A 544,547-nucleotide genomic window follows, 5' to 3' on the forward strand; every position below is an offset into this window, starting at 1 on the left:
TCAGCCCAGCTAGCTCAATTCAACGTGCAGCTGTCATCAGCATTGTAATGGCCATCTCGGCGTTCTGAGTGGTCCGATTGCTTCCAGTGTCGATGCGTCACGATCCGATATTCCGATATTCCGATATCCCGATGCGACAGGATCCGCGCAGCGCCGCACAGCACAGAGATTTCCAACCGTTGGCTGGGTCTGCTGGGAGGTGACACCGAGTTGAAATTGAAGGGACAGCACTGGGCCCTGCGGTTTCACAGCCCCTATCCTTACATGATGACATCTCCAAGGCACCAGTGGCAAAACGCAACCACAGCATTGCAGCGTCACAGCCGCCGTGCCCGCAGAAATTCGCGAAAATAGAACAATCGAAGCGAGAGGGTCGGACGAGAGTAAAAGGTAAGGTACCCTAAGGTAGATTCCCCAGGTAGCGAGGTGATGCCGTATCTGCAAGCCATACCTAGTCTGTGCTAGCGCTGTCCACTGGACCCCGGCTTGACACTCGGGCTCGCGCCACCGGGCAATTTAGCTTGGTGCCGGCTGACGGCGCAGGGCCCTCGGTTGCACCCAGAGCTCGATCCTGACTGGACCGCCGTCCGCGACGTTGTCGGTGCCTGTCGTTCGGGAGCGTGGAGCCTCGTCGTTCCAGAGTAATCATAGCCTTCTTCCTGGCCATTATCACATACTCCGCTCCAGGCGCGATTCCCAAAACCGCCAAGTGCGGACTGCCCACCTTGCAACCCCGAACCCAGGCACTCGGGAAGCTTCCGTCGACCCATTACTCGTCTGCGTTTGGTCGTAGAAAGTTACAGTAGACGTAGAACAGTCCGAGGGAAATTTGCGACACGGAGATGGAACCCTTGCGTGCTTGGAGAATACGCTATCTGCAGCTATCGAGGAGACTGGGTCCCTCCTCTCCCGCTTCTCGACTGACTATGTAGGTACTGTACTGTACTGTACCTACCTTGAGTTGCAGCCGAGTTGGACTGTCGAGCCTGAGCTTTCCAGCGCCTGCCGATATCCCAAGCCGTCGCAGCACGTGCGCCTCCAACACCTACCTCGATACGAAGACTTCCCGCGGGGGCCAGGTGTCCAGGGTGCTGCTGCTGTCCCCCGCCAAGACCGACCACCGGCCAATGGGTGACGATTCCAGGCAAGGGGAGACGAGCGTCAATTCCAATTTACATCCCATATCGGTAGGGCAGAAACCAGCTATCAAGCCGGGCACTAGTGTAGTTCGGAGGGAATGGAACGTGGACCGTGACATCCGAGGGCACTCCTTACCCCATATGGCGCGACCACCCCCAGCCATGCTACCCTTTCGCGGTACGAGAGACTTTTACACGGCATCTAACCACTTCGTCAACTTGGACCCTGAAGATCAGGAGAGGCCGTCTTACAATCGTTGAAATCCAGATGGGGCGACCCACCGGCGTTTAGGCTCCGGCAAGCCATCGACACTTTGTGCCACAGTAAGGCTGCGGTCCTACGCCGGGAGGATCCATGTCTCCCATGCGAGTTACATTCGTTTGACAGGCAATCTCCTAACCCACTTTTTTTTTTTTTTTTTTTTCCCTTTTTGCTTCTCCTAATTTTTTTTTTTTTTTCTAGAAGCCTTATGGAGCCGTTTACGTCCTCGCCGCGTCCACGGGACTGTATCAGCCACGCGGTCGTCCAATATTAACTCGGCGGAGCCGAGATGATTTTCGTACTACGTCTTTTACTTGGCGTCCGCAGGTACTACTTCCCCTGCCAAGTCCTCACCGTCTGACCACGAGCTCGACGGCCTCTCGTTCATGTGCAATGCGCCATTGCTCAGCTAGGCGCACGAACAGGCGGATCGTGCATATTCTCAAGCCCCGTTACCATGCCGTCCCGTTTCCATCCCTTGCTCTCACGATGACATGGTTATCACGACCTCACAACTCGTCCCATGCTGGCCAAGCCAATATTGTGCTGCATGAGTGGTGTCCTTGACTCTCTTCCTTCAACATACCCAGTTGGGGAAACGCTACGAGCAGAGACGGGGACGGTGAAGCCTCACACCTCCGCATCCGTGCTCCATCCCCCGTTGTGTCCGCCTATCCATCTTCACCCATGTCTGCAGGAACCCTCAAGACTATTGATTTCGGTTGCCGCCGTCCGCACGTCGCAGCTCGAAGCGAGCATGCGCCCAGCAACCTCTATCCCCATGCCAGGCCATGCGTTACGCTGGGTTCTAGACGACATGCGTCGCTGCTCCTATTGGATCCCTACGCTGCGCCCTCCGGCTTACTGGCACCCCGGCAATAGGTTGTACCCTAGGTTGTACCTCCACCGCCATCGCAATGGTGGAGAATCCGACTGGGGTAGTGCCGCAGGGGGCGTCCGTTCCTGCTGTAAGTTCCTTGCACGACGTTGCCTTCCCACACCCTCAGCCGTTCTATTGGATCACTTCCCGCCCGTTTAGGCGTGGCTTATTATGGTCATGAGAGCCTCATGGCATGAATCACAGAGAAAAGAGGCTTTCTCTCCACTGTCCGAGGACTTGCGCTATCTACCCGGACTCTTGGTTCCAGCGTAGTATCCGCCCACCTCGGCCTCGCTCGCACTTCCGAACTTGTCCATCACCTACCTGCGCGTGCCGGGTATGGTTGGCGAAGAGGATTGCGCCCGGATCTATCGACAAGCGAACATCTCGAATACGAACGAGTGCGGCACATCCTGGTCTACCGTCGTCCCGTCTTCAGTCCTGGGTTCCGTGATCTGTCTATAAAAGGTGCCGATACGCCTGCTCTACCTGGGTTTGATTTTCTTGCTACACCAGGACATCAGGACAGTCGTCATCCAACAGCCGCATATTCCCTTCCGGACCTTGTCTCTCTGGGCTGAACGTTGACAGCCGCCCTCCCATCATGAAGACCCTGACCAGCGCCGTGGCGCTCCTGGTGGGCATTCTTGCTCCCCGCATCGCTATCGCGGCCCCTCCTGCCACAGCGGAACAGAGGGATGTCCTCCAGCTACTCGAGGTGCGGCAAGCCGGCCCAACCTGCAACACCCCGAGCAATCGGGGCTGCTGGACCAACGGGTTCAACATCAACACCGATTATGAGGTCAACACTCCCAACACCGGAGTTACTCAGGCGGTAAGGCTACCCGTTCTGTTCGAACAGGGCCACGAGGCTAATAAGGATTACTAGTACCAATTCACGCTCACCGAGGAAGACAACTGGACGGGCCCGGATGGCGTCGTCAAGGAGAAGGTGATGTTGATCAATGGTAAGTTTGCGGGATGCTTGGGTCCATACCTAGACCACCTGACTAATGCGTTCCTTTTCAGACAGGATTCTGGGTATGTCGTCGAATCCACGCCGCAGCCGCGGCGCCCACGTGTATATGCCTGCGCATATGCGGTAGATTACATGTATAATACTGACACTGCAGCTGCCAGGACCAAATATCGTCGCAAATTGGGGCGACACTATCGAAGTAACCGTCATCAATAGGCTGAGGACGAACGGGTATGACCCCCTTGAATCGTACAGTTTCCTTATAGCGTATGCTCGACTCTAACGTCTCGTCCAGCACGTCAATCCACTGGCACGGCCTTCATCAGAAGGGCAGCAACTTGCACGACGGCGCCAATGGTGTCACAGAGTGCCCCATCCCCCCCAATGGAGGCCGCAGGACTTACCGGTTCCGTGCCCAGCAGTATGGCACGAGCTGGTACCACTCGCATTTCTCGGCCCAGTACGGCAACGGCGTGATCGGCACCATCCAGATCAACGGTCCTGCGTCCCGGTCGTACGACATCGACCTGGGCGTGTTTCCCCTCACCGACTACTACTACCTGGCCGCCGACCAGCTGGTGCACCTCACCATGAACCAAGGCGCGCCCTTCAGCAACAACGTCCTCTTCAACGGCACCGGCGTGCACCCGACCACGGGCGTGGGCCAGTACGCCAACGTCACGCTGACTCGGGGTAGGCGCCACCGCCTCCGCATCATCAACACGTCGACCGAGAACCACTTCCAGGTGTCGCTTGTCAACCACAACATGACCGTCATCGCCACCGACATGGTGCCCGTGAACCCCGTGACCGTCAGCAGCCTCTTCCTCGCCGTCGGGCAGCGTTACGACGTGACCATTGACGCGAACCAAGCCCCGGGCAACTATTGGTTCAACGTCACCTTTGGCCCGCCCGCCTGCGGCGGTTCGATCCACCCGTCCCCGGCTGCCATCTTCCACTACGCCGGCGCCCCCGGCGGTCTGCCTACCAACCCCGGCGTTGCCCCTCCCAGCCACGAGTGCCTGGACTCGCTCAACGTGTCTCCCGTTGTGACGCGCACCGTCCCCGTCAATAACTTTGTCAAGCGACCCGGCAACACGCTGCCCGTGAACATCGACATGAGCGGCACCCCGCTGTTCGTCTGGAAGGTCAACGGCAGTGCGATCAACGTCGACTGGGGCAAGCCGATCATCGACTACGTCCTGACCGGCAACACGAGCTACCCGACCAGCGACAACATTGTGCAGGTAGATGGTGTTAACCAGGTCCGTTCTCCTCCGCCCCCGCAATTTGCCCCTACTTGGCTCTAGGAATTCAACATGCCTGACTGACTGTCTCCAGTGGACGTACTGGCTCATCGAGAACGACCCCAACGGGCCCTTCAGCATCCCGCATCCCATGCATCTTCACGTAAGTGCCGCTCCCTTCCATCACGCCTCTACTCACTCTGCAACCCCATTCCCCCCTCCCCCCCCCGATAACGAAAAAGAACTGGGATCCTAACCATAATCCGCGTGTTGTAGGGCCACGATTTCCTCGTAGTAGGCCGGTCGCCGGACGTTCCGGCGGCGTCGAACCAGCGCTTCATCTTCGACCCGGCCGTGGACCTGCCGCGGCTGCGGGGGAACAACCCGGTGCGGCGCGACGTGACGATGCTGCCGGCGGGCGGGTGGCTGCTGCTGGCGTTCCGGACCGACAACCCGGGCGCCTGGCTGTTCCACTGCCACATCGCCTGGCACGTGTCCGGAGGCCTGTCGGTCGACTTCCTCGAGCGGCCCAACGACCTCCGCCAGCAGATCGGCCGCGCCGACCGCAACGACTTCAACCGCGTCTGCAACGAGTGGCGCACCTACTGGCCCACCAACCCGTTCCCCAAGATCGACTCGGGCCTGAAGCACCGCTTCGTCGAGGAGAGCGAGTGGATGATCCGCTGAGCGAGACCTCTTGGCTCTCTTCAATGGACTCAGATGGGGAAAAAAATGTGGTGCGGGGATATAATGGGCAGGCATTTTACTTGAGGGGTTCTAGGGGGCGGTTGGGTTTTGGAGTTGTATGTGTCATGGTTTTGCTACCTACTTATTTTGTGGGTTTCTTCTTTTTCTTTTTATTGTCTGGTTCACCCAGACTGCCTGGACCCTTGCTCTGAACGTTGGATCGGGTCACCAGGATAGGGTATTTGGTTTCGTGGCTTTGCCAGAACACGGAGTATGGGCAGGGTTGGTATTGTACACGAGAGAAATGCGAGCATATTGATGAAGTTTACACCTCTCCTCAGAAGCTGCCAATGCATCTCTGGTGATAAAAAGTACCGAGAATGCCTGGAACACTTCGAGTCCTCAACTGGATTCAATATTGCATCCTTTCCCGAATCGGATCGCCAGTGATAGGGTACTACTAACTATGTAGGTCCTAACAATTCCACGGTGTTCTACCAGGTCGGTGGGTTGGCTAAGGGCCATGGTAACAACAACACAGGCGTTTATTCGCTATCCTGAAGCGCTCTACACGCAGGAATTTGACCATCTCATAGCTCTCAGAACAGCTGCGCGATCCGGTGCCGGCACTGTTGTTGGACATACGGTGTATGTACACCGTATGACGACCTACTAACGTAACGTACTGCTTGGTGCCTTTTGTGAGCCGAAGAGCCGTTGGTTCTGTGGATTTGTCAAACTCTTGGGCTGTCTCGAGATAGGTAACAGGAGCAATGCGCTCTTCATCAACAGATTGGCTAGGCACCCGAAGATCGTATCTGTAGTAGATGACTTCCACCATCTCGCTAGGGATACAGGAGGTCTTTCCACCCCACCCGTGATTTCACCGTGCAACTACTCCTTATCATCAGAGATGAACCCAGTGACCATTTAGCCTTTGAGTAGCCGGCGGGGGCCCATCAATGTCGAACGGCTTCAGAGAGACCCGGAGGTTCCAAATTGACCTCTCTGGCTGGCTACTGAGAGCCACTCGAGGATTGAGATCGTCTTGGAACTTGGTTAAACCATCCCTTGTCATCGGAATCCGGAAAGAGACGGCATGGGAACCTGCTAATGAAACATGACTCTGTGCGTCCGAACTGCAACTGCATTTAGATTCTCATGCCTTTGGTCTCGACGGTGAAGAAGCACCGGTGAACGAAGCGCCGCTGCTAAATCATCACATCCGGACCACCTGATAGATCAATGAGAAACAAGGGGTTCTTTGACGCCATGTCCTTCCGAATGACGATGGAGAGTAGTCCTTCGGCCAAGGCGCGGTCCTTCAGATGGCATCCCAGTTCACGTATCTCGGTCGATCCAGGCGGGAACCTGCAGCGTACCTCCCCGAAGGTCATGGCTGACATCCGTCATCGAGCTTACAATGGGTGATACGAGGGGAAAATTGAAGGCATGACCCTACCTCTGACCATATACTTGCATTTGTAATAATCGTAAGTAAAAGAATCAAGGTGGAAGTAGAATGAGGACGCGATGGGCTGGCTTGCGATGCGACCAAGCTTCGGCTCCCCGATCAGATATTGCCGGGTTTGTACCCGAAACCCATCTATCTTATCGGTTTCATATAGAGCCGGTAGCGGGGTCGGAATGATGGGATTGATGCGGAACAGCCGTGCGAGACAATACGGCCCACAGGCTCCATAGCAGATGTGATCGCCAGTGCGAGACGATTGCTTTTTGTGCCGCTCGTGGTTGACTCTCGTTCACCTGGGTGGGCGTTGTTGGAGAGCAACCTGTTCCAAGAGAGAGCATATTGTCGGGATAGATGAAGTCCGGCCACAAGGCCCGTCGTTCGGCATCGGCGGTCCGGACCGCGTTGTTGTGGAAGATTGCGCCGTCAACATAAGACTTTCGGGAGGCGCTGTGGTGAAATTCCTTAAAGTATTGCGGCGCTGCACTCGTCGCTCGCGCACTGCAATCGCATGAATGGATTAGGAACCATCTTCAAAAGAATACTGACTCGACCGGATGTAAAAGGAATTGGGCTCACGCTTTCCAGATCTTGAGCTCCTAGGAACTATTATCAGGTCGCTGAAGGTGATAAGAACTTAAATACCGCCCCATATTAGCAGTTTGGCTGGTTTAATTATAACGCTCGAGGGCAAGCAGTTCATACTTAACTTCTCACTGGCGTCCCGCCGGTTGTATTTGACAAGATATAAGTCCGACTGTCTGCAACGCAAGTTGCAGTGACTACCACTTTAGTGAGACGGCCTGATGACTCAGGTTTGTGACGGCCCCCAAAGAGGAGGTAATTTTCCGAGAAGGCTTCTTTGAAGACTTCCTCCAGTGTCAAAGTCTGGTACCGGGAGTGGTGGAAGTTCTCAGCAACTGTACCAATATGCGGTATGTTGGCGCCTGTTCTCTTGGTGAAAGCTCCATTGCACAGTTTCCCGAAACGAACAACGCAATCATCCACGGACCATCCCATTGCTCCCAACCCAAGCGCCACAATGCCACCGGTACTAGAGATGTGTTAGCTGGATAAGTGCTTGGTACGGCCGCGCCAAACCAGTCACCTGGTAACGAACCTTGTGCTGACAATGAGATCGAAAAAGGATTGTATCGGCAACTGTCCGCACAAGGCTTTTTCTAACCTGATGAAGGACTTCGAGTTCGACAATTCCTCGGACGCCGCCTCTGGAAATGGTTAGCAACTATACATTCTCGGGAGTAGAGCATCGTAGTCTCGCTTACCCATCCAAGGACATGACGCGGACACCAGCGCTCTTTGGCTTGAACTTAACAGAGAAGATGCCCCATTTGTCCCAAGCTGCCCTCAGTTAGACCCTCGACTGGGCATTCCGATATGCGTACTTCTGAAGCGTTACCGCCCAACTCTCCGTAGTCGAGAACACGTGGTGCGCATAACACGTGGCCGCAGGGCACCGGGTGCTCTCCATATCCCGTACTTCATGGTCGCGCCGTTCACTCGCTACATACCATTGTTGCAACCGGAAAGAGGCATTACTGTCATTCGGGATTGAGTCTGCCCGGTTCCGCGAAGAAGGCCAGCTCCGGGGGCAAACATCCTTCGGATGTATCGCATCAGTCAACACAGCGCGGCCCACGTAACCCCGCGATGCTACGTCGCGCAGGTTTACCCGGGGGGAAGAGGTCGTGTGCAGAGTGGCCTAGAGGCATAGACAGTCAGTCTAGCCAAATGTCATATTTACTTATTAATTGCTCGGCGCTGCCTCGTTCCGAGCGTGCTTGATTTTCGCAAAGCATCGACCAGTCGAAAGCACCAGCCTGCGTACTGTAGTTCGCATAGACTCGCGATGCAGTCGCTTCTAAGGACTCTCCTCGGCCTACAGGCGGCCAACGCGCTGCTGAAAGTGTAAGTTTTGATGCCAGCTCGATGGACGGCATTTCATTGACACAGAGCTTAGAGCGATGGGCCAGGATCCCCCCGCACCCTGCCCGACATGCTACACTTCCACCCTCTGGCTTGCTCCGCCTTGCGCGCCTCCTGTAACATGCACGGGTCCCTCCACGCCTCCGCCTGAGGGATGCACCAGCACGATTGATGTGCGTCCCACCACCTTCACCGTACCCGGGCTCAACCCAGCTTGCCCAACCACGCCCCGGGTGACGTCCAACTTGAACTGCCCGCCCAGGCCGGCCTGCTCGCAATCGCTGTGCAGTACCGTGACACTAGGGCCGCCGCCAGAACCTGGAGCGCCGATATGGACCACGATCACCGAAAAGCCGCTTGAGTGCGTTGCTACTACAACGTACATCATTCCCCAGTCGACGACGCGCTCCATCTCCTTGGATACCACTCGGACACCGCCTCCATTGCCAAGCTTCCCTCCTGATGAAGACGAGTGATTGAGGTAAAAGGAAATGAAACTGTGTTTTGTCCTCCGCTGTTTCTAATGCATTTTCTTGTCTTGCTCGGCCTTTGTACTTTGTAATGGTAATCGACGGCATGAGTGATTGCCTGGTTGGGAACCACTATGGTGGTGCACAATGGCGCCTAGCTAGAGATTACCATTCTTGGTTCAGGGTACTTGAATAAAAGTATGTGGGCTGAGCTAGTACGCAAGTGTTTCTTTGGAATTGGTTACGTTTACACTCGGATTACTACGATCAACAGGGCCCTTTTTGCTTTTTGCTCCTTACTAAACAAGACAACCGAAGATGAAACGCAGCTACAGTAACGTGGCCGCCGTCGGGACTCGCCCCGTTCACTTCGTATGGCTCTATCCTCCTCCAGGGCTTGTAGTTGAACTTAGCTCTAGGACACGTCCGTGTCGTAAAGCATACACACATTATCAGAGAAGTTTAGCACAATCCATTTAGTTTCCATTACCCTGTCGCCAATCTAATTCAACAAAATCCACTTGGCCTCTTCGGCAATGCAGGAGAAATCTCGTATTTCAATCGCGTGTTCGGCAAACCAACCTAGATGGGTCATGTAGGTTAATAACTTGGACGGACGAACTCGATCCCGGCATCTACCAGTACTTACATCCCTAGCTTTCGATAGCCAGACCGAATATCCGTGACGTTCTTATCCCACTCTCGCACCCGATCGTACACAGACTTGGTTCTCACAAGCAGAACCTCGACGGAAGTCAATAATCGTTCGATAGCCGAATGATTCTTGCCGACAGGCACGTAGCCCACCTTGGTTTCAGGCGATTCCCGAAGCCATGCAGTGTCCGCCATGAGAGGAACCAAAATAATGTCCAGAGAGGATGTGAACTCGGCAAAAAAACCTTTTACCTGACCAAAGCGCTCGGAACAGACCGGAGCGTCGGCAGCGGCTCTCAGGACATCACCGAGGAGTACCATGTCTTCATGAACCGCGAATGCTATCGTCTTCAAGGCCTTGGTCTCAGTGCACAGCTTTTCCGCCAGACCGGCCAGATCCGCCAAGAGCCTGTTCATAGTGTGTCGGGATTCGTAGGTCTTTTTCAGGCTTGTCTCTAGAGGTTGTCCCGTGAACCTCGACACCACCTCCTGGAGGTGATGGTTCGGGTTCGCAGCGATCTTGTCAATGGCGCCGGGCTGTATGAGCTCGAGCTGGCTCAGGACCTTGAGGCCTGTAATAAAGCCGTCGACGGCCGTGCCTAGTTCGAACAGCTTGCTCCTGTACATACAGCATATGCCCCTGTAAATGTTCTCGGCATCGTCACGCAGCAGCCAGAAGTGGTAGCCCAAAACAACTAAGCGGCACACTTCTTCCCGCCTAGCAGTGGATTCCCATCTAGCCAGCTCCATCCATTTGACGGGTCTAACCCAGCTACGTACAGCGGCCTCGAGCGATGGTACTACGGGGAGCCATTGGATCGGCGATCTGCGTTCGAGGGAGATGACAATGATTTTCTTGCCCGAACAAGTTCTGCCTCTGCAGCTGCAAGCATATACCTGATCACAAGTGCGGGTATCTTTGATGTGGGCATTGCGGTTCCGTGCCTTGCTGACTCTGATTCCAAGCGTCTCTTCGTAGTCGAGAAGCTGGGAATCTACTTTCCAAACTTCCTCCAGCTGAGGAGCGAAGTTGGCTGACTTTAGGCCCTTGCCGGGCAACTTGGGCCGCGATGAACCGCCGCCAGATTTCTCAGCTGGTGGAGGCGAGTTTGAACTCGATACAACGTTCAAGTATGTCAAAAATTGAAGCTCCCGGTCGTACTCTCTATCAGGGTTGATGCGTTTCCAAGGCCATTTCACCCAGTCCTGGCTTCTTGCCATAACCTCAGCGTAGACATCGTCTCCGTACGTCAGCACCATGGTTGCGAAGATCCAATTGCTGGCACACTACTTGCGTTTTGGGCTCGCTGCTCTGCTTCGTGGAAGAACCCCCGCAAAAGGCAACGGGAAGAAAAGATGAGGGTAGGTGCCGGCCTTAAAGGACTGCGTCCCTAAAGCAACAAAATTTATCAGACGAAGAGCACAGCTAGAGCGTAAAAATATCGGATATATATACTACACCCTTGAACACCCCGTTACTAGTACAGTTCACATCACCTGTTCATAAACAGGATTTGCACGTCCCTCGGTTGCCTGAATCTGATAAAGAACCATTCAATTCGTACTCACAAAGCCATTGATAGTTCATAACCACCTTTCGCTCCGCAAATCTGTGGCAAACCAACAACAACAAAGGCGAAGATGTGCAGCTTTGTCCTCCATCACCGCACCTGCAAGATGTGCCGTAGCCCGCTTGGTGACGGGCAGGTCAATCACCGGTCCTGTGAACAGCCGCGTCCCAGGTGAGGTGCTCGGACGAGAAGAAGCGAGGAACCACATCGCGATACGGTCAGCCCGAGGAGTGTGATCGCTGCTCGCTAAAAATGGTTGAGATGGAGCGCCTTGAGCAAGAGGAGAAGGAACGTCTTGAGCGTGAGCTGAGAGGGTTGGCTGGCGAGGATATTTACTCGGATAGGTTAGATGGCGGTACTGAGCTGCCTTTAGAGAGACCGTTGAACTGGGGCCTGTTGCGGAGGCCAAAAACTCTTCCCCAAACCATGAGAAGGCGGATGAGCGCCTGCGTCGTAGCGCGCTATTCACATATTGCTAGCAACTGCTATCGATACTGAATAGGTAGAACATGATTCTCAGAAACATGTATCATTAATTAATAGTTCGAACGAACGTGTGTGCTTAAGTCTGTGACGTGACTCGTGGGAATATTCACCCTCCAGGTCCATGGATACGCCATCGCTTGCTTGTAGTGCAAATCTCGTAGTATCTCTAGCCAGATAACGAGGTAGTAATTCCATGGGACTAAGGCGTCAAGGGCCTAGACTCTTTACGCTTCTCTATGAAGGGCTCAGGCCATATCAGTTTCTTTGCCTATTTGATTACTTAGTGACATAAGACAAGGCTTATGTTCGTTGGCATTGTTTGTAGAGGTCAAACAGAAGATCTTTTGTTTAACGCTAGTACTGCGAGCCCAAAGCTAACGACACACCAACAGGAACCAAATCATGTCCGAAACGACAAGCCCCCTAGGCATACAGAGTATTCACCAAGATACACTAACCATCGCCCGACAACCCCAAGACAGCAAACTCACTTTCTCAAAATCCAAAACTCCTCGTGGAATATAACACGCTAGTAGCCCCCCTTCCCCAAAAGCCAGAATTAACGCCATGCTAAGGCAGTTTCATAAACATGAGGTATCTAGATACAACGACGTCCCACCCAAAGTACCAAAATGAATAGGGTTACACAAAGAAAAATAAAAATAAAAAAGGGAAGAAAGGAACAGATAAAAAAGAACAAGAAAAAGAAAGCAAGGACATGCACTTTTCACCCTTATCCAACAATAGGCGACATCCCCGTCTTCCCCAGTCCGACCTGACACTTGGGCGTATCCGGACTCGACACGGCCGATGCCGCGCCCGTAGCCGCCCCCCATCGGCCCCCACCACTCTTGGGGGTGACAGCGCTGAGCGGGCTGACCAAATCCTCCACATCCTCTCCACCCTCCGGTGCCAGCGCGGGCGCGGTAGGCGGGACCACGGCCGCAGCACCCGCGGCCGCGGCGGCTGCGGCTGCCGGCGACAGCATCTTGCTACTGGGCAGCGGCCTGATCGTGTCGCGCTTATACGGGGAGCCCCCGCGCTCCGACATCAGCGTCAGCAGCATCTCCTTCTCCCCGCTGTGGTTGCTGCTCGCGCTCGTGCTCCCCTCCGTCATGCTGTCCGCCGAGCTGTTCGCCGTGAGGGTGGTGCTGGTGCCGATGGTATTGCCCAGGCTGACGCCCACCTCGTGCGCTAGCGAGTATGCTCCCTCGCTCGGCTCGGCCTCTTCCGCGATCGGGTCAAACGCGGGGAGGTTCGGTAGCTGCGGCGGCGCGCTCGGAATCGGGCTGCTGCTGCTGCTGTTGGTAACGCTGCCGGGCGTGCCGATGGTAGTAGGGGTGCGGGAGGAGCTGTTCACAGTGCCGGGTAGGCTGGGACTGGTGACGATTTTTGGAGAGAGCGGTGAGAGGTCGGCGACCATGGCCGACGCGATGCCGATCGCAACGGGCGAGGTTGGAGTGGGCGGCGGCTGTGGGCTCGTTGGGAACTTGTTGGCCGAAGTGGGCGGAGAGTTAGTTCTGGCGACGGTGCTGGCTAGGCGGCGGATGCGGCTGCTCAAGGAGACTGCCGGGACGGATACGTTCATAGTGGGTTTCTTTTTACTGGTTTGAAGCGGGAGCTTGGGACTCGCGGCGCCCTTTTCTGTGTCCTTCTCTTTGTCTTTATCCTTCTCCTTGCTCTTCTGTGCCTCCTTGCCGCCCTGGGGCTTGATCTTGGACGCGATGAGCTCAAACTGCTTCAGCATCGTCGGGTTGTCGACGATCTCTTCCATCGTGACCTTCAGATTGGCGTCTGCCCCGGGAAGATTGACCTTGGGCAGCTCGCGGTTGAGCTGCATCATCATCTGGGAAGCGGGAATTAGGCTGCCCCACAGATCGAAGAATGCCGCATTGTGAACCTGCTCTTCAGGCACGCCCAATGTCCGGGGGTTGAGAATCGCTGTCCAAGTATCGGAGATGACCGTCTGCACGGCTTTGACCTGTTCCTGGCTGAGGGAGGCGAGAACGCTGCTACTGTCCACAGCATCTTGGGCCGGCGCCGAGAGCGAGGCACTGGACGGCAGTGGGATCCTCTTCATCATGCCTCGGTACTGGTATCCGCATGGAATGACCGGCTGCATGATACTGACGTTCGTGAGGAGGCTAATTGTGGAGCAGAGCATGCGGAGCGCATGTTCGGCGAACGGCTCGGGGACGCGATCGGCACAGAACGTGATCGAGATCTCGACGCGACCTGGCGGGCGTACGAGCGACCTTACAAAGAGGTCCGGTACGTCCTGCGCCTTTGACTCGTGGATGGTGAACTTGCAGCTGGCGGTACCGAGGTGGAACGACTTGGGCTCCGAGGGAATGATGGCTGCATCCTCGTACTGGTGCTGCACAAGCGTGCTGAAGCGGGTCCAGTAGGGCCAGCTCGTGCATTTTTCCACAATGGTGAGCGTTCCCAGGGTCTCGAACGGTAGGCTAGACATCCGCTGCGCGTGGATGTACTGGAGCAAGCTAATCGGAGTGAGCGCTGTATCCGGGAACTGTACCCGAACGGGCGTCGCGTTAACAGCGGGGCCCATGACACCAGCGACGGAGTAGCCGCCCGGTAGTTTGACATGGCGGCCATCAATCAGCTCGCCGAAGACGACATCCGAAGAAGCCGATAGGTTGGCAAGAACCATGGCCCAGGCGCCTTTCAGGACCGTCTCAAACGAAATCCCAAGGCTGGAGAGCGATCCCAGCGGAAGCATCGGGTTCCTGATCGTCTTGATATTCGACGACAGTCGATATGGCTGATTATGCTCGACAACCTGCGTCATCACGGCACCTTCAAGCAAGGCTCGCCAGTACTCTTCGGCCCCGAGCGAGTTGGCAAGCTGGGCGCACCGCACAAATTCGCAGTATGAAGGTCGACGAGGTGGGCCCTGAGAACCATCGTACAGTCTTTTGAGGTCCTTGACGAACAGAGCAACCGAGAGATCATCATATTGGGCTTTGGACAGTCTCACGATAAATATGGACTGCTTCCCGCCATCAAGGAACATAAATTTTGAGATCGGGGTTTCGAACTTGATAGGCGATGACTGGTCCTTCTTGAGCACCTTCTCCAGCGTGGTCGCAAGACGCCACGTCGGGCAGGACGTCCGGCGAAACTCGATGTCGGTCAGCTTGATGACCGCCTGGTAAACTCGGCGATTATAGGGAATGAAGACGGTCCGCAATATCGGGTGTATCGCGACGAGTGTTTTGCATGCCTCTTCGAGTTTCTTCCCATCCACGGCCCCCGAGAAGCTGAAGATTAGGTAGTTTATGTTTGCGCGGCCCCGAAGCATGGCTGTCTCGATGTGCCGGATCTGGGCCGACGACGCCTCCGCGGCGTCGGCAATCACGCTCGCGTCAACGCCAATTTTCGGAGCGATCACTTTCTCAATAAAGACCTGCTTGATCGCATTAGGATTCGCCGGTGTCGGTGATGGCGAGGTCTCTGGCGGAACCGGTGAAACCTGGTGCACAGCTTGCGGGGACTCGACCGTGACAACGGCCTTGCTAAGCTCGGTTAAGGTGGAGTTTCGAAGCACATCGGCGATATTGACCCGAATGCCCTCGTGCCGACACGCAGAGACCAACTGCGCCGCGACAATATCATCACCGCCGGCGCCGAAGAAGCTGTCAATAGCGGAAATCTTGGCCTCCTCAACACCAAGCACCTTCGCCCAAATAGCCCTCATCCGCTCTTCGCTTTGTGTCAGTGGTAATGGCTTAAGGCGCTGGAGCTTAGCATCGTTCGGATTCTTTACTGTAGCAAGTGCTAGGAGATCTTCCTTGCTCAACCCGGCGATCATCTTCTGCAGCCTGCGGCGGTTGACTTTGAGGGACGGTGTGACAGGGAGGTGCCTGACAGGGACAAAGGCAGAAGGGATCATTGACGGAGCGAACTGGCTTTTCAGCCCGACTTCGACCAGCTGCTTCGCCATGGCAAGCTGCTCCTTGGTTGCTGCACTCAGGGATGCGAGGTTCTCATCGCCGGCAAGACGATCGCCGAACTCGATAAAGGCAGTCAGGATGCATTCGTTCTTGACGCCTCGAAACGTCACCGTGTCAATGACTGCGTCGACCCCTTGGCCCAAGCAGCGGCGCAGGTACTGTTCAATCTCGGTTATGTTGATGGCCTTGCAGTCGGCATCAGCGTCTTCTCGCGTGCTCGAAATGAACTCCATAAGCCCCCCTTGCGTGTATCTTGCGCGATGCCCAGTCTTGAAGTATCGGGCTTTGCCCCCCGAGCTCGCTCCTAAGGGCGACATCGGAGTTATTGTCGATTCCCTGTTGGGATAGGCAAATCCCACTGTCGGTCCCTCGACAACGAGCTCCCCGACCGCCCCAATCGGGACGCGCTTCTTGTGGTCCTCCGGGTTGACGATCAGCAGGTTTCCCGCGAAAGGTCTACCTATGCTCTTCAAGTGATGAGTACCGAGAGCCTCGAGGAAAGCAATGCCTAGGGGGCAAACATCTTGTGGGCCATAGGCCAAAACAACATTGACCTTTCCGTGCCAGATGTTGTATGTGTCCTCGTCAAGGCCTCGGGTCCGGAAGCACACCACTTTCAGCGATATTAGGAGCGTTGGATCCACCTTCCTCGACAGATGCGGTGTCATGTACGACCAGTTAACTTGCATCCGGTTGACGGCAGCGCCGAAGTCCTGAAGCCGCTCGGCCGCCGACGGAATACATACGCACCCGCCGTACACGAAGGTGGTGAAGATCTCAGCGATACAAATGTCAACATTGAATGATGACAGCTGCATGACGCGACTGAGAGGCGTGATTCTTGCGGCGGGCCCTTGGCCGAGAAGAGCGGTGGACAGCGCCGCATGGCTAAAGCTGACGCCGCGCACTTCGTTCGACGATGTCGGGACGAAGAGAACACATGCGGGATCGGACGGGGTAGCCATTGAAGTCAGCGGTCCTTGGCCGTCCGGAATAAGATTCAGCAGCTCGTCGGTGACGATCACCACTTTATCGAAAAGATTGCTCAGAACCGGGGCGGCGTGTTCCGAAGAGATAGCCACCCTCGAGTTGAGCCGCTCGAAGATTGGCTGGATAATGCCAAGTTCTAAGGAATCGACGGGTACAAACGCAGCACCAGCCCTAGAAAGGTCAGAACTAGGATTTTCCGTTCAGTGCTTTTTATGATGACCTACTTCAAGACAGCAACCATGGCCATTGGCGCGAGCTTGCACTTGTCCATGACGACTGGGACGACCGAATGAGGCCCAACCCCGGCATCAACGAGATGGTGCGCCAGTTTTGTAGCCCCTTCCTCTAGCTGGAGGTACGTAAAGGTCCCATCCCAGGAGCAGATGGCCTGAGACGACGGTTGGATGGCAGCCTGCTTCGAAATAAGCTCGTGGACGACCGACTGGGATTGCTCTTCGATCTCCTGTGGCGTTTCGGCGTCCCACGCAACAATCTGGGCGTAATCCCTGTCACTGAAAAGATCTACCAGTCCGATAGAGGTGTTGGGCGTGGTGAGGATCGCGCGAACTGCTCTGCCAAATGTGTTTGCCACGTTGATGGACTGTTCCGGAGACATGACACGCTGTCCAATGTCCACTACCAGTTTACCGGCCGCGAAGCGTGTGTTGATCACTACATCCACATCGAATGTCTGTTGCAGCGAGATCGGCTTCAGCTCGAAGCTCGTTCGCGTAGTGAACTTGCTGTTCAGCCCAGATGGCTCCTCGGTGAAAGTCAGGCACGAGTTGAACAAGCGCTCGCCGCCTTTCGTGCCCATCGCGTGTTGGAGCTCTGCCATTGTGAAGTGCTGATGGGGCAGGCTGGCCTGCAGCTGTTCTTCGACCATTTTTAGTGCCAACGTTAAGGGGGTATAGGTTGGGAGCTCATAGCTGCACGCGATGGTATTTGCAAATGAGCCTACGGCACATCGCATTCCCGGTATTGAGTCGTCGCGCCCCACGGTCTGGTACCCGAAACACACCTGGTTTGAGCCGGTAAAGCAGCGTAGAATGAGGCCCCATGCCAGACGCAGGACGGCATCAACTGTCGTTTTGTGGGTCCGTGCAAAAGCCGACAATTGGTACGAAGTGATGTCTAGGTCAAGGCAGGCGTTGACAAACCGCTGCTCGTCTTGCACGATGGTCAGGCGAGGGAACAAGCAGGCAGGGACGCCGCTCAGTTTCTCGCGCCAGAAGGTCAAGCTGCTTTCTTGCCGGACAGTTTTGAGAAAGTAGAGATAGTTGGGATACGAGAACTGGTCGGGCTCTATGATGGCTCGTTCAGTCGCGTAGGCTCGCCGCAGGTCATGGAGGAGGATGTGGATGCTGAGCGACTGACAAGGGATGTTAGTCGCCTGCCCCAGATGTATCAGATTCGTAAACTTACGTCGCATAACGAAGTGCTTATGTCCAACTTCACCAACGTCCTCGTGGGCGCCTTGCAGACGGTGAGCTTGTGGAGGGGCTTGTTCTCGGTTGGTCGCAGGTTGGGGAGATTGCTGAGCTCGTATACCGGGTCATCCACAGGGGCTGTGTCGATGAAGAGCATCTCAGGGGATGCCCGGCGGAGAATGACCTTATCCCAAAGCCCGGTCTCGCTGACACTCTCGGTGAAAACCGTCCTCAATGCGGCATGTCTCATCGTCACCTGCTGCCACGCTGTGCATATCCTCGACGGGTCGATCGGATCGCCGTTCGGAGAGGCAAACTCGTAGATGGCGTGTAGGTAGCACGTGTCGGGGCGCTGTGCTTGACTGATTAGGATGCTCTGCTGGACCGCGGTGACCGGATAGATGGTCTCGACATCACGAACGCTGGCGAGCTTTAGAGTGGCAACTCGGTTCCTGTTAAACTCGGCGAGACCCTCGTACGTAACATCGAGGTGCGGGACATCTGCCAGAGTAAGCTCTTGCGGGTGATACCTTAATCTCCCAATGGCCTCGAGAAGGAGGTGTTCGTAATTGCGGACCCATTGCGAGATGCGAGCCTGGTCCTTGGAGAAGCGACTGTACAGGAACTTGATCTTGGCGCTCCCTTGGTCGATCATGGCGCTGACTTCAAATAGCGCAATGCGGCCCACACTGCCTCCAATATCCGACGTTGCCGAGGCAAGAGTCCGTCCCGGTATGGCGAGCTGCTCCATCACTCCATTGTCCCGCTCCAGATGTTGCAAGGAGCCAGCATAACTGAAAATGATCTCGAACGGCCAGTCTCTGGAGGACATCTCTTCCTTCTTGTAGTGATAGAACCGTGAGGCAAAGTACTGGGCGCCGCGAGTTGGGATGGATCGGCGCGTGTCCTTGAGGTGGCGGAGCACGCTAACGAAGTCGTCCGAACACTCGATATTGAGGCTGACCGGGCAGAGCGACGTAAACCAGCCGACCGTCTCGGAGATGTCAATATCTGGGTTCCATGGGTCTCGGCCATGCTCTTGATTCCAGACGACAGGGACTCGTCTGTCGTGGAAGGTCTGGGCAAAGGAGAGCATGAGCGCGGCGAGGTAGATGTCGACACAATCCGTTTGGAAGACCTGGTTGCAAGAGCTCTGAAGGATCGAGGTGAGCTCCTGGCTCAATGAGAAGCTAACCTCGAGAGCATCGCCGTAGGTGTTGGGCGCATCCTGCAAACCCCAGTACGCATAGTCGCCTGGCTGGATCTCGAACGGCAGGAGATCCCTGGGATCGGGGCTGAGCACGTCCGACTTTTGCAAGTCAACCCACTTGTGGAAAGGCATGGACCTTTGTGAAAGGAGGCTCCCATTCTCTAATAGCTCATCGAGGTCGTGGATGATTGTGCGCCAGGAGGGGAGGTCGACGGCGAGATGGTGCGCGGCAAGGTAGACCAACTGCTGCCCGTCATGGGTTGTGAGATAGTCGACGGCAAAGACGGGCCCAGTCTCGATATTAATCGAGATTTGCGTCCGCTCAATGATGTCTTCCAGCTCACGTTCGGACCGGATTGCGCTGTGGCACAAAGTGTACGTCCCCACAGTCTCGGGCAGGATCCGCTGCACCCACCCGTGCAGGCCCCGGCCGAAGCGTGCTCGTAGCATGGGGTGGTGGCCGACAACGGCCTCGATGGCGGCGGATATGTCGTCGAACGAATAGTGCTTCTTGAACCGCAACAGTAAACTCTGGTTGAAGCGGTAGCTCCCATCCAAGGCCGGCCTCCGCTTTAGATCGCCCCCCATGGCCGTCTGGAAATAGAGGTGCTGCATCGGAGACAGATCGAAGCAGTCGGAGGTCTCTTCATCCCATTTGTGCGCCAGGCCGCCCCGAGATGATGCAAGAGCGGCCAGTTCGGATAATGTTGTCGACCCAAGGGCTTCGGACGGGTTGATGTAGATGGACTCGTGTTTGCACCGCGCCGCCAGCTCCATGGCGGTCATCTCATCACCGCCGAGTTGAGAGAAGGAGAAATTGACACCGATCTGGCTCTGGGGCAAATCGAGAACTTTGCTGACCAGCCTCTGTAGCGACTTTTCCATTCCCGATGCGGGGGCTTGCAGGGTCTCCTGATGCTCCAAGCTGAGGGCTTGGTGGTACACATTCTCATTCATATTTTGCGCCCATGTTCGCAGACGACGGAGGTCGACATCGCCGTGCTCGGTGAGCGGCATTCCATCCAATACAATCCAGAGGTCGGGAACGGAATCGGGCGGCAAAACAGTCGGAGCGGCACGTTTGAGGTTCGCAACTTGTGTCCCCGCGAAAAGGGCGTGTGACTGGGGGATGAGGTTGATGGCCGATAGGTTTTCCTGGGTCGGCTGGGCGTTGGACAGGGTAAGGAGCGCTACGAGCTTTCCCTCAAGCAGGCCTGCCTTTGGTCGCACCGTTGCTATCCTCCCAATCTCGGCCCGTGTCCCCAGAGCCTGCTCGATCTCGGTCCTCCGCCCGCCTTGCGTGGCTAAACTCGACATACTCGAGCCTCTTGAGTGGTTGTTCTTGGCCTCGGCTATCTGCGACATTCGACTCGCTTTGTGGACGCCTAACGGGGCGATCATGACGGGCTCGACGGGGTCGGTTTTTTCGGGGGCGCCGGTCTTGTTGGGGGGGCGGCTTTGCGGAGCGCAAGGCGTGATGCATGTTTGCAACTCGGCGAGGGTCGAGCACCGGAGAATGTCCTTCACCTTCACATCCATGCCCACATCCATGCAAGCCTTCCGAAGCGCTACCGCGCGCTGCTCGTCCCCTCCCATGTCCCTGAACGACCGATATACCTGGACGTCGTCGGTCCCAATGCCGAGCACCTGAGCAACCACAGCCAGCAGGCGCGCCTCGGCGGTGTCGTCCTCCAACAGCAGCCACGATGTCGAAGCGTCGATGCGCGGGGCGGCGGGCCCGGGGGCGGCAGCCATGGCGATGAGCGGCCAGAGCAGAAAGGAATATTACAAACGGAAACAATAGGCGACGCAAAATGGGGTATCTCAAACAAAGGAGGAAGAAAGCTGAGGACGTCGGGCGCTGGGCCGCATGGCACAGCAGGGCGTTGGCACGAATGTTCACATGGAGCCAGTTCCGGGTTTCGGGGATCGAATCTCGGAAGATAGCAGACCGGCGCTGGAGAAGCGAAGCAGGTGGCAAGAGGCACTTGCGGGGGAGCTATGGTGTGCGCGAGTGGGAGTGCCCGGCAGGTATCAGCGAACGTTTGGCCGCAAGATTGCAGGTTGGCGGATGCGTGGGCGTCTGAATTGAACGACCACGCCGCTCCAGCAACCTTGGCACGATGAGGGCCGAAACTCTCAGCACAGGGCAAGAGGAGCCTTGCGTGGCTCCCGTCATCAACCGCAGCGATCCAATCAGCGCCCGAGTATGCCCCTGCTCAGCCCCCGGTCCGCATGAGAACCCCCCTTGGCTGATCGCCAGATCGGGGGGGAGGGGGTGGGCTGGACAACCGGGGCCGAACGCCACGAAGGAACAGGTGCAGGGAGGTGCCGCTCTTCGTCGAGAAGGCCAGGAAGATGGGACGAACACAACGAGAGTAATCAACCGTCCCATTGATGAGGGATGGGAACTGCAGGCCCGAAGGAGCGCGGGAAAAGGCACGGGCCTGTCCCGTCGACCAGGGAATCCGCTTCGACGGCTCCCGCTGCACTGTTGACGGACTCTCGGTCGCCAGACAGTCCGGCCGGGGTACTGTACTGGTCTCTAGTTCAGTGACCTCTGTATGTAACGTAGGCCCCCGGGTCTGGCAGCGGGTTGCGTGTTGCGATCGACGCCAACACGACGAGGACGCGGCAGCTGCTGTGCAAAAGGCAGGTGCGTCAGATGTGGCTGAGCTCCCACAATTGAGCCCCGAAAACCCCGTTGCCGGGCTTTAAAAAGAAAACCAAAGCAAGCTAAGCAAGGCCGGGTTTAGCGCCCGCGGCTGGCGGCAGTTCGTCTGGCCCTGCCGACGATCGACCCCGGTTTGGCGGGAAGCGCAATGGGCCCCGCATGGTTTCCGCAGCACGTAGGTCCAGGCTGAGCGTCCAGGCTGGGAGCTGAATCAACCCGGCACACGGGCAGTAGGCGTGTTGGGCGGCAATCAGTGTTTGGGCAGATTTGAATAAATTGTTCGATGGGGGAATAAGTCCGTGGGTTTCATCGGTCAATGGAAGGCTGCTCGCTGCAACGCAGTAATTCCAACCACCCGACGCAATCAAAATTCCCACAGCTGCCCCGCCCCCGCCCTCCAGGGTGGAAGTCAGTGTAGGTACAGTACATACTGTACCTAGGTATCAGTAAGCGACGCTGAGAGAAGCGCAGCGGAAAGACATCACAACGCCGTGCTTCGCTTGCACAGCCATTGCGACCCCGGCAGTTGGCCCAAGATGTGTTTGGTTCATCAGCTGCCGCTTCGTCAACAAGGCGGTTGCAGCTCCCAGCGTTGTTGGAAATCCAGGTGCCTAAACAGCAGCCCCGCCCCTGAGATCTAAGGCATCAAAGGTGGGGGCGGACTGGAGACACTGAAACATCACCAACGGCAGCCGGTTTTTTGTTTCAATTTCCCTTCCCCGGCAACGGCCGCAAGGGCCCCCTGCAATCACCCACAGAAATCCCAATCCATTCAGTAACTGCACGTGGGAAAGGCTCCGCACCCGATTGAGTTTGAGTAGATCAAGCACCGTCTTTGACGCTCAACGGCATCTGCTCGAACTGATCGGGTATTTACCGCCCCAATGCCCCATGCCCTACGTCCCAAGCTTCGGTAGCGCCTAGCGCTATCATGTGAGCCATCAAATTCGACGCGCAGACGATTGCACGCGCAGCAGTCCAACCCCTACGCCTGGTGCTCTCAAGGTGCTGAACGGCCTGGGCATTCCCCCCAAGTCCATGCCGGTTCTGGCTCCCACAACACTGCAAAGCGAGTCCGGAAGAGAAGGTTGTCGGGCAAAGATCGCGCCGCCGAGAAGCCTGCAAGATTGTCACAGCTCCGATGCTCATCCGATCCAGAACTTCCTGGGGGAACACCTTGGCAGCTGTTGCGTTTGCTGATGCTGTTCTTTGCCTCTGGCACTTCGCTCTTCCGACAAAAGACAGTGAAGAGTCCCAACTCCGTTTATCGATGTCACAGGACGACTTCGGCCCACTCAGGTTTAACTCAGACGGCACGTTCCAGATATGCATCTTTGAGGACCTCCATTTCGGAGAAAGTGCGTTATTGCCTTCCAGTAGTTCCCTGCGCTGGCACTGATAGGGGCCCTTCCTGCATGGCTCTCAAGATGCTTGGGATGCTTGGGGTCCACAACAGGATGCCGACTCAGTCGAGGTCATCGAAAGGATCCTCGATACCGAGCCCGGCACGGGTCTTGTCGTCCTCAACGGCGACTTAATTACTGGCGAGAACGCGTTCCTCGAGAATGGCACCCATTATGTCGACCAGATCGTCGGTCCGATGGTCCAGAGAGGACTGACTTGGGCATCCGCATACGGGAACCACGACAGAGACTACAACATCTCGGCCTCAGATCTTCTCGCGAGAGAAAGACAATGGCCAAACACCCGCACCCAGCCTATGGTAGCCGATCCGGACACGGGTATGACCAACTATTATCTGCCCGTGTATGCGGCCAATTGCGATCCCGAAGTCGAATGCTCGCCTGAGCTCTTACTTTGGTTCTTCGATAGCCGCGGCGGCTTCCATTTCCAACGCAAAGACCCCGAAACTGGCAAACGGGTCGGTCAGCCGAACTGGGTTGACACGCGTGTGGTAGACTGGTTTACGCGGACGAGCTCGAGCCTCGTCTCTGCTGCTGGGAGAGTCATTCCGTCACTGGCGTTTGCGCACATCCCCACCAAAGCATCGCTGGCATTGCAGAAGATTGGCGTAGACCCGCATCGCCAACCAGGGATCAATGATGACCGGCCTGTTTCACAACAAGGGCAGGGGTGGTGTGCCAACGGAACCAACCATGAAGGCTGCTCATATGGCGAACAAGATGTGCCCTTCATGCAAGCCATCACCACCACGCCGGGGCTGATGGCGTTGTTCTCGGGCCACGACCACGGCGATACGTGGTGCTACCAGTGGAATGGAGTACTACCCGGCATGACCATCAGCGGGAACGGCGTCAATCTGTGCTTTGGGCAGCACTCGGGCTACGGCGGATATGGCAACTGGATTCGCGGCGCCCGCCAAGTGGTTGTGACTCTAGAGAAGCTGGCAGATCTGGCCATCGACACGTACATCCGGCTCGAGTCTGGCGCTACGGTTGGGGCTGTCACTCTCAACGAAACCTACGGCCGCGATCTGTATCCCGAGACGCCCAATGACAAGACGAATTGTCCGTCATGCTAGCAGCGAGAGCCACGGCTGTGCTAGTCGCATATGATATACGGGTACTAGGTACGATCAGAGTGATGTTCCTTGACATTCATGAATGTTCTATAGTGACACGTTAATCGGATGTTACATGGAGGCCAGAGTCTCCATGTCGTCATCCCTTTTTGGAACTCTAGGTTATTCTTTGGTGGCCAACAGCTAATAAGCCGATAGTCTGTATAACAAATGGCGCGGTATTTAAATCTCTCAGATTGTCCGATTCTTCTATAAATTGCGTTGTATCTTCGAATCTCCATGACTGGAAACGCGGACAACGCTGTTGCTAGCCGTCCGAAATGGAGGCGGTACAGATATGGATGGTAGGCTTCGGAAAGATAGCCGTACAGTTATCTAGCGTTCCCGATCTGAATTCGGATAGTTTATCTCGAGAATATCGGTCACTGTCATTACCATTTCCAAGGTGTTAGACGATATACAACTGACCAAGCCCTTGCCTAGCCGCGGTGAAGGTCGATGTGGTTAAATGCAACATAATTGAATCAATTACTAGGTTGCGCCGCTCGGCTTCTCGCCACGACTCATGATACTTCGACGGAATGCGAGGTCACTTTGACCCCCACCCCACCCTCTTCCCCCCCCTTTTTCTCCAGGCGAACAATTACTCCGCAGCCCGCATCCACTTCTCGTTGCCAGGAATCTTCTCCCCCGATAATAGCTTCAGGTAGGCGGTTCAAGATTCAGCGCACTACCCTGTCCTAAACCGAAGCGGAATCCTCCACCAAACGGCGGGGAAATACCCCCCGCCCGGTACCCCATAAGCTTTTTCATCAAATTGGGTTCACCCTTTCGCAATGGATAAGTGCTGCGGGTTCTATGCGGCCTACCGCTCCCCGTCCTGGTCAGCTGTCCCTTCTAATCGATACAGTGCCAGCCACGAGTGGTTCAGAACCACGGGTGAAAGGAAACTTTTACCGTTTTCAAATTGATTGTTGTCAGGTGAGTGCATAGGTTGTCGTGATTATTTTTGAACAATTCATATAGCGGAGGGACTGGTTGGGCAAATGTTTGATTGATTCAGGGGGACTGGTGAAAACTATGAGCCTCGAGATAAAGGACCGTGGAAGAACATGGATGCTAATTAGGTATTGTCCACCCAGAACGAATGAATATACGTGAAACAGGTGGAACAAACCACGGCTTCTTCCACTTCTACATGACCATGGCGCGGCCACAATGTCTCGCAAGATTCACTATTTAACAGCCGATAGAGTAAGGTAAGTCGAGAACTCGTAGAGTCCACAGCCACAACCCACGGATCAATCCCTTGGCAGCTCTTGCAGACACCAAACTTGAAGCCATAGTAACCTGGACTAAAGTCAATATGTGCAAACTTAAAGCAACTCACCTCATCTGCATCTGCCCGGAGCGTGACACCTTGAGATGCCCGCACCACATCTTCGTCCGCACCCGTGCTGACATTCCTGTTCATGTCAGGCACAAGCTGTCGCCAACAGGGTACTTCTTGCGCCGCCCTAAAGACTTTCAGCGCAGATTCCAATGGGAGCCACTCGAAGAGTCCCTGAAGTGGCTGCACTGCGCGTTTTACAAGAAGGAGAATGTCAAGGCAGACGGCACTTTGCAACTCGGGTTGGAGTCGACATGCCCTGCGACAATCCGCGGCATGACCACCAACACCTGCGCACTGGTTTCCCATGTGCGGGGACTGTGTGACGAGTGCAAGTTTGGCCACGGAACGCCGGAGCCTGAGGCGACATATCTCGTTCTAGAGACGGAATGGGAGAAGGTCAGCCCTCCGCCGGAGAAGGAGAAGGAGTCTCCTTCTCCTGCCGAAAATGAAAATGACCCACCGTCTCCTCGTTCCTGTGATGGCCAAGACGCCGCGTGTAACCAAGTCCCGGAGAATCGGGCGGGCTTCCTTTCCAGAATCTTCAAGTTGATCACAGGCAATAGCGAACCCGATGACGAAAAAGATACCGACGACTGCGTTTTCGTGTCGGCCGTCTCAAGCATCCATAGTATCGGCTCAGACATGAGCATCCATAGTATCAGTTCAACTGCGGACCTGACTGCCAGCAGCTCGGTTACGAGCCCGGACAAGAGCAGCGCGGTTACGAGCCCGAACAAGAGCAGCTCTAAATGATCTTAATCGCCCGGTTGCTATTTAAGCTGGACTGGTCGACGTAGTAGAAACAGTTCGCTTTCAGCGATAAGATGAACATTATTTTGTAACCTAACATTTTTCCTATGTTCTGACTCCACATGTGCAATAACTGAGGGCTTCCCTCCTCAGCAAAAATACCTTACCTAACAGAGATAGCCCGAAAACTTAACGTACCTTACTTTAGTATGTAGCGGGCAGCCAGAAACTTGCCTAGTAGTAAAAACTAAGCTTAGTAGAACGTGCCTAGAAATATGTTCTAGGTTGTAATTTATTTTAGCGCCGTTGTATTATGTATACCTAAGTTATCGTGCAACAACTACAATTCCGTTGCAGAAAACAACATAACTAGTGTCATCGCCGAAAGTTGCCCTTAAACAATTTCCGTCGCTGTGCATCATCATCATCCCAAGCGCCATATGTCTCCAGTGACGTTAACTATGACCCAATTGGGATTACGAAGGGATTCTCGACTCACGAGCACTCCAATTCGACCCTCGTAGACACTCGCCCGAACACGGTGATGATGGTGAGCCTTTTGGGCGGCGTCATGGGTTGGGCGGAAATCACCAATTCCACTCCCCACTCTAACCTTTGGTCTGGCTTACATTGAGTTAGGTTGTCTGCCTGTACCAGACGATCTTACTCTGATCAAGCGGAAACGATCATCATGTCTCCCCATCCCTCCACGATGATGAATTTCCAGAGGTGCACCAAGTGCGCTCCCATAACGACCGAATTCGCCGTCTCGGCCGAGTCTGAAGGTGCCAAAATCGAGCATCATGCCGATTTTCCTAGCCTCGAGCAGTCTGCGGCTGCAGGCTGCAATCTCTGCCAACTGCTGTACCAGTATCTCATCCATAAAGTCTCAAACGGGCCCCGCGATGAGACGAAAGTCGAGTACGTTGACGGTCCAATACCTCGTTCTAAGCTACCGTTGGGGCCGCAGCAACGAGTCTGCCAAGACAACAGCTGCCAACTTGGCAGAGCGGATGAAGAAACTGGATGTCAGCTCTCTCCCCAAGACAATTCGCGATGCAATCCAACTCACCAGAGTACTCGGCGAACGCTATTTGTGGGTAGATGGGTTATGCATCATCCAGTCCTCGGACGGTCACAGCGGCGACTGGGAAGCGGAATCGCTTCGCATGGGCGACTATTATGGAAACACACTGTGCACTATTGCAGCTACTGGGGCAGTGGACAGCGCTGATGGCTGCTTTCTTGAGAAGCTAGCCCCGCGATTCCCGCTGGCTTCCTGTGCTCTGACCCCTGGATCGCGGAAGGCAAAACAGAAACACTCTATCTACATCCCGACACACCACTGTGGTGGGATTCCGTCGTCATGTCTCCGCTCTATGAACGGGGATGGGCTTTCCAAGAACGGGCGCTATCGCCGAGAATACTGCACTGGACCGCGCATGCCCTCTATTGGGAGTGCTCAGGGATCAGAGCCTCGGAATACCGCCCGGGTGGCCTAACTGTTCAAGAGTCTCAAGCAGTGCACAAAAATCTCCAGAAGGAGGTTTCTATGAACCTTGGGAGCCTGATGAAGTACTCCAGACGAGAAAATCTCTGCTGGGCCTGGTATCGACAGATAGAGCGGTACAGCTTGGCGCACTTCACCTACAACTCCGATAAGCGGATGGCTCTATCGAGGATGGCAAAGAGAACCAATGTTTATCACCCCGACCAATACGCTGCAGGCATCTGGAGAGAGAACCTGGTCGAGGGTCTCGCTTGGCACACACGGTATTACCGAACAGGAGGCCCGCGACGACCGGCAAAACAAATTGCTCCTACTTGGTCATGGGTGGCAGTCGATGCGATCGCCAAGTTCGCCGTGGTCGGCATACATAGATGGGAATGGTTGGCCACGGTTATTGATGTGAAGGTGTCACCATCGCCCAGCACCCAGCCAGAACAGAGCACGACGCCAAGCTTGCATCGAGAATACTGGAGACATCGACATCAGTTGCCCTCGAGGTATTCATCGCCTCCAAGACGCAGTGCCGGTGTCGAAGAAAACTCCTATGGTTCCGTGTCTAGCGGTGTGATACGGATTGAGAGTGTCATACGAGACCGTCGGTTCAACTTTAAGCCTAAGAGTTGCGATCCAACGTGTCTCTTTTACAGGCCAAGAGGGTATGATAGCGAGGGACAAGTTCTCCTCGACGCCCCGTTAGAAGGTATCGCATTATCTGGGCGCACATTTCGTTGCTTACTACTTGGTCGAAAGAAGGACAGATTGCCCACGATGACGCTCATGACGAGTAAGCCAGTCTTGGTTGGATACATCATTCTTGAGGCAACAGGACACTCTTCAGAGCAATACCGTCGGATTGGATGGGTTGAAGAGTTGGAATGGGATGATGATAGCTTGCTGCAAATGGAACGAACTACGGTGGAGATTGTGTAGGTATCCTGATGTTGCACCATCATACGAACCTAATTGCAAATTATCCTATGACTCCGCCTGTGGGTTTGGCACAGTTGACAACTCGCTTTTCGCATACACAATAGCTTGTCAGTCTCCGTTCGGCTTAGCTCTTACACGTCTGCTACTGCAGGTCTTGCTGCTGTATAAACTTGAGATCCTGTGTGTCCACCTGTGCGTCTAGATGTGTCACCATGGATACGCCGACTGTAGCGAGATGTCTCCACAGAGAGTAACGCTCAAGATCATCGAACGGAACTTGACAACAAGATGAAATAGTAGAATGAAAAGACTTCCCTCTATCTTATCAGACATAGACCAGGCAAATGGCCGTATCAAAGAGGTGAAATCTTGAAGAATAAGTGAGGGCTGGATTCATATCTGATAGGGTTGTCTTCGACAGCCGTCTTATAACTATTCTATTCTATATACCTTCGGTCTTCGACTATTCTCTTCTAGATATCCCCGACATCGACGCGTAGAGGGGGCGGATAGCTCAGCAAGATGTTGGGCCTCGATTGCAGAACTACTAATACAGTTAAGACTCCGAGGATGTTATAAAGGATGATAGAAGCTGAACCGAGGGCTTGAGAGCGTTCGAGACCTGCGTGCTGGATTCTAGGGTGGATAAGTAAGTTAGAGGCACGGCTGCGAGACCTGAAATTTGAAAGGACAATGGCAAGCTTGGGAATGAATTGACATTCATCAATCCCGGTAGCAGAAAAAAAGACTCGCTAAATTCTCGCGAAGAGTTGCTATTCTTATTTTCTTGGACTGCATTGGCTTGCAGAGAACTGCCTACTTGTCTAAGCCTTTCCGACGCTCTCCTGAGCAATCCTGAGTAGCATCTGATCGACTGTCTGTTGGCCAACAGGGTTGTACAGTACCAAAGAGCATAACCTCTGGATGGCGGCATTCATCAATAAAAACATAAGATAGCAAAGGGATTCAAATGCAAACGTGACAAAAAGTCAAAATGATTTGCGCGATCCGAGATTCGAACTCGGGTCACTCGCTATTCCAAGTGGGATGGGAAGCGAGAATTCTAACCACTGAACTAACCGCGCCTCGACTTAGTTGGTCATTGAAACCATAATAGTAATTGAAGTAATTGTGAAATGGGTGACTAGAAGGGGGCGAGCTTGGAGAGATGGAAGACAAAGAGATTGGGTCCGCACAACATCCCAGAGCGAGGGGTTAACTAATTGATTGGTTATATTCGCCGGCATTATGCATATCCTATCGTATCACGCAGCCAATGTACCAATAGCTCTCCAGTCAATCATACCCCACGGACCACTCCAATAGAAACCATTCGGCCGCTACCTAACCGTCTCGGTAGGTAGGCAGTGAGAACAGGATTTTTTTTTTCTCACCAGAATTAGGTTCAGCGCGCCGGCAAAAGGGACTTCTAGCTTCCATTGAGTAGAATTGGGCTTACTCCATGAGAGTTATGAGATACTACTTAGGACGGCACAACAATGCCGTACTTCTTGTATTCGAAGTCTTCCAGGCCCAGCATGCTTTCAGCCCAATCATCACCAATCTGAATCACTCCTGTCCCCCGAGTAAATAAAAAGCCCGTCCACGTCTAATTAGTCTTTCTCTTCCGGAATGTCCGGTGATGATTTAGCAATCAAGAGCACCTATGCTCAGACCCACTCAGACTGTCTGTTGGGCAAGGTAGAATAGGAGATTACACACCCAAAGGTACCCAGGGGTTACCCAAATCTTATTGGGCTCTACTTACTTGAACGCAAATATTATTCTTATGTTCTATTCCGTTTTCCCCCTCGCCGGGTGTGCCGTTCCTTCTGCCAATAAATCTAGTAGCGTCACGAAGCGACAAGTCAACTTCACGGGGCAGGCCGCTAGGCTCCTGTAAATAGTTTTCTTCCTTCAAGCAAGCAACAGCTAACAATCAACGTTTTAGCAAGCTTTCCATAACATACCGGCCGCTATATTCTTCTATCTTTCGATACACAGTCCACTGTAGGATTCTTTGTTCTAATTAGTGTAAAGTTTACTGTAACACCAACTTCTTGCTTTCTTTAGCATCCTACTAGGTCTTACTGTCGTACCCGACTCCTGTAGCATACTGTGTAGTAATACACCTACGATAATACTGCTACATAAACGCTCTTCTACGGGTCTCTTAGGGTATCAGCTTCAACAGTGGAAAAGTCATATATTATGTAGAAAGGCAGTTGCTTACCCCTAGTTGCTGGTGCGACCTTAAACATCCAATTACGCGGCTGTCCTCAGTTAAACCCCGTGACACGCGGCACCGTCACGGACCGAGTTGGCGAGCGTGTGATTGTAAATTCTAATTGGACACATACCCCGCTCTGAATCCGACAGTGATCACCTTCAACACCAGGGCAGGCCCAGTCGTCGATAAGGAGTTTTTTGCATCGTCTCCAATACCTATAACCACCACGACTTTATCATGTATCAGTCCGCGCAGCACAGGGGCTCAGTCACGCAAGAATGCAGGCTGTGCAACAAGTCCTTCAAGACTCGAGAAGCCCTCACCTCCCACGCCGCTGCGAAGAGGCACCCACACTGTAAACCATGCAAACGGGTCTTCATAAGCGCCGCAGCGCTAGATCAGCACAGGCGAGACTCGCCCGCCCACCCCTCACCGCCGAAGGGGCCGAATTCCGCCACCCGTCCTGCGCCGGGTGTCGTTCCGGCGCCAACAGAAGCACCCGCCGTAGCAACAATTAGCTCCATCATATGCAGAGGCAACGCCTACACCGTCCTCCAGGCGGCCGAGATGGCGGCCCTGCACGCTCTTATCGTACCGAGGTGCCACAGCCTGCACCGCCTCCGGTTAGAAAAGTACGTTCTCGAGCCGGACCCTAACCTCCCAGCCACCGCATACTCGGCGTACGTGCGCACCCCGCGGTGCAACCCACTCGTACCGAAGCGCAAAGCCGTCGTCCTCGACTGCGAGATGGTCGGCACCAGCTCGTCGCGCTCCGACGACGAGGTCGTCGCTCTCTCCCTCATCGACTTCTTCACCGGGGAAACGCTGGTCGATACCCTGGTGAAGCCGGCATTGCGGGTTACCGACTGGCGCACCGGCATCACCGGAATCTCACCCATGGTCATAGCTGTCGCCGTCGCGAGCGGAGCCGCCATCCCGGTAGGCAGAGAAGGGGCGCGGGACAGGCTATGGGAGCATGTGGACGAGAACACCATCATCGTTGGCCACTCGGTGAATTGTGACCTGCAGGCGCTGCGCGTGCTGCACGGCAAGATCGTAGACTGCGCGATCATGACTGCGGAGCCAGTCTTCAGCGGGACACAGAAGGTTGGGAGAATGGCGGGATTAGAGAGGCTTTGCCGAGAGCTGCTGGGGTTAAGGATTAGAGCGGCGGCCCCGGCAGCAGGGACTGATAAGCATCACGATAGCCTGGAAGATGTGTTAGCTGTGCGAGAGTTGGTGATGTGGTGCCTACGGAACCCGAGGGAGTTGGAGACCTGGGCGGCTAAGAATTGGGCCCCGGGGAAACAGGGGAGGACGAAGAAGACGAAGAAGAAGAAGAAATCGGCAACGGGGGGGAGCTCGAGCGCCGCTGTTGCCTGGGTGTCGTCGGATGATGATGATGATGGCGTGGAGATAGAGCGGTGGGAAGACGTTGTTGACTGGGATACCTGGCCCAAGTCTCCGCCAGACTACTCAGACTGACTGCGGAGCTGAGTAAGACTTTTATTTCGATTCCGTAAGTTACCTGGTACTGTACACAGTGTGCTGCGTTGAAGTTGGGGCTATTCGCGAAAGGAGTGATAACTTACTATTTATCGTAAAACGACCTGCTTCCTGGCTTTACATTGGAACCTTCTGTTGGAATGAAGCCGAACGTCTTAGCAGTATCATTTCGGGGCTTGACCGACGCCGGCAAGGCAAAGATCACCGCAACGGGTACATCACCACATCGAATTCCCTCCTAACAAGACAACTCGGCGCCAAGGGCATCACGGGGGAGCACACGCACAATCCGCTGCTGAGTATTTATTATACTAAGGAAAAACGCTCCACCCTGGAGTCCGTCTCGCCCCTTGGCATCGCACTCCCATCCATCTTTCCGTTTACAAAACACTCCCCGACAAACTTGAATGTCCGCTCTGAAACGGGACGTAAGAGATAGGCCACATTACCCCCGAACAGAAGTACAATGACGTCCCCCATACGAGAACCTGCCGGACACAGGCCAACGGATCCATCGTCCAATTCGAAGAAGCATTTGTCAAGGCAGGGGAAACTTGCTCCTTCATCTTCCATGCCATGCTCGCCATCCCCGCCCCCATCTTGAACATCCTTGCGCTGTCTTCGGTCCCGGGCGGCCAACTCTTTCCTGTGTGTCCCGCGATGGTCCCGCAGAACCCGCGAATACGACTCGGGATCGTCATTGACCAGCGACGCCGTGACGCACCACGTCGTGGCCACCCCAGCAGGGTCAAACAGCCACTCGTAGGCATCTTTGAGCTCGTCGTCGGGCATGTCGAGAAAGGGGTATGGCGAGATTTTTACGAGGCTTCCGATGCGCACCCCGGCGAGGGTGAGGCGCCCCGGTTCCGACATATCGCAAAGCGCCAGCGAGGCGGTCGTTCCACCCGATGCGCGGGCGCCGGGGTGGCGAACCAGAGTCCTCTCCAGCCAGCGCATCTTGCCCGAGTTGTATGGGGACAGGGCCCAAGAGGGGTGCCCATCGGGAGGAGACAGGGGGTCGGGCTGAGATACTACCGGACAGTGCAGGCTCTGCCAGGTGCGGCCTGGGATGGTGTGGACGGCCGAGAGGATGTCCAGGGACTTGTACTGTTCGATCCACCACAGGGTAAAATCGATGTAGACCTGACTCGCTGTCTTTGCGTAGTCGGGCCGTAGCAGGGGCGCGACGGCTGGCAACGAGTGTGTTTCACGTCCGAGGCCGAACAGGGCAAAGATCTTGTCCCGCTGGTCAGTTGCGCTGAGAGCCGCGCCCTCCATGACTAGGTCGAGGATGTTCAGACGCGATTGTGAAGAAGCATTGTCGTTGTCGGAGTTTCCATCCTCCTCTGGACGGTTGGCCAGCCGTGCCCATAACGACGGCAGCGGCTCCTGTACTGCATCAGGGAGGGCCTCGCCCGTGTCCACCATCCAGCAGTACGCCAGCATCGCTATTTTCCACGGCATGGTTTCCTCCCCGCAGTGGATCACTGCACTCCTCGCCAACCACGCCTCCTGCACGACCCAGATGCGGCGGAACCAGGGGTAGCTGAAAAAAAGCGCCAGGTCTCGGATCAAGAACCCGTACAATGCATTCCAGTTCTCCGCCGCATCTCTCACGCGGGCCATGTACGCTTCCCGATCCCGCTTCGTTATTGTTGGGCGATCGTACCCCGCAAAGACACTCCTGATGCGCTCGATAGCCTCTCTGATGTTATCGTTTGCGACGCCCAGCCAGATGACGACGGACGCTGCCGTGGTGTAAATGTCCCCCATAATGCTGACTTGGCTGCCGCGCTCGTCGATGTCATCCTGGTTGATACACACGGCGTCGACCCAGAGGAGTCGGGGAGCTGTGAGTCCCTTGCGTAGATGGCGGAGAGCGTCGTCGAGGCTGGCAGTGATGTGGAGGACGTGTTGCTGTAGGTCCAGACCATCAATCGAGGAGAGCACCTGCATCGGTTTCCGATTGGCGGGACTGCCCCAGCAGTACGACAGCGCCTGGAAAGGCGGCGTGCTGGCGTCATGTAACCCAACCACAACGAGCTGACATCTCAGCGGGTCATGGGCCTCCCCCGGGTACAGCGACAGGAGTCTGATCTCCTTACGGCCCTTGTCCAGTGGAGAATAGAGAAGAATCCCACTGTGGACTTCCGGGTTCCCCGTAGTCACACTAATTGGCCTCGATGTTGAACCAGGCTCGACAAGACGGCAGTGTGCCTCGATGGTGACTTGGCCGATGAAGTTTTTCCATGCCAGCCAGCGCGCTCTCGGAACGACCTGGATCGTATCGCCACCGCGGAGAGCCGATACAAATCCAGCTTTAGTCCTGTCTCCGTCCTTCGCCGTCCACCGATTGATGTAAGTTTGATACTCCCAGATGCCGGCCTTGTTGATCTGTACTGATAGGGGTGTGATATAATCCCGCCCCAGAGGCCTTGAAACGCTTGCGTCAAACCAGGTTGTTGAGAAGTTGTACGTGCCAATGATGTCCTTGTTGTCACAGAAGCCTGGAAATGGTCAGCAAGACGCCGAAACTCCACCAACCAACGTGGAAACTCCCCTTGGTCGTGAGAAATTGTTGTGAAGACGATGCTGTCCACGACCAAGACGTTCTCGGGAAGTCGTAGCTCTACGTATGGACGTCGAGGACAGAACTGAGACGTGACGACAAAGTCTTTGCGGGTAGAACGGAATACTGCCATGTTGCGAGTGTCCGTTGTCATTTTGAAAGATGGCTAAGCGAATATAAGCCCATTAAGCTTGGACTGGACAGGTGCGCCGTTTTTGGGGTGTAGCAGCATGATGAAGAGGGAAGGAAGAGAAACGGCCAAAAAAGAAAGAAAGCGGGAAGCCTCAGAGACTCAATTTCCGCCTTTGATCATGTCGAAAAGAAACCACCGATCGCCCAAGGCTCTGCCTTGCAGCGAAAAAGCCTCACTTCCTTCCAGCCAGACACACCGTGCCAAGGACCTCTGTAATGCCCACGTGCAGCGCAGTGCCGCCTGGAGGATTCAGAGGCCGCCACAGCCAATCGATACAACTAGGCATTATTCCCTAATGCACATACTACCTGCGCCAACCCTCCAAAAAGGGAAAGTTGGATTCCATGCCAGCAGCCCTTGGACTGGTTGTGAAATGTAGTGCCCATTCCCCCCGTCCCCAAGCCAGTGACCCAGCTGAAATAATGAAGCCGTGTGCCAGAGACTACCTTATACCTCTAATCTTGGGATTGCTCCTTCGGAGCATCTGCGTTGTTCGTACCTGATCATCCTGGTCCTCATACCCCCCCGGACCCTCGATTCCCATAAACAAACGTACAAGTGCCTTAGTACTTTTGTTAATAAAAAGCCATTCCGACAAGACGTAGTCTCGCTACTAGGTCTTGAGTCCGTTACCTCCAGGAAGTAAAATTCTCTAGCCTTGAACCCTTGAAGATATTCTAAAGCAAAGAGGGTTTATCACTTGATACTTTTCCCAAATCGTGACTTGATGCATGTAATATCTCATTTTTAACCTGAATCTTTTGGAATAAACTCATTCGCTCGGGGTTCTGTCCTAGTTATGGCAAGGGTTGCACTCAACGTCCGGGGTGTAGGGAATACGAGCAGGAAAGAAATACGTACCAGATGGAAATGCAGGAACAAATGAGAAAAGGGGCTCTATCTGCGCATATTGCTTTGACCTTGTTTTGCGCCCTATAAATTTGGGTTTTATACTATTTTATCACTACTATTAAAAAGGCTGTAAGGAAAGCTATATAGCCGCATCGATATTATCTATCCTAATTACTTGATATCTTCTATTTACTGTGACGTGAGGGCCGATTTGTTCACAACGGCCACGGACCGGTTTTCGTGGAGTTTGCCTATGCGATCTCATTGGCTCGTCGAAGGGCTACAAAAGTAAGGTAGCGGTAAGATAGTGTATAAGCGGTACCTCATGCCTAAGAGGTCTGAGCACCGGAGAGTAGGTGAGTCCATTGTGGATGTTTGAATTGGCAGTTCGAGTTTTCTCGGCAAGTTGCCTGTTGGCGAGAGCGGCATGCATGCTGTCTTACCTAGCCGGTCATCGGCATTCTTCCCGGTCCAGCAGACACGTTTCTTATGCGACCTATGGTAACAAAGATAAGTTACAATAACAGCAAACGATTGGCACGTCAGTATCCGCCATTTACATAACTACGTCCAAGCTTTCATGTTGGCAGTCGCATGTCAAGCACAATATTAACAAGCCGAGAGCTGCTACTATTGTCCTGGTTACCACCGTTTTAAAGGGAGTTGTGGCTCCTAACAAAGGCCCAAAATATGGGTAAATTCCCCTTTTCATCACCTTCCAGACTCCCTTTTCTAGAGGGTCAACGTTTTCATCCCGACCGTCTTCATTTCAGGGCACAGTTTCAGTTGACAGAACAAAATGAGCGCGTCTACAAATACTGAAGCTGAAGCGTCCAAGCCAAGCCAACCGGTCAACGCGGCAGATGACACTCTCTCTGCCGAGTCAAAACGAGTAGGCGACCAGTACGGCTCTCTCGAATCCCGGATCCTCTGGGACTGGCTATGCGGCGGCAACCGGCACATGGCGTACTACGAAGCCGGCACGTGGTGGCCGTTCCCGCTGAGCGAGGGCCAGGAGCGGATGCAAGGCAAGCTCCTCGAAGCGCTGGGGCTCCCGCCGGGGTCCCGCGTGCTCGACGCCGGATGCGGCGACGGCTACGTCGCCATGCACCTCGCGCGGCGCGGCAGCCTCCACGTGACGGCCTTTGACGTCGTGGACCGGCACGTCGCCAACGCCCGGCGGAACGTCGACGCCGCGGGCCTCGGCGGCCGGGTCACGGCCATGCACCTCGGCTTCGACCAGCTTGGGACAATCCCCGACGCGTCCCACGACGGCATCTACACGTCCGAGGCGCTGGTGCACGCGTCCGACCCCGCGCGTGTCCTGCGCGAGTTCCTGCGCATTCTCAAGCCGGGCGGGCGCATCGTGCTGCACGAATACCACAACGACTTCATGGATGCCAAAGTGGTCGGCTTCCCCGCCGAGATTGCCAGGATGAAGACGAACGTGGCACCGCAGGAAGGGGACTCGAATACGCCGGCGTTTGTGCGAGTCAAGACGTATTTTACCAAGGTCATGTCCAAGACGGGCTTCGAGAACATTGTGGTGCGCAACTATTCGTCCAACATAGAGCCCATGGCAAGGCTACTCTCTATCTCAGCCTGGTGGCGATATATCGTCTTGTTATTCCATCTGCAGAGGTTCTTCCCCAACAGTGCCACGAGGGCCGAGGGCTACGTGGGACAAGAGCACTGGGCTTATGTTTCTGTTAGCGGGACGAAGCCAATGATCAAGTGACTGGGGGGCTGATGGTTGATCCAGCAGCCGGGATTTAGCTGACTTCCCAGCCATCGCGCGTAGAAGGAAAACGTCGTATATAACGCTAGCATTATCTGGTCTAATAGTATGCTCCCCAACCTGTGCTCAACCTTCTGAGCTACAAAAGAGCCAGACCAGTGTGACCTAAAATTTTCCATGCCGGGCCCCCAACTCGTAGTTCCTACACAACCCCCCTCCCCCCTAAGTTAATCGCCATGCCAGACCGCCCGGGCAAAGAAACGGTTGATGCCCAAGCGATAACCCTGCTCTGAAAGAGGTTCAAGAACAGAAGCATAACAAGAATGTCGGCGCCGGAAAGAATGAAAGGGGTATGGTTCCTGTCCCAACCAACGCCTGGAAATGCAGAACAAAACCATGCACACCGAACTAGTTGGCATTCCACGTCCCTAGGCTAGCGACCTAGGAAGATGGAGCGGACGTAGCGGCGCCAGACTTATCCAAAGCGGCGCGACCTTCCTATTGTGACCTGCCGGCTTGCTTGGCCTAGTCTCGGTTAGCGACTACCACCTCAAGGAATGACATCAACAAAACATACCTTCATCTGCTCGATCCGGGCCTTTAGTTGGCTCGTAACCTCGGCGGCCCTCTTCCAACTCTCCATGCCAGAGGTAGCAGATGCCGCATTCGAAGGTGCTTCTCCCATCCTCCCGCCGGAGCGACTGCCAGCCCTACTGCCAGCCCTGTCATTGTAGCTAGAGTAACCTGTGCCGCCCATCCCACCGTCGGCACTGCGCGTTTGGTTGTCGTCCATGGCGACATCCCTCCTGAAACCCCTTGCCGGGCTGCCGCGACCGCTACTCGCTGTGCTGGTGGGGTGCCTAAGGTCAGGGCTAACCTTGCTTAGTGGGTGCGGCACGTTGTCGCCGTTCTCCTTCTCCTCGCTAAACGTGCTGGCGAAGCTCATGCGATTCCTATTCGGGGGAGGAGCGAACCCGCCGTCGCGATAGATGCCGGCATCGTCGTGCGTCGGACTCATCGTCCTGAAGCCGAGGTTTGGTGACCCCGGGCTGCCAGGACCCATGCCGCCGCCAAGCGCCTCAGCTTTGCTCAGCGCGCGCTTCAGCCGGTCGAGTTCGCGCCGCAGCCGATCGTTGGTCTGCTCCGCTGCCTCGGCATCGCTGCGCGCCCGGACCAGCTGCGTCTCCTTGGCCTTGATGGAGAGGACGTCTCTGGTGTGATCTTCAATCAGGCCGGCATTCTGGTTCTTGAGCTCCTGGATCTCCGAGATAAGCTTGGAGCGTTCATGCCGCGAATCTTCAAGCTGCTTCAATAAGCGGTCGTTGGCGGCACGGAGCTCCTCAAGCTCTGCACGCTCGAGATGCGAGAGGCCGGATGCAGGAGGTGGAGAGGGTGGGCCAGCAGGCAGGGACGGCGCGGCGGGTTTGGCGAGCGAGCGAGCCGCAAGACCACCACGACCTAGGCCCAGGCGTGGCGCGGGCTTCGGAGCGGGTGGCGAGGGTGGCGGTTCCTCTTCTTCCACGGGCGGAGCGGGTTCTGCCACTGGACGGCGCGGTGAAGCGGCGCCAGGTGCGGCCAGCGTGCGCTTCTGCGGAGCCTTCAGCCCGCCGAGGCCACCTGGCTTGGGCATGCCGAGCTTGCTCCCTGGAGCAGCACGCGGCGCGGGTTCTGCCGGAGGAGCAGCGGCAGCTGCAGGCTTCTTGACACCACCAGGCGCCTTCTTAGCGCCCCCACCCATCACCTTCTTCCCAGGCGGCCCGCGGGCGGCCGGTGCTGGCGGCGGTTTGGGCTTGTCCTTAGCCTTGACTTCGGCTGTCTCGAAGAATTCCTTGATCTTGGTCTTCCGTATGTCGTCCAGACCCTCGAGGTGCGGATTCATGGCTCGCTCGCCGATGATCTTCATAATGGTTCCCAGGATTTCGGCGCCGCCAGAACGGAGACTCTCGCTTGATTCTGAAAGAAGTTTCTTTGCGGACTCAACCATCCCAGCGATTTCCTGTTTGCTGGGAACATCTCTTGTCGTCCGCAGGCACCTGACGAGGAACTTCATTGTGCCTTCCTTGACTTGAGGGTTCTTGTGGGCAAGAAATGTCGTGATATCTTCGAGGCACTCGGTGAGGTCCGTTGACAGAAACACGGCGTCCAAGGCTGCGCCCAGAGCATCGGAAACCGTCTGCTTCTTCTCCTTCAACCTCTCCATGATCGGCTGCATCACCGTCGAGCGGTACTTGGCATATCCTCTCCGCAGACCCTTGGCGAGCAGTTCAATGCATTGGGCTGCCTGGGTAACGACCGCTACGTTAGCGTCTTTCATGCACTTGGCCAGGCCGCGGTTGATCTCGCTAAAGTCTGCATCCTTGATCCGGGGAACATTGACGACGGCGTACAAGGCCTCAAGCGCTTCCTTCCTTTCTTTCCATTTGGACGAGCCCAAGTTGTCGTGGAAGTCCTTGGGCACTTTGCTGAGGACGTCTTGCGGCTCCGCCAGATCGAAGGCATCGACCTCTCCTGGTTCCTCCGCGTCTCCCCCGTCTTCCTCATAGCCATCGTCTCCGGCGCCACCGGCTGGCGCACGCTCCTGTGCGGCTTGCTGCGACCTCAGAAGGCGCCCTTGCTTTGGGGCGCCTTCTGCCTTGACCTTTTCAAACTGTGACTCGAGATCACTCTGCTGGGTCGGTTTGAGGTCGTTCCAAAACATTGGCTTCATGGCCTCTCGGAGCCACCTGTAGAATTCGACCGCCAGATTCGTCGCCTCTGCTCTGACGTTCTTGTCGGCATGGCCGAAAGCCTTTGGCAATACCTTGAGGACAGGCTTGGGATCCGCGGTCTTGCAGCCATAGTTATGGTATATTTGAGTCAGAGCCGCCAGGGACGCTGCAACGACTTTGGGTTGCTTGTTGGAAAGCGCAGGTAATATGTCCTCGATTACTGGGCCGGGAACGTCCAGCTCGATAAAGAGAAGCAGTGCTTCGACGGCCGAGGCTTTTGTTGCTGCTCTGGTGGAGGAGAGGCATTTCTCAACAATCGGCGTGACCGCATGTGGTCGGGCACGTATGGCGCCGTCACGCGAGCCAAACTTTAAAAACGCGCAGAGCGCGGCAAGGCCTTCTTGCTGTGCGGCTACATTGGAATCGGCGGCCGCCGCCTTCCACAAGCTCGGGTCTTGTGTGAACGGCCGGAAGGCTGGATCGTATTCGTCGGCTGTCTTCTCGAACTGCTTCACTGCATCTTCGTATGCCTGTTTTCGAACTTTCCACACCTGCGCGCCCAAAACGTATGCGTAAGCTTCGTCGATGCGATTAGGGAGGGTAAACTGGAACGGCGGACCTTGTGCACCCAGCGATCCGTCAAGGGCAACGAGCTAAAGTCTTCTTCCTCGGCCATGCTAGGCTCAAATGTTGGGAACGAAGGGTTGGGTTCTAGGGGAACAGGAACAGGTTCGGGTCGAGACTGTTGTTGTGGTGGGTTGGCGTTCCTGGTTTTTGCCGATCGTTTCTCGCGGCCTAGAATTGCGGTCCGACAGATTAGTCCTCGCGGCCAACAGCGTTTCCTACCGCCATTCATATCGGCGAAGGAATCCTCAAGAGAAGCGGTAGTGGGGAGACATGATCTTCCGCGTCTGAGGTCCCTGATAGAAAGAAGGGGACGTACAGGACCAACGTCAAGCAAGGACGTCGAGGCGTCTACAGCTCGTCGGGGTGAGATGCGGCGCGGTTTCTAGGCGTTTTCCAGTGAAAAGGTCGTGGTTGTGGGTGTGCCTGCCTTTCGAACCCACTGAGAACGGGCGGGTAAGGAAATGCGCACGAGCGGTTGCCGTCGATGTTTTGTTGTGGTTGCCGCTCGAGATTTCTCTTTTGGCGGCAGAAGGTGGGTGTGTCAAGGGCCCCGGCTGTCGTTCACTGCTTGGCTAAAATGGGACAAATAGTTCCCGGCGTCGGTCGCTGTCCGCGAGGTGGGGGAAATTATTCAGTTCCAGTTTTCGAGGCTGCCAAAACACTTTTCGAGGAATGCGCCGGTGTGCGGTTGCTGGATATTTCCCGCGTCAACATTATCCCCTGCGATTGTTTGTGCGGTATCGCAAACTGCTTGCGGTCGCTGTGGGACCCATGGAAGACCGGGCCTGGGACCTGATTCGGCCTCCGGACTGTTGACACGCACCAAGCCCGGGATTGGCTGGTCCGTGCATTGCTGGAGAAACCCAAACAATACGACACTGCCCTGTACACTTTGCCGGCCCACATGTGATGTCACCGAACCCCTGCTCTCCCGGCCGGCAGCCCCGACACGACAGCTGCCACCAGGCCCCTCTACCTGCCAGCTCAACACGGCAAACGGGTGCAGCGACAACACCCTCAATCCCCACACAATATTCCTGGGAGTTGGCTCGAGTTTCAAGTGTCTTCTGCCCCGCCAAAATTAGAGATCATCCTATGCTGTTGCAGGATTCGACCCCGATATCTGCCACCGTCCCATCATCTGTTTTGCTGTGATTTCACAACTTCATCAAAGTCCTCCCGATTTCCGCTCCACCGTCCGTATCTCAGAGCCCACGAGATCCACTTTTCAAGACCCCTCCACCCGTGGATCTCGCGATTGAGGCACGAAAACCTTCGCACAAACCTGAGCATCTGCGTTCTCGGTTGCGGCGCTGTGCCTCGCACACCTGCCGTTCGAAATCTCCCTGCTTGGCCATGGACCCTTGGATTCCTGATTTGAGCAACGAATCCCCATAGCTCTACCCAGCCCACGGAGCGACAAACAACTGCCCGCGCCAGTGACTGCCGCTTGATCTCCCCGCGGTTTCCCCCGTCTCCACTCAACGCCCAAAGAACCAGGGGTTCCCAATCCCCCGTCCTGCCCTCTACGATGGCGCAGATATTGACATCCAGGCAGGCTGAGGAGTTGTAGGTATTTGGACACGGGGTGTTGGGAGCCGGGCTCGGGATCCTGATGGAGACTGACGGCCTGCCGCAGACATAGAGCCCTCATCGCCTACTTAACGTCCAACAATCTCACAAACACCGCTGCTGCTCTGCGGGCCGAGCTAGGCCTTGGGGAAGATGTTTTTGACGCCGCCACAGCCAAAAAATACGAGGGCCTCTTGGAGAAGAAATGGACAAGCGTTGTCCGATTACAGAAGAAGGCGAGTGGCCCTTCGGTTCCGACACTCTGCACTGGTGCCGTGACCTAACCGTATCGCTCGCGCAGATCATGGATCTCGAGGCGCGTGCCCACTCTCTCCAGTCCGAGCTCGACAATGCGACGCCGACCTCGCGGCAGAACAAGGATCCAGTCTCTTGGCTTCCCAAATCGCCCGCACGGCATACCCTCCAATCCCACCGGAGCCCTATAACATGCGTCGCTTTCCATCCGGTCTTCTCTTCGCTGGCTTCTGGTTCCGAAGACCAAACGATCAAGATCTGGGACTGGGAACTCGGGGAGCTTGAGCGGACCATCAAAGGCCATACAAAAGCCGTCCTGGATGTCGATTTTGGGGGTCCGCGGGGCAACACGCTCCTCGCATCATGCAGTTCAGATTTGACAATCAAGCTATGGGATCCTTCAGACGACTACAAGAATATTCGCACCCTTCCTGGTCACGATCATAGTGTTAGTGCTGTTCGATTCATTCCTTCCGGCGTGGCTGGCGGCGCCGGCAATCTTTTGGTCAGCGCGAGTCGAGACAAAACATTGAGGATATGGGACGTGAGCACTGGATATTGCGTCAAGACGCTACGAGGACACGCCGAGTGGGTGCGCGACGTCTGCCCATCCGTCGACGGCAGGTACATCCTGTCGACAAGCGACGACTATACTGGCCGACTGTGGGATGTGTCAGTCCCGAACCCGGAGCCCAAGACGAGCCTGATCGGCCATGAACATGTCGTTCTCTGCTGTGCGATTGCGCCAGCCGCATCATATCCTCACCTGGCTGCCATAGCTGGCGTCAAGAAGCCGCCCGCCACTAGCGCAGTTGAGTTTATGGCCACCGGATCAAGGGACAAGACTATCCGGCTCTGGGACGCGCGCGGAACCTGCATAAAAATCCTGGTTGGACACGACAATTGGGTACGCGGCCTCGTCTTCCATCCGGGAGGCAAGTACCTCCTCTCGGTTGCCGACGACTACACTCTGAGATGCTGGGATCTTACACAAGAAGGGAGATGCGTCAAGACAATAGGCGACGCGCACGGCCATTTTGTGCAGTGTATCAGATGGGCTCCGTCTGTGGTGAAGGATGTGCCCGTAGCCAACGGTGCTGATGGGCAAAACGGAGAACCAAATGGAACGCCGAAGAAGGCTACTTCTGGCACAGGAGGGGAGGCGCAGATTCGCTGTGTCATTGCAACAGGAAGCGTGGACCTGAACGTGAGAATATTCGCCAACTGAGAGTCCGACAAGTGGAGGATACGTGGACGGCCGCTCCAGGAAGCCTAGGCTGGTACAAAGCTTCGCTAGCGCAACATGACCGGGAGTGTATGCGAGACACTGTAATGCTCCGTCGCGCGAGGCTGGCCACGGAGCCATAGAGCGCTTCGAAAGAGGGATATGGCGGGATAGGTCAGTTGAAGGAAGCCTGGCCGGCTACTCCTGTGCCGCCCGCGCAGTCATCGACCACAACGCTTTAAGCCCGCGGTTGATTGGAGGCATGTCGCACATGATGACTGACGAGGATCCGGGTCCTGAGAGACACGATGGAGTTAGAGTGATAGATACCCCGCTGTTAGACGAATTATGACCCGTGCATCAACTGGCGGCCTTGCGGTTAACCGTGTCTGTTTACACTTGATATGTTACAAGGGTTTCTACGCTCCAACGGGAACATGCATGCATCGCAAGCCAGTATAGGCACCGAGGCACGACACACAACAGAAAAGCCAGTGTTAGGGCCTTCGACGGAGCTACTCTCATGTTTCAGCCTCTTTCCCAGCACATTGTTCTGTGGGAGACACTTGTATAATCATCAAACGCGCCCTTTGTGCGGGAAACGACCTCACCTGTGGCAACCGCTCTCGAATGGTCACAGCCTCTTTATCCACGCCACCACTTGCCATGTTATAAACCTGTTTATTTATCGCACATTTTTTTTCCTTAGCCCACCGCACAATCTTAGTTATCTCGCTTTGCCACACGTACCTATTCAGCACCAATAACCTCAAGTTACCCACCCCCAAATCAGACAGCCAACAGCTATCCCCAGCGATCATGTGTCTCTGGGTAACTGTCCGCTTCTACTGCCAGGCATGCCACGCGGAGTTCTGGCAGGGGTTGACGCTCCCCGTGCGGTGCCAGTCCCATCGGAGCGCGAACAGGGAGTGGGGCTCCCTCGGGCATAGACAGAACCCCGGATACACCATCGTGTCGGACTATTCAAGGGTGTGTACAGATTGTGATATGGACGGGACTAAATACCCGGATCCGTGGAGCTTTGACTTGGATCCGGTGACTTGCTTGGGGTTGGGTGGTGGCGAACCGCAGGAAAAACCAAGACGATAGCTAAACTTAGCTGGACTCAACATGCCGTGGCCCAGAAATATGGGCAAGTATAGATTGAAAGATGATTGAAACTGATTGGTGATTTGTATATGATTTGTACTCATGTACGGATTCCTCGTCAACTCCAGGTGAAGTTCAGGAGCCCTGATCGCTCTAATTTGCTGTACTTACTAGTGAAGATGTGGGTTTTTGGCGAACGGGGTCCCAAGAAATGGCGCCCCGTACCCCTCTGAGAGCAAAAGGTTCCAAGGCGTATCCAGGCACTAGACTCGTCATTAATAGGCACAATCCTTAACAGAGCCGTCAGTTAGAAAATTATGAGGGAAATGGCAGACGTGCAACAGTCACATATCCAGTCACACAGTATCCATGAAAATCGCAAAAGCCACTAGGATTTCTTAACTGTTCTTCTCGGTTATCCCGTCTTGAACCCCTGATGCGTTTATGACAACCTACAACTTTAACCCTGTTTTAGTTTGAAAATGATAGTATCGAGGTAACGTGCGGTACTGGCGCGGGCCTTTCTTTCTTAGAGTTGCTTTGCAACTGGCACACAGATTGCCATTGGCAAGATGATATATAGTAGTATGCCCTGTGGAGCTGACGTTCCCGCCGGTAGGTCTTAATTATTCCATAATTTCAAGCCCGGCCTCAACTATCTCGCAACCACTCTGTTGTCGGCAACGGGGTACCGGGGTGCACGCGTTTGCACTTACATGGGTTCAACTGTGGCGGTGCTAACTTGCATGTGCACTAAGTTCAAAACGGGATGGGCTGGGGCAGAACTGTCTCCTGTTTGCAGGGCTCTCTTTACAACGAACCAATGAACAAGATACGAGACAGCCAAAGTGCAAGAAAGAAGCACTTTGTTGCTAGCGCGAGGCCTCTGACCGGAGAATGGAGCGTGTCCACATTCGACAGGTGGCGTTGGATCGAGGGAGGGGATGAAAGACTCTACCCCATTTTCCCTCTTTCAACCCGATTTCCACCTTCCACAGGAACCCCGTCGCGGGAATGTATTGTACACGCGTCTCTAAGACCGCCTACATTCGAGACCAGAACCGGCTAAATGGACCCCGGAACATGGGTGACCATCGCGTAGGCACCCTCATACCTTCGAGCCTTGCCTGACAGCGCTGACGTCGAGTACCGGGTTCATAGCACCCTAGCCGTAGGCGCTGTGCTCAAGGCTCCTGACATCACCCGGACCATGAAAGAAGCAAGACGATCCAAGAAGAATCTCGACGAGCTCAAAGAACATGCGCAACATTGTCTGGCACGGCTCGAAGAGGCCAGGGCCGAGGTCAATCGTCTCTACAGGCGCAATGACGGACGTCGCTTCGTTCACCCGAGTCACGGCATCCGCCCCGACCTACATGTCGAGACCAACCGTCTATTCCGCTACTCCAAAGCCAAGGTGCGGGATACAGTCGAATATCACGAAAGTTACGAGAACAGTCTCCGAATTAGACTGCTGCACTGGTTCGCCAACATGAAGACCAGTCGGACAAAGCTCTACAACCGCAGGCTCCAAGAATGCGCGCTCTGGGTGAGGATCGCTACGGCAACAGCCTTCCTTCTCGCCAACTTTGCCGATGCATGGTACCGCGTCCCAGGCACCCTGGAGCAGTGCCAGATACGCGCCCAGCAACTTCGTGACGACATCGAACAGGCCCAGAATTACTGTAGGGAATATCCCACAAGGATGGAGAGGCACATGGAGCGGGATGTGAATCTCGACGTGTTTCGGAGATATTGGGCCGTAGCCTACGATAAGATCTTTGCATTGCCAAAGTCGCCCTTGTCGAGTCCGTCTCAAAGTGTAGCAGGGACGCCTTCACCCCAACCTTACCATTATACCCGGCAGGGAAGCATCCATCGCACAAGTCACACGATGGATCCATCTGCCCATACAGCTCCCCATGAAACCCTTCCGCCAGCCAGACCTAGGAATCGACCACGATATGTGGCACGAGTGTACATGCCACACAGCCCCGACACCAACTGTCAACCAGCTGTTTCGGATTCAGGGCACGCACCAACACAACCCGTCATTGTAGGTCCTGACTGCTCATACCATCATATCCCGGCAAGTAAGCAACTGCGGCAGCAACAGCGACAACACCAGGCCGAAGGTTGGGACACCCCGTGTCCCAGAACTCCTAATCAACGGAGACCTGGGCATCAGTCAAGCAGTTCACGGCCGCCATCGCAAGCCCGCCCCACCGAGGACCGGGATCGTCGAACTCGCCGTAGCTCCTCCTCAGACATGGCTTCCAGGGAGCCGTCCGTCCAACCGCATCCGGGACACATCGATAAACTCGATAGGCCAGATGCTAGGCACCGCAACTATCCCAACATCTCCCATACATTATCCCGACCTCGTCCTGCTGATGACGACGACGAGTACGGTTACCAGAGCGACAGGCGACGCGGCCGGTCGTCTAGGCGGTCATCATCCCGAGCCCGCCACAACCTGCCATCTCATCATGATGAGATTTCTGGCTCCCACCACTCCGCTGGAGTGTCCGCCTCTCACCCAACAACGCCGCATCACACCGGCCCTTCCCAGCCCTCGCACCAACCCATCAAGGATAATGAGATGGTGCACCACGCCTCGTCGCGTTCATCCTCGGCGGTATCCACATCGCGCAGCTCCATCTTCAGCGCCGCTCCCTACCCGTCCTCCGTCTCGAGCTACACGTCGGACAACCACAGCCGGTTCAGCGCGGAGAGGGAAGGGGAGCGGAAACCACGGCACTCCTCCCAGTCGGGGCCAGCAGACCGGCCACTGCTACCGCCACCACCACCACCACCAACGGTGCGAGGGGGCAGCCAGCCCCACAGCCGCGGTCGCGGCCGTAGCCGTCCCGGGGATCAGAGGAATGACGGATATTACCCGCCTAATGCGTGGGATAATAACTCCAAGACCAAGCGGCGGCTGCGGAAGGCCGAACGCGACGGCCACTCGCGGTCGAGGAGCGATAGTAGGAGCTCGTCGCGGCAGGGGAGGGGGGAACGGGGGTTAGCGTCACGGGCGTCGGTGGTGGTGGTTTAGTTCCGGCTTCGGGGCTTATCTGAATCCCCTGTGATGAAGTCGACGCTACTATAGAATAAGGGAGTACTTACTCGATTTAAGGCCATTATAGACAACAGTACTAAAGCTGTGACCAATATACTCGGTACAACAGCGAGCACAAATCCGGATACCCTTACAGTTCGTTAGGTATTTCATAAGATTATTATATTTAAATACGTTATTTATATTCCATTGCATATATCTTTTTTCTTTATTTTTTTTATTTTTTATTTTTTATTTTTTAGGAGGAGGCAAAGCAAATCTCCCAATGTCAGCATCTCCATCTGTGTCTTTTGGCATTTAATTACTCGTAACGTATCTTATAAGCGAGATGAACATATAAGCGAGTTGAACACTTACTACCACACTATAACAGTCAACTACAATTACAACACAACAACACTATGAACCTACTATAATTACATCAGAAACAGCTGAATCGGACCCTTCTGCAGCCTCCTAGCACGTACGCGCATTATAGCCAGGCTTGCCGCATACACCACAGCACCGAACCCTCGTACGACCCCCCCCTGCACTACTACTATCCTGCTCCTTTTCTTGCACCGCCTCCCCAACCCCGGCCTTCTGGGCTAGTTGATCCTTTACATCTTGTACTGCAAGTGATCCTCCAAGCTGTATGCGTGTTCTTTTGGCTCTCCGGCGCTTACTAAGTACCTCGTTGGCCTTGCGGAGCGAAGAGACCTCTGACCGAAGAAGAGCGACCTCGTGCATTACAGCCATTGTACCTTTGGTAAGCTGGTCTACAGCAGCCAACATCGAAGTTGGGGAGCTATTTTGATGGTTGGCAATGCGAGTCTTGATGAGCGTTGACTGCGAGGTCGCTTCTCGAGGGTTGTGTAGTGTCTGGAAGACCCAAGGTTGTGGTGTGCCGGCCCGCGAGTTCAAGGGCATTGGTATACGAAGCTTCACATCCAGCTTGGATATCACCCTCTCTGGATCGTACGGTATAAGGCCAGTACCTGCAAAGCCACCCTGGATATTCTTCTCTGTCATCGAGACGAAGAAGGCCTTACAGAAGCCGCAAAGGAACTCGAACTTGCTTATATGGTTGATATGTATCTGCATTAAGTCTTTAACCTAGCGACTATACGCCTTCTTCAGCGGCCTAAAGTAGCCGACATCGAGTGGCTGGAGGAGGTATAAGGAATGCGGAGGCATATAGAGCGTTATAATGTTGTTCTACTGATAATAGAGCTCGAATTCGGTCGAATAATGGCTCTCGTAGCCGTCGAGGATTAACAACCGGTACTTACCCTTTGCCCGAGGCGCTGTATAGTAGTCGAAGTGCTTGATCCAATCCAGGCCTACCGTATTGGTAGTCCAGCTATTGTCGGTTATTGCGATATGCCAGTCGGCTAGGAGGTCGTATTCGGTATACTAGTTAGCGAGGTAGTACTGTGCGACTAAGATGATGAACGGAGGAATAGCCTAGCCGAGTACGTTGACGCCCTGGATTACCGTCGCCCATTCGCGGTTACCAGGCTGGGCCAGCTTCGCTTTGCTACGGCCATCCGAGGTCGTAACCACTATACCTACACAGATAATACCTATTATAAACCCCGTCTCGTTGAAGTTGTAGATATCGTTATCGACAATGCCGTACTTAGCCTTGGTATTCCGTACGAGGGCAAACCAGTTGCCAATGACCTTTAGATCCTCGTACTTAGCCCTCTAGTAGTCATATCTACATGACCAGCGCATTCGGATCTTTTCCTTGCGTTCGACGAAGTTGTGGGCCCAGAGCTTGCCGACAGGGGGCGCGTCGCGTACGCATAGAAGTTAGTTGGCCATATCTTCCACACCACGCAGTCTCGGTGGAAAAGCGCGTGCGATTAGGCCTAGTATATACTGAACTATTGCCTCCTCTTCAGAATCCGTAAGCCGACGCGAGTTGGGTGTGGTGTCGCATCGTACAGGCTTGCCGTCGCGTCGGTTTCAGATGGTATTGACTGTTATGTTGTAGATCTTGGCTGCGGCGCGGAGACTAAGTTTTGGGTTCTTTTGAATAGCTTCAAGGGCTAAGATTACCCTAGATTCTCTTGAAGCCGAAGACATCGTTGGGTGTAGAGGATTTTGGTTGTGGTATGGAGAGAAGACGCGTCGCGGTCAAAGTGTTCAATTCGTTTATATGTTCATCTCGCTTATAAGATACGTTAGTTACTTGGTTTCTCGGCGATTGGAGGCAACAACCAGGAAATTGTTTGGAAGCGGTGTTCTGCAAAGATTACCTTAATCGAGGAGATTCAATTAGGATCCGAATTGGAGAATCTCGCACGAACTGGGCAGAATCGATCTAATCTGTTAACTTGCCTAGCTTTATTTAACTCGAGATCAGGGTCACCCTGAAAGGCTGTGTTACCGGATGAGGTAGTTCGTATGGGTCCGTTACATGCAGGTCCCGGCCCATTACTACATACCGACTATTGGTACTAGTAGTTTACGAACGTCCGAGACAAATTTGAGCTTATCATGATCAAGAAATGGTTTCTTATGGCTCGCCGATACCGACATGCCATCCGAGCGTCTCGAAGTTGTATAAACATATCGTATCCTAGCTGGAGCACCTCATGCACCAGTTCCATACTGCTCCTTGATCAAGTCGGCCGCCCGTTCAGCGACTGCATAGACCGTTGTTTGAGGGTTTCCACGAGTAGCCAGGGGGATCACACTCGCGTCGACGATACGTAGACCCTCGATGCCGTAAACGCGTAGTTGGGGGTCAACCACACCGCCGCGTTCTCGTGGTAACATGGCGCACGTGCTTGTTGGGTGCCAGCAGCTCAGTGCTGACTTTTGGTATACTCTTGGGCCAGGGCCAGGTCGCTCAAGTCGACAGGGGCTCCCGGATTACGACGGCCGTTGGGCTTGATAAAGCGACTCAGCGGTTCGGTTCGTACGATCGTTTCTGCGTACCGGAGGTACCGCGCCAGCACCTCGAGGTCCAGCGGGTGTTCCAAGTAGCGCTGGTTGATGGTGGGCTTTTCTGCAGGGTCAGATGAGCTGATATGCACACTGCCGCGTGAGAGCGGGAAGAGCAATGCCGCACAAATCGTGATGAAATTGCCCGGATCATCACCTGCTCTCCGTGTAACAATGTCTGCGCCGACGTTTTCCGGGGCAATGTTGGCGGATGCTGCGCAGAGGAAAGATTGCCGGCGGCTTCGGCTGGGTTGCCAAGGACCGAGTGTACGAACTGGATGTGATGGGGCGAGAAGGGATCTTGGAAAGGGTCAGGGTTGGTGATTGTGGTTTGCTGTAACAGCCCGTTCACCACCTAAATCGACACCATGAATTTCCCTTTCCTTCTTCGGAACTGAGCAATCGCCGCCTTGGCCTGAGCCAGACTGAGCCAGACTGAGCGAGGGGGTCACAGTCTGGGCTGCCTCGGCTATAGTTGCCACGGGTCTAAAATGGCGATGGAGTTACGAGGACCCAGTTTTGGGACCTCTACCACCACCACTTAGCCGCGCTTTCCTTCACTCCAACGAAAGGAAAAGAAAAAACCTGCAATTTGAACACGTCGATAAATCATGAATATTATGTTCGGATTCTAAAGTGTTGCTCTCCACCTTTTCCAGTGTCTCTAAAGTAGTTGCGCCCAGGTCGAGTTATCCATTTTTCTGAACAACCTAACGTTGTAGACACTTCTTTTACCAAGCTCAATGATGACTAGATAGTGCGGCATGGTATCATCACGGTTTAGCGCTACGGCTCGGGATTGCTAAAGGAGGAAAGCGTCTGTCTCGGAAGTTACCACATCATATGGATCAGGTCCCTCGGGTTCAGCGTCATAGCGTGACGGAGGTGTGGTCGGCCGCCAACAAGCGCCAAGGGCGCAGAATCATCTGTAAGGTACCTAAGATGGTCTCTTTAGCCTGCCGCCGCAACAGGCCGCATTTTTCAAGCCGGTATTGACTCACTGCAAGGTGCCGAAGGGTCTGCTTGCCTCGGGGTGCAAGCTGCTGATACCACACTTAGTGATGTGTTTGTCTCGACAATTTTGTCAGCGGCATGAAATGGCCGCCAAGGCACCTCTCATTTGAGGTATTACCCTCCAGGAAGGCTCAGTAAATGGGTGGTGCCAGGTGGTACTGCAGGTCTCCAGGACTGGAGATTTGGGATGCCCTTGATGCCCAATGCACACCTCCGTCTTCTGATAGAGGGTGTTTCTCTACACATGAGAAGACCAATGATAAGTTTCTGGCGTTCAACCAAGGACCTTCGGTGCGAGCTCGACACGCATCCAAACCCCTGTGGGATATCCCATAGGTAAGGTAGATACCTAGTCTAGGCAGGCAGGCAGGTTCGAAACAGGTTGGGATTTTGCCATCTCGATTTCTCTTCTTTTTCGTTCTCTCTTTCTCTCTCTCTCTCTCCGTCTCTGCTGCTACATGCATCCCCCTCTCTTTGATGATACCTTACATGCGGCAGACCAAAAAAAATGAGTTGATACAGCCATCGGGTGCAACTAGACTAGCCCGTCCTGCCGCTCGAAAAAAAATCAAGAGAGCTCTTTAAGCCTCAATCCCGTAAAGTCTTTCTTGGCAATCTCCTCCTTGATCGTGCCCGGCGAAGTGGGTTCCTCTATCTCGCACACAATGTCTTCGATCTGGTTCCAGAGGAAATACTTGTCGCCGGCGGCACCAAACATGCAGATCACGCTGCCCGACTCCCGCGTCGTCCTCATGATCGGAACAGGTTCCTCTAGGCCGTAGCTCTTGGCGAGCGCGTACCCCTCGCCGTCGGTGGGGTTCCAGTAAAAATCCTTGCCCATCTCCTCTGGGTCGTCGGTCCACCCCGGAGGGATGGCTGCCGCCACCGACCCAGCAGCATCTTGTTTCTTCTCTGCCTGAGAGGATGACTCAGAGTTGTTGCTTGGTGGAGTCTTGGGATGTTGTCCGGGTGGCACGGTGTCACTAGCAGGAAATTGTTGGTTGTTGTTATTGTCAAGGATTGACCGGTTGGGGGGCATGGCTGTCTGGTACACTGGCAGTGCGGCAAAGAGTAATTATTGCTGGTCTTTTCTGGTTAAATCGATAGCCAGACCAAGGTAGGCGCTTTGTGTATGTGTGTGCGGGTAGTCTTCGCGTTGCGGAGTGGAAGAGGATGTATTTACGACTTAAATTCGTTAATCCAACCAAAAGGGATGCGAAAATTTTCCATGGGTGGAAATGTTCATGGGACGACGTCAACTTGTGTACGACTTCGAACTTGGTGGGAAATGGTTGCATAATTATATGGGTGCCCAACACATCCATTTCCAACTCCCGGCGAAGATAGAAAGGGAAGTACCAGTACAAAGCCTCCATATAGCCAGTCTCGCGGCTGCCGGAGCTGACCGTACAGGAATTAGCAGTGTTTGTGGATCTCAGTTTTCGTTGTGATTTGACGCCCCTCCTGTTTTGAGCCCGAGGCACTTACTGCAGCCCAACAAGTCACAGTAGGCGACTCCGGCAGTCAGAATGGTCGGCTTCCGATGCCCTCTGCCTGGAAATACCGCCGCAGAACAGGTATGGCGGGCTCCCGTCTCTTTTCATGCCCGTATCAATCTTCAAAATAATAACAACGGAGTATCTTGATCTCTGCTGCAAGTTAACGCTAGGGTCGATTCAAGTACCTTATTCAGCTCCATAGTCTGTATTTCCCCCCTTTCGGCCATGGCCGAAGGCTATACGCCATCCCAGCAGCCTGTTGGGCCTTTGGACATCCGCTGGCTCCCAGACACAGAGAACGGTTGGCCTGATGAGGACTCCCCACCGACATGTTCAGGTCCCCGAGGATCTCTCAGCGTTGCCACCGCTTGGGAGTACACACAATCACAACGGGTGAGAATGTCGGCTTTTAAACGCAAAAGCTTTTCGGATACTTTGGAGTAGAAAGTGACGAAAGGCGCGGTCCACCAGGTTTTCGATTTCTTGGACATGGTGGTCAAAGATCTTGAGAGTATCAAGCCAGATCTAGCCCCGGCTGTCCCGGAGCTCAAGGATATCTCTGATATGATTAAACACCTTAGGTATGATAGCCTCTCATCTCTCTCGCTCGTTGATTAGCCTACTACGCACCGAGGCTAGGTGCCTTGACCGACTTGACACTCATAACATCACAGTGCACTTGATGGGAAAGGCTATCTATTGCCTATTTCTTCCTCCCCTGGACCGCCGTCTACGGCAAGTGGTGCGACATTCTCCTTCGTGGCGAAATAAGGATGCAGGAGCGGGAAGACAAAACGGAGGAACAAAAGAAGAACCAGAAGAGGGACCAAAAGGAGGATCAGAAGGAGGATCAGAAGGGGGATCAGAAGGGGGACCAGAAGGGCGACCAGAAGGGGGACCAGGAGGGGGACCAGGAGTTGGTGTCATCAAACCCCAGCAAGCCCTCGGGTTATGGGAAATTATCGGACGGCAGGAAGCCGCCAGGGGTCTATCAATGCACTTGGCGCCCTCGAGGGCCTCAGGCTGAATCGAATGAGCCGTGCGAGTTTTTCCTCGGTGCTTCATTATCAGGGGCTACCACAAAACCAAGTCAACAGACCGGACAATGGGGGAAAGCTGTCAAGGCGGCTAGGTATGATGCTCTGCAGAAGGGATTTCGGCCCGAGCCGGGGTTTCGCAGGCTAGAACCCCGGTCAGGTCAAATCTCAGAGCAACCGGCTGAGGAAACAAAAAAGGGTGAAGCAGATGATGGAGGTAAACCTGGAGGGAAGGATAAGGACGGGGAGACGTACCGCTTTGGCACTTCCCCCATGATTCTGCTATTTCCAAAGAAGATTGGTGATGATGGTAAAGAAGTGGGAGGAGGAACCGAGTTTGGAAACTGTGGGGAGATATAACGTGTCTTATAAGCGAGCGGTATATATAAGTGTGAGGGTCAAGGACCCAAGGGTAGTAGGACCAGAGTGCCTGGGTACGAGCAGTGCACGCGTAACGTAGGAGCAGAGTGCTCGTTAGGGGTAGGATGGTAGTCTCATTGAACTCTGTCTCTCTCCTAAGTCCTGTCTTCCACCCCCCTCTTTATGCCCTGCGATGACAGTGTCTGGGCTTACTTACCCCGTTCGCTGCCCCGTCATCGACCTTGCTTATACGCTCCTTCGACGCTCCTCTGATGCGATATCCTCGCCCTTCTGGCCTAGCGTTGTTGTTGCTTTTGCGACCCCGCCGGCGCTGCGGCTTCGGGGCTTCCGTCCTGCGCCTACGCCGACCTTACCCAGCCGGTCCTTATAGAGCCTCCCTCCTTCCGGGCTCCTGCCCTTAGGAGCTATCTGGCCTACGTGCCCCTTCGTAGGTGATGCTGTCGACAATCTTGTTTGCGGGCCTTGTACGTACTAGCTACGTGGTTGCCTGCCCCGCGTAGCGCTCGAGGTGCTAGATGTTGGGATGCCGCCTATAGTACTTTCTTGCGGTCTTCGAGTTGCTGCTATGTCGTCTCTCCTTCCTTGCCTTCCTCGCCGCGTAGGCATTTGCAGCTGCCGGAGCTTGTTGTTATGTAGACGCTGCGGGTTGTAAGTGCGGAAGTATCGGGGTCATTGCGTTGTATAGTACGGCGATTGTTTGGCTGCGTATTATACCTTCCCTTGGTCTCAATAATAGTGTATACGCAGCTTCAATGACTTAGAAGTAGGGGAGAGAGGGTTTTTACTAAGAAAAGGAAGTTAGAGTAGGTAGTATAAGGTAATTGCATTTAGGTTATATAGTCGTAGTAGGGAGGTAGCTCTGCCTTTACTTATTATAGTCGTTCCGGCTCAACTATCTCGAACTTCCTTTATACTGATCTTTAGCCTTATTTTTAGGAAAAGTAGGGCCTCCTCTAGTTCTAGGTATAAAGAGGGCTTTCCTCTTCCTAGTTCCTTTCCTCTCTTTTTCCTTACGGTCTTGCTCTCGTAGGTTATGCCCTTCTTACTCCCTTACCTCTCTATCCTTTACCCGTACCTTCTATACTTCTCTACCGCTTATTTTATACTTCTGTAGTTCGGTCTACTAACTACCTAGTATATTATAGTCACTGTCCCCGCCCTTACTGCTCTTACTCTGCTCTCTCGCTCTACTCTCTACATTCTACTCTCTATATTCCCCCCCCCTCTATTTAGTCCGCTATATCAGATAAACGCCTTATAAGTAGTGCCTTCGTTGCTCTTATAGGATCTCTATATATACTGATCCTTTTTTAGGCTGAAGATAATAAAGAGCCCGGCGGTTCCCCTAAGAAGTCTAAAGCTACTTCTACGTCCCCTAGCTCCTTAGTAGGTTTCTGGTCCTCCCTTTTCCCATATTCGCTGTTCCTAACCTGCTTCTCTAGGCCAAAGACGATATCGCTCTATTCTCCCTACCCACCGCTAATACCCCTAAGGCCCGTAACAAACTTGCTGAGGGCGCCCGCTATGTTATTCTATAAGTATTCCTCTCTTAGCCGCTAGCTCCCCGCTGATTGTATATAGCTACTGCTTGTACCTCCACTGTATACTGAAGAAGGGTCCCTCTGCTAGCTATAAGAACTAGAAGAGCTCCGGTACCCGCTATTTCTGCTATATATATTACAACTATATCTACCTACCGGTAGGTTCTCCCCTTCTTATTTTACGCTGCTCCTATAGCGTTTGTTAGCGGTATCTAACTATTTTTAGGTCCCCCCGATACGTTGAATACGGTAGTCCAGTTTATAGAGGCCTTCGACCGTATAGAGTTCCCTGCTGTTAGTAAGGATATAAGTTAAATTTTTTTTTTTTTTTTTTTTTTTTTACTTCTTAACTATATATTTCTTGCACTAATAGTGCTTTTCCTTAGGTTGCTGGTCTAGAGGAGGAGGTCTAGGAGACTGGTAATGCCGTCCTATATACCCTTAAGGATTTCTCTACCCCCCGGCCCCAGTCCGCCGAGGTCGCTACCTACTGTACTAGCGCTAACTACGCTAGTTGTATACTATGCCTGTAGGTTCGTCTTTCGCTGTCCCTACTACTACCGGTTTCTCGTCCTCGCCTTCGGGCACTGCCCCTAAACTCCTCCTCCTATTAGAGGTGCAGACTGCGGTCTTAACTAACATCTGAAAGCGCTTAGGCGATATAGAGGTACTGCTTTTGTATATTGTAGACTACTTTGCTGTGAGGATCAAGGATCCAAGGGTAGTAAGACCAGAGTGTCTGGGTACAAGCAGTGCACGCGCAACGTAGGAGTAGAGTGCTCGTTAGGGGTCGAGTGGTGGTCTCTGTAACGAGAGTCTCCAGACGAAGGTCAGGAGGACCCGCCGAATGATGCTGGATGATGTCACGATACAGGATAGATAAGAACCCCGTGAGGGAACTCTCTCACGCGGGGCACTTCTGATCCGTAAGGATCAGTCTCTGTGTAATTGATAGGAGGCTGTTCACCAAGATATCGCCCGCTGGTCCAGGTCTTTTCGGTATCAAGACATCGTGGTCCATCTCCCTCAACGTGTTCCCAGAACAACCCCTTTACAATCTCATTGAACTCTGCCTCCCTCCTAAGCTCTGTCTCTCGCCCTCCTTCTTATGCCCGTGATAGTATCGCTAGGGCTTACTTCCCCGCTCTACTGCTTTGTCGTCCTCCTTGCTGGTGCGCTCCTTCGACGCTCATCTGACGCGCTATTTATGCCATTCCAGCTTAGTGCCGTTGTTGCTTCTGAGGCTCGCTTACGCTGCGGCTCCGAGGCTTCCGGACTGCGCCTCACACTGGCCCCGCTCAGCCGGTCCTCACATTTGCCCCTATTGTAGAGGAGGGTAATACTGAGGTTGAGAGTAAGGAGGAGTAGATAAGGTGCTACTTAGATACGGGTTTTTCATAGGTTTTTTAATACCCTTAGATAAGTTAAAGCTTTTTCCCTTATTTAATATACTCTTATATACTTATGCTCTATACTGCTCTTACGTTTTTATAAACCTCACTTTGTATACCCTTAATAATAGTCTATTATCTAAGTATTCCCTGGGTTCCCAGGTATTATCCTCAGGTAGATAGTGTTGGAAACATGGCACCTCTGAATCTTGGGAAATCACAGTTTAGGATTTTATATGTCTTATGTTGATTGTGTTGATTGTCCCTGTTGTTCTATTCCTCTTCTATCCTCCGTCTATCTTTGGTAGAGAGTGTGCTCCTTTTATAGACGAGATATACGTATAGGATGACGTCCGTATAGTGGCGCAGTTAGCTGCCAGCCTGCTTTAGCTGACTAGAATACATAGGTTTGACTCCTGTACTAGATCCTATGATCCTGATCCTTGGACTAGCGCCTGACCCTTTTAACAAATAGCCCTTCCATTTGATCAGGAACTACCTATTTCTCGCTGAACCCCTATAGTCAATAATAGCTTCTACCTCGTAATACTGCTTTTCTAGCTCGACGTCGACCCTTTTGTACTACTTTTATACTTATTCCTTGCTACCTTTAAATAGCTCGAGTAGGGTAATTGGGAAAACTTAATGGATATAATAGTATTGTAGAAAGTCTAGCTTATATACTATCTTCTTATTACCAATAACTTTAAGGATCTTGAAGGGCCTTAGATACTTATCTACAAGTTTACTACTTAGATACCGCTGTTTAAGGTACTTCGTCGAGAGCTAAACCTATTAACTAACCTTAAACGTCTTGTCCTCCCACTTTCGATTATACTACTTCTTGTAGTTCCTATTAGTAGCGATAAGGATATTATAGATCTTTTCGCGGCTTACCGATAAGCGTCTTACTCGCTTATCTATAGTAGGAACTGAGCTTTTAGGGATTGTTATAGGGTCTAGGGGATTTCGGGGGTAGAACCTATAGAGAAAAAAGGCTAGCATTGACCGCATTGCCGTATAGTAGGAACCGTTATAGGCATACTCTACAAAGCGTAGATAATATACCCAATCCGCTTAATCGTAGCTATAGAACGTACGTAAGTAATACTCGAGTATCTAGTTCTGACGCTCCATCTACCTATCTGTCTATAGGTAATACGTAGTACTCAGGCACTGTATAAGGACCGGCTGAGCGGGGCTAGCGTGAGGCGCGGTCCGGAAGCCTCAGAGCCGTAGCGTAAGCGAGCCTCAGAAGCAACAACGGCACTAAGCTGGAATGGCATAAATAGCGCGTCAGATGAGCGTCGAAGGAGCGTACCAACAAGGAGGACGACAAAGTAGTAGAGCGGGGAAGTAAGCCCTAGCGATACTGTCACGGGCATAAGAAGGAGGGCGGGAGATAGAGCTTAGGAGGGAGGCAGAGTTCAATGAGACCATTACTCAACCCCTAACGAGCACTCTGCTCCTACGTTGTACGTGCACTACTTGTACCCAGACACTCTGGTCTTACTACCCTTGGATCCTTGATCCTCACACACCGCTTAATACCTAAAAGCTCGTACAAGGTCTTCTAAAAGGAGCTTATAAACAGGCTGCCCCTATCGGATATGATAGACTAGGGAAGTCCAAAGGGTCAGTAGACGTAGTCAAAGAACAACTTTACAAAGGCACTTGCTATAAGCATCGCAGTTATTGCGATATAGAGGGCGTACTTTATAAACTTATCTACTACGACTAAGGCAGTATTACACGCCTTACCTATCCGAAGGTCGATCAAGGTTAGTAGGCCTATAACGAAGTCCACTATAATCATCTACCATAGTCCGTCAGGCACTGGCAGCGCTGCGAGTAAATCGTAAGAGCGGTGCATATACAGCTTCGTACGTTAGCAGGTTACACAGTTGCTATTAACGTATATCACTACGTCCTCTCTCATAGACGGCCAAAAGTAATTGCGCTCTAAGTGCTCCTATGTCTTCCTAAAGCCTCTATAACCCGTAGTCGGTATATTATAATAGCTCTTAATCAGCTTGTACCTAAGGGATAGGGGAATATATACTCTGCCTTAATAACGGATAAGCCCGTCCTCTCCTTCTCTCTAAGAGCCTTCGCCACTCCTACGCCGCTGCTTGCAAGCGTTAGACTAAAGCCATTAATCTTTTAGTTACTCCTCAAGCAACACTTCTTCTAAAGATAGCTACCCTCCTATCGCCTGGGTCCCGTAATCTCCGTTTTTAGTACCTGCGGCGCCTACGATAGGCATATAGTAATTAGGTGCAGCCTCATCGTAAGAGTTATTCCCTATACGACGGCAGAGGCCCCCAGCGCTGAATATAGAACGAAAACTATAAGACAGCCTATCGGAGGGGCTAGTGCTAGCAACGTGTATCTGTTTATTAGCATCCGATACAACGTCTTCGTCCTTATCTATAGAGCCGTAGCCGCACTTCTCGCTATAGTCCCAGACCTCTTAGACTACAATATTACTCTAGCCTTCTTAGTTTAGCAGCAACCTCTCAAACTCTTCTCTTTCTTACTCAATAACTTCTTTATCTTCTGCTATTCTTATATACAGCGGCAGTATAACTGTGGTAGATGATCGGAGTAGTCTTCAGGCCGTAGCGACAACGGGGTAGAGGCTAGGGTTCTCCTGTCGCTTACACTCAATCCTATTCTACAGGAGTTGAAGCAGCGAGTTCTCAGCGTCTTCACCCGCCTCTTCTTCTTCTATATAGTCTGGCCTACACGAAAGTCTATCAGCAGGGTTCTGAAAGGCGGTATTTAATAACGAAGTTAAACGCAGCTAAGTCGTCGCTCTAACGCAGTTACCGCAAACTTAGTCTCTTCTTAGTCTTCTAGGACTCCAGGTTAAGGTAGTCTATTAGGACTACAACTAGGACCTGAGTATAAAGGAGATACTAGGACCAAGTTCGGAATGCATCGACGAATACAAGCAGCTCCCTATCTCCGGTACCGTAGCGCATTTCTTTAGGTATAAGCTTCCTCGATCTAAAAGCGACAGAGTACTAGCGATCCTCATAGAGCTACAAAAGCACTACTCTAATCGCGCACTTCGAGGCATCTATCTCTATACGGATAGGCAGGGAAGGATCGAAGTGCCTAAGGATAGGGGCCTCGCCGAATTTGCATCTAAGTAGTTCGAACACCTCGGTTACCTCCTTTATAAGCTCGAATAGGCGTTTCTGGTTGCTATACAGGAGGTCTGTTAAAGGGGTATTGAAATAGTGCAGAAACACACATCTACACCCACATACCCACCAAAAACAAGGGGGAGGGCAAAGACGGCCAAATGCCTAACAGACAAGATAGACAAGACAGGCCAGACGACACCACCACAAATCGGGTCCCTACAGCCTAAACAAGGTCAAAACAACATGTGCAAATAGAGCTCCCTCTGATCAGAGGGAGATCGCTTTGCACACAGGGAGAGCTCGTCAATTGAGCTTGCAACAAGTGTGAAGAAAGGTATTGAATTAATTGTCCTGTCTAAGGAGCAATAGCCAGGACGGCCCTACTTATAGTGCGAAAGAAAAATGGGCCCACAGCAAATTCTAGCCCCTGGGTACCATCCTAGCAACTGTATCCCTCTGATCAGAGGGACCCTGTCCTCTAGGGACTGTTTTCCCCAACTCAGTATAAATCTTCGAATAGTTCCTAATAAAACGACGGTAGAACCCTATAAATCCTAGGAAGACTTGAATATTATATACACTGTAAAGGAGCGGCTACTGCATAATGGATTCAACGTAGGACGGCTCTATAGCGATCCCCTTAGGTAAGATTATATACCCTAGGAACTCGACTTCAGTAGTATAAAATTGGTACTTCTTAAGATTAATATAGAGGTCAGCTTTCTCTAATCGATTGAGGACTTCCTTTATATACTACTTATACACTGCTCCGTTATCGCTATAGATCAGGATATCGTCTAAGTAGACGATATATATGATGTCTACTAACCTAGATAACGCTTAGTTAATATACGTCTGGAAGGTCGCTAGGGCGTTGGCTAGCTCTATCGCTATTATATGGAACTCGTAGTAGCCGTATCGTATACGAAAGGCGGTCTTCTACTTATCACCTTCGCTGAACCTAATACGATAGTATATATCCTTTAAATCGATCTTAGTATAGATCTTAGCCATTGACAGACGGTCAAGGATCTCTCCAATTAGCGGGATAGGTATACGGTTCTTATATATTACTGCGTTTAGCTCTCAGTAGTCGATAATAAGGCGTAATTTACCCCCCTTTTTTAGGACGAATAAGATAGGGGCGCCTATAAGGCTTATAGAGAGTTGTATCTAGCCCTTCTTAGTAGTAACCCTGAGCCACTCGTATAGGGTCTCAAGTTCTGTCACCCCCAATAGGTAAATTAGTCCCTAGAGCGGCTACACGTTATCTACGAGCTCAATGCGGTACTTTACCGATATCTTGGGGAAAGGCAAGATCCCCGACTTATAGAACAGCTTTTTATATACCCGGTAAGCCTCCAGGAGCCGCGGCTACTCTAGCTTATACGCTATATTAGTAGGGTCTTTGTTAGAGGGGATAACAGCTGCAAGGGCAAATACCGATCTGATCTACTGTTACTTAGGCTCAATATATAAGTCCACTCGTAGCACCTTAGGCTGGTAAACCTACATCTTAGCACAGAAGTCGATATCGGGATTGGCCATTTCGAGCCAGGGTTAGCCGAATAGGACGATGAAGGACTTAATATCCGTAATAACAAAGTATAGGAGATACATCTGAGCTCTGCCTTTATAGTCAACAGCACGTATATAAAGGGGATATACTCTATAGGTCCATACAAGTTGATTTCCGATACCGGTAATCCCTACCGATAGCTCGAAGTACTTAAAGAGAGAGTACTTAGTAAGATAGCTGTAGCTAATCAGATTGTAATCTACTCCTAAGTCGAATATCGCAAGTGCCTTTTTCCAACTTCCTTATATCCTGACTATTAATCAGACTCTATACAATAAGAGATATCCCCAGCGTTGTCCTATTTCTCTGTTACTACGGCTCTTATATGTTCCTACAGAGGGATCTAGTTGCTACTAGTAGCAGGGTCGTCGCTAGGGTACCGAAATGACGTGTGCTCTACTTGATTGCAGTGCTGGTATACTGCCTAAGGGCAATTAGTTAAATAGTACCCCGGCTGGTTATAGGTATAGCAGTGTTATTACTGCTTATCCGCCCTCTCCGGTACTAAGGGGTTAGATAGCCCTAATAGACAGTTCCTAGTGATATAGCTCTCCCTTCTACAGTTATAGCAGACGATATTATACCTTGGTCGTATCAGCAGAGCTTAGGCGCCTCTCTCGACAGATTCTAGTACTGTAGGGGGTTCTAGTAGGGGTCGTAGTTAGGAGCAGTATCCCGAAGTCCCTTTAACTTGCTAACTGTCTTCAATCCGATAGGTAGTACTTACTAGCTGCTAGTAAGTAGTAGGTAAGGTAGCTTAATAGGTAATTACTAGGTAAATATCTCTATAGAACTTCAGGAGGAGGCCAATTACCTATTGACTCTCCTCTATCTAATAGAGGAGGTCGGTAGTAATAGTTATATATCGATCTACGAATTCCGTTACTATCTCGTCGTCGTACTAATATAGGTTATCAAGCTACATAGCTATAGAGAGGGCATGCGTCTCCGGATCTAAAAGCTAACTACAAAGGAACTCAATAAATTTCTCCTACATCACTAAGGCAAGGTCGAAGGAAGGGTCGTTTTCCTACTCAGTAATATACTTAACCTAAGCGTTCTTAGGGGTTCCATATAGGCAGCTTACCACATATATAACGTAGTTGCTACTTAGAACGTTGCCGAGAAGGCGGAAGTTCGCCTTACAGTCGAAGAGAAAATTGCGAAGAGCGGTTATATTAGACCTATTATACATAGGATAAGTAAGAGTCGAGGTCTTCTACATCACTCCCACCTATACGACTATCCTAAGCTGGTAGGGCACTACGCTTATAGGGGTCGTAGGAGCGGGCTCAGGAGGGGTCAAAAGAGCTTCCCAAGATAGATACACTATAGGATTAGCCAGAGGCACTGGTTCTAGCGCACATTAATTCTGATAGAGGAATAGCTTAAGCTCAGCTCTCTTACAGCGTAGTATAGCCTCCTGGCATACGACAGTAATCTGCTTGTCGAGCTGTCGTTCCTTATTAAACAGTCGCTACTGTTGCTCAGACAGGGGTATGTCCGTCTGTACTATGGAAGAGCGGTTAATAAACGGCTCGTCTGCAGGTAAGTACCCTTAGGTTATACTAAGGGAATTAAGGACCTAAGTATCCGAAATCTCAGGAATATCAGGAAGTTGTACGATACTGGAAGGCTGGCTATTCGATGTAAGCGAGCCTTCTGTTTCGCTTGCAAGTTAATTGAGAGTAGCGCGCTGATGCCTTGGTGCTATACTCGCTCCGGACGGTCTAGTCACCTGGAAAGCAAAGAGTTCAACGTATGAGGGTTAAGGACCCAAGGGTAGTAGGACCAGAGTACCTGGGTACGAGTAGTGTATATACAATGTAGGAGTAGAGTGCTCGTTAGGGGTAGGATAGTGGTCTTATTGAACTCTGTCTCTCTCCTAAGTCCTGTCTTCTACCCCCCTCTTTATGCACTACGATGACAGCGTCTGGGCTCACTTACCCCGCTCGCTGCCCCGTTATCGACCTTGCTTGTACGCTCCTTCGACGCTTCTCTGACGCGATATCCTCGCCCTTCTAGCCTAGCATTGTTGTTGCTTTTGCGACCCCGCTGGCGCTGCGGCTTCGGGGCTTCCGTCCTACGCCTACGCCGACCTTACCCAGCCGGTCCTCACAATAAGCAAGCGGTACACTTTCTTAGCATAATACGACCTTCCAACTCCTTTTACCAATTCTACTACCATTTCGCCATAGATTCCTCCTCAGTCGAATCCAGGATTATTTTAGCCCTCAAAGCTATACAAGATAATCCAAAACTTAGTCTTCGAAAGGCAGCTGCGATCTATAACGTACTACCAATAACCCTATCTGTGTCAGGTGTAGGAGGGTGTGTCAGGTGCAGGAGGGTGTCAGGTGCAGGCGGGGCACTGCCAGGGTCAGGGGCATATAAATTACCGGCTTCGCCGGAAGTTTTGGAACGTTCAGAGTTCAACACTGTCACCTACCACCTCCTTAGAAGCGATAGCTGCGCAGACGCCGCTCCTTCAATGCGAATCATCCTTTCACTCTCCTTTTCTCACAGCAATCCCAATTTTCGATCTGACAGGGTGTCAGGTGCAGGCAGGGCACTGCCAGGGTCAAGAGCCTATAAATTACCGGCTTCGCTGGAAGTTTTGGAACGTTCAGAGTTCAACACTGTCACCTACCACCTCCTTAGAAGCGATAGCTGCGCAGACGCCGCTCCTTCAATGCGAATCATCCTTTCACTCTCCTTTTCTCACAGCAATCCCCATTTTCGATCTGACAGTCTACCCGACGCGACGGACGGTCTACACGACGCGATACCCCAGCTAATTCATAAAAACTTACGGATCTAGAGGAGTATACGATTATTCAGTATATAACTGAGCTCTATATATATACATTCCCTCCTCAACTTCGTTTTATAGAAGATATAGCTAACCGACTACTATACAAACGTAACACACCCCCTGTCAGCAAGCTCTGAGCTCACAACTTTGTTAAATGCTAACCAGAACTCCGGACGCGTTTTACATATAAATACGACTACTAGAGAACTAAATACGAAGATCCGAAGATTATCCGTAAGTAGTTTATACTTATATATAATACTAAAGCTAAATATAATATTCTTAATAAAGATATATATAACTTTAATGAGACCAGGTTTATAATAGGTATAATTACTACTAGTGAAGTGGGAGATAGTGCACTGGCCAGATAGCACTCTAAGACAACTCTGAGACTTCGGATCCGGCGGTGTAGGTCCGGGGTATCGGGTTCCCAGCCCTCCGGGCTGGATCAGGTGATTGGACTGAGAACCCACTTTTTTTCTGTATTTAAGACTGTCCTAACTGTCGGCCTCGACAGTCAAGGACAATCAAGATCAACAGTTCAACCAATTCTTTCTTTCGATTTGCTTGCTCCATTGGGAGCTGTCTTTGCGGCCTCCCTCTGATCAGAGGGAGTCCTGCCTGTCTTTGTTGCTACTTTGGTCCAAGCTGCGTTGCTGGGAATCCTGGTTTGTTGTCGGGTTTCTCAGTCGTTGTCCCTCCCCTTGTTTTGTTATCTTGTTGTTTTGTTGATGGAGTGGATGTGTGTTTTCCGCTCCATTTCACTAGTATAGTTGTAACTACCTCCGATAGCTATAGGTAAGCTAAAAAAGTCTAGCCTAGTAACTGTAAATAGGCTACAGTTATCTAAAGAGTAAATACTTAAAGCTGGGCTATCCTACTATTTATTCTTTTAAAAGGGAAATATTACTAGGAAAGCTGGTATCGAGATTATAGTCTTCCAGCTACCTGGTATATCGGAATAACCGATAACGGCTGGACTACCAATAAGAAAGGCCTAGATTGGATCCGGCACTTCGATTTTCATACGGCATTTCAGATAAAAGGGAAATACCGGCTCTTAATCCTCGACAGCTACGAGAGCTACCACTCCGACCAATTCGAAATCTATTGCCAGGAGTACAATATTATTACACTTTATATACCTCTATACTCCTTGTACCTAGTCTAACCATTAGATATTAGTTGTTTTAGACCGTTGAAGAGGGCTTACAGCTATTAAATCGAGGAACTTATATATATATATATTACATATATTATTAAATTGGAATTCCTTTATACGTTTAGAGTAGTATTTTTTACTTCTTTTACCGAGAAGAATATCCAAGGAGCTTTTACCGGAGCAGGTCTTATACCGTACGATCTAGAAAAGGTCATTTCCAAGTTGGATATATGTCTCCGAACCCCAACTCCACCAATCTCGCAGCCAGATACGGTATTGTCAAAAGGATCATGTGCCAAAGGATCAGGATCACAGGATCTAGTGTGGGAGCCAAACCCATGTACTCTATTGAGCTAAGGAAGACTGGTAGCTAACTGCGCCACTGTACGGACGTCATCCTGTACGCGTATCTCGTCTATAAAAGGAGCAAACTCTCCAGCAAAGATAGACGGGACAGACGAAGGCAGAGACAGAGGGACAATCAACAGAATCAAGACAACACACATAAAATCCTCAACTGTCATTTCCAAGATTCAGAGGTGCCGTGCTTTCCGACAGGTATTACCTTAGCAATCTCAAACACCACAAAACCCCCGAGAGGCCACCTTACAGAAAGACCTTATCAAAGGCCGGATATCCAACACCAAGGTAGTTCTCCGACACTTATACTAGCTACTGTAGACCAACTAGCCAAAGGTACGATGGCTGTGATACACGAAGTGGCCCTTTTACATACAGAGGTCTCGGCACTACGAAAGGCCACTAAGGAGCTTAGTAAGCGGCGGAGAGCTAAAAAACACGTATACGGCTTGGAGGGTCTCTTACCGTATAAGAAGCACAGGATCTACTGGATCAAAAGGCTGTAGGTGAGCAGGTAATCCATGAAAGACTCCAAAATGGTGGTAGTGCAGGGGGGTCTGGTACGAAGATTCGGTGCTGTAGTCTGTGCGGCAAGCTTGGCCATAATGCACGTACATGTCAGGGGGCTGGAGAATCGTCTGATTCATCTATTTCTGGTTCAGTTATTGTTATTTCCTAGTGGTTGTGTTGTAATTTAGGATAGTTGTGGGTAGATAGTGGAAAGTGTACCGCTCGCTTATATGTACCGCTCGCTTATATGTACCGCTCGCTTATATGTACCGCTCGCTTATATGTACCGCTCGCTTATATGTACCGCTCGCTTATATGTACCGCTCGCTTATATGTACCGCTCGCTTATATGTACCGCTCGCTTATATGTACCGCTCGCTTATATGTACCGCTCGCTTATAAGACACGTTACCCCTTCATCAACTTTGTCTCCCCACCACCACCACCATCTGAGTCAAAGTGAGTCGTCCCCAAGTACCCATTCAGCTAAGCTCGGTTCTGAAAGAAACTAAAAGTACTGACAAAAAGACAGTTTGGCAAGAAATTCCGGATCAGCATCTGAGCAGCCTATTGACGATGACTTCCTTGTCGACATGGAGGCACCCATTCAGGAACGGCCCAGAGATCTCGACGATTGCTACGGCTTGGCACTCGGTCGGGAATACTTGGGTTCCGACAAGAAAAAGAAGGGAAATCAACATGACGGCTCAACGGACAATGCTTCGGGTGCTTCAGACACTTCCACGCTGAATTTGTTTTCCGTTGTCGGCAAACTGAAAGGACCTTGTGACAATTGCGCCAAGCTTCTAGCATGGGGCAGGTGCAGCAAGCCCAAAGAGCGCTTCGGCTAAGAGCAGATGGAAGCGCGCATCCGGCTGGACTTGAAGAGGACGGTTGCGGGAAGCGACAAGGGGGGAACAGAGGCGGCTGGTCAAGTGGGTGATGGGAGCGCTATCATGGATGAAAGGAAACCGATGCAGCGAACCGACAGTGCCGTCAGCTTTAGCACACATACACCGGGCTCTGATGTCAAGGACCAGGTACAGTAGGTAAGGTAGATTACCAAGACTGAGCTTGACATGAACAAAAGACCGTGAGGTTTACTGTCCGAGCAACGGAGAAGAGATGGTACCTAAAACATCCGCCGCCGCCCCCTCTTCCTCTTGCCAGGAAAAACGGTTCCAACAACGGTATTGAACCCCAACCCCAAATCCCTCCCCGCCTCAGCCCGCTCCAAGACCTCAACGACTTTGGTATGCCCCATCTCCGCCGCGGATTCCCTCGCCGTCTTGCCGCTATTATCCCGGATATCGAGATACGAGCACCCATACGTATACCCGTGCTGATTCGCACACACGAGCTTCTCGACTCCCTGCAGGTTTCCTTGTCTGGAAGCGACGTGCAGCGCTGTCTCGCCGCGTGCGTTGCGTCCAAACACGTTTGCTCCCGCCTCGAGAAGGACTTTGACCATGATCCCCACCGTTTTCCGGTCCGGCTCGGCCATGGCGAGATGCAGGGGGAAACTCTGGGCCGGACGTCTGTGGACCCTCGATTCGAGCGTGCCCAGCGGGTTGATCGCCCCGGATTCGCCGCGCAGAGAGCTGTCGACCAGGTTCGGGTCCGCGCCTGCACCCAACAAAATCCGTACGCACGCGACCGAGCCGGCCGTGATGGCGAGGTGCAGGGGTGTCTGGCCGTTGGTGTCGGAAGCGTTGGCGTCGATGCCGTGCGTTACTAGTATCCGCATCACCTCCTCCCAGCCCGTCAGGGCGGCGCAGTGCAGGACGTTACGCTTGAAATTGTCGATTGCGCGGAGATCCGCGCCCGCCTCGATGAGATGCTTCACTGTCGTGCAGTCTGGGCTCTGGAAGTACTTGGACCCGTGCCTCCTAGACCGGGGCCTGGTCGAGATCCATCCCAGCCCCAGAACCTCCAGCAGAGGCGAAGATTCCCAGTCGCCCATGATAGCCCACATGACCGGCGTGCGGCCTTCGGCGTCACGGATATCCACCGGGAGCGTCTGGAGTAGTTCTTTGACGAGGGCGCTGTCGTCCTTGCCGCTGGCGACGTGGAGAGCCGATAGCCCTGAAGGCCCGGCGATGCCGAGAGACGCCCCCAGCCGGGCAAGCTCCTTGCATGCAGCATGGGACCCTTCTGACATGCCGATGATGGCCCGGTGAAGGGGAGTCCGGCCGCGTTTGTCGCAGCCCTCGACGGGGACGCCCATGCTCGCGAAGTGGCTGATCAGCTCGAGGTTCCCCCGCGCGGCTCCTAGATGCATGACTGTCTCTCCGCTCGAGTTCGTCCGGTCGACGGCGCCTCCAAAGCGCACGAGGAGATCCACCGCCGCCTTGGCAAACTCAAAGTCACCGCATGCCGCGGCTGCAAAGACGGGACCGCCCACCCACTGATGCGGACTTTTCTGGTTGGGATCGACACCAGCTTCGAGGAGGAGTTTTAGTGTCTTGAAGTTTTTATCGTCAATACTCCTCGAGAGGCCCGCGGCAGTCACGGATGCGCCCGCGTCGAGCAGCGCCTTGATGGTCTCAAAGTCGCAATGATCTGCCGCCAGAGACATGGGAGAAACACCGTCTATCCCGGTCACCTCCGGGTCCGCCCCAGCCGCGAGCAGCCGAGACACAATCTGGGCGCTGCCGACGCGAGCCGCCTTGATCAGGGGTGTCTCGAGCTTCCAGTCAATCTCGTTGACGTCCGCCGCTCCGGCTGAGATCAGTCTTTCAACTTTTGCAGCGTCCGAGGCCTCGATCGCCGCACAAAGCTCACTCACGGGCTCGGGGATGCGGTTCAATGCGTACCAACCCGGTTGCTTTCCCGGTATCGTCTCTTGCTGCTGTAGCTCCTGGAAGAACTTGACGCGCGGCCACAGCCTTTCTCTCTTGATGAGGAACGGCCAGGAGCTAGCGGGGTCCGCCGGGTTTGGTGGCTGGGCCTGTCTCTTTTCGAGGAGCTCAATCATGTCCATGGCTCCTTGCGCAGCCGCCTGGTCGAGGGCTGACAGAGATGTATACCCGAACGGCCGGTCAGAGAACCGGTAACGTTGGTGCTGGCCCGGGGCAAAGTCCGAAGGGTTCACCTCCCTGCTGAGCAGCAGTTGGACGAGCTGAACGTGGCGCCCTTTTACCGCAAACCCAAGTGGCGTGGGAAGCCAATTTTTCGAGTCCATCCCGCGGTCGAGGAGAACCTGTGCTGCCTCTACGTGCCCCCCGAGAAACACCTCTTCAAATTCACTAATATGGAAGTTTTTGGTAAACTCAAACCCTTCCGGCGCCGTAGCCATGAAGCTCTCGAGGATATCAACGTAGTTCCTCGCTGCAGCTGTCTTGATCGCGCTGTAGATGGGGGGACGGGTATATTGGTCTAACATCAGCTCCCACTCCCCAGTGCCGAGCAAGGTGATTATTCCCCTATGGCCGTTTCCTGTTGCTATGGTCAACGGATAATCTCCTTTATGGTTGGCCACATATAGGTCGGCACCAGCCGCCAGCAGCAATGAAACGGTACTCTCCCTTCCCGTGGCGCAGGCGTAGTGGAGGGCCGTCTGCTTGTTGGCGGTTTCGGTGTTGACGTCCGCTCCGTGGTCCAAAAGACGCCTGATAACGTCGTCATGCCCGTTCTCGGCTGCCAAATGAAGCGGCGTGCAGGCGTGCTGATGGGGTATATAGCTAAATATCAACCCGGATTTTGTCGGGTCCTTGTGATTGCCAGTGTCCGGATCGACACCTCTGGCGAGGAGCTTGTCGACGACATCCGCGAAACCCTCGGTGCTGGCGATGTGGAGCAGCGAGAAACCGCTCTCGTCACGGCTCGCCGGGCTCGCCCCAGCATTTAGCAAAGCGTCGACAATCCGAATGTTGCCTATCTGTACAGCCCGGTTGAGAGGGGTTCTAGCGAACTTGTCGATACTATCGACAGCGGCGCATCTTGGCAAGAGAATCTCAACAACCTCGGCGTGGCCGTTCCGTGCAGCCCAGTGCAATGGTGTCCAGTTATTCTGATCTTTCTGTTCGGGTTCGGCGAAAGGTCTGGAAAGGAGAAATTGAACAACAGCTACATGGCCGTTGGCTGACGCATAGAGTAAACACCTCCCGTCCGTCGAGACATTGGAGCGGCTCAGGAGCACCTTCAAACTTCTCAGATCGCCAGCAGATGCGGCTTCTTCGGCAGAAGTGTACCCCGCGCGGGATACTAAAGAGGGGTTGGCTCCCAGATCCAGGAGTGTCTTGACGACGTCCGAATGGCCAGTGGAGCATGCTGCCATCAGCGCCGTTCTTCCAGAGTGATCCGCCTCGTCAGGGTTGTAACCGGCCTCTATCACCAGGTAGCGAACAATGTCGCCATAACCACCCCGGGCGGCGATATTAACAAGGAAACCATCTTCATCCTGACCTTGAGACGCAGACCAAGCGCCGCGTTCCTTGAGAAGCTTCAAGACACCAAGGTGCCCTCTCCCAACAGCAACCGGTGCCAATGGCTCCGAGGTGCCAACGGTATCACCACTCTCGATAAGGCGTGTGACCCAGGGGACTATGCCAAAGAACGTGGAAATTCTCAAAAGAGACTGGGAGCCGGATGAGCGGAGCAGCTCTCCAAACAGATAATCGGATTGGGAGCGCCGAGAAACCCATTCCGAGAACCACGCCTCCTCGTACTTCAACAGGCTTGTCAGTCCGGCACCCCATGCGGCAGCATCATTGGGCGATGCAGCCAGGTGCTCCGGCCAAGCGCCAACGGCATATTGCAGGAACCATCGATGCTCTGGACTGTTATTTACCGTCCCCAGTTGCTCCCGGAGAAAGTGCAGGCAGGCGAGTGCGACGTAATAGTTAGCCTGGGGGTATGCAAGTATTATAGGTTTGTCACGATTCGTCAATGGCTGGAGTTGCATGCCTTGGGAGTGGATATATGCGGCCACTGAACAATGTACCACTTGGATGGTTCCGCTCTCTGTGATCTCCACAAGCGGGTAGCAGACGTTGCGAATCTGTTCCACGGGGTCGAGAAGTCCATATTCTGTTCCTTCTTCCGAGCTATTCGGCGCAAGTAGCGATCGAGACAAGGCCTGGCTCCGCAGTGCGACGAGGAGGGAGTCTGCGCTCATCGGCTCAAAACACGTAGTAACCCACATGAGAACATCCCGAGCTAGTTCCCGCGTGCTCTGGCTTGACTTGGCGATACGCGACAGCACACTTTCGTAGTATGCATCGAGCGTGCTGGGAAACTGGCCGAGCCGGTCCCGGATGGCCGCTACCGTGCTCTCGCACTCAAGCTCGTCCAGCATCAGACGCACGTAAAGAAACATGCCTTCGGCCCGGAGTCTGATGCCACGCTTGATGTCGTCGGCGACTTGTGCATTTCCAAGCTTCCTGGAACGCTGTACACGCCCGTCGATGTACGTATCGATATCCCGTGAGATTATATCACTCGAAAGCTTGATGGAACGGAAATCGGCTGGAGTGGAAGCGCCGGTGTTTGCATCATACCAATCTTGGGTGATGCTGTCGGGCCGACCCGTGATGATGATCTTGACATTCGGATTCGTGGAGAGAAGACATTTTATCGCATCCAGGATATCCCGGCGATCGCTCTCGTCGGCCTCGTCCAGCGCATCAACAACCAGGTGAAGAGAAGAGCCGGCGTGGTGCCGCACTACCTCGTAGACCTCATCCCACAAGACGGACACAGTAGATGCTTCCTTTTGGCCGCTTGATGCTCTCAGCTCGTGGAGAGTGCTCAGCGTTGCCGATGTATCAACCCTCGTGTCAGTCAGGAGCTGGTAGAGCAGCGTCCGGACAAAGGCCAAGTTGGTGCGGCCCAGGCCTTTCAGTTGCTTGGAACTGAAGAAATACTTGAGAACAATGGCCGAGTCTCTCCGGATTCTCTCGGCACAGAAATTGGCAAGAAAGCTCTTGCCACATCCAATGCCTCCCTTCAGCCAAAGGAGGCGTGCTGGATTGGTCGGTTCAACCCAGCTGGTGTATTTGGGCGTCCGTAGGATCCACTCCGAGGTGCCCGGCATCCATTTCGAAAAGGTGGCTCGAGTAGCCTCAAGGTCCGTAGGCGCAAGCCAGCGCAGGGTCTTTTCCCGCTGATCACCTGGGCAGATGTTAGCAAAGAGGAAGGCCCAACCCCCGCAGCACATACTATTTCTGTGTGCTAACACGGTAGTCTTCATCTCGAGCTGCACATCCTTGACGTCCTTGACGTAGAGGAGAGATACAGCGGCGGCTGTCTTTTCGATTTCTGCCGTATATCTGTCGATGGAAGCAAAAATGTCGGTAAACTGCCTATCAAAGGACCCCGACACCGATTTGATGAGACACACTGATCATGTCAGTACCTAGTCAGATGCGGTTCCCCTTCTGAGCTGTATGATGAGTGCTTACCAAGCCCGTCGCTCTCAAAGTACCGAGCAGCTCGGAGACAGAACTCAATGTAGCAGACATAGACATTGCCCAGTGCATTCTGCAGCATGTTGTTGTGACGAAAGCTGTCGGCGTAGATCTTGTATCGGGGGAGCCCATCGACCAAGGCGTTCAGCTTCTTGGCCAGGTTATCAAACCCACGACCACGCTTCTCGAGCATGACGACAACGAGTTTTAGCGGAGCCCACACCAACGACCTAGGGTATGCATTAGCAGAGTGCATCGACCTGGTTTGTCTGGATGCTGAATACCCACCCAATCTCGGCATTTGCCTGCACGAGCACATCGACAACCGTCTGGAACTCGGCGAGAGGTGCTGTGAGATACGTCATGACATCCAGGAGCTTGTTTGTCCTGCCCAATCTTGCATTCTGCTGAGCCCGCTGTAGAATGGCAACTACATCTTCGGGTGTTGCCTTTGATGAGAGGTAGTGACGATGGACTGCGGTTGCGCTTTTGAGGTGCGTCTCGAGTGCGATTTCCCAGCCTGACTGCGCTGCCTGCGACGACATTTTGTCTGTCTAGAATATGTCGAGCCCGAGAAGAAATTAGAGCGTGGGATACGGGTGAGTGTATGGAGCCCGCATTTGTCGAGAAGTGTCGCAAGCTGAGCCTGCGCGGCGAAAGTCTAGAACTGCACCGCCACCGCCCAACCAATATGCACGCTGCACAGCCGATTAGTGTTACCGCCCAGTCCGGACCTGATTGGCGGAGCATAGCACACGAGTGAAACCGCAAGGTGGCCAGCCCCTACGGACATCTCACAGGGTTATTTGCCCTCGCTGAGAATTCTCGCAAGGCTGGCCGAGGCCCCAGTTGACTGTGGCGACGTGCTTGAGCTGGCACCAGATAGGAAGCCTCTGCCAAAGGCATCGCTCATACCGAGTAGGGCGCTTCCGATGCTATTCCAACTTGTCTTTCCCAGGGCCGCTGATGGGATATCAATTGACAGTTTGCCCATCGCCACATCCAAGTCCACAACGGTGGTGACATGATCTCTCAGAGCGATCATGGAGTCGAAGGCAGGTGACTGTAAGGAGTCCATCAAAGGCGGCAGCTCGTGATCCACGATGCTGGTGGGAGCCTGGATAATGGGCTTCTCCTGTGCCGTTGGATCAGGCCTGGGACCATCGTCGTGCTGAAAGACCAGATCCAGCGGTGTCATCATCACCGTCTTGTGTTCATATTTGTCCAACTCCTCCTCGCCTACTAGGCCCTCCACATCTTCGTTTAGCAAAGATAGCCACAACTATTCCTGCGGAAAATATCTGGTAGATTCCCTGAGCTTGTCACTAGACGTACCCGTGTTTCGGCTCCTAGACCCTCGTGGAAATATTCGCTCTTTCTTGGCGTACTCCTGGCTAAAGAGTGCCTTCAGCTCTTCCGGCGAGTTGTTCAGGGATTCAATCACCTCGGTAATTGGCATGCAAGACCTCTCCTGCACATGCATAGCTTGCCGCAGCGTAGCAACTGCCACAGCCAAAAGTTCGGTGGGAGCGCTGCCAATTACTGACTTTGCCGCCCGCAGCCACCGCGGAGTAGGGTATCTCCTCGAGTCAGCCTCCAATTCAGCCCATGACTGTGGAAAACAGACAAGTTCGAACCACCGGCCGCGAGCTACCCCAACGATACCGAAGTTACACAGTTGATTGTACCGCTGAACAACCGACGACCGTGAGAACCACTCCAAACACTCGGTCAGTCTGCGAAGCACCGAGGGACAGTCAAAGTACCCAGACCGTTTCAAGTGTACATCGACTTGCGCTTGCTCAAGATGTCTGGCAGCAGGAATGACATAAACCCCAGCTAAGGATGTTGCAAATGGACTGCTATCCGCAGTCATTAGGCGCTGCCAGAATGCCTGGCATTTACTTCTCAGGGCGGTATATGTTGATGAATACGCCAGTTGGCCGACGCTCGAGACGTGCGGGCCTAATCCGCAAAACTTTCAAAAAGAGAACCATATCTGCGTAAGCCATCTGAGCTCATCTTTGACACTAGCCTTGGTGGTATTGTGGCTTACTAAATCTCTGGCGATCTTGAGGTCTCTCTCGACGGCTTGCTTGCCCTGGAATTCTGGAATGTCGTCCTCGTAACCCGTTCTGGCATGTCCAAGCCAGGCAATCAGGTATATCTCCAAAGCAAACCCACACAGAAGAATGCTATGTTCTCGAGCCCAGCGCCAAAGCACCCCGTAGAGACGGAGGGCATCACGGTGTTGTTTTGCGTGGAAGAAGAAGTCGGCAGCAAGTTCGAGACGTTCGAGTCGGAACTTCAAGGAACCGCCGTTGTTGGTCAGGCCCGCTGGCATTGGGAGGTCTTCCGGTAGAGCTAGCTCCGGGCAATTTGAACAGGTCGCTTCGTCGTGGGCTACCAAGGGGTGAAAATACTGGCTATCATGCCTGGGTGTACGGGGCAGCACAGGGGTGTCGCCACCGGGCGTGGAACCGGCTGGCGCTTCCGTGACAGCCTCATCATCGGTCTGAGACGAAGCGGCATCCAGTTTTGGTCGCTTCGAAGAGGGTGAGCGAGATGCTATATAGATGTTCATCAGATTCTAGCTTCAAAGGGCATCAGACGCTCATTTCACTCACCAGATACTTGCGGCGATCCGGGGCCTGGTTGTACCGATGAGGGATGCGAGCGTTTGTACTTGCGCAGTCCCCACTTCTCAATCTGAAGCACGTATTGTTTTAAATATCCCCCGAACTTTCATTTTGCAAGTGCGACGTGCGCGTCGTTGTGAGATAGCCTAGAACTATAACCCCCTCGCTTAGTTTGGCTTAGTCTGGCTTAGGTCAAGGCGGCAACCGTTTAGTTCTGCAGAAGGAAAGGGAAATTCATGGTATCGATTTTAGGGCGGTGAACTGACTGTTGCATTTGTTGCATGTATGTGTGAGTTACACTCAAGCGTTTCTCGCATCCCCTTTTACTTCGCTATGCAAAATGCCCCTAGCTTGGTATTTACCTTGCCCAGCTATTGGCCTCTTATAATAATTACTTACGTCTGCTAAAGCGAACTATGTCTGTTCACATCACTTCGTCCGCACGCCTCCCAAGTACATACATCTCTGTTTGGTTAACATAGTTCAGGCCACTGAGGTTGTCACACGTTAGCGTTACTTGCCCGACCAGAGATGGAGATGTTGAAAACAGGCTTGGGCAGTATCTCGACATTGTATAGTCTGGTACCAAAACTCGGGCCAAAGTGACGAGAACCGGGCCACCTTAATTGAGGCCAGGAACTTGGCCAACCCCCAACCAGATCGGAATCCACATCACATGTGGTCTACATTATATCCACCACAACCACATCTTACTGTTTTGACATTTGAAAAATAGAAAGAATTTACCCTATATTTCATGTATTCTTACGTCTACCCTGGTTCCCAAGAAATATGGGAGCAAATCTTTCATGAAAGAGAATTCCTCCGCGAATATCGAAAAATAGGGATACACTTTACCCTGTTAGGTTGTTTTGGTCCCCCCCGCGACAAGCCGTATCTCTCTCTGGTTATTACCACAGACAGTAACGTCAGACTTAATATCATAGCATGGAGGATATTTCTCGAGTCTCTGCGAAGACCCTATACTTATGATGAGAAGAGTTTCGAAATTGCATTCGATGGATTAGACGTTACGCTGAATATTTACGGTTTTCTCCATTATATCATTTCCGGCAACGCTCCGAATAAAATCTTTGGGGAAGCAGAACGACTGGTATATTCTTATTATAAAAGCGGAACTATGTTGACGTTCAGTACAGGCGCTTGTACGTATGGAGAAGATTCTGATTGGGATACTTCGCTCCTTTCCCCAGGCCGAATCCGCAGGACCGGCAACAGTGGCACAAATTACACAATTGATTTGAAAATTGCTGGTCGAGAACGGAAACTAGAAATTCCGTCTTAATATCATTGATAGAGTTAACGATGCGGTCCTGAGATATATTTTACTCCAATTGGGTACCAGTCAGGCAAGTGAGGACCTTGCAGTACCAGCATTCAAAGCATCCAAATACCACGCTCCATCACAAGGGTTGTTGATCTCGGCTCTGCTTCTTGGCTTTGCCTCTGGAAGAACTAGGTGTTTGATATGGCTTTCGCTCTCCTAACTTCAGCTCACCTTTTAATTAGAAGAGAAGGGAAGTACCCATATGCTTTTTATTTGGCCTTTTAGAATCACCTGCCGAGACTGCGCCCGAAATCTAGCCTTGGCATCCTTGAAAAATGGTGGTGGATGATGAGCTTCTCGTCGGTATGACACTTCGCCACCGCTCCGCTCGGGGACCTTCTATTCACGGTTCAACCGTTGAGGCGGTGAACTAGTGCGATTGCTGCAGACCAGTCTCTTATCTCACTAGCCTTTACACTGTTGCTTTTCCATTCCCATTAGCGCCAAAATGAGGTCAGACACTATTTAGTGTTTATGTAAGAAAAGACATTAGTAAATTGAATGAGGAAACCGAATAGCTTGTGATTCAATCCGCGCAGGATATCTTTTCACCCTCACGCCTGTGGACGATTTTCATATTGAACCTATTCAGAATGTCGAGTGCAAGAGTTGCGGCATTTGAAGGTAGAGAAAGATGCCATCCTGGTTTGCCCTGCTATCTGCGAAGCTGCACAAGCCAGTCTTGAAGCTCCTCAGTCTTACCAATCGATCACCAATGATTTCAGCTGCTTAACTAGCGTTTGCTGCTAATTTTCTTATTTTGCTTCGCTAGTTTTGGCCGTAGGCCAGTCTAGGTAAGCAGCTGGCTGCCCGCGCATTAATGAGGTTACATGGTTTTTTGACAAAGGTAACCATTTCCGGCATCCTCTCGGACTAACGAGAAAATTTGCCTGTTTTGCCCAATCCGAACACTGGCTGCCCCAAGCATTTTTATTCTTGGCCTTGAAAGTAGGGCGGGTTTGAGTTATCTCAGGGCAGGTTGTATCATCTAAGACAGGCCTGTCTTGGTGCTTGAGGGTAAGACCGACTTCGGTCTTAGGGCTGGGTGAATCATTTAGAATAGGGCTGTTTTCAGACATCTCGGGGAAGACTAGATCTCCCAGGACATCGTCAGCCCACTCCAAGATCCGGTACTTCTCCCCCGATAGTGGCTTGATAGCAAGGACGTCCTATATGGTGTGGAATTCCCTGAACGCACTACGCGAAATAAAAATGGCTAGTAAAAACAAGATGCTATTAGCAAAGAGGGGAGGTACAGGGGATAAACGCTTATAAAGAGGGTGCTTTAGCCTGAGAGTGGATTTCATTAGATTTCTAGACCGTTATACTATAGGATGTTCTTAGCTTACTTCTTCGGGGTGTCTTACATGCCTTTGGCAAGATCCCTCTTGAAACCCAGCTTGATGTCTGCCTCTCCGTCTTTCCACCCAACCATGCAAAGCAAATCCTATTCGAGAATTTAGCGAAAGTGACATGTAATTGTGCTGTTCCTCATATTCAACTGGTACTTCGACATGCAGATTTCCTGCAACCTTGCGCTGGTGTAGCAGTGCATATTCAACAGGCAAGATGGGAACACCCGGACTCCTTCATGGACGTAGTTATGGTAGTCATTCTTCCAATGCTTCTGCTGCATATACACGTAATTCTCGATGGTCAAGAACGTGGGTTCTTTTTCCATAATCGAGAGAGGAATTTTATACCTCCGTACATTTTGAATGTACTATCTAGTATTAGTAAAAACTATGAGGATATTCAACGATCACTAGCATACTTACAGGGCACATTGAATCGTGGACATCTTTGGGGATAGGTAGATTGGTCTCACGTTCCCACGCCGACATGAATTTTCGAACCTTGTTCCGTATTGTTTTAACGGTAGGTCTGTCCAGTGTTTTATCTAGCCTCGCCGTAGTCGAGCGTGCGACACTCTCCGCAAAATGTTTCAGTGTCTCCATGTTGCGTGGGTCGGAGCCAGGGAATCTTCGTACCTATGGGTCGTTAGTCCAGGTTCCCAAATGTGAATCTGTAATGGCAGAACTAACGCAGCCCATACGCTCCTCATCTTTGCGTACCGCGGCTTAGAGCTTGGAGCAAGCTCTTTGTGGATAAGCTTATCATCGATGCCAGATTTATCCTCAGAGAGGCCATCTCGTATAGCTCTCTCGATCAGGTCGTCCGGGTCTTCACCCTTTAGACTGCTTTTCTTGGGCTTGGGGTTCATATTTTGAGAATTCAGGCTTGTTGATATAGTATATGAGATTGGAAGAGATGAGAGGTGTGTTTGAAGATGGTGAGGAGGTAGGGGAGACTGTTATAAGGGCTTGGGTGGCTGCAGAAATTACGCAACCCCTGCCAATCCAAATAGCAGTAAGGAAATGTGGAAAAGGAATGCGAGGTTGCTCCTAGAAATCCTTTAGGCTACCCTGGCACTAGAATGTCTTTTAAATACCGTCATTTGACGAGCACTAAAGGGTCCCTATGTACGAAATATCCTTCATCTCCTAACGACTCCCACTAGCAAAGGCATCTCCTGAATATCCCCAGTATCAACGACTAGTAATAGATATAAGCATTCCCAAGCGGAAGGCTGGACGAATTGTCCATGGAGTTCTGGGTGGTGGCTATTGCGGGTGCGAATGTCCCAATTCTGGGCCCTTCGGCTAAAACTGCACCTTCTCGGAAGGCTGTGCTGTTCAATGGGCAGATATTAGCCGAAGCTGAGCCGGGGCTAATCTGGACTGATCAAACGTGACGAAGAGTCACGTGGCTATAAGCACGGGCGTTCGTCGATTTTAGGGTGGTGAAACACTTTCTTCAACGTCGGCCGGGCCTCGGGGCCGACAAAGTCGGGGAGGGGCAGAAGGGAACCAGTGTAGTTGCCGACGGCGAATGGGCCAGCTTTTTTAGTGGTGCACTCTTGCATAGCCTTTTCAACTGCGTCAGGCTCTTGCCGGCTGAGGGCATCCATCGTTTTAACACCGTCGTTCACTTCAAAGCTGATGCTGGAGACGGGATGGTCCTGCAGGTTCTCGCCAATATTAGGGTGGTCGACAAGCACGGGAATACCCAGCTGCTCGAGAAGCCCACGCGACCCTACCCCCGACAGCTCTAGCAGCTTTGGTGTTCCGAAGGCGTCAGCAGATAGGATTATCTCCTTCTCTGCCCTGAAGGTACGGGTGTTGCCATCCTTTTCTACTTCCACTCCGACGGCCTTGGGTACGCTTCCAGACGTATCAAACACGACCCTGGTGACGCGAGCGCCGATCGCAACATATAGGTTTGACCGCGTTTTGGCGGGCTCAAAGTAGGCGGTGGCGGCGTCGCTACGAGTGCGTGAGGCGGGATCCGCACTTAAGGCGTTAACGTAGCCACTACGGAACTCGCCAGAGAAGGGGTCCCCAGAGGCGGGATAGCCCAGCGCTGTAATGGTGTCAACCCAGGCGGCAGGTAGGGGGTCGTCAACCTCTTCGGGGAACGAGGCTTGGATAGGACTGTCGGTTCCGCAGAACGACTCTTGGATATACGATACATGCAGGTGGTCGCTTGCGGCTGTCCGATGGCCGCGACAGGGTGTGGGCATTTTTGTAATACGGCGCTAACATGTTCTAGTCCTAGCTGGGGTTGCTAAACCCCGCCCAAGCGTCGACGGCTGCTTTGGAGTTGGCTACAAAGGCAAGACCGTTGATGGCGCTCGAACCGCTGAGAAGTTTGCATTAGGACAGGGGGATGACCTTGCTATCAAGTCCTTTCTGCATCCGATTTGGTTACTAATCACAAGTAGCTTGCAGAGCGCAGCGCAGCCGTACTCACCTGGGGGATGCTCCGGCAGTCCTAGTCAAAGTCTGCTGAGCCCGGCACCGAAAGCTAGAAGGCTGGGGTACGGATACGTGGGTCTGTCGTGTAGTCACCCCCAGCTTCGAGCACTAGAACTGAGGTGTTTGGATTTTCCGTGAAACGTGCAGCGACTACGAGGCCTGAGGTGCCACCGCCCACAGTGATAAAGTCATACCAAGTGTCCATTGTAGCTGTGGGTTGCTCAGACGAAGTTAGGACGAGCTGTTGCAGGAGATCGGTACCTCAGATTTGATAGTTGAGTGTGGAAAGGGAAGCCTGGGAATGAGGGTTTGGTAATTTGGCCGAGACAAAGAAAGACAGAACGAAAGCCATGGAGGAAGAGCCAGAAAACCCTTACATAACGTTCTGCATTGTGCATTATTGTCGTCACGGTCATTCGCATGAAGCGGTGTATCATCTTGTGCTGGGATACAGGGAAGTCCAAATATAAAACAAGGCAGCTAAGTACTTCTGCCTATCGGTTTCATTGCCCGGCTACTTCCTAGGAGGAGCAGTAACTAAATAGGTACCTTCAAGTACTTGAATACGTAGTACATAAGCAGGGATGGCCCTGGTCTACTGATGTTGCAACATCTGAACCTAACCGGCCCTGAGATCTTTCTCGTTCCTTCTGTATGGCCACTGGTGCCAACATAGTCAACTGAACCAACATTTGCCCCGGCACACCTTCTTCCTTTGGATCAGTGCATATGATTGGCTAATCAACATCCGGCCTTTCCGGATGCGACTTGACGGCGATGTAGGATCATGGAAGGCCAATTGTATCACCCGCAGTTTGTGGGACCACGCACGTGACGGAGAAGAGAAACCCTCGCTATATCTTCTACTTGAAGGGTACCGAGTGCTGTGATATACGCCGGCGGCAACTCAGAGAATGCTTTTAGCCCACGGTAGACACCGTGACCTCAACCATGCCGATGCTCCGGTTATGTGGCTCAGTTACGTTTAATCACAAGATAGGCTGAGAAGGAGCAAGTGTAAAAGGTTACCCACAATGCCATACCCAACGTTATCAAATCTATGGAACTACAGGCGGTGGATTTTGGTTTATACTGCTTACACGCCCAACCAGCGGCCCAAGATGTTGCAAACAGTCCCTCTATACGCTGCTCCAGGATCTACCAGTTCCGTTGATTAAATTTGCAAGGCCCTCGGTAATTCTCTTAGTCTATCACTGGATTAAGAAAGCTACGTAGGACCCTGGATTTAGCCGGCTTTGGATATGAGCTAAAAGAATCCGAAGTGGAAGAGAACCTTTACTTCAGTACGAAAATTTTTCTTATCCTAAGTCGTTTAATAGCCAAGACGTAGCAGGAGACAGCCCAGTTATGGTACGAAAGTCTTTTCCCAATACTAGATCAAAGCTGAATGGCGGCAATCTGCCTCGTATGCTTCGTGATTACTTGGGTAGTAGGGCGTTATCTCAGTACAAATTAGACCCTACTTAGTATCCAGTAAATCTGACAACACAGACAGCCCAAAAGCAACCCTGGATGATTCAACGTGAGTATAGCTAGGCCTGAGTAAAAGATCGTATCGTACCGGCATCCCAGAAGAGGAAAAGACAAAGTTACATATCTTGAGCTTGGGACAAAGGTACCTACGTCTACTTAGTCCAATGGCAATAATACATTGCCGTAATTACTCACTTTATGGAGTTACCAGTGTACGATATACTGGTGTAGGATATATCAGTACATCCGCTACCGACTAAATACAGCAGTACGAGATACATAATCATAGTTAATAATATTCTGGTTTGGAGTTCAGGGAGTGATGTGGATGCAGAACCTTATTAGCTCTGGCCACTATAATCAATTACGTTCACACTAAGCAGAGCTAAGGATACCTTCCAACCCATTAGCCGTTTAAGTAGTAATTAATTAGACGGAAAACCTATCAGCTACAGGGATCCGAGCGGTACCTGGACCAATTCATAAATTAAAGTAGTTACTTTAACTATTACCGTGAGCCGGAATTGGTGGCACAAGGTACCTGAGTTTTAATCACGCGGCTCTCCGTCTTCTCCGGAACACCCTTATATTTTGCAAGGGTCGTCAATTTGAGACGGCCCAAAATCTTTCCTATATCTGCCCAGGTCTTTGCCACTCGGGAAAGCTTAACGTGGCCTGGCCTCAAACCCGCACCCACAGCCAAGAAACCTGCAAGTGACCCGGCGGAGCAGACATCTGCTGGCTACCCCAGTAGTATCCCCACACCGGGGCGGGCTTGGAGTTTGACGGCGGAGGATTCGCCACGATGTCGAAGTAGCATGCAAGGTTGCCGTGGCAGATGAAGGGGTATTCGAGACCGTTCTGTACATCAGACAAACGCACACTCATCAGCCTCGGCTTCCATCTTGGCCGCTGAAGACAAGGGACATGTGCGTTACTCACCAGTGAGTAGTACGTCTCGGCTACGGGAGTGCCATCGGGCGCGGGATAGTCGCCGCAGGACCAGGCGTGTGTGTTCCTGCCGTATATGCTGTCTTTGTTGGTGGGCATGTCGGGGTTCTGGAAGCTGCAGCCGCCTTCGCTGGTGGAGAGTTGCGGGATCTGGTCGCTGCGGGTGAAGGTGGCGCAGTCGCTCAAGGTGAGCATGCCATGCTTGTTCAAGCAGCCGATGCGGTCGTCAGGAGTGGCCGCGCCGATGTTGCTGGAGTTCAGGACGAGGATTTGCCCTTGACCGACAAACTCGTCGCTCGCGTCGCCGAGGGCGCACGGCGTTGCGAGGAGGATGCTTAGTCCGGCCGGGAGAAAGTGTTTCCAGATCATGGTCGTTTTCGGAGCTTGGACAACAGATCGTTGGCAATGTTGGAATGCCCTGATCGTGTTTTCATTTTGCACAGCGGGCAGTCGATACTAAGGTAGTTAAATATCGATGCTCGCGCTCTCATACCCCGAGAAGCGATGTAGGGAACTTTGTCATGCCACCAACAGGTCGAAGTCCGTCATCCTGGTTCCGAAGATGAAATAAGGTTGGTTTGCCCAGTAAACGCCGGGTTCCTGATATTACGTCGGGGCTAGTCAATGTATAGTACCAGTTTTGCTTGCCTCCGGATAACACCCTAGCCCACCTCTAGTACGCACTGACTAATGCATTATGTGAAATACCTGCTGTCCCTGGTGTCGTATTGTCCCCCGATTTGCCGTTGCATTCGGGGCCCTTCAGGGATTCGAACTTCCCCAAACACTGCTGAGTCCGGAGCGGGTTAATTAAACGCGCGGGAAAAATAAGGTCCCTTCCTGATTGATTAAGCACACCATCTTGCCGCATCTTACCCAGAGAGGGGGAGAAATCGCGGGGGTTCCGCATGCTGAGTGCTTGGCATCGTGGAGTTCCGTTGCCACAGACTTTGTTGCATCCATACCGGCTGGCATGCAATTTGAAAAGAGCGCCAGTCCGGAGCGCTCAGACGGTGACATTCGACGTGTTATCAAGTTCCTTGCGCTCGTTTGGGAAGGATGCGAAGAAGGATGATGGGCCTGTTAGCGCCAGGGCTCGTACGGCACCGGTGGGTTCCATTGAGTCTCTACACAATAGTGGCGGCCATTCCAGTGCGATTAAAACCGTTGTCCGGGTCTTTGCTAGTTGTTTCCTAATAATGTTGAGGCTTAATGGTAGGTAATCTAAACGGCGTCGCCAGAGTCGGATTTAGCTTCGCCTGCGTTTTGAGAGTCCTGATGTTCAACATATTGGTCCCTTATCACAGACTCCTCATCCTGCGACCGCCTCTTCATCGGGGATTATTCCATTGCCTCCAGTGGGAGGGGTTTGCAGTACGTCCCTTCTCTATTGCCCGGGACTGTCCTGGAAGCTTTGGATCCTTATGTAACGGGACGCGCGGACAATCGAATACTCCACCTAAAGACGCAACCAATTTCGCCCATGCGCCGAGCCTAACTGTGCCGCAACTCGGACAGCAGAATGTAATAAAGCTTAGAGGCGGATTCGAGAATGCATAAGGATCTATAGTACGTGTACGCGTGATGGATGGTGACTTCCTGGGTACCTAATTAAGTCAAAGACGAGATCAAACCTGCGAAGGTTCTAGTAATTATATTTTTAACGGAGATCGGGCTCCCAATCTCTGCTAACAATTCGTCGATTACAACACTGGCCTGCCCTCCTTACCGTTCTGGTACAGGACCGCTCTTGCTCATCGGCGCCGGAGAAGTTGTAGACGAATGGTGATGTGAGCTTACAGGCAGCTCACTAGTATGTCTCAGCCATCTTGACGGCTGTTGGCAATTATTATTCTCAGCCCCCCGGTACCGTTGTAAAGGGGTTAATCGTCCCGCCGGCTTCAACCAACCCGATTCCAGGGGTCGTTTTGGTTGGTATCCCCACAGGCGCTATCCATCTACTTGTCTGGACATAGCGTTCTATGCCTGGTTCCGGTGTGTTAGCTTTGTGTTAGCAAAAGTCAGGATGAGCGAGTTGACATGAACGTTGGCATCCATCCGAATTTTGTCCGCCGTGCCCGACGCTGACTCGAGTAATCAATGGCTGGACATTGCAGGGGTATTTTCGGGTCCCCCGGGGGTCCTGTCCAGGGAAATTGTAAAGTGGTTGCGTGCATATGACGCGTAATAACTGAATCCCGTGGTAATATACGAAAGGTAAGTTACCTTGCCCAAAGCAAAAAATCCCAACCCGTCAGGCGCCCGCTAGTGCATGTCCGTCCACAGTCACTCCTGGCCGCGCTAGGATCGATCACCTCCCCTGGTGCGGTATTTCACCAGACAGACGGTCACTTTTAGCTTTGGCTTCTTGCGGATTAATACACACAGGTGTTCATAAGGCTTACAGCCAGCGACGCGCGAAGGTTCTTTTTGAGGTCGTCACCAAGTTGACAATCTCCGGCGACATTTCCCTGTCATGGAATTGCCCCCAGAACTTGTGTCTCACATCCTTGGGTTCTTGGGTCCGGATTTTTTTCGCCGGGATATCTCGCGCCTGACCGTCTCGAAGAGATGGTATGCACTCGCCTGGCCTATTTTTGTCAGCCATCTGGAGCTGACTACGACGTCGCTCAAGACACTTATGAGAGACGACGGCACACTCCTCAAACGGGGTCTTCCCCACATCACCGCTGTCGGACTTTCATTTCGAGGTTTCGTGCCCGAAACCGACGGACCTGACTCTCACGGTGCTGAATCCGAGCTGTCCGCGACTGCTGCTGCCAATATATGGACTATACGACTGAACTGTGACTTGGTCAACCTGGCTGCCAGCCTGCAAGAATGCCCCCGTCTCCGGTGCTTGAAGCTAAGAGCAGAACCGCAGGGTTCCGAAGGTAACTCGTTACGCCCGGGATACTTGGCAGCGACGCCTCTAGCGGACCTTCTCTCCCTCCGTCATCTCACTTCTCTGGAGATTGACATTTTCGGCGCCCATCCCCGGCCACGCAATCCTACCGTGCATCTCTGCGATTCAATCAACTCCTTACTTCCTTCTCTGCGCCGCCTCCGTTGCCGGATGGGCCACCTTTGCGAGCGCTTGCTGGAGTTGCCAGCTTCTGCAACGCCTTTTAGCCTCGAAGAGGTCATCATCGGCTTATGCCGCACCGACGGTCTCCCCCCAGTCTCGCGCTACCAATACGCCGATCCATGCAAGGGTTCGAAACACAGCGAATCAGTCTTAGAATTCTACTTCGGCATCGAGGACCAGGCGAGAACCCTCTCTAGCCGACTGCGCAATCCCCGCATGGTCAGGGTCATATGGGAGGACGTTCCAAACCGCGGCATATCCGCACTCGATGCCGTAGCTTGGAAGTGGATCCGACTGCCTCCTGGTGCGCAATGGGATGCCCAGGAAATGGACGAGTCTGCGCTTAAGGTCTTAGGTTTAGGCACAGGCGCCACATCCTAAACTAGGTTCTTCGTGGGTCTCTTTCCCACGGTGCACGCCGCAAACGGAAAGGCCACTCCGAACACGATACGGAGTTGCACTGGTGGGAAAGAGGACAATTTCCTATCATTTAACCGTGCTAGGAGCCCAAGACGTTCAGTTAGTACACAAAATACCAAGATACCTCTACCTTCCCATACACACGCACGGGTTGCTCTCACTTAACTACCATATATCAATGTGGACAAATGGTATCGAAGGCCATGTGTGCCTCGGGGCCAATCTTGGCTCTTTAGGGCCCACGGATCAGAAAGTGGTGATGGGGATTGTTCTATGAGCTGAGTGCTCCGTTGTCTCTAGAGGCTGCAAGGACTCGCAAAGGAAAGACTAAAGAGTATCGATGTTTTCGTCGTTCATCGCGATCTCGCCGGAGATGAACTGCTGATGGCCGTGAAGTGATAGCGTGTGACCAACTGCAGTGACGATACTCAAGTTGTCGAACCAGACGCCGATGGTCATCTAACTAGGGCAAGGGCGCGGTCTCGCCCTCAAAGGACTCTTCTCTAGAGTCTGAACACCACTTACAGGTACTAGGAGTAACTCAATTGACGCGCTTGCGGCATATAGCATTACTGGGTTAGACGCTTGGCGAATCTAAGTAAGAAGACCTCGCTGGATGACTTGGAGTAATAACTCTGAAGGGGTCTTGAGCCTTCAAAGAGCTACTTCACAATCCAGTGGCCTGTAAGGGCTCCCAGGAACTTCACCCAATTTTTAAACGGTCTATTTTTGTATTTGGGGGTCTGACGAAAGCAGGTAGGGAGTTAGGAGGGAAAAAAGACTCTAACCTCTCAGACTTGGCCGGAAAGCCTTCAATCACGCCCTGTCTCTATTACTAATGCTCTACTATTTTTTCACGTCCAATGTCAGTGTATAAATGTTGTATTGGTTCAGATCGCCGTTTGTCCGTGGGAGACAGCTCACACTGGGGCGCAATAAACGCTTGAAGGCGTTTTGAGTTGATCTAGGAAGTCTCATCGCATCAATTTAGCCAACCACTCACTAGGTAATGCTGCCGCAGCCGGGTACCACCTTGTCGTTGTTTGCCTGAGATTCTGCGCTGGCCAAGATATTGTCCCTCCATTGGAAAGCGATAATTCTCCAATTAAGGAGAGGGTGCAATAAACTACGCATGAACACCCTGGTCGCGGCTCTGGACCGCGGCATCTCCGGAGCTCAACTACACGACTATAAGACAGGCCCGATAGAGTCCGTCTCTCAATCCACTCGTCGTCTCCTTGTAGCCAGGGCCCTGCATCACATATACTAGTACCGCTCCTACTTCTAGTAGCTCCCCGCGCTTCATCATGGTTGCACTCCGAACACTTTCTCTCCTCCTCTCCGCCTGCATCCCCGCAGTTTTCTCCCTCACCCCTTCTCCGGGCTGCGGCACCACCCCGCGACTCGTCACCGCCGATAGCATCAACACCCCGCTCCGGCTAAGCGTCAACAACAAACAGCGCGAGTTCTTCGTCGCCCTCCCCGAGAACTACAACTCTTCCCACCCGTACCGCCTCATCTTCACCCTACACGCCCTGGGCGGCACAGCCAGCCAAGTCATCGCCGGGACGGGGGGGTACCTGCCGTTCTACGGGCTGCCGCCGTTCCTGGCGGCGAGCAACGACAGCAAAGGGGCGATCTTCGTGGCGCCCAATGGGCTGAGCAACGGGTGGGCGAACCAGAACGGCGAGGACGTGGCCTTCGTCGGGGCCATCATCGACGCGGTCGAGGCGGACCTGTGCGTCGACCAGGACCTGCGCTTCTCCACGGGCTTCAGCTACGGCGGCGCCATGAGCTACTCGCTGGCGTGCTCGCTCGGCGAGCGCATCCGCGCCGTCGCCGCGCTCTCGGGCAACCCCCAGATCAGCGGCTGCGCGAGTCCCGCCTCCGCCCCCGTCGCCTACTACGGCCAGCACGGCACCGCCGACAACGTCCTCCCCATCTCCGGCGGCAGGCAGATGCGCGACCGCTTCCTCCGCAACAACGGCTGCGGCACCGCCCAGCAGGAGTCCCCCGAGCCCGCGAGGGGCAGCGGCGGGCACGTCAAGACGGTGTATCAGGGGTGCGCCGAGGACAAGCCGGTTGTGTGGGTGGCTTTTGACGGCAGCCATACCCCTACGCCAAGGGATGCTGGGGCCTCGGAGACTTGGACGGCGGGGGAGGTTTGGGGTTTTTTTAGCCAGTTCGAGTGAGGGAAGATGGGGGCGGTGATGGGGTTTGGGGGACTGTGAGTGACGTAGCCACCGGGGCAGTTCCTTACTGGGGATTTTGTTACCAGGTTGAGCGCAACGAGTATGTTGTGAAGCATTTGATGAACTTTCACAATGGATCAGACCAACTTTTTTAAGGTCATCATATCATCGCGCTCTCATGGATCAGGGGTCAGGGGAGGACCCGAGAACTGAACTCCATCCCGAACCCACTCCACAACATTAGCCGGAATAAATACCCATCATGCACACAACCAGCGGGTTTAGCTCAGTTGGGAGAGCGTCAGACTGAAGTCAAACTTCGGGAAGTCAATCTGAAGGTCGTGTGTTCGATCCACACAAACCGCATTGGTGTTTATTTTTACATTGTTTCATTCTCAGTGCCCTGCTGTCTGAGTTGTATGTGGGGTTTTCCCTTGTTGCAGATTAAGGTACCTTATCCATACGCATTTGCCCTCGACCAGTCGCACGTTAGAGGAATACATTTAGTAGAAGAGCTGAAACGGGTGGACACAGATGGATACCATTGGCGAGTAAATTTTTCCGGGAAAGCTGAATATTTCATACCATGTTGCGTATTGTTGATGTTCGGCAATTTCGTACTACTTTGCAGTAGTGTTCTCACTTGCATGTATCTAAACAAATAAAACCGCCTCCCATATCAGCCATTCTGTCGATAATAATACACCATAAAGACTGTTACTTAGGTCTCGAAAAGAAGAATCATCCACAAGTCATACCACAAAACCCGGCTCAATGCCCTGGGTACCCACAGCCACCCATTACCTTAAGCGAAGTATCCGCTGATATCATTATCCCTTCCACAATGCTGGCACTTGTGCATCACCTTGCCCGCACCGTTCCACTGGCCCTGACCGGCAGAAGAAACGCCCCACGAAGCAGTAGCCGCCGCGAGAGCAGGGTTGGCAGCTCGATTCTTCTGCGCCGGGAAAATGTTGTTCTGGCCGATATCGCGAAGGGGCGGTAGGGAGAGAGGTTGCTCATTGTTAGTCGGCTGGGAACGTGGTGCCGAGGCCCTGTAGGCGGAAGGCATAACCTCAGGGCTCATGTTGTGCATCATGTTGTCTCTCTCCTCCTGGGTCTGGGGGGAGACATGACGAGATGCCGAAGCTGTGTACGCCGCTGGCATCACTTTGGGGCTCATGTGTTGCGCCCCCGTGGTCTCTCTTGGTGAGGAGTGGCGTGGTGCGGACGCAGTATACGCGTCGGGCATCACTTCGGGGCTCATGTTGTGCACCATTTCGGGATGGGGGTAGGTTGTTACACCAGGGACTGACTCCTGGCTTTCATTCGGCCTTATAGTCATGCCATGAGAGGCCGCTGACGCACCGTGTAGGCCATTATCCGACGATATGTTGCTATCTGTCGGCTGCTGTCTGGTAGCGCTCGGGATTGGGAGGTCCTTGAGGTCGTCTGCTCGTGCTGTGAAATCTCTAGCTGCCGTGGAGCGACTTTCTTGGCCGATCCCGGATACTGTTCCGGACGCGAGAGTATTGTACTGATTATGACCGCTTTGGTCCTGGGCATGGACGGACTCCGCAGTACTGTGGCGCGAGCGAGGTTCCTTAGCCTTGACCTTGACGCCGGACGGTGTTCCTGACGAGAGGCAGTTGTACTCAACGTTATCGCTGTCCTTGGATCTAGCCGTAGGGTCTTGCGCGGCACCATCCTCTTCGGCTCCTGGTGCCGGGGCAGGCATATCTCTCTCAAAACCGGACGAAACGCCTGATCCTGAGATATTGTAGGCCCCTGACTCCTGCGCGGTGATACCGGCTCGTTTGTTAGGGGACGGGTTCACAAGGCCGGGCTTTGAAGAACAGCGCACAGTGTAATCTCCTGGTTCCCTTGCTATAACGTCTGGCTCATGGGCTTTGTCAAATGGCCTGGCTGCAAATGGTGCGCTAGAAGAGAGCAGCACGTTGTAATCCCCAGGCTCCCTGGCCACAACATCATCGCCGGCCTTGTTTCGCACAATGTTCTGATTAACAGAGGGAGAATCGCTTGCCAACGCGTTGTGTCCGCCGGGTGCTCCGTTATCGGTCCCGTAGAGCGGCGGCATGGGTGGTTCTCTTGGATGTTCAAAGGGAGTTGAGACCTCTTCAACCTGGAGTGGCGCCTCTCCAGCGGGCCCGGCCCTGACGTCGGAATTCGCCGTTCCCTGGATGTTATCGGTGGCCTCATTGTTATTATTCTTGTGATGGAGGCCGAAGGCTCCCACCCCGGCTGCCGCGCCCGTAACGGCTTTCTTGCCGTTTCCGAAACGATCCTCAGCGTTGTCCTTGACACGCTCGGGTGCATTCAAGTTCTTATGCTCCCTAGCCCCTTCACTTTTGCTCTGCTTGCGGAGACGATTCGGTGTGCTGACTGCGGCAACGCCGTTCGTCGCGGCGTCATGTTTCACGGGCTTTGTATGGTCTCCGGTCGAATTCCTCCGTTGTTCGTGAGTCGAACTGTTTTCCTTGCTGCTGTCGTCTTTGTGGCGGTGGAATATGCCGAATATCTTGTGCTTTTTCTCGCCTTTGTTTGGGGTGTCTTCATGGCTTCTTGCCTTCTTCACCGGTGACGTCTTCTGCGTCTCGTCCCGATGCTTGCGAGACAGAGTCCCGCCCGCAATCCGCCGGTCTTCGTCCGCGCTTGTGGCCCGGGAACGCCTAGTGTCCTGAGCCACTGGGGATGTTCCCGCCGCCTTGTTCTGCGTTTTATCTGTCAACTCGGAAGCGGCAACTGCCGTGCCAAGGCCGGCAGCTCCTGCAAGAGTCCCGTATTGCGCCCCTGAGCCCGCTCTCCCCGTATCGTCCGGTTTATTCGTGTGGTGCGCCGCCAGGGGAAATGCACGCTGCGAGGCCGCTTCAGGCTTCCGGCTTGAGGCAGCCTCTGCAAGCATCACATCGTCTCTTACAGCAGTCTCTGGAACGAAGCCAGGGGCGATCTCTGGTTGGCCGAACCGGGAATCTGACAGGGCGAAAGGGTTCTGCTTTTCCTCAGGGACATCCGAGAGAGGAGCCGCGTACAAGCCATCGGTAGGGCCAGGTCCGGTAGAGATACCCCAGTAGTCACTGCTGCGGGGTTGACTGTGGCGCCTACTTTCCTCGTCTTGGCTTCCGTGGCCGGTCACGGTGTTGTAGATGCCACCCCTAGGATAGTCACCTACGGGACTGGCAATGTGGACTCTCTCAGATGCTGCTGACCGTTCTGGTAAGTGATGGTGTTCGGCATGGTCATCACTGGCGCTTCCGTGGCCAGCCACTGAGTTGTAGACGCCGCCACCCCCACCTTTAGGGAGATCCCCCCAGTAGGGAGTGGAATTGCGCGCTGTTTGTTGGTCTTGGCTTGTGGTTTTAACATTGTCGGGTCTGTTGGGCTCTGTCGTGCCCTCGACGGCACTGAACGTCTCCTCACTCTCCCTGTTCATGGCAGCTTGGGTGTCACCTTCTGCGTTCTGTGGTAGTGTGCTCGAGTTGGATGCCGAGTTGATGGCGTAGGATGGTTCATTGTGGTCCTGGCTGTAGGAGCCGCCGCTCACAATTTCCTCAGGGGAGTTTCGGGCAAACTCATCGGGTCCGGAAGACTGAATCGACTCCGGATCCGTCAGGCCAACTCCAGAATCAGTATGCCTGTGGCCTCGGGGGTCGTTGGGTTTGTGCAGCTTATTGCGTTGGCGGTGCTGCTGCGATTCAGTTGTCTTGGCTGGCTGGACTGGCTGCTGCATGACTCCGTCTGGGGTGGGTGGGAGTGAGTCGTCAAGAGGATACGATCCAGGGATCGTTGCCGTGGCCATGGCGGTGGACCTGGAATGTGTAAAGCGGTTAGAGGGGCTCGGATGCGAGAATGCTCGGATGCAGCCGCGATGCAAGTCTGCAATCAGATACTATCTTGGTCCGGATATGGTCCGGGAAGGAGTTCGCCAGGTGGTTGTTATTAGGGAAGCAAAGCAGGGTTGGGCCTCGGTGAGATGTCAGGAAACCTGCGGGCCGATAAATAGCATATCCGGGAGAGCTGGGTGCAAGCGGCGTCATTTCATCTCGTTCGAACGAATGCCAACCAGACCGATTGCCGTCCGATGACTTCAGCCTCAAGTGTCGAGCCAAAACCATGGCGATCTTGACATCATCGCCCAGATGCCCGACGTGGCATTGGCCAATGACGTACCGTGTAACACAGCGCTTGACGTTAAGCTTGGCGCGCCACCCGGGATGTCATAGCCGATGGTTGCAAGAAACATTGTCCATCAGTTTCATTGGGGCTCTGATCATTCTGTGAGACAAAGAGATTGAGGAATCTGTTGCGTCAGTGCTAAGAACCCGAGACAAGAAGGTGATACACGCAGAGCGATACAGAAGCCGGTTTTGGAACTGTGAATTTCGAGTTTGGAGGAGCAAGGCAAAGGACGGGAGCTTGGCAGAGCAGCCATTTCGAGAAAACGCCAACGAGCTCTTCAACCCGAACCCTAAGGTACTGTACCATTGCTTAATACCATTCCATGCGAGCGCCGAGCGCCGAGCGCCGTCCCGGAAAGACTTTACCAATGCTAGAAGTAAACAACTGATCGAATGATATTATGTATCTTATAACAGGTTCTAATATTTCTACTTCGTGCCCACTGAGCTCTGTTAAGAGACGAACGAGACCGTCCCATTTGCCACACACTTTGCGACGAGGACCTGAAAGGATATGAGGGCGGGGTCCCAGCTTCAGCTCTAATTACGAATCTGCCATAGAAATGGACTGGAATATGCGGTCACGGGAGCAGGATTAGCTGAAGAAAGAACAGGTACGAAGTAACTACCGATCTTCAAGACAGTTCTGCATCATGTGGAGTAAGAAATATGCAGTCAGTCGTGCAGGAACTTCTGCCTGGAAGATATTCCTCTAAGCCTATCACCCCATCGAGCTCACAGATTCGCATGCGGTTCTCTGCGAAGTTTACTAGTTAGTACCGTGAGCAGACAAACATAGTTATAAGGAATCTAGGTCCAGAACGGAAATTTCCGTACATGCCAGGAGTCGCAGGAACCAATGGCGGGATTCACCACACCACCGTAATGTTCCCAAAGCACCCATTAATGGCAACGGTTTACTTGCCGGATCCGATGGTCACCCAGAGTGTCCTGGTCCAAAACAAAAGCGTAGACTGCCCGGAATCTATGGATCCCTATCCCGATCATGAATAAGACAGGCCCGCCGGGGAAGCAACCGCACCTCCACAGCTAAACACTGGTAGCTAACTACCCACGGAGCAGCGCCAATTGTGAGAATATCTATCACAGAAGATGGCGGCACCTTGAGTTGTCTTTGCTCCTTTACCCAATAGCAAACACTCACAGGCCATATGAGCCCTCAGCGGTCTAGCCACTTCTGTGTATTATTTGATCGGCGAATCCCCAGCGAGAGGTTTTAAGGTTTTGGACCGAACCAAAATCCAAGTCAAAAGCCACATCTAACTCGTCCTGATCAAGACTGTTCTAGAAGCAATGCAGGCTAGCGGTCAGGCTTGTTCTTTCCCCAGAAAACTTTTCCATCTTGATCTCGCGGCGTCTGGGGTGGCCCACCGGGCAAGGTGGTGTGAACTCGGGGGGCAGTGACGTCAACCCGAGGTTTCATTTGATCTCCATCGGCCTCTCCGGTACCTTGGTTTGTGGAGCTCGGCCTTACCACGTAGCGAGCACTCTCGGGATGGAGCAGGATGTCTCTACAATTAGGCGAGAGGCTGCTGTGGGGAGCGCGGGTGTTTGTGTGCTCGAGAAACATGAGATGCAAATAGTGACATAGGACCATCGGGAAGGTTTACCGTAGAAGAAGCTCGCTTGTTCCTGACTTTGGCGGGGCAAGATCGAGTCATGGTTCGGAGATTGATAGGTAGGGAGCACCCACTCCCCACTCCGTCATCCACAAAACCACCGAACGGTCGCCGCTCGGATAGCCCGGACTCAGTCGACCAAACAGCACTTGGAGCGAGTGCCGTCTCTATTTCTGCCGGCTTCTTTTTCCCTTGGCACGCGTATCGCCGAGAAAAACACCGTCTTCCTTGGAGCCGATGCCCGAGGACGACAAGAACCCTAACCCTATTCCGCCTATTACCCCTGAACCAGTTCCTGAGCGAATAAGTTAGTAGCCAGGTTTCAAAGTCAACCTTAAACCGTTCGTGTTAGGCATAAGTGAAGCTGGAGGATAAGTGTTACCTATTTCTGAAGCGCAGAATAAAAAAATTATAAATTAAAAACTTGAGGAGATCACATGCGCACTTCTTTTTTTCGTCTTGAATAAATTACTGGGGCTCCTATCGAATCTTCTCTCGAGGATCCCCCATGTCGCGGTCCAGGGGCCAGAAGACCATTTTCCCTCGCCCGATAGCCTCCACCCGCATCATACGCTGACGCCTACTCCAGCCTAGATTCTCAGCTCTATCACAGCCGCAAAAGTTGACGGTCTCTGATTGGATCTCCCCTCCCCGCATTGCCAAACTTACTGTGTTCGACGGTTGTGGCCCGAGATCACCCGAACTATTCCCCAAAAAATGGCAAACGGGACAAGGTATGCCCCGTCTAGATGCAGCGTGGGGACGTCGGCGCTGGTGGGGAGACGCATCCATGCGGGAGACACGAAGACAGTAAGAGATCCTCGCGATATCAGCCCCGGCCGGGGAAGTGGTGTCAATCGGGGCATGTACGCCAAGCATCTGGGGGAAAGGGGAGGACGGCAAGTAGGCTATATAACCTTCGTGATCCCCGTTGTTTCGCCGTGCTACATTACTTCTCGTCCACATCGATTCCTACTGGAATTTGAAAGAAGAGGGCGTTCGACTCTGTTTCCTCCACTTCCTAATCTTTCATCTTCCTCCCTTGCCTTGAACCCCGCATCGAATCACCCCCAGCAACTCAGCCAGCATACCAAGCTCTCTCAAGATGCCGGGTGGTGCATCTCCACCCGCAGGCTCGGGCGATGTCTCTCGAGTCGAGGCACCTGTGACCCTCAAGGCGTACATGATGTGCGTCTTTGCCGCCTTTGGCGGTATTTTTTTCGGCTACGATTCAGGTTATATCTCGGGCGTTATGGGCATGAAGTACTTCATCGAAGTTATTGAGGGACCGGGGGCCTTGGTGCTGCCGGCATGGAAGAAATCTCTGATCACGTCGATCCTCTCGGCGGGTACTTTCTTCGGCGCACTAATCGCTGGCGACCTTGCCGATTGGCTTGGCCGGAGGTTTACTGTCATTCTAGGATGTGCGGTCTTCATCGTCGGTGTAATACTGCAGACGGCTTCGGCAGGCTTAGGACTCATTGTCGCCGGCAGACTCATTGCAGGCTTCGGCGTCGGTTTCGTCTCGGCCATCATTATCCTGTACATGTCCGAAATTGCGCCGCGCAAGGTCCGTGGCGCTATCGTGTCTGGCTACCAGTTCTGTATTTGCATCGGTCTTCTCTTGGCTTCGGCGGTGAACTACGGAACGCAAGAGCGGACCGACAGCGGTTCCTACCGGATCCCGATCGGACTGCAGATGGTCTGGGCCCTCATCCTAGCTGCCGGTCTCTTCTTGCTTCCCGAGTCGCCTCGTTTCTTCGTCAAGAAGGGAGAGCTGGACAAGGCTGCTATCACGCTCGCACGGCTCAGGGACCAGCCCGTCGATTCCAGCTATATCCAGGACGAGCTTACCGAAATCGTCGCCAACCACGAGCACGAGATGGGCGCGGTCCCCCAAGGTAACTACATCCAAGCCTGGGCCAACTGCTTCAGGGGCTCCCTCTGGGACAGCAGCAGCTACTTGCGCCGCACTGTCCTGGGAACGTCGATGCAAATGATGCAGCAATGGTACGTCGGCGCTCTTCTTGCAGCGTTATATCCAAATGTCTAATGCAAACATAGGACTGGCTGCAACTTCGTCTTTTACTTTGGTACCACCTTCTTCCAGCAGCTCGGGACCATCCAGAACGCCTTCCTCATCTCGCTCATCACGACCCTCGTCAATGTGTGCTCGACTCCGATCTCCTTCTACACCATGGAACGCTTCGGCCGTCGGCCTCTGCTCATCTGGGGGGCCTTGGGCATGTTGGTTTGCGAGTTCATCGTCGCTATCATCGGGACCTGCCTCCCCGATAACGACAACGCCGTCAAGGCCATGATTGCCTTCATCTGCATTTACATCTTTTTCTTCGCCACCACCTGGGGCCCAGGCGCCTGGGTCGTCATTGGCGAGATCTTCCCGCTCCCCATGCGCGCCAAGGGCGTTGCGCTGTCGACCGCGTCCAACTGGCTGTGTAAGCCTCCGTCCAACCCCTTGACACCAACGTTGAAAATACTAACATGCTCGTCAGGGAACTGCATCATCGCTGTCATCACGCCCTACATGGTTGACGGGGACAAGGGCAACCTCGGCGCAAAGGTGTTTTACATTTGGGGCGGCCTCTGCAGCTGCTGCTTCGTCTACGCATATCTCCTCGTGCCCGAGACCAAGGGCCTCACCCTTGAGCAGGTCGACCAGATGCTGTCCGAGACGACTCCCCGCACGTGCGCCAAGTGGGTGCCGCACAGCACGTATGCTAGCGGTGAGATGCACAAGGAGAAGGTGGCTCATGTCGAGCAGAAGAGCGACGGCGAGAGTGTATAAGGTCCTATAATAGTCGGTGGAAAGGAGTTTGTGGTTTTCAGTATGATACTTCGGGCAGGTTGAACAAAAAAATCTGACGAAAAGACGTGGCGTCGTTCAAAACCTTTTACGCAACCATTAGGATCGTGATGAGATATTCAACGTTGACGGGAACGGAAACGTTTCGTGGTTGTAGCGGGAATATCGAATGCCCGGACCTCTAATTAGTAGAACAACTGACATCTTCAAAGCCACCTTCGATACAGGGCCCGTCACTACCTGCACGCCAGTAAACAAGCATCTGCTACACCCTGCATCCTTAGCTCATTTTGAATATCTCTAGTTGATCAATGGCCAAAGCAAATGCGTTTTGTCCCCTGCTGTCCTACTCCTAGTAGCCTAGTTCTCTAGGTATGCTATCTAAGTAGCAACGGTAGCGGCCCGTTTTTCGACTGTGTCGATAATTACCGTAGTCTAGAGAAGATCCAGACAACAGACATTGAATCAGTACACAGATATCGTTGAAAGGCATATCAGACAAGCCGAGTATTTTAATGTTCAACGCGTAAAGTTCCAAGAACCGGGCCAGCTGGTGGCGGTTAACTGGGGAACGCGACGGGGTGCAGTCGCGGTTTGAAACGCTGGCAGTTTAGTTGGGAAGGTTCCACGATGCTCACACCGTCTTCTCATTTGCTCCTCACGGTTACGGTCATGAAAATTCCTGGTACTCGCTGAGGTTTGGACTGGGGCTGTAGAACCCGAGCTCAGTGTTCCTGCAACTGCCGTCGGTGCAAGGAGGGCAAGGAGGGCAAGGAAGGCAAGGAGGGCAAGGAGGCGGTACTAGATTTGTCAAACCAACTCGCTAACGAGGGCTAACACCAATCTCGTTCCTGCCGAGGAAGCTACCAAACGTGCCTTTGCGTTCCAAGCAACGGAAGGTAAGGTATCGAGATAAGGTAGATAGCTGTCCGGGCAACATTGAACTCAATTCCCTGTTCCCTAAACACATTGGTAGTGTTACTGTCGTTGCCCAAACGCAAGAGAAAAACTCTTCACTCTACCCAGCCTGGCAATCCCAGGCTGGCCAAGCTAAGCAGTTTGTTGTTGAGAACTGCAAGAATCCCTCCTCGCTGTCTTCCCACGACCGGGAAAAAAAAAAAAAAAAAAAAAAAAAAAACCACTCTCTCACCACGTCTCCTTGATAAGATCGGCGGCCTTCTCGGCAAACGCATACACGGTTGCCTGCAGGTTCGCAGTGCAGATCATGGGGATGGCGCTGGAGTCCACGACGCGCAGGTTGTCGACGCCGTACACTCTAAGCTTGGCGTCCACCACGCCACCGAGCTCCCGCGGCAGCATCGCGCAGCTGCCTGCCGGGTGCCACATGGACGTGCCCGTGACACGCAGGTGCTTCTTGGCGCTGTCCAAGTCCACCAGGTGCGAGGCAGGGTCCCGGCGGGCCAGCGGCTGCTGCAGGAGGCGCGTCAGCGGCGGCGACGCCGCGATGGTTTCGATGTGCAGCAGGTGCTGCGCCAGGACTTCCTCGTCGATCGGGTTGGACAGATAGCGCGGGTCGATCACCGGGTCGACTAGCGGGTCCTTCGACTGGATGTGCACGCTGCCTAGCGAGAGCGGGTGAGACAGCATGGCGCCGATAGTGATGAACTTGCCCGGCACCGGTTTCGTGGGGGACCCGGAGCCAGGCTCGACCGGGTGAGTCGTCTGCGACATCAAGCTGAGGTAGGCCCCCGACGGCTCCTTCGGATCCAGCAGCGTCCTATAGGCGATGTCGTGCATAGCGCGCTCGAGCGGCTGGCTCTTATCCGGGCGGTTGCTGTCGAGAAGCTCGCGCAGCCGTTGTCGGCCTCGCGCCGGCACGGGCAGGTAGGCGTACGTGTACACCCCGACCGAGGTGAGCGCACCGGACCTGCTTGATGCGTACTCTTGCATGGCCTGATCCATGGCGTCGGGCTCTTGCCGGACGAGCGCGTCAAGAGTATCCAGGTCGTCTCGCGCCCGGTAGCCGATGCTAGTGATGAGATGATCTTGTAAGTTCTCGCCTACGCCGGGAAGGTGCTGGACGACATCGATGCCGTGCTTCGCGAGCAGTTGTGTGTTACCTATGCCCGATAGCTCGAGCACCTTAGGGGACTGGAAGGCGCCCGCAGCGAGGACAACTTCTTTCGCTACTGCAACTGTCCGCAGCTCGCCATTGTGGACGTACTGGACTGACGTGGCTCGTATAGGTGTAGACAGAGTGGCCTTATCGAAATCGATCTTTAGCACGTGAGCGCCAGTGAGGACGTGGAGGTTGTCACGGTCCTTAATGGGGTGATAGTAGGCGGTGGTTGCGTAGCTCCTCTCCTTCTTCACCGGGTCGACACTAGCCAGACAGCTGAAAGCTCCTACAGATACTTCGAGGAATGGATCATGGGCTGTGGCGAGATCGCTCATCTTGAAAGTCTCCGCCCAGGCTTTTCGAATAGGATGTGACACCGGGCCGGGGAAGGAGGTCTGGATGGGGCCGTAGGTAGTGTCGTTATTATGGCTAGTCCACTCGCTAATGCCCATGGTCTTCTCGAGGGTTTCGTCGACCTGCGGAGACGTGTACACTTTAGCGAAGTAGGGTCGTAACGCATTCCAGTTCCAGCCCGGGTTGCCGAGCGTCTCCCAGGCGTCAACCAGGCTCTTGGCCGGCGGCACAAAGACTTGCGCGTTGATGGCACTCGACCCGCCCAGCGCCTTTCCCTGGTTGATAGGGATCTTTCGCCCGTTGAGTCGGGGCTGCGGTTGGGTAGAGAAACCCCAATCGGCGTCCGTATACTCCAGAACCTTAAATAATGCCGGGGTCTGGACACGGGGGTCAGCGCTGTTGTCTAGGCCCGCCTCGAGCACGAGGACACGGTAGTCCGGGTTTTCCGAGAGGCGGGTGGCCACCACAAGACCGGCGGTACCGCCCCCGACAACCACGTAGTCAAAGACTGTAGTAGCAGTCATATTGCTTTTTAGGAGGTGACTGATGGTAAAAACGAAAGCAATGAAAGAAAATAGGCGGACGTCGTGAAGGAAACAGGGCGAGGCCGTTAAGCTTTTTGTTCTAGGATGTTGCTGGTTGGCTTCTTTCTTTTTACTGGTCAACCCTCAGCAGGCATGCGGTGTCATGCCTGCTGACAAATACGCCTTTGGACGGTCATCCCAGTGTAAGAGAGAGGGGACCTAAGGGAGGGGCCCTGGCCACATCCTCTGCTTGCCGCCCTTTGTCGGGTGAACACCGCCCAGCTCGTTTCCCCGACGTAGACAGTTGGAAACATCCGATTCAGGGTTCCATCGGTGACGGCAAAGCGATGGGTCTGTCGGATGTGAGCCTTGTTGCCGCGCAACCAAACATGCATACTACAAGTCGTACCGTAGGGCTGTGGCCGGGCGGAACATCACGGTTACTGACCTGCCAAATTCGTCAGAGGCGGTCAAGGCCAATTGAGGTGACGAGCCGTGTACGGTGGTCTACATTGGTCTACAATGGTGACCCAGTTGGGGCTCGGCCAATGTACTGTACAGTAGAATACCGCCAAGGACTTGTGGTCCCCCTTAGGCTCGTTGCAGTCCTGGGGCGTCTGTCCGTTAACCTGTGCCGCAGTCCTATGCCAACGGATCTGCAGTTGGGCGCGTTGTCAAACGACGACGCCCAATGCGGCCACACAGCGGGGCAGATGCAGGTAATCATGTCAACGTATCAAGCACCGCTGACCCCCTCTCAAATGTCGCTGCTGACCGGCTTCAGTGCCAAGACTCCGATGAAGTGCGGTGCCCTGTAAGCCACTGGAAATGAACTGCGCTGATGTTGGCATCCAAGTTGAATATCATACGGCAAATGGAACCGAACCATTACTCTATTTGGCAACTATTAGTATGAAGTTGCTCGACGTTGGGACCCAACCATGACACTCCGTCTTTCCGACGGTTATTTGACTTCCCTTCTTTTTTACTCATTGCCTCCTTTCCACTCAAATCACCTCCCCGATGTGGAGCGCGACCCTCTCGATCCAGCTTTATATTCTGGTTTGTTTCCAGATCTTCTTATGTCTGTTTCTACACTGCTTCGTCTCCTTTTTTCGTATGAAACTTGGTCATGTTCAGGTCTTTTGGGAATTCTCTAACAACAGGTACGGTATCCATTACGGTGATGGTTGAATAACAGCAGTTCAGTTAGACCAGATATCTCGAATTTAATCTTCAGGAGTCTAGTAGTTTTGTAGAGGAGATAGTACTGAAAGCGTTACCTCCTTATCTTCTCTGTAAATAGTAGGCTTGCATGTTGTCTTGGTGTTCTGTTCCTAGTCGTGCGCAAGATACGCTAGGCTGTTACGGGGGAAATGCCCCCTTGGTTAGCCGAGATATAAGTTAACTCGGGTTTCGTAGCGGATGTTCCGGACCTTCTCAACAACAATATCTTCCAGCCTTTCCTAACGCGTCACACTTTCCTACCATCAGTACGATGTAACCTCAAGGAAGGAACCAGTTCGGTAACTTACCTAGCGTACCTAGCTGGCCAAGTGGTTATTGTCAAGTGACAACGCTCTCCCCATCGTTCAAAGTTCATCTGTTCGATTTAGAACTATAATAAACTTTCCACTGAACTTAGTTTCAAGCCTCTCCAATTAATCCCGAATCTAGCATATTCTGTAACTTCCTTTTGCCTTGTTCCATTTCCAACCTAGGACTACGGTTAGGGTTTCTCTAGCTGGCCAACGAGAATGTAAGATATGGCTGATCCGGCTAACCAAAGCCTTTCTTTACCCTTGTTTGGCCCTGGTGGCATTCAATCCTGTGGTGTATACAACGATTTTTGGGGCATTGAATGCACTCCCCCCCTCTCTTCTTTAGAACCTGTTGTTAGTACCCAAATAAATTATGTTAGATAGAACTATGGAAGGAGGTGAGAGGAGACTTCTGGTAGGGACTTCTGTATCACGTAAGAATTTAGGTACTACAGCTACTTGTGGAACGTTGTTGCTGGTTCTGTTGGTTGGCGATGAGGTTCACGCACCAACAATACCACACGTCTGGTGAAAATCTATGGCTTCATCATGATTCGGATTTCGGGACTAGAGCCTGGATGGGATATCCTTGATCTGGGCATTGCGAGACAGCCGAGCAAAGTATATAAGTGCCGAAGATGTCTGCTCTCTGCTCAGGAGGAGCAGTGAGAGCAGCGTCAACCCAGCCAGCGTACTTCACATTCTCTTAAGCATCGCCGTACTCTACTTGCGCATAGCCCCTCCTCTCGGTAGACCCGGTCACTTCAGCTTGAGACAACACGCGCCAAGATGACGGCCACATCCATCGTCGCATACCACGCCAAGACGGCCTTCCTCTTCACCTGCAACAACCTGAAAGACACTGTTGTTACAGGCGTCTTGTTCGGCGCCTTTCATGGCCGGGTAGCGGCCAACCTCTCCATGGGCCCATCTTTATCCTGGACTCAGATCCTGCTGACAGCGCCCATGATGTTGCTCTGGTCGTGGTGCAATCTCTTCCTCTTTGTCCTGCACAACCAGCGCCACCCCTTGACGGTCATAGAGGACGCCCGGAACAAACCTTGGCGACCAGTGCCTTCCGGCCGCATAACTCCGGGACAGACGACAGTAGTCATGCTGTGCATGTACCCCGTGGTGCTGCTTGTCGCGCTCACGGTGGGCGGGCTCGGGCCTTGTTTACTCGAGGCTATCTTCTGCTTGGGGTACAACGAGCTAAACGGGGCGTCGCACCCGTTTGCCAAAAACCTGCTGAACGGCCTTGGCTTTGCCTGCTTTCTCGCCGGGCCGCTTGAGGTAGTGACAGGCCGTTCAATCTTCTCGGGGCGGGGCGAGGCAGCCTGGTGGCTAGGCACCATGGCCGCGGCTATCGCCACGACGATACATACCCAAGACTTTCGCGACTGCGAAGGCGACAAGGCCGCTGGGCGCAGGACGGTGCCCCTCGCGATGGGCGATACAAATGCCAGGTTGGTGGCAGCTGCCGGCTTCTGCATCTGGACTGCCGTGTCGTGTTGGTATTGGGGGGTCGGTCACATAACATGGAAAGCTGGAATGGGAGTTTGGTTGGCGGGTGCCCTTATTGTCACAAATCTATTCCGCGACAAGAGTCAGCGTGTGGATGATTTCACCTGGAAGCTGTATCCGCTTTGGCTCTTGGGCCTGTCTGCTTTACCACTCCATGCACTCCGAGGGGCACCCCAGCCCCTCGGGTGAAGGGAGTCTATTGTTTCGTGTGCACTCGGTCTCTTCGCGTTGATTAGGTGGATAAGGTATGATTTGAAAAGGGTTCCCCCCGAGCCTTCCGGGGAATTTCCAAGATGGTTTGGTAACGGCCCCCAACACGACGTGACACTGCAGTGCGCATTAATTACCAACGCCGCGCTCCACGTCCTTGATCACAAGCTACCTTGATAACTTAACATGAAAACACTTTTGCCGATCACGTACAGGTACCCAAGCGTACACAGTGTGACAGTATTGGCATAATCAAACGTCTCCTTTGGTCTCTTGGCTTCAGTGTGCCGCGGGCCAACTGAACGTAAACATCTCGGCTGATGAAATGCACTGTGTGCTCTCCTCGGGCTACCACGACATCATCAGGCAACGAATACAACGCCACCCTAAAGGCTACCTCGTTCCCCGTTTCCTGAACGGCCAAGAAACCTGTACAACAACGAGAAGAAGAAGATGAAGAAGAAAAATGGCCCTGCCCCTGGGCGCAATTCAAGTGGCCGTAGTTCCGTTCATCGCCTCATTTTTGTCTATCATTGCTTTAGCGCCACGGTTGTGGTCGAAGCGCATCCTACACCGCCCCTTGGTCTTTTATGACTACATGAGTTATATTGCATTGGCGCTCACGGCGGGCACCGTGTCTGTCACCCTCGTGTCTGCGTTTGCTGCAGGCTTGGGCCTGCATCTCGATTACATCCTCGAGGCCGACCCAGCTTTCTTTGCGCTTCATCTCAAGGAAAGCCAATCAGTTATCTGTCTTGCGTTTGTTTCTCCTTTAAGCAGGAACATTGAGTCGGCATGGATACCCTATACGTGATTGCAAGCGACTCGAGCATGTCGGGTGGCCAAAGGGAATCGAGGGAGCCGCGAAAAGACGGGACCAGATGGATTATGATAAATAACCACAAAAGCTAACTGCAGGATTAGCAGGTATTCGAACCGGGGCGGTCCCTCTGGGCGGCTGTCGACACCTGTGGCAAGATTTCGATTCTATTGCTATACACCTCTCATTTCCCTGCAAGCCAGTGAGTTGGGGAAAACTGTTCCCAGAGGGAGGCTCCGGGCAGACGGCCACACTTATGAGGCTGGAACTTGCCGTGGGCCTATTTTTCTTTTGCACCATACGTAGGGCCGTCCTGGCTATTGCTCCTTAGACAGGATAATCAATTGAGCACTCTTTTTCCCCACCTGTTACAGACTCAATTGACGAGCTTTCTTTACATGCAAAGTGATCTCCCTTTGATCCGAGGGATGCTCTATCTGCATATATTGTTTCGACCTTGTTTAGGCTGCAGGGACCCAATTTGTGATGGTGTCGCCTGGCCTGTCTTGTCTATCTTGTCTGTCTGGCATTTGGCTACCTTTCCCTTTGTTTGATGGGTATGTGGGTGTAGATGTGTGTTTCCACACCATTTCAACATACCCGGACCACCGACTCGATACGAATGGGATGCGAGTCAAAGTGTCGCAATTACGATTCATATCAAGCGTCTGGGCTGTGAGCCCACAGCCCCACCGATGCCTTTCGAGATTCGGGACGACTTCAAGTTCGTACGTTTCATGGGCCCGGAGCTGAAAGCCTTGATTTCCTCGCTCGCTGTGGCTCTAGTGCCCACATTCGTCTCATAAAACTGCCAATCAGACTCATTGGTATTTCCGACAAAGTAGGTCCACTAGCTCTCTTCGATTCAGATCAACCCTAGCTAGGTTCCTCACTTCTTGATCAGCCCCATTCATCTCTACTTCGAAAATGTTGCCCTGGAAGACCTGCAACCCAAGGCAACCAATATATAATCTCTATGAGAGTGCCTAGGAAATTTACTCGGTCAAATAAACCAGCTTACTCCTACCCACAATCTCGTTGGCCAACTCCTTCAGACTCGCAGCGCCCAGCAGATCAAAAATGGACATTTCGCACTGCGTCATGGGCACCAGCCAGTTGCGCAGCTCGACGGCCACCAAAGAATCCACGCCGTACTTGCTCAGAGGCTGGGTCGCATCAATGTCCTCCTCGGGAATGACAAACATGTTGGCCAACTTGCCGACGACTGCGCGCTCGACCACGCCGCCGGCTTCATCGGCGCTGCGGGCCGCGGCCAGATGCTCCTTGAGCCCTGCGGAGCCTACGCTCTTGGTGGCCGCCACGGCGCCCCGGACGCTGTCGTCATCGCACAGCGCTGCAAACCGGCGCTCGCGAGTCCATCCTGCGCCGTGGCGGCGGATGGCGCTGCCCGCCAGGCCGGCGACAACCTGGGAGGTCCGTGGGATGCGGAGCGGGTGGCGTACGGCATAGTCAACCAGCTGCAGCACCTCGGATTCCGACAGCGGGCGGTGGCCGCTTTCCAGCAGGCGGTTGGCCAGGGCGGCGTCGGACTCGGCAACGAAGCCGATGCCGGCCACCATGCCAAGGTCGATGGCCACGCACGGCAGACGAGCGGCGGCGCGGCGGCGTGCAACTGCATCCTGGAAGGCGCCGCCAGCAGCGTAGTTGGACTGCGAGGCCGAGCCGATGACGCCAGTGGCTGACGATAAGAGGATGTAAAAATCTAGCGAAGGGAAGAGGGCTTCGAGGTTGAGGGTGGCCGCCACCTTGGGGCTGAGTGCGGCTTGCCATTGCGCGGGTGTCATGCGCTCAAGGATGGAGTCCTGGTCAGGAAGTTAGAAAAGCTTTTCAAGGGAAGGGAAGGCAAAAAGCCAAAAAGAAAAACATCAGAGAGCAAACTCACGTCAAGAACCATGCCTCCGTGGATCACGCCACGGACCGGAGGCATGGTTCGGGCACAATCTGCCAGGACCGCCTTGAGACTGGCCATGTCGGACGCGTCGCAGTTTCTTGTGGCGACGTTTGCGCCAAGCGCGGTCAGCTCGTCGCGGAGCGCCTGTGAGTGAGGGCTGGTGGCGGTGCTTCGCGACAGCAAGATCAGATGCTTGGTCCCGCGGTCGACCGCCCAGCGGGCGATGGACCGGCCGATGCCGCTGAGACCGCCGACAATGAGGTACGAGGCATTGGGGGACAGGATCGCGGAGTCCCGTCGCGGTAGGGTCTGGAGAATTATTAGTGCCTTGCCACCTTGCACTTTGGTTGAACTCTTGCGGTTGCTCCGTGGAATCGTTGTCGCCCGATAGGACTTATCTCAGGCCTGCCAGTGCCGGGTGGGAGGTGCGAAAGTGCATCGGAATCAGGACTGAGATAAGATGCGGTTGCATCCACACTCCACCACAGTTCGAGCACGGTTCGAGCACCAACGTATACGGCGATTGTGCTGCTCTCTTCGTTTCCAGAACAGCACCGTACAAAAAGAATACCTGCTCACCTTTACCAAGTCTTCCTTCTCAGGTACCACGACAATCTTGCCAATGTGTTTGCCCGCCTGCATGGTGCGCAGGGCACGCCCAATCTCGGCCATGGGATAGGTCACGATTGGCGAGATATTTCGGATGGCCTTGGTGCGCAACAGCTCCATGACGGCCTTCAGTACGCGATAGACCACAGGGCCGCGGAAATCGCACAGCTGCGCCACGTCAACCGCAATGAAACTCGCGGCCCTGCGGAAGGTGCCCATGTCCAGCGCCATGTTGCGGTGGATGTCCTTTTTCCCGATTTCGACGAAGCGTCCATGCACCGCCAGCACGCCCCAGCTCTCGTGCAGCAGCGCGCCAGAGAGCGAGTTGATGACGGCGTCGACGCCGCGCTGCTGAGTCGCAGCCATCACCGCCGGTGCAAATGAAGCATCGCGGCTGTTGAAGATGCGCTCATCGGGAATGCCATAGGTCTCGCTCAGGAATGCGCGCTTCTCGGGCGTGCCGACGGTGACGTAGATGTCGAGCCCCTGCCACTGCGCGAGGATGATGCAGGCCTGACCGACGCCACCCGACGCCGCGTGGATGAGCACACTTTCACCGGGTTCAAGGCGCGCCGCCTCGAACAGCGCGTAGTAGGCCGTGACAAAGACCATACCGACGGACGCGCCCTCGGTGAAGCTCATATCGTTGGGCATTGCCACGACCGACGTCCACGGCGCCCGCACACGTGAGGTAATGTGGCCGTGGACGGTCAGGGCGACCACACGGGCGCCAACATGCAACCCGCGGGCTTCGGCACCCGCCCCAACCCGCGTCACCACGCCGGCGGACTCGATGCCCAGCTCCTGCTTCTCGTCCAGCTGGCCCATGGCGCCCATGACGTCGCGGAAGTTAATGCCGTACGCGCGCGGCTCGACCTCGACCCAGCCATCGGCCAGCGGCTGGTTGGCATCCTCGTCGTCACGGAACACGATGCTGTCTAATAGACCCGGTTTGAGAACCTCCAACTTGAGCTGCCGGTCATCGGGTCCTTGCTGGATAAACGGTTTCATCTCAGCCTCGCCTGGAGTGTTGGCATACGCCGCGCTCTCGGCAGCGTCGCGGCGCACCCGCGGGAGCATGATCACCCCATCGCGCTCGGCGAACTCAAACTCATGGGCGCCCAGCTCGTTGGTCTCGGCATAATCGAACGAGGCAGCCAGGACCTTGGCGATGATGGTTTGTGTGCCAACATCCCATGGCGCGCGCGCAGGGTCGAGGTCCAGCGATACCAGAGGCCGGCTGCCGTATTCAACACGGCATGTCCGCAGGAAACCCGTGTGCATCGCGTTTTCAGGGGTAGGACAGTCGATAGTCGACCCGGTGGTTACCCACAGCAGGCCCTTGCTAGCCGTCACCAGGGTTTTGACGGCGGGGAAGTTAGACGCGTCGATTTTCTGAGCTGCGTCGAGGCCGGATAGAAACACGCACACTTTGTCCATGATGTCGAGGTTGGCTAGGTCTGTCAAGGTTGGGTGTGCGCCGGTGGCCTCGGCAATGCTCACCGCGAGACCACGGAGCCACTCCGACGGCGGCGGTGTGGACGGGTCGCATACCAACGCCACCTGGCTCTCGTACACCGGAGGACTCTCCGGGATGGCGGTGGACATGATGACGCTCATCATCTTGTGCTCCTCGTCTTCGCAGTCCCACACATTCAAATCCAGCCCGGAAAATCCCGCCCCTTTAAGGATCGGCTCCCACGTCTCTAGCGACATGTTTGGGCTCAGTTTCCGTTCCGGCTCCTCGCTCAGCCACCAGCCCGGCAGCGTGCCAAAGATTAAATGGAAATCCGGCGTGTCGCGCGTAGTTTCCACCAACATCAACTTCCCCCCGTCCTTGAGCAACCTGCGAACATTCCGCATGGTCACGGCCATGCTCTTGGTAGCATGCAGCACCTGCGCGGCAATAATCACATCATAACTGTGCTCGACAAAACCCTGGTCGACCACGTCTTGCTCGATGTTGAGCGCCGTGTAGTGTATAAGATCGCCCCAGTCGGCAAATCTCTCGCGCGCAGCCTGGAAGAAGCCCGATGAGATGTCGGTGAAGTCGTAGCGCGCAAAAGGCGCCGCGTTGACGCCGCCCTTGTTTTGCGCTGCCAAAGCCGCCAGCACCGGCCCGGTGCAGCCACCTGTGCCAGCGCCGATCTCGAGGATGCGCAGCTGCGGGATCTCGGCGGCGAGCGCAGTCGCGACCTCGGCCAGTTGCGCCGTCGACGCGGTGAAGTGCAGCATCTCGCTGTAGAAACGATACAAGAGGCCGCCCTCGAGCATGATTTCCAGGGGAGCCAACTGCTGCCGCATAATGCCGATCAGATTGCGGCCCACGCGAACTACCAAGGCGCCGTTGGTGTTGGCGGCCGCCACGCGGTCCAAGAACATGGCCTTCGCGCCGGGCGTGGCCTTGGCCCAGCGCGACGACTTGGGGGCGACCTTGTCCGCCGCTGCGAGCTCCAGCTGCAGCTGCATCCACGTCCACAGACGTTGGTGGTACCACTCGAAGCCGGCGATGTCGGCAGGGGTGAGCTGGGCGGTAGCATCGGCGACGAGGTGGTAGGCCGCGCGGACAAGATCGCGTCCGATGGCTTTCTCGGAAGGATCCGCGGGGCGCTTGAGCCGTGCGGCGAACTGCGACACCGGGTCGTTGAGAGCAACGCTGGGCGTCCAGTCGATGAACGCGCAGATCTTGGACAGCGCCGTGTCTGCGGCGTCTTCAACACCTTCGGGGCCGCCGACCGTGGTGAACCGCATCGTGTCCGCCTCGATGAGAGGCCTGGGGCGGTCACCGTCACCCGTAACGGCCAGGCTTATGTCGAAGCCTTGGCGGTGGTGGTGGAGGAGGCGCGAGTGGGCGTGGAAGTGGTGGCCAGGCCTTGAGTTGAATGCCGAGGAGATGTACAGTGCCTTGATGGAGGTAGGCACGGCGCCCCCCCACCGTCTTGCGCGCCTCGGGCGATAGTGTGGTATAAGCGGCCTGGAACACGGCGTCGAGGGTGATGGGGTGGATGACGTGCGGTTGCTGGGTATGGTACGGCATCAGTGCCGCCGAGTCGCACACCTCGAACGTCGCTGCCGACTCGCCCTCGCTCCTACGGATATCCACCAGTTTTTGGAACGACGACCCATGATGGACGCCGACGGCCTGCAGTGCGTCGTACAGCGTACTGGGGTTCATACTGCGGGGATGGCTCGCGCTGACGCGGATGCTGTTTGTCGACAGCAGCACACACGTTGGCGTGGCGCCGTGGCCTTCTCGACGGCAATGGTCCCCCGTGCGATTTCCGACCACGTCCCCTCGGTCCCCACTGGGGCCGAGTAGATGCGAAACACGCGCTTCCCAAATGCCAGCGTCTTTTCGTTGGCCGGCTCGAGGAACAGCTGCACCTCGACGCCGCGCTCGCTCTCGGAGATGACAAGGGCCTTGAGGAACTCGACTTCGCGGAGCAGGTAGCCTGAGACGCGGTCGGCATCGTCGGTGTGCAGCTGGCGCATGGCCTCGACGGCCATGGCAACGAAACCCGCGGCTGGGTATACGGTGGCGCCTTGCACGACGTGGTCGTGCACCCACGGCAGCTCGCCGGCGCGGAGAATGTGACGCCAGATGGGTGCGTAATCGCTAGTGCCTGGCAGCCGCGAGCCCAAGAGATCGTGTGCGGGGAAGGGGCGGAAGCGATGGTTGGCGCTCATGCGCGGCTCGTGCCAGTAGCGTTGGGTGTGATTCCAGGGGTACGATGGCAGACTACCGAGGGCTTTGGGTTTGGTCTGCTTGGCTCCGCCGGGGCTGTTGGCGCGAGCCGTGGATACCGGGTAGGCCCTGGCCACGAGAAAGCCGGCGAGCGTCTGCACGGTGCGTACGGCATCGGCACCACGCTCGAGACACGACGCATACCTCACGGCAAGCTTCTTGAGAGCCGACACACCTGTCAGACTCTGCCGGATGGGGCCAGCAAGGGCGCTGTGGGGTCCAACTTCGACCACAACATCGACCTGCTGCGTCTGGGCGTCTGGCGCGACCATGTTGTGGAAGGACTGGGCAAACAACACCGGCTGCGTCATGTTTTGCACCCAGTGCTCGGGTCCGAGGGTGTTGGCGTCATCGACTCGCTTCCCCGTTACTGGCGACAAAAACAGCAAGCCGGGCGTAAAAGTCCGAGGCTTGTTCGTGTCCATGTGTTGGCGCAGTGCGGCGCGGTAGTGGTCCTCGAGCAGGAGCATGTGGTGCGAGTGGAAGGCCGCTTGCACACGAAGCTTGCGCGCAAACACATTCTGGGACGTGAACCTAGCTTCTAGCTCGTCCATGGCCGAAAGGTCACCCGACAAGGTTACACTAGACGGGCTGTTTACACACACCACGACGGCTTTCCCAGCCGTGACGCCGTCCAGGTACGGCTGCGCGTCGGCCGCACCCACGCCCACGGCCATCATGCTGCCAGGGCGCGCGTCCTTGCCCGCCAGATGCTGCGCGTTAATCAGGCCGCGGAAATACGTGCATGCCATGGCCTCGCGCAGCGAGAGAGCGCCAGCGGCAAAGGCAGCTGCGACTTCGCCGCTCGAGTGGCCTGTGACCGCCGCGGGTGAGATGTCCAGGAAGCGCAGGAGCTGGACGAGGGCGACTTGCACGGCGCACGACAGCGGCATGCTCATCTGGACTTGGTTGACACGCGACGATTTTTCGTCTCGGTGCAGCTCCTCCACGAGAGACCAGCTAGCCCCGAATGAGCGGATGGCATCATCGCACTCGGCCAGCGTCTGGGCGTAGACCGGGTAGGCCGTCGACAGCTCTCGGCCCATGGCGAACCACTGCGCGCCCTGGCCGTTGAACACAAAGCCGAGGCGTGGTGCCGTGCCGTTGTTTTGAGCCGGCTGGATGGTGGTGTCGGCCAGTGCGGCCGCGAGTTCTGTGGCATTGGTGGCCGTTGCCGACCACGTCCACGAAAATCGGCTTCGGCGCTCGCACAGTGTGTAGGCCAAGTCAGCAAACGACTCGGGGTTGCCCAACTCGGGGTGCTGGGCGAGGTGCTCCCGCAGGTTGACCGCCATCTTTGCCACGGTCGCTTTGTCCCGCGCGCTTAGGAGGAACAGCTTGCTGGCTGAGTTATTGGTGGCGGTGGTGCGGTTTTGGTGTGGAGTCGGCGGGACGAGATGGCCGGCTTCTTCCATGATGACATGGGTGTTGGTGCCGCCGTAGCCAAAGTTGTTAATCGACACGCGCCGCACACTTCGTGGCTCCCATGGTTCCAGGGTGGTGGGGACCTGTGTGTGTCAGCGATGGTGTCAATTTGGGGGGAGTGTCAATTCAGGGGCTCAGGGGTTCAGTCGTTCAGGGGCTCAGGGGAACAAACAAAGACCCACTTTTATACGCAGCGCCTGCATATCAATGTCGGGATTTGGCCTCTCAAAGTTGAGGCTGGGCGGGATCTGGCAATGCTCCAGGGCCAACACCATCTTGATGATGGCTGCTAGGCCCGAGGCGGCCTCGGTGTGGCCGAGATTCGTCTTGACCGAGGCCACGTACAGCGGCGGCAGCTCGGGCGGCCGATGCCGCCCCAGAGCCTCACCAATGGCCCTCGCTTCGGCTGGATCCCCCACACGGGTGCCGGTGCCGTGCGCTTCTACCACCGACGTCTTGAGCGGATCCAGCCCCGCCGTGCGGTAGCACTGGCTGATCAGCCGGCGCTGGGCCTCGGCGCACGGTGCCGTGATGGTGGGTGTGCGGCCGTCCTGGTTCACTGCCGTCTCGCGCACCACGGCGCGGATGGGATCGCCGTCGCGCAGCGCATCGGAAAGCCTCTTGACAATGAGGGCTGCGATGCCATCGCCGCGCCCGTAGCCCTCGGCGCGGTGGTCGAATGCGTAGCACTTGCCCTCGGCACCACACGTCTGCAGTGTCGACAGGCCCGCAAAAACATCGGGGTTCAGGTGGAGACTGGTGCCGCCGACGATGGCGCAGTCCGAGTCACCCGACCGCAGGCTCTGCGCAGCGAGATGGAGCGCCATCAGCGACGTCGAGCAGCCCACGTCGACCGCCGTGCTGGGGCCCTTGAGGTCGAAAAAGTGCGACACACGGTTCGCCAGCATGGCGGCGTAGTTGCCCGTCAGGAACCCGCGCAACGCGTGAAGCGGGTCGCGCAGCTGCAGGTCGTGGTAGTCCCTGGTGAGGACCCGGCGAAGACGGACGTGTTGGAGCCCATGACTTTGGGCAGGGGGATTCCAGCTGTTTGGGTCAGTTTGGGTTTCATCCAAGGCAGAAAAGAGAGACACACCGCTTTCGAGGGCTTCGAATGTGACTTCGAGCAGGAGTCGGATTTGCGGATCCATAGCCTGTTCGGTGTCAGAGTCGTAAGTCGCCGATTCTTTTCCTCTCTCTCTCTCTCTCTTTTTTTTTTTTTTTTTTTTTTCTTTCTTTCTTTTGGAGCATACTAGGAAGCAAACATACCGCAGCTACATCTGCCGACAGGTTGAAGAACGAGCAGTCAAACACGCCCGGGTCTTGGCCGAGGAAGAAGCCACCCTTCATGTGCATCGTCGAAAGATTCTCGGGCTTGGGGTGGTAAAAGGACTGGCGGTTGAATCTCTCAGCAGGCACGTCGGACCACGCGTCCCTCCCGTTGGACACGAGCTCCCACAGCTTGTCGGGGCTGGTGACATCGCCGGCGAAGCGGCAGGCCATGCCGACAATGGCCAGCGGCATGGTTTTGGGCTCCCCAGCCTCTGGTTGTGGGTGATCATTCATGTTGCCATTCATGTTGCCCTTTATGTTGGCAGTGTCAATGACAGAGGCGATAGGTATCGAGAAGGTTGTTCAGGGGCAATGTTTGCATCAGGGGGTTCGCGGGAGCGAATTAAGAAAAAGGTAAACAAAAACCCCTTTTCCGGGCGCAGCGTGTTGTGGGGTATCTTCGTCACCCGCTAGCCCGTCAAATCGAGATGTGATCTACGAGTAATTCTCTTGAACTACCGGTTCGGATCAGAGACTTTAGAGTCTCGATTTGCCCCTTACTGGCAGTTCAGTTTCTGCTTCCTTCGAAACTGGTGCTGCAGCGGTCGGCTTCAACGCCTCAGGCTGTGTCCGGACCGGTCAGCATCCGGAGCTTCACAATAGGTTAGGTTATCACTGCACCATCGTCAGGTAACACGAATTCCAAAAGAGCGTTCAATGAGTTGAGGTTTCATGCGGGTGTCTGGATCGGGAAATCGCCGGATGATCGACCCTGGTAAATCGACCGTACTACGTACACTCCAATCCCTCTTTGTTCGTTAGCGTGTACTGTACTGTACTTATAGTGGATACAAGCAAGGTATCCAACCCAATCAAAAGTCAGTTACGAACAGCAGGCAAAGACAATTGATTACTGCAAGGGTAATTAGTTCAAACTTAACATAAAATAGCAAGGTAGAAAAGTCACCTTTGGTAGCGTATATACCTGCTCTAGTTCTAAATGACTGTATACAACAACCTAGTTATCAAATAAACATCTACTAGAACTGCGTCCCGGGTAACTTGCACAACCTACTTGAGGACCAGCCTAGTACGTTCGACCTATCGCTTCCACGATCGAGTTGGAAGGTTCGGGGAGTTGATTGGCTAGGCGGTCCCTACGGAAGGGGCTTACCACATCAGGGTAAGTAAATGGATCGAAGTCCGGAACTAACAAACAAACAAGGATTGAACTGTATGTTCTGGTTAATCGACCACCCAAGGGTCTCCTTACCCCACCCGCGATCCTCCCCGCCGTCTTTGCTCTTCCCTTTACCCCACCCTCAAGGCAGTCAGCCTAACCGGTCATGCACCTGGTTAGGCTACAACCAACGACGGCCGGGCCCAATTCTGTTACATTTTTACCTTGAACTACCGACGGTCCGGAAACCCATCGGGAAATCGCCAGAACCCCACATCGGCGCCGGACCTGTGCTGCGGGCCCACCGCTTACAAGTTGAAGACGACGGAGCCCGACGTGACATTGGCCGGGGTCAAGACTTTGGGGATTCGAGTTCGCAGCAGTGGAAAATGGCCTTGTTTGCCGATGCCGCGTCCTTTGCCACGAGCCCGCCGAACGCGCTCTGGGCAGCTCTGGTCGCCCTCTTTGGCCTTGGTGTAAGCTTAGTACGGTGTCTGTTTCCATCCGAGTTTACGGGCAGAGTTACAAGTCTAACCCAGGAGTGAATAACACAGTACCTGGTGCGCACCACCGCTGAGGTCATCTACGATATCTACTTTCACCCCCTTTCCAAGTTCCCCGGGCCGAAGTTATGCGCTTTTAGCAACGTGAGTTAATTCTGCACCCAAGAAGCTGAAATTGATGTTGAATGATGGTTTGGTGTTGTGTTAGATTCCCCACTGCGTATGGTTCCTCGGAGGGCGACAGCCGTACAAGCTCCTCGAGCTGCACAAAAAGTACGGCCCGGTGGTGAGAACGGCACCGAACGAGCTGTCGTTCAACTCGGCGCAGTCGTGGAAAGACATCTACGGGTTCCGCCAGGGCCACAAGACCTTCATCAAGAGCGACTTTTACGACGGCGGCAGCTTCGCCGGCCGCGGCGTGCACTCCATCGTCAGCGAGCGCGATGTCGACGCCCACGGCCAGATGCGCCGCTACCTGTCGCATGCCTTTTCCGACCGCTCCCTGGCCGAGCAGGAGGACATTGTCTCCACCATCATCGATGCCTGGGCTGACGGCGCGCTGAAAAAGGGTTCCCAAGAGAATGGATTCAACATTGGCAAGGGCTACGAGATGATGACGTTCGACATCATCGGCGATTTGGCCTTTGGCGAGACGTTTGGGGGTGTTGAGACCGATGTCGAGCACCCCTGGATCGCCATTGCCCTCGGGGCGCTGACGCAGGGCGCCCTGGCCGACGCGCTGAAGCGCTTCCCCACGCTGGCCATGATCGCGACTCCGCTGCTGCGGAGCAAGATCAAGGAGCTGACCGAGGACACGAGGAAGAATGAGGACTTTGCCATTGATCTGATCGACAGACGGATCAAGCGCGGGTCGTCCCGCAAGGACTTCATGACGCGCGTGCTGGAGCAGCGCGACCCCGACAAAGTGTCGGATCTGCAGATTGCGGCGCACGCGTCCGACTTCGTGCTCGCCGGCAGCGAGACGACGGCCACGGCGCTGTCGGCCATTACGTACTACCTGCTGCGGACGCCCGAGGCAATGCGCAAGCTGCAAAAGGAAATTCGCGCGAGCTTCAAGACGTACGGCGACATCAACTCCAAGTCCACGCTGGATCTGCCGTACCTCGGCGCCGTGATCCAGGAAGGGTTGAGGATCTACCCGCCGCTGCCGATCGCACTCCCACGCGTAGTGCCCGAGGGCGGCGACACGGTAGACGGCCATCCTCTGCCTGCGGGCGTCATCGTCTCTTCCAACCCGGTTGCGGCGAGCTTGGATCCGGCCAACTTTGAAGATCCCGAGGCGTTTAAGCCGGAGCGGTGGTTGGGCGAGAACCAGCGAGACATTCGTGATGCGTCCCAGCCGTTTTCGTTGGGTCCTCGCGGATGCCTGGGTAGAAAGTAAGTCTTTCTAAAAATCCGAATTTTGTAGTTGGACATGCCTGACCGAGTTTCCGCAGCCTTGGGTACATGGAGATGCGCACTACGCTGGCCAAGCTGTTTTGGAGGTACGACATGGAATTGGTAAACACGGAGCTGGACTGGCATCAGGACTCGGAAATGCACACCCTGTGGCGCAAGCCAGCACTCTGGGTTCGGCTGAGGGAACGAGCTGAGTAGTAGTAGATTGCTTTTTGGAGTAATGGCCGAGACTGGCGCTCGCACATGATGATAAAACCTGAAATGTCCACAGTGTTTGTATTCCTCGTGCTCTCTAGCGTTGCAGAAACAAAATCGGACTCAACTGTGCCACAGTACTATATCTTGACACTCCACAATGACGTCGCTAAAGATCAACGAAAGCGAGATCGAGTCGCTGGAGGGCAAGACGGCTATCGTGACGGGTAGGTCTGTTGTCTAGGAAAAATAAAACGTACAAGCCTAACAAACCAACAGGCGGCGCATCGGGGATTGGCCTCGCAGCAGCACGAATCCTAGCGCGCAAGGGGGCGACGGTCCACATTCTCGACCTCGACGAGCCGACCGAGGCGCAGCCCGAGCTGCACTTTCACCGCGTCGATGTGGCGTCGTGGGACGGGCTGCGGGCCGTGTTTGAGGCCGTTGGCACTGTCGACTATGCCTTTGCCAACGCGGGCGTGTCTGAGGAAACTGACTACTTTGCCGACGTGTTTGACGAGCATGGCAGACTGGCAAAGCCGACGTACAGCGTCCTCGACGTCAACCTGCGCGGGGTGCTGAATTTTGTCAAGCTGGCGTGGAGCACGATGCGACGCAACAGGACGGCGGGGAGTATTGTGATTACCACCAGCGCAACGGCCTATGCGCCCGAGCAGTCCTTACCGGTGTATGCGGCGGGCAAGGCGGCGGTAGGTGTCTTGTTTCATTTTTCCGTTCCTGTTTCCGTGTTTCATCTCGGACGACAATTGACAAGTTGGACGAAAAGTTGGTTGGTCTGATCCGGGCGCTACGTTCCGTCACAATCCAGGACGGCATCACCATCAACGGCGTGGCCCCGGCGGCGACCATCACAAGGCTGCTGCCGGGCCATCTGGCGGCGCCCATCATCGCCTTGGGACTGCCCGTGAGCAGCGCCGACTTCGTAGGGCTGGCGCTAGTGCACTCGGCCACGGCGCGGCAGGAACGGCGTGTGCAGGTTTACGGCAAGGACCGAGAAGCTGATAAGTGGACGGCCGAGCGCTGGAATGGGCGCGTGATCTTGACTCTTGGCGACCAGTACACCGAGCTGGAGGAGCCGACAGCGGACCTGCGACCCTTCTGGTTCGGCGCCGAGAACCTGCGTTTCACCAGGCTGCAGCAAGCCGCGACCGACTTCCGCGCGGCTGGTTCCGCGGCGCAGCAGTGAAGGGTGGCCTGGTTGTGCAGGCCCTACAGTGCGGGAGGGGTCGAGCGAATGATCGTAGACCTGCAAATGCGGGACGGACGGCCACGGGCAGATACGATGGTCCGGCAAGAAAGAAAACTGTCCGAGAGGCTAGAGCACAGAAAAACGGTTACTGTAGGCAGCAGAACAAACAAAGATACGCGGCAGCGCCTGTTTGCGCAACGTTGCACTGCGCTGGTGTCTTAATTATTAGACGGAATCTCCCAGCCTTCGATTCGTTTGCTTGTCGAGCCTCGCCGCAAATCCTCTCCCAAGGGCCACCATACTTTCTTTTGAGCAAGACCAAGATGCCTGGGTTTGACCCGAAAAAGGACGTGCCAGACCTGACAGGCAAGGTCATCCTCATCACTGGTGGTAAGCACTGTCTCCAGAGAGTCCTTTTGGGTGGTTTCTGCTGGTGCGCCTGGCTGACAAGTGCTACACCTGCAGGCACCGCGGGCGTCGGAGGTGGTACCGTCATCGAGCTGGTCCGCCACAAGCCTGCCCACGTCCTCTTCACTGGCCGCAACGCCAAATCAGCCGAGGCCACCATTGCCAGCGCCAGAGAGGCTGCGCCCGACGTCCCTATCACCTTTGTAGAGGCCGATCTCGCCAACCTCTCCAGCGTCAAGGCCGCCGCCGACAAGATACTCGCCCAACTCTCGCGCCTCGATGTGCTCGTTTGCAATGCCGGCATCATGGCCGTGCCTGCTGGCGTGTCAACCGACGGCTACGAGATCCACATCGCCACCAACCACCTCGGCCATGCCCTGCTGGTGCGCAAGCTGCTGCCGTTACTGCAGGCCACGAGCGACCTTGAAGGCTCCGACGTCCGCATCGTCATGGTGACAAGCGCAGGCTGGGCCATGACTCCGAAAGGCGGCATCCAGTTCGACCGGCTCAAGTCCCAACAGGACCTCCCGGTTCTGGGTCGCTGGATTCGCTACGGCCAAAGCAAGTTTGCCAACATGATGTATGCGCGCGAGCTGGCGGCGCGCTATCCCAAGATCTTGTCACTGAGCCTGACCCCCGGCGTTGTAACGACCAGGCTGGTCACGAACCTCGGGCTGGTCGACAAGGCGCTGGTATACCTCCCCAACGTGGGCAAGATGAAGACCCCTGAGGAAGGCACACACAACTTGCTATGGTCCATCGGCGCTCCCCGGGGGAAAATCAAGAGCGGAGCCTTCTACGAGCCGGTCGGCGATCTGTCTAACATGTCGACCAAGGCCAGCAAGGATCCCAAGCTAGGCGGTATGTTGTGGGAGTGGACAGAGGCAGAGCTGAAGCAATGGCTGTAAATTGTTACGTATCAGATATCACAGGGACTAGATTCGAGAATATACATTTCTTAACAGACACGAATCTGTTTGCATTCACTGACTTTGCAGGGCACTAACTCAATCACCCTAGCGCGCATCCAAGCATATCCTCACATCTTCAGGCGGGATCAGCGTCACAGGCGACCCGCCACTCCTCAACCTCAACACCTTTTCGACATGGACGCTCGAGACAGACCCGTCCAATCGCAAGCGGTGGTGCCGCAGCAGCCTACTGAAAAATGCCACAAACTCGACTCGCGCAAAGATGCGGCCGAGGCATGCGCGTGGACCCTCGCCGAAAGCCAGAAACCTGCCCTTGCGACAGGCTAAGATCGGCACACGGCCTCTACGGATCTCATCTTCCTGCTCCGCCGTCAACGGCCGCGACGGGTCGACGGCGTGCGGATCGCTCACAGGCCAGCGCCGCGGCTCGATGACCTCGGGCGCAGGCCAGTTGGTCTCAGAGTAGTGGATGGCCGTGTTGTTGACAACCACGCCCGTCCCCGCAGGGAGGTGGTGGGACGAGCTGCCGACGCGCAGGTCCTCCTCGCCTGCCGTCACGCGCGCGATGGGCAGCACAATGGGGAATACGCGCATGACCTCGTACATGAACGCTACGAGATAGCGGAACTTGGGAAAGTCATCGGCAAAGGACAGGTCGGACCGTCCAGCCTGCTCCGCTTCAGTGTGGATTCGGTCGATCTCCTCGCAGATCCGCTTCTGGATGTCGGGGTACAGTGCTAGCATGGTGACGCAAAACAGGATCGTGTTAGCTGTGGTGTCGTATCCTATCTCTCAACGTCAGCGGGGTTCATACCGGCGATGGAAGACATACCGGCAAGCAGGAAAATGAAGACGTTGCCCTTGAGCTCATCGTCTGTCAGACTCGTCCTCACCATTGGACCGGATCCAGGGGCTCGATCTTTCTCTTTCTCATCGGTGACGTCCCGAGAGGCCTCTTGGTTTGCCATGCTGGACCGCAGCACGGCCGTGAGGAGGTTGTCCTTGGTCATCTCAGTCGTGTTGGTCTGCAATTTCAGTTTCTCCCGCTCCGCCGCCAGCAGCTCGTCCATGTACTGGTCAAACTCGACATAGGCGCGGTACGCCACCTGCCACGGCGAGCGCGCCAGCGTCCACTTGGGCAGCGGCAGGATGTGGGGGAGATGCATGACAACGCCCCAGATGGCGCCGACAACCGAGAGGGTGTGGCCCGGCGGGACGGCCTTGTCGGCGTCGGCCCAGTCAGTCGCCTTGCCAAAGCCAGCGAGCGACATAGTGTTGACGGTCAGCGTGTAGATGTTGGTCTTGACACTGCTCGGCCCGCTGCTGCTTCTCCACGCCGCCGCCATCATGTCCACCTGCCGCTGCGTTTCCTCCCACACGGTTCGGTGAACACCGTCGGCGGCCAGCGGCGGCAGCGTGATGCCCAGATGGAACCGCCACTCGTTACCGTCAACCGACACCACGTTGGGACCAAACGGCTCGAGCATTTCTGGTCACCATTGTTAAGAGTCGCCAAGGGGATAGTGAATCATGGGTGGGGCATCTCACTCATTTTTTCGGGCGGCTTGATGAATGCCTTTCTGCGCGTGACGACTTGCAGCGCCGTCTCGGTGTGGCCGACATAGCACACGAGCCCGCAGGGGGAGACGACCAGAAAGACGGGCCCAAACTCCTTGTGCGCGCGGTTGCGGTCCTCGTAGTGCCAGTCCTTGACCATGAACCGAGCCCATCGTGGCCATCCCTGGCCGAGGAGCAGGTAGTCGCGATAACACCAGCGCAGCAGCGGGTCGGTGATGTAGGCGAGGCCCTGGAGCTCGTGGATGGGCGACAGCGTGTAAGGCAGGCCCGAGAGCCGGGCCGTTCGCACGTTGCGGACGAGGCGCGAGATGACGCGCAGGACCTGAACCACGCAAAGAGCAACCGCGAGAATGAGATAGAGGGCCATCGCCGGTACGAGATGAAGCTATTCTGCTGCTCGATCCAGGGGCCACGGGTGCGCGACTGGGGATTGGGTGGATCAAGGGTAGTACGATCTAGGTTCAAACTCAACCCGCTGCAACGAGAATGGACCCTGTTTGCTGCTGCTATGTGTCTCGGACCGCGCCGCTGCTGGACGGTGCCAATCGTGGTAAGCCACCGAACGGTGGTTGCCCCTTTCTGCGCTGCACCCACATCCCCACATTTTCACTCGACTCGCACAATACCACCCCAGCGACAACATCGCCAGTCCGTCAAGAGTGACGATTGCCAATTCGGAACAGCTTTTTTCTGTTTTGCAGTTGGCCCAAGGCAGAAGATGGCATCTCACATCTCGTCGGCTTTCAACAGCCTGTTCGAGGACTGCCAGCACCGCATCGAGGCCTTCAAGTTGCGGGTTGGATTTGATCAAGTCGACGCTTTTCCAATTCTGCAGCAGAAGGTTCAGGCCATCCAGGCAAAAACGAGATGCCGAGAGTTACTCGTCCTCACAGTGTGCCTTGCATGGCCTTCACCCGCACTATCACAGCTTGGGAATATCGTCTCGGGTTAAGATGCTAACGTCACAAGATCCTGGGGGGTCTTGTTCTCCAGATGGCGTATAATCTGTATTTCCACCCCCTGACGGGATTTCCCGGGCCGTTCTGGGGACGAGCATCACTGTTCTGGCGCTTCTGGCACACGACGAGCGGGCGATCACACCGGGCGATTGAGAATATGCATCGGAAATACGGCCCCGTCTTCCGCGTGTCGCCCAACGAGCTGTCGTTCGCCTCGGTCAGCTCGTGGAAGGCCATCTACGGCTACCCCCCACCGAAAGCCGATCTTCTAGTCAAGGGCGAGTTCTACGACATCTACGGGTCCGGCTTCAAGACGGGATGTATCGGATCGTAGCGCGACCCGGCCGTGCACGCGCGTAAAAAGCGGGATCTGACGGCCGCCTTCTCGGTCAAGGCGCTCGCGGCCCAGGAGTCGATTGTGCAGCGCTGTCTCGACGGTTTTATGGACAAGCTGGGTCCGCTGAGCCAAAAGAGTGGTGGAAAGGGGATCACTATGGTGCATTGGTTGGAGATGGTGGCATTTGACATACTCGGCAAGATGTCGTTTGGGGAGGGCTTTGGATGTGTTAAACAGGGTAATTATGCCCCTCTTCTTGTTCTGGACAGTTTATCATCCTCAGCCATCTGTTCGAGATCACCCTTATGGACAACCTGCGACGGGTCAGGCTGCTAGCCACGCTAGGGAGATGGTGTCTGCCGTGGCTGACAGTGCGGGTGCGGGCCCAGCACTCGATGTTCAGCCGAGCCAAGGTCAAAAGTATGTCCTGTCTGTCTTTGTATTGTGGTCAAGAAATCCATATCTAATTTTTGTGCAGACGTCTCGATGCCAAAACCGCCCGTGACGACTTTCACACCAACCTTGTCGCCAAAGTGCGCAGCGGCGAGGTACCACAGGAGGAAATGACGCCACGCGTCCACGCTAATGTGAGAATTCAAGTTTTCTTTTCTCCTTTTCTTCTCGAGATTGCCAGTGACTAACATGAATGTAGCATCGCCGGGGGCCAGACGACAGCAACGTGCCTTGCCGCAGCAGTCTACTATCTCCTCAAGACACCGGCGACACTCGACAAGCTCACGAGGGAGATCCGCATGCGGTATAGCCGGTACGAGGATATCGACGCCAACTCGGCCTTGCAGTTGCCGTACCACCAGGCCGTCATCAACGAAGCCCTACGAATCCACCCACCGGGGTCCCAAGGGTTTCCCTGGGTGTCGACGGGGGCGGATATTGATGGATTCAAGGTTCCCAAAAGTGTGCGTGATTGTTCTTTGACCCTAGGCGCTAAATTACCTACTGATGCCGTTCGAGTTGATCAGGTTAAAGTGTACACAAGCGCCTGGGCAGTCACGCATGACCCCAAGAACTTCCACGAGCCGATGCGCTTCAAGCCGGAGCGGTGGCTCGATCCCGACAATACCAATGTCAAGGAAGCAAGCCAGCCGTTTTCGCTGGGCTACAGGGCGTGCATCGGGCGCAAGTATGTTTCCCGATCTCCCGAGACCTAAGATAGACATTGAAATTGACATGTGTTATTTGTCAGCTTTGCCTATGTCGAGATGGCATCATGCATGGCCAAGATGTTGTTCCGGTATGACATGAAGCTGGTGAATCGGGACCTGGATTGGGAGGCCGCATCCCGCTGCTAAGTCATGTGGTGGAAGGCACCGGTCATGGTTTATTTTACGGAGCGGGCGGTAGCGTGGTGACTTAGCCCCTACCTAAAACCAACACCCTCAGCAAGCAAAATCCACACGATCAATTCTAGTCAGATTTAAATCTGACAAGTGACTCTAGTTCTCCCTTCTTGTTCTGGGTTAATAACGAGGTATGTTGCACTGCTGGAACTTGATCCTTAGATTCTGGTGTCGGGTTAGGGTTATCGCTTGCAACCAACCCCTGGACTCTCTTGGCGAGCCAAGCCAAGCCCAGGCCTGGTTTGAGAATTGATTCGTTGGAGCGCTGCCCTAAAAATCGGACCGTCGAGTGCGGGACGGGAGACGAACCGACTGGGCAGTCCGGACTTCCGAGGGTGGGTCTGGGCGACGACGTACTGTTCTTTTACGTCTTGGCTACTCAAGGGCCTTTTGGCTTACCGTCTTCGTAGTGCCACTGCGCATCAGTCTATCATTACAAAGACTTGTTGGCTAAAATTTTGGTGCAATAGCAACTTATTAGGACGCTGTAACAACAATATCAGCGCAACGATCTAATATTTTAGAGGTCGTAGATAGCGAGTGTACCAGTATATATAGTAGCTATAACTAAACGCATTGTAGTATATCTAACCTATATTCACAATGAGGTTGGCATCTCTATTATCGACAAACCCGACGCCTACCATCCAACTGCGACTGGGCCTACACGGGACTGGGCAGTCCGGCCCAAACCGCTCATCTCACCATCGGCACGGACTGGTTAGAAACAGGGCAGAATTGATCCACTATTTACCATTCCTGGGCGACCCGACGACGATTTCCACTTTGATACATCGCGACAGGGGAGGGGTGGCCAGTCTGGCTGGAGCGTGCAGAATGGGCTTAAGGAGGGCTTAAAACGGCAAAAAATGGGTCAGTGATCCGAGCTTTACCTCCCAGACTGGCACAGTCCGGACTGGTCAGTCGGTTCGTGATCTAGCTCTAAAACCCGATCGGGAAAAGGCCGAGAGAGAAATCGGCGTCGGACCCCTGCTTGTCCGTTTTCAGTAACTGCCTATCGGTGAGACTGTGAAAGACGACCATCCGATCTTGTTCCGCGTCCATACCTCAATATCGCGTGCTGAACGCCCTCTCGGTCAGCCTCGTATAGGCCAGCCCCCCGTGGACCACTGAGTCCCCTGACCGGGTTCTCGCCTACCCGTAAATTGCTAATCCCAAGAAACGGGCAGCTCATAGCGCCAAGTACGGGTGCGTGCCGTGGTTTTGGGCCAAACTCGGTGACAACGGTGCCACGCCATCTGCCTGCATCTGCACAGCCAACGGTTGCCAATAATGCACCGCTGCCATGAGACGACAGCGCAGCTATTGTTAGGTGAACCTGCATGCATTGCAAACCAAAGCCCTGGGACGGTTCCGCAACGGTTTGATGATGTGCCTGGCAGGCCGACAACCTCATGTCCCGAAACGCCAGTGGCGTTCACCAACGTGCTCTTCACCTAGGCATCCGCATGGCTGTGCCAGGGACTAATTAGATCAAAGGAAGTAGACAGCTAAGCTTGAATTGCGCCTGGTATATAAGATGAACATGAACCGCTCCGATGCTGGAGCGGGCTTGTATGGCATAAGGGCGTTAAATTTCACCGTTTGAATTTGCTGCAAGGTACCGCCATGCTTTTCACCCGATTGTCGTGCCACGGCCTCCTCGGCCTGGCCTCTCTCGCCCTCGCCAGCACCGACTTCGCTCACGGCACCGACAACACAACAGCCAACGCGGCGTGCAGTGAGCTGGCACGCGAGTTCCCAACCAAGCTGTATCTTCCCAACACGGCCGATTTCAACGAAGAAGCCACAGGTGGGTACCTGCATCCCCCTCATCTCTGTCCCACAATCCAAGTACCAGCTCCACTGACACAGTGACACTTGACGTTGCACAACTTAAACAGCCATCTGGTCCAAGACCTTTCTTATTACACCAAACTGCGTGTTTGAGCCTGCCAGCGCGGGCGACGTCAGCAAGGCGCTGCGCATCATCGCCGGCGCGCGGTCGCCCTTTGCGGTGCGCGCAGGCGGCCACATGCCAGTGCGCGGTGCGCAGTCGGTGCAGCCCGGCGTTATGATTGCGCTGTGGTCACTCAACCGGCGCACCCTGAGCCGCAACAAGGCTATCGCCAGCATCGGCCCTGGCCAGACGTGGGGCGACGTGTACGCGTGGCTGGCACCGTACGGGCTGGCCGTCAACGGCGGACGCTACTCGCCCGTGTACGTGGGCGGGCTGCTGCTGGCGGGCGGCATCGGGCTCTGGAGCAGTCGCTTCGGGTGGGACGCCGATAGCGTCGTTGGCTACGAGGTGGTGCTGCCCGACGGGCGCATCGTCGAGGCCACGGCCAGCGGGCCCGACAAGGACCTGTTCTGGGCCCTCAAGGGCGGTCACAACCACTTTGGCATCGTCACGCGCTTCGACATGACGACGTTTGCCGCGAGGCCAGCGTTTATCCGCACCGTGGTGTGGAACCTGACGGATTCCCCCGCCACGACGGATGCCTTCTTCAACGCGCTGAACACGTACACGGCCCCGGGTGATGGTGTCGAGGACCCAACGTCGCCATCATGCCGATCGTGGCCATCGCACCGGGCATCAATCATCACGAGGTCATCATGGCCCAGATCGCATTCGGCACGGACCCGAACCCCCAGGCGTTCCGGGACTTCAACGCCATCGAGGGTCGCGAGGTGCTCGACAACGACGGTGGCAAGGTGTACGATTCGTGGACGTACCTGCCCTTTGCCGCGGGTTAGCTCTTCGGCGCCCGCGATTTCCGCCAGACCTTTCACACGGTCAGCTTCAAGCCGGACCCGCGCGCCATCAGCATTGCCAACCGCACCGTCATCGACCTGGCGAATCGCGTCTTGCCGACGACGGCAACCGTCACCTTTACCTACCAGCCCATCTCCAAGCAGTGGCTGCAAGCATCGCGGGCCGCAGGAGGCAATGCCATATTTCCGGGGATGCCTTCTGTACCTCGTGCGGTGACGGGACCTTGTTGCCGGCCTTCTGTGAGGCCCGCGGCACCAGATCATAATCGCAGTTGGAAAGAGGAATGTCGAGACGGGCCGTCCCCTCGTCGACTCCCTGGTGGATGCGCAAGTGCTTGGCCCACATCTTGAGCAGGAGAGATCCGCTCATGCCGTCGACCAGCGAGTGGAAGTGGCACACAGCCAGGAGAAACCCGCCATGCACAAAATTGGCCTGAGCGACAATGGCGGCGGCGCCCTCCGGGTCGAGATCCATGGGCGCCGGCGGCAGTAGTTGGGCACCGTCTAGCTCGTCCTGCGGGAGGCCTTAGTCGAGTAGATCCTGGTAATCTGGCCATGATTCGGAGAGGTCGTTGAAAACAACCTGCGGCGTCCAGTCCGGGTGCTCGCGCGCCTCGAGGCGGCCAGCTGTGGTCTGGTGTGTCTGGTCATGTGCCGCTGGCACCGCAAAGACGCGGCGTCGAAAGATGAGGAGCTCGTCGGCCGCGCTCTGCAAGCTGGCCTGCAGCAGGTCGTGGACCTGCTGAAACGGCACGCTGGGCTTGAGACCAAATGTCAAGATAAAGTTGATGTTGAATCTTGGCATGATGTTGTCCATTGGGTTGAGCGCGAAGCGCCGTGGTTCGTCCATTGTGACTGGGCAGACGAGCGCAACTGGGCGCTGGGCTTGGAATTGATGGTGGGCAGGACAGTGTTGTTTTCTTGTCTTGATCTCATCACTGACACCCAGCGGCGGAAAGTATCGTGCGGTCAGCACTATAAGACTTGAAAGGAGCGCTCAAAGGATTGGTCATTTGGACCCCAGTGGGATCCCAGGAATTTCAGGCAGACCTGAGGGGCCGGATAATCCGAGAAAAACAAAAACCTTGATTACCAGCATCTTTTCAGCACACACTCAGAGGCAGAGCACCGTCGTGTGTGACATGCGGCTGAAAGGGGTAACCGCCGGGAATCAACACTAACGCCGCGCTGTCATTGGTTCATTTCACTTTTGCCAACTTATACGTCGCTTTTAACGGGATGTCATAGACTTGTCATCTGCCTAGATACTGTAGGAAGCCATTTCATGCCCTCTGTAGCTAAATCAAATAACGTACCAGAAAACCAAGTACGAATAACCACCTACTCGGTCGGCGCCAAGTAACGCAGCGTAGTCCTGCTCCAAAATTCATTCCCGCTCATCTGGTACTCCAGGCCCTTGAGGTACTGGCGCAGCTCCGGCGTATCCCGCCGGGCCAAAATCTCATGCACCAGCTCGGCGTGGCGCATCTCCCACTCGCGGCACAGCCAGTAGAGCACGCGCTTGGCCGCGTCGACCGACAAGTCGGCCTCGTCGGCAAACGTCGCCACGCCCGTGCATAGGACGCCGCCTTCCTCGTGCGCCTTTTGCGACGTCAGCAGCTCTTTATCGTAGCTCCAAATGTCGTTGATGATGGAAAGGTGCTTGGAGCAGTTCATATCCGCCGGCCGCGCGATCTCGAGGTCTTCTGCCGACATGGACAGGCCCATGGAGAAGCGCATCAAGGCAGCGAGGAGGCTGTTTCCGCACTTCATGTCAGTTATCTCGTCGTTTTGTGATGAATCAAAGACGCGTACCCCTTGCCGACGTCCCGCTCGCGGTACTCGAGATAGTCCTTGAGGCCCATCTTCTTGGTGCGCGCCTTGTCCGTCTGGGCGCGCATAAAGACAAACACGGGCTCCAGTATGTCGTTGGCCATCTCCAGGTCGTGCGCCCTCATGCTCTCCCACAGGTCGTACGTGATGTACTCAACGGGCACGGTGCGGTCCGGGAGCACGTCGCCGCGCATCAGCGGCATGAGGTGGGCGTTGTACGCCTCCCCGTCGGCGAGGGACATGTATTCCAGAACATCTGTTTGGTCAGCTGTGGACCAAATGTTGTTTTTTCTTTTTTTTTTTTTTTTTTTTTAAAAAAAAAAAAAAGAGAGAGAGAGAGAGAGAGAAAGAAAAATAACAATATTACCGTCAATCAGAAACAGCGCAGTCAACAGCCGGCACGCAAAGTGGATGCGGTCGTCCAAGGCCATGGGAAAATAGAGGCATATCACGCGCGAGAAGCCGGCGTTGACGAACCGCTTGCGGCTGCGTGCGTCCGGGAACGGCCAGTGCTGGAGAAAGTAGTCGTCAACCTCCTTGGTGACGGCATCGACCAACGTATGGCAGAGAGCCTTTAGGTTCGAGGCGGGGACATCGTTGAACGGAAGCACTTTGGCCAGGGGCTCCTGCTTCATGGTGGTCTTCGAACTTGAAGCCGGCGCCGGTGCCGTCACGGTGAGCACCTCAGTCGTCATGGTATCTTTTTGGGGGTTCAAGGGCAGGCTTTGACGAGAAGAAAGCAGTTGTCGTACGATGCCCGCGAAGAAACGGTAGAAGCGAAATAGGGACAGCGACATAGTGGGAGCTGTGGACATCAGCCTCATCTTGGCCTATAAGCCGCATATACTTAAATAGTACATCAATAGGCTACCTTGAAGGCAATGGTGAAGGCCGCAGCCTCCGTCTGAAACCCGCGAGACAGATACCCTCGTCCGTCAGCAGCGTCGGCATCCCGTATCTCCATGCCATCCGCTCCGAGGCGGATAGGTTGTGGCAAAGGCTCATGTCGATAGTGGTACCGGCACTCAGCGCCCCGACAAGACACGGCATTTTCCCAAACTGTCAACACACCGAACCAACCGCATCCGTCCCGTGCTACCCTGCGCCGTTGATTGGCAGCACGCTTTGCAGACGGGCGGCCGGGCGAAATGACACTGCGATGTCAATTGCATAGAGTCTGAGTCGGGTCAATTGACTCTGGCGACAGTGGCAGACGCTTATGAGAAAAGACTTGAGATCAATCATTTCATTCCAGAAAGTCCACTGCTTCGCTTTCTTCAGAACGCTGCGTCGACCGAGCAAACCACCATGATCACCGAAATTACCGCCCTCGTACGGGTCCACGTGCTCGGCAACTGGCCCGTCGTGGTCGCCGTCGTGCCGTTGGCCATCGCGGCGGCGACATACCTCATCACCAGCATTGCCTACTTGCGCGCCACGAGGAGCACCAAGAATGGCCGCGCTCCGCCCACGGTGCCGTACTGGCTGCCGGTGGTTGGTAGCACCCTCGAGTTCGTCGTCGACATTGAGAAGTTTATCAAGCGCGTGCAGACAAAGTACGGCGACGACAAGCCCTACACTGTCAAGCTGCTGGGTCGGACCGGCAAGTTCAACCTGATCATGAAGCCGGCTGATTACAGTGCGATCCTGCGGTCGACAAAGTACACATCAAACAAGCTGCTGATGGCCGAGGTGATGGAGAAAGTGTTTGGGACGCCGCAGTATGTGATGCGTGATTTTTTTTTTTTTTTTTTTTTTTTTTTTTAGTGTGTGTGTTTTCTTGATCCATATTTCTTAAAAGTGCCTTGCTAATATTAAATACATATGACAGCAATGTACCGCCGCAACGTCAGTGGCATCAGCCCGACACCCATCCCCGGGACCAACGTCCCCGAGCACCAGCGCATCTGGCACAACCAGCACGCCTCCTCGGCCAAGTATCTTGTTGGTGATAGTCTCCGGAACCTGGGCGCCCGCTACGTGTCGTCGTTGAGCGAGGCCCTCGCTGTGGCCAACCCCAACGACCCGGTCGACTCGGGCGAATGGGTGGCCATAGCCGATTTCTATCCGTGGTGGTATGTCGACCACGTTCGCTAGCACCTTGGCCCCAAACTTTGTCCAATAGTAGTGAAACAAAGGGAGAAAAGGAAAAAGGAGAAAGAAAGACTGATAGGCGACAGGAGATCCCGCGTCTTCACCGCCGCCACTACAGCCCTGTTCGGCCCGCACCTGATACGCCTCAATCCTACCCTCGAAGCCGACTTTTGGGCCTTTATCGATGTCATCCCCATGCTGGGCAAGTCGTACCCGCGGTGGATGGTGCTGCGCGCCTACGCCGCCCGCGATAAGATGATTGCGGCAATGAAGAAATGGCACGCCTTCGCGCGCGCGCATGCCGATTACCGCGACTGCGGCAATGACGCGCCCGATTGGGACGAGTACTGGGGGAGCGTCTGGCTCAAGGTGCGGCAGCGCTGGGGGCAGGACACGGGGATTATGGATGACGATGGGCTGGCTAGTGAGGATCTGGGGCTGTTGATGGCGTGAGTCGTATCCCTTTGCGACCAATGGAAAGATGCTGACAAGCACAGCGCCAACGCCAACGCCATCCTCATGGCCTTTTGGAACCTAATCGAGGTGTACAAAGACCGCGCCCTCCTCGCGCGGGTGCTCCCCGAACTCCGATCCGGCGTCGTGTCGCTCCCAGGGCAGTCTCCCATGGCATTCGACCTCGGGCCCATCCTGTCGTCGCCCCTTCTGCAATCCATCTACGCCGAGGTGCTGCGCATGCGCATCTCCCTCATGGTGACGCGCATTCCCGAGCGCGGCGTGTTCCGTCACGGGCCGTGGAACTTCGAGCACGGCGCCTTCATTGCGCTGCCCAGCGGGTACGTGGGCTACCACGAGGGCGCGTGGGCCGAGCTCACGGCGGGCGGCCAGCGTCCGGTGTCTGAGTTTTGGGCTGAGAGGTTCTGATTCTGGACGAGGACGAAACGGCCGAGACAAAAAAACACAAGGACGTCAAGATAGCGACGGAGAAGGAAAAGCCCAAAAAGATCGCTTCAGCACCGACCACGTCGAGGGTATCTGGATGCCCTACGGCGGCGGCGCCGTCATGTGTCCCGGTCGCCATCTTGCCAAGCAGGAGATGATAGGCGGCGTGACCGTGTTTGCGGCTTACTATGAGCTCGAGGTGGCCGAGGGCTGGGTGCCCAAGATGGACCCTTTTTTCTACGGTGTAGGTGCACAGCAGCCAGCTGAGCCGACGCCGGTGCGAATCCGACGCGGGATCGGGAGATGGATGAAGCCGTGATTATTTTCCCCAGCTTGGTATCAGTCCCTGTCAAAAAGTTGGGTCACAGTTTTGCAGGAGTTTGTATGGGACCCGCGACACAGCGAGATTCAACCCAGGATCAGTTACTACTGACTTCAGAGAAATGCGAACTATTTGACTGATCGAATATCTCGGCAAAGTTCATTCTACTAGAATTTCCTGGGATTTTTTAGTGCCTGGCGAAGTCTTGTTTAGGTGATGTAAAGTTGGTGAGTTTAGGTGTGATTTCTCTGATGTGACCCAACTTTTTGACATGGGCTTTTATGAGAGCGAAAATGACACCGGGGTACCGTACCTTAGAGACCTTAGCTATCTTATGTCTCCGATCCTATCCGTGCCAGAACCTCACAGGGCTGCGTTGTCGTGACACGACAGCTTGCACTAGTACTATATCCTCTTTTGATGTTGCACCGCAGTACTTCCTCGGTCAGAGTGTCAGCATGCAATATGCTCCCCCAACTGCATCCTTCGCTCCATGGTCCCCATGGTACGATTCCCCTGGACGTGGGCCCGGACCGTTGGAAGTAGGTGTCCAAGTAACGGCTGTATGCATATTACCTTCGCTGGAAGTTTGAGGGCTGTGCCGCACCACGGCGCGCGCAAACAATTAACCGCCCGCTATTGCGAAGAAGGAATACAATAGCGAACCGAGAGTGCAGTGCGAAGGTGGTGGTACAAGTAATAAATCCAGTAGTAAAGCCGAGCATGGCCCCCTTGGGCCATCGCGGTCTGGTCTCAGCACAGCCTTGCCGTCAGGCATATCTACTAAGTAGGCTCCAGGTTGTCAGAACCTTTGTTTTCTCAGTTCCGGCGGCAGAAGACGCCACACCCTTTGCTCGCGTCCGCATCGCTCTATACTTGCTCTCGGTCGGGCTAGCACTTGAAGAAAAGAAACATCATGTTTGGCACATGGCGCTTCGACGCAAACCCGGAAAACGATGTGCTCACGACCCAAGTCGTCGACCCCGCCACGGCACGCCCGCTCGTCCAGCAGGCGTGCCAGAGCTGTCGCGAGAAAAAGATCCGCTGCTCAGGCGAGAAAGCGGGCCTGGGGTGCAGTCGGTGTCGGACCTTGTCCAAGCCGTGCGTGTACGCGCAGCGCGGCGAGAACAAGCGGTTGTCGCCTCGGCGTCGGAGCGAGGTGAGCCGCCAGAAACAAGGTCAGGATGCCGCCAGCTTGAGCCATATGAAAACGACACAACAAACAAAACAAAAAGAGCCTCCCAAGCGCCAGCATGAACCACCACCGGCACCACCAGGACCACCAGCACTATCACCACAACCTCAACAACAACAACCTGAACAACGACAATTGGACGCCGATTTCGTGCCCGTGTCACACCCGACACCGTCAGCGATGCTGCTGTGCGCCACACCGGGGTCACGGCACGGGGGCGACGAGGGGCCGGCGAGGGCCGTCGACAGCGCATCCCCGTCCATCGAGTACTGGCTGAGCGACTTCGCGCCAGGGACCCCATCGCAATTCGACACAGCCATGCTATCACCATCGTGGATATCGGCGGCATCGACAACAGCCGTGGTGCTCGCCATGGCCGCGCCCGCGCCCGCGCCCGTGCCCGTGCCCGTGCCCGTACCTGCCACTGCTCCTCCTCCTCCCTCTCCACCACCACCACCACTTCCTCCTCCTCCTACATGTACTGCTAATATTACAACCGTCCCCGGTGGCGGACATGGACCTCCTCCCTCGGCGGAATGTTCATGTCTGCAGCACGTTGCCTTTCTCGTGCACGAGCTCGAGTCCGCCACGACCGGCTTTTTCGATGCCCACCTGGCCCTGCACAAGGAGGCCGTCGAGTTTGGCCACGCCATGCTGCGTTGTGTCCGCTGCCGCTTCCGGCCCGAGAACCTGACCCTGCTAACCTTTTTGGCTGAGAGGCTGCTGCGGCTGGGGGAAATGGTTATCGAACGGTAAGTAGTCCCTTTTTTTTTTTTTTTTTGGACAACGTTTTCGTTGCTTCGTTTTCTTTTGTGGGGAAAAAAATAAAGGGGCGGGAAACGAGGCTGGCGCTAACAACAACAGGTTGTCCCAAACAAAAGACACCCCGTTGGTGGAGCGGCAGGCGGTGTTGTTTGGTGAGTACGAGGTCGATTCGTCGCAGGAATGGGAGTTGGTCGTGTCTAGCCTTTTGGCTGTGCAGCTGGCCGCACTGAAAAAACTGATGAGCCATCTCAAGACGTCGGCCGATGCGGTGCAGTGCGAGTTGGTGTACCGAAAAGCGGCTAAGACGGAAGAGAGGGTTACGTCCCTAAACACCCGTGTGCAAGCGTCACTCGAGGCCTTGAAGACTTTGTAAAGAATAAGTTGCTTGTCAACTTAGATATTAATCAGATGGTTGTATTGGGAGAACTGGGGATACAGTCATTCGCGATATCATGGGTATCGATGACCAACTGCTCATGATTCTTTTTGGAGAAGCACTTCCGGATGTCGATAGCATCTCACTGGCGTCCAGGCTTAGTGATGTGTAGTACATTGTGTGATTGAAGTTTCTCGGCTCCACCACCTCCCCGTTCTCTTCTAGGTTAGGTTTCCAGCTTTGAGAGGCATGGCGGTGTATTTGGGCTGTGTGCGGAGGTGAAATAGTAGACACATCAGAAAAGAAGCAGTCTAGCAAGATAGAGCATTGTCAAAGAAAAAAAGCAAAGAAAAAAACAAAAGGCTTGGTAACGAATCATCCTCTCCAAAAGTGCTCAGCTTTCCATCTCTGTCCTCGTTCTCGCTTTGCAGAGCCGCAATGGCTTCTGCCTCGGCATTCTCCTCCCTCCGTTTCAATTGCGGTTCCGCCTTCTTTCGCTGGAGCGCGCCCGAAAGCGCAATGAGCTTTGCGGTCAGGGCATCGTTCTACACCGTGATGTCCTTGATGCGTTTCTACGAGAAGAGTCTCGAAATACCCCTGCATGGCGGCCGGGGGGGCATGGCGGCCGGGGGGGCATGACGGCCGGGGTGTTCCGGAGCAGCTGCCAAGGAGGGAATCGTATGTGCTGGCGGCGACCAAGCGACGCAACGACGCCGTCGTCCCCCCTTCGACGACATGGTGTCGAATAATCGGTTTGTGGGGTACGCTTACGCCGACGATGCCGTGGGACAAGATATGAGCTGAACCGAGGCGTTTGTTACTCTCTATGGTACTTTGGACTACTGCGGTTTCGCAATCCAATAGAGCGCTCTACTTTGTGCAATTGTGAGTGAATAGATCCCGTGGGAGCGGCATAATTTCTACATCCTTGAGGTTTAGGGGTTTATTTTTATGATTTTAACAATACGTGGCTTTTTACCTTTGGTCAGTGAGTCAACACAAGTCTAATAACATACTGCCAGCCATATGAGGGACGGATTAAAGAATTTTTAAACCCGGCCCTAGATTACAAGGAGGCCTTATTGGCCTCGAACCAAGCTACAACGTGTTAGCCCGGATTTGTTATATACCTAGTCAAGACAGGGGTGGTCTTGGTCATGGATGTTGCCATACCCCGACCGTATCGCCTAGCACTGGCAACGGTACCTACCTATACTGGTAACATAATGACGCCTAGTTAGACATCATAATGGCCTAAGTAGGTTATGGTGGTGTCTGGCTTGGTGTCATGATGTCACCAGCATTTCGGAATTGCTAGCGCTGGGCTATACGGTCTAGATAATGACAGATAACCCCCCTTCTCCTGCTAAGTAATCAGTTATACCCTATTATCTGACGAAAGAGTTCACTGCCTACGGTCTGAAGACCCTACTAACTTACATATGAACCAAGATACGAAATCATTAAAATCCCCTACCGAAATCGTCTTCCTACTCAGCAGGGTTGAATTTGTCATCTGCCAAGACGAGCATTTCCCCAATCTGGAACCTGCGACAACCTGTACATCACCTTACATCGACCATCCCGAACCGCGGAATGGTAGTTCCGAGTGTGTGAATCTTGGAGACTGCCCCCTTTGCACTGCCGAGCCATCCAGTCACTAAATGTCTCATGCAAGGTTCTCGTGCTCATTTCGTGAGCCGCATATTAGTAGCAACTGATGTCTGATTGCTGGCACCTGGGCTGGGTCATGGAAACGTCTGTGGGCGAACGAGTGGTCCAGACCATGCCAGTAGTCATGTAACGGCTGACGCGGAGCGTGCCCCGGGATATGCCCAGCCTGGTTACCTCTTCTGGTCGGGTACCTATATATCCGTCCTCCTAGCTGCTGTTTGTCTCATCGCCGCGGGTCCTCGAGCGGGTATATCTGTAACTTTTACTTGTCAGTTGATAATATGCGAGCCAGTCTTGGAATCCTCATTCTCGCTGCTCTTGGGGCATATGGCGCGCCATCTCCGTTGGTCCAGTATCCAGTTTCCCTTGGACTTGAACCCGGCTAAGGACATCCGACAGCTCGCTGAGGCCGCCCTGGCAGAAAACCCGGGAAGCTGTTGGTGCCAGCACTTCCCAAACAGGCCACGGGTGCATTCTGGATCGACTTCAGATCCGCAGAGAATGGTAAGGATTTTGTCAGTGCTGAATCGGGTCCTTCTAACCCTACAGGGGCACACTGAGCAAGTCCGAGAAAGCTGGACTACAACAAAGCCGTCAAGCGTCTGCGATCTAACCCGGCCATCGTCACTCGTACCCGGCGCAACGACGCGCTACGACGACTTCGTCGCAGTGCACATCAACCAAGACCATGACAATCCACTAGACAGGAACTTTTATGTCCTGGCACAGGTACTACACCTGGCTGTGTATGAAGAGACCTTGCGGACTGGATGCGGATTCAAGGGTGCCCAGCCGGTAAGAAACCCTGCCCAATATGGCGTCAAGCACTTGCTGACATCTCAGTACAGGGATTGGGCTAACACAAGCATCTCAGGTCTCGAGACATCGCCCATTTTCGACGGCAGCGACACCTCTATGTCCGGCAACGGCGAAGCCACCCCGTCGTCGTCAAGATTATTATGGCAAGTGCCTTGTCGACCTTGCTATGCTCCTATGTAGGGGTTGCCTCTGAGGGGGTGGATTGTGGCTTCAGATACCGCTGTCGCCTTGGAGAGTGCTGCGGTCAATGCTGCCATCAGAGAAGCCTCTGCGGGTGGCTATTGAGGGTTCGCTTGGCCAAGCTCTCGCGATCGCAGCTGCTTTGCGCAAGGGTGGCTGTCGCGGCGCGGGCCAATTGACCAGGCGCGTGCGAAGGCAATCAATCAATGATGGGGGAAGATTGAGGCAAAGTGAGATATACTATGTGAAGATAGAGAGGAAGCAATTCCGAGATTCGGATTGACAGGGCCAAGCTGCCTGAGGCGAGACCCTACGAGCGTAATTTCTGGCAGCAGAAAGGGTACGAAGCCTGAGGTACAGTAGCAGAAACAAGATCTGGGCTTGCGGTTGAGAACTGGGTCCCTGATGCTCGGCGTAAATGTTCTGCCGGCGGAAAAGGTACGAAACCCGCGGTACCTTAGCTAGACAAAATGTAGGCTCCGGGGTCGAGAACTGAGTCTCTATGGGCTCACCCTAACTTAGGACAAATCAGCCACAGCTCACTCAGGATTACAAACAAAAAACGAAAATCTGGTCTGCCTAGATTCGTCTTATACAACCAGGCTGTTGTATCTTGGGCGAAACTGAACACTTGCCTCACGGATCCCGCGCGCTCGATCCGAAAGCTCGGATGTTTCAGGCCGGCCCCACAAATGAGCGCCGACCAGGGATGCACGCCGGCGGTGCGGATCCCGCGGATTGCGGGATGCTGAGGGCGCACACCGCAGACGTGCTAGCAGGGACCACGCCAATTACAACATAAAGTAGCGGGGAAGCTCTCGTTACAGCATCTCCTTCTCCTCTCAAGAGCTCCACCAGAATTCGTACTAACTGCTCTCAAGCTCGAAGTCTGCCAAGATGGAGTATCTCGGCCCTGTGCCAAGTCAGACGTACCTGTATGCGGCAGGGGGATTGGTTAGTGCTAGTGAGTCCACAAAGCCGTCTCAGAGCACCAACGCCGACTCTTGAACAGGCAGCGCTCTATACGGTCTCGACAATTCTCTACAACCTCTTCTTTCACCCCTTGGCCTCGTACCCCGGCCCTCTCCTCAACCGCGCAACGTCCCTCCGGTACGCCTGGGCTTTGGCAACCGGCTACTCGGCGCAGTATGCCCACCGCCTCCACGAGAAGTATGGCTCCGTCGTCCGCCTCAGCCCCAACCACCTGTCATACGTCGACCCACGTGCCTGGCGTGATGTGTACGGCCATCGCGCCGCCAACGGGCAAGAAGAGCACCCCAAGAGCCCCACCTTCTACCGCGCCCTCATGCCGGGCGCAGCAACCAACATCATAGACGCAGGGCGCGAAGACCACTCCCGCCTACGGAAGGCCCTAGCCCACGGCTTTAGCGAGAAGGCTTTGCGCTCGCAAGAGGGGAGGATCCTGCATTTCGTTGATCTATTGATGTCCAAGCTCGCTGCCAAAGCAGCTGCCAAAGAGGCGGTTGACCTGGTCGAGTGGTTCACCTGGACGACGTTTGATCTTGCCTCTGATCTCGTGTTTGCGCTTTCCTTCGGCTGCCTAGAGAAAGAGGAAGACCACCTCTTTGTCAAGCTCAACAACGAGGGATTGGCGCCCAGCGGGATCCTCGTTGCGCTGTACTACGTTGGCTTCAGACGGGTTGCTGATCTCCTGACGAGCGGGCTGCAGGCGCTCGCCAGGGAATTCTTCGCCGAATTGGGGAGGTTGCTACAGAACCGGCTCGACGAGAAGACGGAGAAAGATGACTTGTTTGAGGGTCTGATTCAGCACAAGGATGAATGGGCAAGGCCGGCCCCCGCTCCATTTTTTCGAGGGGAGAACTGTGCTAACAAGAGATTAGAATCTCGGGAACCGCGAGCTCGAGTCTAACGCCATGGTTCTCGTCGTGGCGGGCTCGGAGACGACTTCCACGCTGCTCGCCGGCGTGACATACCTCCTTCTCAGCAACCCTGACGCGATGGAAAAGGTCAAGCGTGAGGTGCGCGGGGCGTACAAGAGCGCCGACGAGATTTCCCTCTCGACCATTGACCGATTGCCGTACCTTGTGGCGTGCATGAGCGAGGCGCTACGCTGTTATCCCCCCGTCTTGAACAGTCTTGCGCGGGAGGCGCCCGAAGGGGGATCCATGATTGCTGGCAAGTTCGTCGCACCCGGAACCATAGTTGAAGTTCAGAATTGGTCCGTAAATCATAGCAGCCTGCACTGGGAGGACCCGTGGGCTTTTAAGCCCGAGAGATTTCTTCATGGCTCGGCGGCCGAGGGCGGGAAGAAAAGCATGAGGGACAACATGGATGCCTTCAACCCGTTTAGCACAGGGCCGAGGAACTGCCTGGGAAGAAAGTAGGTCGCAACTGACACTAACTTGGGCTACTAGCGAAACACCATGCTGACGAGATTTTGGGAACAGTCTGGCTTATGCGGAAATGCGCCTCATCTTTGCCCGTCTGATCTACCAGTTTGACCTGAGCTTGGTAAATGAGGACAAAGACTGGATCAAGAAGCAGCGAGCGTTCTCCTTCTGGGAGAAGAAGCCGCTCAATGTCCGGCTGACGCCTGTCGTGGGCGCCAAGCTTCGAGCCTGAGGTAGAATGTGGACAGTGGAGCGGAATATGACGCAAGGATGGGGTGAGAGTGACTGCTGTCTGCTTGTCCCAGCCGCACGGATAGGGCTATGGTTTAGTGAGCCGATGGCCTAACGGGTCCGGAGCTGGGTCACTACAATGGGTTATGCGAGCTTCTCCTCACAACCCAATTCGAATGTAGTGAGGTCTAGGCCTAAAACGATTTCCAAGCGCTCGGTCAATACTGGAAGTCTAACACCCCCTTAGCGGAATGAGCGAGACAGTCACAGTTTTGTGAAAATCTTTTCGGGCTGAGCGACCATTGTGTTAATGTGGCCTGTCATGTATTTTCAGCTGCCATAAGCTCGCGTGGTCAACCCCGTCAATCCGTCTATTTCTGCGCTATCGTTTTGGGCGTGGTCGAGACCAGGTACTATACCGAGCGTCGACCACATTTCATTTCGCCCTTTCAATCCTATGCCGCGAGAGTCTAGAACCGTATAGTCTGGCTATCAGCCGCAGTGATAGGGATTCAATTCTCATATGGGTACTTAAACATCAGTCTAACGTAATCCATAAACGAGCAAGCCATACAAGCGAGCAAGCCACTTTCCACTACTCTACCACTACAATCTACAATTATCAAACCACAATACTAGGAAATAACAATAACTGAACTAGAAATCGATGAATCAGACGATTCTCCAGCCTCCTGACACGTACGTGCATTATGGCCAGGCTTGCCGCACAGACCACAACACTGAATCTTCGTACGAACCCTCCCTGCACCACCACCATTTGGCCGTGTTTCCTGGACTAACTGCTCATCCACAGCCTTCTGGTCCAGTAAATCCTGTGCCTCTTGTACGGTAAGAGACCCTCCAAGCCGTATACGTGTTTTTTTAGCCCTCCGTCGCTTACTAAGCTCCTCATTGGCCTTTCGTAGTGCCGAGACCTCCGTACGCAAAAGAGCCACTTCGTGCATCACAGCCATTGTACCTTTAGCCAATTGGTCTACGGCAGCCAGCATTGGTGTCGGAGAACTGCCCTGGTGGTTGGATATCCGGCCTTTGATAAAGTCTTTCTGTGAGGTGGCCTCTCGGGGGTTGTGTGGCGTTTGAGATAGCCAAGGTAATGTTGTATCTGGTGAGGGTAGTGGAGTTGGAGTTCGAAGCCGTATATCCATCTTAGAAATCACCCTTTCTGGATCGTACGGTATAAGGCCAGCTCCGGCAAAGGCTCCTTGGATATTCTTGTCGGTAAAGGAGGTAAAAAAAGCCTCTCTAAACGCATAAAGGAATTCTAATTTGGTAATATGTGTGATATGCATACGTATAAGTTCCTCGATTTGATAGCCGTAAGCCTTCTTCAACGGCCCAAAACAACCAACATCTAGTGGCTGGACTAGATGTGAGGAATGCGGAGGCATATAAAGCGTGATGATACTGTGTTCTTGGCAGTAGGCCTCGAATTGGTCGGAGTGGTGGCTCTTATGGCCGTCAAGGATTAACAGTCGGTATTTACCCTTTGTACGAGCTGCTGTATGGGAATCGAAGTGCTGGATCCAATCTAGACCTTTCTCATTGGTAGTCCAACCGTTGTCGGTTATTCCGATGTACCAGGTAGTTGGAAGGTTGTATTCTTGATACTAATGAGCAAGGTAATATTTCCCAGCTAAGAGGATGAATGGTGGAATAGCCCAGCCTTGAGCATTTACCCCTTGGATAACTATAGCCTACTTACGATTACCAGGCTAGGCCTTTTTAACCCTACTATAGCCGTCAGAGGTGATAACTACTATACTAGTGGTAATCATACCTATTATAAAGCCGGTCTCGTCAAAGTTGTACACATCGTCGTCAAAGATACCGTACTTGGCTTTAGTGTTATATACAAGCGTAAACCATTTATGAATAATCTCTGGATCTTCATATTTGGCCCTCTGGTAGTCGTATCTACGCGTAAAACGCGTCTGGAGTTCTAGTCGGCGTTTGACGAAGTTGTGAGCCCAGTTCTTGCCGACAGGGGGTGCGTCGCGTTCGCGTAGCAGTCGGTTGGCCATATCTTCTACAAAACGAAGCCGAGGAGGAAATGCATGTGCAGATAATTCAGTTATATACTGAATTATTATATGCTCCTCTAAATCCGTAAGTTTCCGTGAGTTGGCTGAAATATCGCGTCGTGAAGGCCGACCGGCACGTCGGCATCGAAGGGTATCCTTGTCAACTTTGTAGATCTTTGCTGCAGCTCGGATACTAAGCTTTGGATCCTTTTCAAGAGCTCTAACGGCTAGGTTCATCCTGGCCTCGTACGAAGGCGTTGCTATTGTTGGTTGTAGAGGAATTTGATGTTTTGTGTAAAGGTGGGGGGTCGCGTCAAAAAGTGGCTTGCTCGCTTGTATGGCTTGCTCGCTTATGGATTACGTTATAATAAGAGGAACCTAACTGCTACCCTTTTGCTTTTTGTTATCACGAGGTTCAGCAAGCATCGAGTTGCTCATAGCCACGATGCAGAACGCAGCCCTCACAGTTGTTTTCCTCTCAGCCATTGGGGTAAACGCCTCTCCCATCCACGCCGCCCTCAAATGGCGCGCTGCAGCCGTTATCCCCGGCTACGACTTTTCAGGATGCTATACCGAGGCGACAGATCAAAGGGCTCTGACCGACTCCGCCTTGTTCGATGACCAGTTGACAGTCGAGAAGTGCGCCGCTGGCTGCGAGGGCTTCAAGTACTTTGGTCTTGAATACGGGAGAGAGGTACGTGCACCGAGCATCACCTGTGCTGCTCAATATCTAACGTCCGCAGTGCTATTGTGGCAACACCATCAACGCCGGCAGTGCTGAGACTGCAGCCGCTGAGTGCAACTTTGCCTGTCCCGGGAATCCTGACCAAGACTGTGGCGCAGATAACGTACAATATAAGCGAACGGTCCATATAAGCGAACGGTCCATATAAGCGAACAGTCCACTTTCTACAACCCTACAAATACTATCTGCAATTGCAACACAACGACTAGGAACCAACGATAATTGCATTAGAAACAGCTGAATCTGAGGATTCTGCAGCCTCCCGGCAAGTACGCGCATTATAGCCAGGCTTGCTACTGTCGGATGCATAGCACCTCTGAACGTTCGGAGTTAAATTTAGAATGGAAATTCAGGATCGAAAATTGAGGATGTCTTGTTTTCTTCCTTGTCTAACAGAGGTGAACTTCCTTCTTATTCCCAACTTCCTGGACTACGGAGACCCGGGTTGACGGGTCTCCGAGAGATCGGATCACACTTATCCGAGTCGCACTAATCCGGATCACACTGATCCGGGTTCGTGTTTTGCAGATCCAGGATCCAGCTTCCTGACCCTTTTGACACAACCCTTTTTGACAGCTACACACACCACAGCACCGAACCTTCGTACGACCTCCCCCCCCCCCCCCTATACTACTGCCTTCTAGCTGTATATCTCCCACTACCTTCCCACCCATGGCCTTCTGGGCCAGTAGATCCTATGCATCTTGTACAATAAGTGACCCCCCAAGCTGTATACGTGTTCTTTTAGCTCTCTGGCGTTTGCTTAGTGCCTCGTTGGCCTTACGGAGCGAAGAGACCTCTGACCGTAGAAGAGCAACTTGGTGTATTACAGCTATTGTACCCTTGGTAAGTTGATCTACAGCAGCTAATATCGAAGTTGGAGAGCTGTTTTGATAGTTGGTAATGCAAGCCTTGATGAGTATTGACTGCAATTCGGCTTCTCGGGGGTTATATAGTGTCTGGAAAACCTAAGGTTGTACGGTATTCGACTGTAAGGCTGGGGGTGTTAGTGTACGAAGCTGTATATCCAGGGTAGAAAGCACCCTCTCTAGATTATACGGTATAAGGCCAGCCTCTGAAAAGCCACCTTATATATTACTCTCTGTTATAGAAGCAAAGAAGGGCTTACGGAAGGTATAGAGAAACTCGAGCTTGCTAATGTGGTTGATATATATATGTATTACGTCCTCGATTTAGCGACCGTATACTTGCTTCAATGGCCTAAAGCAGCTAATATCAAGTAGCTAGTACTTATAGGAAGAGTGTAGAGGTATATAGAGCGTAATGATATTATTCTGCTTGTAGTAGAACTCGAACTTAGTCGAGTGATGGCTTTCGTGGCCATCGAGGATCAACAACCGGTATATGCCCTTTTTCCGAGATTTTGAGTAGTAGTCGAAGTGCTTGATCCAATCTAGGCCATTATCGGTAGTCGTAATATGCTAGTTAGTTAGAAGGTTATACTCTCGGTACCAGTTAGTAAGGTGGTAATGCCCGGCCAAGATAATGAAGGGAGAGATAACCCAGCCAAGGGCATTGATACACTAGATCACTGTTGCCCACTCGTGGTTGCCAGGCTGGGCTAGCTTTGCCTTGCTATAGCCGTCGGAGGTTATAATGACTATACCTACAGAGATAATTCCCATCATAAACCTAGTCTTATCAAAGTTGTAGATATCGTCATCTATAATACCGTACTTAGCCTTAATATCTTGTACGAGTGCAAACCACTCGCTAATAACCTTTGGATCCTCGTACTTGGCCCTCTGGTAGTCGTACCGACGTGTCCAACGTGTCCGGAGCTCTAACTGGCTATAAAGGGGTTGTTCTGGGAACACGTTGAGGGAGATAGACCACGATATCTTGACACCGAAAAGACCTGGACCAGCGGGCGATATCTTCGTGAACAGCCTCCTATCAATTACACAGAGACTGATCTTTGCGGATCAGAAGTACCCCGCGTGAGAGAGTTCCCTCACGGGGTTCTTATCTATCCTGTATCGTGACATCATCCAGCATCATTCGGCGGGTCCTCCTGACCTTCGTCTAGAGACTCTCGTTACAAATTATCCTCCCCTCTGTAGAACCTGTCCTCAGGTTCCTTACCGCTGAGGATAGTCTGAACTTAGGGGGTAAGACTTAGGATGACATCGGGTGGATATCAGGTGTACGTCGAGTGCTGTTCATAGCCGTGTAAATAGATAAATGTTGAACCGGTGGACCTTATAGTCCATCTGCTCTAACGAGCTGTATAGTAGGAAAGGAGAAACGATGGTTTGGGGTAAGGAGTAAGTCGTCTTATAGTCGGGAGGTTTTCGGGAAAAGTTCGGCCGGTTGTCGGGCTATAGTGGGGTTCGCGGCTCCGAGGTCCCACTTTCCCGGTTCGGGCCTGAGATCCGAATTACAGCCGAATCGTCCGGATTTCTATCTGAACTTATATATTGTCCTCGTAACTTTAAAATATATAAAGATTATACGACTACTTAATCGCAAGGCTTATATATAGTTACAAATTTGTAGACGTATATTAGCTATTTCTCTTCGGGTATAAATACCCTTCTCCTCTCCTACCTTTTCTAAAACTTTTCTTTCTTTAGGCCCTTTTCTATACGTTTCGCTTCGCTCGCTTTTCGTCCGGCTCTTGCGTATAGTCCGCTACCTGCTCTGTCCTCCCCTCCCTCTCTTTTTCTCTCTCTTAATCTCTCTCTTTTCAGCATCGCTTTAGCTACCTTTCCATTACGATGGACGTCCTTACCGCCCCTACTGCCGAACTTACTCCGTGTATAAAATGTATTCGTTCGGCGCTTAAGAATGCTAACCCTTATTCCGGCGAGGTTCTCTCTATTATCTGCTTATTCGAGTAGTCTATGTCGTCGCGTTACTTATATTGCAATGCAAAGAAAGAGTTATATACTCCGGTAAGTTCGTATTCGATTTATAGAGGATTGATAGGCGATTTACTGACGATTATAGGCCGTAGCTGGAATGGTTAGCGACTCTATCGACTTTATAATTCTTATTAACGTGGCTCGTGCCGTTGTCGACTATCGTGTAGAGGATACCGAAGGCGAACTCGACGAGGAGGGTAATCACCTTCTTATCTCTGCTCTCTCGCGCCGCAGCCGTAAGAAGATCGCTGCCGCCGCTAAAGACCTGGTCGGGGCGTTCGATGCTGCCGAAACTGCTTATCGCTGTTAATTCGGTATTTCTGGTACTACTAAGCCGTCTTCCGTAAGTATTATCTTTCGGCTTATTTTCGTATATAAGTCGTTGATATTTCGACAGTAAGCTTATATAGCCTATTGCTCCCTAGTTACTTCTTATAGCCAACTCTATCTATAGTAGTCGTCCTACCCTAGCTGGAACCGCGGTTGTAATATCGAGGTCAGTCTCAATTACCATATTTCCGCTACATTGTCGCTGACTTTTCGTAGTACGAGTCCGAGGTACATGCCTAGGAGGTACAGTCTACTACTCATTTATCGCTCAGCGACATTAGTTTCGTAGGCTGGTCGGGCACTAAGCGCTATTTCCTTAATATAGTAAAGGAGGAGGTCGCCGCTAATATAGAGGAGGATGCCTAGCAGGTTTGGATAGAGGTAACTCCGGACTTAGTGTTAGTACCGACCTCAATTTTTTGAATATCATATCGTTTTTAGGAGGTTATTCTTTTATTTAAGTTGGGGTTGATATTTGGGATACCCCAGGACATAGCTTAATACAGGTAGATATTAATTAACGTCTTATCGTCTATACTTTTGCTGGTTTTTATATATTTTTCGAAATTGCAATACCAACTTTAATATATTCGTTATATCTTCCTCTAACATCTATTGATTATACTTCGAAGGCCAGCCTACCTATTTGACTAAAAAGAAGGTTTTACTTTAGAATTTTCTCTTGTCTCGAATCTCTTTAACTTCCTACTTTCCGTCGTCCTTAAAGTCTGGTATCGGCATTACAGACAAATCGTCTCCTTTTCGGCTATACTACGGTTCTAACATTGATATAGGAAATACATTATATAAACAATCGTACTTATCCGGGAGTACTAGACGATAAGCCAACGATCCGACTCGGTTTAGAATATAAAATAGACCGATGAACTTAAGTACCAATTTCCTCGGTAACTTAAATCTTAAATTCCAGGTTGATAACAATACCAAACTTCTATTCTTAAACTCCTTTTTTATATACTTCTCGTTATAATATCATTTCTGGACTGCTATAGCTTCAACCCAATTTTATTCTAACTATTTTCTTAGCTCAGCAAGTTTTTTAATTCTTTTAATTGCATTAGGTATCCTCCTCTCTTATATATCGCCCTCGATACGGTAGGAAATCGGAGGTTGATAACCTATCAGTACTTCAAAGGGACTTATCTTAGTTATAGAATTGACAGTACTATTGACAACAAATTCTGCTTCTAGGAGGAGATTTACTTAAGTAATTTAGTTTTAGTATACGAAGTAACAGAGGTATTGAATAAGTATTTAATTTACTTACTCCGTTTACCCGTCGGTTTATAGGTGAAAAGCGGTCGAAAGCCGCTTATATACCTTTTGCAGGTAATACAAATCGCTCTAAAACTATAATATGAAAACAGAACTTCGATTACTAACCTAACTATCAATAGGGCTATACTTGAGTTCAATCTCTTTATAAACAAGCTCTACTAATTCTTAGCTGGTAATAGTAGTAGATATTAGGAAGAATCGGTTTATCTTCGTATACCGATCGATAACTACTAGAATTGCATTCTCCTCGGAGCTATTAGGACTCTTCACTATAGGAAAACCCATAATAAAGTCTATAGTGATTTCGCTCTAAGGTCGTATAGGAATCGGTAACGATTCGAGCGATCTATATAGCTTATACCGTTTTATCTTATTGACTTAGTAGGTATAGCAGGTTCTGTAGTAGTCTTTAATATCTTTAGTTATACTATACCAGAAGTATTTTCTTTATAATAGTTCGAGAGTCTTTTCGATACCAAAATAACCCGCTAATAGATCGTTATAAAAAAGCTGGAGTAACTCCTATTTAATAGCTTACTCTACCGGGACAAACAATTATCCTTAATATAGCAGTTCTTACTCGTATCTAAATACCTATTCGGGCGAAACTCTCTAGTTTCGGACTAGACTTACCAGCCTTTCCTTGATTTTTAGAGTCACCGGATCTGTAATTTATAGCTCTAAGATTAATTCTCTTATAGATTTCGACGGTTCTGCAGTATAAACCGCTTCCAGTCGAACATACTCTCTTGTATATTAACGAATAACAATCTGTTCCCGTCTAAGCTAATCGGCTTCTTAGTAATCCTAAGGTCCTAGTAGGTAAATACTTAGCAATCCTATAGTAACTTCTGAAGGACAATCTATTATTTCGGGTTTCTAACTAGCTAGTTTGCTAGGGTCCTATATACTAGTATCTTTGCTATTCTCTGGTATACAGTAAGCTCTTTTAACCCCTTCTATAGTCGTCTTTCCGACCCGAGTACTAGCTGATTTGCCAGAGTTTCTTATACAAGCTAATTTACTCTCTTCTATATAATAGGCAATCTTATTTCTTTCCGCGATTAGCTTTCTAATCCGGTTTACCTAAGCAATTTTACTCTTAAAAGTAGGTATCTACTCGAGTCTATTAGGACGTTCTTTATCCTTATAATCTAATCTTCTCGAAGGGCTATTAACCGGATTTCGCTTCCTAGGCTGATACTTAATAGTGAAATCAAATCCTATTAGATATATATACTATCTAGCCTATCGGCCGTTTAATCGGTTTTACTTTATAAACCTTTATAGGTTATTATAATCCGAAACACAGTAACTTTATAATAACTCCCTTCAATATAGTATTGCGAATACTTAAAGGCTTCTATAATAGCTATTATCTCCTTATTAGGAGTTCTATAGTCCTAAGTCAGTCCAGAAAACTTTACCGACTAGAATACAATAGAACGTTTTCGGCCCCCTTTCGGGACCTATAACAGGATAGCTCCTATTATAAAGTCAGAGGCGTCTATCTTAATAATAATAGGGAGTTCGGGGTCGAAATGATATAAAACTGGTGTATCTTGAAATACTCTTTTAAGCCGTATAAATGCCATATGCTCTTCGGCTTTTAACCGGAGGGTTCCCGGTTTTCGTCCGTTCTATAACCTCTTTAGTAAATTACTTAATAGTAATACAATCTCCGAATAACCTCGAATAAATCGATAGTAAAAATTACAAAATCCTAAGAAAATTTAGATATCTCGATAGGATTATAGTTCAGGCCAATCTTAAATAGTCTGAATTCGTACCGAATCTATACCGACACCTTCGGGAGTCAAAATATAACCCAGAAATTCTACCTTATCTTAATAAAATAAATACTTATTAGGCTTGTAGTATAACTATACTTATCCCAGGCGTTCCAGGACTTGTTGGAGGTAAGTCGTATAGGTTTCCCGGTCTAGGGAGAAAATTAAAATGTTATCTAAATAATATATATAATAATCGTCTAGTAGCCTGCCTAAAGCAGTCTGAATATAACTTTAGAAGGTCGTAAGAGTATTTATCAGGCTAAAAGGTATAACAAGATACTTAAATAGACTGTATCGAGTACGGAAAACCGTCTTCCATTCGTCTCCTTCTCGGATATAAATCCGGTAGTATACCTCTTTCAGGTCCAACTTTATAAAATACTTTACTCCGGATACTCGGTCTAAAAGTTCTGAGATTAACGGTAAAGGGTACCGATTCCTAACCGTTATCCAGTTGAATCCACAGTAATCTATATATAAGCATAGAGTACTATCTTTCTTTAGGATAAACAAGATAGGATTTACAGTTGAACTCTAGGATAGGCGAATACGGCCTTTCGCCAGGTTTCCATGTAGATATTCCTCTAAAATCGAAAGTTTATATCGTAATAGAGGGTAAAGAGGTCTAATAGGAGGAACAGTATTAGGGAGTAGATTAATAGTATAATCAATACTTTTGAAAGAAGGTAAAATATCTGCGTTACTAGAGTTTATAACATCTATAAAGTCTGAGATTTCAGGAGGGATATCTTTAGGTTTTCGGGAGGTATTTTCCTCTTCCTCCTCCGGAAAAAGTATCTCCGGCACGTCTAGGTACTGTATTAAGGAGAAAATACAAGCTTCTCTTCGATATATTTTAAGAATTTCTTCGGGTTTTCAATCCGAATATACTCCAATTCCGTTATAAACTACTATAAATTCCCTTCTAGGTATAATAAGATCTTATAGGATATTAAACTTAGTATCCTAAGAAGAATAGAGGAATTGTTTATAATAAGGGAGTAATTGATAGCGGTATAAGAAATGTATATTCTTTTAGTAATTCCTTAATAGTCTATTAGTTCTAAAGGAACTTTATAAACACTAAATACTTTAACGATATAATAGTCTATAAACCAAATATAGGGTAATTACATCCCGATCTATTGGAGTTTCCTCTACTTTACGAACTCTAGACTAACAATATCAATCTCTACTCTAGTATCGAGATCAACTATAATGGATTTAGGGATATAGTTTAATAAGGTTATAGAAGTGTATATTCGTTCTTTAACTGGAACCCCTAGTACATCGTCTTTACCAACGTAATCGGGGTTCATATCCGCCGGTATCTACTGTTTCCCCGCCGATTTAAACGCAATCCCCTACCTCGGCGACTGGGGTACCTAGTAGCTTTATTCACTAATACTCTCTTTTATAGGTAGTCGTTAGCGAAATAGGTATTACTACTATAAATAAAATAAGTTAAAGGATTTCTTTAACTGTCTATAGGATTTAGCTAATTAAAATGAAATAGAGTTGATATAGGGTAGTCGTTAGATTTCGTATATAGCGTCGTTGACTATATATTTCGTTGGTGATAACAGGATAATAATACTCTTCGAGAATAAAATAACGATTTATAGGTTAGAGAAGAATACGATAAAGGAGAAGAGTAAAAAGGATATTGGAATAAATACTTAAGGGCTTTCTAAAGTTTTTAATACTAGAAACTATACTAAATTTAGGTAGTAAATTTAACTATCTCTTCCTAAGTATCTAGCTTATTATAGATATATAAGTTGATATAGTTACTAATTACAGACGAAAGCTTCGTATAAAAGGTAAGAATACAAGCTTTTTCATCCTACTTCGGGAATTAGACCTTAAGGGATTCCAAATACTAATAAAAGTCTAAGGGAGACTAGTTTTCCCGTTACTTAATATCATTAAGCTACTTTATAATAGTAGATTCTTGATCTATAAGATCTTGAATATAGTTCAGTATCCAATCTTTAAACGTTTTCTAGTCATTTTCGGCCTCTTATCGTATATCTATCGGAAGATTATTGCAATGACTATACTATCGATTATAAGGACGTTCTTCTATTTGATCTAAGGCGAAAAGGATCCGGTTTATATCCGTTTTAAACCGTTTCGGGTCTCCTATAAATACTCGCTATAGATCTTAGAGCTATTCTAAACGGTATCGATAGATAGTATTGTTAGGGAACTAAATTAGATGCTTTACCTTAATCGCCTTTCGGTCCTTATTATGGTTACTAGAACCTGCTAAAGGAGAACGATATCGCCTGCGTTTCGGTAAGGATTCGCCTGGTAAGATACCTAGCTTCCAAAACAAACCCTCTTCTTATTCTCGTAGTTGTTTCAGCACTTCTAGTTACTGTATCCGAAGACGGGTTGATTCCAACAGGTTATTATAGTGAGGAGCTTGACGCGGAACCTGGGAGTACGAAAGGGTATGCGAAGATATACGAGGTCGAAATCCTGGTGATTCCGACCGATAAAGGCATATAGGATTTATAGGTGATTGGGGGGTGTTTTCCCCTGGACTAGACTCTGCTCCTAGCTCACGGGAGGTACTTATTGTAGGTGCTATCTCGGCCAACGGTAGAACAGAAGGATCAGAATTGTAAAGGGGTTGTTCTGGGAACACGTTGAGGGAGATGGACTACGATGTCTTGACACCGAAAAGACCTGGACCAGCGGGCGATATCTTCGTGAACAGCCTCCTATCAATTGCACAGAGACTGATCCTTGCGGATCAGAAGTGCCCTGCGTAAGAGAGTTCCCTCACGGGGTTCTTATCTATCCTGTATCGTGATATCATCCAGCATCATTCGGCGGGTCCTCCTGACCTTCGTCTGGAGACTCTCGTTACACTGGCATTTAACGAAGTTGTAGGCCCAGAGCTTGCCGACAACGGGTGCGTCGCGTATACATGGTAGCTAGTTAGCCATATTTTCTATACCACTCAGTCTAGGTGGGAATACACATTCAGATAGTTCAACTCTATACTGAACTATCGTCAGCTCTTCGAGATCCGTAAGCTTCCACGAGTTGGCTAGAATATCGCGTCGTATAGGCCGGCCCTTACGACGGTTGCGAAGAGTAGTATAGCTGACGTTGTAGACCTTTGCTGTACTTCGTAGGTTTAGGTTTTTGTTATTTTGAAGAGCGTTAAGGGCTAGGATTAGCCTGGCTTCCTTTGAAGTAGGAGGTATATTAGGTTGTTGAGAAAATCTGTGTTGAGTGCAAGGGTAGCGCGTCGCATTGGAAAGTGGACCGTTCGCTTATGTGGACCGTTCGCTTATGTGGACCGTTCGCTTATAATGTACGTTACGGAGATACGTTTGCCTCAACGACCCCGTCAGTGCGCCGGATAGGGCGCGTTTGCGGTCACCATCTTTGCGCTTATTGATGTAGCGGCGACTTCGAACGACTTGGCGGTGTTGCTCTTTGTATACAAGAAAGTCGTATCAGCGGCTGCGTTTCTTCTGTCAAGTCAAGTCCTCTGACCGATGTCTTCTACTCCTGTCTTAATACCCAGCCTTTTACTTAGGCCGGCTGGTAATGAAGATCTTTAAACGTGCGGAGTGGAGCACCTCTTGTGCTAGTAGGTAGATGATTACGCTCACGTCTTTGTCCCCGTCACACTCGTCGAGAGTGTCAACGACGATCATAATTGCTATAGCGTGGTGAACGCGGCCAAGAGGCTGCAGGATGAGCTTCTTGAACTGGTCTCTTAGCGCCTTCCAGGCAACGCCAGGGTCGGTATCGATGGCCTCTCTGACGAAAGGCACCGAGGCAGGTATTCTGTGCAAAAGCTGGCTGGCAGCGGTAGGGAAAAACAAGATGGCTTTGCTACGGTCTCCTTCACGCCTTTTGAAGAAGAAGCTTGTGCCGAGGAGGCTGTTGTCTGCGAATGCCTTTGCTACGGTTCGAGAATGGTGGACTTCCCGGTTCCTGCTATGCCGTTTAGCCAGAAGATGCTCTCGCTGTGAGGATCGTCTGCCCAGTCTCTGATATGACGGAGGAGCTCGGTTCGGGTGTCAGGATGGTATGGTGCGTTGCTCTGTTCGGCGAAAGAGTCGAAGGCCGCCTCGTGTACGGCCGGCAGGATGTCGCTCAAACTATAGTAATTATTGCCCACGTGGACGCGTGCCTGCCCTCCGGCATGTAGTGAACCGACATGATTTGCTATGGTGGCGGCGACGAAGTGGTTGGATTGTATGAAGCAACGATTGCGGTGGTTCCAGGGTGCTTTCGCCGTGAGGATGGTCTACGGTACTGGTACGTCGAGTCAAAGGTTGCGTCGGTGTAGAAAGCAAGAGGAAGTCGTTCGTGTCAGACTAGTAGTAAATATTACTGGCATGGACGTGTTCTCGCCTCGGTATGTAGTGACCTGAGCTGATTGCGGACGTAGCGGATTGTTTAAGGCGATGATTATACGATCTTCAAGTTGGGCCTGCCTGTACTCAAGTTGGGTATCGATCAAGCGGACTGCAGGTGCCCCGCCTCCAGCGCCAACCAGATACGCTCAGCCGCAAGTAGGACATCAGCTTTCATCTTCCCCTCTTCCCCTATAGCCACGACCGGTCAACATACTATGGCGGAACCGTTTAGGATCGTTACTGGCGCCTTAGGCGTTGCCGGCCTCTTCAACAACTGGGTTGACTGTTTTTAGTATGTCCAGCTCGGTCGTTGTTTTGAGCGCGACTTTGAGAGATACCAGCTCAGACTGGACATTACGAAGATACGCCTAGGCCGATGGGACGAGGCGGTTAAGATCAACGACGACCCGCGATTCCGTTCTAGTGCGCCGACCGACCAGTCGGTTCAATTGGTGCAATCAATTATCGAGGAAATCGTGCTCCTCTTCGAGTCCGCTTAAAAAACCTTGAAGCGGTATGAGCTTGTTGCGGACCAGCAGGACCTGGTGGTATTTGAGGACAAGGATATGAAGCCGGTCGGGCGAGCGCTGTATAGGCGACTAAAAGATCTCGCTTGTCGGAGACAGAAAGATATAAGCCTGGTAAAGAAGACGGTATAGGCACTCTACGACGGGAAAAGCCTAGAGAAAATCGTCGACCAAATCGCTGGCTTTGTCGACGAGCTGGAGAAGGCCTTTCCTGTCGAGACCGTGTATCATAAGCTGGCCGGGATCGAGATCGAAGAAGTGGAGGACGAAAAAAGCCTGACGATGCTTAAGGATACGGTGGGGGGAATCGACGCGGCTCTATCAGATGCGGCTGTATAGTAGATCGATGCGATTGCGGGAAGGAACTCCGTTAAGGATGTCCGGATGGAGGACCGTATAAGGGGCCACCTCGGCAATGTATTTACCGAGGCAGCCGTATATCGTGAGATCCTTATTAGGGATCAGACGATTAACTTAGTAGAGACGGTGGTGGCGAAGGGCGAGTTTGGGATCCAGATTGGGAATACGTTCGGAGGTAAGGGGTTTTGGGATCGTTAACGGGGTGCAGAGTGGTTCTGGACTTGCGAGGTAGTAGAGCATAGTTCCTTAGCGTTCCTTGAATGCGAATGAGTTACCCCGGCGCTATAAACTAACGGCGCGGACGGAGCCCGATGACCGGGAATTCGGGCTGACGGAGTGTCCGTCGTCCATCAGTTGTACTCCTCGATTTACCTTGTATCTATGGCGGTCCAGTCAATATGCCGTACTGGAACGCGCAATCGCCTGCGTCGCCATCGCGTCGGCGAAGTCGCGTATACACAGGGTCCTGTCCATTCCGCCCTACTGCGGGGCAGTATCCGACTATTTCGAATCTTCTGCAGTTCAGACGACTGTAGCGATTGGAAGCCTACGGAGAACGCGACCGGTAAACTCGCATGAAACCCTCTGCTCCTTCATTCAGCTGTGTTTGTCGCAGATATAATATGGCGACTGTTGTCATTGGTCGTCCGGCAGCTACAGAGAGCCTGCAACCCCTCTCTTGGTGGCTAGCCATGGGAGCCCAACTTCTCGGGGCACCATTCTTGCCGTCGCCCAAAATCCGTCACGAAGGGGTTCCATTCCCGGTTCTCTATCGGTCCGCTGCCGGATATTGGGCCGTTGATCTAACGCCGCCCCACTACCACCAGCCCGCCGTCTCCGTAAGTCAGAATCAAGGGCGACCGTTTGGACTGCACGTATAGCTGATCTAGAATATCAGGAGAATAGGCAAAGCCAGAATCGATCCGTATCGACAGCGTACGAACAGAAGGTAGCCCACGCCTTTATATCGGGAATCATTTACTATTTATCCGAAGAGAGCTGCCTACGTCATCTGCGATTAACTGATCCCTATAGCGATAAAAGATGTATCGAGCAGACGAAGGGTAGCCTGCTTAGAAACTCATGTCGTTAGATTCTCGATAACGCCAACTTCTGACGATGGCGTGACAACCTATAGCGCCGACTGCTCTGAACCAAAGGCAATGCTGGCAAGGGCAAGACTATGCTACTTTGCAGCAGCATTAATGAGCTCGAGTCGACTGCCAATGCCAGCTAACTAGCTCTCCTACTTCTTCTGTAAGGCACCGACACCCAGCTTAACAACGCCACGGCCGTCCTACGCGGCCTTATCTATCTCCTCGCCGACTAGGGCAAGCACTGCCTACGTATAGATTGTATAGGCGGTTGTGATCCCATCTCGATACCGATTCCACCGTAATACTTAGCCAATGGGGTTCTTGGCCTGTTACTTTCTTTGAGTAAGTGCACGGACCACCTTCGTCGTTCCGGGAGCCTCGGCAAAATAGCCACCCATATCCCCCGCTACAGGACACGTCGTTGCCTTCGCGATACCGCTAGCGCGTCATATAGAGCGGGGTCATGGCGTCCAACTCCGTTGGAGAGCTGAACGTCTCCGGCAACAGCAACGTGCATATTGGAAATACGTACTTGATCGTCCAAGTACCTCACAACATCATTGATCTCACGACTGGTACGGCCCTGCCCACCGTGTCTGATGCCGATGGCCTGACTTGGGGTTCATTTAGATTCTGACGATGATTTACGGCAACCGGCCCACAATGTAGTTGATCCATCCGGTAGGCGACCCGGCTCGCATTTCACTGACGTTGATCTAACTATTGCAGGTTTACCGCCCGTTCCCCTGGTCCAGAAGGTCTGCAAATGTAAACATAATTCAGCGCGAGTGCAACGTCTGGCACGGAGACACCGCACTACGCCAAGCTACAGAAGGCCGGCTGTTTCGCAAAAGACGTCAGCTTTTCGCTGCTATCGATGCGACTCATGGGGCCACGGATACGGCGAATGTTATGCGCGGGAAGACACCGTCCTCGAAGGCCGCAACAAGAGGATGGAAGAAGGCCGCTGCGTGTTTTGCGGCGACGAGGATCACTGGCAAGACTTCTGCCCTAGACGGGGCTAAGACTGGAGAGGACGTTGCACGAACAGGGGTGGTAGCAGAATGATATTCCCCTCAGCCTACACTATGCAACTTCATATCGTGCTTACTGTAATACCGCGTGAAGTAGTTAGTCCGGCCCAGCACGTGGTAGTGGCCCGCAGGAGAATAATCAAGGGTAGAGTTAATAGGCGCGGAGCTCCCGCAACAGACGGCTCCCTTGGTCTTCCAGCGCAGCTGTCTCGAATACTCTAGCTCTTGAATATCTGGACGTAGATCGCTCCACCGGGATAACTTACCTTCCATTTCCCCTCCGTATACTTACTATGGGCCTGCTTTTAGGTATGGAGCTGTTTTTTAGGTTGGGGGCGGGCGGGTGGCGAAGGCTGTTAGTAGCTAGATGAGGGTTGTGTAGAATCATAGCCGCTGTCCAAGGAGGAAAGAAAAAGAGGCCAGCAGGGATAAATTCAATGAACAATAATCAGACGAGTATAAAGCTTCTTCACATTCCGTCGTTCCATTGCTCTAACGAAAAGCCCGTCTCACCGAACAACCTCGCTTCCCGCCCCCTTCTCTAGGCGGAGCTGGAGACGCGGAAGTCGTTTTGTACCCCATCTCACCGAACAACATCCGCTTTCTGCCCCTTTCCGGTTCAATCTCGAATTTCTCCTTAGCAAGGTATGCTCTAAGAATAACATGCTGCAATCGATTATCTCTATCTGTCCCATTAGCTCGCGTACGGATAGTAAGAAAGAGTAACCGTAACCAAGTACCTCCGGGATGGCGTGCTAGGAACCCGTCTTTGTTTCGTTACGTGAATATTGGCAGTGGTTCGAAGCTCCAAGATAGAGTACTCGGCTGTTTCCTCTTGGGACTCTTTTCTCCCGTAGCCTGCCCTTGCTGTTGCCGCAGGTCAGGTGGCCGCGGCGGGGGTTGTGGCTGTGGTCGCAGCTGTTCTATCCGCTTGTCCCGTGCAAACGGGAGGTTCAGAACCGGACTTGTTGGAGAACCCAGAGATGGCAGGGAAACTTCGGCGCTCACCAGCCTGGGAGGAATAGATGATACGGGTATGGAGGGACTGGATGGAAGCGGCGAAGGCATTGCATCAGTCTTCTTGTATGAGATAGGACCCTGGGGATTTCTCTGGGTAGAGTCCGTTAACGGAGATAGTCCATTACTGCTCGTAGAGACAGCATGTTTGAAGACGAGTGTCAAGGCTCGAGGGTCGACAAAGAGCCCAGAGTGATGCTGTCGCCCTTGTTGATATTTGGGGACGGGCGGTTTCCACGACGGGGCTATAGATTCGCGGGAGCACCGACTTAGATCTCGGGAAGACCCAGGCCGGTAGAAATCCATCCTAGGGGCATCGCCGTAGCCATCGTCTGCCTCGGTTGGACGTTTGGTGGGGCGGTGGCCGTATGTCCACTAGGGTAGGTTGTTCTCTAGGGTAGGTCAAACTCTAAGGTAGGTGTCTCTAGAGTAGGTCAAACTCTAGGGTAGGTGTCTCTAGGGTAGGTCAAACTCTAGGGTAGGTGTCTCTAGGGTAGATCTCTCTAGGGTAGGTCTCTCTAGAGTAGGTCTTGTCAAAAGGATCATGTGCCAAAGGATCAGGATCACAGGATCTAGTGTGGGAGCCAAGCCCATGTACTCTATTGAGCTAAGGAAGACTGGCAGCTAACTGCGCCACGGTACGAACGTCATCCTGTACGCGTATCTCGTCTATAAAAGGAGCAAACTCTCCAGCAAAGATAGACGGACAGAGGACAACAACATAAGAGGGACAACCAACACAATCAAGACAAGACACATAAAAACCTCAACTGTCATTTCCCAAGATTCAGAGGTGCCGTGTTTCCGACAGGTCTCTCTAGAGTAGGTCAAACTCTAGGGTAGGTGTCTCTAGGGTAGGTCTCTCTAGAGTAGGTCTCTCTAGGGTAGGTTATCTCTAAATTGTTTTTTAAAGTAATAACATATATTATAAGCGGCCTGTGGGTATAAGTGGAGCATGGACTTTCCACCGCGACGTGTTGTCTTTCCACTTAACATCAATTTTCTCTACAATTTAATATGCCTTCTCCTTCAAAAGAAGCTAGAGTAATCTTGGCCCTTGAAGCTCTTCAAAAAAACAAGAAACTAAGGCTTGAGGCCGTAGCCAGGCTCTATAACATTGCACCTTCAACTCTCCGTGACCGACGCGCCAACTATCCTTCACAACGCGATACTATACCCAAGTCACGGCAGCTCACAAATTCCGAAGAGGAGGCTATTGTTCAATACATTATTGAGCTACATACGCAAGCTTTCCCCCTAAGACTACGTGGTATAGAAGATATAGCTAACCAACTATTATACGTATACGACACGCCCCCTGTCAGTAAGCTCTAGGCCTACAACTTTATCAAACGCTAGCCAGAGCTCCGGACACGATAGACATGTTAGTACGATTACCAGAGGGCTAAGTACGAGGATCTAAAGGTTATTGGTGTATAGTTTACACTTATATGGAATACCAAGGCCAAGTACAGTATCCTAGACGACGATGTCTATAACGTCGACGAGGTTGGGTTTATAATGGACATTATCTTCGTAGGTATAGTTGTTACGACCTCTAATGGCTGTGGTAAGGCAAAGCTAGCCCAGCCTAGCAACTGCGAGTAGGTAACGGTAATCCAGGGTGTCAATGCCCTTAGCTGGGCGATCCCGTTATTCATTATCTTGGCTACGTAATACCACCTTAGCAACTGGTACCAAGAGTGTAACCTTCTACTTACCTGGCGTATTATTGAAATGGAGCGGAAAACACACATCCACTCCATCAACAAAACAACAAGATAACAAAACAAGGAGAGGGACAACAACTGAGAAACCCGACAACAAACCAGGATTCCCAGCAACGTGGCTTGGACCAAAGTAGCAACAAAGACAGGCAGGACTCCCTCTAATTAGAGGGAGGCTGCAAAGATAGCTCCCAATGGAGCAAGCAAATCGAAAGAAAGAATTGGTTGAACTGTTGATCTTGATTGTCCTTGACTGTCGAGGTCGACAGTCAGGACAGTGTTAAATACAGAAAAAAAGTGGGTTCTCAGTCTGATCACCTGATCCAGCCCGGAGAGCCGAGAATCCGATACCCCGGACCTACACCGCTGGACCCGAAGTCCTAGAGTTGTCTTAGAGTGCTATCCGGCCAGTGCACTATCCCCCACTTCAACGTATTCTTAGAACAACCCCTTTACAGCGTGTAACACCTTCAAAAAGATCTTCAAAGAAGCTGCAAAGGTTGCATGCGAATGGAGGCTATCTGGAAGGCTTGATCCAGTAGAAGTTATTAATCAAAGTGGTGTAACTAAGTGGTTGAAGAGGGTCTAATATCAGGGGGGGAGTCAAAGTGGCTGTTGTGGTATTGTGGCCGTTACGCTCGAGAGCACCACTTATCTGTGGTAGCTGCCTAGGACTAAGCAGATAAGTGGGGCGGTGGTATGGGTAATTGAGCTATATACGCGTACATTTCATCCACGGCTTTCGTACGTGGAAGATATGGCCAATCGATTGCTGCGCGAATGCAACGCGCTCCCTGTCAGTAAACGCTAGGTTTACAACTTCGTTAAGTGTTAGCTAGAACTTCAGATCTATTTTATATGTAAATACGACTATTAGAGGGCTAAATGCGAAGATCTAAAGGTTATTTGCAAGTAGTTCATATTTATATATAACACTAAGGCTAAATAAGGTATCCTTGACGAAGATCTATATAATTTCGACGAGACTAGTTTTATAATAGGCATTATTATCCCTACTATAGTAGTTACTACCTCTGATAGCCGTAGTAGGGCTAAACAGGCCTAGTCTAGTAATCGAGAGTAGGCTATAGTCATCTAAGGAGTAAATACCTTGGGCTGGGCTATCCCACTATTCATTATCTTAGCTAGATAATATCACCTCGTCAATTGATATCGAGAATGCAACTTTCCAGCCAACTAATGTATTGCAATAACCGATAATAGTTAGACTACCAATGAGAAAGGCATGGATTAGATTTCACACTTCGATTTCTATATAGCATCTCGTACGAAGGGTAAATACCAGCTATTGATCTGTTGAAGTATAGTTGTGCACAAGGTAAGGCACACAGTGGATGATAGAAAAGAAGGAAGGTGAAGAAAAGACTTCAAAGTACTTAATTATTGATTCTATCTAAGTGAGGGAAAGTCGTAGTTATTATAGATTTGATCTTGTCGGCTGTTTCGGCCTTCGAGATCATTGGAAAAGGGGGCTTATTGTAGATCACCTGCTTACTGTGGAGCTAGTTTTGAAGATCTCCTTGAATACGAGATTCCTTCACTCCACAGGTGAGATTATAGTGCGTTTAGAGATGCTGGACCCTGTTCCGGGTGCCAGTGCCCTATTCCGGGTGCTAACGCCCTATTCCAAGTGCCAGAGCCCTGTTCTGGGCGTTGTTGCCTTGTTCCGGGCGTTGTAGCCTTATTTCGGGTGCCAGAGTTCTGTTCCAGATGCCGAAGCTCTGTTCCAGACGTTGCGGCCCTGTCCCGGGTACCGTACCCTTGACCTAGGTGTTATATTATCCCCAATAATTTCCCTACAATTCAGAGGTGCCGTGCTTTCCGACACTCCCTACTGTAGCTATAGAGAGGGTCAAGAAATAGTGGAGCACCTTGTTGTGTAGTGCCCGATACCACCGAAGTTTAGGGCTTGGCTAAGAACAGAAATTCGAATTTACCAGGACCTTAGCCTTATATTATAGAGTTGTGGCTCCCGGAACCTTAGGCTGTTAAGGAGAGTTTTGGGTTAGCTAATAGATTCGAGCTATTTAATAGAGTATAACCTAGCCTGACAACTAGAATTAGAAGCCGAAGAGGCTGAGGAAGAGGCTGAGGAAGAGGAGAAGGTAGTAGAGGAATCTGAAGCTGAAGACTAGAAGTCTTCAGAGCCTTGTATAAGGCCTTCCTTTCTTTTGCAATTAACTGGCATCTATTACTGTTATTTCTTATTACTTGTCGATATAGGTTTTTCACTCGGCTGTTGTGGCATGGTTTTCCTATGTATTTAGCAGTAGAGGGTCCAGCACACCCTATCTTAGGTTAAGTGGTGTAGAAAGAAATAAATAAATAAATAAATTTATATTTAGGCAGCTATATTATACTTAGCTTAGGTACTAGCCTCCTATAGGTTACTTCTTTAGGAGTTGATTCTAAAAGCTGAATGGATATAGCGGAGGGTAATCTCTAGCTATATAGACTATCAGATAAAATGTAGATTTAGCATTCTACGACTAACAATCGTGGAGCTCCTCACCTTTTGGATGTTTGGTGTAGTTGGTAGTTTGCGACATAGACTTCTCTAAGACAGCGGCGGTACTAAGTAACTCTTTCTCGTATATGGTATAGAGTGTAATATTATCTAGGATAAACTTGATAATTATTCTAGTACCGTTACTTCGCTTTTATCCTTCGGTAATGTTATCGAAGTAGGAGAAGATTGCTCTATTCTAAGAATAATTTTACTGGACGTTATTATGATCTTTTTGGTAACATAGTGCTATGGGAATGTTAAGGAGATAGATAATGTTCTCTCTACTGAGAGTTTATTGACTAACTATATAGAGTTAGTTAAGTATTCCTATTTCTATATCCAATCCCCTTTACCTACTAAATATATATCTGCCCTAGCTAGATAATATTACCTTTATTATAATTTAGGCTTTAATTTCCTTTTAATAGTCTGAAATGCTATTTATTAATCTATGCTTTAGCTACTAACTCTCTTCTAAGAAGTTCTCGGTTATTACCTTATAATTTGACCTCTAGATATAACTCTGGAGTAGGTACTTTATAAATATTTATATAGTCGATATATAGTAAAGTAAGATTAAATTGAAGACTATCTAGGTCCTAGAAAGTACCTACTTTAAGGGACCTTTTATATATTATGGACAACTCCCTAGACTAGATAGTACGAGCTTTTCCTGTATATAATATCTACCTCTCTTTCGAAGAAAAAGATAACGTCTTAGATGTTATCACTAGCATATATATATTATAAAATTTGTAGCCTATTTGCTATTCTTGTCGCTTATTCCTTTTCTCCTATTTACGTATCCTCTCCTAAGTTGAAAAGTCTAGCTAGATCTAAGTACTTCTAAAACGACTTACCCCTAACTATAGTGAACCATCTATTGCAGTAAGCGTTAGAGAGTAGCTGAATGGTATTCTTATCTAAGTGTTGAGTTTTATAGGTTAGAACTGTCGAGTGATAATAGAAAAGTAGGAGGGAAGTTATGATAACCGATATAATAGAACTCTTCTATAACTGTTTAGAATTTCTATCTGTTAAAATAATAAAAAAAAAATTGATATACTACCTCTATAGTAGTCGTTTCTTATTCATTTTAAACTTAGGACTCGTTTATCGCCACCTTATACTCCCTCTTCTATTTATAGCTTATAGTCGATTCCTTCTCCTAAGAGTTTTCGTTTGCTAAACGACCTTTCTATATAATAAAGTATTCTATCTTCCTATAGCACATTCATTTATTAAGTAACTATATTCCTAAGTAGTTCCCTTTATAGATTGCCTCGAAATTATTGACTAAAGCTGGGCTTATATCAATATATATTGTAACGAGAGCCTCTTGACGGAATTAGGACGACCGGGCGAATACCCCACAATAATGTCACGTTACCTGGTAGATAAGAACTCTGCGTTGCAGCTGCATACGCGGGGGAACCTCTGATCCGTAAGGATCAGTCTCTGTTAATAGAAGGAGGCTGTTCGTAAAGACTTCTACCCATAATCGTTAACTTATCGGTACTGGTATATCGTGTCCCAACTCTCTCAACGTACCTGTGAACAACTCCTTATAATTCTGATCCTTCTCGTTCCACCGTTGACCGAGATGGCGTACACGATGAGCACTCCTACAACCCCTAGATCCGGAGAAGATAGCTAAGGAAACGGGCGGCAATCCCCTACTCACCCTATGACGCTGCATCGATCTAAGTCACCTACAGCAGCTAGTCGACCGCCTATACCCTCTTATACCTTGTCGGACCCTCAGGTTTCGCCTTTGAAACGCTACGAAAACCTATTAGAATCGCTCCGTTCTCGGATCCAGCGACTCGAGGAAGTGAAACAGTTACGAGAGCGAGAAGAGCGGCTGCTCTATGAGTTGGATATGTCAACTAGCGGCTCCTACCCGAAAAGAAGATGATACCGGTCCCCCTCTAAGGAATCTAGCGACTAGGAGTACGTCAGAGCGATCAAAGTAAAGAACCTTATCCAACTTCCTGACAATGTCTCCTACCGACGCTGCCTAGAATGGCTCTAAGATTTATACTGAGCATTCCTAGGGGACCTAAAGCGGTTTAAGACCGATACGAATCAGATCCTTTTCGCCCTAGACCAGATAGAAGAGAAGCCTCGTAACCAATAGTATAGTCACTGTAACAACCTCTCGACAACTGAGCGACAAGCCGTCGAAAAGGACTGGAATGCCTTTAAGGAATGGACATTGAATTGTATTCGAGACCTTGCTGATTCTGAGACTACGGTCGCCAAGTAGCTTAACGATACTAAATAGCAAGAGAACTAGTCCCCTTTAGATTTCTATTAATATCTGGAATCCCTTGAAGCCTAGTTCCTATAGCAAGATAATAAGAGCTGTGCTCGGACGTTTTATACCAAACTTTCGCCCTCGATTATCAACTATATCGACTTATACATCTATAATAAGCTAGAGACTCGGGAAGAAATAGTTAAGCTAGCTACCTAGATTTGGCTAGGATTCTAGTACCGAAGACATCGGAAATCCCCCTAGTGTTCGTCCTATTATACTCTTTATTTATCTTCGAATCGGCAACTATTATCCTACTCTCGAAGAGGGTCGTCTTATCGAAATCGTCAGTATAACCCCTACTTTCCGACACCACATACTAAATCTGACGACCACCCTATGGCGTCCCCCTTGTACTCCGACTAGTTGAATCTAACGGACAGTTATAGAAATCCATTAACCTGTTTTATCTGCAGCAGCAATACCTATTTCGCTAATAATTGCCTTCAGAAGGGCATATCGGTTAACAGGGTTACCCGGTTCCCAACTAGGGAATTCCGCGGAAATCGCCGGGAAAACGGCAGATACCGGCGGGCGTGAACTCCGGTTATACCGGTACCTCAGAAACAGGAGTTCCTACCGAAATCTATATACATATTATCAGAACCCTATTAGGTTATTCCCCTAAACCTGTTGCAGTTGATCTAGATACCGGAGCCAAGATTAATATAGTTAGTATAGAATTCGTAAAGCGGAATAACCTCTGATAGGTCAGTATAGAATCGCCCTATATCCAGTATCTAGGTTTCTATATTACCGAGGTTTTTGGTATTTACGAGGTCCCTCTAGGATTAACGGACTACCAAGGGGTTACTAAGAAGATATCTATACCTTGCACTGCCGTCAATTACCCTATTATTACGGACGATTCCCCTATCCTCCTAGAATAACAAGTCTGACTTTACTTAAGATTTTACTTTTCCCCTACGACTATACATAGTAGTTTATAATAGAAACGAATAAGGTTCGTATAGAAAGCCCTAAGAAATTTAAGAAGATATGCTAGAGAGAAATAAAAGTCTACTCCCTTATCTAATACCTAGACGTACTAGAGGTACTCTTCCTAGAGGAGGAGGAAGAAGAAAAAACCCCTCGAAAACTAGATGAAATCCCCCTTGAGATTGCAGATTTCGTAGATATTATAAACCCTAATAGTATAAGCATTTTACTTTCTTATAAGAACACTAATCATACTATTGACTTACTCTCCAATACAATACCCCCTGTTAGACCAATTTATCCCTTATTACAAAAGGAGCTTGCAATTCTTAGGGAATATTTAGAGGAAAACCTAGCGAAAGGTCGGATTCGCTTATCCTAGAGCTCTATAGCAAGCTCTATTCTTTTTATGCCTAAAAAGGATAGTACTCTATGCCTTTATATAGATTACCGTAGCTTTAACCATATTATAGTTAAGAATCGTTACCCACTGCCCCTGATTTCGGAAATTCTAGATCGAGCCTCTAGAGCAAAATTCTTCTCTAAGCTTGACCTTAAGGATGTATACTACAGGATTCGCATCCGAGAAGGAGATGAATAGAAGACTGCATTCCGAACTCGATATAGGTTATTTGAGTATCTTATTATGCCTTTTGGCCTAATAAATGCTCTAGCAACCTTCTAGAGTTATATCTATATAGCGTTAGGAGGACTTCTAGATAACTATTATATATATTATTTAGATAATATCTTAATCTTCTCCCCTAACCGGGATACCTATACGACCTACCTCCGATATATCCTAGGACGGTTATAAGAGGCGTAACTATATTACAACCCCAGTAAGTGTTCTCTTTACCAGAATAAAGTTCATTTCCTCGGCTACGTCCTCGATCATAAGGGCATCGCTATAGATTCGTCGCGAATTTAGACAATCTAGGAGTAGCTAGAACCCCAATCATTCTATAACATTCAAGTCTTCTTAGAGTTTTGTAACTTCTATTACCGTTTTATTCGCGATTATACCAAAATCGCCCTACCTTTAACTAACCTGCTGAGAGGCCTATAAAAGGGACGGAAACTAGGAGATGTTCGATTATAAGGCGATAAGCGTATGGCTTTTGCCCGACTCAAGAATACCTTTAGCGAGGCGCCAGTCCTATACCACTTTAATCCCGATCTCCCTATTATTATCGAGACCGATGCCTCTGACTTCGCAATAGGAGCCGTCTTGTCTTAGATACCGAAAGGTAGCCGAAAACATCTAGTTGCGTTCTAGTCGGCTAAGTTCTCTAGGTACCCTAAGGACTACGATATACCGGACCAAGAAATGATAGCAATTGTAGAGGCTTTTAAGTATTGGAGGCACTATATCGAAGAGAGTCAGTACGAAGTTACTGTGTTTTCGGACTACAATAACTTATAGGGATTTATAAAGCAGAACCGATTGAGTAGCCGTTAAGCTAGGTAGTATATATATTTATCAGGATTTGACTTTACTATTAGGTACCAGCCTAGAAAGCGAAACTCGGCCAATAGGCCCTCGAGAAGACCCGATTACAAGGACCAAGAAAGCCCAGACAGGCTTAAATAGATGCCTATAATAGAGAACAAAATTGCTCGGGCAAACCGGATTAAGGTACTGATCACGGAAAGAGATAAAACTGTCTGTTATATAGAAGAGAGCAAAGAAGCTTACATACAAAACCCTGGTAAATCTACTAGTTATCAGGTCGAAAGAGAGACCATAGGGAAGGATAAAGATACCTATTACGTACTAGAAGATAGCGAAGTCGCCTATATACAAGACCCTAGCAAATTAGCCAGTTAGGAACCCGAAGGAATGGGTTATCCTCTAGAAGTCACTATCGGATCGTTGAAGGTTCGCTTATAGGAACCTCGGGACCGAGAAGAAGCCGGATAGCTAGGGCAAGAACAAATTGTTATTTGTCGGTGCACGAGAGAATACACCCGATTAGAAGCGATTTATACTGTAGACCCGTCGAAATCAATGATGGAAATGATCCTAGAGCTACAAGCTATAGATCCGGTGACTCTGAAAATTAAGGAAAAGCTCATAAATCCTGTATAAAGCCCGAAGGTATTATCTAAATGGGTATTAGAAAATCAGCGGGAATTACGGTACTAAGGACGATTATTCGTCTTAACTAAAGAGGCCGTTAAGCAGGAGTTACTCCGTTTATTTTATAATAATTCGATAGCAGGCTATTTTGGCATTAAGAAAACTCTCGAATTACTATAATGGAAGTTCTTCTGGTATAGTATAAGCCGAAATATAAAGGATTACTGCAGAACCTACTACGTTTACTAAGTCAATAAGGTACAACGGTATAAGCTATATGGGTCCCTCGAGTCGTTGCCGATTCCTATATAACCCTGGAGTGAGGTTACTATAGATTTTATCGTAGGTTTTCCCGCGATCCGCACTCCAGACGGCTCCGAGAAGGACGCTATTTTAGTGATCATAGACCGGTATACGAAGATAAACCGATTCTTCCCCGTTTCTACTACCATTACTAGCCAAGAGTTGGCTAAGCTAGTCCATAGAGAAATCGAGCTCAAGTATAGCGTCGTTGATGGTTATATCAGCGACCGTAGGTCCGTCTTTACATTACAATTCTAGAGCGATCTATATTACCTTCAGAAAGTACACTGGCGCCTTTTAACCGCTTTTTACCCGTAAACCGATAGATAGACAGAACGAGTAAACCAAATACTTATTCAATACCTTCGTTATTTTATATACGAGAACCCGGTTATCTAGGCGAACCTTCTTCCCGAAGTAGAATTCGTTATCAACAACGCTATTAATACGACAATTAAGATAAGTCCATTTGAAGTACTTATAGGCTATCAACCCCCGATTTCCTATTGTATCGAGGGTGATACTATTGGGAAGAGGGTACCTACTGCAATCGAAAGAGTAGAAAAACTTACTGAATTAAGAAAACGGCTAGAGCAGAATTGGTTGGAAGCAGTAGCGACCTAAAAGCGATATTATAACGAAAATCATATAGAAAAGGAGTTTAGAAGAGGAGGTTTTGTTTTACTATCTACCTGGAATTTGAAGTTTAAGACACCTAAGAAGTTGACGCCGAAATTCATCGGCCTGTTTTATATTCTAAACCGGGTTAGATCATTAGCCTACCGTTTAGCTTTGCCAGAGAAGTATAATCGTTTATACAATATATTTCCTATATCGTTGTTAGAACCCTAGTACGGTCGAAAAGAGGACGATTCGCTCCGGATGCCTCTACCAGAATTAGAGGATAATAAAGAATAGGAAGTCGAAGAGATTCGGGATAAAAGACGTTTTAAAGAAGAGTAGCATTATTTAGTCAAGTAGACAGGGTAGCCCTCAGAATACAATCAGTAGATAGTAGAGTCGGATATAGGTAACGTATAGAAGCTCATTACTCGGTTCTGAAAAGAGCGTAATTCGTAATAGAAGAGAAAATAACGAGAGATCAATTGATCTATAGACAAACTACTACCCGGGGTATCATTCCCTTAATATCGAAATACCTATAAAAACGCCCTGAACCCCTTAGAAAGAACTGTTAGGAATATAGATAACATAACCTCCTAACTAACGTGCGAGTATACGTTAATTCTCCTCGGGCAAATCCGCCTATACGTACTCCCGAACCTTTATAAAGAATATATGTTTAGCGTTCGACCAAGCTATGAACCCCAAGTCCCTCATCTCTAGGTATACAGTAATGTATATATTCTAGATATATACCTCTTCGGCGAACTACCGATTCGTTAGCGAAAACTCGGGGACAAAAATAGGAAGACAAACCTCGGAGCTAGTAGCTCCTTCAGCCCGAATAAGACGAGGAAGGAGCTGTGAATTGAGTTAGTAACGAGCAGTTACCAGGGACGTATATGCAATGTAAACGGGCTGCAGACGATAATCAGCTGAGTCAAATATAAAAGCCACCTTTTATAGTACTTATAAGAGAAGGTTTCTTAGTGCCAGCTAGGTCGAATTGACGCTGATGCACTATCTCCGCAGCTATAAAGGCGCTCAGCAGGCCCTTATTGACAGCTGCAATAGCCTAGCGATTCTCCTCTATAAAAGTATAGATATCGTCGCCCTATACGTCGGACTCCGTATACGCGACCAGTGTATTGCCGAATACGAGTATCAATATAAGATCGACGGAGTTGCCGATTATACTACCTGAAGCCTATACAATTAGAGCGCGAAAACAACGCGAAACAGGCGTAACTTACTATAGAGTAAATTTCCTTCTTCTCCTGGTAGCCCGTGCAACACGAAGAGGAGGAGCGGCCGAAGTCGTAGACAATATCGATTGTAAGCACATTAGCGCACTCGAGTTGTTTCTAAGCTGTACCGATGTAGCATACACACGGTGCCAACTACAAAGCGGAGGCTGAACCGACGTTCATCGTAATAAGGACGGGGGCGACGAGATATAGCTAATTGTTACGATAGAGGAGGCAGAGGCGAAAAGTATACGATAAGTGAGAGTAGAGAAACGACGGTATATACGAGACGAGGACCTAAAGAAGAAAAGAGGGAAGAGTTCAGAAAGAATTGAAGATACGCGGGGTATTTGTATTTGTACGAGGTGGCCTATACACACCTGCAATTTGTAGCTGTACATTGGCCACGCGTATGCAACGTACAGGACTCTTTCACGATAACCTGCTGATAAGGGGATCGCGATAGTTGTTTTGGTGTTGAGGCTGCGCGCGTACTAAACTGCGTCGCCATAGCAATACAACTGCGAAACCTATACGTATACACCACGATTCCAATGCAAATATGGCACCACCCTAATAGCACGGAACCTCTTAATAATACGTCTGCAATAGGCCTGTGGACAGGCTATTTGAAGGGAGAAGATAATTATAACGAGAGCCTCTTAACGGAATTAGGACGACCGGGCGAATGTCCCACAATAATGTCACGTTACCTGGTAGATAAGAACTCTGCGTTGCAGCTGCATACGCAGGGGAACTTCTGATCCGTAAGGATCAATCTCTGTCAATAGAAGGAGGCTATTCATGAAGACTTCTACCTATAATCGTTAACTTATCAGTACTGGTATATCGTGTCCCAACTCCCTCAACGTACTTATGAACAACTCCTTACATATATCTCCTATATATTATCCCTGTATAGAAACCCTTTCTATTTCATAAGGTATTAAGTCTTTCAGCCTTGTTTCTATTTTGTAAGTAACTCTTTAGCCTTATATATTCCTTCTTCGATGTCTATTGCTTTTATATACTCTAGTTCGTTTATCTATGTTACATGGTGGGAGTCTAGATGGGCCAGTTGGCTAGATCCCAGGGGTCATATGACCCCAGGATTCTGGAACCTTCCTGGGCATTGGCCCATTCTTATCATATATTACTGGGCTCCTGCACTCTTGATAGTGAAGATAGACAACAACGAATTTTGATCTTTTTCATTTTCCCACGTAACAATCTGTATGATGTCACTGTAATCCTTAGCTGAGTTAGTACTTGCTAGGATATTGGGTATAGAAATAAAAGAGCTAACTAGGAGTTCTAGATTAACTAATTCTATATAGTTACTCGATGAACTTTTAACAAAAGGGATATTATCTATCTCCTTAATTGTAACGAGAGCCCTCTGGGCCAGACCGGGGGAACCGGCCGAATGACGGTGGATGATGTCACTGTACTAGGGTAGATAAGAACCCCGTGAGAAACCCTCTTACGCGGGGAACTTCTGATCCGCAAGGATCAGTCTCTGTGTAGTCAATGACAATAGAAGGCTGTTCGTGAAGCTATCGCCCACTGATCGAACCCTTTTCGGTACTGAGACATCGTAGTCTATCTCCCTCAACGTGTTCCCAGAACAACTCCCTTGTGAGGGTCAAGGACCCAAGGGTAGTAGGACCAGAGTGCCTGGGTACGAGCAGTGCATGCGCAACGTAGGAGCAGAGTGCTCGTTAGGGGTAGGATGGTGGTCTCATTGAACTCTGTCTCTCTCCTAAGTCCTGTCTTCCACCCCCCTCTTTATACCCTGCGATGACAGCGTCTGGGCTCACTTACCCCGCTCGCTGCCCCGTTATCGACCTTGCTTGTACGCTCCTTCGACGCTCCTCTGACGCGATATCCTCGCCCTTCTGGCCTAGCGTTGTTATTGCTTTTGCGACCCCGTCGGCACTACGGCTTCGGGGCTTCCGTCCTGCGCCCACGCCAACCTTACCCAGCCGGTCCTCACACCCCTTTACAATTCTGATCCTTCTGTTCTACCGTTGGCCGAGATGGTACCTACGATGAGTACCTCCCGTGAGCTGGGAGTAGAGTCGAGTCCAGGAGAAAACACCCCCCAATCACCTACAAATCCTATGCGCCTTTATCGGTCGGAATTACCAGGATTTCGACCCCGTATATCTTCGTATACCCTTTCGGACTCCCGGGTTCCACGTCAAGCTCCTTACTATAATAACCTGTTGGAATCAACCCATCTTCGGATACAGTAACTGGAAGTGCTGAAACAACTGCGAGAATAAGAAGAGGGTTTGCTTCGGAAGCTAGGTATCTCACTAGGCGAATCCTTACCGAAATGTAGGCGATATCGTTCTTTTTCAGCAGGTTCTAGTGACCATAATGAGGACCGAAAGGCGATCAAGGTGAAGCATCTGATGTCGGATGCACAGCACCTCTGAACGTTCGGAGTTAAATTTAGGATCGGAAATTCAGGATCGGAAATTCAGGATGGAAAAATTGGGGATCTCTTCCTTGTCTAACGGAGGTGAACTTCCTTCTTATTCCCAATTTCCTGGACCACGGAGACCCGGGTTGACAGGTCTCCGAGAGATCGGATCACACTTATCCGAGTCGTACTAATCCGGATCACACTAATCCGGGTTCGTGTTTTGCAGATCTAGGATCCAGCTTCCTGACCCTTTTGACACATAACCCTTTTTGACATCTGATTCAGTTCCCTGACAACACTACCCATCGACGCCGTTTGGAATGGCTCCAAGATCTACAGCGAGCATTTATAGGAGATCCGAAATGGTTCAAAACGGGTATAAACCGGATCCTTTTCGCCTTGGATCAAATAGAAGAACGTTCTTGCAATCGATAGTATAGTCATTATAACAATCTTCCGACAGATATACGATAAGAGGCCGAAAACAACTGGAAAACGTTTGAAGATTGGATATTGAACTATATTCGAGATCTTATAGATTAAGAATCTACTGTTGTAAAGCAGTTTAATGATACTAAGTAATAAGAAAACCAGTTTCCTTTGGACTTTTATTAGTACTTGGAATCCCTTAAGGCCTAATTCCCGAAGTAGGACGAAAAGGCTCGTACTCTTACCTTTTATACGAAGCTTTTGTCTGCAATTAGTAACTATATCGACTTATATGTCTACAACAAGTTAGAGACTCGGGAAGAGATAGTCAAACTCACTACCCAAATATAGTATAGTTTCCAGTACCGAAAACCTTAGAAAGCTACTAAGTATTCGTCCCGATATCCTTCTTACTTTTCTCCTTTATCGCGTTCTTCCCCAACCTATAAATTGTTATTTTATCCTCGAAAAGTATTATCATCCCGTTATTACCAACAAAACGTGCAGTCAATAATACTATATATAAAACCTAACGACTATCCTATATCAACCCTATCTCATTTCAATTAGCTAAACTCTATAGATAGTCAGAGAAATCCTTTGACTTATTTTGTTTATAGCAGTAATATCTATTTCGCTAATAACTGCCTATAAAAGGGAGTATCAGTAAACAAAGCCACTAGGTACCCCAGTCACCGAGATAGGAGATTACGTCTAAATCGGCAGGGAAATAGCAGATACTAGCAGACGTAAACCCCGATTACGTCGGTAAAGATAATATACTAGGGGTTCCAATCAAAGAACGAATATATACTTCCGTAACCTTGTTGAACCATAGCCCTAAATCTATTATAGTCGATCTCGATACTAGAGTAGAGATTGATGTTATCAGTCTAGAGTTCGTAAAGTAGAGGAAACTCCAATAGATTGGGATATAATCACCCTATATTCGGTTTATAGACTATCATATCGTTAAAGTATTTAGTATTTATAAAGTTCCCTTGGAGTTAATAGACTACTAAGGAATTACCAAGAGAATATATATTTCTTATACTGCTATTAATTACCCCCTGATTATAAATGATTCCTCTATACTTCTTAGGATACGAAGTTTAATATCCTATAAGATCTTGTTATACCCAGAAGGGAATTTATAGTGGTTTATAACGGAATCGGAGTATATTCGGATTGAAAACCCGAAGAAATTCTTAAAAATATGTCGAGGAGAAGCTTATATTTACTCTTTAATATAGTACCTAGATATGCCAGAGGCGCTTTTTCCGGAGGAGGAAGAGGAGAATCCTTCCCGAAAACCAGACGACATCCCCCCTGAAATTTTAGACTTTACAGATGTTATAAACTCTAGTAACATAGATATTCTACCTTCTTTCAAAAGCACTGATTATACTATTAATCAAGTCTCTAATACTATTCCTTCTATTAGACCTCTTTACTCTCTATTACGATATAAACTTTCGATTTTAGAGGAATATCTATACAAAAACCTAGTGAAAGGCCGTATTCGCCTATCCCAGAGTTCAGCTGTAAGTCCTATCTTATTTGTCCTAAAGAAAGATAGTACTTTATACTTATATATGGATTACCACGGATTTAACCGGATAACAGTCAAGAATCGGTACCCTTTACTATTGATCTCAGAACTCTTAGACCGAGTATCTGGAGCAAAGTATTTCACGAAGTTGGACCTGAAAGAGGTATACTACCGAATTCGTATCCGAGAAGGAGACGAATGGAAGACGGCTTTCCATACCTGATACGGTCTATTTAAGTATCTTATTATACCTTTTGACCTAATAAATGCTTCTGTAACCTTCTAAAGTGACTACTTTAAGCGGGCTACCAGATGATTATTGTATATATTATTTAGATGACATTTTAATTTTCTCTCTAGACCAGGAAACCCATATGACTTACCTCCGACGAGTCCTAGAACACCTGAAATAAGTATAGTTATATTGCAAGCCCAGCAAGTGTTTATTTTATTAGGACAAGGTGGAATTTCTGGGTTATATTTTGACTCCCGAAGGTATTGGTATAGATTCGATACGAATTCAGACTGTCTAAGATTAACCTAAACTACAATCCTATCGAGATATCTAAGTTTTCTTAGGATTTTACAATTTTTACCGTCGATTTATTCGAGGTTATTCGGAGATTATATTACTATTAAGTAATTTACTAAAGGGGTTACAGAACAGACGAAAACCAGGAATCCTCCGGTTAGAGGCCGAAGAGCGTATAGTATTCGCGCGGCTCAAGAGAGTATTTTAAGATATGCCAGTTTTGCATTATTTCGACCTCGAACTCCTTATTATTATTAAGACAGATGCCTCTAACTTTGTAATGGGAGCTGTCCTGTCGTAGGTCCTGAAAGGGGGTCGAAAACGTCCTGTTACGTTTTAGTCGGCGAAGTTTTCTGGACCGGCCTAGGACTATAGAACTCCTAATAAGGAGATGATAGCTATTATAGAAGCCTTTAAGTATTGGCGATACTACGTTGAAGGGAGTTGCTATAAAGTCACTATGTTTTCGGATCATAATAACCTATAAAGGTTTATAAAGCAAAACTGATTGAACGGCCGATAGGCTAGATGGTATATATATCTAGTAGGATTTAATTTCACTATCAAGTATTAGCCTGGGAAGCGAAATCCGGCCAATAGCCCCTTAAGAAGACTAGATTACGAGGATAAAGAACGTCCTAACAGATTCGAGTAGATACCTACTTTTAAGAGCAAAATTACTCGGGTAAACCGGATTAGAAAGCTGATCACAGAAAGAAATAAGATTGCTTATTATATAGAAGAGAGTAAATTAGCTCGTATAAGAAACCCTAGCAAATTAGCTAGTACCCGGGTCGGAAAGACAGTTATAGAAGGGGTTAAAAGAGCCTACTATATACTAGGGAATAGTAAAGATACTAATATACAGGACCCTAGTAAACTAGCTAGTTAGAAACCTAAAACTATAGGTTATCCCTTAGAAGTTACTGTAGGATCACTAAGTGTTTACCTACTAGGACCTCAGGATTACTAAGAAGCCGATTGGCTTAGACGAGAGTAGATTATTACTCGTTAATATATAAAAGAGTACGCTCGACTAGAAGCGGTTTATACTATAGACCTGTCGAAATCTATAAAAGAATTAATCCTAGAGCTATAAGCTATAGATCCGGTGACTCTAAAAATCAAGGAAAGTCTGGTAAGTCCAGCCTAAAACTAGAGAGTTTTGCCCGAATAGGCACTTGGATATAAGTAAGAATTACTATATTAAGGATGATTGTTCGTCCTAGTAGAGCAAGCCGTTAAATAGGAGTTACTCCAGCTTTTTTATAACGATCTGTTAGTAGGTTATTTTGATATCGAGAAGACTCTCGAACTATTATAAAGAAAATACTTCTAGTATAGTATAACCAAAGATATCAAAAACTACTACAAAACCTACTATACCTACTAAGTCAACAAGATAAGATAGTATAAGCTATATAGGTTACTCGAATTGTTGCTGATTCCTATACGACCTTAGAGCGAGATTACTATAGACTTCATGTAGGTTTTCCTATAGTAAAGAGTCCCGATAGCTCCGAGAAGGATGTAATTCTAGTAGTTATCGATCGGTATACGAAGATAAACCGATTCTTCCTAGTATCTACTACTATTACTAGCTAAGAATTAGCAGAGCTTGTTTATAAAGAGATTGAACTCAAGTATAATTCTATTAATAGTTATATCAGTAATCGAGGTTCTGTTTTTATATTATAGTTGTAAAGTAATCTATATTACCTGCAAAAGATATATAAGCGGCTTTCGACCGCTTTTTACCTGCAAACCGACAGGTAAACAGAGCGAGTAAACTAGACACTTATTTAATACCTCCGTTATTTCGTATACCAAAACCAAATTACCTAGGCAAATCTCCTCCTAGAAGCAGAATTTGTTATCAATAGTACTGTCAATTCCATAATCAAGATAAGTCCCTTTAAAGCACTAATAGATTATCAACCTCCGATTTCCCGCTATATCGAGGGCGATATATAAGAGAGGAGGATACCTAGTGCAATTGAAAGAATTGAAAAACTTGCTGAGCTGAGAAAACAGTTAGAACAAAATTGGGCTAAAGCTATAGCAATCTAGAAACGATATTACGACGAGAAGTATACGAAAAAGGAGTTTAAGAATAGAAGTTGGTATTGTTGTCAACCTGGAATTTGAGATTCAAGTTACTAAGGAAATTAGTACCTAAGTTTATCGGTCTATTTCGTATTCTAAACCGAGTCGGATCGCTGGCTTATTGTCTGGCACTCTCGGATAAGTACGATCATTTGTATAATATATTTCCTATATTAATGTTAGAACCGTGGTATAGCCGAAAAGGAGACAATTCGTCTATAATGCCGATACCAGACCTTGAGAACGATAGAGAGTAGGAAGTTGAAGAGATTCGAGATAAGAGAAAATTCCGGGGTAAAACCTTCTTTTTAGTTAAATAGGTAGACTGGCCTTCGGAATATAATCAATAGGTATTAGAGGAAGATATAGCAAATGTACTTAAGTCGGTATTACAATTTCGAAAAATATATAAAAACTAGTAAAAGTATAGGTAACAAGATATTAATTAATATCTACCTGTATAAAGCTATATCCCAGGGTATACCAGACGCTAACCTTAACCGAAATACTATAGAAAAACCCCCCGAAAACAATATAAACTTTAGAAAATTGAGGTCGGTACCAGCTCTAAGTCAGGAGCCACCTCTATCTAAACCTGCTAGGCCTTTATATCCTCTATATTGGTAGCGATCTCCTCCTTGACCCTCTTAAGGAAACGGTGCTTAGTACCCAACTAACCTACGAAACTAATATTACTAAGCAACAGACAAGCGACAGACCGTACCTCTTAAGCACATATCTCAGACTCGTACTATAAAAAGTCAGCGATAACTCAGTAGAAATATAGTAACTGAGACTGACCTCGATATTACAGCCACGGTTCTAGCTAGGGCGGGACGACTACTACAGGCGGAGTTAGCTACATAGCGCGACTATAGAGCAATATACTATATAAACTTGCTATCAAGATATTAGTAATTTGTATACGAAGATAAATAAGACAAATATACTTATAGAAGACAGCTTAGTAGCGCCGGAAATGCTGAATTGGCGGCGATAAACGGTCTCGGCGATATCGAAAGCCCCGACTAGATCTTTAGCGGCGGCGGCGATCTTCTTACAGCTATAGTAAGACAGTACAGAAACTTGAAGGCGATTACCCTCCTCATCGAGCTCGCCCTCGGCGTCCTCTACGCGATAATCGACGATAGCGCAAGCCGTATCGATAAGGATTATAAGGTCGACGGAGTCGCCAACTATTCCGGCAGCGGCCTGCAATCGTTAGTAAATCCCCCGCCAATCCGCCGAAAATACATATAACTTACCAGTATATATAACTCTTTCTTTACATTGCAATAGGAGTAATTGTCAAAAGGATCATGTACCAAAGGATCAGGATCACAGGATCTAGTGTGGGAGCCAAGCCCATGTACTCTATTGAGCTAAGGAAGACTGGCAGCTAACTGCGCTACGGTACGAACGTCATCCTGTACGCGTATCTCGTCTATAAAAGGAGCAAACTCTCCAGCAAAGATAGACGGATAGAAGGCAGAAGAACAACACAACAGAGACAATCAACACAATCAACACAATCAAGACAAGACACACAAAAAATCCTGAACTGTCATTTCCTAAGATTCAGAGGTGCCGTGTTTCCGACAGTAATACGAGGAAGTCGACTACTCGAAAGAATAGTCAATCGTAAAGACCTCACCGGAGCAAAGGTTAGTGTTTTTAAGCGCCGAGCAAATGTATTTCATATACAGCGTAACCTCGGCGGCGGAGGCGGCGAAAGCGTCTATCGCGACAGAAAAGTGGCCGAAGCGACAACGAGAAGAGAGAGAGAGAGAGGAAGAGAGAGAGAGGGAGAGAGAGGCGAGGACGGGCAGCGAGCTACACGTAGGAATAGAGCGAAAAGCGAGCGAAACAACGCGTGGAAGAGAGCCTGAAGAAGAAAAGTTTTGGAAAAGGTAGGAGAGGAGAGGGGTATTTATACCCGAGTGAAAAGGGTCAATACACGTCTGCAATTTGTAGTTATATATAAGCTACGTAATTGCAAGAGCGTATATACTGTTCAAGTTCTGCGAAAAGAATGATGCTTGAAATCGGACGGAAATCCGGGCAATTTGGCGATAATTCGGAACGCGCACCGGAGCCGGAAGAGTGGAGCACCAGTACTACAGAGCCGCACCCCACTAAACCCGGGTAGCAACCGAAATTTTACCGAAAACCCCTCGAGTACAAAAACTTGTCACCCCTTACCAAAGTCATAATTCTTTCTCACCACGTAATCCCCGGGGCAAAGGAGCCCTGTAAGGTGCAGCGCTTCAATCCTTATCCAACTTTGCGCAGTTCGAACAGCACTCGATACCTACCCGATGTCATCCCAACTACTACCCTTCCCTGAGTTCAGATAATGTGAACCTGAGGACAGGTTCTATAGAGGGGAGGATAAATTGTAACGAGAGCCCTCTGGGCCAGACCGGAGGAACCGGCCGAATGACGGTGGATGATATTACTGTACTAGGGTAGATAAGAACCCCGTAGGAAACCCTCTTACGCAGGGAACTTCTGATCCGTAAGGATCAGTCTCTGTGTAGTCAATGACAATAGGAGGCTATTCGTGAAGCTATCGCCTACTGATTGAACCCTTTTCGGTACTGAGACATCGTAGTCCATCTCCCTCAATGTGTTCCTAGAACAACCCCCTTTACATTAATATCAAAGTTGTGAGGATCAAGGATCCAAGGGTATTAGGACCAGAGTGCCTGGGTACGAGCAGTGCACGCGCAACGTAGGAGCAGAGTGCTCGTTAGGGGTGGGATGGTGGTCTCATTGAACTCTGTCTCTCTCCTAAGTCCTGTCTTCCACCCCCTCTTTATGCCCTGCGATGACAACGTCTGGGCTCACTTACCCCGCTCGCTGCCCCGTCATCGACCTTGCTTGTACGCTCCTTCGACGCTCCTCTGACGCGATATCCTCGCCCTTCTGGCCTAGCGTTGTTGTTGCTTTTGCGACCCCGCCGGCGCTGCGGCTTCGGGGCTTCCGTCCTGCGCCCACGCCGACCTTACCCAGCCGGTCCTCACAAAAGTCCTGTAATACTACGTTACTAAAAAGACTTATAGTAACATCCGTTGATATTGTCCCTGGAGTATAATAATCTTCTCCTGCTTAGGGCGTAGCTTCTAAAACGTTACTGAAAGATGAGAGCGAAGTGGTAATACTAGAATAATTATTAAGCTTGTCCTAGATAATGTTGTCTTTAATACTTTAGTATAAAGAGTTACCTAGTATTGCCGCTATCTCGGCGATGTCTACCGGAGGTTGTTTGTAATCAAGTGCTGAGATCTTGAGGTCGATGGTAAAGCTATTAATACTCTCGATATCAGCTATATTGGGGGAGAGAAATAATGTTAATGTAGTAGATGAATTGCTATCGAAAATTGTCTCTATATTGTATATCGAGGATTTGTCACTACTAGGGGATAACGATAAGGGGCTATCTAATATCAGTACCTTGACTATTATATCTATTGAGATCAGAGGAAAATCTATAGGTAAGATATCTGTAAAGCAGAGCTTGATATCTCGACGGTAATCGGATATCTAACTGGCTAGCAATGAAGCGACCTAGCGTTTCTTAGCTGTATTAGACGATTTTGCTATAGCAATAAAGGCCTCGTTCGAGCAATCTCGTGGCCTCTTTCTAGCTGCGAGCTTAGGAGTGTTATAGATATCTTCGAGGTGGTACTATAGATCTGCCCTAGTCAGGTATATAATAAGGCAGCGATTATACGAATAAGGTATCCGACTTAGGTTGTACCAAGTTTGGATATAATTCGAGACGTAGTTGTAGATATACTATAGCCAGTTGGACCGACTTATATACTGATATATTCACTTTACTGCTAGAAGGCTGTTATTGGTGAGATATTGAAGTGGGGAATAGTGCACTAGCCGGATGGCACTCTAAGACAACTCCAGGACTTTGGGTTCGGCAGTGTAGGTCCGGAGTATCAGGTTCCCGGCCCTCCGGGTTGGATCAGGTGATCGGACTATGGACCCACTTTTTTTCTGTATTTAAGACTGTCCTGACTATCGGCCTTCAACAGTCAAGGATAATCAAGATCAACAGTTCAATCAATTCTTTCGATTTACTTGCTCTATTAGGAGCTGTCTTTGTAGCCTCTCTCTGATCAGAGGGAATCCTACCTGTCTTTGTTGCTACTTTGGTCTAAGTCGTGTTGTTAGGAATCCTGGTTTGTTGTCAGGTTTCTCAGTCATTGTCACTCCCCTTGTTTTATTATCTTATTGTTTTGTTGATAGAGTGGATGTATGTTTGCTGCTCTATTTCAATATCTAGAGCAATATCTAGTACAAGTAATAGCGATATAGAAGGTAACTAGATTGTATTTAGAAAGGTGTTTTTTTGTTATCAATATAGCTCTGACAATAGACCTCTTAGTCTATCTTACTAGTTTCCTACGTATTGTAAAGGAAATAGAACTGAATAAAGCTAAATTCTACTTTATAATACTTCTTATAATAGCGAAATATATATCTCTATCTTTTCTTAATAGGAATCCTAATATAAATATATTATGTTAGCGGTAGAACAATAGTAGCTGTATAAGGGAGCTTTCTTACTATTCTATCTCTAGATCATAGGAAGAGACTAGGTAGTGACTATTTATAGCGTATAATACTTCATAGTACGCTATACAGTAACCGTTCCTCTAGAGAGTAATAAGGTTTTGGAGAACTAAGATCCTTTAAGGACTATATAGAGGGACTCTTAGCAATAGAGTATAGGTAAAGTAGTCTAATTCAGGTTTTAGGTAACGAATACGGTCGAAATAGCTCTTTCGCTAGTCGCTTTATTTATATTCCTCCGGTTTAGCTGGGTATACTCTGACTCGGCTCTTCTAGAATTCCTTTAAGGTCGTATACTTAAGTCTTCAGTACTTCTTATATAATCGGTTTTGCTCGACGTTGAGACGGCTAGCTATATCCTCCTCTTAGACCAATCTGATTTGCAGCTTAAGGCGATTAAGTTTATCCGTTAGCTGAATTTATTCCTACTAGTTCTCTAGTTCCGCCTTGATATTAGAAGGGAGTATCTGAGGTAGCTGCGTATTTCTCTTCATTGTAGTAGAACAGAAGTTTTAGGTAAGGTCGTTTCTGGATTTCATTCTAAGGAAGATAGTAGTACTATCAATAGTATATAAATTATCTAGATAATAGTTAAGGAGAACTTTTGGGTTTCTTTATCTAGCGAATTTCAATATTTACCTTATTACTACATTACTATCTAATATATATTTTATTAATAGTAGTATATATTATATTGTAGGGACTGGACTATATACTATTAGTCTTGATAAGGATCTCGCGATATAGAGTATATATACCTATGCTATTAACGAATTCTATATATACCGCCTACTCAGATACCTGTCTCCTCTAAGCTGTCAGATCTTTATTCTCACCTAGTAGTTCTTCTTATCCTTTACCTACTCTAGTACCTAGATATCTTCACTTTCCAGTAGCTCGAGCCAAGGATATCCTCGATATTATAGTATTCCTTAAGTATATTAAAGGAGAGGATATTAGCAAGCTAGTACAATATTGGCTAGGTATAAAGAAGTAGTAGTAAGCTGTTAGATCCTTCTATCCTCTCTATTATAAGGTATTCCAGTCTGAATATTGGTTAGTATTATATTGGAGACGGAGAAGATTTATATTTTACTATTTCTCGTCTATCTTTTTATAGTACTTCCTCTTGAAGCCTAATTTAAACTCCGGTTCTCTATCTTTCTATATAACTATAAACTTAATATTTTATAAGCGAGGTTATAGATCGGACCTCGTTTCTTCCTATCCGTAACTCTTATCTGATACTTAGCCTAATATACTTCCTATAACCTAGCTAAAGTAAAGTAGTAGTTATTTAGTAGGTTAGAATTATCTATTCGATACATATCGTATATATAGTTATAATGGTCGTAAAACTATAGTTGTTCCTATATATAAACGTAGTTTTTTAATATTAAGAGTGTTATATCCCGCTTAATATCTTCTATGCTAATCTTATCTCTTAGTTCGCTCTAAATAAACTTTCTATTTATTAGTATCGGCGGCATTTAACGTCGATAGTACGGATATAATAAACTTACTAGGGCTATAGAGTATTTAACTTTTTTAGGAATAGCTCTATAGTTCTTCTATTTCTAAGTATTATAGAATCGTTATATTTAATCCGTATACTACGAGGAGTTAGTATTCTAGATGTTTTATTAAGTTGGCCTTTTATCCCGCACTATACTGTCTCAGTAAAATATTTTATAGTTTATATATTTATTAGATCTGAATTTAAATATCTTTTTAGGTAGCTATTGTCGGATGCATAGCACCTCTGAACGTTCGGAGTTAAACTTGGGATGGAAAATTGAGGATGGAAAATTGAGGATGGAAAATTGAGGATGGAAAATTGAGGATGGAAAATTGAGGATGGAAAATTGAGGATGGAAAATTGAGGATGGAAAATTGAGGATAGAAAATTGAGGATGGAAAATTGAGGATGGAAAATTGAGGATGTCTTGTTTTCTTCCTTGTCTAACGGAGGTGAGCTTCCTTCTTATTCCCAATTTCCTGGACCACGGAGACCCGGGTTAACGGGTCTCCGAGAGATCGGATCACACTTATCCGAGACGCACTAATCCGGATCACACTGATCCGGGTTCGTGTTTTGCAGATCCAGGATCCAGCTTCTTGACCCTTTTGACAGCTATTTCCAGATCAGTTGCTCTTCTAACTACTCGAGGTAGCTACTGATTTACACCTTCTATATCCGGAGATCTCGGCTATATGCCTTTTTGCTCTTTGGCTTCAACTTCCTACAGATAGGGTAAGGGTCAATTGTAGACCGGTCAAGGAGCCTATTCTCTAAGGCTAAGGCGATTACTTTATCTGGATCAGTTAAAGCCCTTCCGTATATTGTCTTACAAGCGTCTATAATGTCGGAAACACGGCACCTCTGAATCTTGGGAAATGACAGTTAAGGGTTTTTTATGTGTGTTGTCTTCTTGATTGTGTTCATTGTCTCTGTGTGCATTGTCTCCATCTGTGCTAGAGAGCTTGCTCCTTTTATAGACGAGATACCCGTATAGGATAACGTCTGTTCAATGGCACAGTCAGCTGCCAGCCTGCTTTAGCTGACTAGAGTACATGGGTTTGACTCCTGCACTAGATCCTGTGATCCTGATCCTTTGGCACATGATCCTTTTGACATATAATATCTTAAAGCAAATGATAGCTAAGAAGGACTAGATGAAGTCGAGGCCATAGTAAAGTATAGAAAGAAGAATTTGGGAAGGAGTTGGGAAAGTCCAAGCGTATTTGGTAATAGAAGATGCTATACTTATAGGAATTATAAGAGCATAAATATAGTGTATGAGTAGGATGTAGAAAAGTCGGGAATGTCCTGTCAAAAGGATCATGTGCCAAAGGATCAGGATCACAGGATCTAGTGTGGGAGCCAAGCCCATGTACTCTATTGAGCTAAGGAAGACTGGCAGCTAACTGCGCCACGGTACGAACGTCATCCTGTACGCGTATCTCGTCTATAAAAGGAGCAAACTCTCCAGCAAAGATAGACGGACAGAGGAGAGCAACAGAACACAACAGGGACAATCAACACAATCAACACAATCAAGACAAGACACATAAAAAATCCTGAACTGTCATTTCCCAAGATTCAGAGGTGCCGTGTTTCCGACAATTAAGAGTCTCAGTGCCTCTTTGGTGCTAGCTGATTAAAAGGTCGTGGGTTCGATCCCGCGCAGAGCAGATCTGCCACCCGGCGAAAAGCGCTAAGACCTTACATAAGCTCGAGACGAGGTGCGGGTAAACGGAGTTGGTGGTCTCCAGGAGGCAAAAGGTCTCCAGCCCTAAACCCTCAGGATGTCTTTAGAGCTGAGGGGGTGTGTCAGATAAAATGCAGGTTTAGCATTCTACGACTAACAATCGTGGAGCTCCCCACCTTTTGGTGTAGTTGGTAGTTTGTGACATGTCCTTCAGTTGCAGGGGGTCGTTTGCATCCTCTTTGAGTATATATTTTGGGCTCCCTCGGTTGCAGTTGCAGTTGTTGGTATTGTGGTACAGTGGGGCATGCCGGTGCAGTGGTGCTTGTCGCAAACTACCAACTACACCAAACACCCAAAAGGTGGGGAGCTCCACGATTGTTTGTCGTAGAATGCTAAATCTGCATTTTATCTGACAGTGCTTAGCGCCGGTGCTAAGGGTGTGCAGTGCCCGTGCTAGGGTGTGTAGCGCCTGTGCCCGACACCAAAAGCGGCAAGGGATTTCCGGGGGCGGAATGAGTGAATTCGTCTTTTATAACAGGCTTAATCTGTACGTACGAAAGTCAGATCCGGCGCCCTCCCCAATCCCGACGACACCCTTCTCCCGCGGATGCTACGCCGAGCTCACTGGCTGGCCGTGCCTTGACCGGAAAGGCGGAGAGGTCCGACGATATGGATGTTGAGACGTGCGCCGGCATTTGCTCCGAAGCCGGATACTCCTTGTTTGGCCTGGAGTACTACACCGAGGTGAGAACACCCAGACTTTATCGAGAGTGTGACTGACAAGGAGATTACCGCAGTGCTTCTGCGGCAACGCTTTTATGCCCGGCGCTACCCCTGCGCCGGAGAGCGATTGCGGTTTCCCTTGCTCCGGCAACCCCAACGACATGTGCGGAGGGGACTGGCGTCTCTATTTGTACCAATTCGGCGACGCACCGGCAAGCACTGCCACTTCGTCGTCGACAACCATTCCGACACCCGCCCCGGTAGGATACGCAAGCGAGGGCTACTACACCGAGGCCTCCAACGGCAGGGCCTTGAGTGACGCCTCCTTCTACGATGATAGCATGACGGTCCAGAAATGCGCCACCGCATGCAATCAATACACGTGGTGTGGAGTTGAGTATGGGCGGGAGGTGAGGAGGCCGACGAGAAATAACCATCACTTTGGATGGATCGCTAACTTGGGCAGTGCTTCTGTGGAAACACGGTCAACGAGGGCAGTGTGCCAACCAGCAATGCCGAGTGCAGTTTCCCTTGCCCCGGAGACACCTCGCAGACTTCTGGAGCCGGCAGTCGTTTGAACATGTACCGAAAGACGGTCCAAGAGTCATCGACAAGCTCTAGCAGCCCGGTTACCGACTCCGCGACCAGCGTGGCCAGCAGCACTATCAACTCCACGATATCCGAGGCAGCGATGACTTCCTCTTCCTCGGTCCTCCCCGAGATTACTGCCAGTTCTTCTACGTCGTCATCTATCGCCGGGCCCTCATCCTCCACCGTAAGCTTTGCTTCTCTGCGTCCGTACGGGCCTATACGCACCGTATCTAACACCAAGGCACACAGATTTTGACCACCGTATTGCCTCCGGAACCAACGAACCCCGTCGTAAACTCAGATTTCGAAGGAGACCTGAACTCTTGGATAGTCAAGACGTTGCGTCCTATTTACCTCACCTACAACTTCCAGAACCCTGACCAGGTCCATACTGGCTTGTATTCGGGGTCTATTACCTACCTCGCAGGCGCCCAGCCGGTTCAGGCCTAGTTTAACCAAGTCATCACTCTGCTTCCAAACACGAGATATGATTTAAGTGCCGTATGTTTCCATCCTGGCTTTCACTTCAGGCGTGGAGTTTCTAACTCGGGTATTTTCAAACGCAGTTTGTTCGAGCCAGCCAAGCCAACCCAGGATGCGCCGTGAATTTCTACATCGGTACGCAGGACGGAAATACCGTTCTCAAAACCGTGGCTGGCATTCCGTCAGGCGCCCTTTCGCCGAGTTCTTGGGTTCGAGCGACGGGGTACTTTGACAGTGGGTCGAACGGCGATGTCACATTCAACATAAGGTTGTACTGAGTTAATAGCATTTCAAATGCTCGGACATACTATGTCGACGATATTTTGTTTACTCCACGGCAGTAGCCAGGAAGGTGAGTGGTGGGGGGCATATGGAAACAGCGTTTCTAATCAGGCATTAATTATTCCATTTTGATACCCATCAACTAAGGCACTGTACCTTACTTGATATTTCCCCGGGAGTTCAGTCTGACATCTTGCCCTCTGACCGGCAAGGGACTAGACTGGCCCAGCCGGTGGTCATGTAAGGCGGCTCAGCATCAAAACAAATCCCATGCCGCGAAACATAGCCATAGCCCAAAAGTCCTTCACAAACACACCCTTGTTAGGCTGATGTCGTGAGCGTTTCCGCCGGCTGGTAATACCGTATGTAGACGCAATATAATCCATAGTGGCCTACAAACCGTCCCATTCTAATTACGCTGCGTAAAGCTTCTACGCCAAAAGAATCTGTGCCATAAACATAAAAGCCCAATACTCTATGTATTTAACTCCACGAGTAGCAATTTACACGTCCCCACAGCATACTATCTACACCCAAACTCCTCCCCCTCCCTCTCCTTCCCTCCCACATCCCACCGCCCTCCAGCACCTAATTAACGCAGGTAGCAAGGAAGAGCAGACTCCAAAACGGACAACCCGCAAATCATTTCCCGACCTTCTTCCACGGCAAGTCGCCAGACCCCTCGCCCTTGTCGCCGATGTGCTTGCCCTGGCCGCCGCCGCCGGGGGTGTTGTCGTCGCCGCCGAGGTCGCCGCGCACCTTCTGCGGGTTGCGCTTGCTGTCGGCCGACGGCGACGCCGTGGCCATCCGCGTGTCCTTGGGGTCGTTCTCGACGCGCTGCTCGTCCCGCGCCGACCGGCCCCCCTGCCCCGCGATCCCCTGCAGCGTCTCGGACACGCCGCCGCCGCCGCCCTGGCCCCCCGTCGTCGCTGGCCGCGGCTGCTGCGAGCCGCCCGCTGTCGTGTACAGCAGCCCGCCGAAGAGGCCGGCTGCGATGAGCAGCGGGCCGGTGCGTGAGCGGAACATGTTGGACATTTTGTTGTTCTTCTTTTTGTCTTTTTTGGGGGGTTTTTTTTGTACTTGGGTCGAGTGGCTTTGGTGGCTGGGTGTTTTTTTGAGGTGGGGTCGTGTAAGTTCAGTAAGAACTCTGAAACCGCGATGGGAGTTGTTTAGTCTATGTAGACAATAATGCAAGCGGGGGATCGCTAGGTAAGGCACTCTTGAGGAAGCCAACGGTGAATCTGAGTGCTAAATCTAACAAGGTGTCACCGTAGTCCCTGTATTTAAAAGGTGTTCTATGACCTCTCTCGAGTGTTTTGCTGTGATGATCTAATAGTGGGGGTGCGGATAGCCGGGGTCATGATGACATCAGACTCTGACCCGAACAGCCAGGGACACAAAACGGCCAATGGAGCGCTTCTCCGGACTGCTTCCGCTGTGCGAATAAAACTGCGGGCCCAGGCACCAAAAACCGCGAGGCGGGAAACCAAGGTTGGCCTGTGTTGTTGACGTCAACTGCTGCAGGTTAAATTCCACGCCCGTTTTCCAGCACCCGAGGCCTGGACAGCGCCCCTCTCAGCTCATCCAAGCGCAAGAAGACAGAGCGTCGTAAGAAATACCTTGGGTCTGAAGCAGCCAGAATGTGATTAGGCCAGACCCTGTCACAAACCCTTAGCCGCCCGTACAGTAGTAGCAGGTTGGGAGTTATTACGACACAAAGCCGAGTCACCGCCATACCTCTTGACTAAAACGGAGTGTTGCTGAAGTCAGTAGGCTGAGAATCAATAATGTGCCAATGCTAAAGACGACTGAATGCAGAAGCGCGATTCGAAAGGAACCAACAATGCCCCAAAGATCTTGATTGTCTTCCGAGTTTCAACAAGCTCGGCAATGTTACGGCTGGAGATGATGAAGCTGACAAGCTCTCTTCATAATCTTGTACAAAGACCCGACGTTTCCAGTACGAGGCTTCGTAACCATGAACCGAATGCCGCAGCTTCTCGGATCTCTCGCCTTTTTGGTGTATATACATGGAGCTCCAATCCTGTTCCCCACCGCAGATATAGAGCACGCTTAGGTCAGAACCGGAATAAGCCTTGCGTCCGACAGTTTGTGCCTCCCCAAAACTCTAGAAGCCAAGGGCAGCATTGAATGCATCGGCCGTAGTGGCGTCCTTGGTGCCCAGAGCCTGAACTTGGGCCTGGGCCTGGGCGCACAGTTCCTTGGCAGCGTCGTTCGCCTCGCACACGTTCGTGAGCTGATCACAGATGCGGTTGGTGATTATGTTGGGGTTCAAGGCCTCCGACTGGCCCTGGGCCACCAGGGGGTCGGTGGGAAGGAAGGTACCCTCATCCGCCGCGCGGCCATTTCGGCCAAACTGGAAGTCCATGGTTGGTGTGCATTGGCCAAAGTCAGGGGCATTCCCGCCGGCCTGGCGGATGACAGAAGCTGAGGCAGCCGAGGCCGCGAAGAGAGCGACAAGGAGCGTCTTGGTATACATGTTGGCAATAGAGTAGTAAAGACCGGCTTGCGGGCTGTTGGCGAAGTGTGGCTGTAAAGGAATGTAACGGTTCACAGAACTCGGTTCGAGAGATCAACTCTGAAGGAATGGACTTGCTCTTGGGTAAAGTAGCTAGGATAGGATAGGTAGCCGACATAGCCGGAGGGGGCTTGCCAGCATTTATAATGTCTTCCGTCTTCCTCGGTCCGCCTTGAGATATCGGACAGACAGCTCTGCAGATTGCATCTCAAACATCGGCTGGGATCTCGGCTGAGCGTAGATCAGACTTCTATGTCCTGTTCGGACGGGAAACAAAATTCACTGAGACAGAGCGGCAGTCTCTGCCGCCCCGGTATTCATGGGCTTCCAACTTTCTTCATCTCATCGTTTGCCGATCGCTTCCAGAGAAGCAGTGCTCGGTGGTGCGCGCATCAACGCCAACTTATCCTGCCGCCCGTGTCAAACAGACGCGCTAGGGTTGCATCAATCGCCGCAACGTCTCCGACACTCTTCCCGTTTGATGATCGGCCGTCGGATGTTTACCGAGCTCTCACATCATAGGCATCAGAAGTGCACCCGTCCAGGTCAACCAAATGTGAGCCTAGACGATCAGCCGATCGACAAAAATCTCTACTCGAGAAAGCCGCTTGAGGTTTTGTAATTGTCATTTTCGGCCCGGCTTCGTGTTCCGAGGTTGACTTGACACCCACGCTCGAGGCGAGGGTGGCGATCAGCCGTCAAAGCTGGCAAACAAAAAAATACTTTGCTTACCTTATCTCCATTGACATGCGATACCGTTGGGCGACTTGGCATGCAGTAGGATCGGGGTCGAGCACGTAGACTACCTGTAGGAGATGAAGCCCATGGTTCATATACCCATATGAATACAACTGACAGGATTCGAGGTGCGACAAAGTCCCAGATGATAACTGGTTCAGAAGCTCGGTCCCACTGGTATAGAAAGTTAACGAAAGGACAAGATAGGGTACGATCATATTTTATAGCCTTCTAGTTGACAGGTTTTGCCTCAGACTCGAGTTGAGGTGACTGAACTGAGGGCCATCCAAGCCAGTATTAATCTTACGCACAATGCATTTAACATTCCCAACCAACACACACTACCTGCGAGGTACGTAGATTCAATCCAGGCTGATGGCTACAAATACATCCACTAATCCGGAAAATAAGTCCTAGTCCGTGTGAATGTGTGTAAGAGACATCCGTCGACCGACACGGATAGCGGCTTGTACGGTACGTGTGTACGTACCTTTGTCGTATGTACCTTTGTCGTATGCTCGACCTACTGTTTACCTACTTTGACAGAAGGGCTATTTTCTGTCAGGAATAATATAGCGAGGGGATCTACGGCAATTGGCGGAATAGCTTGCGATAGATTCGAGTGGGCGTTAGGTGAGAAGAGATGAATCCAAGGGCGATGTCCTCCTGGCTTGGCCACTCAGCATTCAACATAGGCAGGGCATGCAGAGTGCATTTTTTTTATTTGGTTGACGTCTTCAAGTTGAATGGGATGAAAGTCGCTTGCATTGCGGGCGGTTAGCCACCTAATCACAATTTCAGATCTCTGGTCAAGGAGGTCGAAAACACGGTGTGGCCGTGACTCCGGGCGTTGTCGGATGATTGTCGCAGCGTGGCTGGGCAGCCTTGGAAGTAGGCCTGCCCTTGTTTCTGTCTCCCAAAATTCTTGGCAGCCCCAAAGAAATGGCGCCAGCTGTCGTGTGATTCAACATGAGATAATAGGTGCCAGATACTTTCGGCACCCTGGTTTCCGTTTACATTCCCCCGAAGCTCACTACCTTATGTAGTACGGAGAAAGCGAGGGCGTCGGATGGTTGCATGAAGTTGTCTTCGGTTGCAACTGTGGCGTGTTTCCAGTTCGTCGACAGCGCTACGAGCGCTCCCCCGCACAGGCCAGTCTACCATTCGGCGGCGCCCCAGACAGGGATGTGGGACGGTTGGGATCAGTAACCGTCTCATGTCTGGGGTTCTGATGCACGCGAAAGCGCCCGTCTGAGCCAAGCTTTTGCGCGAACCAATCGCAGCGGCAGCCGCCCCTGTTAGATCGTCGCATGCCTCCTTTGGATCATGGCATTTTGCAATCCTTGATTCGGAATTCCCATAGTCCGTGAAAGGGGACGACGCTGTTCAAGAGGCCGTGGCCCCCCACCTCTCCACCGCTTATGCGGGCCTTTCTGCTCTCTCTCTCTCTCCTCTGCGTTTCGTTCGTCCTCTCTTTGTTTTCCTAACGTCACGGGACTCGCTCATTGCCGGGCAAGAGAGATCGCTGGTCGACAGTCGCTGACTGTAGTCCCTTTCACTTCGATACCGACGGCCACATTCATTTTTGCCTCACCCGTTTTATTTCTAGTCAATTTGTTTCGTCTCGCTGGCCGAATCTCTACGCGCCTCTCCATCCTAAAGCCACAAACCCCCCACCTCGCTATCTACTACCCCAGCTGCCAAAATGGGTCAGAACCTCTCGCTCGAGGAGCCATTCGCCGACACGTCCAAGGCGACAATCTCGCCACAGGACCGTTTCGCCCAGGTTATCCTCGGCGCCATCTGGCTGGGTTCGGCCTACGGCGTTGGAATGATATGGTGTGCAGTCGGCCTGCTCTCTCGGTGGGCCGGGAGCGGTGGTGAAAGGAGCATAAACATATTCTCGGTACTCTCGGCCTTCCTGCTATCCACGGGTTGGCCAGCGATCTTGTTGTACTTCGCCATGACTTCCCGGTAGCGGCGCGTCGTGAAGTTGCTGCCTTTGGCCGAGGCAACGCCACACGGTCATCAGCGGAGCCAACGCGGGCCTGGAACGGCACGATAATCCCGGCCGACGGCACACGGTCGGTCCGATTTCCCGCATTTGTCAAACGGCCGCGTTCGGACAAGAAGGGGACGGGGGCAAAAGAGACACGGAGGGTTTGATATAGCGGATCAAGGCTGCCGCTAGGGGGGAGAAGGGGGCAGAAAGGGTGGGGGGCTGCCAGCACAGGTTGCATTGCATCTCAGAGAAGCGAACGGGGAGTCTATTTCGTCGAAGCACATATAATACCGGGGCAAACTGTTCATATCTATGATACCGTATTTTCGACAATGTACAATTTGTCTTATACTTTTTGCCGTCATTTCCGGGGCAAGTACTCTCTGTCCCAACAAGAAAATCACATAAACACAGAAGAGCTTTACCACCTTCGACCGGTGCCTCCCAGGAACATCCCAACCCGCGAACCCCGTCCAGCGGGTATTCACTCTACCCCTAACCCGGTAACTCAACAGTCACCCCTTCATGCCCATAACCAGATCTCGCAGGAACCTCCTCACCACCGCCCCGATACCCGCGGCATCCTTCTCAAGCACATACACCCGCACCGCACCCTTCTGACCAGCAGAATAAGAAGAAGACGACGAAGAAGACGAACCAACCCGAAGCCCAGGCGCATACTCCACCGCGCCGACATCGGCCTGCAGGCTCAGCCAACACGCCAGCAGCAGGCCCTCGACCATCCACAGCATACGCGCGCCTTCGTCGTCGCCGAAGGCCGGGCCCTGCGCCTGCGCCTGCGTCTGCGCCGGGCCGGCCCGCGTCCTCGCGCGCGCCCGCTCCGACCACTCGGCCCACTCGCCGAACGCCCCGCACCACGCGGCATCGTACCTTGCGACGAGGTCCCGCCCGCGCAGCGCCGCCGCGGACGCGGACGTGGACGTGGGCATGGCTATGGGAGCTGCGTCGGGGGCATAGCTGATATAAGCAGCGAGCGTAAGGGAGTGCGACCGATGCGGCCGGAGGGGCGGCGCGATGCGGTATCGGTGGCAGCCGCGGCCCTTCCCGTGACTCGTGGTTGGGGTTAGCGGCGGGGTGTGGAGGACCGGTTTGAGCAGGATGGCGTCGATGCTTGTGCTCTCGGATGCGGCGGCGCGGGTGAAGTGCATGGACCGGGGCTTGGAGTTCCCCGGGCTGTGGAAAGGGGAGGGGGGTTCGTTGAGAGAGACCGAGATGGTTCCGTCTGGGTGGAGGGTTAGACGGAGGCCGATGTCGGTTGTGAGGGTTAGCGAGGACGGAGGGGGGCGCTGAAGGACGGTGCAGAGGAGGAAGGCTACGTCTGAGGTGGTGAGGGCGCGCATCTCGGGTGGCGGATCGGGCCCTTTGATCGCGATCGTAGAAGCCCCGACCGAAACTTGGGACTGGGGGAGAGGGATAGTTTTGGGAGATAGTTAGAATCGGTTCTTCCAAGTATTCATATCTGTCACGGTGTGCGTACCGCGTGGTATCCAGAACTTTATGAACCGGATGGGTGGATATGGGTAGTGGCACTCTCCAACCACAGAGAGGTAAGCAGCACGCCGGGCAATTGCTTCACCAGGCGCTGATACCAGAGCAGAAGGTTGTTACATTGCTACTTTCGCTGTCGGATGTGCATGCGAAATGAAGACAGCCCAATCAAGCCGGTTTAATCCAGCCTCCTCTTCGGCATATACACCCGCATCCGCCAATCTGGGCCGCGATAATAGGCCAGATCTAAACCTGCAACAAGAACGCGGGGCTGGACTTGCTTTTGTTTCGGGTGGTTGTGAAACCCCGTTTTGGCCTTCGATAATTGGCTGTGAAGTTGTCGAGGGGTCAACACCGTCGTAGTTAAGCGCCGCCAACGTCGGGTCTTAAAATAGTCAACCACGATGTCAATTGGAAAGGTGACTGAGTTGTCATCGGTCGTCGGAGACCGGAGGCTTCTCCTAGGGTGTTAAGAAACGCCTCGTCTCTCAAGACCTGCTAGGTACCGACTCATCCGGGAGAGATCCACGTCATGGCCAATGGAACAAGAAACCAGGAACAAAGCAACAAAAGGCATTATCATCTACTTCAACACTTCGTATCCTCATGAAAATAGCAAACCCCACCCCAGCAGAGGCTCTCAACTTCCTACTCTAGCCCCTTGAACCGGCGATTGAACTCGTCCACCGCCACCGCCACCATTTTGTATATAAACGTCCTCCCACTCTCCTGGCCAATAGGTATAAACGGGCCATTCGTCCCTCCTCTCAGCGTCAGACTCAACCCCGTCCTCTCCTTGGCAATAGTCTGGATATCCTTGAGCGGTACGTCCCACTCAGTCTGCAACCTCCGACTCCGAATCAGAAGGATCCTGGCGTACGTCACCATGACCACCATGTCCTCTGTCGGCAGCTCGAGATGCGCAATGTACTGCTCGTCAAAGTACTTCCCGTTATCCACCTGCTTCAGCCACGACTGCCCAAGCGCCTCGCGCTGGTTGTAAGGCCGCACGATGCCGTCGGCGGGAACATGGCGCGGCAGACGGACGCGGTCGAGCTCTGACCCGTCAAACACCGTCGTCGTGTTGCGCACGCCCTCGCTGACGTTGGACGCAAAGTCGAGCACGCCAATGGCGGGCTTGGTCGCGAGCCCAACCACGCCCTTGCCAATGCCCTTGAAGAAGCCGATAGCGCCTTCTTGCTCGGCACCCTCGAGCGGCTTGAGAGCGAGACCGCCGACACCCGACGCGACAGAGGTGAAGAGGCTGTTGGCGCCCGCTGTGACACCAAAGAGAGCGTGCTTCGGCCGGTTGCGGGCGCGCGTGATCCTGCGGCGGTCCTGGAACTGCTTGTCCATCGTAGCGGCCGCGAGGCCTTTGGCAAAGCTGCCTGTGACTTTGGAGAGGGAGTCGGTGAAGCCGTAAACGGACTTCTTGAAGAATGACCCAGCACCGCGCGCGAGCCCCAGGCCAAAGTCCTCGGGCCTGTCGGACATGATGAGCCCCTGGTACGGCTCGTAAAAGATGTCGGCAAAGCCAGAGCTGATGTTGTTGAACAGGCCAACCGGGTTGCCGAGGAAGTCGGCGCTTCCCAAGATCTTGTGGATCTGGTACAGCGCCTCTTGGCTGTAGTGGTTGGAGACGTTCTGAATGAGCACTGGTATCGAGACCCGCACGTTTTCGAGCATCAGGGCGTTGAACCGAACCGGGGCATCGTTGATGTTGCCCAGCGCCATCGTCATGACGTTGAAGAAGAACATGACAGGGTTTCGAGACGACGTCTTGTCTTCGACGTTGACTCTCTCCGTCCGCACAAACGAGAGATCGAGCTGCATCGGCTGAATGTTGAGCACCTCAAAGTAGATGTCTCTGCCAGACTGCTGTTGTTTCGGTTGCGGTATGTCGATGTTGTCATCACAGAGCTTGTCCTCTTCGTCGCTCGACGACCAAGAGGCACCGGGCACCCGAGAGAAATCCAAGACGGCGTAGATGAAGTCCTCGTCAAGCTCAACTGTCATCTCCTGGAGCAGGACGGTGGCGTACTTGATGTACTCGACGCCATACGAATCATCCTTGACCCGCGTAACCATTGCATGCAACGACGGATGTGCCTCAATCTCCTGGGCCCGTTTGGGCACCACACTAGGGTACAGGATCATAGGGAAGATGCCGCCATAGAGCTGGTTGTCGATCTGGATCCATTTTACAGCCAAGCTGACCGTCTGGTAGAGCGGCGAGTCGCTATACCGCAGTTGAACATCCCTGAAGGTGATGTACGCAAGCTCCTTCAGTTGCGAGTTGATGAGCGATACTCCGATGCCAGACAGCCTCAGCTGCGCCCTGAACGTGGTTCCAGTGTCAAGTTCCTTTGCCTCGAATCCTTCCCGGCTGCTCGAACCTGCATTTGACCGTTGCCGGTACAGACTCTTGGACTGCTTGAAGTTGGATAGAATTAGCGTCTGCGTAGGTCCGTCCGCCGTAACATTGATGTCGATGATCTTTGTCTGGCCATTGGTGCCGATGAACTTCATGGGCATCAAATTGCCAATCTCGGCCAGTTTCACATGCCGCTCCTTGTTGTAAGCGTTAATGCACACTTCCTTGTGCTTGGCCGCCGGGAAATCCCAAGCATACGGCATGATGCTGCGCGGTGGTAAACGGTAACGGACAGGCCTCCATCCAGACCGGTCCTCGATACCATCTTCGTCAATGTTGGGGTTGACTTGATAGAATGTAAACTCGGTATCGCTCTCGTTGCGCATGGAGAACGGCCAATTCTTCTGCTCCATGCTGAGGTTCAGGAAGATGGTGGCATCCTCCATGAGGATCTCGACACGAATCAGCCGTTGGCGTTGACCGGCCCTTGCAATCTTGAGATGCGTGGTACCGAGATCTGAGATGTTGAACGGCGCGGTCCATTGGTTGTCGACTCCCGGGTAACAGAGGCATAGCTGTTTGATAGCACCTCTCTGGAGGTAATGTAACGGCCGAAGCGAGCCACTCTTGATAGGCATCAAACTGGAGGAACTGGGTTCGCGGATGTTGATGTCTTCGCCGAGCTTGTTTTGTATGACGTATCTCGGGGCAAGGGTTACCGTCTTGACCATCTTGTACTTGCCCTGGCCTGAATCGACAGTGACCCCGAGATGGACTTCTGCGTTCCGTCCTGGTGAATTAACAACAACCTCGGTGGTGCTGCCGATGGCGTCGAAACTTTGCGGCTTGCTCCACTCCGAGTCACCGACCTTCAAGAGTGCTCGGTTCCTGTGATCGTCGCTATTGAATGAAAACATCAATGGCTGTGCCTTGGGGTGGTCGTTCCCATCTGAGATGTCTATAAGCGTCTGGTTCGATGCCGGCGCCGCTTTGGCTTGTTGTGTGAAGCCCTTTGAACGGATACTGAGATCCAGCCCCGTCTTGTTTAAGACAACGTACGGGCTGTAGACAGTAACTTTGAACGCCCCGCCACCGTCGGGGACGCGGAAGTAGTGCAACCTCAAGTTCAACGCCATTCCGGCGTCATCCCGACAGACAAGATGCGTTTCCTTTTTGAAGTCGTCGGCAGAGCCCGCGTTGATAATGGCAAATTCGCTCGGCTTGAACGCAGTGTCTTGCATGTCAATGCTCAGCAGAAGGAGATGAGAAAGCTCGACAACATGGACCGGGCTCACACCGCCCTTGCGAAGGAAGTTCGACCAGTCCTTCTTCGTGTTCTTATCATAGATCCGGTACTTGAAGTCATACGGTAGGAGGTTCTCCAGGGTGACGGGAGCAGAGAGTTTCAGACGCATGTATGGATAGTTTCTACCCATCATTAGCAACGCACAAGAATCTATCACGAATCGCTGAAAACGGCACTCACTTCGTGGTGGGGTTGGCATTGTCATAACGCGCGGACATCTGAAAGTAGAACGGCTCGGCATGCTCCCCGTTGCAGACCAACGTTTTCGTCGGACGCCGCAACAGATCACGCCACCACAGTGTGTCACTGCTCCACCCGTAGCCAAACCCGGGATCAGGGCGGACCAGTAAGCTTTTCAGGTAAGCAGCCCCGACTGGCGCTGGCCTGCTCTCGCCGGGTGCAATCTTCTCGATTTTGAGCAGGTGTCCTTCTCGTGCATCATACACTCCGATCTCAACTGGAAGATCTGTCTCGTTCTCCACGAGGAGCGGGCTGCGTAGCGTGACATATTTTATATTGTCAGGCCCGAGCTTGATGTCGACAAGTAGCTTATGCAGAACCTGATCTGCCTTGGGCTTCAAAGCGTAGAGGAACTCGCCCTCGCGCATGAGTCGTATGTTCTTCACTGCGTCGAAGCCGCTACCCTCGAGCTGGACAACCACACTGTTTGTGGTGCTGCCTTCGGTCAGCAGGCTCTCGCGCATCTTTTCCCAGTCCTCAAAGCTCCACGGTACTTCTTGGCCATCCACGAGGCGCAAAGACGTTGTGCCGTCGCTGCTCTGTCTCTTGGCACTAACCACAACGTCGAAGCCAGTGTAATTCCGGATACGGTACGGTGCCTCAACGCCACGTGGTTTGCTAAGGACATCTTGGTCCTGAGCAAAGAAGGCAAACGACTTGGAGAAGAGAGCAATTGTGGCAGTCGTGATGGTGACATCAAAATTGCGCTTGGATGATACGTCAACCGACAAAACGCCCGTCTTCTGATCACGGGCGACCCCAAGGCCAACCTGCCAAGGTTCAATGAGGGGCTCCCAAGCAGATTTTGCAAAGTTGTAGATGTTTGTGTACATATCGATAGCCGCTTCCGCCTTGAGGTTTGTTGACCAATTTTCTGCGGCGGCGGTGAAGTTCTTCACACTCATATCGAGGATCGGAAGTTCGTGGGTGTCTCCAAGAAGCACGACACGGACGCCATCGATCGTAGCCGTGAGTTCCTCGTACCGATGAGGCGGCTTAGTTATGTCGTGAGGGGCTGACACTCCGCTCTTGCGCGAGCGGTTGCTGATACCACTCTTGCTGGTCCGTCCCGTCCTAGCCGCCAGGGTTGACGCCCCCTTACCGCTCGCTGTTCTCTGCTTCAAGCTCGACCCTTTCAGTTGCCTGGCCTTCTGGTCCGATGCCTTGGCCACTGAGTTGACGGGATGGTTATTCCCCGAGAGCTCTGAGGCTTTGGCCACTGTCTGCATTACGAGGAGGATGTCTCGCAGCGACAGCCGAAGGATCAGGGGCTCAACGTCGATGTGAATCTTTGCCGCATCTGGCTGCGAGCTGTCCATGGACGTCTGGACGGAAAAGTCGTCAATGATTCTCAGGCGTGAATCGTCAAAACGATCCATGCGGCACAGGAACATGCCGCACTGCGAGACTTGGAACGTGAACGCGTGCTGCTGAGATAAGAGGACTTGCTTGGTCCCGAGAACGATGGCTTCCGAGCTCGCGCTCAATGGGTTCGCAATCAGAATGACTTGAGCATCCACAACATTGACGCGGTAGGCGATGCTCATGGTAGGTTCGTTTTTCTGGAGTCCCTGTTTCTGGGCAGCAGGCTGGACCGCACGGCTGCTGCTTTCTGAGCGCCTGCTCGAGAACGTGGCCTGCGTAGAATCTGCATCGCTCAACTCCTCGGGACTTTCCGAGGGAGTTTTGTCCGGTGTGGGAGGCTCGTTGATTTGCGTTCCGACAGTGATGAACTTCTGAATTGCGAACAGGTAGTCGAGCGCAAATATCACGCGGGGACTATCGATGGCCACCATCGCTATGATATTCCTGTCTTTGCCTCCAGACATGGTAACGCTGGCCATCAGCTGCTGTACATTCGTGTTGCCACTCGTCAGGATGCGACGGAATTTGTTGGTCTCGCGATGGCGCGTATCGTAGATGGTGAAAGCCTGTATAACGAATTCGGCTTCGAGGCTGCCATTTGAGTCCATCCGCGTCTTCAAGCGGCTAGAGTCGAGACTAAACCTCGAGAGGCTGGCGGACTCAACGTCGCCCACAGGGGCATCTTCAGAGGCGTTGATCAACTCCAACCCAATAGTGTTCACGGTGAAGATCAAGTCCAACTTGGTCCAAGCCTCTCCACGTGTCCCAAGCTCAGGGCTCATATCGATCAGCTGCTCGTCTTTGTCCCCGCTGCCAAATCCGGGCATGGTTCTAGCACGCTCCAGAGTAGCTTTGTCAACATCGCGCTCTGCTTCTGCGGTGTGCTGTCCCACGTCCCCTGCGAAGACGGCGGGCACGGACCTGGAGATCTCGAGGAGAGAATTGAGCTGGTACGGGGTGATGCGGAGGTTGAAATCGGTCATCGTTCCCTCAATCTCCAGGTCTGGCCGCTTCACACCTTCCTTATGCTCGGCATAGGTAATTTTGAAGCCGAGGTCAACATGATCAATGAGTTCTAGCTCCTCAGAGCGGCCATCGCTGTAGTGGAAATTGGACGTCAGTCTGATGTTGCGGATGCCGGCGGAGAGCTTCATCGCAATCTCAGATTGCTCAGAATCATCCAGCGGAGCAAACTTGTTCTGCGCGTAGATCTCTCCGAGGTACGCAGTGATCAGGTCCCGTTTCGGCCTCCCTGGAATAACAACGCGAGGGAAGATAACGATGGGTGTCTTGACCATGACATCAAACTTGATGCGGTTCTGACTCTGCTGCAGCTGGCTGGCTTGGTTGGCAGCGGCCTGGCGCGCAGCGTTGTAGATAGCTTGCATCTTTCCAAACTTGACGAGGAAGTCAACGATCTTTCGGAACGGTTCTTCGACAAAGTTCACCTTGACGGAGCCGGCCCTCAAGTACACGGACGAGTCGTAACCCGGGTACTGTTCGAATTTGTTTGGATCGAAGGTCTCGTACCGGAAGTCAGCAAGTTCATCGCCTTGAATTGTGACGAGTTGACGCAGGCTGGAGTCTTCTGACACGCCAAGGTTGACGTCGTCTACCAGGTTCAGGTCTCCGATCTTGGTCGAAACACGCATTGCCCTACCGAGCAGGAAAACTCCAACGTCGGCATGGTTGAAGGACAGAGTGGCCAGCCGAATGCCGTCATTGTTCAGGATCAAGCGGATACTCTTAAGGTCCACCTTGACCCTGATTGCGCCGCCTTCGGACTGTTCAACCGGGGGCGGAGGTTGGACCTCAATGTCCGCCTCCGACTCATCATCTGTGATAGCCATTTGAGACCCGCCAGCAGTGTTCTGGTTGTTGGTGAAAGTCACAAGAATGAAATCCAGCAGCGTAAGCAGCGTCTTGCGCGTCACGACCAAGTTGATGGTGGAAACCGCAATGTTAACATTAGTTTCGATGCCTTCATAAACGGTCATGAACTCGGGCGACTCCTTTTTGACCCTGAAGAACTTTACGCGAACGAGGTCCCTCGACTGCTTTTGATCGTCGACATCGCCTGACGACACGATAGACTTGAACTCGGCAGGCGGGTTATCCACGAAATCGTCGACCGTGACTGAGCCGAGCGAGACTTCAGCGGCCATGTCGTACGGCCGAAGGTAGAAGTCGACGGCGAAATTCTCAGCTACGAGGTCAACCAGCAGCTGGTCGGGTCTTTTCCTGTCGGGGTCACTCCGGTACAACGAACCCCTGAGCTCGTCGATGGTGAACTTGAACTCAAAAATTCGTTGCTGTATCTTCAGCTGCTCATTGGCAGAGCCGTCTTTGGCATCTTCGAATTTGTCGTCGTCATCGTCGATGTCGTCGTCGTTGAGGATGATAGCCTGCTGCTGTGTCGTGAATTGGAGGACCTGGGACGAGGCCTTTCTGTCACCCCAGCCACGTGACCGAGAGGATGCAGTGCTCGCGAGACGAGGCCGCTTGGTTGAGGGGCTCTCTTGTCCGGACTGCGACCCGTTACGCCCAAGCTTGGGGATGGCGACATCGATTATTCGCATAAGGGTTTTGTATTTGGCGTCTGATGCGCTGGCATGGAGAACAGGAAGGTGCCCGGAGACCTTGAGTTTGGTCAAGTTTGGAGCCTTAGGGAGGATCGACGTCTCGACGATAAAGTTAACATTGATCTTGTCGACAATGTGTAGCATGAGCTGATCATCCTTCCCGATCAGCTGCCGCTTGGTTTCCTCCACCGACGGGCCAATCAGGACCTGGGTCGATGTCAACTTGACGAGGAAGCGGTCATACATCAAAGACTCCAACCGCCGGAAGTCCTCTTCGGTGGAATGTTCTTTCTGCTTAGATTGGACTTCTTTGGTCGTGGCCTTGTCCACTAGCTCACTGGTAACGCTAATATGGCCTGCATCGATGATCAAACATGCGGAGGTCTTGTTGATGATAGACTCCGGGATGATGATGAGAGGCGCTTGCAAGTCCAACTTGGCATTGACCGTCTTGTGCTCCTCGAGAGCGAACTCAAGGCCGGCCCTGGTCTGCTCTCGGAGGCCCTCGACTGTTGCGCCTGCCGTTTCCATGAGCGCGTTGATAGACTCCATGTGGCGCTCAGGAGGCCTAAAGAAGTCGGCAACGCCAAGAACCACATTCGGGTTCCAGACGATCTCGAGAGGCTTCAACTTCGCCGTCACGGCAATGTCACCCTGGCCATCCAGAGGGTTCTGCTCCAGTTGGAACTGAAAGAAGGCCTCATCATTGGCCTTCTCGAGTTCGACAATGGACAACCGCTTCTGATGCCGCTTGGTTGCCAGGGCATCCTTCACTCGGACAATCTCCGTGTACAGAGTCTTTGGGGTCGTGCCATCGTTGACACGCAACCCCCCCAGGCTGAGGTCGGCGAGGAAGGAGTCGGGACGCTTGAGGCCTTTGGCTTTGAAGACGTCAAAGTGGAGACTGATTAGGTCCCTGGAGTTACCATGCGGGTCCTGCTTGAGCGTAAAGCTGCCGGTACTCAAGGACGTCTCAATTTGCATTTTGATGGTGTCCTTGGGCACGTCGACCTCTGCTGCCAGCGCCGTCTTCTCATCCCAGTCAATTACCTCGTAGAGTTCTTTGCGTTGTTCTTCTGTAATCTGAGTATTCTCAGTCTCGTCTTGCTTCTCTTGCTGCGGTTGTTTCGAGCCCCACACCCAGGACAACCAGCCTTGCTGTTGCTGCTGCTGCTGTTGCGGGGGAAGCGGCCGGTTTTTGAGGGCTTCGGCATTTTCCCTCTTGAGTTGGTTGCGCGCCAGAGAGCGCCAGAACCGAAGATCCTCGTAGTCGAGTTTCCACTCCAGCTTGTTCAGGTCGTCATTCTCATCGGCAGTCAACTGCTGGTTTTGCTTCCTCTTCTTGAACAGTTCGATGTAGCGTCGCCTATCATCTCTGCGCTCTCGGAAGTAATCCCACGACCATCGCCGATTCCGTTCATGGATCTTCCCTAGCACGGCATTGCCGGCAAACTTTAGCCATGCACGCGGATCCTCCTTCGGCGTCACACCCTTGGGCTGGTATTTTTTGTATTCTTGATGCCGAATGAAATAATGGAATAGATCCACCATCATGAGAGCGTCTCGATACTGTTGGTCGTCCAAGACCAGGCCAATCTCATCAAAGAGCAGGTTAGCCTTGAACTTGGGGACTTGGGGACTCCCGGTCTTGTCGAGTTCGATCTTTGCTTGACCCGAAACAGGCTTCAAAATGAACTGATGGTCTGCAGACAGATCGGGATCACCCCGCACAATCATGGACTTGAACTTCTCCAGCATCTCATGATGCGGCGTCAATTCTGCCTCTGGTGTTTTGGCCTCTCGGCCGGGGCCCATGAGTTTTGTGTCTGTATTCCAATACACTGCCAAGGACTCCAGCGTCGCCAGCTTGTGTGTGGTTTTAGTCGAGTCTTGGATAAATGCGGGTGCCCATTCTCCATCGGTGCTCACGGCACTGAACTCCTCGAGTGTGACGCCGAGCGCAAAAGGGTGACCGGGGGCAGAGATGGCATCCTCGTACCGAACGTGGATATTCTTGACCGTGACCTGCAGGTTGTCGACAATCTTGGTGACGAGGCTCTCGGTGAAGCTCTGAGTGCGCTTCTGTTCCTCCTGGCTCAGGCCCTCCTGTGACCTCTCCTTTAACAGCTCGGCCGAGTCCAGCTTCTCCATCTTGATCCTCTGTTTACGGCGGGCTTCCTCCTCTTCATTGTACTCCGCTTCTTCTTTCGGCGATGCCAGAAGGAAGACATCCTCTATGAAGACCTTAACGGGGGCGCCGCGCAGGTTGGACCACGGGATCACCAGGGTGAGCTCGCCGAGGTGGCCTTCAATGACGTTGATGGGGAGCTTGAGCTGGTCGAGAGCCTCCCGCCGGAGTTCGAGGTCGCGAAGCTTGACATCTCCGGACCAGATGCCGACTTTGAGCTGGGTCGGGTCAAAGTTCTTGACATACATGCCCAAGAAGCGGTTCAACAGCCCCGCAACCAAGCCTTCCAGCATTGTAATTGTGGGGTGCCGTAACCCGGGCAGGGACAGGGGGGATCAGATGTCTTATCGCGGGTCTCTCTTGGGCTTCATTTGCGGTATTCGAATCGGGAAAGCAATTTACGGCGTCGTCGGATGGGGCTCGCACGGGCGCGTCGGCGGGGATCTCGGCGTGGGATGGTTGGCTTCGAACGTGGCGTCGACACTGGCGGCACGGTAAAGAAACCAAGAAAGAGCAATGTTAAAACGTAACAACTGCCAGAAGAGGCAACAAGCAGACGAAAGTAAACAATCGTGCTGGAAAGGCCACTTGGGCACGAGGATAACGCAGCCTGATTCGTGAATAGGAGGAAAAGAGGAGGAGTTATGTCTCGTTTCCAAGACTCCTCGCAGCCCCGATGACGCTAGCATTGGTGCCCACTGGAAATGCCCGAAGCTCGGGCCACCGATGTCCCATGCTCCCTGGTTATGGCAGAGGAGCTTTCGAGGCGCGGGTGGGGTGAGCTGATTCTGTCGCCATGCAAAAGCCCAAACTGACGCCCAATGGATGCAGTATCGCAGCAATTCATCTACTGAGAACGTACGAAAGGGTATTATGGACCAGAGCACTGTCCTGCCGTTTCCCATTTGCAGTGCAGTACATACAATTCGCATCTTCGTTATGTGTGCTGTGGCGGAGGGAATTGTGGGGCTGTATCGGTTACACTAATGCCACGGAAGGGAGTGGTTCTTCAACAGCCCCTCCAGCTCACAAAACACGGTCTGGTGGCTTGGCCCTCGAGACATTACGTCATGGCTGCTTCTATTGCAGCTTTGCATCTTGAAGCAGGCGGTTTGACGTGGAAGCAGCCAAGCTTGCTCGGATTAAGGACGAACCTCCTCTCTCTAGATCGCAGACTACTAATTTAGAACATTCTTCGCTCTGATGTCGCGTCGGATCGTGCATTCGACCCATTGCCACGCTCGTTCACGCCTGGAATTACCCGCCCCTCCCACTTCTAATCAGTTTATCGCCATTACCCCCATTACCCTCCTGAAACCAGGGTACCTACCTAAGGTACCTTATTTGCCCAAGAACCGTGATCGATCACAGTAAAGTTGCTAGTGCCCCCCATGTTGTCCACCACGCTCCGGACCGCACGACCATCCGGCCGCCAAGTCCACAGACTTGCCGTTGGCATCCATTTGCAAACCCAGCGGAATGCGCCGCTGACCATGCGGGCCTTCTCGCTGTCAAACACATCCGATCGACCTAAAATACGGTCGAGCCCACTTCCTACGCGCTTACCATGCACGGCATTGCACATCACACAGCGCGCTCTACTGTCGACAAAACCCCCGTTGCAACCAAACAAAATAGACAAGGAGTTCGAGAAGAAAGCGGGCGAGAAGAAACTTGAATCCCGCCCAGACGAGGTTACGAGCTCGTCCTCGGTCCGCCAGGTGGTAGAAGAAAGCCAGGCACCACCAGAACCTCAACAAGATGTGATGGAGGGTCTGAAAGGCGACGTGGTATGTTCATAACAATCGACAGATTACCTTAGGAAAGCGCGGGAGTTAACATTACCCCCAGAACACAATAAAAGAAACGCTCGCGCTAAGCTCTGTGCCTCGAGAAGCATTCGGCCTCGGCCTCGCTGGCACACTTCCCTACTTGGCCACCTCGGTCTCCACTGTCTACCTCTCCTGGGCACTAAACACCGAATGGCCGTCCACATCGAATTTCATAAATAGCCTCCTGGTCAGCCACGAGTCGGCCACATACTGGCTGCAGCTCCTTGAGCCGATCCAGGTCGGATACGGCGCCGTAATCATCTCCTTCCTCGGCGCCATACATTGGGGTCTCGAGTTCGCCGAGAAGAAGGCCTCGCTCGACCGTACACGATTCCGATACGGGATCGGCGTCATTGCACCGGCTGTGGCTTGGCCCACCATCTTCATGCCTATCCAGTGGGCTTTGGTGACCCAGTTTCTCGCCTTCGTGTCCACGTACTTTGTGGATTCGCGGGCGACAACCAAGGGATGGGCGCCAGCATGGTACGGAACTTACCGGTTCGTGCTAACGGCGGTCGTGGGAGCCGCCCTCCTCATCAGTCTGGTTGGCCGCGCCAAGGTTGGCGAGGGTCATATGAGTCTTTCGACGGGCGAGCTAATGGATCGTATCCGGCCTATGGCTGCTGACCAGAACCGCAACTGGGCTAAGGAGGAGGAGGAAGAAAAAATGAGAATCCAGAAGGAGAAGGAAGAGGAAGAAGAGAAGAGGAAGCAGGCCGAGAAGAAGGCCAAGGAGGAAAAGAACAAGAAAGAAAAGGCGGAGAAGAGTGGCTGAACCCGAAGGAACGGATAAAAAAGGATGACAACCTTACAGGGATAATTAACAGCCAAGGAGTCATGTATGGCCTTCATGCAGGGTTCTGACGGGGTTGGTTGTCTAGCTCTGGGCAACACTCCTTTCTCATCAGCGTCGAATAATTATTTCCATCTGTATCATCATTTCTTAGTCACATGGAATGCCTGATACCTGATTACTTGTTGGCCTGACCTGCCCTACCTTTGATTCTCCTTATGTACCTCCAAAGCCAAACTTTTAGGGCCAGCGTCGAGTTCCACGCTGTGGGAACAGGCTAAGTGATCAGGCTGCGGACGGGAAGTTAGGACGATCGGTGTGGGCCTGTAACAGTCAGTGTTGGTCGAGGTGGGGATTATTGAAACAATGAGATAGTACTAAATGATTTTAAGGCCAAGTTGTCTTAGAGAATACGTTTTGTAGTCATCTTGTCAATACCTCACTATCTCATCTTACTACAGGCCAGGCGGACTGGAAACGTCACAGTTATCCTACAAAAGCCTGAGAATGCTCTCTCGCCGTCGAGCAATTGTATTATATAATGGGCGGGTGGAGTGCAAACTCCATGAGAAATGGGATGAATTCAAGGAGATATATAGAGATTCGTAAGAAGTGTTGTGAGTTTGTTATTTGTTGTTTGACGTGGCGCTCCGCCTAACCCTTAGCCTTTCGGTATGTTACGTAGATAGTCAACGAAGGAGCATCTCCTTTTGCCCCGGGTATTGGCTCTTGGCCTGTCATGCCTGGAGCTCGCTATAATCGGGCACCTTCCAGGTGCCTGTATCGTCTGACGGCAAAAGCCATGTCAGAATCTTGTCAACGCGCAACTTTATCGCCAGCCAGGCCACCCAGTGAAGGCAAGAGATCCCCCACGACGTCCGGGGCATCAAGATCTTCGAAATCCAAGTGGCTGGGACGTTTTGCACGTCCAGAATAAAGGGGCGTAGCGTTTTCTCATATGCTGCCAATGCTTCGGGTATGTTCTCAGCAGGATTGGCCTGCCCCGTTTGAGCACCCTTCAGACACGCCCGGGCTATCTCTCCCGCTAGGACGTAGGCGCCAACGATCGCAACCGAGGTACCCATTGCTGTTACCGGCGATGGACAGAAAGCCGCATCGCCAAGGAGCACCACGTTGCCGTTTGACCAATTGTCCAGCTTCACCTGCGCCAGTTCTTGCGTGTAAAAGTCGTTTGCCATCTCCGAGTTCAGCAGACCGTCCAGGAACCGGGGCATCTGCCAAGAGCGATCCATGTCGTGCTTGAAGAGGTTGACCCAAGCCTCCTTCTGTTCGGCAATCGTGCCATGCTTTAAAGCCCTCTTGAGCTCCGGGTTTTCCCCTGTCATCATCAAATACACCCGCAGGCAATCAAGCCTATCCCGGCGGGTGGTGATCAATCTCCGCCCAGGCAGATGACAGGAAGTCGCAAAATCGTCATCACCCTCTTGCGGCGGAATCGTATAAAATGCAAGAGACATGCCTAAAGGCTTTAACGGATCCGGCCTTCCGTCGGTAAACATCTGCCTCCTTATCCTCGACCCGATCCCGTCGGCTCCAACCAGCAAATCATACTCCTCCTCTTTGCCATCCGAAAACTTGGCATGCACCTTACCGCCGCCGCCGCCGCCGCCGCCGCCTTTCTGTGTGAAACTCTCAACCGAACACCCAAACACATACTTGACCCCGGGCAACCCCTTTGTCGCTTGATACAACACGTCACACAAATCCCCCCGCATAATCTCCCACTCCGCAGTGAACCCCTGCGGCCCCTTGCCGGTCTTGTTGGCCTCGAAGTAGGCCTGGCGCTCGCCGCGGGCGTTGACGAGCTGCATACCCGGCTCGTCGACCAGGCGCGCGCGCACGGCGGGCTCGATCCCCATCCGCCGCATGGCGTCGATGCCCTGGCCGCGGAGGTCGATCTGCTGCCCGGAGTTGCGCAGGCGCGGGTGCCGCTCGACGATTGTGATCTCGCAGCGTAAAGGGGACGGCAGGCGGGTGAGCCAGTAGGCCAGGCAGGGACCGGCGATGCCGGCGCCGGAGATAAGGACCCGGAGGGGTGGTGGCATGGTGGTGGTCTCTTATGTGTGTTGTTGACTGGGGTTGACGATAGCGGTGGTGAAAGTGAAAAGGGTTCATGAGAACGGGGTCGGTAGAGATGTATATGAATTTATAGGATTGGTGACACGCTGCAGTGGCTTTTTGTCGACGACGTCTCGGATATAACACGCAATTGTCTTGTTGTTATCACCGGCTGCAAAGCCGCGTTACGACCGCATTGCGGACAACCCGGTTGGAGTGGGAGCGAAACTAATCCAGTTCCACTGATTCCTTTACATCCGAAACGTCACTATGATTCAGATCATATCATCGTGTTTCCCGCTGCGTATTGCGTAAAGATATATGAATGCGTTTGATAATCGGATGTGACGGGCTGACAAGACTCGTCATCTTGTAAGACTCCCTCACATGGTAATTAAGGTGCGTCATCGGCCGCGCATACTATCCGGTGAGATTGTTGTGGCTTAACGTCGCCGTCATCTTATCCACGCACTTGGTATTTCTTGACGAGGGAGTGCTCGCGGCATCTACAGGTTATTGGGCGAAATCGATCGAGGTCGCCCGCTGGTTGAACCAAAGATGAGCACTTGCTGGCAGTAATAAATGGCCTCGGCTTAATCTCGCCTAGATGACCCCCGATGAAGCTCCAGCTACATTATTCTCCTGTGCAATTACCGATAGTACCGTCAAAAATAGGATACTAGTGGTTTGGTCGGTGACCTTAGTACTCAAGGTACAGTACCGTACGTCTACAGAGGTTTCTTTTCCACCTAGGTAATAAGCCATGTTTATTTACTTGGTTGCTTGGAGTTGCTACAGAGGTCGGTTTTGATAAATTAGGTAACATACTCGCTACAACCGGGCACACCCCTCAGCAAGAGCTAGGCTCCCTGCCAACCTGCTGCCTGATCCAATGCGGGTACAAATACTGGGTCGCATGCGGCGAAGAATCCCACGGACCTGCAACGCGCATGACAAGAGCTGCGGGATGGCCCACTCAAAATTGGAGCGCCGCGCTTCCTCCGTCAGCGAGGCCAAACATTGGATGCCAGATATTTTACCCCCTTCTTAGTGCTTACGCGACAGCAAAGCACCCAATCCATCCCGTCTGTACTCTACGGCATAGATTTTGTCTTCTGATTCAGGTGCTGTTACCGATTTTTTGAGGAGAGAGTTTTCGTGGCACGAGACAACGAGTGCTCGATGGGAACTGGAGAGGAGACTGCTTGCATCGAGGCAAGGGAGACAATTATAGTAAATTCTCCGCATGCGCCAGTGGTCTTTTAATATTCCTCCCATTGCCCACCCCTCCCCGAACGGTTCCTACAATGCCTTTCTGCTTAGCTTCCCCTAGCGCTCCAAGAAATGCGGACCCCGATGACAATCGACTTTTGACCAGGCTACTGTCCGCCCATGCGACCGTCTGCCCCTGGCGGGTCATCGCCAATACGAAGACATGCATTGGGCTTTTTATTTTTTATTTTTTATTTTTATTTTTTTTTTTTTTTCGGCCACTGCCAATTTGACATTTTACCTTTCTATTCTCCCGTCCATTTCGCCAAGTGGTTGGTACTCTACAGGTAGGGGGAACCAGAGCGAGACAGAATGCTTTTTTCCTCCCGCACCTCCAACCATCGCACCATCTATACCTGCCTCAAATCGCTAGTTTAGCGCGCGCCCTCGATATTCTATCAGGCTAATGGTTCATCTTGGTGCCGCCCATCGCGCCGCGCTTGCATCTCGTCGGCCTTGACGCCGATTAATTTTTAACCCAATGTTGAGAGCCGTAACGATACCAACCAGTTATCGCCATCGTCAGCCAAGATGCTCGTAAGCTTGAGGATACCGGGGCGACGCACGCTATCGACTCTCGCCGTCGCCGCGCTATTGGGTATCGTCGTCTTCGGGCTGGTGATACCCTCGTCTAGAGACACAGTCCGTGATTTTTGGCAAACCAAGAGCGGGAAGCCTGCCTCCAAGCCCGATGACAAGGCGGAAAAACCCAAACCAACGCCGAAATACAAACCGACCCCGACATACCTGCCGCCACCGATCAAAGACAACTTCCCTCTCCTGGCGACGTCCACGCCACCGCCGATTCCAGAGTGGAACGTGCCGCGGAAGGATGTACACAAAGAATACGATCTCCCCGTCGCCCCGCCGCTCTTCATCGGCTTCACGCGCAGCTGGCCGATACTCCTCCAAGCCGTCGTCAGCTACATCACGGCAGGATGGCCGGCCGATCAGATCTACGTCATAGAGAACACGGGCGTGCAACAGGCGAATGCGAGGGGCCAGCTAACGCTGCAGAACCCCTTTTATCTCAACCATACGGTCCTCAAGGAGCTGCTAGGCGTCAATATCGTCCAGACGCCGACGCTGCTGAGCTTTGCGCAGATGCAGAACTTCTTCCTATCCCTCACCTACGCCAACGACTGGCCCTACTTCTTCTGGAGCCACATGGACGTTCTCGTGCTGTCGTACGAGGACGGCCGCGAGAAGCTGACGCCGCCGTACAACAAGCCGGGGTACAAGTCGGTCTACGAGCTGGGGCTCACGGCGCTGCAGGAAGCGCGCCGATCCGACCCCCGCTGGGCGACGCGCTTCTTCGCGTATGACCACCTCGCGCTGGTCAACGCGGCCGCGTACGAGGACGTCGGTGGGTGGGACACATTTATCCCGTACTACATCACCGACTGCGACATGCACTCCCGGCTGACGATGCGCAACTGGACGATGAGGGACGCCAAGGCGGCCATCATCACCGATGTCGCGGCGTCGCTGTCCGACTTGAGAGTGCTGTATCGTGTCGACGGCGTCAAGCCCGAATTTACCGACCCGAACCCGCCGCCACCGAAGCCAAAGGAAGAGCCAAAGAAGTCTTGGTGGCCGCGGCGGGATGCGGACGTGCAGGAGGATGGGGTACAACCTTCAGCAGCGCAGCGCGCAGGCATCTCCCCCCGCGACGAGCCCGGAGACCCGAATCTGGATAAATGGCATGCGCTCCGGATGACAGCTGACCGGATGTACCGTGCGTGCTCCTTATTGCTTTGCTATCTGCCCCTACTTCCCTCCCGCCTTCAGACATCAGGACCCCCCGCTAACCGCTAGAAATCATATAGAACACAAGCACGGCGATCGAGACCGAAACACCTGGCAACTAGGCCAGCACGGCGGACAGGGGGAACCCTTCTACTACGACGCGGCGGGTATGGCTCAGGCGCTAAATTTGATCACCGAGAACGGGAGGGAGATCTTCCGGCGTAAATGGGGACACCGCGACTGCGACTTAATAACAGGCGCTGGGCTGAAATTTGAAGATGCGTGGAAGGTGGAGAAAGACTGGCAAGATTGAGCGGGCTTTAGGCGGCTTGTTCATTTTGAGTGAAGAGGAGAAATAATTGTATGGGTGTCCTGAGACCCATTTCGGATTCCCGGATTTTACGACTGTCTTTTGGACAAAGTACGATGCGGTTTGGATGGATGAGACGACAGCACAATCCCCGAACGAGTTGATGACGTCTCAAAGGCGGCAATAAGAGCAGTTTTCTCGGCGTTGGGCATAAATGGTTGGATATGGGGACGGTAGAGCTGGATGTATATATATGTATGTGTGCGTGGGTTCACGGATCATAAAATATTTCGAGCTTATGTTGGAGGACTGAAAAGTACCTGGAGCATGTGCGAATTTTGGTCTAACCGCGCTCTGTTACGACGGGGGCTAATCTGACAGCTTCTTCTACTGCGATACTGAGTCTTTGTTGAAGGGAAAGTTGCAGTGGTTTTGGTACGTGAACCGCCACCTGCAGTGATTTGGGAGCGGAATTCGAGCGCCGATGATCCGGGCCATATTCGCGGCCCAGTCAGCGAGAATAACGCGGCTTGTGGTAAAGCTTACTACGATGTATGAGAATACTGGTCCACCGCTTTGGAAAGTTCATTGGTGAGAGTCGCCTGGAAGAACTCATAACATGGCCTCGGTCTCCGAAGGTTGGCCTCACGGATTCTGAAGCTTCGGTTGAGGGTATGCCCCGTGGCGGGTTAAGAACAATTCCCGAGAAAACTTGTTCGCCCACTGCTTGAAAACCGGCTAGCGACTGGCAGCGATCCGAGGAAATCGAGTGCTTTCTTCCCAGATCCGACGGCGGATTGGCGATGGCGCGAGCATGCGCAAGCATGTTACTCTGGACATATGGATCGGTGACGTCATTGTTTGTGGGGATGCAGGGACCATTTGGGAGCGCCAGATTCCCGGGCCAGATTTAAGTCCCGTCCCGGATGGATGGGGAACGAGAGCTGTGCACACCTTAAGTTACTTCAGTATGCGAGTACTGTGTGCGGTTGTTGCGACCGAGACGGCTAAGTTTGGGATTGAGCCCCCCCCCCCCACCCGTTCCGATCGTCTGACTGTGGCGGATTTGACGTTTCCGACCCCGCGGTTCAGCAGGGACCAACATCGCGCAAAGAGGGCTCACCGCTTCGAAGGCAAATATATCGAACACCCAGATTGCGCTGCTCAATCGATGATCGGGAGGGGCAAACATCACTATGCTCCGCTTGCCAGCTACCCACGTAAGAAATACCGCGCATGTGATGGCAGCTTCGAACAGTGCTCAATGAGGACTTGAATCTCTAATTCAGGTACGCGCTTACAACGCTCAGTCGCCTTCAGCTAACGCCTGCCGCTCGGGCTGTTCATTTTAGTATCGAGTGTCTGGTATCTGTAGGAAACGGCTGAGCATTTCTGTTAACGGAGTCGCACTTGGCGTAAAGCGTTGCCGACGAATCACCTGGATTTGCTCTTAAATGACTGTTTTACGCTGCCCTCTCTCTGCGGCACGGTAAACTCGATCCAGAAGGAGCGGAGCTCATGACCAGGAGGGAAGGCGGGGCTCTGTGCGGTCCGAACACCATGACATCCGGATACCGACACACCGACACAAGGGAGGTATAAGACACATGCGATGGCTACTTTGGGAAGGACGGTTTGATTACATGCATGCTTATGAGTTCTATCCATTTGATCGCTTACAATCGTTCCGCCTTTTCGCATCAGCGCCTCATGCTGGCGGCCCGCGATTGAAGGGCCAGGGAACGTACCACGGCGTGCCCGGCGGGAGAGGGATGGCCGTGGGTTTAGTATCAGGCACTTTCCATCAGTTCGATCCAGCGCATGAAGCATAAGGCACCTCGAGTTAAGAATAGCGAGTAAGAAAAGTACCTATGCCGGCACTGAACCCTGAATCGATCGCCGGATTTGAAGATGGCCCAGTCAATCACTTGCATCGCGAGAGTTGTGGAGATGTACTTCTCGGCTCATGGCCAGTGGGACTTGGCGTAGCACTCCACTAAATAATTGGTACCAAACCAGGCATCTCAGCCCTATTGCGCGCAGCCAGCCGCCTGGCCCATTCCCCCCGATGCGCGAAAACGGGATTGTGAAACGGAGCTAAGCTGCTGCCCAACTGTCGTGGCAAACCGAAGGTGCGACCCGTGGATTGCGAGTGGATAAGATATATAGATATGCCTGAGTTGTCAGGAACAGCAAACGGGCCAGCTCACAATTCTCACATGCACCAACTTCACCGGGGCAGGTGTGTGTCACGGACAGGGAGATGTCTGACGGCTGAGGTCCATTCAGCCCCATTCAGACTTCCGGAATGGGACTGAGCTGGGCCACCGGGCTCCGAACTATCGAGACCTGGAAGGCATAGCATAAATTGCCCGCATTTTGCTGGACAATTATAGATGGCCCAAAGCAGGCGCCTCCGCCGTATATAGCAGGTGATTCCCCGTAGGCTTCCAAGTCGATCGGGAGGAGGTGCCTTATCGCGCAATTGCGAAAACAAAGAAGCTGGAAAGACATTCTACTCGATTCGGCCCCGGCATTTCAACTTGGCACCGGGCCCCCAGCAAATCTCCGGACCTGGTTCGGTTGACGATCTTGCCGCATAAGACCGAACGAGACAGGGCAGACGCGATTCCCGACGCAAAACAGACAACAACAGGGAACACCTCATCTTGCGCCTGCGCGCAAGTTTGCGTCATTCCTTGAGTTGCGATTCCGGACTGCAGCGGTTGTTGCGCGCCGTCCCGAGTAAACTAGATCTGGCTGCATCGTGAAGCTTGGATACGCGATCGTCGCCGACTTCGCCATTCGGGTCAAACTGAACGCTCTGGAGCCACAGTGTCGACGCTCATCCGAACCACGGATTACTGGGAATCGTCCAGGTGCTTCGGAGTTAAACGGCCTCGAGTCTTCGATCCGAGCAGAGTTTTTTTTTTTTTTTTGTGGCGGCGGCGACACTTCAAAATCTACGACAGTCAAGGCGCGATTTAAGGAGGACCTGCAGGAAAGTGACCAGTTCCGCCCCAAGACAACGTCATCCACCACCATTTTCTCACACCGTTCGCCCGCCTTGGTCCGAATCCGACCGACGTGTCTCTACAACAGGCACAGTGGCCCATTTCGCTCGCAAATCTGACTGCTCAGCCATCCGTATTTATTTACACAGCAGCGACACGCACATCCCCCCGCACGCGACCTCCTAATAAGTCAGACACCTGACACCACTCAGCGTGCGGCGTGCACCCACCATCATCCGGCCCGGCCGTGTCAGCAACCCTTTGTCGCTCCGTATTTCGCCGACTAAAAAGCCCCGTGTCCGTCCTAGCCAGCCGACCTACCCGTGCGGCCACACGTGTTGACAAAAGCGTTGGCGCACATTCGTCGACGGTTGTCATTCGTCTCGACTTCGCGGCAGGTCACATTCCGACCCAAGCAATCAACCACCCCCACCGTCCGTTTTCCGACGGCACCCGTGTTCCGCCTGAACCACCACTACCTTAACACCCATCCACCGCGAACCCCGCGCCGCGCATGAGTATTTGGGTTTACCGAAACGTTAATATTACCCCGCGTTTTCGTCTCCGCCTCGCACGCTCTGCAGCGAGGCCCGCCAACGACGCATTCCCGGCCAACCGAAGCAGCCTTCTCGACCTTTCGAGATAAATCCGTAGCAGCCTTCTATCCCGACAGGCAGCCGACTCTCTTCGGCCTGGTCTCGGGCAACGCCCAACGAGCTTTGCTTCCCATTTGCTAAACGGGCCTCTCTGATTGCTCGGCCCCCGTTGCGGTTACGAGTACTTGCAGGCCAAGCCATTGATGACTTGTGTCACAGTGACTGGTCCGTCGCCAACGCAAAGCCACAACAAGGCATTTGTGTAGGATCCCGAGCCCACTTCACCGAAAGCGGTCTGCTGGCTTTATCAAGGCAGCCCGCCCCGCCCCGGACACAAAGGTGCCTCGTTTCTTTTTATTCACACGAAGGGAGCCTCGGTCGAGTTTATTTTTCCCTCTTCTATCATCTATCATCTCCTTCCACCTTTCGCATCACCAACCACCATGTCGTCATCGCAAAGTTCAACCCCTACATCTCAGCCTTGCATGCTGGTCCCCAACCTCTCCGTCCCGGACGCGACCGGCGGCGAGATCGACCTCTCCAGCCATTCATGGATGGTAGCTACCATCATTGAAGACGACGACCTCATGTTCGGGGGCAAGCCACTGAGCGCTTGGTACGAGGAAGATAGGAGGAGGTTGAGCTCATACATCATGGAGGAGGAGACAAGAGGGCGACAGCGCGAACGAGTTCGGATCGACACGCACAAGTCTCAACATACGCATCAACAACATCATCACCATCATCATCATCATCATCATCATCATCATCATCATCATCATCATCACCACGCTACTCAGACAAACGAGGTCAAGCACTAACGACCTACCTCCCCACCCGTACCCTTATCCGAGGGGCAACATGTCTGACACCCTGCGTCCGTTCTTCAATTCACCTCGACATCGCGAGGCAGGCCGAGCTGATGTCAGCAAGCGCCCCCTCCAATAGGGGCCGCCGATGCTGCTTTTTACCCTTTTTGTTTGGACTCCCGGCGATCTACCGGGCCGCTTGATCTTCGACATTGTTACCCGTGACCACACCACAGAGAGGGTTACACTGCATCATCTCGTCTCGGCACTCTGGCATTTCTTTTCCCTTTGGAGTTTCGGTTCTTGTTGACAGTTGGGCCGCATCATATATTACCGTCGCCGGTAATCGAGGCCCGACATGCAACAAGTCGACAGGCATCTTTCTGCTCCCCTTTTGCATCTAGACGGTCCATGGGTTGGAAACACCATCGCTTTTGACATCGCTTGCATTTTTGGGGCTCATCGTCAAAGCACATTTTACTCGACTGCATCGATCTGGCTTATTGTTTCTGCATGATACCAATTTGCATGCTCGGCTAACACGGGCCAACATCCTTCTCTCTTTTTACTCTTATCTTGTTATTCAATATGTCATGATGGCTTTATGACTGTTACGCGATATCTGGCTTGGGACTTTGGGTCTTCTATTAGAGACAAGTTTGGGTCTTGCTCAGCGCCTCAGGGATTTGGTACATGTATCTGGCGTTGATCTTAGCGGTGGCACTCGTCTAGCAAAAGACAATTGGGAGGAAAGCCTTTGGTTTGGAAGCGTGGGTGTTGCCTCTTGCAATGCTAATTCCATGCATCACACAGAGTAGTGTAATATACTCATGCTCGTCCGCTCCCAGTGGCCCAAGAAGCGTCGGCAGCAACGGTGTTCTAATGGTGGTCCGAAAGAATTCGGGTGACATGCCGCTCGTTGTGTGCGGGTGAGCACGTGGCGAATACGCAAACAACTGACAGTTCTCACATGCTGCAGTTTTGACCTCTCCGGCTCCATCGATCTAGACCAAAGGTCTGCTGGTCAAGTTAATCGGCAAAAAAGCATCATCTAGTCGGGCGACAACAGCACAAGTCTCGTAATGGATCTGGTGCACTGCTCGTCCTTGTGGCGTGAATTGGCGGATACAGCCCGTGAAGGACAAATTCTAGAACCTGATCGGTCAGTGGTGTGACTTGCAAGCAGGTGGTTCGCAAGCCCTAACCCTCACTGCACCCACCGTGATCCACTCCCCAGACTCCATTTATGAACAGTTCAAGACACTTCGATGGCGTCATTCGGCGGGGTTTAATCAGCGCGGGAACATTCCACTATCTCGAATTATGGCATTGCGATATGTCTGGTTGTTGAATCTCCTGGCCTGGCACCAACCATACCTTGTAAAGGAGTCCGCCGAAGGGGAAAATGTTCAGCTTCATGCCTTGTTGTTACATTCCCGTGTTGGAATATAACAAGAGACACACCCCAGCAGGATGAGCTAGAGCTCCTCATTTATCAAAACTTGGCGGTTGTCGCGAACAGTACATCTGCATCTAGCATGGGGCTTACAATATCTCATCCACGTCGGGAGCTCTCCGGCTCTAAGTCCGACACCGAGTCGGCCATGCCACCTCCGGAACCCGAGGATGACAATGCAGCGCCCGCCGAACCCTCACTAGTGGTCCTCGAGAGGATACCGACCTACCTCCAACCTAGCCTGCCATGGCGCCGCCGACTCTTGCATTTCACCTTCGCGTGGTATACCATCACGTACGTGTCTCCCACATTCCCTTTCGGCGTCTCAAAGCCTCAACTGCTAACGACCCCATAGCATGTCTACCTCGGGCATCGCCCTCACCCTCGCCGTCACCCCGCACCGCTTTCGCGGCCTGTCGCACCTCGGGCTCGCCATCTTCCTCCTGGACCTGCTCTTCTTCCTCTCCATCACGCTCGCCATCCTTGCCCGCTTTACCCTCTACCGCCCCACCCTCCGCCGCGCCTTCACCCGCCCGAGCGAGTCCCTCTTCGTCCCTACCCTCTTCCTCTCCCTCGCCACCATCCTCTCCAACATCAACGAGTACGGCCGCCTGTTCCTGAGCGCCGCCGCCCACGCCCGCCTGGCGGCCGGGCTCCTGCGGGTGGCCTTCTGGATCTACCTCGGCGCGACGTTTGCGCTGTCGGTCGTGCAGTACCACCTGCTGTTCTCGGTCCGGAAGAAGGAGCGCCGGCTGACGGTCGGCGCCATGACCCCGGCCTGGATCCTGCCCATCCTCCCCGTCATGCTGGCCGGGACGGTCGCGGCGGCCTGCGCGAGGGGCCTGCCCGGGCGCGGGGCGCTGCCGGTCCTGTGCGCGGGGCTGGCGGCGCAGGGGCTCGGGATCCTGATCTCCGTCTTCTTCTACGCCACCTACCTCTCCAGGCTCATGGCCTTTGGGCTGCCCGTCCAGAGGCCCGGCATGTTCATCGCTGTGGGGCCGCCCAGCTTCACGTGCTCGGCTCTGGCGGCCATGGCCGCGGAGGTGCCCAGGGTGTTTGCTGAGTTGGGAAGGGACGCGGAGATGGAACATGGGATGGTGATGGGGCTCAAGGGAGAGGAGCTGCAGGCCCTGGCGAATGGGGTGAGGTTACTGGCGATTTTTGCGGCCATGTTTCTGTGGGGGTTGAGTTTCTGGTTCTTTGCCTCGGCCACCGCGGCAGTTGCGGTGGGCATGCCGGACAGGAAGTTCCATCTCAGCTGGTGGAGCTTTGTCTTCCCCAATGTTGGGTTCACCTTGGCCTCGATGCGTATGGGGACCGCCTTGGGGAGCGAGGGGCTTTTGTGGTTCAGCACGGTCATGACCGTGCTGTTATTTCTAGGCTGGGTTTTTGTTGCCTTTCGGTGCATTCGCGCTGTGTACAAGAGAGAAATTGTGTGGCCCGGGCATGATGAGGACGAGGGTTGATGGAAGCTCGAGCACATAGAAAATAGAGGATGGGAAGAAGCATTGCTTAGTAATTCTGATTCGGCACAAAAAGCTTACTCGTAATGGAAATGAGATACCCAAATTCATTTGCTCTATCTGTTATTTCTCAACTAACTCCTCAACTCCTTACTCCGCGTTCTATACAAATATTTGCTGGACTAAACTACAATTATCTACTTCATTCCTCTCCACGGAAGTCATAACCACCCGTTATTTATCTCTTCGAAGTCTACTATGCAGCTTCATCTTTGGGAAACCACCTTTCCGGACTCCGATGTCATGATCAAACTGTGAGACACCATGAACTGGCTAAATCCGGCCTTCTTAGCTTCCCCAATCCACTCCAACGCCGGGATCCGCTCGAGGCCCTTCATCTCGGCGTTGGATTCCACCTCCCGTACAAATGGCTCAAAGTCCACGCGAGTTCGACCGCCATGGCGTACTACACGGAAACCTGACTCTGCGCTTCCGGAGATTATTGAACCTGTCAACTCTTCAATCATCGCGTCGGCCGGGAGGAGGTCCGCGGTGCCCCTCACACCTCTAAAGTCGGGACACAGACTCAAGGCTTTGGCGATGTCGGACAGCTCCTTCAACACGCCATCTTCGACCGAGGCTACTGCGTCGGCGGGGAGACCAACCGGCCGGTGGACCGTTACGGGCAGCTCCGCCTTGGCCGCCACCAGCCGCAGACACTCCTCAGCGGCCCATTTGCTGGCCACATAACCATCGCTTCCGTCGACAGGCGGCGCATTATCTTCGTAGACGGCCACCCGTCCAGAGGATACAAAGTGTATCGGCACTCTGCGCGGAAGCGCAAGCCGGATGAGGTCTTTGACGGACGAGAGATTCGCAGGCCGCAGCACCTCGTAGTCATCCCAGAACGAGCGGTTTGCCGCACAGTGGACGATAACGTCGGCCTTGTGAGACAAGGATGCGAATTTTCCAGTGCCGATGCCAAGCCCGGGCTGGCTGAGGTCGCACTCGACGAGGGTGATCTTGGGAGAGGTCGACGAGAGTCTGGCACGGTCCGAGCCACGACGAACGAGGCAGTCGATCCGTGATACGACATCTAGGCTGGTGAGTTTGTCAAGGAGCCGTCGTCCGAGGTATCCGGTGGCACCGGTCAGCAAGATTCTCATACCCGCACTGCCCCGTGTGTCTGTTGCCCCATGAGCCGCACCGGCTGTCGCGAGCCATTCCGCCGGTACGGCCGTTTCCGCTGCCCAGTCAATATAGCCACCTGCCGCAGCGGCATCAATGGCAGATGCCATTGGCCCCAACTTGCTCGCGCTCATCAGGTCGATGAGCCTGGGTGCGACGCGGAACTCCCCTTTGATCAAGGCCTGCAACTTGACAAGAAGGATCGAGCTGCCGCCAATATGGAAAAAGTCAGTCTCGCCATCAATGATTGCCTTGGCCGCTGCCGTCGGCACGACTTGTCTCCAAAGACTCTCCAGTCTCGTTTCGGTCCGAGTGAGGTCTCTGGCCGCGGCGACCCTAAGACTCGGAACTTGAACTGGTAATTCGAGAGTCGCAATCGCCTTCCTGTCGATCTTGAGGTGACCGGTGAGCGGTAGCGTCTCTAGTGGGATGATCAAAGACGGGATCATGTAATCCGGAAGCGGAAGAGTGGAGGCCAATTTATCCAGGAAATCCTGGCGATCTGCTATCGGTTGCTGGGCCGAAAAGACGACGTGGGCTACAAGATAGGCCGGGGCCGATTCCGACTCACGACGTAGGGTGACAACAGCGTTAGACAGGACGCCGGCGGCCGCTTGAATGATAGCGTTCTCGACGTCGCCAAGTTCGATGCGGAATCCCCGTAGCTTGATCTGGGTGTCACCATCGATGCGTCCGTCGCAGTACAGGGCACCGTCGCCACGCAGCCAGCCCCGATCGCCAGTGCGATACATAGTCGTCCAGCCTTGTGAGGCGAAGCTGTTGTCTTGCCGGGCGAAGGGGTCGGGGATGAAGCGATCCCTTGTAACGATATCCAGACCGAGATACCCAACCGCTACACCGGCGCCGCCGATGGTGATCTCGCCGGGAATTCCGAGAGGGAGCGGTTTCCCGTCCTTGTCAAGGATGTAGACCGAGTAGTTTGGGAGCATGAACCCTGCGGGTACTGGGAGCTCGAACCCAGGATCACGGTACACCACCTCTCCCTTAGTGGACGCAATCGTAGTCTCGGCCGGTCCGTAGTTGTTGAAAATACGCAGGTCCGGTAGGTCGAGGCTGCGGAATTGTTGGACCAGGGTGTTAGGGAGCGGCTCGCCCCCGAAGAAAGCCCGGGTCCACGAAGAGCAGCGCGAAAGTGTGGCGGCTGCGAACTGGAACCATAATTCGTACTCGGACGGCGTCCCTGACGTGTACGTGATGCCTTCCTCGACCATGAGCTTTGTGATCTCGGCCGGATCACCGCGATGCTCGGCCGGGACCACGTGTAGACATCCACCGTTGCACAAGGCCGCGAAGGTCTGGTCTAGGGAGAAGTCGAACGTGAATGCACTCTGCTGTAGAACTTTCAAAGTTGCCGCGCTGGAAGGCAGATCGTAGGCGCGTGAGTAGCCTTCGCTCTGAGCACGAAGGCTGGAATGGGTGATGATGATGCCTTTGGGCGTGCCGGTTGACCCTGAAGTGAAGAGGATGACTGCATTTGAAGTTGCCTTTGCACGGTTGGCTGTTGTGTTGGCGGTATCTGTGCCTGAGCGGTCCAAGTTGGTAATATCAACGATCTTTGCCTCACCAGACAGGAGCCTGATCTTGCCCGCAGTTGCCCGATGGCAAATGATAACCGCCGGCTTGGCTTGCTGGACGATGTTTGCAAGACGAGGGATGGAGTTTCGTAGGTCCAGGGGCAGATACGTCGCGCCAACGCGGAAGACGGCTAACATTGAGCAGATCCAATCGGCACTGGGTTCCTGGCAGACACCAACTACCGCACCCTCGCACTCGCCTGCCGATTGAAGGGCTTGAGTGATTGAGTTGACACGCCCGCCCAGGTCTCGATAAGTCAAGATATTACCACGGCTATCCTTCAAAGCGACCTTCTCCGGGTGCCCTCGGACCATGTCGTCGATGCGATGAGAGACAGTTTCAGGCCAGTCCAAGCTCATAGCCGTGCCTATTCGCTGGTTAGAAGCAACTGAGAGGCAGACAAAGGTGGTTGCTTACCCATCCCGACTTGGATCGCTTTGGTTACCTCGGCCTCTGGCCATAGTGGCGCTTCGTTGAGCAACACGTCTGACGATGGGCTCTTTGCAAAAGTCTCCAGAAGGTGCACATATGCCTTCAGCAGCAGCTCGGTATGATCCTGCGAGTACAGGCTCTCCTGTAGTTTCAGGGTGAGGAGAGAATCACCAGCAGCGTTCTCGATGACGTCCAGTGACATGTCGTACCCGGTTCTGGCGATATACCAGCTCTCTCCCTCGGCTTTGCAGTCGGCAAATCTCGTCCTTTCCTGGACGCCCTGGCGGTAGTCCATGAATACTTGGAAGACCGGGGTGCAGTCTCCGGTCCTGATCACATTTAGTTCGTTGAGGAGGACGTCGAAAGGCAGGGCCGAGTGCTCCAGTGCTGCAAAGCTTTGTTTACGAGCATTTTTTACCGACTGACTGAACGTCGACCCGGTAGCCGGTCGGTTAAAGCGGACGGGGAGAAGGTTTAGGAAAAATCCTAGGCTGCCCATGAACCTCTTGTCCATTCGGTTGGCATCCGCGATGCCAATGAACAAGCTTTCGGTCTCTGGAAGCAGACGGAATAGCAGAGCTTGCAGCGCGGCGAGATAGACGTGGAATGTGGTGGAGTGGTTTCGCCGGGCGAGCTGCTTGATCTTTGTTGTGATACCGGCTTGGAGGCGGATATCCGCACGATGGGAGCTAGACAATAATACCGTCAAGATACAGATCACTAATGTATCTATCATCGGTAGAAGGGGGCAACTCACCCGTACAGCTCTAGAGGTTTTCTAACACGCAACTTCGAAAAGGAGAATAGTGGGATTGGTTCAGTAACAGCAGGGAGTATGCTTCTGTAGTAGTCGATGTCCGCCTTCATGCGGCCGGCTTCGTAATCTCGTCGTTGCTGGCCTGCAAAAGACCTGTATTGACACTCATCGGGAAGGGGGAGAAGGCGTAAGCCCTTGTAGGCCCTCTCCAAGTCGGCAAAGAAGATTTGGAAGCTGATCCCATCGAGAGAGATGTGGTGGGAGCAGACAACGAACCAGTGAACCGTATCGGAAAGAGAAAGTAGGATCAGCTTCATGGATTCCCAGTCCTCCAAATCCCAGACGTGGGACCTGATATCATCCAGCTCCTGTTGAACTTGAGACTCGTCCGAGATGCGCTTCGTCTGCAGCTTCATTAGGGGGTTCGACAAGACTCCCTGCATAGGGACGTCGAGATTGTCGCCCGACCAAAAATATCGGGTTCGCAGGGCTTCGTGTCTCCGTGCCACTGCCTCGACGGCTCCCTGGAGTGCCAACACCCTAATAGGCCCCTCGAGCCGGACCGAAAAGGCCATGTTGAACGTTGTCTGGTCCCGCAGCGCATGGCTCAAGAACCAGAACCTAGTTTGGCCAAAAGACATTTTCTCAGTTACCTCGGATGATTCCTGGATTGTGGAGTCGCGCCAGCTCACCTCCTTAAGCTTGACTTCGCCAGCTGCTGGCTCCGGCGCGCTCTCGGCTTTCTCCTCCAGGATGATCTGAGGCGGGGTCGTGGTTCCGCTCGCGCTCCCGCTCTCGGTCGGGGTCCAGCTCTTGCTGCTGGCGGATGCGAGGGTGGGCACTAGTGACTTCGCGTCCTCGGATGGTTCTTTGGGCTTCAACAGAGACACTGCCGTGTCGGTGGTGGCGACTTGCAGGATCGAAGACGGTACTCTCTCAACCGCATCGTTGAGGAGGTCAACGACGGAATTTCCTCCCAGAATCTTCAGCACTGGCATGTCAATATCCAACTCCTTCAAAAACCAGGATCGGATCTCCACAGCCACCAGAGAATCGACACCCTGCTCAACTAGCGCCGCCGTGTCATTGACCGGCTCATCTGCTGGTATCTGGAGGATCTTTTTCAGTCTAGATTCGAAGGAGTCTGTTGACATCTGTTAGCATACCACAACCCAAAGAGGCACGGCTAATGCCTGCATAGAAACACTTACTCTTGATTATGCCTAGCGCCTCATCCCTGGCCGTGACGCCCTCCAACTGTATCCGCACCGGGACCGAAGCACCGTTGGCGGCATAGCTGCCTTGGGCACCAGGGCGCTCAATAATGAAGTGACAGAATTTCAGGTCGCTGCGATACTGTGCCTTGATCTCCTTGTCGGCGTAGGCGGGGGCGAACCCGGTGACGATCTCGGCGCTCTCGGCCGAGTCAGGCCTACCAACGAGGATAGCCTCGGCAAACATCTGGTGCAGGTCCTGCTCCGAGATGTTGGTGTAGCCAATATTGGCGAAGTACTCGGCGTCAAAATTATCGGACCGTTCGACGTAACCGATGCCCACCAGCGAGCTGATATCCATGACTGACCCGGCGACGCCACGCTTGCGGCGCTGGAATGCCAGGGCCGTCATGAACATGTTGGCTGCAATGTAGTTGCTCTGCCCGCTATTACCAACGACGGCTGTGATAGACGAGAACATGATGAAGAAGTCCAACGGTGCGTCGTGGAAGAGCTCGTCCAGCAGCTTGCTGCCTTCCACCTTGGGGCGAAGGACGTTGTTGAGGGCATCGAAGTCCATCTTCTCGAACAAGATATCCTTAAGCACCATGGCACCGTTCGCGACACCGGCGATTGGGGGTAGAGTGCGGCTAATCTCATCATGGCATTTCCGAAGCGACTCGCGGCTCGTGATATCTAGCGGTAGGATCCGTATGGTTGCCCCCTGTGCTTCGAGGTGTCTGATGTATTTCTCGTCAACCTTGGGTTTCCGGCTGGTAAGTACGACGTATTTGGCTCCATGTTTTACCATCCACTCGCAGAGGGATTGGCCAACCTCGCCTGACAGACCAACCATAAGATAAGTCCTGTCGGGCCGGAATATGATACCGTGATCCACGGCGAGGATCCGAGCAGGGGCCGACGAGGCCGTCCAATCTATCACAGAGAGATTGTCTGCGACAGAGTTGTGCTCTTGGAGGGAACTCAGGGAGATAAGGGGCTTAGCTTCGATGCAGACTCCGGCTGAGGTTGCTTCCTCCCAAGCAGAATGCAGAACATCACCGGCGGCGGTGATATCGCAGCCCGGCCGGGTCTGTACCTCGTTCCCGAGAAACCGGGAAACCGGGAGATACTGGCAGTATTCAGGCAGGCTCTCACGGATCAGGCGTGATGCTTTGGATGGTGTTCCCTGAGAATCTGAGAAATCGACAAAGAAAGAGACCGAGTTGGGGAGGTCTTGTTTCATCTGACGTGCCGAAAGATTACCATGAATAAATATAGATTCCCTGTCCGACGGATCAGAGGTTGTGAAGAAGAGTTTCGCGCCCGTCTTTTTGGTTTGGTTGTACGCAGAGAGGGCGTCTTTGAGCGCCTGGCCGGGCTCGTGGACCAAGACAACGGACTTGTCCGGAACCAAGCTCAGAACCTGGTGTGCAATCATGACGGCTGCTGTGGACAGCAGAGCCATTGATGAGAAATCGGGGGAGTTGCTCGAAAGAGGAATGGCGCAACGGGGCGAAACAAGAGCAGGAGACTCGGTCGAATCGGTCAAGGCGAGGAAAGGGGTGCCGGTGGATTCGTCGGTGCCGATGCAGAGCATGAGATATCCAACGGTACTGATGTTGATGTGCTGAAGTAAAGACTGAGAGACACGGAGGATTGAGCCTGATCGTTGGCTCGCCTCCAGTTGCAATGGAGAGATGCGCTGCAGCTCGAGTAATCGGGGACCGCTGCTGGCAAGACGGACGGCACACCGTTGCGGGTCCACGTTGTCGAAGACGGCCCGCCGCCTGGAATTGTGGCGTTGATTCTGCGATTTGTTCGGGTATAGTCTGGGGATGAGGGTCTGGCCGTTCTCAACGACGATCTCCGGCTCCGAAGACCACATCAGGTCCGCCAATGGTTTCTCTCGTTGCCAGGCATCGAGTAGCTGTAGTCTGAGGAGCGTTTCCGCAACGAGCTTGTGTGTGTGCGAGTCGATCTTGTCGATATCTAGCATCTGGAGATTAATGTTGGGGTATTCGAAGCGCATAGCCCGACCAATGCCGACCATCATGTACGAGTGCGGCTCCTCTGCTCTCGAACCCCGGGTCACCCATAGGATGTTCCTCCCAAGGCGCCACAGGGCCTTGAGACCCTCGAGTTTCTCCTCAGTAACGGCACGTAGTAACGGCTCATCGAGCTCGGTAAGACTCAGGACTGTACTGCCGCTAGGAATGGGATCTGCGAGGAGCGCCTCGACGGAACGGACCCGCTTGACGATAGGGAACTTGGCGGAGAGGGCCGTTGAGAGCTGCTCCACTAGCTCAAATGTTCTCAGAGACTTTCCTCCGATGATAGTCAGCTGAGGCCTCTCGTCGGCCGTCGAGTCTAGCAGCAAGGAAAGTGGCTCTCGCAGGAGATTGATGCGTTCATCGGCAGCCATGGCAGCCCAGACGGAGAAGGGATGCAACTCGTCATAATCGGGAGTTGCCGTCTCAATTCCGGAAAAGCCACACGCCGTGACAAGCTCGTCCCACTGCGAGAGCGTGAGCGTTGGACCCCACGGCCGTCCGCTCTCGGCCCCAATCCACCAACCAGGCAGGCCGCCCATGGGCAGGCCATTGCGTAAAGGATCGTTGTTAACGACCTCGAGATTGACCAGGTAGCCGCCGGGCTTAAGTAGACGTCGGACGTTGCTCATGGTCTCATGAAGCTTGTCAGTGGCGTGGAGTACGTTGGACGCGATTACCAGGTCGTACGAGCCTTCTACGAAGCCCTGGTCTACCGGGTCCCGTTCCATGTCGAATGTCTTGAAGACCATGCGGTCCGAGTACTCCTTGAATCGATCCTCAGCTGCTTCAAAGAAGGCGCTGGAGATGTCGGTGTAGGTGTACGTCGAGAAGGCAGACCCGATAGCTGGCAAGATAATCCTGGTAGAGCCTCCCGTTCCCGCCCCTATATATGTCGGCGATTAGCGGCGTCAAGGCCCTCTGGTGAAGGAAATGGAAAGAAAAACAAACAGTCCAAGCATACCAATCTCTAGGATGTTCATATGGGGATAGCGGTGGCAGATTTGTCTGACCATGCGCGAGATCCAGCGGTTCGAGGCTGCGAGGCCCAGCCCGTCCTCATAGAACTGGCTTAGTATGCCGTTCTTGGTCATGTGCTCCAGGATATTGGAATTATCTCTGATCACCTGTGGCAAGTTCTCGCCGACCGACTCAATAAGTTGCACATCTACACGCTCGCGGTATCTAGTTCAGGGGCCAGGCCCCCAGATGTTAGCGCTGATTTGGAGAAGGTTGCGAAATGGCTTACTGATCGATGATTTTGACGATTTGGCCATGCGTGTCGTGTCTGCATTCACTCGTGACGAAAGGGTGCTCGCCTCGGTCCACCAGTGTCACGACGTGGTCTGCCCAGTTCAATAGGCGCTGGTAGTGGAGCAAAGTACGGGCTCGTTCTTCCGATGTGATTGTCTCGGAGAGGCGCCGGAGGTAAAAGTATGAGACCCTTTCCAGATCCTTGGCCATCTTGATCTCATACTCAGTCGGCCGCTCCCCGAGAGCTGCAAGGGCGCCGTTCGGGCCCGCCAGTTGATAGCTGAAGCTCGAGAAGAGCACTGCGTCGTCTTTGGGCTGGGCAGGTGAGAAGGGCGCTAGGCTCACACCCTCGATGCGGACAAAGGCGTGGCGTCCATCCTGCGAGAGCAGATGGGCGTCGGCAATGATGCCCGAGGAAGAATTCTCGCCCCTGATCGACGCTTCGTATGGAAGGATCGTTTGCTTGCTAGAGCCCGACCCGGAAGCAGAGAAGACGGGGTTGATGACGAAAGCGTCGATCTGGACTGGAACGTGGAGGGACCATAGCCGCTCGTCACCCGGGGAGCAGAAGGCAGCAAATATGGTCTGCAGGGCGGTGTCAAGCATGCCAGGATGAACGATAAGCTGATCTTCCCATGAATAGCCTGACTGGTCTTCGATCACCCCCACCGCCAAGTCGACTCTCCTCTTGATCTCGGCTATGCCACGGAACGGATGCGAGTACTCGTAGCCGACTTTGGCCAGCGCCGAATAGAAGCGGTCTGTCTCCACATCCGCCATATTGAAAAGGGTCGAGGGTTTTGGCAGAGGGAGGGTGTCAGGTGAGGCGTTGCCTAGGCTGAGCTCTAAGCGCCCTTTCGCATTCAAGGCCATTGCGTTGTCCTCAGCTAGGCTCGATTCGCACGTAAACTCGGCCAACATGTGATGGCTGCTGGATTCGATGACTCTGACACGGAAGAGCGTCTCAACGCTGGAACTGTCATCGTTGAATGCAATAGCCCGGTTGATACGGACGTCAGACACCTTGAACAATGAGGCCTCAACGCCGCGATCCTTGGTGAGAATGCTGAGCGCCTCGATCGCCATAGCTACGTATCCAGTGGCTGGGAAAACGACCTGGCCCTGCAGCCTATGACCCTGTAGCCATGGGATTTCATTGACGCGCAGGATATTCCTCCACATGGTCTCCGTTGGGGTAGTGGCTTCAGTGCAGATACTCCCAAGCAACGGGTGTGGTGCGGTGCGGCGTTGTCTATAAGACCCTGACACGCGGGACTCGGTCCAGAAGGCTCGTTGATGATCGAACGGGTAGATGGGCAGCCCCTTCACCACATGTCTTGGCTCGACACAGCCAGAGATGAGACGTTCAAATTCGTCGAAACGGACTGAGCCGGATCCAAGCGTGGTCCATATAAGGCCTAGGGCCGAAGAGAGCTCCTCGCAGTCATTCTTGCCACGAGAGAGAACTCCCGTATATGGTGCCGCTGCACCGGCTTGCGAGAGGTTATCCAAGGCAGGCCCTTTGAGCGCTGGGTGGGGCCCGATCTCGACAATAAGGTCGAAGGGGCCGGAGTGGGCGACCGCATTTTCGATGGCTGAGGAGAATAAGACTGGGTTTGTCATGTTGTCAACCCAGTAATCGTGAGCCAGGGTGTCCTTGGACATCACAGCACCCTCAACAACGCTAGAGTACCACGTCGGGCCACTGCCGTGGAGGACTTCAACATTGCAGTCCTGGATAGAAGCGAGGTATGGCCCGGAGCAGCTCAGCATGTGGGCAGAGTGGTATGCCGTATCGACCTTCAGGCGGCGGGCGAACTTCTGCTCGTCCTTGAAGATCTCGATGGCCTCTTCCACCGCATCCTCGTCTCCGGACAGCGTGATGCTAGCAGTAGAGTTGATGGCGGCTATTTGGATGCGGCCGCGGAATCCATCAAGCTCGCAGAGGTTGGCAGCGTCTTCCGCAGACGTACCAGCTGCCATCATGGCACCTTTAGCGCCCGAGTTTGGCGAGGCAGCCAACTTGGCATGCAGGCCACGATAATAGGCAACGCGTATGGCGTCCGTAGCCGACATCAAACCCGCAGCATACGCGGCGCCGATCTCGCCTGGATAATTTGGTCAGCGGACGTGTTCTGATCTGCATGAGGAGCAGAGTCTTGGTAATCGATGCACGTACCTGAGGAGTGGCCAACCACCGCCCGTAGCTCAATACCAGCGGTCCGGAGCAGGTCAACCAGGACGATTTGCACAGCTGTGCAGAGTGGTTGCGAGATAGCCGCCTCACCGATACGCGACGATGTTGCTGAGGCGAGGATCTCTCCTTGGAGGCTCCACGAGGGACGGTCCGCAGGGGGAAGTGACGCGAGGGAGTCATCTAACTCGGAAATCCGCGCTCGGACGAAAGCGGAGGACTCCAGCAGCCCTGCACCCATCCGCGGCCACTGTGCTCCCTGGCCGGTGAAGACGCCGAGGACTCGCGGGTTTGATACGCTGCTAAAACGTGTGCTTAAATTCTTTTTACCCGACTTGTCGTCTTCAAGTTCAGCCGCCAGCTTGATCTTGATGGCGTCCAGGGTTGCGCCGGTTATGGCTTTGCGATAAGCCAGAGTCGACCTACGGGTCTGCAGCGTCCAGGCCAGATCGCGTAGGTTTACTTTTTCGTTGGCGGTCAAAATCTCGAAATATGCTGCCAGAGTGGCTGCGAGAGACTTCTCTGAGCTGGCCGAGAATGTCAGGGGACTGAACAGCTGCGTCCCCGAGTCCTGGGCAACGTCATGGGGCTGGTAACTCTCGATGATGGCGTGCGCATTCGTGCCGCCAAATCCTGAGAAAGGATGTATGTCAGCATCTTCAGGTCAATAAGATTAGGCCAAGTATTGGCAGGTAGTAACTACCTACCGAAGCTGTTGATGCTGGCGCGTAGGGGGTGGCCTTGCGTCGATGCGGGCCACTCTCGTGCTGACGTCGGGATTTCCAAGCACTTATAGAATGGCCGGAGGTCTGGGTTTAGCTCGTTGAAGTGCATATTAGGCGGTATGACGCGGTGCTGGATCGCCAGCGAGGTCCCGATCAAACTGGCAAGGCCTGCGGTGCCCTCGGTATGGCCGATGACGGTCTTGATCGAGCCGACATAAAGTTTCTTCCCGTCAACAGGATCCGTGTCATCGGCAGGGAAGAAGGCCCTTGAAATGGCCTCAGCCTCCTGGGGGTCTCCTGCCTTGGTACCAGTTCCGTGGGCGTGGAAGAACTGAGGATGATTTTGTGGGTTAGTAATGTCGAGCCCAGCCCTTGAGTAGGTGTCGCGGATGAGAGCCGTCTGGGCAAGGTTACTTGGCATCGTTAGTCCAGAAGTTCTGCCGTCCTGATTTACCCCAGTCTCGCGAATAATGCATTCGATATGGTCACCGTCCGCGATTGCCTGGCTGAGTGTCTTCAGAACGACAGCAGCAAGACCCTCACCACGGCCGTACCCATCGGCCGATGCATCCCACATACGGCACCTGCCAGTAGGGGAAAGCATACGAAGTTTGCTCTCAGCGATGTACATGCCTAGAAAATATTAATACTAGCATTAGACTTTCCGGCATCATCGCCAGTTTTGCACTGGCTACTTACCTGGGCTGAGGATGAGATTCGCGCCGGCTGCGATCGCTACACGAGACTCGCCGCTCCGGAGAGTACGGACAGCTTCGTGGACGGCCACAAGGCTAGAAGAACAGGCCGTATCGATGGTCATTGAAGGGCCGTGCCAATCAAAGAAATACGAGATACGATTCGAAATGATGCTACGCGCCATACCAGTGGCCGTATACGTCGGGAAGCTGTCCCAGTCTTTGGTCAAAATGCCAGACCTACCCAACAATGTCAGTAACTCGAGTTTTTAGGGACTTTAGGAAGGGTTCTGGGAAACAACTGCTTTTCCTTGGGAGGCATGCTTTTGTTGCTTGACTCCAAGGTAAGCCGTGAGGGGCGTAAATAGTCCCGGTTCACATCCGGTTTACATACCAATCATCGCACATGAGGCCGACATAGACGGCAGTGGAGGAGCCTTTCAGGCTTTCCATTGGCAGACCGGCCGCGTTGAGCGAGTCATAGACGGTTTCGAGGAGCATCCGCTGCTGAGGGTCGATCGCGTCACTCTCCATCGGCTGGATCCCGAAGAACTGGGCATCAAATTCAGCCGGATCCTCGTCCAGAAAGTATGAGTGCTGCACATCTGTTGTGCCATGATGGGTAGCATCCGGGTGATAAAAGGCGTCGATGTCGAAGCGGTTCTTTGGGACCCTCTTGAGCAGGTCGCGAGGCTGGCGCAGCAGCTCCCACAGCTTCGAAGGCGTGTTGCAGCCGCCGGGAAACCGGCAGGCACTTCCAATGAGAGCAATTGGTTCCTGTGTGGAGGCCATACTGAACGTATCTTTACAGCGAGGAGTTTAAAGGTAAGAACGCAAGAATGTTGAATCGCGAGCCGATCCCGGTAAACAGAGGAGTCGTGGAGAAACGTTGAAGGGACAAAGCACACAGTTTCCTGACCATATTCTTCTTCATGATGAGGGTGACGATGGGGTTGATAAACTTAGTAGAGATTGCATCCGCTACGTTAGGCGCTCATACTGACATGTTTGAGTTGCTTCGGGCGCGTTCGAGTGCGGCGAAGAACGCGGTGACCGAATAACACCGGCTAGTAGTGCCGCAGGTCTAGACAAGGAAGACGTGGACCGAAAAACTCCGAATCCGGGACGCAGGCCCAAAGCATCTCAAGCTCCATACGCACAATACCTAGTATTCCGCGCATCCCCCAAAGTCTCGAGAGCTGCGGCGTGATAGACAGGTTAGGGTACCGCAGCAGTCATCTCAGCTTAAGATTTTACCAGAAACTCTCACTCAATATTGAATTCTATCTGCACACACTCAATCAGCCTCAACAATAGTATCGTTAGCAACTCCAACATGGCACCCACGGCGAATTGCATCTCCACGCTGCATTTCCCAGCAGCCATTACTGACGATCCCGTGGCGTTAGAGCCCTACGTCGCGCGAGAAGCCAACACATTCACCAAGCTCCCTTCCAAGGTTGGCAAAACCACGTGGGAGGTTTGGTACTTTGACGCCTTGTCCCCCACTGGCGACGCCGCCGTCACAATCTCGTTCTGGCGCGATGCCACGAGTAAGGACGGGTTCCGGGCACAAGTCCACGCTCTATTCCCCGACGGCACCACTTTCGGCGCCGAAAACCCCCTCCCAGAATCAACCGTACAGAGCGCTCCGTCGGCCGGTGGGGGGAGCACCGGTGTTGTCACGGGCATTTGGCGTTGTCCTGCCACTACCGATGGCGTGGATCCGGAACGCGAAGCCCAATTTGAGATTGCCGACGACGGCTCCAGCGCCCGCGTCGCTTTCAAGCTGGCGTCGGTCCACGGCACCATCAATCTCACTGCGTGGGAGGGAGCGCCTCACCCTGGCAGTCAAGCCAGCGGGCAGTTCACTCCGCATGTCTACCTCGTCCGGGCAATCCCTGCCGCAAGCGCGGTCGCCGACCTCAGTTTCTCCGACGGTCGCGTGCTGCGGTTCGCCGGCGGCTACGGCGCCCAGCAACGCACGTGGGCTGATCTGCCCTGGCCGGTGCTCATGGACCTCAGCTACTACCTCGCCGCACAGGTGGGACCGTACACCATCCGGGTCATGCACATCACATCGCGGCTGGACCGAGCCATGCCGTACCGGGCGAGCGCTCTGCTCCTCAAGGATGGTTCGCCTGTGCTGGAGATCTCTGGCGCGGAGGTCGTGTCTACGACGCAACCTTGCATGATTCTGCGGCCCATGTTCGACGGCGGCAGCGCAGGGAAGGATGCGGTCAAGAGCGGAGAGGTCGTTAGAGGTGGGTTCGCCGATGCCAACACCGGCTTCCTACTCGACTTTGTTGATCCTCAAGGCGCCCGTCACTGGCAGTTTGAGATTCAGCATCAGCGGCCGTGGTGGAACTTCCCTACCGGTCCCCCGCAGTTTGGTACCGGAAATTCGGGCTTCCTTGAGCGCGTTGTGGGCGGCCAGGTAGAGACCGCGGAGGTCTACGAGGGACATGGACTTGGCGGCCAGTGTACTGTACCTTAAGCTATGTGTCGGGCTCCATATCCCGTATACCTAGGGTAGTTTCGTTTACAAGAGAAGAATTTACGGTGCTTAAATATTGCAAGGGATGAACTAGAGCGTGGGTAAGCATTTCGAGGTAGAAAGAAATTTGCAAATGCCTGTTCCAGTATACGAACAGTGCCTGGGGTTATCAGGAATCGATTCAATACCTTATTCTTTTGTGTCCTACTCAGGACATGCTAGATGGATTATACGAAAGAGCGTCGGGTGTAAGTCTTGGCTAACGAGCTGTAGGTGGCAATGGGGGATCAACGTAATTCGCTCGAATTATGTTGCTGAACCGCCTTCATTATCCGCTTCTCTCTCGTACGATTAACCGTCTAACCACGCAATTCAGATCCCATGCATGATTCGGCGCGCTTACTGTTAACATGACAAAAGCAGAAGGATTGTTGTGGAGGATCCGTCATACGGCTTATTTGTTGGGCCGACTTGATAGAGCGTCAATCTCGGGAAGAGAGCTAAATATTCGGCTTTGTACGTTCCAGGGCAAGCGATTTTTAGTGTCGGAAATTTCCAGGAATTCTTATTCCCGATGCCACGGACTGGGAAGGATAAGAACAGAAGAGGTGGTCGGCATGCGAAGAACTGACCCATAGAGACGAAGGATCCGTACAGTACCAAGGGGAGTAAGTGCGTTGGGAGGTTGGATCGATCCTCAACCCTAACCCAACACTGCCGCTCACCCCTCTTTTCCCGAAGGTTAAACTTAGTTATTGGCTAAAGTCGTTGTCCGTGATCCGACCCATTTTTATACTTGTGTCCGGGCCACCGAGGGACTAACGGGTTTGGCCCCTGCAACACTGCAACCGACTACGACTGGAACGCTGCAACGTTGTAGTTAGTATCAAGATATGAGACAACTGATCCGAGCCAAACGCTATTCGGATGCGGGTCTCAGGGCCTGTCTATGATTGGCAACTGCTCGTTCTCTCTGGCGCCTTCGACAATATGGGGGGCACTGGCGTGCTCGCCCCTGTCACCATTAACCCAATCACGGTGTTGCATCTGGGATCTGGGGTGATCCAAGACGCACGGAAAAGCTTGTCCGAACACCAAGCCCCCGTGCCAACTCAGGTAGGACAGGATCCCGACGGGATGTTCGTGCGATTTATTTAAATCAACAGTGCTTAACGCGGATACACGGTACCAGGTTTCCACATAGAGCGAGGTAGTATCGATGCTAGGGGTCTGATTGCACGCGACCTTCCCGGTAAATCCCCTGGCCCGGCCAACCAGATCATCGGCGGCATCGAATATTACGAGCGAATACATGAATAGTTACATATATAGATCCAACCTTTATTACCATTGGCGTCAAATATGACCTTGTCCGTAGGCGATTGGCTGCCCAAGCTTAAATAGGACGAGTCATTAGAACAAGGTAGAGACTGTCAGAATAAGTCGGTTGACACAAAATAAATAAGCCGACATCCACCCGTTCCGCTGCTACCTTGCATTATACAAAGCCACATGGTGGCAGGGTGAGCCGTGTTGCAGCGGCCGTCAGCTACCAGGGTATTTCACCGCGAGGTGACAGCACAGCAACCCTACATATGTAGTTGTGCGGCTGGTTGGGCGCCATGTTGGGACGGACCGTGCTCAAACCATCTGCGAGGTGCTTTCACGTCCGATAGGCACAGGCAGCTCGGTAACCATAGTAGAGCTGCCCAACCCTAAGAGACCGGTATAAGAGCCACTTGCAGTTTGTGTGCCTTGGGCTGATTCTGCGCAACCCCGCCGTCGGCCCCTCACGAGACCCCCTATACAAGTAGCTTACCGCTTAGGTAATCCATCCTTCTTTAGTCATGACGCCCGCGCACGGCTATCAGTCCATACGGTCATCCTGTGAGAGGTGTCGGTCCCAGAAGCTGAAATGCACCCTCTCATCTGGCGCATGGCCTGAGGGGACCCCTCCATGCCAGAGATGCCTGAAAGCTAGAGTACCCTGCGTCTTCGGCCGCAGACTCCGGACCGTCAAGGACAAAGAGCACGACAAGAAGGCCAGCAGAGGAGAATCGACAACCGCGCCAACAGCGGTAGCAGGATCATACATATCGTCCAATACTGCCCAGGAAAAACATGCTCCGGAAGGATCATCCAGCCAGCCTGCCACAGCATCGCTAGATAACGACCCTATCCAGTCCTGGGCACATGCCCCCAGCTCGCCCTTCCCACAATCGCCGCGGGCTAACGAGGCGTCCGACGGGAGCGGCCAGGAGAAAGATGGCCTTGCCGACTTTTGCTACGGTGGTGGGAGCTGTCTGGTCGACATGACCATGTTTGACGGTGAACTCTCGCTTACTACACCTACGATGACGTCCTCGTCATCGATGGACTCAGAGACGGACCATCACCCAAGCCACGGCTTACACTCCCAGGCCGTAACGGCCGGGTGCACGGCTACCACCGCTTGGAGCACAGGAGATACAAACGTGAGCAAACCCGAGCTTCTGCAGAGGCTGTTGCATCTCGTAGCCGAGATACACGAGAGCTTCAAGTTGCTCGAGGGCGGGCCCTGGTTAGGGCAGGACGACTCGGCAATCGCGCCCACGCTGGATAATTATCCAATCGGCAGCATCCTCCACCTCTCTCGCGAGTTCGCGGCCATCGTCGAGGTAGCCCAGGCGCACGCAGATCCAGCAGGTCCCTTTGAGGACAAAGCCGACGCCGATGCCGCCATGAATTTTGCGCTCCGCCATCGCTACCGAGACAGTGATCTGGAGGCTGCTTCCAATCCCGCCGACGGGTTCAACGCAAACGCAATTGACACGCCGACGTGCCTCCTCATCTTAAACTGCTACGTGTCCCTCACTAAGCTATACGAGACAATGCTGCGACACTTCCAGAAGCACCTCAGCCTCTTACCTAGCCCGTCCGTCTGCTGGCCCGAGGCTGGCGGCATGTCGGAGCGCTGCCTGAACCTAGGCGAACTGCCACCGACCGACGCCGCGTGCAGCCGGATCCACACGGCCATCCGCCTTCTTCTGGCCTCTCTGGACCGCATCGAGGCCGCCATCGAGCTCCCTGCTCCACTCCGCAGCACGGGGGCAGCCCTGCAGGGTGGGAGCGGCGCCGCATATTGGGGTATTGAACCGACGGATTGGGATGGCGCCACCGCGGGCGGGATGGCGCTCGACGCCGCGAGCGAATTCACATACTCGGGCGACCCAAAGAAGACTTCCTTCTTCCTTCTGCTGAGACAAGAGGCGATCATTTGCGCGGGCGGCTTCCAGGACGGGTTCGGCGAGCTCAGCGGGAGGGCGGCTACCGTGAAGGAACTCTTGCGCGAAAAGATGGGACTGTAGGGCCAGCTTCAACGCGGCAACAGACGAACGCCCAGTAAAAGGAGAAGAAAGCGGTAATAGAACAAGACCACATACATTTGAAGCATAGCGGGTAGACGTAGTAGGCGCATCAGCTGCCGGCTACAAAGTTGGAATTGTTGGAGATTTTGTTCGAGTCCTGGGGAGCGTGGCAAGCCAGGAGTACTCTTTGCTGCATACTTATATGCGACACTCTTTCTTCTCTTCTCTTCGTTCAGTTAGGCACGCCTGAAGTTACCGCTTTTCCAGCTAGCCCATCAAGCCGTCTGTTGTGCGACATATCAATTCGGACTTGCATAACGGAAAGCAACCTAAAGAGGGCTTATCGTGATCTCGGGGCCACAGAAACTCAACGTTACGCCAGAGGTCAATGCGTGTGCATGGAACCCTCTGATTGTATATTGCACCTCGCAATGATATTTTTTATCCTTCTTTAAAGCTACTGATTTAGAGCTAGCCGAGTTTCTCTGTATAATTACAATCCACCAATTAACCTTTTACTAGTAGTAAAACCTCTCAGAGTCGGCTTCCAAAAAGGCGATATTAGCAGATCCGCCGGTTTCGGCTTGCAGGTCGTCAAAGGGCATGGAACCAAAGGGGAAGGGGAACCCCATGTCGCTAGGATAGCCTGCGTAAGAATAAGAGCGAGGTAAGCATCTTCTGAACACGTCTAGAGCTTGGTGTGAGCAAGATTTACCCTGAGCGGAGAATGCCGTGCTAAAATCCGACCCGATACCCGCCATTTCGGGCTCGGAAGCTTGTGAGAATGGGGTTTCTGGTGGGTAGGAATCAGGGTCTTGAGTTTGTAGCACGACGCGCAGAGCCTTGGCCGCCTTCTTAGCCTCTTTCGAAGATGCACTCGAATGTTGCCACACATTCAGCGATTTTTCTAGGAGCTGTCGGATGGTGCCACCGCCTGTGGGCGTGTTTAGAGTCTCGTCAGACGAACCATTTCCATCCCGAATCAGAGAGCAGAGGACGCTCGTGGCGAGGAGGAAGTGGTGGTTAATGAGAGACGAAACGCGCCACCGAACGTGGTGGAGCTGTCCATCGGGTTGGGTCTCGTCGTCAACAAGAGCCTGGAACTCCAGCATCTTGACGGCAGCGGTCAGGCAGGCGTTCTTCGAGTAAGGATGAGGCTCCCCATGCCGGTCCGGGCCAAGGCAGTATCGTTTGTGCAGTGTGATCTGCAGCCCCAGAAGATTTATTTCGAGCCACAGCCGCTGCAGGATGACCTGGCTGGAGCATGTAATTGACTGGGCGAGAGGGCGCCATGCTAGGCTGGGGGGAAGGGACAAGCGTGTCTGTTGCAATCTCTGGTCTATCCGCATTACCTCGTCATATGTGCAGGGCGGTATATCAGTGATCAGGTCGCAGATGGCGCCGGCTATGGACGCGACGCGGTTTTTGGCCAAGACATAGAGCATGGGGGTCACTTCGGTGTCGGGCCGCGAGGGCGGTAGCTGGGAGGCCGCCTCGTCCAAGTCCGAGTCGAGGAGGTTACGGGGCGGTTCCGTGTCTACCTGGCGCTCCTTGATCATCCTGGGTAGACCCATCTGGGCGGAGATGCCCAGGTCGACGTGGTAGATAGTCGCCCAGACGCGCCGCCTCATCTCGCCGTCGAACGGACGTATGCCTGAGAAGTGTCTAGGGTCCCTATGGTAGCCCATCCTCATGGCAAGTTGTACGATAACGCCAAGTAGGAGGTACACACCAAACTCTGCGTCTTCGCAGAGGTAGTGCTCTACAGTGAGGTAGAGGATGAGCGTCTCGAGCACAAAAGGCCCGGCTTTGGTGTACCCGCCCAGCACGAGACACTGGACGGCCCTCTCCCTGAATGATTTGACCATGGTGGGCATCTCCGCGGTCCCGGCCGGCTGCGCTTGGGTCGCTAAGCACATCATGGTGAAAAGGAGACCCACCCAAACAATAGGTGCTGCCGACGGGTCGTGCCAGAATTTCTCGTACTGGTAACGCAGGATGGAATTGGCGTCAGCCACGCATAGCTGGGGAGCATTGAAAGTGAATCGGACCTACTTGCCGCAGAAACCGGCCGCTGTGCAACAAGGCTTATCGTTGTTGACTAGGGTATCAGCTTCGTGTCCATGGCAGCTACGGTAAGTATTCTGCAAAGGTGTATTAGGTACGTACCTGGCGCCATGTCGAGAGCATTGAAGTACTTTGATATCAGGCGGTCAACGACCGCGCGGGGAGGCACCGATGCGAGGATCTCTTCCTGGGTGACCCTCTTTGGGGACCCGTAAAGAAGCATGGGGCCGGTGACGGGTGAATTAGCCGACAGCTCCTCAGCAGTGGCCAAGCCCTGCGAGCCGTCTAGTTCCCTGTCGAAATGATCCTTGAGCTCGGCGATGCTGTCGAGCACTGCAGCCCAGTGGGAGCCCCCGACGTAACTCACGCCATCCGGGCTAATCCTTCCGAGCTCGGTGGAGGGTGATAGCGCGGCATGTTCCGGGGTCCGAGGTCGTGGGGTTGTGGGAGCCGGCAATGTTAGCCGACCCCTCACCCGAGGGTCGGGTGGGGTTGGGGCGGGCTGTATGGTCAAGGACGGCGACTCGGCTGGCCCATGTTGCAGTTGTTGCTGCTGCATCAAGGCGACGACGAGACGTTCGAGCTCCTGGATTCGACCCTGGACTGTGCCACGGGGGTTGGCGCTCGACATGCGTCCTGCAGCCGTTGAGGCAGGCATGCCATGCGTGCCCGGGGGGTGGACATCTGGGCTGTAAGCACATGACGAAGCTAACCCGCGGCTCAGACACGTATTGCAGGGCTGTTGGCGGTCGCATCGGGCCCTGTACCTTGTCGTCAGCGGGACATCCAGTCCGTTCACTACGTAGTAAATGCTGCCTCCCACTTGCGGCGCCTGCATAGGTTGCAGGAGAGTTGTGGCTTGTCTCGGCGCCTGTTCGGTGGGGGGCGGGGGCGCTCGTTGCCATGGTCGTGGCCGAATGGAGGGTTATGGGCGTCCGTCTCGGACATGGTGGGCAGTGGGTGCTGTTGCTGGGAGGCGAGCTCTTCGGTGACGGATTCGATATAGTTGATTGCATATTTTCTGATTGCGGATTGCAAGGAAAAGGAAATGCCCGCGAGGTTAACGGATTGGTGGAGGGTGTGTTGCTCGGCCCAATTCGGCCGTGCCAACCCCTTTAACGGTTGTGCGGCTGAATTTAGCTACATGCTCAGTGGGTTACACTACCAGTCGTGCCGTCGTCCGATCCTCCGATCCTCCGACTCTCCGACCCTCCGATCCTCCGACCATCCGGTCATCCGATCATCCATTCATTCGCCCCTCCAACACTGATCTCCCATACTACGAAAGGTACCTTGGAGACTCGGGGCTATGGGACATCGCGGAGTCTACTGCTTGGCAGTCACTCTCCGGCCCGGCCTTCACCATCCGGCGCCGTACAGAGTTTCTCTGACCGGAGGTGCCGTATCCCCGGTCTGTTTTCAGCGCCGACATGGCGAACAGCACAGAGCTTAATGGTCATGGAATTCCCATTGCACCTTATCTCGGACTCGAGCACTCGTAGCATTTGGCTTAAACAAACGTACAAGCTTTGCCTGCTCCCGTGACTGGAAGTCATATGGGTACATGCGGATTCCTTGAGTAAATCTAAATTGTTCTTCCTGGGGATCCCTTGAAATTGCATCTCAAATTCCACTCCTTCCCTGAGCAATACAGACGGATCTTCATAGCCCCCGTTGCCCGGTTATCTCGCACATACACTCCAGCCTAAATTATCGGCCATATCACCCACCGCGCGATTCCTCAAGTCTCCCCTGGGCACAGCAATACCTTGGACAACCACCGAGGCCGAGGCCATGGCTTCCTCGACAAAGGCATCAGGGGAACCGGTGGACGTAGAGGCACGCCACGTCGCCGATTCGCCAGATGCTGACCGGGAGCGGCATCGAGCCAACGGAGCGGGCGAGCCGGTGCAGGGTGCGAACAGCGTTGAGAAGGATCCTCTCGTCGTCGACTGGGACGGGCCGGATGACCGGTCGAACCCCCGAAACTGGTCGAGTGCGTCCCAGATGACGCACGTGCTGCTAGTCAGCACTTTCACACTTTACTCGTAAGTGTCCGCCGCCGGCCTACCATCGGGCTCTATGACGCAGGGCCCTCAGTCGATATCTCAACGAGTACTAATACGACACACAGAAACCTTGCCGCAACAATGTTTGCGCCCGGTGCCGAGGCCCTGATTGAGGAGTTCCATGTCAGCAATTCGGTTCTAGCAACCCTAACAGTTACCATTTACGTCTTAGGATTCTCTCTCGGTCCGCTAGTTCTCGCTCCCATGTCAGAGCTGTACGGGCGCCTGCCAATTTATCACCTATCTAACGCCTTCTACCTTGCCTTCACCATCGGGTGCGCCCTGAGCACAGACATTGCCATGTTCTTAGTATTCCGTTTCATCTGCGGGTGTGCCGCGTCAGTCCCTATGACAGTTGGCGGCGGGACCGTGGCCGACCTCATACCTGAAAACAAAAGGGGGAGAGCCATGGCACTGTATGGTATGGGGCCTCTCCTAGGGCCTGTAAGTGGAATCCCTATGGTGTCTTGGGCGCGGTTCCCACTAACTAATGTGTACCAGGTTGTGGGCCCCATTATTGGCGGTTTTGTTACCCAGTCCATCGGCTGGCGATGGACGTTCTGGCTGATCACTATCCTTGTAAGTCCATAGACGGGAAGCTTCTTACTACCACCCGGGGCCCACATTAACTGTCCTCGCTGCTGTCATGTAGGCCGGGGTCTTTTCGATCATAGCGATCCCCGTACTGCGGGAGACCAATGAGCAGGTTCTTCTCGAACGCAAAGCGGCTCGTCTAGCAAGAGCCACCGGCAAGCCTTTTGTCGCACGGGGTTCACAGGGGCTCACACCCCGACAGCTTCTTGGGCGCGCCGTCGTTCGACCCATGAAGATGCTCATATTCTCGCCCATCGTCCTCCTGCTTTCACTCTACTGCGCCTTCGTCTTCGGTCTTATCTTTCTTCTGTTCACCACATTTCCGTTCGTCTTTGAGGATACATATGGCTTCACTCCCGGAATCGCGGGTCTATCCTACATCGGACTCGGCGTCGGCATGATCTGTGGGCTCGTGCTGTTCGGCCTTCTCAGCGACAAGCTTATGCACCAGAAGCGAGGCGGCACCGTCTCACGCCCGGAGCTTCGTCTACCGTTGATGATGTGGTTTTCCCCCGTCATCCCAGTCGGTTTCTTCTGGTACGGATGGGCAGCCAATAACCACAACCACTGGATTGTCCCGATAGTGGGGACCTTCTTCATCGGATTGGGCTCCTTCTTCATCGTGATGCCCGCGCAGACATACTTTGTCGACATATTCGGCCAGCAAGGGGCGGCCTCAGCACTGGCCGCCAACACTGTGGTCCGGAACATCTTTGGTACCTTCCTGGCCCTGGCAGCACCTCCCCTGTACAACAACTTGGGCTTGGGCTGGGGTAACAGCGTGTTGGGCTTTATCTGCCTTGGCTTCGCCCCAATTCCAGTTCTCTTTTATCGGTACGGGGAACGGCTGAGGAATAGATTTGTCGTTGAACTGTGAGCGGGGTGCCCGGATACGCAAGGACGAGGCCGCAGTTCCCTTGCTGATACCAGCGCTTGTACTCCATATACGTTGTTACATGCAGGCCATGGAGGATTGTCGTATGTCGTTGACATTACTGTTGTTACTGTCGCATTCTAGGTGCATATATAAAGGCTGGGTACGTACCACAAAGGCGTTTAATACTACTCATAATCTCGTTTAGTTCTTACTACCTTACTCATTCCTCCTAGCAATGCACTTGTCGCTCGACGCGCCCGGCTCCCAAAGGGCAGTGCCTAAGACATAGAATACACAAGTTTCACACCCGACACCTTCTTGCTCTTAATCTTCTCCAGTCCCTTCAGTGCATTCTCAAGCCCACCGGGCTGGACATCGATAGGATGACTCCGGAGTTTACCGTCATCCAACAGTTCCTGGACCGTCTTGACCCACTCGGCACCGAACGACCCCATCTCGGGGTCGGCGGGCCTTCCGTGAGGCTCCGGCCAGGCAATTTCCTTGCCCAGCATAACGGGCCCAAGCACCCAGTCGGCCCGCACAACCTTCCGGGTCCGCGCAACCATGTCTGGATATGGGTCAAGGGCCGTATACCTCCCTCCCCGCCGCCCGATCGCCGCGTAGCAGATCCGCATGGACTCGGTGGTGGTGATGCAGTCGAGTGTAAACTCAAGCGAGCTATTTGTGTAGGCGCGTATGTCGGCCGCGCAATTGGGGGATTTGTAATCGAAGACGGCCGCGGCGCCGTACGACGTAACGAGTGGGAAGTTACCAGGGGAGCATGTTGCCAAGGGGGTGTATCCCGCCAACCGAAGGAGTTGGATCGCTGCAGTACCGGTAGCCGTCGATCCGCCATACACGAGAACTGGGAGGGGCCGAGACGCCGGACGCGAGGGATGCCCCGGCAGGGCGAGGCTCTTGAAGAGGGCGAGCCCGGCTGTCATAAAACTTGTCGACATTGCCGCGCCTTCATAGAAGCTCAACGACGGAGGAATGCGGAGGACACGGTCGGCATAAGCGCCAACATAAGTTGCGAATGCTCCGACATTGGGTTGGAGCGGGTTCATTCCCATCACGGCGCCGCATACTCGGTCGCCTGGTCGGATGAGACTATTGCGCGCGGCAGTAGGCCCGACAGAAAGAACCGTTCCAGCAAAATCGCACCCTGCAATAGCGCCGGGGGTAACGTAGTTGCCAGTCATCTTGGTGTCGACCGGGTTGACTGAGATGGCCGCGGTCTTGACCAGGATTGTATCGTCTTCAACCTCGGGCACACCGGCATCGTGGGACAGCGCGATCTCCCCGAGGGGAGTCCCAACTAAAGCGGTTTGAGTTTTGATTATGGCTGCGGCGGTCATGGCTGTGGTGATAACTTCAAGCCCTTGGTCGTGGCCCTTACGAGCTGTCACATCGCGCATCTGTGCCTGGGTGGCAACGGCTCTAATAAGGGTCAACTTTTCGGGCGCCGAAAATCTCCGACAAACTGCGACCGCTGTGACCCGGGGGTACTAGTAAGTATTCCGGGTCAGCTTTCCTTCCTGAACTGATGTTCCTACTGGTAGTAATGGTCGTTGGGAGGATAAAGTCCTACGAGGCTACAGGACACACCACCTGTGCCCCGATGTCCAATGAAGTATGAGAATACCAAACGATATTCTGTTACTCTTCTTCAAGCCGTGCCGGAAGTGGACTGTCCATATTATTCACCTGTCACGTCGACCGACCTATGACCTCGGTAACTGTCTGTTGGTTTTGTAAAGGCTTAAGGCCAACATATCCCGCGGACTTCAAGCCCATATTTTAACACCACTACTATACTAACCTAGCAACCATTCAGCTTCCGTGTGGCAGGTAAAGAGAGATATCAATCATGATGCATCACCGCCCGATATTTGCCCTCAACAGTGGGAACACGAACAGTAGATGATAACACCACATTGCCCGGCTAGGCGTCAGTATGAATCCCCGGGTCATTGTAATAATGTCCCCATTCACTATCTTCCTAGTTATTGTCGGCGCTGGGCAGTAAGACCAGGCAATGTGAGAGACCCCCGCTCTTCACGCAGCCAGCCATTAGTCTAGCTCCTATTTAGGCACATAGACTAGTTGTCCACTATTATAAACGCTATTACCGGATATCGAGCTTAATATCTTTGGATCCGTCTTGATATGCCAACAAATACGGAGTAAGCGTGATAAGTGGTACCACTTTAACCGAACCCACGAAACGTAAAGCCAGTGACAATCCTCAACAGCTCCTCCTGTGTAGCGTTGTGAGACCTCGTCACATCCATGTTTTGCGCCTTTACGGTGGTCCATACGATATCAGGGCAAAACTTGATCACCGTAATAACTAGTGCCGCGGTGATCGACGTTAGCAGCCGGTAATAGAACCGCATCAAGAGGATCACCTTAACCAACCTCAACACAGTGCCCGTTCTGATGCCATGGATCCTGCCAAGGTTGGCAATGCCTCGCTTTATGTGCTAACTTTAACTAAATTAAGTGCCTTACCAATCGCGAAATGCATGAGAGCAGTACTTGGCGAGAACCCTGATGCCCGTCGTCTATCCGCTCGGTTGAGCCATCGAGGTTCTCACCATCAAGGTTCACGCCATTTTGACCATATCAAAATTCCACCCATGTGCAATAGATGAGGGTTTATCAGTCAAGCTCCCGAGTCCTAGGCCAAGTTCATGACACCACACAAGCCCCAAATAGTACCACTGCCCAGTTCCTGGACCGCTTTCTACTTCCTTCCCAAGCACCGTTTACATTCACCACTCTCTTTCTCGGGGTTTCTTCTAACACGATGGTTGAACACATCCCCTCCCATAATACGAGCCATCATCGGCTCATGCACTCTGGAAACCCTGAGATCCACGACGTGATCATTGTCGGCGCCGGCCCTTGTGGTCTGGCGGTAGCAGCGCGGCTCCGCGAACACGCCCCCGCAGCCATCTTTACCGACGAGGAACATCGGCGCTACCAATGGCTCCGGAGATATGGAAACGCAGTAACCCTGAAACACGTCAAGAGCGGTCGAGTTTCGCGTTGTGTGCAGGCCGGCGCTCTGCCAGAACTCGACGTTGTCGTGTTAGATGCTACCCACGACAAATGGCTTGGCCGCTGGAACAAATTGTTCGCATCCTATGACATCAGCCACCTGCGTAGTCCGATGTTCTGGCACGTCGATCCCAAAGACCGCGATTCACTCCTAGCGCATGCGTACGAATGCCACCGAGGAGATGAGTTGCTCGAGATCCGTAAATGCGTGGGGAAGGAAATCAGCAAGCACATGCGGAAAAAGAGATTGGGACGTGGCGAGGTGTGAGTGATGGAGAAGCAGTAAAAAAACTTGATGCCCGTCTAACATCCATCAGACAGCATTCCCAAGTCGAAGTCAACGAACGAGAACGAAACGATTATTTCAACCCGTCCCAGTCCCTCTTCACGGACCACTGTCATGCCGTCATTAATCGATACGGTCTTGCCGATGGCATGGTTAAGAAGGAATCCGTCCAGGACATACGCTTCGAGGTGACCAGTGGCGTGTCCTCGGATGGGGACCGGCTGTTCACTGTTGTTACGGACCAAACTCGGCGGTATGCCCGAGCTGTTGTCCTCGCCGTCGGACCGGCAAACGAGGCCACCATTCCCAGGCTCCCTTCCATGGCTTCGGATTTTTCGCCGGTCAAACGCCTCCCTAATGCATGCCACAGCGCGCAAATCGAACAGTTTCCCGACCCGGCAATTCAGGAGAAGATCAGCAGAGGATTGGAGACCAACATCCTTGTCGTTGGTGGAGGCCTAACATCGGCACAGCTCTCCGATCTCGCCATTCGCCGAGGTGTGACAAAAGTGTGGCATATCATGCGAGGACCATGTCGCGTCAAACCATTCGACGTCGACCTCAAGTGGATGAGCAAGTACCGCAACGTTGAACAGGCATACTTTTGGTCGGCCAACTCGGACGAGGAGCGGCTGCAGATGCTAAGAGCTGCACGTGGCGGGGGGAGCATGACGCCTGTTTTCCACAGGAAGCTCAAGGAACACAGCACCCGGGGCCGACTGGCGCTGCACACGAGCACTACTCTCGTTGATGCGAAGTTTGAGGAAGCGGAAGGACATGAGCCGCGAAGCGGCATGTGGGTTGTGAAGACCGACCCGCCGATCGACAACCTCCCGCGACTGGACTACATATATTTTGCCACGGGCGTCGAAACAAATATCTCCTCGTTGCCATATCTGCAAACTATGCGAGAGACACACCCTATCCCGGAACTCGGCGGTTTCCCTTGCCTAAACGGCCAGCTGATGTGGAAGGACGGTGTGCCGTTGTTCATTGCCGGGAGGCTGGCTGCTCTGAGCCTAGGACCAGCGGCACCCAACCTTGGTGGAGCAAAGATGGGAGCTGAGAGAATAGCCCTGGCGCTCCAGGAAATTATTTCGCGCGAAGAGATAACCAGAAGCGACGGGGATTACGCCTCGAAGAATGAGAACAAATGGTTCGGTTACATCTCCGGACAAGGAAACAAATATGGCTGTCTTGCTCAAAATGGCGGAGCCTTTGTATCTACTAGTTAACCCACAGGCCTCGAGGCGCGCAAACCTGGGCCGCCCATGGAGCTTGGCGGTGGGAGAGGCCGCCTTAACAGGACGGTTTCGCCTCCAGTGCTCGTAGCTATAGTCCCCCAGTACTAAGGTAGTAGGCAGTAACAGTCCCCTTGCAGTGTTATTACGGATATACTGGCGCTGCAAGGAATGTTTTTTGCTGTCATTCCAGCGTCATCGTGATCTGTTGAGGGTGATATTTCTGGCATCCGAGTGTGACACTGTCGCAAAGGACGGCCTGAGAACCTTGATGGCTACCGATCGCGGGATCGAGTGCCTGGGAGGGTCCCGTATCCATCGAGGTTCTCAAAGATTAAATGGCATAAAAGCGACGAGCAATCTCGCTCTCCAACCGTGTCTCTGTTCTTTCTTCTACGAATCCTCAGAGGCTAAAATTGTTTGGTTTCTCAACGGGGTCGTTTCCCTTGGTTGCTGCTCCAGGCCTCATCCGCCGCCCGAATCAGCCCCCGAAGCCGCCCCAGCGAGATTACAGAGACACGAACATGGCAGACCCAAGTTCTCCTTCATAGCCCCACATCTCCGTTATGTACAAATTTCGGACTTGCTCATCCTCTTCTGCCTCTTCTCCTCTCCCATGACAAGTATCGACGCAACCAGAGCACGGCTTCCATCGGGATGCTAAGCAGCTAGTCGTCTTTCCGGATTCTCCCACATGCTTTCTGGTTTGGATGAGGGATTTATCCCCGCGCATTGATTGACGGTTAGGGATAGGAGCGGGGCCGCCGTCCAGGACCAAGCTTGACAGATCGTGTTTGCGGTTTACCGGATTCCATTACGTCCCTCCCCCACCGCGCTCCAGCCGACTACTCCTGTGATCAACCAATCCCGCAACCGAATCGGTCGCTACGATCCGAAGACCAACACTGAGTCGCTCACCGAGGGCATGGAGACACAACATGTGCACATCAAGGGCCGGTACATTAGACCAATGAGCTCGACGCAGCCCGTGGGCTGCCCGTGGTGCTTGGTGCTAAACCGGCAAATCCGGCAGGATTCCGAGATAGGCTACCCTCCCATCCCGCGCGGCCATGTGACGTATCACGGCCTCATGGGGTAGACGATTGGTCTCTGCTGCTGCAGAATGACCTTCCGCCCACGACCACCCTCACGGGAGTCACCCCGCGGCCGGCTGTTTCATGAGCAATTTTGCGAGTTGTCCATGGGGGGCCAGGGTGTCAGGAGGTGACGGGCTTAACCAGCGGTTTATTTAAACCCGTCCAGTCTCGCTTGTCCTTGGATATCTGAACAGACTACCTTATCCACCGACCCAGACTCCAAAACAACCCACAACTTACCGCCAGAACTACGTCCCAAATATCCTCCTTAGCAACATGTCTCCCTGGTAAGATTCCAACCGGAACCCAGAATCCAGCGTCTCAAATGATTTCCATTCTTAGGGGGCTCCTGATGACTGGCACCGGTGCTGACCATAACCCCGTCGTAGCACTTGCTCGTCCTGCGGCTGCTCTGGCAGTTGCGATGGATGCTCTTGCTCAAGCTGCGGCGTAAGTTCAACAATCCTTTCGTCAATCAAACCCAGCTCGCTCCGCTGTCACCGACTGACCAGACCACAGCACTAAATCGCATCGTGGCCTCCTCACCATCGTCCTACCAGTAACACCGGTCAATACTCAAACAATGTTACTGAGACAATATACGCGGTGGGCTCGGCGTGAAGTACGCTTCTGACTGAGCGGAGGCGGCGGGGCGGCGACGGAGAGCTGAACTGAGTCGGGCTGTCGATACAATATTTGGCAACGGGAACCACTGGCGATGGCTTTCATTGGCTTCCTAATTTTACATGAGCTATACGCTCCATTCCTTTATCTAGGTACCTAGTAGTTTTAAATGGATTTGTTACGTCGCATACACTAAGCCTAGCCGAGATGCACCAGGCACTCCTGTGCCCGTCCATCGAAGATGTCCACGAGTCACGAATCACGCTGTAACCACGCATGGTGACGCTTGGATACGGAATCTGATTTAAAAAGAACATGGAGCTCTCCATAAGCTCGAGTTGGCACCATCCCACACACCGAGCCCTTGGTGCGCGATCTACCCGAGCGAACATAGCGCAACGAAGCAGAACATAACATCGTTGGTGTTCTGAAGCCCTACATAGCCTTCTTAGCAGAATCACAACTCCTTGCGGCTATCGAGATACTACTTGGCGACCAGCCCGTTTCATTCATCGGCATCTCAGCTCAGGAGAGAGAAGGGTGTCAAAAGGACAGCGGCAAGGTTTTTGCTCTTTGAACGGTAATCACACTGTAAATATAGCGCTACTTACCCGGGGCAAAGGAGGAGGGAGGGGGAGGGTGAATCTTGGATATTATGCTGCCATGCCTTGATCCAGCAGTATTGAAGCCGTACACGAGCATTAGGGTTGATCCACTGGTTCAATATTTGCTTGCCCAGACACTCAAGCAATGATAGTTAATGATCAGTCAAAGGCACTCGAAGTGCTACACCAACTCTGCAATCAAGCTAGCCAAGAGCAGGGCCAGACACCGTCGTTATGTTCAGGATGGAGTCGATACCGTTCGCCACATAAGGTAATTAGACAGCAGTACCACCCAAACGAGCGCTTGGCCGGGAAGAGCTGTGGAAAAGATAGCGTCAACGGATGGCCGGTGCGGCCGACGCTCTGCCGGCAGTCACCGAGACAAACTCGTCTTTTTCGTCCACTCCCATGTAACTAAGTGACCCATCAGGCTCGTGTTAGGGGCCGATCTCGTGATTCGAATTTGAGACTCACATGCTTAAAATAATCTCAGCAAATTCGTCGGCATCCTCGCCTCTTCCGTTCCCGAGGAAATAGTCCAACGAATAGTTCGTGATAACGAAATGCGGCTTTTCCTTCCACATCCGAACAAACTCAGATGAAGAGTCCGCTGCCCATAGGTGTCGGGATAATGTCCAACGGTGAGCGTAGCCCCAGGTACTTTCGTCTCCTGATCTCCAGTTAATTAGCCCCCGAGGCTTAAATAAGGGTCGAAGGAAAGGACGGCACCGTTTCCCTCAGGATCCTTCATCAGATCATAGAGTGATATGAAGGAGTGCGCCATCAGAACGGTTCTTCGCAAAGATTCCGCAAATATCCATCTCTAGCAGCCGCAGGAAATGCCTAGTTAGCGAGCGAGGGCACAGCATCGCCGACGGCGCTAGATGGTAATGTACGGCACTCACCTTCCACTCGGCAGGCGGCTGCTTCCTCATCTCTCTATCCCCAAGCCTCGCCATATCCCCCAGGTTCTCCCGCACCCTACACAGATCCGCGAGCCACATCCGCAGTAGTGGCATGTCCCTCTCGCCTTGGGCGCGCAGAGCGACGTCGCCATCGAGCAGACGGATGACCTGGTAGAGAAAGAGCGCTTGGGCGCGCGCAAGTCTCTCCAAGGGCGTTGCTGTAACCCGACTGGCCTCGACATCGACCAGCTCTTTCGCGTTGTTGTAGACCGCGCGCATCACCATGGCTGTGTTTGCCGGGGTGCGGTTTGCGTACAGCACATTGGCAGCGAAGCAGGACAGGATGGATTGCGGCATGTTGTCTCTATAGAGATAGCGGTGCAAGAATGGGGCGGCGCTTCGCATGGCGAGATCCGTTGTGAAACCTTTGACCCGATTCAGGACGTAGTGTAGGGGCGCCTTTGGATCGTGGAGGTGCCATGGCTCCATTTGTTCCTGGAAGGAGACGGTCAAGACGGGTTCTCGAGAAGGGGACGGTGAATGACTAAGGGTACGAGCGGCGGCGGAATATCCGGCGCAGAATGAAATGTTCGCTGGATTAAGCTTACACAAAGAAGATCCATCTTCTCGTAGGCTCTCATAACCTCGTCATCTACCGGGCTGCCAGGTCGTTCGACCACTCCCGCCCCTCCGATTTGAACAAACCATTGATCCTCGATGGGCGTAGTGCTATTGTCCATAAGATTCCTGAACGGATCAATAGCAATATTGCCATCTACAGCTGCACTGGTAGCACCCATCAAATACTGCATAGAATCTGCGGCAACAGAGCTGAAATCTGGTTGGGAATCCACGGACATCCGCCCCGCGGAGTTTACATCTGGAAGGTCTGGAGCGAAGGGAGAAGGACATGCAGGGCTTCGAAACGCTAGACTTCCAGCGGCAGGCGATGGCGGCGGAGCCTTGCCGGCATAAAAGCAAGCAATTTTCTTGTCCGAACACCTAGAGCAAGCCGGCATCCGCCTGTCGCATCGTCTCTTGGCTTGGATACAGTTCTTGCAATTCTTCTGTCTCGTTCTTGGCTTGCCGTCTGTACCTGAGAACCCGTCCATTGTGCGGAAAAATTATGCGTTGCGCTGGTTGCGGAGTTACGATGGTGCCGTAAGCGGAGATTATGGTGGTCGAAGTCGAGCGGCCGCGCTCAGACTCCTCAATGTCCGCAACGGGGACCGCCGGCTTGCGTCAAATCCCGCTCAACCTCACCGCTTAAGTCCGCTCAACCTCCCCGCCAAGCCTCCCGAATTTCGAGAGGACATTGTTATTCGCCAACCTTGTTGTTGTGCAAAGCCCCAAACATTGTGCAAACGAAGCAATGGCAAAGCGTAATCTCCGCACCCGCGAGAAATTTACGCCACGATTCTAGATCCTATTAAATGGTATAAATACCCGGCAACGACACCCTGAGTCTTTGGATGTGGAATATCCCCATACAGTACCATACTACCCACTCTTCTTTCTTGCAATTTGACAACATGGCCTTGAGAGCACTGGTAGTGGGCGGGACGAGCGGCATCGGCTACGCAATGGCCTGCCGTGTCGCTGCTGAAGCCAAGTCATCATCCGTTATCATCAGCGGCCGGACGAAGCCCGAGAACTTGCCACACACCAACATCGAGTTTCGGCCACTAGACGCATCATCTATGCGGGCGATCAAGCAGTACACGGATGCCATCAAGTCCTCGATTCAGGGGCAGCAGCTCGACCTCCTTATTATGAGTCAGGGGATCTTGACACTAGCGGGAAGGACGGAAACACCAGAGGGCATCGACCGCAAGATGGCGCTGCACTACTACGGCAAGCAGCTCCTGATACGCGAGCTTCTTCCAGTATTGAAGGACGACGGCGAAATCGTCATTGTGTTTGATGGCAAAGCCGGAAGCCCAGACAAGCTTAACTGGGAGGATCTTGACCTCAAGACGCACTTCAGCCTCATAAACGCAGCGAACCATTGTATGGCAATGAACGATGCCATGATCCAGTGGTGGGCGGCCCAACAGCAACCACAGGGCACACATAAACGACATTTCGTGCACGCTTGGCCGGGCTTGGTCAACACAAACACTGTCAAGAATCTTCCATGGTATATGCGGGGCCCGGCGGAAGCTCTGGGCGCTCTGCTCGGAGTGTCTCCAGACACTTGTGCAGAGCGTCTGCTGAAGGGAGCTTCTGAGTGCGTGGCGGCAGGCAAACAGCAAGGTAGATTTTGGAGCAATATTGATGACAAGGGGCGTCTGGTTACAAACAAGGCCATCTGGGGCGACGATCAGATGACCAAGATAGCTTATCACACATGGGGGCTTGTAGATAGAGCACTTGATACACCTACGAGGTAGTAGCTCTGTTATTCAGAGTAGGATGGGGGCAGGTGAGCGAGGCAGTTCACGTAATTACAACTTTGTCTGAATAGGCTTCGACCACACGTTCCATGACTGCGGATTGCCCCAGCGGTCCTGATGGAGGTGCACCGGAACTGAACATATCATAATTACTAGTTCCTAAGCTAAAGGAGGGGAAGAGAAGAGAAGATGCAGAAAGATCTCGCGCAGCAGCTTGGTCCAGTTTGTGGACCTCTTAGTACCAAATCAAATGTAATGCCGCAAGAATTCACGCGGCAGCAGGCAATTTCCAGCTATCTTTGTTCCCACAAGGGCCTAATTAATACCGTAATTAACTAAAGTAAGTAGGTACTTAGGCACGTACTAACCAGCTGGCTAGGGCTATATACACGCCATACGGAAAAATACTTGATCGACTGCTCATCCTGCATCCTGAGAGTATGATCAAAAGCCAAAAGGGCTCTAAGTCGGTCTAGAGGTCAACCATTAGATAAGTAGGCGATATAAGGTAGGGTGCCGAGACGCCTGGTGGGAATAAAGTTCGCTGACAGACTTTCCAAGCCGCGACCGGAGCACTGCAGGGGCCGATTCTAAAACAGCATAGTATGCGTTTCTTGGTAGTAACATTTAAATGCCCGATCATCCATTGTTGACTCCAGAAGCTGTTCTTGGCCACTGGCAGATTTTCTGGCCGGGCTCCCGCAGTTGGCCAAGGTAGGTAGTATACAGGACGGAGAGCGCTCCATCGGGTTTGGTGGCCCACTTACAGACCCGCATGATGGAACGACTGGAATTTCCATCATTCTCACGTTACCACGCCAATACCCAATGTCCTGGCGCAAACGAGAGCGACGGGGGGCGTGCGGCGACCCCGCATGTAACGCAACGACTTGGACTGTGCCGTACTCATGCGCGGTCCGTTTGCTTGTATACACCATTGGCCTAAAATATAAGAGCTTCCGCCCTTTCCAGCTTGTTTCGGATGCGGTGGTCCGCTGCTCGCCAAGGTTGCACAATTGCCTTCCTAGTACCTTACACTTGCAGCAACGAAGATGGCCCAGACAACACGGGACCCAACCATTGTACGCGGACTTTCCCCGGCTCCTAAAAGTAACAACTCGCTTACAATTCTTTGTCTTGTTCCATTTCTTAGGAACCCGAGGATGAGGGACCAGCTCCCGACGATAGGGATTCGGTGTTCGAGGTGCGCAGTCGGCTCAATCCCTCCTCTACTCCCCAGCTAACACAAGAATCCGCCCACCAGGAGTTGATACCGTCGCTCGCATCCATTACCTCGAGTGTTTTGGCCTATCACGAGGAGAACGGACGGCGTTATCACGCTCTCAGTCGCGGAAGTTAGTCCATTAAGTTCAGATAGCCGTTTTCTACGGAAGTCGATGGGCTGACAACATCCCCAGAGTATGTATTGCCAAACGACACGGTACGCCACAGTTAGATTCCGAGCATTTGACTACGTGTCTCCAATCTTCTGACTCGTAATTTCTATTATTCTGCTCCTAGGTGGAGAATGACAGACTCGGTGAGCACGCTTCTACAACGTTTCCTGTCAGACTACTCGTAATTGACACCTACACAGATCTGCAACATGAGATAATGTTTCGAACACTGGGCGGGGAGCTTGCGCTCTCTCCAAAAGGCAAAGAAGCGGCAAATCGGGTTTTGGATTTGGGGACGGGGACCGGCATATGGGCCATGGACTACGGTTCGGGCTCCTCCTCGTTGCTTTTGCAAAGCTTTGCTAACTCATGTGCTTTTGCGCTAGCGGATCTACATCCCCAATCTGAGGTCCGTAATTTCGAATTTGGCTTGAACAATTCGTGTTTGCTGAACTGAGAGCAGGTTATTGGCGTTGACTTGAGTCCTATTCAACCAACATTGTAAGTCCATTTAGAACCTCCACTCCTGTTTTATTTTGTTTTGTTTTGTTTTGCCCTGACCGGCTCTGCCCAGTGTCCCCGCCAACTGTAGCTTTGAAGTCGACGACCTCGAAAAGGAGTGGACATGGTCCAAGCCGTTCGATTTTATCTTTTGCCGCATGCCAATAGGCTCCTTCATCTCGTTCCCCGACATCATCAAGAAATCTTACGAGTGAGTAGTCATCATCCCCTTCCCCCTTCCAAACAAGTGACCCCGTCTTAACCTCCCGCCGGCACAGCCAACTCGAACCGGGCGGCTATTTCGAAGTTCACGACCTAGGGATGCCCATTCACTGCGACGATGGGACCCTCTTGCCCGACAGCAATCTTTCCAAGTGGTGCGATGTCATCTTTGAAGCGGCCGAGAAGGCAGGCCGGCCTGTGTGGCCTGCACATAAGTACGCGTCGTACCTCAGGGAAGCTGGCTTCGAGGAAGTGGTCGAACGCGAGTTCAAGTGGCCCATGAACTCCTGGCCCAAAGAGCCTGAATACAAGGAGCTGGGCGCGTGGGTGCTTACAAATTTCAACGAGGTCCTTGAAGGCCTGACGCTGGCGCACTGCACGCGGGCCCTCGGGTGGTCGAAGGAGGAGGCTTTGGTCTTTTGTGCCAAGGTCAGGGCTGATATGAAGAACACGAGGATTCACAGTTACTGGACCATGTAGGTGGGCTTTTTTTTTTTTTTTTTTTTTTTTTTTTCCCTGATTATTGGCTTGTTACATCGAGTTGGGCTGCTGACCTGAGCTGTCTTATTCAGATATGTCGTTTATGGCAAGAAACCGGTGCACCAAATATGACCGGCGATGGAATGCCGGTGGAAGGGGAGGTTCACTTCGCTTTAGCTGGAGGAGCTGAGCTTGTTGCCTGCGTGGACGGCTGTTATCATTGTTATAGAATGTCTCTCGTATTATAGGGTAATCAACTGAGGCTTCGGCGACATAAGCAGTGGCGAACTGACTAAAGCCGCGGTGGTGCTCTGATAAAATCTGCAACGTCCAAGTCTCGTTTCTTGGCCTAGTGAAGCAGCGGTGGCCAATGAAACCAGCACATTTTGTGGGACAAGGGATGGACAGAATGGGTTAGATGCCGTAAACGTAGCGGAACCGCCGTACCGAGGTAGTTGCATTTCTCCTCATGCCGGACACCATTGAGGGCAAGCAGTTGTCTTTGCATTACCCTAGCTACCCTTAGACAACCTACCCCAAACATTCGTACTTTACTAGACGTCTCACGCAGAATGATTCCACTTTCGGATTATAGCTTCTCGTTGCTCTGGGCCAAGGTTGTTGATGGCTACGGCCCTCGCCAGCTCGAGTTCTGGGGTACCTTGATCGTCCAACTCGTGTTCTTCTGGGTCCCAGCCCTCACTTTTACCACGCTCGACTCTGTCTTTCCCTCCTTCTCTGCCCGACACAAGATTCAGCCGGCCCCGAAACAACCCACGGCGGCCGAGATCAGGCATTGCGCGTTGATCGTCTTGAGAAATCAGCTGCAATCCATCGCCACCGCGCTGCTCCTGCAGATCGTCGCCGGGTTCAAAGGAGAGCCCTCACGGTTCCGCATCACAGCAACGATCCCTCCCTGGAGCGAAGTCGCCCGGGACTTCATCGGCTGCATGATTCTGCGCGAGGTCATGTTCTATTACGCGCATCGGGCGCTGCACACTGGTCGGCTGTACAAGATGATCCACAAAGTACACCACGAGTTCACAGCGCCCGTAGCCCTGACGGCCCAGTATGCGCACCCGATCGAGCACTTCGTGGCAAATACGCTGCCGGTCGCGCTACCACCGCTCATTCTGGGAAGCCACATCCTCACTATGTGGCTCTTCGTTGCCTTTGTGCTCGTTGAGACGTCAACGGTGCACAGTGGATACGACTTCTTCGCCGGCATCGCCAAGTCACACGATGCGCACCACGAGAAGTTCAACGTGCACTTTGGCGCGTATGGTTGGATGGATTGGCTACATGCAACGGATAAGACCAAGAGGCAGAAGAAGGCTGATTGAAGAGCTGTGTTGTACTAATCAGAAGGATGGATGTCCGGGGTTTAGGCCTTGCTGTGTGGACAGATAGCTATAATAGGATGATCGCCGAACAATTTGTCGTGCGAAGAGCGAGTACCAGCAGGCCTTGTCCGGTCAGTGTGGTGTGATTCGAGAGTTCATCAAATTAGAAGCCAACAGCGGTGACGCGCAAGTCATTCGTTCGCTCCAGGGAGCCTCCCTTGACAAGAGCCCACTATACGCCGCAACCTCATATTGCCAGGGTGACCAAACCCCTCTGACGTCCACCTCCTGCAAAGGCGCGCCGCTTTGATTACTCGGACGTTTGCTGGTTCTCATGTCTGGCCTCTCCAATCTGGGGTCTGAGCGTTGTTGATTGAGGCAAGGAACGACATGCCGTATGAGCTCGTTTTGGGCTCTTAGTGGGAATCGCATCGCCTACCCCGTTGACAATCTATAGTATTTGCGATATATGGTCTTTTCCTTAGGCTAGCAAAATGGGTCCCTCTGGAGACATGGACCCTGTCCGCACCCAACAGGGCTTCGCCCCAGACTCAACGCAATTAACCAACCTGCAGCAAAATTCACGACAGGTTTCTCGGGCAATGACCGAGATCAGCAGTAAGTGTGCTTCGAGGACAACGCGAGGGAACGGGGCCAAGGTTTTCACCCTTTAAGCTCGGGTTTGAGATTGGACAGCGCTCGTATGAGGCTGCTTTTGCCTATTGGTCCCTTGCCCAGCGCTGAGAGGAAACTGGAGACTCGTCAGGCACTCATACTTTTACGGCATAATGAAAGACGAGTTGTTGACATCAAGGAATGCGAGAAGATGAGGATTAATAGTCCACTAGGCAGCCCTGAGGTGCATTGATGTGCTGGCTAGAAAATCATGTGCCTAACTTCATGTTTTCCCCAGCTTATCCAGGTACCTTTAAGATATCATCTACAAAGACGACCTGGCCAGTGGCTATTGACTTGTTTGCTGCAATGCCCGTCAATATCGATGCGGCGCCATCGATGTGGCTTGCAGCCCGCATGTACTCGTCCGTCACGGGCTCCCCAAACAAGTCCTGCAGCAACACGCTGTCGCCGCCGCCGTGCGCCCCCTTGCTCTCATCAATCTCAATCTCCCGCGGCTGTTCGAACAACGGTCTCAGCAGGATCGTCCTCCTCTCGATCGATCCCTCCAACGCCTGGTCTCCCCCAGAGTTGACATAGCTATTCTCGACTACCTCCACCTCCAGCCTTCCTCCCGTCCCGTTGAAGTTGACGCGGAAGCCCTCCCACGGCGCGTACGCCGTCAGGGAGTATGTCATCACGGCCCCGTTGCGATACCTTACCAGCACGTTCATCGTATCCTCGATGCTGATGCCGTCCCCGAAGACGCTCTGGTCTCGATAATACCCGTCCTCGTGCTCCGCGTCCAGATACAACGCCTTGAGCGTGTGGCTCGTCTCGAGGTGCAGGGCAAACGGATCCTTCTTGGCGATCTCGCTGCCCCGCGCACGATTGTAAAACTCGGTCACGCCCCTCCGCTCGGCGTTCTCCTTGCCGTAAAACTTGAGGTCCCCCTGCGCGTAGACGGACAACGGCCTCGTCTGCAGCCAGAAGTTCACCAGATCAAAGTGGTGCGTCGACTTGTGCACCAGCAGCCCGCCGCTGTTGCGCTTGTCGCGGTGCCAGCGCCGGAAGTAGTCGGCGCCGTGCGACGTGTTGAGCAGCCACTCAAAGTGCACCGACGTGACGGTGCCGATGGCGCCCGAGCGCAGCAGCTCAAAGACCTTGGTGTTGTGCGGTGCGTACCGGTAGTTGAAGGTCACCCGAACGGAGCGCCCGGTGCGCTCGACGGCCGAGAAGATGTCGAGGCAGCGGGGCGCGTCAATGGTCATGGGCTTCTCCGTCACGACGTTGCAGCCCAACTCGAGGGCCCGCACAATGTAAATGTTGTGCGTGCGGTCGATGGTAGTAACGATCACCTCATCCGGCTTGGTTGCCGAGATCATCTTGTCGAAGTCGGCGGCGAGAAAGGTCGGGACCGCGTCGTGGCCGAGCGACGTGAGGCGGCTGTTGGCGTAGTCCATGCGGGTTTGGTTGGTGTCGCATAGGCCGACGATGCACGACGTGGCGCGGTAGTCAGTTGCGATGGCCGTGTAGAAGAAGCTAGACCTCCCGCCTGCGCCCACGAGGGCGTAGCGTTTCCTAGTGGTCATGGTGCTCCGCGGTTGAGGTTCTCGTTCGCGATGCTGATGTGTTTGGAAAATTGAGCCAGGTTTCTAGCCCTGGCGAAGACCAAGATCGACGTTTTCTATCACCTCGTGATCCAACACTGTCGCGTTCATCAGGAAGACGCTCCGGAGTTAGATATGACGCTATCACAAGCCGAATCATGTTCACGGCCGGTCTCGGTCTGATGAAGCCCCAAATCTCGGCCTCAGATGTCCCATAGCCCGAGACTTAGGCTGAACCGAGCAAGGGTCGGCTCAAATAATGATCACACTATCGTCCTTCGTCCGGTGAGCGGGGAACTCTTAACTGTTTGCGGGGGTGGAGACGCAATTGGGGAAGCTTATCCGGCTCAAGCCAATTCCACTCACTAAATGCTTATTCGAACATTCCTTGGGTCCGGACGAGTGTTGGCCGTCTCTCACCCGGCTCATGAGGGACGATCACATCCTGAGAAAGCTAGAGGTGCTTCCTTGTCTTATTCAGCCTGAATTTGCCCTCCAATCACTCTCACTGGTGAGAAGGGATGGGTACAGCAACACCTTCGCACGGCCGGGTGCAACGGTTGTATTTGCCCCGGCACATGGGTGGGACGCCGATATCCAAAGGACCCGAGCCGGGAATTACACCCTGGCATTGCAGGTCTTGCAGCTGCCATGACGCCGACCCGTTGGCATCAGTTGTCACCGATGTCTGCCCGCTTCGGCGTAAAAGACAGCGATCACCGTACGTTTGAGGAGTGCCCCGGCTCCAGGTTGTGCCGCTGGCATGCGCACGGAGATGGTGTTTGACTCCTCATATCTGGCAGGATCCGGGTCCGCGGTATCGGTCCCAGCTGTGTTGCCCACATTCATCTTTGACAGCGCACATTACCGGGCCCTCTGAAGACCCATCATCTTGCGCCATGGGTGGACCAGCGAAGGAAACGGAGGTCGGACAACATGAAGGGGCGGACGAAATTACGCCCGCCCCCACCAGCACAGCTGCTCCCAAAAATGTACTACGCGACAAAGCGACTGAGTTCCTAGAGGCCCACGCCGGTGGTGACAGCTCTTTCACATACGAGGAGGAGAAGTCTGTGCTGCGGCGAATCGACTTCCGTCTTCTACCTCTGCTTCTCGGCGCCTACTTCTTTCAGCAGCTGGATAAGAGCTCTCTCAGGTGTGTCCGAAACTGCACATGAACACACACGTTTCTATAAGCTAATAGGGATACGATAACAGCTACGTCTCCATTTTTGGCATCACTCAAGATGCCAAGCTAGTCGGCCAACAGTACTCATGGCTCGGCTCCATCTTGTATCTGGCCCAACTGGTGATGCAACCTCTAGCCGCCTTCATTCTCGTCAAGCTGCCCACAGGCAAGGTCATCGCGGGCGCCATCTTCCTCTGGGGCTCCTCGCTGGCCATTATGTCGGCGTGCACAAACTTCCCCTCCCTTCTCGGGCTGCGCTTTCTGCTGGGTTCGTTCGAAGCCATGATCGCGCCGAGCTGCGTCGCCGTCACGCAGATGTGGTGGCGCCGGAGCGAGCAAACGCTGCGGACGAGTTACTGGAACGCCATGAACGGTATCACGGCCATTGTGGGCAGTCTGTTCACCTACGGGCTAGGCCATATCGAGAGCAGGGTCATGTTCAAGTACCAGATCGTCTTTCTGTTCTGCGGCTTGTTGACGGTGGTGTATTCGGTTATCGTACTCATCTTCATGCCCGATTCGCCTATGGAGGCAAAGTACCTCAAGGAAAGAGAGAAAGTTATTGCCGTGGAGCGGCTAAGGGCGAACCAGATGGGCGTCGCATCGAGAGAATGGCGGTGGGACCATGCTTGGGAGACGCTGCTGGATTTGAAGACGTGGTGCTGGTTTGTTGCCATCATTGCTATTTCGTATGTGACCTCTCTCGGTGCCCCATCTCCGCCCGCCCAGAGCCCTCACTAACAGATAGCAGCATCGCGAGTGGCGGCATCGGGACGTTTGGTAGTCTCATTGTCAAGGATTTCGGATACACAAACTTCGAGGCCATCCTCTTCAATATCCCGTTCGGCGCCATCCAGTTTATCGTCATCATCGGCTCTGGCTGGGTGGCAACCCGCTTCCAACACAAGGGGCTCACTATTACGGGAGTCAGCGTTCTGCCTATTGTTGGCACTATCATCATGCTTGCCGTGCCGCGGGAGCACAAGGGCGTTTTGCTGTTTGGGTATTACCTGGTAAGCGACTGAGATTTCTTTTGCCTGACGCCTGACTAACAGCTTACGCCGCCAGGTATCTTGTATGGCTGCCATCACGCCCCTGATCTATGCCTGGCAAGCCCAGAATACGGGCGGTGATACCAAGAAGAAGTGCACGTCGGCCATGGTCTTTATAGGGATGTGCACGGGCAATGTCATCGGGCCGTTGCTCTATTCCACCGACCAGGCCCCGCTCTATCGGTCGGGCCTCATCTCCAATCTCATCATGTTTGCCCTAGTTGGTGGCATCTCAGCGTAAGACTCCCCTCTCACGAGCTGTACACTCTTGAAGGTTGCTAACACTATGTCTAACAGCATCATTCCGTTTTACCTCATGTTCCTCAACCGTCGGCACGCTAAGCGCCGCGAGGAGCTAGGGAAGAACGCGGTGGTCGTGGACGAGTCCATGATGGGCAAGAACCAGATGGAAACCGGGAAAGCGAGCGAGCTCGAGGATGGCGAGGGCGGCGCGAACAGGCGGCAGAAGGCACTCGAGGAGGACAATGCTCTGCGCGACATGACCGACGTGCAGAACGAGGACTTCATTTACGTGTATTAGGCCAAGACATAGGAGCGCTGTATGTACAGACATGTGGATGGCTCTTTTCAGAGATTGTCGCCAGCGGAACGCCAGAAAGAGAGGATGAATCAAGAGAGCTTGCCCGTCTTGCATGAATGGCCCCTTTTTACTCGGCTGATCGTGGGGGTTAGGGTCTGAACAAGCAAAATGTAGGTTTGTTTGGCCAACAACAGCAGCTGGGCAAAAACCCCTCACCTGCGCGTTCATGCACCCTGTGATTTCTGACTGGACAGGAATTGGTCACGAGCTGGCCAGGTACCGGGGTAGCAGCCTGGAGGCGGCCGGCCGTAGGCCAAAAGGCCGGGACCTCCACCACACTTCTGCGCCTCCGCGGGGCATAGAACGGACCGGGGGTGCCTAGGTCTGACTGCAGGCACCCTGCAGTCTTCGATGACTTGAGCAGCGCTGCTGCACCCTCACCTCCAGGTTGGCCCGGAATTGAACTCGAAGCGCGTTCTCACAATCCAACCATCGGTCATCTACTATCTTTTCTAGTACTGTTGCTGTGTTGGCGTCTTCTCATTTTCTCATTATCCCGCTCACAGTCAGCATCTCAACACATACCAATTAATATCGCATCGCCACTGGTGGTGAGACGCACAACCCCCACCTCCGGGGGGTCTCCCGACTTTGAACAAGTCACGCCAGCAATACCACACCATGAAGTCGCCCCTTGAACTCGCCGCGAGATGTCTCCGTGACATGGAATACCGCTGGATACCGTACTCGTCTCTCTGGTGGCGGTACTGGACACCGTCCATCGGACGCGGCGAGCGCTACCAAGAGGGCTACTTTGATGGTTACGGCGGCGACGACGACAGCGATGGCGAGATGCCGCCGCTCGACATCCGCCGCATGCTGGCCATGCCATTTGTGCGCCGTATCTACAAGAAGATGCCCTACATCGATGTAGTGCCCGTCAAGCGCCCCTGGGAGGACATGTCCGAGGAGCAGCGCCAGCAGCGCGAGGAGTTTGTCATCGAGTCTACCATGGCCGCCTACAACTCTGGCAAGGCCCTATACCCCCGCGAGACGATACACCAAATTGAGGAGCAAATGGACGCGGCCGAGCAACGGGCGCGGAAACCCGTACGGCGCCTGTTTGCGCGGTGCGAGGCGCCACAGACAGCGTGGGTCAAGTTCACGGATCTCGACGGCGTCGTACGGCACATTGCCACATGGGTGCCCGGCGCAGCCATGGTCATGTCTGACGGCGACGTCTACCGCTCGGGCCGGTCGCAGATCGAGTTCCGCACCATTCAAGAGCTGACCATGCCCGACCCGGACAACGAGACCGAGCAGTTCGTGCCGGACCAGTGGCAGCAGTCGATCGCTTACAACCCCATCACCATAGTCCGCCGCGCCCACATAGACGACATGTTGACCACTTACAGCGCCGACGACGAGCACATGACGGTTGGCCAGATGCAGGACCGTCTGGCCGCGAACCGCCAACTGATTGGAGAGTCACCAGAGTGGAAAACCATCCTCGAATCCCTTGCTGTGACTCCGAGACGGTCTCTCGAGCGCATCGACAAGATTGTCTTCGTTTACAGCAGCGGCATGAGCGACGATTGCGAGTTTTGCAAGCGCTCCATGCTCATGTTCGCGTTAGTTACACGGCTGCGGGACCTCGTTTCCCAGTCCATACCTATCTACATGCCAGCATACGATATCATACGCAAATGGAACGATGCGGAGAGCGAGTTTCTGCGACAAAACGGTGTTACCTTTGTCAAGTCTAACGGGAGGCTTTTTCTCAAGGTGGATGAGCGCACAGCTGTGGTCTCGTTTCGGAACTGGAACCCCGTCAAGCAAGTGGTTGCCGACCTGGCGAAGCCTGCGGTGCTGGTTTGCACACCCGTATCAGAAGATTCCGAGCAAGATTTTGCTTATAATGTAGAGGAACGTGATGGAGAGCGAGTCAGAATCCCGAAGATCAGGGCGAGAGATCTAGGTGCAGTGGCCATGTTGGGCGACCCGGATTCGCCGAGGGTTAGGAAGCTGGTTGAAGATTATGACCGGTTCGAGTTGCCTAGGCTCCCGGGCGCGATATCGGATACGGTGGAGAAGGGCATTCTGAGCTTTTATCTGCGGAGGGACGACGTTTCTACCAAGGTCGAGTACCAGTGACACATACCTGTCCTTTGAGTGCTAAGGGTCTATGTATAAGTAATTTGCAGGCGCAGGATACCCGGTGGATGCTTGTGAGAATTTAATACCCAGGGCGATCTCAAAACGGCGTAGTGATTCGATGCCGTGGGCTGTCTCTGCTTGGTCGTTCGCTTTTTGCTGGTGATGTGTCTAAAGTCCCTGCGTGATTCCGTGGCGATAGGGTGACACAGCTCCGCGCAACGTCGTATGTCCAGGGGTTCCATCTGTGGGGTTAATGCCCGCAAAGAGCCTGCACCACCTCACTCCACCGCCCGGCTGTATCCGATGTATGGCATATAGTGCAAACGTCATCTTCCTGGGCTTCTAAATAGCGCTGGAGCCACCCATTATTGCCGGAGACCTAGCCGATGATCATATCAGATGCATGCTATTATTCGCGGAAGTAGATCACCGGACGGCACAGTACCGAGCTTGGCCACCTATCGCCGCGTCTTATCTGTCCATGCGGGGCCTGCTCGGCTGTAGACCAGCGTTTGAAAAAGATGAGACACCCAATATCGCTATCAAGAAGGGCATCCATACCCAAACCAGACGGCCGGGACGTAATCATCTGCAAAGCCTTCCTGGTCTTAAACCCGCCCTAAGCTCAAGCTCTGCATGGCGCATCCGTTGTGAGTAGGAGTGGCCGTGTGACGTTCTAACAACCCTGAGGCGGGTCGATGGCGGCAATGGGGAACTTGAAGAGGGTCTTGCTCTTTTTGAGCAACACACTACTCCCTATACGTCCTTGTTTGGCCTCCAATGCCGCTCAGAATCCAACCATCAACGACTTCCTCTCCGCCCTCAACGAGGAGGTGCAACCAGCAGCAATAAACTGGCCTTATCCAGAATACCTCCCTCCTCCATCCATGGATCCATGGTACATTCCTCCCCCGGACTGGCAGCTCAGCACCCCCGGCACACCCCTCCGCATACGCCCTTACGCATACCCAACCATCAACATCAAAAACTGCCGCGACACGTTCCAGATCCTCTACCGCTCGTCCGACACACACGGAAACCCCAGCTGGGCAGTGACAACCGTCTTCGTGCCCGTCTCACACCCCGAACAGAGCGACGCCAACTCGGCCTCCGGAAACGGACCCAGACCCAAGCTTCGATTCGTATCCTACCAAGTGCCCACCGACTCCGTGTCACCCAATGCCGCGCCCTCGTATCTCCTCCAGGCCCGGGAGCCCTACGGCGAGATGCGCGACCTGCTCGCGCGGGGCTGGTTCGTCGCCACGCCCGACTTCGAAGGGCCCATGGCCAGCTTCTCGGCGGGCAAGCAGGCCGCACATGCCACGCTCGATGGCATCCGCGCAATCCGACAAGCGGCCGCCTCCCCGCAGCTCGCCCCGTTCAACCTCCGCCCTTCTGCCGCCGCCGACAGCGACGACAAAGTCGAAGTCGAAGACGAAGACAACATGCGCTTCGCAATATGGGGCTACTCGGGCGGCGCCTTCGCGACGGCGTTCGCGCTCGAGATGCTGCCGACGTACGCGCCCGACCTGCTCCCGTCGGCAGCGCGGCCAGGCACGGGGGCCAAAGGCGCGCGCGCGACCGTCGTCGGGGGCGCGGTGGGCGGGCCGGCGCCGAACCTGACGGTGGTGTTCCACGCCATGAACAAGCGCGACACGGCCGGGCTGGCGATGGCGTCGCTCGTGGGCGTGACCATGCAGTGGCCGCACGCGCGGCAGTTCCTGCTCTCGCGGCTCCGGCGCGACGGGCCCTACAACGCGACCGGCTTCCTCGCCGTCGAGCGCATGACGGGCGTCGAGTCGCTCATCGCCTACGCCAAGCACGACGTCTTTGCGTACTTCGTCAACGGCGAGAGCGACGTCTTCGATCCCATCGTGCAGGCCGTCATCGATGCGGATTCCGTCCTGGGCGTCTACGGCCCGCTATCCAGCGAGGTGCCCATGTTCGTGTACCACGCTGTGCAGGATGAGATTAGCGCGATCGAGGAAACGGATGACTTGGTGAAGGGGTATTGTGAGAAGGGAGGGAGGGTCTTGTATCATCGGAACGAGCTGGGCACGCACAACGATGAGTTGTGGAGTGGGCGGCTGAGGACCATGGACTTTCTGGCACACGTGTTGGAGGATAAGAGGAGCAACAATATGACGGTGCCGGGAGTTGGTGAGTGTCGAACCGAGAATGTCAAGGTTCCGCTTGATGTGTTGGAGTTGCTGCCGGATTGGTGGTGGACTCAGGGGGCGGCGGTTCCGAAGTGATGGCTTGCTAGAGGCTGATGGTATCATTTTCCACATTCTAGACACTGAGACAATTAAAACCGCTATTTACAACTCCCTTTTCCTACCGAGTCGTGCAGCAAATTAGCCCTCTATGTCGGCTTATGTACCATGACGTCGTTTGCCATATCCAAAATCGAAAACAAAAAGCATAGTCCCAGATATCACACCCCCAATGTTCGAGAGCTCAGTGGTCGTCATTCATAAACCTCTGCAGCCATTCATTGCGGCCCGTGAAACTCCGGAACTTCTTGCCAAAAATCCTGCCGAATATCATTAGCATCGAAGATTATAACCCTAGGGTCACCGCATCATAGGACTTACCACAGCGGAATCGTCAGCAACATGACGAAGACAAACAGAGACCCCAGGATTGAAAAGACAACCAACGGGCCTTGTGCCGTCAGCCACTCGTTCACAAAGTACGTGAGACCAAAGGTCAGCAAGTTCCTAGCGTTGATGGCCACAAACGCCTCCTCGTTGTGCTGGCGGTAGCTGTCGACAATGTAGCCGAAGACGCACGTAGACGAGAATACCAGGCTCATGTTGGCAAAGCCGAAGCACAGCACAGGCCCAATCCAGTGCGTCCGGTACTCTACGGTGGCGCCGAAGCCGTAGAAGCCCACGACGCCGAGGATGGTGGCGATGAACATCAGCGGCAGACGGAACTCGGGCTCGTAGATGCCCTTGTTCTTCTTGGTGAGGTAGATGCAGATCCAGTCGTTAAGGGGACCCGAAACGAGCTCGCCAATGATGGTCATGATGAAGGGGGAAAGGCTGATGAGGCCGGTCTCACTGACGGAAAAGTTGTAGGGCGCCTGGTTGAAGATCTGAGCGTTGACGACCGAGAATACGACGATCCAGGTGATGACAGTTCCTGGGAGGTGTCAGAGGCGCGGGTCACGAAAGGAACAAACTTGCCCCTTGATGGCTTACCATAGACCAGGAACCCCCAGAATACAGCCGGATAAAACAACATGACGACGGGGCGAAGGAAAGGCTTCCAGCCCGGGGCGCGCGAGTAGCGGCCGGTATAGATGCGAAGCGACTGCCAGTACGTATGCTTCTTCTCGCCGGCCACTCCCGAGACTTGCATCTCCTTCTCATCGACGCCACGCTCGTCATGCTCATGCCCCAGCTTCAGCTTCTGCACGCTGCCGCCGGCCTCGTCCCTGTCACTGCTCGGCACCATGACCACAGAATCTCTGCGGAAGGCCGTCTCGGGCACAAGGAAGAAAACAGCAAACATCAAGACGCCGAAGAAGATGGCGCAGACCCAGAACGTCCACTGGTACCCGTCACGCTCGATGATGTATCCCGCCACCAGGCCACCGCCGCTGATGCCCGTCAACAAGAACAGGTTCCAAATGGCAATCCTGGTCGCGCGCTCATGGACAAAGTACATGTCGCCAATGGTGCACTGCACCAGCACCTCGAACGGCGCCATGCCGATGGCGGCCACAATACGGCTGCCCAGGAAGGAAGGGTACTCTCGGATTGCGCCGCCCCAGATCGACGTGGCAAACATGATGATGATGGCGCCCATGTAGACCGGGCGGCGGCCGATGATCTTTGCCAGGGGGTTGGTGATGAAGAGGCCGAGGCCGATGGTCAGGATGGTCCAGGCCGTAGACTGGGCGAGAACAGGGACCGTAATGTTGAGGTTGTTGGCGATCTCGTTAAAGCCCGGGCTGAGCATGGGGCCGTAGGCGCCCACCACGCCGGCCGCGAGACCGACGACGAAGAGGATGACTTCTTTTTTCCTGCAGTTTTTCTCGTGTCAGCGGCATGACGATGACGGTGCTGGTGGCGTTAATTCGTGGGGAGAGGACGAACCATTGCGGCCACTGGAACCGAGCCGGGTCAACACACGCAGTTCACACGAAGTCGCCGCAGGGTTGAAACTTACGTTCAATGGATCATTGGGGCTATCCGAAGGCTGAGGGACGAGGATGACATCCTTGTACCGGCCTGTTCCATGCTTGAGCTGCTCGCGAGGGATGTCGGCGAGCTCGGGCGGCAGGTCGTCCTGGTCGGACATGAAAGCTGGGTAGTGCCACCATGGCGCGTCAGCGGGCGCTGTCGTGCGACATGCCTTGTGGGAGAAGTGGTGTGTGTGTGTGTGTGTGTCTGTGTGTGTGGTGTGCGGTGCGGGGGAGCGGCCGGCTACCAATTGCCGTGTGGAGGAACTGGGGCAGGATGGGGAAGGGGAAGGGGAAGGGGTTGTGGATGCGCAAGGGGATGCGGAAGGGGACCCGATGTGGAGGGGGTGGCGGGATGAGAGGGAACTGAGAGGGAAGAGAGGTGCTTACCCGTGCCAGGCACGACTTCCATCTTCTTGCAGTCCAGGATTCCGAAGGGCATCGTGGCGGCTTCAATTCGCACGAAACTTGAAACCCAATCTGGACTGGAAATAACTCAAAGGAAAAAGGGGAAAAAAGCACGACGATCTCTCAACCCATGTGGCCAGCGGGGACCTTGTTGGTTTATGTAGACCGCGTGGGGGATTGGGGTCGGGTTCTGGGGAATCCTCGAAAGTGTGAGAAGTTTTGCAGGGCCTGGTTCCGGGGAATTTACCAACTCTAATGCCTGTATTGATCAACTGCACAGCAGAATGGCCCGGAGATGGGCTTCCAAATCCTTCCCAAACGATGCCCAAGTCCGGCTCAGACGCTGCACGGATGCGGTGCGACCTGCGATGGCGCGAGGGGCGAACAGACGATCGAGAATGCACACCCCCATGCTATGCCATACACGGGCATCAAAGCAGATGCTTCCAGGGGCCCGTCGCGCTGGCAAGGGTACCCGGCGTCCAACAGGGCGTGCACCGAGACGGAATCGAACCACAAGAGCTGCGGGCACCGTTGCAGTATTAGCAGCGCTGTCGAACCAACAAACCGCCACAGTAATAGCCAGTATCAGAGAAAAGCCCGCGGTTGGCTCGCGCGACGGGGCCCCCGTTCGTTAATTTGCAGGCGGACCCTGAAAGGTCGTCTTGGACCAGCACGCCAACTGCCGGTACTTCGGGTCTACCCAATAGGCAACACAGCCGGTGTTTCCAGACAAGGATATATTGCCTTGTCTCGCTGGCATCATTTTCGCTGCGGTATTGCTGAGCCGCATCGATGCTTCTGTCAATCCATGCGTTCTGCGTCGGCGCTAACCGGTTGTCGGCGCAGCCTGTGCGGCAAAAGTTCGTGTCGCTATCAACCATGATGCGCCCTCATCCATTTCCATGATCGCCCAAGGTGTGCCCTGCCCTTTTCTCAGCTAGTAGAGGGCCCGGTCGCCGTGACCGCCCACAACCCGAATGCCCTGAGTGGTTGGCATAAAACGCCACCGACTCACCGGTACAGGTGGGTTCTCCGTGGCTGGCATTCTGTGACGGGACTGTCTGACTCAACCCTTTCCCTCCACGTCGACATGTATTCAGTTACAGTACTGTACAACAAAACGAATCTACAGTAGCTGCAGCCGGGTCATTTCCGGATCCCCGTCGTCGGGACCCTGCACGCCTGTTACTCGTGCGTACGGCCAACCGCAAGCCGACGATTCCTACCTGACCGACCCGAAATTTGTCGCGGTGGCGAACGTACTACAGTAACATCGTCCCGCATGCGCGACGGCGACAGGATCATCGTACGTCTAGGCACTAGGTCAATTCCGGGGTAGAGAATCGCTAGTGTTCTAGGTGGCGTGTACATGCGACGCGGATTGGCTTCGACGCCACGAGTTTGACGTTTGGGCTTGAAAATATGGAGTGCCATCAGGATCCAGGGACAGGGAAAAGACGCGAGGCGACGAGGAAGTCAATCCTCATGCCCATGTTTTCAGATGCACACGGGCCGGGGGGTGGGGAGTGGTATTTATGCCCCACGCGGACCGATCCCGCAGGGGTGACTTGCCCTGAATCCCAGTTGCCGTCAGGGGTGGTTTGATATGGAAAAGGGTTGGTTACAGACTTGATACTCGAACACGAGAAGCTAGGTAAACGGAACGCATGCCATCCGTGTCCTACTCGTGGCCTGACCTTCAGAAGCGGGGGCCAAGTATTGTTCCTCAGCAGCTCAGTGGACGTTGCGGGCTCACCCATCGAGGCTATTGATTGGATGTCAGAGCTTTACTACTAATAAGGTCTAGCGGTCCCTTTGCTCTCCATTTATGACGATAACCCAGGGGCACAACTCAATTAACCGCACATCTACCGCTACCAGCGCTCGATGAGGCCTTCGTCTCGGGCGTTGGCGCAATCATGAATCAAGCCCAGCCCGACTAGGATCGCTTGCACCGAAATGAGGTGTGAAAGAGAGACGAGTTGACGTCCGGCGCCATCTCTCCTGCGGCGCTATTCCTGGACCAGCCTTCCTGGTGAATGAGGGTGGGATCGGTGAAGGCGAGCTGCAGCCTGGTGATGTTGGTTAGATCAACGCTATCAAAGCAGCCAGGCGGAAGAAAAGCGTACGGTGTATCTATCAGAGTCCGCCTGGGGTCAAACACCAGCACGATGCTAGCTTTCAGGCCGGTGAAATACCAATCCTTGCCAGCGGCGTAGTTGGAAAGCATATTGGCCTATAGAAGCTTTGTGTAGTCGTTGTTGAAGACCATGACGGGGAAGTCTGGCAAGTACTTTGGGACGTGGGGTTGCTGGATAATGATGTTGCAGTAGCTCTGGTCCGCTACAATGGGCAGGTCGCACCAGGGACACCATTTTCCCGTCGCTGTGGTTGGAATCGGGGTCACAGGGACGGTAGTCGATGTATTTGAAGGCGGAATCACAATCGATGTTGTGGCTGGGGCGGCCGTGGTTAACGGAGGGGGGGCCGCGTATGTACCGGTGACCAGGGCCAAGCCCATGAGGACCCAAACGCTAAACACAATGCGGTGGGACATCATTCTGCTTGCAAAATGCTGTCAGGTCCGTCTCCTCGGTATGTTCTTCTTCAGGTCCTAGAATAGGTTGTGGAAGAATTGGCTGTAACTTGTGGATTTGGCTGGGGGTAGTTATAAATGCTTCCGACCATGTGCCATATGTGCGGCAAACTCGCTCTTCATTGTTAGGAAAACCAGACATCGGAATCACCGCGTGACTATTTGATGTCGCTAAGAGGTGAACATAATAGGTACGATATCAAAGAGGTCAATTGTGGGGACAAGAAGACAATATGACGCAAGTACATAGGGGAAGAGGATTGAGCGTGTCATGCGGGGATCCAGGAATAAGAAGGGTATATAAGTGATGATACATCTAAACAAAGGCGCTCAATAAACATGCCGGCTCTGGCTCCTTGAGCCATGACGCGATTGGGATGGATGCCGACTGCGACTGCGACTCCGGCCTCGAGCCCGACTCCCACTCCTGCCCCTGCTTCTTCGAGGACTCGGCAACTCAATCAATTCCCAGTACTTTCTCTGGCGGAATTCAGCCAAGCCGTTCTGGTCTGTCCATACTATCTCTTCATCAGCCCAAGATGCGTCGTTCGGTAGCAAGACTGCCACATGCACACTCCCGCCAGCATGAGGGTTCGACCTCGGCGGGTCAATCAAGGCAACTGCCGCCTTGACATTGCCGTCTTCAGTCCCCAGAGGACCGATGCTGCTTGACTTTACATCCTCGAGAACCGACCTCGAGGCATGCAGAAGCGCTAGAAACTGCGGGATTGTCGCGCAGACCCCGTCTGCGTCGACTAGTCTCGATGAGCCGCGTCCGCTACGGCTACGACTCCAACCTGGGGATCTCGGGGGAGATAAGGACCTTGCCGCATTGTTGAGCCTAACATATGCTGGGCCTCTGCTCGGGTTGGCGCTCCACCTGAAATCATCGGCGTCCTCGTCGATGGGCACAAACACGACTTTTCGCTTGATCGCCTCATGTGTTCTCATTCTGACAAGGACGGGAGTGGGCACGTCGCGCATCGCAGCAACCGGACGGATCCCGACGGCCATACCGCTTACTTCGTCCAAGAGTACCCTGTACAGGGTGATAGAACCACACAAACCCTCCTCCGCCCATGCCAGAGCCGTCAAGTAATCACACGAGCCGTTATACTTGGACACGTCAAAGAGCTCGTTCTCGAAGCGCTCCAGCTCGCGTCGAGGCGAGGATTTCTGCGAATCCGGCAAAGTTCCCCGCGGGAGGTACATCCTGCGTTCCGACTCCATAAAGTCGAGACGCTGAACCGAGTGGAAGAGGTTGTGGGCGGATTCAATGGCGCCGCCTAATCCCTCGACCGTCACATTGCCCGGGAGTTCGGCTTTGATCGAGTTGAGTGGGGAGAAGAGTCTGCGGAGGCGAGATTTTCTCGGATTGGCTTTGGGTGGTAGGGTAGTTTCGTCGAACTTGGCCCAGTCGAGAAAACCTGCATGTTGAGGCTCAAACTGTGCGTGGTCTTCGACCACAATAGTAATCGGCTCAAATTGGGGCGCAACTAGTTGAAGCCGGTCCTCAGGGCTGGTTTCCACTATAGCGGATGAGATTGCATCGCCCGCAAAGGTGGCTTCCTGCTCTTGAACCGGGCGCTCATCTGTTGCTGGCAGCATCGCGAATCGAAAGGAGACACGAGATGTGCTGAAAAGGCACAAGGGACCTGTCGCTGTTGATTGCGGATGAGGGGTGCTGTGGATTTTGACGTCGAACGGGGCATCGGAGGGTGCTTTTATCAGCGCTAAGATGGTATGGCATTTTGAGTCAGCCAACGACAACCCAAGGTGTTGTCAGACGGCTATGGTTCCTCATTGTGAATCACACTGTACACCCAGATGCACCTGGCGGAAGGGGATTGTTGGCTCGTTCAAACCGCACGAACAGGCACCGCCCAGCCAAGCCACCATAGGGGCTGACTGTATCGCACCGATATGGATGGCTCACACCGCGAAGCCATGTTCAGGTGCTGAAGGGAACGTGACCAGTGGTACAGTGTGATCGACCTGTTGGAGGGGCGGGGTTTCCCGCACATGGGCCACCCCGCTTGGGTCATTGACGGACACGAAAAATAATCCGAAACTTTTGGACGTTCCTCGCGCTGATGGCTGACGTGCAACCTAATAATGGGGAGTGACGCGCATGTGGTTACGCACACTTACAAGGTTCGGATACCTAAGGCACCAAATCATCACCGTTCCTGGGAAATACAGTGCGAGGCAACTGCGGATCTCATGGCCAGTCAGGTGACGGGCACTGCATGGCAGGTGGTGGACAGCTGCGTCTTATCGTCATCTATAATGGTAACCATGGCTCTGTTCGTTCATTCAAGTGTAGTGTATTCTCACTGTGTATCTCTTTGGCTTGATTGCCTTACCCAGGGTCAATCGTTACGTCTATTGTGCATGGTGGCATCTGCAGGGAATGAGGGCTGTCCAGATGCGGCGGTGCAGACCGCCGATCCGGTTTGTCCTTGATGTTGATTCATTGCATCATAGGCGAACCTCGCACAAATAAAACTTGGAAGCCCGGGTACCTACCCGGCAGCCCGCCTCTATCTCCAGCAGATATCGCTAAACCTTCAGCACCATGGAACCATCTCGTGAAGCACCAGACGTAGGCAAGATGTCTCGACCTTCCGTGACGCGCCTCCCCCGCCTGTGGAGATGGCGACGGCGGTATATCGCCTACCTGGCAGCCTTGACTTACGTGCTCTACTGCGCTCTCTTTTCACGTCCTCTCTTTGCTCACCCTTTGCCGAAACACACGGGTCCGTATGCTGTGGGCGCCGTCGACATCGAAGCCCCCGTCTCACCAGCACGCGCCATCGACTCTGCTCGGTTTAAAGGCACAGCCGAAGGGGCATTCGAGCTGCGGACTGTTTTGTTCACTCTTTACTACCCAACCACATACCATGCTGCTAGCCAGACTCGCACACCAAGACACCCCTGGATCTCTAAGCCTCTATCGCTCCGAGCCAGAGGATACGCCAAGGCCGCCCACATTAGCAACCGGGTCACAGATGCGTTCTTCACGGGCGCCCTCCGCGCCTTGGCCGGGAGTATTACCATTCCGGCTGCTGTGGATGCTCCCTTGAGCGACCATGCTTCGCGCAAGTCCAAGTTCGCCACGTCCTGGGATAAGGAGGAGAGCAAGCAGCAGGTTCTATCAAGCAGCCTGAGCGGGCATCCCGTCATCATCTTCTCGCATGGTACCGTCTCGAGCCGGACGGATTATTCGCACTATGCCGGTGAGCTCGCGGCAAGGGGCTATGTCGTCGCCATGATGGAGCACCGCGATGGCTCCGGCCCGGGCTCCGTCGTCATGAAGAAGGGCGAGCCTGATCGGACGAGACTGATCTTTGACGTCACCGAGGTGGAGACGGCTGAGGGCAACGAAGTCTCGGTCGAGGATTTCCACAAAGCTCAGCTCGGCTTCCGCGAGGCCGAGATTGAGGAGGCTGTCCGAGTCCTCAAGATGATCAACTCGGGAAGCGGCGCCGACGTATTCGAGCAGAACCCGCGCGGCGAAGGCTCCGACCTGGCCAACTGGGCTGGCCGGCTAAACACGGATGAGATGATCGTTGCGGGCCATAGCTACGGCGCGACGGGAGCGCTGCAGGCCCTGCGAAACGGGCCCAACGAGAAGCGGCCGTTCAAGGGCGCCATCATCCTGGATCCGGGGAAGCAGAGCGGGCCGCTGAACGAGGACATCAACGTGCCCGTCCTGGTCGTTCACAGCAACTCGTGGAGCAGCCGCAGCAGTATCTTCTATGGTCGGGCGCACTTTGATACCGTCAAGAGCATTGTTGAGGCGAACAATAAGCGGGGAAACCCGTCCTGGTTCATGACGTCGCTCGGCACGTCGCATCCCTCAGTCACAGACGCGCCGCTGCTTGAGCCGTTCCTCTTGCGCTTGACCACGGGTGCGGCCATTGACGTGTACCAGGGCTTGAGACAGTATGTGCACGTTGCCGAGGACTTTCTGGCGTTCCTTAGCGATGGCAAAACGCGCGGGTTGCTCGCCGAGAAGGCCGAGTTCCCCCAGTACGACCCGGGCACGGGCCTGGGTATATGGAAGCCGGGACAAGGTGACGACCAAAAAGCCTGGGAGGAACGAGGCGAGTGGTGGGATTGGCGAAGCTATTGGCAGCTTCACGTCTCTCCTGTGACCTAAGCTACATTTCTGTTTCTATAGAAGGGGTCAAATCTGGTTTGAAATCTTGTTATGATGCTTTACAATCGGGGGGTATTTTTTTTTTTTCGGGCGCCATTGGCATGGCAGTTGACTTACAGTAGAGACGGTACTACTATAGCTGGTCTAAGTAATGAAGGCTTGAATTGCATGTCATGGCGGTTCTCTGCCCTCAAACGCAAATGGGGCGCAGCTGCGCCATCGGGCTGTCGGGGCCACGTCAAGCCACGAACCTGGGGCTGGAAAATCGGTTTTGGCCCAATCCCGTGATGACAGACCCTGGGAATGTGCCCAGTGCAATGCCTGACGGTCTTGGCGTCGTGTTTCGTATTCCAGACCCCCGTTGATCTCTTTCTGCTGATTGGGTTCAGCTCCACAGTCGCTTGCAAACCTCGACATCACGGCCCGGGTTTATAGCTGTCTCTTCTCCTTGGACGCTTCTGAAATGGCCAAACTCCTGTCAAACAAACCTTCCTTCCCAGTTACATCGCTATGACCGCCGACGAAGACGACCGCATCGAGGCGGAACCCCTGCTCGCGGGCGATGAGCGCGCCTCGCTCGAGGTCCCCGAGATCCATGCTGATTCGAACAACGGGTTCGGCGTAAAATCGCGCCGCCGTTCGATCACGTCCCGTTTCCAGGTGCAGAAGCGCACAACGATCGTTGCGCTTCTTGCGATTCTCATGTTCACCATCACCACGAGTGGCTTGATGATTCTAGTCCCCATGTTCCGTCTGATGGAGGACGCAATCTGCCATGCCTACTACGACAAGGATCGGTCTGAGCCGATCGAGGAGCAACTATGCAAGGTTGACGGGGTCCAGAAGGAGCTAGCATTTCTCGGGGGTTGGGCCGCGATGATTAACTCAGTCGTCGGCCTGATTGCAGCACTCCCGTATGGTGTTTTGGCCGATCGGTGAGACTTCCGCAAGATACCAAAACTCCGGTAAATAACGGACACAACTCGCTTACTCAAGACTCCCAGTATTGGCCGCAAACCAACCTTCATCCTGTCATACTGCGGCATAATCGTCGCATTTGCATGGGGTCCGTTGATGCTGGCCATTGGCGAGACTCCCACTCTTTACCTCGCTATTATCGGATCCTTATTCTTTCTCGTTGGCGGCGGCGTGCCGGTCGCTATAAATTCGCTGAACGCGATGGCATCAGATGTTAGCTCAGAGAGTGATCGGTAAGCCGAAGAAACAAAGAAACCAAAAAAACCACCACAACATAAATACTTCCTTCCAGCGTAAGCTAACTTGCTTCAGGGCAACCGGTCTCTTATATGTTTCCTTCGGTGCTGTTTCCGGGGGTCTTGTGGGTCCCGTTGTGTCAGGCCTCTTGATGGAAACTCTAGGACCCTGGATCCCAATTTTTATCGTTTTCGCCATTACGCCCTTTGTCTTCGGGTTGCTGCTGTTCATTCCCGAAACACTACCCGTGAAGTTGCGGGCGGGCACGGAACAGGAGGAGCAACAACCGGTGGCAGAGAGGATCCGCGAAGCTGTCAAGGAGCTGGGTACATCGCTTTCATTGTTGAAAAACGCCAACGTCAGCCTGTCACTGGTGCACTTCTCCATCACGCCCGCCCTGTTTGCGGCCTACTCGTCAACCTTGGCTCAGCATGTCAGTAACTACTTCGGCTGGACCTTGGCGCAGACCAACTATCTCCTCTCGCCCCTAGGTATCCTCCAGCTCGCCATGATCCTCTTGCTTCCAAGGCTATCAAGCTATCTGACCAACCAATCCGGGCGCTTCCGTCTACCGCTCTTCGACAAGGACCTCTTGCTGACAAAGATATCGTTGGTCTTCCTTATTCTGGGAGCCCTTCTCGAAGGATTCAGCCAACACATTGCTCTGTTCCTGGTTGGCCTTACTGTGGGAACCTTTGGAGCGTGCAGCGGCCCATTGTGCCGGGCGGTGGCGACTGCATACGTCGAACCTCAGCAAACATCTCGTCTCTACGCGTTGATGAGCATGATGGAGACCGGCGGGGCGGTGATTGGTGGCCCTGTGTTGGCCTGGTGCTTTAATGTCGGATTGACGAAAAGGGGGTGGTGGACCGGCCTACCATGGTTTTATATCGCCGGGCTTGTGTCTGTCGCTCTCGTGGCACTAATGTTCGTGAGACGGCCAAAGAAGGTTACCACGCCAGACCTGGAGGACGAGGCCACCGGAGACCTTGGGTATCAGTCAACGGAGGAACAGGTTTGATTATACGGCTTAGTAATTAGAACTGAAACTTGTCTCTGAAGATAGGTACATGGGTTTATGGATAACCCTACTTCAAGACTTTTTGTCAAACGTGTCGCGGTTTTGCAGCCGACTTTGTAGTTACAGTATTACGGCGCTGAGGTTCGTCGTCTTACAAACTACAACCGCCCATCGCAGTTCTAACTTACAGGTCTCGATTGGGGCACAATTACGCCACTATTTGCGGTGCAGTACAGGTTGAAGTGGAGATTCGGAGGTGCAGCTCAAGACTCAGAGCTTTGCAATGAAATGGCGCAGAGTCAGGCGACGGCTGGACGGACATGGCCGAGTAGCCACGACACTAGGTTCCTGCAGCCCAGACAAGGTCAAAACGACATAAGCAGATAGAGCTTCCTCTGATCAGTGGGAGATCGGCATCTTGCACGCAAAAGCTCTCAAATTGAGCGAGCAAACACGTGTTGATCTCCTGTCTAGGCAAGATGTCCCGAATTGACGTGCAAATTAAAATCGGCCCTCCGCAAGATCCGGCCTCCGAGAGTCGTCCTCTAAGCGCCGGGCTCAGATCAGACGGCGCCAAATCCCTGCGGACAGCTTTCCCCGGTTGCGATCAGCAGGATCTTGGCGATGCCAAGAGCTAGCTGAACGTGTGTCGCAGGGATCTGTTTGTGTACAACGTACGCCACCCATTTCCGAATCGCCTGGGGTTGACAGCTGGAGGCCACCTCAACTCGCACACCAACTCAAGCAGAAAGGAACACAACTGACAAGTTGAACGAAGCCATACAATGCAATGACATATGCCACTGGAATTAGCTGAATCCAGCGAGTATTTCTATATATTCCTTCACCCATCCTGACCGTCTGACGCCTCCTCCCTCCTATCGCGTCCGTCTCTCCTGCAATGGAGCGGGGTCGAACGTTGGAAACGTCAATCAGCAGGTGATGGATACCGCTCGGGCTCTTTTCGTGGCTAGGATTGTGTTCTGCGTTCCGAAGAGAGTCGGGGGAGGGTGGCTAGGAAGAATCTGCGAAGTTCAGTTGTTGTTAGCTTTGTTGAGGAGCTAAAATGAGTGGAAATTGAGATGGCCGGCAACCCTGGATGACCAGGAAATGGGTGGCGTAAGTTGACGTTATATATACTGCCGATTTCACCTAGATCTCTGGGGATCAACAAGGCTCATCAATCCTCTCTTTCTCTCCACCTACCCTACCACTACTTAGTATTCGAAGAGGTCCGGCACAGGAATACTCCCACGGTCTAGACTTTCATCGTCCTTTCGGAAATCCTCGGCCGCCCTCACCGCCGCTGAAGCTCTCTCAGCCTACAACACCTTAAAACATGGCTTCCAGCAAGACACTTCTGATCATTGGGTCCGGGCCGGGCATTGGCCGCGCCGTGACGACACTGTTCGCTTCGAAGCGCTACAGGAACGTCGTCCTCGTCGCGAGGCGTGCTAGGCAGCTTAGAGAGGAGCAGATTGCCGTGGAGCGAGCAGTTGGCTCCCATGTCAACGTGACGACGCTTGCGGTCGACATCACTCAGACGGATGCGCTCCTCGACGCACTCGATGAGGTCGATGCTGCAGTGGGCAAGCCCGAATGCGTCTTCTTCAACGCCGCGCGCGTTCTCCCCTCCCCGCTGCTGGACCATGACGTGAAGGAGATCGAATACGACCTCAAGGTGTGTATCCTATGCCACAAACCCGACCTGCGCGTTCTTGGTTACGCTAAACATGCCTCACCAGATCACCATCTCATCCCTCTATGCCGTCGCCCAGCGGTACATCCCGCACCTCGTCTCGCTTGCCAAGACGGATCGCTCTTCCAAGCCGGCGCTGCTCGTCACGAGCTCCATGCTCCCCATGGAGCCCATCCCAGAGCTGTTCGCTTTGTCGTTGGTCAAGGCAGCGCAGCGCAATCTTGTGCAGAGCCTTAACAAGGCGTATGGGCCCCAGGGCGTACACATTGGCGTGGTCAACGTGTCTGGGCCTGTGGCGCTAGAGGAAAAGGAGCGGAACCCGACCAATATTGCCGCCAAGACGTGGGAGTGGTTTGAGCAGGGCAATGCCTTTGAGGTTGTGATTTGATGTGGAGGCAGGATCTGGTTTCATACGGCACCTGGGGTTGGAGGCTACCTGAATCATGTTTGTGGGTTTGTTGTGCGAGTGGCTAAATTCGTGCTTATCGGTCTACGGGTGTGCAAAGTTCGTGTCGTTTTGCCCAAATCTCGGCTGTTGGAGCGGGGGCGGAATTCGTCAGTTGGTTGTGTTGCTAATGGGATAAAGAATATTAATTTAAGTGTACTTAATGTCGTATCTGGATCGATGGCAAAGGTCTGCCCGGGGGGGGGGGATTACTAGTATTTCTAGACGCAGCACTTCAACAAGCATATGAATTAAAACAAACTCGCAGCTAGCCTCTCTAGTGGGATCTTCAATCATCCTTCTGGCCGACGTTAGTAACAACGGCTCCCTGCCCGGTTCCGGCACTGGCAGCCTGGCTGGATGGCGGCCGGGACGGCCTCCGCACCGGCAACGCTGCCTTCCTCCACAGAATCTGCGTCCTTGAGCCCGCCCCCTGCGGAAGCACGCTCCTTACCTGAGTCCCCCGGGTACGCGCCAGAGAAGTGCTCAATTTCAGACCCAGCGGATCGTCAAAGAACTCCAGCACCATCAGGCTGGCCGTAAGGAGCACGAATCCGGCGACGACAAACACGCCGCTGATCTCCAACGCGATATAGAACGTGCTTCGGTACTTGATCAACGCCGTCACTACCCCCGTAACCCCCAACACCACAATCAACAACCCCGGCTGCCCAATCACGGCGCAGAACAAGCTCCCCCACATCAGCGGCCAGATGGCATTCTTGAGGTAATGCACCAGCTGCCACACAGTAAGCGGCACCTTGGTCCAGTTCGCCTTGAGCACGTTCCCCAGCGCAATGTGCTCGGCGTCCCCGCCGGCCAGGAGCTTGTAGTACGCCACCACCCAGGCGGCCGTGTTCAGCCACCTGCCGAGGATGTACCCGACGGACCCCAGCACCCAGGCGACGTAGCCGACCTTGGCCGCCGCCATGAGCCTCTCCAGCCACACGAGGACGGCGGGCGCCGGCCGGCCGGTCCCCCGCGTGGCCGGGTCGCGGTCCGCCGCGCCGTTCAGCATCGCCTGCGGCACCCGCTGGGCGTCCCCGCCCGCGACTACGGCGATCAGGCAGATGCCGGCTATCTCGTACACCCACTTCTGCGCGTACGTGAAGACGACCCACCCCCAGCTGTACGAGAGCGACTTCTCGAGGAAGACGTCCGGGTTGGAGAGCGCCAGCCGGAGGTCCTCGAGCGGCGTGTACCACATCCACTGGCCGAACCAGGGGAAGAGGAGGCTGCGGATGTGGTTGACGACGACGGCGATGAGGAAGAGGGTGAAGGCGGTGCGGTACCCGTCGATGAGCAGGGCGGCTTTGAGCTTTGGCCAGTTGCCCGTTTGGCCGCCGGAGAAGGCGCCCGAGGAGAAGCTGTCAACCGAGATGACCATTGAAGAGCTGGCGAGGTAGGTTAGGACCGGATTGATGTACCTCCTTTGGAAGCGGTGCAGAGAGCGAGGGATGAGGGGGCTGAGGTGGTGGGACAGCTTGTCGAAGGGGCTGGAGAGGTGGGCGGCCCCTGAAGAACCCGTCAGCTCGATAGGGAAGGAGGCAAACGAGGAGGTGCGCGCGTGGAGGCGGCGCGGGTCGTTGATGGTGAAGGTTGCCCCGAGGATGCCGCGTTTGCGGAATGATTTAAGCTTGTAGGCAAGACGTGCGGCGTTCCACCGGAGAGGGGGGATACCGAACCCTGGGTGCTTCTCTGAAGCGTTGGCGGCCATCTGGGCACTGGCAGGGTTGCTGTCCTTCTTGGGCGGCGGGGAGCCGTCTTTCCGGAGCCGACTGAGAACGAGCAGGGCGGTGTCGTAATTGGGATCGCTGGTGTCGGTGATGATCAGGGGGTTGGAGGAACCAGCGGTGGAAAGTTCGTCCCAGTAGGGATAACTGGCTACTGCCTCCATCCAGTTGGCCGCGTTGACGAGGATGTCGAGCGGTGACCAGCCTGTGCTGTATTCCTTCAGGAGCTCCTCGTGCAGAGGGGTTTGTGCGAGAAGCATGGAGAGACACCGCAACCCCCGGGCCACGTCCGCAAAACATTGGATCATACCACATGTGTTCGCATCGAACAAGTGCCTTGTACGATTGAGGAGTCTATCGACTTGGAGAGTCTCGACCTTGGATTTTGCAGGCGCTGCTGTGAGCGCTGTCGAGGGGTTCCCGGGCATGGGCCCCGATGTGCCACTGGCCTTGCCTGATGCCTCGAATATTTTCCGTGCAGTCTGCATGATTTTACAATAATCGCTCTGCTCAACAAGAGCTCCGACCAAGTGCATCTGCCCCAGATGCTTTGCAAGGGCGAGCTGGACTTCCTTGACCAATGCTGTGCAGCGAGCTCGGTCGTGGATGACGGAGAATGCGACAGGGCCGGTGACGAAATCGTTAAGGGCAAGCAGGAACACCAGGACATCCGTGCATACTGCGTATATCATTGGGTCGGCTAGACCTGCAGCGTTGTCATTGTCCAAGGTGTATCCGGAGAGCGACAAGTGGGTATTCCAGTGGGCCCAGGCGTAGAGAACCAAGGAGGATGCAATGGTATCATCGTGGACATGGGCCAAGTGCAAAGTCGTCAACGAGCAGATGACCATGCAGACGCTGGCCACGAGAATGTGCGCTTGAGCGGTCGAGAAGGCTAGAGACATTATCGGTTCGGGGATTCCGGGCCCGCCCATGTGGCTGAGAAAGGTACGTAGCTCCGGGTCACACACAGTTATGTGGACCCGGTTGGAATCGTTGGCATCTGGCTTCGTCGAGATTAAACCGCCCAGGAGGCTTCGGAGCGAGGCGACCGCCTTTTGCTCGTCAACATAGGCGCTCTCGCTCAACAAACGTTCGAGGTGCTCAGTGTCCTTCGATTCCTCGATTTGAAGTGCGATCCAGAGCTCGTGGGCACGAAGTGGCCGCTGGGCAACAGACAGCCACATCAGAGCTGACCGCGCCAGGAGCAGGTCTGACTCGATCGGATGAGATCTGACAAGGTGGGCCAGCTCCTCGAGGAAGCGGCCGTGGTTGAAACTGGTCATGGCGACGGGGCCACTCTGGGAGAAGGAGGCAAGGGTCGGGGTTCTCAGAGTATTGGTGAAAATTACGTAGAGAGCGAGTTAGGGACCTGGAATCTAATAAATGGGACGTTGTGAGGGAACCAACGATGCTCCAAGCTCTCCGGCTTTGCGTGGCTTTCTCAGCCGCAGATTGCTGCAAGCCAAACCGCCGAAAGGTCGTCAGGAGTACCCTTCCGAGACCCGGCGGCGTCCAGACCCAGGTAATTCGACATGAAAATTATCCCGAAAGGACCAGACTTTCAGGCGAGGCTGCCTGTGCCGGTCGATGGAGAAGCAGCTTTGAGGCTAAGCACGTCTCAAAATCTGCCCAGCTCTCTCCGATGTGGACAGACAACGGGAACGTGCCCCGCTCCCGGCTCAGAATCCAGGGGTCGGATTGGTTCCATGGCTGCACCATCTCTTTCAGCCGCCCGGGGAACCAGAACTGGGGAATTTTACCCCTGACCAGGCTGGTGGGCAAGGGTTAGGGTCGGAATTCATTTAGCAAGCCATGTTTCTTGCGTCGGGATGTGCCGGCGTGTCGGTGTTGCTAGATAAAGGAACACTTGACAATGGTTACCTAGTCATGGGATCCGAGGGTAGGTATTTGGGAAACCGTTTAGGCCTAGCGCGAAAAGCTTCTCAAACTACTACCTACCTTTATTCCTGGCGATCACCCTCGACATCCAAATCTCCCGTTGGGTTCTCGTGTCCCTCCGTTGGAAGGAGAAGAGTCGGTCCAAAGTCTTGCATCAGGCCTGTATCTCTGTTCACGCCATATCTCCCACCGCCGACTTCATCCTCGGCTGCAAATCGGTATTGATGATGCTCTGGCGCCACCGTCAGAAAACTACACCCGGTGAAGGAGAAAAGCGAATAGATCTCGAACTTTACCGCAAACATCAAACTTCTCTCCCTGCACCAGAAAGGCAATAAACCCACGATGAGTGACCAAGTAGATGTTTCCGTAGGAAGTAGAAAGGTCCTTCACACGTTTCCTGACCCTCTCTGCCCGAGCTACTGCTTCGTCCGTGCTGTGGTCCGGATAGTCCCATTCGTCATGGCATTCGGTGTAGTCAAATTGCGGAAACTGAGCAGCCAGATCGGCTTTTGGGATCCCCTTGTTGCAAAGGGCGTTGTGAGCTTCTCGCAGGTCCGGCCAGACCCGGATCTCAATTCCCTCGAGAGAGTCGAAAGCAAGGAGTGCAGTTTGAAGAGTCCTTGTCATGGGAGAAATGAGGACGAGGTCCGGGCCTGTTGTGATGTTCAGATTCCTGGCCTGCAGCTGGCCGGTTTCCGTCAGGGAAGGGTCGGGAAAGAGGTGGCTCTTGTCGACGCTTTTTCTCTGGTCAGTCACAGCCCATTTTTAGCGCGATAATATTTCGAACTTGTGAAGTGCCTGTCCATGCCGCAAGATATGGATCACAGCACAAGTTTTCTCTGGTTAAACGCCTCGCATCAGCATATGTGGATGCTGTAGATATCGTTTAATCCCAATACCTAACGCTTTGCCCTTGGAGGCGCTGGATTCATGATGAAAGATTGAGAATTGGGGCGTTGCTTGTGATGAAGAGTGGAAGTGGCGGGGTACAGCCTGCGGCATCTGGCCGCTTTAACTTTTGAATAAAGTACCTTCGGTGCTGTACCTTAATCGAGGCCCCCTAATCGCCGTGGATCTTCTTGGCATCTCGTTACCGTACCTTATTTATCGCACCTGTCTAAACATGATAGGTGACGGGACAACAGCTGCAACTCCTGTGATCTGCTTCTGTCGGGCATATGTTCCTTAATTATTAAGGTTGTCTGAATGTGGTATAAAGGACGAATCCACTTATTTCTGACCTTGGAGATCCCTTGCGGCTTTTGGGGTCGGGTACAGGCGCTAAGCACCTCTGCGCCGGTGTGCCCCCGCTGTACATACCACAATGCCAACAGCTTCAACCGTAACTCAAAGCATGGAGTTGAGGAAAACTGTCCGCAGGGGCCGACAGTTACTGGGATGACGCGTTGGGGAGTGAAGCTCGCTAGGGACCCATTTTATCTTGCGCCATTATAGGTACTGTTCCTCCCAAACAGGGGGTCATTCCTCCTTAGATAGGACACACAATTCAACACATCTTCCCACACCTGTTGTAAACTTAATTGAAGGTCTCCTCTTGCATGTGATTATATAGCCAGGCCACGGAATTCCGTTTTGTTAACTCATACCTACTACTATGCTTTTGGTAACTTCGAGATATTTTCGAAGCTGTCGCCGGTCAAGAGAACAGCTAGTAGTGCCAGATTTAAAACTCCCTCGTCTTGGGTTTCACGCCGGACCTTCCCTGTTTGACGTACGATCTTCCCGAGAGGTTGCCATCCCCACGACCAGTCCTACACCAACCGCCAGCACCGCGTCCGTGCTTTGATTAGAGTGGTAGACAGAATTAAAAACCTATCCTTGGGGTTGGGGTTACCTTCCGGTACAATTGCAGTAACTGAATTACGACATGTTACCCGGCAGTTCAGTGAAGTAAGGTCAGGCAAGCAAATTACTGAGCGGATGAAAGATCATATTTTCCATAAATAAATAAATACCCAAGGCCCCGCCAAACTATCTCCTTCCGACAACACATGGAAAGGCATACTTTGCAAATTCACACGCAAACTGGCTCCCTGCGGCACTGCTTCAATTCCCACGGCCTACGCTCCGACCCCATTCAGCGCCGCCATCATCTTGGCGAAGTCGTCAGAATTCCCATAAACTGGGGCGTTGAGCTGGAACGCATTCTCTGAGGTGTTCCCCGTGGCCTCTACCACCAGACGCCGGCCCGTGTGAGCTACCCCAAGGGCGCCGTTAACCTGCTTGCCTCCCTTTGCATCGTTGTTCTGAGCCAAATGAATGTCGCCGGGCCGGGCTCGCCTGAGCGCGTCCCTCGCCTGCATCATTTCCTTCATGAGATTTGTGACATCGTTGATGGTACGCGGCGTCCGACAGTTGAACCTCCGCGCAACGCTCTCAAGCGTAACGAGCGCGGCGCCAACTTGCGGGGTCTGTTCATCCGGCTGCTTTTGAATAAACGAGACGAACTCCCGAATCTCGTTGAGCTCTGTGATATGCTTGTTGAGGGTCGCAACGTAGCCGACATCGGAGGCCTTATTTCTTATCCAACCTCTCATACGCGTGACGATGGAGTCAATCAACGTGATTGCGCTACGAGCAACGGCGGGGATGTTGATAGTAGCCATCTAAATTGTCAACATTGCACAGTTCGGGGCTCCTCTTTGGGTATTTGGGGGTTCATACTCTCGGGGAAGGGGGATGGAACGGCGTCGCGGGTGGAAGAGTGACAAAGCGCAGACAGTTCAGCGCAGGGCTTCCCAGCTTAGAGCTTGCGGTTAGGCAAAGAATAGGGGGATGTTTTCGGAGCAACTTGTTTGATTCCTTTATATCCTTTGGCTTACGGTCCCTGGATCCCCGTTCTCTCGCGAGGGGACCCTGGGGACCTCTGCCTCCCAATGCCATCCCGCAACCCGTATCTTTCCATGCGATTCCAGCGGTTGAGAGACTTCCTATCGCTGGCGTGGCCCAAACAAATCCAACGCTAGTGCATGTGTGCTATCCTGAATGGTAGCCTGGCTTGTTTCGTCGGCGCTGGTGACGCTACAGTGTGACACCGTGACTCGAGACCCGATTGCCCAACCATGCATGCCCACCACTCGAGGTACGTTGCGAAGACGGGATTGAGCCGACTGAGCTCGGCCTCCAGAGCTCTGATGGAATCACTGGATTTTTACGAACAGCGCCAGTAAGGGGAATTTTGGGCTCCGCGGAGGAGTAAGGACAGTTGGGCAGAGGAGCAACGAGACCCTGCACTGCATAGTTCGATGCTTTGATTTGACAAGGCATGCACCAGATTTGCCCGCATATTAATGTGGCTCATGGCAATCAGTCACGAGTCCTCATATCGCTTGGATCTCAGCCTGCGACCTTTGGGTTCAGCTCCAAGTCTGCATCAGCAGGCGAAGGCGGACGTCTAGGGATGTAACGTGGACCAGAAAGTCACCATCCAGCTCATCTGCCTTCGCTGACGATGCTTTGCGGAACGTTTTGCATCAGTCCTTGACAAATGGGAAGAGTCTCGGCCCGTCGTCCTCACCATATTAGGCCTAAAATGATCAGCGCCATCTTTGGCTTTGCCCACCATTCCCTGGCAGTTACCGCAGTTACCGACGTTATCTAACGCGAGTGCTCTGAAGAAGACTTTTTGCACCGACTTGGAGTTGTTCGACTGGCGGAGAGGGAGGGGCATGCTGGCCCAATCGACTGGTGCCGGCCCGCAGATTGGGCGCATATCACATTAGGCTATCGCCCGCCGCACCCAACTGCCCACTCCGCGATTACCGCTTACTTGGAGAGATATCGTGCTGGCTTTGACCTGCCCCCAACCCCAGCCTGTGAGGGCTCATCTTCAACCTGCAATCACCTCCTACCAGCTAGATAGGACACCTTAGTTACATCCGACTGCGGGAACTCGCTCACGGCCACGTAGACAGTTGCTGTCTTTCAGTGGTGAAATGGATGCCCACTCCGATTAAGCAAGCAAAGGCGTTCGAAGGCAGGTGGCGCTGCTCAGGTTGCAATGAAGACTGGAGAAACGCAGCCAGAGGATTAGCAAACTGCAGCACCTGGGGGGTGAGCGCCACGTGTAATTGAATTTCGATGTTGCGACAAGATGAGGCAGCGAGCGATGGCAGAAACAGCTGGGCTTTCCGTCAGTTTTCGGCCTTGCAATTAAGGGCCATACTCCTTCCCAAGTCTGGTACCTTGCTTTCTCGAGTCATGCCACTTCCCTCGCTCGTCTTCCTTCTCTTACTCCTTCTATACCACACCGACCCAGACCTTGGACCGAAGTTCATCTCGAGTCGAACCATCTCTGTGCCTATTGGGGATTCGGGGACTGAATGCATCCCAGGCTCGCACCGCCCTTCGTCACGCTAGAAGCTCTCGGCAATACACATAATGGACACCCGACCGTCTTCACCCGAAGCGGAGGGCGCGGGTTATGGAGTGTTCTCCTCCTCCAGGAATAACGCGGCTTCTGGTTCCGCATCTCAGTACAACGCCCCTGTAACTATATACCATGGAGGTATGGTTTCAACTCGAGCCTTCAATACCCCCACATGGCCGAATGGATCTGCCCATGGCATGGCCATTCAGCTGCTTCATATTCTTGCCAATGCTGACCTCAGCTGTCCACTCTTTTGAAGCTGCGGGCACTGCCACTCCGAACCTCGACAAAAGGCGCGAGGAGATTTTGAATCGACTCGAGGTGCCGCAGTACGAAGACCCAAAGGACCAAATTCCATACAAGCTCGATGGAATTGGAGACTGGTTTCTCTCACATACCGAGTTTCAGACCTGGAAGGACAGTGAGTCCTCTAGGTTGCTTTGGTTGTCTGCAGAAGCCGGGTGCGGGAAGTCGGTTTTGATAAAACACCTGACGGAGACTTTGAGCTCTGGGACCGTCTGCTACTTCTTCTTCGATACCGGGTCAAAGGACCGGAGAAGTATAGTCAGCGCTTTACGGCACATGCTCTCCCAACTTTTCAGCCGAGATCACATCCCACTCCCGAGCACGAACCAGCTGCCGCCCGACATGAACAAGTCCGGTCCCGGACAATTTGATAAGTTATGGCAGCTGCTTCTCTATACGGCGAAACGCAAGGGCGTCGGTGAGATCGTCTGCCTCCTCGACGCGGTGGATGAGTGCGACCCCCAGGAGTGGGTTATACTCTCTGAGGCCCTGTGCCGGCTATACAAATCCAAGGACGTCGCGAGCTTCAAGCTAAAGTTTCTTCTCACAAGCCAACCTTACGACCGAATCTACTCCAAGCTTTGTGGCCTCTTTAAAAAATCGCAATCGCCCGCTTCCCATCTGCGTGGAGAGACGGAGCCGGAAAAAGGCAAGATCTCCCACGATATTGGTGTCTTCATCGAGTCGCGGGTTCAAGACCCCGCGCTCCATATCGGACCCGAGACCCGCCGCTTGCTTGGGCAGCGTCTCCTGAGTTCTGCGCACAGGACGTACTTACGGGCCCACCATACGCTCAAGTCGATCGAGAAAGGTGGCAAGATCAACCGCGACCGGGTCATGACGGTTACCTCTCAGCTCACCGACGAGCTCCGGAACGCTTATACCAAGATCCTTAACAAGAGTGGCGACGTTGCCAAGGCCAACAGAGTCTTGCAGATTGTCGTGGCGGCGGCGGAGCCCCTGACCGTGGCGGAGATGGCCTCGGCGTTGGCTATCATGTCGGACGGCGACGACGTCTTTGATATTGAGCCAGGCAACGACTTCATCATTCGAGAGAGCTGCGGGCTCGTAACCGTGGTGGACGGGACCATCCATTTGCTTGACGAGACGGTCGCGATGATGCTACAAGCCCAGCGTCTCCCGGCCGGGCCCGCCGACGCTGCCAGCAAGCGGCACAATTGGCACTCACCAAGCTCCCACTTCACCCTAGCTCGGTGTTGCATTCGATACTTGCTGCAGGTCGAGTTTGAGATGAATCCCCTGGGCCGAGACGGGCCGGTCGCCCAATATCTCCAGGACCATCCCTTTCTAAACTACGCCGCCAGACACTGGTCAACCCATTTTCGACAATCGCCCACGGAGAAGCAATTTGAGATGGCGGCAATGGTGCGAGCACTCTGCGGCACGAGCTCGAAGCGTTTTCTGACTTGGTTCCGTGTCTGCTGGGCAAACCTGCATGCGGGTGGGGAGCCTCCCGACGGGCTAACCGACCTAATGGCCGCATCCTATTTTGGACTGGTACAGACTGTGGCGTTCTTGCTCGTGGCAAGCTGGGATGGCCTCCACGAGCGAGACAAGACCTACAAACGGTCCGCACTGCACTGGGCCGCCCTGGGCGGGCACGTGGATGTGGTCCAGCTACTCCTGAAGAATGGGGCGCGGATGGCGATCTTTGACAAAGACAAGCAGATGCCCCTCAATCTAGCCTTGGCCGGTGGCCATGCCGCCGTGGTGAGACTGTTTCTCGAGACGGGTGACGATTTGACCGTCGCCGACGAGGACGGTTGGCCGTCGCTTGAATGGCCCTTGCACTACGGTTACTTTGAGATGGTCCAGCTGCTTCTCAACAAAGGCAACGGCTTGACTCTCATAAACAAGCACGGATGGACGCTATTGCACTCAGCTGCCGGCTATGGCCACTTGGGGGCGCTTCGGCTGCTCTTGGACAAGGGAGCCAACCCGGCCATCGCGAGCGCGAACGGATGGACACCGCTCATGTCTGCATCTCGGCATGGGCATGTCGAAGCGGTCAGCCTGCTCCTCGAGAAGGAGGCCGATCCGAGCGCCAGGAACAACATTGGATTCACGCCATTACACATGGCCTCAGGACACGGCCACGTTAGGGTGGTTAAGGCCCTCCTAGATAAGGGCGCCAACACGGCGTCCCTCGACTGCTTTGGAAACACACCACTGAACACGGCCGCAAGTCTCGGCCAGCGGGCGGCTGTCAAACTACTCCTCGGGACCACAGGGTCCGGCCAGAGGAATAATTTTGGCTGCACACCACTGTTTCAGGCTGCGGCCAACGGCCATGAAGCGGTCGTGGAGCTGCTGCTCAAAAACAATTTTTACACGGAATTCGCTGAGAGGAACGGTAACACGCCGTTGCTGGCGGCTGCATGCAATGGTCATGTGGCGGCAGCCAAGCTGCTTCTCGAGGCCGGAGCCAACCCGGACGCTTTCAACGCGGACGGTAACACGTCGTTACTTCTGGCTGCAGCCAACGGCCATGAGGCGATTGTCAAACTTCTGCTCGGGAAAGGCGCTAACCCGACGTTTGCGAACCGCTTCGGAATCACTCCGCTACAAGCAGCCCCGGTCCAGAATAGCGACGGGATTGTAAAGCTGCTCCAGCAGGCAATCTTCCCGCAGGCACTGGCCAACATACTCGCCATTAGGTCGGCGCAGACCGCTGTACGGAATGGGTTTGGTTCGCAAGGTGGCCATGCTCTACTTGTACAACCTGGTTCTAGAGGTTTTCCTGTTCAGGCAGGAACCCAGCCACCGGGTAAGCCGCCGCATTTCTCCGGTAACGGTACCTTTTCTCCGTGGTTCCCCTGAATCCCACTCCATTGTTGAAGAAATCAAGGCATGGGAGAGTGGGGTCAGGCAAGACGCAGGGCGTGACGCTGCACAAGGTGGCCATGCTTGGGCGAATTGGTCCTGGCCCAGGCAACATGGATTCCAGGCACTGGGGATATGTGACTACAAGTAGAGCTCTGTGTTGAAGCGCCGCGGTCCTACTATCGGGTGTTAGGTGGGCAATGTGAGGTAAAGAGAAAGCCATGTCTGGTGCACTGCTCTTTTTTCCATGACGGAATTCTAGGATTTAGGATTTTTCTTGCTGACTTTTCTTGTTCCTGTAATGTATATTGGCATCCCAATTGGACTTTCAATGAAGAAGCATGTGCAACGAGATCATGACTGCCGCCCAAAGGCATGCTGGCCATGGCCTGAGTTGACTAAATGTATTGCCGGGGTGCGCTACTCTGCGTCCCCTTGATCCCAACAGGACAATATTGTCCTGATCTTCGTTTTTTTGCGCATAGCACGAAATAGGCATTTTTAAGTCCTAGGCTTGGTAGAAGGACCGCGTTTACTACAAGGCATGATTATTGCTGGAACCCTTCTGTTTTAAATTCATTTGAACACAAGTCTAGTCCATCTTCATTCCCACCAACCTAAACTATAGCAGCCGACTTACTAGTACCCGAAACCAAAAAAAAAAAAAAAAAAAAAAAAAAAAAAGGAGGGGGGGGGGGGAAATTGGAACACAACCGAGGTACTAGCTAATGACCGCACGCATTCTCGGCCTTCCTCTTCTCATCCCTGTCGAGCACGCAACAGAGCCGAGAAAGCCTCCATCGACATGCTTGCATTGATCTGCATGCTCTGTCCCGTCGCCTTGTTGTCCCGGACGAGGAGATGGCTCGTCTTGTGCCACTCTTGTGCCCCGACGGGCCCGTTAATTTGCAACGCCTGGCCCGCCGTCATGTTGTCCGTCACAATGTGACGACCTACCGTGCTGTTACTCTCTGGAGCCGTTTGGGGAGAGGAGCGGCCGCCGCCGTCGCGATGGAGGGATGCAAGGTCGTCGCCGGTGACAACCACGGTGCCGTCCTCTGATCCTTGGATTAGTGAAACTGGTTAAAAAGATGGAAGAAGGGAAAAACAATACGGCGAGGCCATGATGTAGCAAGGAGTTAGGGCTAAGCAAAGATGGGTAGAAGTGGTAGGTAAAGGCAACGTACCTCGGACAGGCCGTCCGCGAGCCAATTTGCCGATCAACAGGCCCTGGCCATCGCCTACTACGGCGCGGACCGCAGAATCGACACGCTCAAGCAGATGCGTGTTCAGAACCAAAGTATCTTGCATGCCCCGGCTCAGACCAACATGGGCGACACTGATGCAGAGACCCAGGTCGGCCTTGACGCGTCCGAGGTCCTCCATCGCCGTGCGTAGGTCGGCTTCATCCCGGGACCCGTGCGCGAGCTGGTAAAAGAACTGGGCGAAGCCGCGCTGCTTCCTGTTGTCGCCGACGCTCGTTTGAATTCGGGTTAAAATGTTTACCAAGCTCTTGGCGACCACTTCCAACGCGACCAGCTCGGCGGCGACAGCGGCCGTCTGCAGCGCCTCTTCGTTTCGGACGAGCGCGACCATACGCTGCGTCTCGACGAGCTCTTGAGCGTGGCGGTCAAGGACTCCTGCCAGACCCTTCTGGCGCTGGCGGGCTTCCCGCAGTCGGGCTGCCAAGCTGATGGCGGACTCGACCAGCCCCAGGACGGTAGATGCAGCGCCAAGGATTTCCAGACCAGACTGTCGGTCCGACGATGAGCAACTTTCATGTTTTAGATGTCCAGGTATCTCATCCTAGCTCCTCAGGCAACAAATGGGCTTGTGTTGGACTGACCATGATCCTGAGCACGTCCGTACGCTCGGGGCAAATCCTGTCCGTGACACAGGCTCGGTGTAGAGAGGTTGGTCGGTTAACTCGTAGCGTAGATAGGGAAACAACACAGAATAAGGTACCTCATTTCTTCGCGACTGCAACGTTTATCTCGGTGTTTTTCACCTCCTACTACATCGCTGTTGGGTACTTGCTAAGTCAGGTAGGTACATTAGGCCTCAATCGAGCGCTTATGCAATTACTACAAGGGAATCCCACAGGCAGCAAAACTTCCCGGCCTAACCGTGCAACCTTACTATGGATACTCATAGCTGCCTTACTCATTGGCCAGCGATAGCGAATAGTAAAGCGCCCGCTCCGGGAGAGACAAAACAAAAAAACAAAACAACATAACAAAAAAAGTCCCGGGGAGGGGGTTGTCGAATCAAAGTATTTCCACTCCGGTTCTCCAATCCGGGCCGGGACCTTACCTACCTTACCTTACAGGTAAGGAAAGGTACGGTGGTAATTACGAAGCGAAATCGACCGTATCCAGCTACATCGATGCCCACCACAGCTGTGCTAACCGCACTAGATTTCACAGGGCTCGAAAAGCTGGTCGCATATTTCCTCTACTTTGCTAGAAAGTCATCCTATGAAACGATTCGTCGGGGGTAAGTTCGACCAACAAGTTAAATAGTGTACCTTATGTTGTCGAGAAACAGTCGGTGACTACCTGAATTACCTCGATGGCAATAGCGTAGCTCCTCCGTGGCTCGGCTCCGGGCATCTGCGGGAGCCTGTCGCAGACTCACAATTTCGTCGTCCATTGTGGTTGGGTGAGAAGACTTTGTGATCTAGTTCAGTGGCCAACGCAATTGCGTTATGTTCGGGACTTCAGATAGTGAGGCTTCGGCAGTTGCAGTGCGGCCCGCCTAAACTATTGTAACAGCAATGAGCCATAACTAAGGTAGGCATATAGCAAGCTCACGCACGGATGCCCCTTTACAAGGCAGAGATATTTAGTTTTCTCACACTCGACGCTGCACCTGCTTAGTTAACATCAACGTCATAAGAGGGCAGTACAGTAATAAAGGACGCTAATTAAGAGAAGAAGAGCAGAATGGGATAATAGAGCACAAAGGCGAGCAGAGATCGGAGCACCGGAGAGAAGAGAAGAAGGGAATAGATCGAATTTAACGCAAGTTCACCGCAAATAAATGCTGCGCTTCACACAGGAAAGCCGGGAGGAAGATTCTACATCGGCCATATAATATACACTTAGACAATCCGCTCCCTAACCAACTGACAGCCGACATAGATTCACGCAAGGCAGCATGAATTCAACAGAAAGCGGGACTATGCTATACAGAGGAAATGTCCAAAGGTTATTGAGGCATACCTAGGCGCAGCTAGATAACAACTCTCAGGTTGACAATATACCGTACAATACTTATATACCTGCCCACCTACAACCACACAGCGGATAACAGGCTATGTTAAGCTTTATATGTGCGGATGTATATAAGACAGGATCATCGAAGACGCGTCGGTTGTTCAGGTTCATTCAGTAGAGGTTTGGTATTAGCCTTGATGGACGAAGGCAGGTGGGGAGGACTGTGCCCGGATGAGCAATGGTAACAGCCGTTTACGAGAGCATGAAGTCTATCAGGCTTTTCCTACCGAAATGCAAGTCTTAGGATCTTGTAGCCTAAGTTCTAGACTTGATTCTGTTGTCACATCCAGCTCCATAGCGCCCAATGTCCAGTCGAGCCGGTGATCCACTAGTACCCTATCTTGCAAATCTTCCCGAGCATGGACGATGGCACTGTGGTGAGAAGCCTCCGGGTAGTATTTTTATAGTCAAGGGCGCAAAATCACCGTTATAGCCCAATTCTACCTATTTACAGGAAGCATGCATAGGCGGTGATGTAGCCTTGAACTTAGAGACAATCATACTTTAAAACAAAAAGAGAAGAGGCGAAAACCACAAGACGTAGTATATACATATAACCTGGTATTCAGAAAAGCATCCCTACAAGTCCCGTTCCATTTTTAGTTCTTAGTAGCTCCTAGCCGAGGGTAACAGAACGAGGCTCCCTTGCTGCACCATAGTTAGTACTACACCACGTCCACCCAATATACAGGCAAGCACACCCACTAAACAGATTAAAGCGGCGGCAGCACAAGCGCATTTAGAAGAGGAAATTCTCAATGATTGGGTAGTTCCGTCTTTTACCTTGGCATGTTATATACGTCTCTCCCCACTCAAGGTAGACGTTTCTTTCCGCATATGAGCTGGGAGTCAACAATCAAGCCTAGTTGACTACATGTACTCGGCCTATTTGGACATTTTCCGATTCGCGTATAGCATCTGGAGTGGAACCCCCCCGGACGCCATGAAGGTGTTTACAGCCGGCAATGAGCAAATATTTGCTCGATGTACCGCCACCGACGGGCGCCATGCATTTATCAAGGTATGTATTTGCGAATAGCCACTAGGGTGCCACAGGGTGGGTGTCCCAGCGCATCATCGCCACTCAGAATACATCGATACATAGGATACTCTTCACGGTGATGGAGTAGAACAATATAGTGCTTCATATCTAGGCATGCCGAGGGTCCGACCATACCAATAACGCACCTCGAAGCGTGATATCATCATGCCTTCAGGCGGACAAGACCCAGTGGCGCCAGCGTTTAATAACCCGTCCACCGTCTTGTTGGTTCGCATTCATAAGGCAGTCCATGAACACCCACCTACCGTTTGAGTAGCGCAGGGCTTCTATTTTTGGTTCATGCACCTCGCAACCACCATGAAGCCCGGCCCATCGCGTGGCACGCAGCCACCGTGGAGCGACGAACCGCTCTTGCCGAGGCGATAAATCTGAGGCAATATCGGTCTTGATTGGCGAGGGATGGATACAACGGTATCGAGACCCATGGACCCGGTCCTCGTGGAACCAAAACATGTCGACATGGCCGAATTACACAATTTACGCACAGATGGAGACCCGAGGGCAGGAGCCTCCACGTCAAGGTCGTGTGACCGGAGCCGTGGCAGCCAGTTCGCGGAAAAAGCTACGACGGATCCAAGGCTCACCAGCCGCACATGGTGATGGCACCATTTCTTGGGCAACCGCGCCCCCCGTCTGCAACGATATGAGCGGATTCCTGGTTGGCGCCAGAACCACCCTAACTAGCTTTGGCGACGACATGCTTGCAGTCAATGCTACCCTTTCCGACGTGCTGTGTAGTACATAGGAGCGCTGCGGGGTCATGGACCTGCCAGAGTGGTAACGGACAAGCGGTTTGCAACGCGGGATGAGCCTCAATGCTGCTGGCTGGAGGCTTCTCGCGCAAGGTAAGCATTCAATTCGCCAGGAGAACGACGAGTGAAGGTCCACAATAGCAGAACTTGCCTTTACAGGGCGCCGTGGGTACCCGAGGCACGATGCCTAAAGCATCCCCCAGCGATGCTCCGAAGGGTGTGCTGGCGATTTTAGGTATAGCCTCTGTCCGGACAATCTTAAAACGACCGTGGGCGGCGTCTCAAGTTCATGCTACGTTGCGGTGGGAGTTGGCCATCCGAACGGGGCCGCAGAGGAATTCCTTTTAGGGTTCGAAGGTGCCCGGGTGAAGACCAGATCAACCAGAGGATAATCGCCGCCTGATGTTCATGTTGATCGACGTGATGACAGCATCGCTACCGCAAGCTGGGGTCTCTCCCAAATGCCAAAAGATAAGGTAAAGTAGAACCGGAATCCCAGTCGACGGAGGACCGCATGGCATAAATCTCGGTCCCGGACCGGGCCTTCCTCTTCCAGCCAAGAGGAATAACCGGGCATGTGACGTCTCGCGGCAACTCTCGCTGGCTTTGCCTGAACCGAGGGGTGGGGGTTAGGGGCCATTCGGAGCCTGTGCCGTCTGCGAGATGAGGACGTGCATTCCAGATTTCCAGACCGAAGCGGCGGGAAGAAGGAAGGGGACTGGGAGAGAGCCATTGCCATCGACCCACAGTTTTATGTAGGACCCCCCTGAAAGGGACCGGGCCTGAGGATGTGCATGTACCTACGTACCGACTGTGCACTGTAATCGAGGTACAGTGCCGGCCAGGTTGCCAATCTGAAGCGAGACGCTGAAATGGCCCGGTCGAGTGCTGATTTCCGGGTCTGTCTCGCGGAATAATGTGCGGATGAGAGGATATCAGGCAAAGGCAGTTTATTACTGGCCTGGATGGTGGATGCGGTTCCCGAACGTGAAGAAGGGAAAAAAAAAACGGAAGCGAAAATAAAGACGGCCCATCCGGAAAGTCAACACTCAAACGCATGCGCCAAGGCGACCCGAGCAGCGAATCACGGGGTATTACAGGGCTCTCGGCCAGTGGGATCGCGCGTTCGGAACCCGCCCGAGCCTTGGAATCGCGGGCCGTGAGGCGGCTCCTCGTCGCCACTTCTTTCAGGAGATGCGGAGTCGTGGTTCCGACAAGAACCCCACCACGGCCGATTGGGACCAATTGCGGCTGCTCAAGGTTTCGTGCATGGCCCAGAAGGCCAAATTGGTCCGGATGTGCTGCCCTTGGAGACCCAGCAGAGCCAGGTTTGTGGGCGACGAAGCTGGCCCCAGAGAGCTAGAGCTAGCCGCATTCTCCGCCATTCGGCCTGTCTCCCACCTCAGTGCCCATGCCACCTCCCGGCAACCGCGAGCGCATGAGACGGCGCGCCGTTGCGCCCTGTTGCGCCCTGGTTGATCCGCTGTCTGGCGCACGATTCTGGGACCCTCCCTTTCCCACGCCCGTCCCATGGCTTTCCCATGGCTTTCCCGAGCCACGGTCCAACGGCCCTCGTGGCGCGCAGGAGCCGGGGTCTCAGATGTTCGCCGGGAACCCGCACCCCACACCCACTTACACGCAGCCGGCACCTCCCACCTCGGGCAGGCTGGCAGCTGTGCACCACCCCATAGTAGGAGAGCTCATGCAGCTGCCAACGGCTGTGCCTGCGACACGGAGACAGATGCACCGAGCTCGGGTTGGCGTCTAGGCCCTCGGGGAATTGACGGGGGCACGTTTGGCGAGAAGGCTTAGCGGTTCCGGTGCAGGGCGAGCATTCTGCCTAAAAGATAGCGAGGGACAATGGGAACAGCCCTTTATATTGATGCCCTTCGCCGTTCCGACGCCTTGGCTGGGCCGACATCCATAGTTGTGGGCGAGCATATCGGCGCCTCATGGTATCCATTGGGCCACCAATCAACTTATCAAGGGCGCGTGCCCATCCCTTCCGTTCCTGATTCACGATTGTTGCGAGTTTTGGGACGGAGGAAGAGGAGCAGCAAACGCAACAGCACCAGCAGCAGCGGCGCACCAAGGGGACAAAACGACTGGAAGAGGGAAGAGCCCCTAGCGGTGCATTGGGCCGAGGTTTCGCCAGAAGCCAGAAGCCACCTCGAAAAGGGGGCCTGTTAAAGGAAAAGAGGGTGCACCTTCCGAGAGACACACCACCACCACCACCACCACCACCACCACCACTACTGCTACGACTACCATCCATTCGCCCACCCCCGATGCGGTGTTCGTACGTCCCCGCAACTTCACAGAGGACTCGATGGTTAGTAGCGGGACAGGATGACGGGCTCAGTAAGCGGCGGCGGCGCCGTATCGGTGTCGACAAGGGCGTCATCGGCAGGAACAGCAGCAACAGCAGCAGCAGCAGGGGGCCCGGACGTGGTCATGGGAGGGACGACGACAGCGGCGACGACAACTACCACAACAGCGGTGGCAGCGGCGGCGGCAGCAATAACGCCGACAGTGACTGTGAGCGCCAGCCTGTTGGCGGCTGTCAATAGTGTGCACGGTATTGACAAGGGTGGTCCGGGTGGTCTCGAGCCACGCTCACGGTGCAGCCAATGCGGGCGACGGCGCACAGTGTGCCACCATCAGCCGGTAGCAGGAGGAGCAGCAGCAGCAGCAGCAGCGCCCATGTCCATGCCCATGCCCATGCCCACCTCCCCGTCCGCCTCCGCAAACGCAATTGCCAACGGAAGCCTCAGCGCCGCGCGACCCCGCAGGATCTCCAAACTCAAGCACCGTTTAACTGCCTCGTTCGCCGCCCAAACAAATAGCGCTGCTGCTGCTGCGGCCTCCCCCCACAACAGCAGCAGCAACAGCAGCTCGGCCAACGACGCCAACAGCGCCACCATGGAACCGCCCGTGCTGTCCTTCTACGGCAAGGAGCCGGTGCCGCTGCCCTCGCGCTTTGCCCAAGTCAAGCGCACCCTCGTTGCCGGCCACGAGGCAGAGATCGAGGCCTCGTGGGTCCGCCTGCTCGACGCCCTGCGGGACGAAGTCGACCACATTGCGTCGCGGGGCTCCAGCATTACGCCAAACATCGACTTTGCCGACATCAGCAGCCCAGACACCGCCGCCGCCTTTGCACGCGACCTGAAGCGCTACGGCCTCGGCGTCGTGCGCGGCGTCGTGCCCCGCACCGATGCGCAGGTCGCCATTGACGAGACGGTCAAGTACCTAGAAAAGGGCGCCGACTTCAAGGAGCCGACGCCCCAGGACCCGACATGCTTCGACCTCTTTTGGACTCCGGCGCAGGTGCGCACGCGGGCGCATCCCCGCGTCATGGAGGCCCAGCGATTCGCCATGTCGCTGTGGGACAACGCCGCCGACGACCGCATGGCCATCCGCTTCCCCATTGCGTACGGGGACCGGCTGCGCATCCACGGTGCCAACATCGGAGGCGTGGGCCCCGACGCGACGGCGAAGAAGGCCAAGGACAAGGCCGCCGACCTGGCAGCCGCGGCAAACGGAGAAGTCAATGACGAGGCAGAGGCGCAGAGGATCGCCCTCGAGCTGCTCGGCGACTTCGCCTCGTCGACTGTCATTGCCCAGGTGGACAATGGCAGTCTCGAACGCTGGGAACCCGACGGGTACGGTCGTGGCGGTACCTACGCCTCCGTGTTCAAGGGGGAGTGGGAGAAGTACAACCCGTGGGACCCCACCTTCCGCGTGAGCTCGACCCAGGATCTCTACAACGGCCACGGCGCATGCAGCATCTTCCGCATGTACCAAGGTATCGTGGCCTTGAGCACCATCGAGCCGGGCCTGATCCGCCTCCTCCCCAGCCCCAAGCTGGCCACGGCCTATTTCCTCCTCCGCCCCTTTTTCTCGCCCAAGACCAAACCCCCCGAGCGCCGCGAGGGCCCCGAGTGGGAGGCCTTCCTCGATGCCTCGAACTGGGCCCTCGACAAGGACCAATCGACCATCATCCACGGCGCCGTACCGGGGCACGCGCAGCGCCTTACCGAGCTCTGGCACCCGCACCTGCACCTCCGCCGTACCCTCGTCACCATCCCGACCCTGCAGACGGGCGACTACATCATCTGGCACCCGGACCTGGCATACCACATCACCTCGAACCCCAACGTCATGGCCAGCCGCGCCCCCACCCCTCCCCCCATGGCTGACGGCGAGAAGCCGTCCCGGCCCGTCACCATCCTGGTCTATGTCCCCGCAGCCCCGCTCACGCAGACCAGCGCGCTGTACCTCGCCCGCCAGCGGAAGACGTTCCAGCGGGGCCACCCCAGTCCCGACTTTGACGCCACCGGCAGCGGTCTCGGCAGCGAGGCGTCGCATGGCGGGAGGCCCGGCGAGACGGATATTGCAGAGGTGGGCGGGCCGGCGGCGCTGCAGGCGATGGGCCTTGCGCCGTTCGACGTGGCGCCTACGCCGCCCGACGCGCCCGCGCCGGCTACTGCGAACGGGAGCGGCGGGGATGGGGATGGGGATGTCGAGATGGACGGCGCCGTAGTCAGGACTCCGCCGCCCTCAATGACGAGGGCCGAGGCCGAGGTGGCGAGGCTGTCGAATATCATTCTCTTCCCGGACAGGTATGATTTCTACATGGCCAAGAGGAATGGGAATGGCACCAAGAGGAGTAAGGTCGTGCGCATGGAGGGAAAAGGTCGTGAGAAGGAGGGTGATAAGAAAGAGGAGAAGAAGAAGAAAGAGAAGGACCAGGAAAAGGACAAGGACAAGGAGGCCGAGGTCAAGGCCGAGGGTCAGAGCTGACCTGACCCGTTTGAAAGAGGAGCAGTGTTCCGTTCAAATGGAATGGGGTTGGGATTTACAAGGTGTCATAGAGCAGAGATGTCATACCCCCATGTTGCGCGCTTTTTTAGTGTGTGCCGAGATTATAGCGGCCTGCTGGTTGTAAAGGGGCACGTTCAAGATACTGTCAATGGGCATATTTCCTCTTGCCTGTTCTTTCGACTTCCTCTAGCATATAATATCTCGTTGCTTTTCTTTTTCTCTTGCATAGGAATTGTATAAACGAGGGCTACCTTAATCCGTCCGGCTGGGCAGGCTAGTACCGAAGAACGCCGTTATATGACCTACGCTGGATAGGGCAGTCGTCTATGATTACATTGGCATGCCTATCCTAGGGTGATCTTGATTGAATGATGCCTCTATACTGTTCTTGACAATATAACCTTATGATTGCGGGCAGCAGGGAGCAATGACAGATACCGCCACCTCTTTCCACCAAGTATTTTCCAAGTTCCTAATTCTTTGCTTCCTGGTTGCCGATATCTGCTTTCAATCTCCTGTATCTTGAGCCAGATATATCGACTAAAGGCAGGAAGATGAAAGGACCTACAACGATGGATTGGACCGCGTCACTACCACCTTAGACGCCGGTTCATCTCTGCTGGTAGCTTTGTATGAAACACTAATCGTTTTTTTTTTTTTTTTTTTTTTTTTTTTTTTTTTTTTTTTTTTTGGCTTTGTGTGGTTATACTGTGTCTCAACATAAAAAGTGAAGCACTTCGTAAGAGCCGAAAAGGCTGTGTCACAGAATGGCTCGTTTTGAAGGATCAACAAGGCAAAAGAGATGTTGCCTGCTGTGCCGATTATGAAGAAGTGGTTGGAAATGCCCCCGGGATGGATGAAGGTGCGTTGGTCATGTTAATGAATCACGTTATGGTTACTAAAAAGAGATCAACAGTATCTTGATCTGATAATCATCAACACGGAGTTGAGCCTTCTCATATTGCTCCTCCAGGACTAGGCCAACATAATATTCGCTGCGGTGTGCGAGCCACTTCACCCCGTTCAGTAGCCGGCGAGGCTTCAAGGACAATGGGCTCCCTTGTGATAGGTTGTGTTGCTCCTCAGGGAGGTTGGTGTAGCATTAGCATTGGCTTCATTCGTATGCACATACCAGGAAGATCACGGGCTGTTGTTATAATGCGAGCAGGGCATCATGTTAGAAAAGATTCTTTTTTTTTTCTTACTATGTCTCGCCCAAGTTATCTCACGTGCATTATATCACCACATAATTATAGCTTTATTACACAGAACTGCAATCTAATCTCTAATTAGAAACATACGTTGAGACACGTGGCAGAATATTAAAAGCGAGTGCTTTCTTTATAATTACCCCATACGGACGGTGGCTGAGAGCATCTCCACGACACCTGAGGCAAATGTTCGAGCCATTCTCGAACGATTGGTCAATGATACGAACACAGCCACACTGCCGTACTCTTGACAATGCGTGCATGCGGGAGCACATTTCTAGTATGCATATCCAGCTGAGTCATTAGGTGGTACCGGAACCTCTCACCGGCTGCAAGTTCACCGCCTCCGGAATCCTTAGGAACTGAAAGGGTCGAGGGGGCAAGGACAGAAAGACATAAAAAGGCGAGACGAATTGCCCACTCAATCAATTTTTTTACAAGTGTAGTTCGCGTCACCTACTCTCAACCCTTGTGCCACGCGTGGATCTGGTCCGCACAATGTGGCGTTCTCAGGGGGACGACCCGACCCCGGCCACTCGCCGGCTCCCCGCATGCGGAAGGAGGGAAGTTGTCCCGAACCGTAACACTACAGCTGCTTCACCGATATCCATAGAGACCGGGCTGAATAGCCCTAAGCGGTAGGTAGAACCGTGGGAAGCCACTTCAAGTGTGATGTCTACCCTGCCGGTATAAGAGGCTTCATGATGCGGCACACTGACGTATCACTCACAATTACCAATTACTGGAAGTCCCGGATGGTTCTAGTTAATTAGATGCTACTAAATCAGTACCTACCGTAATTCAAACCGCCTCTGCGGTTTCTTTCCGCGCTGCTTTCCCTAATTTGGGATACCGAAATGCTTGCTGGCTATCTTTGTTGGGCAATGCCAAGCCGTTTCCAAGTAAGCAGTCGTAGTACAAGAACTCACAGCCTTCGGCTCTCGGCGGAGAAGCCCCGGATCCTAACCCACAATCGCCGAACATGCGGCTCTTCCTGTTCCACGTCTGTAGTCCAAATTATTGCGTACCCTCCGAGCCTCTCCTCGTCCCCTCTATGAGTTATCCTATCTCTTTGGCCGCTCTTTCGTTTCAGTCACGCATGATCAACCATCGACAGGCCACCGCGCGATGGCCTCCTCACTCGTTCGATGGCAACTGAATGCGTTCATACTAGACATTATCACCACCGTGCTGGCAATCCTCGCCGTGACCGTGCGCTACATCGGCACAAGGACAACCGGGAGGCGATACGGAGGGGAGGACTTTTGTGTAGCGGTCGCTACCAGCTGCATTATAGCTTTCAACTCTATCGGCATATGGGGTAAGCCTCTTGCAGCTGATTCAACCACCCTGGCTCAGTATCGACTGAGACATTCCATAGCAATCGTGACAGCGGACGACCAACCATTTTCGCGTCTCCCCCCAGAAACCCTCACCTCCATCTTCAAGGTAATCAACTACTACTTTGGTAGTAACGATCTCGCCCTTACACATATCGCATTACTAACCGGGACTATCACCGATATAGGCCCTCTACGCCGCCGGCCACTTCTACATCTTCAATCAACTAACCACCAAGCTCTCCATCCTCCTCCTCTATCACCGTGCCTTCGGCGTCAAGTATGGCATCAGCAGGCGCTACACCTTCGCCATTACCACCCTCGGCGTCGTCCTGATTTGCTGGACCATCTCGGCGTCCCTCACCCTCTTCCTCCAGTGCCAGCCCGTGCAAAAGTACTGGGCACCCGCGACGCCGGGGTGGTGCTTCGACATGAGCATCCACATCGTCGTGTTCGAGTTCACAAACGCCATGATCGACTTTGCCATGGTCGCGCTAGTCGTCATGATGCTGAGCAACCTGACGTTGGAGAGAAGCACAAAATGGCGGCTGGGGTTCTTGCTCGCTCTCGGAGGTTTGTAAGTACATTCCCACCCCACCTTCCCCCCTTTCCGGGTTTTCCCCCTTTTAGCTGATCCTAATCCCCATACTCCTACTCCTACTCCTACTCCTACTCCTACTCCTACTCCTACTCCTACTCCTACTCCTACTCCTACTACTACTCATACTACTACTTCCTCGGTACGGCAACGATGACTAACCAGAGGGTCTCGATGATGGTATACAGCGTCGGAGTCGCCAGCCTAATCAAGATCGTCGCCTGCTTCGCCGAGGCCGAAAACAGCCTCGTCTTGGGCGCGTCCTGGTGCAGCGCGCAAATGTTCTGTAGCATCCTTTGCTGCTGTATGCCCATGTACCACCTGATGCTCCGCAAGGTCAACACCAGCGACATTGTCAGTGGCTGGTCGTGGCTTGGTTGGCTGCGCTCGCGTGCAGCAGCGCTCCGGTCGCGGCGGATATGGCCCCTAAGAGGTAACGGCGGAAGTACGGCCTCGCAGCAGAGCGGCGTCGCGGTCGACAGCCTGGCAGTCAACGTTGGGACAGAGGGAGACAGGTTTCACGGGCTTGTCAGTTGGGGGTGGCGGTCATCGCCTCCCGAGGCGTTCAATCCCGCCGTCACGGAACAAGCGCTGGTGGTACATGGGCAGTCTCCTCGTTGACATCAGTTCTTTCCTATTGTTCGGGTTCATCTTGCATACGGCACTGGAGGCATACGGCACTGAAGGCATACGGCACTGGAGACAGAGCCAGGTCAGGCGTCAGGACACAGAATAGATTTCACACGTCCGAAGTAAGAGCTATAGAAAGCATCATGCTCACGCATAGCCGTTGTTGACCAGCCACTCCTTGATACCCTTGGCGTCCCGAGTCTTGTACGCTGCCCGGCCACGAATCTTGTCCTTGACTGTCTCGAGAGTGCGGTCGAAGCCCTTGGTGCTAACGCCGGCAAAGAAGTTCTCGATATCCTTGAGAGTATCCAGGTCGGCAAATTTGGGCAAGCTGACGTTCACCATGCGGTCGACCAGGATGGGGTTACCACCGAGCTTGGTGTTGAACTGTTCCCAATTGTCACGCAAGTAGGCCCAGAGCAGCGGTCGTCCGACTCGGTTGCCTGCCAGCGTGCCAGAGAGGATGTGCATGTCGGCCGGCGGGACCGCATCGCTGGCTGCTGCAGGGGGAGAACTGTTGAAGAGGAAAGGAAGGAGGACATTCTTGATAACGGCCTCGTCCCCTGTGTGGCCAAGCGCCTGTAGGCAGATTTCCTTGCCGTCAATGGCCGGCGTCGTGAACCACTCCTGTTTGAGCGCCGCTGCAGCATTAGGCGGGTCTCTGATGATGGCGGCACGGTAAATCGGCGCGCGGAGGTCTGCCGGAATGGGCGCCTCCGTCGGATGTGCTTTGTACGCAGACCACCGCTGAAAAGCGGCCGAGCCCACTCTGTCATTGATGTCAGTATCCATGAGCGTTATCTCGACAGAATGATATCTCTAGGATCGAGGAGATGGAGACGGGCAGGAAAGAAAAGCAATCAAGGACAAAACGGAAACGGAACCACATACTCTTCGTGCGAGTTAGCAACAGCAGTGAGAAGGAGGCGTTTGCGCAGGAGATTAGTGTTGAAATCTTCCTCCTTCTTGGCCTCCCAACCCAGCTGCTTCAGCGCTTTATCAATCAGCTCGAGTGTGAACTTCTCCAATCCTTTCTTGACCTGCTCGTCATCGCCAAAGATGGACTTGAGAGTGTTGATGGAATCCAGAGCCTGGCTCAGCACGCGGTAGTGTGTTTCACTCTTCAGGCCCTGGATGAACGACAACAGGGCAGAAGTAGTGGCATGACCGGAGAAGGCGAGGTCCGCGGCAGATCCCACAATAAAGATCTTGTCCTCGGTGGTTAGGTGCTGTAGCTGGTTACCAAGAATCCTCAGCCTGGACTCGGGATAGTTGACGCGGTAGAAGCCGGTCGCGCCGGCATTGATTTGGTAAAACTCTTCATTGACGCCATCAATGGTGGACTCTTTAGTTGTGAGAGACAGCGGCTCGATCCCCTGGGAGCCCACCTTGCCCTTGACGGCAAGCGGCACCCACCAGATGGTCTGGTCGTCCTCGGGCTTGACATCTCCTGTGGAAAGGAACCGGGACTGCTTGACGGAAATCTGCTGCTTTCCTTCGGTGACGCTGAGCACAGGAAACCCGATCTTCTCGATCCAGGGACGCATGATGGTATTGACGTCCACACCCGATGCTTCGCTCAGCGCGTTCCAAAGAGCTTCCGTCTTGGCATTGCCGTAAGCATGCTTCTTCAAGTAGATGGCAATGCCCTTGAGGAAGGTCTTGATGCCAAGGTGAGATGCAAGCATCCGGATCATGGAGCAGCCCTTAAGGTAGCTGATCTTGTCGAAAATCTGGTTGACATCGAGGGCATCGCGGACGGTTACCTGAATCGGGTGAGATGCGCGAACGGAGTCCAAAAGGAAGGCCTGGTCCATGCCCTCGTTGATAAACTGGGGCCAGACGTCCCAATCGGGGTGGAGGTGGTCCGTCGCGAGCCAGCCGGCCCAAGTTGCGAACCCCTCGTTGAGCCAGAGCTCATCCCACCAGTCCATGGTGACGAGGTTGCCGAACCACTGGTGAGCAAGCTCATGAGCAACCACATATGCAATCCTATTGCGAAACCGGGCTTCGGACAGCTTCTCGTCGAACAGAATTGCCGTCATGCGGTACGTGACCAAGCCCCAGTTCTCCATGGCGCCGTGGGTAAATTCGTGCACTGCCAGTATATCGCTCTTCGGGAGGGGATAGTCAATCTCGAATTGCTCAGAGAAGTAGTCGATGATCTTGGGGGCATGTTCCAGAGCCCACCGGCCCTGTTCCTTCAACCCGCGCGTCGTGTAAACCCGGACAGGGATCTGCTTGCCGTTGTACTGGCGGTCCGTGAAAGCCTCGACATACTCAAAATCTCCGACGGCCCAGGCGAGCAGGTAGGTGCTCATCACCGGGCTGCGCTCGAAGGACACGAGCTTCTTTCTACCGCCAACAGTCCTGGTCTCCTTCACGGGCATGTTGGACAGGGCGACTTGGTCCTCGGGGATCTCAATGGCAAAGTCGAAGGTCGCCTTGAGGTTCGGCTCATCGAAACAGGGGAATGCACGACGGGCGTCGCATGCCTCAAACTGTGTGCTCAACATGTAATGGAACTCGTCGTCCCGAGGTACGCTGGCAGCAGCAGGGGCAGTCGGCTTGTACTGGCTGCGATAGAAGCCAGCCATGTCATGGTTGAGTTCTCCCGTGAAGTTGATGGTCAACGAAGCCTTGCCGGATACGGGCAACTCCTCGGGGAAGAAGATGGTCGATCGTTGGGTCTTGGTGTCCTCGGTGAAAGAGGTGGACTCCCAGGTCTGATCGCTCTTGTTCTGGCTGACGACGATCTTGGAACTGAGCAGCTTGAGCTCCAGCGTGTTGAGCACAATCTCCTTTGTGGGCTTGACGACCTCGCCGTCGATCCTGGACGGCCATTAGCGACATGCGCGGTCAATTATCTCGGTATTGCAGAGCGCCGTCCTGACTTACCTCACGGTGCCCTTGTAGGACCAGCCCTTGAAATCGAGGTCCGTGATGACCAGCTCATAGTGGGCCGGCTTGAAGTTGTCCGGAAGGATGTCTCTGTCGGCCATGTTGATAGCCCTAGATAACCTCGACTGAAACGACGCGTGAGAGCAGGCACGGCGGAATCCGAGAAAGGCAGACGCTGAGGCAGCACGAATGGGGAGTTTTCGAGCTGTCGATGCGGGGTTCCGAGAGGGCGATGAGAAAAGCCTAAGGGAATGCGGCCGGATCACAGCGGCAGTGGGTGACGAAAGCCGGATTGGTCGAAACGCGCCGTTGAGAGACGATGCCGCAGCTAACAATCGCGCTCTGCTGAGAGCATTGGCAACGGACCTTAGAGTTGAGTACGGCATGGAGAGCTCAACTTGGTGCTCAAGGGCCAAGCTCCGCCGGCCCCCGACCCCACTTCAAACATCCAATGACGACAGCAAAGAAAAGAACTCGATGGAACGCCGGCAGGTGCGCGCGAGATATCGCCAGCCTCGGCAATCCCAATGGCCACAACTCCAAGTTGAGGACCTTAGCCGATGTGTAATTGAAATGAGAGCGAAACGGGACCAGGCATCTAGGGGATCCGAGATGGCAATAGAGCCTCCTGAGCTGGACGCGGCTTCGGCGGATCAAGGCGGCTTAGGGGGAAGACATCGCGTGGCCCGCTCTCCACGTCCGGTCGCTTACTACTACTGTACATAGGCGGGTCCGCGCTCGCGGAGCAGCCAGGGGCGTTGTTTGCGCCATCTCCACAATTGATCCGAACATTTGGGACGGGAGCCTCCAGCGGGGCGCAATCCGGAGAGCGTGTAAGGTGGGAGCATTGTGAGACGCGTGACATGTGGTAACAACCACCCAGAAAGAACGGCGGGTGCACAAGAAAACAGCATGTATTTCAAACACGTACAGTACAATACAGTTCGCTAAACATCCATGGTGCTGTTGCCTCGCCCTCACACAATGCGCTGAGCCCGTCGCTGACCAGGCCAGCAACTCAGATGAAAGGGCCGTGAGCGATAGACCCAATTTCAAGACCAATCCACCAAAACGCCAACCCGGGAGGGATCGATGCTGGAGCGAGCTCTCGAAAGATGAAAGGACGCAGTGCAGACATAAAAAAGCCAACGCCAGAACGGCAATATCAAAGACCCGGGCCGCCGTTCAATCCTCCGGTCCCGTCCCAATCCATGCAGCTCACCGAATCGGCCCTGCTCGCAGACAGAAAAAGCAATAGACGAAATAGCCAAATAACCCAAAAGTACCCGCGAAAATGCATGACGTCTCTCGCCATCCTGCTCTAAAAGCAATTTCTCACCCAACTCCTTACCGCTGATGAGTTGGCGACCCAGCCACCGCCGCGCCGCCATCCTCCCTCTCGACCTCATCGGCAATCTTATCCCACCACGCACCATGTGCGTTCCGATCCACCGCCGACACCTTACCCATCATATCCAGCATATCCCGAACCTTGTCCACAAACTCAGCTAGTCCCAGACTGGCGAGCTTTTCCCCGGCCGTGCTCGTCGCCTTGACCTTCTCGCTCGCCGACGCAGCCGTCAGCCTTGCAAGGAGGTGCCCACGCAGTCTGGCCAGCAAGAGCCTTAACACAGGCTCCCGCAGCTCACTCTGCCGCTGTGTCGCCGCCTCCGCGCTCGCAGCAAGGAACTTGCTCACCAGGCCCCTGAGGTGGGCTTTGGTTGCCGCCGGCATCGACCGCCCTGCTTCGAGCGCCGCCATGATGCCGTCGGCAGCCATGTCGGGCGTCATATCCGCCTGGTGCGACTCTTCACTCTTCTCCAGCACCGCCAAAATTCGCAAGGCTTCATTCTTCCACTGCACACGAACATCCCTCTTCAATAAATTCTTGCATTGCAGGAGGATGGCGCCAGTGGTGATGATCCTCCGCGTCAGCCGCCCGGCTTCGAGCACGCGCTTGTGGTCGAGCAATAGCATCTCGGGCATCTCCTCCAGCGGGACAGGGACAAGTTGGGTAAAGAGGTCGACGAGGAGTTGGGCGTAGATGCGGTTCGCCGTAGGCCGTGAAGACGGGTGGCCGACACTCTCTGGATCTCTGCGCGCCGCCTCGGCAAGCATCTTTTGCCGTGCCACACGCCACGCCCTCGTAGCCGCAGACAGGTTGTGTTTGCCGGCCTCGAGGTCGGCCGCAAAGGCTTTTGCTTCGTAGGCCGGCGCCTGCTCGATGAGCTGTGGCGCTGCGACCTGGAGCAAATAGTTAGCGTAATCGCTCAGCATGACGTCAATGAAGCCGTTCAAGGCCTCGAGACGGTCCACGTAGTTTCCCTGAATAAGTTTTTCCTCGATGAGCTTCTTGACTTCGTCGTCCCTGACCGGGGCGCAGAGTCTCGGAAGTAAGGAGGCCATCGCTTGGAAAAAACTCTCATACGAGAAACTGCCCATAGTGAATTGGCGCTTGGCAATCTCGGTGTCTAATAACTCCCCAATGAAGGAGTGCATCGAGTTTCCGGGCTTGACGAGGCGCTGGAGCTTCTCCCGGATTGAGTCGGCGACCCGCAACAGCAGGAAAAAATGCCCTTCCTGGTTCTGTGCCTGCATTGTTTCCCGCATCTCCTGGAAGAGCGGGGCAAGTAAATGCTCCTGTTGCTCATGGTACTCATGAGGCTCGGTGCGGAACTCCTTGTTAATAGCCAATTCGTGCACAACAATTCTGTTGTCCGGGAGCAAACTTTTTCCGCTGGGAATTACGATATTAATTCGGAATGTCTCGCGCTTCCTGGACGGCGTGGCCGGAGGTGTGGGAGTCTGCCCTTGTGGTGTTTGCTCCTGGCTCTCTTCCACGCCGAGAACTCCCATGGCAGTCTCCGTGATGGAGTGGTCCGCGACACGCGGCTTCGTATCGCCAACAGGCTTCTTTGCCTTGGCCCTGCGGGCCGCCTTCACGGCGTCCGCGACCATCTGTTTCCCTCTGGTTGGACCGGCCAGCTTCTTGATCCTGACCAGCAGGAGCAGCTGGTTGTTGCGGATGCTCTCTTTGTAAACTTGATCCACCGAGCCGTCGGTGCTGTGCTTGACCGACTCCCAGATAGCGTCGAGCTCGACGAACTGCATAACCATCAAGTCGACTAGGGAGCTAGAGTCGCGAGCCTTCCAGGCGAGCAAAGCGTTGTAGAAAGTGGCGTAAACCTCGGGGAAAGAAGTCAACAGCGCCGGGGGCGGTGTGTAGTTGTTGATCGATGTCAGGCGGGCAAGGATATGTTCAAATGAGATCAGCAAGTCTCTAGCTTTGCCCACCAGCTCTTGGGACTGGGGATTAGCTAAGCCATCCCGAGGAATGGGATGAGCCGAAGTCGAACCAACTTGCCCCTGTTCTGTCTTTGCTTCCCTGTTGCTGAGCACCTGGGATGGGTGTCCCAGAATGAGAAAGGCACTCAGAAAGGAGCGCACCGCCGCCATTTCTTCGACAGAGCCGGGGTCACCTTCGTTGAGCCCGCAGATGCGAAGGACGCGTGCAGTAAGCATCAGCACGTCCTCCCGAGAAAGGAGCATGGTGACTTGGTCAAACGATGCATCCCGAACGGCGTCCAGAGATAGTCCTAAAGCAGAAAACTCGGCAACGGCCTGCCTCCTCTTCCTGGTTCTCCACCACCACTGGATCTTTGAGGCAGCGGCATCCTCTGTCAATGGTGGACGTTCGCGCTCCTTGACCTCCTTGACTTCGGGCATGACCTCAACCGAGGTGGGCTTCCGCGACCCGAGGCTTTGCCCGCGTTCTCTTCCCTTCACTTTGGCGGCATTTCGGTTGCGCAGTTCTTCCCGACGTCTCTCGGCCTCGGCAAGACGCTCTTCCATCTGCAGCTTCAGCTTGCGTATCTCTTGCTCGCGCTTCTCCTTCATGCTCTCGGCAACGGCCTTGGCCCTCCTAACCTCCTCGGCACAGGCAGCAGCAATCTCGGCTAGATTGCGTTCACGTGCCTGGGCGGCCGCAAGCGCTCTCTCCTCGCTGATGCTGGTGTCCTTGGTAACAGCCTTGGCCAGGGCGGCGCGAAGGCGTACTTTCTCGGCGTGCGCGGCACGGTCGGCGAGCCGTGCCTTGCGGTCCTCAAGAATCGAGGCCCGGCGGAGATGCTGGGCAATATGCTTGCTCTGGGGTCCTGCATTGCGGCTGCACCCATGAGATGAGCGGGAATGGGCAGAGGAGATGCTGTTGCGTCGTGACGAGGCAGCGCTGTCTTTGCGTCGGGACTGGTTGGTCGCGCGGTAGAACAGCCGCGCGGCGATGTGGGGGGGCGGAGTATAGACTCTAGCGTTTTCGCCGTCGCCATCGAGGATATCCATCTCTTCGTCAGGCGGCGTGAGGGAGAGGTCGGCGACCGAATCGGGTGTGCCTGCAGACGGCTGGCCTGTCGATTCTTCGAGGTTCCGAGCGGGCTCGGTCAGGTCCAGCGATGGGCGCCGCATCGTGATCAGTGTTGCGGGGTTCGTCCAAGACGCTCACGGTATGCGTTGAATTTCCGGGTTGAAATGGATATCGGGCTGCTGCGAAGTGGGGGAAGACGATTGTCCCATGAGCTTCGGTCGTGCGAGACAGGATTGCTCCAATCTTGGATCTGGGGCGACAGAGTGCGGGCGTGCGTCAAAAACAATCGCGCCGATCCGGGTAAAAGGTCGAGGGCAGATTCCGTGAACAAAGAGCAGGAGGGCTTGATCAAGACCACCCAGGTGCGAGACAACGAATGAAGGGAGTAAGATGCAGAGAAGAGAATGTCATTAATTACGAGAAAGAAAAAAAGGAAAGCCGGAGGAGCCGCTGGCAGAAGCCGCCTCGGTGAGCCAGCCAGCGGGACTTGCTGACAGTAACGCACGCGGAGGATGGCGATTGGAATGGAAGGTTAGGGAACCCTTGATGACGGCAGCAACCAGAGCTTGGAGCAACGGCGCATTGGTCGCCTCGCTGCGGACCAAGTCAGCCAGGGCGGGCAGGTGGGGCAAACCGCCTGAATTCTAGGTTGTTATCGATACGTTAAGCCGGGGCATGTGCGGGTCTTAACATCCCAGCACTTTAGCCACTAAGCTTTCTGCTAGTGACAACCCCAGCTCAGACACGGACGGTGACTTCACCAAATGATCCAGCCGGCCCTGCAATTTCCGTCCTGTACTGGAATTCGTTGAACTTGACGACGTCCCCTCCAGTTTTCATGCGCCCACCCTGCACTAACGAGAAAGCAGGGACTTCGGCCGGGCCGAACCACAAGGCCAGAGCTTCCAGTCATCGGAAACGGAACTGTTCTGTTTGGCTGCTAGATAGCGAGTGCACGGGTTCTGGTGTCCCGTCCAAAACAAACCGACAAACAGTCCTGCAGACGCTAACGGTCTTCTGGAAGCAGGCGCACCGGCGCGTGACCGGTAGGCGAATCATCCGACGCAGCCTCTAACTCTACCAACGAACTGTTCAGCGCGATCGTACACCAGGACGCTTGTTCATCCCAAGATCTCACTCCCATCCCAGGGCCACCGCCCTGCAGCTCATGGGCCTGCCGTCCCCATTCTGAATCACCCGGCAACTCGGGTGGCATCCACGGCGACTTCGTGGGCAACTCCGTCTTGCCCACCTGGACGAACTGGCCGCGGTTCCCTAACCCTAGCCGCGGGAATCTCATTTGGGTTGCCCGCTGCCCGCCACCTCGTCCTTCTCTGCGGCGCCTTGCCTTCCGCCATAAAAACGTCACCTCTAACACGACTAGGAAGCAGACAAACATTATCAGCCCCATCGTCAGGGCCGCTGCTGCACCGGGGGACATGGTTCCAGTTCTCGCTGGGCCCGGGTCCGGCACCGACGTGGTAGCCATCTCCCTCAGGCTCGCTGACAGCGTTGCAGCAGACTTCGTCGTGGAGGCCGTTGCCATTGGAGATGTTATGGTACTCGGCTGAACACTCTCATCGGTCAACCCGGCCAAGATGAAGAAAGCGGGGCTTGACAGGTCCGGATCCGACGCGACAAACTGGCCCTGCGTTGTCGGAGGTTTAAACCGGAGGACATATCTCGTTCTGTTGGCAAGCTGCGACGGGGAAGTCTCGGACGTCGCGAGGTCGAGCCGCCCGTCGTGAGCAAGATTCACTGCCCCTGAGCCCGACCGAGTTAGCAATCCGAGCTCCTGCAAACAGGGGGTTCGAGTCCCGTGCACTCACTGGCCAAACACAATGCCACAGGACTGGAGTCAAACCCCCAGCTAGTAAGCCAGAGATCATAGATGCTCTGGTTGAGCGCGTTCCACGAGAAGTGCGTGTCCGCTCCGTAGGTGAACGTCACTGAGAAGTCAGGTAGGTTTCCACCAGGCATATCCCACAAGTATTGTCTCTTGAGATTCTTCTCCTCTCCTTTGGGAGATGCCGTATGGGGGGCCCAAACCGCCATATCAGAGTGGGCAAACGGACCAAGCTAGTTGCAAGCCACCGGCACTCTACAATGGTTACGCAAGTCGATGATGCAGAGTGAAGAATCGACAACAACACTTTGCAGACTTCTATCATTTACAGCAGCGGGGCCGGCCATTTCTGAGCTCTTTGAGTCAGCTGCCGGTATCGCCTCATTTTGCCTGGCCACCCCCAGCTGACCGGTCCGGTCGCAGTTGAGGACCATGATGCTCGCCAGTGGAGTAGCGAATAAGGTGATTTTGATACGCACGGCAGCGCTATCTCAAACCAACTCGCACCGAACTGCCCCTGAGCAGGTCGGCCAAATCGGTGGCTAAGCCCTGGCTAAGCGCTCTTTCCTCGGGGCGCGCCAATTGACTAGCAGCGATATCGTCAAACAACGCGTAAGTTGTGAAGCCCAGAGGAATGCTAACTTGCGCGAAGAGACACGCGATAAGCCAGCCCGAGTGAGACGCGTCGTCGATGCAGGCTATGGGTCTAAGAACGGGTCGAGCAGGTGGCCTTCATCAGGCGAAGATGCGGCTTAGAGCCCGACACTAAGGCAAATCCACCGCACAGCATCCCCACCTGCCCTAGCCTTGAGAGTTCCTTCATTAATTCACCTGATGCGCACCACTTACCACACTCCCTTCACCAGCCAAATCATGCCCTGCGATTTCCGGAGACGGCTCCAACAGGGCTGCAAAGTCGCCCTTAGCCGCGTGAGCAGGCCAACAAAGGCCTCATCTCTGCGGCACGATGTCTGGAAACTAGGCTGCCAAGAAGCATCACCAGCCGCGTCACCGGTAACTCGGACAGCTTGACGTGAACCCTATGGTGCCAGCAGGAAGCATGGCTGAAGCCACAGGGAGTAACGGCATCGATGCCGATGCGCGTCGGGAACAGGCCGGCCATTCTGGAAGGAGTGGGAAAGCCTCGCACTACGCCCGCATATCGATTGTGGTTCGTTCTCTGGGGTTGTCTTTGTCGTTGGACTTCCCTCTCGCCGCAGCCTACTCCGTCTCCGACATGCCGTAGTGGTTTTTACCTTCCGGTCGGTCGAAAGTTGTCGAGATAAACGCACCATTTTGTCTAACTCGCCAAGAATTCATGATCGCCCCCCCCCTCGTTTGAGTGCCGAGGTCGCGACGCATCCATATGTGCCGTGCGCCTCTTGATCTGGTGTCCTCCGTTCCTAAAGCCCATCGTTATCGTACCTTAGGTATGTTGCAGATCTGGGAGGAGCATTGAAGTGTGGACTAATGAGACCGCGAGTCAATCGCATGGTCTGGTAGTGCTATCGCGCAACACTCGGAACAGCCTGTCTTCGGGGGTTAGAGGTGCCTAGGGACGGGAAATACTGTACCTTAGTCAGTGCCCTGGCAGCTCAAGGACGGGAAATTCGGTACCGATAGCCGATTCAGCGGCCGTCTACGCATCACATGACAATGCTGAAGTCCTAATCCAACTTTGATGCTCCTTCCCCTTGACTTGTGCTGAAGGATTGTTTGGATGGGCCCCGATACCCGAGGGATTCAGAATATGAATATTTGCCGTCAGGAAGGATGGCAGATCACACTCCACGTACCATATTGTACTGTACTACACATACAAACTCTTCCAGTACATTAATTACTGAATAAGCAATGGGACTCTAGTAGGGCTAAAAATAGCGGCGTGAGCGTGATCCGACGGTCTAGACCGAGCGCAGCAGACGGGAATTGCTCTTGAGCCTAGCAAGACCGGGAAAAGAAGTAGTACACGGGAATGAACACATTTTGGCTCTACAACCTCGCACAGCACCCAAGGGAAAGGGTGAAAAGGGAGGATTGTGAAGACGCAAGCACAGGTAGACTTCTGGCCGATCCTGCCCCCCTGCCAAGGGCGGATCGACTGCTTTGCCATGAACTCGCCACATTGGAGCGGCCAGCAAATGCCTCGGCCCCTTTTCCGTTGCCGTACGCAGGCAACAGTCAGCCTGCATTCATGCGGAATGTGCTCCGTCGGGGCGAAGCGATGCCTCTCCCTCTTCAGGGCCTTCAGTTCTTTCCTGGCTCTAGTGTGTTCCCGTGTGTTCCCGTGCTTGCAGAGTTGAAGATTTCGTGCATTCAGAACAGAAGATCACCTGCAATTTCAAGGAAACTCCTGAAACGCACAGGCTGACCTTCAGCGTGCAGTTGTGGAGCCATAGCTGGAAGATGACGGGCGTCCAATGAGGGCATCCGCAAACGGGAACGGACGAAGCCCCGCCACACCCACCAAGCGACTTGTCAAGCACTTGCGGGTGCTTTGTCGCTTTGCCCCGCAAAAGCGGAGATGGAAGGTTTCCAGCAGGTACCTCTCTGCCCTGGCACTAGTGCGTCCCATCTGCCAATCCGGCCCCCCAAATCACCTCAACCACCGTGGCGCTGCTGGAATCGGGTGATGGTACGGAAGCATCGGGCAACAGCTGAAGTTCCAGCGGCTCGTATTTCCCTTAGCTTCATTTCCCCCCGTAATCCTGCGCGCCGTCAGCATTTCCCGAGTGCTGCAAATCGTTTTCGCTTTGCTTAAACCTGCCTATGCCCCCGTATTTTGCGTGGTAGCACGCGTGCTGCAATCCCCTTCTGCCGATGCGCTGAGGTGACCGTTCGGGGATATGCTGCTGTCGTCTGCCGCCCGTACCACCGTCCGATGATAGCGCCAAAACAACATCACGGCCAAGACCCGCGCCACTGTTCGCCAGTCAGGATGCTGACACGAAAAACCTCGACCATCCTCGGCTTCGCCGTGCTCAGCTTTCTGTTGCTCCTCTACTCGTCGAGGAGGCTCGGTAGCTGGTCCGGCCTGGACGAGTCGTACTATCGCCCTGACCCTCACAAGAGCCAGCAGGCGCCTCAACAATCCAACTGCGACGATGGCCGTACCGGCGCAGGCCACACAGATGCGCTACAGCCAGCCGTCGATCCCATGTGCGAGGGCTTCCCGGACACGAGCAATGTGCTGCTGGTCATGAAGACGGGCGCGTCGGAAGCCTTCGCCCGCGTGCCCACGCAGATGATGACGATGCTCAAATGTCTGCCCGACTTCCTCATATTCAGCGACATGGATCAGAACATCGCCGGTCAGGATATCCACGACAGCCTCTCGACCGTCTTGTTTGAGGCACAGGACGGCAACTCGGATTTCGATTTGTACCGCCGCCAGAAATGGTGTCTCGTCGATCAGGAGAACTGTAACAAACTGGGGAACCCCGCGAAAGAAGGTTGGAACCTGGACAAGTACAAGAACGTTCACATCGCCGAGAAGTCGTATGCGATGCGGCCCGGTTACGACTGGTATCTCTTCGTCGATGCCGACACCTATGTCCTCTGGCCCAACCTCATGCAGTGGTTGAAACAGCTAGACCCGACCAAGAAGCTCTATCTCGGAAGCGTCACGCTGATCCACAACTTCAGCTTCGGCCACGGCGGCTCGGGCTACATCGTCAGCAAGGCGGCCATGGAGGACTTTGTCGGGAAGCACCCCGGCGTCGCGAACGAGTACGATGTGCGCGCAAAAGACGAGTGCTGCGGGGATTATATCTTTGCTCTAGCCCTCAAAGCAAAGACTGAAGTGGGCGTCCAACAGATGGTGCGTTTTACCCGGTTTTGTATCATCTACCCGTCCCTCGGGGGTCTGGCAGAGTGTCTCGGTCCGTCATGCGCGGATAGAGGAATTTGCATTCCCGTGTCTTCCCTTGATTCCAGTTGATCCCGAATCATGCTGACCCACCCGGTTCTAGTGGCCAACAATCAACGGCGAGAAACCCGCGACGCTTCCCTTCGGGCCGTCCCACTGGTGCCACCCCATCGTCACGATGCACCACATGAACAGCGAAGAAATCAACACATTCTGGCATTTTGAGCGGAAGCGGACACTTGCTCAAGCCAAGTCAGGGTCGTCGCGGCCGCTGGTTCTCAGGGACATCTTCGAAGAGTTCCTCGAGCCGAACCTCAACGCGACGCGTGAGGATTGGGACAACCACTCCGACAACCGCTACTACCTGGCCCCGGACCGGCAGTGGGAAGACTGGAAGATGGGTCGCGTCAAGAACAAGGACGAGTACAATGAGCACGAAAAGAAGGCCCACGAGTCGTTTGAGGCTTGCGGCGCGGCATGCAAAAGCGTCGAGCCAAAAGACTGCTTTCAGTACCGGTACAAGGATGGCGAGTGCAGTTTTAGCAACGCGTTCCTGCTCGGCAACCCTGTCAAGAAGGAGGACGATGACAAGAAGCGCACGATGAGCGGCTGGGACATTGAGAAGATCCAGTCATGGATCAAGGCGCAAGCCCCGTGCGACAACATCAGATGGCCCAAAGTTGAGACCAAAGGTTGAAGACTTGCGCTTCCAGCTGGCCGAATGCATGCCGCCTACTACGCACTGTCGCGACTCGTGCCGGATTCTCTGCCCCTACCCGCTCCGTACTTTGGGGATGCACAGGGAGCACGGGGGATAAGCCCTCAATGTACCGGCCGAGACTCTCGTTCTAGACCACACCTTCCGAACCCCAGCCACGGATCCGAGCTTTCAGTACACGCTAGCAATGACTGGTGCGGTCCCTCCGGTGTGGCAACAGAAACAGCCATACCCGGAACCAAGCCACCCGCGGGGCGGGTGCGCCTTGCTTGTGGCAAGAGACGACGATGGGCTAGCCAAGATTATTATTATATTATGTGGTATTTCGGCGTTTATGGACGGGTCATGAGTCAGGATAGATGGATGCTCTTGGGCCGCATTCCGTCACAGGCATAGATACCTTGCTTTATTTGGGCCTAAGTAATGCTGCACAGCACATGTAGACGCACAATTGAATTATTGGGCTCCGGGTCTCACTAAGGAATCCCTTGTCCCTAGAGCACCCTTGAGAGCTTCCTTCCGTTCAAGGCTTCATGTGGGCCGTAACATCGCCGTCGTTGCCCCTGTCTTGAGGCTCATGCCATCCAAAACGCAAGCTTGGTTGGTAGCGGCCTACGAGCGAATTTTTGAGCCATGTTTATCGGGTTGAATCCCTTGCATCGGCCGAAGGGGTAGACAGCGATGTGCCTCGGCGATTCCAACTGGAACATACCTTAATCAAGCTAAGCAAGCCTTGCGGTAACGCCGCACTATTCTAGGCACATCGAGTTCAATATCTATGGATCTTATGGAGCTCGATCTTTTCTCTGTTCGTACCATGGTTCCTTAAAGAAGCGTTACTTGCAGCTCCCGATAGAATGCCCCAACTATTTAGGCCACCAACTGACCACTCTCGCCAAATGCCAAAGCGAAGCGGTAACTCCACGGCGCCCCGTGATAATATCCAATTGTTTCCCAAACATTCTCGAAACAAGGCCCTGTAAACTAATCAAGCTTACTTTCGTTAGGTCAACACCATTAGCGCGTTATTGAAGCTTTGGTCTATCTACCCTGGGAGCGGCTGAGAGGGTTGAACACCCTTGAGCTTTTTGAGCCGCCAGGAATCGCTTAGGAACTGGATCCGGTGTTCTCTATTGTCAGTATATCTGTATTTTTCCATTGTTATATTCTGATCAGAGTCAAATCTAGAATCTTTGTAGAGCTGCTCAAGTGATACCATTGAAAGGAAAGTGGTCGTGAACCTATGGTCCCTATACTGGTGTTTCTAGGGTTCGACAAAGCGGAATCAAACGATATCCATTTATCTGATTTCTAGTCATTCTCATGATCATAATGTTATCGACAAGCATTCATACTTCACAACAGCAAATTAGAGGCGCAGCTACAGCTAAGGTGACACTTTCGCTCTCTACTGGCATTCCTCCCCTTTCACTCTTGTAATTATTCGCTAACCTCGTTCGTTTAGTATTCCTCCAACCTCTAGAACGAAACGGATTCACGATCGATGTTCAAATGGGATACGCTCTGGCTTCCCCCGCCATCTTGTCGAGTGTCCCGCCCTCGGCTGATTTCAGGGGGGCGGAGGAAGAGACTCCATTTGGGGAAGTGGTAACGATGCCCCCACAAAGCTCTCCCTCGCAGTTTCACGGCTGTTGGGGAACTGCATCGGCAGCGCAACTATGGTCTGTGCTTCCGCCAAAGACATCGAGGTCTGGTTATTACCTCAGATTATGTGCCTGACTGTGATCGCCTCAAGATTGCGTACTCTATGGATCGGGGATTATGTCGGGGCAGAGCCCGGGTCGTTAATAAACGTTCACCCTATAGCCGATTTTCGAGGGCGGAGCAAGCCTTTCCGTGCAGGGTGAAATACCTTCGACAACAGTGCTCAAGTGTAGATATAAAGGTGCTAGCAACAAGTGTGAGCGGCTATTACCCCAAGATCATGTATCAGGGCCCGAGCGTAGGACCATCATGAAGCTTCTCAACATTCTACTCAGTACCGTTGCTGCCAGCTCGGCGCTGGCGGCACCGGCCGGCGATATGCCGACTCCGACAACCAAAACAGACAAGCGGGCGACCAAGTTCCAGTTTGTCGGTGTCAATCAGTCCGGCGGTGAATTTGGCAAGGATACGCTGCCCGGCCAACTGGGCAAGCACTACACCTGGCCGGTCCGGTCGAGCATCGATGTAAGGAGACCTCGAGTGAGAAGTGAAGGGGTGAAAAAGGGGTGGCAGGATGCTGATGAGGGTGTCAGACATTGATGGGCAGGGGGATGAACACTTTCCGTATCGCGTTCATGATGTGAGACTGGCCTAGTCAGCCCCAGTTTGTGTGATAAGCATATCGAGGTGCTAACCATCCCTAGGGAGCGTCTGATTCCCAACAGAATGACTGGCACCATCAACACTACGTACTCTCAGGGCCTCGAAGATGTACGCAACCCCGTCGCCACATTGGCAGTCAAGAGTTGAGCTCACTATTACTTGCAGATCGTTGGGTATATCACGAGCAAGGGAGCCTATGCGGTGCTTGACCCGCACAACTTCGGTATGAACCGGACCCAATTCCGCATTTGCCAGCAATTATGACGAGAAATCGTACTGATTGAAGGGGGAGCAAATTCCAGGACGGTATTACGAACAGGTCATTACCGATGTCGAAGGCTTCAAGACGTGGTGGACGACAACTGCCAAGCTCTTCGCAAATAACGACAAGGTCATCTTTGACACCAACAACGAGTACCATGACATGGACAATTCGCTTGTCCGCCAGCTCAACCAGGCCGCCATCGACGGCATCCGCGCCGCAGGGGCAACGTCGCAGTATATCTTTGTAGAGGGCAACTCGTGGACCGGAGCATGGACCTGGGTGCGTCCGCTTGAAACCGGCCAGATACGGCTGCTAACTTCCCTTAGGTTTCGAGCGGCAACGGTGCCAACCTGCTCAACCTCAACGACCCCGCGGGCGGCGACAAGATCATTTACGAGATGCACCAGTACCTCGACAGTGACGGCTCGGGCACCTCGGAGAACTGTGTTTCGTCGACCATCGGAGAGGAACGAATCCGGGAGGCGACGGCATGGCTCAAGGCGAACAATAAGAAGGGCATCCTCGGGGAGACGGCCGGCGGCGCCAATGCGCAATGCATCAGCGCCATCACGGGCATGCTCTCGTTCATGGAAAGCAACTCGGATGTTTGGACGGGTTGGCTCTGGTGGGGTGGTGGTCCATGGTGGGGGACGTACATGTACTCGATTGAGCCCCCGAGTGGCATTGCTTATCAAAGGGTTCTGCCGAGCCTGTTGCCGTACATCTAAGCTAGAGCCGGCGGCGAGGGCAGCGAAGCGGCGCGCAGCGACGGTAGCTGAGTGTTTGTTACTTATCTCATAGCATACTAGACCAGAGTTGCGCGGTTTGCTTCCCGCCTCGCAGGGTTAGGAGGATTGTGATTAAAGGAGTGCTTCCACCGCCTTCCGCCGTCTTCTGCAGCATTGCAATTTGACTTCCTCTATTCATACCGCTCACCTACCTTACCTTAACCCATCTACCCTCCAAAACAACATAACTTGCTCGAAACCAAAACTCGCATTCAGCTGATTTCTTCTCCCCCTCCAGACCCCACTACCACCTTCACTACCACCTTCACCCCCACCTTTACCCTCACCCTTACCCTCACCCTCGCAACCCTCTTCTTCCACGGTTCCTCATGTCACCTCTGGACAGTATCTGGAAGTCGCTTCGAGGGTGATACCCACTCCGGACGAAACCAGCTTCCGGACGGATTTCTCTTCAGACGAGCTCTTGCCATCAGACACGTTAATTTATCGCTTCGGCCGGAACACTCGCTAGCAACCTTAATCAGACGAGCTCTTGCCCTCAGGCAACCTATCAATCTCCTCGCTTCATTCACGGTCAGCATGGCAGGCGAACATCGCAGGCAGGGCGAATTGGATGATGGTGAGAAAATGTTATTCTCGGTACATTGCACTTGTTCACGTGGATGAGGTGCAGAAGATATTCTGCGTGCATCTACTCTGGGCCATGGCGCATAAGCGCTAACCTAACCTGGCAGGACCCACCGGCAATGGCAAAGAACCTGCTAACCTCAGCGGGCAATGTCACGAATGAGCAAGAAAAAGTGTTAGAAGCTGCCTCCGAAGCCGTACGCCAGGCCATCAGCATGCAACCTTCGACCTCTTTCACCCCCACTTCCTCGTCCTCAATGGATGCATCGAGCCCCAACAATATAGCGCAGAAAGGGCTTGGGCCCGAGCCCGCAGATCCGACTGAGGCTCCGGTTCCTTCGGCTGAAAAGAATGCATCTCACCCCGCTGAGAAAGACACGGTGGTAAAGGCATGGACAGGCTCTTTGTACCAAGGGTCGCTACAGATTTCAACCCTCGTCGTCAAATTAAAGAACCAGAGCAAGGGTCAGCCACTCTCGCAGGCTGAGCTGGATACCAGACTGGAGGCGGTCAATGCCTTCCTCTGGCACCTGGAGCTCGAGGCAGTTGTCACGCCAACGTCCCGGGACTATCTCGGAAGCGCCCTCAGGCTCCTTTTTGACGATAGGTTCAAAAGCCTCTTGCCCGAGGATCTCTCCATGTGGGGTGCCACCATTTACCAGAAACTCGAGAGCCTCAATTGGGGTGCCGACTCCACGTTTGACAGCGGCAATGCGCAAGCCGAGGATGAGGAAGACTCACCGACCACCTCTCCCACAACGCCCGGAGCAAGGTCTCCTACTAGCGAGGGCACTAGCGCTGTCCGCGCCCCGCCGGCCGACCACCCAGTCTGGGGCATTAATGGAATCATGCACGGCCTGATGATGAAGCGGGGCTTGAAGGGTAGTATTTATCTCTTCGACAAGCGCTACAAGAGTGAGAAGCGAGACGCCCGGGAGTTTGGCCACAACGGCCTCAGCCCGGGAGACTGGTGGCCGCTGCTGCGGGTTGCTGTCTTTCATGGCGTCCACGGTCACGTCATGGCTGGGATTTACGGATTTCAGAGCGAAGGCACATATTCGGTCGTGGTCTCGGGCAAATCGACCACTTATGGAGATCTCGACAACGACGAGGGTGGGGTGCTGTATTACAGCGCCGATCGAAGCCACGACAATAGCGACCCTAACCGAGTTAACGTGGTGACTGCCTCCACTAAGAGCCTGCAGAAGTCTATCATCACTAAGCGGCCGGTGCGTGTTTTGCGGAGTGCGGGCCCGAAGAAGGCCTGGGCTCCCTCGGTGGGTGTCCGCTATGATGGGCTCTATAGAGTCGTCGAGCAGCAAAAGGCAAAGAACAAGAATGGCGGTTTATACGACCGGTTTAAACTGGTCCGTCTGGATGGGCAAAAGTCGTTGGTGGAGATCAGCAGATCGGTGCCGACGTACCAGCAGAAGGAGGTCGAGCGGCAATTTCGAAACGGATACTAAGTTTCTTCCTACCCTGTGGCTCTTCCCTCAGCCTTATGCTAGGCACTTCTATTCTTCGTTTTAAAACATTTTCTTGCCCTCGCCTTTCGTTACTTTTTATTTTCTTCAAAACCCTCATCACGTCTCTCGCGACTATCCTCTTCTTTTCTCCTTCCGCTTTCCTTTTCCAGGGCACATCATTACTGGTGTTCCAGGTTGGGTCGGGCTCAGGGAACGAAGCAGGAAGGTGATTAGAAGCGACTCGCGTTCAGTTACGGACACCTGTCTACCGGCAGGAGTATGGGAAACGGGTGGGGTAATTGCAGTAAACTACCCAACCCTTAAGTCGAATGGCTACGAAAGGACTCATATTGCGGATTAGGTTCAGATTTTCTTCGGTTACAGATCGTTCTAGGTAGTTAAAGAGAAGGATTAGAATGCCCAGGAAAATAGATCCACCTTTGCTGTGAATAATGCGTACTCGATGTTAGACGTATAAAGTTTGAGTATCTGAAGGGAGGTAACCTATATGTCAATAGTTTGGCCCCTACAATAAAAATCTGTAGGAGACCAGTAAAGGCATGTAAACACAACCTCTAGTACATGATCTTGGGAAATATTCTGTTAACTGGGTGGGAACTACAGGGGTGAAGTGCTGATGGAATGTTGTCCCCAGGCTCCGGAATGTGGTATCACATGACGGGCTGGCATTTGAGTTTCGATAGCCTCAAATCCATTATCTAGGTCGCGCGTCAGCCACCCGGGTGGCCACTCGTGTTCCACGACCGGGAGCCAGGAACAGCATTCGATGGGATATGCCTTAATTACAGCAGAAACTGAATTCTTATTCAGTACCAGACTGGCCAAGTTCCTCCAATTGCCCTACAGCTCGGCGGCGAGCAATATGCCGCATTGCCGGGGCCTAAGGCCGCTCTCAACTTGCTCCTTAGTTACAGGGCGACAATCTCGAGATAAGACGCGGGGAAGTCGTCCGCGGAGGGACCGCAGACCATGTCAGCGTCACGATGACCCGATAATCATTACCTCCAGAACAAACAAGCATCGGTGCTGGATAGCAAGTTGAAAAGCGGACGCGCCGCCCTTATTGCGGAGGCGTGGGTCGGCAAGGTTGACAAGCCACGCGCGCAGCATCGCTTGCAATGCCGAGGGATCCAACCGAATGGGATGAGCGAAGCAGGCGTGCAGCACAGTATTTCCAAATTGATCTGCGCCATTGATTGGGGTACCAGCTTCAACTATCAGTGGGTAACACTGCTAGGTGCCAATTCCCGGATAAAGTCGTGGTGTTGAGTCCCTGGCGACGGTGGTCATCAACGCGTTCTTCCCCTGCGATTCATGCAGGTGAGAGCACCAAGCGCAGCGAGGGCCTGGGTATCCTAAAGCCCGAGTTAAATGCTGACCGGGTGCAGCCCATCATGGCAAATCAGGGCGATGATCTCGGCCGGAAGACACTCGAATGCCGCCATATTTGCGGTTTCCCGCTGACATTGACTCAGTGTTTCGGCAAGTTGAGCGCTGTCCTGACGGTCCTGGGTTGTCGGGGCGGGGCCCAGGAGGGAACTTGGACGGCACGCACCAGTATCCCCTGCTACGCAGTACCAAAACAAATGTAGCTTAGGTCTGAGAATCCCGGATCTTAAGCAACTGGTGAATTTACATAGGGCAGTCTAGGTAGTCTTATTCCATTTCACGCACTTGGATATCGATGCATGGCCATTCCATCGGTTTTCGATCGCGTGACGGAAGTGAAGAGCCCCCCACCGCCCCATCTTTATCACGGTCTCAGACTGTCAAGAGAGCCTCATCAAGTGATTGGCAGCAGTAAATCAAGCTTATTTCCAACCGCGCATCGAGTACTACATACTGTAGAGCCTCTATATGGGTAATATGTTACCAAGTTGCTGGTTCTTCTCCACCCACGATGCATGCAGTGCCACGGCGGATCCTGTACACGACTGTTACATGTGGATGGATTGACGTTGATACGTGCTCCGCGGCCACCAATTACTACCTTTGGAGAGTCGTAGGTAGGCAGCAGAGGGCCCGCCGAGTCTGGAGAAAGTGGGTTTGAAGCGGAGTGTGGCCTGCGGATGCGCCATCGGATGAGAACTGGACCCCAGAGATGTCTTCACCTAATTAATTGGCGGCGGTGTACGTACCCTTATTGTGGCATGATTTTAACCGCACTGAACGGCAAGGCCGGGCCTGGCGGCGCGCTGGTCTCTTGTGAATCTGGATTGCGCCGTCGCACAGGCTGTTTCCCCTGGCCATTACATCGTCATCCGGCTCGTTCATCCGGGGAGAGCTCGCGGCGGGAACGAGAGGTCTGGTGGGTCCCGCACTCCGCAGCGCCATGCAAATCTCCGGCTTCATCGTCATCCAAACTGCCGAAGATGGTAGGACCACCTGGTCCGCCCACATTCACCCGCACAAGGATCCTAAGCGCGCCTATCACGCCCCGGCATCCTCACCACCGAAGTAATCCTCCGTCTGGGTCTCTGTTCCGCCGTTACACGAAGTATCCATGATGATTGGCGGGATTCGGCCTACGCGAGCCCAGGAAGCTTCAAAGCTGCCCGAGGAGCTCTCCCCCAATACGACGTTACTGCGTCTCGCGATGTGCCCTCGAAAGCAAATAAGTCGGTGGCCCCGCCGCATTGGTTCGGCGCACGACAGCATGGGCTAGAACGTCCGCGGCCACACCTTGGTTCCGAGCATCTTTAAAGGCTGACGAGGAACAAGGGCGGCTGCTTCTCCCTAAAGGCTCGGGGCAGACCTCTTTTGTTTCGCTTTCAACTCCCTTCCGCACTTCGTCGGCGAAGCATCTTCCACTACTCATCAACGGCTCTGGTCCGACGTCCCCTCTGTCAGGTCCCATACATACAGGTTCTGCAGGCCAAGAGACTCGACAAAATGGGCAAGCTGAAGTTGCCCACCATCTACAATGTCCACTTGGTGGCCATTATCGCGACCCTTGGCGGCGCGCTGTAAGTCATCGTTCTGTTCCGATTTAATTAATTAATTAGACCGCCGCTCCGAGATCTGATTAGGGTACTAATTTCCTATGATCCCTCCAGTTTCGGCTTTGACATCTCGTCCATGTCGGCCATCGTCGTGACGGACCAGTACATTGATTTCTTCAACAACCCGTCCGGCGTGATCCAAGGCGCAATCGGTTCGGCTCTGGCCGCCGGTTCCGTGGTGGGCTCCGCTGTCGCCGGGCCGATCTCTGATAAGATTGGTCGGCGCGATTCCATCATGTTTGCCTGCTTCTTCTGGCTGGTCGGGACCGCCATCCAGGTCGCCTGCCAAAACTACGGCCAACTCATCGCCGGACGCGTGCTCAACGGCTTCACCGTCGGCATCACCTCATCCCAGGTACCCGTCTATCTCGCCGAGATTGCCAAGGCCGAGAAGCGCGGCTCCATCGTCATCATCCAGCAGCTGGCCATCGAATTTGGCATTTTGATCATGTACTTTATCGGATATGGCTGCGCTTCCATCCCGGGGACAGCCTCGTTCCGCACGGCATGGGGCACGCAGTTCATTCCCTGCGCCCTGCTCATGATTGGGCTGCCATTCCTCCCCCGGTCGCCTAGATGGCTTGCCAAGGTCGGCCGCGAGGAGGAGGCCATTCGAACGTTGGCAAATATTCAAGCTGCGGGCGACACCGAGGACCCGCTTGTCATTGCTGAGTGGGAAGAAATTGTGACCGTGATGCGCGCTGAGCGGGAGGCTGGCCGTGGCTGGAGGAAGTTCTTCAGAAACGGCATGTGGAAGCGGACGTTGGCTGGTATGTCCGTCCAAGCCTGGCAGGTACGTACTTTGGTCGAAACAGCCAACCAAACAAGCAAGCAAGCAAGCAAACAAGCATACGGTACACTCGCTGACCTGAAGACGTAGCAACTTGCTGGCGCGAACGTCATCGTGTACTATTTGACGTACATTGCGCAGATGGCGGGTCTCACTGGCGATGTTGCCATGGTCACATCGGGCATCCAATACGCAGTCTTTATCATCTTCACCGGAGTCATGTGGTACGTACCAAGCGATTGGACATCAAAGAAAGGAAGGCTGGTGTGACTGATGACTATCGATTACTACCTAGGCTATTCATCGACAAGACCGGTCGCCGTACTCTTCTCGTCTGGGGCGCCATCGGCATGGGCTTCTGCCACTTCGTCGTTGGCGGCGTCATGGGAGCCCACCATGTCGAAGTTCCCGGCGGAGTTGGCGACCCCCCGAACGCAAACATCGTCATCTCGGTCCATCCGGGCGCGCCGGCCAACACCGTCATCACCTTCTCGTACCTCTTGATCGTGGTGTACGCACTGACGCTGGCCCCGGTCTGCTGGATCTACGCTGCGGAAGTGTGGTCCCTGGGCACTCGAGCAACGGGCATGTCCCTCGCCGCCCTGTCGAACTGGGTCTTCAACTTTGCCCTGGGCATGTTCACGCCGCCGGCATTTGTGAACATCACCTGGAAGCTGTTTATCATCTTTGGCGTGCTCTGCATCGTGGCGGCAGCCTGGTTCTACGTGCTGTGCCCGGAGACGTGTGGCAAGACGCTCGAGGAGGTGGAGCTCATGTTCTCCAAGGATGGGCCACGTCCATGGAATACCAAGAAGGGCGGGTCGCGGTTGACTGCTGAGATCGAGGCCGTGATGGCGCGGAAGACCAAGGCGGAGCCGGATGTGCCGCCGGCTGAGAAAGTTTGATGGAAGACGGAGCAGCAGGAAATGGGACCGCAAAACATAAGTATGGGGCACGGTATTAAGGAATCATAAATTGCAGGGGTCACAATTATGATGGCGCAGAATCTTGATCTTCCTTGCTTGCATCATCCTTGATGTCGTACTTAAGGTGCAATTGCTGGACGGCAGTTGCGGCGTCGCTTTTTGCGCGATACTTGACAACAAAAGACGCCAAGATCACAATGGTACTGTACACCCTCTTGTCCATACAGATCCTCCCTTGGTCTCCTTGGTTGGTAGTCCGGTACTACAACCCTCCGCCGAACCTCCAACCAACACAAGCCAACCTTAATCTCTAACCTTTTCCTCTCAACGACCTTCCCCCTAGTCCGAGCCAGTGTCCCACGGTGGCCCCATATAGGTCAGCGACTGATACCTCTCCACGGCCTGCTCCGGCATGTTGGAGATGACCAAGATGTTCTCCCCGGGGATGACGGTCAGGCTGCCATGCTTCTGCACCCAGTCGTAGTTCTTGCGGCCGTCAGCCTCGCGCGCGAGCTCCTCGGCGATCTGGCCCTGGCAGTCGGCGGACACGCCGTACACGACGGCGAGGCGGTGCTCCGCGTCCAGCGTCATCTCGGTGCCGCTGGCCAGGTGCGGCTGGCACGCCGGGTCGAAAGTCTGCCAGCAGGGGGCCGGCGGCTGGTAGCCCAGGGCGAGCTCGGGGTCGTAGACAGGGGTGCAGCGCTTCTGGAGGGGGTTGGCGGTGGTGAGCGTGGCCGCGGCCGCCGCGAGGGCGAGGAGATCGAAACGCATTTTTTTTTTATTTATTTGGTTTTCAGGGGTAACGGGGTTGCGGGGTCCCAGGATTGAGGATCTCGAGAACGTTTTGGTCGCTGCCGCCGGTGAAGGTCCAGTTATTAGGCTGAGCGGATTGATAGAAAGGCGATGCCGACTTTTATGTAGAATCGGACGGAGTCTCTCGCTTTCCATTTCCGGGTAACCGATGAGGCTGGGCGATGAACACCTCGAGTTGTATTGCAACTTCACTAAAAATAGAACAAGGAGAACCTGGGTACTAGACCGAATGAATGTATGAATTGTTGTAGCGCGCTCACTTACCAATTCCTTCGCTTCATCCGTCCCCGCCTTTTGGCTTTCATCCCGGTGCCTGATACCACTGCTCATCATTTAGCCCGTTTTGGGTCACCTGCACAAGAGATGTTTCCCCTGCCCATCCACGACACGACAGACGACAAAAGGCTTGGCTGCTACCCTAGATGCATGTCCCTCGAAAAATACGAGCCTTTAACTGCTCCGTGTCGAATACTTCAAGTTCCGTGTTCGAAGAGGGAAAACTAAAAATCCCGTCGGGGAACGCGACGAACCGCATCGCATGTAGAGTCTCCAGGACGTTCACACTTCCATGTAATGGCAGCATTGCTGCAAGCTGACCCAATGTGATCTACAGTATCGTGCCATTTGCGCCGGCCGAGCCCCTTACTCCGGTTTCCGAGCGTAAATGACATAGCTACGACATACAAAAATCAGCTTCCTTTCCGTTTCCGGCTGGCTCAAGAGGGGCAGGGAGGCTTACATGGGCCAATAGGCGTGGATTTTCCGGTCCTTCAATTCTTTTCGGACGTCGACGAGCAAAGTTTCAACCTCGGCTGCCGTCCAACCCAGGGCATTGGTCAAGGGAAACAGGCTTGCCGCCTGGAGGCCCTGTACGTTGTTCTCGTAGGACCATGCGCCTGTTTCTGTGTTAGTGTCGCGAACACCAGTGGATTTGTACTTGTCTCAAGAGATAGGTTGCCTGACCGAGTTCTTTGAATTTGCGGTCCTTAGGCCACGGGTTGCTCGGCCACTTGTATTCGATCTGAACGACGTCTCGAAAGCCGGCATCGGCCAGTTGTTCCTTGTATTTAAGTGCCGAGTTCAGAGGGGAGCCGAATTTGGCGGTCGCCTCGAGGACGAGCGAGCTCCACCTCTTCAGTGCGCTGTCCTCCGCGAGGGTGCCGTCATCAGAGACTAGAGGAAAAGCGACATCGCACAATTCGATGTGACCGCCGGGAAGCAGATGCCTGCAGATACGAGGTAAGCACGATGGCAAAACACGCGACACGTCGGCATAAATGCGGCGCGCTTACGTGTAGGCCTGCTCAAATAACCGGGGCCAGTCTCTGATGGATCCGGTCAAGAAGCGTACGTAGATGAAGTCGAACGGGTGGGCAAAGCTCCACTCGGCCTCGAGGTCGTCAACGAAGAATTCGACATTTGGTGGGACGCTAGCCATCTTTTGTGAGTTTACGGCCAACCAGTAGCAATGCGGGTACTAGCAATTAAGGTACTAACAAGCTCGGCTGGATGGGGCTGAGATCGACACCAACAACCTGTGACGGTCAGGACGTCCGGTTCAATTGTACGGGGGCGCGCTAAGAGTCTATGCATACCGCCGTCTCGGGGTGCTCATCCGCTGTAGGTGGTTGGTGCTTAGTACTGCTATTGGGATGCTGTCTTCACCGTGACATTCAAACGTACCAAAGTCCATGGACCAGATGCCTGTGCCGCAGCCGGCATCGAGCACCCGTTTCAAGGGTTTGTCCTTGCCGGCAGGGCAGCTGTACAGCTGGTTGTCCTGCATCAAGATGAAGAGGTTATGTTGAAGGTCAAGACGGTCGTTCTCTCTCTGCATGCAGTCCTTCTCGTCAGGCGACCATACAGTACGTTGCATTGTTGTAAGGTTTCCGAGTCGGGCTTACAGCGTCATTCGGCATGAAGTATGCTAATGTCAAGCAAGTATCTCGGTTAGAGCGAACAATTCTGGGCTGAGTGTTGTGGTAGGAGCAGCAGTGGTACTAACTTCCGGCTTTGTAGGCGTGATATGTACGGCCGTTTTCTTCTCTAAACTTGTAGATACTGGGTGCCAAGGACGTCGTCTCGCTCTGGTTTGAACCCTGGATCGATCTTGTAAGTCTTCATCTCATCAGATGAGGTTTGCAACGTATAATCTGGTCCGGAATCCTACCAGGCTAAGTGAAGAATCGACGTCATTGTCGGCATCATCGGCCTCGGCATGCACCTGCATTTAGAAGATCAGAAGTCTAGCGCGGTCATCAGCCTCCTGCACAACGTCACTCACGTCGGCTTCGATCACTCCAGGCCCAGTCGGTGCCGTTGGGGCTGCTGGACGGGGAGAGCTCGCGGCTGCCGGTGGTGGCGATGCCGGGGGCGGCGATGCCGGGGGCGGCGATGCCGTTGTAGTTGCCGGGCCCGGGCTGCTCTCTTTTGGTTTGGGGGATGTGTCAGCCATGGCGAAAAGTAAAGAATCGATCTCTTTCGGTGACAGAACTGCTTTGGATGTGCAAGCAACTTGTGCCTTGTGCTACGAACGGGTATAACGTCTTTTGAAGGTTAACATGTGTGCAAGGGAGCGGGAGCGGGGCCGGAGGGGGAGGATCGTCAACAACCCTCGAGCTCGCCAATTATCAGGGTTCCAGTCCCGGATCACAACCCGCGGGGTGGGTGTTCTACCAGTAGACGAACCATTCCGGCCAGGAGGTGCCGGTTTAGGTCAAGTCCCTCCTCCCTTACTCACAAGTCGACCATGTGTCACCTGCATCACATCCATGATGGTTGAAATCCGGGCTTCTAGCCACAGGCGGGGTTTGCGTTCGCCCGCAGCATGTCACATTTTGATAGAACTGTTGGCTGATCTCAATGTCACCTTTCCATGCTGTTGGTGACCCCTGGAGCGAGGGCTATGGAGAAGGATGTGCCCACATAATCAGTTGCTGAGGCTCCGTTCCGGCCTCTTCGTAGAACTGCCGGAACATGAGCGGGCCAAAAAAGCAAAGCTCCCGAGATCCCATGGGCTATGGTCTCTTTAGCTTCTATGCAATCCATACAGTGAGCATGGCCACGTTCGGAGAAGCCGCTCACTCTGGACTTTAGCGCCTGTTGCTTTGGCTAGGGATGCATGATCCCGCCTGCGAACCTGCCTCGATTGGGAGTCATTCTGCTTGGTGCAGATGCAGCCGACTAGAAGAAGCAGCAGCTCGAAGGTAGCAAGTGGTTAGGCTGGCGCTTGGCGCCTTGGGATGGGCCTACTGAACTGATAGAAATGCCGACGGGAATAGTTCTGCCTTGTGCTCTCCACATCCGGCTCCTCATCACGTACTGTACGTCCGTAGCTCGCGAGCCCAATGTCTTGGCCGCCCGTTCCGCGTTGGCGCCCGCCGCACGTAGATCATTTGCAATTGGCGCCCTAAGCCAAAAGCGCTTGGGATGACGGGAGGCAAACAAGCCGGGGCAGTAGGAGGACGGGTGAATCTCGCGCATGACTCGTCTTGGGGTCCCATTGCCCCATAGCCCCTTAGCCCCATAGGACAGTTAAGGTTCGGGCAATCCGCAGTACAGCCGTTGCTCTTCCGGACTACTGTACAAGGGGCGGTTCCCGGTCTCGTTTAGGCCGTTAGCGTCATGCGGCAAGGGTCAAGTTCCCCCGAGGCCGCCCCCGCCACGCAGCAAAACAGCCGCGATTGCCTAGGCTTCGACCGCGCGCACGCCAGCAGTTCCTTAGACCTCATGCTCGATAGAAGACGACGGCGGGACCTGGAAGTTGAACATGCGAGCTAAGTATATTTGATGTATTTTGGAACGGGCGTTTTTGTGTGTAGCCCCGTCCCACGCCATCGCCCTCGCCTTCGCCTTCGCCTTAACCACACAGTACTTGGGGGTTGAGACAAAGGTGAAACAAAGCTCGGCGGGTAACGATGAGTCGGGAGCTTTGTTGGATACATGGTGCTTTGAGCTGTCTGGTTTATAATTCCGTCTTCCAATACTCCGGGGTGCTTCTTGTTCTCCATCATAATGCTCGTTCATAGTTCTTTTTCTATTGTCATTGTCGTTGCAATCAGTTGTTTTGATCTTGTTTATTAATTAGCGGTAAGTTAATTAATTCACGAGATTCCACTTTTTTCCTTTTCAGCAATGGACAGCAAAACCCTTTCTTCTCGCCTGCGCGAGCTGGTCAAGGTATGCCACCACCCCACATTATCTCAACCTTACGTACCGTGCATACCAACAAATGCTGACATGTCCTCTCCAGTTCCTAGCCACAGTAAAAGGCGACCTCGCCAACGTCACTGGGCCCCCCTCCCTCCTGGCCCCCTCTTCAGTGGTCGAAGTAGGCCATTGCTGGGCGCAGCGTCCATGCGTCTTTTCCGCGCCCGCCCACGAACCCTGCCCTGAGAAGCGCAGCCTGCTCGTCCTCCGCTGGTTCCTCATCGCGCTGCGCAGCCAGCTGTATGTCGGCGTCCCGGACCCCTCCACCACATCTAGCACCACCAAGACCGCCTCCTCCATCCGCAAACCCCTCAATGCATTTCTCGGCGAGCTATTCCTCGCCTCGTGGACCGACGAGATCCACAAATCCAAGACAGAGCTCGTCGCAGAGCAGGTTTCCCACCACCCACCTATCACGGCAATGCACGTCGTGGATCGCGAGCACGGTGTCCGTGCCGATGGCTATGCTCGCGTCGAGATGACCTTCAACGGCAATGTCAATATCCGGCAGGTTGGCCACGCCACCCTGCACGTTGACCGCTACGAAGAGGATCACCTCATTCCGCTACCCGATGTCAAGGTCAGGGGCTTCATGTCAGGATGTATGTACCCTGAGATTGACGGGAAGTACTTCATTGTGTCGAGCTCCGGTTTCGTGACCGAGTTGCGGTTCTGGGGCGAGGGGATGATCAGGGGGAACCGGAATTCGTTCCAGGGGAAGATCTACAGGCGCGATGATCCCAAGAAGAAGAGTATCTATCAGGTCGAAGGGGTCTGGAGTGAGGGATGGACGGTCAAGGATTCGAGCACCGGGGACGTGTTGGAGAGCTACAGAGTGGATGCTCCTGAAAATGAGCCCTTGCCAATGGATATCCCTCCGGTCGAGGAGCAAGATCCATGGGAATCGCGCAACGCGTGGCGCGGCGTGCTGCATGGCTTGACGGTTGGCGATATGCGGATGGTGGTGGACGAGAAGACCAAGATTGAGCAAGCGCAGAGGCAGATGCGGGCTAGCGAAGCGGCAAGGGGAAAGGCGTGGGAGCCGCTGCTGTTTCGGTCAGGGGGAGGCGAAGCTCACGAGGTCTTTCATAAGTTGTCTGAAGGCCTCGGTTGGCAGCTGCAGCATGAGAAGACAAAAGGCGTCTGGAAGGTGGATGATGGGCGGGTGAAAACCCTGCAGCGGCCGTTTAGAGCTGGACTGACGCCGTTTGGGTACTGATAGTGACGGTCTGGCACTGTCGTTCATGTTTTCTCGGTTCATAGCGTCGGCGTTGGGGTTGTTCATCTCATGGCTGGGTAAACCAGAGGGCTTTAGAGTAGTTGCCTAGCGAATCAATACCACGGATAATTATGGGACACATAATTATCTGTTTAACTCGAGTTGTGTAATCAATGATGAACGCATCCCTGATAGATGTTTGTTGGGTTGATTTGCCTCCGGCTGTACAGATGTTTAATCGAGGCAAGATACTTGATAGCCAGCTACCAGGTTGCTAACTGATGAGAGGGTATTCACGGTCTTGACTTCTGGACACGCCGAGTCGCCGTTGAATTCTAAAGTGGAACAATTCCTCGGTGGATCGGATGCTCGGCAAGATGATGGGCGCTACGTAACTCGGTGTCACTCGTTTAGGTACCTTAGCTACGCTACCTTGGCAACACAAGCCGTTGGAAATGCCGGCCGGGAACCCTCGGCCAGACCGGGTTTGGGACACTGTTCCATGGTACGGAGTAAGGTATAATTATACTGCACAAAATCATGCTTGCACATTTGATCCTTCATTATCCCGAACACACACCTAGAATGTATCGATGCAACGTTTCATCATCACTGAAGCGGACTCGGGATTAAATTTACGCTATCCAAAGGAGAGGGGTCTGTCGAGATTCAGAGACCGAGTGGACCCTAGGACGGGTGCGGAAATGGCCGGACGGAATCTCGTGGCGAGTTTCTCACGGGAATGGCTCTCCCGTGGTCGGACACAGTTGGTCGCTTGTCGGCGGTACTCACAACACCACGGAAGGCCAACGAGTCGTAGTTCTTCCGGAACCGGTCCTTTCCGGGTTGGCGGAGATGCGCGCCGGAGTACGATTGTGGTTGCCGCTGCTGCTGCCGGGGCGATGGGCCTCGTCGGCTTCAGCGCCGGCATGCTTCTCGGCAGGGGGACCAACACGGACATAGCGTGGAATGACGGCGCCATAACGGCAATAGAATACGCGAACCGCACCGAGATGCTGCATGCCGCGGAGGAGATTGCTCGGGTCCTCGGCCAAGACGCAGTCAGCTACGACGCCGACGTGCTCGAGCATCACGGACACTCGGACTGGTCTACGTCAAACTCGCCCGAGCGTGCGGTAGCAGTGGCCTACCCGCGGTCAACTGAGGATGTATCCACTATTGCGCGAATTTGTAACCGACGAAACGTGCCTATGGTGCCCTTCGGCGCCGGCTCCAGCGTCGAGGGCAACTTCTCTCAACCCCACTCGGGCATCTGCGTTGACTTTTGCTACATGGACAAGATCATCGCTTTCCATCCGGATGATATGGATATTGTGGTGCAGCCAGGAGTCAACTGGGTCGACCTAAACAGCCAGATCGCCAACAGCGGCCTGTTTGCGCCTATGGACCCCTCCCCCACAGCCACCGTCGGTGGCATGGTTTCAACAAACTGCTCCGGTACCAACGCCTTCCGGTACGGCACCATGAAGGACTGGGTGCTCAATCTCACGGTCGTGCTGGCCGACGGCAGAGTTATCAAAACACGCCGTCGACCTCGCAAGACCTCAGCCGGCTACAATCTCACCTCACTCTTCGTCGGCGCCGAGGGCACCCTAGGCATGATAACAGAGATAACTCTCAAACTCGCCCCTATCCCGCAAGACACGAGCGTAGCCGTGGTGTCCTTTCCCAGTATCCGCGATGCAGCCGGCGCTGCAACCTCGCTAATCCGCTCCGGCATCCAACTCGCTGCCCTCGAGATCATGGACGAGCAGCAGATGAAAATCCTTAACGTGCACGGCAGCGCCGCAGTCCGCCGGCGCAAATGGGCCGAGCAGCCCACCCTCTTCCTCAAGTTCTCGGGCACGACCGACAGCATCAAGAGCGACATCCGGCGCTGCTCCGACATCATCCAGTCGCACCACAGCCAAGGCCACAAGGCGCTTCACTTTGCGCGCTCCAAGCAGGAGGAGCACGATCTCTGGGCAGCGCGCAAGGAATCACTCTTCACCATGACCAGCATCCGGCCCCCAGGGACCGAGATGTGGTCGACCGACGTGGCTGTGCCCGTGTCCCGCCTGGCCGAGATCATCGAGTGGTCAAAGACGGAGTGCAGCAAGCTGGGCATTTTCGCCAGTGTCATCGGCCACGTCGGCGACGGAAACTTCCACGTGGCCATGATGTACGACCCGCGCGACGCCGAGCAAGCAGCGGCTGTGTCCAAGTGCGTGCACAGGATAATGGGCAAAGCCCTAGAGATGGAGGGAACGGTATCTGGGGAACATGCCATTGGCATTGGGAAGAAGGATTGCCTCATAGACGAGTTGGGCCCTGAAACCATCGGTTTGATGAGGCAGCTGAAGGGGGTTGTGGACCCAAAATGGATCATGAACCCGGGCAAAGTGTTTGATCATATGCTGCCGAGGAGTAGATAATGCGATATTCCATGGAGCGCCTAAGCGCCCGTGCATTTGTCAAGAGCAAGAGTAAAGTTAATAGAACAAGTGGTGAGCGTTCTCTGCCATGGGGTAGCCAGCGCAATCCTTGACTTATCAGCCCTCCGCATGCGGTCTTTTGAAGGGTGCGCGGGTGCCATTCAGTTTACCTGGCGCCTCCCATTCCCAGCACTTCGTCGGCCATCGCCCGACCCGCGGCGCGGCCAGAGAAGATGCACCCGCCCAAAAAGGTGCCCTCGAGAGAACTGTAGCCGTGCACACCACCGCCTCCGAATCCGGCCGCTTCTCCCGCTGCATACAAACCGGGGAACGGCGTGCCGTCGGCCCGCATGACGTTGCTGTTGAGGTTTGTCTCGATCCCGCCCAGAGTCTTGCGCGTAAGGAGGTTCATGCGCACGGCAATCAGCGGGCCATGCTTGGCCGTGTCCAGCAGCCGGTGCGGTGGTGCGATGCGGCTGCGCCGGTCTGGCCAGTACGTGCGCGCGCTGTGGATGAGCATCGCCTGCGCGTCTTTCGAGTACGTGTTCTCGAACTGGCCGTCACGCGTCTCGACGACTTCCTTGATCTTGCAGTATTCGAGCTGTACGCCCCCAGCTTTAGCCGCCAGTTCGTTCATGCCGGCCACCAAGTCCTCGAGATTGTCTTTGACGACAAAGTCTACGCCGTGCTTGACAAAGTTTTGTACAGGCACTGTTCCTTTCGAGCTGAAGATGCGCTGCGTAAGGAGCTGCCAGATGCTCTTGTTCGTGACGTCCGGGTTCTGCTCCGAGCCCGACAGCGCAAACTCTCGGGCAACGATGCTCTGGTCGGTGATGAACCACGTGTAGTCGTAACCCGTGCTGCAAATGTACTTGAGTGTGGCAAGTGTGTCGCAGCCGGGGAACAGGAATGGCGGCAGCCGTTTCCCCGTGGCGTCGAGCCAGAGCGAGGAGGGAGCCGGAAGAACTCGGATGCCATGGCCAGGCCAAATAGGGTTCCAATTGGCAAGACCCTCGGTGTAGTGCCACATCCTGTCGCGGTTGATGATGTTTCCGCCGGCAGCCTCTGTGATATCGATCATGCGGCCGTCGACATGCGCAGGCACACCGATGACGAAATTCTTGGGAATACTTGGACCGAGCCGGTCGACAGGCCAGCATGCCTTGACCTTCTCGACGTTACCACCGATGCCTCCAGACGAGACTAGTACGGCGGACCCGTAGATCTCAAACCCGTCGATCACAGTTCTCGATGACTTGACTCCCCTGGATGACTCGTCCGGCTCTAACACCCGTCCCTTGACACCAATGGCACGTCCCGTTGCCTCGTCAACCAGCACCTTATCCACCATGTGACGGAACTTGAACTCGACAATGCCCCTTTTCTCAGCTTCCTTGACGGGTTCAGCAAAGACACGGACCACCTCGGGCCCAGTACCCCAAGTGACGTGGAACCTGGGAACCGAGTTGCCGTGGCCATCAGCTCGTCCGTCACCGCGCTCGGCCCAGCCGACGTTCATGAGAAAGCCCAGGCCGCGGGCCTTGACGTAGCTCTCCATCTCGTCAGTCGCAAAGTTGACAAAAGCCTCTGCCCACTTCCGCGGCCAGTAGTCCTCCTTGTCTCGGTCGAACCGGGCAGATCCGAACCAGTCTCGCATGGCCAGCTCGCGCGAGTCCTTGATGCCCATCCGCCGTTGCTCGGCCGAGTTGACGCAGAAGAGGCCACCTAACGACCAGAAAGCCTGGCCGCCGAGATTGGCTGCATTCTCCTGATCAAGCAGAAGCGTCGGCACGTTCCGTTGCGACAACTCGAAGGCTGCGACAAGGCCGGCAAGACCGGCGCCGACAATGATGACCGGCTTCTTGTCAGTGCTGGTGTCACCCTCTTGCGGAGGTTGGGTTGTGATCGAGGCCATTGTTTCTCGGTTGGGAGCGAGGGGCGGGAGCTGGAAAGGACCGTTCGGCTATCGAGTTGTTCGGACCTAACGGGAACCGTAGGATTGTCGAGCACCTGGGATACGGAACCGTCAGCCACGGACGTTGGCCCGACTGCTCAAAGGAGCGAACGACCAAAGTTAGGTGCTGAATGTTTACCCTGAGAGCGATTTGCTTGCCATTGGCAAATCATGGGTTCGCACCATGATGCCTGGCAAGCTGTGGGATTCCGGGCCATCGCGCGCTAAGGATACTGTTGCCTCGGATCTGTACTGTACTGTAGCACCGTTTTCGTGCCATTCGTGGCGCGACCTCCCCGCATGCGGTGGTTGGACATTACCGTTTTGGGAGGGAAACTAGGGTTAGGGTCACACCATACCCCGCAAACCCCCAGCATCACCCCCTGCTTAGTCCATTTCGGGGCACTTTCACAAGCTTGCCACCTCAGCAAAGTGGCCTGACACGTCCAAGTCACGGTGGCCATCGGTCCTTTCGACACAAACATCGGGTAACATCCCCCCTGCTGCGACAGGTATAATGTGTGTTAAACGCAAAGGCGAAGCAATTTTGCCCGCGATTGCCGCAAAGAAGCCTCAAGCCTCAAGCATCAAGCTGCTGGTCGACCCAGGGGACAGCAAGCAGACGGCATCGCGACCCGGACCCAGCAGGCTTTACCTGATGCCATTGGAGAGATAACCCAAGTGCAGGCATCGATCCGAAGTAGCCAAGCCGTAATTGAAGTTTGGTCCGGCCTGGTCAACTGTCTGCGACCGTCTCACCCGGCGTAGATGCAATGTGCTAGTGAACGATTGCTGCTGTAAGCCACGCAAAAGCGGCTACTTACTCAACCTCGCAACTTCGCATAATGAAACAAGTATACGGCTTGCGGAGGGTGTGACGACGCATCAGGGTAGCGTTGCTACCATGCCAAGGCCCGGGGTACAGACCAACCCACATACCGCCGGACGAACGATTCAAGTCGACCATCCAGTCTAGTTAGCTTCCTCCTCTTGCGCGCTGCCGAGGCAAATCGTCCCCTGGTAGCCCAATGTGTTTGAGAGCGGACTCCTCGACATTCTTGCCCGAACTACATAGAATCCACGTTGCTCATGAGCCATGGTACCCGCTGCTTGGCATCCGACACATCTGCCAGCAAAGCTCGGCGTTTCTAGTAGCTCCCGAAGCGTCATTGGTCGCACTTTGGGGTGGCACAGAGAGGGGTGAGACAAGCCAGCATCGACTGGCACTCTGAGCTTACCGGTTGCTACCCGAGCTTTCGGAACGGGTCCAGATCTGGTTGGGAACTTGATGGACAGTGTGGCTTCTTACCTGCAGGAGTGGTTATCGATTAGTGCTTGGTGGTATTGACGCCACCAGGACCAAGCCCAAATCGTCCTCTCCGAATGCTCTCGGAACAGATCGTTGTGGAGATAGTCGTTTGGGAGTTGCACCGTCAGCTGCAGTGAGCCTCACGTCAGTCTTTTACTCTACTTCATAGCACGTCAGGAACAGTTCTGATAGTGCTTCCCAGGAGCTATGAATTTCCCGGCCCGTCAAGAACAGCAGCGGCATGGGGCGTACTGCCACACAAAGGTCTGTACTCTCCTCACAGTAGGTCGCCAGCCTCTCATTTACCATGATACGTGTGATGTATAGCACTTGTGAGCTTGGCGGAAGTCGACACCCGGACTCTGGCGCGCTGCGCCTGCGTGATCAACCATGGAATTTATTGCACCTAGATTACAGCCAAGGTTCTTTTTGCCGCCATCTACCGGATCGACGGTAGCCTCGGACTGTGAATGCTTCCCGGCGGCCTCTAGTCCGAACACTCGCCATGCAGTCTCATTCTGGATCGTCAAAACTGGATGCGGAATGTTGATGATGCTGGTGACACTGCATCGTCGTCTGCCGGCTCACAAATACTTGTCAAATAACACCAATCACGATAGCGTCCGGCGGCTCACCATAGCTAGGTATGTAGCAAAGAGGGGCAGAATTGGGGAAGATATCCATGAACGTCGACCCCGGCAATCAACGTTCCCGTGCCTTGCCGCCACTCAGCTGCAATAGAGTTCCATTTTAACCCGGGGAATAATTTCGACCGCAGTCTGCCACGCGCGGTACTTAGGGTATCTGCACTGTTCACTGGCCCATGGACCACTTGATAGTCTGTGCCAAACAGTACAGGATGGAGATAAAGCCATGCCTTCCAACCCACCCTGATCATGCGGGAAGGGGAGGTGTACTCTCTCATTACCAGGATTGGGACCCTGGATGCACCACTACTCTCACCGCGTCTCCCTTGACACCCTTATAAATACTGTGCCTCACCCACTCGAGCCGTTACTACGACGCTACGCCGGGGCGTCATATCGTGGACTGTTTGGCTTAATATGCTCTCATCAACGCCTCGTTGCCACCGTCCGGTTAGCGGCTGTATTTTCCATATCACTCAGTAAAATAGTATCCTTGAGCATCAATACCAGACGCATCCCAGCTTCAACGGTCAAGATGGCCATCAGGCACGACGTCCACAGGTTTGAAAGTCCGCCCTCGCGGACCAAGATACCGTCGTTAACCACGAACATCTAGCCGTGCCCGCGAGGAAGACGTGCCGGGTACTGTCAACCTTCAAGCTCGGGAGGGTGAGGAGACGCATTACGGCCAGGCCCTCTTTCCAGTCCCATCAGCCGACCCCAACGACCCGCTACAATGGTCCAAGTTTAAAAAGCACATGATCATGTTCTGTTGTTGTTTATATTCGTTCCTCGCCATCACGGCACTCCTCGGCCCGTCCAACTACATCGGCCTCTGGTCTGTCGAGTTCAACGTTGACCCCAACACGGCGGCCGGCCTGGTCAACTACCCCAACCTAATCTTCGGGTTCGGAAACATCATCCTGATCCCCCTGTACCGCAAATATGGCCGCCGTCCAGTCATGGTCATTTCCATCCTTGTCTATGCTGCTGGCATCATTGGGGCTTCGCAGGCCAAGACTTTCTCGGCCCTCATGGGCGCCCGAATCGTGCACGCCTTTGCCTCGGGCGCCTGCGAGGCGCTCCCCGTGCAGTTAGTCAATGATATCTTCTTTCTCCACGAGCGCGGGAAGAAATTGGGCTGGTATACAGTCGCACTCTGTTTAGGGGCTACGGGCCCCCTGTTTTCGGGTTTTATGCTTGCCGGCGGATACTCGTGGGTTTTGTTCTTTTACGTACAATTCGCCTTTGCTGGTGCCCTTTTTATCCTTGCCTTTTTCTTCGTCGAAGAATCGATGTACTTCCGTAAACCCTTATCAGCCCCCCCCTCGACGGGGGACGGCACCGAAATCAACGACAACACTGGCGCCACCACCAAGACCGAAGAGCCTGCCGTCTCCGAACACGAACGCGAGCTGGACTCCCCGGCCAACTACCCCCTACGGAAGTCTTTCCTCCAACAGCTCGCGCTTTGGGGACCCGTCGACCACTCCGCCTCCCTCGTCATGATGCCGATCCGCGCATTCTCCTACCTTTTAGTGCCCTCCACCTTCTGGGTCATCACGACCTACGGCATCTTCATCGGCCTCAGCGGCTTCTCCTTCAACTTTGTGTTCCCTCTCAAGATCGTCGAGCCGCCCTACAATTGGCCGCAGACCAACGCCGGCCTACACGCCCTGAGCACCTTTTTGGGCTTCGGCCTTGCTCTCCCGTTCGTCCCGGCAAGCGACATCTTCGCGGCCCGCCTAACCAAGCGCAACAACGGCATCCGCGAAGCAGAGATGCGGCTGGGCGTCCTCATCCCGGCCATTCTGATCGCGCCGGCCGGCCAGATCCTGTTTGGGATGGCGGCCGAACGGAACCTGCACTGGGTGACCTACTTCATCGCCATCGCCATGACGCAGTGGGCCGGCTACTTCTTCTTCACGCTCACCCTGGCGTACGCGGTGGACTCGTACAACGCCAACCTGTCCGAGATGTTGATCATCATGAACTTGGGCAAGCAGGCCATCAGTTTCGGCTTCAGCGGGTACCTGCTGAACTGGATCACCAAACACGGCTACGCGACCATTATCGCCGGGGCCTTTGTACCCATCTTGATGGCGAACAATCTCATGACGATCGTTTTTATGATTTGGGGCAAGAAGATTAGGATTGCTACGTCCAAGTCGTGGCTGGCAAGGCTCCATGCAAAAACCGTCGTGGAAGGAGAGGGTCATTGAGAGGAAGATGTACTGTACCGGGATGATGGTGGGGTTGATTATTTTTCTTCCAAAAACTTTGATTTCTATGCCTTACGGGGGCTGGGATTGAAAAGGTCTTAAAGACTTCACGGATGGAGCGGCCGCTAGCACCGAATGGCTAGGTATGGATCCATTGCTACTGGAGGAGAGGATTGCATCAGCACTAGGCTAGAAAGACTGATCATATGCTGGCCACACACGTTACAGAAACTCCAAGAAAGAATGGTATAGCGTGAGGCGGGCCCTCGTAGAAATATACACATAATGAGAAACGACCGGGAGAACTGGATGCTCACAATTTACTATACCTCGACCCAGAGCACAATGAACTAGTACCGTTCGTAATCTGCCTTATGCAACGAGCACCGCAGCCCACCCAACCGCAACAGCCGTGAGTAGCCTGCCGGTAACTCCCAAGGTAGTGGCACCATTACTTGGTGCGTCTTTGGTGGTCTCGCTACAAATGTCGGTGCCCTCGAGCGCATCGGCCGGGACGTACACCTTCGGCTCGCCCTGGCCCATGTACATGGTCACATTGCCCGCGGCATCGGCTGTGTTGGACCTGCAACCCAACACTTCGATAACCTTGTCATTCGGTTGGAAACCACCGATGCTGACTTCGTAGCTATCACCGTTGCTGCTCTTGTTGTTGATGCACCAGACGACCTGGCTGCCGTAAGGGCCCTTCTTCAGGCAGAGGTGGTTGACATCGGCCCAAAGTGTCTCAGACGGCGTCAAAAGGTATTCGGGGGAGAGCTTGATGGCGTTGTTGCGGACCTTGTTCAACGACGACGCCAGAACATAGAGCGGGGCCTTCTTATCGTAGCCGGAGCTCCAGAGGGGTTCTCGGTTAAAAGGCGTATGGTTGCCGTCGAAGTGCTGCTCTTGGCCCTGGTAGACTGTACAGGGAATTTAGAGGTTGGTCTTCCGATCCGTGGCCCAGTAACAAAGTTCGAAGGATGTGGCTTACCTGTGGGAATGCCGTCGTTCAGGAGAATGTACGTCATGGCGTTCTTAGCCAGCGCCAGATCATCATTCCGGTTGGCGAACCGAGGCATGTCGTGGTTCTCGATGAAGCTTCCGAGCAGAGCCGTGTCATTGCAGCCCGTTGCGGCTTCATTGTGCATCTTGGCGACGTCCACAAGCGATCCACCGTTGAACGCCTCGTTCAGTGGGTAGTACTCCAAGTAGTTCGGCATGCCCGGAAGCAGCCCGAGGGTCTGGTACCGGCACATATCTTCGGTCAAGCCCGATAGAACTTCGCCAAAGGCGAACACACCAGCCGCCTCCACAAATGCGGGGAGGAACTCGTCGTTAACATGCTTAGCGGCGTCGATACGGAGACCGTCAATCGAGTAGTTGGCCACGAGGTCCTTGACCCACTTGCTCAACTCTTCCACAACAGCCGGGGATTCTGTCTTCAAGTCTGCGAGGACGACGCCGTAAGGGTAAAGCCAGCAGTTTTGGTAAGCGGTGGAGTTCTCCCACTGGGTGACGTTACAGTACGGATGAAAGTACTTTTCGTCGTCGAATGGGTTGAACTTGGAGTAGTCAATCTTGGGAGGGACGACGTTATCGAAAGCTTGAACCATGTTGTTGACGACGACGTCAACCATGAGCAGGATATCGCGCTTGTGCAGCTCGGCTACGAGGTCCTTGAACTCGTCCTTGGTACCGAAACGGTCATTGAGGGCGTAATTGTCCAACGACCAGTACCCGTGGTATGCATCGCCAACCGCGGTATGGTCGTCGATGTTCTTGACGATAGGGCTGATCTGGACGGCGGTAAAGCCCATATCTGCATGGAGTGTTGGCCCACAAGCAGAGACCAAAGGAATGACACGGCAGCTACTCACCCTGGATATAGTCAAGCTTGTTCCTGAGACCCTTCCATGTGCCACCGCAGAACAGGTGCATCTCGCATTCCGCCGTCGTGGAACCATCTGTGCGTGCGTAACGATCGATCATGACCTGGTAGATGGATCGAGACTTCCACTCGGCGGTATCAGCCGCGAAAGACAACCCCGAGAAGGCCAGGGCTGCCGCGGCGGTTACGTTGATGATCGAAGATCGCATGGTGGCGCGTCGGTAGAGCTGACAACGCCACGGGACCTCTTATTTCAGCTGTGCTCGAGTGATGCAACGGGAGAACCGCAAGCACGGTATCCCGTAGCCGGGATGCTTGAATATTAATGTGAACGGCACGTTCGAAAGCGCCGGTATCTTGTTTAACGAGTGACCTGCGCCGGATACTCACGTAACGATCTTCTTCGTCTCACCAACTCGTAGCAGAATTTGATACAGAAGCACCAGCAGGAACAAAACGAGTGTAACGAAGCGCCTGGGCGGTTCTATTTTGTTGAACGAGAGTACAGACGCCGTTGGGCAGACGGACGGGAACGTGGTTCTGCGAGAGGCTGAGGAAGATGAAGCATACCGATATTCGATCCAACGGGCAACAGTTGGCCGTAGCCGAGGGCTATCCGAACCCGCTTGGAAGGGTGCCCTAAGATCCGACATTTTCTCCATGGTCCAGGGAAATACGAAATCACTGTTTTGGACGTCTTCCCAGGTGTGGAGGCCATGTTGCTCCCGGGATGCCCGAAAACTGAGTCGTGCTTGTGACCCTGATTTGCCGAGACAAGATACGGAGGGCTTGCGGTGTTGTGATTATCAGGGGGGGAAATGTGAAGAAAAGGCCAGGAGCCCCTCGTCGGGGAGATTTTGCGGTAGGCCGGTGGAGCATGCATTTTTCCTACCACTCATTCTTCACCACACGCGGGTTCGATCCGTGGGCTGTCACCCATGGAGAGCGAGTGAGGTTGTTGATTTCCCGAGCGCCACAGCACAAGACTGGCCCGGGAAGCGCCACCTGACGCGGATGCAAGAGCAGGGGCGTCGCTGCAACATGGGCCTGGCATGGTGGGGCTGCTGCGAGCAAAAAAAGCGTATGGTGGGGTTCGGGGCAGCAGCAGGAAAGCAAACCAAGGCAACTTCACCACGAGGCGACACACCCCGCAATAACCCATTCGGCATCGATAACGAATCGCTTGAACAGCCGCGCTCGGAATGGTTTTAGCTGTTGCCACACACGCAAACGACTTGGACGTGGAAAGGCCGACCAAACAATGCCGATCCGGGCCCGGCGGTGCGGCACGTGCAAAGATCTCTCGGCTTTGGAAGCCGGCCGATGGTGTGGGTCGATTGTTGTTCGATGGGATGTACATGTACCACAAGTCTGGAGCCCATGCAAGCCGAGTCTCGTATCGAGACGACTGCGGGACGAGGGGGATCCTGGCTTCCTGAGGGAATGATAATGCGTTGTGCTCCTGATGGCGAAGGGAGAGATGGGATGCTCCACAGACGCAGGTTTTGCAACGACATGATTCGAGCCGTGTAGGCCTGGACTGCAGTCTTGGCGCCCACTCTCGCTTCAACTGCTAGGGACGACGACTCTGGACGCACAGGCACGCAGTTGACGGCATGCCTCTGAGAAAGCGGCATCACCCACACGCTGACCACCCAATCCTGCCCCCTCGTTGTGATCTCGGTACAGTACATGCCGTTGCTTCGATGGGAGTGGACTTCGATGAGGATGACATTATTTAAGGGGCATACCGGGAGAGGTGGAAAGGACGGTGGAGAATGGATAGGCGAGCCGCAGAATATCTCGCGTTAGTGGGATCGGTCGACTGGGTTATATCCACGCTCCGAGCGGTGGATAGCAAGGCACGATAGATGGCTGTGCCCCAAAGTCCTTTCAACATCGACGCTGCTTATCCATGCCCCCGTCCCGAGATGGAACTGGGATCTCAAACAAGTGGCCGTCGTGGGGTTGTTTGACAAACAAGGGGTTGCTCTTGAAGCTCCTTTCCCGCCCAGATCAGCACATCATTTTTCCTTTCCAACTTCATGTCGCTCGTTGTCTCTCGCTGGTGCGCCTTGATCTTGGAGTGGTGTCCTCCTTGTTGTTTCTCCCGTTCTCTTGTCTCTCGTTTGCCATCCTGCGTCGCTCCCATGAGAGGTGAGCGACCGTGACGATGACTCGGCTCTCGTTCCATTTTGGTCCACTCCTTATTACCATCCTTGTAGCAACAACAACACTCGTTTCCGGCTTGAGATTTGATGCGAGTGAGGTTGACTACAACCTCAATAGCAACCGGACGGCCAAGAACCCTCTCGACTACTGGGGCCAGCGGCCGGATGGCTTCCAGTACGCCGAGTCTCCAAAGAATTGGAGATTTCCCTTCTACACAATCTTCCTGGACCGCTTTGTAAACGGCGACCCACAAAACGATGATATCAATGGCACAATCTACGAGACCGACATGATGAGCACCCAGCTCCGGTTCGGCGGCGATCTCGAAGGTCTGAGGGATTCGTTGGACTACATTGCTGGCATGGGCATCAAGGTACATCCTCAACATCACCAGTCGACAACCCGAGATTTCACTGTCCTGACGGCAAAATAGGGTCTCTATATCGCGGGGTCTCCGTTCATCAACCTGCCATGGGGAGCCGACTCATACTCGGTGCGTTCAAGTCCCTGCCCTGCCCGTGGGAAGTGCCGAACTGACATATTTAGCCCGTTGATCTCACCCTTCTCGACAAACACTTCGGCACCATCAAACTTTGGCAGGAGGTTATCGATGAGATTCACCGCCGCGGCATGTGGGTGGTGTTGGACAACACCATGGCGACGTAAGGCGGAACCTGCCCCTCGGCTTAGGAGGCAGATGTCTGACTATCATTGTACAGGATGAGCGACTTGATTGGGTTCGAAGGCTATCTCAACGAGAGCACGCCATTCCACGTTGCGGAACACAAGGTACTGTGGAAGACATCGAGGCGCTACCTCGACTTCGACATCGGTAACGAGTACAACGCGACCTGCGACTACCCCCAGTTCTGGAACGAGGATGGTACAACGCTCGAGCCGGAGGGGCTCGTGGGCTGCTATGATAGCGACTTTGATCAATACGGTGATATTGAGGCTTTCGGTGTCTTTCCCGACTGGCAACGTCAGCTCGCAAAGTTTGCCTCGGTACAAGATCGTCTCCGCGACTGGGAACCCTCCGTGGCTGCTCGCATCGAGCACTTCTCGTGCATGGCTATCGCCGTCCTGGATATCGACGGCTTCCGTATCGACAAGGCTGTTCAGGTCACGGTTGACGCACAGGCATCCTTTAGCTCTGCCATGCGGAAATGCGCCGGCCGCTTCAACAAGACCAATTTTGTCGTCTTCGGCGAGATCACTAGCGGCAACACGCTTGGGTCTATTTATCTAGGCCGTGGACGGGAGCCACGCATGGCTAATGCCTTGACCTTGGCCGACGCGATGACTCTGACTACAACCTCGGCTGACTCTGGGTCATTCATCCGCGAGCCTGGCAACAGCGCGCTTGACGCCGGTGCCTTTCACTACTCAATATACCGTTTCATGACGCGCTTCCTCGGCCTGAGCGGCAATCTGGAAGCAGGGCACGATTTACCTCTAGATTGGGCCGAGACCTGGAATCGCATGGTTCTCACCAACGACTTCCACAACGCTTACACAAATGAGTTTGACCCCCGCCACTTGTACGGTGCAACCAACCAGGATGTCTTCCGCTGGCCTGCCATTGAGCAAGGCGTCGAGCGCATGCTCCTTGCCTACTTCATCACGACCCTCCTCTTGCCCGGGGCGCCTTTGGTGTATTACGGAGAGGAGCAGGCTCTCTACGCTCTGGATGGTACGGCGTCAAACTACGTCTACGGTCGTCAGGCCTTTGCCCCTTCCCCAGCGTGGAAGACTCACGGCTGTTTTGGTCTCACGGTCGACCAATACATCGGCTGGCATATTACGAAAGGACGTGAGTGTTGCCACGACGAAACCGTTGCTTGGGATCACCGTGATCCTTCGGCACCGCTGCGTAACATCTTCCGCCACATGTTCGCCCTCCACGACGCGTTGCCGGTGCTAGAGCACGGCTGGCTGCTCGAAACTCTCGCCAAACAAACTACATTTCGTTTGGTCAACGGGAGCTCGCAGGAGACGGAATTTGGCATCTGGAGCGTTGCCCGTGGCATGTTCGCGGGTGTGCAGGATGAGCCGGATACCCCAGTTTGGCTGGTTTACCACAACCGCCCAGACCGCGTGACGTACGAATTCGATTGCGGAAATCAATCAACGGCGTTCATCTCGCCCTTCGATGCCGGTTCCGAGGTCAGAAATCTGCTTGGCGACGACAAGCCGATCCGGCTCGAGTCCTCGACAAGACCTAATGGATTCACCGGGGGCAAGAGCGCTGGCTGTCTTAGCAAAATCACAATGGAGCCGTACGAATTCCGCGCCTACGTCCAACCTGAGCTGTGGGTAAAGCCAGCGCCCATGATCACTAAGTTTGAGCCCGGCCACGATCGACCCATCGACTCAACAAATGCCGGTGGTAGAATCGACATCGGTCTTGAGTTCAACGTTCCAATGGACTGCGGTTCGGTCACAGATGCCCTGTCAGCCGTGGTCATTACAAATAGCGAGACCAACGGCACCGGTGTCGAGTTTGACACGCCTGTTTGTAGCAGGTTCACACCAAGAGAGAAGATACCGTACACGGGAGCGATTCAGTCCGCTTGGAAGCTCACTACCAGCTTGCGGAATGTCCCGGACGGAATCGTGAAGATCACAGTTGCCAACGCCTGGTCGGCGGACAGGGTTTGGACAAACGTGACCGATCATTTCTTGCTCCGCTTTGGCAAGCCTGACAACCCTGTTGTCTTCCCTACTACGGGCAATTACTCGCGCAATCTCCTCGTCTTGGAGGGCGAATCTATGTACGTCAAGCACAGCGCCCCCGGGGCTACACAATGGCGATACAGCACCAATTGGGGATCAACCTGGAGCTCATGGAATCCGTACAAGGGAGAGGGCACCAAGGATCCCATCACCGAGCAGGCTTGGTCCGGGACCCCGCTACAGGAGTGGCCTGGAAAGCATTTGATGGTCCAGTATTTCAGCAAGCCTTTGGGTTCCTCGGCCTTCATTCAGAGTTGCGACAGCAATGATGTCTCTTTTGAATGCGGCTTTCCTCACATAAAAATACATGGCCCGTACAACAAGTGGGGGTATGACGCCGGGCTGCCCGGCTCGATGGATCTTGTCTACCACCATACCTGGACGCTCCACTACATGCATGAATGGCCGGTGAACTTCCAACTCAACATTTGGGGCATCAATCCGGACAATCAGCCAGATGTCGGCTTTATCTTTGGGGATATTGACTCCGATGGTATTGTGGATCGCCTTCCTCCCAGCAGCCTGGCCAAGAACGTTGTCAACATCACAACGCCGCCGCCAATGCCGGCGCTCTCCTACAACGACGCTACGTGGAGATTCGACTACGTTCCCTCCGGGCATGTCGGCGTCCAGATTCTGTTGTTCACTCTCCTCGCCATCCTCCCTGTCTTGCTTGCCGCCTTGGCTGGGCGGATCTACGTTCGTAGCTTCTACCGGGTTAAGATCAACAAGTCCGGATTTACCACCAAAGGATGGCTTCCTCTTGGGTCCGGTAACCTCTCAAAACTTGACTTAAAGTCACCCTTTTCAAAAGGCGTCGAGATGAACGCTATCTCATCCACGCTGCCGCCTAGCAACGCTCCCGCCCCTGTTGGCGGCACTAGTGGCCGGCGGACGGTGCTGATTGCAACCATGGAGTACAACATCGATGATCTCGGCATCAAGATCAAGATTGGAGGCTTGGGTGTTATGGCCCAGCTGATGGGGTCTGCACTCTCGCATGTCAACTTGATCTGGGTTGTACCTGCAGTCGGCGACGTCGAGTATCAGATGGATCGCATGGAAGCAGCGGAACCAATGTTCGTCAACGTCATGGGCCAGCCGTACGAGATTAATGTCTTCTACTACACTTCCAAGAACATCACTTATGTTATCCTCGATGCACCCATCTTCCGCAAGCAGACAAAAGCAGATCCTTACATCGCCCGTATGGATGACATCGAGAGCGCCATCTTGTATGCAGCCTGGAACAGCTGTATTGCCGAAACGATCCGTCGATTCCCGGTCGATATATACCACATTAATGATTACCATGGCGCCGCTGCCCCACTATACCTATTGCCGCAGACCGTACCCTGTTGTCTTTCTCTACACAACGCCGAGTTCCAGGGCATGTGGCCTCTGCGGACGCCGGAGGAGCAGAAGGAGGTCTGCGACGTCTTCAACCTGCCCCCAGATGTCGTCAAGGACTACATACAGTATGGCTCCGTGTTCAACCTGCTCCACGCTGCTGCGAGTTACCTTCGTGTCCACCAGCGTGGCTTTGGAGCCGTCGGCGTATCAAGAAAGTACGGTGGCCGTTCCCTTGCCCGGTACCCCATCTTCTGGAGCTTAAAGAATATTGGCCAGCTCCCGAATCCCGACCCGTCCGATACGGCCGAGTGGGACCCCAGCCAGGGCGTCTCAAAGCAATCCAAAGGCATTGAGGTAGACCAGAGCTTCGAAGAGAAGAGAGCCGATCTTCGGCGCCAGGCGCAAGAGTGGGCCGGCCTGGAAGTTGATCATACAGCAGAATTGTTCGTTTTTGTCGGCCGCTGGAGTCTGCAAAAGGGCGTCGACCTCATAGCCGACATCTTCCCCAAGCATACTGGAGAAGTATCCCAAGACTCAACTCATCTGCGTCGGCCCGGTCATCGACTTGTACGGTCGGTTCGCGGCGCTGAAGCTCGAGAAGCTAATGGAGAGATATCCAAAGAGGGTTTTCAGCAAGCCCGAGTTCACACAACTCCCGCCCTATATCTTTAGCGGAGCGGAATTCGCCCTAATCCCTTCGCGTGACGAACCCTTTGGCTTAGTCGCGGTGGAGTTCGGAAGGAAGGGCGCTCTGGGTGTTGGTGCGCGCGTCGGAGGCCTCGGCCAAATGCCGGGTTTTTGGTACACAGTCGAGTCGATGACCCCGTCGCATCTTCTGCAACAACTCAGGCAAGCGATTATCTCGGCTCTCGAGTGCAAGTGAGTTTACCGACCCTTACGTAACCCCTTGAGCGGTGCTAATCTGATACTACGTACCTGAACAGAGCGGCGAAACGAGCCCTGATGCGAGCTTGGAGTGCAAGGCAGCGCTTCCCCGTTGCACAATGGGTCAAGCAATTGGACGGGCTTTATAATGAGTCAATCCGCATCCACCAGAAAGAAAAGAAGAAGAAGAAGCTTGACTCTCTGAGCCCACGCCTTAGCCCGGATGTGACCCGGCCATCCTCCCGGAGCAGCACGGGAACCGACGTCGAACAGAGTCCCCTCTCAGTCGTCAGCCCCGGACCCGACTTCAACCTTCTATCGCCATCCCCTGCCGCCACGCCAATACCAAGGGCGTTGGCGACGCCCGACCTACCGACTCCATCGACTCCGTGGGCTGGAAGGACAAGATCAAACTCCCCTCGGGCTTCGTTTACGAGTTCTAACGGAGGGAGTATATACGGAAACTCTACGGCACGGGAAAGCACCGTCAGCGTTGACAGCTTTGCCATTCGCGCGCAAAAGGACGGCATGCCCTCACCTGGTCTAGCTTCCGATCTTGGGCTAGGCATCCCCCGTCCCGCGTTCTCACCGAACCATCGTAACAGCAGTCTACTCAGCCTTCCCGACGTCGTCGGCGACAGGCATGACTTGAAATTGCAGCAAGTCGATCAGTTCTTCAATGATTCGCAGGGCGAGTACTCTGCCATATTTGAAGAGATGTTGGATGGCCTGAGCGCCGAGAATTCGGCCGGCGATCTCTGTATCGAGGTATTCTTGAGGAAGAGCGAGAAAGAATGGTTCTCTAGATACCGCGACGCAAAACTCGGCCGGCACAGGGAATCTCGAATGGTTACTCCTGCAAACAGCCGACCAGCGTCGAGAAACGGTCAAGGGAGGAATGAGTCTGTGGTAAGCCGGGGACGTCAACGCCATCGCAGTATGACGCCGAGTAGCCTAGCGCGGTCAGTGTTTGAGACGTCGCCACCCCCCGGCGGCGTCGTAGGCGACGAGTTCTTGCTAGGCGACGCATACCAAGCACCCACGGGCTTGAAGAAGTGAGTCCAGAAAACGGCCATCTACAGTTCGCTTTGTTCTAACGACCGCGCCTCTTAGGTTTCTGTCTATCCGCATCGGTGACTGGCCAGTCTATTCGTTCCTGCTGGCACTCGGCCAGATCATTTCCGTTAGCTCATACCAAATCGTTCTCCTGACCGGCGAGACCAGCCAGACACCAGAGAAACTGTACATGGTTGCCGCAACCTACATAGCGACATCGTTTCTGTGGTGGGGAATGGAACGGAATTTCAAGTCCGTCTACGCTCTTTCGGCGCCGTGGTGCTTTTTCGGGCTGGCCTTCCTCCTGATTGGCATTGCACCGTTCATCCCTGACTGGCGTGTGACCAACCGCATCGAAGCCGCGGCGACCTGCTTCTACGCAGTAGGCGCGAGCAGCGGCGCGCTGTCGTTTGCCTTGAACTTTGGCGATGAAGGTAGGATAACAACTTATATTTCCCTGCATCAGATCGGTGCGGTGCTAACCGGTTCCCGATAGGGGGCGCTCCCACGAAACAATGGATTACGCGTGCATTAGTAGTGTCTGGCTTCGCGCAGGTCTACAGCATCGGTCTCTGGTATTGGGGTTCGATCGTGGCCGACACAGACCCGACCGCCACGGTATTTGTTGGGACGTCCAAGGTTCCACAGGCTATTGTGGTTGGTGTTCCTCTCACTGTGGTATTCTGGGGGATCGGCGTCGTTCTCTACGTTGGACTGCCCGACTTCTACCGCCAATCCCCGGCCACCATTCCCGGCTTTTACATCTCGCTTTACCGTCGAAGGTGGTGCCATGGTTTTTCGTCATGATTATTCTGCAGAATTACTGGCTGTCCGCTCCCTATGGTCGCAGTTGGCAGTTCCTCTTCAATACGTAGCATGTCCCGGGCTGGGGCATCGTCCTGCTGGCGCTGGGGTTCTACGTCGGGCTTTGGGCCATTGTCCTGTACGGGTTTTCGCACTTCTCGGATGAACACACGTGGCTGCTTCCCATCTTTGCTATCGGCCTCTGTGCGCCCCGCTGGGCACAGGAATTCTGGGGCACCAGCGGCATCGGCTGGTATCTCCCCTGGGCGGGCGGTCCCGTCGGCTCGGCCATCCTGTCGCGCTGTCTCTGGCTGTGGCTAGGCCTTCTGGACAACATCCAGGGCGTGGGCCTTGGCATGCTGCTGCTGGCGACCCTCACCAGACAGCACGTGCTGACCGTCTTGATCTGGGCGCAGATTGTGGGCAGCGTCTTCACCATGCTGGCGCGTGCTACAAGCCCCAACGCTCTCTCGCCGCACACGACATTCCCAGATTTCTCTCAGGGTATCATGCCAGGCGCCGCCAGCCCGTTTTTCTGGGTGTGCCTGCTTTTCCAATTAATCATCCCGCTTGGTTTCCTCAAGTGCTTCCGCAAGGAGCAGGTCGCAAAGCCATAGATGGATAATCACGAATGCGTGTGTGGTATGCTGAGGAATGGATCTGGAAAAAAAAAAAAAAAAAAAAAAAAAAAACCCTTTCCAAGGCATGAATTACCTTGCTTTGACGTGGCACTTGTGGTACTAATCCCGTATATAAAAATAGATGATCAATATGTATATGCTAGTTCGTAGCTTCCTGTCTTCTCTTCTGTGCCGTGCTGTCGTCGGAGTCTTCGTGGTACTTCATTTGTCTTCCATCCTTGCCCTATCGTGTTTGCTGTCTTTTTCAACTGTTCTTCACGCATTGACATGACCATTGTCCCTGCACAGTTAGCTACAGCCCGAAAAAGAAAGTAAGGACCTACCTCATGGCGTCCGACGTGGTTCCCGTGCGCTGTTCATGCCAACCACCGTAGAGGGCCATGGAAATGGCCACCGGAGTCTCCGACAACATTCTTCCACCAGGCCTGCTCTCTCCCCGTTAACCGCAACATCCTTCGTGCTTTCCCAGAAACCCAGCGTGGTGACGCGGCTTCATTTGCTGCTCCTGCCCGACCGGTCTCTTGTTAACCGTGACGCCCTTCTTGCTTTCCCAACAACTGAGAGCAGTGACATCGCTCCATTGTGCCGGTGCTTTTGTCAGTTTGGTCGCTAGCTTCAATCACCCCTAAAACCTAACCATCTCTCACACGCAAGCAGAATTTTCCCAAGTGCTTGACTTCATCAACGCCAGATGCATCGCTAGTATTCGAGACACTTCAGCATTTTTTTTTTTTCAATCTCGGCGATTCAGTGCGCCCGCCATCCGAGTGTTCCAATCCCGCTCTCCAACCAGTATCGCAACAAAATACCAGCCCTCGTCCGGCGCCAAGCTAGCAGGACATTCAGCTGTGATTAGGACTTCGCCGTCACCATGGACCTCCCGACGCTTTCTCACAGCGACTACACTGCAGCCTGGCTCTGCATGAGTCCGTTGGAGAGATTCTGGGCAGCCAAGATGCTGGATCAGACGCATGCCGTCCTGCCCAAACCGCCGAACGACACTAACACATACACTCTCGGCTCCATCGGGAAACTCAATGTCGTCATCTACTGCCTGCCAGCCGGCTTGGAAGGCGGTCATGTAGCGGCCGCTTTGACGGCGTCAATGTTGTCGACGTTCCCCTCTATCAGGTTTTGCTTGATTGTCGGCGTTGCCGGTGGCGTGCCTAAGCGTGTTCAACTCGGCGACGTGGTGGTCGGCAATAGAGTCCGGACGTACAACCTTGGCATGTCCAGTCAGAATGGGTTGTGCCAAACAAGCTATACTCCGAACAATCCGTCGACTCTGCTGCTAACCGCGCTGACGAATCTGCTCGGGGCTCATGATCGCAAACCGCAAACCAAACTTCATGGACCCAGTCTACCAAGCCCAGCCGTGGCTGATATGCTGACGCGCCAGGGGAGTGAAGTTCCGGAAGACATCGTATTCGCCGTTGACACGCCGCACATTGAGCATGGCCCGCAGGATAGCATCGAGCATTCCCAGTGTCCCCATTGCGACAGGGCTGGTGCCGTCCTCCGGGAACATAGGTCCCCTCCAGCTATCCGTTGCGGCACCATCGCGAGCGGTGATGTCCGGTGTAGAGACGGCCAATTTCGTAACTCTATAACCCAACACCCAGGGGACGATACTTTGTGCTTCGACTCCGGAACCTACAGGGTCATGGATCAACTCCCCTCTCTGGCCATCCGGGGCATTTGTTCCTATGTAGATGCTCACAGCCCAGACGCACACCAAACTTGGGAAAGATATGCTGCTGCCATGGCAGCTGACCTTGCGAAGCAAGTATTGTACCAAGCACAGCCGAGGACCCAGGCGGAGTCAGCCCGGGCAGGTGTAAATGGCAACACCAACCTACTAGGAAATACACCCCAGGTACTCGGTAAGTTTTTGATCAGTCCTCCCCATGTCGGAAATCCCTCTAACCTGTGACACCCACCGTTGAAGAGGTCACACACCCTGGAGACGATAAAACACAGGAACGCGAGTTCGAAACCCCCAGTACGAACGCTGCGGGCCGCGGTAACTTGGAGCCTTGGAAAGGGAAGGCCAAAGCTACCCACACAGTCGCCGATGCCCATACAAGCGAGCGGCATGGAGATGTGGAGGGTAATGCTACTGAGATGCACTTGGACGCACACACCGCGGTCGGTAGGGTGGAGAGTACGAATCGTAAGCATGTGAACCCGTTTGAGCGGCTCCGCGCGGTTCTTGATCTCTCGTTCGCTCAATCGTCCTCCTCAAACACAACTGACGTAGTCACCGGCAAGACGGTTAAACGAAGAGGACTGGTTATGGAGAAAGAGCTGGAAGGAAACTTTTCGTTCCGTTTGCTATTGGACAGCGAGGTACGCCACGCGGATTCGTGGATCGACATCGGCGATCACTTACACTCTCCGCAAGATTCGGACTATCACCGTTACCTTACCCGCCACGTACAGGATGGGTCGGGCCGGTGGTTCTTGAACTCGCCGAAGGTCCAGACATGGATGGAGACCGCGGGACGAGTGCTCATCTGCCCCGGCGTCCCAGGCGCGGGAAAGTCCGTGATGGCATCCCTCGTGGTCAATAGCCTTGCAGCTCGCGCGGAAACTAACCCAAAAATAACCATTGCATGCATACACGATGTCCATCGTTATCTTTCTCAAGGAACGGCGGATGTCTCTTTCACGGCACAACTTGTAGGCCAGCTATTCGCCGCTCTCATTGTGCGGTTCGCAGGCGACGCGGCACTGATTGCATGTCAAGGCCCATTCTACATCAAGAAGAGATATATCGCGGATTGTGTCGGATTTGCCTGCAGCCTCTTGATCCCCGGTAGGATCTTCTTGATCTTGGATGGACTGGAACTCCATAATCGCATCAACATGCTAGAGGAAGACCGTGAGGCGGATGCCACTGCAGATGTTGCGTCATGGATTGCCCGGCTCCAACGGATCTTTAAAGCGAACGTCTTAGTAACCCCGAGGGAGCTTCCCGGCAAATTGGTCTTCGAGTCCAACATAGTAATGGAGATTCGAGCTGCCAAGGAGGATGTCGAACTGTTTCTGGACAGAGAAATGAATGCTCTGCTGCCTATTATGTGCCAGAAGGCGAAAGCCAGGAACGGGATCAAGCGCGTCATCTGGGAGTCGTGTGGAGGCGTGTAAGTTGGCGATTCTGAAGTTGGGAACTGGCGGCTGCTGACGGAATGCAGATTCCTCATTGTCAAACTGGCCTGGCGGTTGATCTCGGCGTGGGACAGCCCAAAGGAGGTCCGAACGGCTTTGGCGGAGGTGAAGAAAAACTACGTGGTTGCCAGGGATGAGGCAAACTTGTTGACCCTGTACCGGGTTTACAGTCGTATTATCCGCAAACTTTCCGGCTCAGCCCATGGGCCTACCTTGGACTTTTTACGCTTTACCCTCCGTTTGCTCAGCGCCGTCGATGGGAAGCTTCAAGCTCCCATCCCGTTCTTCCGGCCCGCGAAGCTAGTACGATGGCGCTTCGCGCTGAGTGGAAGCGACCTGGAAGATATTCCCGTTCTAGATGACCTTATACACCTTTCTCGCGGGCTTGTCGAAGTTGAGCACACCGGAGAGGTTAATTTCGACCCTCAGATTGGACTGGTGCATCACACGTTGGGGGATCTGTTGGTGAAGGCGAAGTATAACTCTGACGCAACGTCCGAGATAACTTGGTCAAAGGATCTGGCGCTGCTCGAGAGATGATGACCGGGACGCGGAAATATGCTTTGACGCCGGATCACACAGCGTTTCTGTAGCGTCCGTATTAGCAGTAGTGGCTAGTAAAGTAGCCTTTAACATTACCGGCGACCGCAGGCCGCCAGCGTGTCGAGACGGTTTTTCCCGGTTATCTAGACAGCTTTCTCAGCGTGCATGACATGTCCGAACTACACGACGAGATCAGAGGAGAAGAGGAAGAAAGGATAAAAATAGGACGGAGAGGAAGAAGGGAATAAGCGCCAAGACCACTGCATATTGGACACCTTTGTTGCTGGTAGGTACCGTACCTTTTTGTCGTAGGAGCAGACTCCATGACCAGCCCGCGCACGGAACAGAGTATTCGTACGAACGGCATTTTGCTCAGCATATTCCCCATTTCCGGGGCCGTTTGGTGGGAGCGAGGCTGCCAGGGGTCCTGCGATATAGTTAGCAACTAATACCAAGAATGCATAAGGCTAGCAACGGAACTCGCCCTTTCACTGCCGTTTTCGGTCTGGGGAGAGTGGTAATCAATAAGCGGCAATACCAAAGCTGGATCCTGCCTCTCCGCGGTGAGCGTTCTAGACCACGCAATTAAGGCTGTCATTTACCCGGTCGCTTAGCAGCCGTTACCCACGGCCTCGTGGTGCAAGGATCGCTACTAACACCGCGGATTCATACGCCCTAATTACCAAGCCAATGTGGTCCTTAGACTGCGAGGTGCTGGTTTTCTTGGCCATCCGTCCCTGCCAAGCTGGCCAGGCACCAAAATAGAATCCCGGGGTTCCGCACCTCAGCTTGGTTTGCCACGTTGATTTACTACATGTAGCAATCGCCAGTCTTCCCAATCAGAGGCCGTCTGTCGGGACACAAATGTTTGGTGAAACGCGATCTACCCACTGTCGAGATCTCCCCAGCTGAGCCGCAGTGAACCCCAAAATGCGGATCCGAAATGCTCTTCTCATCGGCATCACGGGTCTCTGTAGCCTCGGAATAGAGCCGGCCTCGTCCTCTCATGTACTCCACGAGAGGCACGAGCCCGGCCACCTAGAGGGATGGGTCAAGCGCGAAGTCGCAGACCCCCGGTCGACGCTGCCTATGCGTATCGGGCTAAGACAGTCTAACGTGGATGCCGGGCATGAATTGCTCATGGATATGTAAGATGTCCATCTTACTTGCCTGGATCAGCCATGGTCAATCTCACAAAGCTTGACAGTTCGAACCCGCGATCTCCAAATTACGGGAAATACCTCTCACGGGACAAGGTTATCGACTTCTTTGCGCCAGAGAACCGTTCGGTAGACGTGGTGAAGCGTTGGTTGATCTCTGCCGGGATCCAGGAGACGAGGCTCTCACAGTCGGAGAACAAGCAGGTGAGGCCGCCTCAGCTCAGGGGTAAAAGAAGACGGAAGGAATCGCAAGTGCAGGTTGCTAACATGCTGCCACAATGGACTCTCGAGACAGTGGATCCAGTTTGATGCACCCGTACAGGAGGCTGAGGAACTGCTCCTTACGAAGTACCATATTTTTGAGCACCTCGAGACGGGCGTCCAGAATGTTGCGTGCTCCGAGTAAGTTGAGCGGCCCCAAATCGGACACACCCAGGATCCGGCTGACCTCCCCCCCAAAGGTATCATGTCCCTCACAATGTGTCACATCACATTGACTATATTATACCTGGAGTCAAATTAATGTCTGATGGCGATGATGAGAAGGTGGCTAAGCGGATGCTTGGTCGACGGCACGGGAGGTGGAGGAGGCCGGGGAAAGGGGGAAAGGGGAGGGGAAAGGGGAAGGGGAAGGGAAAGAACAAATGTAGGCCACGCCCACAGCCGGAGCCGGTTGACGACAACAGCCATTTCCGAGTGACGGGTCCATGCAACGAGGAGATTACACCACATTGCATCAGGGGTAAAGTTTGACGCTCACCCTAGCCTCCCTCACAACCCGCTGACCCCTGAACCAGCCCAATATCAGATTCCCAACGGCACCAGGTCAGCCCGAGGGAACGAGCTGGGCATATTTCAGAGCCTCAGGCAGCACTACCACCAGCAGGACCTGGACACGTACTGGAAATACATTGCGCCGTGAGTGCCGGCAACTTGGCGACTTTCAATCGTCGCAGGACCGCTAACCATGGAGAAACAGCTGGGTCCCGCAAGGCACACACCCCAAACTCCGCTCCATCAACGGCGCCTACGGCCCAACCGAAGATGTCTCCTCGGCAGGTGACGAAGCCGACCTCGACTTCGAAGTGGCCATCCCGCTGATCTGGCCGCAAAAGTCGGTCCTTTTCCAGACCGACGACGAGTGGTACCAGAGGGACCAGATGCGGCCCAGCACACGCTACACCGGTTTCTTCAATAGTTGGTCACGCCTCCCTCCTCCCTCCCCAATCCGTCCCCTTCCTCCCCGTCTTCTAGTTGGTCCATTCCGCTCACCATCAAAAACCTTCGCAATTTGTCTAGCCTTCTTCGACGCCCTTGACGAATCATACTGTACCCTGAACGCCTTCAACTTCACGGGCAACTGCGCCGACCGCTTCTGCCGCGACCCGGAGTACCCCAACCCCAACGCGGCCCCCTCCGATGGCGGGTACCACGGGCCGCTGATGTGCGGCGCCCACAGGGCCACCAACGTCATCTCCATCAGCTACAGCGGCACTGAGCACTCTTGGCCGGTCAACTACATGCGCCGGCAGTGCCTCGAGATCATGAAGCTCGCCCTGCAGGGAGTGACGGTGGTCGAGTCGAGCGGCGACTTTGGGGTGGGCGGGACGAGGTTCGACTCGCGGGGCGGCTGCCTCGGCGAGAGGCGCGACGTGTACGCGCCGAGGACGATGGGGAACTGCCCGTACGTGCTCAGCGTCGGCGCGACGGCGCTCGTGCAGGGGGAGAGAGAGGGCCAGTTTGTCGAGACTGCCGCGAGCGGGTTCGCCTCGGGCGGGGGATTCTCGAACGTATTCGCGCGGCCGCCCTGGCAGGAGAAGCATGTGACAGGGTATCTGGAGAAGGCGAACGTCTCCAGCCTGGGTTACGTGAATTCCGGGGGGAGGAATTACAGTGAGATCCAGGCCGAGCCGGGCAAGTTGTTCAACAAAGTCGGGAGGGGATATCCGGATGTGGCGGCTATTGGGGAGAATTTCCGGGTCGTCCTCCGAGGGTACCCGAACCGGATGCATGGGACGTCGGTTGCGGCGCCGATCTGGGCTTCCATCTTGACGCTGATCAACGAGGAGAGGCTCGCAGTGGGCAAGGGGCCCGTTGGGTTTGTGCATCAGGTGCTGGTGAGTAGCTCGTTCTTCCCCAAAAACCCCCAAGCTCCAACCCACCTCACCTCCCTTCTCCCCCTTCTCCCCCTTCTCCCTCCTTTCCCATTCCTTTGAAAGATTATGACGCTGACAGAATGGCGGCAGTATGAACACCCCGAAATATTTACGGACATCACAACCGGGTCGAACCCTGGCTGCGGCGGAGAAGGCTTCCAGGTCAAGGAAGGCTGGGATCCTGTTACAGGACTCGGGTAAGCATTGCAGCAATGCACAGTTAGGCTCGACTAACCCCGTTTAGGACACCAATATACCCCAAGCTGCGCGACTTGTTCCTGAGACTGCCGTGAGCTGTAAGCGGCCGGGTTGCGCAGAAGAGCGGAGATAGAGGCGCGATTTTGTTCTTGGTGCGTTAAGATGCAAAATAACACACCGGTGTCTACCTGCAATTACCACGAGGGTCACTAGAAAATAAAATATAATTAAAAAAAAAAATCAAGACTCGGATACCGGGAGTCGAACCCGGGGCTGTTGAGAGAGCAGTCACTTCTGTGAAGTGAGAGTCAACGATGTTACCGCTACACCATACCCGATTATGACCGGGAGTGGTCTCCGATTGGTTGGGAAACATGGGTAGTGTGCTGGACTTTTCAATGACGGATCGCATCACAGTTCTTGAGAGTCCACGCCCCTATTTTCCGTCACCTGAGGCGCTACTAGAAAAAGGAGGCTGAGAGAATTGGAGAGTTGACAAGGTGTTTCAGCTCGGACGCTACTCAACGTCGCCGTAAAGGCAACATAGGACTGAATTCTCGCTACTAACCTCAGCTATCCTCAGCCCCTATACCTATTAACATATGTCTCCGGCTATTTCGAGTTAGGAATTACGACTTATGACTAGTCTTTGTTTATTTCCCGGCTCCTCAAGGCAAAAATGCACGTTTTACCAGACTCAAGCCGACGTTGCGCTGGGCTCATTGTTGCCAATCTCAACTGGAAACAGGCGAGAAGCTGCGATAGAACTAAGCTTCCTCCTCGTTTGGCTGTAGATGCTGCTGTTCGGCCCCATGACAATAACTGCAAGTCCAACACCAGTCCGTTCTGCATCGGTCGCGTTTGGTCATGCGGGACCAAAGTCAGTCACTGAGCGGTGCCGCTTTAGGGTGGGCTCTAGAACCTTGTATGCCTGATCAGCATGGACGTATTTCTCTCTCCCTCTCTCTCTCTTTCTACTTCTATATAAGGTTAGGGTTGGGTTTCTAGGTACAGCCGCTTTTTTTCTTCCAGCGAGTGGCTGAGGTCTTACCTTTGTCTTTGTTCCCCCATCTTCACTTTCATGGGTCTCCGGAGGATCAGGTGATGGCGACGGATTCGGAGGCCCAGGCTTCCTCTCCACGCAAGCCTTGACCAAACTATGTCTCTAAAGCGGGGGCGCATGTTAGCCATCTCCAACCTCCAACTATCCATCCACTCGGGCGTGCCATACCTTGAGGGCATCTTTCCTTGAGAAATATTTGTGGCAGCGGTCACACTGGAAAGGCTTCGCGGCAACGTGGATCCGCTCATGTCTCTTCAGGTCATGGTTCCGACTGAAACGTTGCGAACACACGTTGCACTTGAAGGGTCGGTGCTGGTGAGTGCGCTCGCGGGCGGCGGCGTACTCGGTAAGGGCAGCGTTATGGGACGAGTCCAGAGTGCTAGTAGTCGACGGTAACGGGGGGATTGTAGGCAGCACCGATGGTCGCCCATGCGAGTCATGCGGGGGCATAAGCGGTAGAGGGCGACGGGATGGAGGACACGATTCTGGCCTGCTGGGCGACGGCGCTAGGTGGCCGCTCAGCGGTCTGGGGACCTGGTCTGGAGAGCTGCCTGGCGGGGCTTGGGGGTACTGTGGCGGCGGTTGTAGCAGCGCCGTAATGGGAGGAAGGGGGTGGGGAAGACGGGGCGCAGATGGCTGGCGAGGATAGCCGGGAAGGGGCTTCCGTTGGCCTTGGGCTCCGCTCTTTGGATGCAGAGCAGTGTGCTGTGGCTGCGGCCGCAACTGAGAGTCTGGTTGTGACGCGGAGTCGTTGGGCCGCTTGCCCGGTTGTTCTGGAGGCGGTCCCGGGCCCGGCGGCTTGCGGTTGGATGAATCGGGGCAATCAGGCACGCTTGTCGTTGCGCGCGGGCTACTCCCCGGGGCATTCCGGCTCTCGGATGGGGTGCGTGAGTCTTCAGGCTGCGGCGGGACCGGGGAAGGAGGTGATGCGGCCGGTGCCCGTTGCATGTTTTGAATTCGTTGATTCAATTCCGATCAACCCCATTGCTCACGGCAGCGCAGCACTGTCCCGATGATGGATTTTGCCACTGCCGGCGTTTCGGATCGCGATGCGGAGAGTCTGACGTATTCAGAGGCAGCAGATGCTCACGGTTGTGAGACTGGCTCGATTGGGCCTCTCTCAGCTGAACTAGGGTAGGCCTTTCCCGACTGTGTGGCTGTGCCAGGACAGGCATCACGCACAAATCAAATTCGCGTCCTTGGCAGAGTTCGCCGCCTCTCAAAAGTTCGGATCCCGTTGCCGCGCCTGCAGGACGAGCTCCAGCATCCCGTTCCAGTGGGCCTCTTGTTGGCTTGGACGCTTCCTTGACTCGTTCGGTTGCCATAGTAAAACAACTGTATTCTGTCCGGATTACGGCTGCTGGTGCCACAGATCCTCCGGGTTGCATAATTAATTACTCGTACAAACTGTCTGTAAATAGAGGTCGTGGCAGCCCCGAGTCCCCTGCCCGGCTAATGGCAACCCCTGTTCCCTGCCTAGCAGATGTGCTAACCCTGTCCGGGCAAAGCGATCCAGCGCTAGGGCAGACCGACCCGAAAACTCATCAAGTTTGTTAGAGGCGCAGAGTTGAGAGGGGGTAAATGTCACTGTAAGGTAGCTTTCCCTGACAAACAATGTCAAGGGGTAGGGGTGGCCCGCCTTCATGAGTAGGCAAGGAAGCTGTAAGTCAGGTTTCTAGGATTGCTAGGCACCTAACTAGCCCAGCTCAAGCTTCACAACATCCTTCACTTCATATTGGTAGCTTAGGCAGGGAGTCGGTACTCTTAAGAGTCCACCACTGAGGGAACATTCGCCAAACCAATTGATAAACAGCGATCGGCGGGCGCCAATTCTTACCCGGGCGGGGTTCTACGTCGCTTGGATAGCTCTTTAGCAGAGAACACATTCCTGATGTTAAGCACCGGCCGGCTTCGCCCCTCAGCTAGTAGTGTGCGCTTAACAAGTTAGCTGTTGGTCTGCAGTTATAGTTAAAAGTAAATGCAACCTAAGATATTAGTTTAATTCTTGGCCATGGGGGGCCCCCAGGATTTCCGGACCTCATGGGACTGAGGGTTCTTAACTCCCAGTTGTCAAGAGGCCAGCATGTGTCAGCCTTAAAATGGAGCAAGTTGTGCGTAGTACAATCACATCCTTGCTGGACGTTATAGCAAGAGACACTTGAGCCGCAGAGTGGCTAAGTCGGGTGTGGCTGAGGAATCCAAACATCATAAAGGAATCTGGGAAACTCAGGTTGGATGGTAGGTAATCATTGCCCAAGGGTCTGATGGCACAGGCACACCTCAATTGCATGCGGCCAGAAACCTGTTCTTTGCGAGGTGCATGACACATGTATGATGTGCCTGGCATGGATGCAATTCGAGCGGAGCTCAGGACAGTTCGCTCACACCAACGCCAAACACGTTAGATCATGGTCTCCTTGCTGCTGTTTTGTCAAGGTGCGGCGTGGGACCCTTTGCGCTGTGATCTTGGGGCACTGTTCAGACTGCAGGTCAAGCATCCGGCTTTACCAATTATTAGCGTAGACCGCGATCGCTGCTCTCAGCCTAAGGTAGATCTAGATTTCTGCACTGGACCCCGCAAGCCCGGTCTGACCGTCCCTGGCAGAAGAGGCGAATCTCGCGAACGGGTCCAGTGTATGAAGATCCCCCATGTTAACCACATTAGCCTTTATCTGGCTTCCGTTTCCCTCCCAGCAATCCTGGTCCCACCTTTCTGGCCACTTCGATCCTCTCCAGTCTCCGCCCCTCCCGTGAATAGGTACAAGCTGCTTCCTCTCCTACCACGACGAAGCCCGCGTATGTTGATAAGATGGGGTTCTAAACAATGCACTACTAGCCTCTGTCATGTTACTGAACTGCCAGCGCACTCACTGTGACCCTGTTCGATCGTAGTTTCCCGGGGCGGCGGCGGGTGCAACCCTTCGCCTCGTCTCGAGACCTTGGCCGCTCACATTCATGCCCGTCTTATCCAGCCCACCGGTGCCCCCGGACCATTGCTAGACGCTGTTATGGTTGCTTGCCTTTGGGCAGCCACATTTACCCGTCATTTCGCGGCATGGTAATATCCTCAAGTTGATTGCCGCCCTTACCCCGGATCGGGTAAAAGCAACCCCAGATCCCAACTCGACCATCAAGCGAGAGTGTGCACTGCCGTGCCGTGGGGAGACCCATGCAGGCTGCGACATTTGTAAAAGAAGCTTTTGCCGCAGTAAACCACGGGTTTGGCATGCTCGGTCAGAAAACACCACCCGCTGCCTCCTTTGAGCGGTGCGAAGGGCACCGGCATAGAGAGAATCCTTTTTTCTCGCTCTCCGGCCCCGTGCTGCGAGCAAGGAGCGTTGGGAGCTGATCGCTATCCTGGGGCGCTTGGCTCTGATATTCGTTTGCTCCTTGCCGCCGGCTCTAACGCGACCAGCCAACCCCATATTCTCCCCTCCGTTTTCGTAGTCTTTGGATTTCAGGCTGCATCCGGCTTAGGGAGGAGAGCCATTAGATAGACCCTCACTGTCGATACCCTTCAGCATCTGTCGGTTCATACCAGTCTTCCATTTCAGCGCCCCTCCTGGCTGTAGGAAGGGATTCCCGGTAACACACGGCTTCATCCGTGATGTTGGCGTCGGCATAGCAGGCCATGATTGACACGCCGTTCAATTCTTTCAAACGCTATCTCCCTTCATAATCCCTCACCCTTCTTGTCCTGCACGCGGCGCATACGGCACGAGGAGGCCAACAATGCTTCACGACGCCTTCTTGTGCATTCTGCTGTTCGTTGCAGTATGCCATGGCGCTGTTCTCCCTAACACTCATCCGCCGATCAACAGCAGTGCGAGGTTGGCCGAGGTTGGCAACGGAGATCAAGTTGGTGCTCGGGGAAACACACGCTATGTTCGGATGCCCATATCTAGGCACAAGTTCAATGGAACAGGAAGATGGCCCTGGGGCTGGCATTGGTCACCGCCACCAGGGTTTCCAGGGCCGTGGCCGTGGCCCGGCTCTTCCTCGCCTTTCCAACCGACTGGCACACGCTCGCAGCAAACGCCGCGTACTTGGCCCACAATACAGCCCGGTTTCCCTGGGCAGCCATCGCCGCCATGGCCATCTTTTCCTACCCCCTCGATCAACGTTCCCAATCGACCCCCATTCTTTGCCCCTACGGCGTCATCCCTGTCAACGGTAACCAAGGCCATGTCGACTCAATCGACCACCTTGTCGGCAACACCACAGCCACCAGCGCGCCGACAAGCCCAGACCCACAGGCGATGGGGATGGTCGAGCCTGGAAGAGTTAGGAGGCATCGCCTACATAATCCAGTGTTAGTATTACCTACGCCCTAAAGCCGTTACTGTTACTAACACGCAACCTCATTTTCGCAGTGGAAATTGGGACTCCGCCCCAGAAGATCAAGGTTTTCATAGATACGGGCTCATATGAGCTGTGGGTAAACCCCAGGTGTAAGACGTCGGCTTCGGAAGCCATCTGTGAGAGCCACGGCTACTATTACCCCAACAAGTCAAACTCGTCCATGTACGTGGGTGGTAATTTTGCCGTAACCTACGGTACTGGCGCAGTGAGGGGGAGCTATTGGTCCGATATCATGAGCATAGCAAGTGAGTTGGTTACTTCAGCAAGATCGAACAGGACAGTCTACAGCAGGATGACTGACTACGCTCAAGTGTTCCAGATACCTCAAGTTCAGTTCGCCGTCGCCAGCGATAGTACCTACACCTTCTCCGGCATCCTCGGGCTGGGATATGCGTACCCCTATTCCATCAATTACCCGAGTGTGCTGAACCTGATGGTAGCGCAAAAGATGATATCGGCACCAATCTTTAGTCTGGGGTTAGGTGGGGATCGGGATGGGTTCAGTAAGACCTCTGAATCGCTATCTACGTGGAGTGGTTTAGCTTACGAGACCAGGCGAGATCATCTTTGGTGGCGTCAACAGGTGGAAGTTTGCCGGCCACCTGGAGCCAGTTCCCATCTGGCCTCCCATCTCTGAGCAAGACCCAAGGTGGATCCAGTAAGCATCTGTGAACGCCTCCCCAAATCCAGCCGGGACCAGGATTAACACCAACCAGATACTGGGTCAACGTAACCTCAGTGGGTATGACCAAACCAGGCGAGCATGCCGTCATCTACACACACCGCGACACCTTCGTCATGCCGACCCTGATTGACACCGGTTCAACGCTGTCATACATTCGCGAAGACCTCGTCGATGTGATTGGGCAGCAGTTCGAGGCCACCATCGACAGCCAAGGCAACTACATAGTCGACTGCTCTTGGCGCGAAAAGAGCGGCACCGTCGATTTCGGCTTCAACAGGGGCCGCATGGTCATTAATGTCCGCTACAAAGACTTTATATACCAACAGTATCCGGGTCATTGCATGCTGGGGGTGCAGCCGGCCGATGTGGGTTCGACGAATTTCGTGCTGGGGGATACCTTCATCAGAGGGGCTTATTGTGAGTACTATTCTCTCTCACTCTCACTCCCACTCTCACTCTCACTCCCACTCTCACTCTCACTTGCTCTCGCACGCACACACTCTTCTCGTTGATTTTATCCGTTTTCTTCGTTTCCATTCTCTCGACTCTTTTCGCTAACCGATGATGACAGTGGTTTTTGATCAGCAGTCTGACACGGTCTGGATGAACCAGTATTACAATTGCGGAGATGGGGTGGTAACCGTGGGTGAAACTCCGAGAGACACGCAGCACATTGTAGGAGCGTGCTAGTTAAAATACACTGTACAAAGAAGACACTACATCTAGTCAGACTGTAAGGAAACACCTAGGTCTCTAGTGGCGGGGCAGAAGAGCCAGGCTTCAGAAGGTAGAGGAGCATTAGATAATTTCCATCCATACATATAACTACAGGAACTTCTGGTAGTACGGAATGGCAAGCAGCCGCGCGGGATGCCCTTCCAACTCTGTCTCGGTTGCGTTCGGAGCTCCCAACCATAACGCCAGGTCCGATTCCACCCCCTTTATAAATCCCCCCTCTCCCCAACCGGGCCCTCCCTTGTCCAGATATTCATCCCAATCTTCCCTCCTCCGGTCACCGGCAATCCTGCGTGCAGCGTCCTCTCATCCCCCATCCTCCTCCCGCTCCTGTCATGTCCGGGCAACAGATTGACCCAATACACCGCGTTGCCCTCCACCGGCCGAAAGGTCACCCCCCTCTCCCACGGCTCGTCGCAGTCAAGTATTCCTTCCTCACACCACCTCTCATCAGCGGGGACCTCCAAGCGCGGGAAATTGGTCCCTCCCCCTGTGGTGTCGTTGGCCACGTGAATGTATGCAAAGAAAGATGACACTCGGTTGCCTCCCTGTGAAGTGGAGCTATGGGCGGGAGAGGTGAACCAGTCCGTGTGGAAATGATAGTGTTCTGTTGGCCGGTACTTGACGAGCTGGAGGGGTTCGAGGTGCGAGCGGGGGGTGTCGTAGCCTTGGAAGAGCAGCGCGCGAGATTCGATACAGGAGACGACGGGGTCGCCTGGGGGGAGCGTGGTGGACTGGGAAGTGCGGCGGGCGCTGTTGTGGTTGTTTTGGCTGTGCTTGCTGTTGGAGGTGACACCACTGCGGATAAACGTGTCTTTCCTGCATCGGGAGGGTTAGCAGCTGCGGTGCACGGTTAGCGCCGAAGACGAAGAGCGTACGTTAGTCTCTGTAAGTGGGCACGCTCTTCGGCGGTGATAAAGTTCTGGATGTAGATGACCAGAGGAGAATGCGAGACCATGCGGATGTTATGCGGCGGGTGCTCGCAGACGTAGCCGCTACCCGGCGCTAACGAATCTCGAAGTGGTTGTTGACCATCACCGGCATACGCAGGCGCATACCGGAGCGCCGCAATAATGCCAAATGTTGAGATCAGTGATGGTATTGAAGGCATAGTTCTCGATTCCTAGCGGTAACGTCATTAGGTCAGGTAAGTATCTTAACCGTTTTTTCGGGCGCCATAGAATTAGAGGACGGCGCCGGTCTTATCGGTTCCCGCTGGCCTGCGCTGGTTCGGAAGCCGGCACGCATATCAGATGATCATGACAAACATTTGGTAGATGAAACACAGCGTGTTGCGCAGCGTCAAAGCTCCTTTGGGCATCTCAGGGGCGGTTCCGTCACGTTCCCGAAGATCTTCGTCCCAGGTCATGCACCCCTGCAGGATCGTAAAATCTACGTTGGGTATTTCAACCCGTATCCCTTGCTGAGCCGCCCTCACCACTTCATCGTTGCGAACTCGCCGTGGGAAGTCCGAGATTGAAATGCCGTCCGGTTCCTGGTCCTCCTTCCCATTTTTTCACCCTTAACAATCCCAAAACATGAGATCCATCCTGTTCCGCTACCCGCTGTTGATGGTGCTATCCAGAGCACTGGCATGGCACCATTGCGAAGGCGCTGAGGCCTTTGACGCAGCAATAAAGTCGAACGACCAGACTCTCGTTGCTTGTTAGTCTCCTACCCTTGGTGAAGTCAATAAGTGCGCTAACACTGCCTCTAGATGTCCTGGTAAGCCCTCCTGGGTTCCGGCGTAGAAACGGCACGTTGAACTAATTAACAATGGCCTGGCGACAGCCAAGCGAGTAGGTGATCGGGGGATACATTCACCAGGGATAGTAAAAATGCTCACTTGCACCAGTGAAAACAGCCAAGCTCTCGAACCAGAATGGGGAATGGTACAAAGTACCGAAAGGCGCGAAAAGGTTCTCAGTGTTGACTGCTCGAGCGAAGCAGCGCGCTGTCGCCAATCAGGAGTATTTTCTTTTCCAGCGATCCGTCTGCATAAGCCGGACGGCAAGCAAAGCCGCTACCGAGGTCCGCGCAAAGCTTCATCAATTCTAGGCTTCTTGCAGAGGGCCAGTCGGCCGGTGGTGTCGCGCATCGACGGACATAACGCAACGAAGTTTCAGGACATTGATGATGTCGTATTAATCGGTTATTTCCCATCCGACAATAAGCATCTGTTGGAAAGCTTCACTTCGGTTGCCCGGAAGTACCGCGACCGCTTTTCATTCGCCCTAGCTATCGGTGCGCAACAAAAGAAACAGCAGCTGCCGACACTCGAGTGCTACAACGTTGATGGTATGCATCGCACAACAGTAGAACTCTCCAGCTCCGCATCCGTAGAGGCATTTATCAATCTGTGTTCAACGCCTCTGATACCCGAGATGACGAGACGGAACGAGTTATCTTTCTACGAGGTGGGTGTGCGGGTCAAAGTAACTACTAATAGGTAAAAGGCAACTGACACTCCTCAACAGACCAGGAAGAGCTTGGTCTATTATTTCGTACGCAACGACGGAGATAGAGAGGCATATGTTGCAGAAATGCGGCCGCTTGCAAAGAAATACGAGGAGTATCTGCACTTTGTTACGGCCGATGTGAATGAGTACGCCGACGCAGTTGAGATGATGGGTGTCAAGCGTGGCTCAAGGGGGCTGTCGGTACAAAACCCAAACAATGGCGACATTTTCCCTTACACAAGGAAGGAGAGGATTTCTGCTAACGCAGTGGAAGCGTTCCTCGTTGACATCATTCAGGGGAAGGTGCAGGCATGGAAACCAGACAGAGCAACTCATGATGAGCTGTAAAATTTGTCAAGGACGACAGAAATGTACATGCTGCGTACCTAGCATACCTTACCTAAATGAACAATTAGCCGATTGGCAACGTGGAATAGGAGCTGAGCGGGAGAGAGCTAACGTGAAGCACAACAGCAATCACAACATCGCTTCCTAAATACCTGAATTATCCCACTGTATCAACTTGGGATTCCAAACGACGGGACTGCCACGGGAGTCAACCAACCCACCCACCCCATTGAGTGCCACTCCTACCTGTCCCTACTAGCATCACAAACAGCCGGCATCCTTCCCTTCCACTCCCCATCGCCACCCGTCTCGAGCCAATCCACGCACCACCTCGCCAACCTCGCCCTCCCGATTACCCCCTTCCAAACCCCACGCCGGATCGGCCCAGCATACACCCCCTTCTCCTCATCCCTCTCCTTCCTCCAACTCTCGTCATCCGCCCCGCCCAGTAACATCGGCACTCTAAACACGGTCCAGTCCAAGTCCACCCCCTCCCGCCCCCTTAACTCTCCAAACACCCGCGCAATCCCGACCATGGCCCAGTAGGCCTTTGGCACGACCACCTTCACCAGCACCCTTGCAAACCACCTACTCAGGACAAACCGATCTCCTTCGCCCCGGGGATCGTCCTCATCGCTGACGGTCGCCGAGAGGGTCGACAGTGCCAGGATGCGCCGTACCCCGTGCGTTTGCATCAGCGGGAGGATGTCGTCGGCGTAATAGGCCGGGTAGGGCAGCGGCGGTCCGAGCCATGCGAAAAGCGTGAGCGTGCCCAGGACGGTTTGCGGGGAGGGGCCGAGGAAGGAGATGACGGCGCGGGCGCGGGAGAGGGCTTGGGAGAGCGAGGGGTGGTGGTCGATGCGGGAGTGGACGATCTGGGTTCGAGAGGGCGCGGGCACTGCAGTTAGGTGCTGGGCTCTGGTTTGGAAGAAAAAAAAAAAAAAAAAAAAACGACGCGATCGTCAGAAAGGGCGGGTTGTTTGCGTACTTACCTCGAGCAAGGGGTTGGATTTGAGATCGTCTGGGATCTTGGACGGGCTTCGGACGTAGGCGATGGCGCGGTGTTTGCGGTGCAGGAGCTCACGCAGGAGACAGATCCCTGAGGGACCGGTTGCGCCCAGGACGAGGACTGCGTCTCCTGTCATTATGACCAATGCTGACTGGCTTCATCCGGCTAGAAAGCGTCGTGCGGTTTGTTGGGGATGATTTCTGGAGACTGGCTGGCCTCGTTACCCGACATGGTTTTGTACATGAGCTCAACCGGCCTAATCAGGCCCGAGCCACTGTGATAAAGTCTCCGAAAGTTTGAAGTGCCCCTGTGATTACCAATAAAAGTCTAGTGGATGGACAACCATCAATTTACTTCGGTCTGTTGTTGTTACCTTTCCCATTTTACGCTTTAATTAATACAGTCAAATGTCATGATCAGGGTACGCACCAGTGGCAGATGCAACTCTCTATACCTATTTCATCTTTAGACTGATCAACACATTGAATTATTCGTATCATCAACTCCTCCAGGGGTATGCGAGCCAGAGCCGTACTCGGCCCGGATTATTCGTATCCTCATCACATGTCCGTCAACCATCACCTATAAGGTACTTTATCCCACCCATGTGTACAACTCCCGCTATAGTTATTCCACCATTATGTACTTGATATCGACAAACACTTCCCAGAAAACCTAGATATGCAGTTCATTCACGTGTTCCGCAATATATTGGGCCGCCTCTGACCGGAAGTCGTCCTCGAGATACTCGTTCCGGTTGGCATAGAATTGGATCAGCGTCCGCTGCTCGCCGGTCCACTGAGGCCACTTCTCGTTTACCTTGCTGCCCCGGCTGTTGGTGCCGCCCGACGAATCGTTGGGGTCCATGTTGTACACAAAATTGGCGTAGAAGCTCTGGATGCTCTTGCTTGCGTAGTTCGGCAGGATGCCGAAAAAGACCTGCAGGAGGTCGCTACCGTGGAAGGTGCCTAAGATCGGGGTGCCATAGTCGTAACTGGCGAGGTACGACCACGCTGGAACCGCCGGGTTGACCTTGACGGCATACTCGAGGAAGACACGACGAGTCAGAGTGAAGACGAGATCACCGAGGATGGCGGCAATCCTCTTGAAGCCGGGGTAAATTTCATTTAGCAGGCCAGTGCGGAATGGCGATCCCTCCCAGGACTGGGCGGGATACTTGGCGACGAGACCGGCGAGCTGCTCTCGGCTGGCGCCATGGAAGAAAAGGTCCCCGAGGTAGCTTACGAGCCGGTCGGTCGTCGTGATATTGGACTGGAAGAGCGAGAAAAGGGTGCCCTCGTCTTCCTGGTCGCCTATGATCATGGGCACGGCCGCATAGTTGCCCTCGAGAATTAAGGCGTCGGGGCTCTTGGTTAGGACCTTGCCGTCGGGCCGAGGCAGATATGAGAGGGCAACAGAGTTGTACGATAGAATTGCAGGGACCGAGTTCGCAGCATCAAGGAACTTCTCGTAGGGGAGGGCGCGGAGACAAGCCAGCGTGTCCGCGGCACCCGCGCAACCGGCCTTGGCTACGACCGCGTTGTAGATCTCCTGACCCTTGGGACAGTCAACCGGATCCGCGGGAACAATGCTGCCGGAGTTCATAATAGCGGCACGGAACAGGGGTTTCCCGTTGTATTTGTTATTGCCGTCATAGAGGGCCATCTGATTGAGGACGGAAATAGCACCGGCAGACTCCCCCCAGATGGTCACCTTGTCAGGGTCACCACCGAAAGCGGCAATATTGTCAGCAACCCACTCGAGGCCCATACGTTGGTCGAGATGGCCGAGGTTGGAAGCACCATCATTGAGGATTTCCTTGCCGGGCATGAAACCGAAACCGCCGACCCGGTAGTTGACGGCCACGAAGATGTAGGGTTTGCCCATTTGGATGGCATTCGTGACCAGCGGGCCGCCATCGTACATTGAGGTCCATCCAAGCTGCAGCCCCTAATCAGCACCCGGTGACAAGAGGTGCATAGGGATCCGGGTATCAGTTACTCACCTCGAAGCCGCCGCCAAAAATCCAGAACAAGACGGGCAGCTTATCGCCGGCCTTGGTGCCCTTGGGCCGTATAACATTGATGGTTAGGCAGTCTTCACTGATCTTGAGCGCCTTCTGGAAGAAGGGCAAGCCCGCGACTGTATCAATGACCTTGGCGAGGAACTCGTTCGAGTCCGTATCGGCAAGGAACTGCGGGCAGGCTGGGGCGATCCCAGAGCCATCGAAGACGCCGATGGTTGAGTTGAGCCTGACGGGCGGCTTGAGTCGCAAGGGTCCAACAGGCGGGAGGGCAAAAGGGATGCCGTTGAAGGCCTCGGTGGCCAGACGGCTTGAGCCGATGATGGTACCCGCAGAGATGGTGACCGTCGGAGCGGCCCTCTGCTCAACCACTTTGGCAGGCGGCTCCGGCGGCGCAGCGGCAACCCGGCCAAGGAGCGCCGCGGTGAGGATAGTTGAGAAGCCCTTCATGATGCTTGAGATGGCGGCGCTGATGGGGGAGGAGACGGGGAAGGAGACGGGGTTCCCTGACTATAGCCCGACGTTCCTGGAGAGGGAAGACAAGCAGACCCTTATAATATAGTATCCCCGCGGCTCATGTCGATCCACAGGTCGGTCCAGAATCCTCCAGGGGCGCAGTTGGTATCACCGTCACAACACCAAGGACCCTGGCTCACAAACTTAGACTTCTAAGGAACGGGACCGGCCTACATACTTGGCACGGCCTTGGCTGGATGGCGCGCTCCGCACCGGACCAGCTGACCAGGCGGCGTCATGGAGATATGGACAGGACGGGCAAGCGCCCGAAGAGCAGCGCCGGGCGTCCTCCCTTTGGGGCACCATTTGCGAGCTCTGAATGCGCGGGGTGTTCCATCGGCGGCGGCTCTTGCCAACCATGTGCCGCGTACTACGTAACGCCCATTCCCGCTTTCCGCGTCCCTATGGGGAAAGGAACGGGGAATTGTAAGGATGGAATGGTGGGAGGGGCCCGTTATGGGCGACTGACAGCACGGTGAAGCCAGTGTCGCATTGCCGGTATCACGCAGCACACGGCACAGGTCGCGACAGGAATAAGGATGCAGAAACCGGGCCTGGCAGCCACCTGTGCCGCCCTCAGCAACACAGCCTGAGCAAGACATGTGAGAGAAGCTTTTGGTACCTGGCGCTAAAGGCAAGCCTCGGCAGGTAATTTAGTGCAGATACGCAGGCAGGACGATCGTTGCTACCCTCCCGCCCCTCCAGAAACGGCGGTGACCTGTAAGGGGTTGCGAAAGCGGCGCCAACTCTATTAAACGAAACAGGGCACGCGAAATGATCGTGGGTTGGGAAGAAAGGAAGGGTTTTCTGTTGAGACGACATCGTAATGGAGCCCAGACTGCCCAGAGACGGATTCAGATTACCCACAGGTTCCGGTACAAACCCACATCGTGGTAGGCAATTTTTGCAGTGGACGGTCTGAACGGCCGCAACTGCCGCTGCCCGTGATTTCTCCAGGTAGCGTAAAGCTTGCTGCATTGACTGGGTCCATGTCGTCGGTTGACGGGATTGACGGGCGGAAAGGCGGGGCAGGTCCCCTGCTAACAACGTGGCCGCCACTGAGGGAGGTTCGCGCGAGTCTGGGGAAGGTTCCTTGGTACTGTACATACCCAAGCGCTGCGGGGGTTGGATAAGGTAAGGTTGGCAGGCTGTTGGGGAAACCTTGCGGGGAGGTCGGGCCCCACTTGCTGCTTCTGGCCTCAAGCCCCGATGCCATTTCTGCAAGGTGGGACCTGTCCCATCGGGTTGGCCCGCGGGGCAGCACTCGGTCTTGGAATATCTCTTTTCTGTTTCTCTGTATACCCTATTCCCGTTTATTCTATATTTTTATTTTTATTTTTTATTTTTTTGGTTGGGGGGGGAGGGGGGGTTTTTTGCTTTCACACATCTTTCCTAGCCCTGCCGCGCCCGCGTCCAAGACCGGCCCTCCAAAGTTCGGGTTCGGGTTCGAGTTCGAGTAGTCCCCCCCCCCGAAGTGCATGCCTTAACCGGCCTTGGGTTCGGTAGCTTGGCTTTGCATGTGGCGGGACTCAATTATTGACAAGTTGGAGCTGTGATTGCACGAAGCCGCTGATTCGAAAGATCTTGCACAGTACGCTACATAGGGCAGGACATGGATAGTAAATACGTTTATTTGCAACGGCAATAACCGCAAATGTTCAACTTCAAGTCGACTACAAATGGGCCAACAAGAACTGTAGCAAATTAGTAACATCAAATCTGCTCTGGATATTGCGATGAACGAAAATGCTTGACGGCAATCGTCGTTGTGCTTAGAGGATGGAGAGCCATACGAACAACAGCATTATCGCCGTTAGAATCCGCCGCATTCTTCGATTCCCCAATCTTTGAGAAGCGTTCGCAAACCTCAAACCACCGGCTCCATATTTGTAGGGTCTGTGCCAGAGGTTAAGTCTCTGATAGACCACGGTAATGCCGTGAACCCCGCATTCTCCTCTCTCGGAGTAGCCCATTGAATGGGCAGATGAATCAGAAGCATGTGAATGTGTAAGGTAGTTGCCGCCAAGAACGGGTCTAGTCTTACCTCCAGCGGTGTCGGCCTGTAGGCCTTTGGGTAAGATAGGGTAGCAACAACTTGCAGCAGTGAGTTACCCAAATATATAGCATGATTAGCGACTGACGCAGTATGGCTGGGACGGGGAGGCAATTGTTAGAGAAGATGACAGCGCAGATAGAGAGAACACTATAGATGGCAACCCCAATATGACATGTAAGTATTCTGATATAAAGAAATAGGCCCATTTCGCATGCCAATAACCCGGTCTATGATGCCTAATCTAAAACAACCGTAAGGTACCGAAGGTAGTCAAATCCGAGCTGCCCACCATAGCCACCACTGGCTGTTACAAGCCGAAATGCCGAGCTGATATGCAATTGAGATCCTGAAGGTAACACGGCAGGCCACAAAGATCTTTGCAGTTTTCCCACACCCTCACAACTTAGCTGTCGTCCTGTTCATCTCTCTCTCTCTCTCTCCTCTCTATCGCTCTTCCCAATTAACCCCTGAACGACAAGCCTCGGTCCTCGAATAAACATGGCGACTATCCAGTTCCCTTTCTCGCAAAAGCAGCCGAATCTAGGTGTTCTTGACCCAAATAGCCGCAAAGCGATCCTGGTTTGAGTTGAGAGTATACCCACTGACAACACTGAGGCGGTAACCCTGACCAACTAGCTTGTTAAACTCGCTCTGGTACTGAGCGGCGGTCAAGCCGTGGCGTGCCTGCCACGCGGGTGTAGCCGCCTTGTCCCATATGGCGGCGTAGTAGGCAACATTATTGACGACGTAGCCGCTGACACGCACCAGTCTGTATCCCTGGCTGACGTAGTCGTTGAAGGCCTTCTGGTATTGCGCTCCGGTGAGGCCGTGGCGTGCAACCCAGGCAGACTTATCGCTGGACTTCTCCCAGATGGCCGCGTATCGCGCCTGCCCACCCTGGGCGTAACCGGAGACGTGGACGAGTCTGTACCCCTGGCCGACGAAGTTGTTGAAATTGGTCTGGTACTGAGCAGCGGTCATGCCATGGCGGGCAATCCACGCGCCAGGCGCGGCGGACTTGTCCCAGATGGCGGCGAAACGGGCCGAGTTACCTACGGCGTAGCCATTGACCAGGCGGAGCCGGTATCCCTGGGAAAGGAGATTGTCAAAGGTAGACTGATACTGGGCCGCAGTCATGCCGTGGCGTGCCTGCCAAGCCGACGAGGCTGACTTGTCCCAGACGGCGGCATAGCGCGCGGCATTGTTGATCGTGTAGCCGGACACGTACGAGAGCCTGTAACCGTTGTCCACGAGCGAGTCGAACGTAGATTGGTACGTGGCCGGTGTGAGACCATGTCGAGCCTGCCAGGCTACCGCGGCTCGTGTTTCAAGAGAGTCGTTGACATTGGCGGGGATAGATGCAGCTGTCGCCGGAAGGACGCTGCCCAGCACCGAGAAGAGGGCAAGGGCCCGGCCGAGGGCAGGAACCGAGAAGGAGAGCATTGCAAACGATTGGACGAACTGTTCAGGGGGAAACAGATGTTGACGACGGTAACCTGGTTATCGAGGTGAGACTGTGTGTCTTTATACGCTTTGTGGAAGGCAGTACCTCACAATCTCAGTTGCCCATCTCGAGGTAAGGAGTGATAGGTAAGCACGGAGAGATATGCACCGCTAGGATCCCTACCCCCAGGGTAAGAATCTCGGACCGTATCCACTATATGCCTGGACGGACCTATAAATATACCATAATGAAAAGGTGATCGATCGCGATGGAGAGAGATGGAGTGAGATAATTACCAGCCAAAACAACTCGCGTTTACAGAGCACCACAGCGAGGTGTGGTACAACACCGTATCCATAGGGGCAGATTTCCGTGTTTTGACGGATACCGCGCTGCACTGGAATGCTTTGTGGCCCGCGTTCTAGCGGTCGGCTGCTCGTTCCACTGAACGCTGGGGTTAGTAGTAGTGGTTCAGCCCAGATTTCTGACATGGATAGGCGGGGATGAATAATGTATTCATTGTATGCACATTGTATGTGCCTCGCCGGGATTCAGCCAATGTGCCTGGGTAAACATCGAGATGACGGGCAGCCTTGAAGCTGTCCCGCGCCAAGCGCAGCGCGATGTACTTTTCCTACTACGGTACTCATTGCGAAAGGACAGAAATTGTTAGAACGCCTGTGGGAATTAATGATCTCATCCGTGCGTAGCGGAGTCACCTAGCCTATAAAGGAGTGCTGACCAACAAACCTTGCACAGCACTGTTCAGTACGTCGGTAGCCGGGCTCGACGGATGTCCGCGGGCTCCGTGCCGTAATCACAGAGTATATCTCGCTTACTATGGAGTCAATCAGATTGCGACAGGAGAACCAATGTGATGCAAAGACATGAGGCTCAACCTGGTCTAAACTTTCCGCAGATACATTTAGCGGAGGCTGCTGTTGGATCTCATCAGTTGAGGCGATCCCGTCCCGCGATCGGTGTCTTGGCAGGGGTAATCAGCGGAGGCATATCCCTGCCCTTAGCAACTCATTCTTGGATGACATCAATCGCGGGGAAGCTACAGGAAAGCAATCTATGACACTGCTTATCCTTTTGGAAGGGGGTTTAAGCCGATAACGGAGACAGATTGATTTGCAAACGAAAAGAATCATCAACTTAGAGCCTACGAGGCACAGAGGCTCATGCTCATATCAAATTTACGAGCTACCCTAGCCCAGAAGGGTTCAGGGGGATGACAAGAACGCACATAGGGTAGCAAACGATGCACAGGTGCAAAACATGACCTATCCAGGAAGATTTGAACGAGCCATTGCTGGCACCCTCTTGTTAAACAATGAAAACACCGAATCTAGCGCCTCATGCAATGCACCGCCATGACGTTGCCATGGCGGCTTCTTAGGCTGCTCCAAGAATATACCCCCAACTTTGCCCTCCCAAACACCTCTAATCAGTCCAGTCTCGCTATTGGGTATCTACAGCCATGCACGTGTCCATATCATGTTCCGTCGTATCCTCATGCTCAACCATAAAAGCCCATGTAGTCCCAAAGAAACCCGAAACAATATCTGCCTCACTATCAACATACCTCCAAAGGATTGACCGGACGTGTAGTCCTCCTCCTCTTAGCAGCAGGACTCAATACCGGCCGATCATCTGGGCTGCTAGGCGGTTCCTCCTCAAAGCTACTGTTCAACACCTCAGCGAGGGGCCCTCTGTCGGTGCGCCTCCGCTTGAGCGTCACAGTTGGGTAAGCCGGGGGGTGCTGAGGCTCCAGGAGAGAATCCCAAAGGCCGATGTGATCAGGGTCACCGTACATCGGGTCGCCGGCAATCTCCCGTCCAAGGGCCTTGGCGAGGCGCTCTTTCAGGCCAAGGATGGGCCAGAAGCTGACTGGGGTATACGAGATGTCCATTCCCATGGCGACGTCTTTATCCTCTTGCGACGCTGGCGCTTTGTGCGGAAACATGAAGCGGTTCAGGAATGTAGCTGTTACGACGGCCGTGTAGACAACGAAATTTGGTGTGCTCTCGTTGCCTTCGTCGTGGGTGATGACTTGTACCTTGATGTCCCGGAACGATGGCGGCGGCATGCGAATGGTGTTCCGGACACCGCCCTGCGACTGCGAGGAAGATCTTGACGAGGAATCGCGATAGAAGTGCGCCTGGGCCATGGCGAGCAGGATCGCGACAATGTAGGGGTCGTGCTCGACGTTTGCCGGAATGAGCATCTTGGATCGCAGCCGCTGCAGTCGGGCCACGGGCTCGTTTGGCGTGTTGGCGGGTCCGCGAACAACCCCGTAGAGATTCTTGCGGATTGCGGCGAGCTGTGACCTGCTGATGTAGGCCAACATTGGCATATTTTGCGCATACTCAGTGCCTGCGTCGCACGCACCGGGCGGCACTTGGCTGAAAGATGTGGGCGGCAGCGTGGGGCAGGAGTCGAAGGAAATATCGGCGCCGCTGGGGCTCTTCCAAAGACAAGGGATGCGGACCACTTTCTTGAAGACGCGCTGGCCAAAATAGAGGTTCAGCTCAGCACCAGTCTTTGGGCGAGACAGTGTAGCGGGAAAGAAAGTCGACATGATGTGCTTGATTGCGCGGTTCTTGCAGAAGGCCCGGGCCGGCGATGCTTCTTTCCGAACAAGCGTATGCAGCTCGGATGTCAGGTTTTGCGCCATCTTGGACGGCTCGAGCCATCTTCCAGCGGCGAGATCCGGGACTGGCGTGGTGATGGCGGGCCGCTCGACGAAATTCACGCCCAGCAGTTGGGAATGAAGATCGGTCCAGCAGATTGGGACGACATAGAGCGATGCGCCGGCATGGTCGTGCATGATGTCGTACAACGAACCCGGCTCGGGGCGCGTAATCCGTCTCCTGCATGGTCGCCTCCTCATTTCTTGGTTGCTTCTGGCGGGCTGTCCGCGCTCTGCCGAGGCGGACTTGTCGTGTGAAGACGACATGTGGACGATGGCGCGCAGCTGACCGAGGAAGCCGCTGCTGCTAAACAAGGATCTGGGGTAGAAGTGAGGCGCGCATTAGCGGAAAACGGTCGTTGGCGGGGAAGATTCGCGAATAGAGGATTGCGGTCCACTCGAATTTCTCTCCGGGAGTACGGTATCGCTACTTACTCAATCGTGAGCATCGAAGCGTCGGGCGGTCGGTCGCGTTTACCAGGGTGGGTGGATTGACACCCTGCTTGTCGCGCTCTCACCCCGCAAAACACGCAAATTGCGAATGCCGGCAACAATAAGAGCTTTCCCGCGGTGATGCAATCAACCAAACGCTCCAGAGCCTTGGGTACGAAAGGAACAGGGAGATGTCAGGTCGCAGAAGGATTACTTTGGCCAGAATGGCTGTCGCAACGGTGAAACTGGGCGTCCTGGCAAGATCAGGTGGGCTGGGCAGAAATGAGTGGGTTTAAGAAACGCGATCGGAGGGGGGCGTCCGGAACCCCCTCCAGCCGGAACCGGCCTGCCTGTGGTGTGGCGGCGAAAATTGTACCAACAAATCTGACGTTTGGGCTGGTTGCATCAACGCGCTAGCACACGAATTCCCGTGACACTCGCCTAATCCGGTTAGGTATCAACGTGTCGGGTCTGGAACAAAACCAGCCACGCCACCCTGGCCCTCCCCAGGTCTTTGTTGGCACCATTCTCAGGTCCTCAACTGGCACACCGTCACCGCCTCATGAGATCCCAATACTGGGATGGTCCTAGCTCACAAAATACACGGCCTTTCAGAGTACACCGAATCCCAAAAAATTCAACAAAACCTGGAAGCACCAGCACCGGGCTTCCCGCACAAGAGGTGGATCGCTGTCACGGGACTGCGCCCTTTAGCCGCCCGCAAACCAGCCAATAAAGCGTAAGCCGTGGGTAGCCACCACCCACCACTCTGTCGCCGCAAAAGGGTGTTGTGGCTGCCTGGGATGACACTGTAAAATGTCTGCCTCAGGCAGAACTTCTTGGGGCTGCCAAGCTCTCAGCCACACCCGACGTCAGGGCTGACGAGCCTGCCGTCCAGGTCAGGGTAGCGACCCCGCAAGGCTGCGATCAAGCTCTCCTGAACGAGGCACATCCCACCTCAATTCCCAAGCCAAGAGCCCAGCCGTCAGGCGCGTGTTGCCTACGATGCCGGTGAGTAACCAGATTTTGCTCAAGGGATGATGTGATTCATTCCAGGCTCCGATCACAACCATGGACATGGTCCCTTGCTCCTGGTCGCTAACTCCAGCATCCCCCATCGCAGGCCTACAACTCTGTCTTCAACTCAGACCCGAATCAGCCGCGGCTGGTGGGCAACTTCCCCCTCCTACCGCTGCGAACAAAGATCCGGGGCCCCGTATACCCGCTGCCCTTCCCCGACCCGCCGCTCCCTGCCAACGAGTCGCCCGACCCAGACTCGGAGAGCTACGACATCCTGGACGAAGTTCTCGCCCTGTTCCGCGCCAACACCTTCTTCCGCAACTTTGAGATTCAAGGTCCCGCTGACCGCCTGCTCGTGTACGGGATTTGGTTTGTTTCCGACTGCCTGGCCAAGATCAAACCAAATGCAACTTTGCGGGAAGCCACCAAGGACGTCATGAACTTGGCCCTAGACCTCAATTTCGCTATTCCCGGAGATCCGGCATGGCCGTTGAACCAGGTATGAGTCTCCTTCTCCTCCCCGTTCCTTTGGTTTTTATAATTATAATTCTTTTTTTTTTTTTAATTCCTTTATTTTACCGCTGCCCGTGGGTGGGAGTTGTATACACAGACGCTGATACCGCCAACCTTTAACGCTATAGATGTACGAACCGCCCCGCGACAGGCAAGACGCAGAGGTCCTCCGACAGTATATGTCGCAGGTCAGACAAGAGCTGGCAACGAGGTTATTGGCAAGGGTATACGACGAGGGTGACGCCAAGCCAAGCAAGTGGTGGTTGAGTTTCACGAAACGGAAGTTTATGGGCAAGGGTTTGTGATCAAAGGGTGCATCCAACTTGCGGTCACCGGAGAGCAAGCAGTTGGAAGAGGGAGGACGGACGGTTGCTTGCATGGTAGAGGTAGACGGCGCAAGAAGGGAGGCAGCTTGCGATTGCAAACAAAACACTCCCGTTTCATGTTTATACATGTGGTATCCTATGATCTGTGCTAATGCACAGTGGATGCCCGATACTCCTCTAACTCAGGCATTGTTAACATTGTGCTAGGCCCCAGGCCCGTCACGCTGGAGTTTCCGCTGCCTCTGACCCGACCTTCCTCCGCTTGAACTTGCCCTTGGCGGCGACCTTCCCCTCTGCAGGTTTGGCTCTCCACCCAATAAACACACACCCATCGGGCCCGCCCCGTTCCGTCATCAGCGGATGGGTCCTGCCCGGCAAGACCTGCCAACGGCGGGCGCGGCTGGTCTGGATTGACGTCCCCTGAACGAGAGTCGGGTTGAGCGGAAAGTGTTCGTTCCCGGGCCAGCGCTCCAGCTCCTCGGCGGAAAGGTCTGCAATCTCAGGAATACTCCCGCTCAACCAGGCGGTACGACGGGGCACACTGAAGCAGTCTGCGAGCGCTGCGAGCGGCTCGACTGTCGGCGAGTAGATGGCTATCGGCGCGCCGCCTGCCAGCAATGGGAGGGTGTATCTCAGGATACTTATCGGATCCATGGTGCTTGCGCACACAAGGCCAGAGAAATCCCCCGCCCGCGTTGCATCAACAATGTGCCGGACTCGGGCGAACCTACGCCGCTTGCGATGGAAGTTACCCCTACGACTTGGCTTCCACGATGCAAGTGTCTCGGCGGAAGCCGTAGGCGGCGGCGTCGAGTATGAAGTGTCTAACTCCGGTTTGAGGAGCTGGAGCCACGTGAGCGTCAGGAGGTGGTTCAGAAGGGGATGCGGTGGGTGGTTAGGCGAGGTAATGTCAAAGTCCCAGTAGTTGAGCAGTGAGAGATTTGGCTGGCTGGCTCCATGCAGGACAGTGATTGTGTTGGTCTGGGAATAAGGGATCGCAAAGTCGGAGGGACGGGGCTTTCGTTGCTTCGGTTTCCCGTCGGTCTTTGGCCTCTCCGCAATGACCTCCACATCTGCCATCGCGGTGTCGCAATCTTCTTTGGCAGTCTCGCCCGGTATCTCGTCGCTGGCTTTAGCCTTCCCGGCGGCTTCTGTGCTAACAGGAGTCTGTTCCGCGGCGCATCCATTCTGCTCCCCAGCCGCCTCTTCTGTTGACCGATCCTTGTCCTCGGGATAGAGCACACCCATTCTCTCGGCCATTGCAGCCACCAGCAGCCCACACGTGTCGTCGACAACAAGCCATCTCCCCTTCAGGAGATCTTGCCTAATCGGGAGACAAGCACTCTCCCCTTGGTCGGTCGTCGCATTCGGGTCTTCAAGCAGGACATCCTCGCCCCCGTAACGTACATTGCCCCAGCAACCCACAAGGCCAACCATCTCGGCTCGCATGTCCATGATTTTGTTGGCATCCCTCTCCTCTAATTGCCACTGCGCAAGGTTTGCGACATCAATGGGCAGAACCTGGAACCTCCGGATGTACTTCTTTGTCTTCAGCAACTTATATTTTGCCAAACTGAAACTCGTCTTCTGGTCCAGCGCAGTGTGAGAAAGCAGGAGTTTCGCAATGACATCCTTGCCGGCATTACTTCCATCGCGCTTCAACTCCTCAATCTCTTCTTGAGTTAATTTCTGCCGCGCGCTCTCGTCGATGGTCTCACGGTTGGACCGCGCAACTACATTGCCGCTATCGTCGACCAAACTGAACTCCTCCCCCTCGGTTGTGGATATCACGGCGTCGCCGGCGCCAGCCGCCGGTGTAGAGCACCCTGGTGTCCCTTCGTCGGCGAAAACTTCGGCGTAGAGCTCATCTGTGGACACGACTCGGAGGCGCGAGAAGTTTTCGTCTGGCAGCTTGTCTTGTAACTCGAATGTGAGATGGTAGGGTCGTCCAATTATCAGATTTGCCGGGAAGGAGCCATATTTCCCGAGAGATACTGTCCTATCACGGAGGAGGCTGTGAGCACGCGACAGGAGTCCACCAGCCTCCAGGCCAGCAGAGGAAAACATACGTATTCGGAGAGATTTGTATCACCTTGGTGATCCCGGACGGGAGTTTGAGAGCTACCCAAGCATTCGGCCGGACGACGGAGTGCATCATTGACTTTTGGTACCGTAGAATACTGATGCAGCGCGGATCAATGCTCCTCGCTCCCCTGCGATTCAAGCAGCTGAGGCTGGGGGAAAAATTTCGGTGATCGGAAGCTGGGCTGTCCCGCTTCACTGGACACTGCGGGGCTCCCGTCCTCCCGGTCTGCGGGGCTGGGGCGCGAGGACCTTGATGGGTTAGTGCACAAGCTAATAAGAATGGGAGTCTTATGTATCGGCCTGAAACAGGAAACGTCCAAACAACAATGAATAGCGTCTGGCAACCTCCACAGGCACGGCACCCCGCATATACTGGCAGCGACGTTGATATCATCTTGGTTTCTACTTGATTCTCTCCACCTCATTACTAAACTTGGGGCAATAATTCCTGCTAACTCGAGAGCCCACCATTGTACTAATCTGCCGTCTCTGTTTTCTCCTTGCATAGAAAGGGGGCCGAAATCCCATCTTGGGATTACAAGTGGCAAACTCTCCCGGATCCATCCATCGAAAGTACCACGCCAACCTCGGGCCTACTTGAGGTTCCTCAACGAGGGCTTATACAAGAAACATGCTTGCCAGTCCCACGCCCAAGAGAACTGCCCATCGCGTACCGCTATACCAGCCCCTGCTGGTGACTGCACCATTGCCCGAGCTGCCGCTCGCAACCTCCTTCGACTGCGGCGTATTGACACAGGACAACCATCCAGCGCTGTCGTGGACATCTCCACTGTTGTTAAAGTGCGACCAGGTCAGCAACACCGGCCAGACCGGCTTCATTGCGGCTGCTAGCGCCGACTTGTTGCCCTTGAACGTAGGCGCCGAACTCCAGGCAAAGAATGGGGAGCGCCGGTTTCTATACGTATCTCGGCCAATGGGAGTGATTTCTATCGGATAGAATGTGTTAATGACGCGGCGGGGGTTGGACATGACGATCGTACAGCATTACGACTCACTATAAGCAGTTCCATCTGTCCCTGCAAAGTAAGGGGCACACTCGTCAGGGACGTTCAGATTTGAACATCCACTGTCTTTACCCCCCTTCGCTTGGGCACCATTTGCCTGTAGCTTTTGGATACAGTCATCTGGCAGCAGCGCCGAGCAACTGCCGTCTGTCTTGGTGGTCTGCAGGTCGTTCGTTACAGAGCTACCAAGCCCGCTAGTGAAGACGATAGCGCAGACGCGCCAGCTGTTGTCGTCGCAGCCGGTTATGCCTGCCGGCGGGGTGATGGACAATGTGGTTGCGTCGATGCACTGGCTCTTGTCGATGTCGGCGTAGTTGGAGTCCGTCAGCGGCACGTTCGCCGTCACGCCGATATCAATGGACCAGCCGTTGACGTGTTTGACGGTTGCATCGACGGCCCCAGGGGGGGTGGATGTGTTGTATCCGCGAATCGGAAAACTGGCGTCAACGAGTGGAGAAGCTATGGCAGAAGCGAAGGCCTGAGGCGGCACACCATACGGTGCCTGGTCTGAGAGGTCGCCGCCCACGTATGACTGGGCGTAGGACGGGACCAGGAGCGAAAGGTAGACAATAGTTTGGCGTAGGTAGGGCACCCTACTAGACCTGAGGCGCTGCATTGCGGAGAGAAGCTTAGCGTGCTTGGACTGGGTTCCTTCGGCTTGTGGATCTTGCATAAGCTACTCAAGAAATGGAACTGCATCGATCTGGGGCCGGCACTCACGAGAGGCATCCCGCCATAATAAGTAGGCTGCTGGCGGGCGTTAGACCTCACGCTTTAAGCTAGGTCTCTGAAACAAGAAACAGAGGCTGGAGATATAAGGTCCTCAATGGCCGTAGAGATATCTCGTATAATTGGATGCTATGGGGGTTAGCTTGCGTCCAGCGTCTGCACAAAAATAGAAATGACCGGGAGACAAGGTTCACCGGACTCCTCGGGATGAGACTTTCTCTATCTTGGCCATACATCTTGGACCAAGACCCGGCGTTTCAGTTGGATAAGTGCCTCACAGGGCGTGCAAGGAGTGCAGTAGTTCTCACATGGCGGCAGCTGACCGCGTCTCCCATTGATTTCTCACAGAACGCTCGTGATTTCGGCAAACTGAGGTTGTGATGCGATTACGTAAATACCCAGATTCCAGAGCTGTCCATGATACGGGCCCGAGACAAAAAGTTCATGGAGGCTCTCCCAAAATGTAACGACTTGTACGGTAGATCTGCTTGATCTGGACGTTGACTAAAGCGCTTGCCTAGTTATGAGCAGCACATAGCGAAGCCCTAGCGGCCCCCAGTTCTTGCACACAATGCGTGGAGCATGCGCTACCGCTTTAGTGCATGATATTTGTAGGAAGACGCAGCTTTAGTGGTGTGAGCTCGGTTTATAAAATTGATAAACATGCCAGGTGCAGAATCATCCGTCAACGTTCTTAACAGTGTCTGGGGAGGGTAACTAGGTAAGACAACCATGGCTACGAGAAGTGTTAGCGTCGACGGCCAGATTGACGCACAAGCTCCTTGCTTCAAGACGTCAGCACGGCATGTCAAATTGCCAGAGCAACGGAAGACAATCGCTCAAAAAGGGGAATGCCAGTGGAGTTAGAGTGTACTGTATACGCACTATCTAAGCTAGGCACCCAGCTAGCTGGCCAAGCAAGCTCCAGAGAACCACAAGTGAACAGACAGAAGAGACCATACCCAACAACCCCATCTGACGCCATCCCGGTGTTTTCACATAATGAGTGCGGAAACGCATCAGATAAAAAGAAAACAGTACAGCAAAACGTACGAGGGATATATCGTGTGCAAGATCTCCTAATATGTACCAAGAAAAAGATTTCCGTTGATCGTTCCGTATTTCCGTTGCCTGCCTTCTCAATCCCCCAAGCTCATCCAACTCCAGGTGCTGATGGCACTACCCAGGATTAAGATGGTCAACATGGCGGCACCGGCGCGGTCACCCCCCGTGATGGGCGCCATCGGCTCTATAGGGCCCCTGCTGCGGCTGCCCGCATTGGGATCGCCCTTGCTAATACCTGTCAGGTTAGTCGCCGGCGGGTCAGCCTCATCGATGAGCAGGCTCGACACGGCGGCCAGGACGTTCATGGCCTCGCCGGCGCCGCTGGTCTTGTCGACGTCCGGGTCCACAAAGACGCCGCTCGACCAGTAAAAGCCGCAGCGGCGACCGGTTGGCGGTCCAGTGCACTGGCGCACGGCGGCCTCGGTCGAGTTCCGCAGCACGGGCAGGATCTTTTCGCGGGTGAAGGGCGCCACCTTGGTGACCGTGGACATCCAGCGGTGCACGTAACCCTTGAAGCTCAACATGTCGGCCGTACAGGCTCCCTGGCGGCCCTCGCAAGGTATCTCAAAGGCGACGCCTTCGGCGAAGAAGTCGCGCAAGATTCCGGTGAGCAGGTTGCTGACGCGGCTCTCCCACACCTTGCTGCCGTTGGTGTAGTTGTACATGAAAGCGCTGCCGTGGAGCAGCAGAGCAGCGTTGTAGCTGAACTGGGCCTTGTTGATGTCGGTGCAGTTGGCCTCGACGTGGCCCCCGTCGTACACGCGCCAGTCGCTATGGTCGATGTATCCCACGCTCCACAGCCAGTCGAACGTCTTCTCGGCCCAGTCGGCGTAGGTTTGGTTGAACGTGTAGCGCGCCAGGCGGGCGCCCAGATCGAAGAAGCAGGCATTGGCAATGGTGTTCTTGTAGTTGTAGCCCGCGTTGGTGGGAGGGACCTGCCAGCGCAAGCCGCCGTTGCACGTCCCGTCGTGCCGCTCGGGAGCCGCTTGCGTGTGAAACACTCCTTGGGCCAGCGCAAGCCACTGAGGCTGGTCGGGTTCCGGGTTGGGGAACTTGTTCTCGGCGGCCGTCATTGCCGACATGCCCCAGAATCCTTGGTCGTCGTTGCCCAAGGAGGCGGTATGGTTCGGCGGCATGTAGTCGGCGCCGGGTCCGACTTGGTGCAGCATTCCTTCCATGATGACATGATTATAGCTGGGGTCGCCCGTCAAGAACCAATAATCAATATACGTGCCCATCATGGCCCCTCCTTCCCACCAGTAGTAGTCGCCTTTGTGCTCGGTCGGCGGGCCCGGTAGGATTCCAGGGATTTCGCCCGACTGGTTTCCTTTGTAGTAAAGCATCATATCGTACGCGAGTGTTCGTGCGGATTCGCGAATCTGTTCTGTGGCCCGCGTGTTAGCCTTGTGGCCTCGGATCCGCTAACCACCCCCCGCGTCCAGGTCGTCAAAGTGAAATTACCTGGCGTGTCAATTTGGTAGTACTGGCCATGGACTGAGGGCAGCACACAGCTCGTCGCAAGGAGCGCTGTCAGCCATCGTCCTAGGCTTTGCGACACCCATGTTGTGGCCATCTTTTCTCCAATCCTAACGCTCAACGACCTCGAACAGTTCTGCGCGGACAAGGTAGGAGCCGAATCGACCGCAAAGAGGACCCGACAGGGGCTCCAAAAAGGGGCACCTGACTGCCAAACGTGGTTGGAGTGCGAGAATTGAACGACGAAAGGAATAGAACGAGCGTTGTGTTCAAACGAGTGTGATGATCGCCAGTACCTCGAGAGCTACAACGGCGACGGGACGACTTACGACAGAGAGGTCAAATGAGAAGAAACATGCTTTCAGGAGGTGGGTGGAGCGGCTGCTGGCGAGATGACGCGAAGACACCCTCGCCGGGCGCTTGGCTATTTTGCCGTGCGCGCTTGGGGGGGCCTGCTGGTTCGGTGATCGACACCATGAGTGGTTGGCTTGTGCGCCGAGCAGTCGTCTTGGCAACGAAAACGGAGCCATTGGCTCATTGCAGTGTGTTGTGGGTTTGGATCGCAGTTTGGGCAAAACATTGGCAATCATTGCCACTGTGGGGGTTCCCGTCCGTATGTGTGCACCAGCGAAACGACTTACGGCTTGAGATGCCCTGAAGTCATCAGGGGCGTGTGTAAGACGCCCAATCTCCAACAGCAAAGCGGGAAGGATGCATTGAGTTTGCTGGGCCATACTGTGCCCCGAAACGGCATGTCTGTGCTACGTAACCAAAACTCATTTACCGTGCCAAGTTAAGCGGGCCGCGAATACGGGCGGCCAAGGTCCGAAAACCCCACCCCTGAGACTTCCGCGCCATCCATGACAAGATTAGACGGCAGAAAACCTGCAATAAAACCTGCTTGTCCCCTCCAAAACGAGCAGCTTTCCCCTGGCGATTGAGACACTACGCGGCCAGTTTTTTTTTTTTTTTTTTTTTTTTTCCCCTTATTTGCCTACCCCGTGGAGATGGTGACGAACCAACTTGTCGGAAAGGCCGATGTTGCCGTGTGGACAAAAGCGTTTCGAGCACTGACAGTGCGACGCGAACGTGGACCACCTCTAGTGTATACTTCGTAAAGCGGACAAGAGCCCTATGGAGAACTACGTAGGATCTCGGAACCGGCCTCGTAACGACTCAGACTCGTGGCCTGCGATCAGCACGCATGCAATCGCCGTTACGCGGACAGCGGTGGTCCAGGTCGACACATGGCAACGATCAAGATCAGACCAAGTGGCGACTCTTAGTTTATTCACCACACCCTATCTATCTTAGTTATTTGCTGTCTTGTCGTTGTAATAGTGTATCTGACGCAGCAACTTCGTTAGCTTCTCCATTTCACGAGTATCACGGCCAGACGAAACGAGTGGCTGCTCACCGTCTGGTCCGAGCATCCAGAGGGCGTCATGTATGCGTAAGCTCCCGTGTTGATGAACAAGGCCTGCTTCGCGCAGACCAACCTGTCCAATAATGTCAGCTGCGTGTTTGCCTCTCAGGTAGTCTTGCGAGGCATTTTCTATCGCTTGTATTCCCTACAGTCGTAGAGGGGAATTAGAACTTCCAGCTCAGATTTGACGTACCAGGCCGCCACGTTCTGCCGCCTGACGCTCGGCACCGACCAGGTCAGGGTATCGCCTTGCCAGCCAAATGTACCAAACGGGTTCTTGGTTGTATTGAACCACGTCGCCAGCGTGCGAGGGGGGTTGGCCTTATCAGCCGGCTCCTCCACCCACATGTACAGTGGAGGGTTCGACACCATGTTGACGAGTTGTCCGTCGACAATGTTAAACTGGCCTGCCGTCGTGTGCGACTCGAGGATTGCTGTTCCGGGCACGTTCGCCGGGATCGTCTGGAGGTACTTGTGATAATTAGGTGCCGTGACTGCCCGGATCCAGTAAGCCCCAGACTGTAGTGTTGTCGGTGTCGGGGTCGAGATAGGCTCATCTGCTGCGATCACTGGCGAGGCCAGCGCCGTGCCGGCGAATAGGGCTGCAACCAGCGGCACCTTCATTGTGTGACTTTATTTCAACTTGGATCTGTGGTTGGGAATTTCGAGGCGGTTTTGGCTCACGGTTCGGTTTGCATTTAGGATTATGCGCAAATTTTAAGAGAAAATACTACGAGTTACCTCGACCAGAGAGTCATTTTTAAACAGCCGCCAAAGGCATAGGTTCGGAGTCGAAAGGGAGGTCCCCGGCGGGAATGCGCCCTTGATAATCTATTTAGATGCCAAATCTAGTACCCGGGGGATCATCTTCCAAGCACCGCGCAGCAGCGCGGGACCCCGGATCCCGCTCCTTGGTGGAAGTGCTATCTCCGGTCCATCTTAATTATTTCGATAACCCTATTTGACCCTATGGCGGCCTCCAAAGAACGGCGAGTGTGCTCGGCTAGCCATTAGTGGCCGGGTAAATGATAGTTTATAGCACCTGCGTGGAGATGTGCCTCGCCGCTCACATCGATCAAACGGCTACGTCCGGTCCCGATGAGACTTGAATTGGCTATCCGTAGTCTACAACTCGCAATGTATCATCTAGGTCTTCCTATGTATTCACCGAAAACTCGGCCCCAGGGGCCGTGTTTGATACTTGAGCAAGTAGATACATTCAGACGGTCATTTCCAGTGATATGAATCCTTCTCGGGATTATCAGTTCACTAGTACTTTACCTTCCATATCAGAACTCCAACCCGCTATCGAGCAACATCAAAGACGGCATCGCCAGTAACGAAGCAAATTGGAAGAACTAGAAAAAGCAACTTTACAAGAGAAAGGTAAAGGGACTCCATCTGGGGCTAGTGACGCGACGGCTAATAGAATTATGCCCTCTCGTATCCCGCTGTAATTATCTATAAGCTGAACTAAGCCAATAACCGACGCAATGCTCGATATCCGAGTGCGTGACGCTTGGGGATGATGGGTTCTTTGTCGGTAGACTTTGACCTACCAATTCCGGACTTCTTGTGACGCAGCTCGCGCTGACTGGTTCAGACCTTACCAGTTGTTATTTGTACACGTAGTCTTTGTCGTGGCTCTACTTTGCCTCACCCCGCATTCTCAGCCACCGCCGTAGTTGGCATTGCAAGGTTTGAGCAGACCCGTTGTGCTCTTGCTCAAAACTTCTAGCATGCAACAACTCCAGACCCGGTTGGGTGTTGTGTACTGTTTACAGCATGGCCAGGCCAGTCGTTGCGCTCTTGAGCTATGCCTGCGTATTGCTTCTCTCCCACGGAATACGAGGAGGAGCCTCTTTGGGTGTTGTGCAACCTAAAAAGACCATGTTTGCCGCCCAAGCGCCTGCACTGCGCGGGATCCCTCGACCCCTCCCAACAGCCGCTCCAGCTCTCGACAACTCAATGCATGGTTTGAGCAGACGCCAAGCTAGAACCACAGATTGCGCTTATGTCCAGGGAAACATTAGTGCGTCCTGTTTCCGTCAAGTTGGAATCTGCATCATCCGAGATTGCTAATTACCAAGTCCTGTATGTGCAGACAATCCAATTCAATGCAGCGATGGTCTGATATGTAGCACCGACCAAGGCCACGTGGGCTGCTGTCCCACAACCAATGCCTGCGATATTCCCACAGCCTGCTTAGATTTCGACGCCTATTACAACGGATTGTGCAATAGCGCCGGGCCCCTGACTTATTGCTGGTGAGTGTTGAAAATCCGATCTCCTTCCCCTCTTATCGCCCTTCTTGATTCGAAAACATTTTTCCTCCAGCAAAGCGCTAATCACTAGGCCATCCTCATCCTATAGCAGCGACTCTGCCTCGAGGTTTTGCAACATATTAACATATGTTGATCTGCCCTACCAATCCGTTATCGGTTGCGCCCCAAGCCAGCTGGCGGCCCCCTTGTATGCCGACCCAACGGGCACAAGCAGCTCTCGCGCCTCGACAACGACATCAACAACCAAACCGGCCCCCCAGAGCAGTAGCACCCCAGTCGGGGCCATCATAGGCGGGGTTGTTGGAGGTATTGCAGCACTGGCTGTGTTTACCGCTGTCATCGCCTTCTTGGTATTACGGAAGCGCGAGAGAAAGAGAAAACAGGGGGGTGCAGCAACCGGAAGCACACCGCAAGATCCCATAAGAAGCCCCCCGATGCTCAGCCAGCCCTACCAAGAGCCGTTTGACACCCACAACAGCGTCTTCATGCCATATAATGTAAACGGCATGTATGGTCCTCCGAGTCCTGGATTCGTACTTCCTTATAATCGGTACAGCCCGTATGGAGAGCGCGGTCCAGCCAGCCCAAGCTCAAACTTTAGGAGCCCTTCCGAACCGGCGCCGGTGGAGATGGCAGCAGAGTTAACGGCTGAGAGGACGGGGCACGAGATCGGTCATTCAAAATAGGACGGTATGCGGGAAATTCCCCGACAGGCGGTGTGAAGAACAAAATTTATATAATTCACGACACTTTGTTTACTCGATGCATTGTTATTATTCTATGCACTCGCGACCTAGTAATACCGAAGTGAGCATAATCGACACAAGACGTGCATTACCAGAACTCAAAGGATTTTCTTATCCAAGCGTTCAAATGTCGATCCACCTTGCCATCCACTTATTCACAGCCTCCTTAGCCTCGTCGACCAACCCAAGCTCTACAGCAAGTTAGTCGCGGTCCCTCCCTGAAATTTGCGTCGAGCGCTTACCAAGTAGCAACTGCACCGCTCCTCGGATGCCGGACTCCAGTGCCGACGCAATCCACCCATGGGTGTAGCTTGTATGCTCGCCAATGAAGATAAGCTGAGGCGTCAATATTTGTCAGCCAACCAAGAGAATAAGGGCCAAAGGAGTTTCATGGAGAAATAGAAAGGGCCTCACCCCGTCATAAGTCTTGAAGTACTCCGGGATATACAGTTGGTGCTGTCCCACACTGGGATCCGCCCAACCTGCCGCTTCCAACGGATCTAGCTCCCAACATTTCCGGTTGTATTTTCCCGTATACAATTTCCTAGTCTCTTCACCATGGATCTCCGTCATGGCATCCAACACAAACCTGACGTGGTCCTCCTCAGATAGCGACTTGAGCCAGCCATCAAGCGAGTAACTAGCCAGAATTGTTGCTTTCCCGGTTCCGTTGATGTCATAGCTCGGGTAGCAGATGGATCCGATTCCCGGGATATCAGAGGTCGTTGAACAACCACCAACAATGGGGTTGGTGTAGTGTTCCCAGAAACGAGATGAGTACTCGAGTGCGACCTTGCACGCAGAAGCGTAGCCGAGGTTATGGATTGCGTTGTTGATGGTCGTAGGGAGAGTGAAGGGGAGGCGCCAACTGCGGACGACTGAGAAAGGGGCAGAGACGAGGGCGTAGTCGTAAGCAGAGGTGTGCAGCTGGGAGTTTCTTGGATTCGAGTTGTCACGCCAATGGAGTTGAACTTTGGAGCCTTCTCGCTTTTTGCCAGGGACAAACCGAATCTGTTCAATCTTGCGGCTCATACGGGTGTCTTTACTCACAAGGGGATGGAAAGAAAGGGGGAGACGGTTGAGGCCGCCGTTGATGGTTCTCCAGGTCGCAGCGCGAAAAGAGAGTCCCTCGTAGATCTGGGCAGTAGCGTCTGTCAGGTCCATTGCTCTTTTACGTAGTTCTTCGCCACGACTCACAGTGTGCCAGAAAGACCTTCCACCACCGCGGTTGACATCCGTATCGTTGAGGCTGGCACCTAGATAGTTGACCATGAAGGCAAACTCAGACCAGACGTCGCCTCCCAGCCCTTTCAAGCCATTCTCTATTATATGTAGATGAGCAGGTCAGCAACATTTACCAAAGGATCCGTACAGTTTGTAAACAAGGGCCGGGATTGCGCCACCCACCAATCCAGTATTTGTGGGCCTTAAACATGTTTCGAGCGACCTCAGAGTAGAATTCAGGGCCAGGTAAGTTCTCTAGCACAGCAGAGACAACTTGTTCTGTCGATTCATCCAATACTTTGATAGGGCCCCCCAATGAAGGATCCGCCTCGATCTGCGCGACAGTGGGTGGTAAACCTGTGGGAAGCCTGAAACCATTCCTATAAACCAGCCCATTTGGATTGTTCTGAATCCATGGGATGAAATCAACGCTCAAGTTCTTATCGTTTCTGTTGATGCGGTTCATCTCTGCCGCCAGCTGGAAGACGATCTGGTGGTCTGAAATATTGAGGATCTCGTTTGTAGTCGGGTCCTGATAGGTGTAAGGAAAACGCATAGGACCCATTTCTTGGTACGAGTAGTCGAAGGGTCCGCCACTGAGGTACTCGGTATGCACCCTGCCCCCGAGGCGCTGACTTGCCTCGATGATCTCGAGGTTCTTCATACCGGCTTGATGTAGGATGAGGTAGCACATGAGTCCGGACATGCCGGCTCCTACGATGGCAACCTCTTTGGACTTGGCCGCTTTCACATCCACTGGACTGGGCTGTTTGTTTTCCAGTAGTGCCACGCCCTCAAACCACGGCCCGAGGATGTCAACGCCGGTAGAGTTGTCCATGGGAATTCTTTCTGTATCCCGCGATATTGCTTAAGTAGTCTGATAACTTTGGATATACAGCAGTAATCGCTATGCAAGGGTAGTCACGTACCAGCTCGCTTATTAGCTCTTCGACGATGACGTTGTTGGAGTTGTTGCGGCTCGCTCCGGCCGACGAGAGTGCCCGCTGAACTCCAAGCCGAAATGCAGCCACCAGAATCGGTCTCTTCTGGGAGGACCCACACCAATCGTGCCGAATGGTCCCTAACGCTATCTGCTTCCCCGAGAATGTGGTGGGCATCGTGAGCTGATGAAGATGAACAGGATCCGTAGGTGACGGTGATGGGACCGCCAACCGCTTTCTCAATTGAGAGATGAACATTTGCAAGGCGAGATGTTACCGCTGCGCGGGTCTCTAGCTTGACAGGTAGGTCGGTTGATGCAGCGATCGCCCCGCCTAAGAGGAAAAATGAGAGAGCCAGTCCAGTCATCTTGGGGAGAAATTGCAGCAAAGGTGCCTTGGAATATCTCTGGGCAGAGGCAAGCTGACAATGAGGTGAATCCAGATATACTTATTAGGCACACGGATACCTTGGAACTACAGGGATTTCAAATCGCGCCCTGGCTGTATCGTTGGAGTGGCCGAGCCCTAGCTAGATCAGGATGCACAGCCTCGTGTCAGGGAAGGCGACTATCCTCTTGTTATCCTTGACGAATCACAAACCCCGTGGCCCAGTTCGGGGTCACGCAGCGCTGTCTCGTATCAATAAATTGTACTGTACCTACCTTATGTTAGGGGGGTTACCCACTCTGGAATGTCGGCTTCATATTAGAGCTGAACCAGACTTTTTTTCACAAGACAAAAGAGTGTTACCGCGGTTATTCGGTTTCCTCTTTCCGTAAGCATCGCACGGCCCTCCAGAGAGCAAACGGTCGTGAGTTCTCTGCCCCCCCTCCCCCCCCCCCCCCCCTCCCCCCCAACCCCCCAACCAATGAAAAAGAACCCCTCCCCCAGATTGTTCGTTATGACCTGACCTGAAGGCCGGGATAAGTAGCACAAATAACCACTTTTCATTACAACAAAACAAGTAAATTGGATTCCGCTACAAGATATCCCTTTAATACTTAATTTCCTTACGTTCAGGGTATCTAATTTTTCTGACAATTGAGCTGGACCCCTGCCCGAAGATGCACGCTGATAAACACACAAACAAACAAGGGTTAACCTGTATTAATGTGGCGCTGAGATTCCGCAAGGAGCCACACGCTAAACTTACCTCAGGTTCTGATACCACGCAACCCACCTCGACGCGCCCTTCGCAAGACACGGGTAGATCCTGTAGCTAGTTCTCGGGACGGCTTTCTCCCAAAATGGCTGTCAGGGATTTTAATCCTCGAGGATGATGTCGGGACTATCACTGCTGTGTATCGGGGCTATCGCTGCTGTGTCTCGGGGCTATCGCTGCTGTATATCGGGGTCTTTTGGTGCATGCTGACCGCGTCGCCATCCACGCGGTGAAACCACTGTCCGAACGATTGGGCAGAGTTGATGGAGTGTGGGGGGACAGAGAATGACTCAGTTTCAGGTAATACAGCACAAAAAGACTCGGATCCCAACTTCGGGTCGAGACGGCTTCTGTATCCCGGGTCATTGCCGACGAAAACCGAGGGCTACATCCTTACGATGAAGGTGAGACTGTTCCGAGAGCTTCTTATGCTGGGATCATAACTTGTCATCAAAGTCTGATGTGGCTGTGTTTCGATGGACACCCAATGACTCGCCGAAGCATTCTGAAGGCAGCTACGAATTTTCTGCCGGTAAACTCGTCCTCGGTAGGTATTGTATATGGTAACCCAAGTAAGAGGTCGCTCAGGGTTGTGATCGAATTATATGATAGACTTTCACTGCTAGCAAACAGCCAATCATGACGCCCTAACGTAGTTAGCTGTTGAATGAAACAAGAACGCCCAGTGACTTTCCTAGCGACATAGGAAAACATCTTCGACTACGTGTTTGTTTATGTTAGAAGCGAGCACCATACTGGACGGAATGTAAATCTCGACAGTTTCATAGCGCCACACTGCATCAACGCAGGGTATAGCTTTGGGAACTTATGAACTTCTCTTTCTCCATATGCATTAATTATTCAGGTTACGACATATACTGTTATTTTAGCCAGAGATGCTTAACATTAGAACGTCATTGCGCTACAGCAGACTATAATCGATAAGTACGCCCTGTCCTCAGGTTACACCAAATCAACTTTCGTATCTGACTTGTAGGTCGTAAACGGCATCCCGGCAGGAACTTCCTTCCATTGCTCCTCTTCGTCAAGAAGAGCCATGCACTCTCCCCATGCTTCCCGCACCTTAGCTGCCCGCAGTTCGCTCCGTGGTGTGATCTTGAGAGGAAATGGTCGCGGCTGCATGAGGAAGCCACCGATCAGATCGTCCTGATTGGGAATTATCTCATTTCCGTCCTCATCGACAGCCGTGGAGAAATCGAATGCCCACACAAGACGAGCGATGGCGAGGAACATGGAACGATCGACAACATGCATCCCCTCGCAGATACGTCGTCCCGCGCCAAAGGTGAAGTGGTCTCGCTTTGAGACGTCTGCGCTCTGTGCCGATTCGCTCGAGCCCGCAAAGTCGTTCATATAACGCGAGGGGTCAAAGACCCGTGGGTTCGGGTGTCGGTGGGGATTCATGTGAACAGCCCTGTGTTTGCGTCAGGAAAGGCTTGCGATCCAGATCGATTACGAAGTGACACAGGTATAGTGGGGGGGCGGTGGCCGACAAGGGGAGATAAAGCACTGACCAGACGTTGTAGACAACACTTGCTCCCTTGGGAATCCTGTAACCCATATACTCATCTTCTTGAATGACGGCGTGTGGCACGCCGAGGATTGCCGTTGGCATCCACCGCAGGTTTTCTTTGACGCAAGCACGTATGTACTGCGCTCCGGGTTGCTCCATATCCGTGATATTCGGAAATCTCTCGCCACATACGTCATCAATCGCAGCCTGTGCCTTGCGCTGAGCCTCAGGATATAAGACCATGGCCTGGACGAAGCCCGCTAGCGTTGAAGCAGTCGTGTCAGAACTGGCTTCTAACGCTGTGCCGGCTATCATCCCGCACATATCGTCGGTAAACCCTTCTTCCTCCTGCCCCTTGAAGAGACCGACACAGAAACATGGCTGATTAAAACTGTGATCAGCAGCCGTTCTTTATCACTTGATGAGGAATAGTAAGAGACGTTAATTCTACCTTTGCTGTCCCCTCCTTCACTTTCTTCTTTGCGTCTAGCCAAAGACTGGTGTTGAGAGAGAACGTGTACTGCTTCAACACGAGGGCGTGGTGATACAACGGTCTCGCGAATTTGGGCAGGGATCGTAACACAGGAAACACGTCGAGAAGGGCGGCTGCTCCAGCACCGGTGACAGCACTCCACTTCTCCACGCTCTCATACAACTGTAATAGCCTGGGATCGTCAATCTTGGGTGTCCGGAATCCGTAGATGATTTGCGTAGCTAGTGAGTTGGTATATCGCCGGATATGGTCAAAGACAAGGTGTGGTTCGTTCAAGATTGCGATCATCATTGATGCGCTCTCGAGATCTTGGTAAGGTACGTAGGACTTCGCAGCCTTCAAGTACAGAAGATTGTGGAATAACTTGCGGATTCGGCGCCAGATTTCTCCGTACTCCTGCGTTGAAAAGAAAAAGGACGTAAGCGACGGCCAGGAAGCGCAGATGCATTGGTCGGACATATAATAAAAGAAGGAAGAAGTAAAAAAAAAAAAAAAAAAAAAAGCGAAAGGAGACTAACCATGAGGAGCATGCGGAGGCCGCCGCTCGCCAGGGAGCTGATATACATGTCTGGCCTTGACGAATAGATTGCGCTTCGCTTGTCGAGCAAGTCTTTGATAGCAACGTCGGATGACAAGACGATCATCACTTGGGTCCCCAGAATGAGTGAATAGATCGGCCCATATTCCTCAGCCCATTTCTTAAACTGAACATGTGAGTCCTTGGCGGGGATCTGGTGTAGATTCCCAAGGATGGGGAGCGTCGGTGGCCCTGGCGGGTAACCTTCTGGCCTTCGCCCGACGTTCCTTAACTTGAAGATCGCCAAGGCCGCGGCGGTGATCAAGATGGAGAGGTACAATGAAGCCATTGTTGTTCGGTATTGAGGCTGTAAGACAAGCAAATCGATGGACTGATCGGGCGAGGCGCGGGGACTAGAATGCTTATAACAATGGATGGGAGGCTGCCGGCAATGGCGTGCCGATCTGGATTCTGGAAGCGGTCACATTCCGCGTGCGAGGGTAACCCAGCAGTTCTGGAGCAACACCCCCTGCCGTGAGGAAACTTAACGGATAAGGGAAATGGTTTCACGAACCCCGCAGACTGACGTGGAGAGTGCAAATCACTACTTGTTATCCTTTAGTTAGATGGAGGGTACCATCTCAAAAGGAGGGGCTCTAGCTAGAGCGGTTGGGCCCAAGGTAAGCAGACTGTCCTGTTAGTGTTGATTATGCAAGCTATATATTTTCTTGTGCATGCCTTGATCGTCACTAACGGACGCCCCCGGTTACTTTTGGCCCCAACCTCTGTACCTGCATCAATTCTAGGCTCGACGGGGAAAGTGTACAACGTAAGCCTGGGTCGAAATGCTCGCTACCTATCCTTGCCAATATGCAAAAACCTTGCATACGACCAATTAGCTCGTCCCTAATGTGCATCTGTGGATGCGATCAAAGGCCGATGTAATGGCACGTCGCAGGATGTGCAATTACTATACATACCCTCCTAAACACCAGCGGATAAACAAATGTCAGCAATGGAACAAACACAAATCTAGAGCTAAACTTGGGCATAGATCCTTCTCGCGTAAGGATAAGCATGGTGTACGCTCGAGGGAACCCGACAGCATTTTATATCCGTAACGCTGTAACGCTGTTTCTCGAAATCCCCCTTTCCTGGCGATTCCTGCAATGCACCACGTGTAACCACCTAGCGGTCTTAATACGACTACTTGTTGAGCTCGTAACTGGATACGAAACGGGCAGCCCTGCGCTACGCGAGCAACTCTCCAAATTTATTCCCTTAAACTTAGCATCCTCCCACGAATGCTCAATCAGAGCTCGTAAACCGCTAAAGCAATATGATCACTCTCATAGCACCCAGTCATGAACTTACGGCCCCATTCACCAATTAGGGAGCTCGCCAATGGAACTCCCCTTCCTCCGACGGGCCACTAACATCACCTTCACCGTTGCCTCCCGCATCCACAGCAACCCATCCACATCCGTCGTGAACACAGCCGCCACCGAACCATCCACGAAAGACGCTACCTGCGGAGCCCCAACATTTCTCCCTTGCCGGGGCTGATACACTACCTGCCTCGACACCAAACTTGCCCCGCCGTCGTACGACAACACTGCCTCGATCGAAAATGTCCTCCGCCGTGTCGTCCGTATAACAACGCACCATTCAGTTATTCATTCTTCCAATCCCATATATTTGCTATGCCGATCGTCTCGCCACAGAGCAACTCGCTCGCTCCGGCCACTTGAACAGGAGGGGAGGACCATGTCTTGACGTAATTAGTGCTCCACGTAAAGCACACTGTCTTGATCGGTGGATCGAATCCCCGCGAGAAGAACCGTTAGATTCCTCGGTGGTCCCTAGTCAAGTGAAGAATGGCTCCCGAGAACCCATAGGCCCGGTTTTCTCATTCCCGGGACTGGAAGCCCCATGAGCGACGGCCATCAGTGGATTGGCAGATAATGATGTGGCAGTGTACCGGTTGGCCAGATGGGGAAGATCATCGCTGCTGAAGGCGGCAAGGGTGATTGGTGCTTGGTCGAGCCCGAAGGGATCTCGAGCAGGGAGAGGTTATCGCAATCGCCATGAGAACGAGCTACTTCGCCGTACGAATAAATCGACGTCTTCCAGTCGCCAACGCTTCAGGAATCGAGAGGATGGTTTTTCCATTGGAGCTAAAGGCTGTGAAGTTGAGCAGGATGGCGCCGTCGGAAAGGTGACATAATCGGGGGTTATGTTTCATGAACTGGGTGGACGAGGCGCTCTTCTCGCGCGACATGGAATTTGAGAGCGGCGGAGCAAAGGGAGGATGGAGCGTTTTCTGCGAATTGGCTGGTCATGGCTGGGTGCTAAAGGCTTACGGCGATCGAGATAGCGATGAAAAACTTTGGCGATAAATTGGATTTAAGTGCTAGTTATAGATAGACATACGTGGAGTAGAGTCGGTGTGCCGTGAGTTATCCACACACATTCAGTGTTGGCTGGTGTAAAAGGAGATAAATTCTCGAGCCGACTTGATACTGATAGCAATATTTATTCCTATAATTATTGGAGCGCTGTTAACGGATGACGGGCCCAGCGACTCTCGGATCATGCTTCCCTTTATCCTGTAGCAAGCACACTCCCATTCAGCAAGCAAGTTTAGGGGTCTAGAAAGTGGATTTTGCTCGCCCTGGTTATATCGAGACCTAATAGAAACGGTTTATTCCTAGACTAAGGGCGAAACTTTCCTGTTGCAAGTAGGTTGCACTAGATAGCATTGATGCAAGCCCCTTTCATAGTAGTAACCAATATGAAATCGACAATTGACGGAAGATACAAACTACCTTAGGTATCGGAGGCTCTCTTTAAAGCCATTTTGGGCTTATTGCAATCTCCCGAACGAGTGAGACTCGTAAACCCAGGGTCAAGCGACCGGAGACGCAGATTTGAGAAGCCGTATCTTCAGCTGGTACCCAACCTGAACACCAAGTCGTTTCCGGAGACGCCATTATTAGACATAGTTAGAATCGACGTTTATCACCCGAAACGCTCTAATCAGGGGCCAGTGCTACCTTGCGAGAAGATACATTTCGTCAGTCCATATAATGAGCAATATCACCCGATGAAGAAACGTAGAGCTGGAGTTCGGGCTGCTAAATGCTTTCCCGTGGGTCCCGAGATCGTCAATTGTTATGCTACGCGCACCTAGAGTAATTTTCAACATTGAGAAAGAAGGGAAGGGTTGTGCATCGGAACCTTCGTTGTGAACGCTCTTGACAGGATGGTATTGATTAGTAGCAGTACATCCGTCTCTCATTTGCAGCGTGCGTGAGGAGTAATGTTACGGTGAACTCGTACATTGGTCCCTGAGGGACTGGCTGGTGCCCCCTCCCTCGCCCCCTCTTCCCCTCTTCCTAATCCGAATTCACCACCGGTGCATTCGCTTCTCAATCCAAGTCCAGCGCATACCAACCCTACTGCCATCTTGGAGTGTCTCCTTCCGTTTCAAGGCTAGTGGCGTATGTCGGCAGATATTAAATGAGTATCTCTAAACGCTCACCACAAATCACAGGTGAGGCCGTACTACATCCTGGGCTCCAGATAATATGCAAGATGTATGTTGCCAAACCCCCGCACTTGGCTCTTTACGGGGAAGGGATCGCCATATCCCGTTTCATGCAACGTTGAACATAGCCGGGATAGCAATACACCCGCGTGACGGTCCTGATCCCGGCACCGCCGTTCGCAAATACGAGCTTAGCTCTGGTTAGAATGTGACCTAGGGCACACTGTTTCAACCAAACTTTATATCCTTTTCGTTCCTCGACCAAGTTTGTAGTGTGAAACCGAGTCCCAAGTTCTCGGCCCTTCACTGTCTCTCCGGGTCCAAACCTGTCCAGGACAATCTAGAACGCCGACATCGCAACACCTGATAAGATGGCGGAGAAGGTTGGGGTTGTCGACAATGCCGAGATAGCCCCCGAGATAGAGGACGGTGATATGGAGAAGACCAAGTCTCATCCGATGGCGCAGGGACGCATCGGAGATCAGATTCCCAAAAAGCTTCTCGAGGAGTTGGCGCCAAACGGGGAAGGTGAATATCTCCTTGAAAAAATCAACAACATGACGGAGGAGGAGGCAATCTCCATCGTACAAGAATCTTACCATTTCCACGCCGACGACTGGAACTTCCCAACCGAGATGCGTGAGCGAATGCGGCGATTGCTCGAGGGACCAAAGCAATACGGCGAGTTCTACGACCGTGATCTCAGGATCGATGCCACCATGATGCGATACTCGTCTCCGTATCCGGGGGTCCGCGCGGTAGCAGACATAGTCGATGATTCGAATGTTCCAGTCGAGACCTTTCGAGCCTACTTCCTGGGCATTTCCTGGGCTGTTATTGGCACATTCATGGCCACTTTCTTCAATAGCAGATTTCCGTCCATCAGTAAGACTTCGCCGCGAATTCCCCCCAAGTCCAAGTACAGGGGCGAGTTCCGTTCTGACTCTGATCTCAAAAGCCCTCAACGGTTCCGTGATTCAAATTCTGCTGTATCCTTGCGCCAAGTTCCTTGAGTGGTTGCTTCCCGACTGGGGAATTACGCTCTTCGGCGTCCGCCACTCGCTCAACCCGGGCCCTTGGACCTTCAAGGAGCAAATGTTCGCAACCATCACGTATAACATAGCCATATACACGACAAACTCGTACGGGATGGTGGGTGTGCATCACGGTCGGACCGAACGTCCTGTGACTGACGGGCCACTAGATCCTGGTCCAGAAGATGGACGTTTACTACGGACTGGACTTTGTCTCGTTCGGTTACCAGCTGATGCTGACTCTCTTCGTCCAGCTAATGGGCATGGGATTTGCCGGCTATCTGCGCCGATTCAGCGTGTATCCTGTCAAGGCTCTCTGGCCGACTGTCTTGCCCATCATTGCCATGAACAGAGCCTTGACGCGCCGTGAGCCAAAGGAAAACATTTACGGCTGGACCATCTCGCGATACAAGTTTTTCTACATATGTACCGTCGCCATGATTGTTTACTATTGGCTTCCCGGATACCTATTCACGGCCTTGTCGACGTTCAACTGGATGACATGGATAGCGCCTGAAAATCTCACGCTTGCAATACTCACCGGCTCCTCGCTAGGTCTCGGCTTGTTCAACCCCATAACCACATTCGATTGGAATGTTGCCACGAGCTCGTACGCAGCGCTTGCCCGGCCGTTCTTCAGCACCTGCACCGAGTACTGCGGGGCCCTGCTCGGTGCCGCCATCATCCTGGCCATCTACTACAACAACATGAACCACACGGCCTATCTACCCATCAACTCAAGCTCGGCCTTTGCAAATGACGGCAAACCATACATAGTGCAGAATGTGGTGGTGAACAACAAACTTGACGAGGCCAAGTACCAGAATTACTCGCCCCCTTTCTACTCAGCAGGCTACATCCTGACGGTCGGCGGCAACTTCGCTTTCTACCCGGTCTACTTCCTTTACATCATGGTCGACCAGTGGAAAACCGTTGGCCAAGCATACGTCAACTTTTACAAAGGCCTGCGCCACGGCAAGGGCAACTACGAAGGTGCCATGGATGTGCATAGCCGGCTCATGTCGCAGTACCCCGAAGTTCCCGACTGGTGGTTCCTCCTCATCCTTGTCGGCGCCATCGTCGTCTCTGTCATCTTTCTCACCATCTACCCTCTTGACACGCCTGTATGGCTGGTCTTTCTCATGATCGGGATCAACCTCGTCTTCGCAGTGCCATTGTCCCTCCTTTCGGCCACGACGGGCACGAACCTCGGCCTGGGCGCCTTGATCCAGATCCTCACTGGTTACCTTCTGCCGGGCAACCCCAACGCCTTCCTCTTTGCGCAGACACTCGGCTCGTGGGCGCTGGCCGGGTACGGGGATAACTACGTACAGGACCAAAAGATGGCACACTACGTCAAGATCGCGCCCCGGGCGGTCTTCCGCAGCCAGATCGGCACCATCATCATCACCTGCTTCGTCGCCGTGGCGACGCAGAACTTCATCATGGAGAATGTCAAGGGGTTGTGCACCCCTGACCAGCCCAGCCGATTCACATGCGCGAACGACGGTGCACCCCTGTATGCCAGCTCCCTGATGTGGGGTTTGCTCGGGTCGGAGCGCATGTTTAATGCCATGTATCCGTTGTTCAAGTGGTGTTTCCTGATCGGGACCGGAATCTCAGTGGTTTTTCTTCTCGGCCAGGGGCTTGGGCCGAAGTATCTCCCCGGCGTGAAGGAGAGACTCCGTAGTAGACTACGGCCAAGGACCTTTGCGTTGCTGGATAAGACGCTTTTCCCCTTTGTAGCGTCGCTGCTCTGGCTGAACCCAATCCTGGTTATTCAGGGGATACAACACTGGGCGCCATCAAACCTCTCATACAAGACACCGGGTTTTATTCTGGCCTATATCTTCATGTATTTGATACCCAAGTATCGACTGGCGTGGTGGGAGAAGTACAATTACGTCCTATCGGCCTCGTTGACTGCCGGTGTAGCCGTCAGCGCGCTCATCATCTTCTTCGCAGTGGGGTACAACCCCGTCAGGCTGGACTGGTGGGGCAACAGGGTCAGCTATGCTGGTGTTGATGGGAGGAACGTAGGCATCTTGCCGATCCCAGATAGGGGTTATTTCGGCCCGGAACGGGGCAGTTTCCCGTAGTGGGACTCCCTGTTAGTCTAAGACTCATACGCGATGGAATCACAGAGTCGAAAATTCATCAAACCTTCCCTAAGTGACAGACATTGTAGTACACCCTGCCTTTTTTGGACAGATTCGTACTTAAGTTTCTACCGTAAGTGTCGCGCTCAAGAATGGACTTGGCGAGCTCTCCAGCTCCGTGGAGCATCTACAACATCGACACCTGAGCTCTGTCAGCCACTTATCTTGTATTTAAGCTGTGTCTTCTTTTCCTACTGCAGTAGTAGATAGGGTCAGACTTCAGTTCAACAAGTGCACTCCCCGCAACGTCTAACGAGCTCCCCGCACCCGTGACAGTGAGAGCAGCAGTGGCAATCATACCTCTGATGGAAAGAGCAGGAAGAATGTGAAGCCGAAGGAAAAAAAAGACGGAAGTTGTACGAGTTTGAGAGAGGGAGATTGAGGTTGCGGTAAGCGCAGCCGCTACGCCTCAGCTCGGGAGAAATACAGAAAGTAGGTCTGATTTAGTCCCTGGTGGCAGGGCTACCTAGCCGGGGCAGGGGGGGTCTTGGTCATGATGTTGCTACAGAGTATACCCTGACCGTATCGCCGAGCGCTGGCAATGGCACCTCTACTAGTAACATAATGACACCAACATTCTGGGATTTCCAGCGCTGGGCTATACAGTCTAGGTGATGATAGATTACCCCCTTTCCCCTGCTAGGTACTCCAAATTGCTTCTCCGCGACCTCATAATCCTGCACCCATGCCCGAAGTTAGCCGTAACTTGTGCCCGGGTTGTCCAATATGCATTGAACAGGATTGCGATAATTACTTAAGTAACCTTACAGGATGGCTGTCTCAGATAACTCAAAATGCAACGTAGTTGGAAGAGAATGGTTCGATCTTGTTGACATTATCCTAAAAGTTACAGTCAAAAAGTAGTCACACTTCCTTGGCGCCCCACACCCACTTTGATACCCTCTCTACAGGAACAGCCACAACACAGTCAAAACTAGGCTAAATTGAACGCAGACTTGATCAAATTGAAGGTATTTGACTAGGCTTCAATACTTGGTATACCAGCCTTGTACCTTACGCACTGCAGCCGGGCGCCTATGCATAGACTAGATCAGCTTGTCTATCAAGTCCTGGGGCACCCTATCCCACGCCTCCCTCAGGGCCGCTTCTACCTTTGCGATATTGGCCTCATTTTTCTTGAGTAAGTGTAGGTCTGGGAAGTCCCTACGTAGGATTTCCTTCATTTTCTTCCAGACGTGCTCAATCGGGTTTAAATCTGGACTGTGGTGGGGTGTTCCATTACCCAGATTCCATGCCGTTCAAGCCAATCCTTCGTCTTGCCTGCCGTATAGATTTTGGCGTTATCCTGAAGAAAAAAAGTGCCAGGGCGATAGCAGGGAGCCAGACCCTCCTCCAGAGCCCAGATATAGCTATTAGCTGTATATCCTTGGCGCGGGGTATCGGGATCCCTGGTCATGATTACCAAGGGGGACCTCCCCGCTATCCATATGATCCCCTATACTATGACTGTAATCTCAGCCTTGACGTGGGCCTGGATATTGACGACCTCCTTATCGTATTTGCTCTCTAGGGTGCGAAAAACCCAGCCATTAGGGGTATCCGGGGCAGTAGCGACGGACGACTCATCAGAGTAGGCCCCCTAAATTCAGGGGCGTCAGCAGGTTCTATAACATAGCCTAGGTAAATCGGCTTACCTCCATCAATATCGCTTCCTTATGCTTCAGGTTTTTTGTATATGCAAGCCGATTAGCCGCTCTTTGCTTGTTAAGGGCGATACACTTGATAGACCTGAATTTACGCTTGAAATATCTACCTAGGATCTTGCGTAGGGTGTTCTTCGTCACGCCTACAGGGCAGGAACCAACCAAGGCAGCTCAGCTCATATACGGGTTCCTTTTTACCATCCGAACCATATACTGGATAGTATTGGGGCTGAGCTTCCTTGGACGGCCCGAACGAGGCGCAGTTTCAACGGTACTGCGGTTGTGGAAGCGCTATACTGTACGGGAGACACAGGCTAAACTGCAGTCAAAGTTGTCGGCCACAATCTTCCGAGGGACTCCAGCCATCCGAGCCGTAACAATTGAAGCCCGTTCTTCAGGAGTAAGGAACTTCCTTCTCCCTCCTATAGAACGGACATTAGGGTTTAATTCAATACCAAAGGCACGCATTTTGGCCCAGAATTGACAAAGTTATGGTTGTTTGAAGTAGGAGGGTAGGATTGGGAGGCGTTGTGGGACGCGACCGCGTTTGGGTGGGTGGGGAATGTGACTCTACATTTTGACCCTGACTGTAGAAACCGACACATAATCCATCCTCCAGTGAGCTCTCTTGCCTTGGTACGGTCGTTTTTCAGAAAGACGATTAAACCTTGGTGGCTGCAGCTCAACACGCCTCGCGGCCCAGCCGGGGTTGCGTCATTAAGGTATTCATATCCAGCGCTCCTAGGGCTGCCAAAACAAGTCATAAACGGAGAGTCAATGCTGAGAATCTGTTCTGAGGCTTTGTGCAGTTTGGCCGCCATCTCGACTTCTAATTTGGTGGTTGGAACCAATCAGGTGCGCCTGGATTCACGGAGGATGGGCAGTGCGATTGCGTTGGCGGTGTGGCACGGTTAGGACGCGCGTACACTCGCAAAGGGGTTGCGCCAAATTGTTTTGCACCAAATAAGAGGCCAAACCCTGTCAGACTGCGGGGCCCAAACAGGGAGGTATCGGTGGGAGGCAGACCGAGGATGTTGTATAATAGAATACCACCAACAAACCCGACAGACATCTCGAATCGATGGGCTCAGTGTGTCTTTTGCCTTCTTTAAAATCGTGACTGGAGCATCCGAGGGCCAGCTTTGGTGCGTCCGACCAAGAATCGAAGAGTCTTCAGCCGTCACTTTGATACATAAAAGAGATGCCGGTTCACGGCCTGGCCGCAACAGTCGCCCGACTGCTTCCTCGAGAAGACTGGTACGATGACGAGGAGGAGAGCAATTGCATTTACGTCGAACCCGGCCCCAACGGCAATGTTCCTATCACGGCTTGCAACTCCTATTATAACTACGATCCTCAGTTTGCCCCTGCCGTGGCCGTGGCCGTCATTTTCGGAATATTCACAGGAATTCATGTCTTCGAGGCCATCGTCTTCAAGAAGGTCAGGACCCGCCCCCACTGATCCATGCACCACGCAGTCTAATTAACAAGTCGTGGCATCAGCGATACATGTGGGTTTTAATCATGGGCGCTTTGTGGGAGACACTTGGCTTCGTCATTCACTCCCTTGGTGCCCGAGATCAACAACAACTCGGCTATGCATTGGCATGGAACCTCCTTTTCCTACTCGCCCCGCTTTGGATCAACGCCTTTGTCTACATGACCTTTGCACGGATGGTGCACTATTGGCATCCAAAGAACAAAGTTGCGGGCCTTCGTGCAACAGCAATAGCCAGTTGGTTTGTGTTCGCCGATATTCTCAGCTTCATCATCCAGGGGGTTGGCGGCATCATGGCCGGCCCCGATGGCGATGCCAATATTATCCGAATCGGTCTGAACATTTACCTGGCCGGCATGGGTGTACAACAATTCTTCATCATCATATTCCTGGGCCTCATGGTTGCATTCCAGAGGCACTGCACGCGCACTAGTGCTGAATATTCCGCCGATGATAGAAAGCGGAGCTGGAAACCGTTGCTCTTTGCGCTCTACGCGGTATTGGTTTGCATCACGGTAAGTTTCTCCCCCCAACCTTGCTTTATTCCGTTGCTGAGCGCCTCTGGTGGCAGGTTCGTATCATCTTCCGACTTGCCGAGTTTGCCGGTGGCGTCACGCCCGATAACCCGATACCTTTCCATGAGGAGTACATCTATGCGCTCGACTGCTTTCCAATGATGGTGGCGCTCCTCATCCTCGCCATCTACCATCCTGGACGCTATTTAGTGGGTCCAGATAGCGAATTCCCTCGACTTTCGAGAAAGGAGAAGAAGGCTGCAAAGCGGGAGAAGAAGGCTGCAAAGCGAGAGAAGAAAGAGGCTAAGAAGCAGGCCAAAGAACAAAAAGGACACGAAGAGGCGGCGGCTCCAATGTCACTTGCACCGTAGGAAAGTTAGATGGCCATTGCCAGGAACCATGACTCGGCGCTAGCATGAAGACCAGCGCCGTAAGGGACACATGGCAATCTTAATAGTAATGAGGAGGTACTAAAGCACCTGAGATATCACAGTCAGCGGGATTTTTCACCGACGTGTACCATCTTGTCATCGAGCTCTGACAAGTGATCAACCTCGGCTGTAACAGGGCTTTATTTCTACGTTTTCTTCCGCGGCCCAACTGGTACTAGGTAGAACTTCTCATAATGCCAACCCACATGTCAGACCATGATGTCATCTGCATGGCGTGGCAATTTTGATATATCCCAAACCCCCCGTGGCTAGTAAGCCACATCTCGGATTTCCTCGCCCCCCTGGCCTTGTCTGCGGATGATTCGGACCCAGAAGTTGTCAATCATCCAAACGCCCTTGAGCCGTGTTAGCGTAGGCAACAGCAACTAGGCTCGTCATATTGGACATACCGCATTGCTGATATTTACTGGTTTAATAGGGTGAACAATCGAGAAGTCGAACCGTCTGAGCAACTAGCAAGATCTGTCAGCATTTATACGAACCTACGGCTCCGCTCGGTGCTTCTCAGTCGCTTACCTCAACAAAGATCTTGTTGAACTCCATCAATGCAACCGTCTTGCCCGGGCACTGCCACTTTCCATGATGGAACACAATGTCAACCGTGCTCTTCATCTTAGCTAGCTGCTCCTCGTCCACCTCAAGCCATCTCTCCGGTCTATAAACTTCAGCATCACCCCCGAACGTCTTCTTCGACTGATGCATCGCCAAAGGCGAACTCCCAATCTGTGTACCACCAGGAATAAACTTCCCGTCAATCACGTCCCCATCCGCAGGAACCTCCTTGTAGAATGTACCGGCAGCGGGGGGCAGGATCCGGAGGCCTTCCTTGATGACGGCCTGAAGATAAGGAAGCTGGCGGGCTTCAGAATCCTTGATAGGGGATGAGATCTTCCCAGAGGCAATGGCGCCATCAATTTCGGACTGGAGTCTTTTGTACGCCGGAGGGTTGGCGAGGAGGTGCAGCATAACGATGCGGATGGTCGAGGCTGAAGTGTCGTTACCAGCAACGACTTGTAAGAGAGCCTCACCCGAAGCCTCCTCCTGGTCTAGGCCATGCCGGATGAAGGAACCGAGCATGTCCGGTTGCGAGGGAGCGTCGGGAGCAAAGCGGGCCGCCACAACCTTTTTAGTTATACTATATGGAAGAGTACGTCAGTAAGCGCCTACTCCGCTTTTGGTCCGAATCCGGAGCCACGGAGAAAGAGAGAGAGACAGAGAGAAAAAGTGGGATGTGGGGGGGGGGGGGGGGGGGGGGATGCGGGGGAGGAGAAGGAAACTCACCCAATGAACGCGCCAAATCCAAGCTTGTCCGTCTCTTTTGGCAAGATCCATCGCAGAAGGGGCGACTGCATGAGGTTCGCCAGGGCAGGCACATTTCCTAGAACCATCATGGCGGGGATGGACGCGCCGGTGATTTTCATGTAGTCGTAGACGTCGCTGTCCTGCTCAAGATAGCCAAACGGTTGGCCGAATGCGAGGTCACTAATGACATCGAGGGTAAAGTACTGTGTCTTTTGAGCGAAGTCCATAGGACGGTATTGTCTACTTGTCGAGAGGTACTTGGTTTCGATCAGCTCAATGAACTTTGCGATCTGTGTCTCGATGGTGGTCTCCATGGACAGGTTCTCCTTGCCCGAGTACTGCGACGGTCTTAGCGGTCTGATGTTACACCCTCCGTTTCCGAGGCTGAACGGCAACTTACTCCAGCAACCATCTTGTTGCGGAGCCGGGTATGGGCGGCATCGTCGCGCATCGAGAACAAATTGTCCCGGGTAGGATCAAGTCGCCACGCATCGTACCCTGTGTGCTGTGTTAGCCGTCATAAAAGGGTGTAGCGCCCCCGGATACGGCGTGCTAACAGGGCCCCCGAGTGTAAGCGGACCGGACCGCCATAATCCTCCGCAAGACATCCGGGTCATCGGTAGCCAGCTCATTCGGGCCAATCCGCACGAGCGATCCTGCAGACCGTCAACATTCGGACTCTCAAAGATGTTACTCATCCCGGCCTGGGTGGCCCATGATTGCACGGTACATACCGTACTTGTCGTTGAGTTCTTTAATTGCAGCGGGCTGTTGGCCTTTGAGGGCTGTCCTGATCAACCAATACTTAGAGAAAGCGGCCCAAAATGGCCCGGGAACGTGTGAGAGACGGTGCCATTGCACGATGATGTGTAGCACAAGGGCGGCCACCAGAGCCGTCCCAATCGCAATAAGAACCGTTTTAGGATCCGCGAACGTCTCCATTACCGATGCTGCAGATCCCCGTACTGTGTTCAAGACCAAAATCGAATTGTGGCATGGCATTCCAGTCCGATCGTAGATTGACTTTGGTGCTGGCCCGGGAAACGTTACATTAGGTCGTCGAGCAGAAACCTCTCACCGCCCTGCTCGCCCTTATACTGCCAGATTAACTTATTAGCGCAATCCTTGTCCGGGATTCGGCTCTGAGTCCCGGCTTATCACATCGCACAAGATGCCAGTAAGCTTACCTACATCAGACTAACGGCAAGCGGAATACTACGAGAGCCAAGGCCGTCGTCTGACCATCCCTTCCCGCTTTGTGTCTAGGTGTGGAATTTCTGACCAATCCAACGGTGTTGTCAGAGAGAGAAAAGGGGGGGGTTCGTGGTCTCTCCTCCTCGGCTCCACGTGAGCTCTATCCGCTTGAACATTGGAATCCGAAGTATTCGAAGCCGAAACGCCGTGCAGCCCGAACGCAGTGCCCAGTCTCCCTGAGAGAGTCACCGCCAACCATCAGGATGCGCCAGCGACCGAACGGACGTGCCCAAACTTGTGCCCAATATAGGAACACGCAATGCTAATGTCCACAGCGTTGCTAATGTGTCGCGACATACGAATTTGAGGAAGGAGGTGTCATTAATAACGACGACTCGGCATTTGGAAGCGTGAACGCGAATTGCATTCCTTAAGTCCTGGCAATGTAATAATCTAACACCTGCCATCTACTCTTGTAGTTTCACTCGTCGCCAACCTTGGTGAGAGATAGATCGATTTCATTACAGTTGGGGGAACATCACCGACAACACCAAGTTAGCATGGGAGCGACTATGGCACATACCTAGCCTTTGCAGGCGTAGACGTCGCTAATGAATATGAGAATATACCTTGTCGATGGGCAAGTTAAGCGGTAAATATGTACGGCAGCTGTTTACACCAGAACCAACCGCCAGGGCCTTATAGCAAGAGCCAGAATATTTGTGTATGTCCGAGTGCATAATATGAAACAGTTAGGACTGTGGTGACTGGTTTTACACACACTTCCAATGCTACCTCGTTTGACTCGCATTAGATAAATTACCTTACATAGCCTCGCCCCGTTAAGGTGATGTAACGGGCGTTCGGCGTTGGCTGCATCACGGGCACATGGGCGATAGAGTTTGATATTCCAGTCACGGCATGGTTTAGGCTTAACAGGTTATACTAATGTGGCATATTACTATCAGATGAGCACCCCGAGACCGAAGTGTTCGGGGTTGATCTAGCACCTGTTCAACCCCAATGGTGGGTATTACTACAATAAGCAGATGCCAAAACCGTGCATTCTCCTTCATTGTCTTTTTGATAACGTATTTGATAAGCGAGCGGCGAATATAAGCGAGCGGCAAATTTTCCCCGCGACGCGAACTCTCCACCTTCAATCCTCAATTCTACCACAACAAGCCATGGCTACCCCCTCAAAAGAAGCCAGGATACTCTTGGCTCTCAAATCGATCCAAAACAGCAAAAAACCCAATGTTCTTTCCACAGCCAATATCTACAACGTTCCAGAAACAACACTTCGCTATCGACGCGCTGGTTGACCTTTACAACGCGATATACCAGCTAACTCACACAAACTTACGGATCTAGAGGAGAGTACGATTGTTCAGTATATAAGTGAGCTCTGTATACATGCATTTCCTCCTCGGCTTTATTTTGTGGAAGATATAGCCAACCGACTACTACGCAAACGCGACGCCCCTCTTGTCGGCAAACACTGGGCTCACAACTTTGTCTAATGCCAACCAGAACTCCGGACGCATTTTACACATAAATACGACTACTAAAGGGCTAAATATGAAGATCCAAAGGTTATTTGCAAGTAGTTTGCACTTATATATAATACTAAAGCTAAATACAGTATCCTTGACGAGGATATATATAACTTTAACGAGACTAGGTTTATAATAGATATAATTACTACTAGTATAGTAGTTACTACCTCTAATAGCTTTAGCAAAGCCAAAAAGGTCTAGCCTGGTAATCGTAAGTAGGTTATAGTTATCCAAGGAGTAAATATCTAAGGCTAGGTTATCCCACCATTTATCCTTTTAAAAGGGAAATATCACTAGGAGAGCTGGTATCGAGAGTATGGTCTTCCAGCTACCTGGTATATCGGTACAACCGATAACAGCTGGACTACTAATAAGAAAGGCCTAGATTGGATTTGGCATTTCGATCTTCATATAGCATCTCGTACAAAAGGCAAATACCGGCTCCTAGTCCTCGACGGCCACAAAAGCCACCACTCCGACCAATTCGAAACCTACTACTAGAAACATAGCATTATTATACTTTATATGCCTCTATACTCCTTGCACCTCGTCTAACCATTAGATGTTAATTGTTTTAGGCCATTGAAGAGGGCTTACAGCCAACAAATCGAGGAACTTATACATATATATATCACGTACATCACCAAGTTGGAATTCCTTTACACGTTTAAAGAGATATTTTTTACCTCCTTTACCGACAAGAATATCCAAGGCGCCTTTACTGGAGCTAGCCTTATACCGTACGACCCAGAAAGAGTGATTTCCAAGATGGATATACGGCTCCGAACTCTAACTCCACTAGCCTCAAGCCTAGTGTTACGAGTTGACAGGTTTGAACCTCGGCCCGTTGTGGGCCACCTTGTCATGTGATCTTGGCTCGTTGGGGGTCAACTTTGTCACATAAATAGTGTAGTTCTTCCGCCCTCACTTGCTTTGAGGGACGAGCAAAAACCAGAACCTTACATCGTCTTTTTGCTTCGCAACAAGTGGTGCCTACTACAGGAAACTCCACCTGTCCATTTCTTTCGCGTGAAGATACGCGACCCCGATCTGATGCCTTACCATCAGTGAGCCTTTATGGCGTGACGAAATTGCGACGACCCTTTCGTTAGGCCAGTCGTTGCTTCCCTTCGTGCGATCACCGACCGATTGCCGGCCGTTCGTTCTTAAGAAAAGGACCCGTTGAACCACCGTTTTCTTTCCGATCAATTACCGACCGTTCGTTCTTAAGAAAAGGACCCGTTGAACCATGTCGTGTCAATTGACGGCCCTCTTCCGATTTACCTTACCTTTGCAGTCGAATTCAACTTCGACCTCGACCCTGCAGTCGAATTCGACCTCGACGTTGCAGTTCAATCAACGACCCTCCTGCCAGGCCAGTCGTCATTGGCGTCCGTAAGAGCGCAGATATCTTACAACCTTCTTCATTTGGTCGCGTTGCGAAGCCGAATGCGATCACCTGGTCTGGCCAACCTTGAGGTCAAATTCAGCTCCCTTACCCGACTGCTCTTCGGCACTCTTTGGCCTTACCATCCTTCCTTTCTTTTCCTTCTTTCCTTTCTTCAATGGGACCCCCAGATACGGCCCTGATGGCCCAGTCGAATCTACCTGCCCAGCCGACAAGATTACCGACAGCCCAGTCGAACCTGCCTGCCCAGCGATCCAATCCGACAGCCCAGTTACACACCTGCGATCACTGTGGCCAGACCTTCGGCAGGAGACGACACCTAATCGGCCACGTCTTCCGGGATCACCCGAGACCCGAACCGAGCCAGCCGACGGCCCAGCCGACGACCCAGCCGAACCAGCCGAGAGCCCAGACGAGCCAGCCGAGCCAGCCGACGGCCCAGACAAGACAGCCGACAGCCCAGCAAGCAAGAGCCGACGAAGAAATACCCTCGTGGCTCCCAAAACTGGTCGAACGCGTCGTCTGGGCAGTAACAGAGGCCAACCGGCAACGCCAGCAGACAGACAGAATTTTCACAACCCCACCTCAGGCCCCACTTGGCCCAGCCTTAGCCTCGGCCCAAACCCGACAACCCCGCTTGGCCGAGATGACCTCAACTGCTCAAGATTCTGACTCCGACTCCGACGAGTCAACCCATCCTTACTACGACCACTACGACTACCCTGACAATCCTGACGATACCTGGGCCGAAGAAGGCTTCGTCGAAGATGACGAAGAAAGGTATGATGATGGATGCGATGGATATGGCGACGAGTGGGAGGAATCGGATGGGCATGACGAGTATGATGACGGATATGATAGTTGAGGGCAATGGGCAATGGGGACCATTGATTTTTGTTCTGATCCGGGGGCATCTTGTTACGAGTTGACAGGTTTGAACCTCGGCCCGTTGTGGGCCACCTTGTCATGTGATCTTGGCTCGTTGGGGGTCAACTTTGTCACATAAATAGTGTAGTTCTTCCGCCCTCACTTGCTTTGAGGGACGAGCAAAAACCAGAACCTTACATCGTCTTTTTGCTTCGCAACACCTAGATACGATACTACCTTGGCTATCCCAGACGTCATAGAACCTCCGAGAGGCTACCTCACTGACAGACCTTATTAAAGGCCGGATATCTAATCATCAAAGCAGTTCTCCAATATCTATACTAGCTACTGTAGACCAATTGGCCAAAGGTACAATAGCCGTAATACATGAGGTAGCTCTTTTGCATATGGAGATCTCTTTACTATACAAAGCTAATAAGGGGCTTAGTAAGAGACAGAGGGCCAAAAAAACACGTATACAGCTTGGAGAGTCACTTACCGTACAAGAGGTATAGGATTTACTGGACCAGAAGGCTGTAGATAAGCAGTTAGTCTAGGAAACACGGCTAAATAGTCGTAGTACAGGGGGGTCTAGTACGAAGGTTCGATGCTGTGGTCTGTGTGGCAAGCCTGGCCATAATTTACGTACGTGTTAGGAGGCTGAAGAATCGTCTGATTCATCTATTTCTGGTTCAATTATTGTTATTTCCTAGTGTTGTGGTTGTGTAATTGAGGATAGTTGTGGTGGAGTGGTAGTAAATTCGCCGCTCGCTTATATTCGCCGCTCGCTTATATTCGCCGCTCGCTTATCAAATACGTTAGCCGTTTTCCCAAACCTCGCCTTCCAGCTCGGCGATCTCAAGCAACCTTAGAATTTCAACAACAACAAGACTGGAGCAATTCCTTTCAAAGCTACGAGTACTTGATCCATTTTTTCCCTATCTCCACTATCACGCATATCCTCAAATAGTGCGCTAAATTTTCCCAAACCAACGGCTACGTCGAGCTCCACGATTTGGTCTAAAACGTGTCGACGGCTCCGTAGTTACTCACCGACTCGGTGACCCACCGCTAGCATTACCTGATGCGCAGTACCGATGCTGTTGCGAGCTTCTCTCTCGACGCCATCCCAAAGTTTCGACATGAAGTAAGACGTCGGGTTCAGAGGCATGATCGCCCCCCAGGTCAAGTCGCCAGTCTCCATAGCCGCGTGTTTCGAAGCACAAAGAGCTGGGCAGGTAGGCGCATGAGAACTTTGCGCAGGGATGTGAGAGTATAGTGAGTCTGGCGCTATTTACAAAGGTGCTATGGTGGACCGCGGACGAGTTGAGGGTGTTTATGGAACTTGTCAGACAGTACCTGAAGAATAGGAGGAGGCATAGGTATTGGAACTTTGTAAGGGTATATTGGAGAAAGGAAAGGTCAGATGATAATGGAGAGTAAAGATGTCTCGAGCGAAGGTCGTATAGAGGTATGTTGTGTATGTTGTGGATTTAACAGCGAGCCATGATATCAGCTATGTTAGACCTCCTTATCGTTGACGCTGTGTGCATAGAGCGGAAAGCCAGGAGGGCCCACGCTCACTACCTACCGATGTAGCATGCCGTGGGTCTTGGAGAACGATCCCTGTTGCGGTCAATAGTAGTTTCACTTAACAGGAGCCGCAAGACATGTCACGCGCAATACATGAACGCCGAACAATATGCGAAGCGGATGTGTTTGCAAACCTCTGGGAAAACAAGTGCAAGGCCAATGACCCAGTGCCGTGGTATAAGACAGACTCGGGACGACCTCGAAACATAAACAAGCCAAACGGGTTACCCGCTGATGGGTACAGGGAACGAAGAGAAGCGAAGCTGAGGAGAACGGAATAGTGCACGTCTCCCAATCTGGGCCAGAGTCCCGGTAATACTCAAAACTATCCCATGGCACAAGCGGCCGTCCTCATCACAATTTTGCTAATCCACCAACCCTTTTTCCAATTCCCATTGGTATACTCTCACGCATCCCTTTCAGTCCTGGGCTTCAGAATAGCCGCCCCAAGACCAAACCGCCTCTTGACCGCCTTCCACGACTCTACAATGGCAATGTATACGACCACACACGCCATGACGACACCCCACTCCCACGTAATCGCCTCGTGCTTGAACACGATCCGGTTGACCACAGGCAAATAAATAACAGGAAAGGCGATCACAAACCCAGCCGACACGGCGCCAAAGAGGAACTTGTTTTGCCACACGGTGCGGAAGACTGACAGCGGGCCGGTGTACTTCTCCGGGTGCATATTGAACAGTGACCGGGTGAAGTGCTTCGCCTCCCACGCAGTGACCAGCAGCAGGAACGTGAGCGTGGCAAACGTGGTGGCGCGTGCGCGGAAGGAGACCCTGCAAACGTCGGAGAAGTCCTCGTTGCACCCAAAGCCGAGACCCTCAGGCCCGGACACGCCGTAGGCAACACTGGTGAAGGCGGCGAGGCAGAGGCCACCCATAGCGGTGCCGTAGACGAACTTGTCCACGATCAGCTCACGCGTGAAGACACCGACGGAGAGGTCATGTGGGGGCCGCTGCATAATGTCGGGCTGCGCGTCTTCGATGCCAAGACCGAGGGCCAAGAAGGACGAGGTGACCAGGTTTGCCCAGAGAATCTCGAGGGGGGAGAGGGGAAAGACGGAGACGCCGTGGCGATCTTTGAAGGCGAGTCCAATCAGGAGGAGGAAGACTTGAGCGATGTTGGAGATGAGGAGGTGGAGGAGGAACTGAGGAAGCAAACCGTTTGTTAGCTGGGCTGCTTCGCAACTTCGAGCATGGTAGTAATAATACTAACCTTCTGGATATTGTCGAAGAGGCGCCTGCCTTCTTCGATGGCGGTGACGATCGAGGCAAAATTATCGTCAGTCAAGACCATGTCGGCCGCCTCTTTCGCTACGTCGCTACCGTTGAGACCCATGGCGATGCCGACGTCGGACTTCTTCAGAGCAGGCGAATCATTCACACCGTCTCCGGTCATGACGCAAAACGCCTTTCTCCGGTGCATGGCTTCCACCATGCGAACCTTGGTCGTAGGGCTACATCGGGCCAGAACCAGGGGCAGGTGCTCCATCTCGTCAATCTGGGCATCACTGAGGCTGTCAAACGCGCTAGCAATCATGATCTCGTTGCTATTGCTGGCCGCAGAGGACGGGCTGGCCCTCTTTAGAATTCCAATTTCGTAAGCAATAGCAGTGGCTGTCTTGACGTGGTCTCCGGTGAGCATATGGACGGTAATCCCGGCCGCCTGGCATTTGCTAACGGCCGCGGCGGACTCGAGACGTGGTGGGTCGTACAGCCCAGCCAAACCCAGAAATGTGAGTTGGGTCTCGACAGCGGCACGCTCGGGCAAGCTCTCGGTTGCTAGGGCGATTTTTTCCGTGTCGGCCGTGGAGTGTTGAAGGGTAAAACTGCTGCGGTCAATGGCCTTTCTAGCGACACAGAGGACGCGAAGGCCCTCGGCCGCTAATGACTCGGCCTTAGCCACAATCTGTAGCTTGTGCTCGTCAGAAGCATCCATCAAAGGCAGCATGGCTTCAAGAGCACCTTTGGTGTATGCAGATGCGCCGGCACCGTCTGTGCATACGACTGTCATTCTCTTGCACGAGGAATCGAAGGGAAACTCGGCTAGGAGTTTGTGTCCGCCTGATTCCGACAGTGCAGGCTTGCCCATACCAAACCGCATGGCTAGGACTTGGAGAGCTATCTCGGTGGGCTCGCCAATTGCAGTGTATGCCGAGTCGACCTTGCTAACGGTCGAGTTGTTGCAAAGAGCAACGGTCTCGAGGAAGTCGTTTAACTGGTTCTTCCTCTTCTCGTCAGCCAGGGTGCCGGGGGTATGCACCTCGTCGCCAACACGAACGCTTCCGCTCGTGGGGTCAAAGGGGTGGGTCGTCCCTTGGATCGAAACCTCGGTGCCGTCTGCCAGCCAAACCCTCTTGGCAACCATTTTGCCCTGGGTGAGGGTTCCAGTCTTGTCCGAGCAGATATTCGTCACTCCGCCGACGGCCTCAAGAGCAGCGAGCTTGCGGATAACAACGTTGCCCTTAGCCATGGCGCGAGTGCCGAGTGCGGTTGCGATAGTAAGGACGGCAATGAGCGATTCCGGGATCACGGCCACGGCCACGCAGATGCCATAGATCAGAACTTCGCTCGTGACGTTCCAGCGACTGACGGAAAAGACAATGATGGCCAGTAGGATGGCCAAGGCAAATAGGAGCAAGGCAAACTTGCTCAGCGAAACCTGCATGGGCGTACCGTCGAGGCCAAGCAGGACGCGGAGTCCGTTCCGGACCTTGAGCCAGGCTCTCCGGATAACACTGGTCCCCTTCTCGGCTACTTTGCCCCTGCTTTCCCTCAGGAGCTCTGCAATCTTGCCGACTTCGGTAGTCATTCCGGTGGCGACGACGATGCCCGTCGCGCGGCCACGGGTAACGGTGCTAGCCGAGTAGACCATGTTGGTGCGGTCACCCAAAGGAACATCGCGGTCTTTGAGGATGACCTCGGGATGCTTGCTTACGGGCACAGACTCGCCCGTGAGCAATGCTTCATCAGTAGATAGGTTGATGCTGTGCACCAGCCTAAGATCGGCCGGGACAACATCGCCAACACCAAGCCTGACCAAGTCGCCTGGCACGAGGGTCTCAGCCTTGATGTTGTCAGTCCGGCCAGCGCGGATTACCTTGCAGGTGGGTGCGGAGAGCGCATAGAGCGCCTGGATGGTCTGCTCAGCACGGTAATCTTGGATGAATCTGGGGGGAGAATGAGTACTTGGAGCGGTAAAGAGCTGAACCTCGATCTCAGTACTTACCCGACCACAATGTTGAGCAGAATAACAGCGGCAATGACGCCGCCTTCAATGTGGTCATTGATGGCGAAGGAGAGCACCATCGTGATGACGAGAACCTAAGAATCTGGTGAGCCTCACACACACACAGCTTCATGGTTGCACTGCACCTCATCTCAATTGGCAAGGGGAGGGGGATGGGCTTACAAGAGTCAAGCTGTTCGAGACCTGCCTCAAGAGAATCGTCCACACGGATAGCCCTTTAGCTCCCTCAACCTTGTTAGGGCCATGGTGCTGCAGGCGACGGGTAGCCTCGGAAATGTCGATTCCATTTCTTGGCCGAGTGTCAGCGGAGGGCGATCGAAGGGAATGCGGAATATAGAAAAAAAAAAAAAAAAAACTGCAAGGATCACTTACTCGAGGTCTGTCTCGAGCAGAGCACAAACATCAGGCACAGTCAGGGTGTGGGCCGACTCGGGCGAAAAGACCGGAGCGGTGTCAATGGTGGTGATGGAGCCACGGCCTACAGTGCCATCGGCATCGGTGCCGGCAGTGCCGGCAAGAGTGGGGGATGGAGTAGAAGACGCGGAACTCTTGAGGCCACATATAGGAGGCTCCGTCTGCCCCTCGACGTCAAGGTCGTTCTCTGTCCCCATTCAATAAGTGCGTCGCCGTCGAAAACCCAGCGATTTTACGCAAAAGAGGAAAGAGGGAAAGGGAGAGAGAAAAAAAGACAAGAAACGAAGGGAAAGCTGTTGAGCAAGGGTTTAAAGATGGCGTTAACCATCCGATCGCCGAAGCCCGCCCTTGCACGCCACGCAACCCGGAGTCCCACCCCACGGGTCGGGGCCTGGGTAGCGTACGTCGGCCAAGGGAGGGCAAAGTGGGCAAAGCACGAGTGACGGCGCCCGCCAAGTTGAGGTGCGGAGGCAGCTGCCCAATCACGGCGGCTTCCAGACCATGACCGGCCATCGGCCCCAGCACGGGCGGAGAGCTCTGAGTGGCTGTGTCCCTTCCGGGCCCATTCTGTCGTCTCTTGGCAGTGCCGCCATCCTGCTGTGCCCGACCGCCGGACGCACCACCCAGGTCACCTGCTTTCCTGGTACCTCATAAACCTCGATATTGGACTAGGGGCTGCTGCGGAATCTGGCTGATCGCCATCATTGGATCGCCTTTGCAGGGCAACGTGTTGATCGGGAAGCCACGTTTAACCGTTTCGAGCGCTCCTTTTATTACTCACCTTTTCCGCTTCCTTGTTTCCTTCCAGACGTGTTCCCTGCGTATGCATTTACCCCATGTTGCGTGATTGGATTGCTGCCGATATCCGAGTTGCGCCAGCATCCAATTGAGCCAACACCACATAACAAAGCTACCTTACTCTCCCCACCATCTGGTATCTACGACCGCATGCCAGAGTATCAGCCGTCAACAACAGTTAATTTCCGTATCTTCTGGAGATTGAAGAGCGGGCTCTCCCCTGACGCTGCCAAGGCTGTATGCCCCGCATCCCAGGATGCCCAGAGGGTGCACGCAATTCCGGGCATGTGTGGAAAGCGATCATCTGCTTATAGCCCGGTCTTGGGAGAATCGACCGATTAGCCGAGATCCTCCGCTTTCCGTAGGACCAGCCGGCCAAGTGGTTAACACACTGCAAGCAAGCTGGATGTTGCGCCGAGAGGTTGCTGCCAACACCTTGACGATGCTATATTGGCATCTTTTGCAAAAGCGAGCATTAACAAGTGTAGTTAGAAGGAGACTGGGCATTTTGGAAGCCAGACTGTAACCTCGGCACGCTCAGCCAAGTGATCAAGCGAAAACACCTTCAGAGCTGAACCAAAGACTGGATGTTGAGACGCATAAGCACCCTTCAAAGCTTTCTGTCAGCCCGTATCCTGCACTGGATAGGTCACCGTGGATCTAGGAACAATCAGCGCCTTTAAGAAAATAAATTATTACGCTTCCAGACTTATAACGAGCCCCATTGACGAGCGTACCGTTGCCAAGTCAGCAGCCCTTCCCGGCCGTGATTGGGTGATCGCAATGTACAAGGGCTTCCGCAGTTGTGCGGCGTGCCGCTCTCTCGCTGTGCTCCGAGACAATCCGAGAAACATGCCGTTGCTTTGTCAGTCATCATGTGTCAGAATTCTAAGTTACCAGAGGTTGTATTAATCGAGATGGACATCTTGTGCCACTGATATTGTTGATGATCTCACGGTCCTCCCACAACTCAACCATTCATCGAGGACACGAAAGTAACGAAGTTGGGCCTCCAAGACAGGGCCCATTTCGGTTCTTCATGTCCCTCTCCAGATCATATCTCAACTCTGTTGCCACCGCCTCACTGTGAGGCCTCCGGTCATGCGCTCGGGATTGTATTGGCGGCAATTGTTAGACTACCGGCAGGAATTGAGAAGCGGGGTGTTACGATGAGATAACTGGCTTCCGACATCTGAACTGGGCTACGGCTAGAATCCTTACCTAATACTCTTCCTGCATGCTTTACATCACTCTGACCCAGTCGCTGCCAGGAAATGGGAGGAGATGTCGGAGGCCGAAAGATCAGAGGAACCATCCCAATCTCCCAACTACCCGGCGCTCTCGCCGACCATTTGCTTGTATAGCGCCATTCCAGTTGTCAACACACAGGCGCCACGTATTATGCCGTTCGCAAATAGGAACGCTAGAAGCTGCCTTTCTGAAGGCTGGTCGGCGTTGCATAGGCGATCGCCAAGCCTGCATATGCCGGTCCCGTCAGGCCTTTTTTTTTTTTTTGCCACACTACAAACCTACCCGTAGATGCCTAGTCCTGTATTGCATTTAATTCCAGAACTAGAGGAAACCTGGTTGCTAAAATAAAAGGAAAAAAAGACGACAAAGGGAGGAAGACGGAGAGTGAAGGGTCCCAAAAAAAAAAAAAAAAAGGAAAAAAGGAAAAAGGGGGCAGATTAGATGGAGTGAAGAGGGCCGTGCTCCTCTTTATTGGGCAACGTACTGCCATAGGACCTGACCAGGTAGTCAGCACCTTTTTGCTCAAGAACGGCGTTCATACCTTTTCGTCCCCGGCATCAAGCAGATGGGTGCCTTGCGTAATGAATTGCCTGTACACCGTAGCCGTCGAGGCCCGCGAGGCCGCACTAGTTACTAGTCTCCTAATATATCCAAGATGTTACTTAAGTCTAAAGCAGCCAGTCTAGCACTTTAGATAGGAATCGCTTAGAGCTGTTAACGAAGACGAGGGCCTAATCTATTGGTGGAAGACCATCATTCATAGAGTGTTCTGTGCGATGGCAACAACTTTGGTTTAGCAGGGAGACTTCTTAACAAAGAGGGCGAAGAACTGGTATGACATACAATAGCTGAGGTATCTCTATCAATTCAAGAACTCGACTGAAGACAGCGTTGACACCTACACCTCCCCCACACCTGTCTACATTCTCAACGGCCAATTTGGACCCCTGACACCCTTACGTTTTAACTATTCCAGATCCCAATAACAGGCGCCCGCCTGTCTCAGGCGACAGGCCTTCGCTCCTGCTAACTCAGTTGGCAACTAGAGCGTGGGGCAAGCCCACTTCGTTGTCTAACCTTGGTAGTGTTGTGTGTAGGTTGAAAAAAAGTGTAGGCCGACGGAATGGTGCTTTTGCCACCGCAACCACACGCTACCAAGAGGAGTGCTAACATCTATCTTACCTTCATTGGCACAAGTGATGCGAAGGGTTTTAAGCAAAGCCAATTGGGCAGCCTTCAAGTCTGATGTTTTGGAGAACGGGGCGGTTGACGAATCAGCTCAAGCTGGAATTTTTTTCGAACATCCGTTGTATCGGTAAAAGAGGGTTATCCCACCGCGGCACGGTCCTACCGTGGATGTCTCTCGACATCGACAAGTTTGGAACCTGCACCGATTAACGGTTCTGAACTGCTTCCGTGGAGTTGCGGAGCTGTTAGAAGAAGGGCGATCCATGGGGGGATGCGAAGAGAAGGAAAACTGACCAGACACACGAATAGAGGGTCCAAGAGGTATATCCTTGTAGGAAAGATCAGCCGAGGCGTAATAAACTCCCCCAAGTTGACCCCTCATAAGATCAGGTATCATGCGGCTAAGGTAGGGTTAGGTAATGTACCTTGGGTTCGAGGCATATGTAAGCTGATTGCCCGGTAAACGCTGCGAACTCGGGTTTGGCAATTAAGACGCAAGCACCGTGACGCGCCGGTATGGGGTATGGAAGGGACACTCCTTACCAATAACAGAGTCTCTTGCATCGTCTAACACCATTTGAGCAAATTTGCTGTATGTACATCACAATAATACTTGGGAAGAACAGCTCTGGAGGCGCGTCGGCGGCAGGGGCGGTTGAACCCTGCAATTTGCCCCGCACTAGTCCCTTTCGGGACAAGAATCTTGGCTAACGATCTCCTTATTACCCCGCCAAATCGGGGGCTGTCGAAAGGAGAAAAGGCTTGTTGACCGCCGATGTAAATCTCGAGCCTCCCTCCCCAAGGCACAAAATTGTTGTATGTGTCTCGGCGCTCTTCAATCCTGCACCATTCAGCAAACACAGGGTCCAACCCGTTATCCAAGCCATGGCCGCTGAGAAGGTATACCGCGCCAGCACCACGGCACCGGTAAATATAGCGGTAGTCAAGTACGACCGAGCCTACAGTCGGCTTCGTTCTCGGTTCCCCAACTGACTCGGTTGCGTCCCAGGTACTGGGGCAAACGCGATCCCAAGCTCAACCTCCCAACCAACAGCTCGCTGTCGGTGACGCTCTCGCAGGCCGACCTCCGCACTCTCACGACGGCCTCGTGTTCGGCCTCGTACCCCGCTTCCAAAGGCGATTCCCTCCTTCTCAATGGCGAGCCCTCCGACGTGTCAGGCGCGCGGACACAAGCCTGCTTTCGGGAGCTGCGTGCTCGTCGGGCTGCCCTCGAAGCGGCCGACCCTTCGCTCCCGAAGCTCTCGACCATGCCCCTCCGCCTCGTCTCAGAGAACAATTTCCCCACGGCCGCGGGCTTGGCCTCATCAGCAGCCGGCTTCGCGGCGCTGGTCAGAGCCATCGCCAACCTCTACGAGCTGCCGGCGTCCCCATCAGAACTGAGCTTGATTGCGCGGCAAGGCTCAGGCTCGGCCTGCCGGAGTCTGTTCGGTGGCTACGTCGCGTGGCGCATGGGGGACGCAGCCAACGGAAGTGATTCCTTGGCCGAGCAGGTCGCCGAGGTGGCACACTGGCCCGACATGCGCGCGCTGATCCTAGTGGTGTCGGCCGCCAAGAAGGGCGTCAGCTCGACTGCGGGTATGCAGCAGACGGTGGCGACGTCGGGGTTGTTCCAGGAGCGCATCGCCAAGGTGGTGCCGCAGAACATGGCCAGGATGGAAAAGGCCATCGCGGAGCGTGACTTTGCCGCGTTTGCTGAGGTCACTATGCGTGATTCCAACTCGTTCCACGCCACCTGCGCCGACACGTACCCGCCCATATTTTACATGAATGACGTGTCGCGGGCGGCCGTCCGGGCGGTGGAGGCGATCAACCAGGCGGCTGGGAGGACGGTTGCTGCATATACATTTGACGCTGGTCCCAACGCCGTCATCTACTACCTGGAGAAGGACACGGAGGCCGTCGTGGGAACCTTCTACCATGTACTGGGCGGTGCCATCGATGGTTGGAAGGACTCAGTCATCAAGGATTTCAAGCCATCCTTGTCCCTGGATGAAGGCGTCGCCGGCTTGCTGAAGGGCGGCGTTAGCCGAGTGATTCTGACGGGCGTTGGAGAGGGTCCTACCAAGACGGAAGAGTACTTGGTGGCCGAGGATGGGAGCGTAGTGAAAAGATGATGCTTGGGGTGAGCTGGAGCGAGATTTGAACATGGCACCTAAATAAACTTTAGATGATAAGCGGCAAGCATATCTGCAATTTACTGCGCAAACGGGTGTAGACATAGGTCGTCGGAGTTGCATCTAGCCTCTGAAAGGGCGTCGACGTCGATCACCCCGCGGGTCGTGGGCGTTTACAGGGACATGGTTGCTGCAACTACCTAATGAAGCAAGTAAGCCAGGCCCTGATAAGGGCTGATAATGCCCTAACGTAGTTAAGGTAGTTAATTAGTTACGCCAGACGCGCCAATCAAACCCCGGACCAGGGGGATCAGACCCAAGAACACAGCTGCAGCTCCGCGCGATGGGCCGCTCCAAGACTGCCGGGGACCTCGTCCGGGAACATCACCAACAGTGCGATCTCATTTGAGCAAGGACGGAATCGTTCTGCGCGAATCTCGGCGCGTCGTGTGTCCGGATTATCCTCTGAAAGCTTGGGAGTATGCTACCGCCGGCAACGCAATGAGTCGGAGCTTCTACGACATCGATCCGGCGGGCGAAGTGCTCTGCATGTACACAGATGGCGGCGAACGAGGGAGCCTCAGATCCGTGAGTGCTGCCGTGGCTCCGCCCCTCGGAGCCGCCTGCTTTTCTCCCCAGTTATTCCTTCGCCTTGAGCTCGGGTACCTGAACCGTGAAACTTGTCCACTGATGACCCAACCCATCGCCAGGAGAAAACCGAGGTACCCCTTGCCAAGGCCATCCTCTATGCTTTTCTGCCCGCCGGATACCCGCACACTGTCACCGATGACTACCTCGCCTACCAGACGTACGACTCGCTTCAGGCCTTCTCCTCGTCCATCACATCTCTGCTGGCCAACCGGGCTGTGCTCGAGGGCCTCGGCGTGGGCGACTCGTCGTCGTCGCCCACGGGCGCGCTGATTCTCAAAATCACGGGCGACACCATCTCACGCATCGCCACCATCATGTTCGCCCATCGCATGGGACAAGCGATCGAGCCCGAGTGCAAGTTCTACCGCTTCCTCGCCGACATCTTCAACGACAGCGCCCAGTTCCTCGATCTGCTGACGCCAGCGCTCCCCTACTTCCCCAAGCTGGGCGTGATCGTGTCGGCCGGCGTGCTGCGCTCGCTGTGCGGCGTGGCTGCCAACGCGAGCAAGGCCAGCTTGTCGGCGCATTTTGCGCTGACGGGCAACCTAGCCGAGCTCAACGCCAAGGAGGCGTCGCAGGAGACGGTTGTCAGCCTGCTCGGCATGCTGGTGGGGTCGCTGGTGGTGCGCCTGGTGGAGGACAAGCAAGTCGTGTGGATGCTCATGGTGTTCCTCGCCGGTGTGCACCTCATGATGAACTACCGCGCCGTGCGCAGCGTCAAGATGCGCTCGCTCAACCGCCAGCGCGCCACAATTGTGTTTCGGGAGTGGCTCGATCACGGCACGGTGCTTGGCCCCGAACAGGTCGCCCTACGGGAGAGTATTCTGCGCAAAGGACGGGGAAACCTCGCGAGCAAGACTGGGGAGTATACGGGATTTTGCGACTTCGCCACTTATGGGGATCTCAGGAGGTGGAATCCGCGCGGGTATCACCGGTATGACTTTGAGACGACGACATATTTTATGGGGATCTGGCATCGCGGAGGGAATTTCTATATGAAGATTGCGCTGAAGGAAGGGACGACGAGCCCTCTCTCGGCCTGGTTTGACGCCGTCAACCATGCCTACCACTTTGACTCGGCGCTTAAAGACGGGCTGCAAAGCCATTACGAGAACGAGATGCCACTGGGTTACGTGTCCGAGGAGCAGAAGGGCTTGATATTCGCCGCGTTGGTGGCGGCGGGTTGGGATCTGGACACGAATTCGCTGGAGACGAGGTTACCGGTTCGGGTACGAGTTGGTGATGGGAGGAAAGGTAAGCTAACTAAAGCCGGCGTAAACTTTGAGTCCTGTATTAATTGTCTATTTTCTGTTCTGCAGCGCCTTATTTATCCGAAAAGGATCCAGCCCGGCTTCAGGCCCACCAGGAAGCCAAACACGACTAGGCGCCCGGCGGGTTACGGGGTAAGACACTATTTCCTTACTGTAGAATGATCTTCGTGGCATCAGGAGTATTTCGCCAAAGGCGGCGATGGCGCTTATGGTTTCATTTTTGAATAGGGCGGGTTACACTGGTAATAGGAACGGCATATGCCAAACGCTTGTAAACTATACTCGGAGATACCGAGCATTTAGATGACGAGCCATCGGCGCCTTTGTAAATCAGAACCTCGAGACTTGTTGGTTCGGGTAACCCTCAGATGTTGCCTACGACCAACCAAACGCCGCGCACTCTTCTTCCCTCTTTATCCCCTCACGATGTGTTGAGTGGTATGATACATAGCCAAGTACAAATACAAGTTTGAGGGCCAGCTTCCACAGCATGGCGGCTCGTCTCCAGGTTCATTACGCTAGACCGGTAGCCCGCAACGCCCGCATTCTTATCCCTTCCCAAGTGTTCAACTTCGGCCGAACATCCAAGTAAAAGTTAAGCTTGCCAGCACCTGCGCCGTCGTTGCGCCCAGCGTAGAAGTCGATGATGTACTCCACCCTCGTCCCGCACCGGTCGACAACCCAGTCATGTCGGTCAAACGGCGCCGTGTACCCCAGCAAGGTGTTAATGCGCGCCCGCGGACTCATAGTCTGGCTCAATCCCTCGAAACTGTGCAGCCGCGGTCCCCCGCATCCCTTGTTGGCCGGCGCCACATATGGGGCCTCCCATTTCAGGATCTCTGCCCACGCCCGCTCGTTGACGGCGTTGTGGATCGGCACCACCGTCTTCATGTCGGCTGCCGACGCTGAGTTGTACCCTTTCCTCTTCATGGCCTCGAAGAACTGCTTCTCTGACGGGTACACCCAGTGGCCACTGGTCGACGTGCCCGTTTCTTGCTCGTGATTGACGGGACATGCCGACGGTCCGGGGTCAGATGAACGGGGGATGCTCGAGATAACGCGAGAGTCGTCAAGCTGAGCGTGTCCGCTAGGGGTTGCTCGGGCATCAGGTGTGGGGTGTCCTTGTGATTGGCCTTGCCGCGAGAAGGAAGGGAGTCGTAGCCACGAAGGCCAAGCTGATGCCGAGGATTTCGTCTGATCTGGTATTGTTGCGCTTGTTGCTTGCCCATCCCGTGCCACTGCGGTTGTTGCGGACGGCGCGGAGCGCGCCTGCTGTAACCACACCTCCCGAGTTTTGTGGTCCACGGGGCACTTCGCCTCGTCTACCGCTTGTGCGGTTTCCAATCCAGAATGCTTCATGCTGGTTGTGTTGGTAGCCCTATCTCCCGTAAGTGTCGCTTCTTTGCGACTGACAAGAACGGTATCGATGAGGTCGTTTTGCATTATGGGTGCATCACTTTTCGGGGTTCGGGCTGCTTTTTCCGCTGGCGCCTGAGAATCAGCCAGCTCGAATTTCGCACGTTGCTTGGTATCCTGGGTTAATAGTTCTCGAACTGCGAGAGTAGTGGCGCTGGGAATGTGAGCTCCTGGGAAGCTTGAAGTGGCTGCGGATTTAGGGATCATGGTAAATTTGATTTCAACAGCTGTCACGGCCCGAAGCGTCTCGAGTTCACGGCCGTTGGACCGCCCGGTGGGGCCCTATGCTTGGCCCGTGCCCACCAGCTCCGAACCCCGCCCCTCTATCGCGCCGACAGGTGCTGCGGGCGCTTCTGGTCATGCGGGACCGAGGATACGGGACGGTTAAGTCGAAACGAGCGGGTTCTTCCAGTTTCCCAAAGCAACCACCTGCGCGTATGCAGCAAAACCAACGCCTATCCACTGGAAATGGACGTGCGACAGCAGGATCATTAAAGCATAACCCTTACAACTATGACAAAACAGTTTTGCTGCGACAGCATTCCGCACAGCGTGTCAGTGGAGTTGTCTATGTCGCATGTTGCATACTATCAATTCTCTACAGCAGTTCTCAGTCACGACAGCCGAGGGGATATGGTGATTCATGGGGTTTGGAAAAGAAATTCCTATCCGTGGTTATCTATGCTGAGCTAGATCCTCCCCAGCTGGCTCATCCGGCGCTGAGGCCCTTGGGTATACGCCATCAAAATGCTTCCGCTTCGTGTAAGTCCTCAAGTGCCGGCCCGGGAGCGTCCTTCAAGCCAGCACTTAACGTATACGACAAAAGAAAGGCGGTCATTTGCTAATCGAGGCAGAATGGTGTGCTCTCAACCGGCTGAGCCGTGTCCCGTGCGCCGTCTTATTGCTTTGTGCACACGTCCTTGATGCTGTCGCTCTCATACAGTGTGCGTGCATCGTCGATTGGCGGTAACCTGGTATCTTTGATCTTGACGCTCATCTCAAAATCGTGGAACCTCTGAGTCCTGGGAGGCGCTCGCTAGAATGGTACCCAGTCCGACGCTGGGTGAAAGAGAAATGAAGATCGAGTTTATATTACGCTCATGCAAAGGCTGCCGCGCCGCCTGTCTCGACAGCTTCGATCTCGGCGAGGGTGAGCGGCTGACGGTGAAAGCGCGGGGGGAGCTCATTTCGATCGAAGTAGACACCCTTGGGCGGAACGACAGGGCCGAGCTCGGATCCGGCAGCTCCGCCAACACCTGCATTGGACTTAATGGTCTTGCGGAGAGGGCCGAATTGCTGAGCGTGGTCGCGATAGGCGCTGAATGATGCGTGCGACGAGCCGCTTGTGAAAGACGCCGGGAGCGAGCGCGTGGGCGATGCGGGATGGGGCTGCGGAGAGTGGTCGACGGACGCTGCCACAAGATCAAGTTAGCCATTCCCAGCCACATGTCAAAGATTGTGTGGGCCTCATCCGCGCCGTGGACATACCAGGAACAGTCCGCTTGCCGATGAACTTGATGGAAGGAGTGCGCTCAGCGTGCTGGGCAGCCTGGCGCAGGACCCTGGTGGTGAACATGGTAGTGGTCGGGAGAGTGTGTTTTGCGAAACGGAGATCGGGATGGCCGCAGCGGATTTCGGAGGTGTGCAATGCTGACGCTCAGACGCTTACTTTTCTCCTCGCGACGATTGCTGTCCTAGCGGTAGTCTGGGGTTCAATGAGCAGGGCTGCCGTCTGGTTGCCAGATGGACGGAAAGGACAGGTCGAGGGAGGAGAATTGAGCGTTTCGTGAGCGGGTTGCTGAAGTCAAGGAGGGAAACCGACCGAGATGGGCCACCAGAGAGTCGATGGGGGTTTTCACAAGCTCGGAATTTGCTGCACATGGACAGCCCTCCATGCGCCAACCTTGAGGCGCGGCCAATGAGAAACCTAGATCTCGCAGCAGTGGACCGGGGATCCGAAGCCCGGAGTATGTACAGTACGAAGGAAATCCCAAACACGCCATCCCACTCGGCGCCCGTTCTCGCCACCCCACCCCCCACCCGTTTCTTCCCGCAGGACAGCAACCCCGGGCCCCGGCTGGTCAAGCCATCACAGCGCTTCACCTAGAACGCCAGGCAAGAGCGTGAGCACCTTCCTCGTTGGGCTCAGAGCTAGTAAAGTCACGACCGATTCACCGAGCGGTGCGGTCAAATGTTTTGCCATGTGGTCGGTGGAAGCCCGCAGATGCTGTCTCTGCACAGTGGGTGCTCGGCCAAGCTCCGTTGCCCGCATAGGACCCACCCTTATCAAGCCAGCCATCGATCCACCAGGCACCCAAGCACGTTGTGTCTTCCCTGTCCCGCCAATGCCCTTCCCGAGTTTGGTGCGATTCCATAATGACATGAGGTGATTCCAACGTTGGTGCCCCAATAGATCATGGGCTAGCAGCGCATCTTTAACCCGGCAGGCAGCTGATTGTCTGCCAAGCACTACGTTTCCCATCCGAATCCGGAGAGGCTTTCGCACGCATACACACTGACGACTTATTAGAAATCACGGACAAAGCCCATTTCTCTTTCTGTCTTTCCACTTTTCTTTTCTCTTTTCTCTTCTTTTCTTTCCTCCCCCCCCCCTCCCCCCTCTCTTTTTCCATACTTCCTCCCACTCGCTTTCGAGACTCAGATTCACTCGTGTCTCCACTCGGAATTATGCAATCTACCCCAGGAATCTACTGTCAAAGCTGGATTTTTACATAGCTTTCACAAAAGAGTGCATGCTGAGATAAGAATATGGGAGCGATCAATCCGCCTCATCCATTACCCAACGTGATGTTAAGGGCCTCACCGGCCCCCAGATCCGACAAATCCGCTCTCGATGCCTGGCCTCACACATAGCTGCCAGGCTGGCCTGTCTGTGCGCCTGGAGTCGTCCGGCCAGCACCGCCTGGGTCCCCGGCGCCGCCCACCTGTGACGTCTGGGGGCTTCCATCCAAACTGTAGTATGAGATTGTTAATATTCACACACACTTGTGAGGTATTTGATTCAGTGACGTACTTCCTTCTCTCTCCTGTTCTTGGAATACCGTCTACCCACGACGACAGCTCCCTTTCATTCATCTTAGTCAGAGAACGTGTACCAATTCATGGACGAGAGCACGGCAATTTGGCAATGAATCTCACTTACCAGCATCGCACTGGCCAGGAATGCGATTAAAAGCATAAAAGAAAAGGCCAGGACGGTCCTCCAAGAGCCGCATCCTGTAAGAATAAAAGGCCCGGGGCGTCCCCACCATCCGCCCCAGTAGTAAGCCTAATAACTGAACCAATTTGCGCTGCATGTGTGTGTGCCGGTTCGCTGGGGAAATGGTCAGATCTCAGGTTGGGAAGCATGACTGAAATATGGACACTGACAACTTACCGTAATAAGAAGGCAAAAGGCGACCAACCACATCACGAACAGTGCAAAGTCGGCTGGGAATGCCAGAAACGCGTACATAAGCGGTGCTATGAACACCAGGGAGAAGATCGTGCTGATGGACGCAACAATAATGTCATAGATGATGCGGCCGTCCCTCGCTGCGCCGCCCATGGCAGCGTAGTGGAGGAAACGGGCTAAGATTCCTAGCACAATAATGGAAGAAACGAATTGTCAGATCCGCAGAGCGACTAGGATCGTCTTTGACACGGCACCCATGGCGAATGTGGGTATCGTGAAACAACTCTTATTTGTTGTGCTTCTTGCAGATGCGTTGAAGAGGGGCACGGGAACGTCGGTCCGCTGCTCACTTTCGCTGCCGCTGGGGCATCCGGAAAGAACATCCATCTCATGTCTGGAGATATGGCTTCCTAAAATATGGTAGTCGTGCCTTTGTTGTATTCTGGATTCGACAGGGTGGCTGATAATCATGATATCATCAACTGTCAGTAGAACTTCACCGTGCCATTGTCCCTCGTTATCCCAAAGCAGAATGCCTCGAAAGGTCACTTAAAACACACTGCCATGACCTTCATGTACCGAAAACAACCAAGGCCAACACGGCGGCGGCTCTCGTTCTATCCACTCTTGCTGGACTTCGATGTTTCGTTGGCTAAGGTACTTGTTACTTATATCATTCTTGAATAGTTTCAGCAACGTCAATGCCCCCCTGCCGAGCGAATGGACACCGCCAAGTTTACTCATTTGGATCAATATTTGCTGAAAGCAACGTATTTCTGGTTTGTGATACGAGGAGGATACACACGACAGGTGTCTGAAAGGAACATATTAAAAATCTACGCGCACGCCAGTATTCACGGTTGTGTACGTCACTGAATGGTTCTTGCAACCTATGCGCGTTAGCATGCAGTGGGCATTGGTATGGTCATAAACGCGCTACATTGCTGAACAACACTGGATTCCTGGTTACCCTGTTACTACTAGAGGTGCGTTGCGTCAGGGGGTCAATGATTTAGCCTTCGTCACTCGTAAAACGGCCAATAGCAACATTGGTAGTCCTTACCTATCTGTGCGAAATCCGATCCACAGCCGATGAGGTCGTTTTCTATTACCCAATACCTCGAGCATCGCGACAGCCGCCTCGACGTGACACATATTCCAATAATTCTACCCGACATACCTCCCAGATTTGAGAGAAGTCGGTTGGTTACACGATTATCAAGCGTGCCGCAGCCGGCCAGGTATCAACTACACGGCACGTTATCGGTCAGGAAACGAAGAGAGGACATGAAATGAAGCACAATGTCTGCTCCCAAGACTAACAGCGCCTTGACCTTTGATCTTTACCTAAGCGATCCTCCCTGCTTATGGGCCCCAGAGTCGTTGGCTTGGCCAGTATTAACCAGATGCATGTCATAGTGTACGCGTCAGCGCGACGGGGACCTACATCTTTCGGTTGTTCACCAGATTGGTTGGCATTACCGGGCGCTAGGCTGGAGCACATATGGTGTCTTCCGGTGGGCTGGTTTGCGTAACGGCTGTGCATCCCTAGTTAGCACTTAGGCATGTTCCAAACCTTTCCCCGGTAGCACAAGAGAGGATGAAACCTTGCATCTTGCATCTTGCATCCGGCATTCCTCGGAACGAAGCTTGGCCACTCCAGTCCCGTAAAATACGCTCTAGTGGCCCCCTATGGTCCGATACAAGGAACAGCTAGGTAGATAAAGTAATGGGCAATCGACTTGGTAGACAGGAGCCAGACTAAGCATAGAGCAGTAAAATATTTCTATAAACTTGCTGGGGCAAGCCTCGCAAAGAGGTATTGTAATGCATCCTGTAAACTAAGTTAAAGTAACCACGTTTAGCTATTTCTGTTCCTCGAGCCGTGTTTACCGAGCGTTTTAGGATCTGGTCCCATGAGTGCCTAAGGCAGTGACCGTTGTTGAAATGTAAGACGTGACGAGTAGGTACTTAGGTAGGATCGTAAATATGAACAAAATGTACATGCTCCCTAGCCACCTGATGTAGGGAGAGGTCTAAGTGTCATGCTCGAACGAAGCAGGCTGTGGCCGGTCCGATTAGTCCGGTAAATACGGGCAGTACTTTACTCTGCTTCAAAACCTTCTCGTGCTTTCTACCTGGACAGCCGTGGCGAGCATGCGAAACACATCGCTTCAGAGTTATAAATGTTCTCGTGTTCGCTCTCGAGGTCTGCAGAGGGTATCAAAAGATGCCGTCTTGTTCCGATTATGGGACCCTCTTTAAACGTGTTTTTATACCGTTGACAATGACAGCTCAAACGATGCCTCATTTATCTGCCATCTTCTAGGTAAAGACCTAATGTCTGCTATTGGCGTGATCCCCCACGCTAAACTCGCAGGGCGAGAAGCTCGGGAGCACGAAACATAGTACGGACTGCCACCAGCCGCTGGTGGTGTACTGCTGGAACAGGCCCCTGCCGGCAGCCACGTGTTCTATGTGCCAGTAGCTAACCATGGTCTCTCTCTGCGCGGAAGGGACCACGGGATGAACTGAGAATCACTTCCTCAACGCTGAGAGGAGTAAAAGCGAGTGAGGCACGTTTCTTCAAGTTATTCAGTGGATTATTCTCCCTGGGCACCGGCCTAGATGCGAGCGGTGGGGGAATCCCGCATATGTCCTGGGGTTCCCCTTTTCGCCAACCTTTCCAATCATTACACAGCCGCTCCATGCCTGTAGCCGGCGAACGAGAAGTTCCTTCCGTTGTCGCGCAATCCCATCACAGCGGAATCGTATAACACATTCGTAACAGCCCCAGTGTCAAATTTTACATGGAATGGGGTACAAACAAGGTGTTGCGCAGCAGCCTGACCCCTGCACTCCTCCTTTCCGCAGTGTGAAGTAGCTGGACCCCGGCCCCGACCCCAAGATCTCAGCGACGATAATGAACTCCCATATGGAGCGCTGTAAAAACTCCAAACTCCACTCCATCTATTCCGAATAGTCATGATGTCGAGTTTTCCGAACCACGTGATTGCCCTCGCCGGGTTGAGGGATGCTTGCTTGTGTACAGACTGCTGCTGCTGCCAAACATCTCATGGTGCTCCAATAAGGTCTAGACAACAAAATTTAAAGAATAAAGTGTAAACTGCCGCGCGACAGTAATGATGACATGGGTAAGGAACAAGGGGATATTCACAAGCGCTCATCCGTGTCTTTTTGTTTTCAGGTGCCAGCCAATTGGTCATGTTAACCGATGGGTATCTTGAGCCGAGAAACAGGAACAGGTAAAAAAAGGGCGCGGCGAAGGAATAGGGTCTGAAGAAAGCGTCATCTTCTTCGTTAGATCATCTGTATCGAGCCGGCTGCATTAAGAGAGCGAGATCCGTCGGCGGTGATAGTGGAAGGCTGTGGTAGCGTTCGGGGGACGGCTATTTGCGCAAGCCGACTTTCCCAGCGAGACTCCTGAACCAAACCGAGGCACTGATTTTCTTTTCATCCTGGCCATCGCGGGCCATGACGGCATCGCGCACCATCGGCCCGACAATCTCGACATCCCCGAGTTCCGGAAACTTCCCGCCGTCGCTGCTTAGCATCCGCGGGATTGCGGAAGGGAGCGTATCTTCGGATGTGCGCTGGAGCCGTGAAGCCACCAAAGAGGCCCCATCCAGCCGCTGAATGAGGTCTACCTCTCTCTGCTTCCATTCACCCTCAACTTCGGCCCACTTGGCTTCCGTCAGCGCGTATGTCTTGGATGTAGCCCCGTAGTGTTCGCCGGTCCGCACAAGGTGTTTAGCGTAGTTTGTCCGAGCAAGGCTCCAGTTCGCGCGAAACGCCTGCAAGGTCGCGATATCGGCCGTTTCGGGTGTATATGGCTTGGGCTCGATTGTAAAGTTGGCATGGCCGAGCCGGTCGGACCAAGAATCCTGGTGGTCGAAGAAACAAGGCACCGGAGACGGGGCATCGTTGAAGCTGTTCGAAGCGGCCCCGCGGCGAATGGAGGAGACAGAGGCCTTGGTGCTGAGGGGTGGCGTGGGATACGATTTCGACACTGACATCCCAGGAACCGGAGACGGCACCACCGACGGAGATTGCAGCGGCGACGTCTGAAGCGACTGTGGTCCGGAATGGCAAGCAGGCGTGTCGGTCAAGAGGGGTGGTAGAAGGGGGGTCGTTGCCGTAGCGCGCTCGCGCTCTAGACTTTTACCCAACATTGCGGGCATGGTAACAAGGGGCGAAGGGATCGCAATGCTTTCGGCGCTTTCATAAAACGAAAGCGCCGGTGTCGCTGGTAGAGTCGAATCTTGCCCGCGGTCTGAAGCACCGTGTGCCGGAGCGGAAACTGATGAGGACCTGCTTGACGGGGCTCGGGAGAAGCTTGGCCGCTGGTCTACCAGAGAAGGATCGGACGCAGGCGAGAAAGTCGGATAGTGTCGCCTCGGCGTGGATGGGGACCGCCAGCTCTGCAGTTTCGAACCCAATTTTGTGCCCCAGCGTGAAAAGCTTGCATCAGACCCATGGCGCCTCTTCGTTTGCCGGGGACTCGAATTCAAGTCGCCGTCGCTCAAAAAGCCCAGGTCGTAATCAAAGTCTGATGCCATGTAAGAGTGGACGGTCGCGCTTTGCACTAGATCGCCATGGCGCGAGCAGGAGACATCACCTGATTGCCGATAAACACGTTAGAGAATAGAGAAGGGCTGCAGCGGGGCTCCATGACTCACACAAGCAGTCGTAAAGGTTGAACTCGTCGTCGCTGTGCTCGGACGCGGCCATACTGTCCCCCTCTTCCCTCTCCGGCGGCTCTTCTTGCACATCTGGTAATGGTGACTTGCTGTTTTTGTTTCCATGCAGCGCCTGTGGTACTGAGGGGGGCGATGTTGGACTTTCGGAGCATGACGACGTTGTAATCTCGAGCGAAGAAACAGACCCGGAGAATCTCGAGTGACCGGTGCGCGAGAAAGTCGGCGTGATCGGTGACGGTGAAGCGAGGTCGGATGAGGACGAGTTGTAGGTATAGCAAACGTACGCATGCTCGCCATCGTTGGCGTGTTGCACGTCCAGCTTCCTCCGCTCTTCTACGAGCTGCGGAAGCAGCAATGGTTTTAATTTTGGCGTCATAGGAGCTTCGCGAACATGAGTATCGTGCTGGGTCAGCTTCGAACCTCGATAGAGGCTGCAATGTCGAGCATGCGAGTTAATGGAGGTGGTCGGATGCTTGATCAGGTGTTGGTGCGGGAAGAGAGGTGGCGGGGCCGACAATTTTGTTGTTTGGGATCAGACACGGCAATGGGAGGAGCTTGCAGCGAGGTTGTGTGGCATTGACAGGGATGGTTGTCAATTGGGTGCCCGCCGCAGTGTGTGCTGGATGGGGTGAAATCCCATGCCTTGCGGGGCTAGTGTAGACGCAAGCACAGTCCAGCCGGTCCAGACAATGGATGTGGTGGTGGCCGGGGAGCGGCAAGCCCAGCACAGGCGGCAGTTGATGAGTGGGTATGCCCCAGCCTGGCGGCTGGCACCGAGTTCTTGTAACCGCGGGAACGGAGCCGCGGTAGCAGAGATTCCGAACTGACGGCCGCAGGTGATAGCGGAGAGATCCAACTTATGTTGTCACCTGTTCCCGCTCCGAGCTTTGGCGGTTATAATCAGTGCACCCGGCTCCGAGAAAGTCGCACATACGGGTCCTTCTTGAACCTTGGTGGCTGGGTGTAAGCAGTTGGTGTCTCGCCGGATGTGCTCGACGAATGATGCCCGTCGGATCTCCAGGCTGTGAGGCCGGGCAGCGGGCAGCCAGGGTGCTTCCGCCTCACCAACTCGCGATGCTACGTGCTCCTAAAGGGTCTTGGGGGAAGGTCGCCAGACCGCCCGTGCAATTACGTGGGCGGTCGAACGTCGGAGTAGCAAGTATTTGCGATAGCGCCACTGGCACCACGTGTAATCGGGCACTTGTATGTTCGCAGTACGCTCCAAGTCGGTTGGGCGCGGGTTCTCGCAGAGATGGGTGGCTCGTGGTTGGCCTCGGGGTCTCAGGCCTCAGGCCCTGCTGAAAGCCGGAGCCGGAGCCTCTACGACCCAATCAATTTTTGCCGACCAGTCGCTGGTCCGACGAAAATCTCCACAGCGCGATTCGCTGTGATGATTCAGGAAAAACTGCGTCGACCTGTTGGGCTTGGTCAACGGTGGCGGGTTGAAGGGGCCAATAGGATCATCCTGTCCCCAATCCGGCCAAGCGGGTGGAACGTTGGCACGGTTCGTGATGACCAGCGCGATCTGTGTGGAGCGACGCACCTGACTGGAGTTTTCGAGTGCGCCGTTGATGAGTGATGTGAAATTTGAATGGCTCTATTGTCTCCAATATATCGCCCGTCAGCGTATCGCGACCTTGTGTGTTGGCACTAGAATCATGGTCTAGCCGTTGTTTTCCCATTCGGATGAACACGCGTCGTGGAGCAAGATTTCGAACACTGGATGACAGTAGTTCCAAGCTTCCATCTCTGCTCGGATATGTGGAGGCGGTCAGCCGTTGGGCCCACTTGCATGCGAGTGATCTTCTTCCCAGTGGATGTGGCTCCTAATAAGCAGCGTCACAGGAAGTCAAACCTCTCGCACCACCAAGCTTGTACCCCACGTCGTCAATCTTACAGTCTCATGTTTCTACGTTGAAGATATCTCTCTTGGGAGTGGGTTAACGCAGCACTGCATTGGCAATAGGCAAGGTGCGAGTTACCACCACCTGCGGCAAAGAGCGTGGGCATAGCACAGTACTAGAGCTTGGAAGGTTAGGTTAGGGCATTAGGCTTGATGCCCTCGGAGTAGCCCTGCGTGCCTCTCATGGCAGCGGGTTTGTGTCCTTGGTGTTTCTCGAATACCACTTCTCTCGCGGCAGAGAGGTGGACTCGCTACGGCTTGCGGCGGAGCTGTCACAGGGATGGCAGAAGGAAGTGGGGGGTGATGACGCACAAGAAATCGTTGCAGGCGGGCAACCAGCCGGCTCGGTCTGAGGTGGCTCCACAGAAACGCTCGGAGAAACTTGCGCAGCAGAGCGCGATGGCGGGTGGGGCCGGATGGATTTTCTTGCAGGCAAAGCCCGACCTTCATCTCTCCTGATGCAATTCATGCAATTACTCAGACTCTGTTCAGGAGCGATGACAGCGTACATCCCTTGGAATCCGGATCCTACCATGACGGAAATCTTATGGGGCAGCGCCGCCGTCGCTGGCCGTTCTCTCTCACCGCTTCGGAAAGCGAGGACCATTGCCTTTACACTGCTTCGATTCTCGAACCAGCCAGGAAAGATGTACTTGCTTCTTTCATTCCATCCCGTCGTCTTTTTGCAGCCTCTTATTTTGGAGGGTATTTCATCTAACTTCCTACTCCTGATTCGCTGATGGATTCGCGTACCTTGCACAAGCGTGTTCTGTGAGCTTTCTGACATCTCGGGTCCCAAGGAGAACGCCACAGTGGAGATGGGTGGTCGGGCATGCAGTGAGCACCTCAACGCTTGGTTCTAGGCACTTCTCCCCGACCATACCGTTCCAACCGCCCGCCGTCGATACGACTGCATCCCTCCATCAATCCCAGTTCGGTCCAGAACCACCCCTCCACCCGCTTCCCTCCTCTCCCTCCCTCCCCGAATAACCAGGGCTCGGGCCGCGCGCCACAATGGTGTCGAGTCAACCGTATCCCAGTCTTGAGGGGCACCAAGATCGCTTGCGGTGTTTGGACATATACGAGATGGGATTGAACTGCCGATGTCAAGTCGGCCTCTCACTCTTGCATGTTGCTCGAGAAGGGAAGACTCGATGGCCGGGCGTCGTCCCAGACGCAAGGGCCTCGTGATCATCGAGAAGGGATTGCACCGTACTCTGCATGGTGTCGGTGCTGCTCTCCAGTTTTCTTCTCATTAATGCCTCCTAGTTTGGATCGGCGGAATGCGACAAAAGTCGTTCGGCCGGGCGCCATATCACTCAACTCTTCGACATCCCCATTGTCCTCGTACACAAGGCCTTGCTGAATTGCTGCTCTAGCCGCTGCGCTTGGCTTGCTGGCCTCGCAAAGCGATGCTAGACCACGCGGCCGACTAAGAGGGGACCCCGAGAGCATTCCCCCCTGGCCGACCGAGACGACATCCTCAGCGGGAGATTACTTCGAGTGTCCGAAGCCCTATAATTGGCGCAAGGAAAGCACAACTGGGTGGTCTGATGTGCCAACGCATTCGCGCTATTTAGTTTTCTTCTTCCTACCCCTCGGTGGTTGGGGGTAGTTTCCATCACGAGATGAGAGGCTCCGATGGACAAACCTTGACGGGTTACCAGAGAAAGTGGCCAAGCCATTGGGCTACCAGTCTGCTGCGCTGCCTAATGGTCCATTCCCCAAGTCGCCCGTTTCGAAGAACTTGCTTTCCAGCATGATCAGCGTTAGTTTTCTGAGTCACGATGGTTTCCTGTACCGCTCGCACTGTTGTCATATGCATGCGGTGCGTATCGGCGCGAAAAGCAATCTCCTGGAATGGGGACAATCTTGATCAGCAGCAGAGCATGGCCCAGATTACGCCGAAGAGCGCATATTCCATTGCAGGTACAAACGACTCCGGTCATAATCGATTGACAGCTCGCTTGTCAACAACGATTGATGCGTTGCCATGTGGTAGCCTGCGGACTAAGTGTTGCATCGCTCCCACTGGGCCTGAACATAACTTCTTGTCCCTTGCATTAGTCTAAGCTTGAGGTGGGCCGCCGAAGCAGGCGATTCGCTGAGGCTTGCTGCTGAACTCTCGGGACCGCGGTGCTCGGCTCTATTAAGATCGAAAGCGTTTCTTATTTGCAGGCGTGTGTGCTCGACCAAAGAGAGTGCTCCCGTCCCTGAGTGGCGCCTTTTCTTTTCCGGGTATCTCTAAGTACAGGCTCCCATCCTGAGGCGGGGCTTAGCGTTCCCGTCATGGTCCGGACATGACACGACAGGGTTACATCGACGGTCCCAGTTTGGGCGGCGGCGGGAAGAAAAATCTGCTGCTTGGCCGGGTCAGCGCAACTCCGAAAGGAGAGCCCCGCGATATGCCGATAGCAGCGTGATGTTTCGGGTTGCCAGTTTCCTCCTTCCTAAAACCAAGCCACAAGGGCCTTTTCTTATGACTAGCAGGCAGATTACCTCCGAGGTCGCGAAAAGAAAAGAAAAGAACAACCCGACACGCTGCCAACTCACCCGGGGTCCAACCAACCTGGGATCCCCGCTCCTGTCTTACCCTCTAAGCTCTGCCCTGGTTCCGGACAGCACCTTTCATATATGCAAATGAGACTATCGCTCGGCTCCGGCACAGCGTCAATACCCCATCCACAAACCACCCGGACGACAAGAGTCGAGAGCGGGAAACGACATAAATTCTCCGTTAGCAAATTTCTTGGCTACAACCATCCATCATCTCCAATCAGCCCAGCAAGGCGGATCAGGACTTTGTGGCAGATACATCTGTTAGAGTACTGAACCTGCTGCTGAGGTTTAGGGTCCCATAGATCTAGCCGTGCGATTTGGAGGCTTAGTCTCCCTATCTAGTCTTCGAGGGCCAGTCCAACACGACGCCATGGTAATGGGTCAATCCGCAGCGGAACCGTACTAATTAGTGCCGCCCGGTACGGCCTCCTAATCGTCGTTACTGTTCTCGTGACTTCCCCAGACCCGTCGCAATGATATGTGCGTTGCTTGGCCATTTCCATCGGTCGATCTCGGGGATTATTTATTGCTCTATATTCCTGTTCGCCCCCTGATCCTTGTAGGCGCCTGGCAAATTCCTCCGCAAAGATTTCCCACTGAACTCCCCGGCGGCGGCAAATAACGTCGAGTATATCCAAATTCCTAGAGCTTACTAAAAAGACTTATTCTCCCCGGCGGCAGGGACTGCTTGGCAGGAATATCGAGTATTCTCATCTACCTTAAGAGGTCTGTCGCGAATATGCAGAAAGCTGTCTCATGCTTGATCACTGATATAACCAGCCACACGATCATGCTTGCGTGGAAGAGTCATTAATGCTGCGGAAATTGAGATCATCGCATTGTATTTGTCTTTGGTACGGGTATCCCACAGTTATAATGGCCGCGGGCCGTCATGTCCAGTCTTTCACTACTTTCTCCATCAAGACAAGCAGCGCGGTTTGATGGCAGAAGATTATAGTGCTCAGCACTAGTCCTATTTTTCTTTTTCTTTTCTTCCATCAACCCAACCCAACCCAACCCCACCCCCACCCCCTTTTTTTTGTTTTCTGTTCCTTCTTTTAATATCGCGGTTACGATCGTTTCTTTCCCTTATCTGTTATTTTCGCTAGTAGATGAGGACTGTGGTTCTGTTTGGCATCACTAAGCGGGCGGACTGTACTCCTTCGAAAACGTTTGCCTATACTCCGAAAGACAAGCTCATAACATCCTAACTTGAACCCCGACGTCATAAACTTCCTTAGGCGGCTTCCTAGGCCCACCAGCAGTCAAGAAGCGAAAATCCACGCCATCCTCAGCTTGATTTACCTCACGCATGTAAAGCCCGCGATAGCCCCTTATTCTCCCCTGAGCCACCCAAGGCGCCGTCCCTGTGTGCATGAGCTCGCGTCTCCTTTGTTGTATCCTCGCCTTTATGTCCTCTTCCGGTAATTCCACACTCAACAACCGTTGCTCAACATCACAGCAAATGATATCTCCGTCCCTGACCACCCCTAACACAGACTCTGGATCAGCCCCCTCAGGTGAAACATGTAGCACGATCGTCCCCCCGGCCGTCCCACTCATCCGCCCGTCGGAAATCCTCAGCATATCCGCCACCCCTTGAGCCGCCAATTTCCTAGGGATCGGAATCAGCCCCTGCCTCGGGCATCCCGGGATTCCCCACGGGGCCGATCCCTCGCAGCACCAGCACGCTGTCGGCGTCAATATCCAGATTGGGGTCGTCAATCCGTGCTGCGAGATCCGCTGACCCATCAAAAACGACAGCTCTCCCGCGGTGGTGCAGAAGACGTCGATCCTTGGATGCGCTCGCTTTCATGACGGCCGCGCCGCCCGGGGAGAGGTTCCCCCGCTGAAAGACCACAAGGGACGAGCAAGGGTAGAGCGGGTCCTCAAGCGGGCGGATGCAGTTGGCGGGGCTGTGGCGCGGTAGTGGGTAGAAGGGGGTTTTGGCCAGTTCCTGGCCGAGGGTCTGCCCCGTGACGGTCATAGCATCAAGATAAAGCAGAGGCTTGAGCTCGTGGAGCAGGGCGAGCATGCCACCTGAATTATAGAAGTCGGTCATGTAGTTCTCACCGCTGGGCTTCAGGTCGACGATAAGGGGTGTGTGTCGGCCTATGGAGTCGATGGTAGACGGGTTGATGGTGCCCGCTACCATCGGATGCCTGTTAAGAATGGCCATGAGGTGAATGATGGCGTTGGTGGAGCCGCCGATGGCTTGGAGAACTGTGATGGCATTCAGGAAGGATTCCTGTGAGAGTATAGACTGGGGTTGGAGGCTTTCTTTCGCAAGATGTACAGCGCGAGCTCCAGTGGATTCGGCGATGCGTAGGCGGGCAGAGGAAACAGCGGGCGCGGCGGCGCCTTGGATAGGCATCATCCCTAGTGCTACAAGAAGGCAGGCCATGGTACTGGCCGTGCCCATCACACCGCAGGTGCCGCCCTATGCTACGTTAGTAAGAGACCATCTTTGTTCGGAGTTGTCTTCCAGGACTAGAACCCAATTCGCTTTCTTACACCCGACACTAAACCGAACTTTCAATGACAGCAACATCGTAAAGAAGAAGAACCAAACCATTGCATGATGGCGTCGGATATGACCTTTTCCTTTCTAAATTGGACCATTGAGCAAGTGGTTTTCGTTAAGGGCTGTACGATGAGAGCGTTATGTGGATGATCATCCGGGAAGACAAACCAGCAGCCCGAGAAGACGCACGAGATGGAGAAAATCTTGGACATACAGTAGGAGCTAATTCCTCGCTGAGAGCAGAAATGCCTTCAATATCAGAGTGCTCCGGCCCGGAACCTGGCCCAATTGCTCCTGCAATCCGTGCATGCGCCAACTCTCACCCCTTGAAAGCTTCCAGGCAGCATAGGGCCTGTTACGAGGTGGACGATGGGTTTATTGGCAGAGATGCCGCCCATAAGCTGGGCTGGAGTCGTCTTGTCACACCCTGGGTAGGTTAGCAACTCAAGCTAGTTTTGTATAACCCCTGAATTCAGCGAGATGCTGGTCGCGGTCTTACCCCCTATAAGAACAACCGAGTCGACAGGCTGTGCTTGTATCATCTCTTCCGTATCCATGCTCATCAAGTTGCGTAGATACATACTCGTTGGCGCGGCAAAGGACTCATGTAGGCTGATAGTCGGAAAGTCGATGGCTAGTCCACCATTTAGTTGCACGCCTCGTTTCACTGCGTCAATGAGCTGTGGTATGTTAGCGTGACAAGGGTTGAAGCTCGAGTAGGTGCTGACGATGCCAACGATTGGTCGCGAGAGTGCATCTTCGCTATAGCCTAGAGCTTTAATGAAGAGCTTCCGCATGAAGAGAGAGAAGTGTGCATCCCCATAGGATGGTAAGTTCTGTCGTAAGCCGAATGCACCTGGGCTGATTGGCGCTGATAGATCATAATCCGGATTGGCAGCTGCAGCTGACGGGGCAAGCTCGCTCTTTTCCTGGATCGGTGCCATGGTTGGGGACATAGGGACCAGGAGCTTGCGAGACTGAAGGACACTGCAAATCTTCCCTTTGTTGCTATGAATAACATGCCAAATCGAGCTATGGCGGAGTATTAGGTGTGTCTGGTTAACGGGAGCGTGAAATCTAGGGTGCCGCTGCGTCACGCCATCCAGAGCGAATCGTGGATCATATTCCGGTTGTTTTAAAGAGGAGAAAGGGGAGGGGGAATGCTGGGGCAGGAGGTGAGTGGGGCCCATGCAGATCAGTTAGTTGAGAAGGGTGCAAATTATCCATCAGAGCTGATTAACCCTGAAAGGTGGTGCCGCAAATAGCTAGAGTTAGCTCCCCAGCACTCGCTCCTCTGCTGGGATATGTGCATGGGATCTCTTTTAACTTTGATCTAGGGATGAAAGATATGCGGCTAACTAGGTAGTCTTACGACACTGTACAATGAGCACTGGTCCCTGTATATATGGACAATATCACCATCACTATATCGCCGGTAACCGCGTGCCTTAGCGCGCTAGTAATGGTCGAAGAGACAAGTACAGGGCGATTGCAATAATGATTGATGCTGTAGCTTCGATAGCTGTTGGCCATCATAGAGATCAGAATGACTTTCAAAAGAAACATCAGTGGGAAAAGTACAACTTGGCATGACGATTACGGTACATTCAGCCTGAAGCCGGCCAAGTGAAGGGTTATCAACAAACCAACTACCTACGGTATTAGTGAGACATTTAGAACGGTTACGGTGTCACAAGGGTAGGCACCTAATTATGAGGTGCAGTGATAAATCGACCCTAAACTCACCAACAACGTTTGCCTACCTAATTACATGACTGGACCTAACTGGCCGTTGACGCTTAAGCCCGTTCATCGTCTACGGACCCCTACCCTATTGGCCATGAGGCCTGCTACACCGGCCCTCGCCTGCGTGGAGGCAAGGAAGGCTAGAATGCATATGGTCTGAAGCCAACAGAGCAACAGCTAGTTGCGCGGGCTCGGGATGATTATGGTATGGCCAAGTCCTGAACCATCGGAAGTTGGGTTCCCAGGAACATAATATTGCGGCACATTGCTAGAGCCCTGTAGTCAATGTTTGCTGTGCAACCGTGTCCAGGACTTGGCTCTATTTCAGGACACTAACTCAAGTTGGTGATCTTTGGTTGACACTTGTAACCGAAGGTGCTGCATTAGGAACCGATATGTGGTCAAGAATAAATTGGTACGCGGGGAGCCCCGTACTCTAGGACGATAAAGTCAACAGGTTCGTGAGGCTTAGCCACTTTCCTTCGATCTTGGAGGCCCATCATTCCTCCCGAATCCCGAGCTTCACTAACAGTTCTTGCCGAGGCATCCCTAAGATAGCCGACAAGGTCCGCGCGTCTGGTGTGCCATTCTCTCCGTAAGGCTTCTGCAAAAGCTCCTTGATGTCCTCGTACTTCTTAGCCAGCGCCTCAGAGTCTGACTGTGAGAGACTTTCCTCTAGTCGAGTTAGATCGCCAGTCGTCTCTTCCCGAATGTGTGGTTCCAGGTCGACCCAAATGGCTTTTAACGAGGACTCGAAGCTGGGCTCGGCAGGGTTGTATTTTTTCATGTGAAGTAGTTTCTCATGGATCTGCGACCTAATCAACATGGGAGTCTTTGGGATACGTTGGGGAAAGGAGGGTGGGGGGAACAACAGCACTTACGCTGTCATAATCGGCACTCAGCTTGTGATGTCTTTCCCCGCCGTGTGCGATGTGACTGTCGAGAGCGGGCATCACAACAAGATCCTCGACCATCAAATAACGGTCCAAGACCCAGATGAACTCATCGGGGTTGCGATCCTCCGGATTGGCGTCTGACAGCCGCCGGTACACGCGTTTGATGAGGGTGTGGTCCTGCTTAACTGCCTCGGAGATTTTCTTCATTCTTATTTGGTTCCCGAGGTTCCGTCGTTTGAATAATAACGCTGTAATAGTTTCGGGGTCTCTTTTTGGGTTCAGTGTTTTGCTCTGGTATTGATGGCGTCGGCGGTAGAAAGGGCGCGATGCCATGGGGCGGCATGACGTCAACCAGCTGTAATCCAGCCCAGAGATCCTGCTTTCGAGCCAAATATTGCGTAACTTACTGGTGCATAGATTTCATGTCCCTTACGCCTTACTTGCCGGATTACCTTGGGCTAGGCAACCTACAGACGTACGGTAATTGCAGTATAGTATGTACAGTACATACACTTGAGACCCCACCAACTTTGCAGGATGAGCCGGAGCCCGTTTGTGAGGCTCTGGCTCTGTAAATCGCAGGAGTTTGGTGGCCACGGATATGTGGCAGAGGATGGCTTTACACACGTGATGGAGTTCGTCCGCTGGGAATAATTGATGCAGGCGGGACGGGAATGAGGGTGGGGTTGTGCGCACGAGGGAGCGTCGGCCCCAGCCCCTCCGCCCCCGGGCGCTCAACGGATGCGGCCAATACGCGAGAAGTCGTTTTGCCCTCAGTGACTCAGATCACAAAGTGCGAGTACAACGTGACAGTCCAAATCATTACGTTACCAAGGGCTATGGGACTGCACAATATCGATGAGACGGAGCCGGAAAGCAGGGGTCCCTATCGATACCAGTCACTACTACCGAGTCCGACCTCCATCCGACTCTTAAAGATCATAGGCAAGGACAAGGATGAGAAACCGCATGTGTCACTGGAGGCTGTCGACCTGGAGGACAATCCTTTCTATTATGCCTTGTCATACACCTGGGGCAACCCCTATGCGCACGGCGTCGATTTCACCGAATACTTCAATGCGGTGACCGAGCAGTATGGTTGGTCTCGGAGAATCCCGATTCTCTGTGATGGCAAGGTTATCCATGTGCAAAAGAATCTGCTAGATGCTCTCTACGAGCTCGAAGGTGCCCATATCAGCCGCCAAGAACCAGAGCGTGGCCAAGAATCGTCCTCAGAGTCACCGTCCGGCTCGCAGTCCGATCTTTGCATCTGGATCGATGCCATTTGCATCAACCAGAACGACTTTGAAGAGCGAGCCGTGCAGGTTAAGCTCATGGATGAGATCTACAGAAAAGCCGCCAATACCATCGTTTGGTTGGGTTGTGAGGACCAGTGGTCAACCGATGCAGCCAAAGTCATCTCGAGGATTGCTGCATACCCGAGGGACTCATTCGTGAAAAGCGAAGTGAAACCTTTCCGTCGCCAGGACTCAGAGATCTATGAAAGATACAACCTTGCCTATACGAGTTGGACGGATTGGTGCAGCCTGGCAGCCCTACTCAAGCGACAGTGGTTTTCGCGCTTATGGATCATCCAGGAAACTATCCTCTCACGTCATCTCGTTCTTCTCTGCGGCAAGCAGCAAATCGTATGGGCTGAGCTTGTCTCCGCGGTCCGCAATATCGAAGCCCGCTGCGACAAACTGGGTTGGAGCCCCAGTATCATGTTTATAGAGGCCGGTCAACCAGCTGTGCCGCTTGAACACAACGCCTTAAAGCTCGCAAACTGGCGGGAGCATCATCACAACAAAGAAGCCTCCGGAGCCTGGCGCTTCACCCTTGAGGACCTCATCTATGACACGTGGGTCTTCGTCGCGACAAACCCGCGGGATAAAATCTACGGTGTCTTTGGCTTGATGGACCCGGAGATGAGAGCTACCTGGCCTGTCGAGTACCAAAGCTCCATTGAGAAGGTGTACGCTGTCGCCACCAGGCGCATCATCAAGACCAGCCAATCGCTCAAGATTCTTTCGTGCGTGCAAGACGCATCAATGCGCCGGATCGGCGCCTACCCATCCTGGGTACCGGACTTCAGTCTGCCTTACTTCAACATGATGTGTAATGCCGGCTTCTATTCTGCCACTGGAAAGCACATCGACAACACGACGACACAAACGCTGCTCTCACCAGCCGGGTCATGGTCCCGCCTCCGCCTCCGCGCATCTGTTGTCGACACCATTGTTGAAACGGGCAACGATCGCACGTCACACATCAACAGTGCCATCATTCTTGACCCATCCTGGTTCGAGCTGACTTTGCTCCTCAAGACGCCTTACCCTGGCACGGGGCAGCGCCGCACCGAAGTCCTCTGGCGGACCCTCTGTGCCGATCAGGACGCCAGTTCTACCATCAACCCTGCCCCCGCGCGGTTCGCAGAATTGTTTAAGGAGCTCGTCAGCGCCATGGTTGTCGTGCGCGCCGAGATCGAGGAGGAGGCGTCCCAGGAGCCCGATCCGGCCCCAGATTGTGCGATGTGCTTTGTGCAGGCCATGAAAAAGGCCAAGGAGATGTGGGTGCGCGTGGGCTGGGATAGGCTCAGTCCAGCCGAGATACATGAGCAGACCAATTCTCGGCCAAGACTGCTTTGGCGGCCGGAGTATGGGTGGCTTGCCTACACTCTGGTTAAACTCCAAGCTTTAGCCGTGACTGAGCAAGGTCAGAATGCTGACACGCCCAATTGGGAGGAGCTGGAAACGTTCTATGGGAACCCCAGTTACGTGATGCGCGTTGTAACAGGCAAGGAAAAGTCGCTGGTCCAACCCAATGATGCTTCATTTTTCAACTCATTTCGAAAGCGATATGGCAAGAGGAAATTGTTTGTCACGGAGAAGGGCTATCTCGGTCTAGGGCCTGCTTCAACCGCCGTGGGCGATATGGTCTGTATCTTGCCTGGTGCGGCAGGACCCTTCGTCTTCCGAAAGGACGAAGGCGGAGGAATTGGATTGGATGACGATAACGTCGACGTGGAGTGTGGCGAGATCAGAAAGCTGCGGTTGGTGGGTGAGAGTTATATCCACGGAATTATGCATGGCGAGGCCGTTGAAGCGGGGGGTGCTGTGATGGAGGAAATTGAAATAGTATAGATCCGGAAAGGGACTTTCGAACCCGAAGAGGATGTCGATTATTCACAGTACGAATGGAGAGGGATGAAAGAAGGTGACACCAGTATGGGAATGAAAAGGGCAGCGAGCAATCTTGCGTTCACTGCCTCAAACAATGTAGTAACAAACCCACAGAGAACAATGTTAATTTCACCGATCATGAAATGGCATGGAGAACACAAGGCCCACTACTATTATGCAGTCGCTAATGATTGACTCTTTCTTGACACCTTTCAGGAAGCACAGGAAAGTCATCATTCGCCAGACGGACCAGTAATATTAGTTCCAGGAGCATCTGCCCTCCCAAAAGCTGGCGAGCCATCTGAGTTCCAGTTAACTCTTTTAGCGGCGGTGTATCTGTTCCCGTCGCAGGCGCCCTCCCTGATCCATGTCGCATGGTAGACATTCCATATCTCCGATCCATCAGGACTCAAGAAAAATCTTTTGAGCAGGCAGATTAGCTTCTGTACCGGATTCTCAGAATGGACCGATGTTCATGCAACTTACGCATTATGTCCAGTCCCGTAGTTCCCGTTTGCTGAGCTAAAGACAGGCCCTGACTTTGTCCAACTCGTAGCTAACATTGGATCTCCGGACCCTCTGTATGTGAGGAGGCCAAGCTGGTAGCTGCTGGTCCAGCAATAGCTGGCGCTATATGCCAAGAATATCCTGTCATCATGGTAAAGCGCCGCGGCGCCCTCGTTGACAGGGTTCCCAACTCGCTCCCAGGATAGAGTCGGCTCAGAAAGCACCCGGGACGCCCCGAGCGATGTGGGTGAGTTCATGGGCGCAATGCAGAGGGATTGTGATTGCGGCCGAGGGAAGCATGACCAAACAAAATAGTTCTGGCTCGGAAAGCGGAGAACAGTGCCGTCGATGCCCCAATCACGTGTAAGTTGACCAGCGTAGGAAAACGTGTCCCATGGCGTCGCACCGCCTATACATGGCCTGTTAGCACTCATTACGCGGCGGGGACGTGGGGCTTATAGCTGCTATTAGTACCTCTGAGGACGTGACTGCGTTGGCCGTCCAAGTTTGCACGGTTACCCGCGGTATAATAAATCCACCATCTGCCGAAGGGGTGTTAGCTACAGGGTCCTTCACTTTTTCCCTGGAAAGAGCGTACGTGTTGTCAATCTTGTGAAGTTCGGGAGCCCAGACGTTGCAGCACCTTGCTGGGTTTGCATCAGTCCACACTACCTTGTTCTCGCCAGTCTTGAGCCCTTCCAGGGTCTTCGCTCGAGTTATCTGTAGGTTGGTCCACGTAGTGGTCATCAAGTAGTAAAACCCGTCAGCGTAAACGATGTGAGGATCGGATCCATCTCTCGCTTTAAGAGGATTCGTGAAGGTTGCAGCTGATAAAATAGTTATAAAGGCTGAGAGAATCCAAACTAGTAAGGGCGCAGCCTTCATTTTGCACGTATGGAGGTTCACGAAGGTCGGCGCTAGTAGCTTAATGTTGGGTTTTGAGCTCTACTCCCAACTAAACGGTTGTTTGTTTGTACCCCTGCTTCTTTATCACAAGTACATAGCAGCAGTATAAAATCGAGACGGAGAAAATCCTCCAAAGTAGCAATTTGCGGAGCCAGACCCCGCCTCCTTTTTGCCGTGGTGAATCTTGGTATACAACCTGTGCATTTCGCCTTGCATCAACCTAATCCTCTGATTGGCGCGCATCTACCTCTTAACCAGGCATCTGCCTTCTTCCCGGGGATTCAAACCCCGACGCGACATTGGTCAGGCCCGTGCTGGGGGAAAGTCCATCAATCACTAGAATACTCCGGCTCTAGCCTGCCCTATACAGGCCAATAAACCTCCTAACTGGGTGGAATAACATAGTTGTTCGTTCCCTTCCTACCGGAAGAATCCAAAACATCTCGTAGCCTGATCCTTGGGTGCTCTTTTGGCCTGTAGGCGGGGCGAACGGAGAACACAGCCTCTTGTCGGCTCCTCACAATGTCAGGCCTACCCGCTAAATCGATTCACTAATACATGCTTATAAAGCTTGTAAATTGTCGTTCGACAGTCTGGAAACAGAACCAGAGATTTCTTCGCTTACTGGAAACGTCTGATTGGTTGTCAATTCGTGATGGCCAGGATCTCTATACTGGCTCAAGTCCTCGCTGTGGTCCCTGGTTTGGTCTCCGGCTACGCGCTACCGGAGGCGTGCACAGGGACATGCACTAACACGCACGATCCATCTATAATCCGTCGTCCCGATGGGACCTATTTCCGCTTTTCCACGGGGGGGCGGATCGCCGTCCATACGGCACCCGATCTCACTGGTCCTTGGACATACCGGGGAGCAGCCGTGCCTCGCGGATCTTCTATCAATTTACCAGGAAACCAGGACCTCTGGGTCAGTATGCCAACGTGACAAAGCCTACTAGTGGCGGGCTTATCCGACTGATAAAGGCCCCAGGCACCAGACGTATCCTTAGTCAACAATGAGTATTACTTGTACTACTCGGTCAGCACCTTCGGTTCGCAGACTTCGGCTATCGGGCTCGCCCGTTCTTCCAGCATGGACGTGGGGACTTGGACCGACCTGGGCGCAATCGGGGTGACGTCCAGCCCGGGAAAGCCGTATAACGCCATCGACGGAAACTTGATCGGCGTCGACGGGACCTACTACCTCACTTTTGGCAGTTGGTGGGACGGCATTCATCAGGTGCGGATGAGCGGGACACCAACAGCGGTTAATTCGGGCAGTTCGGCAGTCCAGCTGTCGTTTGACAGCGGAGACAGGGCAATGGAAGGCCCCAGCATATTTCGGCATGGAGGATACTACTATTTGTTCTTTTCAAAGGGGTCCTGCTGTGGATATGATAGAGATAGGCCTGCACCTGGGAAAGAGTATCGGATTCTGGTTTGCCGGTCAACGTCCGCTACTGGGGGGTTTGCCGACCGGACGGGCAGATCCTGCCGCTCTGGTGGCGGTACCATGGTCCTCGAGTCTCATAGCTGGGTCTATGGCCCTGGTGGTCAAGGTGTTTACCAAGACCCGACGTACGGACCGGTAAGTGGCCCAGACCTTTGCACAAGAGATATTGTACGACGTTGACCCTAATCATCTAAGGTCTTGTACTACCATTATGTCGATACGAGGGTTGGTTATGCCGATGGCCAGAAGCGCTTCGGCTGGAACAGGCTGGATTTCTCAAGCGGGTGGCCAGTTGTGTAGAAACTGGGGGATAGGGTATCAGAAGTAGAGGCAGCAGCGGCTACTAATGGCATGCTTGTTTCTGGTGAATACTTACTTTGTGACATTCTTTTGCTCTATCACCGGCAGTACACTATTTAGTTTTCGAAAATGTTCTTCCTTCCTGTTTAACCTGCAGTCTCCTGCAGATGCATGCCCAGCTTTCTATGCGAACTAGGCTTCGCCGCGTCCGACATGGTCATTGGGATACACATCTTAGCCATAACAATTAGCAGACTAATTTTAGGCTTCCCACCCCTGCGTTTCCTGTTCCCAGCAGGAAGAAACGACGGCACAGGCTTAAGTACCCTATTTGGCAGTAGAAGACTCAACAGCCGTATGCGCAGACATAAAGCGGAACTTGGGAGAATGGCTCGAGAGATCAAAAGGATGAATCTGGCTCTCTCTCCGAGCGTAAGTGAAGTTTGGATGGAGGCGGTTTCGCCATCATCACACACTTTGACGACCGGTGTTCCTTACGGGCAATGCTCTTAAACCTAGACTCCCTAGCATCTACATGTTCCGGGAAAGGCTGCCGACGATTATGCTGAGACTGGCGCACCTCGGTTTTGACTTCTTGAACCGAGAGCTTCGCCTTCGATTTATCTAATCGGAATCGGAGGACGTGGACCGATATCTGGAAATTGGGGGCAATACTTGGTAGTTTTGGACCAATAGGTCTTAATTTGGGCAAAAGATAGCGTTCCAGTTGCGAGAACCCGATGCTGTAGTTCTCTGGCTTTGTCAAGAAAGCGACTAATTATACCATTGCTGCAGCGATCCTGGGCCATAGAGGACTATGCGTAACAATGTATTCAAACTATCTAAGATTGTGGACAGCATGCTGATTCCAGGTAACTCCGATCTTTTATATCCACCCAAATCCACTTAGGCAGCGGCGGCGGATGTTTACTTTTTAGATAGCGTATTATTTGTGCCTCCGGTTGAGTCAATCAAGAGGCCAACCATTGACTCCAACTTCGCACTTCCGCTAATTTGGTTGGGTCTTGAAAATTAACCGAGGGGGCTGACTGACACGGAGGGACTGCCGAAAAACTGTCTGGCCTGCCTGAAGTTCCTACAACTGAATATCTTCAAACACTAAAACGCGGGAATTGTACTGATTATCACGGCCGCTGGATAAATCGGCGCGGCCAATGTCCCTAGACCATTCCATCGTTGAACAGCATACCGGCAATACTAGCCGAGGTCAGAGTCGATAGAATACCGCAGAAGAGTGCCGAGACGGAGACTTTAACGACGTCGCCAGAACGCCTGGGCGAGATCTGCGAAAGCACACCAATCTGGATGCCGAGAGAGCCAATATTGCCAAAGCCCTATTGATCAGATGGTCAGCATGACTGGAACCCTTAGAAACTCCTGGAGATTGAAATGCTTACACAGCAGGCGTAGGTAGCAATCAACTTTGAGCGTGCCGCCATATGGATGTAGGGTGCCTCAGTAACCAACGCTCTGAAGGCAACGAACTCGTTAACAATGATCTTCTTGCCGATGAGCTCACCCACTGCACGGAGGTCGTTCTTGGGCACTCCAAGCAGCCACGCTACAGGGTACAGGACATAGCCGAGGATGAGTTCGAGAGAAAGTGGGGGATCGCTGATGCCCCAGTAACCGCCCCACCACCCCAGTAAACCGTTGACCAAGGCCACAAAGGCGACAACAGTAAGAATGCATGCGACGATCGTGGCGCCAATCTTCAGGCCGAACCAAGAGCCGTTGGTGAAGGCATGAAGCGCGTTGACGGTATGTTCGTCCTCTTTGTTGGGGGGTACCTCGACTTTGCCGGCCGTTATGGGCGTCTGTGTCTCAGGATATCTGATTTTGGAGACGGCCAGAGTGGCGGGGATGGACATGATACAACTCGATACCAGTGCTTGGGCGTTCAGGCCCATGCCAATGTAGGCGACTAGGACGGAGCCAGCAATCGTGGCAAAGCCACACGTCATGATCTGGTGAATTTCTGCCATGGTCAGGTGGTCCATGAAGGGGCGGATGAGCATGGCTGATTCGCCCTGGCCGATGAAGGGCGTGGCAGCGGCGACGACGGCCTCGGCGCCCGAGACGCGCAGACTCCAAAAGAAGAAGACGGCAAACTTTGCAATGAACCACTGCAGGAATCCGACGTAGTAGAGCATCTGGACAAGGGCGATGAAGAAGATGATCGCGGGGATAACGCTTATCAGGAACCACGTCCGCGCGGCCAGGTTTTCGTCGGTCAGGAACTCCATGCCATCGCGGGCGAAACCCAGGAGCGCACGCGCCATGTCAGAAATGAATTTGAAGATGTCGTATCCGGCCTGCGTGCGCAGCACGAAGACGGCGACGATAAATTGCGTCAACATGCCAGCAATGACCGTATGCCACGGGATGATTCTCCAGTTGCGCGAGGTGGCAGTGAGAACCGCCAGCATGACGATGAGGCCAAAGACGGAGACGGCGCGGTTAGCTCGCGTGTTGTCTCCCGTCTCCTCGGGCACGAAGCTCCCGATCAGGAAGACGGCAACACTCCCAGCGGCAGCGATCGGCTTGTGCAAGTTTGCCGGAATTGCATCGTAGGCCTTGACAACGGAACGAGTCCAGAGCCAGCGGGCGGGGCGTAGCACTAGCGAGGCGGGGACATAAAGCGTTATGATCCTCACCAGGATGGCGATATAAACCAAGGTCGGGATCAGCCAACCCTTGCCATCGGTATGGCGGTAGAAGACGAGTCCATAAATCCACCAACTGCAGCGATCTGGACCATCAGCTCGGTGTTCGACAAACAGACAGCACGGAGCGGGCACCGGTGAGGGGTCACGGACGCGGTGAATACCATGAAGGCGACCAACTGGGCCAACTTCTTCCAATGCCGCTGCCACAGTCTGACCAGCGGCCCTCTCTCGTTCTCGGAATCAGACCTGGCCTGCAACGAGCCGACCCTCTCGCTTTGTTTTTCCGGGTCCATGCCGTACTCCTCGACCGGGAGCGAGGCATTCTTGGCATCGACTCCAGCATCAGCGCCGCTGCTGCTGGAACTTAGTTGCTTCTCTAAGTGCTGCTGCTGTGGGAAGGTGGTGGTCGGAGCGCTGGGCTCGATGGTGTCCTGCGCCGCGAGCTGCTCGCGCTGCCCGTGTGGGGTTGGGGAAGACATGGCCGTTATTCCTTGAAGCTCCCACCTAGGAGTAAAAGCAGGACGACCGGTCAAAGATTTTACGGAGACCCAGAAGGTTTGCTGAGCAGCCACGGCTCAGATCGAAGCCAGGCAACTTCCCAGTGGACCACTCTAGGCGCTCGATCGGGCGGGGGCTGAAACTTCTATACCGACAGCTGGGAACAAGGGAGGTAGCGGCCTGAGACAAGGTGAGGTGGGAGGGAGTTGCACTGCATATTAACTGCGAGAGAACACAACCTCGGGGAACCCGCTCCCAACTGTGGGGAAGGGGCGGACGAAGGGTTAAAAGAGGCGAGGCCATTTGCCCACGACCATGCGCCGGCGCGCGACAAGCAGAACGCTCGGTGTTACTCCCGGCGGGTCTCGACGTGCAAAGTTCATGTGGTGTACCCCACGGGCCGGAACTGTGGCGGATCTCGACGTCGGCGGTGCTGCGGAGTAAGCCAAGGATTGCTTCGGCCTCTCCCACTGGACGCTTCGGTCGAGCATTCCATACTAGGGAGGCACGTAAACCGGCCAAGCACTGTCCAATCGCCAACCGTTGTTTGACCAACGGAGGCAAGAGGGAGCGATCCAGCTGCAGGTGCTCGCTCTGTTGCCACCGCAGGTCCCTTCCACTGGATGCTGGGACCAGTGGAGATCGCCGCAGGTGTAGTACGGCTGCTGGGCCAGCCAGAGCTATCTGATGGCACCTTCTTCTTTCGAGCGTTATCTTATTGGGAATTGATGCACGTCTGTGGCAAACCGCGCGACATCGCAGAGGAACAGTTACCCTGGAATGTGCAAAGACGGGACATACTAAGGTGCAATGGCCCTCTGCATCTTTCTGATAAGAGACGGCGGACAACGGAAAAGACGTGGACCATAATGACTCGCGTCGGCATCAATTGCAATTACCGGACGTGGTTTCCAGAGGGAGAATTCTGAACCAGCGCTGCCCTAGTAAGGTACCCGCTCACCTTCCAGTTCAAGAAAGTTTAGATAAGGCGGGGACCACCTGCACCCCGCAAAGTACTGTACCGAGAAACCGCGTCGAGCCCCAGCAGCAGAATGAACAAGGTACAGCACAAGCATCCAGTCGTGGCATTTACAACATGACCCATAGGCGAGGGAGATACAGGGACGCACTAATGTCAAGATTCCAAGCTGTCGGCGCATGCATTACATATGCTGCCCTGCGTCTGCACCGGTGTTTGGATGACTGGCAGAATTCCGTATCACGGATGTTTGAGTAAGGTATTCCCGCCACCTCAACCTTCGGTCTACAACTTCCTTTCTCTGTTTTGGGGATAACTCCGTCTGGCAAGTGATCATGCGAGACAGAGGCATGCTAAAGATGCGCCTAATTCGAACCTAAAAACCCCTGCCCTCAACCCCTTGGTCTGTTTCGTGGGCGGCCAAGAAACTTGGACATGGCCGTCAACATATTCACATGCCCTCGGATGGCTGCGGTGAATAGCTGCGGCTCAGCAAAGACACATGCATATACCAACTGGGAGTACACTCACCAGGATCACAGACGTCGTTCCATCACATGGTCAGGGCCGTCACTCTTGTCGGTGGGTTGCAGTCAAGGCTACTGAGGACCCTGGGAGCCGCTGAGTGCCAATCCTGACGACCCAAAAAGATGGATGCGGAACAGCTTCGGATCGCAGCTGTATCACCCCGCTGCACCTCCTCCACTCATATTTAAGTTCCGGTTGTGGCGGCCCCACATCCAACATCTAAGCCTTGTCCCCTTCAAAGCCAGTACCGCCCCCATGTGTTATACTCCTCTCTCGTTCCCCTGAATTTGAAGTCCACCTGGATGACGTCTTGGAACCCTTCTAGCGTTTTGGGTTCCTTGAATCGCGATCCAAAACCATTGAACGCAAGTTTCGGAAGCGCCTGGCGGGCTTCAGGATTCAGCTGAGGACGGACGTCAATGGTTAGTTAGTTCAGCGGCATGAGGTTTGTTGAAGGCGCAACATCATACCGATTTGTTGAGGGACCGCACAACATCGTTGTGCTCGCACAATTGCAGTGGCGTCTTGAACCAGACGCAACGGATAGGCACATTGTGTTTACGGGCGAGCGCTACCCACTGGGAACGAGTGTCGACGTCGGGATTGGTGTTGTCTTGTGGGCAGCGGGCAATCAGCGAATGCATCGATAGGCATCGGTGAGCACGCAACATACCAACCACTACAGAGCATCCTTCTTTGAGCAACTCCCCCGCTACCTTGAAACACTTGTCTTTACTGCACAGAGTCAGCATAAACCAAGTCCCCCGAGACACGGCCAGGGGACGAACGAAACCTCTTTAGTGTATCCTGATTGACTCGTTCGTAGCCGAGAGGCATTAGGTGCTTCCAGTAGAACGTACTCTTGCCGGACCCAGGGGGGCCGACGAAGAGGATGACGTCCTTCTCGTTCGTTTTTACGAGGAGGATGCTATCGTTGTCCTGTTGCTCTGAAAATGGAAAGTTTGCCAGGTCAAAGTCCCTAGTAAAAGCGCGCGGCTTTTCTCCCAGGAAGAATTCCTCCGGACTTTGGTATGTGATGCCAATGTTGTGGGCGAAATTTCGATCGGAACAGCTAAAATCTTTGGGGGCGGTGCTCCCTCCTTTCAGCTTGGCGGTACGGCCACCGGCGTCACCGACGAAAACACTATTGTCGTAATCAATATCGGATTCAGACAGGCCATAATCGTCCTTCATCTCCATCCACATTCCTGTCCGTGGCTTGCGGTAGATATCGTTGCCGGTCGCGGCATACAGGGTTATTGGGACACCCAGCTGGCTTAGAACAGCGTTGCATTTCTGCTTGAACATGGGGACCCTCATTGTGACCGTCTTGGGCCCTTTGGACTTGGGATCCGGGTGGAGCGTCAGTCCCCCTTGGTTTGTGAAAATGACGACCTGGTACCTGGCGGCAATCAGACCACGTCAATATAGCTCGTACGAGTCCAAAGCACAATATGACATACTCTTCTTCGTAGTACATTTGTCGAAGCCGCTCTGGAACAGAATGGTGCCACCACTTCCAGTCCGCAGGGCCGTCGCCATGGCGTTTGCCCGACGCCGTCGTGATCAGAGTCGAATCCTATGTCACATGAGCGCTAGTCCAGAAGAGTGTAGTGTAGCTTATAATACCAAATCGAACGCAGCAATCTTCCGCCTCTTCACTGCCGTATCTCCTGCACTAGAGTTACACCGATCGGGAGCATATTTCCCGACAAGAAGGGTGGTGGGCAAGTCGAGCTCGGGGCTTCTCTCGACCCAGGTCGTAGGTTCTTTCGGCTTTTGCGACGCCGGGGTGAAGAAATTCGCGACAGCGTTTTCTACAGCGCATCAGTGACGAACGCAACAGACGTAGCGAGTGCGGCGAAGCGTACTCGAGATGGCAGCCTGGGCTTTGCGCTTCAACGGGGGGGGAGAGATGCCCCCGTCTTTGCCAGACGCGCGGCGCTTCTTGGCCGATGTTGGCGATGGGGTTGCGAGAGACTGTTTCTCTGGCGCCATTCCTGCCGGTGATTTCAGGTCGTCGTTATCGAAGGCGCATTCGTGGAGATTATGCTGCGCAGGGATCTTGACTCGGTCTTTGGTGGTTTTGGTGGGGCTCGAGACGCGTCAAGGGCGAGCGAAAACATGTGACCTGGCCTGGCCTGGGATCCATGCCAGTTACCCAATTGCAACAGAACGAATAGCGTGAGCGAGAATGACGCCACAACCCGGGCCCACCTCACCAGCCGCAGCTCCCAAAACAACGGAACATTTAACCCAGGAGGAGGGCATTCCTCTATGCTCATTGCGCAACCATAACATCAAGATCCCGCCACAATGGCGCTTATCTCTATATTTGAAGGCAGCCGTCAACCCCATGAAAACGGAGGTTCGGGGCACGTGGAAGATGTATAACTCCCCTATTTTTACTACATTAGCCATGGCCGGCCACCCTTCCTGTTGATGATGGATTGTCCAAAGCCGGTATATCCTGAAAGGATCAACTCACATAGTGAACTAGTACATCGCTGGATTTAAAGGAGTTTAGCGAATTAGGAGTCTACTTAGCGAATTGCAGCCGCATGTAATCCTCAGAGATGACCTCCCAATGAGACCCGTGACAAATCCATAAAGATTCTTAGCAGCTGCGGTCTCGCTCCTTCTCTGACATGTTCCTCCTGCCTTGCCACTCTTTCTGTTCAGGTACAAGGCCTTCCAGAGGTGGGGTCTCGACTCACCTCGAGTTTAGTTTTCTCATCTCAAGAGTTCCGTAATGGTTAACGTGAAGAATCTTCACTAAGGGAGGGCGGGAGCAAGATGATGAACTGGATTCTCTGTGTGGCCGTCAGAAAATCGGTGTAGGCCACTGAGCTATTCCGGAGCGCCCCTGTAATATTGGGTATCGGATCAAATTCACTTTTCTGAGCAGGCTGCTCGAGATACTGAACGCGCGTGACCACATCGCCACGTGGGAGAGCATGTAGTCGCGACTTTGCTCTCTCTCTTCCCTTCACCTCTCGCTTGCTGCGCGCGAGCCTTCTCTGAAATTAGCGTTTATTATTTAAGCTTTGTCGTTCTCTTCTCCCTCGCCATCTTCTTTTCCCTCACACCTGCACAGCTTCCAGTCTAGGGCTCACTCTGCAACTGCTTCCGTATTTGGGAATCCATCCTTTCTTCTCTAACAAGTTGCTTTGGCGACTTGAGACAAGATGTTGCGGATCGGAAACATCTACTTTATCGCAGCAGTCGCTGTAATCGGTATGTCGCTCCTTACGCGTTTACATTCTCAGCGTGCTTTGATCGGATCGCTCTATTGATGACAGCAAACGCTAACAATCGTCAATTACTCGAGGCGGCACTTTATTTGGCTTCGACATCTCGTCCATGTCCGCAATCATCTCGACCCAGCCGTACCTCTGCCACTTCAACCAGCGCGGTTTTGATGACAAGGGCTTGTGCCTGGGTCCGACTGACGCTGTCCAGGGTGGCATCACGGCGGCCATGCCTGGCGGCTCCTGGCTCGGCTCTTTGGTCTCTGGCATCACTTCTGATGTGCTCGGTCGCAAAACTACAATTCAGATTGGCTCCGTCGTCTGGTCAGTATCGGCTCAAAATCTCCCCGCTTGAAACTGATCGCTAACGCTTTGTGTCATAGGATCATCGGTTGCATCATTGTCTGCGCTTCTGTCAACATCCCGATGCTTGCCGTTGGACGCATCATCTGCGGATTTTCTGTCGGAATCTGTTCAGCCCAGGTTCCCGTCTACATCTCAGAGATTGCTCCTCCTACGATGCGTGGCAGGCTCGTTGGCTTCCAGCAATGGGCCATCACGTGGGGCATTCTGATCATGTACTTCATCTGCTACGCTAGCTCTTTTCTCGACGGGCCTGCGGCATTCCGGTTTCCTTGGGGTCTACAGATGTTCCCGGCTGTCCTTCTCTTTCTAGGTCTCTGCTTCCTGCCCGAGTCGCCTCGCTGGCTCGCCGAGAAGGATCGGTGGGATGAGGCCAAAGACATTCTGGCTCTAGTACATGGAAGAGGCGATATCAACTCTCCTTGGGTCCATCAAGAGCTGGAAGATATCCGCGAGGCGGTCGACTTCGAACGTGCCAATGCTGATGTCAGCTACCGGGAACTGCTCGCGCCCAAGATGCTTAACCGTACTTCTATCGGCGTCTTCACGCAGATTTGGTCACAGCTGACTGGCATGAATGTCATGGTAAGTCCACATCACGGTCGGCCTCCTAGCACTCTTCATTCTCTCACTCGATCTTTTGCCCATTTTCCTTGTCACGCAGCCCCTGCTAATTTCAGGATTAGATGTACTACATCACTTACGTCTTCGACATGGCGGGACTCGGAGGGGGAGGTTAGTTTCATCCCATTAGCCGGTCTACAACCATCACTCGTCCGGGAAACGTTCTGACAGACTATTATACAGGTACGAATGCTGTGCTGCTTCCCAGTGGCATCAACTTTGTCATCAACGTCGTGATGACGGTACCGGCACTCGTTTGGATTGATCGATGGGGCCGCCGCCCGACTCTTCTTGTCGGTGCATTCCTGATGTGCCTCTGGCTCTGCGTCAACGCCGCCATCTTCGCCGTTTACTCTCGGGACCCGCTCCCGGGCGAGTTCACCTCTACTGCTGAGTCCATGGCAGTGTCCGGAGCCCCCGCCAAGGCCATCATCGCTTCGACCTATCTCTTCGTAGCATCATATGCACCGACCTGGGGTCCTGTTTCCTGGACCTACCCCCCTGAGCTCTTTCCTTTGCGTCTGCGCAGCAAGGCCGTCGCCCTTTGTACCTCTGCGAATTGGGCTTTCAACTTTGCGCTCGCCTACTTTATCCCTCCAGGCTTTGCCAGCATCAAGTGGCAGATTTATATCCTCTTTGCAGTCTTCTGCGCTGCTATGTTCATTCACGTTTTCTTCATGTTCCCTGAGACGGCCAACAAGCCCCTCGAGGAAATTGAAGAGATCTTTGACGACTCCAAGCCCGGAGGTAAGTGCGCCCCTAATGGCCCTGAGCCTAAATAGAGACTAACAAAGCACGACCACAGCGGTCAAGTACATCGGCATGCCGGCCTGGAGGACCAAGAACTATCGCACTCTAGCCCTCGAGCAGGAACGCAACGAAACTACCTCCGTCAAGAAGGTTGATGATCAGGTGCACAAGGAGATGACTGCTGTCTGAGCGGATCAGCTTGAGTGCTCTGGGCCTAACCCCTATACTGGGGACATAGATTATGAATCGACAGTCTTTCACTTGATGCCTGTGGTGACATCTCATGGCCGCGAATGCGTTCTGGTTTCAGTTGCCAGGATTTGTGGTTTGGTGCTAATTATCCATTTAATAAGCGATGGGTTACGAATGCTTGAGATGGGTCATGGTAACCTGGGTTGCTTTGGGTTGAAGCTGTTATTCATGTGACCTAGTATGATTGCTTCCGTATTCCGCAAAGCCGCCCCGTATTGTCTCCAACTTCCTCACTTAGGGTTCTTGATACGCACTCACAGGTTGTTTATTTCGAAGTTATAGCCATGGTCTGCCCAGCCACAACTCAGTCATGTCAGGGAAGTTTGTGCGACTCATCGCAAACGATAAACGGCCAAAGGTGGTGTAATGAATGGTAGTGCTATCTGTTTGGCAGTTCCAGGGTCTGCTGTCTTGGGGTTGGGCAAACAACGGCACCGGAACTCCGTCAATCGGAACGTGAAGAGTGTATGTATATATGAATGCTTCCTATGTGCAGAACCCGGCCATTAAAGATAAAAACCATATATTAATTCAGGTCTGTCAGGCCAAGAAAGATCATTTGGACAATCACCTCCCGCGAACTTTCCAAAACCGGGCGGTTGAGAGAAGGCACGTTCATTGTGTCTGCTAACTGCGCCCGCCCTGCCTGCAGCTACCATTGTCATCTTTTTGAGGCCAGATGGTCGTACCATTATCCTGCTGTCACTTACACTCCCTAAAGCTGGCCTGCAATCAGCGGGGGGCTTCGGGGCCGACCATCGTGCCGAACACAACGGAATAAGCTTTTCAATATCTTGGAGAAAAGAAGCTAACTGCTGCCACCTTCGGAAAGCAACGGCCCTGATAGGGTTCTGAGGTAGTTTGCCATCATGCCAACCGAAGGCTGGGAGGACGCCATCACGCTGTGCCTAGTTGAGAGCACCTCCGAGGCAGGGCGCCGCAGGTAGTGCTGCCAAGGAAATGCTAGGAGCCAGAGCTCCCACGTGTGGCCAGCCCACATAACAACCGTTCTAGGAATATCCGCCGTTAAGAATCAGGACAATGAAGGAAGCTACACAGAGATGCTTGGGCAGCAGATGTTAGCTACTTATTCAGCGGGAGTCTCGCCGTTACAACTCTGCGCGCATGAGGGCTGCGCTTGAACTGTGCATCAACTTGGCCACTCATAAGTTGTTGCACTGAAATAAACTCTTCTCTTAACCCAATATAACCGTCTCCGAGCTTATACTCATACCATGACAGCAACAGGGATTTATTTAGCACTTATCAACGACAGCATTGCAAATATCTCGAATGATCTGAGGCGTAGGATCAAAGGGTGCCTAGACCCGTAAACAGTGCTCCTAGACAGCGAAAAACGAAGACATATATGTAGAGGAAGCGCCGTGTGCAAGGCAAATTCCCAGCGTCCTGGTATTGCCAGTCCACTGCTGAGAAATGTCTAGCGGGCAAACAATCTTGCTGAACAGAGATTTGAGTCTCCATTGCGGCCAGATTGCGCGCTAATAGGCAGGGCCAAAAGATTATGACGGCAGAACTCCGACAGCATTGCATATTTCAGTCGCACTCAAACTCGATACTAGAACAAGACGCAGTGCTCACCCGTCATTTTATCCCACAATTTGGTCCGCCCAATCGACTATATCTTCCGATGTTTGTCATAAGCATCCATAGGTGTCTTGATGGCAACGGTATAATGCTCGCCAGTCTGCGCCACAGCATGTACCACAACTTCTTCACCAAACGGCCACTCGCCAGCCTGATTCACATCATCTCGTTCGTCATACTGGGCGTACTCTCAGCGGTCCACCTGCAAGGCCGCCTTGGCGGCTGCAAGCGCTCTGGTGCGCTGCAAATAACAGCCCACGATCTCAGTGGTCTGGTATGCGCCGCTCCTGTCTTGGTTGTAGTCGGTCTTGTTCAGTAAGACATAGTGCAGATGGTCAACCCCCAGACAGCAGCACTGTGTCATCGGCTCCGGCGGGGAGAGATTCGGTGTTTGGTCTTGTCTCCAGGTTGACTAGGAACTCGTGCCCTGTTGGCGCCCTAGCGTACACCACGACGTTATCATCGTGCTGTCAGGCCTCAGAAGGCGCGTCAAGACACGTGGCGTACTCGGCGAAGTCATCCGGCTTGTAGTCCATATGCATCAGAGCCTCGAGGGCGAAAGCCTTAGCGGCGGAGATGGTAGTATGCGTTCCTAGAACGTAGACCTCTCTAGTCGAGCATGACGTGTCTTTGTGAAACTCAACTGCGGTCAAGGTCGTGTGGTAAAGTTGCTCCGGGACAGGTGGATTGCCGTTCGCTCTAACCATTTTGAGCACTATCCTGCTGTTTGATTTAGGGAGTGCAATGAGATACAGAAGGGTCATCCGCCATGGTATTTGGAGATTACCTTTAGCAATCGGAATTTGAGCCCAGCAAGCAGATGAAAGGAATACCCGACGATCGGCACAGGGAATGCAAGCGAGATAACAATGAAGGCAGGCACCGGTCCCTGGTATTGATACATACAGCCGGACAACGAATAGCCCAACAAATTTTCGATCGATGAGAGAACATAAAGCTCGCCTGGATTTCCAGGACGTTGATATTAGCATCTCGGTTGATTATGATATCGAGACACCGGACCAACCCTTGGTGATTTGGTGGTATGACGCCAGCATGATGGCGGTAACACCTGCCCCTCACCCAGAACAGCTGTTGTGCAGCCGCACGGACCTTGCAAGTTTGTGGGAAGCGGATCACTGTGCCATTATCAAGTTTGTTATGGCAGACGGGATACACCATCATTGGTCTTCATCTCCCCTTTCGTGCATCTTAGACATTATGAGGACCAAAGGTGCATGTCTAGGCATGCTTCATCCCCAGATAAGGGCACAAGCACTAGCTTGGGTTCGGACTGTAGGTAGTACTCGGTCTTGTAGGACTGCGACCCTATCATTGTCAGAATTCCGCCACCACTTCTCTCCCTCTGTTTCTTTCTTGCCCTAGTGAAATGCTTTGCTACTACATGTACGCCCGTAACCTCACCAGATTCAAGACTCCGGCCGGTGAGGCAAGTAGGTAGGGCTACAGTCCTGAAGACAGTTGTCCGCCGCGGAAGGGCAGGCTTATGATCTGTTAACACTCGTTGTGAGATAAATCACGGTAGAAAATGGGTTTCTTATTTGTAGAATGGTACCGGAATTCCAAGTTTAAGTCAGACGGAGCTTTTAGATCCCATTCTCCACGGCGGTCCCGGTACTAGTAGATTGGGCTTGGCTAGGTACCCACGCTTTCCCACGCTTTCCCTCGGCCGTATTTGGAGGCGTCGATTAGATCACCTATTCAAACATCAAGGGAGAACTTCTCGCCAACGAGCTCTTCGCTGAGCTTCCACAGTCTCTCAGCCGCAAAGGGGTCTTTGGCGTGGCCAAAAGGTTCCTTGAACTGGCAGTCGGACAGGTACAAGCCTTTCACATCTGCGGTACCATTGTCAGTTCAAAATATCTAAGGAGGCCCGGTAGGTCTCCCCCACCGTTCAAAGCTGGATCCAGTGCCGCTACAAGTGTGGTCGAGGTGCCCTCATCCGGGGTCTTCCAGTAAGGCGCGACTTTGTAAAATTGAGCGGTCAATTCCGCGTCCTGGTCCCGGCTCAAGTCCGTCTCAATGGCTTGATGGGAATGTGCATCAGCATCAGCGCTACCACGGCTTTAACGGAGGTCTGGCTGAACCTACTGCCTGGGTGCAAGGCGTAAGAAGCGATGCCGAACTTGGAGAGGCGTTTTTGGAGGTATAAGGTGAACAAAATGTTGGCTGTCTTGGATTGAGCATACGTTACGATGCCATTGTAGCCGTCAGGGGCACACTTGGCAAAAGCACCAGGGAGAGGCTTGAAGTGGTCTTCTTCAGGGGGCACAGGCTTGCCTTCGAAGTTGAAGTCAGAGAAGCGAATGGGCGATAGTCTGTGCCCTCCGCTGCTGAGAGAAACGATTCTTGTTGCGCCGGGTGGGTTTATCTTGGCCGCATTGCGCAAAAGGGGGAGCAAGAGGTTTGTGAACAGGAAAGGCCCAATGTGGTTTGTGCCGAATTGTTGTTCGATGCCTTCCGGAGTTGCCTGACGTGAGGTGACAACAATTCCGGCATTGTTAATTAGAATGTCGAGTTTGTCTGTCAGGCCAGCTACGTCGGCAGCAGCCTGGCGAACAGACTTCTGTGAACCCAAGTCCAAGAGAACAGTTTCAACCCTCACGTCCGGGTAATTACCGACTATGTCAGCCGCAACCTGCTGAACTCGTGACCTTGTCCGAGATGCTAGGATCAACAGTTCAGGCTCCTGAGAGGCAATATTGTGAGCGGTCGAGGCACCGATTCCCTTGGGGCTAACACCAGTTATCAAGACTATGTCGGAAAATCCAACGAGTTAACCAAGCTCGCCAAAGTAATATCCTGAGCATGCCGGCACCGCTGCAGAGAAATACTCACTCTTTCTGCCTCGGATTTGATCCGCGAATACTCTAGCAACTTCAGAGCCTGGTGTTTTCTCGCCGAATTCGGCGTGCGACGTCGTTGCCTGCATGTTGAGTAAGTTGAGTTTGGCGGCCCGGGTAGGCAAGGTTTACAGAAATCATGCGAGCAGAGAGAGTGCAATTGAGAATACTTGCCACAGGCCAGAGGAGCACAGTATATTACTATATAGTGATACAACCCTGGGGATCTGTTACTGTGTATAAAACGCTATGCATTGGCTGTGGAGTTACATTTTCGCCCGAAATACCCTGACCCGTCGGAATCCGTCTGCCAGCGGCCGACTAGCCGCTCGTTAACCCTACCCCGCTTAAAACAGCCGTTTCCAACGATAACGCCATGTTGACATCTCTGCGAGTGCAGGGAAATGTTGTCCGTCCCTTGTCCTCAGGGGTTTACCCCGCCATCCCCAACATCCGTCTAGCCGCCGGCAGTTCCCACGTTGAGTGCCAACCCACGCTGGTTGACGTTCACATGACTTAAAGCACGTTATCGTCGACTAAATACCATGCGCTGAGGACTTGGGAGCGTGAATGGTAGGATGTAATTACCTGGACAAGATGGAAGCCGACTGGCCGTTCAACGACGCGAAAGCCCTTACCCTGCTGTTGTGGTTCGGTGCTGGTGCCGATGCTGAAAGTGGTGCGGCGCGTTCGATTGCAATTTTTCCCTCTCCCCATCTCTTTTCTCTCTCTCTATCAAAAAAGAAGAAATTTAAAAATTAAAAGATGAGAATTCTACTTGTTGACGATTGAGACTTTCCTCGGACATTGAGCAACCACTGTAACCCCAGTAATAGGTAGGTCTGTGCGTGCCGTTTGCGAGGTCACCTATCAGCCCCAATCTTGTGCTTACATAAAGCAAACTCCGGAGATTGCTTATCCTCACCACTCGTCGTAATAATCACTGACGCGCCCATCACCATCACTGCATCAAAACGTCGGCACCTATAATGTCGGACATCTCGGGAGAGTCCGATCATATGGGCTACCTTTTCGAGGAATCCGGTCATGACGAGTCGTCCGAAACCAACCAGGACAATGCCTACAACGGCTCCCGTGTCCTGGACCTGGAAGCGGCCGATTCAGGTGACGAAAGCTCTAGCGCAGATGGAAACGGTCCCAATGACGACGCGTCGTTTTCATGGCCAAAAAGCCGTGAACTGCACTTCTTCCCGCAATTCAAGCGCTTCCCTATCGAGATCCGCCAAAGAATATGGGAGTTCTTCTGCCCGGACCTAGTGGCTACCTCGCGGGTATTATGGCTTCACTGCATGCCTAAAGGATCATCTAGGGTGAAACACAAGGCGCAGGTTTCAGAGGGGCCGGTTCTAGAACAACAGACCAGACCCGTTCGCACCATACTCGCCGTTCATGGAGAGAGTCGCCGACTTGCTCTTAAGGTTTTCCCTGACGTCCTTTCGATCCGCAATGGTGTTCTCAGATTCAATGCCTCGAGGGATGTCATTTTCTTGGATCCCATCGACACCATCTTCAGGGAGTTTCAAGTAATGCCCGAGATCCCCGGCTTCACGGAACTCATACATCACCTTGCAGTCAACCCGGCCGTTTTCTGGGTGCTAGATGCACGGGAATCGCAGGCACCTCCGGCGTTCGCATCATTCAAAAGCCTGAAGAACCTCTATTATCTCCTTGACTCGGTTGATCATAGATCAGAACACCTTGGCTGGTGTGCTTCCAACCTTGTGCGGCAATACGAGGTCGTCACATTCGAGGAGCAACCGGGACTTGCCGAGAACTCCCAATACCTATACTGTTGGCCAGACGTCGGAAAATACCGCGCATTTGCGGAAAAGTACATTCCTGTGGGCGTGTTGACACGCGACCTTCAGACTCTTCCCACTGGTGCTGAGGGCATACTACCAGATGGCGTAGAAGTCTGGCCGATGGTCATGTTTCTGAAGTTTGATGCGGAATTAGATTGGTCCGAGCTATGTCCAGGATGGGACAGCGAAGAAGGCGCACATGTAGCCCGTGGGTCGCCTGAAGAAGTGGACGAGGATGAGGACAGTGAGGACGAACCGGACGAGTATGAAAGCGAGGGTATCGACGACTCCGAAATTAGTGAAGATAGTTCGGATCGCGATTCTGACCTTGCTGTACTGGATGAGGACGAATTTCGGACCACCCATCTCGTGCTAGACGGTAATGAGAACCAAACACGGTTCTCCAGCCCAGACCAGTCGTCTTCGGCGGCTCGAGAGCCGGGCGGATCGGAATCTGATCAACCAACGCCATATCGGTCGAGAGTGAAACGTTTAAGAAGCAGGGTCGTGGAATCCGATTCAGAGTACGACTCAGAGGGGACCGTTCCCCGGAAACGTACACGTACCCAAAGTCGCCGGAATCGGATCGCACTTTCCGAAGACGATGACGAAGACGAAGTGAAGGACGAAGGGGAAGAGAAACCAAAGATCCGGGCAATTCGTCGCGTCCGTGCTGTTCTGTCTGAGGATAAGGAGGAGGAGGACGACGATGTCGGTCACGGCGACGATGACGATGGCGAAGGTGATGGCGACAACGACGGTGCCGAACCCCAGATGCATGATGTTGGCGCTGCATGGTCAGGCTTCTCCAGCTCGGCCGAGGATGAAGAATATGCAGGCCGTAGTACGCCTCTAGCCAGACCGTTGAGTCTTGCTGAGAAGCTGCAACTGCATCGCGAAGAGGTTCAAATTGTCGAGTCCGATGATGGCAATTCTGATATCGAAGAAATCGCGAGCGATGAGTACGATGCTCGGGACTATGCCACCTTCCAGGATGACGAGGAGGGCATAGAGATATCAGAAGGTGGCGGTGAGCGGGATGAGTTGATTATGGATGATGACGATGAAGGATATCAGGACTATGAGTACTAAGGGTGTCTCGAGGTGGTTTCCAACGGTTACCCTTTCAGCTTTTTGCTATTCTATCACTAAACAGCCCATGTTCCTCTTTTAATCTTATTGCGGCAGGTTGTTCGTGTAGAGTTACATAGTAATTGCCAGAAGCTCCACTCTGGGCATCGGTAATTACCTACTATACTAACTACTAACAAGCAATAGAGTGAATGATGCGTATAAAATATTACTGTGCATGTTCAAGCTGGCAACCTGGCCTTGCACCTATCGATCCACCGTCAGTTCGTTGGATACGCACCATCTCCGGGCAGCATCCATGGGCGAGATGCATCGACGCGATCCCGATGCAATGAGTTCAACGCATACATCAAACAGAATATACGAATGTAGAATCCTCACCGGTTGACACAACCTACTAGTCATTACAAGGCTGGACCTTCCCAACTTTCCCTTGTTAGCCTTCCAAACCACGCCTGCTTATGGGGGAAGGTGATTTCCTTCTGTTTGGTAAAGCCCGCATACTCGAGGTGTTGAATGAACCTATTTGAGTCGTTAATGTCAATCAATTGCACGAGAAGAACCTAGGTCATGAGAAATGAGCTTGGAAGTACCACCAACCTTGCATTGTCCACCCTCGGCTCCAGACATACGTTCATGGTCCGGTAGTCGGCGCAGAAAAGCCAGTGTACCAGGCTAGTCAGCCAGCTTTGCACCCGGCCACGCGCCCACTCCTCCCCAATCAGAACATGACACCCACGATCCCAATCATCGATGGTGCTGCCGGCATAGCGTCCTAATAAGTCCTCTTTGACCCAATATAGCTCGAAATACCCAAACGGCACGCCATCCCACAATCCGATGACGGGAAAGCTATGACGACTGTGCAGCGCATTTGTCAGGAAATTCGGCGCATACTCGCCCCAAAACGCCGAGACCCGGGGGTTCGAGTGCCATGTCTCAAGCAGCGCCATATCGGTTAGAGAACAGAGATGCGACTGTGCCGGCGGCTTCGGGCCTACGGGTCCCATGTAGGGAACGGGCTTAGGAGACAGGGACGCGACGCGGAAAGATAAGTACTGCCCCACAGAGGGTACGAAACGAGTGTAGAATATCTCGCCCATGCGCGGCGGTTTCTGCCTGAGAGGGTGTCGAATGTGGTTGGTAATGGTGTATTGCAGGGGCGGCGGCGGATAGTATGTCGGGAGGTGAGACGTGCTGAAGAAAGGCCCTACGGGGAACGATGGCATGCTTGGGAGCGGCGCAGGCGCAGGCGCTCCAGAGAGATGGGTCGTATCGGCAATGACAAGCTGGGGGTGAGCCGCGGAATGTTCCCCTGGCGCCGGCGATTGTGGCCGGCTCGGGGTTGGAGATCCAGGGTATGACCGAGCATTCTTACCAGCTGGCTGGAGGGTGAATAAGAAAAGCCGCCCAGGTATCTGCCAGAACATTCTCCGCGTGACAAACATGCTTGCCCACGTATCATCGGTGTCCTCGAGGACTGTCCCTACTGCAGAGCTGAAGCTCGCAATCAAGCCCATTCGTTCTAGCTTGGGTATCAGGTTCCGCCCTCGCAGCACCCCGTCTCGTTTTATATTTACCCGCCACTCGCCTCGCGGGCGGCCACCCTGGGGGGTCATCTTTGAGGCCTCGGTCGTCAGGGTCACAGGCGGAGGCGGTTGGTGGAAGTACCAGTACAGCGTGACCCAGAGCATCATAGCGATTTGTCGCGTCGGGCTCGCGGCAGGCTTAAAGTCGTGGCTGGAGGGGTTCGAAATGGACGAGATGAAGAGGCTATCATTTTGCAACGTTGGCGTCGTGAATGAGTGGACGCGCGGCCCTTTGTCCAGTTTGCTGGCGCTCCCGTCTGCTTCGTCGCCGCTGCCATCTTCAGTATGGATCACGATCGTCCAGCCGATCGGGAAGGCACTGTGGTGCGTGGTAAGCTCGTTGGACTTAAAGAACAGCCCCGCAAAGACGGGGGTGACGGTGATATTCTGCCCGTCGGGCAGGCGAATGATTTGAGGGCCCATTGACTTCACGGCATGCGGGTGCCGTTGAGTTGTGGAGCGATTAGACGATGCCTACTGCTGCGCAGTGCTGTGCACCACAGGCGCCACTGGGTGGCTCTCGAGGATGGCGGGGTAAGAGGTGGGATGGATGCGGGGCACTCCGCGTCAATTTTTGGAGGGTGGTGCTGGATTTCAAGTCTGGGGCCACAAGCCAAATGCTAGATGCGTGCTATTGCATATTCACGTTAGCAGCCGTGGCGAAAACATGGAACGAGCCCGGGTGACGGCATCTTGAAGGCTACATCCAGCCGCCAAATTCTGTGCGGGTATGGGAGACATCGAAACTGGTGATGGGCAGGTTTTGTAGGCAGTCACACCCCTGTTCAGGAACAGGAGATCACCCCACCGTTCGGCGAGGACAGGGAGCATCGAGACTGGCCCGGCTCAACCCGATTACCCTCCGTTTCATGGCACGAGTGACACGGCACGAGTGACAAGTCACGCCATAGAGCTTGAGGTCAAATCTGTCTCGCGTCAATGGACATGGCGCATTGCACAGAGGCCCCCGCTCTGCAAATTTCGGGATCGGCTCAGCCTAGCAGCTATCCTTTAGAATGCTTTGCAGTGGTGTCTTTCCGCGTTCGGAGACCCCGACTTCTCCCGGCGGCTGTGGGCTTTCATCATGTCACGAATCATCGCTTGTCCGGCCCGACTCGTCCTTCTTCTTCCTCTCTTCTTCGGCGAATTCCTCGTCCTTCTGCACTTCCGCCGACCGAGCATTCTTTCCTGTTCTGGACCTCTCATGATCAAGGACCTCCTTCACCTCATCACCGACATCTCGTGCCTCGTCCCAGTCAACGTCATACTCAACGGCGATGACCTTGATCTCGCGGCGTAACGCATTTGCTTCTTGGACTAGTTGTTCCCACTTTTGGGGGTCAAATCCGCGAGCTTCGTAGAGGATGTTTTGCCGCCGTGAAACCGTCACATTCATGGCTGCCTTGTAACTCAAATCCTTGCTGATGTAAAGGAACCAGAGATAACCACCCATGATGGTGGTCAGGCCAGCCAGATACGTTACTGGTTCGACAAGGTCCCTGGACAAACGTCAGCTGCCTGACTTTCCTTGCCCACGGCTCGCGAGCATTGTCGTTTCTGGGCAGCACGTACCAGCCGAATTCGGTATGGAAGGTGACATAGTACACGACTCCCCACCAGCCAGCGAGCAGCGCAAAACCGCCTTTGGCGAGCCGGTTTGCACCTTTGTGCGCCAAGAGGTCACACTCCCGCTTGATATGTGACAGCTCATCAATCTGCCGACTCATCTTGCGGAGGCGACTACGCATGTAGTAGGTCCGGTCATTGAACGACGGGACGCTGACGCGCATCTCGACGTGGTGACCCTCGATTTCGATGGCAAACTCACGCCCGCGCGCTGCATCGCGGATGAAGTCGCCCATCTCCGTACTGTTGCTCCAACGAACCCAATTCTTATCCGAACCATCACGGTCAGGCCCCTCGTGGCCGAGTCCCGAATATGATGCAACATGTGTAGGACCCTCGCTACGAGAGCCCGCGTGCTTATCCCTGTGCCTCGCTTCGGATCTTGTAGTGGGCTTATTGTCACCGCGCTCCGTATCCTCAGCGCGGAAGTATACGCTGGGTATCTTCTCTTTACCGTCCTCCAATACTGGCGGGATCTCGGCTTGAATCAGGCGCTCGACATATGAGAGGGGCTGTTGCGGGTGGATGAGGAGCGCTAGAGGCTGGATTGTGTCGTTGGGTGAGATGGATCGGCCGTGGTCATGCGCGCGGTTGTTGTCCGGGTTTTTCTTGACCGCGATGGGCAGCGGGAGGATGAGCTTTAGAAGTCGTGTTGGAGTGGTAAGGAGCTTTCCTGTGTGGTCGTGTCAGCAGCTGAGGCCCGCAATATCAGGACGCGGCATCAATCAGTATCTCTGGACGAACCCTTTGTAACCGGGTCAACTTCCTTGCTGCCCTTGACCACTGGTGGACTGTCCGATCCATGACGATGCCATGGGCGTTTTACTTGACTCTGTCGGGCCTTCACATCTTGCTCCTGCTCATCCAAGACCTCCTGATCGAGTTTCTTGACTTTTGCGTCCCCCTCAGTTTTGTTCGGTTTGGGGCCTGTCGAAACAGCCCGCCGCCACTGGCGTGTTGGAGTGGACTGGTCGTAGGCGGAGGTGTGATGTGCAAATGGTGACCAGGATCCGCAACGCGCTGGGGGATTCCAACTCAATGAGCCATGTGTCAGCTGGCGCTGTAATCGCCTGAATGCATTATTCATGGCGACCTCGTTAGCTTGCTGCAATTGCTTGCCGGCCTCAAGGACTGTTTGGACTCGAACCTGGACGCGAAACACGCGATTCTTCCAACGAGATGTCCTGCCAAATGTGGGTGACGTCATTACCTGGATTTAGTTGGGCATTGGCATTGAGTTCTGAGCCCGGAAGCATATCTGCCAAAGCGAATCCCGTCCCGTCAGGTCTGGGTGCCATTGGCCGGACGGACATGACCCGACTTTGAACAAGCCGGTCCAAGATCGGAAAAATACAGTAAGAATTACAGTTTACCGAGGAAATTATTACAGTGCTCTTTCCCCCACCAACGCAACCCCTCGATCGCGGCTATTCCGTACCGATTCTATGACCGACACAACAAAGGCGGCGCAACGTAGCGCTCGCTGGGGCTACGCCCGGGATGGCATTTCCTAATCTTTATGCACACCGCAAGGTGGCCGAGGCAAGCGCCAAGCCTTGCGATATCTGCTTCAAGCCCAGCGCCAGCGTCTTGATAACGCCAGACAACAAGGTCTAGCCATCTCCTCGACTACATGAGTCATAACCGTAGACTGACCTTCGCCAGGATTGGTTTTATGTCTGCCCCGCCCATCTCAAGGATACCGGCTTTTGCACGCCCAGGATCGACCACGCCGCCCTCGAGGCGCGTAAGAAGCGGGAGCTGGAAGAGGAGATCGAACGTGTGAAGAAGGAGTACGAGGAGAAGCAGAAGAAGAAGAAGGAGAAGAAGGAGAAGAACGGCACGAGTATTGAGACGGAGAAGGAAGATGGAGCAGGCGATAAGGAAGACGATAAGAAGGGTAGTGAAGACAAGAAGATCGAGGACAAGGCGGAACATGCATCAGCTGTTAGCGTTCTCCCACCACAGCACGACCTGTTCCGTTCCAGGACTGACAACGTCGGATACAGAACCACGAGGACGCACAATCCCCGTCAGTTGAAGAGGAGGAGCCCCGGGTGTTTGAACTCAAGAGGTAGGGAACCCACGCTTGGCCCGTTGCCGCTGTCTCAATCTCGGTGTGCCATGTTTTCAGGCTAACAGGCCGGTACTCGCAGCATGTTCTATCAACAGCGGCTGAGCAAGAAAAGGCAAGCTGAAATTACCAAGCGCAATCGGGAACGGATGCAAGATCCTAGCTTCTTCCCGTCAGTCCCCAAAAACCTGCCCTCGTGAGGCGGGTCCGGTCATCCTTCCAAGCCCGGATACCACGGTCTACCGGCTGTGAGCCGGTAATGGATAGGCCTTCGGAGAAAGCTACGAGATGGCGGGTGATATCCCTGACTCGACCACTTTCCACAGGTCGGAATTGGTAGTCGATTGCTCCATCCACCATGTCAGCTCTCAAGCCGCCCTATTAGCCGGAAAATGCTGTCTGGGAATTGCCAGACGAGCGCTATGCCGACAAATGGGATCCCGGCGTTAGACTCCACCGGTCCTGCGCTGTCAAGCTTCCGTCAATCACTTCCACGGTCCCTGGCTTTTTCGAGGTGTCATGAGTAGCATATCAGGGATTGTGGATTATCTCTCCAGAGCCAGACGAATAACTCCGTTAGCAGGTTAACAACTCGTTGACGCGCCTAGAATGGCTGTGTAAGTATGGGAGATTGGCCTTGGGCGTTGATCCCGCGGTTACACAGCCCATATGTAGGCGCCGAATTGCAAAGATGTCACGTCGTAACCCCAAAGGAAGGCGGGCGTCTTCTCGCTGAGCTTGGATAGTCCTGGACGCACCCATCCATACTACTTGCTGTCGTCATCAGGGCCACCTGCTCGCTTCAAATATCCCAAATGGCGTTTGATAACCCAGGTTTGCAGAGCGTATCATATGTATGGATATGTACCATGCAGGGGCTGTATTATTAAGTGAGATTCTGGGGGAAACTCTACAGCAAAACAGGCGCATTAAGCATGCAGCTCGCAGCATCCGAGACCGGCTCAATTGACCAATACACCTTGCCAAGTCTGTCTTGCAGACTCGTCTTCCTTCGCCGCGGCCTATTTATTGTCCATCTGACAGCCAGCCGTGGAAGGTTCCGTTTGCCACCAGCCCGTGGACCGACCATCCAGAGTTCGAACTACACTCATAGGAAAACTCGAACTTTAATGTTAGAAGTCGCGTCACCTGAAAGAGCTAACGTATATCCTCACGCCCGACTCCATCATGTCATTAATGTATTCGGTTACTAAGGCGCAACAAAGAGTAATGTCCAGGGGGGAAGCTCTAGATATCAAACACTTCAGCATGGATGCCGGAGCTGATGTGCCATTAGGGATGTTTGGTAGCCGAACTGCTGCCGCGTGAGTCGCCTATGTGGAACCTGCAGTGTTGCGCGTTACAATTTGCGTTCTCGCCTGCCGTTGCATCGATAGAGAACCTCCGCTTCCTCAGCAGGGTTTAGTGCTTACCAAGACATGCTGCCACCACATGGCAGACGCCTTCATGCTCATCCTGCCCTGCACAGTAAGCAGTTTCTGCTGCCGGTCTGGGTGCATGCCGGCTGACATCCGCCAGCTGTGCGGTCTGGGCGGCAGGTAGAAGCATCTCAACGGTTGCTGGAGGATTCTCAACCGAACAGTACGAATGCCCCAAATGCCCGGAACCCCCCCCGACTCGAGACGGATCTGCCGTATAAGCCGTGTCGTATGCGGCCAACTTGGCGACCACTCAGCGTGTTCGGTGGCCACAACTTCGTAAGATTCCAGGTTCACATTGCGTAGACTGTAGGACAGCAATGCAAGCCATTATTCTGACGGACTCTTAGCCCCTTGCGCACAACGGTCAGTAAACGGATGTGCAGTAGACGGACGCAAATAGACGAGGAAGCTCCTTGGGACTGGCCTGCGCCGGTAGCTAATGATCAGGCTCGGGGTCTCAGTGACACATTTGTGATAGCTCAACGATGATCTGGCGAAGGTCCGGATTTGGACACAGATATGACCCATCACAACCCAAGATGCGGTTATGTAAAGCAGCATTTTCCGGGTCATTTGTGTAGAGGAGATTTGCGGATGAGCGAAGGGAGGGTGGGCGAGAGATATTGCGCGTGGCTACCTCTCCGGCCACGGCCAGGGGAACCGGACTCCTCTTCGTGCTTCTGTAAAAACGGTGAGAAATGAGCGGCAAGTAAGGCCGAATGATAGGTTTGCGGTGTGAGATTGAAGCATTCAGGAGTTTCATACCCACCTATTTCTCTTGCTCCTCTCTCCCTCCTTCCTTCTTAACTCCGGATAACGTAGCAAAAGTGCGTGTTTTGGGCAGGCACTGCTGTATTACACTGCTGTTTACGCTATGCGCTCGACTTACTCTACTCTCCCTGTATCACAAGTGCTTTTTAAAGATTCTCTTTGAGTCTTTCGGCGTCCATGCAAAAGCCCGCTGCAACGGATGCCGCAGCTGTGCTCGGCGGCATGCGGATGCCTAGGGCAGCCATTCGGTCGGCAGTCGCTGCGACACTGCTGCCGTTTTGCCTCATGCCAGTCATAACCTTGTCGACCTTGCTCTTTTGCAGTGAGAAAGCAGGGGCAACCCAGTCGCCACAGCTGCACTTGAAGCCTTGCCAGGCGTAGCGGCCAATGGATGCCGCGCACTTTGTGTTTGGGCACACGAGACGACCATCAAGCACGCCTTCTTCAAGGATCGGACGCATCCATGAGAGCGCCTCGATAAAGAAGTGGGGGCAATCGGACCGTTCCGCGTTACCCCGGCCTTGATGCGGCACAAGAAACGGGCTGGTAGCGAGCATGCGCCGGCATTTTTTACACCGAAGTGCCATCTCGGTGCCGCCGCTGTCCCTCGTCCCACCCTTGGGCACTCGGTCATCTTCCGATGCTTCTTCGTCTTCGAATCGTATCCAATCAGGTGCCCTCCCGACGCGCGCAGCATCTTCGACTTCTCGCTTGTAGAGCCAGCGCTGGTATATAGGATGTTTCTCGACGGCGTCGTCGCTGTCGGCTGGGCAGCCCATCTCCCACCACAGCTCAAGCTGGCGCATGAAACCGTCGTTGGGCTCAGCCACAGGTCTGGTCTCCCGGACCCACTTGAGCGCCTCTGATACCGCATGTTGGGCTGTCGTTGTCGGGTACGACTGGCCGAAACGATGTGGATGCTTCCAAAGAAGGTATGCAATGATGGCCGAGACGGAACGCGACTTGCCCATGGCGCAGTGGACAAGGACGGCGCCGAGCTGGGAAAGGCCAGTGAGACCCCGCACCGGCCGGATGGCGTCAGCATCGGGTTGCGAGGAAATCTGGGTTATTTCTTGCCGCTCTGCGGCGCAGTGGTTCAGCGCGCGCCCAGCATGGAGTCCAGCGTCGATGTAGCGCACCATCCTAGGAAGGTGGACCAGGATGTCCTGATCTTCCATATCATCGATGTCGACGCTGAGATGCTCAATGTCACGGTAGGCATCGTCGTTCTGGTCTAGTGTATACTTAATGACGGATAGGATATGGGTTATCTTATGCTCCTGGATTAGCCGGGCGCGGTTGACACTGAAAACCCTGCTACGCGTGAGTGTCGCAATCTCAAAAATACGGCGGGTAGACGAAACAACGACGGCACTCACCCTCCAACGTAGAGCTCCTCGGCCCCATTAATCCGATTGAGGGCCATATTGAGCGTATCGTTGCGGGCCCTTTGATCGATCGAGGCTTTGGTTCGGCTGGCCTTTGAAGAAAGTTGGAGGCGGTTGATGATGCGATTTTAGGGCTCTTCTCCCCAGATTTTGATCCTTGCCCCGCACTAGATTACCTGTACAGTACCTACTTGTGGCTTGGTGGGGACAATTAATGGCGGAGGAACAGAAGGTTCACGGATCTGCATACGCGCAAGGGTCGCACTAAAAACCCGCTGAAATGCACCTGCGTCCCTACCTCGGGTAGGGACGGCACTAATCTCCACTGTGTCCATGCCTCAGGTGCTGTACGCTCACTCGACTGTTCTTCAGCAAACCGCTGTTCAAGGATCCCGCATCGACGCCGGCGAAATGCAACCATGGGAATTTCAACTGTCAAGATCATAACTTCGTATCAAGCTGATAAGACCTATTACGCTACCAGCTAGCGCGGCGGAGTCGGCCCTCTTGGCCAGAATCAGCGGCTGAGAACCAGAGACCAGCTCCACAGGACGCAATCTGACGATGACCCGTCCCGAAGACTGTTCCTTCGCTTGGATCTCCCCCGTATAGACCTGGGTGTTGATGCCACATCATGTCCTGTCCGCACGACGTTGTGCAGGGCTCTACGGTGTCGCAAGGGGGAATTGAAGGGCCGCCCTGCTCCCCCCAGGCAGGCGGCGCGTATGTTAGAGGGCGCTGGATGCACACGTACCGGCATATCCAGAGGGCGGCGAGGCCGGACGACGATTGGGCGAACCACACAACAGCGATTACCAGGTGCGTCAGGGGCGATAAGCCTGGCTGTGGCGCTGAAGTAGACGGATAGTTTCGCTCTGGGGTGGGACAGTTCAAGGGATCGGCCAGGGTTAATGCGCGATCCTCTTCTCCAACGAGCCAGGGGCCGCGATCCATCGTCCACGCGAACCCCTCCTCCTCTGACCGGTCATCTCCGCAGGCAGTCTAAATATTTCCGGCCCCCACATCATGTTGAACGACATGAGGGATTGGTGAAGCAGGGCAGGAGTTGTCCGCTTATTTCTGGCCTCATCGATAAGGCAGCATCCGGCTCGGAGCCCTTGCTCAACAATCGTGGCGTAGCTTAAGACGCCCACAATTCGACGACGGCCGATGGGCCAGACGTTCTCTTCGCGGCGCACTTCGTTGTCCCGGTCGGTCGCCGAAGAGCCAAGCGAGCCTAAGAGGTAACCGCGGACGCAGCCATAGCCCCGGCTCGTCTTGCAACTTGTAACGGACCGAGACTGTGAACTGGATACCTGCCATTGCCGATTGCTCCTCCAACGCGCCGTAATATCTTCCAATCCATCGAATTCTGCGTGGACGCAAAATTCTTTATCTGGTCCCAACCGGAGGATCCTCCTCCATCATGCAGGCGTTCTCAAGCATGTTTGTCCACTTCCCACTAGCGCCGGCGTGGCTGTGCTTAAGGTGCTGGCGGAAGTGGTCGGCTCGGTAGAACTTTTTGCTCGAGTTGCACTCGCCAAATTTGTGCACGTCCTGGAGATGCCGGATGCGATCCTCCAAATCCTGTTCACTCACACACGAGACGCCTTGGTTCTGCCCCGTCCTGGGGAACTCGTCCCCACAGTATCCACAGATGTCGAATTCACCTGGTTTTGCCGTGCTGTCATGGAACGCCCGCTCGTAGCTCGTCAAAGCCGAACACGACCAGCTGTGTCGCCGGACATGCAGAGAGTTTTGGTGCCTCTCGGCTTCGTTCTTGTTCTTGAAGCGATTCCCACAAAATGAGCACTCATATTGTTTTTCGGCCTCGTGGACCCTGGAATGGCCGGGGTAGTTAGACACCGCAAACGACATCGTGCAATCGACAAGAAAATTGAACTGGAAAGAAACAAAAGGGAGAAGAACGAGGGAGGGGGGAAAAAGAAAAAGGAAGATTGAGACTTGGATGTACCTGAGTTCTTCTTCTGTCTCAAATTTCTTCGGCTTCTTCGGACAACACTCGCACATATAAGGGCCTTTCAGCTTGGTAGCTAGGCTGCTGGGATTCTTAGGAATCTCGGCCAGCTTGCGCGGTGAGGCGACCGACCGAGGCGCCTGCCCTGCCATCGGCTGTTCACTAAGCGTTCGCTGGTGCGGTGACTGTGCCACACTAGAACGTCCAATCGATGGGCGTGAAGTGGAAAGACTTAGCGGGGTAGTGTAAGGACTTCCGCACCCCATAGGATCGGTTGGAGACAGCCCGCCGGGAGACAAGGGATTTGGTGAACGACGCCCAAACGAGCCTATACTTGTTATGCTGCTTGTGGTAAGATTGCTGGTATAGCTGCCGCTTCGACTGGCCGAGGATATGCTTGACACCGAGTTTTGAGGCATGACGAGCAACCTGGGAGTGGGTGAGCCTCTTGACAGGAGGCCACCATCTCTCCTCCTGTGTGGGTCATTTGCAAGAGCCGCATCGTCGCTGGGCGGTGATGATGCCCGGCGCTTCTGGCCAGGCTGGTAGCACTCTCTTTCTCTATCACGCTCTCGCTCCCGGTCTCTGTCTCTCTCTTTCCACTGGTCTTCGATGTTCAAACTGCGCATGCGTGAAGTTTCTTCCATTGGGAAGTCTGTCTCATCCTCGCGGGTCTCATGGTTGCCGTAGGCCAAGCCTGGACCGTCGTCTTGTATTTGAATGCCATGTGGCCTTTGAGTCCGGTAAAGAGGCGAGTGCTCAAAGTCGCTGCAGTCCGCGCCAAGTGGTAGCCGATAGTCGACTGAGCCGCGCCCGCTGCGGTTGAAGGATGCGCTGTTGATTGGTGATGTGGCGGACATGGCACCAGGCGACTTTGTAAATCCCGAGTCAAGGAACGTTTGTTTAGTCCGGTGCGGAAGGGAGACAGTCGTCAACTGGGCATGGTTTGATCGGGACGGCGGAAGGTCGTTGACCGAGGCACTGAGACCTGATCGCCGCGCGGGCCGGTTCAATCTGCTTAACATGGAGTTGTCGATCGAATCACCATTGGGGCGGAAGCTCTTCATAGCGTGAAGGCTAAACGGCGAGGGGAAGTCGGCCGGTGATCTTGAATGCCGCCATAGCCAGTCAGTTCACCCGACCAAACAAGTCATAGAACTTCCAAGAGGCCAAACCTACCTTTCGAGACTATGGTACCCGTCGTCGGAAAAGTCACTCTTGAAGGACAAGTTGCGCCGTGTAAAACTTAGGCCAAACGGATCACTGTGCCGGCTCCCGTACTCTTCCAAGCGCATATTCTCCTTCATCGGTAGTTGTGGATCGCCAGGGCCGTTGAGAAAAGGATACCGAGGGGGGGGTAACGGCGGAGGCACGTCGTTTAGGTCTGCGCCGCGTATCTCCATAGGATTCGATGCAGCCGACGGCGAAAGATTGTTGGAGAATGGAACGGCCCTGCTTGAAGGCCCAAAGGGTCTGGAGAGGCTCTCATCGCGACTTGATATTGACGGAAGGGGACTGACACTCAAATCTCTCCGCCCGTATCGAGATGACGGCTGAATTGGGATGGCGTCCATGGCGTCGTGTAGCCCGTATTGTGCTGCGCGCTGGTCAAGCACGTTGGGTCAAAGGAGGTGACGAAACGGCGGGAGAATGGGGGAGCTGAATCGCGAGGCGACTGTCGCCTCGCCACCGCCGCCGCTTACGAGGCGCTAGCTGAGCCGAGATCCAGTCAGGGGGCAGAGGAACAATTGACCTCACGACCGGCAGCTGGCGATATGGGAGTCCTCAGTCGTTGAAGTGTCCACGAGGCCGGTCTTGTCCTTGTCCCCAACTGGGATTGGTTGCGATCAAAGGCTGAATCGAGTCCCTGGGGGTGGCGCTTCGCGCATCAAACCTGCAAAGCGGATATGGAGCAAAAAAAAGAAAAAGAAAAAGAAAAAAAAAAAAAGAAAAAAGCAGAATGCGACGGCGAATGGATTCGCGTTCTAGCAGTGATGATTCCAAGGAAATAAGGAGGTGCCGCGGTTCGCCGACTACAAGAGTTCCGGCGTCCAGGCCATTGGAGATAACTAGCGCATTCAGGAGAAATTGCGTGTGCTGGGATTGCTGCCAAGGGAGCGACGGTGTCAAGCGACTGGAGACGACGGCGAGTCGGGTCAATGGGGTTCAGCCCAGCGGATGGTGGAGCCAGCACCCCCAGTTGTCAGCTGAAGTTGGGAGTTTTGAACGATGAGATCGAAACGAGACTGTCCAGCACGGTGTGTGGTCACTGCAAACTCCGCACCCTCTTTTCGGAAGCTAATGAGGTAAGCTCGGCGCCACGCACCGTTCTTCGATCACCCGAGGCTTCTCAAGCGTAGGGCTGCCGGGGAACTGGAGGCTGGCGGCGAAGGGCAGGAAGGGTGCAAGGGACAGAGCCGCGCAAGCGTGAGGAGACCGAAAAAAGAGAGGCAGAAGGAGTGTGCGTCACTGATGAAGGCAGTCGAATGCCCAGCTTCCTTAGGTAACTTCCGCTTCCATGGAGGGATGGGGATGCTCTTCAAAGGAGCAGCTGCAGCAACACACATTACCCAGGCTTGGTGACACAACACCGTCGCGCCATCCCAGAAAGATCCACTCGAGCTGTAAGGTGCTTCAGCCCAGACATCAGCAGGGGTGGTGGCCTTGCAGGTTGGACTCGTCGTGTGGCACCCTGCCCACGCCAATTTGGCAGCTGGTTCCTCGTACATTCCTGGAGAAAAGCGTCGCCCGTTGGGGGTTGGGGTAGAGGAAATAGTAATTCTGTATGTACTGGACACTGGGTCCCATTACCTCGCCTCGCCAGGATCTTCCAACTGAAGCTGGGCAAATGACCAATTCTCGGAAGCCTGCCGACAAGTCTCTCACGCCCGGCTGTGGCACGCTGTCTCTTGGCTGACTGACAGGTAACTTAGCGCTGTCGGACTGGAAACAGAAATCCTGCCCAATTGCGACAGGTATCCTGGTATCGACCTTGAGGTGGGGTATTGGTACTGGTAATTACAAGAAAAATCGTGCCCATCGACCCAGGCATGCGTACTCGCGAGACCGTCGTTCCCGACAAAGTAAGTCAGTTGGTCGCAAATAAACCCTTTCCATAAAGCGGGATTAACAAGACGTTCTGTCTTGAGGATTCCGCCCGCCTTCCAAACGAGCTGCTAAGAGATGTCAAGTCGAAATAAGTGTTAGCGGCCGTACGTCTAAGGCGAGACAGCTTTGTAGGATGAATCATCGATCCTTCCAACTTGCTTCCTCAGCAAGAGCGCTTTTGCCTCAGAGGATTCCAGTTTTGCCCGAAACGCAGCAACGGTAGTGAAATAATAGGAGAGTTCCAGGGCGCCCTCGACGACAAATCTGGCAGGACCGAGACCGTCGGTCGGCGAGCTCAACTGTCCTGGAACCCCTGTCTCATTTGAATGGGGTTGAGGGCGGATCCACGGCAAGCGTACCAATTAACCGACGTGGAAACCGCCGTCATCCCGAGTCAGCCTACCCATCCTTCCTTCGGGCCACCTGATTCGGCTTGCCGGCAGCAACGTCCTGTAGAGTACATGCAAGAACTTGGATATGATGTACATTGATTGCAATGATGGTCAAGATACCCTCTCTGTCGCGGTGCAGATACCAGGCTGCTGCCTCGCTGCCAGGTAACCGTTCATCTTGGTCTTTGCCCCGCGGCGTTGATCAGCGCACGGGTTTTGGAAGTGGAACACGGCTTAAATGGCCAATCCACTCGCGCCCTCCAGATCCGATGTTTGAAAGTACAACGGGTGTGCTCGGTAGATACAGGGACGGTTTTCGGGGTATAATGAACGGTGACGCTGCGCGGATATCGCATGCCCCCGCTCTTGCCCTACAAGGTTATTGAGCTCACAATCTCCGACCCCTCCGCTGCCAGGCGCCAGGACATCCAGAAACTCGCCGCACTCGGAAACAGAGAGGAAGGCTCGACGCTGAACTCTCCGTTCTCTTCTTCCACCAAATACTCGCGTCTTGAATCTCCTTGTGCTTTCACAACGGGGTTGCGAATTTTTTTCCCATCGGGTTCCCGGTGCCCCGTTTTACAGTGACTGCAGCGTGGACAGCTCACCGCCAGATTTCCGGTTGCAGTGTCACCCTACCTTACCGTTCCAGGAACGGAGCTAGGGTATCAGGCAAACGTTCCTTAGGTGCCAGTTTTCTCAAGTGCCTTGCAGGGCTCGCCGCTGCCAACACGCTACAACTAACCTTCGATAGCTAGGCAATCAATGCGACGTAGGTGCTTACCAACATGCTTCCTCTGATAGAAGCCCGGGGTGTTGGCGAACCACATACAGCTCTGCTCGCTCGAACCGCACAAATGAATGGTATTGTGGAGCCGGTTGGCTGCTTTATGGTCTGGCGGCTTTTTGTGTTGGGAGAATCTCAGCCCTACCGTGGCATGGGGCTAAGCCAAGAAGTATTTCATCATCTGTGCGGTTGCCAGCCGACTGGCGCACGGATCACGGCGGGGTTGACGGAAGCCCTGGGAATTACAGAAATCAAGGCCCACCGAAATGCTAGCGCTGCCCCCTGTGTAATTACAGTACCTCGACTTGCGCAGCGTAGCACAGAAGGGCCGTCAATTCTGCTGGGCCCAGAATTGTGTTGATCAATGCTGCTTGTTCAATGCTATGCTAGGTACTATCCCCCATTCCACATGACGCGGCGTATTGCCCACCCTCCGCAGCCCGCTATCGCAAAATGATTCCATTGCGGGGTGGTGCAACGGTTTCCGGAGATAAAAGACCTGTAGGCAACCCCAGGTGTTTTCAACTCACAGGCCGCATCCCAGAACAATCATGCCAACCGACGCTCGGTCCCGCCAGTGCCCATAAGGCGGAACCCTTGAACAGCCCGCTCCAAAGTTTCGCTCCTGGGCTGCACGGACGAACTTGGCGACCTGGATCCTCCATTGCCCTGTAGGGTTGCCAGGATCGAAGTGAAGTTGCATTCTTGGTGGGGTTTGCCCCGCTGCCCCGTGCGGACCAGATTATGGTAACCGAGGGCCAAGGGGTTAAAAAAAAAAAAAAAGACAAAAAAAAAGAAAAAGGAAGAAACTGACAAGAGATTCCAAGACCAAAGTCCGGAGATGACCTGGTGCGACGCGTGAGCATGACTAACCCGATGGCTGCCTCAGCTTCCTCGCTCTGGTAGTCATACAGCAATTGCTGTGATTCTTCAGCGACTTTAGCACCCCCGGATGTACGTTACCCATCTAGAAGTAGCTACTCGTACATACACCTGTACCCGCGGGAAATGATCCAGCCGTGGTAAGCCGGACATTTTACCCCATGTTATATCAAGATCAAAATGTCTAGTGAGAGGAGAGGGAGAAAATGAGAGCGCACTTTCATCCCGTGTCCCACCTTCCCTTGCATGGGCCAAGAAACAGTATACGTTTCCCCCCCATGCCTTGCAGATGGTGTCGAGTCAAATGACAACCGTAGCTGCAAGCAGCAGACAGCACCCTCCCGGGTGGGGCGGGCAGAACCTCTCTTTGTTTGATACATGTCATAAGTGCATGGGTTTCTAATGGTATAACACCCCTAAAAGTTCTTTCTACACAACTTCCGGCTACCCCTGACTCAGTACAAACTCCCAATATCCAATCCCACGGGGTTTTTTGCCTATTTCATCCAGTTTTGTTGATCCGCCGGAGTATAATCAGCGCTGAGGATGGATGCCAGTTCGTGATGCGGAGCTATCCACTTCATTCCTAGCCGCCCAGGCGCTAAATCGCGCCTAGCAGGGGTACAACCCACAAGTCTCCCAACCATACCCCACGTGTGTCATGTTGAGCACGCGCGGCAGGTTACCTCTTTTGAAGCCGTTCACCCGCACTTCGCATGAAACCCGTATTGAGATTTGCATGCGTCTACCGAGAGGCTCATACCTCAAAGTCGCCCGGTTCCGCAAGACAGTCCATCTCACATATAACCCTTAAGAGGGTTGACGCAGAACCTAAATACGGTTCCCCTGACGACTACCATGAGCGTAGAACCTCTCCGTTGCTGCCCGTCTAACTTGACATGTCCCTATTTCAGTGTAAGCGGAAGCTAGAGTGGGGAAAGAGAGATGATTAATCTAACTCTAAATGTACTATACCCTTACCTTGATATTTGTGCCTTTGCCCCGTACGCATTGCTCGTGCTCTATCTGTCTATCCCTAGGATTCTCCTTGGCTACATTAAGTCGAGTACTACTTGTTGAGCCTGATAACTTTCAAGACGGTAAAAGCTACCTAGACGACCGTTGGGCACCCCGCATCGAAATAACTGATGAGCGTACGATATTATTGAAAGGTCAGTATCGGGCTGTAAATACTTAGAGCGAAGCGAAAGGGATGAAGCCGTTGTGACAAGGACAGCGTTGCTAGAGTTCCCAAGCCTTGCGTTGAACTTACTCCGGCCTCTCATGGCCCCGCGCTGCAGTCTGGCGTACCAGGACCACTTTCGACCATCATATCTGTGACATTGGTTGCAACATACATCAGGTTTGATCCAGAACCTTACGTCTACCCTTAGCACCACGATCTGTACTTCAAATGCTGCTCCTTAAGTGACTTGGAGCCAAACCTCTTTCCGCGTCACTTAGGTCTTCTAACTCACTTCAGGAGGGTCATCAGATGCCAGTCCGCACATGTACGCAATATATCAACCGGGGCACCAATCCCTGCGTCGTAAACCGAATGGGCTTGTCTGCTAGCTTTAACCAAGACAGACCGGTCCTCTACTACGCATCGTCTTCCATGCCCTCTTCAACCTCCTCTTGTTCATCTTCCTCATCATCTTCTTCACTTGACTCCCCTTCACCTTCACTCTCACCCTCACTTCCAGGATCATAGTCCTCCTCCAATTCGTCTTCTTCGTCCTGCAGTTGCTGTTCAGCCTCGCACTGAGCCCGTTCCAACTCCGACATTGCCTCTGCGCCCCCCCCGGCGCCGTCCTCGCCATTAATTTCATCTTCGCTGACGGATTTCTTGCTGTTCTCAACTAGCTCACGCTTCGCCTTTCTGCGCTCCGCCATGCTCCGGTCGGCGAGGCCATGGCGGCGTACATATATCTCATCGATTCCCTGGTAATCCTCCTGATCAAGCATGCCAAACTCAATCTCCTTCTCGGTAGCACTGCTACCGTCACCGGCGACGTGGTCCTCTAACTCGACGACCATATTGAACGTGCGCTGGAGGACATTGGTGTAGCTGACAGCTACGATCCGATCTAGAGGCAAGAAAAGGATCGGCTTCTTGAAACCCCAGAGGATGCCGGTAGGAAGAAAGAACAGGAATCCGTCCTTGCTGCCACGAAACGCTTTCACGTGTACCGCCTTCTCATTGGGCCGGTGGAGCTGCCGTGCCACGCTGTGGAACACCTTGGGGTCTGATGCAATCAGTTGGCATGACCGATTGCCCGCTGAGCGCATCGACGTTGTCAAGGCCCAGTGGAACAAACTGCTATATGTGTCGGAAACAGCCTCGGCTGTCTTGGCCAAAGAACCACCAACGCTACCAGGCTTGGGCGCAGTAATTGGGATTGTGAAGACGAAGGGCTCGAGCGACTGTTGCTTATCGACGGAATTGCTGCTGGCTTGCTTGGATGTTGGGAGATAACTGTCGCGCGGGAGGACGACGTAATTATACTGGGCTTGGGATTTGTCGGGAACCGGCAGGTAAAAGGCATGTTCTAAAGCCCCAGTCGGTTAGCCAAAACGGGAACGATGAGATATGCCGCCCAAAGCACCACATACCGATGTCTTTCCATTGATAAACAATGCCCGCAACCGGGACCGAGGAACCTGAGGCCCGGGCATATAAAAAGCTCTCTGTGAAGCAAAGGTCGTACTTTTTGCGCTGTGGTGCTGTAACCGAGATGTCCTTGATCTCGAGCAGTACCGGCTCGGCAGCAGCACCATCGACGCCTTTGCTAGATGTTGCCAGCAAGGACCCCCCCGCTGTGTATCCGTTTGACTCCGTCTGGGCGATCTCGATCCGTCTTCTCTTTGCCGCTGGCTCATCCTGTGCATCGGCGATGGACAACCGCTCGTATACGAAGCTCGCGATCTCGTTGAACAATGTTGTACGAGTTGGAGTATCTAGTTGAACGATGTACCGCCAACACAGTTTGTTAGCAGACATATCCTGAGCGCTCAGTGCGCTAGAGTTGCGCTGCATTTTCCCGCTTTTCCAAGCCCGTCAGGCCAGTTCGAGCAAGGCGTAACATAAGTAAGGTGGAAACATACCGGCAGCTTTCTGAATGCCTGCTAGGATATCGGGTCGGGCTTGGAACACGAGACCCAGCGTCTGTACATCAAGTTTCGCAGCCATGGCAGGCACGCAAGCAAGCACAAAAAAGGCGCGCGGCAAAGATTGGCTATTGAGGTCAACTTGGCAATTTGTCCGTATGGGATATTGCAGTTCTGAGAGACCTGGCGGAACAGGCGTTTGCTATCGAGCGCTAGCGTTGGTGTCGTGTCAAAGGCGCGTTATTAATTCCTGCTCAAAGGAACTAAACTGGCAATTGAGGAAAGTGGATCAAGCTGGATGTCCTTTCGCGACCAAAATAAGCGACATCATGTGACGTCAGGGGCATACCACCCACACACCCTTGTCCGCTTGGGTGTCTTAAGCCCGTATCATCTACATAACCTTTGAAGATAGCATCAGTTCAACATCTCCCCGGCCGCCCTGATTTCCAGCCTAGTAGAGTGGGTAGAAACTGCCTTATTCATGGCTTCCAGCCGTGCAAGGTCGGTCGCCAAACAGATCAACCCATTCTCTACTCCCTTCTTTGTCTTCCCATAATATAGCTTTGCGTGTTAGCCCATAGCTGCATAAATGCAATGCGCTCTAGCCGGGGTGACTTAAGAGTTATTCTCATTAGACGACATATCTTTCTCAATAAAGGTCAGCCAAACATGTCCGATGGATTTGCCCTCCGCGTCCTCCACAACCCACCCCTTCCAACCGGATTTAGGTTCGGTTATATCATCACGGTTGGGGAGGGAGTGATTTCACGTACCTGAAACACATGGACAGAACGTGCTGGGCTTCTGATCGTCATTATCTATCAAAGATCTTTTGCCTTTTGTGAAACGTCGTATATTAACAAAATGATTACCTGTCCACTGCCGAGCCACTCGGGGTGCGATGGATCTGATCTCTATAGAGTGACCTACCATAGAATTAAGGTTCCTGTCGAGCTACCTAACCCTATGATGATTCTAATTGGATACTAAGTAGCAGTCTGCCGTATCTGCTGACTTTACTCTGTCTAAACGCCGTACCGAGAGTCACAACGTCGCTCTTTGCGTAGCTAGATACAACTCGCTCGGGCTTCCGCTTCCTAACGAGTGTATAATCTGCTGCCTTGCCTAATATGTCTATACCAGTTGTCGGAGGCACTCGAATATTGTATATGCTCCTCCCTTTCTCCTCTCGCTAACACTCCCCTACTACCTCACCGATGCAAGCTAAGGTAGCGCTATCAGGCCGCCATTCTGCATGATACAACTCGGGTACCCGACGTATCTGATCAAATGTTCATCACTGCCAGCCAATTACATTGGAACAGGGGGCATAAATATCCGGGCTATCCCCAACTTCCACTCAAGGGGTTGTGTTTACGTTCAACTACTGCATTCGATCTCTAACAGCCGACAAATCAACCCATAGATTTATATGTCTCTACACAAATACGTCTATCACATCCGTGTTGAGGATGGACACACCCTACGTACCCGCCTCCGTACCCATAATGGCAACCAAGTTGACGCTGAGAATAATAGCAAGTAAACCCAACTACTGTTATCCCGCAACACTACTAGTTCATCAGTCCTTTGATGGAAAAGTCGAGTTCGGGTAGGGTGGCAAGGATTTCTCCCACAGTGTTGGAGTCATTGAGATGTTTATGGACGAGCACAGCGACGACCCTCCTTGTCTGTTCCCTGTGCTGAAAGATAGAACGGAACAGGCTGTCGGAGGCAGGATTAGACTGGCCTAACATATTAGCAATGAGGACGGGACTTCAAATTCGGTAGGCTTATTGTATACGGTAGATGAATCGACGTAGCTAACTTTGAGACACAGTCTAAGCGCTATCGCAAGGTAGCATCTTAGGAACTGTGAATGGTAAAACTTGCACATATAGGCTAGGCTAAAAGAGCTAGAGCGAAGATTGTCTTAGACCTATACTCTAGGATACTTATATCTAACAGAGTTGCCCTAAGGTAGCAACTGCCGTTGAATTGGCCTGGTACATTAGCATCGTAGACCGCAGAAGGTGCAGCAGTCGCCAGGGAGAACATGATGCATTAAACCTCTAAGCAACTGACCCGGCTGTATAGGAGGCCTCCTAGTCCGAGCAGGGGGTCTTGGTCATGATGTTACTATGCCTTGACCGTATCGCCCAGCGCTAGCAATAGTACATCTACGAGTAACATAATGACGCCCAGTTAGACACTATAATGACCTAAGTAGGTTAAACTGGTTCCTAGCTAGGCGTTATGATATCCCAAGCATTTCGGAATTGCTAGCGCTGGGCTAGACAGTAGGTAATCCATGATAACTAAACCCAACCCAACCCAACCCAACCCCGCCCCCCCTCCACCCGCCCCTTCTCTCTTCTCCTGCTGGGTACTAATCTACTAATCACTCATGATAATATTTCATCTTTTGCTTTCTTGCTTGCAAAGGAACTATAAAAAGTATATAATTCAGGAGCTAGACTACTGCTAGTATTTAGTTGATTACTCGTTGCACGACTTTAGATTTCAAGACCTATTAAGCGAGGTTGTCATAATCATTGATCCTGTAGTTAGGCGAAGAAGTCTCTACCGAGGCGTAGTGTTCGGAAAGGAGAACGAATTCTCTGGTATCCTGGGAACCATCATATTTATGCCAGTTGTGCTACTAGCAAGGGCATTCTCAGGATACGAGTGTTGATATAGACCAAATGGGGTTACAGCAAATCCGAGCATCTTGTCAAATGAAATGAAGCATCATAGTGTCACGTCAAATGCAGGGTATTGCGTTTGAGAAGAGTTCAATTTCCTATTCATTATTTAGTTTACCACCTTGGACTGAGTGTTCCCTTATACATGTATAGACTAGGGGTGTAACGCAGTGTTGGACACGCTTCCGATCTTCTAGACTAGGCCACAACATTCTTCTGACTCTTGACACTCAATCCACACCTGAGGGTGTAGAGCGGAACTTAGTCTCTTGTTACTCTCGACATCTGGCACAGTTGATCATCCCAATTTTACCTAGCGCGGGCGTTGTAATTTGTGTTAGTGGCTGAAGCATTCCTTTATATATAAGGCCTACACTTAGCGGATTTACTAACTCAAAGTCTGCTCTATTTCATTTGCTTATTTAACTAGAGACCCTTGGCTTGAGGGGATATTTTACTATCATACCAATATGTGTTCCTAGTTGACCCATACTCACCTTCATACTGGCCCACAGAACGACCTTGTTTTTAACCGAAGGGTTGACTTGAGCAGCTTTGATTAGTCGATCTCGATGCCATAACCGGTTCGCGTCTGATATAGTGGCAGCAGCAGCTGCCCGGAATAGAGCTTAGATCTTTAAATGTTAGGGAAGGAATGAAAGAAATCAAGCTGTGCCAAAGGCCTTTTGCTTCTACGTGTCCGATACAAGCAATGGATGTCCTTATCTGGCTTGCTAATTGACCATAGAGTGAGGGGAGCGGGGACCACTTAAGAATCCCTGCGGAACTGGACACTACGCTCCAGGACACGGTTTGATAATTACGAGAGGCGAACCTCTCCGCATTGAGACATATCTAGCATCGGACCGCCACTCATACGAACCGATCATCCAAGCACCATAGATCCATTACCAGATTATATAATGTTGTCCATCCATTTTACATCGTCGAGGACGCTATAAGTAGAGTTTATAACGAGCGATAAGCGAAATATGGTTGTCCGGTAGCCATGGGTCTCAGTGCGACGCCGATGTAATGCCGTCCATTACTTACATCGCCTCTATGCGCCCAACTTGGTTATAGGGTGGTTAAACATTGCCACACAGCCGACTCCGTGGGGGATCCACACGAACAGAAACGGAGGGCAATTTGATAACAATCTGGACATCAAAGGGTTGGTTGCTTACACGGCAGTCGTGGCTGCAATACCGCAAAGTGCGTTGAAGAAGGGTGATAGCGCGGACAGACGACAGTGGGAAACCTCGTCTCCAGTTTTAGTGAATCAGCTTAGTCCACGTCTCTCGGCATATCCGGATCACATCTATTTGTTACCTTCATGGCCTGGCCATTACCGCCGCAGGCGACCGTCGACTCCCAGGCAGCTGTACCGCTAGCGGGAATACCGAAGGACGGGATAAGCTTTTGAGACCCCCTCACACGATGCCCGCCTAGAGCTCTGATATTGCCTATATCTAACAAGTTGTCTCAGGCTCTGACTCGTCATTTTCCAATGATGTGTTACGCAGACTCTGTCCGGCGTCGCCCAGTTTTGCGCCGTATCTGTACAACTTGTCTCTTTTCCCACCACGTAATAATATTGTTCCAATACGCCGCAAGCAACATGGCCAAGAGGCTAAGTGGAACGGCCGCAGCAAAGAAGACCACGTATACCACGGCACTCCGAGAGCTAATATTCTCATTCATGCTCAGAAAGCTCGTAATGAAGCTCATGGGCACGAAAAAGAATGCCAAGTACGTGATGCGTCCCATATTGCGGCTCTCCAACATTGCCTTCTTGCTTTCTTCGACGCTGATAATCGCCACTGCCATCTCCATGATCTTATCCGCTCTGAGCTGTAGGGACTGTAGCTTCTCTAGCAAGCTGACGAAATCCTCCTTCAGTCCGGCTTGCCAGCTGGTGGCATTTGAAGTTGCGAGGCTGTCGGTTCGAATTAAGTGCTCACTGCGCTTAGCCATCGCGGAGAGCGAAAGGGATGCCGATGCCCATAGCGAATAGCGCCCTTCTAGCGCCGTTATAGAGTTTCTGACCCACCCAACGTAAAAGGGTAGCCGACGCTGCCACTTATGCAGACTGTTAAGTGCGTCTTCGAGGCCTTCGACTGTGCGTTTGCGCTCTGAATCAAGCTGCCATTCGATTTGAAAGAGGCCGGTGAAGGTGTATTGCAGGACAACAAGAGTCTCGGCAAAAACGAAGGGATAAGCGTACGAAGTGATGCGCTCAGGGTCACTAGCCAGTTTCTCCAACTCAAGAGGCGAGAGATTGGAGATGGTTGTTAGAAGGCTCAACAATAGGGGTGTATCTGGTGTGCAGTGTGAGGATGGGTTAAAGTCGCGCTTGCTGGGCCGAGAGTCGAGGCTGCCATAGCCTTTCCAAAGCGGCTGGCCTTCGGAGATGTGGGGATCAACGAGGAGCACGCCTAAGTAAAAACATGTTAGAAACGGAAGCAATAGTAATCCTCGCGAAGAGACACTTGCCGGTCCAGCCGTTCTTGTCCTGTCGAGCCCAGATGCTGATTTTCTTCCTCACCAAGCCAACTCGATGCGGTGAGTCCTCCCACCAGGCATTGAACCCCGCCTTGACCTGGCCCTCAGTGTCAATGCGCCTGAGCACATTCCATTCACCAGTCCTCTCCTTCGCCTTCTCTAGAATTGCCTCGTTCTCGAAGTACCGCGCCTCTGCGTATCGTAACGTAACGAAACTCCGACCATGCGACTGCGACTCCAGCTCAGGCATCTCGACCCACTCGTCCCTGATGTTGTACCACGTATGGTCCTCCAGGTGGTCGCGGAAGAAGGCGGGGTCAATGTCCAGTGCAGCACCGAGAGTTTCAATAACAGTGCTTGAAAGATCTTCGACCACGAAGAGGCGGTTACGGTTTGGCCCGCCTTCTAGCCTCAGAGAACTGACCATGGCAGCCAGGGCCTCCCTGTTCTCGCAGGGTTGTTGCATGATTTCTTTGGGGTCGGTGAAGTCGACAAGAGCTACCTTGACACGAGCCTGTCTCTCCATGAGCTCAAGGGGCGCGAGATTCAGAGCCTTTTTGGGGCTCGTGCCCGTCGCTATGAAGTCGGCGAGATACTTGAGGCGTGGCCATTGCCTGGACAAGGCCTGGACGAAGCCGAGGTATGTCTTATTCCTAGTACGACGGTGAGTTGTATGCGTAATAAGGTTTAGCGCTCAACCTACGTCTCTTCGTCAGATGCAAGTACATCGTCTTTATCGCTGTAGATGGTTCCGGCGAAGAACGCATCTCCAACAAGCTGATTGTTCGACACCGTAATAACAGGACGGCCGTGTTTGTTCGGATTTGAAACAGTGCGGGACTGCGACAACGGCGATGTTTGGGACGGACCTCCGGAGCTGTTGGATGCATTGGTCCTGGAATTGACGAGAGGAATCACGGAAGAAGCCATCCTTCGCCGCGTGTCGGTGCCCGTGCGTCACACTACTGGAAGCCAAAGAGGAGTATACGTTAGATATCGAGGCTCAATACAGGGCGTTTGTAGGGGAGAGGGAACAGTCGTACCCATTTGATCCAGCTGAAGTGGGGAATATGGGCGGTATATATACACAGAGGAAAGGAGCCTGATCCCTGCGGCAGATGCACCGCTAACTCTTGGCGTCGCCAAGACTCTCTTGACTGCAACATTTGTCTAGCAGAATTGTCTGTTCCTATAGAAGGTGCTGTGCGAGATCGGTATGGGAGTCTGAAGCTGCGAAGGATGAGGGAGTGGTGCTGGAGGCCTGTAGTCTGAATGGCGGCGGCCTCTAGCTTCCGTAGCCGATAACCACCGTTGATTGCCAGTAAAGGTGGCGCAGCCTAGGCTGCGTGCAACAGGGAACGGGGGAGGTTTGAGGAAGGGAAGAAGCGGGGCCAAATTCTCTACAGTGCCGCGTTGCTCAGGAGCAATGCATTAGACATTCCTGCAGTACCACGGCAAAACTACATGTGATTCTCACACCAGGGAATATATATCTTGGAGCCAAGGTAGAGATCGTCGAGGCGATATCCTCAACCGGAAACTATACTAGTGTATAAGGCAGAGTTGAAATCCGCGCCGCTGGGAACGGACGATCGACATTGATGCATTTGATTCGAGGTACATACATAAGGATGACTAACTCCCTACCAATCTCAGATGATTCTTCAGTGGAGCGGCCGCCACTTAGGTCTTGCAAGAGATCACTTACGCGGTCATGCGTCTACTAAGCTGTCGTGTACTTGCACTTCGTTTCGCCACCTAAATCCGCCTCGTATGCATTCTCAATGTTGAAGCCAATTAAAGAGGTTATCGCGCCTGCAGCGGCAGCCTGCTTGACGGTGGCATCCTCACCCAGCCGTCCCGTTTGAACTTGACTGTGAAATACGGAAAATGATCCAGCGAGGCCACTAACGAAGATACGGCTCTGGATTTCGAAGCAGTAGCTCGGGTTGAACCATCTAGCGGCAGTCAGTACACGCAATTGGGGCGGATGTCCCATGTACTCGACCTTTTGAGCCATGGGTTCTTATGAGTGGCGGCTATTGTACTCTCGTTGGGAAGCCTAACGAGCCTGAGCTTACACTCCACAACTAGTGCCTGGCTTCGGACATGCTGAGCGATCGCCAACGATACTGAAGCAACATCCTCTTTGCAATACAAACATATACTTGCACACACCAGTTTTACCAACTTCATATCTTATCCTTGTACTATCTCGTGATAAATATGCTTCGGCTATTGTCAACAGATATCCGGATCTCGGCGCTCTTAACCCTTCGATGCTGTGGTGTCATGCCGAGTCCACTCCGTCTGAAAATAGTAGAATACGGGCTGGATGATTGCGTTGATGCATGGAGGATGATTCCCTGTATTTTATGGTATTGAGGAACCTGGAACTGAGGGAGGCGATCACCGTCGCCGACGTTACGGTACTGCCGTGCTCTTGCCTCTTGCCCTTTCATCTATCACGAGTCTCGCCATCTAGGTTCGTATAATCGTACCTGCTTGATGAGAACAGCATTGGCCACAGTAACAGCGCCAAGGGTTGACTTCGTTAGGATTTTTACCACCCACGGATACGTCAAACGTAGTGTTGTTGCTCCGGAGGACAGCAAGGTACCTATACGTGTTCAGTTCGCGTGTTCCAAGTTGACATTGGTTAACGGCGTCCTCTACTCTGAGACTGCCCTCCAAACGTTGTTGCAATGAGACGACGGCGAAGGGGAATCCACGCCATCTGCCCAGATGACTCTGTCCCCAAACTCCGTTGACAGCGGCGAATGGACAACCCCGAACGACCCTTGGTTGCCAACCAGCGCTACTTCCTCCTCGGCTGGATATTAGGTAATTCTTCCGTATCATTTCCCGAGTTCCCAGACGCCCTCATCACGAAGAATCAATGCATAGGCGACCGGAAGACTCTGTGCGGCGATATCTCATCTCAAGCAAAAAGGAATACCTGAGAGGGAGTTCAACTGCGAGTGCGCTCACGGATCGGCCGGCCTAATGTGTGAACGTAGCGTCGTTCTTAGAGAGAATATAGAAAATGGCACGATATTTTGGGGGTGGCCAGGGGGCATGGAGGCCACATCGTGTTGCTGCCCAGGAGAGAGTGGTGCGCCCGTCTACGTCGAGTTTATCAATTACGAGCAGGGACAAGCGGCTGAGTTCGGATTCGAGATCTAGTTGTAAAAGGCTCACCATGGCTTTGCGGAGGCTGGTGAAGTTGCTCTTGTCGAGGTTATTTGTGTTGTTGAAATGCTTACGGAGGCGCTCCTGTTCCGCTTGAAGAGCTACGTCACTTTTGCGAGCTCTCTTTGTTCATATCTCTCATGCCATGTCCTTGGAGTGCCACCACCTGGGCGACGAGGCAAGTAGACAGCTTCGAACAGCCCGTCGCCCGGCGGATCCATGTGAATAAACTCTCAACAGCGAGAATAGAAGCGAATGTAATTCCATATGTCACCACTGAAGGATCGTCTCACTGTGTCTAAACGAGACTGACTTTTGTACTGTTGTGGGTCAGCTCCATTTATTCTCCCTATCCAACCTTTCGGCATCCTAATGTGCAAAAGCAACAGCTAAGCTGACGTCTTCGCTGGTAAGCCAATCGCCGAGCTCAGCCGTCGTGCATCTTTGCTCCCAAGCTGGCGACAGTCCTGGCCAACTTGAGATGTGCTATACCCTCGGGCATCTCGGCTACCAGGCCTAGCACGTACGGCCCCACGTGGACGGCGTCCGGGCTGAGCCGCCGGACGGCCAGAAGGAGGCTTTCGGCCCGTCGGAATGGTCGAGGTGCCGCCATGTATCAAGGTAGTGCATCCTGTCTAATGAAGGAGATTGAGGACTGCTGGCAGTGGGATCGGCAATGATAGACAGGTAAAGTGGCATATAGCTAAGCTGGCTAGGGGTGGCAACTTTCAAACGTCATCTACATTTGAAGGTACGAGGTGTACAGCTCGGTCACAACTGCCAGTACATGGGGGAGTTAGTAGGTGACAATAAACTCATAGGCTAAAGACCGAGTGAAGTACTTTTCCTTTTTTATTTTTCTTCTCTTCCTTCCTTCCTTCCTTTCTTCTTTCTTTCTTTCCTTCCTTCTTTCTTTCGTTCTTTCCTTCTTTCTTTCCTTCTTTCTTTCCTTCTTTCTTTTCTTTTCTTTCTTTTTTCTTTTTTTGCCATTGCCTTATGAAGTAGTTGTGCTCTCTGCCTGCAATCGCTCATACTCATTGAATAGGTTGAATAGGTCAGATTTAGGATAGTCCGGGATTGGCACCTGTGGCTCGTCTGTGGCTCTGTGGCGGGCTGGGTCATCTAGCATCTTCAGATCACCATATTGCTTATATAGCTGCTGAACCGGATCTTGAGTCGGGTTGGGCATTGTAAATAACCGCGTCGAATAGGTAGGAGGAAGGTAAGTCGAAAGCCATGGGAGAGGTTGGGGGTTTAGGGGGAGGGGGAGGAGGGAAACCATTATTATTTCTTCCTACACCGCTTTACCCAAGATAGGGTGTGCCGGACCTTCTACTGCTAAATACATAGGAAAACTGTGCCACAATAGCCAGATGAAAAACTTATATCAACAAGTAATAGGAAACAACAGTAATAGACACCAGTTAGTTGCAAAAGAAAGGAAGGCCTTATACAAGGCCCTAAAGACTTTTAGTCTTCGGCTTCAGATTCGTCCACTACCTCCTCCTCTTCCTCAGTCTCTTCGGCTTCCAATTCTAGCCGTCGAGCTAGGCTGTACTCTATCAAACGGCCCGAATCCATCAGCCAGCCTAAAACCCTCCTTAACAGCCTGAGGTTCCGGGAGCTCTGGTCCTGTAATACAAGGCTAAGGTCCCGGTGAGTTCGAATTTCTGTCCTTAGCCAAGTCCTAGGCTTCGGTGGTATCAGGCACCACACAACAAGGTGCTCCACTGTGTCAGGTGCAGGAGGGTGTCAGGTGTAGGCGGGGCACTGCCAGGGTCAGGAGCCTATAAATTACCGGCTTCGCCGGAAGTTTTGGAACGTTCAGAGTTCAACACTGTCACCTACCACCTCCTTAGAAGCGATAGCTGCGCAGACGCCGCTCCTTCAATGCGAATCATCCTTTCACTCTCCTTTTCTCACAGCAATCCCAATTTTCGATCTGACACACTGTTTCCCGACCCTCCCCACAGCTGCAGTAAGAAGTAGGGAGGTTTAGAACTCCCTGCTGAAAAAGGAAGTCCCGGAGGCCGATAGCTCCCGTTCGAGCCTGTACTAGTAGTGAGCTCTGGGCTTTAGTGAGGTCCTGGTGCTTTCGAAGAGCCTTGTTGGTGAAAAGTAGCTCAGAAGGGTCTTCATCAGCCAATCTAGTAGGCCGATTTCTAACCTCCTTTTTCCAACGTGCTTTCCAAGCCCTACTTAATGCCTCTTCGGCCATAAACCTCTGATCTAACCCCTGACTCTGATTCTGGTCCTGGCCCTGACCCTGGGTCTGAGCTTGGTCTACCCACTGGCTGATGGTAATTGTGGCTTTTTCTGACATTGTGTAAAGGGGTTGTTCTGGGAACACATTGAGGGAGATGGACCACGATGTCTTGATACCGAAAAGACCTGGACCAGCGGGCGATATCTTGGTGAACAGCCTCCTATCAATTGTACAGAGACTGATCCTTACGGATCAGAAGTGCCCCGCATGAGAGAGTTCCCTCACGGGGTTCTTATCTATCCTGTATCGTGACATCATCCAGCATCATTCGGCGGGTCCTCCTGACCTTCGTCTGGAGACTCTCGTTACACATTGTCAGCTGTTGTGGTAACGGAGCTCTACAGCCTCGCTTTCGTCTCTGGAATCTCCTATATAGCCTGTTGCAAGCCTCTTGGATTAGGGAGCTTGGTGGGCGCCTTAGGGCCTCTCGGCCTTGCCTAGCTTGTAGAATGGGGGTCTGTAGCCGGGTTTCGAAGTCAGCGAGTCTCTTGTTGAGATATAGATCCAGCGGTGGCACCCAAGTCTCTGTCTCTAGGTTCCGGATAGGGTAGCCTTGTAAGCCCCGGCTACTATCCTGAGGCTCCTTGACTGGGCTTTGATTAACCTCGCTGCTATGCCCTGGGGCCGGCCGTCGACTGTTGTAGGCTGGTGGTAGTTGGTAGCTCCAAAGGCTATAGCGCTCCGGATGCACTTAGTGTATACCTCTCTAGCTCTGATCAAGCCTGGCCCCCAGGTCTTTGCTGCTATTCGTGATAGAGCAAAATCCTGGGTTTTTAACTTTTCCACCACTTTTGACTCATGAGCCCTCCAGTTGAGCCTCCAATCAAGCCACACCCCTAGGAATCTTGCGTTGGGCACAGGGTAAATCATAGTATAGCCTTGCTCAGCCGGGTAAGCTAGTTGGAGAGGGTCGGTCCAGTGGGATTGGCCTTTGTTGAAGTAGATCAGTTCGCTCTTTGCCGGGTTAAAGTCCATACCATAGGCCTTTGTCTACTGTACACAAGTAGCCCAAGCTCTTTCTAGTTGCCGGCAGTTGACCTTCGGGCTCTTCCCAAAAGCTAAGAGATTTATATCGTCTGCAAAGCCTACTAGTCCGATTTCAGGGTGTTTCTCCTTTAGTATCTTATACAGCGAAGCTATATAGAGGATAAAGAGGATAGGGGATAGAGGTGAACTCTGTGGAACCCCTACCCTAATATCAGACTGTTGGGCCTGTTGGCTATCGAAGAAGAGGGTAGCTTTACGGCTAGTGAGCCAGGCTCTTACCCAGTAGACTAGCCACTGAGAGAAGCTTTGATCCCGGAGTATAGTTAGAAGCCGGGTATAGTTGACTCTATCAAATGCTCCTGTGAGATCTAACTGTAGTAGGGAGGCTGCAGCTTGTTGCCTCCAGGCATTACGTACCTGGACCACAACTAGCCGGATTGCTAGTTCCGTTGACCTGTTTTCTCGGTTTCCCATTTGTTCGTCGGGTAGTAGACCGTAAGCTTCAGCCGCTTCGGTAACCCTCTTTGTAACCACTGCCTCGATTACTTTCCCAACAGTAGGTAGTAGAGAAATTGGCCTATAGCCTCCTGGGGTACGGTAGTCAGATAGCTTCTTCCCGACCTTCGGAAGGACTATGACAGTAGCCTCCTTGAGTCTCTGTGGGAACCACCTTAATTCGAAACACCTCTGAGCAGGGAATGCTAAGACTCTATAGAGTGGCCACCCACAGGCCTTAAGTAGACTTGTTGGTAGATGGTCGTTGCCTGGAGCTTTCCAGGGTGAGGCTTTGGCTATGACCTTCCTAATATCCTCAGGGGTAACAGTTTGGCTGATTTCGAATCTCGGCTCCCACGGTTGGGATAAGTCCGGATCTTGAATATCTGATAAGTTAGCTAGAGGCCTTGAAGTCCCTAGATTCGCAATCCCTACGAACGTGCTACCTAAGCTATATACAGCGAAGATCCGCCTCGTAATGGGGGTATCTAGTCAGATAGGTAAGGCCAGCCTCTCTACCGGACTGCTCACGACTTACGGCCCTTCGTTGTCGTTAGACGTGCGCAAGCAGTCACGGAACCCCAAGGTTTGCACCTTAAGCCCTCCGCATAGGGCACAACTACTGTAGCAATACGTAGGCGACACCACAGCGACCTACGCAAGGCCGGGGCCCGGGTACGAGCCGGGTACGTAATGCCAAAGTAGTCCCCCTACTCTTAGAAGACCGACACGCGCGTCCGTCCTCTCCAGCCAGTTATACTGCTCCTCGAAACCACAGCTTCCTTACGGCGGCGACACCATACATTCGCCATATAGCCGAGGCGCCCTTCCGGCGCAATCCATCTGCGGCTTCATTCCATACTGTAACCTCTACCCTGAAAGGACGTAGTCTAGCTACGTGTACATGTCAAAAGGATCATGTGCCAAAGGATCAGGATCACAGGATCTAGTGTGGGAGCCAAGCCCATGCACTCTATTGAGCTAAGGAAGACTGGCAGCTAACTGCGCCACGGTACGAACGTCATCCTGTACGCGTATCTCGTCTATAAAAGGAGCAAACTCTCCAGCAAAGATAGACGGACAGAGGAGAGACAGCACAACAACATAAGAGGGACAACCAACACAATCAAGACAAGACACATAAAAACCTCAACTGTCATTTCCCAAGATTCAGAGGTGCCGTGTTTCCGACAGTACAGTCCAACAGGTCCCCCGCCGAGGCAACAGCTATCCTGCTCCTGTAGCCCGGATGCGAGCCGGGACCGCAATTCCACTATCCTTCCCTCGGTCCAGTATAACTGCCACGGCCCACCTTCCGCCGGGCGCAACCCCGACTTCAAGCTTCCCGTTGCCTTACGAGGGTCTGTCGGAAACACGGCACCTCTGAATCTTGGGAAATGACAGTTGAGGTTTTTATGTGTCTTCTCTTGATTGTGTTGATTGTCCCTCTTATGTTGTCCTCGTCTCCTGTGTCCCGTCTATCTTTGCTAGAGAGATTGCTCCTTTTATAGACGAGATACGCGTACAGGATGACGTTCGTACAGTGGCGCAGTTAGCTGCCAGCCTGCTTTAGCTGACTAGAATACATGGGTTTGACTCCTGCACTAGATCCTGTGATCTTGATCCTTGGCACATGATCCTTTTGACAGAGTCTCCCCACGAGGCCGAAGCCGTAGTGCCGACCGTGTCTTGCAGCGGCGCTGTTCTTCGCAGGAGCTACCACGCCGGCACAGCTCCCAACAGCTCGCCCGCTACTAACCTGCCCTGATCCACCGTTGTATTTCCTCCTCTGTAGTGTGCTGTTTGTCAAGAGGGCGAAGCGCCTCGCAGGAAGACCGGCCGCCCGTTGATTTGCCTCCCTTAACGAACCCGTAACGTTCCGTCTCCTCGGTCGATTAACAACTCTTGCAATCGGAATCGTACTTCGGCTTTCGCTCCGTATCCTCGTCGGGCTACGTCTAGGCACTGTTGCCGCTCCTAGTAGCTGTCAAAGGATCAGGATCACAGGATCTAGTGCAGGAGCTAAACCCATGTACTCTATTGAGCTAAGGAAGACTGGCAGCTAACTGCGCCACTGTACGGACGTCATCCTGTACGCGTATCTCGTCTATAAAAGGAGCAAACTCTCCAGCATAGATAGACGGGCGGGAGACACGAACAATAAACAACAATCAACATAATCAAGAAAAGACACAAAAATCCTCAACTGTCATTTCCCCAAGATTCAGAGGTGCCGTGTTTCCGACAATTAAGAGTCTCATTCGCTCAACCTCCGATTAGCAAGCCAATAAAGGAAGCACAATCAAGAGCATCCCTGAATCCGATTCAAGATGACAACCGTCAATAACGATAAGACTATTTTCCTGACCAGCTCTGACGATTGGGAATCCTGGAACCTGCAGTTCCAAGCCCAGGCCGTTGCCGGGAATACGTGGGCCCAGATTCAAGGCCTGACCCCATTTCTCAACGAGCCTACGGCTCCGGATCCAGCACGTCATAAATACAAGAGCCCTACTCAGTCAACTATTACGGCTAGAGGCCGTACCGAATCTGTAGTCGAGGACGACTAGACGGTAACCCCGGCTACGGGTTCAACTATATTAGTAATTGCAACTACGTCAGTAATTGGAATCGGTGACCTTACGGCAGACGGTTTTTGTACCTTCTAACTCGAATGGTCTATTTACCAAGCCGAGTTTAAGAAATACGAGTAACAAACCGATAAGATCGAACGGCTGAAGTAGTGGATTCTGAAGACAGTCAGTCCATATTACCAGTTTACTTCCTACGACCCGACCGAAACAATCTCAGAATGGTATTCGGCTCTTCAAACCCAAGCCGGTATTAGCAACGAAAAAGCACTTTCAGATGCTCGGGAGGTCTATCGATAAGCCGTTAAACCCCTTGTACGAGTCTCTAAGGACCTAATTAGATGGTCCGAAAATTGGGAGCAAGTGCTCTCTAACGTCCAAAGGAAGAAAGTTCCTGAGGCTCTATCGACAAGCGCCTGGTTCCAGGATTTCACTGATGCGGTAAAGCCGATTATGAGTTACTGGGTTACGGCCTATAAGCTAGTGAAAGGAGTAAAGGCATCGCAGTTAACCTTGACCTACCGAGAGGTGGCTAACGACTTTCGGGAGGAGGTAAAGTAGTCAACGAGAGCCTGTAGACCGGGTAGCTACCGGATAGCAAAAGGCGCGTTTGGCCCTTCCTTCGCTGCTATAAAAGGTGGTAAAGAGGCCTATCAGGAGGACGCTTCTGATGGCGAAGTCGGCCCTGGTAGTGATAGGGGGGAATAAAATAATGGTCAACGAACGTAATAGGGTGGCTCTGGCGGGGGCAAGCCTAAAAAGCGGAATAAAGCTCCGGGTAAGGCCGAGACCCTAGAGGGTAAAAGACCTAAAATAGGGCCAAAGAAGGCCTTAGGCACAGCTACAACTATATGTCCCTGTTGTGGCTAGTTCCACTATTTGCAGAGATGTTACTATGCCTTTCCAGAATTAGTACCCGAAGGTTTTACTGAAAGAGACCACGTTCGGATCAGGGTCAACGAGGCCTTGAAGGATCTAACGTTGTAAAAAGAAGTCGAGAAGCTGAGGCATTAGATAGAGTCATAGAGTTGACTAGGCCGGAAAATCGGCTACTGCCCTGGCAGTTTTCTGATTGTAAAGATAGCCTTCTTAACAGCTGAGTATCCTTTGAAGAATTCAGCTATCCTAGACTCTAGAACTACTATTTATATCTTTAACTAAAGACATAGGTTCAATAATTACAAGAAGGCCGAGCCTAGCGACTATGTATGGGCCGGCGATAGCCTAGTACCTATTCAAGGGTATGGAGATGTGGATATCCAGATTCAGGGGTACCAGCCGTCACGACCTCGATGGCAATAGATACGGCAACGCCGATCAAGAACTACCTATATCCTACGGCTTCGAGATGTGGCCTACTGCCCTAGGTTTGTCTGTAACCTGGTGTCTTTGCGGCAACTACGAAAGCAAGGGATTTGGTGGGATATAAGTCCTGGCAATAACTGCCTACGGAGGTCCAACGGCTTCGTCCTTGGCTACTTAGTGGATCGATACGACCAATTTGTCCTAGAAGACCTACCTCGTACCTTCTCTAACGTAGCCTTCGTTACACGCTGTAATAGGTTCAATACTTACACTCAAAGACGGCCTAGTAAAGCGATTGCTGACTTGTGGCATTTACGGCTTGGCTATCCTGGCCTATAGGCGTTGGAATACCTGGTCCAATATACCTAAGGCGTACGAATCAAGGGGCCTACTACAGTCGAATGTGAGGCGTGTGGAGTCTCTAAGGCTAAGCTTCAAATCCGACGACAACCCAGAGTCTACGACGAAGGTCCAGGTATACGCTTTGCTATTGACCTCTTCGATTTTAAAGAAGGGTATAACGGGTACCGATATCTGTTGTTGATAGTCGATAGATGGTCTGGGTTAGCCTGGGACTACTACCTTTAAGACAGGGAGGCCGAATCTATTATCTCAGTACTCGATCATTTCTTTGGTACCCTAGAGCAACAATACCAACTACAGCCTAAGGTAGTGGAATGCGATAACGAATTCCATCAGCTAGTTATTAAGGCCGTCTTTATACGACGCTTTATCAAGGTCGAGCCTTCGGTACCCAATACGCCAGTGTAAAATGGGGGTACCAAATGCTTAGGGGGTGTGATTACAGAAAAGATCAGGGCAATGCGAGCCGGTGCCAAATTTCCAGTAATACTTTGGCTAGAGATTGCCAGAGCTGCAGTCTATCTATATAACCGAACTCCCAAATACGGGTACAACTGGAAGACCCCGTATAATCGATTCTATACCTACCTTGCCTACAGAGATGGTATAGTAGTGGAAGATAGGAAGCCAGACCAAGCTTATCTCCGAGTTTACGGCTGTAAAGCCTTTGCCTTGATAACAAGTGTTTAAAAAGGAGTATTCAATAAGCCTAAGAATCTTCGGTAATGGAATCCAAAGCTGGAACTAAGAGCCTGGGTCGGGTACCTTGTCGGGTGCAGCTCTTTAAATATCTACAGGATCTGGAACCCGGTAACCAATAAGGTGATTAGTATAAGGGATGTGATATTCAATGAAGGGGAGATCTTTAACGGGGATATCTAAGCCCTAAAAGACGACTACCTGTATCTCCAACTCGACGAGCTGAGCTACCTTCTTGCAACTATATAACTACCGGAACCAGAGATACTAAGATCTACGGTACTAGAAGAAGAAGTTGTCGAACGGCCGATACTAGATGCCGACGAGGACTACGAAGAAGAAGCGGCTTAAGAAGCAGCTGAAGAAGCGGCTGAAGAAGAGGCCGAAGAAGAGGTTGAATTTCCATATACGTCCTCAAGATTTGAGCTGTATCCTATACCTCCTTTATCGCCGCCGACTGTATTACTTGCAGCTTCGATCTAACAAGCCGATCGTCAAGCCGTACTAGATTCAACCTTCAAACCCTGGATGGCTGCCTTTATGGCAGGACGGTTATAGCAACCAGTTGGCGTACGTGAAGGTTAGGTACTTACGAAGGCAATGGTATAACGACTTGCTAGACGGCCTTACGGCCTACAGACCCTCTATAGCCAAGATCTACCTCTACTACCGAGATGGTACTACCAGCTCAAAGACTACCTATTTAAGGACCAATTTATCCAAGCCGAAAAGGATTACTTGTAAGTAAATGCCGAAATGGATTGTTGGACTAAAGTCGACCGGCAAGAGCCGTAGAAGGAAGATAAGTACGTATTAGGTTGTATGTGGGTATATACCTATAAATTCAACTAAAACGGAATCTTCAAGAAATGCAAAGCAAGGCTGGTTGTTAGGGGTGACTAACAAAGACTATCGGTATAGGAGACCTATGCGGCTACCCTCGTTGCTAGATCATTTCGTATCGTTATGGCCATTGCAGCCAGATTCGACCTCGAATTAAAACAGTTCGACGTAGTCAACGCCTTTGTCAACGCTACTCTAGAAGATGCTATCTATATGTAGATGCCTCCCGGCTATAAAAGTCCTGGCAAAGTCCTATAGCTAAAGAAAGCCCTATACGGCCTCCGCGAGTCAGCACTGCTTTGGTAAAAAGAACTTAAGACGACTCTCTCGACCCTAGGGTTCCAGGCTATCCTATACGAGCCCTGTATCCTAATCAAAGACGGAATCCTGATTTTCTTCTACGTCGATGATATTGTCTTGGGTTATAAGAAAGAAAAGACAGCCGTTGCCTAGATACTAATTAATTTACTGTAACGAAAGTACTAGCTTATAGGTGGAGATGACTTACGATGGTTCCTGGGCATCGAAGTTATAAGGGACCAATCTAAAAGATTGATCTGGCTGTCGTAAACAGCTTACCTTGATAAGATTATCAACCTGGCTACGACGAGCCTAACGGCTAAGATCCTAATGGCTATAGCCGAATTGTTGCCGTACGATGGTAAAGCAGAGCACTCGTTAATTACTAGTTATTAGCGGAAGACTGGATCTATCCTATACGCCGCTGTAATTACGAGGCCCGATATAGCTTTTGCAGTATTATAGCTAGTTAGATTCAATACTAACCCTGGCCCCGAGTACTACAAAGTTGCGGATTAAGTCCTCTACTACCTATACTATACGCGTATATTGGCCTTGCAGTTAGGGGGTGGTGACGACTATATGGTAGCAAGCGACGCCTCTTTTGCCGATAACAGCCTTGATCGAAAGAGCTCCCAGGCCTACGCTATAAAGTTGTTTGGTGGGCTTGTGGGTTAGAGAGCTAATAAGCAAGAAACCGTTACCATATCTACTACAGAGGCCGAATTACTAGCCTTAGTATAAGCCGCTAAAGAGTCTCTCTTTGTAAGCTGACTACTAGCCGAACTGTCGGTCAAACTGGACGACCACTATATAAAGATTCAGTGTGACAATCAGCAGACTATACGACTTGTTACGGCTGAAGTAGCTACCCTCTAGACCCGACTACGGTACGTGGATATTTATAACTACTGGTTACGCCAGGAAATGGTAAGTAAGAAAATCAAGGTGGAATATACGCCTTCAGTTAAGATAATGGCAGACGGGTTAACTAAGGCTCTTAACTATCCCTTATACCAAAGATTTATCAAGTAGCTAGGACTGATACAGATACCCAGTCTGTAAGAGAGTCCAGATTCAAGCTCCTGATGGGTTGAATCTGAGGGGGTGTGTCAAAGGATCAGGATCATAGGATCTAGTGTAGGAGCTAAACCTATGTACTCTATTGAGCTAAGGAAGACTGGCAGCTAACTGCGCTACTGTACGGACGTCATCCTGTACGCGTATCTCGTCTATAAAAGGAGCAAACTCTCCAGCATAGATAGACGGGCGGGAGATACGAACAATAAACAACAATCAACACAATCAAGAAAAGACACAAAAATCCTCAACTGTCATTTCCCCAAGATTCAGAGGTGCCGTGTTTCCGACAGTAGCCTCGCTCTCAGAACCGGGCAGGGCCGGGGGTGCCCTGTCTCTTCTTCAGAACGTCGAAAGAGTCGGGTGGTTTTCGTACCCAGTATCCCCCTAATCTTGCAAACTTGTTGCAGCTTGTTGTTGTCGTTTGGGGTCGGTAGTCGCGATTGTCGGGCGGGGCGGTGAGGGATTTTCAGGCGCTCGAAGCCCTCACGTCAGGACCACGAAAAACCCACGATTCCAGCCCCAAACGGCCGCGCATCGACTGCGCGGTGCTGCAACCCCTTGGAATCGAAAGAGCAGGTCGCAAAGGTACTGCTTTCCGATTTTTGCGATGCCCGGCCGCCTGCGCGGGCGGCCCCTGATGTTTCTTCACCAGGAAGGGAGGAGGGAAACCATATGTCCAGAATAGCCGCTATATTCTCTCTCGCCTAAACCCCCAAGATGCTTTTCTGGCCCTCGAGATGTAACCCGCGCTTTGCCACACTTCCACCCCCCGGACCCGACTACGGGGATCAGGGGTGCAAATTGGGTGACGGGAAGCCAAGAGAACAGCATTCCGTCCCCCACCAGAGTCTCTGTGACACGAGTTCGGTCCAATGGCCACGTTATGAGTTGGTACGGTTAGTTTGACTGCTTCTATAATACCCTCATGCATGTCTGAGATAGTAAGCGCAGAGCGGGCACCGACAGAATACATGCATGTGTGGGGAACGAGTTCCCTTCGTTCAAGCTCGTTGAGGCAGGGTATATAACCAGCGTATGCCATGCCTCTGCTGCCTGGAGCCGCCAGCTATCACCTTGGACTGCATTACCGATGCAGCTGCGCGAGCCAAAGGGGCGCCATCCCTACAGAGCAACCTCGGATTCCTCTACGTTTTGCTTGGCTAGGCTGTCCCTCCCGCTTCGTTCGAGGCAGAGGATTGCTTCCGCATCAGGATAAAATCACGTGTAGCCATATAACAGTTGGCTAGGGCATAGAGGATTTACGGCACGGAGGTTCGCAGAAAGGGTTCTCATGTCAAATTGAAGCGACTTTCAGTCAACTAGTTCAGGTTTGCGACAGCTGTGTGACTTTCACATACCGCACACATATTGCACGCTTTCTATTCAGTACGGACTGCGTAGGTACCTAGAGCAATCGAAACACGCTCCCTTCTTCTCCTGCTGGGAAATGAAGGAGCGTACTAGGAAAACACAAATTCCTTGCAAACCACTAGTAATATAAAGAACGAGCTGGTCGGTTGAGCACGCCTAGCCTCAAATGATTTCGACGGGGCTGGGTATGCCAGGCTGCTCTGTAAATTGCACTAACGTTAGCTACTAGAAGGAACAAGATTGAAAATCCCTTGATTACACGGTAGCACAAGCGCAGATGTAATTATTCGGGATTTCAGTAGAAAGCAAACTTTAAAAGAATATCACCTAGCCTTGTTAGATATACCAGGAGAAGAGTACTAAAATGTGGTTGTAGTTTCATTTTCCTTGTAATTAGGGATAATTAGCTACGCGAGCAACTCCAGCAACTCCGTCTTATCTCACTCTTAGTAGGGGTTATTTATCTAGGCCACCTACTAGATGCGCCGCTATGCGTGTGACATCTACTTCGCCCCGCCTCAGTCGCCTCCCGAATTAATATGTTCTCCTTGTCTGTCAGCTTCACATCGTATGCGCCTCGGTTCTGCTCGAGACACCTAACCTTCTTCATCCCAGGAATGTAAAAGATATTTATCGTCGCCCTCCTGCATCATCTAAGCGTGTGTTAGCTAGTCGTTTATATAGCCCTTTTGCATCGTTAACTTCTCTAGTGTATGAGTAGCTACAAGTTCTTGTCGAAGTTCTCCAGCGAGAATCTCTGTATAGTGCGACGGCAGTCGCCTATCGCGAAGTGGTTCACAGCTTCATACTTATCCGTCAATATACCCCGCCCGTAGCGAGTACACTACTGTCGCGATGTAAAGTCTACGGCTGGCTACAAATATACCTACGAAGTCCTCCCTAGTGTATAATACTGAACAGTGAACGCTCAATCTGGTAGGCGCCTATCGTGTAATTATATACCGGATCTGCACTCGAGAATATCAAAACTGGCATTCGTTGAAGCCGATATATCGAACCTTGTCGGCATAGAATGTTCGATCAGTCAACATTCCAGCTGCCTAGAGTAGCACCAGGGATATCTACCCGGTGTCTGTTTATAGCGTCTCGATGCTCAGACACAAATCTAGGACAGTTCCGGACCTCTCTACCACTATTAGCAAACACCTTGTTACCGAACTTCATAACCAGGAAGATCTGGGCCAGAGCTGTCAACTCATCTCCGGTCCGGAGGATGGGACCATCGGGATCGGTCATAAGAGGCTTACCTCGTTTCGCTTGTCTGTACTTTGAACCAATTTCGAGGAAACTCCTCGCTATCTTTACACAGGGCGGCCGAGTCCCAGTAGATGCAGCCCAGCTTGTAGACGTGATCCAGGAAAGAAAGGCGCTCCACATTTAGCAGCAGGGGGTCGTAGAAAGCTTCGCAGTATTAGTTGTACCAAAGTACTCCAACTTGAACTAAAACAACTCACAGCTAAGACCTATAAACTCTGAGCTCAGAGCGGGAATATATGGGCTCACCCTTTCAAGGTGGCGCAGATAATGCTTTTTTTAACCTCTATCTTGAGGTTGCATCAAATATTAGTGTCTTTTCCAAGCAGATAAAGACCTGAGAACAACACTTTCGAGCTGTACCAGAATAGAACTGACGCCGTTGCTATTAAATGGGTTAACGTAAGGGCTGAAGAACATTTATACGATTGTAAGACCCCGCCTAGACATTCAACCGGAGGGCCGTTAAGTATGAGAACTAAATACATATGGTTCTCACTGGTGTACTCTCCGGCCGCACCTCTCTGTCTCCCAGCTCTATATCGGCCTGTTCTACATAGAAACTGTCGCCTGGCAGATCCCACCTAAGCAGAAAGCCCGGAGGCTCAAAAGAAAAGCTTGTATATATGATTAGTCAGAGCTACCAAATCATGAATGCTTTCCGCTCTACTAACTCAGTTAGCCTCACAGGAGACATCGCAACAACCTATAGAGGAGACAGAGTTGATAGTAGAAGCCGTAGAAATAACGGGGCCTAGTAGCAAAGGTTGTTACGTGGCGGAGGCTAACACTGCTCAGCAGTGCCTGGGCCTACATCTCGTCAGGGATGACGGCCCAGGGGTCATCGCATACGTCTATAAAGACCCCCCAGATTTGTCCTCAGAGGACCTTCATTCAATCAACCATCATCATATCTTGCTTTATCATAGATCATGCCAGTGTTCATGAAGTGTCTACCTCAGCGTCAAGGCTGACGCCCTTAAGGTCACCAGTTACGGGATCACGACGGAAACCCCATGACAAAGGTTGTAGCAGGGGAGGATAGGGCGCAGGCGCCTGGGAAGAAAATAACAAGCCTGGGTGAAATTGCGATACAAAAATTAAATAGGGCTTTTAGGTCTCACTGTTGCATTCATTTTGATGGATAGAGGCTAGAGATAAACTGTATGCTCCAAAAATTACACTTGTTCTGTTTATTGATATCCTATAACGTATCTTATAAGCGAGATGAACATATAAGCGAATTGAACACTTTGACCGCGACGTGTCTTCTCTCCATACCACAACCAAAATCCTCTACACCCAACGATGTCTTCGGCTTCAAGAGAATCTAGGGTAATCTTAGCTCTTGAAGCTATTAAAAAGAACCCAAAACTTAGTCTCCGCGCCGCAGCAAAGATCTACAACGTGAGAGTCAATACCATCCGAAACTGACGCGACGGCAAGCCTGTACGATGCGACACTACACCCAACTCGCGTCGGCTTACAGATTCTGAAGAAGAGGCAATAGTTCAGTATACACTAGGCCTAATCGTACGCGCTTTTCCACCGAGACTGCGTGGTGTGGAAGATATGGCTAACCAACTTCTATGCGTACACGACGCGCCCTCTGTCGGCAAGCTCTGGGCCTACAACTTCGTTGAAAGCAAGGAAAAGATCCGAACGCGCTGGTCGTGTAGATATAACTACTAGAGGGCTAAGTACGAGGATCTAAAGGTTATTGGCGACGGGTTTACCCTCGTATGGAATACTAAGGCCAAGTACGGTATTGTCGATGATGATATCTATAACTTCGACGAGACGGGGTTTATAATAGGTATCATCTGCGCGGGTATGGTGGTTATGACCTCGGATGGCCATAGCAAGGCGAAGCTGGTCCAGCCTGGTAACCGCGAATGGGCGACAGTAATCTAGGGCGTCAACGCACTCGGCTGGGCTATTCCTCCATTTATTATCTTGGCCGCGCAGTACCACCTCACTAACTGGTATACCGAGTACAACCTCCCAGCCGACTGGCGTATCGCAATAACTGACAATGGCTGGACTACCAATGCGGTAGGCCTGGATTGGATTAAGTACTTCGACTACTATATAGCGGTCCGGGTAAAGGGCAAGTACCGGTTATTGATCCTCGACAGCCACAAGAGCTACTACTTAACCGAATTCGAGCTCTACTGCTAGCAGAATAACATCGTCACACTCTATATGCCTCCGCACTCTTCCTATAAGCTCTAGCTACTCGATATTAGCTGTTTTAGGCCGCTAAAACAGGCGTATGGTCAGCAGATCGAGGACTTGATATGGGCGTTGTCAAAAGGATTAGGCGCTAGTCCAAGGATCAAGATCACAGGATCTAGTACAGGAGTCAAACCCATGTATTCTAGTCAGCTAAAGCAGGCTGGCAGCTAACTGCGCCACTATACGGACGTCATCCTGTATACGTATCTCGTCTATAAAAGGAGCAAACTCTCCAGCACAGAGGAGACGAACACAACAGGGACAATCAACACAACCAAAACAAGACATCCTCAATTTACATCTGAATTTCCATTCCAAATTTAACTCCGAACGTTCAGAGGTGCTGTACATCCGATAGGTGCCATCTCGGCCAACGGTAGAACAGAAGGATTAGAATTGTAAAGGGGGTTATTCTGGGAACACGTTGAGAGAGATAGACTACGATATCTCAGTACCGAAAAGGATTCGATCAGTAGGCGATAGCTTCACGAACAGCCTCCTATTGTCATTAACTACACAGAGACTGATCCTTATGGATCAGAAGTTCTCTGCGTAAAAAGGTTTCCTACGGGGTTCTTATCTACCCTAGTACAGTAACATCATCCACCGTCATTCAGCCGGTTCCCCTGGTCTGGCCCAGAGGGCTCTCATTACACAAGCCTTGATAGTGGTCGGAAGATAAGATCCGTCTAGTTAGAGGGAGATAAAACTTTCTGATACGAGATACTATCCCTGGCCGAGGCAATCGTCGTTAGAGGCGCGTATCGTTATAACTGATTCTGAAACACCTTGGGTAGTATCAATGGTGTCTGTCGTAAAGTAATAAGTTCAGTAGTCCTGTCTGGATATAGAGCTTACTCCTCCCTGACAAAGCTCCTATTTGAAATGGTGTAGAAACATATATCTATACCTACATACCTATCAAAACAAAGGAGGAGGGCAAAGGTGGCCAAATGCCAGACAGACTAGATAGACAAGACGAGCTAGGCGACACTATAACAATTCGGGTCCCTATAGCCTGGGCAAGATCAAAATAACATAAGCAGGTAGAGCTCCCTCTGATTAGAGGGAGATCACCTTGCTCATAATAGAAGCTCGTTAATTGAGCCTGAAACGAGTGTGGAAAAGAAAATTGAATTGATCGTCCTATCTAAGGAGCATTGACCAGAATGGCCCTACTTATGGTGTAAAAGAAAAATGGGTCCACGCCAAGTTTCAGCCCTTTGTGACACTCCTTGAGTAAGCTTGTCTCTCTGATCAGAAGGACCCTGTCCTGTGGGGGATAAATTTTCCCAACTCACTATACAGCTCGTTAGAGTAGATAAACTATAAGGTCTATAGATTTAACTCTTATCTATTTACGTGGCTGTAAACAGCACTCGATATATATCTGATATCCACCCGATGTTATCCTAAGTCTCCCCCAAGTTCAGACGATCCTTAGTAGCAAGGAACCTGAGGACAGGTTCTATAGAGGTGAGGATAATTTGTAACAAGAGTCTCTAGACGAAGGTTAGGAGGACTAGCCGAATGATGCTGGATGAGTTACGATATAGGATAGATAAGAACCCTGTGAGGGAACTCTCTTACGCAGGGTACTTCTAATCTGTAAAGATCAGTCTCTATGTAGTCAATGACAATAGGAGGCTGTTCATGAAGTTATCGCCTACTGATCAAGAGCTTCTCGGTACTGAGACATCGTGATCTATCTCTCTCAACGTGTCCTAGAGCAACTCCCTTTATAAAAGTAGAGTAGAGCTTTCACTATCTTAGAGCTTTCACTATACACTTATTGTAATGAGAGTCTTTAAACGAAGGTTAGATGGACTAGCTGACTGATGCAAGATGATGTCACGATATAGGATAGATAAGGACCTCGTAGAAGAACTCCCTCACGCGTGGAACTTCTGATCTATAAGGATTAGTCTCTCTATATAGTCATGACAAAGGAGGCTATTCGTGAAGTTATTGTCCACTGATCGAGACCTTTTCGGTATTGAGACATCGTGATCCATCTCCCTCAACGTGTCCTAGAGCAACTCCCTCTACACTTATATTATAATATAAAAGCTAATTTTATTTGTATTAATTTGGGTAAGGAGACTGAGAATGTCTCGATGGACTTGAAGTAAACTGAAGTTTTCATCTCGTTTTGTGGTCATCCTGTAATAGCGCAACAATTTAAAGAGGATCTCACAGAATAGACTAAGTATTGCTGTGAAGACCGCTGTTGACTAATTTAGACTTTAAGGTCGCAGCATTGTGATTCTAAGCAGTGGCATTGGTCCCATTGAGCTTCTAGGAGCTTCGATTCTGTTTCGTATGCTTCACTCGGGGCTCTCTCTTCTGCGAGGAGACCCTGGAGTGTAGTTAGATCCGCCATTTCTTGAGAGAGTAGCGCTACACATTTTCCTAGAGAGTAAGTAGTGAGGATTAAATAGGTATTCAGCGATATAAGCTTTGGGATATAGTGTAGGATTTGCTTATCTTTAACTATAAAAACTTATTTTTATATTTCATTGTTATGATAGTAGAGATTACTTAAGAAACTCTTAAATGTTATATGCTTAACGTGTCTTATAAGCGAGTAGTACATATAAGCGAGTAGTACACTTTCCACTATCTACCCACAACTATCCTAAATTATAATACAACTACTAGGAAATAACAATAACTGAACCAGAAGGAGATGAATTGGACGATTCTCCAGCCTCCTGATATATACGTGCATTATAGCCAGGCTTGCCGCACAGACTACAGCACCGAATCTTCGTACCAGACCCCCCTGTACTACCACCATTTTGGAGTCTTTCATAGATTACCTACTCACCTATAGCCTTTTGATCCAGTAGATCCTGTGTCTCTTGTACGGTAAAAGACCCTCTAAGCCGTATACATATTTTTTTGGCTCTCTATCACTTACTAAGCTCCTCATTGACCTTTCCCAGTACCGAGACCTCTGTACGTAAAAGAGCCACTTCATGTATCACAGCTATCGTACCTTTGGCTAATTGGTCTACAGCAGCTAGTATAGGTGTTGGAGAACTGCCTTGGTAGTTGGATATCCGGCCTTTGATAAGGTCTTTCTATGAGGTAACCTCTCGGGGGTTTTGTAGTGTTTGAGATTGCCAAGGTAGTGCTATACCTAGCTACGAGATTAGTGGAGTTAGGGTTCGGAGACGTATATCCATTTTGGAAATGACCCTTTCTAGATCGTACGGCATAAGACCTGCTCCGACAAAGGCTCTTTAGATATTCTTCTCGGTAAAAGAAGCAAAAAATGCTGCTCTGAACGTACAAAGAAATTCCAATTTAGTGATATGTGTGATATATATACGTATAAGTTCCTTGATTTGGTAGCCGTAAGCCCTCTTCAATAGTCTAAAACAACTAATATCTAATAGTTGGACTAGATGCGAGGAGTGTAGAGGTATATAAAGTGTGATGATATTGTACTCCTGGTAATAGATTTCGAATTGGTCGGAGTGGTGGCTCTCGTGGCCGTCGAGGATTAAGAGCCAGTATTTCCCTTTTGTCTGAGATGCTGTATAAAAATCGAAGTGCCGGATCCAAACTAAGCCTTTCTCATTAGTAGTCTAGCTATTATCGGTTGTTCCGATATATCAGGTAGCTAGAAGACTACAATCTCAATACCAGCTTTTCTAATAATATTTCCCCTTTAAAAGGATAAATAGTAGGATAGCCCAGCCTTGAGCATTCACTCCTTAGATAACTGTAGCCTACTCACAGCTACCAGGCTGGACTTTTTTTGCTTTCCTATAGCCATCGGAGGTTATTACAACTATACCAGTAGTAATTATACCTATTATGAACCCGGTCTCGTCAAAGTTGTATATATCTTCATTAAAGATACCGTATTTGACTTTGGTATTGTATATAAGTACAAACTACTCGCGAATAATCTTCGGATCTTTGCATTTAGCTCTCTGGTAGTCGTATCTATGCGTAAAACGCGTCCAGAGTTCTGGTTAGCGTTTGACAAAGTTGTGAGCCCAGAGTTTGCCGATAGAGGGCGTGTCACGTTCGCGTAGCAGTCAGTTGGCCATATCTTCTACAAAACGAAGCCGAGGAGGGAATGCGTGTGTATAGAGCTCAGTTATATACTAAATAATCGTATACTCCTCTAGATCCGTAAGTTTTCGTGAATTAGCTGGGGTATCACGTCGTGCAGGCCGTCCGTCGCGTTGGGCAGACAGGGTCATTGGTGGTACGTTATAGATCGCAGCTACCTTTCGAAGAACTAAGTTTTGGATCATCTTGTATAGCTTTGAGGGCTAAAATAATCCTAGATTCGACTGAGGAGGAATCTATGGCAGAATGGTAGTAGAATTGGTAAGAGAAGTTGGAAGGTCGTGTTATGCCAAGAAAGTATACCGCTTGCTTATATGTAACGCTCGCTTATAAGCTACGTTAGCTATATCTCGAGATATATAGCTCTTATACTAAAGCCTTATACTATAATCATATCAATTACAGCTTCCTAGAAGACTTATCCTTTTGGACAACTACTTAAATGAGATTAACATCCTACTAAGCTACTCTATTTAGTTTTAGATACTCGGACCTGCTATGTGTGAAATACTACTCATACCTGACAACTCACTTTTATAAACCTATATTAATGAGCTAATTAAATCGTATAGATAAAACTTATAATAGTTTTTTATTTATTATTCCTATACTACTATGCCCATAGGTATGCCAGTTCATCTATCTTATTTATAATAGTTAGTCTAAGGCTATTACAAAGATAAATATGGCAAATGCTCCCTCCTGAAAGTTAACGAGCGCGCACAACCTCGCCGGCAAACCCATCTCCACCCTGGGCATACTGGCCATCGCGAGTAGCCTTGCCTATGTTGGCCTTGCCGCCCCAAACCCTGCCACCCACTCCATCCACACAGTCTAGCGCATCTCCGCCGTTGGCTTCTCCACCAAACAAATTACCATCCTTGTCCACCACGCCGCCATCACCCCTGCCACCTCCCGCTTTGGCTTGGCCCCCCTTTTTAGCGACGGCAACTGCTCCCATCGCGTACCCGCCGTTGGCCACCGATACACTCGGGTCGTACCTGAACTCTAGAGGACCGGGTTTTCCCGTGCTGCTCTTGCGAAAGACATATTCGATGGTGGAATTGAGGTTGGTCACTTGCTTGTTCTCGAACCACACCGTCACCAGGCCCGTCATTTGTCGTACCTCGCCGGCCACCATGGCCTTGAGTTGCTTGATGATCATGCTATCGTATACTTCGCGCAGCTCGCCGTCACCCTCTATCTTCCATAACGTGGCTAAGTACCCGATGGTTATGATCAGCACGAACGAGACCAACCGCCGATTAAGAATAAGACACAAAAGGTACATACTGGGGCGAAACTTGTATTCAACTGTGATCTGTTTGCCTGGGGCCATTGTTGCTTGCAGTATTAGCCTGTAGGCGCGACACTCTTTTGGGTTCAAAGGTGTTGTTTGTGGTTGATTCCGAAGGCGGACTTAAGGCTTTACTGCCGACACAGGAAAGTTGCCTTTAGGTTGGCACACAAGCTAGTCGGATATTAATGCTTTCAAAAAGCTAGAGGCAAGGAAACATCAAAACATAGGAGCGGGAGCTGGAGCCTCGGCCGCTGAGCAAGAGCAGCTCATCACCGTCATGTTCGTTCGGGCACTGTTGTTGGCCTCTTTGAGGCGTCGCATCGCTACACTATTGCCGGAGAAGCAAGTACACGGATGCCCAACACCAGGATGGTCAACAGAACGTGAATACAAGCTCTGCTAGTAGAGCTGTCGTCACCCGACACGTCTACCACTGGAAAGCGCGGCAAGACTCCAGTAACTCGGGCTTTTAACAGAGTTCAGAGGTAAAGGAAGAGTATCTAGATACATACCGAGTACGTATCTAAGGGGGAGCGTAGAGTAGGACAGCTCCTAAGTGGACCATCTACAAGAGAGAAGGAAAAAACACTCCCCTCCGTGTCTAACATAGCAGTCCTAGAGCGGACCTCGAAGCAGGTAGGCACATCGGGTTTTCCGAACGTTGGGCGGCGGAATGGGCAGCCGCAGTCGCCCTCTATCTCCGTATAGGGATCGAGTGGGTTTGGACGGCGAGTTTACCAAGATATGCCGCTCTTACCGTTACCGAACGAAAAGCTGCCATCTAGCTGCATCGTCGACCGCCCTTTCATTTCTTTCAGCCTAGCCGCGGTAGCCGAGGAACAACTGCTTTCTGCAAAAAAAAAAAAAAAAAAAAAAAACACAAACCCCTCCCCCTACCCCCCTTTAATAAATAATCATTACTTGCTACTCCCCAGTGCAATTAGTTGTCTCTGCTAAGGTACCTAGGTACCTAGGTGATTGCGGTAGTACAGTATTAAGGCTCCGTTAGGTTCCAGGCTGTTGCTGCCTTTTGGCACTCGGATGGACAGGAACCTAGCACCGGAGTGCTGTGGGCAGCACTTAAACCTGATCACCTCGTATGGTTCCCTGCTACGGGGAGGGCGGCATAGGAGGCCAAGGAAAAGCATAAATTGACACAAACGCGGAACGGCAAGGCGGCTAGGACTCTGATTCCCGTGCTGCTAGCCTGCCACGCGGCGCGCATGACCACAAGGAATGGACTAGACTTACGTAACGTAAGGCTCATGGCCGGAGGGGAGGAAGCTGATGCCCAATCCACTAGGGGAGCGATGCCACCGTGTGCTGGCACGCCTGCCGGACCGTAGGGTAGTAGCGCACTCGTCAGGGCCGCCCCACCTATGGCGGGGAAACTCGCTCCAAAATTACAATGAATAAATGCCTCTTGGTACTGTACTTTAGGTACCCTGCGTTGCACACCCACGCCTTCTCGGAGTGTTTGGAGGATGCCTGCGGGCAGACCATGGACATGATCTCCGTGGCCTCTTAGCTGGTGTTTTTCGTCTCGTTAGGTACCTTGCCCTTTTGCAACACCCCTCCTCTTCTGCGGCCACGTGCTTTCAGTTCTTGGCGACCCCGAACTCCGAGTTTGTCGTGGCATCTCTGCATCCACATGTCTCTCCCCTCATTAGATAAAACTCTCCTTTCCAAAACCCAAGTAAGTTAATTAGCTATAGGGTAACTTCCTAAGCCCTGTTGAGTCAGATAAGGATAAAGACCGAGATGAGGACTAAATGGCAGCAGCAGGCGCCAGCTCCGCAAAGCGTTGGGTACCTACCTGCTCTGGTATGTCCGGCCAGTGATTTTAGAAATTTTTTTGTGCGGCAAGACATGGCAGGAAGTGGTAGCAACGGATCTAGGTATCTCAACTCCATTAGGTATTTGCTGATTTGAAAGCATCGTACAATTACAGCACGCGTTGAAACTGTACACAGTCGTGTAGATAGTACGGTAAAGGTAGCCACGGTTGTCGGATAATTGTCAGATTATGGGCTGCCGCGCTATCACGTCCATGGATATCAACTAACGATTTTCGCAGGACGCCCACGCACACAAGAGTCTTTGCTGCAGCTATCCAAAGTTGGCAACCCCCCACATTCCTTCTCACAAATGTCGTAGGCATCAAGTAAGCAGCTCTGTTTAACCCTGAATTAGTCTTTGATTTTCCCCGCATCATTTCGTGTACTGTGACCATTTCGATGGCTACCGTGGCAAAGACATTATTCTCCTAAAATCCGAACCCTATGTTATTAACCTGCGAAGATATAGGGGGAAAATACATAAAGGGGAACGCCAATCCCCTCTCCGTTGAAACAACAAAACTCTGTCCCCACTTACCTATATTGCATTACACACATCCTGCTCAACGATATCTCGACGCTCCCCATATCCTTTTCAACACACTACCGCTTCATCATGAGCTCCCAACCCCTCAACGTCGACACATCAGGAGAAGGCGCCAGCGCCAACCGCTCGACGTATTGGAATCCCAACGGCGCAAACGGCGAGGCCGCCAACGGCGGACACGGTACCGCCGGTAGCATCAAGATCGGTGCTCGGCACAACGTTTCGGGCGGCACCTTGAATGCTACCGGCAAGGGTGGTGCTGCCGTGTCCAATTGGGCTGGTACCGCCACGGGAGGGAATGGTACGGGTGGGAATGTCACCCTTGAGTAGGGTATCTTATATTCGGATACGCTGGGATTATCGTATAAGTATATTGTTAGTTCCGTCAATAGTCATGGCTGATCTCTATAGGTAATCGTTTATAGACCTGGGAAGAGAAATAGATGGAATAGTTCGCCATGACCGAGAAAGACAGAGGGTTACTATCGTTACTACGTCATCCCATAGCCTCCTACATACGGGATACCTGTCTTGCCTTGGCGTTTAGCAGCTACGTCCAGATAGTGGGCACAGCATAAAAGAAAAAAAAACAGCATAGCAATTTGTAGGCACATCACACCTGCACGAACAGCCATCCGTATACTACGTTGATCTTCATTGACCCTTGCTATCTGCCCCGTACCACTGAGAAATGAATCCTCACATTCCCTTCTATATTATAAATCTCTAAAAGAATGTCACAAGAAGAGTTAGTATTATCAGGAGGGCCGGCCATATATACAACCTTGGCACCTACCAAGCACTCTATATACCGGGGGTATCAGCGGCGTCGAATCCGGGTAACGTTCTATTATTCGCTCCTAATAGTAGATGCCCAATGGCAATTCTGTTAATCTCAAGATTGGTTATCCTCTCGGATTGGCCATCCCTAACGGGTAAACCATATACAAAGGTTACTCATCTTACATGATACAAACGCGTTGTTACATTCTTCTCCAGGTTTGGCCCAGCGTGTATCCGTTAGAGTCTATCACTATATTCGGTCGGGATAATTATTGTGAGAGAACATTCCGTAAACAATGTGAAAGATTCGTCCCTCCACTTCCATATTAAACGGCTGCCCCATGTCCGCCAATGGCGGCGCCACCCCTTGCCTCCCGTCCCGTCGCATCCCCACCGCGAGCGCTCCCACCATGTGCAACTGCGCCCCCGGTAACTGGGACGGTAGATTGCCCACCATAGGCGTCTCCTGCGTAAGCCATGTCACCGCTTGCGTCTCCGCCACGGGCGTCACCGCCCCAAACCCGGACGAACTGGTCTCGGACGGAGTTGCCTAGATTCCGGATTGAAGACTTCGGATATTTCCAGGCGCAGAAGGCGATTATTGCGCTGATTAGAGCTAGAATACCTGAGGGGACGCCGACAGCGATGCCGATGATGTCCGATGTATCTAGCGCTCTCCCTGGCTTCTCGGTGGTTCCTGTTTCGCTTTGGCCAGTGGGTGTCGGGATAGATGTCGTTGACGACATTGCGCTGGTCTGGGTACTGTGTGGCGGGGCAGTAGGGTTAGTGAAGGGTTAGGGGTGGCGGGGATATTTTCAGTGAGCGGATGACCCCGTCCACGGTATCTGGAGTCTCTGGTGGAAGAATGATGGCCTCATACCTAAGCCGGGTCGGCGGTTCTTCTGGAATCTGCCTAGGTCTCGGATTGTCGTCTGGACCGCCGAACCGGGAAGAGACGGGTCGACTTCTCAATTGCTCCGCCACTCTGGCACTGCAGATGCAAAGGACCGTATCGCAGTCAAGCCTGATTGGTGTGATGGTCTGCAGCAAAGTTCTCTCCTTTCGTCCCCCAGTCATGGTTGGCAGGACGATGAGTCCCGTGCGCATGGCCTGCTCCCCCAGGGGTGGGAGAAGCTGGCCGCTGCACGGTAGTCCGGATCGACTGGAGCGGTTGGAATTGGTGTTGCCAAGGCGCTGTTCCGCCACGGACCAACTGGGGTTCCGGTTTCTTGCACAAGAATTCCACCCCTATCAAACCACCGTTGCAATTGCAAATGAGGTAACGTAATCCACCCACCTCCAGGCAACCCTAGCATCCAGAACATTATCGTCACCGCCATTTCGCTGATCCATAGCGTAACCAAGCTACAATCTTCGAATTTATATACAACTACCAAAAGTTCTCTATTCCAAATGATAAGTATAGTTATAAATAGCTCTAATAATAGCTAATTTGTCAATATATTAAGAAGTATATCAAGTATAAATCTAGCTTATATTGCAATTATCGAGTCAAAGAAAGACTTTAATATCTAAGAAGCTATTTATCTCTATAGTATCTTTTAAATTACCTTATTAATATATATAGTTAGTTAAAAGCTTAGATTAGCAACTTCTTAGTATATATAATAACTTTGCTCAGAGTAAAACAATATGGAAACAATAATAATAATATATAACGTACATGATAAGCGAGTGACCAGAACAAGCGAGTGACCACTTTTTCACCACCCCACCACAACTATCCTCAATTACATAACCACAACGCTAGGAAATAATAATAACTGAATTGGAAACAGATGAATCAGACGATTCTGCAGCCTCCTTGCACGTACGCGCATTATGACCAGGCTTGCCGTATACGCCACAGCACCGAATCTTCGTACGAGCCTCCCCTGTACCACTACCATTTTGTTGTGTTTCCTGGATTACCTGCCCACCCACGGCCTTCTGATCCAGTAGATCCTGTGCTTCTTGTACGGTAAGTGATCTTCCAAGCCGTACACGTGTTTTTTTGGCTCTCCGTCTCTTACTAAGCCCCTCATTGGCCTTACGTAGTGCAGAAACCTCGCTACGTAAAATAGCCACCTCGTGCATCACAGCTATCGTTCCTTTAGCTAACAGTCTACAGCAGCTAGCATAGGTGTTGGAGAGCTACCCTAATGCTTGGATATCCGGGTTTTAATAAGCTCTAACTGTAAGGTGGCTTCTCGAAGGTTGTATGGTGTTTGTGAGACCCAAGGTTGTGCTGTGCCTGGCTTTGAACTTGGGGGTATTAGGGTATGAATGCGCACATCCAGCTTAGATATTACCCTCTCTAGGTCGTACGGTACAAGGCCGGCTCCGGCAAAGCCACCCTGGATATTTTCTTCCGTAATTGAAGCAAAAAAAGCTGCTCTGAACCCACAGAGAAACTCCAGCTTGCTGATATGTGTAATACTCATCCGTATCAACTACTCAATTTGGCAGCTATATGCCTTCTTCAACGGTACAAAACAACCAACATCCAATGGCTGAAGTAGGTGCGAGGAATGCGGAGGTATGCAGAGTGTGATAATGTTGTGTTCCTAGCAGTAGATCTTAAATTCCTCGGTGTAGTGACTATCGTGGCCATCTAGGATTAATAGCCGGTATACACCCTTCGTGCAAGATGCTGTATAGTAATTGAAGTGCTTGATCCAATTAAGGCTTACTGTATTTGTAGTCCAGCTATTATCGGTTGTTGTAATACGCTAGGTTGCCGGAAGGTTGCACTCTCGATATTAGTTGGCAAGGTGGTATTGCCCAGCCAGGATAATAAATAGTGGAATAGTCCAGCCTTAAGCATTTACCTCTTAGATAACTATAGCCCACTTACAATTACCAGGCTGGGCCTATTTAGCCCTACCACGGCCATCTGAGGTAGTAACTACTATAGTTGGGGTAATGATGCCCATCATAAAGCTGGTCTCATCAAAATTATACGAGTCTTCGTCGAGGATACCGTATTTGGTCTTGGTATTTTGTACGAATACAAACCACTCGCGAATAATCTTTGGATCTTCGTATTTAGCCCTCTGGTAGTCGTATTTACGTGTAAAACGCGTACGAAGGTCTGGCTAGCGTTTAACGAAGTTGTGAGCCCATCGTACGCCAACAGGGGGCGCGTCGCGTTCGCATAGCAATCGGTTGGCTATATCTTCCACGTATGCATGCCGGGGATAGAATGCACGTATACACAGCTCAACTATATATCGTACGATTGTTTGCTCTTCTAAATCCGTAAGTTTACGCGAGTTGGCTGGAATATCGCGTCGTGCAGGCCGACCGGCATGTCGACGCCTAAAGGTACTGCGATCAACGTTATAGATATTTGCTGCAGTTGCAACCTTAAGATTTGGATCTTTTTCAAGAGCGGCAATAGCCAGAATTAATTGGGCTTCGTTTGAAATAATCTCCATTTTGCGTTGTTGAGAAATTGAGATGTTGGTGGTAGGGTGGTGTGTTTGGTGGAAAAGTGGTCACTCGCTTGTTCTGGTCACTCGCTTATCATGTACGTTATAATACTTTATATTAGAAAGGAAAAATTTAATTTTTAAGATATAATGTTAGAAATCGTATTTGTGGAGCTCAACCCTCACTGCTGAGCTCAGCAGTTTATTGTATAAGCTCTCATAGACTACTTTCCTTTATATTTAAGTTAGTTCTTCAACCTCTTACTGTAGTAAATAGATTTTTAGAGATCTCAACCTTTTTAACACATTTTCCATTACTTCTACTAGAATTTTATATACTTAATATAAGGTTATATATTAACGTATATTATAAGCAAGCTGATTATATAAGCGAGCTAACCACTTCCCACTGTGACGTATCCCCTTTACACAAAATACCAAATTTCTTTACAACTAACAATGGCAATATCTTCGTACGAAGCTAAGATAAACCTAGTAATCGACGCTCTCAAAAACAATCCGAAACTTAGTATCCGAGCTGCAGTAAAGATCTATGGGGTCAATAAAACCACTCTTCGAAGCTGAGGTAAGGGTATACCTATACGATAAGATGCTCGACCCAACTTACAGAAACTTACAGATCTGGAGGAGCGTACGATTATTCAGTATATAACTGAGCTCTATATACGCGTATTCTCTCCTCGGCTTCGTTTTGTGGAAAATATGGCTAACCGATTGCTACGCGTACGCGACGTGCCCCTGTCAGTAAACTCTAGGCTTATAACTTCGTCAAACGCCAACTAGAACTCCGGACACGTTTTACACATAGATACGACTACCAGAGGGCTAAATACGAAGATCTTAAAGTTATTCGCGAGTGGTTTACACTTGTATATAATACCAAAGCCAAATACGATATTCTCGACGAAGATATATACAACTATGACGAGACTAGGTTCCTGATAGATATAATTACCACTGGCATAGTTGTTACTACCTCCGATGGCTATAGGAAAGCCAAAAAAATCTAGCCTAGTAATCGTGAATAGGCTACAGTTATCCAAGGAGTAAATGCTCAAGGCTAGGCTATCCTACCATTCATCCTTTTGAAAGGGAAATACCACCAGGAAAGTTAGTATCGAGTGCAATCTTCTAGCTACCTGGTATAATCGGTATAACCAATAATAGCTGGACTACCAATAAGAAAGGCCTAGATTGGATTCGGCATTTCGATTTTCATACAACATCTCGTACCAAAGGCAAATACTGGCTCCTAGTTCTCGATGGCCACGAGAGCCACCACTCCGACCAATTCGAGGCCTACTGCCATGAACACAATATCATTACACTTTATATGCCCCTACACTCTTTGCACCTAGTCCAACCATTAGATGTTAGTTGTTTTAGACCGTTGAAGAGAGCTTACAGCTACTAAATCGAGGAACTTATGTGTATACATATCACATATATCACTAAATTGGAATTCCTTTATACGTTTAGAGCAACGTTTTTTACTTCTTTTACCGAGAAGAACATCCAAGGAGCCTTTGCCGGAGCAGGTCTTGTGCCGTACGATCTAGAAAAGGTCATTTCCAAAATGGATATACGTCTCCGAACTCTAACTCCACCAATCTCGCAGCCAGATACGGCACTACCTTGGCAATCTCAAACACTATAAAACCTCCAAGAGGCTACCTTACAGAAAGACTTTATCAAAGGCCGGATATCCAACTACTAAGGTAGTTCTCCGATACCTATACTAGCTGCCGTAGACTAATTAACCAAAGGTATGATGGCTGTAATACACGAATTGGCTCTTTTACGTACAGAGGTCTCACCACTACGAAAGGCCAATGAGGGGCTTAATAAGCGACGGAGAGCTAAAAAAACACGTATACGACTTGGAGGGTCTTTTACCGTACAAGAAGCATAGGATCTACTGGATTAAAAGGCTGCAGATGAGCAGGTAATCCACGAAGACGATAAGATAGTGGTCGTATAAGAGGGTCTACTACGAAGATTCGGTGCTGTAGTATATGCGGCAAACCCGATCATAATACACGTATGTGTCAGGAGGCTGGAGAATTGTCTGATTTATCTATTTCTGGTTCAGTTATTGTTATTCCCTAGTAGTGGTGTTGTAATTGAGGATAGTAGTGGTGAGGTAGTCGAAAGTAGTCAGCTCGCTTATATGGTTAGCTCGCTTATAATATACGTTAGTTATTATTATTATTCTTATGTTGTTTTACTTAGAATAGAATGTATTAAACTTTCTACTGCTAAAAACATAAGAAAACCATACTATATAGGCTAGGTGAAAAATCTATATCAATAAGTAATATAAAATAAAAGTAGTAGATTTAGTTCTAAAAGAAGGAAGACCTTATATAAGGCTTTGAAGACTTCTAATCTTCGACTTCAGATTTGTTCACTGTCCTCTCCTCTTCCTCAGCTTTCTCAGCCTCTAATTCTAGCTATTAAGCTAGGTTATACTCTATTAAATAACTTAAATCTATTAACGTATTTGATAAGCGAGCGGCGAATTTTCTCTGTGACGCGAACTCTCCACCTTCAATCCTCAATTCTACTACAACAAGCTATAGCTACCCTCTCAAAAGAAGCCAGGATACTCTTAGCTCTCAAATCGATCTAAAACCGCAAAAAAACCCAATGTTCTTTCCACAGCCAATATCTACAACGTTCTAGAAACAACACTTCGCTATTGACGTGCTAGTCGGTTTTCACGACGCGATATACCAGCTAACTCACACAAACTTATAGATCTAGAGGAGAGTACGATTGTTCAGTATATAAGTGAGCTCTATATACATATATTCCTCCTCGACTTTGTTTATGGAAGATATGGCTAACCGACTACTATGCGAACGCGACGTCCCCTCTATCAGCAAACGCTAGGCTCACAACTTTGTCAAATGCCAACTAGAACTCCAGACGCGTTTTACATGTAAATACGACTACCAAAGAGCTAAATATGAAGATCCAAAGGTTATTCGCGAGTAGTTTATACTTGTATATGACACTAAAGCCAAATACGGTATCCTTGACGAGGATATATATAACTTTGACGATACTAAGTTTATGATAGGTATAATTACTACTGGTATAGTAGTTACTACCTCTGATGGCTTTGGTAAGGCCAAAAAGGTCCAGCCTGGTAATTGTGAGTTGGCTATAGTTATCTAAGAAGTGAATGCCTAAGGCTGGGCTATCTCACTATTCATCCTTTTAAAAGGGAAATATCACTAGGAGAGCTAGTATCGAGAGTATGGTTTTCCAGCTACCTGGTATATCAGTATAATCGATAACAGCTCGACTACCAATAAGAAAGGCCTAGATTGGATTCGGCATTTCGATTTTCATACAGCATCTCGTACGAAAGGTAAATACCGGCTCCTAGTCCTCGACGGCTACGAAAGCTACCACTCCGACCAATTCGAAACCTACTGCCAGAAACACAGCATTATTACGCTTTATATATCTCCACACTCCTTGTACCTTGTCTAACTATTAGATGTTGGTTGTTTTAAGCCATTGAAGAGAGCTTACAGCTAAGAAATCGAGGAACTTATACATATTGAAGTGGGAGATAGTGCACTGGCCAGATAGCACTCTAAGACAACTCTGAGACTTCGGATCCGGCGGTGTAGGTCCGGGGTATCAGGTTCCCGGCCCTCCAGGCTGGATCAGATGATCAGACTGAGAACCCACTTTTTTTCTGTATTTAAGACTGTCCTGACTGTCAGCCTTCGACAGTCAAGGACAATCAAGATCAACAGTTCAACCAATTCTTTCTTTCAATTTACTTGCTCCATTGGGAGCCGTCTTTACGACCTCCCTCTGATCAGAGGGAGTTTTGCCTGTCTTTGTTGCTACTTTGGTCCAAGCCGCGTTGCTGGGAATCCTGGTTTGTTGTCAGGTTTCTCAGTCGTTGTCCCTCCCCTTGTTTTGTTATTTTGTTGTTTTGTTGATGGAGTGGATGTGTGTTTTCCGCTCCATTTCAATATGTATATCACGTCATCACTAAGTTGGAATTCCTTTGCGCGTTTAAAGAGGCATTTTTTACCTCCTTTACCGACAAGAATATCCAAAGCGCCTTTACTAGAGCCAGCCTTGTACCGTACGACCCAGAAAGAGTGATTTCTAAGATGGATATACGGCTCCAAACTCTAACTCCACTAGCCTCAAACTCAGATACGGTACTACCTTGGCTATCCCAGATGCCACAGAACCCACGAGAGGCCACCTCACACACAGACCTTATTAAAGGCCGGATATCTAACCATCAAGGCAGTTCTCCAATATCTATTCTAGCTGCTGTAGACCAATTAGCCAAAGGTACAATAGCCGTAATGTACGAGGTAGCTCTTTTGCGTATGGAGATCTCTTTACTACACAAAGCTAATAAGGGACTTAGTAAGAGACGGAGAGTCAAAAAAACACGTATACGGCTTGGAGGGTCACTTACCGTACAAGAGGTACAGGATTTACTGGACTAGAAGGCTGTAGATAAGCAGTTAATCCAGGAAACACGGCCAAATGGTCGTAGTACAGAGAGGTCTGGTACGAAGGTTCGGTGCTGTAATCTGTGTGGCAAGCTTGGCCATAATTCACGTACGTATCAGGAGGCTGAATAATCGTCTGATTCATCTATTTTTGGTTCAATTATTGTTATTTCCTAGTGTTGTGGTTATGTAATTGAGAATAGTTGTGGTAGAGTGGTAGTAAATTCACCGCTCACTTATATTCGCCGCTCGCTTATCAAATACGTTAGCCAGCTTAAAACTTTCCTTAATAGCCTAAGGTTCAAAGAGCCTTAGCCCTGTAATATAAGGCTAAGGTCTTAGTAGATTCAAATTTTCAATCTTAGCTAAGTTCTAGGCTTTAGTAGTATAAGACACTATACAAGAAGATACTCCACTATCTCTTAACTTTTCCTATAGCTATATTAGAGAGTAGAGAGGCCTAGGACCTCTTATTAGAATAGGAAGTCTCGTAAGCTATAAGCCTCTATTTATATATATACTAGTAGTGAGCTCTAGGCTTTAGTGAGGTCCTAGTATTTTCAAAGTCCTTTGTTAGTAAATAGTAGTTCAAGAGGTCTTTATCAGCTAGTCTAGTGAGTTGGGGAAAATAGTTCCCAGAGGGCAGGGTCCCTCTGATCAGAGGGACACAGTTGCTAGGATGGTGCCTAGGGGCTGGAACTTGCCGTAGGCCCATTTTTCTTTCGCACCATAAGTAGGACCGTCCTGGCCATTGCTTCTTAGACAGGACAATCAATTCAGTACTTTTCTTCACACTTGTTGCAAGCTCAATTAACGAGCTCTCCTTGCGTGCAAAGCGATCTCTCTCTGATTAGAGGGAGCTCTATCTACACATGTTGTTTTGACCTTGTTTAGGCTGCAGGGACCCGATTTGTAGTGGTGTCGCCTGGCCTGTCTTGTCTATCTTGTCTATCGGGCATTTGGCCATCTTTGCCCTCTCCCTTGTTTTTGGTGGGTATGTAGGTGTAGATATGTGTTTCTGCACCATTTCAGTCCAAGCTCGAATAGAAGTTATTAGCTTACGGAACTTCCTTTTCCAATAAGAGATCAAAGGTATCTCTACTCTTTACTATAGCTATAGTAAGAGTCAAGAAATAGTAGAATACCTTGTTATATAGTGTCCAATACTACTAAAGCCTAGAACTTAGCTAAAGTTAGAGATTTGAACCCGCTGAGATCTTAGCCTTATATTATAAGGCTAGGTAACCTAGAACCTCAGGTTATTAAGGAGATTTTAGGTTAACTAATAGTTTTAAGTTATTTAGTAAGTATAACCTAGTTTGGTAGCTAGAATTAGAGGCTGAGAAGGCCGAAGTAGAGGAGAAGATAGTAGATGAATCTGAACTTAAAAATTAGAAGTCTTTAAGACTTTATATAGAGCCTTTCTTTCCTTTATAACTAATTACTGTCTAATATTTCTATTTCCTATTACTTGTTAATATAGATTTTTTACTTACTCTATATTATTATTCTTATACTACTATGTCTATAAATGTACTAATCTATCTATCTAGCTTGTTATATAGGGAAATTATACTAGTTACCTAGCTGAGTGAAGAATTTATACCATTCCTTAAGATTAGTGCTTAGATTTCTATATACTATAATAACTAGAGCGGTAACCCCAGGTTATACTCTCTGTATTCCTATATCTAAAGTTACCTACTAGTATCTTGTAAGCTGAGGCCATAGATACAGCTGATACTATACTATTCCTTATTACAAAGGTTAGCTTTCCGTACTTTAGACTCCTTGCAACTTACTCTTGTATAATGGCAAAAGCAAGGAATTAGCTCTAAGACTCTTTCCTTTATACCTCTTAGAAGTCCTTCTCTTCTAAAATGCCCTAGAAAGTAATATACTATATCTTCAACAATTGTTGCACTTAGGTTTATTATTATTTCTGAAAAGCCAGCTTAAAAGTCCTTAGCTAGAAATTATATACCTCTCTTGCTATACCCTAAGCTTTAATTGCTTCTGAGTATCACTATACCTAGGCTAGGTGCTTTTCTATGTAATTTGAGCAATGTAATGGAATCATATTACTATGAGTTAGGCATTGGGCCTCCCCTATCCTCTCATCTTCTCTATAGACCAATATGTTATATCGAGGGTACAATGCAGACTTTGGTGAAACTATTAGATATACTCCTAGCCCTAACATCTATCGTACTAGGTTACTTATAGAGCAACCTCTATAGCTCGTAGTTCAATAACCGGGCCTATTATATCACTCTCTTCTCGTAAGCATTCTGTGTTTCCTCCTAACTAGTTAGAGTAACTAGTACTATTACTTTTAACTGATATTTATCATTGTAGGTTGTAGTTATTTTGCTAGTTTCATAAGTATGTGGTTAGTAAAGTAAAAAGAAAAGAAATTTCTCTAGATATTTTATACTTAGATTCTTAGATTATAGTATTTATTTCTTCGAAAGCACCAGGACCTTACTAAAGCCCAGAGCTCCCTACTAGTGCAAGCCCGAACGGGAGCTATCGGCCTCCGGGACTTCCTTTTTCGGCAGGGAGTTCCAAACCTCCCTACTCCCTACTGTGGCTGTGGGGAGGGCCGGGAAATAGTAGAGCACCTTGTTGTGTGGTGCCCGATACCACCGAAGCCTAGGACTTGGCCAAGGACAGAAATTCGAACTCACTGGGACCTCAGCCTTGTATTACAGGGCCAGAGCTCCCGGAACCTCAGGCTGTTAAGGAGGGTTTTAGGCTGGCTGATGGATTCGGGCCGTTTGATGGAGTACAGCCTAGCCCGACGGCTAGAATTGGAAGTCGAAGAGGCTGAGGAAGAGGAGGAGGTAGTGGACGAATCTGAAGCCGAAGACTAAAAGTCTTCAGGGCCTTATATAAGGCCTTCCTTTCTTTTGCAACTAACTGGCGTCTATTAGTGTTGTTTTCTATTACTTGTCGATATAGGTTTTTTCACCCAGCTATTGTAGCACGGTTTTTCCTATGTATTTAGCAGTAGAAGGTCCGGCACACCCTATCTTGGGTAAAGCGGTGTAGGAAGAAAGAAGAAAGAAGTATTTATTTCTTAATCTATTGCTAACTATTTCAATTATTTCCTAATCTTAAGTAATTTCCTCTCTTTAACAATCTTATTCTAATTGATTTACTTTGAGTTCTTAATAATTAGCTTGAGATACGTCCTATGTACTCTACTAGGTTATTAAATATAATTAATTCGAAATAATTTCTTTATTGCCTAGCACTTGTTTTTAATATCATAGGATGTAGAGTTAGATATCACGTGTTAATCAGATTATAGATTTAATATTCTTTTGAGGAAGGACCGCTTTGCGATCTGTATGCTTAACCTACTCCACTGCTTGTAGTCAATTTTCAATAGGTATTTAAGTGCCTAGGGGCGAGCCATGCTCTTTTCCTCAACTCTATAATTCTCACATCACCAACTCTTCTACTACTTGCTTGTATTAGCAGAACAGGGCACCACTCGTCGGTATTTCCAGGGTGCTCACATATATGTCGACTTATACTTAGAATCGCCTTTGACGGAAACAGAGTCATCCTAACACGATGTCTGTACTAGTGTCAAAGGATGTAGAGCCACTGGAGCCGCCAAAGTCTTTGGAACGCCTTCATTTGACATGGCCCGATGACTGTGTATGGGTTGGTGCGGACAGTCACCCCGACTGCATCAACGACGAAGAGATGGTTCATGGTGAAGGTCCAGGGCTGAAAGATCAAGGAGGCCAAAGGAAACGCCTGTTTTTCCGGCCTCAGGTCACTGTCAATGTTTACAGCACTGGCGGGTCGGGTTCGGGCGCGGGCGGGTCAGGAACCGGCGCGGGCGGGTCAGGAACGAGCGGCGCGGCAACTATCAACAGCAACGGTCTCGGTATCGGCGCGGATCCTATCTCTAGCATGGCAAGCCAACTCGAATCACTGTCTCAGAAAGTCGAGCAGCTATCCTCTTTGACGTCGTGCCTCTCCTCTTCGTCATCTCGCCAGCGCACGGTGATCGAGTCTGGGAGGTGGAATACGATGGAAGTTCGGCCGTGGCAAAAACCCCGACACATGACGGAAGGGCGCATCAGCTTTGGAAAGCGATTCAACTCCATCCCCACGGTAATGGTGAGCATGGATTCTGCGGATGTCTCCCACAATACCAACTTCAGGGTCAAGGTGTACGCAACGGACATCGACTTGACTGGGTTCACGGTCCATGCTGACTCCTGGGGCAACACTCGGCTGTACTCTTGTGGAGTTTCGTGGATGGCTGTGGGGGAGTGATTAGGGCGTAGAGGGTATTACAAATGGCCATATGATGCTACACGGACGCAATTCAACAAGCATATCAAGGAGAACTACCCTTCTTCCATTCGTTGTGTCTTGCACTTTTAGCAAATAACATAGATCTTTGCTAGAATCAATCCTCAGAGGCATATTAACAGCTTCAGAGGCCTCATTCACTATATTTAGGTTGTTTTACCACATGCAATTGGATGTCACGGCTTGGTAAGCTCTCAGTGGCTAAGAGCTATTCACAGCTTCCAGTGTCTGCCAAGTGCTACGTCCATTTGGCATCCATCTGGACCTCATTCCCCTCTCCTCTCGAATACCTTTCAGAGAGCACCCAATTCCCACAGTGATCCGTCGGGCATCATAATGGGTTGGGCTTCACGGCAGTTGGGCCTTCACGGTTGAAGTGATGCCACAACAGCTTTTCCTGGTATGTGGATAGTGGGCCTTCATTTCGGCTGAGAGGGACTTTGCATCCCGCATACACCGGTCATCCTGCGGGACGCCTAAGCACTCTCAGCTCCTATCCAGGTCTGTGCAAAGACAATCTCGTCATGGCTCTCGGTTTTCGGGATTCTGTTATGTCGGGATCCCATATAGGGTTGGAGTGAGGGGCTGTCGCGGCATCTATCAAAATTGGATAGGTAGAGCGGGGGAGCTGCCGCTCGTCGTGTTTTGGGTGCCCAAGCTACCTGTTGTGTCACATACCACTATGCACAAAGGGCACAGGAAAGTACGACTGCAGCCGCCAAGTTGCTGTCCCGGTTCTCTAGGCCGCCGTGGTGCCGCTAGACGCTCAGGAGTTCGGACGTCCGACAGCCAGATACTTGAGCGTGTGTGGCTGGCTTCATCCCACGAGAGCACAGTGACGTGTTCGCCATGGTAACGTCTATTGCTCCTGTGTGGATCTTGTCGGATGCACAGCACCTCTGAACGTTCGGAGTTCAATTTAGGATGGAAATTGAGGATGTCTTGTTTTTCTTGTCTAACGGAGGTGAGCTTCCTTCTTATTCCCAATTTCCTGGACCACGGAGACCCGGGTTGACGGGTCTCCGAGAGATCGGATCACACTTATCCGAGTCGCACTAATCCGGATCACACTGATCCGGGTTCGTGCTTTGCAGATCCAGGATCCAGCTTCCTGACCCTTTTGACAGATCTGTGCTAAGGCAGCTCTCTCACCGGGTAATTCCATCTGTATGACCCACATCCATGCCTCTGGAGCGCAATCAATTGAAGTTTGTGGAATCCTTGAATAGGGTAGGGAAAAACCCACCTACGGATACCTATAGGTTACCTAGATATTATTGGACATTGCTTAGCTATACCCAAATAATTTAGGTACACGTAGGTAATGTCTATATCTAGTTAGATAATTCGAGATCTAAGCAAGTAATACTTAGATCTAAATTTAAAATAAGAAGTTATATTAGAGTAACACTTAGTATTATCTCCATAAATACATTTAGATAATGTAGGTATATAGTAAAAGCTCCAGGATAGTGAAAGCTCCGCTCTACTTTGCTTCTATAACAGCTTCATTATATATATATTTTCTTTGTAACCCAATATACATTATAAAAATAACGAAGGCCAGATAATCTTAGCTCTCTAAGGTCTTAAAAAAGACCTTACACAAAGTCTTAGAGCTATAGCCGAAATATATGCTCTCTATCATACGAAGTTAAGCTACCATCGATGTAGTTAGCAGTCATAACGTAACATTCTATCCAACTCTCGGAAATTAACTAATTTAGAGGAATTTATTATTGTTCAGTATATCCTCGACCTAGGTACCAAAGAATTTTCTCCCCGTTTATCTAGTATAGAAGATATAGCCAATCGACTACTTACCGAATACAACGAGAGATATATTGGAATACGTTAGGCAACAAAGTTCATTAAACAATACCTATAGCTTACAATGTGTTTCAATTAGAAATACGATTACTAGAGAGCTAAATACGAAGATCCGGATATTATTTGTAGCTAGTTTGCATTTATATGGAATATAGTCACGAAGTACGATATCTAAAAGATAGATATCTATAACTTTGATAAGACTAGGTTTCTAATAGACGTTATCTTGACTATAATAGTTATTACGTGCTCCAAACAATGTAGTAGAGCAAAATCGAGGTAGTTTAGTAAATGTGAATAGATAATAGTAATCTAGGGTATCAATATAACTAGCTAGACAATTCCGCTATTTATCATTGTCAAAGGTAAATATTACCTATTATCTTAGTACAAAGATAGCTTATTGCTAAAGAATTAGGTTATTACTACTGTTACGAATTGACAGGTCTGAACCGCGGCCCATTGTGAGTTACCTTGTCACGTAGATCTTGGCCCATTATGAGTTCACTTTGTCACATAAATAGTGTAGTTTTTCCACTCTCACTTACTCTGAGGGATAGCAGAATTACACAATTTCTATCCCTTTTGCTTCGCAACAGCTACCTCTAAAAACAGCTAGACTACCAACGAGAAAGGTCTAGAATAGATTTAGTATTTTGATAAATATACCAAAGCTCGAGTAACTAGAGTTTATTACCTCTTTATCCTTGACAGCTATAAAAGCTACTACTTAACTAACTTTAAGATATACTATAAAGAAAATAATATCATTATCCTCTATATATCTCCATACTCCTTTTATATTTTCTAGCTACTTGATATCAGATGTTTTAGCCTACTTAAGATAGCGTACTGCACGCAGATCGAGCAAATAATACGAGTAAGTATAACTTATATCACTAAGGAGAACTTCTTCCCCGCGTTTTATATAGCCTTCTAAGTAGTTATAATATGTGATAACATTCAGAGAAGTTTTCAAGGTACTAGACTTATTCCATTTAATCTCGAGAGGGTGATCTTATAGCTTAATATCTATCTTAGTACACTAATATCTCTAAACTCAGAGCTCGGTACTACCTATATCTAAGTTTCTAAAATGTTAAACAATATAAGCGAAGCCTATTTATAGTTCAATCTTATTAAGACTCGAATTACTTGGTATCAAAATAGCTCCCTAACTAAGATTTTAAAAATGATTAAAATCCTTATAAAATAGATATCTAAGATAATATATAAGGTAGTATTAATATAAACAGAGATTTAAGACCTTTAAGCAGTAAATAAAGTACTAAGTAAGGGCTAGAGAGCTAAAAAACAATGGTTATAGGATAAAGAATTGCTTATTATATAGGATGCATAGGATTTACAAAGCTAGAGAGATGTAGATATATAGATTAGGGAGGAAACGCAGGCTAGAAGTAGTTAGAGGCCGAGAACTAAGACGTATATATAGCGTTATAGCAATTGCAACGAATATAACTATAATATATATATTTATCAAATAGTTATAGAGATGTCTAAAAACGATAATTCTGAGTAGTTTCATTATTTTAGGTAGTTTTAGTAGAATTAATATAGATTTTATTGTGATAGTACGATTTTATAGAGCTTTTGCTATCTTAGAACTTTTATTATATATCTACGTTATATACTACTTATTTATATTATGTATCTAAGTTATACTCTTAGATAATCTTATGATATAGAGCTATAGACTCCTATTACCATAGTAGCTAACAATATTAGAATGAACTACTATTACCATTAACCAATGGATAGACAGAGTCTACCCTATCTCACTACCCAATTAAATAGCTGATAATAACAAAGATAGCGAAATAGATAACGGCGACGAAGATGATGATAATCGTCTAAACTCTCTATACAACGAATTAGATAAAATGCTTATAAGGATAATTATATAGTTTATATTAAGCGAGAAGCAGTATATTGCTTATATAGTAACCAATATATTTCTTATATGGCTATAAAAGCTATATTAGAAGTTAGAGAAAGAGAGAGAGAGAAATAATAATAACTAAGTTAGCTTAATACTGTTTTGAAAGATTGTTATAGAAGTAGTAATAAAGGGAGTCAAAGAGACAATAGTAAATATTATAGAGGAGGTATGTATTATTTTTAATATTCTTATACTACTTTACTCAAAATAGAGTATACCAGATATTCTGTAGATAATACATAGGGAAACTGTACTATATAGAGTAAGTGAAAAACCTATAGCAATAAATAATAGGAAACGAAAGTAGTAGATACTAGTTAGTTGTAAAAGAAAGGAAGACTTCATGTAAGGCTCTGAAAACTTCAGATCTATCTACTATTCTCTCCTCCTCCTCAGCCTCTTTGGCTTCTAGTTGTAGCTGTCAAGCTATGTTATACTCTATTAGATAGCCTGAATCCATTAGCTAGCCCAAAACCTTCTTTAATAGCCTGAGATTCTAGGAGTTCTAGTGTTATAGAGTGTTGCGAAACAAAAGTGATGGAAAAAGAGGTGTTTCTACTTATTCCTCAGAGCAAGTGAGGGTAGAAGAACTACACTATTATATGACAAAGTGAACTCACAATGGACCAAGATCTATATGATAAGGAAACTCACAATGGGCCGAGGTTCAGACTTGTTAACTCATAACACAGGGTTTCCTTCATTGCCTATAATTAGTGATCTCGAGGGCATCAGTCTTAATGCTGAGATAGGCACTTCGTGAACACTAGTATGAATAAAGATGAGATGAGATAAGAGATGATTAATTGAGTTAGTCTTTTAGAGGACAAATCTATAGAGTCTTTATAGATATAAGCGATGATATCTAGGCTATTATCTCTAATAAGATGTGGGTCTAGACACTGTAAAGCAGTGCTAGTTGTCACGTGGGATTTCAAAAATAAGATAAAATTCGCGCTGTCTAAAAAAGCTCTGGGCAGAGTGTGCGGGAGCACCGAAATATATGACAGGAAGTGGGCCAGTACCCGCAGAAGGTTCCAGAATCTCAGAGGTCACGGGGACCTCAGGATCTAGGCTACCTGGCCCATCTGGGCTCCCACCACGTAACACTAGTCCTCGCTACGTAACATCTAGTCTTATAATACAAGGCTAAGGTCCTAGTAGATTCAAATTTCTGATCTTGGCTAAGTTCTAGGCTTCGGTAGTATCAGGTACCATATAACAAGGTGCTCCACTGTTTCCTAGCTCTCTCTATAGCTGTATTAGAGAGTGGAGAGATCTAGGACTCTTTATTGGAATAAGAAGTCTTGTAAGCTGATAACCTATATTTATACTTATATTAGTAGTGAGCTATGGACTTTAGTAAGGTCTTAGTATTTTCAAAGCTCTTTATTAGTAAATAGCAATTTAGAAGGACCTTTATCAGCTAGTTTAGTAGATTAGTCTTTAATTTGTTTCTTCTAATATGTCTTCTAAGCTATGCCTAACATTTATCTTATTGTTAGATCCTACTCTTAATCTTGGCCCTAACTTACCCACTAACTAATGATGATAGTAGCTCTTTTGGATACTGTTAGCTACTATAGCAGTGGCGGTTTATAGCTCTACCTTCGTCTCTAGAATCTCTTATATAGTTTGTTGTATACCTCCTGGACTAAGGAGCCTAGTAAAGCTTTAGAACCTCTGAGCCTTACCTAGCCTATGAAAGAGGAGCTTATAACTAGGCTTCGAAGTTTGTAAGTCTTTTGTTGAGATATAATAATATATATATTATAGGTTTTCTATACATTATATGGTAGCAGAACTGGTATATTCTATTTTTATATAAATAGTATAAAAAGAGTAATAGAATAATAATAATATAATAGTTTACTTATATTATAAATTACTATGTTTATAAAATGCATTACTTTCATTAAGGTAGGTACACAGATATCTAGTGCTAAAGTTTAACTTTATATGTTAGTCCACGTAAATCAATGGCCTAAGACTTTTTAGACTCCATTGTACTGGCCTCACGTTGTTATAGACGTAATGTCTCGTTTCTCTGATTGCGATGTAAAGGTTAATCAATAGCGAGCACCAATATAAATTGTGGTTGTCTTTGGTGATCATGATTACTATAGAATGGACAAACTTGTAAGAAGCTACAGCAACATTGTCTGCTAGAACCTACGTGATTTGGGTAGCAAAATCTTCGATGTTCCTAACTCTGACGATGACATTGAGGAAAAAGTTTATCGCACAGCCCAGTAAGAGCAGTCCCCTTACGTCACGCGAGGTAGTAGTCCAAGCTCTTGACAGTGTGATGCTTGTAAGTACATTTATATTCCTTAATTCATTTACATGCGTTCAGCCATGGCAACAATCACCCAGCCAGGATCAGCACAACTCCCATTCGTCAGCTCCAGGAACCCCGGTGAGCACAAGCAAAGGGTCTTCTTTAAAACTGCCGCTGTCTTGTTTCTCGTTCCTCCATCGTACACCGATTTTTTTGCAAACCAGGTCCTCAAAGATCCAATGATAGGGAGTGCTCGAGAGAATGACATAGGGCGTTGTATTCGGGGACGAGTTGATTGGAATACCAAGGTACTGACGGCTGTCTATGACATAGGTCGGTGTGGCGGTCTCGGGGACGACCTCGACTTGGACCTTGTCCTTGCGGACGAGCACTACCGGCGAATTGTTGCTGATGTCAGGCACCTGCTCGCACAGCTCAATCCTGAACTTTGTACGGCGCTTCTCCGAGGCGTGGACGTGCTGACCGTGCACCCACCAATACAAACTCGGCTGACGACGGTTGCGGATGTAGAAGTAGCCACCACTGAGCCAGTCGGGCCCGCTGACCTGGTTGGGCAGGGGTGAGACATAGCCTTCGTGGAGGTTGTGTATCCAAGTGGCGCTCAAGCGTTCTCGGAAGTCCTTAACGAGGCCTTTTGTCTGAACGTTCATTAGGCTCTCCTTCCTATCTGTAGTTAGAAGTTGTTAGCTTGTTTGTTTATTTGCTGGATTCACGAAGTAGAATGGGAAATCCTTCTGTATGGGATATACATACCACCCGAATCGTAACCCCAAAACTGGGGCGAGAGTCGAGTTAGACTGGTGAAATAAGGTTTGCCGTTGCTCTTCACCGTTTGCATGGTGCGGTAGAACTCGTCCGCATCGTATCTTGAAGGGAAACAGAGATGGTAACGGCCACTACATGCGCATTCGGTTGGATCTTTCGAGATCCATTTGAGATACACATAGTAAACTCCGTAGGACATGG

The 544,547-nt window shown here is 52.8% G+C and overlaps 140 protein-coding genes and 3 non-coding genes across 143 annotated transcripts; 69 read left to right on the top strand and 74 right to left on the bottom strand.

The window, feature by feature from the left end:
• Window positions 1–2,885: 2,885 nt before the first annotated feature.
• On the top strand, window positions 2,886–5,194 carry lcc1 (laccase, multicopper oxidase, benzenediol:oxygen oxidorectuctase; the record flags this gene model as incomplete). Its single annotated transcript, XM_071063823.1, has 7 exons — window positions 2,886–3,116; window positions 3,171–3,249; window positions 3,311–3,322; window positions 3,422–3,491; window positions 3,556–4,525; window positions 4,602–4,670; window positions 4,784–5,194. 7 exons carry the CDS (start codon window positions 2,886–2,888, stop codon window positions 5,192–5,194), a joined length of 1,842 nt encoding a protein of 613 aa, XP_070919924.1.
• Window positions 5,195–9,727: 4,533 nt separating this feature from the next.
• On the bottom strand, window positions 9,728–10,996 carry MFIFM68171_08404 (uncharacterized protein; the record flags this gene model as incomplete). Its single annotated transcript, XM_071063824.1, has 1 exon — window positions 9,728–10,996. One exon carries the CDS (start codon window positions 10,994–10,996, stop codon window positions 9,728–9,730), a length of 1,269 nt encoding a protein of 422 aa, XP_070919925.1.
• A 1,530-nt stretch (window positions 10,997–12,526) lies between these two features.
• On the bottom strand, window positions 12,527–21,152 carry MFIFM68171_08405 (Carrier domain-containing protein; the record flags this gene model as incomplete). Its single annotated transcript, XM_071063825.1, has 3 exons — window positions 12,527–16,928; window positions 16,982–18,129; window positions 18,183–21,152. The coding sequence occupies 3 exons, from the start codon at window positions 21,150–21,152 to the stop codon at window positions 12,527–12,529; spliced, it is 8,520 nt and encodes a 2,839-aa protein (XP_070919926.1).
• Window positions 21,153–23,341: 2,189 nt separating this feature from the next.
• Window positions 23,342–24,574, top strand: MFIFM68171_08406 (Inactive purple acid phosphatase 16; the record flags this gene model as incomplete). Its single annotated transcript, XM_071063826.1, has 2 exons — window positions 23,342–23,429; window positions 23,499–24,574. 2 exons carry the CDS (start codon window positions 23,342–23,344, stop codon window positions 24,572–24,574), a joined length of 1,164 nt encoding a protein of 387 aa, XP_070919927.1.
• Window positions 24,575–25,940: 1,366 nt separating this feature from the next.
• Window positions 25,941–26,720, top strand: MFIFM68171_08407 (uncharacterized protein; the record flags this gene model as incomplete). The annotated part of the gene is made up of 1 exon (XM_071063827.1): window positions 25,941–26,720. The coding sequence occupies one exon, from the start codon at window positions 25,941–25,943 to the stop codon at window positions 26,718–26,720; it is 780 nt and encodes a 259-aa protein (XP_070919928.1).
• A 3,437-nt stretch (window positions 26,721–30,157) lies between these two features.
• On the bottom strand, window positions 30,158–30,242 carry MFIFM68171_t125. Its single transcript is given in 2 exon segments — window positions 30,158–30,192; window positions 30,206–30,242. It is a non-coding gene; the product is annotated as a tRNA-Gly (tRNA).
• Window positions 30,243–31,624: 1,382 nt separating this feature from the next.
• Window positions 31,625–32,872, top strand: MFIFM68171_08408 (uncharacterized protein; the record flags this gene model as incomplete). The annotated part of the gene is made up of 1 exon (XM_071063828.1): window positions 31,625–32,872. One exon carries the CDS (start codon window positions 31,625–31,627, stop codon window positions 32,870–32,872), a length of 1,248 nt encoding a protein of 415 aa, XP_070919929.1.
• A 327-nt stretch (window positions 32,873–33,199) lies between these two features.
• Window positions 33,200–35,616, bottom strand: MFIFM68171_08409 (Heterokaryon incompatibility domain-containing protein; the record flags this gene model as incomplete). The annotated part of the gene is made up of 2 exons (XM_071063829.1): window positions 33,200–35,400; window positions 35,442–35,616. 2 exons carry the CDS (start codon window positions 35,614–35,616, stop codon window positions 33,200–33,202), a joined length of 2,376 nt encoding a protein of 791 aa, XP_070919930.1.
• Window positions 35,617–37,306: 1,690 nt separating this feature from the next.
• MFIFM68171_08410 (Methyltransferase domain-containing protein) lies at window positions 37,307–38,245 on the top strand (the record flags this gene model as incomplete). Its single annotated transcript, XM_071063830.1, has 1 exon — window positions 37,307–38,245. One exon carries the CDS (start codon window positions 37,307–37,309, stop codon window positions 38,243–38,245), a length of 939 nt encoding a protein of 312 aa, XP_070919931.1.
• A 498-nt stretch (window positions 38,246–38,743) lies between these two features.
• Window positions 38,744–41,629, bottom strand: MFIFM68171_08411 (TOG domain-containing protein; the record flags this gene model as incomplete). The annotated part of the gene is made up of 3 exons (XM_071063831.1): window positions 38,744–38,770; window positions 38,823–41,504; window positions 41,573–41,629. The coding sequence occupies 3 exons, from the start codon at window positions 41,627–41,629 to the stop codon at window positions 38,744–38,746; spliced, it is 2,766 nt and encodes a 921-aa protein (XP_070919932.1).
• A 1,482-nt stretch (window positions 41,630–43,111) lies between these two features.
• LIS1_2 (Lissencephaly-1) lies at window positions 43,112–44,635 on the top strand (the record flags this gene model as incomplete). The annotated part of the gene is made up of 3 exons (XM_071063832.1): window positions 43,112–43,149; window positions 43,220–43,388; window positions 43,454–44,635. 3 exons carry the CDS (start codon window positions 43,112–43,114, stop codon window positions 44,633–44,635), a joined length of 1,389 nt encoding a protein of 462 aa, XP_070919933.1.
• Window positions 44,636–46,952: 2,317 nt separating this feature from the next.
• Window positions 46,953–47,668, top strand: MFIFM68171_08413 (uncharacterized protein; the record flags this gene model as incomplete). The annotated part of the gene is made up of 2 exons (XM_071063833.1): window positions 46,953–47,550; window positions 47,610–47,668. The coding sequence occupies 2 exons, from the start codon at window positions 46,953–46,955 to the stop codon at window positions 47,666–47,668; spliced, it is 657 nt and encodes a 218-aa protein (XP_070919934.1).
• A 343-nt stretch (window positions 47,669–48,011) lies between these two features.
• On the top strand, window positions 48,012–48,800 carry MFIFM68171_08414 (uncharacterized protein; the record flags this gene model as incomplete). The annotated part of the gene is made up of 1 exon (XM_071063834.1): window positions 48,012–48,800. The coding sequence occupies one exon, from the start codon at window positions 48,012–48,014 to the stop codon at window positions 48,798–48,800; it is 789 nt and encodes a 262-aa protein (XP_070919935.1).
• A 4,543-nt stretch (window positions 48,801–53,343) lies between these two features.
• On the bottom strand, window positions 53,344–53,616 carry MFIFM68171_08415 (uncharacterized protein; the record flags this gene model as incomplete). Its single annotated transcript, XM_071063835.1, has 1 exon — window positions 53,344–53,616. One exon carries the CDS (start codon window positions 53,614–53,616, stop codon window positions 53,344–53,346), a length of 273 nt encoding a protein of 90 aa, XP_070919936.1.
• Window positions 53,617–69,340: 15,724 nt separating this feature from the next.
• Window positions 69,341–75,163, bottom strand: MFIFM68171_08416 (uncharacterized protein; the record flags this gene model as incomplete). Its single annotated transcript, XM_071063836.1, has 4 exons — window positions 69,341–74,322; window positions 74,371–74,550; window positions 74,613–74,848; window positions 74,907–75,163. 4 exons carry the CDS (start codon window positions 75,161–75,163, stop codon window positions 69,341–69,343), a joined length of 5,655 nt encoding a protein of 1,884 aa, XP_070919937.1.
• Window positions 75,164–75,420: 257 nt separating this feature from the next.
• MFIFM68171_08417 (uncharacterized protein) lies at window positions 75,421–76,077 on the bottom strand (the record flags this gene model as incomplete). Its single annotated transcript, XM_071063837.1, has 2 exons — window positions 75,421–75,875; window positions 75,954–76,077. 2 exons carry the CDS (start codon window positions 76,075–76,077, stop codon window positions 75,421–75,423), a joined length of 579 nt encoding a protein of 192 aa, XP_070919938.1.
• A 3,813-nt stretch (window positions 76,078–79,890) lies between these two features.
• MFIFM68171_08418 (uncharacterized protein) lies at window positions 79,891–80,829 on the bottom strand (the record flags this gene model as incomplete). The annotated part of the gene is made up of 5 exons (XM_071063838.1): window positions 79,891–79,895; window positions 79,955–80,052; window positions 80,114–80,328; window positions 80,384–80,596; window positions 80,647–80,829. The coding sequence occupies 5 exons, from the start codon at window positions 80,827–80,829 to the stop codon at window positions 79,891–79,893; spliced, it is 714 nt and encodes a 237-aa protein (XP_070919939.1).
• Window positions 80,830–81,375: 546 nt separating this feature from the next.
• MFIFM68171_08419 (uncharacterized protein) lies at window positions 81,376–82,188 on the bottom strand (the record flags this gene model as incomplete). The annotated part of the gene is made up of 1 exon (XM_071063839.1): window positions 81,376–82,188. The coding sequence occupies one exon, from the start codon at window positions 82,186–82,188 to the stop codon at window positions 81,376–81,378; it is 813 nt and encodes a 270-aa protein (XP_070919940.1).
• A 2,410-nt stretch (window positions 82,189–84,598) lies between these two features.
• On the bottom strand, window positions 84,599–85,237 carry MFIFM68171_08420 (Ecp2 effector protein domain-containing protein; the record flags this gene model as incomplete). Its single annotated transcript, XM_071063840.1, has 2 exons — window positions 84,599–84,778; window positions 84,860–85,237. 2 exons carry the CDS (start codon window positions 85,235–85,237, stop codon window positions 84,599–84,601), a joined length of 558 nt encoding a protein of 185 aa, XP_070919941.1.
• A 2,107-nt stretch (window positions 85,238–87,344) lies between these two features.
• Window positions 87,345–88,337, top strand: MFIFM68171_08421 (uncharacterized protein; the record flags this gene model as incomplete). The annotated part of the gene is made up of 1 exon (XM_071063841.1): window positions 87,345–88,337. The coding sequence occupies one exon, from the start codon at window positions 87,345–87,347 to the stop codon at window positions 88,335–88,337; it is 993 nt and encodes a 330-aa protein (XP_070919942.1).
• A 1,346-nt stretch (window positions 88,338–89,683) lies between these two features.
• On the top strand, window positions 89,684–90,568 carry MFIFM68171_08422 (feruloyl esterase; the record flags this gene model as incomplete). The annotated part of the gene is made up of 1 exon (XM_071063842.1): window positions 89,684–90,568. One exon carries the CDS (start codon window positions 89,684–89,686, stop codon window positions 90,566–90,568), a length of 885 nt encoding a protein of 294 aa, XP_070919943.1.
• Window positions 90,569–90,843: 275 nt separating this feature from the next.
• MFIFM68171_t123 lies at window positions 90,844–90,934 on the top strand. The gene is given in 2 exon segments: window positions 90,844–90,880; window positions 90,899–90,934. It is a non-coding gene; the product is annotated as a tRNA-Phe (tRNA).
• Window positions 90,935–91,373: 439 nt separating this feature from the next.
• On the bottom strand, window positions 91,374–94,385 carry MFIFM68171_08423 (uncharacterized protein; the record flags this gene model as incomplete). The annotated part of the gene is made up of 1 exon (XM_071063843.1): window positions 91,374–94,385. The coding sequence occupies one exon, from the start codon at window positions 94,383–94,385 to the stop codon at window positions 91,374–91,376; it is 3,012 nt and encodes a 1,003-aa protein (XP_070919944.1).
• Window positions 94,386–97,509: 3,124 nt separating this feature from the next.
• On the top strand, window positions 97,510–99,210 carry MFIFM68171_08424 (Monosaccharide transporter; the record flags this gene model as incomplete). Its single annotated transcript, XM_071063844.1, has 3 exons — window positions 97,510–98,414; window positions 98,469–98,860; window positions 98,918–99,210. The coding sequence occupies 3 exons, from the start codon at window positions 97,510–97,512 to the stop codon at window positions 99,208–99,210; spliced, it is 1,590 nt and encodes a 529-aa protein (XP_070919945.1).
• A 1,164-nt stretch (window positions 99,211–100,374) lies between these two features.
• On the bottom strand, window positions 100,375–102,186 carry MFIFM68171_08425 (Glucose-methanol-choline oxidoreductase N-terminal domain-containing protein; the record flags this gene model as incomplete). Its single annotated transcript, XM_071063845.1, has 1 exon — window positions 100,375–102,186. One exon carries the CDS (start codon window positions 102,184–102,186, stop codon window positions 100,375–100,377), a length of 1,812 nt encoding a protein of 603 aa, XP_070919946.1.
• A 2,330-nt stretch (window positions 102,187–104,516) lies between these two features.
• MFIFM68171_08426 (uncharacterized protein) lies at window positions 104,517–105,440 on the top strand (the record flags this gene model as incomplete). Its single annotated transcript, XM_071063846.1, has 1 exon — window positions 104,517–105,440. The coding sequence occupies one exon, from the start codon at window positions 104,517–104,519 to the stop codon at window positions 105,438–105,440; it is 924 nt and encodes a 307-aa protein (XP_070919947.1).
• Window positions 105,441–107,276: 1,836 nt separating this feature from the next.
• On the bottom strand, window positions 107,277–115,493 carry MFIFM68171_08427 (Polyketide synthase (Fragment); the record flags this gene model as incomplete). The annotated part of the gene is made up of 9 exons (XM_071063847.1): window positions 107,277–108,104; window positions 108,185–108,502; window positions 108,773–111,776; window positions 111,835–112,008; window positions 112,089–114,055; window positions 114,155–114,934; window positions 114,997–115,016; window positions 115,066–115,123; window positions 115,239–115,493. 9 exons carry the CDS (start codon window positions 115,491–115,493, stop codon window positions 107,277–107,279), a joined length of 7,404 nt encoding a protein of 2,467 aa, XP_070919948.1.
• A 1,317-nt stretch (window positions 115,494–116,810) lies between these two features.
• MFIFM68171_08428 (Isotrichodermin C-15 hydroxylase) lies at window positions 116,811–118,541 on the top strand (the record flags this gene model as incomplete). Its single annotated transcript, XM_071063848.1, has 4 exons — window positions 116,811–116,897; window positions 116,976–117,068; window positions 117,133–118,322; window positions 118,382–118,541. 4 exons carry the CDS (start codon window positions 116,811–116,813, stop codon window positions 118,539–118,541), a joined length of 1,530 nt encoding a protein of 509 aa, XP_070919949.1.
• A 157-nt stretch (window positions 118,542–118,698) lies between these two features.
• On the top strand, window positions 118,699–119,745 carry MFIFM68171_08429 (Short chain dehydrogenase reductase; the record flags this gene model as incomplete). The annotated part of the gene is made up of 3 exons (XM_071063849.1): window positions 118,699–118,765; window positions 118,818–119,248; window positions 119,326–119,745. 3 exons carry the CDS (start codon window positions 118,699–118,701, stop codon window positions 119,743–119,745), a joined length of 918 nt encoding a protein of 305 aa, XP_070919950.1.
• A 326-nt stretch (window positions 119,746–120,071) lies between these two features.
• MFIFM68171_08430 (Ketoreductase (KR) domain-containing protein) lies at window positions 120,072–121,064 on the top strand (the record flags this gene model as incomplete). The annotated part of the gene is made up of 2 exons (XM_071063850.1): window positions 120,072–120,138; window positions 120,214–121,064. 2 exons carry the CDS (start codon window positions 120,072–120,074, stop codon window positions 121,062–121,064), a joined length of 918 nt encoding a protein of 305 aa, XP_070919951.1.
• A 108-nt stretch (window positions 121,065–121,172) lies between these two features.
• MFIFM68171_08431 (Cytochrome P450 oxidoreductase) lies at window positions 121,173–123,033 on the bottom strand (the record flags this gene model as incomplete). The annotated part of the gene is made up of 3 exons (XM_071063851.1): window positions 121,173–121,873; window positions 121,921–122,577; window positions 122,637–123,033. The coding sequence occupies 3 exons, from the start codon at window positions 123,031–123,033 to the stop codon at window positions 121,173–121,175; spliced, it is 1,755 nt and encodes a 584-aa protein (XP_070919952.1).
• A 749-nt stretch (window positions 123,034–123,782) lies between these two features.
• On the top strand, window positions 123,783–125,272 carry MFIFM68171_08432 (uncharacterized protein; the record flags this gene model as incomplete). The annotated part of the gene is made up of 8 exons (XM_071063852.1): window positions 123,783–123,896; window positions 123,960–124,121; window positions 124,232–124,386; window positions 124,441–124,549; window positions 124,615–124,641; window positions 124,697–124,879; window positions 124,943–125,103; window positions 125,167–125,272. The coding sequence occupies 8 exons, from the start codon at window positions 123,783–123,785 to the stop codon at window positions 125,270–125,272; spliced, it is 1,017 nt and encodes a 338-aa protein (XP_070919953.1).
• A 1,677-nt stretch (window positions 125,273–126,949) lies between these two features.
• Window positions 126,950–128,077, top strand: MFIFM68171_08433 (uncharacterized protein; the record flags this gene model as incomplete). The annotated part of the gene is made up of 3 exons (XM_071063853.1): window positions 126,950–127,133; window positions 127,225–127,865; window positions 127,946–128,077. 3 exons carry the CDS (start codon window positions 126,950–126,952, stop codon window positions 128,075–128,077), a joined length of 957 nt encoding a protein of 318 aa, XP_070919954.1.
• A 32-nt stretch (window positions 128,078–128,109) lies between these two features.
• On the bottom strand, window positions 128,110–128,945 carry MFIFM68171_08434 (uncharacterized protein; the record flags this gene model as incomplete). Its single annotated transcript, XM_071063854.1, has 3 exons — window positions 128,110–128,217; window positions 128,301–128,609; window positions 128,679–128,945. 3 exons carry the CDS (start codon window positions 128,943–128,945, stop codon window positions 128,110–128,112), a joined length of 684 nt encoding a protein of 227 aa, XP_070919955.1.
• Window positions 128,946–129,436: 491 nt separating this feature from the next.
• Window positions 129,437–130,623, bottom strand: ARI1 (carbonyl reductase (NADPH-dependent) ari1; the record flags this gene model as incomplete). The annotated part of the gene is made up of 3 exons (XM_071063855.1): window positions 129,437–129,851; window positions 129,911–130,184; window positions 130,296–130,623. The coding sequence occupies 3 exons, from the start codon at window positions 130,621–130,623 to the stop codon at window positions 129,437–129,439; spliced, it is 1,017 nt and encodes a 338-aa protein (XP_070919956.1).
• A 613-nt stretch (window positions 130,624–131,236) lies between these two features.
• MFIFM68171_08436 (uncharacterized protein) lies at window positions 131,237–133,241 on the top strand (the record flags this gene model as incomplete). The annotated part of the gene is made up of 5 exons (XM_071063856.1): window positions 131,237–131,660; window positions 131,760–132,003; window positions 132,109–132,471; window positions 132,520–132,897; window positions 132,959–133,241. The coding sequence occupies 5 exons, from the start codon at window positions 131,237–131,239 to the stop codon at window positions 133,239–133,241; spliced, it is 1,692 nt and encodes a 563-aa protein (XP_070919957.1).
• Window positions 133,242–134,160: 919 nt separating this feature from the next.
• MFIFM68171_08437 (uncharacterized protein) lies at window positions 134,161–135,577 on the top strand (the record flags this gene model as incomplete). The annotated part of the gene is made up of 2 exons (XM_071063857.1): window positions 134,161–135,191; window positions 135,304–135,577. The coding sequence occupies 2 exons, from the start codon at window positions 134,161–134,163 to the stop codon at window positions 135,575–135,577; spliced, it is 1,305 nt and encodes a 434-aa protein (XP_070919958.1).
• A 3,573-nt stretch (window positions 135,578–139,150) lies between these two features.
• MFIFM68171_08438 (uncharacterized protein) lies at window positions 139,151–140,857 on the top strand (the record flags this gene model as incomplete). The annotated part of the gene is made up of 4 exons (XM_071063858.1): window positions 139,151–139,207; window positions 139,266–140,057; window positions 140,116–140,615; window positions 140,683–140,857. 4 exons carry the CDS (start codon window positions 139,151–139,153, stop codon window positions 140,855–140,857), a joined length of 1,524 nt encoding a protein of 507 aa, XP_070919959.1.
• A 2,486-nt stretch (window positions 140,858–143,343) lies between these two features.
• MFIFM68171_08439 (Putative fungistatic metabolite) lies at window positions 143,344–143,791 on the top strand (the record flags this gene model as incomplete). The annotated part of the gene is made up of 2 exons (XM_071063859.1): window positions 143,344–143,592; window positions 143,642–143,791. The coding sequence occupies 2 exons, from the start codon at window positions 143,344–143,346 to the stop codon at window positions 143,789–143,791; spliced, it is 399 nt and encodes a 132-aa protein (XP_070919960.1).
• A 41,734-nt stretch (window positions 143,792–185,525) lies between these two features.
• On the top strand, window positions 185,526–186,777 carry MFIFM68171_08440 (uncharacterized protein; the record flags this gene model as incomplete). Its single annotated transcript, XM_071063860.1, has 5 exons — window positions 185,526–185,560; window positions 185,634–185,757; window positions 185,811–186,146; window positions 186,203–186,511; window positions 186,577–186,777. 5 exons carry the CDS (start codon window positions 185,526–185,528, stop codon window positions 186,775–186,777), a joined length of 1,005 nt encoding a protein of 334 aa, XP_070919961.1.
• Window positions 186,778–187,734: 957 nt separating this feature from the next.
• On the bottom strand, window positions 187,735–188,127 carry MFIFM68171_08441 (uncharacterized protein; the record flags this gene model as incomplete). Its single annotated transcript, XM_071063861.1, has 1 exon — window positions 187,735–188,127. One exon carries the CDS (start codon window positions 188,125–188,127, stop codon window positions 187,735–187,737), a length of 393 nt encoding a protein of 130 aa, XP_070919962.1.
• A 1,093-nt stretch (window positions 188,128–189,220) lies between these two features.
• On the bottom strand, window positions 189,221–189,592 carry MFIFM68171_08442 (uncharacterized protein; the record flags this gene model as incomplete). The annotated part of the gene is made up of 1 exon (XM_071063862.1): window positions 189,221–189,592. The coding sequence occupies one exon, from the start codon at window positions 189,590–189,592 to the stop codon at window positions 189,221–189,223; it is 372 nt and encodes a 123-aa protein (XP_070919963.1).
• Window positions 189,593–192,074: 2,482 nt separating this feature from the next.
• MFIFM68171_08443 (uncharacterized protein) lies at window positions 192,075–192,347 on the top strand (the record flags this gene model as incomplete). The annotated part of the gene is made up of 1 exon (XM_071063863.1): window positions 192,075–192,347. One exon carries the CDS (start codon window positions 192,075–192,077, stop codon window positions 192,345–192,347), a length of 273 nt encoding a protein of 90 aa, XP_070919964.1.
• A 539-nt stretch (window positions 192,348–192,886) lies between these two features.
• MFIFM68171_08444 (uncharacterized protein) lies at window positions 192,887–193,732 on the bottom strand (the record flags this gene model as incomplete). Its single annotated transcript, XM_071063864.1, has 1 exon — window positions 192,887–193,732. One exon carries the CDS (start codon window positions 193,730–193,732, stop codon window positions 192,887–192,889), a length of 846 nt encoding a protein of 281 aa, XP_070919965.1.
• A 796-nt stretch (window positions 193,733–194,528) lies between these two features.
• VPS13 (Vacuolar protein sorting-associated protein 13) lies at window positions 194,529–204,228 on the bottom strand (the record flags this gene model as incomplete). The annotated part of the gene is made up of 2 exons (XM_071063865.1): window positions 194,529–197,682; window positions 197,741–204,228. 2 exons carry the CDS (start codon window positions 204,226–204,228, stop codon window positions 194,529–194,531), a joined length of 9,642 nt encoding a protein of 3,213 aa, XP_070919966.1.
• Window positions 204,229–205,326: 1,098 nt separating this feature from the next.
• MFIFM68171_08446 (Mitochondrial inner membrane protein 1) lies at window positions 205,327–206,542 on the top strand (the record flags this gene model as incomplete). The annotated part of the gene is made up of 2 exons (XM_071063866.1): window positions 205,327–205,725; window positions 205,787–206,542. The coding sequence occupies 2 exons, from the start codon at window positions 205,327–205,329 to the stop codon at window positions 206,540–206,542; spliced, it is 1,155 nt and encodes a 384-aa protein (XP_070919967.1).
• A 755-nt stretch (window positions 206,543–207,297) lies between these two features.
• MFIFM68171_08447 (Oxidoreductase) lies at window positions 207,298–208,626 on the bottom strand (the record flags this gene model as incomplete). The annotated part of the gene is made up of 1 exon (XM_071063867.1): window positions 207,298–208,626. One exon carries the CDS (start codon window positions 208,624–208,626, stop codon window positions 207,298–207,300), a length of 1,329 nt encoding a protein of 442 aa, XP_070919968.1.
• Window positions 208,627–210,442: 1,816 nt separating this feature from the next.
• On the top strand, window positions 210,443–211,973 carry MFIFM68171_08448 (Glycosyl transferase family 8 protein; the record flags this gene model as incomplete). Its single annotated transcript, XM_071063868.1, has 2 exons — window positions 210,443–211,649; window positions 211,741–211,973. 2 exons carry the CDS (start codon window positions 210,443–210,445, stop codon window positions 211,971–211,973), a joined length of 1,440 nt encoding a protein of 479 aa, XP_070919969.1.
• A 4,050-nt stretch (window positions 211,974–216,023) lies between these two features.
• MFIFM68171_08449 (uncharacterized protein) lies at window positions 216,024–216,401 on the top strand (the record flags this gene model as incomplete). The annotated part of the gene is made up of 1 exon (XM_071063869.1): window positions 216,024–216,401. One exon carries the CDS (start codon window positions 216,024–216,026, stop codon window positions 216,399–216,401), a length of 378 nt encoding a protein of 125 aa, XP_070919970.1.
• Window positions 216,402–217,927: 1,526 nt separating this feature from the next.
• Window positions 217,928–219,311, top strand: MFIFM68171_08450 (Voltage-dependent anion channel-domain-containing protein; the record flags this gene model as incomplete). Its single annotated transcript, XM_071063870.1, has 2 exons — window positions 217,928–218,139; window positions 218,201–219,311. The coding sequence occupies 2 exons, from the start codon at window positions 217,928–217,930 to the stop codon at window positions 219,309–219,311; spliced, it is 1,323 nt and encodes a 440-aa protein (XP_070919971.1).
• A 263-nt stretch (window positions 219,312–219,574) lies between these two features.
• MFIFM68171_08451 (Fusaridione A synthetase fsdS) lies at window positions 219,575–232,206 on the bottom strand (the record flags this gene model as incomplete). Its single annotated transcript, XM_071063871.1, has 11 exons — window positions 219,575–222,459; window positions 222,510–223,213; window positions 223,282–224,425; window positions 224,493–227,432; window positions 227,511–227,731; window positions 227,796–229,908; window positions 229,980–230,627; window positions 230,702–231,119; window positions 231,174–231,352; window positions 231,419–231,654; window positions 231,809–232,206. 11 exons carry the CDS (start codon window positions 232,204–232,206, stop codon window positions 219,575–219,577), a joined length of 11,886 nt encoding a protein of 3,961 aa, XP_070919972.1.
• Window positions 232,207–232,750: 544 nt separating this feature from the next.
• Window positions 232,751–233,911, top strand: MFIFM68171_08452 (Diels-Alderase ccsF; the record flags this gene model as incomplete). Its single annotated transcript, XM_071063872.1, has 1 exon — window positions 232,751–233,911. One exon carries the CDS (start codon window positions 232,751–232,753, stop codon window positions 233,909–233,911), a length of 1,161 nt encoding a protein of 386 aa, XP_070919973.1.
• A 1,847-nt stretch (window positions 233,912–235,758) lies between these two features.
• On the top strand, window positions 235,759–237,258 carry MFIFM68171_08453 (Putative transcriptional regulator LovE; the record flags this gene model as incomplete). Its single annotated transcript, XM_071063873.1, has 1 exon — window positions 235,759–237,258. The coding sequence occupies one exon, from the start codon at window positions 235,759–235,761 to the stop codon at window positions 237,256–237,258; it is 1,500 nt and encodes a 499-aa protein (XP_070919974.1).
• A 518-nt stretch (window positions 237,259–237,776) lies between these two features.
• Window positions 237,777–240,273, bottom strand: MFIFM68171_08454 (Pyrrolocin cluster transcription factor fsdR; the record flags this gene model as incomplete). The annotated part of the gene is made up of 5 exons (XM_071063874.1): window positions 237,777–237,904; window positions 237,974–239,243; window positions 239,314–239,345; window positions 239,428–240,092; window positions 240,149–240,273. The coding sequence occupies 5 exons, from the start codon at window positions 240,271–240,273 to the stop codon at window positions 237,777–237,779; spliced, it is 2,220 nt and encodes a 739-aa protein (XP_070919975.1).
• Window positions 240,274–241,119: 846 nt separating this feature from the next.
• MFIFM68171_08455 (Trichosetin biosynthesis cluster MFS transporter) lies at window positions 241,120–242,865 on the top strand (the record flags this gene model as incomplete). Its single annotated transcript, XM_071063875.1, has 4 exons — window positions 241,120–241,373; window positions 241,460–241,838; window positions 241,896–241,973; window positions 242,047–242,865. 4 exons carry the CDS (start codon window positions 241,120–241,122, stop codon window positions 242,863–242,865), a joined length of 1,530 nt encoding a protein of 509 aa, XP_070919976.1.
• A 278-nt stretch (window positions 242,866–243,143) lies between these two features.
• On the bottom strand, window positions 243,144–244,223 carry MFIFM68171_08456 (Putative zinc-binding dehydrogenase family oxidoreductase; the record flags this gene model as incomplete). Its single annotated transcript, XM_071063876.1, has 1 exon — window positions 243,144–244,223. One exon carries the CDS (start codon window positions 244,221–244,223, stop codon window positions 243,144–243,146), a length of 1,080 nt encoding a protein of 359 aa, XP_070919977.1.
• Window positions 244,224–245,677: 1,454 nt separating this feature from the next.
• On the top strand, window positions 245,678–247,452 carry MFIFM68171_08457 (L-lysine 6-monooxygenase family protein; the record flags this gene model as incomplete). Its single annotated transcript, XM_071063877.1, has 2 exons — window positions 245,678–246,195; window positions 246,249–247,452. The coding sequence occupies 2 exons, from the start codon at window positions 245,678–245,680 to the stop codon at window positions 247,450–247,452; spliced, it is 1,722 nt and encodes a 573-aa protein (XP_070919978.1).
• A 2,667-nt stretch (window positions 247,453–250,119) lies between these two features.
• Window positions 250,120–251,501, bottom strand: MFIFM68171_08458 (Transcription factor domain-containing protein; the record flags this gene model as incomplete). Its single annotated transcript, XM_071063878.1, has 5 exons — window positions 250,120–250,198; window positions 250,259–250,454; window positions 250,514–250,607; window positions 250,690–251,184; window positions 251,298–251,501. 5 exons carry the CDS (start codon window positions 251,499–251,501, stop codon window positions 250,120–250,122), a joined length of 1,068 nt encoding a protein of 355 aa, XP_070919979.1.
• A 720-nt stretch (window positions 251,502–252,221) lies between these two features.
• Window positions 252,222–253,082, top strand: MFIFM68171_08459 (Oxidoreductase andH; the record flags this gene model as incomplete). The annotated part of the gene is made up of 1 exon (XM_071063879.1): window positions 252,222–253,082. The coding sequence occupies one exon, from the start codon at window positions 252,222–252,224 to the stop codon at window positions 253,080–253,082; it is 861 nt and encodes a 286-aa protein (XP_070919980.1).
• Window positions 253,083–254,137: 1,055 nt separating this feature from the next.
• On the top strand, window positions 254,138–255,817 carry MFIFM68171_08460 (Methyltransferase; the record flags this gene model as incomplete). Its single annotated transcript, XM_071063880.1, has 10 exons — window positions 254,138–254,167; window positions 254,239–254,440; window positions 254,504–254,526; window positions 254,607–254,625; window positions 254,683–254,808; window positions 254,869–254,891; window positions 254,946–254,983; window positions 255,057–255,194; window positions 255,262–255,681; window positions 255,778–255,817. 10 exons carry the CDS (start codon window positions 254,138–254,140, stop codon window positions 255,815–255,817), a joined length of 1,059 nt encoding a protein of 352 aa, XP_070919981.1.
• A 440-nt stretch (window positions 255,818–256,257) lies between these two features.
• MFIFM68171_08461 (C-4 methylsterol oxidase) lies at window positions 256,258–257,028 on the top strand (the record flags this gene model as incomplete). The annotated part of the gene is made up of 1 exon (XM_071063881.1): window positions 256,258–257,028. One exon carries the CDS (start codon window positions 256,258–256,260, stop codon window positions 257,026–257,028), a length of 771 nt encoding a protein of 256 aa, XP_070919982.1.
• A 914-nt stretch (window positions 257,029–257,942) lies between these two features.
• Window positions 257,943–259,235, bottom strand: MFIFM68171_08462 (Oxidoreductase YteT; the record flags this gene model as incomplete). The annotated part of the gene is made up of 1 exon (XM_071063882.1): window positions 257,943–259,235. The coding sequence occupies one exon, from the start codon at window positions 259,233–259,235 to the stop codon at window positions 257,943–257,945; it is 1,293 nt and encodes a 430-aa protein (XP_070919983.1).
• Window positions 259,236–260,152: 917 nt separating this feature from the next.
• Window positions 260,153–262,035, top strand: MFIFM68171_08463 (Allantoate permease; the record flags this gene model as incomplete). Its single annotated transcript, XM_071063883.1, has 5 exons — window positions 260,153–260,409; window positions 260,472–261,131; window positions 261,194–261,455; window positions 261,511–261,731; window positions 261,792–262,035. The coding sequence occupies 5 exons, from the start codon at window positions 260,153–260,155 to the stop codon at window positions 262,033–262,035; spliced, it is 1,644 nt and encodes a 547-aa protein (XP_070919984.1).
• A 681-nt stretch (window positions 262,036–262,716) lies between these two features.
• On the top strand, window positions 262,717–264,189 carry MFIFM68171_08464 (uncharacterized protein; the record flags this gene model as incomplete). The annotated part of the gene is made up of 1 exon (XM_071063884.1): window positions 262,717–264,189. One exon carries the CDS (start codon window positions 262,717–262,719, stop codon window positions 264,187–264,189), a length of 1,473 nt encoding a protein of 490 aa, XP_070919985.1.
• Window positions 264,190–264,899: 710 nt separating this feature from the next.
• MFIFM68171_08465 (Lipase 2) lies at window positions 264,900–266,447 on the top strand (the record flags this gene model as incomplete). Its single annotated transcript, XM_071063885.1, has 1 exon — window positions 264,900–266,447. The coding sequence occupies one exon, from the start codon at window positions 264,900–264,902 to the stop codon at window positions 266,445–266,447; it is 1,548 nt and encodes a 515-aa protein (XP_070919986.1).
• A 205-nt stretch (window positions 266,448–266,652) lies between these two features.
• MFIFM68171_08466 (Serine/threonine kinase 16) lies at window positions 266,653–268,829 on the bottom strand (the record flags this gene model as incomplete). The annotated part of the gene is made up of 6 exons (XM_071063886.1): window positions 266,653–266,728; window positions 266,790–267,342; window positions 267,402–268,228; window positions 268,302–268,312; window positions 268,375–268,511; window positions 268,778–268,829. The coding sequence occupies 6 exons, from the start codon at window positions 268,827–268,829 to the stop codon at window positions 266,653–266,655; spliced, it is 1,656 nt and encodes a 551-aa protein (XP_070919987.1).
• A 1,908-nt stretch (window positions 268,830–270,737) lies between these two features.
• On the bottom strand, window positions 270,738–271,028 carry MFIFM68171_08467 (uncharacterized protein; the record flags this gene model as incomplete). The annotated part of the gene is made up of 2 exons (XM_071063887.1): window positions 270,738–270,870; window positions 270,928–271,028. The coding sequence occupies 2 exons, from the start codon at window positions 271,026–271,028 to the stop codon at window positions 270,738–270,740; spliced, it is 234 nt and encodes a 77-aa protein (XP_070919988.1).
• Window positions 271,029–271,724: 696 nt separating this feature from the next.
• Window positions 271,725–273,002, bottom strand: MFIFM68171_08468 (uncharacterized protein; the record flags this gene model as incomplete). The annotated part of the gene is made up of 1 exon (XM_071063888.1): window positions 271,725–273,002. One exon carries the CDS (start codon window positions 273,000–273,002, stop codon window positions 271,725–271,727), a length of 1,278 nt encoding a protein of 425 aa, XP_070919989.1.
• A 970-nt stretch (window positions 273,003–273,972) lies between these two features.
• Window positions 273,973–275,559, top strand: MFIFM68171_08469 (Putative phospholipase; the record flags this gene model as incomplete). Its single annotated transcript, XM_071063889.1, has 1 exon — window positions 273,973–275,559. The coding sequence occupies one exon, from the start codon at window positions 273,973–273,975 to the stop codon at window positions 275,557–275,559; it is 1,587 nt and encodes a 528-aa protein (XP_070919990.1).
• A 510-nt stretch (window positions 275,560–276,069) lies between these two features.
• On the top strand, window positions 276,070–277,795 carry MFIFM68171_08470 (General substrate transporter; the record flags this gene model as incomplete). Its single annotated transcript, XM_071063890.1, has 3 exons — window positions 276,070–276,494; window positions 276,564–276,770; window positions 276,850–277,795. 3 exons carry the CDS (start codon window positions 276,070–276,072, stop codon window positions 277,793–277,795), a joined length of 1,578 nt encoding a protein of 525 aa, XP_070919991.1.
• Window positions 277,796–279,134: 1,339 nt separating this feature from the next.
• Window positions 279,135–279,882, top strand: MFIFM68171_08471 (Short-chain alcohol dehydrogenase; the record flags this gene model as incomplete). The annotated part of the gene is made up of 2 exons (XM_071063891.1): window positions 279,135–279,476; window positions 279,541–279,882. 2 exons carry the CDS (start codon window positions 279,135–279,137, stop codon window positions 279,880–279,882), a joined length of 684 nt encoding a protein of 227 aa, XP_070919992.1.
• A 346-nt stretch (window positions 279,883–280,228) lies between these two features.
• On the bottom strand, window positions 280,229–282,958 carry MFIFM68171_08472 (uncharacterized protein; the record flags this gene model as incomplete). Its single annotated transcript, XM_071063892.1, has 1 exon — window positions 280,229–282,958. The coding sequence occupies one exon, from the start codon at window positions 282,956–282,958 to the stop codon at window positions 280,229–280,231; it is 2,730 nt and encodes a 909-aa protein (XP_070919993.1).
• Window positions 282,959–283,636: 678 nt separating this feature from the next.
• Window positions 283,637–284,579, bottom strand: MFIFM68171_08473 (Phosphoglycerate mutase; the record flags this gene model as incomplete). Its single annotated transcript, XM_071063893.1, has 4 exons — window positions 283,637–283,806; window positions 283,871–284,313; window positions 284,365–284,416; window positions 284,477–284,579. 4 exons carry the CDS (start codon window positions 284,577–284,579, stop codon window positions 283,637–283,639), a joined length of 768 nt encoding a protein of 255 aa, XP_070919994.1.
• A 1,079-nt stretch (window positions 284,580–285,658) lies between these two features.
• MFIFM68171_08474 (uncharacterized protein) lies at window positions 285,659–286,204 on the bottom strand (the record flags this gene model as incomplete). The annotated part of the gene is made up of 1 exon (XM_071063894.1): window positions 285,659–286,204. One exon carries the CDS (start codon window positions 286,202–286,204, stop codon window positions 285,659–285,661), a length of 546 nt encoding a protein of 181 aa, XP_070919995.1.
• Window positions 286,205–287,978: 1,774 nt separating this feature from the next.
• Window positions 287,979–291,026, top strand: MFIFM68171_08475 (uncharacterized protein; the record flags this gene model as incomplete). Its single annotated transcript, XM_071063895.1, has 3 exons — window positions 287,979–288,105; window positions 288,209–290,892; window positions 290,952–291,026. The coding sequence occupies 3 exons, from the start codon at window positions 287,979–287,981 to the stop codon at window positions 291,024–291,026; spliced, it is 2,886 nt and encodes a 961-aa protein (XP_070919996.1).
• An 850-nt stretch (window positions 291,027–291,876) lies between these two features.
• MFIFM68171_08476 (Fungal N-terminal domain-containing protein) lies at window positions 291,877–292,966 on the bottom strand (the record flags this gene model as incomplete). Its single annotated transcript, XM_071063896.1, has 3 exons — window positions 291,877–292,175; window positions 292,305–292,869; window positions 292,964–292,966. 3 exons carry the CDS (start codon window positions 292,964–292,966, stop codon window positions 291,877–291,879), a joined length of 867 nt encoding a protein of 288 aa, XP_070919997.1.
• A 5,593-nt stretch (window positions 292,967–298,559) lies between these two features.
• MFIFM68171_08477 (uncharacterized protein) lies at window positions 298,560–301,013 on the top strand (the record flags this gene model as incomplete). The annotated part of the gene is made up of 1 exon (XM_071063897.1): window positions 298,560–301,013. One exon carries the CDS (start codon window positions 298,560–298,562, stop codon window positions 301,011–301,013), a length of 2,454 nt encoding a protein of 817 aa, XP_070919998.1.
• A 2,360-nt stretch (window positions 301,014–303,373) lies between these two features.
• On the top strand, window positions 303,374–304,804 carry MFIFM68171_08478 (uncharacterized protein; the record flags this gene model as incomplete). Its single annotated transcript, XM_071063898.1, has 4 exons — window positions 303,374–303,566; window positions 303,627–303,694; window positions 303,774–304,162; window positions 304,372–304,804. 4 exons carry the CDS (start codon window positions 303,374–303,376, stop codon window positions 304,802–304,804), a joined length of 1,083 nt encoding a protein of 360 aa, XP_070919999.1.
• Window positions 304,805–304,960: 156 nt separating this feature from the next.
• Window positions 304,961–307,815, bottom strand: MFIFM68171_08479 (Peptidase family M1-domain-containing protein; the record flags this gene model as incomplete). The annotated part of the gene is made up of 3 exons (XM_071063899.1): window positions 304,961–305,582; window positions 305,705–307,645; window positions 307,712–307,815. 3 exons carry the CDS (start codon window positions 307,813–307,815, stop codon window positions 304,961–304,963), a joined length of 2,667 nt encoding a protein of 888 aa, XP_070920000.1.
• Window positions 307,816–309,061: 1,246 nt separating this feature from the next.
• MFIFM68171_08480 (IQ calmodulin-binding motif domain protein) lies at window positions 309,062–312,175 on the bottom strand (the record flags this gene model as incomplete). The annotated part of the gene is made up of 1 exon (XM_071063900.1): window positions 309,062–312,175. The coding sequence occupies one exon, from the start codon at window positions 312,173–312,175 to the stop codon at window positions 309,062–309,064; it is 3,114 nt and encodes a 1,037-aa protein (XP_070920001.1).
• A 905-nt stretch (window positions 312,176–313,080) lies between these two features.
• MFIFM68171_08481 (uncharacterized protein) lies at window positions 313,081–314,129 on the bottom strand (the record flags this gene model as incomplete). The annotated part of the gene is made up of 2 exons (XM_071063901.1): window positions 313,081–313,838; window positions 313,904–314,129. The coding sequence occupies 2 exons, from the start codon at window positions 314,127–314,129 to the stop codon at window positions 313,081–313,083; spliced, it is 984 nt and encodes a 327-aa protein (XP_070920002.1).
• A 2,729-nt stretch (window positions 314,130–316,858) lies between these two features.
• Window positions 316,859–318,485, top strand: MFIFM68171_08482 (N-acetylgalactosaminide beta-1,3-galactosyltransferase; the record flags this gene model as incomplete). Its single annotated transcript, XM_071063902.1, has 2 exons — window positions 316,859–317,740; window positions 317,892–318,485. The coding sequence occupies 2 exons, from the start codon at window positions 316,859–316,861 to the stop codon at window positions 318,483–318,485; spliced, it is 1,476 nt and encodes a 491-aa protein (XP_070920003.1).
• Window positions 318,486–320,480: 1,995 nt separating this feature from the next.
• MFIFM68171_08483 (cellulase) lies at window positions 320,481–321,827 on the top strand (the record flags this gene model as incomplete). The annotated part of the gene is made up of 6 exons (XM_071063903.1): window positions 320,481–320,696; window positions 320,765–320,811; window positions 320,876–320,942; window positions 321,000–321,057; window positions 321,137–321,378; window positions 321,426–321,827. 6 exons carry the CDS (start codon window positions 320,481–320,483, stop codon window positions 321,825–321,827), a joined length of 1,032 nt encoding a protein of 343 aa, XP_070920004.1.
• A 600-nt stretch (window positions 321,828–322,427) lies between these two features.
• MFIFM68171_08484 (E3 ubiquitin-protein ligase UHRF1) lies at window positions 322,428–323,941 on the top strand (the record flags this gene model as incomplete). The annotated part of the gene is made up of 2 exons (XM_071063904.1): window positions 322,428–322,487; window positions 322,583–323,941. 2 exons carry the CDS (start codon window positions 322,428–322,430, stop codon window positions 323,939–323,941), a joined length of 1,419 nt encoding a protein of 472 aa, XP_070920005.1.
• A 2,913-nt stretch (window positions 323,942–326,854) lies between these two features.
• MFIFM68171_08485 (General substrate transporter) lies at window positions 326,855–328,659 on the top strand (the record flags this gene model as incomplete). The annotated part of the gene is made up of 4 exons (XM_071063905.1): window positions 326,855–326,928; window positions 327,019–327,757; window positions 327,845–327,978; window positions 328,050–328,659. The coding sequence occupies 4 exons, from the start codon at window positions 326,855–326,857 to the stop codon at window positions 328,657–328,659; spliced, it is 1,557 nt and encodes a 518-aa protein (XP_070920006.1).
• Window positions 328,660–329,019: 360 nt separating this feature from the next.
• On the bottom strand, window positions 329,020–329,451 carry MFIFM68171_08486 (uncharacterized protein; the record flags this gene model as incomplete). The annotated part of the gene is made up of 1 exon (XM_071063906.1): window positions 329,020–329,451. One exon carries the CDS (start codon window positions 329,449–329,451, stop codon window positions 329,020–329,022), a length of 432 nt encoding a protein of 143 aa, XP_070920007.1.
• Window positions 329,452–330,135: 684 nt separating this feature from the next.
• MFIFM68171_08487 (S-adenosyl-L-methionine-dependent methyltransferase) lies at window positions 330,136–331,948 on the bottom strand (the record flags this gene model as incomplete). Its single annotated transcript, XM_071063907.1, has 11 exons — window positions 330,136–330,166; window positions 330,233–330,389; window positions 330,457–330,719; window positions 330,786–330,923; window positions 330,991–331,028; window positions 331,089–331,111; window positions 331,177–331,324; window positions 331,398–331,420; window positions 331,499–331,592; window positions 331,664–331,717; window positions 331,778–331,948. 11 exons carry the CDS (start codon window positions 331,946–331,948, stop codon window positions 330,136–330,138), a joined length of 1,140 nt encoding a protein of 379 aa, XP_070920008.1.
• A 1,679-nt stretch (window positions 331,949–333,627) lies between these two features.
• MFIFM68171_08488 (Oxysterol-binding 4) lies at window positions 333,628–334,921 on the top strand (the record flags this gene model as incomplete). Its single annotated transcript, XM_071063908.1, has 2 exons — window positions 333,628–333,672; window positions 333,746–334,921. 2 exons carry the CDS (start codon window positions 333,628–333,630, stop codon window positions 334,919–334,921), a joined length of 1,221 nt encoding a protein of 406 aa, XP_070920009.1.
• Window positions 334,922–335,625: 704 nt separating this feature from the next.
• MFIFM68171_08489 (D-lactate dehydrogenase (cytochrome)) lies at window positions 335,626–337,356 on the top strand (the record flags this gene model as incomplete). The annotated part of the gene is made up of 1 exon (XM_071063909.1): window positions 335,626–337,356. The coding sequence occupies one exon, from the start codon at window positions 335,626–335,628 to the stop codon at window positions 337,354–337,356; it is 1,731 nt and encodes a 576-aa protein (XP_070920010.1).
• A 166-nt stretch (window positions 337,357–337,522) lies between these two features.
• MFIFM68171_08490 (Putative 3-ketosteroid-delta-1-dehydrogenase) lies at window positions 337,523–339,271 on the bottom strand (the record flags this gene model as incomplete). The annotated part of the gene is made up of 1 exon (XM_071063910.1): window positions 337,523–339,271. One exon carries the CDS (start codon window positions 339,269–339,271, stop codon window positions 337,523–337,525), a length of 1,749 nt encoding a protein of 582 aa, XP_070920011.1.
• A 2,530-nt stretch (window positions 339,272–341,801) lies between these two features.
• MFIFM68171_08491 (Major facilitator superfamily (MFS) profile domain-containing protein) lies at window positions 341,802–343,488 on the top strand (the record flags this gene model as incomplete). The annotated part of the gene is made up of 2 exons (XM_071063911.1): window positions 341,802–341,827; window positions 341,883–343,488. The coding sequence occupies 2 exons, from the start codon at window positions 341,802–341,804 to the stop codon at window positions 343,486–343,488; spliced, it is 1,632 nt and encodes a 543-aa protein (XP_070920012.1).
• A 372-nt stretch (window positions 343,489–343,860) lies between these two features.
• On the bottom strand, window positions 343,861–345,585 carry MFIFM68171_08492 (alpha-amylase; the record flags this gene model as incomplete). Its single annotated transcript, XM_071063912.1, has 3 exons — window positions 343,861–344,408; window positions 344,480–345,307; window positions 345,366–345,585. 3 exons carry the CDS (start codon window positions 345,583–345,585, stop codon window positions 343,861–343,863), a joined length of 1,596 nt encoding a protein of 531 aa, XP_070920013.1.
• A 1,964-nt stretch (window positions 345,586–347,549) lies between these two features.
• MFIFM68171_08493 (alpha-1,3-glucan synthase) lies at window positions 347,550–354,999 on the top strand (the record flags this gene model as incomplete). The annotated part of the gene is made up of 9 exons (XM_071063913.1): window positions 347,550–347,921; window positions 347,982–348,041; window positions 348,095–348,210; window positions 348,268–352,080; window positions 352,148–352,516; window positions 352,582–353,577; window positions 353,636–354,012; window positions 354,075–354,235; window positions 354,454–354,999. The coding sequence occupies 9 exons, from the start codon at window positions 347,550–347,552 to the stop codon at window positions 354,997–354,999; spliced, it is 6,810 nt and encodes a 2,269-aa protein (XP_070920014.1).
• An 895-nt stretch (window positions 355,000–355,894) lies between these two features.
• On the top strand, window positions 355,895–358,734 carry MFIFM68171_08494 (uncharacterized protein; the record flags this gene model as incomplete). Its single annotated transcript, XM_071063914.1, has 3 exons — window positions 355,895–356,906; window positions 356,972–358,169; window positions 358,221–358,734. The coding sequence occupies 3 exons, from the start codon at window positions 355,895–355,897 to the stop codon at window positions 358,732–358,734; spliced, it is 2,724 nt and encodes a 907-aa protein (XP_070920015.1).
• Window positions 358,735–359,667: 933 nt separating this feature from the next.
• On the top strand, window positions 359,668–362,346 carry MFIFM68171_08495 (Pro-kumamolisin, activation domain-containing protein; the record flags this gene model as incomplete). Its single annotated transcript, XM_071063915.1, has 9 exons — window positions 359,668–359,885; window positions 359,945–360,101; window positions 360,193–360,299; window positions 360,359–360,639; window positions 360,695–360,815; window positions 360,877–361,094; window positions 361,197–362,014; window positions 362,144–362,250; window positions 362,298–362,346. The coding sequence occupies 9 exons, from the start codon at window positions 359,668–359,670 to the stop codon at window positions 362,344–362,346; spliced, it is 2,076 nt and encodes a 691-aa protein (XP_070920016.1).
• Window positions 362,347–362,497: 151 nt separating this feature from the next.
• MFIFM68171_t124 lies at window positions 362,498–362,589 on the bottom strand. Its single transcript has 2 exons — window positions 362,554–362,589; window positions 362,498–362,532 (listed from the first exon to the last, which is right to left on the bottom strand). It is a non-coding gene; the product is annotated as a tRNA-Glu (tRNA).
• A 527-nt stretch (window positions 362,590–363,116) lies between these two features.
• Window positions 363,117–364,262, bottom strand: MET32 (transcriptional regulator of sulfur amino acid metabolism; the record flags this gene model as incomplete). Its single annotated transcript, XM_071063916.1, has 3 exons — window positions 363,117–363,182; window positions 363,303–363,416; window positions 363,483–364,262. 3 exons carry the CDS (start codon window positions 364,260–364,262, stop codon window positions 363,117–363,119), a joined length of 960 nt encoding a protein of 319 aa, XP_070920017.1.
• A 2,784-nt stretch (window positions 364,263–367,046) lies between these two features.
• Window positions 367,047–369,051, top strand: MFIFM68171_08497 (Aspartic peptidase domain-containing protein; the record flags this gene model as incomplete). Its single annotated transcript, XM_071063917.1, has 6 exons — window positions 367,047–367,626; window positions 367,688–367,921; window positions 367,988–368,179; window positions 368,232–368,334; window positions 368,393–368,778; window positions 368,933–369,051. The coding sequence occupies 6 exons, from the start codon at window positions 367,047–367,049 to the stop codon at window positions 369,049–369,051; spliced, it is 1,614 nt and encodes a 537-aa protein (XP_070920018.1).
• A 251-nt stretch (window positions 369,052–369,302) lies between these two features.
• On the bottom strand, window positions 369,303–370,207 carry MFIFM68171_08498 (2OG-Fe(II) oxygenase superfamily protein; the record flags this gene model as incomplete). The annotated part of the gene is made up of 2 exons (XM_071063918.1): window positions 369,303–369,915; window positions 369,975–370,207. 2 exons carry the CDS (start codon window positions 370,205–370,207, stop codon window positions 369,303–369,305), a joined length of 846 nt encoding a protein of 281 aa, XP_070920019.1.
• Window positions 370,208–371,480: 1,273 nt separating this feature from the next.
• MFIFM68171_08499 (uncharacterized protein) lies at window positions 371,481–371,903 on the top strand (the record flags this gene model as incomplete). Its single annotated transcript, XM_071063919.1, has 2 exons — window positions 371,481–371,513; window positions 371,574–371,903. 2 exons carry the CDS (start codon window positions 371,481–371,483, stop codon window positions 371,901–371,903), a joined length of 363 nt encoding a protein of 120 aa, XP_070920020.1.
• Window positions 371,904–372,145: 242 nt separating this feature from the next.
• On the bottom strand, window positions 372,146–373,048 carry MFIFM68171_08500 (Flavin reductase (NADPH); the record flags this gene model as incomplete). The annotated part of the gene is made up of 2 exons (XM_071063920.1): window positions 372,146–372,778; window positions 372,896–373,048. 2 exons carry the CDS (start codon window positions 373,046–373,048, stop codon window positions 372,146–372,148), a joined length of 786 nt encoding a protein of 261 aa, XP_070920021.1.
• A 539-nt stretch (window positions 373,049–373,587) lies between these two features.
• Window positions 373,588–375,385, bottom strand: MFIFM68171_08501 (Carboxylic ester hydrolase; the record flags this gene model as incomplete). Its single annotated transcript, XM_071063921.1, has 2 exons — window positions 373,588–374,853; window positions 374,918–375,385. The coding sequence occupies 2 exons, from the start codon at window positions 375,383–375,385 to the stop codon at window positions 373,588–373,590; spliced, it is 1,734 nt and encodes a 577-aa protein (XP_070920022.1).
• Window positions 375,386–378,047: 2,662 nt separating this feature from the next.
• Window positions 378,048–378,950, bottom strand: MFIFM68171_08502 (Beta-lactamase; the record flags this gene model as incomplete). Its single annotated transcript, XM_071063922.1, has 1 exon — window positions 378,048–378,950. One exon carries the CDS (start codon window positions 378,948–378,950, stop codon window positions 378,048–378,050), a length of 903 nt encoding a protein of 300 aa, XP_070920023.1.
• Window positions 378,951–380,530: 1,580 nt separating this feature from the next.
• Window positions 380,531–382,095, bottom strand: MFIFM68171_08503 (HNH nuclease domain-containing protein; the record flags this gene model as incomplete). The annotated part of the gene is made up of 2 exons (XM_071063923.1): window positions 380,531–381,965; window positions 382,082–382,095. 2 exons carry the CDS (start codon window positions 382,093–382,095, stop codon window positions 380,531–380,533), a joined length of 1,449 nt encoding a protein of 482 aa, XP_070920024.1.
• A 988-nt stretch (window positions 382,096–383,083) lies between these two features.
• On the top strand, window positions 383,084–383,916 carry ARC18 (subunit of the Arp2/3 complex; the record flags this gene model as incomplete). The annotated part of the gene is made up of 3 exons (XM_071063924.1): window positions 383,084–383,089; window positions 383,202–383,597; window positions 383,740–383,916. The coding sequence occupies 3 exons, from the start codon at window positions 383,084–383,086 to the stop codon at window positions 383,914–383,916; spliced, it is 579 nt and encodes a 192-aa protein (XP_070920025.1).
• A 240-nt stretch (window positions 383,917–384,156) lies between these two features.
• TRM6 (tRNA (adenine(58)-N(1))-methyltransferase non-catalytic subunit trm6) lies at window positions 384,157–386,095 on the bottom strand (the record flags this gene model as incomplete). Its single annotated transcript, XM_071063925.1, has 2 exons — window positions 384,157–385,936; window positions 386,007–386,095. 2 exons carry the CDS (start codon window positions 386,093–386,095, stop codon window positions 384,157–384,159), a joined length of 1,869 nt encoding a protein of 622 aa, XP_070920026.1.
• Window positions 386,096–386,640: 545 nt separating this feature from the next.
• Window positions 386,641–387,663, bottom strand: MFIFM68171_08506 (uncharacterized protein; the record flags this gene model as incomplete). The annotated part of the gene is made up of 2 exons (XM_071063926.1): window positions 386,641–386,969; window positions 387,039–387,663. The coding sequence occupies 2 exons, from the start codon at window positions 387,661–387,663 to the stop codon at window positions 386,641–386,643; spliced, it is 954 nt and encodes a 317-aa protein (XP_070920027.1).
• A 1,252-nt stretch (window positions 387,664–388,915) lies between these two features.
• Window positions 388,916–390,414, bottom strand: MFIFM68171_08507 (Mannan endo-1,6-alpha-mannosidase; the record flags this gene model as incomplete). Its single annotated transcript, XM_071063927.1, has 2 exons — window positions 388,916–390,225; window positions 390,303–390,414. 2 exons carry the CDS (start codon window positions 390,412–390,414, stop codon window positions 388,916–388,918), a joined length of 1,422 nt encoding a protein of 473 aa, XP_070920028.1.
• Window positions 390,415–391,627: 1,213 nt separating this feature from the next.
• On the bottom strand, window positions 391,628–392,367 carry MFIFM68171_08508 (Carbohydrate-binding module family 1 protein; the record flags this gene model as incomplete). Its single annotated transcript, XM_071063928.1, has 3 exons — window positions 391,628–391,663; window positions 391,735–391,816; window positions 391,937–392,367. The coding sequence occupies 3 exons, from the start codon at window positions 392,365–392,367 to the stop codon at window positions 391,628–391,630; spliced, it is 549 nt and encodes a 182-aa protein (XP_070920029.1).
• A 2,530-nt stretch (window positions 392,368–394,897) lies between these two features.
• MFIFM68171_08509 (L-amino-acid oxidase-like protein) lies at window positions 394,898–397,306 on the bottom strand (the record flags this gene model as incomplete). Its single annotated transcript, XM_071063929.1, has 6 exons — window positions 394,898–394,965; window positions 395,017–395,110; window positions 395,189–395,911; window positions 395,972–396,096; window positions 396,182–396,847; window positions 396,928–397,306. The coding sequence occupies 6 exons, from the start codon at window positions 397,304–397,306 to the stop codon at window positions 394,898–394,900; spliced, it is 2,055 nt and encodes a 684-aa protein (XP_070920030.1).
• Window positions 397,307–399,064: 1,758 nt separating this feature from the next.
• On the bottom strand, window positions 399,065–400,994 carry MFIFM68171_08510 (Fumitremorgin C synthase; the record flags this gene model as incomplete). The annotated part of the gene is made up of 4 exons (XM_071063930.1): window positions 399,065–399,536; window positions 399,637–400,016; window positions 400,087–400,524; window positions 400,647–400,994. 4 exons carry the CDS (start codon window positions 400,992–400,994, stop codon window positions 399,065–399,067), a joined length of 1,638 nt encoding a protein of 545 aa, XP_070920031.1.
• Window positions 400,995–404,566: 3,572 nt separating this feature from the next.
• OPT6 (oligopeptide transporter 6) lies at window positions 404,567–407,328 on the top strand (the record flags this gene model as incomplete). Its single annotated transcript, XM_071063931.1, has 3 exons — window positions 404,567–405,080; window positions 405,154–405,347; window positions 405,400–407,328. The coding sequence occupies 3 exons, from the start codon at window positions 404,567–404,569 to the stop codon at window positions 407,326–407,328; spliced, it is 2,637 nt and encodes an 878-aa protein (XP_070920032.1).
• Window positions 407,329–410,253: 2,925 nt separating this feature from the next.
• Window positions 410,254–411,436, top strand: MFIFM68171_08512 (RTA1 like protein-domain-containing protein; the record flags this gene model as incomplete). Its single annotated transcript, XM_071063932.1, has 3 exons — window positions 410,254–410,493; window positions 410,556–411,065; window positions 411,122–411,436. 3 exons carry the CDS (start codon window positions 410,254–410,256, stop codon window positions 411,434–411,436), a joined length of 1,065 nt encoding a protein of 354 aa, XP_070920033.1.
• A 329-nt stretch (window positions 411,437–411,765) lies between these two features.
• MFIFM68171_08513 (Pisatin demethylase) lies at window positions 411,766–413,761 on the bottom strand (the record flags this gene model as incomplete). The annotated part of the gene is made up of 7 exons (XM_071063933.1): window positions 411,766–411,852; window positions 411,907–411,969; window positions 412,034–412,652; window positions 412,799–413,157; window positions 413,220–413,317; window positions 413,377–413,475; window positions 413,554–413,761. 7 exons carry the CDS (start codon window positions 413,759–413,761, stop codon window positions 411,766–411,768), a joined length of 1,533 nt encoding a protein of 510 aa, XP_070920034.1.
• A 3,865-nt stretch (window positions 413,762–417,626) lies between these two features.
• MFIFM68171_08514 (uncharacterized protein) lies at window positions 417,627–417,845 on the top strand (the record flags this gene model as incomplete). The annotated part of the gene is made up of 1 exon (XM_071063934.1): window positions 417,627–417,845. One exon carries the CDS (start codon window positions 417,627–417,629, stop codon window positions 417,843–417,845), a length of 219 nt encoding a protein of 72 aa, XP_070920035.1.
• Window positions 417,846–419,846: 2,001 nt separating this feature from the next.
• On the bottom strand, window positions 419,847–423,318 carry MFIFM68171_08515 (P-type Na(+) transporter; the record flags this gene model as incomplete). The annotated part of the gene is made up of 5 exons (XM_071063935.1): window positions 419,847–420,605; window positions 420,674–422,627; window positions 422,687–422,781; window positions 422,870–422,996; window positions 423,080–423,318. 5 exons carry the CDS (start codon window positions 423,316–423,318, stop codon window positions 419,847–419,849), a joined length of 3,174 nt encoding a protein of 1,057 aa, XP_070920036.1.
• A 3,925-nt stretch (window positions 423,319–427,243) lies between these two features.
• On the top strand, window positions 427,244–428,493 carry MVD1 (diphosphomevalonate decarboxylase; the record flags this gene model as incomplete). The annotated part of the gene is made up of 2 exons (XM_071063936.1): window positions 427,244–427,305; window positions 427,368–428,493. 2 exons carry the CDS (start codon window positions 427,244–427,246, stop codon window positions 428,491–428,493), a joined length of 1,188 nt encoding a protein of 395 aa, XP_070920037.1.
• A 501-nt stretch (window positions 428,494–428,994) lies between these two features.
• MFIFM68171_08517 (Vitamin B6 photo-protection and homoeostasis-domain-containing protein) lies at window positions 428,995–430,528 on the top strand (the record flags this gene model as incomplete). The annotated part of the gene is made up of 3 exons (XM_071063937.1): window positions 428,995–429,081; window positions 429,204–430,398; window positions 430,464–430,528. 3 exons carry the CDS (start codon window positions 428,995–428,997, stop codon window positions 430,526–430,528), a joined length of 1,347 nt encoding a protein of 448 aa, XP_070920038.1.
• Window positions 430,529–430,928: 400 nt separating this feature from the next.
• Window positions 430,929–431,858, bottom strand: MFIFM68171_08518 (Holocytochrome c-type synthase; the record flags this gene model as incomplete). The annotated part of the gene is made up of 1 exon (XM_071063938.1): window positions 430,929–431,858. The coding sequence occupies one exon, from the start codon at window positions 431,856–431,858 to the stop codon at window positions 430,929–430,931; it is 930 nt and encodes a 309-aa protein (XP_070920039.1).
• Window positions 431,859–432,929: 1,071 nt separating this feature from the next.
• KGD4 (Alpha-ketoglutarate dehydrogenase subunit 4, mitochondrial) lies at window positions 432,930–433,407 on the bottom strand (the record flags this gene model as incomplete). The annotated part of the gene is made up of 2 exons (XM_071063939.1): window positions 432,930–433,243; window positions 433,320–433,407. The coding sequence occupies 2 exons, from the start codon at window positions 433,405–433,407 to the stop codon at window positions 432,930–432,932; spliced, it is 402 nt and encodes a 133-aa protein (XP_070920040.1).
• Window positions 433,408–438,656: 5,249 nt separating this feature from the next.
• MFIFM68171_08520 (Only prolin and serin are matching in the corresponding protein) lies at window positions 438,657–440,343 on the bottom strand (the record flags this gene model as incomplete). The annotated part of the gene is made up of 2 exons (XM_071063940.1): window positions 438,657–439,885; window positions 439,947–440,343. 2 exons carry the CDS (start codon window positions 440,341–440,343, stop codon window positions 438,657–438,659), a joined length of 1,626 nt encoding a protein of 541 aa, XP_070920041.1.
• A 5,701-nt stretch (window positions 440,344–446,044) lies between these two features.
• On the bottom strand, window positions 446,045–447,897 carry MFIFM68171_08521 (Dihydroxy-acid dehydratase, putative; the record flags this gene model as incomplete). The annotated part of the gene is made up of 4 exons (XM_071063941.1): window positions 446,045–446,869; window positions 447,168–447,218; window positions 447,277–447,380; window positions 447,453–447,897. The coding sequence occupies 4 exons, from the start codon at window positions 447,895–447,897 to the stop codon at window positions 446,045–446,047; spliced, it is 1,425 nt and encodes a 474-aa protein (XP_070920042.1).
• Window positions 447,898–449,198: 1,301 nt separating this feature from the next.
• On the bottom strand, window positions 449,199–449,802 carry MFIFM68171_08522 (DNA nickase; the record flags this gene model as incomplete). The annotated part of the gene is made up of 2 exons (XM_071063942.1): window positions 449,199–449,507; window positions 449,581–449,802. 2 exons carry the CDS (start codon window positions 449,800–449,802, stop codon window positions 449,199–449,201), a joined length of 531 nt encoding a protein of 176 aa, XP_070920043.1.
• A 632-nt stretch (window positions 449,803–450,434) lies between these two features.
• On the top strand, window positions 450,435–452,738 carry MFIFM68171_08523 (Heterokaryon incompatibility domain-containing protein; the record flags this gene model as incomplete). The annotated part of the gene is made up of 1 exon (XM_071063943.1): window positions 450,435–452,738. One exon carries the CDS (start codon window positions 450,435–450,437, stop codon window positions 452,736–452,738), a length of 2,304 nt encoding a protein of 767 aa, XP_070920044.1.
• Window positions 452,739–454,845: 2,107 nt separating this feature from the next.
• MFIFM68171_08524 (Arabinan endo-1,5-alpha-L-arabinosidase) lies at window positions 454,846–455,940 on the top strand (the record flags this gene model as incomplete). The annotated part of the gene is made up of 3 exons (XM_071063944.1): window positions 454,846–455,115; window positions 455,179–455,775; window positions 455,836–455,940. 3 exons carry the CDS (start codon window positions 454,846–454,848, stop codon window positions 455,938–455,940), a joined length of 972 nt encoding a protein of 323 aa, XP_070920045.1.
• Window positions 455,941–457,121: 1,181 nt separating this feature from the next.
• Window positions 457,122–459,109, bottom strand: MFIFM68171_08525 (Concentrative nucleoside transporter C-terminal domain-containing protein; the record flags this gene model as incomplete). Its single annotated transcript, XM_071063945.1, has 3 exons — window positions 457,122–457,295; window positions 457,359–458,703; window positions 458,781–459,109. 3 exons carry the CDS (start codon window positions 459,107–459,109, stop codon window positions 457,122–457,124), a joined length of 1,848 nt encoding a protein of 615 aa, XP_070920046.1.
• Window positions 459,110–460,870: 1,761 nt separating this feature from the next.
• Window positions 460,871–462,633, bottom strand: pnk1 (DNA kinase/phosphatase Pnk1; the record flags this gene model as incomplete). The annotated part of the gene is made up of 7 exons (XM_071063946.1): window positions 460,871–461,038; window positions 461,106–461,248; window positions 461,309–461,370; window positions 461,429–462,037; window positions 462,099–462,214; window positions 462,265–462,452; window positions 462,507–462,633. The coding sequence occupies 7 exons, from the start codon at window positions 462,631–462,633 to the stop codon at window positions 460,871–460,873; spliced, it is 1,413 nt and encodes a 470-aa protein (XP_070920047.1).
• Window positions 462,634–463,823: 1,190 nt separating this feature from the next.
• HGT1_2 (high affinity glucose transporter) lies at window positions 463,824–465,812 on the top strand (the record flags this gene model as incomplete). Its single annotated transcript, XM_071063947.1, has 6 exons — window positions 463,824–463,872; window positions 463,967–464,210; window positions 464,270–464,834; window positions 464,936–464,984; window positions 465,057–465,620; window positions 465,679–465,812. 6 exons carry the CDS (start codon window positions 463,824–463,826, stop codon window positions 465,810–465,812), a joined length of 1,605 nt encoding a protein of 534 aa, XP_070920048.1.
• A 1,702-nt stretch (window positions 465,813–467,514) lies between these two features.
• On the bottom strand, window positions 467,515–468,190 carry MFIFM68171_08528 (uncharacterized protein; the record flags this gene model as incomplete). Its single annotated transcript, XM_071063948.1, has 3 exons — window positions 467,515–467,661; window positions 467,840–467,921; window positions 467,991–468,190. The coding sequence occupies 3 exons, from the start codon at window positions 468,188–468,190 to the stop codon at window positions 467,515–467,517; spliced, it is 429 nt and encodes a 142-aa protein (XP_070920049.1).
• Window positions 468,191–469,205: 1,015 nt separating this feature from the next.
• Window positions 469,206–470,436, bottom strand: MFIFM68171_08529 (Short-chain dehydrogenase/reductase-like protein; the record flags this gene model as incomplete). The annotated part of the gene is made up of 4 exons (XM_071063949.1): window positions 469,206–469,339; window positions 469,396–469,530; window positions 469,596–470,258; window positions 470,343–470,436. The coding sequence occupies 4 exons, from the start codon at window positions 470,434–470,436 to the stop codon at window positions 469,206–469,208; spliced, it is 1,026 nt and encodes a 341-aa protein (XP_070920050.1).
• Window positions 470,437–471,336: 900 nt separating this feature from the next.
• Window positions 471,337–473,262, top strand: MFIFM68171_08530 (2EXR domain-containing protein; the record flags this gene model as incomplete). The annotated part of the gene is made up of 1 exon (XM_071063950.1): window positions 471,337–473,262. One exon carries the CDS (start codon window positions 471,337–471,339, stop codon window positions 473,260–473,262), a length of 1,926 nt encoding a protein of 641 aa, XP_070920051.1.
• Window positions 473,263–473,666: 404 nt separating this feature from the next.
• On the bottom strand, window positions 473,667–475,274 carry MFIFM68171_08531 (Acyltransferase MbtK/IucB-like conserved domain-containing protein; the record flags this gene model as incomplete). The annotated part of the gene is made up of 2 exons (XM_071063951.1): window positions 473,667–473,784; window positions 473,863–475,274. 2 exons carry the CDS (start codon window positions 475,272–475,274, stop codon window positions 473,667–473,669), a joined length of 1,530 nt encoding a protein of 509 aa, XP_070920052.1.
• Window positions 475,275–475,938: 664 nt separating this feature from the next.
• On the bottom strand, window positions 475,939–477,564 carry MFIFM68171_08532 (Calcium uniporter protein; the record flags this gene model as incomplete). Its single annotated transcript, XM_071063952.1, has 3 exons — window positions 475,939–476,350; window positions 476,424–477,150; window positions 477,222–477,564. The coding sequence occupies 3 exons, from the start codon at window positions 477,562–477,564 to the stop codon at window positions 475,939–475,941; spliced, it is 1,482 nt and encodes a 493-aa protein (XP_070920053.1).
• A 413-nt stretch (window positions 477,565–477,977) lies between these two features.
• Window positions 477,978–478,751, top strand: MFIFM68171_08533 (VPS4-associated protein 1; the record flags this gene model as incomplete). Its single annotated transcript, XM_071063953.1, has 4 exons — window positions 477,978–478,088; window positions 478,143–478,424; window positions 478,487–478,551; window positions 478,634–478,751. 4 exons carry the CDS (start codon window positions 477,978–477,980, stop codon window positions 478,749–478,751), a joined length of 576 nt encoding a protein of 191 aa, XP_070920054.1.
• A 2,159-nt stretch (window positions 478,752–480,910) lies between these two features.
• On the bottom strand, window positions 480,911–482,190 carry YVH1 (tyrosine protein phosphatase yvh1; the record flags this gene model as incomplete). Its single annotated transcript, XM_071063954.1, has 2 exons — window positions 480,911–482,078; window positions 482,144–482,190. 2 exons carry the CDS (start codon window positions 482,188–482,190, stop codon window positions 480,911–480,913), a joined length of 1,215 nt encoding a protein of 404 aa, XP_070920055.1.
• A 1,354-nt stretch (window positions 482,191–483,544) lies between these two features.
• On the bottom strand, window positions 483,545–485,704 carry MFIFM68171_08535 (Zinc finger and BTB domain-containing protein 48; the record flags this gene model as incomplete). The annotated part of the gene is made up of 3 exons (XM_071063955.1): window positions 483,545–483,992; window positions 484,128–485,237; window positions 485,310–485,704. The coding sequence occupies 3 exons, from the start codon at window positions 485,702–485,704 to the stop codon at window positions 483,545–483,547; spliced, it is 1,953 nt and encodes a 650-aa protein (XP_070920056.1).
• A 5,197-nt stretch (window positions 485,705–490,901) lies between these two features.
• Window positions 490,902–492,492, bottom strand: MFIFM68171_08536 (Histone chaperone RTT106/FACT complex subunit SPT16-like middle domain-containing protein; the record flags this gene model as incomplete). The annotated part of the gene is made up of 3 exons (XM_071063956.1): window positions 490,902–491,851; window positions 491,916–492,260; window positions 492,408–492,492. The coding sequence occupies 3 exons, from the start codon at window positions 492,490–492,492 to the stop codon at window positions 490,902–490,904; spliced, it is 1,380 nt and encodes a 459-aa protein (XP_070920057.1).
• A 4,144-nt stretch (window positions 492,493–496,636) lies between these two features.
• MFIFM68171_08537 (ADP-ribose 1''-phosphate phosphatase) lies at window positions 496,637–498,553 on the bottom strand (the record flags this gene model as incomplete). The annotated part of the gene is made up of 3 exons (XM_071063957.1): window positions 496,637–497,556; window positions 497,615–498,276; window positions 498,327–498,553. 3 exons carry the CDS (start codon window positions 498,551–498,553, stop codon window positions 496,637–496,639), a joined length of 1,809 nt encoding a protein of 602 aa, XP_070920058.1.
• Window positions 498,554–521,432: 22,879 nt separating this feature from the next.
• Window positions 521,433–522,062, bottom strand: MFIFM68171_08538 (uncharacterized protein; the record flags this gene model as incomplete). The annotated part of the gene is made up of 2 exons (XM_071063958.1): window positions 521,433–521,941; window positions 522,017–522,062. The coding sequence occupies 2 exons, from the start codon at window positions 522,060–522,062 to the stop codon at window positions 521,433–521,435; spliced, it is 555 nt and encodes a 184-aa protein (XP_070920059.1).
• Window positions 522,063–524,477: 2,415 nt separating this feature from the next.
• MFIFM68171_08539 (uncharacterized protein) lies at window positions 524,478–524,738 on the top strand (the record flags this gene model as incomplete). Its single annotated transcript, XM_071063959.1, has 1 exon — window positions 524,478–524,738. The coding sequence occupies one exon, from the start codon at window positions 524,478–524,480 to the stop codon at window positions 524,736–524,738; it is 261 nt and encodes an 86-aa protein (XP_070920060.1).
• Window positions 524,739–525,517: 779 nt separating this feature from the next.
• MFIFM68171_08540 (uncharacterized protein) lies at window positions 525,518–525,937 on the bottom strand (the record flags this gene model as incomplete). Its single annotated transcript, XM_071063960.1, has 1 exon — window positions 525,518–525,937. The coding sequence occupies one exon, from the start codon at window positions 525,935–525,937 to the stop codon at window positions 525,518–525,520; it is 420 nt and encodes a 139-aa protein (XP_070920061.1).
• A 10,796-nt stretch (window positions 525,938–536,733) lies between these two features.
• MFIFM68171_08541 (H-type lectin domain-containing protein) lies at window positions 536,734–537,450 on the top strand (the record flags this gene model as incomplete). Its single annotated transcript, XM_071063961.1, has 1 exon — window positions 536,734–537,450. The coding sequence occupies one exon, from the start codon at window positions 536,734–536,736 to the stop codon at window positions 537,448–537,450; it is 717 nt and encodes a 238-aa protein (XP_070920062.1).
• A 6,211-nt stretch (window positions 537,451–543,661) lies between these two features.
• Window positions 543,662–544,545, bottom strand: MFIFM68171_08542 (uncharacterized protein; the record flags this gene model as incomplete). The annotated part of the gene is made up of 2 exons (XM_071063962.1): window positions 543,662–544,248; window positions 544,335–544,545. The coding sequence occupies 2 exons, from the start codon at window positions 544,543–544,545 to the stop codon at window positions 543,662–543,664; spliced, it is 798 nt and encodes a 265-aa protein (XP_070920063.1).
• Between the last annotated feature and the right edge of the window lie 2 nt (window positions 544,546–544,547).

This window comes from Madurella fahalii, assembly GCF_045866475.1.
Source record: "Madurella fahalii IFM 68171 DNA, scaffold_4, whole genome shotgun sequence".
Taxonomy (NCBI): Eukaryota; Fungi; Ascomycota; class Sordariomycetes; order Sordariales; genus Madurella; species Madurella fahalii.